The 548,618-nt window shown below is 46.0% G+C and overlaps 8 protein-coding genes and 4 pseudogenes across 26 annotated transcripts; 7 read left to right on the top strand and 5 right to left on the bottom strand.

Annotated features, from left to right (window-relative positions):
- Positions 1 to 1,700: 1,700 nt before the first annotated feature.
- PAFAH1B2 (platelet activating factor acetylhydrolase 1b catalytic subunit 2) lies at positions 1,701 to 34,186 on the bottom strand. 6 transcript variants are annotated; one of them, XR_006740893.1, is made up of 7 exons: positions 34,035 to 34,186; positions 27,197 to 27,284; positions 16,978 to 17,067; positions 16,171 to 16,287; positions 14,724 to 14,846; positions 14,494 to 14,557; positions 9,748 to 9,791 (listed from the first exon to the last, which is right to left on the bottom strand). XR_006740893.1 is itself a non-coding variant. In XM_036427044.2 (6 exons), exons 2-6 carry the CDS (start codon positions 27,275 to 27,277, stop codon positions 2,103 to 2,105), a joined length of 414 nt encoding a protein of 137 aa, XP_036282937.1. In that variant the 5' UTR covers positions 27,278 to 27,284; positions 34,035 to 34,186; the 3' UTR covers positions 1,701 to 2,102. The 6 variants fall into 6 exon arrangements, 4 of the variants coding, with proteins under 4 accessions (XP_036282937.1, XP_036282933.1, XP_036282934.1 ...); XR_006740894.1 differs by lacking the exon at positions 9,748 to 9,791 and adding an exon at positions 12,956 to 12,982; XM_036427044.2 differs by lacking the exons at positions 9,748 to 9,791; positions 14,494 to 14,557 and adding an exon at positions 1,701 to 2,105.
- Positions 34,187 to 61,929: 27,743 nt separating this feature from the next.
- SIK3 (SIK family kinase 3) lies at positions 61,930 to 295,090 on the top strand. 7 transcript variants are annotated; one of them, XM_036428321.2, is made up of 25 exons: positions 61,930 to 62,217; positions 171,371 to 171,487; positions 180,525 to 180,588; positions 216,884 to 217,045; positions 231,624 to 231,748; positions 232,725 to 232,848; positions 254,998 to 255,116; positions 256,004 to 256,114; positions 256,606 to 256,749; positions 257,373 to 257,450; positions 257,568 to 257,677; positions 264,883 to 265,036; positions 265,280 to 265,435; positions 269,442 to 269,512; positions 271,498 to 271,641; positions 275,020 to 275,170; positions 275,830 to 275,955; positions 276,209 to 276,294; positions 276,725 to 276,828; positions 277,999 to 278,338; positions 279,072 to 279,769; positions 290,181 to 290,344; positions 291,054 to 291,186; positions 291,872 to 292,032; positions 293,291 to 295,090. In XM_036428321.2, exons 1-24 carry the CDS (start codon positions 61,945 to 61,947, stop codon positions 292,018 to 292,020), a joined length of 3,903 nt encoding a protein of 1,300 aa, XP_036284214.1. In that variant the 5' UTR covers positions 61,930 to 61,944; the 3' UTR covers positions 292,021 to 292,032; positions 293,291 to 295,090. The 7 variants fall into 7 exon arrangements, 6 of the variants coding, with proteins under 6 accessions (XP_036284214.1, XP_036284212.1, XP_036284215.1 ...); XM_036428319.2 differs by having other exon boundaries at positions 278,892 to 279,769; XM_036428322.2 differs by lacking the exon at positions 271,498 to 271,641.
- LOC118713819 lies at positions 79,483 to 79,564 on the top strand (annotated as a pseudogene).
- Positions 241,810 to 243,570, bottom strand: LOC118713610 (annotated as a pseudogene).
- A 4,364-nt stretch (positions 295,091 to 299,454) lies between the features above and the next one.
- APOA1 (apolipoprotein A1) lies at positions 299,455 to 301,156 on the top strand. Its single transcript, XM_045578154.1, has 4 exons — positions 299,455 to 299,547; positions 299,652 to 299,709; positions 299,872 to 300,025; positions 300,640 to 301,156. The coding sequence occupies exons 2-4, from the start codon at positions 299,667 to 299,669 to the stop codon at positions 301,154 to 301,156; spliced, it is 714 nt and encodes a 237-aa protein (XP_045434110.1). The 5' UTR covers positions 299,455 to 299,547; positions 299,652 to 299,666.
- A 2,495-nt stretch (positions 301,157 to 303,651) lies between these two features.
- APOC3 (apolipoprotein C3) lies at positions 303,652 to 305,721 on the bottom strand. The gene is made up of 4 exons (XM_036428328.2): positions 305,641 to 305,721; positions 305,032 to 305,099; positions 304,754 to 304,877; positions 303,652 to 303,963 (listed from the first exon to the last, which is right to left on the bottom strand). Exons 2-4 carry the CDS (start codon positions 305,084 to 305,086, stop codon positions 303,837 to 303,839), a joined length of 306 nt encoding a protein of 101 aa, XP_036284221.1. The 5' UTR covers positions 305,087 to 305,099; positions 305,641 to 305,721; the 3' UTR covers positions 303,652 to 303,836.
- A 5,157-nt stretch (positions 305,722 to 310,878) lies between these two features.
- On the top strand, positions 310,879 to 313,435 carry APOA4 (apolipoprotein A4). Of its 4 annotated transcripts, none has more exons than XM_036428327.2 (4): positions 310,879 to 311,037; positions 311,269 to 311,395; positions 312,010 to 312,913; positions 313,034 to 313,435. In XM_036428327.2, exons 1-4 carry the CDS (start codon positions 310,989 to 310,991, stop codon positions 313,127 to 313,129), a joined length of 1,176 nt encoding a protein of 391 aa, XP_036284220.1. In that variant the 5' UTR covers positions 310,879 to 310,988; the 3' UTR covers positions 313,130 to 313,435. The 4 variants fall into 4 exon arrangements, with proteins under 4 accessions (XP_036284220.1, XP_036284219.1, XP_045433646.1 ...); XM_036428326.2 differs by having other exon boundaries at positions 313,010 to 313,435; XM_045577690.1 differs by having other exon boundaries at positions 312,962 to 313,435.
- A 33,673-nt stretch (positions 313,436 to 347,108) lies between these two features.
- APOA5 (apolipoprotein A5) lies at positions 347,109 to 349,320 on the top strand. The gene is made up of 3 exons (XM_036428677.2): positions 347,109 to 347,177; positions 347,252 to 347,363; positions 347,806 to 349,320. Exons 1-3 carry the CDS (start codon positions 347,132 to 347,134, stop codon positions 348,737 to 348,739), a joined length of 1,092 nt encoding a protein of 363 aa, XP_036284570.1. The 5' UTR covers positions 347,109 to 347,131; the 3' UTR covers positions 348,740 to 349,320.
- Positions 349,321 to 352,081: 2,761 nt separating this feature from the next.
- Positions 352,082 to 362,428, top strand: ZPR1 (ZPR1 zinc finger). 5 transcript variants are annotated; one of them, XM_036426990.2, is made up of 14 exons: positions 352,084 to 352,290; positions 352,434 to 352,595; positions 352,964 to 353,054; positions 353,389 to 353,459; positions 354,106 to 354,192; positions 354,335 to 354,457; positions 354,783 to 354,830; positions 355,006 to 355,072; positions 355,554 to 355,624; positions 356,970 to 357,059; positions 357,477 to 357,587; positions 358,222 to 358,308; positions 360,897 to 360,962; positions 361,620 to 362,428. In XM_036426990.2, the coding sequence occupies exons 1-14, from the start codon at positions 352,132 to 352,134 to the stop codon at positions 361,749 to 361,751; spliced, it is 1,365 nt and encodes a 454-aa protein (XP_036282883.1). In that variant the 5' UTR covers positions 352,084 to 352,131; the 3' UTR covers positions 361,752 to 362,428. The 5 variants fall into 5 exon arrangements, with proteins under 5 accessions (XP_036282885.1, XP_036282886.1, XP_036282887.1 ...); XM_036426991.2 differs by lacking the exon at positions 358,222 to 358,308 and having other exon boundaries at positions 352,083 to 352,290; XM_036426992.2 differs by lacking the exons at positions 357,477 to 357,587; positions 358,222 to 358,308 and having other exon boundaries at positions 352,082 to 352,290.
- Positions 362,429 to 366,702: 4,274 nt separating this feature from the next.
- On the top strand, positions 366,703 to 383,875 carry BUD13 (BUD13 homolog). Its single transcript, XM_045578066.1, is given in 11 exon segments — positions 366,703 to 366,962; positions 366,964 to 367,116; positions 369,029 to 369,122; positions 369,843 to 369,927; positions 370,943 to 371,707; positions 373,471 to 373,688; positions 375,265 to 375,370; positions 375,711 to 375,849; positions 376,531 to 376,715; positions 376,969 to 377,050; positions 383,454 to 383,875. Coding segments are annotated over 11 exon segments (2,166 nt in total). The 5' UTR covers positions 366,703 to 366,717; the 3' UTR covers positions 383,548 to 383,875.
- Positions 383,876 to 472,854: 88,979 nt separating this feature from the next.
- Positions 472,855 to 474,155, bottom strand: LOC118713802 (annotated as a pseudogene).
- A 26,204-nt stretch (positions 474,156 to 500,359) lies between these two features.
- Positions 500,360 to 502,557, bottom strand: LOC118713417 (annotated as a pseudogene).
- Between the last annotated feature and the right edge of the window lie 46,061 nt (positions 502,558 to 548,618).

Genomic DNA, 548,618 nt, shown 5'->3' with positions numbered 1-548,618 from the left:
AAATATCACTATTCTGTTTGTCCCCTTTCTCCTGGCAGTGTCTTGGGAGAAGTCTATTCAAATAAACCTAGATGGGATGCAGCTCGCCCGTTTACTGTGACTCTGACTGTGCCCTGCTCTTCCCCCGCCTGCAGGTCGTCTAACAGCCCCTGACAGGGGAAGCTTTTCCTCGGCCCTCTTGCTCCAACCTTGAGATCCTGTGGCTGAGAAGGAGCCAGACCCATGCAAAGCTGGGAACCCTGTCAGCGGCCTGCTGAATGGTCCCATTTCCTAGGTCTGCCCTTTTGCAAAACCTCACCGTCCTAGCTTTTGAATCCTCAGCACCAGGAGTATTCAGATAGGAGGGCAGCAACCCCAGCTTTCCTTCCTGTTTTCAAGGCGTAGGCCTTTCTTCAGCCCGGCTCTCCCACCCCCCACGCAGGGAACAGCGAGCAACCCAGTTGTGAATAGGCCCTTTCTGAGCTCTGGCAGCCCTGAGCGGAGAGAAAGCCTTTTTGTTGCCTGTAGCATCAACATAAAAGGGCAGTCCGCCTCAAAGGAAGGCAAGGCATCAGGAAGCTCCTTGGCCCTCTGTGCAGATCCAAGCTGCATTCTCCCACATTATGTAAAAAGCCCAGTGCCAGCCCTGGGGAAGGGGGCAGGGAGGTCACAAGGCTATTCCCTGTGGGCCGTCCTTCCCAGCCAGAGTAGAACAAGGACCTAGGAAATGGGACCATTCAGCAGGCCGCTGACAGGGTTCCCAGCTTTGCATGGGTCTGGCTCCTTCTCAGCCACAGGATCTCAAGGTTGGAGCAAGACTGAGGAAAAGCTTCCCCTGTCAGGGGCTGTTAGACCACCTGCAGGCGGGGGAAGAGCAGGGCACAGTCAGAGTCACAGTAAACGGGCGGGCGAGCTGCATCCCAACAATCATTCAGGAGCCTGGGGTTAGGAGTGGCTATGCTTGTGGGTGGGGGGCAGAACCAAACCGCACTTTAAAATAAAGTGATGGTTAACTTTAACCCAGAGAAAGCCAATCCCTCTGGGGGAAAAAAGGACTTGAAGTTCCCTGCTTTCACTGTGGCCATAAAAAGGGCTCAGTTTATCTATTTGGAGCTCAAATAAAAATACCCTGGGCACAGGCTGCCCTGGTGGCGAGAGGACAGCACTCCTTCCCGCCCTGAAGTTCACATTTCCCAGGCTGCATTGTACCTTCCCTTCAAGAGCTGGGAACAGTGGATACACAGAGATTGGGAATCAGCTGAAGAGACAGAGGGAACTGTCTTTTTGGGGATAAGGTCTCAAACAGGCCACACAGCTTCATGGTATTGTGGGAAAAGGACTTTATCAGGAAGGTGTAGGCTTCAAGCCCTGCATTGCCCATCTTAGGCAAATCAAACTTTTTTAAAAATATATATTTTATTGATTTTTCACAGGAAGAGAGAGGGATAGAGAGTTAGAAACAGATGAGAAAGAATCATCGATCAGCTGCCTCTTGCCCACCCCCTTCTGGGGATGTGCCCGCAATCAAGGTACATGCCCTTGACTGGAATCGAACCCAGGACCTTTCAGTCTGCAGGCCGATGCTCTATCCACTGAGCCAAACCGGTCCCGGCAAATCAAACTTTTTATTAACATTTTATTTTAGTTTATTATTTTTCAGAGATAGACATCCATGAGAAAAACATCATCGAATGGCTGCCTCCTGCGTGCCCCTCCCTGGGGATGGAGCCTGGAACCCAGGCATGTGCCCTGATCCGGAATCAAACCGTGATCTCTGTTCCTGGGTCGATGCTCAGCCGCTGAGCCACGCCAGCCGGGCAAATCAAACCTTCTGAGCCTTTAGGAGCCAGGTCTCATCTCCACTTCCGGAATGCCACATCGCAGAGCTGGACTCAGTGGCATTCGTCATCCTGAACGACTGTCAAGAGTAGGAGATGAGTCAAGAGAGAGCAGTTCTGACTAAATGGGCGGGGCTTTCCGCAGGGGACGTCAGCCACTTTCCATTTCCTGAACCCGGCTTTCCCATCCACCAGGATAGAGATGCTGGCCCTGCGCCTGCTTCCCTGTGGCCATGTGATGGAACCACCGTCAGAGCTTTCCAGAAAACGAAGCTGGTCATCAGGTTACTGAAAACAAGCAGATAAATAATTGATCAACTCAATCTGTGTCTCCAAAGATCACTGATAACAGTGAGCCAGCCATCCTCCTGTTTCCAGCAGGCATGGGTCTCCAGCTAGAAATCAGAAGGTGCCGCTGGGAGCCTTTTAGATACTGCTCCTCTCTGGTCGTATCTGATGATCATGCGGAGCCCCAGCCGCCTGCCTGAGTGGATAGAATATTGGCCCCCGGAATGATCTAGACTAGAGTTTGATTCTGGTCAAAGGGCACATACCTCAGTTGCGGGCTTGATCCAGGCCTTGGTCAGGGCAAGTGCAGGAGGCAAACAATCCACATCTCTCTCACATTGATGTTGCTCTCCTTCTCCCTTCTACTCTCTCTAAAAATCAATGGAAAAATAGCCTCAGGTGAGGGTTAACATAAAAGAAAAATAAAGATCATGTGCAGCTACCTAGTTTATTCCCAGTTGTTCTCCATAATAGAGTCCCCTCTCTTCACGCTCAGATACAGCCACATCCTATAGCTTCTTGTGTCTCACTGGTCCTCAGAGCCTTCCCCAAGATTATTTTCTTATTCACCATACCTCTGTTCCTCTGAACCAGCCAAGCTTTTTCTTCTAGCTTCACTTTTCCTATAGAACTATCTGTATTAATTCCATCTAGTGAAACTACAAAAATTCCAGAAAATGTCTCAAAAATTTTTGTAATAGGTCTTACTGCACCTTTCTTGTTATTCTCAAGTGAATTTCCTTTGCCCTTATTTATCACTAGCACAAATGTTTATTGTTTCTCACAAGCAGAAGCATGTACCATTGAAAAAGCAGGAACTGTAGTCAAAATCTGTATTCTCGTTTCAATTCTGAGTTATTGCCTAGAAGAGCATGAACAAAACAATCCCGTTAATTCCTCCATTCATTCAGTGACTAGTTTGTACTAATTACTAAGCTAGGTGCTGAGAACACAAAGATACGTAAAACACATTCTGTCCCTTTAAAAAAAAAAGTTATTTCAGAGAGAGGAAGGGAGAGGGAGAGAGAGATGGAAACATTGAGAGAGAATCCTCATCGGCTGCCTCCCACACACTGCCACCTCCCCCAACCCCCCCCATTGGGGATTAAGCCCAAAACCAAGGCATGTGCCCTGACCAGGAATCAAACCTTAACCTCCTAGGTCATGGGTTGACGCTAAACCACTGAGCCACACTGGTGGGCCATTCTCTGTTCTTATGTAATTCATTATCTAGCAGTTTAAAGAGGTAAGCATATAACAGAGTGATAAGTCCCATGATAAAAGATTTATACAAGGCCCGGCTGGTGTGGGTCAGTGTTTGAGTGTCGGCCCATAAACCAAGAGGTCCCTGGATTGATTCCTGGTCAGGGCATGTGCCCAGCATATGGGCTCAATCCCCAATAGGGGTGTGCAGGAAGCAGCCCATCAGCATTTCTACCTCTCTATCCCTCTCTAAAATCAATAAAAGCATAGTAAAAAAAAAAATTATATAATTTACACAAGGTATTATGGGAACTCAGAGATGAGAGAGACCTACTAGTTCAGATCAGTGCTGGAAAGAGAAATCAGAAAATACTCCAGGAGGTGTCCCTGAGGAATTCTTAAAAGATGAGTAGGTGGAACCGAGACCGGTTTGGCTCAATGGATAGAGCGTCGGCTTGGGGACTAAAGGGACCCAGGTTCGATTCCGGTCAAGGGCATGTACCTTGGTTGCGGGCATATCCCCAGTAGGGGGTGTGCAAGAGGCAGCTGTTCAATGACTCTCTCTCATCGATGTTTCTAGCTCTCTATCTCTCACCCTTCCTCTCTGTACAAAATCAATAAAATATATTTAAAAAAAAAGAAAAAAAAAAGATGAGTAGGTGGAGCATATTCCAGATGGGGGTGGCTCCCAGATGGGGGTGGCTCTCTGGGGCAAAGGCATACTCAAAGTTCAATACTATTGGCAAGAAGGTTCAAAGTAAAGGGTCGAAGATATGAACTGAAGAGGGCCAGGTCATGGAGAGGACATTGTATTTAATATCTTGGCTATCAGTGGTTATCAGTGAGCATGCTGCAATACACTGAGTCATGAATTCTTTACAGGTGTGCTGTTGAAGCTTGATCAGTGTGTAAAATATATTTCTATATGGTGTCTTTTGACACATACAGGATAGGACAAAAGTAGGTTTACAATAATGAGTTCATGAAAGTTTACTCATTAGTGCCCTGGTGCATGGTGCATGGATTTGTGCACACATTGAAAGGAAATTAATCCCTGGCAGGGGCCAGGACTGGGCAAACAGGCCAGACATGCCCTGGGGCCAGCCTCCTGTGGTCCCTCCCCAGCCATCTGCATGTGCTGTGGCTCGAAGAGCGTCTGTGGAGTGAATGGGGTACCTTCGGCAGGTGGGGTTCCTTGGCCTGGCCTGTGGAGATTGGGCCAAAATCAGCTCTCGGACATCCCCAAGGAATCCCAGATTGCGAGAAGGCAGTTGTCAGGTGACACACCCTAGAATCAGGCTCCTTCCTCTCTGGTTCCAGGGTGAGTCACCAGAGAACTGCAGCTACCAAGTCACTGCAGCTCAGCAGTCCCTATGCTGAGCATCTACCCACTGGTGGTCATTGCATGTCACAGCCTTCAGTTGGACGATCACTTGGCTTTTATTTATAGAGGCCTGGTGCACAAATTCGTGCACAGGTAGGGTCCAGCCAGCTCATCCCAATTATAGTTGGGCCAGCCAGGGGGAGGAGCTGTGGGCAGTTGGCCAGCCGGCCCCGCCCCCTGGTCAAACTCCCAGTTGAACTTCCAGTCGAGAGGACAAACTGCATATTAGCCTTTTATTATGTAGGATTGCATTATTTTTCACATGAACACCTATAAATTTACTTTTGCCCCACCCTGTATTTTGATGTGCTGAGTTGAACTAAAATATGCCAGCAAGTAAGCAAAATGCAAGAGGTATAACACAAAACCAGGCCCAAAAAAGGATGATGGTCCGGGCCAGTATGGCTCAGTGGTGGAGTGTGCACTGAAAGGTCACTGCTTCAGCCTGTCAAGGGCATGTAAGGGAGGCAAGTGATCAGTTTCTCTTTCATATTAATGTTTCTTCCTCTCCCTTCCTAAGGAAAAAATTAAAAATATTAAAAAACAAAAAAGACTGTTTAGTGAAACATTTAAGATCTTTGCTTCATGACTATGGAAAAATATGTAGCCGAGTTAAAGATTTCACCCATCAGCCCAGCAAGTGTGGCTAAATAAAATGAGAATCGTCCTGTACACCAAAAGGCTGCTGGTCCAATTCCCTGTCAGGACACATACCTCGGTTGCAGGTTTGATCCCTGGTAGGGATGTGTGCAGAAGGCAACAGATTGCCACACTGCTGCAGCCCCGGGACAGATTCCCAGGGCAGAGTGTGGACACAGTCAGCAAAGCCAGGACGCAGGGCTTTCCCGCTGCTCTGTGATCTTAGCGAATCTGCAAGTAGCTCACAAAGGCGAGGGGTGGGAGGAACTTGGTGTGATTAGATATGGGGGGAGGGCAAAGAGAAAAACAAAAGCCTCGGTTTAATATCTCCCAATTATGCCCTCTCCCACGAGTAAGCCATAGTGACCAATAGCATCGCTGCACTTAAGAGTGATAAAGGTGAATGTTACCGAAACCAGACAGATTCAGCTGCTAAGAACATGATATGACATAGCAATTTCTGTACTTACTGCTGGGTGGGTGTGGTTAGTCATCAGGACAGGCCCTGATGGTCAGTTGAGCAACTGAACCTTGTTCTAGTCATAACGCTCTAGAGGCTGCACGTGGGGCGTTTCGGCTTGGGGAGGCGAGGGAAGTAGACGAGAACTGTGTTCAAGTTTCCTGTCCTGGGCTCCATAGCCACATTATGCAATATTCCAGTGTGCAGCAGAAAACTCGTAATTATTAGTGCGAGAAATGGAGAAACAGTGCAAACTGAGACATTTAAATGTGAATAAATTCTAAAGATTGAAATGAGAGTCAAAAGACCAATTAATTGTTTAAAAGTTAATTCTGTTTTTAACTAACAGATATTCTTAACCAATCTGAAACATTTTAAATTTTCCCATGTATCTACTTAGGGTCCCTGTATCTGCTCATCCCACCCTACCAGCCTCACCCTCAGGAGATGACTGAGGGTTGGGTTGGTGCGTTCACACAGAAAAGCAGCAGGATAATCTAAGTATCCAACTGGCTTGTGAGAAGGAAGGAAAAACCCCACCCCTTTATTTCTCCCTTCAAACATGATAAAGGAGGCAGAAGACAGCACGTTTAAGTGAAATGTTTACATTTATATTGAAATATGCACTACAACAGAATGAGTTCACTGGTCAATGAGACTTTGCCAAAGCGGAATCACAGACCCGCGCCGGGAGGTCCAGTCCGCTAGCAGCAGTGCTCCCCACGCAGGAACGCCGACAAGAAGCTGGGAGACCCCACTCCAAAAAGCCTCCTTTCAAGAGACCCAACTCACTTCTCCCACATGCACCCACACAGACTCAAGAACGTGGACATGACCACGATTTCAATGTTTTCAGTTTCTTCACTGCAATAAATATAAACTGGCAATGCTCATACACCACAGCACAGACAATATTTCAGGCTTTAGCAGACAACTGTAAACAGTGACTAGGCTGAAAAATAAATTTGGAATTTAACAATGTGACAGAATTTATAACAGCAGGGAAAAGCTACTCAAGATGTTTTATGTGGGTTCAGGTTTTTGACAAAAGATATAGTCCAAAAAGGCTCAGGACAGTCTAGAATATTATGGCAGCAAAACAACAGGTCCAAGATCACCCCTGGCAGCCCATCTTTCACCTCCACATTCAACATGCAATCGCAGAAACTGTTCTAGTGTCATCACCAGCTGCTACTTAATGTAGTAGGAACAGGTGGGCAGAGGACGTAAAATTTGCCGGTAGAGGAACAGAATAATACCTCTGCAAAATTAGCCCCTTAATCATAATGACAACTAGGACATTTCATCTGGACAGTGCATTAAATTTATATATAGGAGAGAGGAGAGAGGGGAGGAAGGAGAGGGAGGGAGGGGGGGAGAGGGGGAGAGAGGGGGGGAGAGGGGGAGAGAGAGAGAGAGAGAGAGAGAGAGAGAGAGAGAGAGAGAGAGAGAGAGAGAGAGAGAGAGAGAGATCCAAAGACTAAGCGTTAAGTTCTGTCACTGTAGCAAACTGGGATGTCGATGAAAGAAAAATACAGGGTCTTCCCCAAAAACATATACAAACTTTTGCAGCTGATAGCTCAATTTTGGAAATGAAGTGTATTTTAATAAACACTGCCTTTATAATTATTCATTTTGGGGACACCTAGATAACACTTTCTGCCTAAGGCAGTGCTGGCAAGAAATGAGAGTGGACTCAGTATCAATGGGGCAGACTTTTATTTACGAGGCTAGTGTTTCAAATACTATTGCTTGAATAGCTCCAGTAAGTAGAAAATGCAGTGATATCTCAGGTCTGTACATGTGAGCACAGGAGCTGGAGGCCAGCACACACAGGGACACTGAGTCCTCTGCTGCTGGGGCACCCTGACTCCCACCCTCTGACCAACAGAAGACCTGGACAGGAAACTGTCTTTTCACACACAAAATTGTGGCTTAGTTAGTTATTCTCCCTAGAACTTTACCCAAGCTAAGAAAAAAAAATTGTCTTGAAAAATTCAAGAACCTGGGTTACTAAAAATAAAAATTTAAAATAGTAAACAAGTTTAGTAAACATCATGTGTACTTTCTTTTGTTAATGAAGACATGATACATTTAGAAAACTATGTATGTATTTTTTTCTTAAAAAGACAAAAACCAAAAACAATAAAATTCCTAGAAAGAGGCTTGACAAGAAAAGAACACATCAGCCAAGCTCTATCCCTCAACCAGGACTGGCTCAGCACAAACAGCACCCTCCGCGCCCCCGAAGCACTGCTGTCGGCCCGGAGGCGGACATGGGCGTCCGCCGCAGTTACTGACCCAGAATGTTAGCAAAGCACTGCAGAGCACATCTGGACAGGCTACTTCAGTATCTCCCTGGTCCAGTTTAAATCTGTCTGTAGACCCAGTTTGTACACATTTCATAGGAACAAGAACCATCCACTGTCCCCTTGTTTCAAAATGGCAGTTCCTGTAGCTCAAACCATTCAGATAAAAGAGCTCTCTTGAAAGAAATTCTCAGAAGACACATTAAGAAGAAAGCCTGAAAGTTAAACAAGCCCGAGGCGGGGAGGGGAAGGAATCACGTGGGATGTTTATTCTGAAGAACAGTTCCACCTGTTTCCCCATGAGAAAAGGCCAAACTTTCAGACTGATATAATTTAAAAACTAAGACAATACAAAAATAAAATATACACCCTAGATACTAAAAAACTTGAAATAATGCCAGAGTTTATGGAATGAAAAATAGAAGAGGTCTGATCCTCCCCAACCCCCACCAAAAAGGGAAGGAAGGAAGGAAGGAAGGAAGGAAGGAAGGAAGGAAGGAAGGAAGGAAGAAAAAACTGTAACAGGCTCTAAGGGAAAAGCAAACCAAACAAACCACTCCGGATCTGGATAGCACTACACAGACTCTAGCGCAAAACACACACAAGAATGCGTCACATCAGAATATCATGAGAGTAACTGGCTGGGTACTTACATGCCCAGCAACAGAGCTCCGAGGTCAAAAAATGTGTTAAAGCTGGTAACATCAGCAAGGACCCCTCCAAAAAAGGAGCAAAGGATGCATGCATGGGTCTGTTCAGACATGATATTCAGCAGCATAAAAATAATACCCACCACAGAGTACCCCAATTGGGGCAAAACCTATTCTTCACTGCTAAGCCTGGGAAAGATAAGACGGTGGAACAAACCACTTGTAACTATAGCATCTCCCATATTTGAATGACAAGTATGTCCAATCTGATGTTATATGTCAAAATATTGAGAATACACGAATAAAGGAAAAAAGAAACAAAAGGCTAAATTATGAACCTTAAAAATTGGAAAAAACCATGTTTTAAAGCCAAGTAGGTGTGATTCTGATCATCGTTACATATGACATAATCCATAGAAAGAAAGGCCAAGAAAAGAATCTTCATTTTGTTCAGTACTTAGGCTTGATGTCATTCTAGGTGAAACAGTGATAGTTCAATAAATGCGCCACACATACAACTACAAAGTCCCCTTCTGGTTTCAAATGAATTTAAACAACCATCTTCTCTTAACTACTTCTTCTCCTGTGTCAAACAAACCTATGTACAGGACCAGTTTCAATCCCTCCTCCCTTTCCAACACTAGATATGAACATCCAGGAACATCCTACAACGCCAAGTGCCTCAGGAAAGAGAAGGCTCCGAGTGCCAGTGACATAACTGATCTGAGGAAGGGGGATGCAGTGAACACTGATGGCAGCCAGTCAGGCGATGGTGGTTTGCTTCTCCTCAGGGGTTTCCTCCAGCAGCTGCATGATCAGTTCGTGGAGGGGTTTGCAGATCTTTGCGTAGCCCCCTCCCGTGAGATGCAGAAAATCAAACATGTCGTGGCAGGAGATGGCACCGTCCGAGTGCACGAAGCCCCCGTCGGTATCCAGGAGCTGAACGTTGGCAAGCTTTGGCAGGGAAACCTTGAGGAGCTGGTTCACCTTGGCATTCTTTTGCCTCAAAGGGTTGGGCTTCTCACCTCGAGGTAACAAACCCTGGGCAGAGCAGAAAAGAACATAAGATGAGAAGAGTCTTTTGCTATGTCTACTTATTTGGCACTTGCTACATCTTGATTTCTGAAACACTGGACCAGCTTGGTTTAAATAAGTTCTCTGACCATCCCTTCTCAGTCTCTCCAGCTGTTCCTCTTACTCCTCCTGTCCCTGAATCATTGATATTCTCAGGGTCGTCTCCTTGGCTCACTATTCTTCCCAGTCTGAAAACTTTGGCCCAATCTCTCCCTAGAGCTTCAGAACTACATACTGAACATCAGCTACAAGCAAACGTGAATGCTCCTGTGGCACTCCCAACTCACTTCACAGGCCCAACTTCCCCCAAACTATGCTCCTTCTACATTTTTTGTACCAGCTGGTCATTCCAACACCCCAAGTCTCTTCCACACACCTTATCTATTTATCATTAAATTACTCAGCTTTTGTACCCTAAACATTTACCAATCCATTCTGATTATACACACTGCTGTGGCTGGTTACTCACACCTCCATTAACGTAAAATCTCTTGACTGGTCTTTCTATGGCCAATGTTGTCTTTCCTTCACATCATTCTCAACACCGTCACTAGAGTAATCTAGCTCAAATACACACCTATTTGTTAACGCCACATGGAACCTACACGACTGCACATCAGAAATAGAGTTGGAACAAATACTGTCTTGAAGAACCAGAGACACAAAATATCTGGTAGATTAAAACAGAGATGTGTCCTAATTTGTTTTTAACTTATATGATAATGATCTAATATGATTTTCAGATAAAGTAGGTATCTGTCCTTGTATAATAAATAAAAACCTGGTCTTATATGATAAGAGCAAGGTTTTATCATCTCAAACTAGAAATGGCCTTTAAAAACCATCAAATCTACTATAAAATTAGTCAGACACCCACAACCTTTTAGTTGGTTAATAGCTGATGATGACATCTATTTCTACTACAGAGTACAGTAAGAGGTCTTATTTCACAAAAATAGATTTTTTGTGGGTGTTCTATTAAAAGATAATTTTTATTATGCCCAGAGTAAGTACTTGTTCATGCCCGTTTTACATTTTTTTTTCAGCAAAATTTTGGGGCCTTGATTACCAATTGTTAGTTCCAAAAGAGAATCATGACTCTGCTACCCTCATTCATCTTCTTTTATCCTTGTTAAAAGTGCCTCAAAATGTCACAGGTGAGCCCTGGCCGTTGTGGTTCGGTTGGGCATCATCCCATACACCGGAGGGTTGCTGGTTCGATTCCTGCTCAGGCTCAGTCCCCAGTGGGGTGTGCAGGAGGCAGACCAATGTTTTACTCTCACATTGATGCTTTTCTCTCTCCTTCCTCCTTATTCTCTTAAAAAAAAAAAAAAAAAAAAAAAAAAAAAAAAAAGGTCACAGATGAGGTCATCCTAAGCCCTAGTTTATATATGACTTAGAATGAGCAACCAGGAAGGATGGCCAGTGAACAATAAATACATACTTTGTTCTGACTTTCAAGTAATACAACAGCAGTCAAAGCCATAAAGATTGATTAAGCCTCAAGAACTGGGCAGCATACCTAATGAAATTTTCAAGCAAGAATGAGGAAAGTAGCCGAGACCGGTTTGGCTCAATGGATGGAGCGTTGGTTTGGGGACTGGGGGGTCCCAGGTTCGGTTCTGGTCAAGGGCATGTACCTGGTTGCGGGCATATCCCCAGTGGGGGGTGTGCAAGGGGCAGCTGATCAATGACACTCTCTCATCGATGTTTCTAACTCTGTATCTCCCTTCCTCTCTGTACAAAATCAATAAAATATATTAAAAAAAAAAAAAAAAGAATGAGAAAAGTAGATAAGTATTTGCATATATTTTCCTTAATATCAGGGTATGCCATGGGACTTTCCCCCTAAAATAATTAGTAATTGCTAAAATATTATGTTAACACAAACACAGCTCTCTGGCGCACCGGGTTCCTGGCTCTCCTGTGGCAGGGACATGCCCCCTGCGCCCACGTGGCTTATGGCCATCTGGGACTCCCAACATGGACTCGTGGACTTAATTAGCTTAGAGACCGAACCATGCCAGGTACACCCTGGAACAGAAGCTCTGGACACGGGCTGCTTTTCGCTCTCTTGGAACCCTCGCTTTCCAGCACTAGCTTAAGGGCATGGGGTCTTGAAACTTGAGAGAAAGAAGCTTCACAGGCACCCGCTTTGGGCCCCTTCCCTGTTGCAGGGAGTCGATCTATCCTCCCATAAACGTTGCTTTCACTTAAAAACAACAACAACAACAAAAACACACAAAAAATTATGCTCCTAATCCCTTTACTAATAACAATAATTGTTGCCTTTTCCAATTGCATATATAATTTTAAGTAATTCTAAGTAAAAGATACAGTTTATTCAAAATTTTCACTTAAGTACATCTCAAGTTGTTGTTGATTTTTAAAAAAATATATTTTATTGGTTTTTTACAGAAAGGAAGGGAAAGGGATAGAGAGCTAGTCACATCGATCAGCTGCCTCCTGCAGACACGCCCTTGACCAGAATTCAACCTGGGGCCTTTCAGTCCCCAGGCTGATGCTTTATCCACTGAGCCAAACCAGTTTCGGCATCTCAAGTTGTTTTTGTGCAGTTTTCATAATTGTCATTTGATTAATGCTATTATGTAAATGGCCTGTGCAATCATTCCCCCATGGGGTTAACTGGTTAGGTTATTGCCAATGTTTTAGTGTTGTAGGTAGAACCACTGTACATCAGATTTAAGTCTGATTGAACTAAAGAATATGTATGGAGGATTTATTCAACAACTTCATGCGATAAATATGTCCTAAGCAAGTACTATGGACTCGGCACTGTACTTCAGAACTCATAACTACAATATAATCCTTTCTGGAACAAGGCAAGATATGAGTAAGTAAATTAAATGACACGAGATACCACATAATAAAAATAATTTTTAAAAGACCTGGCACCTGGCCTCTGTGGCTCAGCAGTTGAGGGTCAACCTGTGAATCAAGAGATCACAGTTGGAGTCTTGGTCAGGGCACATGCATGGGTTGTAGGCCTGACCACCAGTGAGGGAAGGGCAGGAGGCAGCTGATCAACGATTCTCTCTCATCACTGATGTTTCTATTACTTTCTCTCCCTTCCTCTCTGAAATCAATAAAAACATATTTGAAGAAACGGACAAAAAACAAATCTGGTTCCCCAGCATCTGTAAGATAAAATGCAAACTCAACATGGCATACAAATTCCGAAACGCCCTGGCTGTGGCCTCTCTCTGAACAATCCTACTCTCAAACTTTCCCAATGACAACCTGAACTGCTTCTAGCACCCGTGCTCACTCACCCAGCAAACACATACATGAAGTTTTTGATCATTTTATTTTGTCCTCTGTAATGCCTTCTCTTCTTTCTGATCCCCATTTGGAGACCAATTAATTCTTTAAAACTAAACTCAGATATCAACTATATGTCTAAAACATAGTATACAGTGTAATAAATCTCTATCCTGCTGTCCACCCACCAGGCTGTGAGCGCCTTGAGAAGTACTATGTCTGCAGGACCTAGGAGAGTACTTTGCACACAGCAGTCCTCACATGTTTGAGTAAATGCCTATCTTCTTAATACTATTTAATTCAAGAACTGAACACATCAGATTTTGCTAAAACATACTTTTTTAGTTGGACTAAGGATATCTACAGGTACACTTGTCTGTGAAACAGACTGTTGTTTGTCTCTGAGACTGTAAAGACTCACTGCTTTAACTCTACAAAGGGTATCACTTTCTGTCAAGGTTAAGACTATGAAGTACCCATTTTCTTTTATTTTAAAAAAATATATTTTATTGATTTTTTTTTTTTTTTTACAGAGAGGAAAGGAGAGGAATAAAGAACCAGAAACATTGGGGATGTGCCCGCAGCCAAGGTACATGCCCTTGACAGGAATTGAACCCAGGATCTTTCAATCCGCAGGCCAACGCTCTATCCCCTGAGCCAAACTGGTTTTGGCAATAACCATTTTCTTTTCTTTTCTTTTCTTTTCTTTTTTTTTTTAAATATATTTTTATTGATATTTCACAGAGAGGAGGAAGGGAGAGAGATAGAGAGCGAGAAACATCGACCAACTGCCTCTTGCACACCCCCTACCAGGGATGTGCCCGCAACCAATGTACATGCCCTTGACCAGAATCGAACCTGGGACCTTTCAGTCCTCAGACCAACGCTCTACCACTGAGCCAAACTGGTTTCAGCTACCCATTTTCTTAGTGATGAATTCTCTGATATGTCAGGGAATTCAGAGATCCAATGACTACACCACCTTTAACATATTAACAGTGACACAGAACACACCACATCTAAACTAGTCCAAACTCAGGGCTATTAAAAAGAGACTCAGAGCCAGGACCGGTTTGGCTCAGTGGATAGAGCATCGGCCTGCGGACTGAAAGGTCCAGGTTTGATTCTGGTCAAGGGCATGTACCTTGGTTGCGGGCACATCCCCAGTGGGGGGTGTGCAAGAGGCAGCTGGTCGATGTTTCTCTCATCGACATTTCTAACTCTCTGTCCCTCTCAATTCCTCTCTGTGTAAAATCAATAAAAATATATTAAAATAAATAAATAAAATAAAAAATAAAAAAATAAAGAGATTCAGAACTAGGACAAGTCTTATATGTAATTTTAATAATTATTAGAAGACAGTTAAAAATTTTAAAAATAAGGCTACCTGAGGCAACAAAGAGGGTTTCTACTTCTAAATAAGGATGAGAAGCTAAAAACTGACCCTACAGCTGGTCTGGTAAATGATGAGACTGCTAAGACAATGGAATATATCAGAGAAGTGTTTCTCAGGAGTATTATACCTGCTTCCACCTAAAGATTCATGAACCTCACATTTCTAAGATTCCTCACCTGACCCAATCGTATCAAGGTCTCCACCCCCCAAAGACTACATACCAACACAATGATTTTGGCCTGTGGCTGCCTTGTGTTGATAAGTTGTACGATGGCCTCGATTCCACCTGCTACTTCTTCTGCAGTATTTTCATGGTTGTTTGTTCCTACCCAGACAACAATGACCTATAATTTAGGGGGGGGGGAAAGAGGGGTAAGTACCCAGGAATAAAGGAATTTCTCAAATGGTACTAATTTCAACTGAGCAATCACCTTAAAACACTGATTCACACCTCATATATATTAAAATAAATTCCCAGAAGGAAAATAAGAGAATTCTTTCATCACAATGGAGTTGGAAGCTAATCTCTTAAAAACTAGACATTCTACAGAAAACATAACAAGTTCAATGTCTAAAAATAAAACCTGTGCATATCAAAAAATTTAAATAAAGTGAGATCTAAGAAATCTGGGGGGAAATATTTGCTACCTGTGTAACAAAGTCTCCTTGCCTGGAAGTACTACAGAACCCAAGGGAGTGTGACAGGATAAATACACAGCTGCATCCAGGAAGTCACTGGGGTGCAAGCTGGATGAAGTTTTAACAAGGTTTTCTCTTTTTTAAAAATGTCTCTAAGTGTATGTCTATCACCTAGAGACATACATCTTACTTTTCCATACTATCACAAAAGAGAGGAACCCGGATGAGTTTTTCTATTAGAAAGGCAAAGAGTAAAATAAAACTAAAGCAGTTGATATCAGTGGCTCGGCTTTGCTTCTTTCTTTGAGGCTGGGAGAAGCATGGAAGATGTTTATAAGGTGAAGGTACTGGGAACATTTGTGGTGCACCTTTGGTCACATCGGCTTCCAATGTTCTTCAGAAGACCTCGGAGACGCTGATGACCAATTTGTCTATGTGGTTAAATAGATCCAATTACTTCCTGTGGGGAATCTTGGCCCTGCTCCCAGGGCCCACCTCCGAGCAGCTTACCCCTCATACTGCCTCAGGTTCATAGACTTGCACACCTCATTAGCAACACCTCTCCCTACAGTTGAAAAGTGTACAATTACAAATACCATTCAAGCATGTATGCTGATTTCTTTCCTTTTTTTTTTTTTGGTTAATCCTCACCCAAGGATCTTTTTTTCATTGAATTTTAGACAGAGTGAAAGAGAGGGGGAGAGACACAGAGAGAAACATTGAAGTGAGAGAGACATATCGATTGGTTGCCTGCAATCCAGGTACGTCTTTGACAGGAATTGACCCTTTGGTCCTTGGGCCGGTGCTCCAAACTGAGCCAAACTGGCTCGGGCTGATTGCTTAATTAAATGTGTATTTGGAATGTTCTTAAGTAATAACAATATCATTCATCTTAGTAGGGTATGAACCAAAGAACAACAGTGAAATAATGCTTTGAAGCAACCTTTTTACTACTAGTTTTAGACAATTTGACTATCTGAAAAATACTCAAGACTAACAATATTCTTTAAAAAATAAGTTTCATTTCACCTTAGGTTTAATATTCTCCAGCTCTCCATTCTTTAGCCTCCATAAAACATGTCTTGTTGTATCTCCTCCAATTCCAAAATTCAGTGCATGGAGTGGGGAAAAAAGTTCTCGCCATATCTGAAAAGAGAAAAACTTGATTTATTTAAGCTGAAATTTGTGGGAAATAAAATCCCCTAATCGCAATGTGCCTGAAATAACAATTCTCATTTTCTGCATCCACACAGCACACGGTAAGTACTGTGCTCCTCGGTTAAGGACTCGGAAGATGCCACTGTACAACTCGGCTCTCCGTGCAGCACTCCGTCTCAACTCCAGAAAGTCACTACTCAACCTGCTGCCCCGTAAGAGGCTGCGATACTTATAAATAAGTTACCAACTGAATAAACTCTCCCTTCCCTTTATTCAATCATTTAAAGGATCAGGGTAAAATAGAAACACGAGATGAAGATATGCTGGAGCCAAACAGAAATAACACAAAGAATAAGAATTGAGAATCATGATCAAGACAAATATAAATGATCAAATACAAATACAAAAATAGTAAGACACAAATAAGAATTGAAACCATGACTAAGACAATAAATGTAATGTGAAGCTTCTTGGAAGCCAAGGCCAAAAAAAGAAGTTTACTTATAAACAATGCTACCTTTTCGTGTCGTTGTGCCTAGTGCACGGAGCAGCATCAGGCATGGCTGACACCGTACATTGGGAGCTGGAGCTTTTCCAGGGCATCAGCTCAGAATGCAAGTCTGCCAGTGCTGAGTGCACTTACTTCAGTAGCCACAGCACCCGTCCCTGGCACCTCACCTCGTACTGCTGCATCAGCTGCACCATGGAGTCCCCCACAAACAGCACGTCAGGCTCTTTGTCTTTACAGTCCAGGACGAATCTGTTGTGCTGGTGGAAGAAGGAAACATTAGAAACTGGCCTCTCTTTCCCCGGGAGACTTGTTGGCCTAGATATAACAGCTGTCCAACCAGCACTCTGCAGTTCAACCTCCATCATGGCCTGTCCCTAAAGCTGATCCCTCTTGATTGGCAATAGACTGGTGGAACTTTCTTCCCACCCTTACTATAGTCATCATTCTAGGACACTAAAGAAAACAGCAATTTTACTGAAACCAAAATTTTAAAAATACATTTAACACTTTTTTTAAAAAATGTATCTTTTCCTCAAGCCTTTAAAAGAAATTTTCAGATATACAAGCAGAAAAGCTGAAGTAATACAATGAATACCTGTACATCTTCCACCTAACCAATAACATTTCCCCATATTTGTTTTCTCTGTATGTATTTGTGGAACCATTTGGAGGACTTGAAGGTCAGTGTGATTCCTCACCCTTAAATATTTCAGCATGCATCTCCAGAGTGTAAAACCATTAAATCATTATCACATCTAAGAAAATGAACAATAATCCCATAATATTTAACATTCAGTCCATTTTCAATCTTTCCAATTGTCCCAAGAGTTGGATTTCTATCTATCCAATCAAGAAGCATATAATTTACTTGGATGCCTTTGAAAATGTCTGTTAACCCCAAATGTGAGACACGGGCAAACTAGCCTTTTTCAGTCTAATCCAAGCTGATAAGCAGTGGTGATTTATTAGGTCTAGTAATAATTAATGTCGTTTTCTAATACTTTTTTAAATCGAATTTAAACAATACAACAAAATTTAATCAACAATATAGTTGCCGTTGTTTTCTACTACTTGTGCCCAACGCTCAGGAAGCATTATAATCCCTCTGATGTAAAATTCTTGTGTTTTTTTTAAAAAATATATTTTGTTGATTTTGTACAGAGAGGAAGGGAGAGAGATAGAGAGTTAGAAACATCGATGAGAGAGAGTCATCGACCAGCTGCCTCTTGCACACCCCCCACTGGGGATATGCCCGCAACCAATGTACATGCCCCCGACCGGAATCGAACCTGGGACCCTTCAGTCCCCAAGCCGACGCTCTATCCATTGAGCCAAACCGGTCTCGGCAATTCTTGTGATTTTGATGCAAAAAATTCGGTCAATGCATTTTTGAGGCATTCTTCGTTATTAAATTTTTTTCCAAGAAGAAAGTTTTGCAAAGAACGAAACAAATGGTAATCGGAAGGGGCAATATCAGGAGAATATGCAGGTTGAGGGAGAACTTCCCATTCCAACTGGCGCAGTTTTTCAGCAGTGATTCTTGCAGTATGCGGTCGTGCGTTATCGTGAAGAATTACGCCCTTCCGATTAATCAGCGCAGGTTCTTTTTCTCTTAAAGCTTGGGCTAACCTTTCCAATTGGGCACTATACACTGCACTTGTAATGGTTTGGGTAGATGGTAAAAGTTCATAATGAAGAATTCCTTTAAAATCCACACATCACTTTTTTCGCATGCAAGTCAGGTTTTGGCGTGGGCTGCGGAGCCTCATTTTTGTCCAACCATTGAGGCCGCCTTTTCAAATGAACATACAGCACCCATTTTTCATCTCCGGTAACAATTTGCTCTAAAAACGCCAAACGGTTTTGATGAGAGAGGAGCGAACTGCAAATTGTGACTCTTTGATTACGGTTGTTGTCGGTCAACTCATGAGGAACCCATTTTCCAAACTTTTGGACTTTGCCAAGTGCACGCAATTGATTGGAAATTGTTTTTTGTGAACAATTTAAAGTTGTCGCAAGCTCTTGTTGGGTAATTTGAGGATTTTGCACCAAAAGAACTTGAAGAGCTTCTTGATCAAAATTGGACACACGGCCTTGACCAGTCTTGTCATCTAACAAAAAATTTCCCTTGCGAAATTTCTCAAACCAACGCTGGCATTTTCTGGCGCTAACTGCATCTTGACCAAGAGCACTACAGATGTTTTTTGCAGCCTCACTTGCTTTTCTTCCTAATTGGAACTCGTAAAGCATGCAGTGCCGAATATGCTCTTCATTCGCCATCTTCTTAGCCCTAGTTTTGCAACAAAAACCAAACCAAACACAAACTTTTTCAAGCAAAACTTGTTAATTGCACTTCACACGTTCTGTAGATACCACGTGTTTGAAGGTTATGTCAATACAAGTCAACGCCAAGCAAGATTTTAAACGAATGTTAAAAAACGACATTAATTATTACTAGACCCGATACCTTTCAATCCCAAAAGAACATTGCATGTCATGAAATTGAGGCTCTCCTGTTGTTAGTATTCCATATTTTCTTTTTAAGTATAAAAGTAATTGCAGTAAGTTTGGAGAAATATAAAAGATCAAACAAAACACCTCCCATTGCCCCAACTAAGGTTGAACCCACAACCTTTTGGTGTATGAGATGACACCCTAACCAAGCCATCTGGCCAGGACAAAAGCATAATTTTTAAAGGACACATAATATCCCACTGAATGAACCTAGTGACACCTTTTTAAAAAATATATATATACAATATTATTGATTTTTTTACAGAGAGGAAGAGAGAGGGATAGAGAGTCAGAAACATCGATGAGAGATGAGAGAGAAACATCGATCAGCTGCCTCCTACACACCCCCTACTGGGGATGTGCCCGAAACCCAAAGTACATGCCCTTGACCGGAATCAAACCTGGGACCTTTCAGTCCGCAGGCCGATGGCTATCCACTGAGCCAAACTGGTTTTGGCCCTTTTTATTTTTTAAGGCTCTTTTATCTATTGATAGATTTACCAGTAGCTTATTTATTGATAGATAAATTATTTTACTTTTAACATTGTAGAAATTCTTAAATCAAAGGGGATTAAATTTTTTATAGATTTTGGATATATTTCCAAATTCTTAACAAAAAAGCTCTCTCTCTACTGTCTCCAGCAATGTATGAGAACTGGTTTCACCATGCTTGCATGGGCACTGAGTATTAATATTTCTCCCTTCCCACTGTTTTAATCTGTATTTTTTTAAACCAAAAATTTAACACTTCTTGTCATGTTTATTGAGATATTTATCTAGTGGTACCTTAAAGATCTTTTTATTGACATTAAACAAAAACAGTAATGCTTCATCTTTAATATTTATTGCAAATAGTTTCCTCAGTCTGCTGCTGAATCTTTCTCTGGCTAATGTTTTGATACTTGTATTAAATTTATCTATAGTCAAGTCTTTCAATTATCACCCTTAAAAACCTTTTATTGTGGAAAATATCAAATATACACATAGAAAACACAAAGAACCTTTATGTATCTATCTGTCATCAGTTACAGCAATTATCTAACTTATTGCCAGTATTATTTCAGTCACTCCCCCAAACTACTGCCCCACCCACTCCTCGATTATTGTGAAGCAAACTGATACAGCATTTCATGTACAAATATTTCACTATGTAATTCCTAAAAGATTATACCCTCTCTCTCTTCCTCTCTGTAAAAAAAAAAATTAATAAAAAATATATTTAAAATTAGGACCCAAGTTATATCTTAAATCCCCTTCCACGTCTTAAAAATATACTAGAGGCCTCATGGACAAATTCGTGCATGGGGTGGGGGTGGGTGTCCTCAGCCCAGCCAGCGATCAGGGCTGGCCAGCTGGGGGGGAAGGACTGCGGGAGGTGACCACCAGGGGCAGTTCCTGCATTGAGTGTCTGCCCCCTGGTGGTCAGTGCACATCATAGCGACCAGTTGTTCGGTTGTATTTTTCACTTAGGAATATATATATATATATATATATATTTATTCAGAGAGGAAGGGAGAAGGAGAGCTAGAAACATCAACGATGAGATGTTTAACCACTTAATATTGGCTGCCTCCTGCACACCTCACACTGGGGTTCAAATCTGCAACCTAGGCATGTGCCCTCACCAAGAATCAAACTGTAACTTCCTGGTTCATAGGTTGCCGCTCAACCACAGAGCTATGCCAGTTGGGCTCTCTTAAATCCCTTTTAATCTATAGCTTTCCCCGCCCTCTGTCACCATCTCCCAAACTTATTTTTAAGGAATGTGGGTACTTGACTTCCTGTCTAGATTATGTTGTTTACATTCTTGTGGTGGTGGCGCTAACTGTTCACGTGTTCCAGGTATTTCCTGATATGTGGTAGTTAAGTCTACATTAGAGTTGACATTTTGGTAATATTTTGAGGGTAGTACTGATTATAACTTGAGTATTTGTTTTAATCATGATTAGTTTTCTTAATATTTTCAAAATAATTTTAGTTCTACAAAAGAGATCCAAAGACAATAAAGTATTTCCGTATGTCCTTCACTCAGCTTATTCCAACATCCTACATAAATAAGCATGATACATTTGTCAAAACTAAATTGGCAAACACCATCAACTAAAATAGTTTATCCAAATCTCACTCATTTTTCCACAGCTGTTCTTTTCCTGTCCCCAGAGCCTGCCCAGGACATCATGCTGCATTCAGCCTACATGTCTCCAGCCTATGCCAACGCGCGAGTCTTGGGTCTTTTCTGACACCCCATGCTCTGGTCAGTGTTCTGGAGAATGTCCCTCCACGTGGGTTTGATGATGTTTTGTCATGAGGTTATGGATTCTTCTGGAAGACTACCAGAGGTGAAGTGTCCTTGTTTTATCAGGGGGCACATGATTCTGATATGACTTATTACTGGTGATGTTAACATCAATTACTTGGTTAAGGTGGAGTTTGCTACAATTCTCCATTATAAAGGTTTTTTTTTTTTTTTTTTTTTTTTTTTTTTTTTTTTTTTTTTTTTTTTTTTTTTTTTTTTTTTTTTTTAACATTCTCTACTTGTTTTCAGAAGCAAGACACTAAATTCACAGCCCACATTAAAGTTCCACCTGCTGAAGAGAAGGGTGTCAAATGCTATGTGGTTGTACATTAAAATCACAAAAGTAATTTACAGGGAAATACTCTGAGGTTAGGCAAATACTTTTCCTCCTTTAAGCGTCCCGATTTCAGATTTCATTAATAGATCTTGCCTACTGTAATTATTACTATGGTGTTCTAATCTTAATTTTCTTTTCCATTATTAAAAGTATTCTGGCCTGGCCAGTGTTGCTCAGTGGTGTCAAGCTATGAATCAGGTCACGGTTTGATTCCCAGTCAGGGCACATGCTCAGGTTGCCTGCTTGATCCCATGTGAGGCATGCAACAAGCAGCCGATCCATGATTCTCTCTCATCATTGATGCTTCTATCTCTCTCTCCCTTCCTCTCTGAAATCAATAAAAATACATTTAATAAAACAAGTATTCAGTATGATGAAGGCCGGGGGGTGGGGGGCAGGGAAGAACAAGGCTAGAAGGTGTCAATGGGGAACAAAAGAAAAAATTATCCTGAAAGGAAGACTTGTCCCTTCACCCCTATTATTTATTCATCCAATCATTTATAGAATAGGATTCAGGAATATTTATCGATATTTTATTTTTTGAGCTATAAACCAATATCATCATTTATTATGTTGCTTAAATTTTTCAATTTTGTGCTTTGGTGCTCTATCAATTTCGCTCCAAATAGTCCTAGTTAGTATCATCAAGGAGACAAGCCAGTACACGACTCCTCTGATGCCTGACACACCGCTTCAGTGCTGCCCCCCCTTTTCCTTTTGTTTTTTGAGCACTTCCTTGCTTTCTCACACCACAAGATGTTCTAGGCCCATCTTTTATTTCCTTTGTTCCAGTTGTAGAATCAAACATTTCTCTAAGGAGCCCAGTTTCTTTCGCTGGAGAACTACATTTTAAAAAACAAGTTCTGGCCCTGGCTGGTCTGGCTCAGTGGACAGAGTATTAGCCTGCTGACTGAAGGGTCCCGGGTTCAATTCTGGTCAAGGGCATATGCCTGGGTTGCAGGCTCGATTCCCCATGGGTGTGTGTGTGCAGGAGGCAGCCAATCAATGATTCTCTCTCATCTTTCTCTCCTTTTCTCTTTGAAATCAATAAATATTTTTTAAAAAGTTGTGTATATACTTTAATATTTAGCAGTTACTCCTTCCACATTACACAAGCTTAAAACTTTTTAAATATTCAATCTGTTTTTCTTAATTGACTAATTTTTTCAGTTACTATTAATTACCGTATTTTTCGGACCATAAGACGCACTTTTTCCCCCCCAGAAGTGGGGGGGAAAAGTCCCTGCGTCTTATGGTCCAAATATAGCCTACACATATACTTTAAAAAAAAAAGTTTTTTTACTTGCCCGGTTCTGTGTGGTCTCTGTGTGCTTGCCCGGCTCTAAAATGGTTCTAAATGCTGCTGTTTACTTTACAGGGTTGATTACATGTGTTTATGACTGTGATGTTGGGTTTTAATGCACATAAAATATTTTAGGACACTATTTGTTTCAGAATCTTTTTTTCTTCATTTCCCGTCTCTAAAAACTGGTGCGTCTTATGGTCCGGTGCGTCTTATGGTCCGAAAAATACGGCATTTTAAGCCTGCTAATTTGTGCCAGAAAAAAATAAAAGCACCTATTTTTTTAGTTACTACTTTTAATAAAGTTATAAATGACCTAAATGTCCACCAATGAAAAAAATGGGCAAATCCATTCTGGCATTTTTTTTAAATATATTTTTTATTGATTTTGTACAGAGAGGAAGGGAGAGAGATAGAGAGTTAGAAACATCGATGAGAGAGTGTCATCGATCAGCTGCCTCTTGCAAACCCCCTACTGGGGATATGCCCGCAACCAAGATACATGCCTTTGACCGGAATCAAACCCGGGACCTTTCAGTCCCCAAGCCGATGCTCTATCCATTGAGCTAAACCGACCTTGGCCATTCTGGCATTTTGATACAGAACAAATAAATACTATTGACAGAGAGAAAACAAACTATAGCTATACTTTTAATACGTATGGTGTACTGTGGAAAAAACATTCAGAAAGATACTATTTATAAAAAGTTTAAAATATGCAAGCAATACTATGTATTAAAAATTTTTTTTATTGAGGTAACATTGCTTAATAGCAGTATAGTTCCAGGTGTACATTATAATTTGACAACTGTATACACTATAATGTGTTTATCACGAAAGAGATTACATATAAGTAGTATGCAAATACATGAAAAAAAAAAAACCCAACAAAATTCAGGTTACTGGTTTGGGAGAGGAGAGGCAGAAAAGAGAAATATGATCGGTGAGGAGTATACAGGGAATAGCAATTCTATTAGCAATGTTTTATTTTTTTTAGAGTGACAATACATTGATGCTCAAAACACTTCACAATATTTATTTTATTCTTATTTACTTATTTAAATATGTTTTTATTGATTTTGAGAGAGAGAAAGGGAGAGGGAAAGACAGAAACATCAATGATGAGAATCATTGATTGGCTGCCTATTCACGCCCCTTACTGGGGGTCAAGCCTGTGCCCTGACTGGGAATCAAACTGTGAATTCCTGCTCCTGGGTTGACGCTCAATCACTGAGCCACACTGGCCAGGGTCATAAATTCTTTTAAAAGATATAAACTAATGAGAAGATTAAGAAAGAATAATAAAGTAGTTAATCCATATGAGAACAGCTAAGAAAACCTAACTACCACTCAGAATAAACTGGTTGATAGACTGACTTTTTAAGCCTGGGAAGACAAAAACAGAAAGAGATTATATAACTATAAAGAGTATAAGTAGAATCACTAGATACTAAAACATAAAGTTCTGGGAACTTAAAAATCAGACTTATTATTTCAAAGAGGTATGGTCGGAAACATAAAGGTTAAATATAGTTACTATTAAGTAATAATGTTTTATTAAAAGCTAAAATATTGAAGAAAATAAAATGCTAAAAAATAATGGGATACATTGAGAATATAAAGGGGCCAGCTTAAAGGATTCCTACTTACTAAACCTGGGATAATTTGAGCTTCAAAATTACAATGGCTGTATCCCACTGAATAAAATAAGAACCCCTGGGTTCATACTATAAAAAATAAGAATTGGTTTAGGACAATAGCATCTTAACCAAGCAATCAAAGTTAATATAGTAAGTCCTGGAATAATGTCATTTTGTTCAATGCTGTTTTGTTATTTTGATAAGATATTGTAGGAACTTAACTTTTGTTTATTATACCAATTAGCCTATAGTAAATTTGGTTTCATTATACACCATTTTGCTTAAAGTTACAGAACCTACTGATGATGACAGATGAGGATTTATTGTATCACCAATGAGACAAACATCATGTGCCTTCCATGTGATATGATGCACTAAAGATACCACTTCACTGATATTCCTGCCAAAAATGAGTCTTCTGAATCATGATTATGGGGAAAAAGATAAATTCAAAATTGAGGGACTCTACAAAATGAATGGCCTACACTATTTCAAATTGTCAATATAATGAAAAACAAAATCTAAGAAATGTTTCAGATTAAAGAAGAATAAGGAGATATGACAAATAAATGCAATTTATGATTGCAGACTGGGGAAAAAAACTGATATAAAGAATATTATTGGGACAACTGGAGAAATCTGATTATGGTTTTGAAATGGGGTAATTGTATAATATCAACGTTAAGTTTCTTGATTTAAAAATTTTTTTTAAAATATATTTTTATTGATTTTTTACAGAGAGGAAAGGAGAGAGCTAGAAACGTCGATGAGAGAGAAACATCGACCAGCTGCCTCTTGCACACCCCTTATATGTGCCAGCAACCAAGGTACATGCCCTTGACAGGAATCGAACCCGGGACCTTTCAGTCCGCAGACCGACACTCTACCACTGAGCCAAACCGGTTTTGGCAAGTTTCTTGATTTTAATAACTCCATTGTAGTTATGTAAGAAAATGTCATTGTTTTTAGAAAACACTGAACTATTTAGGGGTGAAAGACATATGATTGTAACTCATTCTCAAATGGTTCAGGAAAAAAACACACAGTATTTTGGGTATACACTGAGTGGCCAAATTATTATGATCTCTGAACGCATAATATCAATAATCTGGCCACTCGTGTGTGTGTGTGTGTGTGTTAGAGGCCTGGTGCATGAATTTGTGCATGGATGGGGTCCCGGCAGCCTGGCCAGGGGGTGGGGACATGGGTAGTTGGCTGGCCTGCCTGCTGGCTGAACTCCTGGTTGAGGGGACAATTTGCATATTAGCCTTTTATTATATAGGATATACACTGAGTGGCCAGATTATTATGCGTTCAGAGATCATAATAATCTGGCCACTCAGTGTATATACAAATAGATACAGACACAAGAATTAGGTAGATGGCAAAATGTTAACTGGTGCCTTGGCTGATGTCAGCCCTTGGACCAAAGGGTCATGGGTTCAATTCCACAACAAGAATCTTACTTGGCAGGTCTAGATGAAAAATATACGAAGTTCTTTTTAAAAGTTATGTGATATTTGTGTCATTTTGAAATTCAAAAATTGTTATAATACAAAAAGAATACTGTAGAGACATTGTTATGTCTTAAAATTAAGAGGGCAGCTGAAACCGGTTTGGCTCAGTGGTAGAGCGTCAGTCTGAAAGGTCCCAGGTTCGATTCCGGTCAAGGGCATGTACATTGGTTGTGGGCACATCCCCGGTGGGGGGTGTGCAAGGGGCAGCTGGTCGATGTTTCTCTCTCATCGACATTTCTAGCTCTCTATCCCTCTCTCCTCCTCTCTGTAAAAAATCAATTTTATATATATATATATATATATATATATATATATATATTAAAAAAAAAAAAAAGAGGCAATTACCATGCTTTCAACATATTTCTCAGTTCCAACAGCAGATGGTGATTAGGCTTGAGATTTCTAACAACAGACTTTTACTTACAGTAATAAATTCTTTAAAAAAAAAAAAAAATATATATATATATATATATATATATTTATTGATTTTGTTTTACAGAGAGGAAGGGAGAGGGATAGAGAGAAACATCGATCAGCTGCATTCCACACACCTCCTACTGGAGAGTACCCACAACCAAGGTACATGCCCTTGACTGGAATCGAACCTGGAACCCTTCAGTCCACAGGTCAATGCTCTGTCCACTGAGCCAAACTGGTCAGGGCTGCAGTAATAAATTTTTGTTGACCATTAAAAACACCTTTGCAGCTTTGGTCAAAAGACTCTCAAAAAACAGAAGAAGCTCATCTCATGTGAACAATACATGTGCCCTTCCTTTTACCTGAGACATCCATCTGTCATCTCCTTGAATATCTTCCGCTGCATGTGGAATGGCTGCTGGGTTTGAGTCTCCTTGGCTCATTCTATACCTGAGGAAAATAACGTGTGTGTCATTTTTCATCCATCAACAGAAATATTTATTTGTTACTGCTTAAGTACTACATGCCAGTAAATATTGTACAATTTAAGTTTTGTTGTGGTTTTGCCTGGACTTTATTTTCAGCAGAAATGAATTCCAGGACACAACTGGTCAGGGCTGTAGTAATAAATGTTTGTTACTTAAGTCCCATAAATATCCAGCAGCACTAAACTCCTAGGCAGGTCTGAATATCATTTAGAAATAGTGCATTACATTTAAAAAGTCTGATCCTAGTAATTAATTTTTCACGATTGCATGTTACTATTCTACCAAAGGACGCAAGGAATTAGACACCTATAGTTCAATGAAATTTATATTAGAGCTTTTTAGGTTGCTAGTTACATAATTATTACTATAGTAATACCACTGTTCACAAATATCACAAATAACTGTACTAAACATCATGTTAAAATTGGCCATAGGCTTTGGCCCTGGTTCTTGAGACAAACATTTACTAGGTATTTTTACTTATGAAAGATCTCCACTAAGAACATTTTATTAACGATGAACACAAAGATGGCATCTCATAGCGCAGAAGAAAGAATAAGTGAAATTCATTTATGGGCCATACAAACTTATCAACTTAAAAATGAGCCTGCTATATTTGGTCAAATGTTTAATAACTCACCCCTAATGCCTTGGCAGGGCCAGACCAAATGATCTCACTGGCCTTATACTGCCCACGGGCCAGACATTCTCCACCTGTTCTAGAAAGACAATTAAAAAGCCAGACTGCTCTCAACCAACAATGGAGAATACATATTAGAGACATTAGGCTAAAGAGGGCACTTGGCAAATGCAAAGGATGATGAAAAAAGGAAAAATCGTGGGTTTTGTGGCTTATAAAGAAAGGAGACCATATTCATCTTATTCCTTCTTTTGCCATCCTCAAATACAGCTAAACTTTCTCAGAAGGAGGACTGAGTTTTACTACTGATTATACAAACAAATTAGCGCAGTTCTAAATTATATAGGTCTAAATAAATTAGGCTCACGTTTAGACCCATATCTGACTGAAGATGTAAAACACCACCCACTCCTTATGTATATATTTCTTCAGATTACTAAAATGTGCAACTATCAATAATAACATCTTTCTATGAAGGACTATGTGTTATGTAACCAATCCTCACAAAAGTGCTGCAAAATGAGAAAAATAAGGATCAGACAATTTAGGTAATTTGCATGGTGAGTAACTGAAATTAGGTTTGTCTGAACCCCCTCAATGTCACATCTTGCCCACTGATCACAAAAGAATTCACAGATGACTCCCTAAAGAGGGCCTTATATATAACCATTTTATTCAAAAGACATACATAAATATTACACAGAGATAAAAACATCAAGGTAAAAATACAAGAATCAGGAAGAACTGCAAGATGAACTTAAATAACTCCAATCAGACTATGTATGATATGTTTGGAGTATCATTGTCTTTAAAAGGTATAAAAAAAATTAAAACATGCATAAAGGAAAAAGAAAAATGATTAAAGGGATTAAAACAAGTAGCCATACAGAATTACTTAATCTTAGGTTTTCCCTTTTTTAACCCCATAAAACATCTATAAAAGTGTCTTTGGGTCTAAGTTCAATTATAGAATTAAGTCTGCTATTCAGGTTAAATATGACATAATCTATAATAATAAAAGCCTAATATGTTAATTAGACTGAACAGCTAACCAACCTTCCAGATGAAGCCGAGGCTACGAGGGCACTACCCTTGCAAGAATTTCTCTAGTGTTTAACAGTATTTTAATTTATTCAAAAGAAGACAGAAGGAAGGCTAAGAGGCACATGAAAACATGCTCAAAATCACTAATTATCCGAGAGATGCAAATCAAAACAACAATGCGGTACCATCTCACACCTGTCGAAATAGCCAACATCAACAAATCAACAAACGACAAGTGTTGGCGAGGTTGCGGAGAAAAAGGAACCCTCGTGCACTGCTGGTGGGAATGCAGACTGGTGCAACCACTGTGGAGAACAGTGTGAATTTTCCTCAAAAAACTGAAAATGGAACTCCCATTTGACCCAGTAATCCCACTCCTAGGAATATATCCCAAGAAACTAGAAACACCCATCAGAAAGGATATATGCACCCTTATGTCCATAGCAGTACAATCTACAATAGCTAGAATCTGGAAACAGCCTAGGTGCCCGTCAGCAGATGATTGGATCCAAAAACTATGGTACATCTACACAATGGAATACTATGCTGCCATAAAAAAAGAAGGAATTCTCATCATTTGCAGCAACCAGGATAGAACTAGAGAACATCATGCTGAGTGAAATAAGCCAGTCAATGAAAGAGAAATACCACATGACCTCACTCATTTATGGATATTAAAGAACATTATAAACTGATGAACCAAAAGTCAGATATAAAGAGAGTAAAGTAACAAGCAGACTGTCAAATTAAAGCAGGGAGGGTAGGGAGATCTGGGGGAGATAAGAGATCAACCCAAGGACTTGTATACATGCATATAAGTACAACCAATGGACACAAAACTCTGGAGAGGGAAGGTATGTATGGGGGGGCAATGTTAAAATATGTACACAGATAATAATTTAATAAAAAATATTTTAAAAAGTAGTATTTTAATTTAAAGAGTTCCTTATTTCCCTGCTGATCACATGCTCTATTGGCCTTAAGACACATAAAGGGCAATCAACAATTCCTACATTATGGATTTTAAAATTAGACATACAATGTAAAGAAATATAAGAACGAGCTCCATTTTCCACTCACTAACTGAAAAAGTCTATTTTCTAACTTAATTTTTAAAATAGATTTAAGAAACCCAACCATTTCATTCGTTTTTTTCTATTTATTTTCCCACCTGGGGAAACACTTAACATGTTAGGTATTTTGAGGCAAAAGTGAACTTTACAGAGTTTAAGAATCACTAATGAAGGAGAAAAATAATCTCTCCTACTCTCACTATTATATAATTGAAACTATTTTTACTGGGGATTGCTTAAAGAGGAAGAGAGACAGCCCTAGCCAGTTTGGCTCAATGAATAGAGCATTGGCCTGCAGACTAACGGGTCCTGGGTTCAATTCCAGCCAAGGGCACTTGCCTGGGATGTGTGGGCTTGAACCCCAGTAGGAACATGCAGGAGGCAGCCAGTCAACAATTTTCTCTAATCACTGATGTTTCTATCTCTCTCTTTCTCTTCCTCTCTAAAATCAATAAAAATATATTTAAAAAAATAAAGAGCAAGAGTGTCCAACTATCAATATGAAGTACCTTCATAATAAATGTATTCAAATACATCCCTCACCGCATAAAGACAAAGTGCAGATAGGCCCTTAAGCTCATTTTAGCTCTTGGGATACCATGTTCAAATCTTGTTGAAAAACTTATAAAAAGCCGAAACTGGTTTGGCTCAGTGGATAGAGTGTCAGCCTGCAGACTGAAAGGTCCCGGGTTCGATTCCGGTCAAGGGCATGTACCTTAGTTGCGGGCACATCCCCGGCAGGGGGTGTGCAAGAGACAGCTGATGGATGATTCTCTCTCATCGATGTTTCTAACTCTCTATCCCTCTCTCTTCCTCTCTGTAAAAAACCAATAAAATATATTAAAAAAAAAAAAAAAACTTATAAAGAATTTTGACAACTGGAGAGTGTCTAGAGAAAATGAGCCAAGATAATGAGAAATTTGAAAACCTTTCATATTAGGGTAGTTTTTAAGAAATGGGTATGTATAAACTAGATATCTATAGAAAAAATGGTTGGGGAAGAGGAAGACACAGGACATAAAGAGCTGTCAACGTATTCAAAGATGACTAGGAAGGGATATTAGGATTATTCTACATGTCTCCACAGATGAAGATAAAGCCATGGATAGAATATAGAGTGAGTCAAGTTTCTAACAAATATGACTACAATGCCACATGGCCTGTCTCTCAAGGTAGATTCCTCCAACAAAGAGTCAAAAGAGAGGCTGGGTGAATACCCAATAGGAAAGCATAAAGTGAACTAAAGCAGATGAGTCAAGACCGGTCCAGATTAGTGTGGTCCAAACACTGTTTTTGTTTTAGAAACTTGCCAGTGTGCACACACTCTACTTTCAAGACCACTGGTTTACACTGTAAGATGTACTTAGGCTTATGATTCATTTTACATGGATTTTCTGAGTTCCTCCAACAGGGAAACAACTGATTTAGAATAATGATTGCAAGCAAGTTTTATTAAGAACTTACTATTTACAAGATAGTGTGTGTTATTTTGACAAAGTAGCTTTCATTTTTACAGATGTCTATGGCTTGGTAACATTTTTAAACATGAGGTAAAGAAACACAGCCACAAGCCCATGCAACCTCCTCTTTAAGAACCAAGATGGTTCATTTAGAGCAGCGTTTTTCAACTGCTGTTCCGTGGCAGATGTTGCCTGGTGTGCCGTAGGTGCAGACAAGAATTTTATAATTTTTCACTATTTTGTTTACTTAATATTTCATAATAAAGTAATTATAAAATACTTTCTTTGTGTTTATTTGATTCCTATTCAAGAGAATTACTTTATATATAGTCAATATAGGCACAGAGTTAAATTTTTTAACATTTTCTAATGGTGGTGTGCCTCGTGATTTTTTTCATGAAACAAGTGTGCCTTTGCCCAAAAAAGGTTGAAAAACACTGATTTAGAGGATTCAAAGAATTTGGGAGTTGAATAAACTAAACTGTTATATTCTTTACAAAAATAAAATAAAAATAATAAAAAAAAATGAATGAATTAAGAGCTATCCAGAGAACAGCCTGTGTAGGTCACAAAACCTGAGTGATTCTGGGTTTTCCCCTCCCTCAGTAGAGAGCACTATTGTGACACAGTGGCATTCAGAATGGCCAAGCTGTAATCAATAGACATCAAAAAGGACCAACAGGGAGGGATCTGACTGCCATCTCACCTTCCCAATTCCTGATCATCTTCCCTGTGCAACATTCGGAGATCACAAGCTGCAGGTTCAGTTAGAAAAACCCAGCCTAGCCGAAACTGGTTTGGCTCAGAGCGTCAGCCTGAGGACTGAAAGGTCCTGGGTGATTCCGGTAAAGGGCATGTACCTTGGTTGCGGGCACATCCCCAGTGGGGGGCGTGCAAGAGGCAGCTGGTCGATGACTCTCCCATCGACGTTTCTAACTCTCTATCTCTCTCCCTTTCTCTCTGTAAAAAGTCAATAAAATATATATATTTTAAAAAACTCCTCATTAAAAAATAAAAAGAAAGAAAAACCCAGCCTAAAGGAGAAAAAGGCCCAAAGATCGCCAGTTTTGTTAACTGACCTGGAGAGACCGTTCCAGGTAAGCTCCTTGCCCGTTAAAATGAGTTTTCTGGGAAGAGGAGATGCACAGCATCCCAAGTTCCCTGCGCTGCCTGTCTTCCTCCTCAGCCCCCACTGACAGCAGGACACCAACTCCCAGAGGCCTCTGCCAGGCAGGGGGCAGCGGGGCTACCCAGAGGCCAGCCGCCGCAAAGAATTAACTTCACGTCCTCGGGCCCGGTGATGTCTCTGCAGTCTCACCAGAAACAGACGGAGGGGAACGCTGCACTGAGAAGATCCAGACCTCGGGCTCAGTTTTGATCCAGAGGCAGTTAGCTGGCAGGGTGGTTCCGCAGGGGAAGGAGGCCTCATCCTGAATACCCTGCCTCTGGTGCCGGTGGGAGGCCCCCGTTTCCAGCACATCCATAATTTATTATCCAATGCCCAAGCCAACAAATTAAAGCACAAAGATCTCCCACTCCTCTTCTGCGTCCCACTGGGAAGCAGCCTTTGTATCATAACAATGTGCCCCGGGGCAGGATCTAAAGACAACGGCATAACCAAGGCATAACCAAGGCCGGGGCTGCTCCGAGGTTCGGGGAGACAGTCCTCTGCCTTTTCTCCTTCCTTTACCTCCCCTCCCCCAACTCCAAGTTGTACGAAAAGAGCTGCTAGGGTGGGGTCCGGATCGTCTCCCCAGGGGAAGCTTTAAAAGAGGCCACATTTCACGTGTTGGCTTTCTCCAGGTTTGTGTGTGAATGCTGAAAGGCGACGCCGGGGCGGCGGGACCGGGGAGGAGAGCAGGGAGTCCCCGCGCACCGGCATCGCCACCTGCAGACCCGCGGGCCCGGACCGCCGCGGCCTGGGCCGCAGGGAAAGCACCTGCGAGCACCGGCCGGGCTCGGTCTGAGCGCTGGCCGCCCTGGCGGAGGGAGCAACCTCGCCGGGCCGTCTCCAGAAGGAGGGGCTGGGCGGGAGCGCCGTGAGGAAGAGCCCCTGAGTCAGCGGCCCGGGAATTTTTACTCTGCACTGGAGGGGGAAGTGGAGAAGTTTCTGAAGAGTTGAGATTTTCAACAAAAGAGGGAGGACAGGTGCCCCGTCCAGAAACGACAGAGTAACTAAGGGGCGCGGGCCCGCGTTCCAGGCCTCTCGGGCCAGAGCGACGGGGCGGGGGGCGCCGGGGCGACAGCTGGGCCGGAGGCAGCGAGCCGGGCGGGCGGCCGGGCCGCGGGCTTCCTCCGGGCGGGACGGGGGAGCGGGAGCGGCCAGGGCCGACGCGCGGGGGGTGGGAGCCGGGAAGGCTCTGGGCCGCGGAGGCGAGGCCCGGCGGCGCGGGAGGCCCGGTGGGGGAGGGGAGGCCGCGGGCCGCTCGCGAGACCGAAGCGCAGCCCTCCCCACGCCCCCCGGAGCCGCAGTCTCGGACCCCGGACGCACTCACTCAGGCAGAGGGTCCGTGCTGGCCCCGGCGGCGGGTGGCGCGTCTGTCGCTCGCTCAGTCCCGGCGGCCCCACCACGGCGCGTCCCTCGGCCCGAGCACCAGCGGCAGCGCCCCCACTTCCGGTCCCCCTGCCACTCAGGCAAATGGCTCCCGGAAGTCCCGCCCATCCTGCGGGCCTCGGGGTGGCTCCCCGCTGTCCACTCTCCCTCCATCGCTCCGGCGGCCGGCTGGCCGGCCACGCCCCGGGAGGGCCCCGCTTTGTTCCATGCCCGGCCCTCTTTGGACTGTAGGCTGCGCGCCGGGGCCTCGTCTTCCCTCAGCTGCGTCCCTCCATCCCTCCATCCCGCGTTAATGTCCCCGCTGTGCAGAGATGCCATTCGGGACCATGTGGCATGACCTCACGCTGCCGCCATTCCCTTCCCTCCAGCCGACCTGGCTTCCTTCTCCACCCGGTGCGATAACCCAGACTGCTGCAAGCGTAAGGACAGTGAGGCTCCGAGGTTAACGAGGCAACCCCGTACATTTATGATGGAATTTTTGTTTCCAGGAGGAAAGTACGGATTCTGGGGGACCACCTCTGTAGGGGTATGGGGAGGCCCAGTCTTCCTTAATGATCCATCCCTCCCGTTAGGGGAAGACATACATAAAGTCAATATTGAAAACAGGATGCCCAGTGCACGAACTCATGCCCTGCATATGTGTGTGTCATTTGTGGACAAACTAGTCCAACTAGTCCACGAAGGTGCAAGTTTATGTAGAAGCTTAAATGTTGACAATTCATTTTCTTGGATTGCTGAGTCCTATGGACAAGTGTATGTTGAGCATTATAATAAACTGCCCAACTGTTTTTCAAAGCGATTTATCATTTTACACCTCACTAGCAGTGTGTTGGAATTCCAGTTGTTCTGCATCATCAATAACACATAGTGTTGTCACTTTTTCATAGTAACTCTTCTAGTGGGTATGTGGGAATATCTTGTGGTTTTAATTTGCATTTCCCTGATAATTAATATTAATAAGCATATTTACTTTAAAAAAAATATTTCTTGCCGAAACCAGTTTGGCTCAATGGATAGATGGTTGGCCTGCAGACTCAAGGGTCCTGGATTCGATTCCGGTCAAGGGCATGTACCTGGTTTGCAGGCACATCCCCAGTAGGGGGTGTGCAGGAGGCAGCTGATCAATGTTACTCTCTCATTGATGTTTCTAACTTTCTATCCTTCTTCCTTTCTCTCTGTAAAAAATCAATAATATATATATTTAAAAAAAAAAGAAAGAAAATATTTATTTATTGATTTCAGAGAGGAAGGGAGAAGGAGATAGAGATAGAAACATCAATGATGAGAGAGAATTATTGATTGGCCGCCTCCTGCACGCCTCCCACTGGGGATTGAGCCCACAACCCAGGCATGCGCCCTTGACCAGAATGGAACCTGGGACCCTTCAGACCACAGGCTGAAGCTCTATACACTGAGCCAAGCTGGGTAGAGCAAGAATCTTTTCATGATTTTGGTTTTATTGGACATTTATATATACCTTCTTTTGCAATGTGCCTGTTCAACAATTTTGTCCATTAAAAAAAAACTAGGTTTTTTTCTTCCTGTTGCTAAATTTTAAAGTTCTCTTGGAGTCTGAATAAAAGTCATTTGCAAATAAATATATTTCAAACATTTCTCTCACAATCTGTGGCTTGTATTTTCATTTTGTTAACAGTATATCTTTTTTAGTCTTTATTATTAAGATTATAACAGATGTCCCCCCCTTATCCTCCCATTGCCCCCTCCATCCAGAGGGCTTCACCACCCTATTGTCTGTGTCCATAGGTGATGCACATATGCATATAAGATCTTCGGTTAATCTCTTCCTACCCACCTCCCGTTTTCCCTCTGAGACTCCTCAGTCTGTTCCATGTTCCCATGCCTCTAGTTCTATTTTATTAATCAGTTTATTTTGTTCATTAGTTTCCTTGTTCACTTATTTTGATTCAAAAATTGATAGCAAGCCGGGACCGGTTTGGCTCAGTGGTAGAGCGTCGGCCTGCGGACTGAAAGGTCCCGGGTTCGATTCCGGTCAGGGGCTTGTACCTTGGTTGCGGGCACATCCCCTGTGGGGGGTGTGCAAGAGGCGGCTGGTCAATGTTTCTCTCTCATCGACGTTTCTAACTCCCTGTCCCTCTCAATTCCTCTCTGTGTAAAATAAAATATATTTTTTAAAAAAATGAAAAAAAGAAAGAAAAACAAACCCAAAATTGATAGCCATAATATCCGCTGGTTTTTATAGCCCAAAGTTATGGGGACTTCTCTTCCTAGACTGGGGGTATGATTTGGGGCTGGGACCCCTTGCTCCTCATTGGCAGCCAAAATATCCCTTCTATTAAAAAATGCCACAGCTGAAACCGGTTTGGCTCAGTGGATAGAGCGTCAACCTTTGGACTGAAGGGTCCCGGGTTCCGGGTTCGATTCCGGGCAAGGGCATATACTTTGGGTTGCAGGCACATCCCCAGTGCAAGAGGCAGCTGATTGGTGTTTCTCCTTCATCAATGTTTCTAACTCTCTATCCCTCTCTTTCTCTTTCTCTCTGTAAAAAATGCCACATATGCGTGTCCGACCAGTCTGTTCCATACCTCCCCCCTCCTACCAGCCTCAGTGTGCTTTTTTCTTTACTCCTCTAGTTGTAGGACTTCCAGTCAGCCAGCTTTCAGGCAGTTCTGAATGATGGTGGTTCTATATTTTATTTATTTATTTATTTATTTATTTATTTAAATATATTTTATTGATTTTTCACAGAGGGGAAGGGAGAGAGATAGAGAGCTAGAAACGCCGATGAGAGAGAAACATCGACCAGCTGCCTCTTGCACACCCCCTACCCAGGATGTGCCCGCAACCAGCTTACATGCCCCTGACCGGAATCGAACCTGGGACCTTTCAGTCCGCAGACCGACGCTCTACCACTGAGCCAAACCGGTTTCGGCTATTTTATTTATTTTTAAATATACTTTTATTGATTTCAGAGAGGAAAGGAAAGGAAGGGAGCAATAGATGATGAGATGAGATCTCTCCTTGACTAGCTGCATCCTACACACTCCCTAATGGGGATTGAGCCCACAACCTGAGCATGTGTCCTGACCAGAATTGAACCCAGGACCCGTTAGTCTGCAGGCTGACACTCCATCCATCGAGCCAAACCGACCAGGGGAGTTGTTCTGTATTTCCTGTATTTTAGTTGTTATGTTGATGTGCTTGTGGGAGGCGGAGGCGGGGAGTACCAGGATTGCCTATGCACCATCTGGTTCTTCCTGGGAGCTCCCTTTGGATCCTGCTCTTCTGATGCCTCTGGGGTTGGCTGTTCTGTCTGCTGATCCTGGGCTTCCCGGGAGTTGCTTCGGTGCTCACCACTGTCAGAGCAGTCCTCCTCTGGCTCTCAGCACCCTGCTTGAAGCTTCATGTGATCCACAGTTGCTGTCTGTCTAACAGGAGGTGGCTGCATGTGGGAGAGGCCCAGCTGCCCTCAGGCTGGCTTGTCAGCAGCCTTTCCCAGGTCCCTGGGCTTCGCCTCCACCTGCCTTGCTGTCAGTCTTAACAACCCAAACGTCTGTTTCTGAAAGGGTTAGAGGGCAGCGGGAGCCCAGACCTCTGGTTCTCCCATGATGGGAGCTGGACTGTATCACCTGAGTGGGGTTTTCCTTTTCCTGAGCTGTGACTTCTGAAATGGGCGAGAGCCTCTCAGGAAAAATGGCCGTTTCGGTTTGGGGGAATGAAATCAAACTACAGGTCTTCCAGCCGCCTCTTTTCTACGTCTCCCCCCATGCTTCCCACCCAGCCTCCCCTCAGTCAGCATCGCCCGCCCTCCATTGAAGCCTCATGTGAGGAGCTGCAGATGGAAATCCTGTGCTCTGGGTTTTAAAACAAACAAACAAACAAACAAACATTGCAGCTTTATGTCTGACCTTCTCCAGACTCCCTGTTGGCCAGCAGCCTTCAGCCTTTCACAGCTGATGCCACATGGGCCCCTGGTCTCAGCCCGGGCCTGGCCTCCATCTTCTCAGGGCAATGACCCTCCCAGAGCCCACAGCTCCCTCTTCACTCCGGGCCTGCCGCCCATAAAACTGGGTCCAGTCCTCTCGGGATTCACCCTTCCTACTGGTCTTCAGTGTTTTCTGCCAGTTAGTGATTCTGGCAGAAGAATTAATGGTATGAAGAGGCCAGTTGCTGCTTATTTGAGATATTTTAACAAAGTCCAAAGCATGAGGCCAGAGAGGCCATTTGTATGGAAAAGTCAGTGGAAATGGCTTGGGTGGGTTTGCATATTGGGTGTGGCAGGGTCTCAGGGAATCACCAGGGCTAGGTGAATTAACAGTGTGAGCCAGGTTAATGGAGACTCCTATATAGCACCACCTGCTGGCTCTCTGGGAGGAAAGCTCAGAAATAAATTTCTGGTGTTTAAGCTACTGAACCCATTGTAGCTTGTTATGGCAGTTTGAGCTAACAACCAATGACCAGAGTAAGAAGAGGACTCCATGGCTTGAAGGCCACCGAGACAGTACCTACAGCCATCCAAAGCCTGAAATTCACCTTTACAGGCTGAGAGGGGGATTGGCACTCGAAGCCCAGAGGAGACTCTAATGTTCTCCTCTTCACTGTTCGCAGGGGCTGTAGCCCAGAGTGTAGCTATACCACAGCCAAGGGACGAATACACTGGCAAAATCCTACCAAAAGTTGCCTCATCACTCTTGCTCTAGATATGTTCGAAACTTCCCCCAACTAAGAAGTAGTGGATAGGGAAGGAGAAAATCAAGTCTTTAGCCGCCTTTGTTTTATAAATTTCTAAGCTTTCTCCCCCAAAATCTCAAGTCTGATGAAGGCTCCATAGTTGCAGTTGATTAAGTTGCTTGCAGCCTTTGGACAGTGGTGGAAAGAAGAGTAAATGAGGCTGCCGTTGCCTCTGCCTCAACTCAGAATCAATAAACTAGAATTACTGGGCACATTCCCTATGTGATTATTATAGACATTAAAGATGAAGAACCACTGGTTTACACCCTTTCTTTGGCTACATTCAGATAGCAAGCTTATAAACCTTGAGACTTATCTTCCTTAAGTTTTTTTTGTTTTTTTTTTTTAAATATATTTTATTGATTTTGTACAGAGAGGAAGGGAGAGAGATAGAGAGCTAGAAACATCGATGAGAGAGAGTCATCGATCAGCTGCCTCTTGCACACCCCCTACTGGGGATATGCCCGCAGCCAAGGTACATGCCCTTGACCGGAATCGAACCCGGGTCTCTCAGTCCCCAAGCCGACGCTCTATCCATTGAGCCAAACCGGTCTCGGCTCTTCCTTAAGTTTTATCTGATTTACTTGTCACTTAGCTAGATTGGGGGTTACTTTCTCTCCCCCAAAACAGGAGACTGAAAAATCTTTTCCACCTTGGGAAGTCCTAAAGCGTTCAGCTTCTAAACCTTTGAGTATTCATCTTTAAAATGATGACAATTAGGGACAATTAATTTTTCTCCCTACCCCCTTAGCTGCATCCCCACAGATGAAAGATGCAAAGAGAGCACCTGTCTCTTATTTTGTGGGAAGACAGAGTGTTGCCTCTGGCAAGAGACACCTTAAGATTTGTTGTTGTGAGTTCACTAAGCAATCTGGCAACCGTCTTTGCAAGGCTCTTCAGTGGCAAGGGCTGTGGAGAATCTGGGTCCACCACATGCCCAGCGACCACCTGTTCCTGACTTGTCTTGGAAGGCATAAGGGACTCTGAACAATCTATTTGCCAGGGGAAGAGTTAAGGGTTCGCTGTCTCCTTTGGAGACAAGGGCAAACACAGAGAAGGCTTTCTTTGGAAAAAGCAGAGGCACCAGCTTTTAGGCAGAGGAATTACCTGTCCCAGAGGCTTGCTCCCCAGCTCTTACTCTGGCACAGTGATGTTAAAAATGGCTCTCCTCAAACTCTGTTGGCAGGTTGGGGTGTTGGAGAATTTGTAATTGAATATTTGCTCGATGACTTGTGAAGTAAAAGGAACCTTTCAATATTGGAACATGAATGGTGAGTGACAACAGGGTACGCCACAGTCTAGGGGCTGCTACCTCGGGGATGTCCGTGATTTCAAGTCTACTGATGGTTTTGTTATTGGGAATGACTGTATTACAGAAATTTTTGCTGGCTTTTTACTGTTCACTTGCAAACATAGGGGCTCCAGCCTTCTGAAAATTCCCTTCCCTCAATATTCCTTACATCTCCATGGGCCAATTTTATTTATTCACAAAATAAACAGTGTTCCATCAAGATCTGCTGCCACTCTGAGCTGACCTGTCAAACTGCCTCCTGTGATGCTGCTTGGGAGGGCAGCTCCTGCCAGGGTGGGCCCCTGCTCAGATGGGAGCAATACACACTGCTGCCCTCCAGTGCTCTGCTGTGTCCTCACTGAAGACTCCCAGCTCGCAGCTTGTGCCTCCCCTCTTCTCCTGGGTGCTCTGGCTCTTTCCCATGCTATACCCAGTCTCCCAGGCGAAAAAGCAATTGGTAGTAGAGTAGGGAATAATTTCTCTCACACTTCCTGTTACACACTCAGAGAGGATCCCAAATCATGTTGTTTGAGCCCCAGTGTGTTACAGAGATAGCATAACCGCTCTTTCAATGTCTACATTAAGACTTGTCTTTTCAGAGAGAAAACCAAGATGGCGGTCTAAGTAAGCACCTAAGCTGCTGCCTTGCACAGCAATTTCAAAACAACAACTAAAAGACAGAACAAACATCACCCAAAACTGCAGGAAAGCTGGTTGAGTGGAAAATTCTACAACTAGAAAGAAGGAGAGAAGCTCATGGATCAGGGGAACCGCAAAGTGCTGAGATAGGGAGACGCTTGTGCGCAGAGAGGAAGGGCAGCCAAGTGCCTGGCTGGTGGGAGGGGAAAGGAAGCCCCCAACTGCACTGAACCCCAGCCCGGCTGAAACCCCGTGGACCCAGGCTCACATGGGTGGAGTCTGCACTGTAGAGAAAGGCACTCAGAGACTCAGAGACTGGGAGACTTGGGGGAGCCAGGAGCCGAAACGGCAGGGGCTACATTCACACGTGAGTGAGGGCATGCAGAGAGGTCTGACCCTGGAGGGTGCCGCAGCCGCTCCGGATCAGAAGGAGTCCCAGACTACAGGGACCCAACCCAATTCTGGGCAAGCCCCTGGGGCACCCTCGCTCTTACAAGGGGAATCTAGATTGTCAAGCAGAAACTCAGGGGATTTGTGGAAGGCAGAGGTCTAAGGCACACGCACAAGGGCAGGACTGAGTGGAAGCCAAGACTGTCGACTCAGCCCTGAGACTACGCCCCATCCAAGCTGAGCACAGAGGCTTTTTGCAATTTTGCAAGTCTGATCCTATAAGACTGTCTCCAATACAGAAGCTATCCCAGAGTAGACACAGCTAATACTCACATCCAATGGGCCTGGAGTTCAATTCCTCCCAGAGATACCAACAACAATCAAGATTTAAATACAACAAGGCTGTACAAGCAGTTCACAAAGGGGAGCACCAGGAGTGTCTACCTCAGGTAACTGGGGAGGCTGACCCACTGGGCCATATAGGACACCAAGCTCACAAAGCCACCCTACAAACTCAAGGAAGCAGCAAAAATGCCGAGACAAGAAAATAGATCTCAAATGAAAGATAGAGAACAAAAGACTGGATATAGAGTTCAAAACCACGGTTATAAGGTTTTTCAAGAATTTCCTAGAAAAGGCCGATACATTTAATGAGACCCTCGAGGATATGAAAAAGGACCAGAAATTAAACATACACTGACTGAAATAAAAAATATTATACAGAGACCCAACAGCAGACTTGAGGAACACAAGAATCAGGTCAAATATTTGAAATACAAAGAGGCAAAGGACACTTCTCTGGAAAAGCAAGAAGAGAAGAGAATCCAGAAAGTTGATGATAGTGTAAGAAGCCTCTGGGACAACTTCAAGCAAACCAACATCAGAATTATGGGGGTGCCAGAAGAGGAGAGAATGCAAGATACTGAAAACCTATTTGAAGAAATAATGTCAGAAAACTTCCCCTACCTGGTGAAAGAAATAGACTTATAAGTACAGGAAATGCATAGAACCCCAAACAAAAGGAATCCAAAGAGGACCACACAGAGACATAATTAAAATGCCAACGGCAAAAGACAAAGAGAGAATCTTACAAGCAGCAAGAGAAATACCTGTAAGGGAGCACCCATATGATTATCAGCTGATTTCTCAACAGAAACTATGCAGGCCAGACAGGAGTGTCAAGAAATATTCAAAGTGATGAATAGCAAGAACCTACAACCAAGATTACTCTACCCAGCAAAGCTATCATTCGGAATTGAAGGGCAGATAAAGAGCTTCACAGATAAGAAAAAGCTAAAAGAGTTCATCACCACCAAACCAGTATTATATGAAATGCTGAAAGGTATTTTTTAAGAAGAGAAAGAAGAAGAAAAAAGTAAAGATAAAAATTATATATATATATATATATATATATATATATATATATATATATATTAACAAGTGAATTAAAAATCAAGTGAGCCGAAACAGGTTTGGCTCAGTGGCAGAGCGTCAGTCTGCGAACTGAAAAGTCCCGGGTTCGATTCCGGTCAAGGGCATGTACCTTGGTTGCGGGCACATCCCCGGTAAGGGGTGTGCAAGAGGCAGCTGGTCGATGTTTCTCTCTCATCGACGTTTCTAGCTCTCTATCTCTCTTCCTTCCTCTCTGTAAAACATCAATAAAATATATTTTAAAAAAATAAATAAAAATCAAGTGAATTAAAAATCTGAGAATAAACTGGTGAATATAATAGAATCAGGGGCAAAGAAAGGGAGTTGATTGATAATTATCAGGGGGAAAAGAGTGTGGGGAGTGCAGGAAGAGACTGGACTAAAATGGTATTACAAAGCCACTGTAATGGATGAGGACAATGGGGAGGGGGAGGTAAGGGCAGAGAGTGCGGTGGGAATTGGGTGGAAGGGAGCTATGGGGGGAAAAAGGAGAAACTTGTAATAATTTGAGCAATAAAGATTTACTAAATTTGAAAAAAAACTTGTCTTTTCAGTAAAAATGTCATTATTTACAGAAGACATGATACTGTACATAAAAAACCTTAAAGACTCCATCAAAAAAATTATTAGCCTTGCCGAGGCCGGTTTGGCTCAGTGGATAGAGTGTCGGCCTGTGGACTCAGGGGTCCTGGATTTGATTCTGGTCAGGGGCATGTGCCTTGGTTGCAGGCGCATCCCCGGTGGGGGGTGTGCAGGAGGCAGCTGATTGATAATTCTCTCTCATCGATGTTTCTAGCTCTCTCTCCTTCTCTCTCTTTCTCTCTGTAAAAAATCAATAAAATATATTAAAAAAATTATTAGCCTTAATAAGTGAATTCAGCAATGTAGCAGGATACAAAATTAATGCCAAGAAATCTATGGCATTTTTATATACCAATAGTGAATTTACAGAAAGAGATGTTAAAAAAAAATCCTATTTACCATTACATCAAAAAAAGATTAAGATAACTAGGAATAAACTTAACTAAGAAGGTAAAAGACCTGTACTCAGAAACTATAGGACACTGAAAAAAGAGATAGAGAAAGACATAAACAGATGCAAGAATATACGGTCTTCATGGATTGGTAGAATCAACATAATCAAAATGTCTATACAGCCGAAACCGGTTTGGCTCAGAGGATAGAGCGTTCGCCTGTGGACTGAAAGGTCAGGGTTCCATTCCGGTCAAGGGCATGTACCTTGGTTGCGGGCACATCCCCAGTATGGGGTTTGCAAGAGGCAGCTGATATATGATTCTCTCTCATTGATGTTTCTAACTCTCTATCCCTCTCTCTTCCACTCTGTAAAAAAATCAATTAAAAAAAAAAAGAATGCTAACTTACCTCATCTGCAATCTGCTTTTATTTAACAACCAAGTGCTTATTGAAGCGCTTTACATAGATGAATTTATTTAATCTTGGTAACAACTCTAGGAGGTATGTGTTCGTCTCATCCTCATTTTGCAGATGAAGAAACAGACGGATGGAAAGAGCTAGCCCCGAGTCACATGGCTATTACAGGGCAAAGCCAAGGTCCAAATCAAAACAACTGCATTGTTGTTTTGATTTGCATCTCTTGGATAATTAGTGACTTTGAGCATATTTTCATGTGCCTCTTGGCCTTCCTTCTGTCTTCTTTTGAGAAGATTCTATTTAGATCCATTGCCCAATTTTTAATTGGCTCATTTATCTTCCTTTTATTTAGTTGTTTAAGCTGTCTGTAGATGTTGGAGATTAAACCTTTATCAGTGATAACATTTGCAAATATGTTCTCCAATACAATGGGTATTGGAGTCTCTTTCATGGCCCGCGTAGAAAGAGTTCCAATTCAGGGTTCAGCTTCTGGAGAAGGGCCACACACAAATGAAAAGAGACTTGAAGAAATTCAATTTGGTGATATGGGGGGCCAGGCGGTAGTCCAACTCTAGTGGGAGAACTACGACTGCTCTAGCCCTGCCATCCCCTTTTATTGAGGCTTAATAGCTGCTTCAATTTAGCATAATCTCACCTAAAGGTTAAAGCAATTGAGGTTGTTGACCAGCCTTCCTGGCTTCCTGTCAACATCTCTTTCCCAGCTGAAACTGATTTGGTTTCCAGCAAATGGGCTTTCTTGTTGTTTTGTTGATGGTTTCTTTTGCTGTAAAAAAGCTTTTTATTTTGATGTAGTCCCATTTGTTTATTTTCTCTTTAGCTTCCATTGCCCTAGGGGCAGAATCAGTGAAGAAGTTCTTTTAGCATATGTATGAGATTTTGCTGCCTGTGGATGCCTCTAGTATTTTTATGGTTTCCTGTCTTATGTTTAAGTCCTGTATCCATTTTGAGTTTATTTTTGTGTATGGTGTAAGTTGGTTATCTAGTTTCATTCTTTTGCATGTATCTGTCCAATTTTCCCAACACCATTTATTGAAGAGACTGTCTTGACTCCATTGTATATTCGTGCCTCCTTTGTTAAATATTAATTGAGCATAGTGATTTGGGTTGATATCTGTGTTCTCGATTCTATTCCATTGATCTATATGTCTGTTCTTGTGCCAGTACCAGGCTGTTTTGAGAACAGTGGCTTTGTAATACAGCTTGAAATCTGGTATTGAGATCCCTCCTACTTTACTCTTCTTTCTCAGGATTGCTGTGGCTATTCGGGGTATTTTTTTAATTCCAAATGAATTTTTGGAGAGTTCTTTCTAGGTTTCTGAAATATGCCAGTGGTATTTTAATGGGGAGTGCATTGAATCCCTTGTTTTGATTTTTAGATTCAATTCTTGATAGATATGTATTTATTGCCATTATATTGTTCTTGTTCTTGTTCTTGTTCTTGTTCTTGTTCTTGTTCTTGTTCTTGTTCTTGTTCTTCTCCTCCTCTTCCTCCTCCGCCTCCTCCTCCTCCTCATCCTCCTCCTCCTTTTCCCCTTCCTCCTTCTTTTCCTCCTCCTCCTTTTCCCCTTCCTCCTTCTTTTCCTCCTCCTCCTTTTCCCCCCTCTTCTTAAAGACCTTTCACATTTCATGTATCCTGGTTTGGTGGTGATAAACTTCTTTAGCTTTCTCTTGTCTGTGAAGCTCTTTATCTGACTTTCAATTTTAAATAATAGCTTTTCTGGGTAGAGTAATCTTGGTTGAAGGTCCGTGCTATTCATCACTTTGAATATTTCTTACCACTCCTTTCTGTCCTGCAAAGTTTCTGTTCAGAAATCAGCTCATAGTCATATGGGCATTCAATTGTAGGTAACTATCTGCTTTTCTCTTGATGCTTTTAAGATTCTATGTTTAATCCTTGGCATTTTAATTATGATGTGTCTTGGTGTGGGCCTCTTTGGGTTTCTCTTGTTTGGGACTCTCTGCACTTCCTGGACTTATATATCTATTTCTTTCACCAGGTAGGGGCAGTTTTCTGCCATTATTTCTTTAGATAGTTTTTCAATATCTTGTTTCCTCTCATCTCCTTTTGGCACCTCTGTAATGCAAGTGTTTATATACTTGAAGTTGTCCCAGAGTCTCCTTATATTATTTTCATATTTTTGGATTCTGTTTTCTTTTTGCTCTTCTGATTGGGTGTTTTTTGCTTCCTCATATTCCAAATAATTATTTTGAGTTTTAGAATCCTCTACTCTACTGTTGAATCCCTGTGAATCATTCTTTATTTCAGTTAGTGTATGGTTAATTTCTGACTGGTCCTTTTTCATGTCTTTGTTCTCACTAGGGTTCTTGAAATTCTCACTAAGATCTTTGAAAGTCTCACTAAGTCCCTTGAAGCTCTCACTGAGATCCTTGAGCATCCCTATAACCATTGTTTTGAACTCTATATTCAGTAGTTTGTTTGATTCCATTTCAGTTAGTTCTTTTTCTGGAGTTTTGTTTGGTTCTTTCATCTGTGACATTTCTTTGTCTCCACATTTTGGATGCTTTGTTTGTTTCTATGTATTAGGGAGAGCTGCTGTCTCTCCTGGCATTGGTAGTCTATGTTTCCATAGAGTGGCCTTACACAATAGGTGTCCTGTAGGGCCTGGTGTCTCAGCCTCCCCAGTCACCTGAATTGGGCACTCTAAGTGCACCCCTGTGTGGGTTGTGTGCATAGTTTCATTGTAGTTGAGCCTTGATTGCTATTGGCATCACTGGGAGGAATTGACCTCCAGAGCAATTGGCTGTGAGGACTAACTGTGTCTACAGTGGAAGAGCTGCTGTGCAGGAGGCTCCCCTATGGAGCAGAACTTGCTTCAGTGGGGCTTTGGTGCTCACTGAGTCTGCCCCTGAGTGTGTTGCTTATGGATGTGTAGAGTTATAATTTGGTATGATCTGAAGCTGTCCACTGGTTGCACTAGCTCTGGGGCCTCCCAGAAGATGCAAAGTCAGCCACTGCCTGGGGCCAGAGAGATCTGCAGATAGCTGGTTCTTGTATTGGGTTTGGCAGTGTCCAGGCAAGGCCCAGTTGTGAAGCAAGGCAGGCTGGTGCTAGTGCTGAGTCTTGGTCCTTTTATTGGTAAGTTTGCTGACACCAGGTGCTGCTTGTTTGTGAGATTTTAGGAAAGTCTGAAGCCTGATCCAGGATAGGCCATTCATATGGAAAAGCTGCTGCAAACAGCTGGGTTGGGGCTGCAAGTTGGATCAGGTGGGGTCTCAGGGAATCACCAGGGTTGAGGAAACAGTGTGAGCCAAGCTGATGGAAACTCATATATGGCTGCCAGTCAACAGGGGGTGTCCCAGCACAAAAACAATGTCCCCTGTGAGTTCCCGTGTTTGGGAGAAAGCCAATCTGAGCTCCCTCCCTGATGCCAGATAATCCAGATCCTCCCTGAATGTCCCAGGTTCCCTTCAAGCTGCCCATCTGGCACTGGAGCCCAGAGAGATGGAATCAGTGTAAATCTGTGTGCTGGCCCATTAAGAGGGACTTCCTGGGTCTCTAACAGCTTCCATGTTACTCAGTCACAATTCCTTCTGGTTTTACAGCCCAAAGTTATGGGGACTTCTCTTGACAGCTCTGGAACCCTGAGCTGGGGGTCTGGTGTGGGGGTCTTTGCTCCTCACAGGAGGCCTCAGCAGACATGGTCCACCCACTCCCCCATTAAAAAACACCACATGTGGATGTCAGACCAACCCAATTCATGCTCTGCCCCTCCTACCAGTCTTGATATGCTTTCTTCTTTACTTCTCTAGTTGTAGGACTTCCGTTTAGTCAGCTTTCAGGTGGTTCTGAATGATGGTGGATCTGTATTTTAGTTGTAATTTTGATGTGGTTGTGGGAAGAGGCGAGCACTGGCATTTACCTATGCTGCCATCTTGGTCCTCCTCTTCTCATAGAATTTAAGAAATACACTCAATTTCTTTAGTTGTTGGGAAGAATGGTAGAACATTTGGTTAGCTTTAGACCTGTCAAGTCAATTACGCAAATGTGAAAATTACCCAAAGCCACTGAGGAAATAAAACAAGATATTCATAACAATAGATAGAGAAAAGAAAGTAAAACCAAAGAAAGACAGAAACATTGAACAATCTAGTAGAAGAAGAAGAATCTAGACAGGAAAGAAGTAAGGGAAAAAGAAAATGAAAAGTATGATTAACAGAAAGATGATATACATAAAAACAAAGTTAATATTTACAATAAATTGATTAACCTTATCAGTTATATAATTTAAGGAGTTTGAATATATTCTGATGACTTTGAGGAAGAGGCGGGATCTCTGAATCAAGTCATTTGTGACCATATCAAATGTGCCAATGTTACATTTCTGCCTCTAGGTATCAGTGCATATGCTTTTAAGTCTAAATCCCATGAAAGGGCCCTTGCCAGTTTGGCTCAGTGGATAGACTGTTAGCCTGCAAACTGAAGGGTCCTGGGTTTGATTCCAGTCAAAGGCAAATGCCTGGGTAGGAGGCGTGCAGGAGGTGGCCAATCAATGATTCTCTCTCATCATTGATGTTTCTATCTCTCTTTCTCTCTCCCTTTCTCTCTGAAATCAGTAAAAATATTTATTAAAAAATAAAATAAATAAATCCCATGGAAGTCATTACTTATGTCAATAATTTCACTATCCTTTGTAGGTTTGCTCAATAGTTAGCTGGCCCTTTAAATTAAAGGAAACTGTAGAATAGATTTCTGTAAAATAATGTCACTTAAGATACTAGTTTGTTACATTATTTTTCTTCTATTGTAAAATAAACTGATACACACATGTGCTATAATTCCAGGCATGTTTTTTTTGTTTTGTTTTTTTTTAGTCTGTAAAAGATGGTACTGTCACTTCCACTCATTATAATGTCACCTACCACACAGTTCACCTGAGCCCAGGCACAGTACCTATCTAACCTGTAGCAGATTTTGACAGTAAGCTTTTCTTTTTTCCCATTTAACTGAAAACATTTTATTGGCCTTTTGGATAGAAACGGGAAGTTAGCCCAAAACTTTGCAAGGCCTGAAACCTCACCCCTGCTGAGGGAGTCTCTTTCCCCCATGGCTGCTTAACTTCCCATGCCCAGCTCAAATCGGACCCGGTTAACAGACAGAGACTTGGCTGACAGCAGCTGCCCTCTCACTACAACAAGACTTGAGTTGTCTTGTAAACGTGGTGTGGGGAAATGGGTTTTTGATATCTAAATCCAGCTTACCACCAGGAATGCTCAGGGCCTACTCAAGAAGGCAAATAATCCTTCCCATTAATATTTACACGGTAAAATAAGATTGTTTTAGATGTAATAAATTTGTCAGTAAAATACTAGACAAGTTTTCAGGCTAATTTAAATTGGCTAATTGAAATAAGCAAATATCCTAGAAACACTAATTGCACTGGACAAAAAGCTGTTCCTAAAGTGTTTACTAAAATTTTTACTAGTAGTTCATCTCAGGATAAAATCTCACAACAGAAAATGAACCTAAAGCAGTCATATTATAGTGCAAAAAATTAAAATTTAAAAGCTATCAAGACTACATTATAAAATTTTCAAAAGCTTCCTAATATTTAAATCAAAAAAGGAGAAAAGTAGAAGAATATCATGTAAAGAAAAATATCCTAAAGTAAATTACATCTAGAAAATTTGTACTTTAGAAAATTAATTATAATGCTATCAGCAAGACACCCATGAAAAACACACATGGTGTCAGAACAAGCCAAAGGAAAATCTAGACATTTCTAGAGGTCTACAAAAGTAACTTGGAAGAAACAAATTCCAAGTAATTATAAAAAACATTCCGAATGTCTCCTATAAATGCAATACAAATACCACTTATAACATGGTGATAATTTCTAGATTTGTCTATTTAAATTCAATAAAGGCATTCATGTTAACGTAATTGAATTCAGCTCTTTTAAAAAAATATATGCTGGTCTTAGGCTTCTTAATCTACTCATGAGAAAAAGATGCTCTTTTAAGATAGATGGAAATACTGTGAGTAGGGTACTATCTGATTTTATTAGCTTACCAGCACTTTATAAATTAAGTGTAGGAAACCGGACATTCAATATTTCTAGGAGAAACCATTACTGTTCAAAAGGTTTAGAGATAAAATTTCTATAATGGATCACAGTGCTTAAGTTTCACATTACTGAGTAGGTGTTTCAGGAAAAGATTTGGCCTAAGTATCACTACAATATATAACCTAAGGAAAAGGAAGTCCATGACTCTTAATGAATAGATAATATATATCAAATATGTATATCCGACCTGCCAGTGAGTACGGCTCAGAAGGACGAGCAAAATATTAGAAAAGAATGTTGAATAGTACTGAAATATGGCAAGGCCCAGAAGAAAAGAATGCCAACACCTGGCAAAAAGAGATCCAGAGGGAAGACCCTGAGACTGTTTTGGTGCCACACTTTCCAGAAAGGCAACTGAGTGACAGGAGTTGAGGATGGATTCTGAGCAATTCATGGGCCTGCGTGGAGCTTGATTTTGGTTTGAGTCCTTGAAGGAGGCAGCCTTGGGGAGCCTGGAGGAGACAAAGCCTCAGGAGCAGAAACCCGTCTGGAGAGTCAAAGCCCCACTGTCATCGGCCAGAGGCAAACAGGCGGCCTCTCTGCAGGATCACTTCTCTGACACCAATCTTGTTCTCAGATTCATAGCATACAATTAGGGCAGTGAATAAAAAAATATCCAAACATAAGACGGCAAAGCTAAGGGAAATGAGACAATAGAACTAGAACCACCAGGGTTCAAATTATGTGAATTATCAACACACAGTAAAAATAACTGGCCTCCTATATATCCAGAGGTAAGATAAAAACAAACAAACATATATATCAACAGCAAATTGTGGGAAAGAACCAACTTGGAAATTCTAAAACTGAAAAACAGCATCTGGAATATCTCAGAGGATGATAAAGGGCACATTTGACAAAGCTTGTGAATCAATGAAATTGGAGGTGGTTAGAAGAAAATAGCTGGCATGAAGCAATGAGATAAAGAAATGAGGAATACAGGCAGACTAAGAAACGGAGGGACTCTCTTATATTGGTTTGTTTCTAGAAACTTGCAGGATCCTGTTGACCCCATTGTAACAAAGAGCACAGGATACGCTGCAAAACCATATGCACAAATCTTTACTCTCCAAGTAAACAAAGTTTATATAATTCTACCTATTTGGCCATCTGCACATCAGTTATACACAATTTCTAATATTGCAGAAAGCACTTTTGGCTTTTTCCCATTCCATTCCTACTCCTTGAAGTCACTATCACTTTCACTTCTATAGATTACTCTGCCTGCCATTAATGGATTATTAGTGTCCAATCTTTGTGGCTGGTTTCATCTTGAGCTTAGGCAAGCCAGGGCTTGCTGGGCTTGTGAATCTTAGGAGCTTTCTCCTTGTGATAGTTGGGATACCAGGGGTGAAAACTGCATCCAGGCTTTGGCTTATTAAAAAGACAGTAGCTTTTTGTCCTGGCCAGGCAACTCAGTTGGTTAGAGCATCGTTCATATACATCAAGGTTGCAGGTTCAATCCTCGGTCAGGGAACATACAAGAATCAACCAATGAGTACGTAAATACATGAAGCAGCAAATTGATGTCTCTCTCTCTCTCACTCTCTCTCTCTCACTCTCTCTCTCTCAAAATCAGTCAATAAATGTATATTTTTAAAAGACAGAAACTTTAATAAAAATGTTGCTCAAGCCGAAACCGGTTTGGCTCAGTGAATAGAGCGTCAGTCTTTGGACTGAAGGGTCCCGGGTTCGATTCTGGTCAAGGGCATGTACCTTGGTTGCGGGCACATCCCCAGTAAGGGGTGTGCAAGAGGCAGCTGATAGATGACTCTCTCTCATCGATGTTTCTAACTCTCTATCTCTCTCCCTTCCTCTCTGTACAAAATCAATAAAAATATATAAAAAAAAAAAAAAAAAAAAGACAGAAACTTTAACAAAAATGTTGCTCAAACCGAAACCGGTTTGGCTCAGTGAATAGAGCGTCAGTCTTTGGACTGAAGGGTCCCAGGTTTGATTCTGGTCAAGGGCATGTACTTTGGTTGCGGGCACATCCCCAGTAAGGGGTGTGCAAGAGGCAGCTGATAGATGACTCTCTCTCATCGATGTTTCTAACTCTCTATCTCTCTCCCTTCCTCTCTGTAAAAAAAATAAAAAATAAAAAATAAAAATCAATAAAATATATATTTTTAAAACAATGTTGCTGAATGCCTAATATCATAATATTTTCTCTGCTCTCTGTCTGGGGGATAAAGCAGGAAGAAGATGGCTTCTGGAGATGCTGGACCCAATGTACAAACCAAGGTTGTAGAAGATGAACATGCAAATCGTGCATAAAACACTAATGACCACATTGGTCGTGACTTCATCACACAGCCACTCCCAGATACAGGGGCGGCCAGGAAGGTGCAGGCTGGCCCGCAGACCCTGAGCGGCTGATGAACAGGTTACGTTTCTGTGAAAGAGAAGGCTAAGGGGCTTGTTTGGCCTTAGGAACCCAAACAGCCTCAATTGCCTGCCTGGTAGCCTTTTATTGTAATAGCAACTTGAACTAAAATTAACCTCTAGATACAATCAGCAGGGTAAGCATCCTTGAGAGGGCTCATGCTTCTACAAGGTCGAGTTTAAAGACTAAACATAGAGATTCTAGCAAAACACCCGGCAGGTCAGACTTGTTTGGAAAAGTCAAGGTAGGAGCTGCCGTCTTTGGCAAGGTACCCCAGAGGCCCCTGACCTTTCGGAGAATCCTCCTTACAGACATTTCAACCAGGTCCCGTGCTTCCCCACAGCTCCCCTGAGTGTGTGCGCAGGCCCTTTAAGAAGAGCCTCTCTACAGGAGCCCTCCACCTCACACGGAGAGAATCCCCATCGCGGTTCACAGCAGGACGTCATGGGGCTCCTCTTCCCAGCACTGGTGCTCTGAGCTGGGGAACCCCGTGGGGTACCGAGACCCCTCTCTTCTCAGGGGGACCTCTGCAGAGGAGGGATCCCTTCTCATTCTCTACCACCATGCGTGAGCGTGAGGCCCCTCCTACCAGGCTTGACATGGCTTGAGTTTTCTGTTCAGCTAGTCTGCTGGTGGTTCTCAAGGGTGGTTGTGTTATGATGTAGCTGTAATTTTGGTGTGGTCATGGGCAAAGGTGAGCATAGCATTTTCCTACTCTGCCTTCTTGACTGGAAGTTGGTAATAATTTTTTCCAGTCCTCTCATTGTGAAACATGTTATAATAATGCCTATTTGATAGTTGAAGAATAGAGATCCAGAGAGGTTAACTAATTTTCTCAAGGTCACACAGCTGATAAATTTTTGAGCCAGGATTTGAACCCAGTTAATCTGGCTCCAAAGTCAGACAAAACAGTGACTAATTTTCACAGGGATTGTAAAATTCCTGAGCGGAGCTGTACCTAAAGGAGTAGTAGAGGTGTTTGAATATTGGGTTCTGAGAGCTTAGACTTACCAAACAATGAATCCAGAAATGCTTGGTGTTTGGAAATTATCAAAAGAAAATCTCTAGAAAAATCAAAGCTGTGATTAAAGTTGGTCTAGAGTGGAAGGGTAGCTTATTTGATACCTGCTTTGGCTTCCTCACCCAGCTTTTACTGGAATGTGGTCTCAGGGTTGGGTGGGCCTAGTAGAGCTTAAATCTTATTACATTACCTCATCATATCTTGTTCCTATTAAAAAATAGATTTATTGATTTAAGAGAGGCAGAGAGAGAGAGAGAGAGAGAGAGAGAGAGAGAGAGAAGACAGAGAGAGAAATAGAAACATAAATGATGACAGAGAATCATTTATCAGCTGCCTCCTGCATGCCCCCTACTGGGGATTAGCCTGAAACCCAGGATGTGCCCTGACTGACCAGAAATCGAACCCTGACCTTCTGGTCCATAGGTTGACACTCAACCGCTGACCACACCGGCTGGGCCTTGCTCCGATTTTTAGCTTAAAATTTAACCCAGTGTTATAATCTTAATTAAGAATGAAAAGAAATTAGAGCCCTAGCCAGTTTTGCTCAGTGGATAGAGTGTTGGCCTTCGGACCAAAGGGTCTTAGGTTCAATTCTGGTCTAGGGCGTGTACCTCGGTTGCAGGCTCAATCCCTGGCCCCCAGTTGGGGCACTTGCTAGAGGCAATCAATAGATGTGGAACTCACATAAAAGTTTCTCTCTCTCTCTCTCCCCATTCTTCCCACTCTCTCTAAAAATCAATGGGAAAAAATATCCGTGAGTGGGGATTAAAAGAAGAAAAGAAATTAGAGCACTTACATTTTATTTTGAAAAATAGAGTTAGCCCAGCCAGTATGGCTCAGTGGTTGAGTGTTGACCCCTAAACCAGGAGGTCATGGTTGAATTCCCAGTCAGGGCATATACCTAGATTATGGGCTTGATCTCCAGTAGGGGGAGTGCAGGAGGCAGCCAATCAATGATTTACTCTCATTGTGTGTGTTTTTTCTCTCTCTCACTTTTCCTTCCTCTCTGAAATAAATAAAAACATTTTTTAAAAAAGAACAATTATTTTAAAAGAAAAATGTAGTTAAAGATCATATTGGATGTACGGTTTCTTCAAAGCAGATTATTGCATAAAATAAATACATTAGTATAAATAAAATTAGTAATTTTTATATGTTATTTTGAGAGAGCTTTAGAAAAAAAAAAAAAAGGTACTGGATTGACCTTTCTTTCTCATTGAGCTCCTATACTGTTCTCACAGGGCACTTGCATTTGGCCGAAAGTCTGGGAACACACACATTCCTTAAGCAGATTATGGCATAAAAATGATATAAATATTTATACATTTTCTTACATACATACTTTAAATATATTTTAGAAGAAAAATATAACTGGTATCTTTTTTTTAAAGGTTAATCCGGACCCAAGGATATTTTTTTCATTGGTTTTTAGAGGGAGAGATAGTGAGAGAAAAACATTGATATGAGAGAGAGACACGTTAATTGGTTGCCTTCCAAACACTCCCCAACCAGGGTGCCATTGACTGGCATCGAACCTGGGACCCTTCCATCTATGGGCCAACGCTGTATCCACTGAGCCAACTAGCTGTAGCAGGTTTTCTTGTGTGTGTGTGTGTGTGTGTGTGTGTGTGTTTAGCAGACCACAAACATTGGTATAGCTAAAGTTTGGAACAACAACTGATTTTGGAGACCGAAAGGCCTTATTTGTTTCCCAGATTCACCACTTACTGGCTGTGTGAGCCAATAGTAACTTGACCTTCTACAAAGTGGGAATAATAAGTACTTTATAACGTTGTGAGAGTGAGAATGTTTTCATTGGACATGCATAGTTGCATCAGAAAAATGTCCAACTTCCAAAGATTGAACTTCACATATTTAGTAAATCAAACCAAAACATTCAAAACTATAAATTTCTCACTTTAACTCTGAAGCTAATCCGTTTTCACAGCCCTAGCTCCTTTCTCACTCTCTCCTAACCTTTTCGGAAGCGATTTGGAAGGCAGCATGGAATTGTTTTTTGCTTTTGCCCTCTAGAAGGAGGAAGTTAACACTTCGGTACGTATTCTATACTAGACTGTAATCGAGGTCCCTCTACATAATTATGGCAATTTATTCTCCTCACACCCATGAGGTCTGAGTGATTTTTCCAGAATAGAAGGCGGAGGCTCAAAGATGAACTTGGAAGTGGAAAAGTCCACAAAGAAGCGTCGGTCCAGTGGTGAAATGTTGGCTCTTTTTACTCATAATTCCAGTCTGCTATTTAAACGTGCCAAAAGAATGAACTTACTTTAAAAATAAAAATAAGTGAAAATGAATCTTTTTAAAATGTCACAAGAACTGTGGGGATAGCTGAAGATACCCTTGGGTGGCACAAAACCACAGTGTGGGCTGTTCACCTAAGCCCAAAGCGCCACCGTAATTTTAGCTCAGCCTGCTTTTTTCTTTCCACAAAGAAATCCAGTTTCCTGGAGCCGGGCTCACTTGGATTCCAGCTTTCTGGCTCCTGATGTGGGTTTGTGGTTTTCAACTGCCTGCGCTCTAAATAGAAAGAACTGAAGGCCTTAGCAGAGCGGGAAAGGAGGACGGCCACGCAGCATGCGGTGAGAGCCAGTGGCCAGCAGGTGGCTCTGCAGACAAGGGAAAGGCTCCGGTGGCCCTCCAGGTGGAAGATGGGTTTCTAGTTTAACTGAAGAGAATTAACCAAGGAGAAGAAACCAAGGCAGGTCAGCTACCAGCAGAACTCAATCTCAATGGCCTAAGTTTTTCTTAGCCCACAGCTGGGAAGGCTGGCAGGAAACCCCCGCGTCCGCAGTCTGCTGCAGGAAGCTCCCTGCCTTGCGCAGCCTGCACGGCCTGGGAAGGGGAGCATCTCCTGCTGGGGCAGCCCCCGCAGGTATGGGGTGTGGGGTGTGAGGGAGAGGCCTCTCTAGTCAGAGAACTGAAGAACTTATTTGAGGTAAACCTTGGAAGTGGGCCTTTATTTTTTTATTTAAAAAATATATTTTTTGATTTTTTATAGAGAGGAAGGGAGAGGGATAGAGAGTTAGAAACATCGATGAGAGAGAAACATAAATCAGCCTCTTGCACACTCTCTACTGGGGATGTGCCCGCAACCAAGGTACATGCCTTTGACCGGAATCGAACCTGGGACCTTTTGGTCCACAGGCCAACACTCTATCCACTGAGCCAAACCGGTTTCGGCGGGCCTTTATTTTTTATGGAGTGTTAGGAATTCCAGAATGTGTGTGTGTGTGTGTGTGTGTGTGTGTGTGTGTGTATGTGTGTGTGTGTGTGTGTGTATACATATATATATACATATATATATATATGCATATATATTAAATACATTTTTATTGATTTCAGAAAGGAAAGAGAGGGAGAGAGACAGAGAAACATTGGTGATGAAAGAGAATCATTGATGGGCTGCTTTCTGCACCCCCCCCTACTGGGGATTGAGCCTGCAACCTGGGCACATGCCCTTGTCCAAAATCGAACCCAGGACCCTTCAGTTTGCAGGCCGACACTCTATCCATTGAGCCAAACCAGCTAGGGCTATATTTGTATATTCAAGCAAAATAAAAGGATCCAAATATGCCAGAATACTAATTAATATTTTTTGAGTACCAGACTTTTCATTTAGGAGAAAGAGGCAGATTATCGGAATAAATCTTTATTAGTGTAAACATTAGGGAGTTGATCACAGGGTAACTACAATAAGTGCACCTCACCTTAGGAGCATATACTTTCGTGAAAAAACTTCCTGGATGAACTTTTTTTCTCTACTAAATGTTTTTCCCACTGCTTTTCCTTATAAAACCAAAGGTGTATTTGCTGAGGAAAACATTGATTCTAAATGATAGCATAGTCATATCTAAGAATGCAGAAAGAAAACCTTTAAGAAAAACACTCTTAAAGGTTTAGCCTGGCCCGTATGGCTCAGTGGTTTAGCATCAACCTGTGAGCCAGAAGGTCACAGTTAGGGCACATGCCAGGGTTGTGGGCTTCATCCCAGTTTGGGGCGTGGAGGAGGCAGCCCTTCAATGAGTCTCTCTCATCATGGATGTTTCTCTCTCCCTTTTTCCTTTCTGAAATCAATAAAAATATATTTAAAAAGAGATGTTTTGGATGGTTTAGCACACATGTGTCAAACACAAGGCCCGCGGGCCAAATCCGTCCCGCCAGGCCTTGCAATGTGGCCTGCACCGCACTGTCATCACTGCACTCCGCTGCGTTTCCATCACAATGACAGTTTATGACTGTTCAGTAAACCATTCGGCCCGCGATTTAGGCTGGATTTTAGATTTTGGCCCCTTCTCTGATTGAGTTCGACACCCCTAGAAAGGGTGATGATATTCTAGAACATTTGCAAAGCAGTAAGGGTAATTTTTGTTTTGTGTAATAGGTTGAGTGGTTCCATGGAAAAGAAAGATGTGGGCAGGCTGAACAGGAAATCTTGGGCCAAAAGCGATTGTAGCCCCTCCTCGCCATGCTTTAGAGCAGGAGAGTGTGTAGTTCGGCTGGCTGCTCAGACCTGCCTCTGGCTGAGCCCGGAAGCATGGGGAAGCAAGGCTAGGACGGGGTTGGTCGGGACAGGAGGAAGGACACAGCCCCGCGGTGGAGGTGGGAGTGCAGAACGCAGCCCTACTGAGGAGAGGCGCTTTCTGCCCGCCTGGAGGACCGGGCACACGCGTGTGAGAGTCTCTCCAGCAGCACCCTGCTTTCTCTGCGGTGGAATTCCCAGCTGGCCAGTGGCTCCCTGGCTTGGGAATTAGGGATGTAAGCATCCTATGATGTTGCCTTTGGCATAGAGTTTCTAGGTCCGCCAGATGCTCCTATAGTGTTAGCTTTGTTCGGAGCAGCAATGAGTTGGGCCAGTGTAAAGCGAGGCTTGGACCGTCTTCCGCGTCCTGATGGTTCTGGGATCCGTGGTGCTAGGTCACGAGGCTACTTTTTTCTTGCAGGTTGCTGGTGCACGGCCCTGCAGACGGGCTACGGGGCCTGGAAAAGCATGAGTTTGTGCATTATCTCCCGTGACTGCCACCCTCTCAGCTCAGACTCGGGTCCTCAGAGGTTCTGCATCACTTCTAGTGTTTCTAGGCGTCTAGACCAGAGGTTCCCAGCCTGTGTTTGGCCACGGCGCGGCCCCCCCCCCCCCCATCTCCAACATCTTGATGCTTCCACCCCTAAAAGGCTATTAACTTGGTCTAAACAAGCTCCCAAAGCACATGGCATCCATGAAAGAGAAAAACAAAAGAACGGAAGAACAGTTGAAGTACTGAGGAAGAAGTTACTCAGAAATTGTTAAGAAAATAATATGAAGTGATATGAAAAAATAGCAAGCAAAGTTTTAAAACATATAATAGAGAACCAAAATGCATAAGTATGTCACAATTTATATATATATATATATATATATATATATATATATATATATATATATAAATTCGCTGTTAATAAGTCATTCTCAAATTGCCCCCCTTAAAAGTCAAACTGCCTTCCTGAGGGGCGTGTGTCCACAGTGGGAACCACGGGTCTATCGTATCCATCAAGAATGGATGGCAACTTGCTTTGCCCGTTTCAAATTCCAGAAACAAGACACAATGACATTATGTAGGAAAACGTCTCATTTCCATCTTTGAATCTATCTTTTGCTTGTCTTGAAATGATTTTCTTTTTCCTTGCCAGGAGGTCAGGGTTCAATTCCCTGTCAGGGCACATGCCCGGGTTGCAGACTTGATCAATGATTCTCTCTCATCATTGATGTTTCTCTCTCTCTGTCCCTCTCCCTTCCTCTCTGGAATAAAAAATAAATCAATTAACAAACAAAAACCTTAGAAAAAGAAAAGAGTGAGTTGGTAGGGCGCTGACTGGGAGCTGCACCTGGACTGCAGGGGCTTGGAGAATTCAGCCCTCAAGCCTGTCCGCTGAGTGTCACGGAGGCAGGAACACGCCTGCCCGTCTGTTTTCTAAGGCAGCAGCGCTCTCCCACCGTAGGCAGCGCGTCTCTCAGGGCCTGTTTCTCAGGGACGGTGCTTCGGGCCGTTGTGTAGTGTGTTTTTCTTTATTTCTGTGCTCAGTGCCTGCCTTGTCCTGCTCTCAGGCCTGCAGGTCCTCTTCTTCCCTGGGTCTGAGATCACCCTGGGCTTCTCAGGAAGCAGCTTTTCCTCCTCCTCTGACAGGCTGACCCCCCAGTGGGGGGAGAGCGGGCTCCAGAGCTGAGTGAGCAGCTCGGGTTGGTTTGCATTCTGGGTCTGCCACTTTCTAGCTCTAAGACTGTGGCCAGTGATCTTAATCCCGCCGTGCCTCCTTCTCCTTCTCTGCAAATGGGCCAACAATATCATCTGTCTTTAGGGTTGTTGAGGAAGTGAGTTCACTTCTGTAAACTGCTTAGCATAACGCCTGGCAAACTGTTATTACTGACTGAGTTCGTCCCCCAAACCGAGCCCATAGAACTCAACACATCCTGTTGCATCCATCCATCCAAACTGCTTTCCTTTTTCTCCATGGCCCTCCCCTGTTTTCCACATTCTTCCCACCAAAGAGAACGCTTCAGGGAGATTCCAGGAAATCTTTATCCAAGTCTCAATAGGACTCACCATCTACCGGCCTCCCTCCCCGCAGGCAGGGAGCACACATGACCTAACACCAGCATGCGTACTCCGGCCCTGGTCGGGGACCAGAGACGTGCCTTTCTCTTCGGAGCTTACACCAATGCTCCATTTCTGGTTTCTCTCTAGAGGCATCTTTGTTTCCCACACCCTCCAGAGAGCAGCAGAAGTTGCCCCACTTGCTGTCACAGGGACCTCCACGAGCAGAGGCGAGGCTGGAAGGTCCCCGTGAGAGTGGCTTCGGCGCTGCTCCTGCCTCCAGAGGAGACCATTTTCCTTTCCTGCACGGCCAGCAGCTGAGGTTTCTGTTGAGATCCTCATTCCCCCTTTCCCCCCTGTCCGTAGGAGATGCTCATGCTGGCACCTTGGGGCCTAGGCTCACAGTTAATGCACAGTCCCTGCCAACCGCAGGGGAGTGGGGCCATGAAGTGGGAAGAGAAGCGGGCCACATCATTTATGCTCTCAACCAATGAAAGGATTTAACCAATGCAAGGAGCCACGGTCTACTTCATCCTTATCCATATCTGCCAGTAAAGGAGCCAATTAGTGTTAATTGTGCTGGCAATCTGGAACAGCCACCAGGCGGTTGATCCAAGACAATTGCAGAAGGACCTCTGTCCATTCCAGTCCCAGCTGTTACTCTGGAGAATCTGAACGCCTGTAGATATCCTTTGGTCAGAGAGAGCAAACATGCCCTCTCCTCCTGACACATTTCCAGTGCCCCGGATGTCAGCGTTTAATGGTCTGGTGATACAGTTTTGCCATTGAGAGAGACAAGTATGGATGGATCAGGACTGGACTGAAGGGATACATGTTAACAGAAATGTTCACCATCTCCGCCCCCTGCCCCCCTCGTGTTATTGATGGCCCAATCGCCAACCCCTCTCCACCTCTAACTAAAGCAGTTAATTTACTTAATAAAGGGAGGAGCGGGGAGGAGAGGAGGAGGACACTTGGGAGCTAGCGAGGGACTCCAAAGGGTGAGGTTTGCCAGGCGGCTGAGGAGGAGAGGAAAAGATAAACCCGATCGTCTCCAGTGTCCTTGGAGAGTTGCTAGGAAGGATGGAATTCTTTTTTCTGTATTGATTCAAGTATTACATGCGTGTCCTTAGGCGTTCTTATTTTATTATTTATTTTGCTAACAGGCTGCTCTTTAACTGCGATGTAACTCACTGGGCGATGCGCACCCCCGCTCCGCAGGCCGCACAGTGACAGCAGGACAGCCGCAGCCGGAGGCTTGTCCGGAGGGAGGCGGGAGGAAGGACAGCGACGCGCCTCCTCCGTCCTCACCCACCTAGCAACTGGAGCGCGTGTTTGGCCTGGTTTCCCGCCCGCGAGCACGCAAGCCCTAGTTTCCCCACCCCCGTCTGCTGGCCAGGCGACCGTGGCTTCTGCGGGAGGGAGGCGTTCCTCAGAGGCGTCCCCCGTGCCCGCCTCGGCTGTAGGGGCTTCAGTGCCTGGGCCGCGGGCGAGGGGCCGGGCTGCAGTTTGGAGGGACAAACACCTTGTTTTTAGGGAAGCCGGGCAGCTGCGGACTGTGAGCGGCCAGGCAGTCCTTTTAGCGAGTCCAGCGGCGCGGCTTTGGGGTCCGGCTGGGAGCACCCCGCCTCGGGGCCGCTGCTGCGGCGGGAACCGGGGGCAGCGCGGAGCCGGCGGGGAGCAGCGCCCACGCGGGAAGGTCGAGCTCGAGGGTGAGGTCACCGTTGCCATGACTCCGGGCAGTGACGCGCGTCGGCACGTGACCAGCGGTTGCCATGGCGCCGGGCCCCGGCGGCGCGGGCGCCCCGCCCCGGAGTGACGTCAGCGCGCCCCCCTCCTCCCGCCCCCCGCCCCCTCCCCGCGGCGCCCCGCGGCCCCGGAGGTTCCAGTGCACAAGATGGCGGCGGCGGCGGCGAGCGGAGCCGGCGGGGCTTCGGGGACCGCGGCCGGGGGGGCCGGGCCGGCGGGCCGCCTGCTGCCTCTGCCGGCGCCGGGACCCCCGGCCGCCCCCGCTGCTGTGCCTCCAGCGGCGGGCTCGCCGCGTCCCCCTGCCCCGGCCTCCCGCGGGCCGGCGGCCGCCCGCATCGGCTACTACGAGATCGACCGCACCATCGGCAAGGGCAACTTCGCGGTGGTGAAGCGGGCCACGCACCTCCTCACCAAGGCCAAGGTAGCGGCGCGGGCGCGGGCGGGGTACGCGAGCCGGGCCGGGGTCGGCGGCGGCGGCGGCTCGGGGGCCGGGGGCGCTGGGCGGGGACCCTGAGGGGCCGGGGAGCGGGCGAGGGGGTGCGGGACCCGGACGGGGTGCGGGCCTGGGGCCGGGACCCGGCGCCGAGGCGGGAGGGGGGTCCCGCGCGGACCGAGGGAGGCGGGCGCCGGAACGTGGTGGGAACTCGGACGCCCCACGCGCTGAGCCGAGGAGACTCTGGAACCAGCGGTGGGGACCCCGAGGGGCCGCCCGGCCGTCTCAGGGCGCGAGTGGGCTCAGGGGGCCGGGGCGAGCTGGCCCCTTGTGACAGGTCTCAGTCCGCATAGGTGGCGGGCGGGGAGCCTGAGGAGAGACGAGACCACTGGAGGAGCCGAGGAAGGAAAAGGGGAAACGCCGGGGAGAAATTGCTTGCCTTCCTGCAGGAGTGGGCTCGGGGACCGGGCGGCGGGGGCCGGGGTGAGCGCTTGGGGAGCCGGGCTGCCGGCTGGCGTGGCTCTCGGCGGGCGGCCGGGCGGCGGCGGGGGCCCACTGGTTCCCCGGGACCTGCGGAGTGCAGTGGTGAGATTCAAGGTCAGTGAGGAAGCCACGTATGTATGCACAGGCATTCTTACCTGGCAAGTTCCCTGTTTGGGGAAACCGGGATAGCACTTTCCCCGCAGCCTTCTCCTTTGGGGGGATTGGAATCTAAGGCATCGGGCCCAATCGTTAGGTTTCAGTTGGACCCACAAAGCCCATTTGTACTCAAATTTCCCCTTTGTGCATTCTCTCACTTGAATGACCACTTTCAGTGGAGTCATAACCCCGCATTCAGCACGCAGTTTGCTCCCTCGGCCTGACCGGGAAGAACCCCACAGCTGCTGCTGCTGCCACATCAGAGCCCCGGCCCCGGCCCCGGCCCCAGCCCCAGCCCGCGCCGCTGTCATCCATCACCTACCGGGCTTCTGCCTTCATGGCAGTGGCTTGTCTTCAGAAGCCAGGCCTTCTCTCCTGCTCACTTACGCCTGGAGTTGCTTTCCCCCTTGTTTCTGCCCGAGGCTAGAGGGGGCCCTTGTGGCTGGCAGGGTGGGCGCCTGTGAACAACTGACTGGTCAGTTTCACTTCTCTGGGGCAGGGGTGCTCTCCATCCTTCTTGTCAGTTTTTATCAGAGGCCCTCAAGTCTGCGGCCTGAGCTTTGGGAGATCAAGTCCACGGTTCCCCATGTCCCCCATTGCCCTCCAACCATGAGGGGGAGTGGACTGAGCAAAGCCTCTGGTGCATTCCCCCTCCCACCCCCCCAGTGTTTCCAGTTCTGCTTACTGTTAGCCAAGCCAAACTTATGTTTACAAACAGCTCTAGGTTGGAGCCTTGTTCCTTGTTTTGTTATTTCCTTTTTGCTCCCTCCTCCCTCTTCAAGTAATCACATGTACTCCTGTGATTATTTTGCTTTGATCTTTAGGGGAGGGACTCTATGAATTTAATTGGTTACCTGGTTTATGGTATCTCTGCCTTAAAGAATTTTATATCTTCCAGACCTTGACTACACCAAAAATACTGATGAAAAATTTCAGACAGGCAGAGTTGAATGTTTTTGGAAATGTAATTGCAAACAGTTTATTCTTGGTGTTATATATAAAAGAGACATTTCTGTCTTCAGTAGTCAGCAAAACCAGAGGCTAATTATGGCTAGTCTGCCCACTTTCTAATTTTCCTGTGTGTGTGTGTTTTAGTTTTTTTCTGAGGCCTTGGGATCCTTCAGGACTGCAGCACTTTCAGCAGTGGCTTGTTTATAAATGGTGTCACTGTCTATGTTGGTTTTAACTTTGATCATTTGTGGTGTGGAGTTATGCAATTCATTTGTATGGAAATTTTCAAAATCTTGAATGAGACAAGTGGATGGCATAGACTGAGTTCAGTGAGTTTCACGTGTGACGGGAGCACACCAGCACGCATTTGGGTTTCTGCAGCAGTGTGCAATTTCCTATTTACAGTACAGTTACAGGCACCCTGTCTTCTGTTGCTTAAATTACCCCGAGGACATGCATGAAGTTTAATTCACAAGGAGTTGTCATGTGCTCTGGGTGAACGATGAGCATATTTTGGCCTGCTCCAGGTTTGACCTGAATCCACTTTGGAAGGGTTTCTCAAACGCTGACAGCTTAGATGTGCTGAACAGCTGCGGCCATACAGTACGAAGGCCTATTGAGGCCATGGCTTGGTTACATAACGCCAGGAAGGTGCCTGCGCTACCAGCAGTGGGAGAAGCTGCTTTTTCAGTTCAGGTAGGTTTTCTTCCCAGCACTGCAGCTTCTCTTCTGTGGCCAGGTCGCTTGGAACAAAGAGAGCTTCCCCCCCAATCTCTTTCTCCCAGAATGTATTATTATTTTTGTTTCTTCTTTTAGAGGTATGCTATTTCTTCTTTCTGCTTTTATTCCTATAGGCCTGGGTTTTTCTAGTAACCATATATAACAGTCATACTCTGGAAATTCCTATGACATTTGCGTTAGCTGAAGGAGGGTAGGTAGTAGGTGTTTCTGAACATCAAAGAAATATTATGGTCACCTTTTCTTATATGAACTTCCCTTTCCAAGGACTGAGAGGCTAAAGTAAACTTCACCTATTGACTAAACTACAGCACTGTCCAATAAGCAGTGAGGCTTGGCCCTTTCCCGATTCTGTTAACTCTCAAACCTCCTAGAGGAAGGACCTGGGGATGAATAAAATCAGTTGAGAAAGGGAAACATTTTCCTCTTTGGTTGCTGGTGATTTTTGCGGCACTGCGTCCGTGAGCTCAGCGTTCATGTGGGCAGCACTGCAGAGCCGAGCGCGTCACTGCAGAACAGCTAGCGGGAGCGCCTCTCTGACACGCTGGTGAGCAGCTTCCCTGGCTGTCTTTGTCCGACTCACGCTCACTTCCTTTTTTTTTTTTGGAGGAGCCTTAGTCTGAAATTCTTTGGCTCCATCCTTTTGGTAGGATACTCTGAAGTAGTAAAGAGCTTTAAAATAAAGATTTTCTGTTCTCAATTGCTTATAATCAGTTGTCTGTGCCTAATTATACTTTCACTGATTGGATGAGTGAAAACAAAGAGTAGATGTATTTTGTATATTTTTAAAGTATACATGACTATGACTATTGGTCAAAAAGCCATTGGTCAAATACTTAAAAGAATGCTTGTTTTTATTGATTTCAGAGAGGAAAAGAGAGGGAGAGAGAGATAGAAACATCAATGATGAGAGTGAATCATTGGCTACCTCTTACATACCCCCTACTGAGGATCTACTCCTGCATCCTGGTCATGTGCCTTAACCTGCAATTGAACTGTGACCTCCCAGTTCATTGAGCCATGCCGGCTGGGCCAATACTTAAAAAAAACAAAACAAACAAAACAAAACAAAAAAACAACCCACAAAAACCCTCACCTAAAGATAATGGGTTTTTAAACTGACTTTGAGAGAGAGAGAGAGAGAGAGAGATATCAATTTTTGCCATTTGTACTTACCCTAACTGGGTATTGAACCCGCAACCGAGGTATGTGTCCTGACCAGGAATCGAACCTGCATCCTTTTGGTGTACAGGATGATGCTTCAACCAAGTGAGCCAGCTGGCCAGGGCTCAAATACTTTTAATGTGTATTTCAACAGATGCATATCACTTGCCCATTACTGGTTTGTGGTAAGAGCGTGAGCTTTGGATAAGGCTGCCTGGGTTTGGGGCCTCTGTATTTAATAGTTGGGTGATCTTGGGTAAATTATTTAACTTCTCTGTGTTTGGATGCTCTCATCTGTAAAGTGAGGTGACAATAATACTATCTCCAAATTTAGGTATTATGAAGGTTAAATAATATATGTGAAGCTCTTAGAATAGTACTTGGAACATAGGAGGGATATATCATCATCATCATCATCATCATCAGAGGCTATAATAACAAAGGTGAATAAGACATAGTTCCCCTTTTTGACCTTTCACCCCTTTGGAACAGTTCATGAATGTACAAGCCATTCATTTTGTTTGGGTAGATGCCATCCTGATGATATTTGCTTTCAGGTTATGTCAGGGGCCACTTGGACACAGTTGGGTTAGACGCCTGTGGATTATGGGCTAATTTCATAAAATTGGGATTTAAAATAATTTTCCATTAGTTAAACTTTTTAAAATCATCATGAGACTTGTTTAATGAAAACTGTGACTGATGCTGCTTTTATTTGGGCTGCTTGGAATCTTCCATGCATTTGTGTTACTACTGTTTGTCACATTGGAACAGAGTTTGAGAGCAGTCTTTTCTCCAGAGATTACCTTAAATTTGATGGAGAATGTGAATTATTCTTACAAGAACACATTTGCATTTGGGTACTACTTAGAAGCACAAGGTCAGGATTCTTTACTTTAGATAACACACAGAGAAAACATGTTGCCCCATGACCCCATTCTACATATTGACCAGCCAGGAAACATCTGCGACTGCATGGTTTAGTGCCAACTCCTTTCCATGAGGAGAAAAACTCAGTGGGCTCATAGTTTTATAGCTACTTCTAAGTAAGACTTTCACGAAGCTCATTAGATGTTGTTTGTGCTCATCAGAAGACTGAAAGCAAGACTCAGTGGTAAGTAGAAAAATGAATTATGTCAAAAAGAAATTGTAAGTAAGGTTTACATTACGTTTGAGGGGATAGATCCACCCCTAGATAACACAGAAATGCCTACTGAAAGAGGACTAACTTCACTTTGATACATGTGATACTTCATTTGTGAGGGAGTTGCTGACTTTGTTGAAACTTTGTGAAGAGCTAAGATTGATCTGGACTAGTCTGTCTAGATTCAGAATACCGGCATTCCACTTTCAGCATCAGAGCTGTTTATTTAGCACTTTGGCTTTGGTGCCAGCTCCCTAGAAAGTCATAGATCTGGCGCAAGCCAGAGGTGCCCAGACTGGTTGTTTCTGTGCCAGAAGTGCTGTTTTCATTTTCCAGGCATCAGTCTGGCTGATGTTTTCAAGTTCACAGCACAAAAGAGAACAAAGTGGATTCTTCGAAAAGAAAAAGAAATTCTCTCTTTACCAGAGCCTCTGTAATTCTAAAAAACACTTAAAACATCTCTGCACAGACATGGAATCTTTCTCTTACCTATTCATTCATTCAGTGTGTATTTATTGAATCCACATTTTGTTCAGGTTCTATCCTGGACGCTCTTGTTTGTGCACTGATAAACAAGAGAGATAAAAAGCTCTTGCCTTCTTGGAGCTTCCTTTCTAATGGGAGGAGACAGAAAAGAAACATGTAAAAAAAAAAACTTCATATAGTGATGAGTATGAAGAAAATAAATGGCTAGAGAGTGTCTGGGGAAGGATGCTGCTTCAGACAGAGGGGTCGGGAAGGCCTTTCCAATGTGATGGTATTTGAACTGACACCTGAATGAGCATCAGTCTGGGAAGATTAGGAAGACATGCTTGGTTACATCAATGCAGAAGGAATGGCAGTTGCAAAGGTCTTGGGGTAGAAAGCTTGGCTTTTTCAAAAATTAGACCCAGGGTCATGGAACAAGGGGGAAGATGGTAGGGATGAAGTCAGAAAGGTAGACAGGGACCAGATAATATAGGTTGATAGACCATTTTTTGTAATTGGGGATGAAACAGAGCACTGACATCATCTGATTTATGTTTTTAAAAATTCATGCTGGTTATTTTATGGTTAAGGGTAAAAAAGCTTTTTCTATGCATTTCTTAGATGGAGGAGGTGTTCAATTTTAACAACTTCTATTCTTTCACACATTAAGAGAATATAATATGTTTTGACATAAATTAAACATGACCAGCCGACAAATATTTGTTGATTTTTGGACACAAAAAAGATCTTAGCCATCTTCTATTCCAGTGCTTTCTTTTCCAGAATCTAGAAGGTGGACCTAATGGAGTTTAGAATCTCAGGCCTTTAGGGGCTATTAAAGTAGTTTAGACCAATTACCCATTAGATTCATGACTCCCTTTGGTATCTTCCCTCCTCCCTCCATTTACCAAGAATCCTATAGCTAGTCAGTGTGGGAGCTAGAATTAGAGTTCAGACATTCCAGTTTCTAGTTAACTACTCTGACTCCTCCAGACATAGAAAAACACTGCCCTTGCCTTCTAAGCACTTGATTTTTTTAAATTAGAGAAACAAGACATACCTACTAATTAAAGTCTAAGATATTCTTTCTATAAATCCAAATTCCAAAAGTGAGATGTCATGATTACAGGAACATCTTCCAAATGAGAGGAAGAAAATATACCAACACTGTATTTCAGCTGTCCTTGGGCATTATTTCACTCTGTCACTCCTGCCACTTAACAGCAGTCCTCCAGGGATCCATTACTTTGCCATTGTGTTGCCTTTAAACCCCTACTCTGATACCCTTGGTGCCCGCTTGACATGACTAAGGTATCAAAAAGTCTTTCAAAATACTAAGGAAGGAACAGGGAAGGAACAGAGAAGGCAGTGACCATAAGCACAGTCTGCCTGTGTCGTTCTCCTTTGCCACTGAAGCTCGCTCACTCCCAGGGAAGGGGAGTCCTGCTTCTGCTCTGGGACTGGTCTGTCTGTGAACGTACCTGTCCTAGATGGACTCCTCACTTTCCAGATTATTACTGGTTTCCAGGGGATGGTGCCATCTCTTAACTCATTAAGAGAACTGGTCACCAAGATACATACCTTGATGACACAGGTGGAGACCGGAGAACCTCTTACCTAGAGCTTTTCTTCTGTGCTTCTAGTTTTTGGCCTCAGAGCTACACCTGTTCCCCCAGTGCATGACCTCACCCTTCAGGCGAGACCCAGAGAGCTCTCTTCCAGTAGTGAGTAGCTGGTCCCTTTCAGCACAATACATAATACAGGCCATTCATACTGTCCTGTGGATGACCTAACGTTATAGACATTGTGGATTTTTGTCCTAATATAATACATACTTGTTAAAGTAAGAAGCCAAGGCAATGTCTTTGAGAAGCCTATATTTAGGTTTTGATTAGGAAGTTCTGAGAAATTACCAAATTTCTGCCATTTGTCGGCTCCAGTACCAGCAGTATGTTTTACTTCTCATTGCTTCCTCCAGAAGAATTGAATCTGAAAATTTAGGTTAGCTAACCATACATTTTGAAGCTGAAATTTCTGAAGAATAAATTTTTCATTCATTCCACCCAGCCAACTAACCAACCATTCACCCATCTGATAAGCTTTTGAAAAAAAATATTTATTAAAAACTAGGAATTGATGTATGGCACAAAATTAAAAAAGTGCAGATTTGTATATAGTGAAATTAAGTCTGCCTGCCACCCCAAGATCTCAACCATACAGTTTTTTAGTGTCTTGTCCCCCCCACCCCCCAATATTTATTAAGGGCTTCTCTGGGATCAGTCCAAATGCTCTTTATTTTATGGCAGTGCTTTGACCTGCTTGAAATTTATAAACATCATTTTACTTAAAAAACCAAAACCCTGCTAGTGTGGTTCAGTTGGTTGGCCATTGTCCAATGCACCAAAAGGTTGCTGGTTCAACTCCCAGCCAGGGCACACGCTCTATTCCCCTGCAGGGAGTGTAGGGGGTGTGTAGGAGGCAGCTGATCAATGTTGATGTTTCACTCTCACATTGATGTTTCTCTTTCTTCCTCTCTCTCTCATACACACACACACACACACACACACACAGAGAGAGAGAGAAAATATCTAGCTTTAATGCTTGTTAGGAGGCACAGTTCATGAAGGCAGAATTTTAGTCTGTTTTTGCTGCTATATTTCCACTGTTTACTACAATGCTTATAAGCATTCATTTAGTGAATGAATATAAGTATTAAAAAATGAGTACTGGGTTTGTTGTTATACTCTTAGTACACCTTAGAATTTTACTATTGCAATTTCCTCTCTCTAGTTAAGATGTTAAAGAAAAGTAATTTTCTACCTTTTCCTCACAAATCTCTAGTTAAGGAGATTTCACAACCTTTCTAGGCAAATAATTTATTTTTGGCATATCTCAAGCTTTTATTATTAAGTTCAGAATATCTGAAGTAAACTCTGCAATTTAAATTCAATTTAAATTCAAAATTTAAATGCCCTAGGTCAGTGGTCCGCAAACCACAGCTTGAGAACCACACGCGGCTCTTTGGCCCCTTGAATGTTCTAACGCCACTCTTCAAAATAGACTCACCCAGGCCGAAAACCGATTTCTGCGCATGGGCCACGAAGTTTCAATCGCACTGTACGTGCACGCCCGGCAGTGGTATTTTGTGGAAGAGCCACACTCAAGGGACCAAAGAGCCGCATGTGGCTCTTGAGCTGCGGTTTGCCGACCACTGCCCTAGGTGGTTTGGTTAAGTGATTAGAGTGTTGGCCTGCGGACTGAAGGGTCTCCGGCTCTATTCTTGGTCAAGGGCACATGCCTTGGTTGCAGGCTCCATCCCTGGCCCAGGGCTATGTGTGGGAGGCAGCTGATTGATGTGTCTTTTCCTTCATATCCAGGTCCTGCAGGTAGTTAGCCAATGAATGCCTCCTTCTCCTTCTAGAAGCCTTGGAGCCTCTCTTCCTTTGCAGATCTACCAACGGGTCTTGGGCTGCTGATACTTACTGAAGTACCTTCATACTATTTGTTGAGTTACCTCTTGTTCTGTTGTTGTTGTTGTTGTTGTTGTTGTTCTTCTTCTTCTTCTTCTTCTTCTTCTTCTTCTTCTTCTTCTTCTTCTTCTTTTAAATATATCTTTATTGATTTCAGAGAGGAAGGAAGAGGGAGAGAGATAGAAACATCAATGATGAGAGAGAATCATTGATTGGCTGCCTCCTACATGCCCTGCACTGGGGACCGAGCCCACAACACAGGCATGTGCCCTTCACCAGAATCAAACCCGGAAACCTTCAGTCCACAGGCTGACGCTCTGTCCATTGAGCCAAACCAGCTAGGGCTGTTCTGTACTAGGTGAGCTGTCTGAAAATAAAAACAAAACAACTTTTTAATCACTGACCTTTAATTTTAATGGGTTGCATTTAATGGTTTTTACCTTTTTTTAAAGAAAAGGAAATGACGTATTTTCAATATATTTTTATTGGTTTTAGAGAGAAACATCATTGATAAGAAAGAATCATTGATTGATTGCCTTCTGCACACCATGGGGTCTTGGCAGCTTTGGCTGCGATTTGGTGGGGTGTCACTCCGGGTTGGTGGTGGGGCCTGTGTCCCACTTGGGGGAAGCTGAGTGTTGGTTTGTCAGTGCCAGGTCTGTGGTGCCATTTATTTTTATTTATTTATTTATTTTATTTATTATTTATTTTTTAAAAAAATATATATTTTATTGATTTTTTACAGAGAGGAAGGGAGAGAGATAGAAAGCTAGAAACGTCGATGAGAGAGAAACATTGACCAGCTGCCTCTTCACAACCCCTACCGGGGATGTGCCCGTAACCAACGTACATGCCCTTGACCGGAATCGAACCTGGGACCTTTCAGTCCACAGTCCGATGTTCTACCACTGAGCCAAACAGGTTTCGGCTGTTTTTAAATGGCCAGTGCAAGTCATGGCAGCTGCTGCGTTGAGAGTCTGCCCTCTGGTGGTCAGTGCGCATCATAGCGATGAGTTGGACGGACAGACACTTAGTCTTTTATATATATAGTAGCGGCCTGTTGCACGAAGATTCATACAATAGGCCTTCCTTCCCCCGGCTGTTGGCACTGGTTTTCCTCTGGCACCCGAGACCCTGGCCTTCGCTCCGGCTGCAGCCGAGAGTCTTCAATCATTGCTTGGGCTGGAGCCTTCAGTCTTCACTTCATGCCTTCATATGCAAATTAACCTGGCACCTTTGTTGGGTTAATTTGCATACTCCTGATTGGCTAGTGGGTGTCTCAGATGTATGGAATTTGCACTGGGGTTGGGGGGGGGAGTGTCCCTCAGCCTGGCCTGCACCCTCTCCAATCTGGGACCCCTCGGGCCTAAACTGGCACTTGGACATCCCTCTTGCAATCGGGACTGCTGGCTCCTAACCACTGTCCTGCTTGCTTGATCGCCTCTAACCACTCTGCCTGCCAGCCTGATTGCCTTCAACTGCCCCCATTTTCGGTCTGATTACCCTTAACTGCCCCCCCCCCCCCAGCTGGCCTGCTCGCCCCCAACTGCCCCATCCCCCACTGGCCTGCTTGCCCCCAGCTACCTCCCCCTGCCTGCCTGTTCTCCCCCAAAGCCCCCCCCTCCCCCCGCCGACCTGCTCACCCCCAACTGGTACTCCTGCTAGCCTGCTCGCCCCTAACCGCCTCTGCCTCAGCCTCGCCACCGTGGCTTTGTCCAGAAGGATGTCTGGAAGGTCTCCCTGTCTAATTAGCATATTAGCCTTTTATTAAAATAGACTAATAGATGTCTTTCTGTTCTTCCTGATCTCTTACTGGTTTACCTGTCTAATGAAATTATATAGCTATAACAACAAGACCAAACGGTATAAATAGTTTGGGGGAAAAACAATTCTTGGTCAGCATGCAGCTTAATGGGTGGGAGCAGAAATGCTTAGGAATAAGAGAGAAGCTATTAATTGGGGCCAGTTTGCATGTTGGGGGCATCAGTTGTTTTATACAGAGAAGGGAAAGTATTGACTATTTTGGCAGGTTGGTTGAGGGGAAATGGGTTAGGATAGCTTCTAATTAATTTAAAATAATAAGCCAAAGTTGTTAGAAATCTGAGGACAAAATATTCTATGTAATAAAAGAGCATTATGCAATTTGACCGTCACTCCGACACACAAGAAGGTTGCCCCCATGTGGACACAAGATGGCCGCCACAAGATGGCCACCACAAGATGGCCATCAGGGGAGTGCAGTTGGGAGGGACCAAGCCTGCAAGTGAGGGCAGTTGGGGGTGATTAAGCCTGCAGGGGAAGGAAGTTAGGGGTGACCAGGCTGGCAGAGGAGGGAAGTTGGGGGTGACTGGGCCTGCAGGGAAGGGCTGTTGGGGCGGGGGGAGCAGGCCTATAGGAGAGAACAGTTAGGCAGGGGGGAACCATGCCTGCAGGGGAGGGTAGTTAGGGGCAGTCAGGCTGGTAGTAAAGTGGTTAGGGGATGATCAGGCTGGCAGGCAGAAGCAGTTAGGGGTGACCAGGCTTACAAAGGGGTGGCAGTTAGGGGCAATCAGGCTGGCAGGGGAGCAGTTAGGCATCAATCAAGCTGGCATGGGAGTGGTTAGGGGGTGATCAGGCTGCCAGGCAGAAGCGGTTAGGGCAGGGGTCAGCAACCTTTAAGACATAAAGAGCCACTTGGACCTGTTTTCGAAGGAAAAAAAAGACCTGGGAGCCGCAAAACCATTGCGACATTTAAAACAAATATAACACTGCATATATTGTTTCTTACCTTAATGCTATATTCCGGATCGTGCAGAAAAAGGATTTTTTCACTTAACACAAAGAGCCGCATGCGGCTCCAGAGCCGCAGGTTGCCGACACCTGGGTTAGGGTAATCAGGAAGACAGGTAGGCGAGTGGTTGGGAGCCAGCAGTCCTGGATTGTGAGAGGGATGTCTGGCTGTCCATTTAGGCCCGGCCCTACTGAAATTGGGCCTAAATGGGCAGCCGGACATCCTTTGAGGGGTCCTAGATTGGAGAGGGTGCCGGCTGGGCTGAGGGACACACAACCCTGTGCACAAAATTTGTGCACTGGGCCTCTAGTTTTATATAATGTTTTATTTGTGGTGTATACTTCAGGTTGGTATTTTTGTCCACTGTGTTAGAATTTACATGAACTGAACTGAATGATAAAGGACCAGTGATGTCACAAATTTGACAAGGAAACAGCCCAAACTCTTGTTTAAAAGTTTTTTTTCTGCTCACTGCTTGTGTAGTGTTCCAGAGAACAAGTTGACATTTTCATGTAGTAAGTTGTTTTCTGTTTCTGGCAAATGAAATCTCATTCACATGCCACAAGGAACAGACTTGTTTTTATTGTGGAAGGCAGGAGCAGAGCTGTGTGTTTAGCAGCATTAGGTTGGGCACTTGCAGGATTTTTCTGTCTGCCTCCCGTTGCCCTTTGCTTCTGTCAAAATGTTCTGATGTTGCATAAGTGGTGTTCTGACAATAGATACGCTTTTTTAGTAGTTCATTTTTTTAAACTCTCAAAATAATGTTCTTAGTGACTGTACGCTCTTGGCTTACTTTCTGTTTCTCATCAACAGAGACATTGTTATTCTAGTCTAATGGGGCAGCTGTATTTCAGCAGATGATCTTTATGTCCAAGTCAGCTGCAGAGGCACCCCTTTCTTTTATTATATATGTCTAAATACCTTGTGTGTGCATAGTAATTCTAGGAGGTGCTTAAATCTTGGCATAATTCTTTTGGATCTTAGAGGGTCGATCTACAGTCCTCAACAATAGCATGTCTGCAGCATGTTACTGACTGGCCTCGTTGATGTTTGCGTTAGGGTGGCTGTGATTTCAGCCTGCTGCCCCTCTGATCTCATGTTCTTTTTCTTTTCAGTCAGCAGCTGCACCCAGTGCCCGCTCTAATCGAGCGCTTAGTAAAGAGGGCACTGCTGTACTAGTCAGTGTCTTATGTCAATGGTGGTTTAATGTTTTAGGCCAAGAGTCCATTTGGGAGTCACCTTAAATTTTGGAAAATCACATATCAGTTTGTTTTACTTAAATTTCTCTTCCTTTCTTATACTAGTTCCACTGTTTTCTGCTTTTCCCACTCTTTGGGGAACCTATGTGGCTATCAGCTGCCTGAGGCAGCCTGCAGTAATGAACTGAGTATTGGTGGGGGGGCCGGGCCAACGGGTTTCCAATTTCAACTTTATTTTGAGAGTTTAAAAAAATGGGCAGTTTTCTTTGGGCAAATCACTTAACTTCTTGGAGCTTCAAGTTTTTTTATTATATGTTTTTACATCGGCTTTATTGACAGATGATTCATTTGCCATACAGTTTGCCCAATGAACTCTTTTTCAGTATGTTCACAGAGTTGTGCAGCCATCATGACCGATTTTAGAACAGTTTCATTCCTCTTAAAAGCAATGGCATACCCACCAACAGTCACTGTCCATCTCCCAGCCTCCCTTCCTAGCCCTAAGCAATTAAGACTTTATGTGTTTTCCCGATTCTGGACAATTTACATTTAAATGAAATCATACAATATAAAATATATGGCCTGGCTTCTTACACTTAGCGTATGTGTTCAAGGTTCATCTGTATTGTAACATATGTTAGAATTACATTCCTTTTTTTGTCTGAATAATATATTTCATTTGTTTATCCACTCATGAATCTATAGACTTTTTAGCTATTATGAACAATGCTGTTAGGAACATTTGTATATAAGTATTTTTTGTTGTTGTTGTTGTTGTTGTTAATCCTCACACTAGGATATTTTTTCCATTGGTTTTTTAAAAATTGTTTATTTTTAAAAATATTCATTTTAAAAAAATGTTTTTATTGATTTTTAGGGAGGAAGGGAGAGGGAGAGAGAGAAACACCAATGATGAGAAAGAATCATTGATCAGCTGTTGCCTGCATGCCTCACATAGGGTATTGAGCCCGCAACCCTAGGCATGTGCCCTTAATCGGAATAGAACCCAGACTCTTCAGTCCACAGGCTCATGCTGTATCTACTGAGCCAAACCAGCTAGGGCCTCATTGTGGTTTTGATTTGCGTTTCTCTAATGATGAATGGTGTTGAGCATCTTTTTATATGCTGACTAACCATTTGTAGATCTTTGAAAGTGTTTGTTTAGATTTTTTTGGCACATTTTTTAGTTGGATTACTTGTCTTTATTGCTGAGTTATAAGAATTCTTTATATATTCTGAATACAGTTCCTTTATCAGATGTATGACTTAAAGATATTTTTTATTTTCTGGGTAGAGTTTTCACTTTTGTGATGGTTTTGTTTGCAGCACAAACATTTTAAATTTTGATTCCCTCATTCTTTTAATAACTTAAGCAAAAAGTCTTTTTAACAAAACATTTTATTGATTTTTTACAGAGAGGAAGGGAGAGGGATAGAGAGTTAGAAACATTGATGAGAGAGAAACATCGATCAGCTGCCTGCTGCACACCTCCTACTGGGGATGTGCTCGCAACCAAGATACCACAAACCGGTTAGGACTTAAGCAAAAAATCTTTACTATAGTAATGACTTGTGAGTCAGTAACAAGAAGAATATATTTAAGAGCCATATATGCACAGCCAGTTCTATCTGCCTGATACATGTGTCTGTAATCAAACTTTAAAAAATATATATCATATGAAGTGTTTATGTTCTTTTATTAAAAAGGAACACACTACAGATCTAGTTTGTTACAGTACTTGTTTTTTAATTTAATAATATATCTCCAACATTCTTCTATGTACATTTGCCCTAGTCTCAGTCTTTTTTTAAATTTGATCCTCACCCGCAGGTATTTTTCATTGATTTTTGGAGAGAGTGGAAGAGAGAGGGAAAGAAAGAGAGAAATATCTATGTGAGAGAACACATCAATTGATTGCCTCCTGCATGTTCCCTGGCATGGGCAGGGAGGTGCCTGCAACCAAGGTTCATGCCATTGGCTGGAATGGAACCTGGATCCCTCCTGTCTGGGGCCAATGCTCTGTCCACTTGGTCAAACTGGTTAGGGCTAGTCTCAATCTTTTTAATGAGGTAGGGTATTTCGTCTTATGGATACACTATAATTTGTGTAAGTAGTATCCTATTGATAGATTTTAAAGTTGTTTCCAGGTTTTTATAATTATAAATTATGTCAGTTAATGTTTTCCCATATTTATATGTGCACACTTGTGCTAGTGTTTCTTTTCTATTCCATTTGCTGCTGAACTATGTACCACTCAAAAGTCTCTTAAGTCTCAGATTTAATTTTTTAAAAATACTATAGTTTTACTTAGTCCAACCTATAGTAAATTTTCCAAAAGTCATATTCTTTTTTATTATGATATATACAGATTTAAGATCTTATTTTGAAACTAGTTCTCTATTTTCTCAGTAATCCTATCTAATAATCCTATCTTATAAATAGAGAATATGCTAATTGACCATCACACCCTCACAAAGATGATGGCATCCACAGCCAATAAGGAGGGAATATGCTAATTGACTGCCATGCCATCAAAGATGGCAGTGCCCAGTCCCCTCTGCCCCACCAGGGTGGCAGGTGCACAGCATGACTAGGCCCACTCCCAGGCAGGTCTGGCTGCTCCACGTACCTGCCTCTAAAATACCCCAGTGCACTTAGCCCCCAGCTACCTAGGGCCGGCCTGAGGTACAGGCAAGCCTCAGATGTTGGCTGCCCAGCCACCCAGGGCTGTTTGGGGCTCAGGTAACCAGGGCCAGCTGAGGCTTGCACTGCCAGCAGAGGTGTGATGGGGGCATTACCTTCCCCTGATTGCCAGGTCGCCTCCCATCCCTGAGGGCTCCCCGACTGTGAGAAGGCAGGCCAGGCTGAGGGACTCCCCCTCCAGTGTATGAATTTCCATGCACCGGGCCTCTAGATTAATATAACAGTTCACTAAAAGTAGACTGTTTGAATCAAACTTTATGATAAGTGCTTAACATTTTAAAATGTTGAAAAATTGCCCTCCAGGAAAGGGCAGGCTGATTCACACAAAAGTGTATAAGACCACTTTTTCTGTTCTTTTCAACACTGGCAACCAGCATCTCTAAGGGAGTCAATCTCACATGGAAAAGGAAATGTCATTGTGTTTGCAGTTACTTATTAGTGAACTGAGTATCATTAAATTAGTTTGTTGGCAGTTTGTGTTTTGTCTTGGAATTGTCTGTGTCCTTTGTTCACTTTGTATTGTACTTTTTATAATTAACAACTTTTTGAATATTAGGGAAGTTAGTTACCCCTTAAAATTCTACAGATACGTTTCTGTGTTTGTCTTTTGACTTTATGTATTTTAAAAAATAGTAAACATCTTTATATAGTCAGATTTTTGTTTTACTTTATGCTTCTCATTTTCCTTCCTCATTCTGATCTTATAAAAACATTCAGCCATATTTTCTTGAAGTACTTTTATGGTTTTGTTTTTAAATTTAGATATTTGCTTCATGTAGAATGCATTTTGGTTTAAACCATATGAGAAAGGGATCAGTCATGGAATTTAAGTTGTAATTTTACATTTGTTTCAGTGATGATCGATGGCTTTCTTTTCCCACTTGACTGGAAGCTCCTTCGGGACAATGGAATATGTAATTTTTTCTTTGTCTTATTTTCATTGTCTATCACAGTACTTACCTCAAGTTAGGTCCTTTATTTATTGAATGACTGCACCTATCTTTTCCCCCCAGCACTTGCATTTGCTGACCCAATACAATTTATTGAATAATCCACATTTTCCTCTTGCTTTAGGAAGCTACTTTATCTGCAAATTCTCTAGATAGTTGGACACATTTTTGAATTCTTTTAATTCATTGATTGTACTGGCTTTGCTTGCTTTTACTGTACAGCTTTAATCGCTGTAGTTTTAAAATATATTTAAGGTATATTTGGAAGGCTAGCCTCAAACATTCTTAAGTTTTTTATACCAGTTTGGGAAACCTTGTAATCTTCTTTGTTAAAACTTGCTATCCCTTAGAAAACACTCATCTAACTTGCTGATTGAACATTTAATTCATTCTGAGAGTCAGCCTGCAAAGTAGAAATGATTTTGAGGTGTGACTTGCTGGCAAATTTTTCTAGGATATGATGTAGCTTAGTTCTAGCATTCTAAGTGTCTTTTTAAAATGTCGCATTTTATAGTCTTGGACAAACAACATTTTTCTCACAGTCTTTTTTTAAAAATTAAATATATTTTATTGATTTTTTACAGAGAGGAAGAGATAGAGAGAGGGTTAGAAAGTTAGAAACATTGATGGGAGAGAAACAGCGATCAGCTCCTCCTGCACTCCCTCCACTAGGGATGTGCTCGCAACCAAGGTACATGCCCCTGACCGGAATCGAACCTGGGACCCTCCAGTCCACAGGACGATGCTCTATCCACTGAGCCACATCGGTTTCGGCTCTCACAGTGTTTTAATGCACAATACACAAGGAGGGTAGGTGGCAGAAAAGACATCAAGAAATTGTGATGGGAGCTCGGCTTCGGCAGCACATGTTCTAAAATGGAACCATACAGCCTGGCTGGTGGTGGTGAGTGGTTGAGCATCATCCCATGCACCAAGAAATTACCTGCTGGATTCTTGGCCAGTGCACATGCCCCAACTTTGGGCTCAATCCCAAGTGGGGGGGCATATAGGAGGAAGCCAATCCATCTCTTTCTATCTAAAACCCAATAAAAACATATTTAAAAAAAGGATAAAATTGGAACGATACAGAGAAGATTAGCAAGGATGACATGCAAATTCGGGAAGTGGTCCTTACTTTCAGCTGGCCCTTCAGGGAACCTGTGACCCGAGATGGGCTGAGGACCACTATGATGTTCACCTCCCCCATGGACTTCCAGACAGTGCTGAATGGATGTCCTGTGGGAGCACCACTCTGTGCAGGAGTTTCTTCTTGACATGAAGCAAGTGAAGACCAGCGCTGAGCTTTACGGCTGCCCAAGCAGCCATGTGCTAACTGCGTGAACTGCGTGGTGAAGATGGAACCGGGGCTGGTGGCTCTCTCTGTTGCATATGTCTGTAGGAAATGCAAGACGTTTCCTGTTGGCCTACTAAAGATGAAGGGGTGGGGAGGCAGTGAGCCAGAGACCACCGGGCAATCTAGGGATGAAGACAGAAGAAATAGAGGCAGGGCCCTATTAAGTTAGAGGAGCTGAGGTTAGGGGAATTGAGAGGAGAGTAAGGGAAAGGTGGAGGGAAGATGAGGAGGAAGATAGAGAAGAATGTGGAAGGGAGGCCATCACAGGGAGTTCAGAAATGCCTGTTGTCCCAAGTTTGATGCTTCTGAATCTGTCGATGTCAATGCCGCCTGCAGAGCGATCAGGCTGCTCTGTGGGTGCCACTCTTGATAGAAGCCTTTCGTGTGCTGCTTTTTTATACTGTCCGTAGGCCTTCCTCAGGCACAGCCCGTTGGAAAGCATACTGTTGGGCTGGTGGACTCTGCCTAGAAATCTGGGTGAAACAACCTCCCCTTCTGAGACTTTGCAGGAAGAGCCCAAGGGTATGAACCCAATTCCCTTTCCTTCTTTCTTAAGGCCCCTTCCACTTTGGCCACCACAATAGTGCCAAGCCCTCTGGTCTCCAGGGCGGGATACTGTATTACATAGAAGGATCAAGTGTAATCAGGCCAGTCAGAGAGGTGGTGTTGATTTTTAAAAGTCTGTATTTATATACAGCCTTGTTTCTTTAAGCCCATACTCTGTCTCTTCCTCCCTTTCGCTCTCAGGTGCTGGTATTAGCAGTACATACAGAATTCTGTACTGTCCAGCATCATGAAACAGTTGTGTTCTTTTGAGTTGATCTTGGCAAAGTAAAGGGACATATTTGGAGCCTTTTCTGAATACCCTTCGCCTTCTTTGTATTAGCTCTGTCCCCACTCCCACCCAACTCACCCCTCAAACAAACAAGCTAAGGCACTTCACTTAGAGACTGGAGTCCTACTTTTGCATATAAACTTTACTCTGATGGATCTGGCCAGAGGGGTGTTGGAGCCCAGCCCATCCACATACCAGACAACTCTTAGGGAATCAGAAGAAAAGCAAGAAGAATTGAAACGTTTAATTTTTTTAAAATTGACTTTTCTAGTTATTAAAAGTTGCTTGTTTCAGCAATGATATAGTATAAAGAACATCTCACAAAATATTTCTGTCATTTTGCTTTGGTGCAAGTACAGTATGATCCTATATAATAAAAGGCTCATAGGCACATTGTCCCTTTGGGAGTTCAGTGACAAGGTGTTTGACCTACCAGGAGCTCCACTGCTCGCTAGGATGCGTGATGACCACTGGGGGTTGGCAGCCAACAGCCAGGGGAAGGAAGGCCCCGATTGGCTCTGATTAATCAGCTGGCCAGGCTTAGGGACCCTATTCGTGCACCGGGCCCCTAGTTTACTGGTGTATGATAATGAGTATGCCTTCCTTTTCTCCATCTCCTCCCTCAGCCTATACTCTTCCCTTCAGAGAACTGAGTTGGAGGCTCATCACACCAATCAGTGTGGCCTGGTGAGGGTGGGGGCATTCCCTGTCTGCCCCTCCTCCATGTCCATGTCCATCCCCTTCTCCCATGACTTTTCCCTGAGAACCTGACTCTTCCATGGTCAGTGTCAGTGGGAGGGAGGAGGAAGGATGGGAGGAGAAGCTAGACAGCCCCCTCCAACAGTGGCTGTAGCTCTAATAGCTTCATTTAAGCAAAACTTTGTAGTCTTTTCCTTTGCTGGAAGATTTTGATAAAAATGCAAAACAGGATTTAATTTTTTCCTGTCAACTTTGAATTTGGAAATTTTGAGCATCTAGGTTTTTTTGTACTAATTTAAATTAAGGGAAAAGAATTCAACCAAGGGGATTGCAACTTATGGAACTTGAGAATACTAAAGTTTTAGTATTAAGCCTCTTAATATTAAGTAAACATCATGGTGTGGTCTCTGTCTCTCCCCTGTCCTCTTTGTTCAAGAAGTTTGGGGATTTGCCCCAGTGGCTGGTGGATAGGTTTTTGTCTGTCTATTTGTTTTGATAGGCTTACTGTCCCCTCTCCCACAGGTTTGGAATTAGTGATGACATTACCATTTCATAGTCCCAGGCACTGACACCTTCTCCTGCCTCTTCCCCTAAAGTCAGTCTGTTCTTGTTAATAGTAAGAATCCTGGTTCCCATTTCAGTGACACCTGAATTGTTTGTTTTTAAATTGTCTCCATCGAGGGGTTAACTAGTAATAAATTGGAATATTAGATAAACATTATGTACTTGTGTTTATTAAAGAAGAAAAAAAGAAGTTGTGTTGGCACCCAGCTGATATCAAAGCAGATGGTGGAAGAGATACTACCTAATAGTGATGTGGGACTTCAGCCTAGTGACCTTGACTTCTCACCGGTGTGACATGTTGCTTTCTGTGGCATGCAGTGCTAGCTCGTTCATTGGATATGACTGAGTGAAGTTTGCTAAATATTTTCTTTCTCTTTCTCTGTAAAACATAAGAAGTTCTTATATTTGAAATAGAGCATTTTCTTAGGTTTTCTGTCATGTCTTTCTTATGCAGGAACTAACTTTAGGGTCTTGTGAGAATGAGAGAAGTTTAAATTAGAGAAATTTACTATCAGGGGAACAGACTGAAGCAAGACAGTCCTGTTGTGATAAAATGCTTGCTTGCTTTTCAGTTGACATTAGAGTGCTTTCAATTTTCAGATGATTATTCATTTTGAAAAAGAGAAAGCAACAGTTTTGTCAAGCTCTTCTAGACTTTTCCTTAATAAGCTCAACCATGGATTTTAGAAGGATTAAAGTAGAAAAGTACTCCAAAGGGCTTGTTTGGGACCCTTCGTCTCCACCCTGGAATTAACCACTGAAAATAACCCTGGGTAGGGGGGTTTTGTGTGGCAGGACTAGTTGACTTAACGTAATTCTTCATTTTGCAGGTTTTCTGTTGGTGGAAAATGGGTTTACTTTCCTTTTAGTTGTATCCTTTCTTTTTCTCAAAGCTAGTCTTAACTGAGAGATTTTTTTAGGCAGCACGCTAATTAGCAGCCTCTTAGTAGATGTTATCTCAAGTTGATTACTAGTTACTCTTGAGATTTACTGTGCTTGCAAAACACCTGACTGTATTTGAGTTTTGCTAGGTGGTTGACTTTTGTGTTTGAGGATTTGCTCCAAAGAAAGCAAATACTTGTTGGAAAAAGAGAATCGGTAAAATGAGTCAGCAAGTTTCTATATTCTTTTATTGAAGAGATTTCTCAATTAGAAAGCTTTTGTAGGCTTGACCTTTTTGAACTAAAGAAACCCAGCATTTCATTATGAATTCCATTGAGGTTTTGAAGCTTTGTGCCAAAAAGCAAGAACCAAGGTTGAATGTGAAAGGAATATTCAGAGGATGAAGTTCATAGTCAACAAAGTACTACTTCATAGGGTTGGTCCAAAAATAACCTGCTTGCCATCAGAGAACAAGAATGGAGGTAGCCCTTGTTTTGACCTGTGTTTTAGGTCCTGTTATGTCATTCCAGCATGATTAAAGTCATGTATGTTTAAAGTCAGATTTAAAAAGCACATTTAAATGCAGGTTGGGGAGAATGTTGCTTTGGTAAATTTTACTTACCCTGTGAAAGAGTTTTTTTCCAAGGTATCTGAAGGGATACTTTTCTGGATTGGAGGAAATTAACATAATTTACTCTTCTCTAAAGATGGGAAGGGTCTACATGATTGAGATTCAGATTTGTTGAGATTCACATGAGTGATTTGCTTGGATCCTGAGGTGAATCTTGCGTGATTAAGAGGCAGAACTCAGTCTTTGGTCCAGAAAGTTAGAATTGGAACGGATCTCTGGCCAGCCCTGGAGGCAAGAAATGTTATAGCTCAGAGGGCACTTCTACAGGCTTGCATTAGAACCCTGAAGATAATAAGTTTCAAGAGTTTAGAAATAGCATTGAGTGTGAAATGCATAGCACATAGGCACATAAATAGCAAGTCAAAGTTTAACTAGAAGGAAAAATTAGCTCTAGTCACTTGATAGCATGAGATCATGGAAGGAAACATAGTTTCTTTTAGATTGATTGGAATAAAAAAAATCTTAGTTCAGGGACTAAGATTTTTAAAAATGTGAGGATATTGAAGAAAGGTGCTTGATTTGGGTGAAAATAGCTATTTATAATGGTCACACATAAATTTTGTTAAACTCCTTTATATAGAATATTTTATCTTATGGCATATTTCAGTTTCTATTATAGATTTAAAATTTGTCTTCATGGATTATTTGCAAATTAATAGGTTGATTTGCTATAAAATGAAACTTTATTTTCTTAATTAATGATATGTATTATTTAGTGCTTTTCCTTTTTATTGTTTTAAATAGCGCATTGTTAAAATTCAAAATTTAGTCTTCATGTTCTTTCCAATGTACTAAAGTAGCTTGGGATTTATCAGCAGGGCAAGAAGTCAAGTCACATTCCATTTTTACGTTGGGTAAGGATCACTAGAGACAAACTATTTTCCATGGGATCCATTCCTAAACATTTTCTAGCACATTATTTTTAGTAATTAAAAGTTAAATACAGTTCAGATATATTACTTAACTTTAATATTTTGTGTTTTAAGAGAACTCAATTTATGAGCCATTTGGTTACTAATTACTCTGCCTTTTTTGTAGAAAGAACTTAAGTTGAAGTTGTTTTATTAAGGTGTCTTTTTCAGAAGGGACTACTTTAGGTCTAAGAATTGAAAATCAAGATCTGACTAGCAGCCAATAATTGCAAAGTCTAAAGTCTGATAAGATAACAGGCTAAATTGTATTGTTAATCCTAACTTGTGGCAGTGCTTCTCAGTAGAAAAGAAATGTGAGCTATGGGCAGATGGGAAACTAGCAATGAAGGTAAAATGCCTTGTACATGAATTGGAGGAATGGTGAGCTAGTCTTTATTACCTAATCTTGAGAGTCAGCAAATCTCAAAGAATATGGAAAAAGGAGTTAAGAACGGGAGGCGATAAATAATATGCTGTTTTTATTTAAAATATATTTGAGATAGATTATATGACTTTTGATGCTTCTTTGTTGAAGTATGTTATAAATTGGATGAAATAAGCACTCTAAGTTGTTTTAAAAATTTTTTAGTAGTTACTGGCAAATTATACTTGAGAATAAGCTGAAGTGTCAACACAGGAATGTCTCCAATATTATAAAGAGAGAAGGGGTTTTGACCTTAATATTGAGCCTGTTTACTCTTGACTAATCTCTCTGTGAATTCTTTAAAAAAAAAAAAATATATATATATATATATATATATATATATTTTTTTTTAATTGATTTTTTTATTTTTACAGAGATGAAGGGAGAGAGATAGTTAGAAACATCAATCAGAGAGAAACATCAATCAGCTGCCTCCTGCACACCCTCTACTGGGGATGTGCCCACAACCGGAATCGAACCTGGGACCTTTCAGTCCGCAGACTGACGCTGTATCCACTGAGCCAAACCGGTTTTGGCTTTCTGTGAACTCTTACAAGCCCATTTTCCCTAGATTTTAATGATATTATGCTAATTGGCAAATTAAAAAGTTATCAGTCTATCTGAAGAACAATTTTTTTTTTCTGAATATGACACATGGGGTGGTGGACAGTTTTTAACATTACTAATATGATTTGTCTTCCTTTTTTAAGATAAGGGATTTCATTAGGAACTTAAAACCTCGGTATGCTCACCTCCTGATAATTTCTTTTTACTGACATCTTTATTGGTAAATCAGGCCAGAGAGATCGTTTACCTCTTGAAAAACAGAAACTACAATAAGTCCGACAGTTGGTTTTAGTTGCAAGTATTTTGGCAGCTGAATTTAACTTGAGCTGAGGATGCTGCCATGCTTAGTGGTTTTGAGCATCTGTGCTCTAGAAATCAAGATTCTGTGCCTGTTGTATGATATCAGGTAATGAATCTCTTCTTTCCTTTGTGGGGGAATTACCTCTTTAATGTATGATTTCATTTGAGTTATGATTACATCTTCTGAGACATGGGTCCTGATTATTTTAAAAAATCTTTATTGTTGAGAGTATTACAGATGTCCAAATCCCCTCGCCCCCTTTTCTCCCCTCTACTTTATCTTGTCTGTGAAGCTCTTTATCTGACCTTCAATTCTGAATGATAACTTCGCTGGGTAGAGTAATCTTGGTTGTAGGTCCTTGCTATTCATCACTTTGCATATTTCTTGCCACTCCCTCTGGCCAGCATAGTTTCTGTTGGGAAATCAGCAGACAATTGTATGGGCATTCCCTTGTAGGTAACTAATTGCTTTTCTCTGGCTGCTTTTAAAATTCTCTCTTTGTCTTTAATCCTTGGCATTTAAAAAAAAAAGATTTAAAGATATATATATTTTATTGATTTTTTACAGAGAGGAAAGGAGAGAGGTAGAGAGCTAGAAATGTCGATGAGAGAGAAACATCGACCAGCTGCCTCTTGCACACCCCCTACCAGGGATGTGCCTGCAACCAGTGTACATTCCCCTGACAACCTGGGACCTTTCAGTTTGCAAACTGACGCTCTACCACTGAGCCAAATCGGTTTCAGCTAATCCTTGGCATTTTAATTATGATGTGTCTTGGTATGGTCCTCTTTGTTTCTTCTTGTTTGGGAGCCTGTTTCCTGGACTTATAAGTCTATTTTTTTCACCAGGTAGAGGAAGTTTTCGGTCATTGTTTCTTCAAATAGGTTTTCAATATCTTGCTCTCTCTCTCCTCCTTTTGGCACCCTTTAATGGGGATGGTGGTACGCTTGAAGTTGTCCCAGAGGCTCCTTAATATTTTTGGATTCTTTTTTCTTTTTGCTCTTGTTGGGTGTTTTTTTGCTTCCTCATATTTCACATCATTGATTTGTTTCTCAGAATCCTCTACTCTACTATTGAATCCCTGTATATTATTCTTTATTTCAATCAATGTATGTTTAATTTCAGACTGGTTCTTTTTCATTTAAAAAAAATTTTTTTTTTTGGTCCTTCTCACTAAGATTATTAAAAGTCCTACTAAGTCCCCTGGAGGTTTCTAGAAGATTCTAGAATAACCTTATAAATGTGGTTATGAACTCTATATCCAGTAGTTTGCTTTATTCCATTTCTTTCATTTGTGACATGTTTCTTTGTCTCCACATTTTGGCTGCTTCCCTGTGTGTGTTTCCATGTATTGGGTAGAGCTGCTATGTCTCCTTGAGGTGGTAGAGTGACTTTGTGTAGTAAGTGTCTATAGGGCCTGTGGTTCAGCCTCCCCAGTCACCTGAGCTGGGCACTGTGCACAGTCCTGTTGTAGTCGAGACTTGATTGCTTTTGGCATCACTGGGAGGAATTGACTTCCAGGCCAACTGCCTATGAGGACCAGCTGTGACTACAGTGGAAGAGCTGCTGTGCAGGAGACGCCCCTGTGGAGCAGGACTTGCTTCATTGGGGCTTGGTGTTCACTGAGTCTGCTCCGGAGTGTGTCCCTTGTGGATGTGTAGAGTTGTAATCTGGTGTGGTATGAAACAGATTTCTCCTAATTGTATTGGGTTTAGAAGTGCCCAGTTGAGATCCAGCTGTGAATCAAGGCAGGCTGGTGATAGTGCTGGGTCTTGTCCTTTTAATGATAGGTTTGGGGCATGCTGACTTTGCTGCAGCTTGCTTGAGAGATTTTAGCAAAGTCTGAAGCCTAAGTCAGGACAGGCCATTCATATAGAAAAGCTGCTTTAAACATCTTGGGTGGGGATGTAGATAGATTGGGTGGGGTCTCAGGGAATCAGCAGGGCAGAGCAAACAGTGGTTACAAGGTGATGGGGACCCAGATATAGTTGCCTATCAGCCCTGGGCCAGGGGAGGTCTTGGTATAGAAACAGTGACCCCTACCACCCTTGTCTGATAGAACACTGCCCCCGAGTTCCTGCACCAATGCCAAACAGTACAGTTCCTCCTGTTTGTGTCTAGGTTTCCCAGTGCCTCCTGGTTCTGGAGCTCAGAGGAAGCAAGTCCAAATAAGTTTGTACACTGACCCTTTAAGAGGAACACCTGGGTCTCCAGCAGCCTCCTTGTCCCTCAACCACCATACCCGCCAGTTTTCAGAGCCCAAAGTGAAGTTATGGGGACTTCTCTTCCCAGCTCTGGGAGCCTGGGTGGGGGCAGGGGTCTGGTGTGGGGCTGGGACCCCTTGCTCCTAACGGGTGGCCTCCACAGAGATGATCTCCCTCTGGATTAAAAAACAAATGGCCTATGAGGGTGCTGGACCAGACCAGTTTGCGCCTCCGCTCCTCCTACCAATCTCAGTGTGCTGCTGCTTTACTCTCCTAGCTGGAGGACTTCATTCAGCCAGCATTTAGGTAGCTCTGAGTGGTGATTCTGTACTTTAGTTGTGGTTTTGGGAGGCGGCTAGTACCAGCGTTTACCTGTGCTGCCATCTTGGTTCTGGGCACTGATTATTTTAGCTTAAAGTTTTTTGAGTTGCAGTTTTAAGGAAAGGGGTGTGTGTGTTTATGCCAACAACTGGCAGTTTTTAGCATAAAAATAAATTCGGGTCTAATGAAGTAATGATAAATTAGTATTAGGTAAATCTACATATAATGCATGTTGTTAAGTTTAAGTAATAAAAAACTCTCCAAGTAATCACATAATACATTTTAGCAGCTGAAAGTTTCTATGTGCATTATAAGAAACAAGAAAGCTAATTTCCAATTCATCCAGAGCAAAATAATTTAATCTTCTAACTTGAGTACTTTATGTGCTTGCGATATATAAAATTTAAAAAATATCTTCTCTCTTTGTTTTACTTTTTAGTCATTTATTTCCAGTAGTTTCCAAAGAGATTGAGGGAATTAACATGATCCCTATACAAGGTTTTTGCTGTGTTTCTGAACCACTTTTTTGGAAAAAGCCTCCATTGGCAGTCTTCTTGAGGGCATGTACTTTTTCCACATTTAGTGATTTGGGGGCTGAAGCTTGTGTTTATTCAGTGGTGACATTTTTTCCCCAGCTTAGTGACCCAGAAATGATTCAGAATTGAAACCAGTGAGTATGGAATTACTTTGCAGTGCCTATTCCAAAGTTGCTGTCTGTTACTGATAGGCGTATTTTGTTCATGTGGGTTCCATTTTAAATATTTTGTATAGTTTTGCTCAATTTCTTGTCTGGTTTAGACATTTTATATTTGAAATAAGGTTGAAACTGCCTTTGAACAGAGGATCGCTAGAAACTGAATATAGTGGCCCATTTGAGGAAGACAAAAGTTGGCAAATTTTTACTTAAAGAATTCTTAGGAGAATTTTGATAATGTGAGGATATATTTTCCAAATGTCAAGATTTTGAGGTTAAATGTTGGGAAAACCATGAAGCTTATGATTCTTATTGAAAATTATAGCCATTTAAGGTAAAACTATAATTCAAAAAAATTTTTTTAACTATGTTGATTCTTCCAATCCATGAACACAAGATATTTTTCCATTTTGTTGTGTCTTTTTCAACCTCTTTTAATAATGCTTTGTAATTTTCAGTATATAGGTCTTTCACATTCTTTGTTAACTTTATCCCTAGGTATTTTATTATTTTGGTTGCTATTGCAAAAGGAATTGTTTTTTTCTATTTCTTTTTCTGAAGTTTTATTGCCAGTATACAGAAAGGCAATTGATTTTTGCACATAGATTTTGTATCTTGCACCTTGACTGTATTTGTTGATTGTTTCTAGTAGTTTTTGGTGGCGTCTTTAGGTGTTTTCTATATACAGCATCATGTCATCTGGAAAAAGTGACAGTTTGACTTCTTCCTTCCCTATTTGGATGCTCTTTGTTTCTTTCTCTTGCCTCATTTCTCTGGCTAGGACTTCCAGGACTATCCTATATAATAAAAGCCTAATATGCAAATTGACCAAACAGCAGAATGACTGTGAAATGACTGGTCGCTGTGATGTGCACTGACCACCAGGGGGTAGACTCTCAACGCAGGAGCTGCCCTCAATCTGCAGGCCCCAGGCCAGCCAGGGTAGGTGCCAGCAGGATCCTGCCCCCAACCCCCATCACCCTGCAGGTCGTCTAGCAGATTGGCCTGCAGATGGGCCCTGATCATCAGCCAGGCCTACAGACTCCCCATGCATGAATTTCGTGCATTGGGCCTCTAGTGTTGAATAAGAGTGGTGAGAGTGGAATCCTTGTCTTGTTCCTGATCTTAGAGGAAAAAGCTTTCAGTTTTTGACCATTGAGTATAATACTGGCTGAGGGTTTATCATATATGGTCTTATTATGTTGAGGTACTTTCCTTCTATTACTATTTTATTGAGTGTTTTAATCATAAATGGATGTTTTATTTTATAAAATGCTTATTACCCTAAGCAATATACAGATTTAATGCAATTCCCATAAAAATCCCAATGTGATTTCTTAAAGAACTAGAATGAGAAATCATCAGATCTGTATGAAACCATAAAAGACCCAGAATAGCCAAAGTAATCCTAAAAAAAAAAAAAAAAAAAAAAAAGAACGAAGCTGGAAGTATCATGCTACCTGACTTCAAATTGTACTATAGAGCTACAATAATCAAAACAGCATGGTATTGGCAGACAAACAGGCACACTGATCAATGGAACAGAATAGAGAGCCCAGCTATAAAACCACATGTATATGGACAGATAATTTTTGACAAAGGTGCCAGAAACACACAGTGGACTAAAGGTAGTCTCTTCAATTAATGGTGCTGGGAAAACTGGAAAGCTACATGCAAATGAATGAAACTGGATTACAGTTTGTCTCCGTGTTCAAAAATTAACTCAAAATGGATCAAAGACTAAAATATAAGACCCAAAGCAATAAGTTACATAGAAGAAAATATAGGCATCAAACATATGGACCTTGGTTGTAGAGAACATTTTATAGACTTGACCCCAAAGGCAAAGGAGGTAAAGGCAAAAATAAATGAATGGGACTATATAAAACTGAAGAGCTTCTGCACAGCAAAAGAAATGGACAACAAAATATACAGGCAGCTAACCAGGTGGGAGATATTTGCAAAACGTAGCTCTGACAAAGGTTTAATTTTCAAAATATATAAAACAAATAATCCAATCAGAAAGTGATCAGAGGACCTGAAAACACACCTCTCCCAAGAAAGCATACAAACAGCCAATAGACACATGAAAAGGTGTTCCACCTCACTGGCAGTTAGGAAAATGCAAATCAAAACTACAGTGAGATGCCACCTCACACCTGTAGAGGGGCCATAATCAACCAGACAAGCAACAAGTGTTGGAGAGGCTGTGGGAAAAAGGGAGCCCTCATTCTCTGGTGGTGATTATGCAGACCGGTGCAGCACAATGGAAAGCAGTCTAGTGATTCCTCAAAAAATTAAGAACTGAGCTACCATATAACCCAGCAATCCCTCTCCTGGGTATGTACCCGAAAACTCGAAATCATGTATTCACAATGAACATTCCCCTATGTTCATTGCAGCACTATTCACAGTGGCCAGGGCATGGAAGCAGCCAAAGTGCCCGGGCATGGAGGACTGGATAAAGAAGATGTGGTCCACATACACAGTGGAATACTACTCAGCCACATGAAAGGGTGAAATAGTGCCATTTGCAATAGCATGCATGACCCTTGAGAACATCATGCTAAGTGTAATAAGTCAGTCAGAAAAAGCTAAGAACCATATGATTTCACTCGTGTGGAATATAAAACTGAAACTTCTGAACACAAACAGCAGTGTGGTGGTTGTCGGGGTTGGGGGTGGGGAGAGAAGTTCCTAAATGAGGTGACAGGAGAAGACTTACTTGACATTGGGTGGTGGGCACATCGTGCTATATACAGATCTTAGAAATCCACACATGAAACCTCTATATTCATGTTGACCAATGTCACCCCAGTAAAATTTAATTAAAAAAATTTTTTTTTATAATTAAGTAAAAAAAAAAAAAGCATGTTCATTGTGAACAGTTCAGTTCATATAGAAGTTTATAGGAAAAAAAATGAAAGTCTCTTTAACAGTTTGGTATATGTTCTTCCTTACGTTTTTCTGTGCACATGCAAATCTTTGCAGGTAGATTTTGGGGGATTTATGTTATTTTGTTCAACTTCAGCTTTTGGAACTCAGTCTCTGCATCTTGAGTATATAAATCTACTTTGTCTTCTTATTCATGTAAAAGACCTTTAAAAACATCATGTTGTGTTAATCATTTGTTACATATAGTATAAATATTGTTTCTCCACTTATCATTTGTCTTAGTTTTTAACTTTTGTCCTATAAGAGGTTTGTTTTTTCTTTAAAATTATTCCAATATGACTTCTGTTTTTTTATGGTATGCTTAGAAAGATTGGTCCTCACCAAAACATTAAAAACATTTAATATTTTCTTCTAATACTTTGTAAATTTTTAAAATATTTTGGTTTTTAATCCACTTGCAATGTATTTTCAGTATAATGTGAGATAAGGGTCTGATTTAAAAAAAATTTGGTAGCCATTTGTCCTAATAGTTTTTATCATTTACCTACTTATTTGAAATGGTCTTGTTAACATATACTTCTTAATAAAGTGTATTTATTTGTACTTGTTCTACATGTTTTAATTATTGTCACTTTAGAGTATGTTTCAAAATTTCATTAACTATTACAATTGATCAGTCTCTTTCTAAAAGCATACTGTTATAATTATCAGCAAATAATAATTTGGATTCTCCCAGTATTTATGCTCCTTTTTTAGTGACAATGTTGAAGAGTAGCTTTGTCGATAATAGCACCTGATACAATGCTTCTCAACTTTATATACAAGAAATTATCTAGGGGGGTCTTATAAAAATGCAGATTCTGTAGTTGGTTCTGAGAGTTTGCATTTCTGACAAGCCCAGGTCTTGTTGATTTATAGGCTTACAGACCTTTAAATCACAGGGATGAATATTTATTGAATACTGAATTTGTTCTAGTGACTTTTCTGAGTACTTTACATGTCTGAGCTCATTTAATCTTCTTAACCCCACAATGATTTTTATCCCCAATTTACAAGGGAGGAAATTGAGACTTAGCAAAGTTTATACTTTGTCCATAGTGACACATCCAGTAAGTAGGAAAGCAAGAGTTTGCAACTTAATCTTTATCTTTCCTCCCAATAGAGGACATTAAATAGTGATGCCTTTAGTTTTTGTTTTAAATTAATGTGCTTTATTTTTTGGAGCAGTTTTAGGTTTACAGAAAAGTTTATCAGAAAGTATAGATTATTCTCATATACCTCCTTACTCCCCCATCCCAATTTTCCCTGAATAGTAACATATTTAAAAAAATATACATATTTTATAGATTTTTTACAGAGAGGAAGTGAGAAGGATAGAGAGTTAGAAACATCGATGAGAGAGAAACATCAATCAGCTGCCTCCTGTACACCCCCCACTGGGGACGTGCCCCCAACCAAGGTACATGCCCCTGACCGGAATCGAACCTGGGACCTTTCAATCCACAGGCTGATGCTCTGTCCACTGAGCCAAACCAGTTTCGGCAACATCTTGCATATTGATACATGATTATTAATTAAATCCATGGTTCACATTGGGGTCCACATTTTATATTGTACAGTTATATTGGTTTGGAAAAATGCAGAATGTCATGTATATACCATTATAGGATCTCATATAATAGTTTTGCTGCCTTAGAAACTTCCCATACTCTACTTATTAATCTCCTCCCTCCCCCAAACCCTATCAAATATGGACCATTTAAAAAAATACATTTTATTGATTTTTTACAAAGAGAAAGGGAGAAGGATAGAGTAAGAAACATTGATGAGAGAGAAACATTGATAAGCTGTCTTTTGCACACTCCCTACTGATATGCCTGCAACCAAGGTACATGCCCTCGACTGGACTCGAACCTGGGACCCTTGAGTCCAAAGGTCAATGCTCTAGCCACTGAGCCAAACCAGTTAGGGCAAATATGGTCCATTTTATTGTCTCCATAATTTTACCTCTTCCAGAATGTCATATAGTTGGAAATATACAGTATGTTGTCTTTCCAGGTTGACTTCTTTCACTTAGCAATATGTATTTAAAGTTTCTCCTAGTCTTTTTGTGGCTTGATAGCTCATTTTTTAAAAGAAAAAACCCCCCCAAAAAACAGTTCATACGTTTTATTTATTTTTATTTTATTTTTTAATTTATTGGATTTTTAGAGAGAAAGAGAAACATCGATTTGTTGTCCCACTTATTTATGTATTCATGCTTCTTGTATGTGCCTGATTGAAGATCAAACCCACAACCTTGGTGTATGGGGATGATGCTCTAACCACTTGAGCTACCTGGCCAGGGCTCATTAAAAAAAAAAAAAAAAAAAAAAAAAAAAAAAAAAAATATATATATATATATATATATATATATATATATATATATATATATATTATTGATATTTTACAGAGAGGAGGAAGGGAGAGAGATAGAGAGCTAGAAACGTTGATAAGAGAGAAACATCGACCAGCTGCCTCTTGCACACCCCCTACCGGGGATGTGCCCGCAACCAATGTACATGCCCTTGACCGGATTTGAACCTGGGACCTTTCAGTCCGCAGACCGACGCTCTATCCACTGAGCCAAACTGATTTCGGCGGGGCTCATTTTTTTTTTGTAACTGAATAATATTCTGTAGTCTGGATGTGCCCGTTTTATTTATCCACTCATCTGTTGAAGGACATTTTGATTGCTTCCAAGTTTTGACAGTCATGAATAAAGCTGCTGTAAACATCCTGGTGTAGATATTTGTGTAGATCTAAATTTTCAGCTCATGTGGGTAAATATAGAAGCACAAGTGCTCTATCGTATGTTAAGAGTATGTTTAGTTTCATAAGAAATTGTCAAACTGTCTTCCATAGTGGTTGTGCCATTTTGCATTTCCACCAGCCAATGAATGCGAGTTCCTGTTCCACGTTTTTGTCAGCATTGCTGTTGTCAGCGTTTTGGACGTTTGCTCTTCTAGTGGGGATATAGCGTGGTATCTTGGCTTAGTTTGCAATTCCCTAAAGACATGATGCTGAGATTCTTTCCATGTGCTTGTTTGCTCTCTGTGCGGCTTCTTTGGTGACACGAGATCTTTTGCCCATTTAAAAATTGGGTCTTTTTGTTTTCTTCTTGAGTTTTAAGAGTTCCATGTATATTTTGGATACCAATCCTTCATTAGATACATGCTTTGCAAATACTTTGTTTCAGTTTTTGGTTCAGTAATTTTTACTGTTACCATGATGCTCTCCAGTTGTGACAAATAATCAAGTCAAGAAAATTTCCTCCTTTATTTGCCTAAGAGTTTTAGTCAGGAAAGTCAGGGACGTCCTTGAACAATATTTGGCTAAATGAATAAATAGGTTAAGATTTGTTTTTAGCAAGGCATTTCTGTTTTAATTCAGATACTTAAAAACACATTACCTACCGTGTGACTTCTACCTCTGAAATCATACATTTGGAAATTTTGCTCTCTGAACAGCTTTCTGTCTTGCTGTTTGCTCAGGTTATTCTCAGACCTCACCTTAGATCTTCCCTGCCTTCAGGTCTGTGACATCCTCCCTGGCCTCACTTTATGTGTGCCCTGCGGACACTGAGGTTAGTCCCTGTCACTGAGTCAGAGTCTCCTCAGTGCCCTGCACCTTCGTTCTTGTCTCCCAGTGCCCTGCAGTCTCCACCTGTGGTTTAAATACTGTCCATCTTCTATGTTCTGCTCTAGGCCTGAGGAAATGAGTGAATCACTGATTCTATTACTAACTCATGACTTCTTCCTTTGCCTGTGTGTTTTACTCTTCAGTAGTTTTCTTACTTGTCTATAGTTGATTTATTTTCTCCATCAGCAGAATGATTGTTCTTTCTAAATATTTACCCATTTTTGATAAACTCAGGTTCATCTCTCTTATTACAGAAAACCCCAAACCCCAACTGACAAAAACACACCCAACTGACAAATCCCTTATGTTATTATTCAGGTAATTCATAAAGTTTAACATGCCCTGTTTTCCAGCCTCCTCTTTGGTTTCAGAGCCTCACTGGCCTTTTTTCAGATCCTTTATAAGTCAAGCTTATTCTTAGCATAGGTCTTTGGTTATGCTCGTCCCTCTGCCAGATGCTTTTTCTCTTTGGTGTTTAATTAATATTCATCTTTGGGACTTAATCTATATGTCACTTTCTCCAAAGAAGCTTTTGCTGACTTTCCATTTGCCTGAAGATAGATTGGATTCCTCATGAAATAATGAATAGTAACGAGAGTAACAGCAACAGCAAATATCTGAGTGGTTATTGTGTGCTAGGCACTGTTCTGTGTGATTTATGCATACAAACGCTTTTTGTCCTCAGAGCAGCCTGTGGGTTGGACAGGTGGGTAAACCAATGGAACCTGTTTTATAAATGAGGGAACTGAAGCGAAGCCACTCAGCCATTTGGTACCAGGGTTGAGATTTGAACCCAGGCTGTCAAGTTCCAAATTGCTGTGCTGTACTGTAATGGTAATTTTCATTGTGTAATTTCTGGTTAATGTTCACCTGCCCAGATTTCTTGAGGTCAGAGATCACACCTGTCTGGTTAATTTTTGATTGTCAGTGTGTAGAACCGAGTCCGGGTGAGTGGTAGGCTGTGACAAAATACATTAGTCTCCCTTCCCTTAATGGAGGAGATGGGAGCTTTCGGTGTGCTCTTCCTCAGCCTTCGTCCCCTCTGCTCCAAACATCACATCCGCTTGGCTGAAAGAATAGGTGCCTCTGTTTATTTCACAGTTAACCCCTGTACCTGTTTACTTCTATAATCTAAAATAATATATGCATTTTGTAAGAAAAATGAGTGTAAGAGTGAAAATAGCCTGGCTGGTGAGGCTCAGTTGTTGAGTGTCGGCCTATGAGCCAGGACGTCACAGTTCTATTCCTGGTCTGGGCACATGCCAGAGTTTTGGGCTCGGTCCCCAGTAGGGGCATGTAGAAGGCAGCTGATTAATGATTCTTGTCACTGATGCTTCTCTCTCTGTCTCCCTCTCTCTTTCTCTTTGGAAAAAGAGTGAGAATAGTGGTTCCTTCCTCAGGATTGTGTGGATTAGATGAAATAATGCATGTAAAATATTTGAATTGCGTCCCATTTACATTAAGTACTTAATGAATACTAGTACTAGGAATAGTACTAAAAGTATAATTGTGTTGGTATTATAACTGTATCTCAAGGTCTTCCAGCTTTCCTGAAGTCTACACCAAGATGCTCAGCTGTCTGTCAGAGATTACATTTGCAGACTTCTATCTGAGGGCTGTTTCTGTTGCTTCAGTGCCTAGTGACTGTGGCCTTAACTGCTTATTTTCTTTAAGCCCCAATTTCTCCATTCTTAAAAGGGTGATAATAGAACTTACCTTATTAATATTAAACTAGATCTTGTAAAAGTTTTTGGCATAATGCGGTTTTATAGTAATAGCTCAATAAACATAGGGATATTATTTTTATTTCTCTTAAAATTGATTCTCCTTTTGCCCTGTTTCACCTAGAACAAGCGACTCACAATTAGCTTTTCTGGTCTGTTTTCTCTTCTTTGCCCTACACATGCAATTCACCACTAAATACTGTTGATTTTACTTCATAAGCAGCTATTTGCATCATATTCCTCATAATTTCTTGACAGAATTATTGTAAAACTTCCTAATAGATCTCCTGGCCTTGGGGCCACCTTTCACTTTTCATTCAGATTTGTCTTTATGGAAGAGGTCTGCTCAGATCACTCAGTGGTAAATGCCTCTGATGTGTCCCTGCTACCTAAATTATAAAGCCTGCAGCCCGTAGCAGCACAGCCTTCTCTTCATGGCCTCATCTCTTGTGCCTGGGACTTAGGAGTCTACCTTGTACGTGGGTTAGACTACTGACTATTCTCTGCTTGCACAGTCACTCATGCCTTTGTCCCTTTCCTGTTAATGCTGCTCCTGCCATTTTTTTGTTTAGAGTGCTGCCTCCTCAGTCACTCTCTGCAAATTAACACCCAGCTCTTCACCCCGAATGCCTTGTCTGTCTGGTAAATCCCTGGTCATCTTTCAGTTCTAGTCCAAATATATTATCTACTTTCTTCTCTCTGTAGCCTTAATCATCTTTCCAGGCTGCATTAATTCCTTAGGAGGCCATATAATATGTAGTTAAAAATCCCAGAGTTTGGAGCTAGATTGCCTTGATTAATACCATAGCTGTAGACGTGGGATAAAACTTGTTTAACCTATCTGTGCCTCCATTTTCTAATCTGTCATAGTGGATAATACTGGTTTTAGTGTGAGGATTAAGTGAATTAATATAGGAAAAATGCTTTGATTATGGCCTGTACATACTAAGTACTTCATAAATATTTACCTGCTGCTTTTAGTCTCAAAGCATCTCTTAGATACCTCTGTAATAGCACTTGCCATTTTGTAGTATGTTACTTTTTGTGTGTATTTCCCCAACAGACTGGCTTTGAAAGCAGGACTGTTTTAGTCATCCCTGGTCATCAGTGTCTAGTACACAGTGCACCCTCAACAGACATTTACTCAGTTGCGTGGTTGGTTTATCTGTTATAAAGCCCTGGATCTTCCTGTGTGTCAGAAGTCAATGTCTTACCCGTTTTTCCCTTTCTGAAAGTAGGACATTAGAGGCACTACACTTTGTTCAGGATCTCAGAGGGCTCTTCAACAGAACTTTGCTATTACAATGAGGCTTCCTCCTGCAGCAGGTGGAAGGAGCTGATCCAGCAGGCCCTGGGAGGACTTTCTCCCAGAGGACAAGAGAGCCTCCAATGCTTTTGCCTCAAGGGTCACATCCCAGACTATCAAACCCTTTTTTTTTTTTTTTTGTTGGACATAGATACAGCTATGTCTGCCTTTTCACCATTATTGTTATAAGCCTGCTGAAGCTGGAAATATTAAAACTTTTCCCTTTTAGTGTTTCAGAGAAGAGATTTCTTTATTGTAAACATGATATAAGAGCTCAGAATGAATCACAGATACAGCTTTTTATAGACAATTCAATAATATTAAGTTATTAAGTCCTATATGGTCTAGTTCTGTTGCCAACCCTTAATATCCCACCTTGCCTGGTCTTTATGTCTTCAGGGCTGGCTCTTCCTTCCAGCCCATCCTCTATATTGCTGCCATATTAATCTTTCAGAAGCCCTGCTTAGATTTTTCTCATGCATTATTAACAAGTTTCCCAAAAGTATCCCATTGTGTAAAGTGTAAATTCCAAACTCTTTAGTTTGACAATCAGGACTCGGCAGTCTGACTCCTGTTATCTTTCCTACTTTATATTCCTTTTTACCCTGGAGTGAACTTTGTGGCTTCTCTGGGCTAGTTGTGATTCCTGTAATGTGAATTACATTGTCCTTTTTTACCCATTCAGAATATTTTTCATTTCTCTCCATTTACCTTTTGAAATTCTGCGTCTTTTTAAAGATCTGATTTTTAAGCCTTTTTAATTTGTAATTATGACGTGTCTTGGTGTGGGTGTTTTGAGATTTGTCTTGCTTGGGACTCTCTTGTGTGACTTTTTTCTTTCCCATATCAAGGAAGTTTTCTGTCATTATTTCTTCAAATAGATTATCTAATCCTTGCTGCTCTTCTTGTCCTTTTGGCACTCCTATTATTCATGCATTACTTCATTTTGTATTGTCCCAAAGCTCCCGTAGGCTCTCCTCCTGCTTTTTAATTTTTTTTCTCCAGTTGGTGTTCAGATTGGGCTTGTTTCTTTACCTTATCTTCTAACTTACTAATTCAGTCCTCCACTTCTTTTATTCTACTGTTGAAACCTTTCATTGCGTTTTTGATTGTAGCTATATCACTTTTGATTTTTTCCTGATTTTTGTATAGCTTGTTGATTTTCTTATCCATCCAGTTTATGAACTGTATGACCATTACTCTGAATTCTTTTTCTGTCATATTGCACACCTCAGTTTCACTTATTTCCTTTCTTGGAGATTCCTCTTTTTCTTTCTCTGGGGATTGTTTTGCTGTCTCTCCATTCTAACCAGAAGGTCCAAATGCCGTGTTGTAGGGGCCTGAGCCATGTGCAGTGTCACTGAAGAGCTCTAACACGGAGACGTGTGGCTGCTGTGGGGCAGAGTCACCAGTGCTCAGTCGGATCTCGTGCATGCACCTAGGATCAGGCACCCCACATGTGCCATGCTGAAAAAAAGTATCTGCGGACATACACCAGGAGTCCAAGACCCCATGTGTATGAGCCAAGAATCAAGTATTGGAGTCTCTGACACTTGGTGAGGCTTTGCGCCATGAATCAGGGTCCCTGTGTGTGCATGCACCTAGAATTGCAGTTACGGGTGCTCAATGTGCATTCACTGAGAATCAAGGATCCTGTGCACACAGGATGAGAAACAGAGTTCCCACATGTGCATGCCGAGAGTCAACTCACTGGTGCTCAATGCTACCTCTAGCATGGAGACTCAGGGTCCTCGGTCTGCTTAGGGGGCAGGATTGCACAGAGTTGCTGCCCTGTATCAGTGGGAGGCCCACTCCTGCACCATGGAAACACCTCCCGCACTGGGCCCAGAGTCAAAGTTAAGTCACAGAGCAGCCTGTGTCAGCAGGAAGCCTGCTTGCATGGAGCAGGGTGTGGTGGGTTTTATGCCACTACAGTGGGCTGGCAGGGAGGGGGTGGACTCCATGACTCACATTAATCTGCAGCCAGGATGTCTGGAGTCTTGGTGTCTGTGGGTCTGCAGGTCTTTGTCCTGAGTGGTTGTAGGGTTCTGGCTTGTGTCTGAGACCAGATTGGATGGTGGTGAGGCTAGGGTCCTAGTCCCAAGCAATCCTGTTCTTCAAGGTGGCATTGGCCTCTGTGCCTGTGCTGGCTACCCCAGAATGTCTAAACCTTTTTATTTTGAAATAATTACAGGAACATGCAAAATAGTCCTGTGTATCTTTCCCCAGCTTTCCTAACATAAAATTCATTTCAAAACTCCATTTTGAAGAATATTCTGAGTTGTAGGATAAAAATTGTTCTTTCTTTTTCTCCCCTCCCCTTCTCTTTTCTTCCTTCCTCTTTCTCTCTCTGTCTCTGTCTCTTTCCTTCTTTTTGGATTAGATTTGTGGAAGTGGCCAGGAATCATTTGGACTCATGTCTGTGAAACAAATTGGTGGGTGATCAAGTTGGGTAGTATGGTGGCTATATGATGTTGTAAGATGGATTTTATTTGCCTTTATGAAATAGCCTTGAAAGTAATTTCATAAAAGACATGTACTTGGAAAATAACAGGACATTGAAAAAAAGAGATAGAGGAAGATACAAACAAATGAAAAAACATACCATGTTCATGGATTGGTAGAATCAGCATCATTAAAATATCCATACTACCCAAAGCAACCTACAGATTCAATGCAATCCCCGTTAAAATATCAATGGGATATTTCAAAGATCTAGAACAGACTCTGCAAAAATTTATCTGGAATAAAAAAAGACCCAGAATAGCTGCAGCAATACTGAGAAAGAAGAACAAAGTTGGAGGGATCACAATGCCAGAATCAAACTATACTATAAAGCCACAGTTCTCAAAAACTGCCTGGACTGGCATAGGAACAGACATATAGACTACTGGAACAGAAGAGAGAACCCAGAAATTGACCCAAGCCATTATGCTCTATTAATATTTGACAAAGGCAAGAATATACCATGGAGTTAAGACAGTCTCTTCAACAAATGGTGCTGGGAAATTTGGTCAGATACATGCAAAAAAAATAAATAAATAAATAAAACTAGATCACCAACTTATAGCATACACAAAAACAAACTCAAAATGGCTAAAGGACTTAAATGTAAGACAGGAAACCATAAAAATCCCATAAGACTCCAATAGGCGGCAAAATAGCAGACATATGTTGTAGCAATAGCTTTACAGACACAGCTCGATGGTATTGGAGACTAAGGAGAAATAAACAAATGGGACTACATCAAAATAAAAAGCTACACAGCAAAAGAAACCATTAACAAAACAACAAGAAAGCCAACTGCATGGGAGAACATATTTGCCAGTCATATTTCTGATAAGGGTTTAATCTCCAAAATTTACAGAGAACTTATACAACTTAACAAAAGGGGAAGATAAACAATCCAATCAAAAAATGGGCAAAGGATCTAAATAGACACTTTTCAAAAGAGGACATACAGATGTCTTAGAGACACATGAAAACAGTGCTCAAAGTCACTAATCATTTGAGAGATGCAAATTAAAACAACAATGAGACACTACATGTCAGAATAGCTATCATCAGCAAATCAACAAATGACAAATGCTGGCGAGGATGTGGAGAAAAAGGAACCCACCTACACTGCGTGTGGGAATGCAGACTGTTGTAGCCACTGTGGAGAACAGTATGGAGTTTCCTCAAAAAGTTAAAAATGGAACTGCCTTTTGACCCAGTAATCCCACTTCTAGGAATATATCCCAAGAAAACAGAAACACCAATCGGAAAGGATATATGACCCCTATATGCAAATAAACCCAACCAAGATAGCTATGGCCACAGAGAGCAGGAGGGAGGCTTGGGTTTCCCTGGCAATGGAGGAAGCCAAGCTTTCTGCTTGCCCTTGCTGGCTTAGGCCTCCAGTCAAGGCTACAAAGTTTCAATTATAGAAGATGCATAAAACCGAACAGATATTGCTGCTGGCTCTGTTTCAGGCTACAAAGTTTCAATTGTGGAAGATAAATAAACCCCAGATACCAGGCCCTCCGCTTGGGTCTCCAGAGGGTGTGGCTGGCCTGCAAACCACCACAGGCCCCTCACCCAGGCTGCTCCTACCCCAAGCGAATCCCAACCCTGATCTGGGACATTCTTCAGGGCAAACCAGCCAGCCCCCACCCATGTACCAGGCCTCTATCCTATCTAATAAAAGAGATATGCAAATTGATCATCACTCCAACACACAAGATAGCTACCCCCATCAAAGATCCTGCCCCCATGTGGACACAAGATGACCATCACAAGATGGTCAGCAGGGGAGGGCAGTTGGGAGGGACCAGGCCTGCAAGGGAGGGCAGTTGGGGGTGATCAAGCCTGCAGGGAAGGGTAGTTGCGAGGGACCCAGGCCTGCAGGGGAGAGCACTTGGGGGGACCAGGCCTGCAGGGAAGGGCAGTTAGGCGCAAACAGGCTGGCAGGGGAGCAGTTAGGCATCAATCAAGCTGGCAGGGGAGTGGTTGGGGGTGATCAGGCTGGCAGGTAGAAGCAGTTAGGGGCAATCAGGAAAGCAAGCAGGTGAGCAGTTGGGAGCCAGCAGTCCTAAATGGAGTTGGACATCCTTCGAGGGATCCCAGATTGGAGAGGGTGCAGGCTGGGCTGAGGGACAGCCCTCCTCTCCCCCCGTGCACAAATTTCGTGCACTGGGCTTCCAGTAGTTAAATAAAGTCTTTATTGGGTCATATTTTCTGCTTATTTAACATGGGCATTGTGCCTCAGTGTTGTGTCATGCTTGTTGAAATGAACGTTGCCTAGTAATTTAGCTCACATGTGCTCTGTTTGTGCAGAACAGAAAGCGATTGTGACCTTTAAAAGACAGGGATAGGAAAAGTGCCCACTACACTTACCACTGATGAATAGCAGGGTTTACTCTTGCCTAGTTCCTGCAGTTGTAATGAACATGAGGCTAGTTCTTGTCTTTAGCACAGGACGTGTGACCTTGGCCAAATCACTGAACACATGTGAACTCTTGTTTTCATCATATGAAGAAACATTAAAACTGGATGGATCTTCTAGCTTTGAAATTCAGAATTCTCAATTGAATTCACACATTTTTATTATTTATTTAAATTTTAATACATTTTTATTGATTTCAGAAAGGAAGGGAGAAGGATAGAAACATCAAAGATGAGAGATAATCATTGATCAGCTGCCTCCTGCATACCCCTACTGGGGATCGAGCCCGCAATCTAGGCATGTGTCCTTGACTGAAATTGAACCCAGGATCCTTTAATCCACAGGCCAATGCTCTATCCACTGAGCCAAACCGGTTAGGGGAATGGTTCTCAACCTTTCTAATGCTGCGACCTTTAGTGGTTCTCAACATGTGGGTCGTGACAGGTTGAGAACCACTGCTGTAGAGCCTAAGACTATGGGAAAACAGATATTTACATTACGATTCATTAACAGTAGCAAAATTACAGTTATGAAGTAGCAATGAAAATGATTTTATGGTTGGGGATCACCACAACATGAGGAACTGTATTAAAGGGTCACAGCATTAAAAAGGTTGAGAACCACTGTGTTAGGGCATCATACATTTTTACACAGCACATTAGTTTTAGAAGTGATAGTTGTAGCAAACTTTGGGAAATAGATAACAGATTATTTGCTTGAAGAGAATAATTTCTCACTATTTATCCAAAGTGTGATTGAGACAAGCTGTTAAAAGCCTGTCAGAGTGTCCTGTGTCTCATCACCTCTGCTCTTCTTATTTTTTAAAAAAGGGAGGATATTTCTCCCAGCTCTTTAGAGCATTAGAACAAATTTCACACAGGAGTGGTATTTTAGGATCCCAGTTTTAGCTTGGTGCCCATGCCTTTGGTGAAACTCACATTTTATAGCGTCCTAGGAGAATATTAAAATGGATTGTGGATTACAGCAGTTGTGGGCTTGCGCTTTATAGATCAGAGTGGAAACCAGAGAGCAGTGTTCACCCGTCATGGGCTGAGCCTCTTACTTAGACTGTTAGGAAGCTAAAGTGAAACTCTGGAACAGTTTCTCTAGAATGGCTTTCCTGGGGGCTTACGACGCTTACATTCTGAAACTGATACTCTTGTAGTGCAAGCAAGGATAACAGTAAACTGATGTGCATTAGTAGGCCATAGAAGAGAGATGCTATATGCAAGCTCTCATTCTTCCACATCTCTTGGCTGGTGAACAAAGATTCACCAGTAATCCAATTTACTGATAAGCAGATATTTGGATATATGTTGACAAATCATCTCAAACCAACTTTTAGAAGAGAAGATTCTGCTTCTGTTTCATGCCTTGGAGGATAAGAAAGGTATTGATGTCCAGCCAGCATGACTCAGTGGTTGAACGTCAACCTATGAATCAGAAGGTCATGGTTCAATTCCTGGTCAGGGCACATGCCTAAGTTGTGGTTCAATCCCCAGTAGGAAACATGCAGGAGGCAACCAGTCAATGATTCTCTCTCATCATTGATATTTCTCTCTCTTTCTCCTTCTCCCTTCCTTTCTGAAATCAATAAAAATATATTTGGAAAAATAGCATCAAAGTGCGCAAAATTAGCTTGTGGTAGTTTATTTTAACATATACAAATATTACCTTTTTAACTCCTCATCAGTCTTATCTCTTATGTTTGTTTTTGAGCATTAATTTCATTTTTTTGCAGCCAAGAAGTTAATGGAATAAATTCTTTTGGCTGATTTGTAAATGTTATTGTCCTTTATTTATTATCCTCAGTATTGGATAGTTTGACTGATTCACCTTGTTTAGGTAGATGCTTAGATTGGACCCTAAAGTTTTAAACTTTTTTTTTTTTTTTTTTTTTTTTTTTTGCATGACAAAATATGGGGTGAAGAGGTCCATTTTTATTTATTTATTTACTTGTCTTAAAAAAGAAGTGCTTGATTTACTTAATCATTTTTTACATAGTTGGACGAGAATATTCTTTTAAAATAAAAAAATTAAAATTCTTATATTGAATTTATTGGGGTGATATTGGTTAGTAAAATTATTGAGGTTTCAAGGGTACAGTTCTATAATATATCATCAGTATATTATATTGTGTATTCACCACCCCAAGTCAGGTCTGCTTCCATCACCCTTTTTAAGAGGTCTATTTTTAAAGTGACTAGGCGTGGTGCTTTTGATGCCAAGAGGGAAACACTATTTCCTGGCACACTTGAATTTGTTTTGTATCATCGAATCTCTAAGTCAGCAGTTCACTTTTTGTTTAGAAGTATGTCTTGGCTTGTCTGAATGAGTCATAATTAAAATATAGTCATTGGGACTCATAAACTTGTCTAAACAAAAATTATAGCCCTTGCTGGTTTGGCTCAGTGGATAGAGCATCTAAAAGGTCTTGGGTTTGAGTCCAGCCAAGGGCACGTGCCTGGGTTGTAGGACAACTGATCAGTGATTCTCTGTCATCATTTATGTTTCTATCTCCCTCCTCCTCCCCCTCCCCCTCCCCCTCTGAAATCAATCCTACCTTATAAAAGAACAATATGCAAATTAACCATCACACCGCTCCAGCCATACCCACCAGCCAATCAGAGTGAGTATGTAAATTAATCCTAGCCAAGATGGCTGCAGCCACAGAGAGCAGTTGAGAGAGCCTTGGGTTTCCCTGACAATGGAAGCCAAGCTTTCCACACATCCTGGCCATCCTAGGCCTCCACTCAAGGCTACAAAGTTTCAATTGTAGAAGGTAAATAAATTCCAGATACCAGAAGGTTGGGTCACCAGGGGGCATGGCCCGCCTGCAAACTACCACAGGCCCCTCGCCCAGGCCACCCCACACCACAAGGGAACCCCCATCCTGATTCGGGATACCCTTCAGGGCAAACCAGCTGGCCCCACCCATATACGAGGCCTCTATCATATCTAATAAAAGAGTAATATGCAGATTGATCATCACTCCAACACACAGTAGCTGCCCCCATGTGGACACAAGATGGCCAGCAGGGGAGAGCAGTTGGGAGGCACCAGGCTTGCAAGGGAGGGTAGTTGGAGATGATCAACCCTGCAGGGGAGGGCAGTTAGGGTTGGCCAGGCCAGCAGAGGAGGGAAGTTGGGGCCAAACAGGCTGGCAGAGGAGCAGTTAGACATCAATCAGGCTGGCATGGGAGTAGTTAGGGGGTGATCAGGCTGGCAGGCAGAAGCAGTTAGGGGCAATCAGGAAAGCAGTCAGGCGAGCAGTTGGGAGCCAGAAGTCCTGGATTGTGAGAGGGATCCCAGTGGGATCGGGTCTAAATGGGCAGTTTAACATTCCTCGAGGGGTCCCAGATTGGAGAGGGTGCAGGCTGGGCTGAGGGACACCCCCCAACCCATGCATTAATTTTGTGCACCGGGCCTCTAGTAAAAATATATTACAAAATTATAGTAGTATAGAGCACTATGCCTGGCCATGTGGTGTGACACAGAAGCTGAGCTTTGTTATGCTCAAGCCAGGCTCTACCGGTTAATATATTTAGCAGGATTATGAAGGCATTTTGGAGTTGGTTTTGTAAGTGTTAGATAGATTTCAGTATTTTTTGATTTTGTTTAAACCTCATCCCATCAGGGAGACAGTCTGAGTAGAGACTGAGGTACGGGGTTTCACTTTATTTTTATATGATTTTGTTTACAGGATAGATATGGATTTAATATTGAGATGGGAAAATTAGAAGTAAATTGAGGTTAGGAATTGTTCTATCTACTGTCTCCTATTTTCCTTTTAGTTATCACGCTTTCCATTTCCTTGCTTTCTGGAGTGGTTTCAGGGCATCTGAGTGGGGAGGGTGTGATGCCTAAAATGACTCCGTATTCAGTTCGCAGGTTAGGGAAACTGATCAAATAAATAATTTGTAATTTCAATATAGAGGCTGTTTGGGGAACTTTTGTGTGGGCATATTTTAGTTTTAAAAGGGAAAAATGACTTACTGTTCTAAAGGGATGTATAAACAACGTTATGACAGTAGCTTTAGATGTCTGGTTCAACAAATAACTGTTGTTGCATAATACATAATTTTCTACCTAATGAGATACAAAACTGCGTAATTATACCAACAATTATTTTCTTATAGAATTGGATGGCTACTAAGTAAACAATATTTTTACTTACCATAATTAGTTTAGTTATGTGCCATCATTAAATTAATTCTTATGTTTTTCTTCATGCTGCTGCATTCTATATTTTTAGCTAAACAGAAAGTATTATTATTTTAAAAATATATTTTTATTGATTTCAGAGAATAAGGGAGAGGGAGAGAGAGAGAGAAACATCAGTGGTGAGAGAGAATCATTGATTGGCCATCTTCTGCATGCCCCCCCACTGGGGATCAAGTCTGCAACTCAGGCATGTGCCCTTGACCGGAATCAAACCTGGACCCTTCAGTCTGCAGGCTGATGCTCTATCCACTGTGCCAAACAAGCTAGGGCAAGAGTAATTATTTTTAAAAAAGGACTTTTTACAGCATTTAGCCAATTTGACTTTTCTTATTCAGGATTACTCATATTTCGATGAAATTTAACTCAGAAGAAAGCACAAGGAAATATTTACTGAAAACGTTTAGGTAATTCATATTGAAGAAAGCGACCTAAGAAGATAAATAGTTCAAGGTTGTTTTCAAGCGTATCCTCTTTGTTGTTATTCATCCTTATGTGTGCTAATTGTGTAGAGGTTCCTGGTTGTGGTACTGATATTTTGGCAAGGCCGATCTTATGTTTGAAGAACTTCTGATTTTTAAAAACCAGAAACTTTTAGGTGTGCAACCAGATACCACTCTAGACTTTAAGACCATCTGTGTTTTCTTTTCTAACCTATAAACTGTGCTTGCTATTTCACATTTCAACCAGAAGGCTAAAGAATGCAAATGGGGACATAGAGAACATGCCTGCGGAGAGTTTCCCTGTCAGGAAGGACTAGTTAAGAGTACTGTGCTGTAGCGGGAAGGCATGCTTTGATGGATGGACAGTATCTCCTGTGGGTCAGAATGCGGGGACTGCCACATGTGCTCCCTGGTGTCACTTATTAGCAGTTGGACACATTCTCTGGCCATAATAGACTCCACAGGCTTAAGCTGGTTCTGTGATGTGACCAGCATGGTGGGAGAAATAAGGAGGACATAGGTACATAGGACAAAAGTGGGCCAATAACAAAAATCACATGTAGACAGAAGAACAGAGAAAGGTAAATTGGAAAGAAAAAGATTTAAGAAATGGGGGAAAAAAGAGTAAGAAGAAACAGGCCTTAGCAGTCTTTTTTTTTCCTTTTCTTTTTTAGATTAGGAAAGGAAACTAATCTGTGAAACACTTGGGCCACTTTAGGAAAGGAAATTAGAAGTTAATTCAAGTTGTATTAATGCCAGAGTATAGTCTTAAATTTTTTTGTTCTCAAAGTAGAAAACAAAGTGTGATACTCATTATACTTCCGTAGTTGGTTTATTTGCCACTTAGGGTAAAAATAATAAGGGAGATTTCCAGAATGGTTGTGGTTTTGGAAAAGTCTTTCTGAAACATGGTTCAGGGCTAAAAGGTAACTTCTTTCCCTCATGTGAGATCACAACCCATTTAAAAAAAAATAAAAAAATATATATATACATATACATATATATATACATATATATACATATACATATATATATATACATATATATATATATATATATATATTGATTTTTTTACAGAGAGGAAGAGAGAGGGATAGAGAGTTAGAAACATCGATGAGAGAGAATCATTGATCAGCTGCCTCTTGCACACCCCCTACTGGGGATGTGCCCACAACTAACATACATGCCCTTGACCGGAATCGAACCTGGGACCCTTCAGTCCGCAGGCTGACACTCTATCCACTGAGCCAAACTGGTTTCGGCCACAACCCATTTTTTAAAGATATTTTAGTATCAAAGTTTCCCAGAATGAGTGCTGTAGAACTGCAATATGTTTAGGAGGAAAAGGATCATTAAGTGAGCTTGGGAACTGTCAAGAATTCCAAAACAAAAGAATAAAATGGTAAATAAAGTTAGTTTCTTTACTCTAGGACTGTGGTTGACAAACTGCAGCTCGCGAGCCACATGCAGCTCTTTGGCTCCTTGAGTGTGGCTCTTCCACAAAATACCATGGCCTGGGCGAGTCTATTAAAAAAAAAAAAAAAAAAATATATATATATATATATATATATATATATATATATTTTTTTTTTTTTTAATTGATTTTTTTACAGAGAGGAAGAGAGAGGGATAGAGAGTTAGAAACATGGATGAGAGAGAGACATCAATCAGCTGCCTCCTGCATACCTCCTACTTGGTATGTGCCCACAACCAAGGTATATGCCCTTGACTGGAATCGAACCTGGGGCCCTTCAGTCCACAGGCCAAGTCTATCCAATGAGCCAAACTGGTTTCTGCTGGGCGAGTCTATTTGGAGGAGTGGCATTAGAAGAAGTTTAAGTTTAAAAAATTTGGCTCTCAAATTTCAATCGTTGTACTGTTGATATTTGGCTCTGCTGACTAACGAGTTTGCTGACCACTGTTCTAGGACATATGAGTGCTCTTGTAAGTCCTTGGAGAGAGAAATGGAAAAGCCTGTGGCTTTTCTCAAATTCAGTTGCTTTGCTATTCTTTTTTTATTTTTTTATTTACACCCTTTCTCCAATTGGGAATTTTATGTTCTCTCATGTCTGTATGTATTCCACTGGGGGGGAGGGGGGAGGGATATTAATAGTAGTTTACATTTAAAAATATGGTACGATTATAGATTCCTTATTTGAACCTTCAGGTTTCTTGTTCACCTGACCCCTAATCTTGCCTACATTTTCAGGTTTATTTACTATGACTCCTATAATTCTTCACTTGAACCCCAATTTTTTTAAACTATCCTATGATATTCTGTGCTTGATATTAAGATCTAGCTTTGTCACCTCTTCTGAGATCTTCCCTGAATTCTTTAGCTACAAGTACTTGTACTTTCTCCTTAGCAAATCTAAAGCATTTATTTGCTAACACCTGTAGTGCTTTTTACAGATTGGTTTGTGGTTATTTATGCACGTGTCTTAGACTGCAAGCTTGGGAAGAGAGGGCATGCCATGCCATATCACCCAATTCTTCTTGCTAAGTATTCCTTCATGCAGAGTAATAACACAAGTAACCTTTATTATTTACCAGGTGCTAGGCACTGTTCTCCGTTTTTTACATGATTAATCTTTATTATAGTACTATGGATATCCTGCTTTATGGATGAGAAAACAAAGGTAGTAGTGGTAGAGTAACTTACTCAAAGCCACCTTTTAAGTTAGTGATGGAGCCAGAATTTGAACCTAAGCAATCTCATGCTCTTAATCACTACACACTACCCTCACACTGCCCGGAGAATTTGCCTGAATGCACCCCGGAGGCTTTGGAAAAAGAGGCCCATCAGCTGTGGCTCAAAGTTGTTACTTTCCTTTTCACCTTTTTGAAGTCAGCATTTATCTAGCTTATTATGTAATAAGTTCTAAATGACTAAGAACAATTTAGCATGAGTTCAGGGGGTGGGCGTGGTAGAGATGAGTGTGTGGGGATACAGGATGCTGTGTATAGTCAAGAAGGTTCATTGCCATGCCTGGAGCCTTGCTGAGGAAATGGTGGTGAGTCTAGGCTTGGGGGTCCGAAAACCTGGATGGGTGTCAGCTTCTTCTTTTACTAGCAGTTTGGGAAGTTTCTAAATTGTTCTACACCTCTATTTTCTCCTGTAAAATAACAGTAGCTACTTCGTTGCTGTCTTTGTAAGGATTAAATCAGATAATCATGGAAAACACTTAGCATAATGCCTCATACATATTAAGTGCTCAACAAATGTCACTTATAATACAACAGGTTTTACTTACTGTAAAATTATTAGCTGCTTATCTCTTTTTAAAAAGATAATGCCCTTTGAAGTTAGACCTTAGACCTTCAAAGTATTAATGGACCTGTTTATTATTATTTTTTTCTCTTCCCCAACACTTCACATCACTTTATCTTCTAATTAGGAGAAGATGATAATCAACATTTTGTTTTCTCTTTCATGGCAAATATGTAAGCACTAGAATTGGAGTTCAAAATACTAGATTCCAACATTTTTCTTTTTTAAATACTAATATTTACTCGTGTTTATTTAAAATGTTTTTACTGATTTTTAGAGGAAAAGAGCAGGAGAAGGATAGAGAGATAGAAGCATCAGTGAGAGAGAAACATTGATGAGCTGCTTCCTGCATTCCCCCACTGGGAATCAAGCCACAACCTGGGTGTGTGCCCTTGGTTCATGGGTCGATGCTCAATCACTGAGCCACACTGGTGGGCATAGGGTTTGTTTTTTAAAATTGATTTTTTGACTTGAGAGAGATTAATTTATTATTCCACTTATGCATTCATTGATTGATTCTTGTATGTGCCCTGACCGGGGATCAAACCAGCAACCATGGTATATTAGGCTGATACTATTACCCTGTGAGGGCCCAACATTTTTTTTATTTAGTCAGTTTGTTTCTGTGGGTGATTTTGCTGTTAGATTTTCAGTGCTTTTATTGCCACTTTAAAAAAAAATATTTTATTGATTTTTCACAGAGAGGAAGAGAGAGGGATAGAGAGTTAGAAACATCCATGAGAGAGAACCATCAATCTGCTGCCTCTTGCACGCCCCCTACTGGGGATGTGCCCGCAACCAAGGTACATGCCCTTGCCCGGAATCAAACCCGGGACCTTTCAGTCCGCAGGCCGACGCTCTATCCACTGAGCCAAACCGGTCCTGGCTTATTGCCACTTTTGGTAAACATAAACTTCTTATTCCTTATTGCCTTTTGCAGTATTTTGAAATAATTACTGAGTTGCTTTATTTTTTAAGTAAAATTTTTATCATTAAGTTAAAGACTCCCTAAATGAAACTATTTTCTGAGGAAATAGAAAACATTTCTATGATATGTAGTCAGCATTTGAGTGCACCTGTGCTGTACCATCAGACATGGATAGCAAGCCTGGCATCACCGGAGCTTGCTCTGCTCATTTTCTCATTGTTGAGCTTTATTCTTGGTGTTTGTAATATGAAGACAATGGGTATATATTTTTTAATCAAATAAGGCTTATTATATCAATTATTCTTTTTGTTTTAAACTGCACCCTTAGGAGTCAGATGCTGTGCTGAGAATTGCTGTGAACTCAATATAGAACCGAACTGATTCTGATCTGAGAGATCCTATGTGAATGTGGGATATTTAGAAAAATCTGAGCTTTGATACATCTGTAGGGAAGAACAGGAAATTATTACCAAGGATAAGAGGAGCAGAAAGTCATTGCAAATAGAGAATCTTGTAGTAATTTAATCTAGAGCTGGGGTGTATTGAAATGGCTAGAAATGATTAAAGTTGGTGTTTTGAAATTTTCTTGGGAGTGCTTCTTTGGTTGAACAGGTTCACAGGAGGTGGAGAAACAGGAAGATGGCACTCGGAGGGGGAGCAACTGTCTTTTAGGACAAGACAGGTCCAAAGTCTTACAAGATCAAGCCCTCAGACAGAATGTTTTCGCTCTTAAAAATATTGTCTGATATGTAAATTCACATATCTGGTATAAATTATTCTGGCTAAGGTTTCTGCTTTCTTTTGATTCAGAAGTAAGAAAAAACAGATCTCTTTTCCAGAATATACAACAGAAAAGAGAAGTAAGACTTTTCAGTACTTCTTAAGTGGTTTGATTTCTGGATGCATACAGAATTAGAAAAAAACATGAAAACAGAGAAAAAGTATTTAGCATAGAAATTGTGGTTTTTTTTTTTTTTTAATTTGGTGGCTTTTGAACCATGGCTCTGGTAGTTCTCTTGTTTTTTGTGCATGTTTTGTTTGTTTGTTTTTCCTCTTCTGCTTGACTGTCATCTCTCTTACAATTTTTCTAGGCTGTTACCCTACTTAAGCAGGAGGCAAATTCAAAGTAAGTAGTTGTTTTTTTTAAGCAGAGCTTCCATGGTCCTAAGCTGAGTCATTGTGGTTGGTTTTATTCAGTGTAGGTCTTGAAAATTACTTGCTTAATTATTTGGGAGTGTCAGGACCTTGGACTAAGTCACATTTCTTTTCCATCCTTTTTTTTTTTTAATATATTTTATTGATTTTGTACAGAGAGAAAGGGAGAGAGATACAGAGTTAGAAACATCGATGAGAGAGTCATTGATCAGCTGCCTCTTGCACCCCCCCCACTGGGGGTATGCCCGCAACCAAGGTACATGCCCTTGACCGGAATCGAACCCGGGACCATTCAGTCCCCAAGCCGACGCTCTATCCATTGAGCCAAACCGTCCCGGCTCTTTTCCTTCCTTATTCATATTGATTGGTGAATGCTGATAACAGGTGTCAGGCCTACATCTTCAGCAAACTAAGGATGAGGCTGGAGGACAAGCACAGGGCCCAAGAGCTGTAGGTCTTCCTCATTCTAAGCGCCACCAGCCCTGGCTGCCTGCCTGCTGCGTGCTTCTCAGCCTTGGGAGCTTTTTCAGTTTACTCTGGCTCCGGGGAGCATTCACTCCGTGAACTCAGATGGCCTAATGGTCTTTTTAAAAATTTTAATTGCTTTATTGATTAAGGTGTTACATATGTGTCCTTATTCTTCCTCCATTACCCTCCTTATCCCCCCACTCATGCCCTTACCGCCCTGTTCTCTGTGTCCATTGGTAAGGCTCATATGCATGCATACAAGTCCTTTGGTTGATTTCACCCCCTTACGCCCACTCTACCCTATCTTCCCTCTCAGATTTGATGGTCTAATTGTCTTGGGTCCTGTGGCAGTTAATCTCATTTTGCTCTGTGATACCTTTTGTAGTTGATGTTTATTGTTAATGTTAAGCTTGCTTGAGGACAAGGGCTGTTAGTGACTTGTTTTTCAAATGACGGGAGGATCCTTTGGAAGAATTCATGAGAAGGGTCCCAGGTTCCATTCCTATCAGGGTATGTTGTTTGGTTGTGGGCACATCCCTAGTGGAGGGTGTGCAAGAAGCAGCTGGTCGATGTTTCTCTCTCATTGATGTTTCTGGCTCTCTATCCCTCTCCCTTCCTCTCTGTAAGAAATCAATAAAATATATTAAAAAAATAAAAATAAAAAAGAACTCTTAATCTGTTAGGTTTTCCAGGCCTTGGCTATATGCCTATGTCTTTGATAAATGAATGCAGTTGTTTCCTTGCAACAGACACAGCCAACATTCTGGGTAAAGACCAGGCACCAGACTCCTCCTAGATTAACACTTGAACAGTTTTTCTGGAAAGAAAATGACAATGTCTTTTTACTTGGGTTTAGTTTTCACCATCAAATATTTTAAAGATGGAAATAAATGATGCACAGTTCTCAGCTGGGTGGGGGCAGGCAAATAAACATTTAAAATTATGATCTTGCATGCCTAGTTAATATTGTGTAAAACTTTACATTCTAATTTTGCTGCACTCCCTGGTCCATTAGGAATGAATGACCTGATTGATACAGCGCTCTGAATTTCCTTTAAGTGTTTTCCTAACGAATTGGGGGTTTCAAATTTAAAAGGAATCTGCACATTTTTATATAATACCCCAATTTTCATCAGTATTTTGTGTTTTTCATTGCCCTGTTGGAAGCCTTATTTTGCCAAAGAGTCATTTAATATATTTTCCATACTGACTTTGGCTTGGTGGCTCGTAACAATTCTAGTGGAACTAATAATGCATTAATAAAAGTTGCTTGTGATGGAATAATGACAATAAATATGTCAGTTTTTGTTTTTTTGGGAAAAAGTCTAAAATTCTTCTTAAAGAGCTATTCTGAGGGATATTTTTAGACCTTTACACCCCCCCTCCCCCAACAATTTGTGGGGAAAATACAAACCTTGAGTTATTGAAACCATGAAATATTTTAATACTTTAGGTTTTAAAGCTTCCTTCTTCAGGAGCTCTGACTTTTACAGCCACAGTCAGAATGCTGACTCTTCTTTATGTGGATTCAGAGTGGGCCTTCTAAAGTTTTATATGAGCCCATGAACCCATAAATTACCCCCATAGCATCCATATTCCCATATTCTCGCCCCCCCTCCCATTTCTAGAGAGTGGAGGGAGGGAGAAAGAGGGAGAGAGAGACATGGATGTGAGAGAGACACTTCAATCAGTTGCCTCCCCTATAGGCCCTCATCTGGGCTGCAGAACCTGCAACCGAGGTGCAGGTACATGTCCTTGAGGGAATCCAACCCCAGACCTTCCATGAGTGGGCGACGCTGAGCCAAATGAACCAGGGACATTTTTTTGTTTGTTTTGTTTTTTTGTTAACTGTTATTTTTTCTGAGGACCTTTTATGAAGTATCTTCATGTTACAATATCTCAACTTTCAGGAAAACATGACTTACATATACTTTGTTATTATGAGAAACAATTTATTGCTTACATTATTTTCAAAAATTTAATTTCCTATTTCTGTCTTTTCCAAAAAGAATGGATCTTGGATTTTAGGGAAGTATAGGATACAAGCTATGCATGGAGTAATGGAAAATAATATATTTTACTTCAACAGTTTAACACATTGTGGTAAATAGTTTTAGTTTTTATTTTTCCCTTAAAAAAAAAATATATATATATATTTTATTGATTTTACAGAGAGGAAGGGGAGAGAGAGAGAGAGCTAGAAACGTCGATGAGAGAGAAACACCAACCAGCTGCCTCCTGCACCCCCCCCCACCGGGGATATGCCCGCAACCAACGTACATGCCCCTGACCGGAATCGAACCTGGGACCATCCAGTCTGCAGACCGACGCTCTACCACTGAGCCAAACCGGCTTCAGCTATTTTTCCCTTTTAATTCTGCTCTTCTCCCCAACTGTTTCTAGTCTCTGAAAACATTTCTCCTTTCTGAGCCTCATAGATTTTTTTCATTTTGTTATTCAGAGAGGGAGAAAAATGCATTGTGTTCCCCCCTCCCCCCCCAGAAAAAAACCATTTAAAAATATTTTTATTCTTGAAAACAAGTTTACTTGGGAACATCCAATTTGCATTGTTATTTGTATTAGATATTCCAAAAATTGAAGGTAAGACCACTTCTGATTAAGTTGGTTTCTGAAATAACATTTTAAAGCCAAAATTTGTTTCCTGAGCTCTTTGACCTAAGCCTCCTGCTTGCTCCAGCTCTTTGGCTGCTGCCATCTTGGTCAGGTTAATTTGCATACTTGATCCTGACTGGCTGGTGGGCATAGCTTGTGGGCATAGCAGAGGTACTATTTATTTGCTGTCCATGTTTCACTTTTATTAGTATAGACTAGGAGCCCGTTTGCAGGAAGATTCCTGTAAGTGGCTGCCCCGCCTGCTGCCTGCCAGCCGCGCTTTCACTCTGGCAGCCACCTTGCTTTCCACTTTTCCTCCCTCTTCCTTTGAGGGTATCTTCAGTCTCCACTCCTCTCTTCCTCAGCTGCCATCTTTGTTGGGTTAATTTGCATACTCTGATTGGCTGTGGGTGTAGCGAAGATATGGTTAATTAGCATTTTTCTCTTTTATTAGTGTAGATAGTTAATTGAATATGCATGGTTGTGTCCTTTATTAAAAAAATATGTTTTTATTGATTTCAGAGAGAGGGTGGAAGAGGGAGAGATAAAAACACCAATGATGAAGGAGAACCATTGATTGGCTCCTCCTGCACACCCTTGGGGATGGAGCCTGCAAACTGGGCATGTGCCCCGACTGTGACCTCCTGATTCTTAGGTTGATCCTCAACCTCTGAGACATACTGGCTAGGCAGTTGTGTCCTCTTTTAAAAGAAACAGTATCATAACTATTTTTCCATATCACTTAACCTATGAATTCAGTTTTTAAATAGTTTGTAATATTTATTGTATGAACACTATAATTTATTCAACCATTTCTCTCTTATAAATTTAAAACATTTTCATTTTGTTGCCATTATAGATAATCCTGTACATAAAACCCTGTCAGAATTTCTGATTCCTTTTTCAGAATAGGATTCTTAGATGTGGGATTACTGTGTCATTTGGTGTGGACATCTTAGAGGGCTTGGGAAACCACAAATACAGAATACTTACAGAAATATTGTCCCCTCAATCTTTAAAAAATTTATTTTAAATTGTAACTTTTGCTATTTCTTGAATTTCTCTTTTCCCTGGATTTCCAAACACTTTATCTTGGCTCTCCTCTACAATGCTGTCCTCTTCTCAGTCTTCTGGCATTGTTTCTCTTTATCCCTTAAATGTTTGGGTTCCCTAGGATTCTGTTCTCGGTCTCTTCTCTCTATATTCTTTTTTTTTTTTTTTTTTTTTAAAATATATTTTATTGATTTTTCACAGAGAGGAAGAGAGAGAGATAGAGTTAGAAACATCGATGAGAGAGAATCATCGATCAGTTGCCTCTTGCACACCCTCCACCGGGGATGTGCCCGCAACCAAGGTACATGCCCCTGACCGGAATCGAACCCGGGACCTTTCAGTCCCCAGGCCAACGCTCTATCCACTGAGCCAAACCGGTCCTGGCTCTCTATATTCTTTTGGGGAAAACCAGTACTGGGCCCAGACCTTCAACTATAGTTTACCATCAAATAACCCTAATCTCCGATCTCTTCTGAGTTTTAGGGCCCAATTTTTAGCTGTAACAGTATATTGGACATCTTTACCTTACACTTCATAGACCTCACAGACTCGGTTATCTAAAACTGAACTCATGGTTTATCTAACTAAAACAGCTTCTCCATCTCTACCCAGTAGGATAAGCCAAAAGAGGGTTAACCTAGATTACTTGAATCTTGCCTGCCACTTCTTGTCAATCACTAAATTTTAAGATTCTGCTTTGAAAACTCTTTAATCTTTCACCTGCTCTTTATTGTCTTTTTCACTGCCTTGATTTTGGCACTTAACATTTTTTACTACTGCTGTGGAATCTTAACTGATAGGCCTATTTTTGGCCTTGTATCCCCTATTGTAGGGGTGTCGAACTCAATCAGAGAAGGGGCCAAAATCTAAAATCCAGCCTAAATCGCGGGCCGAATGGTTTACTGAACAGTCATAAACTGTCATTGTGATGGAAACGCAGCGGAGTGCAGTGATGACAGCGCGGTGCGGGCCACATTGCAAGGCCTGGCGGGACGGATTTGGCCCGCAGGCCTTGTGTTTGACACATGTGCCCTATTGCATCATTCACACTGAAACCGGTTTGATCTTTCTTTTTAAAAATTGTTTTAGAGAAAGAGAGAGAGAGGAGAAAGAAAAAGAACCATCTATTTGCTGGTCCACCCAATCATGCACTCACTGGTTGACTCCCCTGACTGGGATTGAGTCCCTCAGTGTGGTGTATCAGGACGACACTCTAACCAAGTGAGCCACCCAGACTCAGGCCAGTGTGATCTTTTAAAGCATGTATTCATCATGTTACTCACCTTTACTGCCTCTGTCTCCTGTTGAGCAAAGTCCATTTTCCGTAGCAGGCATCCGTGATCCGGGTCTTCCCCTCCCCCCCATTTTTTATTAAGGTATTATATGTGTACATATTATATGTGTCCCCCCTCCTATACATGCCCTCACCCCCCAGAGTTTTGCGTGCATTGGTTATGCTTATATGCATGCACACAAGTCTTTCGGTTGATCTCTTATCTCTCCCTAACCTTCCCGCTGTAATTTGACATTCTGTTTGATGCTTTACTGTTTCTGTCTCTATCTTTTTGTTCATCAGTTTATAATTTTCTTTATTATCCATAATGAGTGAGACATGATCCTGGTCTTGATTGACATGGCCCTGCCTGTTTGTCAGTTTTATGCCTGATATGAGGCCAGTCGTGCTGAGCTAGTTTGCTCAATGTGTCATACATATTTTTTCTGGCCTTTATGCCTTTGCCCATCTTGTTTGTTTCTTCCTGATATGCCCCTCCATCTGGTATCCTCCACTTACCTGATTTCTTCCATGTCCCAAGATTCCGATAACATTGTAACCTACGGGAAGCTTTCTTGGCCTCCACAGTTAGAATTAAGGGCTTCCTCATCTGTGTTTGCCACTTACCCTTTTCCCCCCTCCCCCTTTTTTTTTTCTTTATTGATTAAGGTATTGCATATGTGTCCTTATCCCCCCATTGCACCCACCCCCACCCCCACTCAGGTCCTCACCCCCCTAGTCTCTGTGTCCATTGGTTAGGCTTATATGAATGCATATAAGTGCTTAGGTTAATCTCCCCCTTTACCTCCACCTTCCTCTGCCTTCCCTCTGAGGTTTGATGGTGTGGTCGATGCTTCTCTGTCTCTGGATCAGATTTTGTGCATCAGTTTATGTTGTTCATTATGTTCTACACATGAGTGAGATCATGTGATATTTATCTTTCTCTGACTGGTTTATTTCACTTAGCATAATGCTCTTCAGGTCCATCCGTGCTGTTGCAAATGGTAGGAGTTCCTTCCTTTTTATAGCAGCATAGTATTCCATCATGATGTACAACAAATCTCTGATCCACTCATCTGCTGATGGGCACTTAGGCTGTTTCCAAATACTAACTATAGTAAATTGTGCTGTTATGAAGATAGGGGTGCATATATCCTTTCTGGTTGGTGTTTCTAGTTTCTTGGGATATATTCCTAGGAGTGGAATCACTGGGTCAAATGGGAGTTCCATTTTTAGTTTATTTATTTATTTCATTTTTTATATATTTTAATATATTTTTTATTGATTTTTCAGAGGAAGGGAGAGAGATAGAAACATCAGTGATGAGAGAGAATCATTGATTGGCTGTGTCCAGCACACTCCCTATTGGGGGGATCAAGCCTACAACCTGGGCATATGCCCTTGGCTGGAATCGAATCTGGGACCCTTTAATCTGCAGGCCGATGCTCTATCCACTGAGCCAAACTGGTTAGGGCCCATTTTTAATTTTTTGAGGAAACTCCATACTGTTCTCCACAGTGGCTGCACCAGACTATAATACATTCCCACCAGCAGTGCACGAGGGTTCCTTTCTCTCTGCATCCTCGCCAACACTTGTCAATTGTTGATTTGTTGATGATAGTTATTCTGACAGGTGTGAGAATGGTACCGTATTGTCGTTTTTGATTTGCATCTCTTGGATGATTAGTGACTTTGAGCATGCTTTCATATGTCTCTTGGCTTTCTTTATGTCCTCTTTTGAAAAGTATCTATTTATGTCTGATGACCATTTTTTTGGTTGTTTATCTTCCTTTTATTAAATTGTATGAGTTCCCTGACCACTTACCCATTTTTGTTTGCCACTTCCTACATTGGTGTACTTGAAAAAAATGGATTAATCTTTCCCAGACCATTGTAATACACCCATACTACCACCTAAAGCAGGAATTGTGTACCTTTTTGTTTATTCGAGGTGAGGGGATAACGTACAACATATAGTAGATGTTTAATAAATATTTCTTGACTTAGATAAAGAAGTGAATGGGTGAAAGGTTTTATGAATGAAGAGTTGCATGCTGACCAATAAAAAAAGGTTTAACATTTAGGAATATCATAGAATTTAGGGTTAAAAGAATCGAGTTTACCATCATTTTTCAGTGTCTAATTTTAGGCAAGTCATTTCCTTTCTCTGAGCTTCAGTTGTTTTGCAAAATTGAAGTAGATTTAGTAGTAGTAATAGAAATACTACTTTTTGAACATTAAATATTCTGTAAATTCTTGTTATTAATATTACAGTAATAACAAGCATCCTGTATGTTCAGGCCTCACATGTGTAATGCACTATTTCACTGAAGTAACAGAATTACTTAGAACTTTGGATAGGCATATTCATCAAACACAAGATCAGTTTTACTTTGCTTGGATATAATTTGGTTGCATTATTGACCCATTACTTTATTGCATTGTTTCATCACATGTGTAGACACTAAAGCTGGGTCAGGGTGAGTCAGTTTCATAAAACAGCCTCCCTTAAAGTAGTCCATAATGCTTATGGTCTGTGATGAGAAGTTTCCAGTATGATGATGAAGTATGCCGATGTTAACAGTTCAAATGTGGTTTGACTTTTCTAACCATTGTCAGTGATAGACTTGTGCACTGCTAGCCTACCCTGTTTTCCATGTATTCTGTACAAAGATATTTAATTAGAGCAGTGATGAGTAATATATTTTCAAGAAATGCTGCTATAACCTTTAAGTCTAGATAATTAGATTGAGCATTTAAAACTGTAGCTTTTTCACTGCTTTCAATGACTGTATGTTTCTACCAAATGAATCACTTTATGAATATGCATGAGTTTATAAACACAACTTTTTAAAGTAATCTACATTAAAAATAAATTACATTGGGAATATTTTCCAAGTTTTTTTTTTTCTTGTGTGGGAGGAAGCTTTTTATTAGTCTTAGAAATTCTTTGAATAGTATGTGTGTGTATAAAAACCACACACGACGCACACACATATTTTGCATTCGTGCTATATTTAAATGACATCTCTGGCTCTATTTTTTCTTAATGTCACTGTTTCTTTCTCACCCATTCTACAAATGAAACAGTGAGAATCGTTTTAGCCTTATGGGTGGAGGAGCTCAGTGTCTGGAGAATTGGTAGTCACAGGAATGAGCACTAAATGGCCAGTCCACTCCTTTCATTGTCCATGCAAGGCTTGAAGCAGAGGTGTGCCATTCTGTCTTGCATCCTGTATATTAAAAGGGTAATAATGGAAATTGTCCCCTCAACTGGGAGTTCGACCAACCTTCCGCATTCCCTCCCCGTGGCCAGCCCAGCCAGATGAGCCCTGATCGGGGTGGGCTGGCTGGACCTCACCCGTGCACAAATTCGTGCACTAGACCTCTAGTTAAATTATAATTTGTGGGTTAAGTAACTTCATCAAATTGTATTTACACAGATAGAAGTTCAACCATGTGTGGCTTTGAGACATTTTTAATTGTTAAAATCAGTGTGTTCTGATTAGTGTGTATGCCTATTATTCAGCTACCTTGTAGGCGTTCCTGTTTTCAGCACATTTGCAGCATAACTGAGAATAATCAAAATTGTTTCATTAGTGCTCGGGTCGAGTGGCACAGTGGTTGAAATGTCGTTCTGTATGCCCAAAAGGTTGCAGCTCAGGTTTAATTTCCAGTCAGGGCACATACCTCGGTTGGGGTTTGATCCCCAGTCAGCAGGTGTACAGGAGGCAACCTATCTATTGTATGTTTCTCTCTCACTCTGCCCCTCTCCCTATTCTTTCCTCTCCTTCTTCTCTCTCTCTCTTTCTCTCTCTCTCTCTCTCTCTCTCTCTCTCTCTCTCTCTCTCTTTCTTTCTTTCTTTCTTTCTTTTTTAAATATATTTTATTGATTTTGTACAGAGAGGAAGGGAGAGAGAGAGTTAGAAACATCAATGAGAGAGAGTCATCGATCAGCTGCCTCTTGCACACCCCCTACCGGGGACTTGCCTGCAACCAAGGCACATGCCCTTGACCAGAATCAAACCTGGGACCCTTCAGTCCCCAAGCCGACGCTCTATCCATTGAGCCAAACCGGTTTCAGCTCCTTTTTCTCTCTTTATAAAATCCATAAACATATGCTTGGGTGAGGTTTTAAAAATACTGTTTCATTAGTGCCTTAATGAGCATTCACATTATATCATCTTTTAAAATGTAAGTATATTGTTTATCTATACCATCCCTTTAGACTTGCATAAACTGTAAATTCCCTGCATTTATATTTATTTATGTAATTTTAAGGATTTTGTTTATGCATGGCTCCATTTTGTTTTTCTGATAAAAATGGATATTATAAGACCTAAGTTTGAGAAGTTGATGACAATTGCTTAGCAGTGAGCACAAGTGTTGTGTGAAGTAGTAGACAAAGCCTTGGCAGTCAGGAGACCAGTGTTCTAGCTCTAACTGCACTTACCATGTCATCTGGCTAATAACCTAACAATAAAAATAATACACCTTAATTTATGCAGTGCTCTGTCATTTACAGAGGACGTTTATAGAAAGTATACTGGGCATAGATAGGATAAAATCCCATTTTATGATGAAGAAACTAAATCTCAAAGAGTTTTAAGAGCTCTGCCCAAGGTCATATACCTGACAGGGGCTAGAAGCACGATTGACTTCTACTGTACTGTTTCCTTTTCAGCTACACCGTACTGCCTCTTACTTTACCGTGATTGGAAAATGAGTGATTTTCAAGTTACAGTTACGTATAGTCCTGGAATTCAGTAGAATAGCCCCCAGAACTGCTTGTGAGTAAGGATAGAAATATGGGAAAAGCTCTTTAGACTGGGCACTAGAGTTGAACATCAGAGGTGATGTTGCACATTTCCAAATGATTTATGGATTCGTTTTTTGCATTTGTTGTTATCCATGGATGATTTTGTATACTTTTAGTGTGATGGGACTAAAAGAAGGTGGATAGGCATCTTATACAAACTTATTTTTTAAGGAGGAAGAACTCCATAATTTATTTAAAAACTGTGAAAAGAACCATATCAGATGATTCCTGAGGCCATGTTTCAGCCTAGGAGCCTGAAAAATATTGCAACCTTACCATCAATTTAGTGTTACAAGACACAATTGAAGCACTATTTCTGTTTTCTTCAAAAACAGTCTATTTTTTCGTGCTAAAGTGGCTTATACAATCTTGAGGGAAAAGAAGCAAAATGTCAGGAATGAGCATGTGTATATGGCCAGTGTTCATAATACATTTTTTCAGAGTATTTATTTATTCATTTATTTATTTACTTACTTACGTTTAAATCTGAGTGTTTGTTTAAATTTCACCAGTTGTTCCTTTTTTAAAAAGTAAATATTGTTCAGATTATTACAGTTGTTCCTTTCCCCCCCATAGCTCCCCTTCACCCGGTTCCCACCCCACCCTCTGCCCTTACCCCCAACCCCACCTTCTTCATCCATAGGTGTACGATTTTTATCCTTTCTCTTCCCACACCCCCACCACACCCTTTCCCCCTGAGAATTGTCAGTCCACTCCTTTTCTATGCCCCTGATTCTATTATATTCACCAGTTTATTCTGTTCATCACATTTTTTTATTCACTTGATTTTTAGATTCATTTGTTGATATATATGTTTTTGTTGATCATAATTTTTATCTTTACCTTTTTCTTCTTCTTCCTCTTCTTAAAGTACACCTTTCAGCATTTCATATAATACTGGCTTGGCGGTGATGAACTCCTTTAGCTTTTTCTTATTTGTGAAGCTCTTTATCTCACCTTCAATTCTGAATGATAGCTTTGGTGGGTAGAGTAATCTTGGTTTTGATTCTTGCTGTTCATCACTTTGAATATTTCTTGCCACTCCTGTCTGGGCTGCGTAGTTTCTGTTGAGAAATCAGCTGACAGTCGTATGGGTACTCCCTTGTAGATAATTAACTGTTTTTCTCTTGCTGCTTTTAATATTCTCTCTTTGTCTTTTGCTCTTGGCATTTTAATTATGATGTGTCTTGGTGTGATCCTCTTTGGATTTCTTTTTTTTTTTTGGGTTCTGTGCGCTTCCTGGACTTGTAAGTCAATTTCTTTCACCAGATAGGGGAAGTTTTCTGTCATTATTTCTTGAAATATGTTTTCAATATCTTGCTCTCTCTCTTGTTCTGGCACCCCCATAATTTTTATGTTGGTACGCTTGAAGTTGTCCCAGAGGCTCCTTACACTATCTTCATATTTTTGGATTCTTTTTTCTTTTTGATTTTCTGGTTGAGTGATTTTTGCTTCTTCGTATTTCAAATCTTTGACGTGATTCTTGGGATCATCTAGTCTGCTGTTGGATCTCTGTATATTATTCTTTATTTCAGGCAGTGTATGCTTAATTTCTAGTTGGCCCTTTTTCATATCCTTGAGGAACTCACTAAATTTCTTGGAGGTTGCTAGAAGATTCTTGAATAACTTTATAATCGTGGTTTTGAACTTTATATCCAGTTGCTTTCCTCCATTTCTGTCATTTGTGACCTGTTTCTTTGTCTCTGCTTCCCTGTGTTAATAAAGTGGCTTTGAGTGTTAGGACACCTATAAGGCCCAGTGTCTCAGCCTCCCTAATTACCTGAGGTGGACACTCTTGGTGCACTCCTTTGTGGGCTGTGTGCACAGTCTTATTGTAGTTAAGCCTTGATTGTTGTTGGTATTCCTGGTAGGAATTGACCTCCATTCCAATTGGCTGTAAGGATCAGTTGTGTCTACGATGGGAGAACTTCTGTGCTGGAGACACCCTTATGAGGCAAGACTTGCTTCAGTGGAGCTTTGGGTCTGACCCCTGAGTGTGTCTCTTATGTATGCGAAAGTTGTAATCTGGGTGGTCCCCCGCTGACCACTGGGTACACTGGCTCTTGGATCTCTAAGGATGTGCTAATTTAGCCTCTGCCTGTGGCCACCCAGCAGGAGCTACAGAGAGGTCTGCAGATTCCTCTTTTTTGTTTGGGGTTTGGAGGTGCCCAGATGAGGCCAGCTGTGAAGCAGTGCAAGCTGCTGTGGAGCCTTGGGCCTTCTTTTGGAAGTTCTGGGGCTCTCTGACCCAGCTGCAGTTTGTTAGGTTATTTTAGATTGCAGAAGGCCAGGCCATTCATATGCAAAAGCTTCTGCACACCGCTTGGGTGGGGTTGTAAATTGGCTCATCCCAGGTCTCAGGGAATCAATAGGGCGGAGCAAACAGCAATGGCTGACCATCAGTCCTGCCCTAAGAGGACCCAGTCTCAGTGTCCTGCAGTAATTGCTACAAGCACCTTTGAGAGAAAGCGGCCCTCATTTTCTGGCCTGATGCCAGACAGTCCAGTTTCTCCCCATATGTGTCTGGGTCCCTAGAGTCTCACCCCAAACTGGAGTTCAGAGCATTTGGGAGCTTGTGTCTTCCTTGGTAATGCATATATATATATATATATATATATATATATATATATACATACACACACACTTTATTGATTATGGTATCACATAATTGTCCTCATCCCCCCATTCCCATCCCATCCCAAACCCCTCCCCACTTATGCCCCCACCCCCCTGGAGTTATTTATAAAGTGAACATGTATTTTAGCCTACACTGCCGTTTCACCGAAAATAAGACAGTGTCTTATATTATTTTTTTCTCCCAAAGTTGCACTAGGTCTTATTTTCAGGGGATGTCTTATCTTTCCATATGCTAGGTCTTATTTTCGGAGGATGTCTTATTTTCGGGGAAACACGGTAGTCATCTTGGGTGCCTTTGTGTCTTCTACAATCGGCATTCCTATAGGGAAGAAGCACCCTTTTTTCTTCTAGTGTTTTTAGTTACCTGTGAAACAGAGACCCACTTGTATATTGCTTTTTGTATTTATTTATTTATTTAATTATTTAAATATATTTTATTGATTTTTTTTACAGAGAGCAAGAGAGAGGGATAGAGAGCTAGAAACGTCGATGAGAGAGAAACATTGACCAGCTGCCTCCTGCACACCCCCTACCGGGGATTGCCCGCAACCAATGTACATGCCCTTGACCGGAATTGAACCTGGGACCTTTCATTCCACAAACCCACTCTCTACCACAGAGCCAAACCAGCTTCGGTGCTTTTTGTATTTATTTCTGAACAAAATAGGCCAGGTTTTTTGACTAAAATATTGTTCTGGCTTTTCTCTTTCTTTTTCAAAACGTGTTTTTATTAAATTTTTAGAGAGAGGAAGGGAGAAAGAGAGAGATTAACATTGATCAGCTATGTCCTGCACAGTACCTGCTGGGGATTGATTCTGCAACCTGAGCATGTGCCCTAACTGAGAATGGCGCCATATCAGCTGGGCTCTTCTAACTTTCCTAACAGAGATGTGACTCTGAGTGGTAGATACAAAGTGCAATATACAGATGATGCATTACAGAATTGTACACTTTAATGTATCTAATTTTATTAACCAACTAGAGGCCCGGTTCACGGGATTCGTGCACTGGTGGGGGGCATGCCTGTGAGGATCTGCCTGCTGTGGAAGCAGACACTTACTCTGGTCAGCCAAGCGGCTGTGGACCTGCCCTCTGAGTGGCTGCTCCCACTGTGGGAGCGCTGCTCATCCCAGTCAGCTGAGCGGGAGCAGCCACTCAGCCTGGTCAGCCGAGCGGTGCTCCCCCTGTGGGAGCGCACTGACCACCAGGGACAGCTCTTGCATTGAGCACCTGCTCCCTGGTGGTCAGTACATGCCATAGTGACTGGTCGGCTGGTCGTTCAGTTCATTCCGCTGTTTGGTCGCTGGGCTTTTTTTATATGGGATGTCACCCCATTAAATTTAATAATGATAAAAAGAAAATCTTGACCTAACCCTAATTCTTTCCCTATCCCTAATCCCAGTGGTTGGCAAACCGCTGCTCATGAGCCATATGTGGCTCTTTGGCTTCTTGAGTGTGGCTCTTCCACAAAATACCATGTGCGGGTGCTCACGCATAGTGCGATTGGAACTTCTTGGCCCATTTCGAAGTCAGTTTTCGGCCCGGGCTAGTCTATTTTGAAGAATTAGTTCTAACGCCGAGCCACACTCAAGGGACCGAAGAGCCAAATGTGAACCTAATTAAAACCCACGTAATAAACTTAAATCCAAACTCTTAACCCTATCCCTAAAACTAAGCCTAACCTTAGCTCTTACCCTAATCCTAAGCTAGACTCTAATAAAATAAGTTCTTCTAGCTAACTTACAGATGAAAGCGCCAATTTTCGTTTGTAACATACATTATTTACATTTATACCACTTTGCATTCCTTACTTACCCTTTACATTCTGTTAAGCATCTCACTGACAATTATGAGAGACTAATTTGGACAATGTGGTTATCAATGAAATTTCAGTTCACTTATTTTCTCTTAACCTGCCTCAGAGGAGATATCTGTGCCTTTGACACAGAGATGGTTTGTGTTATGTCTCCTGTAACATCAGCTGAGGCAACTCCAGTTGAAGAATGTGGTTTGCATGCTCATAGGCAGATGCAAAGTGTCCATACTATTCTGAGACTCTCTCCTTACTGCTTAGTGGACACTGTGAAAGCTCTATGGTTGTTTGACTCTTTAGGAATTAATTAGTGGAAGTTGGAAAAAGGCTGAAGGGAAAAAGGTCAATGCTTTTCAGCTGGGATTTTTGTCTCATGGTAAGATGTGGGACTTCACCTTGGACTTTTCTTTCTGTAGCAACTGATTGAATAAATAATAAAAAGTAAAGTAAAACAAATACCTTTTTTTTTTGTAGACAGACCTGCAGGTATAGGCAAAAGTACACAAATGCTGCTTCCTTAACTAATTAATGGAATTTTTAAATTGTAATTGACAAAGATAGTGGTAAGTAAAGCAGCTCTTACCTTTGGTATAGACTTTACATCTTTTTTTCTTTTAAAAAAAATCCTCACCCAAGGCTACTTTTTACATTGCTTTCTGTAGGGAAGGGAGGAGAAGGGGGGAGAGAGAAAAACATTCACATGATGTTGGACATATATTATAGATTGATTGCTTCCCGTATGCAGGTGCCTGAGAACTTGCAATCGAGGCATGTGCCCTTGACCCAGAATCGAATATGATACCCTTTGTTCTGCAGGCCGATAGCTCTAACCACTGAGTAAAACATAAGAGACTATGTTTTAATATCTTAAAACATAGTCTCTTATGTATGGAATTCAGAGCTGCTTTCTATACAAAATGGTAAGCAGGCATTAGGCAGTCTTTTTTTGAGTAGTCTTACACAGCAGGTAAAAGGCAGAGAGAACATTGGTTGCTCAGGGGCCAAGTCACCTGGGTACACCCTTCATTTGTAAAACATCATTTACCTTATGAGGCTGCTATGGGCATTGATTAGTGTTTGGTGAATTCTGTGCAAAGAGTGGGGTCTGCCCATGTGTTCTTTTCAAAGAGAGTGAACAAATTTGTACTAAGAGGTTGACCTTTGGTAAGTGCCATTCCTTCCTTCCCAACCCAGCTTCTCACTCCGTGTGTGCGTGCGCGTGCGCATATGTGTGCGCACACGTGTGTGTGTGTGTGTGTGTGTGTATAAGAAATGGTCTGGAGGCTTAATGTTTATTTTTCACTACACATGCAGTGTGCTTGCTCTCTTGTTTAGAAATTGTCCGAATGATTGTGGGTGACTCAGGTTCTTCTTAAGGGTGTGTACTTTGTGGGAACTGGCTGGGTTGGCTGTTGCACTTAATTTCTCTGAACAAATTAATATATAGTTTTTTTTGGCTCATGTTGCCAAACACTCTGGTTTAGGAGGTGGTTGTTTCTGTGTATTTGTTTTTGTTTTAGCTAGTAGTAATTGATGTGGCTTTTCTTTGAGGAGGGTACCACTTTGAACTTTCCTTTCATGTAGAAATAGTGTAGCTCTTTTTGGCTCAGTTGTATCAGTAAATACTTGTTTTATATCCTCTTCTTTCATTGAGGAAACCACAGGGATAGAAAACGACTGTTTTATGGCCCTGATGTTAGATAACAGTGTGTGTGTGTGTGTGTGTGTGTTTTAGACAACTCTTTTAATAATATAGAACATAGTGTTTATTATCAATGTTATTTATGTACATTTTGCATACAATTTAACAAAAGGAAGACAAATAAACCCAATTTAAAAATAGGCAAAGGACCTAAAGAGACACTTCTCCAAAGCAGATATACAGATGGCCAAAAGACATATGAAAAAATGCTCAAAGTCACTGATCATCCTAGAGATGCAAATTAAAACAACAATAAGGTATCACCTCACAACTACCAGAATGGCTACCATTAAACAATCAACAAATGACAAGTGCTGGTGAGGGTGTGGAGAAAAGGGATCCCTAGTGTAATGCTCGTGGGAATGCAGACTGGTGCAGCCACTGTGGAAAACAGTATGGAGTTTCCTCAAAAATTAAATATGGAACTGCCATGTGACCCAGTGATCCCACTCCTAGGAATATATCCTAAGAGACCTGAAACACAAATCAGAAAGGATATATGCACCCCTATGTTCATAGCAGCACAATTCACAATAGCACAATAGCTAAGATCTATAAACAATCAAGTGCCCATCAGTAGTTGAGTGGATTAAAAAAAGTTCCTTATTATGTAACAAATTGCTTTTCTCTTGCTGCTTTTAAGATTCTCTTTGTCTTTAATTTTTGGTATTTTAATTATGATGTGTTTGATCATGGGCCCACTTGGGTTCTTCTTGTTTGGGCTCTGTGCCTCCTGAACTTGTGAGACTTTTTCCTTCACTAGGTTAGGGACTTTTTCTGCCATTATTTCTTCAAACGTGTTCTCTACCCCATGCTCACTTTCTCCATCTGGCACTCCTATTCATGTTGTCCCACAGCTCCCTTAAGTTGTCCTGTTTTTTAAATTTTTTTTGTTCTCTGATTGAGAGATTTTTTTGCTACCCTGCCTTCTAATTCACTGATCCAACCCTCAGGTTTTCTCTGATCTGCTGTGTAATTCTTCCACTGTGTTCCTTATTAATGCTATGTAATTCTTCATAGTTATATCTTTTCTCATGCTGTTGAGCATCTTTGCCATCATTATTTTATACTCTATGTCTGGTAAATTTTCCATCTCCACTCATTTAGCTCTTCTTCTGGAGAATTTTCTTGTTCTTTCTTTCATTTGGGGCTCACCCCCCCCTCGCCGTCCCCCCCCCCCCCCCAAAAAAAAAAAAGCCATTTTGGTTGCCTATTTAGGTTTGTAACTGTGTATTAGGCAGATCTGCTACTCCTCCCTTTCTCAGTTTTCTCAGTTCTGGTGCTATGGGCTGGGGAGCTCAGCTTGAGTTTAGACCCAAGAGTTTTTAGTGGGAACCCTGCACAGCTGAGATATCTCTCCTGACCTTCAGTGCTGCCTGCGGGAGCCCAACCAGCCCATTCGCACCTTAGCACTTCTTCCCAGTCTCCACTTTCTGTCCTTGGTTATCTGGTTCTTTCTAGCTAATCTTCAATTGGTTCTTCTGGATGGCTTTTCTGTATTGTAGTTATAATTCCAGCTTGGTCCTGGGAGCATGTCAATGTAGTATCTTACTCCACCGCCATTTTGGACTCTGCAGTTGTCTTTTTTTTCTTATTGACTTGTGGTATTTCTTTACATTTTGGATATGAATTCCTTTTTGGTTTGTGCTTAATAGATATCTTTTTACCTCTTTGTGGGTTTCTGTTTCATCTATAGTGGTATTTTTGGTACACCATTTAAATTTTAATATGATGAAATTTAATAGTATTTTCCTGTATTAGTAGTTCTTTCTGTATTTTTTTTGAGACATGATGTCATGAAGATAAGCTCTAATATTCTAAAAGTTTTATTGCTTTACCTTTAAAATTTAGATTTCTTAACTGAAATTATTAGATTACTATTAGTTGATTACATATAATTAGTGAATAAGTATTTATTGCCACTCTAGCTATGTTGTAGAAGAGTCAGTGGAAGATCCAAAGAGATGTAAGACATTGTCCCAAGTCAGCATCATGTAACAAACAGAACATTGGATGAGAATTTAGAGACTTACATTTCAGTATAGAGGCCTGGCTGTGGCATTACCTTTGACATTAGGCACACTCATTTCCACTTCAGGCTCTAATCTATGTTTTGACTAACCTGTAAAATAAAGGGGCTGCTCTAAGTTAATGGTTCCTGATTTTGGTTCCTTAAATTGACAAGGTTATGGGTAAATTGCAACGGAAGCTAATTCCTTTTTAAAACTGAAAAAAATTATGCAATTTTTAGTCAGGTTAACCAAAATATCAAGACTCTTTGTTTTTAACTGGAGTTGTATGTCCTTTCTGGGTAAGAATTGACTTGAACAAAAAGAAGCTCTGATCTAGAATAAAAGTCTTTAGTTTTTTTAAAGTAACCTTGTTATTGATAATTTTAGTTTAGTAGACAGTTTGTAAAAATATGGACTTCAAACTTCAATGACTGTACCAAAGAGTGACTAATAAGGATAGTGTGATGGAGATAAATAATAAAAAGTGTGGTTAATGATGAAAAAGTTGGGTGTCCGCTAGATTAAATGATCTTTTATTATTGCATTGTCCTACCATTTTTGTATTTGCTGGTCAGGAAACATGTCAGTGAAAGGAATTCAAATAGAACAGAGGAAAGTAAGAAAGAAAATGTGGATAAATACATAATAGTGTTTAGGTTTCTTTGTTTTTGTTTTAATAAGGAAAATCCTCTTTTGGACTTGATTCTTAAAATTAAAATTGGGCCAATAGCCTGCCTGACAATAGAGCAGTACTCTGCTCTTGCTAACTTTTGATCATTGCATAAGGTGACAAGACATCCCACTTTTGGCGGGACAGTCCCGATTTTTAACAGTTTGTCCCATGTCCCGCTGTGTTTTAAAAAAGCCTCGATTTTTGGAAAGAATCTTTCTCTTTTATAGAAACTAGAATACGTAATCATTATTCCCTTTTTCCAAAGTTCTCCACCTTCAGTTGGGTGGAGGGAAAGCTTCCTCTCCTCACAGGTTCATGCTACTCAACTGTACTAAGGTGACCAGATGTCCCGCCAAAAGTGGGATGTCTGGTCACCTTATCATTGCAGCTATATCAAAGCCAGATTTAGATTTCAGGAGCCCTCAGGGGCAACCTCTTAAGGTCAAAATAAGACTCCAATATAGTGTCTTTGAAAGAATGAAATTTTATGGATATCCTATTTAATAAAGAAGGAATATGCTAATTGACCCTCATACCATCTCAAAGATGGTAGCACCCACAGCCAATATGGAGAGAATATGCTAATTAAATGCCCTACCCTCAAAGATGGTGGTGCCTGTAGCCAATAAAGAGGGAATATGCTAATTAACTGCCCTACCCTCAAAGATGGTGGTGCCTGTAGCCAATAAGGAGGGAATATGCTAATTGACTGCCCTACCCTAAAAGATGGCGGTGTCCATAGCCACAAGATGGTGGCACCCAGTCATCTTAGTCCTGCCGGTTGGCAGGCATGCAGCAAGGCCGGGCCCACTCCCAGGCAGGTCCAGCCGGTCTGTGCACCTGCCTCCGGAGTCTCCCAATCCCCTCAGCCCCCCAGTTGTCCAGGGCCAGCCCAAGGTGCAGGCAAGCCTTGGATGGCGTCTGCCCAGCTGATGCCCGAGGCACAGGCAAGCTTCAAATGGCAATTGCCTAGCTGCCCAAGGCCGCCTGAGGCTCAGGTAACCAGGGCCCGCCAAGGCTTGCATTGCTGACAGTGGCAGCTGCAGAGGTGTGATGGGGCGTCATCTTGCCCTGAGGGCTCCCGAACTGTGAGAGGGCTAGCCGGGGTGAGGGACCCTCCCTCCAGTGCGTGCATTTCATGAACTGGGCCTCTAGTCTATAGTAATAAAAGCAAAATATGCTAATTAGATCGGATAGCCATACGACCTTCCAGATAAAGCTGGGGCGGCCAGGGCCGAGGCAAGCCACCATGGCTGTGAGGGCTGTGCCCCTTGCACGAATTTTGTACATCGGGCCTCTAGTGACTAGATAAATTGCTTTTCTGGTAATGTCTTTTTTCTTTTTCTTTACTACTGATGCATAGGCTCTGGAGTCAGACTAAGCTGAAATTCTAATCCACCATTTACTAGATGTGTTACCTTGGGCAAGTCATTTAACCTCTATGTGCCTCAATTTCCTTATCTGTAAGTTGTGAGGATTAAAGGAGATAATGCACCCTAGTTAACTCAGGAAACTGTAAAAGGTGTCATAAGGCTGAAGCTCAGTAACTGGGAAGGTGAGACGGGTGGGTTAGCAGAGACCAGACAGTGAAGAAGCTTTGGATTTTATGCTAAGAAGTCTGGATTTTATTTGTAAATTACTGGGAAACTTGTAATTTCTTTTAACCTGTTAACCGGGGAGTTCCCTTTTTAATTACGCAAAGTACAATGGGCGCATACTCTTTCACTATGACGTGTCAGTACATCACGCCCAGTGGACGTATATATTATTATTTTTTAATTTATACTTAATTAAAATAAATGAAATATATATATTTTCGTTTATTTATATATAAAGCACAAAGGAAAATACAAAATTACAAACAAATAGAAAAGAGTACCAACAAAAAAAATGGAAACATCGAATTAAAAAATTATAAATTTTACAAACAATTATAAAGATTACAAAAAATATATATTTTTTATTTCTATACACAATAAAAAATATAGAAAAGTTAACAATTACAGAACAATAAACAAAAGCACACAAAATAGAAATATTGAATTTAAAAAATTAAAATATAGATGTAAAAATTCAAAACTCAACTTCTGTGTGATATATTTTAAAACAATTATTGATACATAGTGCTACCTTACAATCTGGACATCAGTATGTAGATTCTTTCCTAACACCTTTTTTGTAGCAAACTTGGCATTTCCTGGATTTAGTTTTTTCTATATCGCTTTTCATTTGTTCTGGAAAATGCGTTTCAACTAAGCGTGATGGTTTAGATGTAGAGCTGCTTGTTGATGTCTTTGGGTGGGTTTTCACTATGTTGTTATCTACCAATTTCTCTACACACTCTATCAAAAAGTATAATTGATCCAAGTGACCTTTATCTTTTTTGTATATAATATATGCATTGAAGCAGCACATATCAATTAATCGTAGAAAATTTTTTTTATAAAAATTTTTTACCCTATTACGGGCAGCCGTGTAGGCCACCATAACTCCATCTCCCAAATCTACGCGGCCCATATTCTTGTTATAATCCAGGACAACATTCGGTTTTTCTTGCCTTCTTCCTCTCTTTTCAATCATTGTCTTTTCATCATTATGAATAGAACTGAGCATCAATACGTCTTTTTTATCCTTCCATTTTAAAACCATAAGTTTGTCTTTGATTCTTACTATATGTTCATTTTTCTGTAATTTTTTTGTTTTTATTTCACTGGGGATTCCGACTCTGTTTATCCTCATTGTTCCAACAATGTCTGTGTTGTTTTGACACAAGAGTTCAGCCAAATGAATTGACATATAGAAATTATCTAAGTAAATCCTATACCCTTTATTTAGTAAGTCATGTGTTAATTCCAAAACAATTCTTGTTGATTGTTTTTCTTGTGGGTAGTTCGAACCATAATTTGTGTCCTTGCCTGTGTATAAAATTATATTTTGTACGTATCCAGATTGGCTTTCACTCAAAATAAACAACTTCATTCCAAATCTAGCTCTTTTTGTAGAAATATATTGTTTCCAAGATAAATTCCCTTTCCATAAAAAAAGAGATTCATCTACGCATATTTCTCGTTCACATACGTAAAAACTTTTAAACTTTTCTAACAAATTATTGATGATTGGATCAATTTTATATGTTTTTCTGTTATATAAAGGTTGGAGATATAAAAAATATCTGTAGATCAACAAATACGTAGCTATCAACAAGTGAATCTAAAAACCAAGGGAATTTAAAAATCTGATGAACAATATTAACTGGTGAATATAATAGAATCAGAGGTATGGAAGGGGAGTGGACTGACGATTCTCAGGGAAAAGGGGAGTGGGGGTGCGGGAAGAGACTGAACAAAAACTGTGCACCTATGGATGAGGACAATGGGGGATGGGGAAAGGACAGAGGGTGGGGTGGGAACCTGGTGAAGGGGAGCAATTGAGGGGGGGAAGAGGATCACATTTGTAATAATCTGAACAATAAAGATTTATTTAAAAAAATATCTGTAAATAATATATAATACGAAAATAGGTAGGTAAGTGTAAGTACGTACCCATCACTGCTTACCCAGAACACGCCCACCACTCTCAATAGCGAAATTATATGGATTCCCTCTGTGTCTTAAATTCATGTCGAGACATGTATGGCTGACTAATACCTTTGTTGTTTGGAAATATATGACCCTCCCATTTCAGGGCACAACATATATTTCAAGGACGTATTCATATGTCCTACCAGTATCCGATATTGTTTACGTTTGACGTATTTATACGTCCCACTCGGTTAACAGGTTAAGAAAGGGGCAGAGAGAATCAAGTTTGGTCCTATATGTTCACGTGGCAATGGAGGGTGGAGACAATTATTCATTACATTCATTATTTGTAGACTGTTGTAATCATTCAAGCAAGAAATAATGACTTGAATTAGGAAATAGTTCTCGGAGGACAGAAAAAGGGTGCATTTCATTCATTCATTGTTTGAGAGATATTAAGTTCCTGTTATATGTCAAACACAGAGTTAGTTACACATCGGAGTAACAAGATGAACAAGCTACAGTTACTGCCTCCAGGAAGCTTACAGTTTAGTGCACATGTGTCAAACACAAGGCCCTCGGGCCAAATCCGTCCCGCCAGGCCTTGCAATGTGGCCCGCACCGCGCTGTCATCACTGCACTCCGCTGCGTTTCCATCACAATGACAGTTTATGACTGTTCAGTAAACCATTCGGCCCGAGATTTAGGCTGGATTTTAGATTTTGGCCCCTTCTCTGATTGAGTTCGACACCCCTAGTTTAGTGGGAGAGGTGACAAATAGCAGCCAATTACAGTTGCCATGTGCTGTAATGTGAGTTCTGATAGCATGTAGACCTTAGCCCAGGCTTAGGGGCAGTGTAAGTAGAAGTCAAGTAAGGAAAGTGCAGGATGTAGTCAGAGGTGAGTTTTGGGATGTTGGAAAAATAGTGTTTCATTTGAGGTAATAGTATCAGACCATAGCTAGAGAAGGTGGGAGAAAAATTCTGGTTTAGGGAACCACAAATCGCTTAGTATGGCAGGATTGTGGAGGGCAAGAAAATGGGTGAGAGAAATGAGGCCGAGTGTTAAATAGTTACCTTATAAACCACGTGAAGGAGTTTGCTTAAGAGCAAATCAACTTTTAAATAGAGTTTCATGATCAAATTAGATCTTTAGAAAACCCCTCTGGCTGCTGTGTGGAGGCTTGGGAGAGGGAAGAAGAGAGCCCATGATGAAGGAGATGCCAGAGACGTGGGGCAGGGGTTTTTTGGGAAGCAGAAGGAAGAGTTATAAGAAGGGAGTGGTCAGTTCTGTCAGCCTCTGCTGGGAAGTTATTAAGATAGACTGAGAACGGCCCGGATGGTTTTTCAGTGGTTAGAGCATTGTGTCTTGTTGCCCGTGCCGGTGTGTGTGTGTCGGAGACAACCAGTTGATGTGTCTCTTTCAGTTGATGTTTCTCTCTTTCTCCTCTTTCTCCCTCCCTTTCACTCTGTCTGAAAGTCAGTGGCAAAAATATCTTTGGGGGAGAGATCAACCAAAGGACTTGTGTACATGCATATAAGCCTAACCAATGGACACAGACACCAGGGGGTGAGGGCATAAAAGGGGGTAGGGGGGACAATGGGAGGATAAAGACATATATGTAATACCTTAATCGATAAAGAGAAGAAAAGAAAAAACATCTTTGGGTAAAGATTAAAAAAATAGATTGAAAACTACAGACTGAATTTGGTATGAGTGGATCAGTCAGTGATTTTAGTGAGAAGAGTTTTACTAAGTGGAGTAGTAGGGGTAGAAGGCAAATTTCAGAGGCTTGAGGATTGTTAGGTAAGGAGGTGCCCTGGGATTAAGGACTGCTCATAGAAGCCGGAAGAGAGGAACTGTGGAGAGAGAAAGAGCTTTGTGAGGAAAGGCAAGGTAAAGGGTGAAGCCACTGGAGGTTCTAATGAGGTTGAAGTATTGCCTGTTGATGGGGTTGTTGTGAGGGGAACAGTGAGTTGGGGAGGAGAATTAACATTATTTTGAATGTTGTTTGAATGCTTGTTAGTTGTTCCTCATAATTTTGCAGGATAGGTATTGTTTTTGTTGGAAATTGGAAAGATCTGTCCAACTTAAGGCAGATATTGGATTTTAAGATTTCAGGAGTAGAGTGGTTATGGATTGTGACTAATGCAGAAGTGGGTGACTGGAATAACCAAGTGGAATTTGCTGAATGTCAATGCAGTAAGGTCATGGTTATGGGAAAGTGCTTAGAATGATGATTGTAACCAAGATGAAAACAGAGCCAGACACCATGGTATTCTCCAGACACTGAGAGGTGACCTGGAAATGGGTTATGACACTGATGTAAATCAACCACGGTATTCTCTGAACTTGAAAAGGTGACCTGGAAATGGGTTATGATATTGATGTAAATCCATTGAGCCAAACTATAATAGGTAGGGCGTGACTAGATTGTCTTTGATTCTCGATGAAGAAGATTCCTTGTCAATTTTTCCTATGAATGCATCTGGAAAACTGGTGCTGAGCAATCTGTTGTCATTTCCTAATGCTATTATAATCTGTTGCCAATGACTAATGATCTCCTTGGGCTAGTTACCCTCCAGCTATTGGCATCAGTGAGTACATTGTCTTTAAGAAATGCATTAATTAAAAACCACGTAATCACTTAGGAGCTGACCTTGGAATTGTCTGAATGAGTTGGACAAGTTAGAGAAAATCTTGAATCTGAAAGCTACCTTGACTTTGGTTTGGGCAAGGTAACAAGGGATGAATCAGTTGTAATTTAATGGGATGTGATATTACTTTTATAAGATACATCACTTTAATATGAAGCTTTGTCATTAATGTTTTAGTGATCTGATAGCAAAAGAGAACTGATATTCCCGTTTTATTATTTCTTGGTTCCGTGACAGAGCTATGTATTAAAATGCACTTAAGATTTTAAAATGGATGGATGTCTAAGAAAGTAGTTAAAAAAGCAAATCTCAAGTGGGTGATCTGCTTTATAAACTGCCAGTAGATTTTATTATTTAAGACATAGTGTCAGTGCTCTTGTGTATACTTTCTATATTGGAGCATAAGTAAGGAGATATTATCTTGCTCAACATTAAGTTTAAGGAAGTAGTTTCCAAGTCAGGGATAAGAATAGTTGTGTGTGTGTGTGTGTGTGTGTGTGTGTGTGTGTGTTTAATGCTTTTGTTTTATGCTATTTCTCTTATATAATAAACCTACTAAAATTTAGAGGTTAGGCAAGAGGCATTTGAGTCAAAAGTAAGCTCATAGAAGTTACTTACTAATAATGAAAAGACACATAATTATCTAATATGCATATGTAATATTAGCTTTATCTTATATACTGTCTGTCATATACATATCACCCACAGTCAAAGAAATGTCAGTTACAATGACAGTCTTTTCTATTTGCGAAATGAAAAGGCTTTATTTAAAAAAGACTACTCAGTGTTGCTGTAGGGTGGGGGAAGGGGGTAGTTAGACATAACTTTGGTGGTATGTATCACTAGTCTTAAAGTATATTCATTTACTTAGCAGTTTCAGTTTTATTTTTTATTTATTTATTTATTTTTTTTAATTTTTATTTTTTAAAATCAATCTTTATTGTTCATATTATTACACAGGTTCCTCGTTTCTTCCCACCTCCACCAGGTTCCCACCCCACCCTCTGCCCCCTCATCCTCATCCATTGGTACACAGTTTATGTTCAGTCTCTTCCTCCCTCCCTTTCCCCGATAGTAAATCCCTTTTCAGATAGCAAATCTGTTACTTAGCATTTTCTCATATCAATAATACCTCCACATGCCCAATGATACACTTCACACAAAAGACATTTCCAAATAGGACAACCAGCCTCATCCAGGCCCCACCCAAGGCACTCACAGATCAACACCCCAGCACTATACTAACTCAACACATCCAGATATAAGCCTTCATCACTTGATTCAGCAGACCCTCAAGTTCCCGCAAAAGTTTCCAGCCATGTCTGAGAGGCAGCCGTGGGGCAGGGGCAGGTGAGGAGCGAGCTGTTTTGGGCCAGGCTGCTCCGGGCCTGGCCTCTGTTGCTCTGGTTCGTTCCACAACCAGCTGCTCCGTGTCTGGTCACTGCCGCTCCTGACCCAGTTGCTCTGGACTTGGCTGTTGCTGCTACAGGCCTAGCCACACCCGACCCGGCTGCTCTGGGCCCAATTGCTCCGGGCCCGGCCGCTCCGGGCCTGGCTGCTCCCAGCCTGGCAGCCACTGCTCCGGGCCTGGCCGCACCAGACCCGGCTGCTCCGGGCCTGGCCGCTCCCAGCCCGGCAGCCGCTGCTTCGGGCCTGGCCGCACCCAGCCTGGCAGCCGCTGCTCCGGGCCTGGCCGCACTGGACCCGGCTGCTCCGGGCCTGGCCGCTCCCAGCCTGGCAGCCGCTGCTCCAATCCTGGCCGCTCCCAGCCTGGCAGCCACTGCTCCGGGCCTGGCCACGCCAGACCCGGCTTCTCCGGGCCTGGCCGCTCCCAGCCTGGCAGTTGCTGCTCCGGGTCTGGTCACTGCCACTCCTGACCTAGTTGCTCTGGACTTGGCTGTTGCTGCTACAGGCCTAGCCACACCCGACCCGCTGCTCTGGGCCCGGTTGCTCCAGGCCCGGCCGCTCCCAGCCTGGCAGCCGCTGCTCCGAGCCTGGCCGCTCCCAGCCTGGCAGCCTCTGCTCTGGGCCTGGCCACACCAGAACCGGCTGTTCCGGGCCTGGCCGCTCCCAGCCTGGCAGTCGCTGCTCCGGGTCTGGTCACTGCCGCTCCCGACCTAGTTGCTCTAGACTTGACTGTTGTTGCTACAGGCCTGGCCACACCCGACCCAGCTGCTCTGGGCCCGGTTGCTCCGGGCCCAGCCGCTCCGGGCCTGGCTGCTCCCAGCCTGTCAGCCGCTGCTCCGGGCCTGGCCGCACTGGACCCGGCTGCTCCGGGCCTGGCCGCTCCCAGCCCGGCAGCCGCTGCTCCGAGCCTGGCCACTCCCAGCCTGGCAGCCTCTTCTCCGGGCCTGGCCGCACCAGACCCGGCTGCTCCGGGCCTGGCCGCTCCCAGCCTGGCAGTCGCTGCTCCGGGTCTGGTCACTGCCGCTCCCGACCTAGTTGCTCTGGACTTGGCTGTTACTGCTACAGGCTGCTCTGGGCCCAGTTGCTCCGGGCCTGGCCGCACCCGGGCTGGATGCTTTGTGCTTGGCTTCTGCTGTTCTGGGCCTGGCTGCTCCCAACCCGGCTGCCCTGGGCCCGGCTTCTCCGGGCCCGGCCACTCCGGGTCTGGGTGTTCCTGGACTGGCCACCCTGGGCTTGGCCGCCTCTGCCTCAGGCCTGGCTGCCACTGCCCCAGGTCTGGCTGCTCCAGTGCTGGCCGTTGATGGTCTGGTTCTGGCTGCTGCTGCTCTGGGGCCTGGCCACTGCTGCTCCGGGCCCGGCTGTCACTGCCTTGTGCCTGGCCACTCTAGGCCTGGTCGCCACTGTTCCAACATTCTGTCCCTTTTTCTTTCTTTCTTTCTTTCTTTCTTTCTTTCTTTCTTTCTTTCTTTCTTTCTTTATTTTATTTAAAAAAACGCATTTATGTTGCAATGTTGGCTGGTGAGTTGAGTTCTGACTTAGTCTTTGATTTTTCAAGATATTCTTTGCATTCTTTCTTAAGTAATTTTACTATCTTTTGCTCTCACTTGATTTCTTCACATTGAGAACTTCTATGGTTTCTTCCTCCCCGTCCGGGAATCTCAGCAGGTTGGCCTGTGGCACCCCTTTGTTCTCCGTGGGCTCCTGCGCTGCTTCAGCCTGTTGCCGGGGTTGGCACCGCCCAGGAAGCATCCCCGGTCCTTGGCTCCGTTGCCTGCGCTCAGCGTTCGACGGCTCAAGGGCACCCCCCCCCCCCCCCGGGTGCCCCGTCGCCCGGCTCCTTGCTGGTGCCCGGCTGGCCGGTGTCCAGCGGGGGCTCCTGCTCCTCGTCGCGATCCTCCAGTCTGGAGCTTTCTTTCTCTCTCCCGCTAGGGGAGTCCAGGATCAGAGTCAACAGACTGTCCTCTGCGCGCAGTGTGCGCGACTCCGGGGGCTCGGCCTTTCGCCGTGCTCCCAGGACTCCACCTCACAGCCCCGTCTCCCCCTGCCCGGCCTGGGTCCCCAGGGACTGGCCCAGACCGGGAGTTCGGGGTGGTCCGGTCTGAGGCTCAGTGCCGCTGGAGGCTTTGTTTCTTCCCCCTAGGGTAATCCAGCATCAGAGTCTACATTCAGTCCTCTGCGCACAAAGTGCTCGCGACTCCGGGGCCCCCCCGCCTTTCGTTTTTCCCCTGGGATTCAGCCTCCCAGCCCCGTCTCCCCCTGCCGGAGCCTGGGTCCCCAGAATCTGGCCCATAATGGGGCTCAGTGCTGCCGGTTCCGGGGTTCAGCCCAGGCTGGGGTTCTATTTCCTTCCCGCTAGGGAACGCCAGGCAGCATCCAGCCCTCTCCTCCTCTCCAGCTGCGACCTCTCCACGCGCGCGTGCGTGCGAGCGCGCAGCATGTCTCCGTACCTTAGGCTTTTTTTCCAGCTCCTCTGATTTTCCTTCTGGTTTTCTCCCACCTTCCTATTGTAGAGTTTTCAGTCAGTTGACTACCTGTAGGTCTGGGTAATGTCCACTCTACATTTTAGTTGTATTCCATTGAAATTGTGAGCTGCTGCGGTTAGGTGTCTACCCGAGCAGCCATCTTGGATCCTCCTCAGCAGTTTCAGTTTTAGATGTTTGTCTTAGAGAAATAATCGCAGGTCAAAACAAAAATGTAGCCATTAAGAATATTAACTATAGCAGTGCTTAGAATAGAACAAAAACCCCCAAGACAAAACAAAAACAACCCCCCAAGAAACCTGAAAGTCCAGTCCTGGGACTTCAGTTTTAAATTATGACATGCTTTTGTAATGCTGTAGAAAATGATGTAAAGACATTGAAGATAAACAGTATGTATTCCTAAGTGGAAAAATAATTTCATATGGTATGTGTGTGCAGTATAGTTTCATTTTTTTGATAAACATATGCATAGGAAAAAACTATAGACATATTCCAGGAATTTAGGGTAAAGTGTTGAGAAGGAAGTCTGGGTACACCTGGAAGAGGTTGGGATGATGACGGAGTCAAGGCTGAGGTGGAAAACACTAAGTCAGGTGACAAAGATACATTTACTGCTCACTAAAATGTCAATGGTTGCATTTCATAAGTGGTAACATACGTGATTTTAAAATTCTTTTTGGATCTGTATTCTTTAAACTTTATATAGAGAAGTATCAAATACTTTATTTTAAAAACAAACAAAAAAGTGACTGGGTGCTCAGCTTTCAATAAATTGTCAGAAGAGTTTATGTTGTGAACTTAATTGGCAAATAGATTAGTTAATTATATATGATGTGATGATGATGAAAATGATTATTAGTTCTTCATTAGTTCTTCTACCCTTAGCCATGACCAGTACATGGGATTCCTTTGGGAAGATGTTAAATTAAAGCAAAGTATGGAAGGTTGATTTGTATTTAAAGTCAGATTGCTAGATCATAGAAAATTGAAGCATTTGACTTAACTGCTTCTTCATTTTATAATATATTTTATTGATTTTGTACAGAGAGGAAGGGAGAGAGATAGAGAGTTAGAAACATCGATGAGAGAGAGTCATCGATCAGCTGCCTCTTGCACACCCCCTACTGGGGATATGCCCGCAACCAAGGTACATGCCCTTGACCGGAATCGAACCCGGGACCTTTCAGTCCCCAAGCCGACGCTCTATCCATTGAGCCAAACCGGTTTCGGCTTAACTGCTTCTTCAGATCAAGAATATTTTTTCAGTTGAAGACTTTTTTTAGAGATCCTACTGCCTAGTGTGTCCCACAAGATAATGCTCTTACTGGCCTGATAAGACATACAGATGTGTTGAACTTCAAACTGATGTAAACGAGTGTTCATCTGGATCGATAGCCTCAAGGATTGTAATTAGTTACCATTGCTAGTCTATCTGAGTTTAAAGGAATCACAGACTTTAAAAAGAATTTTAGAGGAATTGAAGTTGCAATTTCAGAAAAGTCACAGACATTGAAATTTGGGAACTGTAATTGAGTGCCAGTATTTATCTGTGGCTTAATTATCAAGTGCTTGCTCTGTAATTATAACTTGGTGTAAAGAGATGATGGGCTTAAAACAAGTAAACTGTACCTACCAATAAAAGCACACACACACACAATACTTTACACTTTAGGTTTGGACCTGATACGGAACTGTTCTAACATTTTTAATGATATATATGGTCAAAATGTAGGCCAGTTTGATTCTCCAGCTTGTGAGGATGTATTTTCTTTTATAAATCTTGTGAAGTAAAAGCATAGAATTGTCATTAGTAATGTAAGTCTGGAATCTGATTGGAAATGTGCTTTGATTTCCTATACCTTTGCTCTTGAGGGTAGTGTATATATGGTTGTCAGTATTCTCTGATTTGTTCAGAGTGGATTGTTTAGAAAACTTAGTTCTAAACTTTCTACAGAGAGCAGTATCACTTTGTAATTACAAATACTTTATCTTAAAACAATCAAAAAGTGATTGGGTGCTCAGCTTTCAATAAATTGTCAGAAGAATATTTACACTTTTAGTTTGATTAAAGCTTTTGTATTAGTTTGGGATTATGGCTAAATTTTAATTTTTCTATGGGTAATAATTTATACTTTTTATTTATTATACTTTTTTATTAAGCAGAAAGCTCATGTCACTGTGCACATGAAGGTGCACAGTTGTGTGAATATTCCAGGGACATGTGCAGTGGTGGTGGGCTGTAGAGGAAGCAGAGCGCTGGGCTGGCGGAGGCAGCTCCTGAGGGAATGATGAAAGGCAGGCTTTCTCCTGCCATTTGTTTCTTTTCTGTGAGATCATGGGTAAAGCCTGGCAGGCTTCACCTTTCTTTTTCTTTATTATTTTATATTTAATCACGATGTGATTTTTCTAAATTAAAGCAAAATATAAATTAATAAACAAAGGATACATATGCCTTTTAAATAACATATGAATCCTTTGTTTAATAATTTATTATATATATCTAATGCCTTTCAGTAAAATTTAAGCCAGTACAGCCCGGCAGGTGTGGCTCAGTGGTTGAGCGTTGCCCTATGAACCAGGAGGTCATGATTTGATTCCCGGTCAGGGCACAGGCCCAGGTTGCAGGCTCGATCCCCAGTGCGGGTGTGCAGGAGGCAGCTGATCAATGCTTCTCTCATCATTGATGTTTCTCTCTTTCCCTCTCCCTTCCTCTCTGAAATCAATTAAAATATATTTTTTTAAAAAAATTAAGCTACTACAGAACGAGTCAGTGATTTAAATGCTGTTCTCCTTGTGCACAGTGTGCAGCGTGCTCTTGCAGCTGTTCCGCCGGTGCCTTGCCTGTTTGTTGGATGAATGATTGGTGCACATACAAGATAGCCTGCTGTTTAGGTCTGCCATTTGCCTGATCCTGTTTACCTCTCTAGTAGATTGCCCCACCTGTTAGAGCTCAACATACTGAATATGCATGTAACCAGTGATGTGTTCCGTACACCGCTGCCTGTGTGCATGGATTTATGCCTACTTCCGGATAGTTGCCGAGGATCCTCGTGCATGGGAAATGAGGGCAGAGCTGCAGTGACGCTGTCCGAACAAAGGTAACCTGATAGTGGCCAGTGGGCCCTCACGTTGCTACCTTCGGAGAGACATAAAACTGCATTGAGAGCAGACTTGTAAAATCTTTTTTGAGAAGGGGACGAAGTGAAAAGTTTCTCTGTGATATTGTCATGGGTGACAATGATCCTAGTTGGAGAATGTAAACCTGCCAGCTTTAAGTCTGCATGCTCCTTTAGCAGATTATGAAGCGTAGTGAAGTAGCTCCCTGCTTGCTCTTTATATATTCAGGATAAAGCAATGCCTATTTCATCCTGTGGATCTGCTCTGCCTCATGGATTTGGGCATGCTCATATGTTTATGATATTTTTCTGGTCATAAAATTATAGCTATTTTTAAGAGTGTATTTTTCTTATTCCCACCCTCCTGACTTAGTTAAGCTATAGTACAGAATTGAACATTTTGTAATTTATTGTATAAAATTTTGTTCCTTATTTTAAACTTTGAAAACATGTGTGTGAAAGGCCTGGCAAAATGCTGCCACTGGAGGATGTGAGGGAAGACGCAGTCTCTGCCTGAAGGAGCCGGTTCCTGGCCCGGGGAGAGCTGGCGCAGGCCGACCGCAGGCTGTGCTGGTCCTCAGCACTGGGTTGTGGAGAGGGTTAGGAGTGATCACTAGGGGGCCAAATATTGGAGCCCTCTTAACGAATAGGAGCTGTCTTCTGTGAGGACAGTTCCTGTTTGCACGGCAGACAGTAGGGGTGAGAGGTGCCTGGTAGGAGGGCCTCTTAAGAAGGCTGTAGTTGCTGTTCAGGCAGAAGCAGAAAGGGCTGTTTTGTGTGAAGGTGAGTGGAGAGCGGCAGGATTGACACTGCTTGTCGGGGCAGTCACTGGAGAGAGGGTGTGGGGACAGTGCTGGGAGGAGCTTGGTGCACGCAAACAGGCTCCGCTGCAGGGCCCCGGGCACCGGGAAGGAGCCCTGGGAAGGTTAATCTGCCAGTGATGCTAGGGGATAGTTGGCAGATGAGGAGGTTAATCAGATAATCGCAAAGTGTTTTGTGATCATTTATTCAATCCTTACCAAGCACTGTTTGTTCTAAGTCCTTCAGTCATTATTTCATTTATTGCTCACAGCTACCCTGTGTGTTAGGTATTATTGCAATCTTCACCTTCACAAGGAAGATAGTAATTAATGCCTGTTAAGGTGAAGATAGTACAGGAAGGCCAAGCAACTTTCTTTCGGTCACAGAGCTAATAAGGCAGAGAGCAGTCTGCCTTCAGAAGCCAGGATCTTAAGCGCTGTGCCCTAAAATGTTGTTTTCCAGCCCTGGCCGGGTGCTCAGTGGATAAAGCATCGGCCTGCGGACTGAGTTTCCGGGTTGGATTCCGGTTAAGGGCACATACCTTGGTTGCAGGTTCCCTAGCCCTATTTGGGGTGCTTGCATGAGGCAACCAATCAATGTGTCTCTCTTACATCAATGTTTCTGTCTCTTCCTCTCCCATTCTTCCTAAAAAATAATGGAAAAGTATCCTTATAATATTAGGATTAACAATAACAAAAAATAAAGAAGTAGATGTTGTTTTCCAGAGAAAATAAAATTAACATTCTTTTCTTCTGTGTAATTTCTTTTTTCTTATAATTCCCTATCTCCTTACCTACAACTTGGTTTAGTGGCCTTGAAACAAAGGTTTGGCTTGGGGATTTCAAATAGGCTAGCTCATTTCAAACTCTTTTCAAAACTAGTGGCTTAATTGCTTATAATTAATACTTTGTAATTTCACTGTTTACCTTCTAAACTGACAAATCAAAATGACTTTAGACTAGACTTTAAGACTGGAGGAAGGGAGGCTAGCTAATTTCATAAATGTTTCTGGTTTGCTGAGTTTCTTTACCTAGGTCTGTGGTCAGCAAACTGTGACTCGCGAGCCACATGCAGTCACAAAGAATTTTCAGTAACCACCAGAGGCTTGCCCTGATAAGAACAACCAGCCTTGATCTGGCGCCACACTCACCTACTCCACCATCTTGCATGGCCGATGCCCATCATGTTCTGAGCATGCCCCTTAGTGGTCAATGCACACCATAGTGACCGGTTGTTCGGTTGTTGGTTGTTCTGTTTGGTCTATTTGCATATTAGCCTTTTATTGTATAGGATATCTAGTTAAATATACCATTTATACCTATTTAAATGCTAAGCTGACAGAAACTCTTAAAAGTCACACACACACAGATTTGGGTTTCAGCAGTCAGAAGACTCGTAGTCGATTTCTGATTCATTCAAGGGCATTCTAGTTGATGTGCATGTACTTCCCCATTCAGAAAAGGCAGCTCTGCTCGCAGTTGGTGTGCTCCCGCTCCCCTTTGTCATTCATGCACTTGGTGGTCTCTTTGCTGCATGTCTTTTAGGACAAGGGATTGAGCTCCTAGAAACACATTGCAGAGGTTTTCCCGTTAACGATTTCCTCCTTCTTTACCGTTTGGTGTCTTTGACATCCTGGCTCCCTAGCACCCTGCTGACGACTTTGTAGCTCTTCTTCTCCACAACTCCTTCTGGTTCTGTACTGCAGTTTTTTTCCTTTGTGGTTTTAGGACTGCACTAGAAGAATAAGCATGTTTTCTTAAATCTTTGTTCTCATATGCTTCTCAGAATATATTAAAAGGATAGGGAAAAGAAACTACTTTTAGAAGCTAAATAACCTGTGTTTTTGGGTCTCAGGGTTTCAGCATAAAATGCTAAATTTATTCTGATGTGTTTGCAGTGTGAGTGTGTGTGTGTGTGTGTGTGTGTGTGTGTGTGGTGTGTTAAACAGTAATAATGAAAATGTCGCCAAAACTGGTTTGGCTCAGTGGATAGAGTGTCAGCCTGTGGATTGAAGGTTTCCAGGTTTGATTCTGGTCAAGGGCATGTTCCTTAGTTGGTGGGAACATCTCTAGTGAGGGGTGTGCGGGAGGCAGCTGGTCGATGTTTCTCTCTCAGCGATGTTTCTAGCTCCCTATCCCTCTCTCTTCCTCTCTGTAAAATATCAATTATATATATATGAAAATGTTTTCCAGTTAAAACAGATATTTTATGATTAAAATATCTTAGGAATGTATGATGTTGCAGAGAGAATGACAATTTGAAAATGACATGCATAGTGTGGTTGTTATGGGGTTATACTGTAATTTTTTTTAATTGTTTGTATCTATGAAAAGCATTTCTATTGTGTGGGGGCGGGGGGGGGCTGGAGGAGGGAGGAAGTAAAGATCTGAAAATTTACCTATTGTTCACATTTGGTCATTTAGTGATAATCTTGAATCCCAGTTCTTTGGCCCTGTTAGCTTCTCTTCCCTGGACAGAGATGGCCATTTTTACTGCCCAAAGCACAGTGCAAAGCCTCACTTCCTTAACTACAAATGAATCCATTTGTACAGCTAATGTGGATTGGGGCCCACATGGCTGACTCTAACTGCAGTGTAGCTGCCAGGCCATTTTATATTTGGAAATGTTTTACTTGGTTCTTAATGCTGTGCAGTGTATGGGGTATAGGTAAGGATGGGTAAGAAAGGAGGAGATAGGAACGGAAAAAGTAAGAGTTGCTACACAAATGCCTTTCCCAATAGGTACACACATATCTGAGGTTTTCGTATGTGTGTCCGAGTACAGACAACCCTTGACTTACAATGAGGTTAGGACCTAATAATCCCATAAGAATGAAAACATCCCGAGTCAAAAATGCATTTAACACCTGACCTCCCAAACGCCCTAGCTTAGCCTAGACTACCGTGACCATGTTCCGAGCACAATATCCAAAGACCGCTGGCAGCACAGCCCACCTAGAGCATTGCTTTCTGCCCTCAGCTTGCTGGCGGACTGGAGCTGACACACGCCTCTGCCCAGCATCAGGAGAGTGTGGGACCACACCGCTAGCCAGCAGTGTGGCAGCGGAAGAGCAAATGGAATCAGGCTAATTATGGATGGAGCACTTGAAAGTTTTGGAGCACGTGAGGGTGATATTGAGGAGGTGATGGTTGGAAATATAAAGCCTGGAGATACAGATGTGGAGTCATTACTATCTGATTGGACATACCTGGGTTTGGGCAGTGCGGCCTATGAAGAGAAAACGAATGTTTAAGAATTGGAGCCTTTCAAAGAGATTGTCCCTATTTCACCTAGATTTAGTTTTCCTATAGTCTCCAAGAAACGGGGGACTAAGGGAAATTAGTTTTTTGTTTTTTTTTAAATGTACTTTTTTATATACTGCCAATAAAATGGTCTTTACTAGTATACTGTGGTATTGACTATGTATTCTGGAGGCCTGTTAAGTTTAGATTTGCTGTTTTGCTCAATAATGGGTAGAGGATACATCTAGTTTTGATAGCCTCCTGACCACTGGGCTCATTGTAGCATTTCTCCCGTTCTCTCAAAGTTGGCGGTGGGGGTGGGTGGGGTGGCATTCATTCTTTGAGTTTGGGAAGCTCTCTGTTGGTAGGTTTCCTACTAATGTCTAGACACTTGGTCTTTGTAGTAGGTTTTCTGTTCCAGAAAGTTCTCTCCTTTGAATTGTAGACCTTGTGCAGTTTTGCTGGCAATTGGCCGGTCAGAATCACAGTCTAGATAAGTACCATGTTGAGTTGCTGCCACAAAGCTTGCATAGTTACTGTGTTCAGTCAATCACAGCCTTTTCTTGACATTGTTTCACTATTAAAATATACACTATCTCATTGCCTTCTCATAGAATGTCTGCTTTTTCCCCCAATTATTTCTTCTGAGTACAGGTAAAAGGAAAAAAGTCCTTTGCCACTGTCTTCAAACTGAAATTTAAATTTCAGCAGCTTTAATCTGATGCAATAAAATATTAAGAGACTTGGAAATTACTTTTATAAGTTTCAATTACTTCTCAGTTTATAGTAGGTTTATATCTTAAGCCCTACGTGTGATTTTACAATAGTTACCTGTTTGAGTTCAACTGTCAGATACTATCTTTAAAAAATATATATATATTTTATTGATTTTTCACAGAGAGGAAGGGAGAGGGATAGAGAGTTAGAAACATCGAAGAGACAAACATTGATCAGCTGCCTCCTGCACACCTCTTTTGGGGTTGTTCCCGCATCAAGGTACGTGCCCTTGACTGGAATCGAACCTGGGACTCTTTAATCCGCAGGCCAACACTCTATCCACTGAGCCAAACCAATTTGGGCAAAAACTATCTTGCTTAGGTTAAAGATGTGCAGTTGTTAATTGTCCTGCCTTATTCTACTTCATGTGTCAAAATATATGGAATTAATTTGGAAGCCCACAGTGATATGAATTTAACAATTCAACAGAGTCAAGTGTAATTTTTCTTTTTAATTTAGTCCTTTCCCCAGGATACTAATTGAAAATAACTTGGGTTGCCTTTATGTTTAATTTATAACCTTTATGATGCTGTATCTTTTTGGTCCTGGAGGTCTCAGGGGACTGCCCTTATTCTTTCTGATCTTTAGGAACTTAGAAGGATAACTTGTATTTGTATCAACCAGCAACACCCACATGTTTTCAAGAAGGGCAGGGCCAGAATATCAAGTTGCAACTTTGTGCAGCCTTTAAATAAGTGTATGGTGAGCTATAAAGTTACAATGTTAAATTAGCATCCTATTGTTTCCAAAGTTTACTTTGCATTTTAAAAGCCCTTACTGATTTTAAAGTAAATATAGAGATCTGCACAGAAACACAGGTATTCTGAGGCATTTGAACTTGCAAAAATAATGACTGTGCAAGGCAAGGTGCAGCTGGCTGAGCATTATAGACTAGAAACCTGAATTTAAATGTTAAACTGCGTGGGTAAGAGGACATGTTTTTCAGGTTTATCCTAACATGTCTCTTTACCATTATTACTCAGAAGATAAAAGAATACTCTTTTTTAACTTTTAGTTTTATTTGGAAGAGAGACTAGAGTCTGGCTTATTTAGGGGCAAGGAAGGAGAATCGAGATCTTTTCAAAATTAGAGATTTCTGTTTATGGACAAGGCATATGTCTTCTTTTAGGTATTTTATTAATTAATGTTTATAGTTTTCTCCATAAAACTTTTACACATTTTGTAATCTCCCCACCCCCGAGGCTTCTGATAGTTTGTGGATATTATGACTGTGTTTAAAAATCATTATCAGCCCTGGCGGTCGCTCAGTCGTTAGAGCATTGTTCTGAGGACTGAAGGGTCGCAGGTTTGATTCCGGTCAAGGACAGGTACCTCGTTTGCAAGCTCAATCCCTGTTCCTGGTCAGATGTGTGAGGGAGGCAACCAATCAATGTGTGTCTCTCTCACATCTATGTTTTCTCTCTCTCTATCTCTCCCTCTTCCTTCCACTCTTTCTAAAAATCAATGGAAAAACAAATAAATCCTTGTGTGAGGATTAACAACAACAACAAAATTATCATGTTGGTATATTACTGAGTTACATATTATATTAATGTTGGTAATTAGAAATTTACATCTTACATGTTCATGTTGGTATATTGGAAAGTTCTGCACTTAAGCTTTACTTATCTATGAAACAAAGGGGTTGGGTTAGAATAAGATATTTTCAAGGCTCTTTCCAGTGTTAGCTTTATGTGCTTCTGCGCCTCTTTATACTTTGTGAGGTGATCAGTGCTTGTACCACCCAACTTTGGAAAGTTCTGTGACTATAACCCCATGTAGCTTTGTTACTATGTGTTAGCACGTGTTTAACGAACTTTGTTCCCTGTATAATGATTCTTTAACATATCAAGGTAGAGAGTGAATACTTACCATTAAAAAAAATAACCCTCAAAAGTGCAGTTTCTTCTGGTTGAAATGGTGTATTATTCTCCCCTGCATTTTAGTTTGTTACTGTGTTAGTTTTACTGCATATTTTCTCTCCTAAAATAAATGGCCTTTAAATCATAGTTTATAAATATTTGCATCTCAAGTCAGATTTTCCCTATAACATGGATCTCATTAGAGCAGGTTATGCAAAGAGAGCCTGCCACCGCATGTTTATTCTCTTCCCTACCTCTCTTCTCAGGGTCTGATGTGCACATGTCAGAGGATTCCATTGGCGCTGTGTAGCATTCTTGAAGAATTATTTTAATATTTATTTCTGCTGGGTGGAGGGAAGCAGATGCTATATTTGTAATCTCTGAGAATATGTTCAGTCCTAACCCCCAAATATGCCTGTACAGCAGGCCATCTTTTCTAAAACCATAGGTTATATAAGTTTCTATCTAGATACTGGCCAGGAATATCTTTCAGCATATTAAATGGTCAAACAGATGTGAAACCTGCATTTTAATAGGGTTCTAGAAAATGAATTGAGGTCAAAGGCTGGTGGAAGTCATAGTGGAGTGGCACTACGCTAGTACTATTATTATATATATATGTGTGTGTGTTTGTGTGTGTGTTTAGATTGCGGTAAAATTAACCTAATAAAACAGAAAACTTAGCATCTTCGGTGCTTTAACAGGATGACTGTTTTTCCAGCTCTTTCTCACTGACAGTATCTCTTTCCACAGCCTGATGTTATTTGGGCACCTTACTCAGTTTTGGTGCTTGGGACTGGGGAGCCCAGCTTAGGGTTTAGACCCCCGAGTTTTCAGTGAGAACCTGCCACAGCTGAGATAATCTCTCCAGATCTTCAGCTGCTGTTTGTGGGAGCCTGACCTCCCTTTTCACATCGCCACACTTTCTACCAGTCTCTATGAGGTCTCCACTTTCCATCCTTGGTTATCAGGTCCTCTCCAGTTAATCTGTAATTGATTTTTCAGGGTGGGTTTCTTTTTTAAAATATATTTAATTGATTTTTTTTACGGAGAGGAAGGGAGAGGGAGAGAGAGCTAGAAACAATGAGAGAGAAATATCAATTAGCTGCCAAGATACATGCATGCCCTTGACCGGAATCGAACCTGGGACCTTTCTATCCACAGGCCGACGCTCTATCCACTGAGTCAAACTGTTCAGGCGGTTTTCTTTATTTTAGTTGTATTTACAGTTTGATACTGGGAGAATGTCAGTATAACTTGCACTTACTCCACCACCATTTTTAATTTCCCCTAGCATCTCTTTATGTGTGTTGATTATTGCTCTAAATAGATGCAAATTTTATAAAAAGAAAGCCCCTGTTTTCTTAGAATAATAAATGCAAGCTTTAGTTTCTTATTTGTTTCTATTTGACATAATGAAGATCCTTTCAAAGGTATAGTTGAGATAAATGGAGGGAGGCCAAAAGAGTTCGCAATTAAGCAGACCATAACAGATTAAATTATAAGTGAATCTTTGTATTAATGCCCATATGTACAAGCAAACCCTTATAAATGTATAAGGATAAACTCACCCAGTAAGATCAAGTATTTAATTTCTAGGCTATAATTAATTTATATCAATACCCTTATTACTCAGATGGGCAAATTTGTACGTTGATACGGATAAGCTTGACATTGCTAACACTGTGGAATGTAACTTTGCTCCCCTTCCCAATCTGTATATATTGGATTTACTGAACATTTCCTTCTTTCAGGTTTAACCATTTTAAATTCATGATACTTCATTGCTAAGTATATCCGTTGTACTCACTTTCTACCTTGTTATGATGCATAATTCTTTAATTTTAATATTAAAAAATTAACAAGGTGTGAGATGAAAGATAGTATAGATGAATTTTAACAACATGGCATATACTAAGTATTATACAATAGGGGTCAGATTTGTTGTACACTCTTCGTAAGTAGAAAACAAAAGTTATTTTTGAAGTAGTGCTATGAGAAAAGATTGCTAATGAGTGAAAAGAACTTTTTATAGATTCTGGCTTGGGAGTCTGGTAATTGGTACTTTTGGGTTCTAAACACAAAAATCCAGAGTAGGAGAATACCTCAGAGTAAAGTTATCTATATAAATTTTATATTCAAAGCTATTAATTTCTTTAATTATGAAATGAAACCACAGATTGCCTAATGGCCTTGGTAGTTTTTTTTTATATGAAGAAAATGAACTCAGAAGACCTGGAAGCCTGTGCTGGGCTATGTGTGACTTTTTTCCAATTTTTTCATCTCAACAGTCTTAGACACATTTTTGAAACTATAGATATCCTAAGTTAGCAAACCCAAAACAGAGCACAAAGCAAATGTTTTTGCCTGTGCTTAATGCATACTTTGCTGAGCTTTATAATCTGGGCTGCAGACTTTATACATAGTAAAATCTAACCTCTGTCAAGTTCTTTTATGACCCAGAGAGAAGTAGAGAGAGCAAAAATAAAGAACCTGAAATGTATGCCATTTGTAGGATAAATTACCTGGTGGAATTTGCTTCCATGTGGATTTTCTCCTCGCGGACCGCTGATGTTTAGCAGGCTGAGCTTGAAAGATCATATTGCATACGATGAGGCACAATAGCCATGGGTTTGGCTCAGTTAGTTGGAATGTGGTCCAGTACACCAAACGGTTGTGGGTTTGATCCCCTGTCAGGCATGTACAGGAGGCAATTGATCGATGTTTCTCTCTCACACCAATGTTTCTCTCTCTCTCTTCCTTCCTCTCACTGTCTAAAATCAATTTGATCCTATCTAATAGTTGGACTAGCCTTTTCTCCTCTGGAATATGTTTGCTGTCATCTTCTTGAGAAGGTGGTAATTGGTAGCCTACCCCATTGCTCTCAGCATGGTGTGAAGAGCTAACACTTAAAGGCTCTGGCAGCTTACAGCTCTCTTTCTTTTCATGAGCTGCTCCTATTTCCTTTGAGCCTTGAGTGTAATTTACAGTAAGTATGTTTGTTTAAAAAAATGCACATGAATATTAAATCCACCTAATTCATTTTCATTTTGCTGAAGAGAACTTAAATTTATCTTTCCTTACAAGACATTGAACCCTAAAACATTGGCCTTAGAAATAGTCCCCCCTCCCCCCTCTTTGCTTTTCCATTAAATCAATAAAATTACCCTTATTGTTGGTTGTGGTACAGTGTTAAACTATGTTTAAAATATGTACAGACATCAGTAGAATTTGAAGGACATGAAGAGCCTAGGGCAGAAGTTAGTGTGTCTAATTGTGCTGCACCAGCACGGCTAAGGGTGAACCCGACGAGGAGCAGTGAAGGACTGAAGAAAAGATGGAGAGGAGAATTCAGCTGGAGCTTGGTGGATCTCCTGTGCCTGGAGGAGGACACAAAAGATCCAGCCTGCAGGCTGATGCTTTATTTTATAGTCTGATTACAACAAGGGCAGATTAACATGTATACAGATGTTCTTGTTTTGGCCACACTTGGTACACCTCCTAGCCAATTTGCTGCCTTGGAAGGAATTAGGGAGGCTGCAGGGTCGGGCTTAGGAGAGCTCTGCCCTCCAGGCAGGGACTTGTTTGTGGTCCTGCCACAGGTCAGCCTGAGGCTTGAACCCAGAGTCGCTCCCTACATCTAATAAGTTTAAGTCTACTCAGATTATTTGCTTTATAGGAAGTGTATTAATTATAGACATTTTCCAAATCACTTCTATCAAAGTGATATATACTATTTTACATAGCTGCCTTGTAAAAATAATGGTTGTATTCCTGAAATGATAAGTTTTAAATAAGGGAAATAGCTTAAAATGAATGATGAGTTATTCTGTTTAGTAATATGGTAGATTAGATGTGCAGAGAGACTCCAGGTCTGGTCAGAACATTTTTAAATGGAGGGAAAAAATATGTGAGTACATATACAATATATAATATGTAACATGCTGGCACTCATATAAGAAAAGCAGTTTAAGACCCGGAAGGGTTAAGATGGCATTTCATGAGGTAGAGCAAGCACTGAAGGTGGTATAATCCTGAGGGTTTCTTACAGGATTAGAGCAGAAGGGAAGGGTACGAACAACAAAATAGTGTCCAAGCAGAATGGGAGGTCCTGCTGGAGACTAGCCCCAGAAGGTGACTCCCTCAGTGGGTGAGGAGGATAACAGATGCCTGGCATGAAGATGCTAGTTTGCTAATGTCTTGGTTTTGGATAGAGAGATGGGGGAAAGTCTCCCCTGAAACTGCCTGCACAAATGCCTGCGTTCACATGGATTTGCAAACAGATTGCATATTACCTGTATGGCTCAAAAACTTCTAAGCTGAAAGCACTTCTGGTGGGCTGTGATTCCCAGTGTCTAGGAGAATCAAATTCAAATCTCTGATTTGCAGCACACTTTACAGACAGGCCTGACAGAATTTCTATACATAAAGTTGCAAGAAATGTGAATTGGCTCAAGAGACGAAGCAACTAAGCTAGATGTGACAGATTGTATTTTCCAGTGATGCTACCACCAAATTTCCACCATACGCTCTCTTGTAGAACCTCACTATTCACAGACAAGAGTCTGTCCTGTTCCAGAAAACTCGGCGGGCCTTTGTCACTGCTTTGACCCAAAGAATATACACAAGTGCTGTTATGTAATTTCTGAGTCTAAGAGACAAATGCCCACATTTCTTCCATAGTTTCCTGAACCCATTTCTATGCTGTGAATAATCTCAGAATGCTGTGCTTAATAGCACTAACTCAGTTCCCCCACTGACAGCCAGTGCTGGCTTGCTGGCCCTGCAGGTGGGCCCTCCAGCTCCTATGCAGCTGCCCCAGGTGACGCCACAGGGAGCAGAGACAAGCTCTCTTTTGGAGCCCTGGACAAATCGCACATTTGTGGGCAAAATAAGTGGTGGTTGTTTTAAGCCACTAAGTTTTGTGGTGGTTTGTTACACAGTGATAGGTAAATCAAACATCAGCAGTAACTATCGGTCTTGAAAAGACTATAGATATTAAAAGAAATAAAGGAGCGGATTAAAATATATGAAGAGAACTACAAAATTGATGAAGATGTTAAAGAAGATCTGTTATAGTAGAATTTATAGAAAGAAAATACCATAAGTGAAAAACAATGGACTGATGTTACAGATTGGGTGGAATGGATGAGTGGACCGGAAGACAGACAGATCTGAAGAAAATTTCCAGAACTTAATACAGATAAGGAAGAGCTGGGACATACGAAGTTAGTGACATAGAGGATGACAAGTTACCACATGCTTCTGAGTTAGCAGTTCTTAGAATTTTTGATCTTTCCCTTACATTCTCCATAATTATCGAGAACCCAAAATTGCTTTTGTGTATGTGGACTACACTTGTAATTTGGCCACATTTCTGTATAATATGTTATAGTTTAATAAAAAATTTACTAAAATAAAAAAGATGACGACTCCATAAAAACAGAGTAAAGGTAAGCCAAAATTGAGAAGATACACTGACCGAGTTTGTTAACCAGAATATTAAAGAACTTCTCAAAGTAATAAAAGATAGGAAAAAAGAAATAGAAACTCATGAATAAGTTTATTTCACAGAAGCAGAAACAAATGCTCCATAAACATGTGAAAAGATCCTTAACTTTTTTAATAATCAAGGAAATGCAATTTGAAGTGTGTAATGCTCAGCCAGTGTGGCTCAGTGAATTGAGTGTTGTTCTGTGCACCAGAAGGTCACTGTTCAGATCCCAGTCAGGGCACATGCCGGGGTTGCGGGCTCGATCCCCAGTAGGGGGTGTGGAGGAGGCAGCCCATCAATGTTTTTCATTGATGTTTCTGTCTCTCTCCCTCTCCTCTCCCCTCTCCCTCAAAAATCAATAAAAGCTTATTAAACAAAACAAAACAGAGTAAATATTTGTTTCTTATCCACAACAGACTGGAAAAATGAAAAAAATTACAGTTGTTGGATATGATATAGAACAGTGGAAAGAGGCTATGGCTGGCTCCAACCATTTTGGCTTCATAAGTGATTCCTAAGTAACCTTAGTGAAACTCTTACACTCATGGTCCATAAGACATATTCTATGTAATAAAAGAGTAATGTGCAAATTGACCATCACTCCAACACACAAGATGGTCACCACAAGATGATCAGCAGGGGAGGGCAGTTGGGGTTGACTGGGCCTTAGGGAAGGGCAGTTGGGAGGACTGAGGCCTGTAGGGGAGAGCAGTTGGGTGGGACCAGGCCTGCAGGGGAGGGCAGTTAGGGGTGACCAGGCCTGCAGGGTCCCAGATTGGAGAGGGTGCAGGCTGGGCTGAGAGACACTGGGCCTCTGAATTTCGTGCCCTGGGCCTCTAGAATAAAAATATTTGAAGCACCGTTCTTAATAGCTAGATATATAAACAACCCAAGTATCTTACCAATATAAAGCAATAAGTAAATTTGGTATACTTATAAAAGGATTACTATTTAGCATGAGGCAAATTAGGTAACACTACATTCATCTTCATGGAGGAATATTATAACTATAATAAGGATAAAAAAAGACAATATAATTATATGATCCTATTTTCATAAAGTATAAGAGTAGGCAAATCTAAATAATATGTGGTCTGGTGATACCTATATGATAAGATTGTAAAGAAAATTAAAGGAATTACAATATAAGTTTTAGAATAGGGGGTATCTTGAGGTGGGATGTATTCCACAGTAAAAATTTTGATGAGCATGTTGTTGAAAGGAACCCTGTGGGGATTCTTTTGTAAGGAAATATTTTGGTAATGCACATATTATTATTTAAACTTTTGATAGGTATTCTTGCCTGTAAAATCCTCCAGTAGGTATATTTTTAATTTAAATTTTGCAGTTTCTTTATGTCAATCTTGTTAAATAGGGAGTATGCCCACGAAGACGATGAAAGTTGAAGTACTTATATACAAGTTCAAGTTTAATGGCTGTAGCCTTAGAATAAGAAACCACGTCTCTTATTTTGTCTTAGAATTGGTTTACTCTTGTTAAAAACAAAAGGCAATTTCTTCGTTTACTGTTGTTTTTGGTCAGCAGCTGAGGTACTCTCTTGCTGGAGTCTGCTATTTATTAAAAGTCCCCATGCATTGACATCTCTTCCTTTTCTTAAGGAAGATGAAACCCAATAATTACACACAGACCTGACCTACTTTGGAGCAACCAAAGGACAAAGAAACCCTAGTTTTCTTTATCCTTTTTTTGGTTAAAAAACAGATTTGGGGAGAAGAGGGTCAGAACTTCCTACATTTATTTTTCCTTGAAGGCTCTTAACACATGGTTCCTGTAGCACACATTAGAAATTTCCCCACGTATATTTAAAAGCAAGCCCAAACAATCTGTCAGAGTTCTAATTAGGAGCCATTACAGCTTTGTTATGATAAGTCTGCTTTCAAGTCACAAACAGGCACACCTTTTATTTAATCGCTGAGGACAGTAAACAGTAAGGTGATTGGCCCAGGGTCACAAACATTTCTTAGAAATGGAATTGAGAATTGAACTCTAGATCACCTCTCAATTCAGTGATCTTTTTGCTGTCCTGATGATTTCCGAATTGTCCTTCTGAGTCCTGGAGTTTTAACATGTTTTGTCTGTCTCCGAACCTTTTACCGAGGGTTCGAAAGAAGAGGCTTATCTCTCCCCCCCCCCTCTTATGTATTGAAGTTTATATGAGAATTTTTGCAGAGGGGATAAGATTCTGCTACTGTATATGTCAGTATTTTTTTCTTCCCTACACTGAGTGAGCTCTTTATTCTGTGCCATATTCTATTCAGAAAATTACATTTGATTTATTGGAGGGATTTTCTTTTTTTTAAAACATTTTTATTGATTGCAGAGAATGGAAAGGAGAGCGGGGGAGAAAGAAACATCAATGATGAGAGAGAGAACCATTGATCGGCTGCCTTCTGCATGCCCCACACTGGGGATCAAGCCCGCAACCCAGGCATGAGCCCTGACTCAACCACTAAGCCACACCAGCCGGGCTGGAGGGGTTTTCTTTGACTGTGTTTCAAAGAATGCCAGTGTGATCTCTATAGAAATCTCTGACCCAGAAATCCCAGGAAAATTTCAGAGGGCTTTTAAATGTGGAGGGATAATTATTTTTAACATGAAGTTATTATCAATTAACATTTTAGTTCCTTCCAGCAGTCTACATTCTCAAGTCATTTTCTCATGTCTTAAATCTCATCCTTGTGGTTTTCTACATGGAGTTTCTCAGGGTCTGTTATTTTTCTAAAAACATTTATGCAAATATGTATTTCAAATAAAGCTATAGCTGATGTCTGGAGAGTCTTTTGGGTCTCTTTTTTCTTAAATTGGGTTAATCCCAATTAAAAAAATATTATTGATTTCAGAGAGGAAGGGAGAAGGAGAGAGAGATAGAACATCAATGATAAGAGAGACTCATTGATCAGCTACCTCCTGCATGCCCCCCATGGGGATTGAGCCCACAACCCAGGCATGTGCCCTTGGCCAGAATTGAACCTGGGACCCTTCAGTTCGCAGGCTGATGCTCCATCCATTGAACCAAGTTGGCTAGGGTTCTTTTGGGTCTCTTTGACAGTTAATTAGGGGTCACATTAATTTCTCAAAAGTAATATTGTCATTAGATCAAAGAAAGGCTCAATCGTGTAATAGGTTTTTTTTTGCTTAATAAGTTAAATGATTAAATTAAATGATTAAAATTATTTTAATGGTTAAAAATTTAAAGTGAAATTCTTGTATAGTAATGTCAATTTAGAACTATCATAGGTCAGAATTTAAAATGCATGCAATCCATGCCGAAACCGGTTTGGCTCAGTGGTAGAGCGTCGGTCTGCGGACTGAAGGGTCCCGGATTCAATTCCGGTCAAGGGCATGTACGTTGGTTGCGGGCACATCCCTGGTGGGGGGTGTACAGGAGGCGACTGGTTGATGTTTCTCTCTCATCGACGTTTCTGGCTCTCTATCTCTCTCCCTTCCTCTCTGTAAAAAATCAATAAAATATATTTAAAAAAATGCATGCAATCCTGCTAAAGGAAAGGATGGGCAATCTTATTAAATATTAGCTGTTATTTAAGCACATATATCATATAGTTGTGTTTTTAACGTGTAATGTGAGAAATATTATTAACATACATATGATATATATAATAATCCATATACTGTATTTTAATGGAAGTTTTTTATTTTCTATGATAGTGTTATTTATTGTTTCACTCCCATCTTTAAAATAAATATCAGATATTTGAAAATTAATTAATGCTTACCACTAGACTTTCCAGGGGAGCAATTTTAAGTTACTTAAATTTTACTGTTTAGCATAGCGGTGTCGAACTCAATCAGAGAAGGGGCCAAAATCTAAAATTCAGCCTAAATCGCGGGCCGAATGGTTTACTGAATAGTCATAAACTGTCATTGTGATGGAAACGCAGCGGAGTGCAGTGATGACAGCGCGGTGCGGGCCACATTGCAAGGCCTGGCGGGACGGATTTGGCCCGCGGGCCTTGTGTTTGACACATGTGGTTTAGCACATGAAATGCAAACATTTATTATGGAAATAAAATCTTTGATTTGAAAATGTGATGACTTCTTAATATCACATTTTCAATTCAAAGATTTTGTTTCATTACGTTCTTCATATTAACAAGCTGTATAGCTGTGATTAGGAAAACCCCTCAGAAGGTATGTGGCACAGGGTTCCTGATAGACACAGGAAGCTGGCTCTTTAACCCAGTGTGGTGCCATAATCATTCAGACTAGAAATGAATGGCTCGACAAGACATATGTCTTGACAAACAATTAACTCACCTACAGGCATCTAAGATATAAGAGTTTAGTAATAGGAAGGGTAAGATGTTATCTGATAATGGAGATCACTTCCTGTTTTCCCTTAGACTCTGTCACCAAATAACTGGGAGGTATAAAAGAGGAGGAATTTAGCATGTACGTTTTTCAAATGTGATTGTGTTTCCTTGGTTCACTCAAATTCCTGCTACTGCAGGATATATTATTAGGCCTTGGGCCATATTAATTTAATTGAAGACAGTTTAAAATATGAACTGTTGCTAACTGTGTTCACCAAGAACAACACTACCATTGTATACCGTATTTTTCAGACCATAAGACGCTCCGGACCATAAGATGCACCAGTTTTTAGAGAAGGGAAATGAAGAAAAAAAGATTCTGAAACAAATAGTGTCCTAAAATATTTATGTGCATTAAAACCCAACATCACAGTCATAAACACATGTAATCAACCCTGTAAAGTAAACAGCAGCATTTAGAACCATTTTAGAGCTGGGCAAGCACACAGAGACCACACAGAGCCGGGCAAGTAAAAAAACTTTTTTTTTAAAGTATATGTGTAGGCTATATTTGGACCATAAGACGCAGGGACTTTTTCTCCTCCACTTCTGGGGGAAAAAAAGTGCGTCTTATGGTCCGAAAAATACGGTAGTTAACAAGATACACAATGCAATAAATCTTCATCGGGGAAGTTTAAGAAAGTTATGCTGTGCCAATCGACTTCAGCTTTCTTTCTGGCTGGTGTTTTAAAACGTGTTGAGTGTTCTAGGTGCTGCATTGAAATGTGCTCAGCAACAGGCTCCCTGATACAGGCTGTTCTTTGGAAGAGCACAATCCTGTGAGGCTGTTCTTTTTACCTGTGAACTGGCACTCCAGGAGAGAGGAACATGTACTTCATTAAGAAAATTCATCTTGAAGTGCATTCAGCTTTCTGCCTCCTTTTAACCAAACAATTCAACCCACTGCAAAGCTCTTTGTCCACATAGTCTAATCTCTGCAAGGAATATTTCACTTTTCATAGGTTAATTTCCCACCTTAACTTAAAAATTTTTTGTGGAATAACTTTTGCTGCCTGCTTTTATTTTATATAAAAACAATCATTTTTTCATTGTACCATTTTCTTAGCTATTGGCTTGTTTAGTAGCCATACTAAATGGGCAAAACCTACAAGTATTTCCCTTAAGATTGGAAACAAGACAGGGATGTCTGCTTTTACACTCTTATGCAACATCATACTGGAAGTCATAGCCACAGTAATCAGACAAGAAAAAGAAAGAAAAGGCATCCAAACTGGAAAGGAAGAAGTAAACTGTTGTTATTTGCAGATGACATGATACTATACATAGGGAACCCTAAAGATTCCACTAGGTGGCCCCGCCCCCCCCAAGATGCTGGCCTAGGTAAGCACCCAAACTGTTGCCTCTCACAACAATCTCAAAACAACAACTAAAAGACAGAACAGACATCATCCAAAACCACAGTAAAGCTGGCTGAGTGGGAAATCTACAACTAGAAAGAAGAAGAGAGGGGAGCCAAAAAGCACCGAGGTAGGGAGACGTGCATGGAGAGGAAGGGTGGCTGAGTGCCTGGCTGGCGGGAGGGGAAAGAAAGTCTTATAGTCTTATAGACTTTCTTATAGACTTTCTATAGACTTATAGAAAGATCCTATAAGACTGCACCCCAGTTCCAACTGCTGAACCCCAACCCTGGCCGAGACCCCATGGACCCAGGCTCATACGGGTGGAGTCTGAACTGAAGAGAAAGGCACCCGGAGGCTCAGAGACTGGGAGACTCGGGGGAGCTGGGAACCTCAGTGGGCAGGGGCTAGAGTCGCCAGTGAGCGCATCAGAGAGGTCTGACCCCGGAGGTTGCTGCAGCCGCTCCATAGCGGAAGGCATCGGAAGCTCCTAACTTCACTGAATCTTAGTTCAAATGCACTGTGCACTGAAACCCAGTTTAGGGCGAGCCCCTGGGGCACCCACGCTCTTACAAGGGGAATCTGGACTGTCAGCTGGAAACTCAGGGGATAGGTGGAAGGCAGAGGTCTGAGGTAAGCACACAAGGGCAGGGCTGATGGGAAGCCAAGACTGTTGGCTCAGCCCTGAAACTCTGCCCCATCCAAGCTGAGCACAGAGGCTTTTTCAATTTTGCAAGTCTAATCCTATAAGACTGTCTCCAATACAGAAGGTATCCTGGCATAGACATAGCTGATACTCACAGCCAATTGGCCTGGAGGTCAGTTCCTCCCAGTGATACCAACAACAATCAAGACTTAACTACAATAAGGCTGTACATACAGTCCACAAAGGGGTGCACCAAGAGTGTTCATCCCAGGTAACTGGGAGGCTGACCCACTGGGCCATATAAGACACCAAACACACAAGGCCACCCTACCAACTCAGGGAAGCAGCGAAAATGCTGAGACAAGGAAACAGATCTCAAATAAAAGAAATGGAGGAGAACAAAAGACTGGATATAGAGATCAAAACCATGGTTATAAGGTTTTTCAAGAATTTCCTAGAAAAGGCCGTTAAATTTAATGAGACCCTTGAGGATATGAAAAAGGACCAACTAGAAATTAAACATACACTGCCTGAAATAAAAATATTATACAGAGACCCAACAGCAGACTAGAGGAACACAAGAATCAAGTCAAAGAGGCAAAGAACACTCCTCCAGAGAAGCAAAAAGAAGAGAATCTAGAAAGTTGAAGATAGTGTAAGGAGCCTCTGGGACAACTTCAAGCATACCAACATCAGAATTATGGGGGTGCCAGAAGAAGAGAGAGAACAAGATACTAAAAACCTATTTGAAGAAATAATGTCAGAAAACTTCCCCCACCTGGTGAAAGAAATACACTTATAAGTCCAGGAAGTGCACAGAACCCCAAACAAAAGGAATCCAAAGAGGACCACACCAAGACACATCATAATTAAAATGCCAAGAACAAAAGACAAAGAGAATCTTATAAGCAGCAAGAGAAAAAACAATTAGTTTTACCTACAAGTGAGCACCCATACGACTGTCAGCTGATTTTTCAACAGAAACTATGCAGGCCAGAAGGGAATGGCAAGAAATATTCAAAGTGATGAATAGCAGAAACCTACAACCAAGATTATTCTACACAGCAAATATATCATTCAGAATTGAAGGTCAGATAAAGAGCTTCACAAATAAGAAAAAGCTATCACTAACAAACCAGTATTGTATGAAATGCTGAAAGGTATTCTTTAAAAAGAAGAAGAAGAAGAAAAAAGTAAAGATAAAAATTATGATCAACAAATACATATATATCAACAAGTGAATCTAAAAACCAAGTGAATTAACAATCTGAGGAACAGAAGAAACTGGTGAATATAATAGAATCAGGGGCAAAGAAAGGGAGTGGATTAATAATTACCGGGGAAAGGGGTAGGGAGGGTGCAGGAAGAGACTGGACTAAAATGTTACACCTATGAATAAGGACAATGAGGAGGTAAGGGCAGAGAATGGGGTGGGTACCAGGTGGAAGGGAGCTAAGGGGGGAGGGGGGAAGGAGAAATAATTGTAATAATCTGAGCAATAAAGATTTATTAAATTAAAAAAAAATTCCACCAAAAAATTACTAGAACTGATAAATGAAGTCAGTAAAAGTATCAGGATACAAAATAAATATCTAGAAATTACTTTTATTTTTATGTACCAATAAACCATCAACCATCAGAAAGGGAAATTAAGAAAATAATCCCACTTACAATTGCTTCAAAAATAATAAAATATCTAGGAGTAAACTTAATCAAGAATGTAAAAGACCTGTACTGGGAAAATTATAAGACACTGATGGAAGAAATTGAAGAAGATACAGATAGCCCTGGCTGGTGTGTTTGGAGCATCACCTTCTACACTGAAATGTCGCTTTGATTCCGATGGTCTTAGGTTGAGAACTACTAGCAGGGTCGCCTAAAACCATCAGAAAACACGATATTTACATTACGATTCATTAACAGTAGCAAAATTATAGTTATGAAGTAGCAATGAAAATAATTTTGTGGTTGGGGGTCACCACAACATGAGGAACTATATTAAGGGTCGGGGGCATTAGAAAGGTTGAGAAGTACTGGTATAGATGATCCTTTGTGATGTCTGTGGTGAATTCTCTATCATTTTTTACTTTGTTTATATGAGTCTTTTCCCTTTTTTCCTTAGTATGTCTAGGCAGTGGGTTGTCAACTTTATTAATCTTTTCAAAGAACCAGCTTTTTGTTTTTATTAATTTTTATATGGTCTTTTTGTTCTCTATTTCATTTCAATTCTGCTCTAATTTTTTTTATTATTATTTTCTTTCCTTTGCTGACTTTGGGTTGCTTTTGTTCTTCTTTTTCTAGTCCTTTAACATGTGATTGTTTACTTGGGATTTGTCTTGTTGCTTGAGATAGGTCTGTTGTGATAAAAACTTCTCTCTTTTTACTGCTTTTGCTGCATCCCAGAAGTTTAGGTATATTTTATTGTTGTTCTCATTTTTTATATATATATATTTTGATCTCATCTTTTATTTCTTCTTTCACCCTGTCATTTTTATCTTATTTATTTTTTAATTTTTAGAATATTTATTGGTGAGATTATTACAGATGTCCCTCTCCCCCCAACCCTCCCCCTCATCCAGCTCCCGCCTCAGGTCTTCACCACCCTGGAGAAGTGCCTTGGAGAGGGCTTCTTTGGATTGAGGTAACTAGGTATTCTGTTTGCTTCTTGAATTCAAGGTTCTAGTTCTTCCATAGGTTTGGATTTTGGTAAAGTACTTGTTTGGTTCATTGATTTGTTGAATGGAAATATTTTGGGTAACCCTAGCTGGTTTGGCTCAGTGGATGAATCATCCACCTGCGGATTGAAGTGTCCCAGGTTTAATCCCATCATGGGCATGCCTGGGTTATGGGCTCTAGCCCCAGTGCGGGGGCATGCAAGAGATAGAGGATCAGTGATTCTCTCCTATCATTGATGTTTCTCTCTCTCTCCCTTCCCCTTTCTCTCTGAAGTCAATTAAAAATTAAAAAAAAATAATATATATATATATTGGGTAGAGGAATTCATAAGGACTCCTATACTCTGTATCTGTTTAGACACATATTTGATACAATGCTATGCTTAGTTAATATTAGTGTCAATTCACAAAATCATGCTCTTTGCAAGATAAGCATTTTATGTAAAGCAGGCAAACTTAAGAAATACATACTTTCTTGGTAATGTATTGGAAGTTTGTTTCCTTTACTTGCTGTGCTTTTTATATGTAGTGCAAGCATGTGAGTCACAGATTTTCAGCACCAATCTAAAAACATTCTGTTTATTCTATTTTATCTTTTTTCTATGGATACATTTAATTTTTCAAGTAGGTGGTGTGTCCTTTAAGCTGGAACCTTTATAATAGAGCCCCCACTAATCTATAGCAGTGAAACGGCATGATCCTCAACACAGGCCCCCCCAGGCAGCATAGTTTGTCTCTGCTCTTTCGATAACCTCCACTTTCCAGTTTGCAGCAAAGGTCGGAGCTGTATGCACGTTACCTTCTCTCTTCAATGGTTTTATCAGGCACATGTGCCACGTGACACCGAGGGCCCTCCTGTCTGGTGTAGCAGCTTAGCATGGATGGAGGGTGGAAAGGGCCCAGGCTGCCATGAAGAAGCAGACCACTCTGGCCAGCACAGCCGCCGGCTCAGGTCTTGCTGTGGGTCCCCTCCTATGGCCAGTGTGATTTTCCTGAATGGAATGCATTTTCCCCCAGCTCCCTTCCTTCCATGTGCTTCCCTCATCAGCTGGAAGCAGCTGGTTGGTTCTGAATGCTGCCCACAGATTGTTAGCTATTTTGCTTCTAGGCTCCCCTGCTAGTCCCTTGACTTAGGAATCAGTGTGTTTCAGATCCTGGATTTTGTGGCAAAAACACAAATTTAGTTTTTGCCAAGGAGTGCCTAAATTTAAGGCTTGATTCCAGAAAAGTTGAATAAATAATAGCACTACCTGTATTTAACGTATACTATTTGTTGACTTCATTCCAGGCATTATACTAAGCAGGCTGTAATATGTGTTCTATTGTTACCCACATTTTATAGGTAAGGAGCTATAGAAAAATTAAGTAACTTGCTCAAGATTATATGTTAGGGACCAATTCCGAGTCTTTTCTTTTGACACTAGATTTAGTTGCTAGGCAAAGCTTCATTTCTCTGTTTTGTTGAATCTTACTGATGAGTAGATAGAAATTGGATGTTTTAATTTTTAAAAAATATATTTTTGTTCAGTTCAAAGAGGAGGGGAGAGTGAAAGAGAGATAATAACATGAGAGAATCGTCGATCGGTGCCTCCTGTACATCCCAAACTGGGTCTTGAGCCCGCAACCCAGACATGTGCCCTGAGTGGGAATTGAACTGTGACCTTCTGGTTCATAGGTCAGTGCTCAACCACTGAGCCATGGTGGCTGGGCTGATGTTTTAATTGTTAAAACCTTTCTGTCTCCATCTTGTAAGACAGATTATATTTAAATGCAATTTTCCCTGAAGAGATAAAAATACATATTAGTATGTAATACCATATTCCCTTTATTTGAGGTCAGCTATACTTGTTAAGAAACAGAAAGTACATTCATACTATACCACTATCTTATTAAATTAGAAATATTTATTAAGTGCTTAGTGTATAAGATCTTAATACCAGCTTTGTTCTCATAGATGATTGGGTTTGGCTTTCTGTTTACCCTGTGTGCGCCCTGTTACTTAGGATGCCAGTGAAGTTCAGAATGAGGCCACTGTAGGACTCTACCAAATCCAGTGTAACCCAGTACTCTCTGGGGTGCAAAGCACAAAAATACTGTCATCTGCGTTGTAGGCTCTCCTGCCCCCGCACACCCCCTCCCCCAATCCTGTTACTTTTTCTGTGATATCCATTGTAGCCAAGGACAGAAGAAGGGATTTCAGGGCCAGTCTTTGGACAGTTGACGATCAACAAATCCTAGTTGAGCTTCCTGATCTTTTGTGCATAGTGGCCCTCACAGAACATGGTAATCTTTTCTCTGAGACTGGAGGTTTCCATTGTCACCTACCCACAACCTTAGGTATACCTGCAACCAATTTCCCAGTATGTCTGCGAGTTTCTAAGTTTATATTATGTACAGGATGTCCCCCAAAAATGTATATATACTTTGAATAATTATTAATTCCACTGGGTTAAATCTTAAAAGAAAGAAACATCAATTGAACTATCAGCTGTTAAATGTGTGTACATTTTTTGGGAACACCCTATATATGAAAGTACTCTGTAAATGATAATGTGCTATTCATATGTAAGATTTTAATAATAATTACTATTAAGACCAGATATTTATTCTATAAAAGTACTTTTTGTACTATGATTTAAAAATATATATATATTTTATTGATTTCTTACAGAGAGGAAGGGAGAGAGATAGAGAGCTAGAAACGTCGATGAGTGAGAAACATCGACCAGTTGCCTCCTGCACACTCCCCACTGGGGACGTGCCTGCAACCAGCGTACATGCCCTTGACCGGGACCCTTCAGTCTGCAGACCGAGGCTCTACCACTGAGCCAAACTGGTTTCAGCTGTACTATGATTTTTTTTGTTTTGGTAACTGTTCTTAAAGAACCAGACACAGATGCCAGAGTTAAGGTCTTGCATGTGATTTGGCGAAGTAGTGATGAGAAGTGGAAATGCTAGTGGTCATGGTCATATGGTTCAAGACTTCTTAGCTGGGATTTGTTAATGATTTTGCTATTTCCCCTCATAAAATTATTCACCCTCCTTTCTGCCTGCCCCAGTTCTTTCCCAAGTTATGCTTTCTTTGTGAATTATTTCCTTATGTCTGCTTCTTTTCCCCAGGTGAAAGTTATACTCTGTGCTACCATTATACCTTGTACAAAGCTTTATTGATTGCGTTTCTAACACTGTACTGTTTGTCTGTTTCACATATTTCTTTCCCTACTAACTTGGGAGCTCCTTGAAGTTGTGGCTGATGAATCTATAGCTCAAGCTACCCCAGCTCATTTGATTCCATTCTGTCGTTAGGCAGAGCTTACCCCTCTCTGAATGGAGCTGGGGGCTGCCCGTGCCTGAGCCCAGGGCGCCCCCTGCAGCAGTGAGGCACTCCATGCTCAGCTCCTCATGTTGGTCTCCACACGTTAGGTCATCTGCCAGGTGGAGTCCACACACCCTTCATTTCTCTGGGCTAAATATTCTTAGTATTGATAGTTTACTTTCCTGGTTTCTCGTTTTTGTGTAAATAAGTATGAGTTTTCTTTACCTCTCCCAGTGTTTAGCATCATAGAATTTTAAGAATTGAAAGGAGCTAGAATTTACCTAGTTCTGGCCCTTACTCCAACTAATATTCATTGATTTCATACTTATTGAGTCATTGACACACATATATATATAGAGACGTTTTGAATATTCCACTAAGAATAAAAAGAAGTTTAGATTTAGTAGATTTAAAAAAAAAAAGTCGATCTTTTATGGTTTTACATTTTTTTGTGTGCTGTTTGGTATCTTCAGAATAATGAGCAAAATAAAAAGATGTTTTATGCTAAAGCAGTATATACAGTATAGGAAGATCTTCAGATTTTATAGCGTTATCATTAAGAATTTGACTCTAAAGCTAAGCCATCTGGGCTTTGATCCATTTATTTGTGTAATAATTTATATTACGCATATAAATGTAATCTCTTTGGGTCTCGGTTTCCATATCTGTGAAACAAGGTTAATAATAATATAGGGTGTTGTGAGGTTTAAATGAGTTAGTACTTGCAAGGCACTAAGTATTATGTGTGGTACACAGAAGATTTTCAGTACATGGTTACTGTTGTGCTGCCACCATTATGGAGTGATGCAAGCACCTGGGGAGATGTGGAATGCCCCTTTGAGATTTCTGGTCGAACTTTACTAACTCACCTGTGCTTATGGCATAAGTCCATTGTCTTAATTAGAAACCCTACATATCATTCTCTGCGCCAAAGCCCAATATGCCCAGACTGTAACTACATCTATGGAGTAAGGAAGTACTTTGCCACGGGGTTTTACTGTAGAAGCAGTTTAAGGAATGGCAAAGACTCATTAGCTTTTGAGTCTGTTCCTCTGAGACAAACTTGCTAAAAATCAATTTCCTGTCTTTTTCCAAAAAGTGAATTCATTTTCTTCATTGACATTCTGTAAACAAAATAGTGGCCACCTTTGTTTTGCGCAATATAATATTTTAAAGTGAATTTAATTTTCCTTAGTAAATTGCTTTTCATGCTGCAGCAGACATTTTCTTCTGTTGTCAGGTTGCTATCAAGATCATAGACAAGAGCCAGCTAGATGAAGAAAACTTGAAGAAGATATTCCGAGAAGTTCAAGTTATGAAGATGCTTTGCCACCCACATATTATTAGGCTTTACCAGGTGGGAAACCCTAGTGGCTGATTGTATGGCAACAAAAACCAGCCTGAGGAAAAGAGGCTGGACATCTGTAGCTTTTTTGTTCTGTGTTAGTGTGTTCATCCTACTGTTTTCCCCCTGCTCAGTACTCAGGTGTCCTCTGGCTATTTACTACTAAGGCCATCCCACCCAGACAAATTGTTCTTTAAAACTCGGGTGCCTTCTTAGTGAAAATTACACAAAAATACTATTCGGAAGATGAAGGGATTCTCAAAAGAAACAGAAAGCTTTGAGAGATGAATATAAGATTATTATTATTATTATTACTAGAGGCCCAGTGTATGAAATTTGTGCATGGGGAGGGGGTGTGTGTCCCTTAGCCCAGTCTGCACCCTCTCTAATCTGGGACTCCTCGGGGGATGTCCAACTGCCCGTTTAGGCCTGATCCTGATGGGAAGGGGCCTAAATGGGCAGTCAGCCATCCCTCTCACAATCCAGGACTGCTGGCCTCCCAACTCCTCACCTGTCAGCCTGATTACTCACAACCGCTCCCCTGCCAGCCTGATTGATGCCTAACTGCTCCCCTGCCAGCCTGATTGCTCCTAACTGTCCTCCCCTCCAGGCCTGGTCACCCCCAACTTCCCTCCCCTGCAGGTCTGGTCACCCCCAACTGCCCTCCTCTGCAAGCCTGGTTGCCCCTCAAATGCCCTTCCCTACTGGCCCGGTCACCCCTAACTTCCTTCCCTTGTCAGCCTGGTTGACTCTAACTGCCCTCCCCTGCTGGCCTAATTGCCCCTAATTGCCCTCTCCTGCTGGCCTAGTTCCCTCCCTCCCCCAACTACCTTCCTTTGCAGGCCTGGTAATTCCCAACTGCTCTCCCCTGCATGCCTGGTCACCCCCAAACTTCCCTCCCCTGCAGGCTCAGTCACCCATAACTGCCCTCCCCTGCAGGCCTGATTGCTCCCAACTGCTCTTCCTTTCAGGCCTAGTCCCTCCCAATTGCCCTTCCCTAAGGGCCTGATCGCCCACAACTGCCCTCCCCTGTAGGCCATCTTGTGGTGGCCATCTTGTGTGCACATGGGGGCGACCGTCTTGTGTGTTGGAGTGATGGTCAATCTGCATATTACCTCTTTATTATATAAGATTATTTAATCCTTATCCAAGGATTTTTTCCATTGATTTTTTTTAGAGTGGAAGAGAGAGGGAAAGACAGAGAAAAATATCGATCTGAGAGAAACATCGATTGGTTGCCTCCTGCACTATAGTTGGGGCTGGGAAGGAACCTGCCAAGGTACATGCCCTTGATCAAAATCAAACTTGGGACCCTTCAGTCTGCAGACTGATGCTCTATCCACTGAGCCAAACTGGCTAGGGCAGCATTATTTTTTGTAACATTATTTGAATACTAATTTCTGTGATAATGTTATGAATTATGATGGCAAAGATATTTTAAGTATGACCTTTAAAAATATATATATTATTGATTTTTTTGCAGAGAGGAAGGGAGAGAAATAGAGAGTTAGAATCACCAATGAGAAGAAACATTGATTAGCTGCCTCCTGCACACCCCCTACTGGGGATGTGCCCACAACCAAGGTACATGCCCTTGACCGGAATCGAACCTGGGGCCCTTCAGTCCACAGGATGACTCTCTATCCAATGAGCCAAACTGGTTAGGGCAAGTATGGTTTCTAGTATCAGTCAGAAACTACCTCTTTTCTATTCTAGTAGAGACCTGACTTAGTTTTTACTTTTCCAATGTAGCATTTGATTATTTACTTTTTTTTTTAAAGTGTTTTTATTTTTAATTTTTCAGAGAGGGAGAGAGAGATAGAAACATTAATGATGAGAGAGAATCATTGATTAGTTGCTTCCTGCACACCCCATACTGGGGATCAAGCCTGCAACCCAGGCATGTGCCCTTGACCAGAATTGAACCTGGAGCTCTTCAATCCGCAGGCCAACATTCTATCCACTGAGCCAAATTGGCCAGGGCTAGCATTTGATTATTTTGATAACCAAGAGATTGAGACAGTGTAATGGAAGAGACTTCTAATTTAGTTTTCTTGCCTTCCCAAGAAACACGAGTATTCCATGCCATCATAAAAATGATTGTAATTGTGGGAATCTCAAGGCACATAGGAGAGGAGGATCTTGCTGTAGCAGGCTGGTGGAAGTGGTATTTTGGAAGAGGTGAGGTTCTGGGTGCTTCTCAAGTTGCTTTGTGTTGGCAGCCACACGCTGTGCCTCTGCTTAGAGCCGTCCTGCTCAGTGCCTTCTCTAGAGCAGCCATCACCTGGTTCTGCAGGTCGTGCCCCCACTCGGTGCACTTGCTGCTGTTGGTCTGCAGTAGATGTTTATTGGCCCAGAAGAAATCATGTCATGATGTTGGTATGTGTGGTTAAGGCTACAGCTTAGAGCTCTTCTCTGGCTTCAGGTACTCACATAATGAAATGAACTAGCTCACAGAGCAGACTTGCTGGAATTTATCAGACTAAATTATGTTGAATTATGCCTACATTGTGCCCCAGAAGCAAACCGTGAAAGGTTTCTAGTGTTGCCTGAAGAGCTGTATCGGCAAACCAAGGGGTGTCTAACCTTTGCTTCCTTCCTGTCTGATAGGCTAAGTAAACTTCCTGCCCTCACTTTGTTATTTTTTGTTTATTTTTAAATATATTTTTATTGATTTTTTTACAGAAAGGAAGGGAGAGAGAGAGAGTTAGAAACATCGATGAGAGAAAAATATCAATCAGCTGCCTCCTGCACACTTCCTACTGGGGATGTGCCTGAAACCAAGGTACATGCCCTTGACTGGAATCGAACCTGGGACCCTTGAGTCCGCAGGCCCATGCTCTATCCACTGAGCCAAACTGGTTAGGGCTCACTTTGTTTTTTAATTAATTGTCACCTGAGGTTATTTTTTCCCCATTGATTTCTTTTCTTAGAGAGAGTGGGATGGAGGGCGAGAGATAGAGAAACATTGATGTGAGAGAGACCCATTGATTGGTTGCCTCTCACCCCCACTCCCACCAGGGCTGGGGATCGAGCCTGCAACTGAGGTACATGCCCTTGGCTGGAATCGAACCCGGACCCTGCAGTCTGCAGGCTGATACTCTATCTACTGAGCCAAACCAGCTAAGGATCTTGACTTCACTTTTTAAAAATCATCTTTAAATGATTATAGGGCTTCTTAGGCTGACCTTTTTCAAGAAATTAACTTATAGGTATTAACCTTATAATTGAATTCTGCAAATTACCTTTCTTACCCACAGTTTCATTAACCTGCAAGAATTGCCATACTTTTCAGCTTTTTGGCTTTGCACAGGGCTCTCTTTTAATCTTTAATTTTTCTTTCTGGTAGCTTATACTGTTAATGAAAGATTCTGAGCTGCCAGAATGGCTGCCAACTTGTCTTCATTCTGTGTCCAGGCAGTTTTCAGGTCATTTGTCAAAGCTTTAGTCTCCTCAGGTTTATAGAGTTAGCCAAATACAGGTGAACCTTGAAAAGTTGAATAATAAACGAACATTTGCAGTCAGTGAAAGACCTGAAGGTAAAAGAGATACATATACATATGACATTTATTTTTTTCTTTTATTATTTTTCTAAAGGCCTGCATATATTTAGAGCACTTATTTTTTGTTATATAAATTAACATACAGAGGCTTGCAAGCATTGGGCTAATATCACCAATATATAGCTTTTTAATTTCTTAAAATCTTCATCCAAGGATATGGTTCCTGGATTTTAGAGAGATGGGAAGGGGAAGAGAGAGAGAGAAAAAAGAAAGAAGAGAGAAAGAGAAGAGAGAAACATGGATTGGCTGCCTCCTATGCATGCCCCCACCAGGGATCACAACCTATATATGTTCCCTGACTGGGAATCAAACCAGCAACCTTTTGGTGCATAGGATGACACTCCAACCAACTGAGCCAGAGCTACATAGAGTTCTTAAAAATTAAGGAGGAAAAAGAATGACACAGTTATTAGTTGAGAAATTAAATTAATGTGAACTTATACAAGGAGTACCATGAAACCATTGATAAAGAAGTAAATCTAGCCGAAACCGGTTTGGCTCAGTGGATAGAGCGTCGGTCTGCGGACTGAAAGGTCCCAGGTTCGATTCCTGTCAAGGGCATGTACCTTGGTTGCGGGCACATCCCCAGTGGGGCGTGTGCAAGAGGCAGCTGATCGGTGATTCTCTCTCATCGATGTTTCTAACTCTCTATCCCTCTCTCTTCCTCTCTGTGAAAAATCAATAAAAAAAAAAGAAGTAAATCTATCCTCCTATCTAATAAAAGAGTAATATGCAAATTAGCCACCACTCCACTAAAACCACAAGCCATGCCCACCAGCCAATCAGGAGCAAATATGCAAATAAACTCAACCAAGATGGCTATGTCCACAGAGAGCAGGAGGAAGGGTTGGGTTTCCCCGACAACGGAGGAAGCCAAACTTTCCACCTGCCCTTGCCGGCCTAGCCCTCTACTCAAGGCTACAAAGTTTCAATGATAGAAGATAGATAAATCCAAACAGAAATGGGGGCAGCCACAGCTGGAAAGAGCAGGAAGCTAGAGTTGCTCCTGGCAATTGAGGAAGTCAAGCTTTCTGCAAATCCTGGCCAGCCCAGGACTCTGCTTAAGGCTACAAAGTTTTAATTATAGAAGATACAGAAATCCCAATAGAAATGGCTGCCACTATGGAGCAAGCAGAAGGCTTGGCTCAGCTCCAGGCTACAAAGTTTCAATTGTAGAAGATAAATAAACCCCAGGTACCAGGCCCTCTGCTTGGGTCTCCAGGGGTGCGTGGCCAGCCTGCAAACCACCACAGGCCCCTTCCCCAGGCTGCCCTACATCCCAAAGAACCCCCACCCTGATACGGGACATCCTTCAGGGCAAAACCAGCCAACCCCCACCCATGCACCAGGCCTCTATCCTATCTAATAAAAGAGTAATAATGCAGATTGATCATCACTCCAGCACACATGATGGCTATCCCATGTGGTCAAAGATCCTGCCCCCATGTGGACACAAGATGGCCAGTAGGGGAGGGCAGTTGGGAGGGACCAGGCCTGCAAAGGAGGGCAATTGGGGGCAATCAAGCCAGCAGGGGAGGGCAGTTGGGGGCAACCAGGCCTGCAGGGAAGGGCAGTTGGGAGGGACTCAGGCCTGCAGGCGGCGAGAGCAGTTGTTGGGGGACTAGACCTTCAGGGGAGGGCAGTTAGGGGTGATCAGGCCTGCAGGGGAGGGCAGTAAGAGGCAAACAGACTGGCAGGGGGGCAGTTAGGCATCAATCAGGCTGGCAAGGGAGTGGTTAGGGGATGACCAGGCTGGCAAGCAGAAGCTATTAGGGGCAATCAGGAAGGCAGGCAAGCAAGCAGTTGGGATCCAGCAGTCCTATATTGTGAGAGGGATGTCCAACTGCCTGGATCGGGCCTAAACGGGCAGTCGGACATCCCTCAGGGGGTCCCAAATTGGAGAGGGTGCAGGCTGGGCGGAGGAACACTGCCCCCTGTGCACGAATTTTGTGCACCGGGCCTCTAGTTATAATAATAAAAGGCTAGGAGGCGTCATGATCAAAACAACCAAATGATCTGTCATCAGGAAGTGCATGGAGCAGCTCTGGGCCATAATGACCTAACAACCACCCACTGTGGCTGGTGAACCAGCCTGATCAGGGTTTGGGGTTAGCTGCCAACTTTACAGCACCTCCCCTCTGCCAACTTGCCCCTGATCAGACTCTCCTATCCTGATCAAGAGCTGGGCCTGCAAGCCAAATGCCTGTGCCTTAACCCTGCCCCCTGCCAGCCATGCCCCCATCAGCCTGCCCCACCATGATAAGCTTGCAGCTCCTCTCCCTGTCTGCCCCATCCCTGATCACACCTCCTACCCAAATAGGGGGTGGAGCTGTCCAACTAACCTCCTGTAGCCCCTCCCTCTGCCCGGCCCCACCCCAGATCAGCTCCCACACCCTGATTAGGGGCAGGGCCACTGGCCAACCACCCATGGCCCCACCCCCAGGCCTCTGGCCCCCAATCGGCACTCCCCACCCACCCCAGTTGAGTGCGGGAGTGGCTGGTCCACTGCCCATGGCCGGCCCCACTTCCAGTCAGCCCCCTAAACCCAGTCAATCCCTGAACCCCAATCAAGGGCATGGCCTGCTGGCCAATCGCCAGCTGTCCCTTCCCCTAGCTGGCTTGACCCTGATGGGGGGGCCCTGATTGGTCCCTGATCCAAGCAGGCCAACTGGTCAACCTCCCGCCATCTTCACCTGACACGTCCAGCCCTGATCCACCTTGATTGGGGCTGGGCCAGTCGGACCCCACCCATGCACGAATTTGTGCACTAGGTCTCTAGTCTATAATAATCTATAATAATAAAAACATAATACGCTAATTAGACCAGACAGCTGACTGACATTCTGGACATCCTTCAGATGAAGCTGCAGCGGTAGAGGCAGTGAGGGGTGATCAGGCAGGCAGGTGAGTAGTTAGGGGCGATTAGGCAGGAAGGCAGGTGAGCATTTATGGGCATTAGGCAGGCAGGCTAGTGGTTAGGGGTGATTAGGCAAGCAGGTGAACGGTTAGGAGGCAAAGGTCCCAGATTGTGAGCGGGATGTCCGACTGCTGGTTTAACAGTTGGACATCCCCCAATGTGTCCCAGATTGGGAGAGGGTGCAAGCCAGGCTGAGGCTGAATTTCGTGTACTAGACCTCTACTCTATAATAATCCTATATAATAAAGGGGTAATATGCAAATTGACTTTCATGCCATCACATGATAGCGGAACCCACAGCAGGGGTGGAGCTGGCTGCCCTGCACGCCTGCCACCGGAGTCCCCTCAGCCCGGCTGGGGGACTCAGGTCCTCCTGCACTCCCCACTGACTGACAGCTCACCCATGCTCCTCCAACAAGCTGCTCATTCCTGTCTTCCTCCCTCCCCCAAAGCTGAAGCCTGACTGTGGTGCCCAACAAATTGGAAGTTATAACTCATGTTGTTGAGAGTATCCTCCATTCTTCAGATGGGGCCAGCTGCTCCATGCACCTGCCGCTGGAGTCACCTCAGCCCCATTGGGGGCCTTTGGTCCCCCTGCACCCCCTCACTGACTGAGGGTCAGGCAAGCAGGACCTGCTGAGGCACAGGCAAGCCTCATATGGCGGCTTCCCAGGTGCCCAGGGCCGGCCGGAGGTGCAGGCAAGCCTTGGATGGCTGCTGCCCGGCCACCCAGGGCCGGCCCGAGATGCAGGTAACCAGGGCTGGCCTAGGCTTGTGTTCCCGGCAGTGGCAGCAGCAGAGGTGTGTGATGGGGGTGTTGCCTTCCCCTGATCACCAGATGCCCTCCCGCCCCTGAGGGCTCCTGGACTGTGAGAGGGGGTAGGCTGGGCTGAGGGATCCCCCAACCCCTGCTCCAGTGCATGAATTTTCATGCATCGGGCCTCTGGTCTATAATAATAAAAGCATAAAATGCTAATTAGACCAGACATTCTTCCGGACAAAGTTGGGGCTATGAGGGAAGTGCAGGTCCCCAGTGCTGTAGGAAAACCTGGGTCCCAGGCGCCAGAGGGAAGTGGGTGCCGGCAGCCGGGGGATGGAAGGCCTACACTTGCACAAATTTCATGTATCGAGCCTCTAGTTGTAATATGATGCATAATACATTATATGGTATTAATGTGTAAAGGTGTCAAAGATAAAGTAACTGGGATATAGTTTAACAAGATTATTGCCTGTTAAGTGTTGTGAAAGTCTAGAATGCCCTTGTGGCTATTGAATGTTAAAATGTGGCTAGAACAAATGTTGAACTGAATTTTTAAAATTTTAAAAATTAATGTGAATGTTAAAACTAAAGCAGTTTGCAGTTTAAAAACTATTAAAATTGATTTTGGACATATTGGGGTAAATAAAATATATTAGAATTAATTTTACCTTTTAATATGAGCACTTCAATGTGGTTACTAGAAGAGTTAAATCATGTAGTGCTCATATTATATTTCTATTGGACAGCACTTCTCTAGAATGAAATGGAATAAGCTATTTACCGGGTTTCCTCTGGGGAATGAAATGCGGGGTTTTGGAAAGAGGAAAGCCTTTGGTCTTTGTTTATATACTAGGTATTTAAAATGTTTATAATAAGAGTATCTATTCCTATCTTGCTTTAAAAATATTTAATGAAAAAGGTAAAAAGGAGAAAAGACTAACAATACACTACAATTTAAAAAGTAACAAATATTAGCAAAATATATACAATAATTATTCATTATATTATACTTATAAATATATCAAATATATATAAATATGTAAAAGCTATATATAGCCTGGCTCTTTCAGATGATTGGAGGTAGTCCCATACCCAAAAGGTGGCAGGCTTCATCCCAGGTCGGGGTGCATTCTGGAGGTAACCGATTGATGTTTCTCTTTCTCTTTTTCCTCTTTCTAAAATCAATAAAAACATATCCTCAGGTAAGGATTAAAAATTTTATTTTTAAAAAAGCTATATATAAATAGATATTAGCAAAATAGAGACCAAGACAAAATACAAATGAGTAGCTTATGCTACTTGAAGTGGTGGATACTTACATTATTGATAAATGGGCAGTGGGAAGGCAAGTTGTCATTTCTATTTTTAAAAAAATAGCCATATGTGATTTCTGTGCCGTTTGTGAGTGATTCCCATTGTTTTTCCTAAGGCTTTTGTTTTGTTTTAGTTAGATTTTGGGGGGAACATTTTGAGCTTCAAATGATCAATGTTACATTTGAAGTTTTGGGTTCAGAAGCTTCTTTGCTTCTCAGTTTTGTGGCATATAAGAGATTACAGAGGCCTCTCGGAACAACAAAACTGTCTCCCAAGCAGTAAACATTTTCTGATTTTCAGAACTTGGAGGAATACCTATTTTACCCCTTTCTTCTTAGCATTTATATGTGTCCACTCCCACCAATGTTTTAGTTTTCTTTAAGCAGTAATGGTTATTAATATTCAAATGACAAAAGAGGAGTCATTAGTTTCTCTTGCTGTGATGTCAGCCTGTCATTTGTGTCACTGTCTGTTACTTTCCTACCTTTGCATCAGGTTATGGAGACAGAACGGATGATATATCTGGTGACAGAATATGCTAGTGGAGGGGAAATATTTGGTAAGTACATTTATTGCATTCTTTAAACAGCCATTGAGCACACTGTCAGAACTAAAATAGCTGCTCCATGCCTTGGTCAGTTGAGCAGCTGTCACTGGATGCTCACCCTGAGTGCTGTCATTTCTAATCAACCAAGTAATTTTAATGATTTTTGATTCACCTATTTAAGTCTCTTCACCACCTTCATTTCCTTAGCAAACACATTTATTTCAGTCAGATATTGACAGCTGAGATTAAAGATCTCCAAGAACAAACATTCCTCTGAGCATGTGACCCAGGACCTTTCCTATTGCCACGGGCTAATGGGGTTACCAAGAGTGACAGAACCCCCACATGTGTGGGCCTCTGTTGTGTGAGAAAGAGGCACTTGGAGCAAACAATCTCACCCTAATGTATTCTTCTAACTTTTAAGAAATAGGACATGTAACTATACACCTTACCATTTGTTCAACAGTTCCCTTCATGATTCTTGTAATTTTGGAGGCTCTGTCTTCAGTAGCTATTTTCTTCCTCTCACACTTAGCACAACAACAGAATTAAGCAGGAGAATTTGTTACCAGGAAATCTGACTTTTCAAGGCGGTGAAAACAGACACAAGTTTTTTTTGTAACAGTAATTAATGGAGCCAATAAAACTGAAGACTAAATGTTCAAATCTGGATTGATATCTTTTTATGCATAATTATTTTCATTTGGCAAGTAACTACAGAGTAAAGCTCTTCTTAAATAATTTAGGTTTATCAAATTTAACCAAACACAGTACAATTCAGATCTACTTTGCTCTTTAGGAAAACATATTTTAAAAGTACAGAAAAAGTAACAGTCCCCTGGTCACACAGATTCTTTGTGGGAATGTAGCTCAAGCCATGAGGAAACAGAATAGTACTTCTCATAATGTTATTGTAAAATACTCAGATGATGTATTACCCAAAGAAAACATTGTGACTGCAACAGGGAAATAACTGTCTCATGAATTCTGATTTTTAAATGTATCTGTATAACAGATGGAAGATGGGCTTATTCAAGTACATGAGCTGCGGAGGTAGTTAGACCCACTTCTGAATCAGATCACTGCCACCTTTTGCTGTTTTACTTTGAGCAAATTACTAAATGATTCTGGGACTCAGTATCATTTTCTACAAAAGTAAGATCTGTAATACCTGATTCACAGTTGTGAAGGTAAAATGAGACGGCATATGTAGAGCCCTAGCACTCTGCTTGCTTCACCTCCATGTTGAAGAACAAATGGGAGGTTGACTTCTAGCGGGATAACAGGAGGAGCTCTGCTGACCTGCTCCCCAGTGAAAATCTTTTCTTAAAAAAAAGTGGAAGACCCAGCCATTTGAAGTCTCTAGAAATGGTCATAAGGATGAGCAGCAAATGAAGAAACTATTCAAGAACATCTATAAAAATTGGGCAAGCAATGAGTGAGTCTGGGTATTTTAATCTTCATATGAAGATATATTATATATATATATATATATATATATATATATATATATATATATATATATATATTTTTTTTTTTTTTTTTTAATTTGACTTGAGAGAGACAGAGGAGAGAGAAACATTGATCGGTTGCCCTCTCTTATGTGCCCTGACTTACTAGTTATGCATTAATTAATATGCATCCTTTTAGGTACAAGACAGTGCCCCAACTGATTGAGCCACGTGGCCAAGACAACTCAGCAAGATAGAGATGCCACTGAAGGATACTCTAGTTAGAATATAATCCACCACTCCCACTCCTCCAATTTAAGACTAACAGCTTTCTTCCTAGAGGACTAGGATATCAGCATCTCTCATCTTCCCCCAGTTAGCTACCTGTTGCTGCTGCTAATAAATCCTGGGTGAATGCAACTGAAGTGTGGGGACTCCCTTTTCCCACCCAGCCCTTACTTATGGAGTTTGGGTGTGATGTGCTAAGAATACTGAGGCCCAGATTACTCTTGTCTCAAGTTGTAAATCAGTGGTTCTATCCTAATAGAGGCAAGCTGAGAAGATCTCAGGCTGCATCCCTTCTTCCTCTATAGAGCTCTGAGCTCTTTCAGTGAGTGTCACTCAGAGAGGACTTTATCACTGTCCCCACACCTAGCTTCAGGCCTGGGCTCAGAATTTGCCAGAAGGAGAAACAGATTGTAAAACAGCTCCTAATTTCTTCAAGGAAGTCATTTTGTTACAAAGAATGAAGCTCAAGCTTGAAGATCCTCACAAGAAGATTGGAGATTGTGGTAAAAGGCATTTCAGAGCATTTTCAAGAGGCAGGCTACACTGTAGGCCTGCTAGTTTGCAGGAGAGAATCAGAGAAGCATAGAGCCTTACTGATGTCAAAACACAAATCAAACACTGATTTCAGAAACGATTGCTTCAAAGGCACCTGCATTTGAGTGGATTGTTTGTAGAACAGTTTACGTTCCAGAGCCTTGTTGAAAACAGTAGAGCACCCAGCCAGCAATTATTGACGTTGAACAGTTGGGTGTAGTCAAGGAAAGACAGGAAGAGAGCCCTATCCAAATCATGGTGATCCAGTGCTCTGAAGGTGACTGGATACACCAAAGCTATGCCTTCCTGAGGGACAGCATCATAAGATGAACACTATGTATGTGGGAATAAACTCCACTAAAACACTCAACCAGTCACTAAACAAACAAGCTATAGCAATAACATGCCCAGAAGGTTAGAGGTGTGCCAGTACCCAGAGGTGCTACAATGTATTATCTGAAATAACAAGAAAAACTTCCAGGCTTTTACACAAACATGGAAGTGTGACTCATGCACTAGACAAAAGGCATGTCACAGAAACTGCCTTTAAGAGAGACCAGATGTCAGATTTATCAGAGAAAGTCTTTAAAGTAGCCATTCTGACATGTTCACAGAAACAAAGAATCTCACAATTAAAGGAGTAAATGATGTTATGATGACTGCCATATAAAATAGAGAATATTAATGAAGAGATAGAAATTATTTTTTAAAAATCAAGTGGAAATGACTCATTCAGCTACCCTGTGTCTTTTGATTAGACATTTAATTATTTACATTTAAGGTTATTATTGATAGGAATTATTTATTGCCATTTTTATTCTTTATGCCTACGTTTCTCTATTTCTTCTTATTACAGCAGTCATATTAACATTTCTTGCAATGCTAGTTTGTGGTGATAAACTCCTTTAGTTTTTTGTGTTTTTTTTTATCTGGGAAGATTTTTATTTTACTATCTATTTTTTAAATATATATTTTTAAGTTGATTTCAGACAGGAAAGGAGAGGAAGAGAGAGCTATAAACATCAGTGATGAGAGAGAATCACTGGTCAGCCATCTCTTGCATGCCCCCACCAGGGCCTGAGCCCACAACCTGGTCATGTGCCCTGACCAGGAATCGAACCATGACTTCATAGGTCATTGCTCAACCACTGAGCCACATCTGTTGAGCTTACCATCTATTTTAAATGATAGCCTTGCTGGATAGAGTAGTTTTGGTTTCAGATCTTTGCTTTTTATTAACTTGAATATTTCATTCCATTCCCTTCTTGCCAGTAGCATTTCAGATGAAAAATCAGCTGACAGCCTTATGGGAGGTCCTTTGTAGGTAATTGCTTTACTCTTGCTGCTTTTACAATTTTCTTTGTCTTTAATTTATGGCTTTTTAATTATGATGTGTCTTGGCAAGGGCCTCTTTGGGTTCTTTTTGCTGGGACTGTGCTTTCTGAACTTGTGTGCCTTTTTCTTTCACCAGGTTAGGGAAGTTCACTGCCATTATTTATTCAATCCCTTACTTTCTTCTCCTTCTGGCACTCCTTTGAATGTTTGTTACATTTTATGGTGTCCCACACTCCCTTAAAGTGTCCTTTTTTTTTTTTTTTTTTTTTTTTTCTTTTTTCTTTTTGGTTCTCTGATTAAAATTTTTTTTTTTCCTACCCGGTCTTCTCATTTGCTGATCTGATTCTTGCCTTTCTCTAATCTGCTTTATATTCTTTTCAGTGTATTTAAAAAAAATCTCTGCTATAATTCTTCATTTCTGACTGGTATTTCATAGCTTTTATATCTTTATTCATGGTGTTGAACATCCTTATAATCATTACTCTGAACTCTACAGCTGGTAAGTTGCTTATCTCCATTTCATTTAACTCTTCTTCAGGAGAATTCTCTTACTCTTTCATTTTGGATTTGTTTTCTTGCCTCCCCAGTTTGGCTGCCTGTTTGGGTTTGTTTCTTTGTATTAGGTAGACCTATTACAACTCCCAGTATTTTGGAGTGTCTCTTGTGTAGGCCAATGTCAGACACTCTTTCTGTCTGGCCCTGAGTACCCTGTTTGGAGCTATCAGTGCTCCATACCTTGTGGCTTCCCCTGCTGGGGCTGGGTGCCTTTGGAAAGGATCAAGGCCTGCTTTTCCTAGCCTCCAGTCCAGAAGCAGATCAGGCAAAGACTCAAAGCATCTCTGCCAGCAGACTGATTGTTATTCTCAGTCTCTTGAGCCACAGGCTGTAGACCACAGCAGGGAGTAAACTCTACAGGGTGGTGCTAGAAGTTTTCTAATGGGTGGGACATTTGTGCGCGCGCCCCCTCCCCCGCCCTAGCTAAAGCTGCCTGGATGGGAAAGATGTCCTCTGCAGTATGGGGAAATAACTTAGCACTGGGATCCAGGCTGCTGTCCTCTGAGCTCTATCCCTAGAGCCATCAATCCCCCAATTCTCCTCACACAGCTCTAGTCCACCCTGTCTGCCCTCTGCTCAGGATGAATGCTGCACATGAAATTTTGAGCGTTGGCCTTTTAAGAGGATGCCTGTATTTCCAGCCACCTGTCCTGGTGGACAGAAACCTTGCTGCTTTTCACAGCCAGATGTTAGGTGAGCACCTTTCACAGTTCTGGTGCTCTGGTTTGGGTAGCCCAGCTTGGGATTTAGACCCCAGCCTTCTCATGGCAAACTCCTCCAGCTGAGATATCTCTCTGGAACTTCGGCTGCTGCCGACGGGAGCCTGGCTAGCTCTCTCGCACCTCTGCACTTCCTACCCTTCTCGATGTGTGCTCCTCTTTATTTCCTTGTTTATAAGGGTTCTTTCCAGCTGGTCTTAAGTTGGTTATTCAGGATGATTTTTTATATTTTAGTTGTAATTCCAGTTTGTCCTGGAAGAATGTCAGTGTACCTTTCATTTAATCTCCTGCCATCTTGGAATCTCTAAAATGGAAATTAGAATTGAAAAGTAAAGTAATAAAAATATTAATTAAAGAGGCTTAACTATAGATTTGAACTGAAAGAAGCAAAAGAAGTGAATTTGTAGAAATATTGATAGACATTATTAAAATTGAAGATCAAAGAGAAAGTAAATTAAGAACAATGAACAGAGACTCAGATAAATGAGAGAGAGGTAGCAGAAAAACTTCACAGATTTATTGATAAACAATAATCATGCTTAGGAAGCTCAACAAAATCCAAGTAGGATTAATCACCAAGAGATCCATGAACAGAAACATCATGGTATGAATAGTGAAAGTAAGAAACAAGGAGAAAGTATTGAAAGCATCAAGAGAAAAATGATGTGTCACTTAAAAGATGTGTCACCCATTAAGACTAACAGCATATTTTTCAGCAGAAACAACAAAGGCCAGAAGGCAATAGGATAAACTTGTAAAGAGCTCCTAGTCTCTCTCCCCATCCTCCCCCCCCCCAAATAAAACCTATTAACCAAAATCCTATGTCAACCCAAGAATGTGGGTCATGATTAGAACATTGGCCTGTGAACCTAAGGTTCCTGGTTCCATTCTGTTCGAGGGCACATATCTCAGTTGCAGGCTCCTTCCCAGCCAGGGCCCTGGTCAAGGCAGGAGGCAACCAATCAATATGTTTCTCTCACATTGATGTTTCTCTCTGTCTTTCCCTCTTTTTTTCACTTTCTCTAAAACTCAATGGAAAAATTTCTTCGGGTGAGGTTTAAAAAAAAAAAAAAGAAATTGAAATGCAGATTTCTGGTCAAGATAGCTGTATAAGTAAGTGTAGTACTTACCTTCTCCCACAATCACATCAAAACTACAACTAACCTAGCTGGTGTGGCTCAGTGGTTGAGCATCAACCCAAGAATGTGGGTTGTGGTTTGATTCCTGGTCAAGGGACATGCCTGAGTTGGTTGTGGGCTTGATCCCCAGTGTGAGGCATGCAGGAGGCAGCTGATTGATGATTATCTCTTGTCATTGATGTTTATATCTCCTTCTCTGAAATCAATAAAAAATATTTTAAAAAATAACAACAGTCTGCAGAACAATCATCAGTCTGAACTGCCTGAAATCTGGATGAATGGAAGTCCTACAAGTAAATAATGAAAGAAGAAGTCACATTGAGGCTGGTAGGGGTCAGAGATGTGGAACATGCTGGTCCTACACCCACTGTGGCAGATAAAAATTTGGAGGTATATCTTACATGCAGAGTTCTCGCCTGAAGAGTGAGGCATTCCACTTCCATATCAAGTTCCCTGTCCTGATGTTCCAGGGCCAGGAAGAGAAGCCCCCTAACTTTTCGCTCTAAAGACCAGCAAGGATTGTAGCTGAATGAGATGGAGACAGCTGGTTCTCCAGGCAGTTCCTCTTAAAGGGCCTTTGCCTGGGAGACATAGCAGTTCTATCTAATACATAGAAACAAACTTAGAGAAGCTGCCATAATGAGAAGCAAAGAAACATGTCCCAATTGAAAGAATAGATCTAATGCAAGAAAAAAAAAAAATAGACAAGCAATCTTTTTACCAGACACAAAGCTCATGGAACTTAGTAAGAATAGTATACAAAAGGACCAGTTGAAATGAAGGATACACTAAGGAAATGAAGAATAATTTACAGGGGCATAGAGAAGCCAACAATCAAATCAGCGATTTGGAGTATAAAGAAGCAAAAAGCATCCAATTAAAACATCAATTAAGAAAAAAAATTTTAAAATGAGGATAATGTAAGGAGTCTCTGGGACAACTTCAAACCTACCAACATTTTCATCATGGTGGTGCCTGAGGCAGAAAAAAGAGAGTTGGCAATTGAAAAGCTCTTTGAGAAAATGACAGAAGTCTTCCCTAACCTGGTGAAGGAAATAGACTTACAAGTCCAGGAAGCATGGAGAGTCCCCAACAAGATGAATGCAAAGAGGCTTGCTCCAAGACAACATAATTAAAGTGCCAAGAGGCAAAGACAAAGAGAAACTCTTAAAGGCAGTGAGAGGAAAAAAAGCAGTTAGTTACCTACAAGAGAGCTCCCATAATAGTGCCTGCTGAACACTGGCTGGGTAGCTCAGTTGATTAGAATATTTTCCTGACATGCCAAGGTCTGAGTACACACAAGACAGTCTTGGGAAAGAAAGTATCAGAATGATGCCACTACAAGTCCAGGAAAACTGACAGATACCAGAAGCTGGAAGAGGCTTGGGCAAGATTCTCACCTAGATCTCCAGATAGAGCGGGGCCCTGCCTGTGCCTTGATTCTTGAGTTCTTGCTTTCAGACTGTGAGTAAGTAAATTATACTTGTTTTTATACCAATTATACTTGGCCATTTGTTTGGGCAGCCCTACGAAAGTAATACAGATGAGGACAGGATTCTGGCATCATCTCAGTATCATTTACAAGGGGAAAGTAAGTTACCAGAGGGAGGAATTGGCAGTGTGGTGAAGGATTTAAGGAAGTAATCGAGGAATATTTGCTGGAATTAAGTAGGGGGCAGCACGGTATTTCTGAAATGTTGTGGCATTTTCACAAGATTGGAAGATGAGAGAGAGTATGGTATATTTCATTTTCTTGAGTTGTTTATTTAGTATAGTTTAAATATAGGCTGTATGTGAGGAAATGGCCAGAAATGAGGCTCAGTAGTAAAGAGCTTTGTGTGAGTTTTCTGACTTGGCCAACTCACTATATCCTTTGCACTATATCCTTTCTTAATAGTACTAACATCATTGTGGTTTTACATTTATTTTTGTAATTAGAGGCCTGGTGCAGATTTGTGCATTGGTGCTGTCCCTCAGCCTGGCCTGCAGAGTCAAAACTGGCTCTCCGATATCTCCTGAAGAGTCCCAGATGGTGAGAGGGTGCAGGCCAGGCCAAGAGATTCCACCGGTGCATGATTGGGGCCAGGGAGGGACTGCGGGAGGGATCCAGGGTGTATATCCAGTCCGTCTTGCCCAGTCCTGATCGGCTGGACCTTAGGAGCAAGCTAATCTACCAGTTGGAGCATCTGCCCCCTGGTGGTCAGTGTGTGTTACTGCAACTGGTCAAATGGTCGGACACTTAGCATATTAGGCTTTTATTATATAGGACTAGAGGCCCGGGGCGTGAAATTCGTGAACAGGGGAAGCCCTCAGCCTGGCCTGCACCCTCTTCAATTTGAGACTTTTTGGGGGATATCCGACGGTCTATCACAACCTGGGACCACTGGCTCCTAGCCACTCACCTGCCTGCCTGCCTGATTGCTCCTAACCAACTCTCCCTGCCTGCCTGATCACCCCTAAGTGCTCTCCTTCTCTCCTGATTGCCTCTAACTGTCTCTGCCTCACCCTGCACCTGGGACCAGGATTCCCTCCTCCGGCTGGTTGCAGGCACCTGAGACCAGGTTTTCCCTTCCTCTGGCTGGCTACAGCCTCAGGGGACCATGGTCAGGAGGCTTTGTTCCTGGGCTGCAGCCGCAGGTGCCCTGGACTGCGGGCTGGCAGCTGTCCCTCTCCCGGGCCACAGGCACAGGCGCAGCCACTGGCACCCAGAACCATGGGATGGGTGGCTTGTTCCTCTCTCGGGCTGCAGCCCCAGCTGCTGGCACCCAGGCCATTGGGCTGGGCAGCTTGTCCCTTTCCCAGGCCACAGTCCCCACTGGCACCCAGGACCATGGGGCAGGTGGCTTGTCCCTCTCCTGGGCTGTAGGTGCAGGTGCAGCTGCTTGCACCTAGAACTGTGGGGCGGGTGGTTTGTTCCTCTCCCAGACCACAGACTGGCTGGTCGGATGGTCCCCATTCCTCTCACCCAGTGTTGAGTGTCTGAGCCGTTAATGTGTGAGGGCATGACGACCATTTGCATATTAGCTCTTGATTATATAGGATTATTTAATGGGTTCTCTCTGCCATCAGACAACAAATTCAGCAAGTTTAGGAATCATGTTTGCTTTTGCTCCCCATTGTGTCCCTATTTTTCTTCTTATTCTCCAGTTTATACTGTGGGTTCAAATATTAACTGAGGGAAATGATGAGTAACTGTTAGTTGAATGAATGAATGAATAAATGAGTGAACCAACTGTGTAAAAGAATTGGATTTTATCTTAAGTACTAGAGGCCTGGTGTGTGAAAATTCATGCACTGGAGCGGGGGGGTCCCTCAGCCTGGCCTGCCCCCTCTCATAGTCCAGGAGCGGAAGGTGACTCGGCAATCAGGGTAAGGCAATGCCCCCATCACACCTTTGTTGCTGCCACTGCTGGAAGTGCAAGCTTTAGCCTGCACTAGTTACCTGAGCCTTGGGTGGCCCTGGGCAGCTGGGCAGCTGCCATCTGAGGCTTGCCTGCACCTTGGGCCGGCCTTGAGTGGCTGGTAGTCTGACAGGACTGGGGGACTCCAGAGGCAGGCTCAAGGAGCAGCCATGCACCTGCCACCCCTTGTGGCTATGGGCACTGCCGTCTTTGAGGACGTGGCAGTCAATTAGCATATTCCCTCATTATTGGCTATGGGTGCCTCCATTTTTGCAACTATACGAGGGTCAATTAGCATATTCCCTCTTTATAAGATAGGATTGCTGTATGAGGAAGAATTGTTATAAAACATACCAAGACCAGTTAAGAAACTGTCTAGTAAAATTGACAATGATGAGATTTATATTTTTTCTTCCAGACTCTTTTTAAAAATTTATTGAGCTTATTGGAGTGTCATTGGTTAATAAAATTATCTAGGTTTCAGGTGTACAGCTCTATAAGACATCAGCTGTATATTGTGTTGTTTGTTCTCCAGCCCAAGAAAATGATGAGATATTGAAATAAGGTGGTACCTTCATCTATTTCATTTGAACTTCACAGTAATCTTGTATTGTAGATATTTTCATTATCATTTTACAGACAAAGAAACTGAGGTTCAAGAAGGCTAAATAATCTGGCTAAGGTTGTCTAATTAATCAGTGACAGAGCTGAAATTTAACCCAAGGACTATCCAGCTCCAGAGTACATATTTTTTTCTGTTCATTATTCTATTCTTCCATATAAAAGGACTCAATTTAGTGTTTCTGGGAGGACTTTTGATATAAATATGAGCCAAATTTCTGTTTTGGAAATTTAGATCATGGACATAGCATTGAAACAATCTTAATCGGCTTAACAATAACCCACAACCTTCGGACCAACTAATCTTAAACAGAAATATTTTTATCCTCCTATTAATAAACCCCCACTGAAAGAGATGGTGAGCCCTAGCCAGTTTGGCTCAGTGAATAGAGCATCTACCTGTAGACTGTTCAATTCTGGTCAAGGGCACATATTAGTTGCAGGCTTGATCCCTGGCCCTCGTCAGGGTGTGTTCAGGAGGCAACCAATCAATGTTTCTCTCTGTCTCTCCCTCTCTCCCACTCTCTAAATATCAATGGAAAATATCCTTGAGTGAGGATTAACAACAACAACAACAAAATGAAAGAGGGTGAGACAGATGTTCTTGAAAGAGTTGTTACTACTGTGAGATGGAAGCACAGACAATGGCTTGATTACAGAACTAATAGTTAGAAATTTGCATTTTCTCTTCTTATATAATGAAGACTCCAGCTTCTCCCCTCAAGGCTTTTTATTTCATTGTTTATGGAAAAGAATTGGCCAATTTTCCTAAAATTTTAGGTAATTAAGTATATCAGTGGTTTGCTAAACTTTTTGAAAGTTATAGGACTAGTTAAAGGAGAAAATGAGTAAGAGGGTATCAAGATGATTTTTAGATCTCTGACCCTGTTATTGGTGTGAGTGGCAGTGTCATTTACTGAGATAGAGAATACCAGGGTTAAAAACTGTGTTGTTTTTAACATAATTAAGTTTGAGGCACCCGTTTGGTAAAAATCCATTAAGTAACTGATTCTATTAATCCCCATATTAGGAATAAGATAGAGCCTAGCATTCTGTTTCCATCAGCAGATGTAGTCATCAAAATGGGATAATGTGGACAATAGGTTTAAAGATGAAACCCTTAGTAATATAAGTAATTAAATTGAAAGTGAGGCCATGAAGTATATGAAAAAATTGCTGTTGATAAAGATTGTGATAAAGGAAAATAGGAATTTCAAAATGGAGCAGGGATAAATGCTCTGGAAAAGTCAAATATAATAAGGACTGAAAGGGAGCCACCGTCTTTGTAACACAGCTGTTCTCAGTGCTCTTCAAGGGACTATCTTAACAAAAATAGTCACATGTAGTCATATGCAGTGGCTGAGGTGTGAGTGCATATTGAGGAAACAGATGTTACCAGTGTTTTCTAAACTTTATCATGTAAAATATTAACAGTACATTTTAAATAGCTTACTCCAACTTATCCAAATACATTTATATAAATAAATGTTATCTAACTATAATATAACAACTGTGTTCTAAAGTACATACATATGTATTCATTGAAAATAAGATAAATAGAAGTGACAGGACTTCTGATAATAACAGAGGAAATCAGTTGACAAATCTTCTCCTAAAGAGCAAATATTGAACTGGGCAAAATTGTAAAAAATGATCATTTAGAGCTTGGAAAATGAACCAGTGGCAAACATCAAATTGGGAAGCTTTAATGCATGAAAAATTTTTTTGACTAATCCTCATTCAAGGATATTTTTCCCATTAATTTTTAGAGAGAGTGGAAGGGCGGAGGGAAGAAGGGGGTGGGGGAGAGAGACAGAAAGAGAGAGCGAGAGGAACATTGATGTGAGAGAGACACATCAGTTGGTTGCCTTCTGCATGACTGGGCCAGGATCGAAGCTACAACTGAGGTATGAACCCTTGACCAGGAATCAAACATATGATCCTCTGGTACCTAGCCATATGCTCTGACAACTGAGCCACACTAGTCAGGGCAAATTTATGAAAATCTTTTGACTGTGATAAGAACAGTGGGAGTCTTTGGCCTTCTTGCTGGAGCTCCTATTCCCTTCCCCTTGTCTTCCCAAGGGGAATCATAATGTAATTAATGTTGGCTAGTCTTAAACCAGCAGCTTTGTTGCTAGAGGTAGCAGATGTGCTTTGGAAGGGAAGACCCAATGCCCAGTCATGCAAATCAGTTTGATAGCAAGTTTGTAAGGAAATGAATGTGGGAGATTGTTAGCCTTGATAACTGGAAGTGGTGGTCTTGGTAGCGACAAGCAACAGAGTGGTTGACTAGCCAGAAACTTTGTAGTGAGATCCTGTTAATAAGAGAACTACTACAGAATAATATAAGTTCTCTATTCATCTCTGCCTTCCTTGGGTACTGGCATCAATTAGGAAGTCCTGAGAGAACCAAGCAAAGAGGAGACTCTGAGGCAGACTTTGAAACTTGTGAACTTTGAATGCATTCCTCAACCCACCATCAGACTTATCAGCAGAGGGCACCAGCTAATGGCTTGACCACTAACTGATGTAGACATAGGGATGACCTTAAAGAAATCAGGCTAAAAAAGAAAAATAAGAATTAAAAAAAAAATTAACAGAGAAATCAATGGCTACATACTACAGGGAGACAGACTCTCAAATTATTTCCAAGAGGTCACTACAAACCAAAACAAAACAGAGAAGAAGAAGAACAACAACAGTCCTGGGTGGGAAGGTGGAATCATAATATAGAATTGTTTTTAACATATTATCTATAATACCGAATTTTATAAAAAAACAAAACAAAAACAAAAACCCTACAGGTTGTTAAAGGAAAAAACCTGGAAACGTGATCCATACTCAGGAAGAAAAGTTATCAATAGAAACTTTCTCATGAGTGAGTCTAGATGTTGTTTTTAGCAAAATCTTCATGGGAGTTAATGTAAGCTTGTTCAAATAAGCTTATTCAGTAGTGAAATGGAAACTATAAAAAAGAACAAAGTGAAAAATTCTAAAGTTGAAAAGTAGAATAAATAAAATGAAGAAAAAAAATCATTAGATGAGCTCACTAGCAAATTTGAGATAGCCAAAGAAAGAACTAGCAAACTTGAAGAAATGTCAATAATAAAAGTGATCCAATTAAAAGAGTAGAGAATTTAATGGGGAGGAAGAACATCAGAGCCTCAGAGACCAGTAGGACAATATCAGAAATACTAGCATATTTGTAATGGGAATTCCAGAAGGAGAGGAGAAAGAAAACGGACAAAAAACAAAAACAAAACAAAAAAACTCGAAGAAAGGACAAAGAACTTGCAAAATATCATGAAACCTTTACATTTTTAAGAAGCTAACAAATCTAAAGTAGAATAAACACAAAGAGGTTCACATCTGGACACATCATTGTCATTTGCTGAAAGACAAAGACCATGAGAAAATTTTGAAAGGAGCAAGAGAAAACTTACTCATTATAAAGGTAACTATGACTTACAGCTAGGTTTTTATCTGAAAAAAAAAATAAAAAATAAAAATGGAGGCCAAGAAGACACTGAAAATAACTGTAAACCATCATAAATTCTGTATCTAGCAAAACTGTCATTCAAAATGAAGGCAAAATAAAGACATTCCAAGATAACCAAAGACCGAGAGAATTTCTTATAACCAGACCTGCTGTATAGAAGACATTCTAAAGGAATCAAACACCATTTGTGTGAGGCTGAACATAAATTACACCAAATGGTAAATCACATCCACTGGAGGAAATGAAGAAAATCAGAAAAGTTGAATGTGTAGGAAATGAAAGTATAAGTATATATATATATTTTCCTTTTCATCTCTTAATTTATTTAAAATACATAAAATGGCTTAAAGTAAATATAGCACTTTATTTCTGGATTTCTAACATATATTGATGTAACTTAAGTTCGTAAAGGAAGGTTGAGGAAATGGAGTTATGTTGGAATAAAGTTATTATATTTTACCAGAAACAATCAGTATTAATTTGAAGTAAAAGGTCAATATTATAATCCTTAGATTCAGGAACCCTCAAGATAAAAATTAGCATCCTACTTCGAAGGCCAGTGGTATAAATGACTCTTGAGAAAATTCACTGTGATGAGAAGGAAGAACTAGAAAAGGCATTGGTTGAATGTGTGTGGTCTTTTTGTTATGTATTGGTTTAAGCCTATAATTTATGTTGAGGGAAAAGAGCCAGTAGTACAGAGGAAATGTGGAAATAAGGGATACATCAGAGTGCATAGCGAAATGGAGGATACATCTTGGGTGAGTTAGAAAGGAAGAAGGTAGGGATGTAGTTGAAGACTAATACGCTTGCAGAAGTATTTATGTGAGATTGATGTTTGAGAGATTAAAGTTGAGAGTCTGTCTATCTAATATACTGAATTTTGAGAAGTAGGAAAATAGCTTGCAATAGAGACAAGATCTTGCAGTAGCAGCTTAAGGAAATGAAAGAAATTGGTGATAGGGGACAAGTTGAAGGACTGATGGGCAGCAGTGATAGGCTAGCAATTGGAGATCTTAATTTTGTTTGCACTTCACTTGTGGCTTATTTTATGAGTCATTTGTCAGCAGTACTTGGCAGTTTAGGTGCAAGAATGAAGGACATAGATGGTAGGTTTGATCCAGAGTTTTGCAAGGTTAGTTAAGTGATGGTGCTTGAGAGTTTTTGCTACAGCTGTAAAGGTTATTCGTGGGAACTTGATCCTAATGTTAGATTAAGACACAAAACTGCTTTGGTTACTAATTGGCTGCTTGATTCCAAGTTCAGTTTCAGATTTGCTGAGAGGCATTGGAGTCTTAAACTTTGTGGCAGTCACATCATACCTAGAACATTACCTTTGGTTTTGAACACTATATTTTACAAAGTACATCAACAGTCTTGGAATATAATAAAGATGGTGAGCAATATTTACAATTCTTGGAAAAAGGAGTGGGGTAGAGAATGCTTTTAAAAAAAGAAGAAATGTTTGAACAAAGTTTTTAATTATGATAAGCTTGCTGAGTGGGAGTGAGTATTCCAGAGGGAAACATGTGAAGACTATAAAGCGTCGAAATAACTTGGTGTATTTAGGAACTAGAATGAGTTTCTTAGAGGAATAAGTGATGGGCTGGTGGTTTCTCAGATCTTTGCAAGTGTTCTCAGGGTTCTTTGGAATTGTCTAAAGTGCCTTCTGTGGGAGGCAGGTATATGAAGCAAAGCTAAGAGATTATTTTCCTTAGTAATGCATTCAGTCAACCCCATTTCCCCCTCCTGTTCAACAAGAGCATCTCTGCTTTTTCATCTAGTGGATTTCATTTAAATAAATTAATATGTGAGATAGACCACAGGCAAACTCTCTTCAGATTTAAGAAGATAAAAATCATGTCAAGCATCTTCTCAGATCACAATGGCATAAAATTAGAAATCAACTACAATAAAAACAATGAAAAAAATAAAACAATTGGAGGCTAAATAGCATGCTATTAAATAATTACTGGATTACCAAAGAGATCAAAGAAAAAATAAAAAACATATTGGAAACAAATGACAATGAAAATACAATCCAAAATCTATGGGACACAGTGAAAGAGGTCTTGAAAGGGAAATTCATAGCTGTACAGGCCTACCTCAAAAATAAAAACAACAACAACCCCCTTCTCCCCCCCGCCAAAAAAAAATAAACACAATAAAAAGTGGTAATAAATTATCTAACCTTAAAACAAAGAATTAGAGAGCAAGAAGAAAAGCCCAGAGTAAGCAGAAGGAAAGAAATAATAAAAATCAGAGCAGAAATAAATGACATAGAGACAAAAAACCAACAACAACAATACAAAAGATCAGTAAAACCAAGAGCTGGTTCTTTGAAAGGATAAACAAGATTGATGAACCTCTAGCCAGGCTCACCGAGAAACAGAGAGAGAGGATCCAAATGAACAGAATCAGAAAAGAAAGAGGTGAAGTAACAACCGACCCCACAGACATACAAAGGATTGTAAAAAACACTATGAACAACTCCAACAAACTGGACAACCTAGATGAAATGGACACATTCCTAGAAAAAGGCAATCTTCCAAAACTTAATCAGAATAATTAAAAAACCTGAAAAAGGCTGATAACTTCCATGAAATATAGGCTGTAATAAAAAAAAACTTCCAGCAAACAAAAGCCCTGGTCCGGATAGCTTCACAGGGGAGTTTTACCAACCATTCAAAGAAGAACTAAAACCTACCCTCCTCAGACTATTTAAAAAAATTCAAGAGGAATGCACACTTCCAAGCTTTCTATGAAGCCAGCATTACCCTAATCCCAAAACCAGATAAAGACACTACAAAGAAAAAGAATTACAGGCCAGTATCCCTGATGAACACAGATGCTAAAATCCTCAATAAAATTCTAGCAAATCAGATTTGCATTACATTAGAAAGATTATACACCATGACCAAGTGGGATTTATTCTGGGGATGTAAGGAATATCTACATCTACAAATCAATATCTACAAATCAATATATGTTATACATCACATAAACAAACTGAGAGAAAAAAATCACATGATCATGTCAATCAATGCAGAAAAAGCTTTTGACAAAATCCAACACCCTTTCTTGATAAAAACTCTCAGCAAAATGGGAATAGAGGGATCATACCCCAACATAATAAAAGCTTTATATGGCAAACCTACAGCCAACATCATACTAAAGGGGCAAAATCAAACCATTTCCCCCAAGAATAGGAACAGGAAAGGGATGTTCACTTTCACCACTCCTGTTTGACATAGTACTGGAAGTATTAGTTATAGCGATCAGATGAGAAAAAGGAATAAAATGCACCCAAATTGGAAAAGAAGTAAAACTGTCATTATTCACAGATGACATGATATTATACATAGGAAACCCTAAAGACTCTATAAAAAACCTACTAGACTTAATAATGAATTTGATAATGTTAGCAGGATACAAAATTAACAACCAGAAATGAACTCAGAAAGAGAAACTAAAAAAATAATCCCATTTACCACTGTAACAAAAAAATTAAGATACCTAGAAATAAACTTAACTAAGGAGGTAAAAGACCTGTACTCAGAAAACTACAGGACATTGAAAAAAGAGATAGAGGAAGACATAAACAAATGGAAAAATATACCATGTTTATGGGTTGGTAGAATCAACATTATTAAAATGTTCATACTACCCAAAGCAATCTATAGATTCAACACAAGCACCATTAAAATACCAATGGCCTATTTCACAGATTTAGGACAACCTCTCCAAAAAAGTTCATATGGAATAAAAGAAGATCCCAAATAGTTGCAGCAATCCCGAGAAAGAAGAACAAAGTGGGAGGGATCACAATACCAGATATTAAGCTATATTACAAAGTCACTATTGGCAAAACTGCCTGGTACTGGCACAAGAATGGACATATAGACCAATGGAACAGAACAGAGAACCCAGAAATTGACCAAAACCATTATACTCAATTCATATTTGACAAAGGAAGCAAGAACATATAATGGAGTCAAGACCCTCTCTTCAATAAATGATGTTGGGAAAATTGGAAAGATATATGCCAAAAAAATGAAATTATACCACAAACTTATACCATACACAAAAATAAACTCAAAATGGATAAAGGACTTAAAGATAAGGCAGAAAACCATAAAAATCTTGGAAGAATTCATAGACAGCAAAGTATCAGACATCTCTCTTTACCGATACAGCTCCTAGGGCAACGGAAACTAAGGAGTAAATAAACAAATGGACTATATAAAAATAAAAAGCTTCTGCACAGCAAAAGAAACCAACAAAACAACAAGAGAGCCCACTGCATGGGAGAACGTATTTGCCACTGTTATATCCGATAAGGCTTTAATTTCTAAAATTTATTCAGAACTCATACATCTTAACAAAAGGAAGATAAAAAATCCAATGAAAAAAAGTGGGCAAAAGACCTAAATAGATACTTCTCCAAAGAGGACATACAGAAAGCCAAGAGACACATGAAAACATGCTCAAAGTCACTTAACATCTGAGAGATGCAAATCAAAACGACGAGGTAGTACTTACACCTGTCGGAATGGCTGTCATCAACAGGTGAAGATTTGGAGAAAAAGGAACCCTTGTACACTGCTGGTGGGAATGCAGACTGGTGCAGCCACTGTGGAGAAAAACTAAAAATGGAACTCCCATTTGACCCAGTAATTCCACTTCTAGGAATATATCCCAAGAAACTAGAAACACCAATCGAAAGGATATATGCACAATTCACCATAGCTAAGATTTGGAAACAGTCTTAAGGGCCCATTAGCAGATGAGTGGATTAGAAACCGGTGGTACATTTACACAATGGAATACTACACTTACACTGCTCTAAAGAAGGAACTCCTATCATTTGCACCAGCATGGATGGACCTGGAGAGCCCTATGCTAAGTGAAATAAGTCAGTCGGAAAAAAATAAATATCACACGATGTCACTCATTTGTGGAGTATATTGAACAACATAAGCTGACGAACAAAAATAGATCCAGAGACGTAGTGGCATTGAACAGACCATCCAACCGCAGAGGGAAGGCAGGGTGGAGTGGGGGTAAGAGATCAACCAAAGGACTTGTATGCATGCATATGAGCATAATCCATGTTCACAGATAGCAGCAGGGTGAGGGCATGTACTGGGGGAGAGGGGTGGGAGTGGCCGGGGAGAGGTCAAGGGGAGGAAAAGGAGACATATGTACTATTTTAAACAATAAAGAATTAAAAAAAAATAAGTGAATGTGTGGCCCCCGAAAGTTTGATCCATTGTTAGATGATAGGGAGCCATAGAGGGCTTTTACAAAGGCCACACAGTGTGACTTTGGATTTTAAAAGAGTACTTTGGTGGCATTGAAGGAGATGAGACTAGAGACTGGGAGAGCAATTTAAAGCCTACTGCATTAAAACCAATGAGAGCTGAGGAGATCTCTGATAAATAGTTGTAATGGGGACAGAGAAAAAGGATTATGGGTATAGTTAAGGCAGCATTGTTAGTAGCTAAGAATATGGACAGAGTCAGACTTCCATGATTCAAATCTCCGCTCACTACCTTTGTGACCTGGGTAAGTTTTTAATTGTCACCGCCTTAGTGTTCTCATCTTTAAGATGAAGATAATCATAGTAATAGTAATAATGATGATAGTATTAGTTATCTCAAAGGGTGTTGTAAGAATTATGCGTTTGTAAAGTGCTTAGTCCATTCAAAAACTTGTACAGCATGCTCATTAGCAGCATTATTCATAATAGTTATAAAGTTGAAACAAGCCAAATGTCTGTCAACTGATGAATGGTTAAAATGGGGTATATTATTCTGTGGTTAAAAGGGATGAAATATTGATATATGTCACAGCATGGATGAACCTGGAAAACATATTATGTAAAATAAGTTAGATAGGCCTGGTGGGTGTGGCTCAGTTGGTTGAGTGTCCACCTATGAACCAAGAGATCATGGTTCGAATCCTAGTCAGGGCACATGTCTGGGTTGTGGGCTCGATGCCCTGTGTGGGACATGCAGGAGGCAACCTATCAATGGTTCTCTCTCATCATTGATTTTTCTCTCTCTTTTCCCTCTCCCTTCTTCTCTGAAATAAATGAAAATATATTTAGAAACAGAAGTCAGACAGAAAAGTTCAGATATTATGATTTCATTTACATGAAATGTCCAGCAAAAAATCTGTAGAGGTAGAAGGAAGATTTGTAGTTGACAGGGAAGTGGGGGCAGGGGAGAACAAGGACTAACTGCTTATTGATACTGGGTTTCTTTTTGGAAATATTCTAGAATTATATAGTGCACAACAGTGAATATATTGAAACTACTGAAATGTATACTTTAAAATATTTAATTTTATGCCATGTTCACTATGACTTAATTTTTAAAAAGTCTTTAAAAAATAAGTGTTTAGAGTCATTATAATAAGCTTTCACTATTATTTAGTAGGTATAATGTTATAGAATTTAGTAACAGATCGAATATGGGAGTTGAGAGGGAGCAAGCAATCCAGGATAGAAGTTGACAAGCATTTTTTCGCTAAAAGCCAAGACAGTAAATATTTTAGGCTTTACAAGGCGTACGATCTCAGTGCAAAGCCATCATTTTGCTTTTGTATTGCACTGAGAGCAGCCATGGGCAGCATGTAAATGAATGGCGTGGCGGTGATCCAGGAAAACACTAAGAAGCACTCCCTTTGAAAATGGCGAACTTTCTGGCATGTGAATTATACCTAAATGAAGGTGCTATTGAAAAAATCCATCAGGTGGCTCAGTTGGTTGGAGTGTTGTTCCGTAAACCAAAATGTGTGGGTTTGATTCCTGGTCAGGCACATACCTAGGGTGTAGGGTCAGATCCTGGTTGGGCACATACAGGAGTCAACTCATCCATGTTTCTCTCACATTGATGTTTCTCTCTCTTTCTCACCCTCTCCACCCCACTTCCTCTCTCTGAAACCAATAACATATCCCCAGATGAGGATTAAAAAGAAACATCAGCTCGGCTAGTGTGGCTCAGTGGTTGAGTATCAACCTATGAACCAGGAGGTCACGGTTCCATTCCTGGTCAGGGCACATGCCCAGGTTGCGGGTTCGATCCCTGCAGGAGGCAGTCGATCAATGATTCCTTCTCATCATTGATGTTTCTATCTCTCTCCTTCTTCCTTCCTCTTTGAAATCAATAAAAATATTTTTTTAAAAGAAAAAATATATAAGGCAGTAGGCTGGATGTGGCCGAGGGCTAATTTGCCCAGGTTTGATGTAGGGTAAGTCTTAATTTTATGACTTGCTTTATTGGATTGATCCTACTACTGCCAATATAGGTAGGAAATTAAAGAAGAAACAACAGCTTTAATAAGAGGATTTTAATTATTTGAATGGGAAGTGTGAATGGGGAACAAGAATGGCATAAGGCATTTTAAGTCTGTAGGATATCCATCTAAAGATATAAAGGAAATATTGGAGGTTAGCTAGTTTTGGCTGAATATAAAACTTTGGTAGTTACTAGCATATAGATAGCCTTTAAAAACATGGTGGGGGTAGGTGTCATTCAGATTAAATATAGAGAAAAGTGGAGTGAAGAAAATCAGTATGAAAAGAGCAATCAGAGAAAGGAGGCCCAATCACAACAATAGGAGAATAAAAAGTAGAACGCTTCGTGGAAGCCACAGGAGAGAGTTTGGAAGGAAATGATCAAAAGGTTTAGATGCTCCAAAAAGGCAACTAGGACATCGTTTATGACTTTACCAAGGGAAATATCAACGGAATGAATGAGGAGGAAGCCAGATTACAGTCTTTAAAAACTAGCTATTTTCTAAGGCTTTACTAACAGGCAAATATCACTGAACTCCTTCCCCAACTAACTTCCAACTCATTATTCTTCATTTTTGTGTTTTATTTTCTTAATGTCAGGCATATATTTAGCATTCATATTTTCAATCTGCTCAAGATGTATGAGGTAGCCACCTGTGCTTACTGCTTAAAATAATAAGCTTTATGACTTCACTTTATTCTCATTTAAGACTCAGTAATATTTCATTTTATGTCTATACCACATTTTGTTTATTCATTCATCCGCAGATGGGCATGCAGGTTGTTTGCACATTTTGGTTGTGCACATAATGCTGTGATGAATGTAAGTGGGCAAATGATAGAAAATATTTTTAAAAACTGTTATAGGTGTTTTATAAGAGGAAAGAGAATAGTTTAATGAATTCTACTGACATTCATCACCCACTTTTAGCAGTTACCAACATTTGACTGTTTTTTAATCCTTTCCCCAACATTCCTTTTTTAAAGTATTTTAAGAAAATTTAACTATATGATTTTATTAACCAAAGTCTCCCCAATAAATAAAAATATAATAAAAGAAATTCAGATAGTCATATCATTTCATTTATACATATTTAAAATTTTCTTTTATAAATAAGGAGTTAAAAACTTAACCATAATACCTATCTTCAGGTCATTTGTCCTGTCTATTGCTTTTTTCAGATGCTAAACCTGTCCAATAAATTCTCAATTTCAGGTATTTTGCCATTTTTGAATATATATTTATAGATCATATGTATATTAGAGATTCTGATTTTCCTTTGGCATATTCTGTTTTTTCATGCTTTTTGTAGATCTTTTACTGTGTTTTCTTTTTTTTTAAATTTAATAAATATATATTTTTCAGATTATTACAGTAGTTTCTCCTTTTTCCCCTCATAGCTCCACTCCACACTCTGCCCTTAACTCTCCCACACTGTCCTCATCCATAGGTGTACAATTTTTGTCCAGTCTCTTCCTGGACCCCCAAACCCCTTTCCCCATGAGAATTATCAGTCCACTTCCTTTCTATGCCCCTGATTCAATTATATTCACCAGTTTATTCTGTTTCTCAGACTTTTAATTCACTTGATTTTTGGGTTCAGTTGTTGATAGATATGTATTTGTTGTTCATAATTTTTATCTTTACCTTTTTATTCTTTCTTTTCTTATAGAATAACTTTCAGCATTTCATATATTGATAATACTGGTTTGGTGGTGATGAACTCCTTTAGCTTTTTCTTATCTGTGAAGCTCTTTAGCTGACCTTTCATTCTGAATGATAACTTTGCTGGGTAGAGTTCTCTTGGTTGTAGGTTTTTCTATTTATCACTTTGAATATTTCTTGCCACTCCCTTTTGGCCTGCATAGTTTATGTTGAGAAATCAGCTGACAATCGTATAGGTACTCCCTTGTAGGTAACTAATTGTTTTTCTCTTGCTGCTTTTAATATTCTCTCTTTGTCTTTTGCTCTTGGCATTTTAATTATGATGTGTCTTGGTGTGGTTCTCTTTAGATTCCTTTTGTTTGGGGTTCTGTGCGCTTCCTGTACATGTAAGTCTATTTATTTCACCAGGTGTGGGAAGTTTTCAGTCATTATTTCTTCAAATAGGTTTTGGTATCTTTCTTCTTTTCGCACTCCCATAATTCTGATGTTGGTATGCTTAAAGTTGTCCAAGAGGCTTCGTACACTATCTTCAACTTTTTGGATTCTTTTTTCTTTTCTGGTTGAGTGTTTTTTGCTTCTTTGTATTTCAAACCTTTGACTTGATTCTTGCAATCCTCTAGTCTGCTGTTAGGTCTCTGTAAGATATTTTTTATTTCAGTCAGTATATGTTTAATTTCTAGTTGGTCCTTTTTCATATCCTCGAGGGTCTGGTTAAATTTATCAGCCTTTTCTAGGAAATTCATGAAAAACCTTATAACCGTGGTTTTGAACTCTATATTTAGTTATTTGCTTTTCTTCATTTCTTTCATTTGTGATCTGTGACTTGGTCTCCACATTTTTGCTGCTTCCCTGATTTGGTAGGGTAGCTTTGTGTGCTAGGTTTTTTATATGGCCCAGGGTGTCAGCCTCCCAGTCACCTGAGGTGGACACTCCTGGTGCACCCCTTTGTGGTCTATGTGTACAGCCTTGTTATAATTAAGTCTTGATTGTTGGTATCATTAGGATGAGTTGACCTCCAGGCCAATTGGCTATGTGTATCAGCCGTCTACGCTGGGAGACCTGTGTTAGAGATAGCCTTATAGGACCAGACTTGCAAAATTGCAAAAGCCTCTGTGCTCAGCTAGGATGGGGTGGAGTCTCAGAGCTGAGCAGATAGTCTTGTCATTTCATCAACCCTTCCCTTGCTCGCACACCTCCAGACCTCTGCCTTCTGCACTCCCCTGAGTTTCCACCTGACAGTCCAGAATCCCCAGGCTCACCCTGAACTCGGGTTTAGTGCAGTCAGAACTGGGGTTCAGTGTAGTCAGGAGCTTCCAACTTTTTTCCACTAGGGAGAGCCAGCAGCAAGCTCAGCAGTCAGTCATGCACGCACTCCAAACCTGCCCACTGCGGCGGCTTTCTCTCCAAAACCCCGTGTGCCTTTCTCTCTATCTGACAGTCCAGACTCTCCCCATCCGAGCCTGGGTCCACAGCATTTTGCCCGGAACTGGGATTCAGTGCAGTTGGAACTAAAGTTAAGTGCAATCGGGGGCTTCCTTTCCTCTCCCACCAGAGAACGCCAGTCAGGCACTCAGCTGCCTTTCCTCTCCATGTGCGCGTCTCCCTACCTCAGTCCTTTGCAGTTCTGATTCTCCGTGTGCTTTCCTCTTTCCTTCTAGTTGTAAAATTTCCACTCAGCCAACTTTCCTGTGGTCCTGGGTGATGTCCATTCTGTCTTTCAGTTGTAGTTTTGAAATTGTTGTTGGAGGCAGCAGTTTATGTGTATGCCACCATCTTGGTTTCTCTGTGTTTTCTTTAATATAAGTCATTTAATAGGCCATGCTTTCTAACTCTAATATCTTAGTCATCTTTGGTTCTGCCTCTGTTGACTTTAATCTCTAGATTGTGGTCACTACTTCTTCCCATGCCTAGTAATTTTTCATTGTATGCTTGATATTAAGAGCAACATGTTGTAGAGACTGTATTATGCTATTTTCTGTAGTGTTGGGATTGTTCTGGATCAACTTGATCATATTGAGGCTTGACTTTAGGCTTTGGTAGGGTGGTTCTGTTTTAGTTTTGCCCTCACTTCAATGGCACAGCCCTCACTCCTAGTGTCTTATCTTCTGGAGTGTCAACTTGGTGTCTAGGCTAGGGGTGTCGAACTCAATCAGAGAAGGGGCCAAAATCTAAAATCCAGCCTAAATCGCGGGCCGAATGGTTTACTGAACAGTCATAAACTGTCATTGCGATGGAAACGCAGCGGACAGCGCGGTGCGGGCCACATTGCAAGGCCTGGCGGGATGGATTTGGCCCGCGGGCCTTGTGTTTGACACATGTGGTCTAGGCTATTCACCCAGGTCTTTCCTTGAAAGCTGAATCTGACCTTCAGCATCTCATGAGTACTGTGTAACTTCTAAAAAAACTTTTTTAGCTTTCATATTCCCAGAAATCTTTTCTGCTAAGCCTCCCATAGTCTTGCTTTGTACATTTTCAGTGTGGGAGTTGGCCAAAGACTTAAGTGGAATTTCTGTGCTAAATTTTGATGTTACTTCTCTGCTTCTCCCTTTCTCTGCTATCTTGCCACCCAAAGTTTAGTTTCCTTTGTAACCCCTAGCTCTGATCTGTTTCCACCACCCTGACCTACTTCTCAATGCTAGAGCTGTTTCTCTAGGTTGTGGTTGAGTGAATATGGGGCTTACCTCTTGTGCTTTCTTTCTCTGAAGAATCATAGCCCTTTTTGGGGGTATTGTCCAGTGTTTGCAAACTCTGACTTGTATAGTTAAAGTGGGAGAGCAAATCCAGTATTTGTTACTGTTTCATAAATAAAACTAAAGTTGACAATACCATTCTTATATTCCACAAAATTGTTTTTTTGTTTGTTTTTTAACTAAGAGACAGGGCATGCTTACCTTTCTCCAGTTATCTAAAAATACCTTTTTTATAGTTTGTTTAAATCATAATGCAACAAAGCAAATTCTTCTATTGAGTTGATAAGTGGCTTAAATTTTTTATAATTTGCAACAACCCTTTTCTTCTGCAAACACATTTTTCCCCCTATGCCATTTATTTAAGAAACTGGATCATCTTACAGATTTCTCACATTCTAGATTTAGATCCTTATTGGATATCTCTAACTCACTATTACTTTGTTAAAGTGGTTAGGTTAAATACCTGTCACTTTGGGCAGGGTGGAGGCAGGAATACTAAACAGTTTTTAGACTGTTACATAATATCTGATTTTTCCACTTGTAGTGATGTATAAAGTTTTATAACGTTATTAATAAAGTTTTCTATCAACCCTTGACGTAATGTTTTAGCCACTCTGATTAGATAGTAGCCTAGATACATTATTTCATTAGCAGTTGCAAAATGGTGATTATCTGATTTATTAAAAAAATATTTTTATTGATTTCATAGAGGAAGGGAGAGGTACAGAGAGATAGAAACATCAGTGATGAGAGAGATTCATTGACCGGCTGCTTCCTGCATGCCCCCCTACTGGGAATGGAGCCCTCAATCTGGGTGTGTGCCCTTGACCAGGATCCATCCTAGGACCCTTCCGTCCGGAGGCCAATACTCTATCCACTGAGCCAAACAAACTAGGCTTATTCTCTCATTTTTCTGCATTTATTAGCTATGATTCTTCTGTAAAGAACTTTTGCCTATAAACTGTTTAAAAACTATAGTAAAGGCAAAATAAATGCTTGATTATTTTCCTTCATTTGTTACATTTCAGAATAATAAATTCTCGCCCATCAATCTCTAATGGTGACTTCTGAGGTTGATTTTGTTTATTTTGTAACAAGAGGCCCGGTGCATGGAAATTTATGCATTGGAGGGGATGGGGGGTGTCCCTCAGCCCGGCCTGCCCCCTCTCACAGTCTGGGAGCCCTCAGGGGTGGGAGGTGATCTGGCAATCAGGAGAAGGCGACACCCCATCACATCTCTGCTGCTACCACTGCCAGCAGCTCAAGCCTTGGCTGGCCCTGGTTACCTGAGCCTTGGGCACCCCTGGGCAGCTGGGCAGCTGACAGCCAAGCCTTTCCTGTGCCTCGGGCCAGCCCTGGGTGCCTGGGCAGCTGATATCCAAGGCTTGCTTGCATTTTGGGCTGGCTCTGGGTGGCTGGAGGGCTGAAGGGACTGGGGGACTCTGGAGGCAGGCACACGGAGCAACCAGGCCTGCCACACCAGTGGGGCTGAAGGGGCTGGGCGCCACCATCTTGTGGCTGTGGGTGCCACCATCTTTGAGGATGAGGCAGTCAATTAGCATATTCCCTCTTTATTACCTGTGGGCACCACCATCTTTGCAATCGTGTAAGGGTCAATTAGCATATTCCTTCTTTATTAGATAGGATAACATTATAAACTTAAAAATTTTAATGCTTTTGATGTGTCTCAGTCCACTCAGTCATTATTTTTTCCGCTCCTACAATTAATTAATTAATTTTAATATAATAAGTCATTATTGTCCAGGTTATTACAGTGTTCCTCCCCCAAAGAGCTCCCCTCCATCCGATTCCCACCCCACCCTCTTTCCTTACCACCGCTCACTGTCCTCATTCATTTGACCAGTCTCTTCTCACACCCCCACACTCCTTTCCCCTTGAGAATTGTCAGTCCATTCCCTTTCTATGCCCCTGATTCTATTATATTCACCAGTTTATTCTGTTCATCAGATTTTTTATTCATTTGTTTTGAGGTAACTCCATACTGCTTTCTACAGTGGCTGCATCGGTCTGCATTCCCACCAACAGTGCACGAGAGTTCTACCTTCTGCACATCTTCATCAGCACTTGTTGTCAGTGTGTGTTAAAAACCCCTATTATGACTGTATTACTGGCAGTCTGTCCCTTTGTAACCTTTAAGTTTTTCTTTATATATTTAGGTGCTTCTGTGTTGGGTGCATTGTGTTTATATCCTCCTGTTGTATTACTCCCTTTATCATTTGTAGTGGGTCTTCTTGTCTGTTTATAAGCCTTTGTTTTAAAGTCTATTCTGTCAGATATAAGTATTGTTACTCCAGTTCTATTTTCCTTTCATTTGCATGAAATATCTTTTTCTTATCCCTTTATAGTCTGTATATTTTATTCTGTGGAGGGTCTATATATTTTATTTTGTGGTGGGTCTCTTAAAGATAGTATATTTATGAGTGTTGTTTCCTTATCCATTTATGCCTTTTGATTGGAGCATTTAAGCCATTTACATTGATTATTTATTGGTGGTGGTGGTGGTGGTGGTGGTAGTAGTAGTTCTTGCTCTTCTTGTTTTTCTTCTTGTTCTTCTTGTTCTTCTTGTTGTTCTTCTCCTCCTCCTCCTCCTCCTCCTCCTCCTCCTCCTCCTCCTCCTCTTCCTCCTCCTCCCCTCCTCCTCCTCTCCTCTTTCCTCCTTCCTCCTTCCTCCTTCCTCTTTCCTCCTTCCCCCTTCCCCCTTTCTCCTTTCTCCTTTCTCCTTTCTCCTTTAATCTTCTTTTTTGCTCTTGAACATTTCTTTTGATATTGTTTTGGTGGCAACATGTTCCTTTACCTTTTTCTTATCTGGGAAGCTTTTTATTTCCCCTTCAGTTTTAAATGATACTCTTACTGGGTAAAGTGGCTTTGGTTGTAGATCATTGCTTTTCATCACTGAATATTTCATGCCAATACCTTCTGGCCTGAAATGTTTGTTGAGAAATCAGCTGACAATTTGATGGGAGCTCCCTAGTAGATAACTGCCTTTCTCTTGCAACTTTTAAGATTCTCTCCTTGTCTTTAACCCCTGCTATTTTAATTATTACATGTCTTGGTGTGGGCCTTTTTGAGTCTATCTTCTTTGGGACTTTGTGCTTCCTGGACTTTTGTGTCATTTTTCTTCAGCAGTTAGGGAAATTTTTGGTAATTATTTCGTCAAATAAGTTCTTCATCCTTTTCCTTCTCCTTCTGGTACCCCTGGATGCAGGTGTTTCATATTATCCCAAAGGTTCCTTAAACTGTCATTTAAATTTTTTCTTTCTTTTTGCTGCTCTAATTGGGTGTGTTTTTTTTAATCTTGTATTATAATTTTCTGATTCGATTCTTTGCTTCATTTGACCTACTGTTTATTCCTTTTAGTGTATTATTTCAGATATTGCTTTCTTCATTTCTGACTAGTCCATTTTTATGGGTTCTATGTCCTTTTCATGATGTTGAGCATCCTTATAATCATGACTTTGAACCTTGTATCTTACAAATTGCTTGCCTCCATTTCATTTAGCTCTTCCTTGGAGAATGCTTTTGTTCTTTCATTTAAAGTCTGTTTTTTACCTCTCCATTTTGATTGCCTCTTTATGTATGTTTCTGTGTATGAGGTAGATCTGCTATGATTCCTAGTCTGGGTAGAGTGGCCTTATATAGTAAGCATCCTGTGGAACCTAGTGTTGTTTCCCTGATTACTTCAACTGGGTGCTCTAGGGATTTCCCTGGTGGGCATTATGTGGGACTTTCTATCCTATGTGAGTCTTGATTGGTGTTGGCCCATTCTTGCGTGGAATTGACTCTCAGGCTGACTAATTGTATGGCTCAGCCCCCAACACAGCATTCAAGCTTCTGTGCAGGTGCTGATCACATGAAGCAGAATTCACTTCAGCAGGCTATAGTGCCTGCTGAGCTCTCCCAATGGATATACTGCTGTGCAGCTTATTGGATCCTGTTCTGTTGTCTGAATCTGGCCACTGGCTGTATTGGTTCTGAGTCTCTTTAGAGGGATTCTTTTTTTTTTTTTTTTTTTTAAATATATTTTATTGATTTTTTACAGAGAGGAGGAAAGAGGGATAGAGAGCTAGAAATATCGATGAGAGAGAAACATCGACCAGCTGCCTCTTGTACACCCCCTACCGGGGATGTGCCTGCAACCAATGTACATGCCCTTGACCGGAATCGAACCTGGGACCTTTCAGTCCACAGACCAACGCTCTACCACCGAACCAAACCGGTTTCGGCTAGAGGGATTCTTGTGCAGGCCAATGTCAGATGCTGCCTGTGACTGTCCCTGGATAATATGTTTGGAGCTATTCATGATCCACAGCTGTGGCTCCCTCTGCTGTGCCTGAGTATGTGAGAACCTGTGTGCCAAGGCCTGCTTTTACCAGCACTGAGTCTGGGGGTAGGTCAGCAAATGTCTCAAAGCACCCGAGGCCACCTCTGCCTGGATGCAGGCTGCCTGTTAGGCTTAGTCACTGAAGAGCCTCTGACTATACTCCTCAGCAGGGTGTAAGCTCCACAGGGTGGGGCACGAAAGATTCCAGAGGTGGGGTTATTCCCCACATGCTGATATCTCTGAGAGGGGGATGGCCTGCCTGAGAATGATGGTTTCTGTAGTATGGGGGAATGACTCAGCACAGGGATGCTGGTAGCTGAACCTTCAGCTCTCTCCCCAGAGCAATTCACCCCAGAATTTCCTCACGTTGCTCTAGTTCACTCTTCTCTCCCTTCACAGAAACTCAGGGTGAGTGGCTGTGAATAAAATTTTGTGCATTGGCCCTTTAAGAAGGTGTCTGCATCTCTAGCCTTCTAGATGTCTCTTCCTAGTGGACAGAGACCCCAATGCTTTTCATAGCTGGATGTTATGTGGGCACCTTTCTTGGTTCTGGGGCTCTAGACTGGGGAGCCCAGCTTGGGATTTAGACCCCACATTTCTCGGGGGGAACGTACTGCAGCTGAGATATCCCTCCAGAACGTCAGATGCTGCCTATGACAGCCGGCCAGCCCTCTTATACCTTTGCACTTCTTCCAGTCTCATCGTGGCTCCTTCTGTAAGAGCTTGGTTATATGGCTTCTCTCCAGCTGGTCTTCAGTTGATTGTTCAGGATGATTACTCTATAATTTAGTTGTAATTCCAGTTTGGTGCTGGGAGGAGGTGAGTGTAACTTCCACCTAGTCTATCGCCTTCATAGATCCATCTCTGGTTGTTGTTGGTTTTGGGGTATTTTTTTTTAAATCCTTGAGGACACGCTTAGAGAGAGGAAGGGATAGAGAGAGAGAGAAAAGCAACAACCACCACCACCACAACAACAACAATAAACATATCGATGTGAGAAACATCAATTGGTTGCCCTCCATAAATTCCCCATCAGAGCTTGAACCCGAAACCCAGTTATATTCCTTGACTGAGAATTTAATTAGTAACCTTTCAGTGCACAGGATGGCACTCAACCAACTGAACCACATTGACTGGGTTTTTGCTCTTGTTTTGAGAGTAGATTGCAGGAGGCCAAGAGCAGAAACAGGGATACTAGTTATTAATATTACCATGTTTCCCCGAAAATAAGACATTCTCCGAAAATAAGACCTACTTACAGGTTTCCTTCTGAGTGAAATATAAGGCATCCCCCGAAAATAAGGCCCCCCTAGGCTAAACATGAGAGATTTGGTCCACTGATTCTGAAAGAAATGGAGTCACAAGAAACTCACCAGGAAATTCAGGAATTGGATTGTGATGATGATGTTCCAGAAGATGATGACATGATTGTCATTGAATAAATGAGTAAATTCTTGATACTGTAGGATTCACAGTTTGTCAGGTTTGTGTTGACAACTACCATACTACCGTACTGTATACAGGTAATAAATTTCCTTTATTTTCATTTAACAATAAATGTGTACCGTATTCTTCTTCATGGAAAAACAAGACATCCCCTGAAAATAAGACCTAGCGCATCTTTGGGAGCAAAAATTAATATAAGACACTGTCTTATTTTTTGGGAAACATGGCCTTTACAATAATCCAGGAGGAAGATATGGCTCTTGGACTGGACTTGGGGGCGCTGTAGTGGAGTGGAGTTAGGGGTGAGGAACAGTGGAAATCTGGATCTATTTTGAAGGTAGAGTTAATAAAATTTGCTGAAAGATAATATGTGTAGTTTGGGAGAAAGGGAATGAGGACACCAAGATTTTTTACCTGAACACCTGGGAGAATAGTAATAAGAAGCAGCAGCAGGTAGAAGCCTGGCGTGAGGTCATTGGATTCTTGGCAAGGAACACAAAATAACAAATCCTCTTCCTCTAGTCAGTGGCAGTCTGGGGCCTGCAGGGTCTCAGGGCAGCATGATACGAAAATGAGAGTACTCCTTTCAACCTGCTCCCAGGCAGCTGAGTTCTGTTGGCCTTGCCCTGGCCCGTTTAGAAAGAAGCATTTGTGTAGTAAGCAGGAATTTGTCTCCATGGGTGCAGAAGGAAGAAATGACAGAATAGAGTAATAAAGCAGAGAAGTACTAGCTGTGGTGAGCTGGAATTGGCAGACATTTTCAGCTTAGCACACACGTCGCCTTTTCTCTCTTCTAGATGAGGCTATTTCTTCATCGTGAAAAGTTGTCAGGGTATTTTCATTTTAAGCTGGCGTTTTGGATCAGTTATGAGTTGTAGACAGCAGACAAACGGAGACACTGTCTGTTTCTAGTGGAAAAGTGACTTAACGCTGTGCTGGCTCCCCACCACTGCCCCATTAGTGGCAGGCCTCTGACATGCCAGAAGCTGGGCTGGGAAGTCAAGACTGCCTGGTGTGCAGTTTTGCTCTTTGAAAGGTTAGAATCTAAATGTACCACAAGCTCTTTCTTCCTGAGTCAGATTGGGACAAAATAACAAACAGTGTATTCTGAAGCAAACTCTATACGTGCTGGTGCACTAATACTTTTGAAACTTCAGAATTTGTTTCCTCCCCTTCTAATAATATTCCTCACGAGATATAGAAGTCCCTTAGTGTCACTAACTTCTTTTCCTTTTGTGAGGAAGAGCAGATTAAAAATTAATAAAGAAATCGAGTGCCCAGTGGTTTGTGGTGATTGGAGAGGGAGAAAGAGAACTTAGACTCTTTACTTTTGATAAGAGCTTAACATAGGAGAGCTTTTTTCTGCTTTTATCTGAGAGTTACCTCATCCAGGTCTGAGATGAAATGGTTGGAGTGAAGTTGTGATAGAGAAAAACTTTAAATTTGCCTGAGACATTTAATGGCAACTAACCAGGTAAGTAGTTAATGGGTAGTGAAAAAGAACTTAACTGAGAGGGAGTCCATTCAGCAGAGTGTATGTAATTGAAGATTCTGGTCTGGGGTGGTGGAGTGTGGGACTACCGGAGCCAGCCAGGGTCATGTGGGGTGTTGGGACTGACGATGTGGGTGGCACTGCGCCCAGTATTAGGAGAGCAGCTCACTGAGCTGCCTAGAAGCAGAACAGCTCTTCAGAGTGCCTTGCAGCCGGGGTTTATCCTGACAAGATTCAGAATATACTTTACTTTAAATATTACGTGGCTCAGGAGCCATTTTGTTTCATTTGCCTTTCTGAAATTACCCCAGTATTTATTCAAACACTGTGACTGCTAAATGCAGTCTGGGCTTCTGCTCTGGGTTTCTTCGCTGAAAGTAAAATAGCCCGTTTGAGCTGGAAGAATTCTGCTCACTGCCTATATAGCACACATGAACATAGCAGCTATTTGTCCACGGGCGGCTGAGAGGCGGTCTCTGCAGGACTGAAAACCACGAGGCCGCTCGCTGGCTTCCTGGCACACCCACAGGCCCCGGAGTTTCTGCTGAAAGCCAACTCAGGGGACAAGGGAAGGGGGTGCGGTGGTAATAAGATGGCAAAACTAAATGCAGAGGCTAAAACCCGATGATGTTGAGCTGTGGAGATGATCCTGTGTTGGGAAAAGAGCACAGTGCTCCCAAGGAGGAGAAACCTCAGGCATAAACACAATGGCTAGGAGAAAACATCTAATGTTTGCAGTCAACACTTGTTTAAAGTGTTTTCTTTATATTTATAACTGGAGGGATTCTGTAGGTACCTTTAGGAAAAATACTACCTAGTTAAAGCTGCTTTACCCACTGTGCTATCGTAAATACTTTTACCAGGGTCATGTTCCAGTGACAAATGATGTACCTAATAATCACCTTCAAACACTACAGAATCCTAAAGAACCTTGTGATCTCTTAATCAAATTCTTAAATAGCCTCTCTATAGTTTTTCCCTAGACCTTTACAAAAGAGCATGGAGCACACTGTCAAATCTCAGAGGGAAGGTAGGGGTGGGTAGGTGGGTGGGAAGAGATTAACCAAAGACCTTGTATGCATTTATCCATAACCCATGGACAGTAGTGTGGTGAAGGTCTGGGGTGTGGCAGGGGCGTGCTAGAAGGGGATAATGGGAGAAAAAGGAGGACAAATGTAATATTTTCACGATAAAGATTTAAAAAAGAAATAAAAATAGCTTTTTAAATGTCTTTAAAGTTATGTCATTCATATATGATAACTCTAAAACACAATACATGTTTATACCCAAATACACTATCCTTTCTTTGTCCCTAGCATGTAACAGAATGTATTTCTATTTGGCAGATCAAGAGGTAAGGATACTGGCAGTATAAAAATGATTTGCCCAAGGACAACCAGTGTGTCATTGTAGAGATAAAACTTGGCTGCATTCCACCAGCTCCTGGCCTGTGTACAGTTTTGAGAGCTTTCCAGTCATTTAAAAAAACACACCAAGTACTTAAAAAAAGAAAAAAAGAAAAAGAAAACAAAGTACTTAGAAAATATAAAGAGGTTGTGTGTTTTTTAATAAAAGAAAATCACTTATTTTGGAAATTACTAAATCATTCTGTTGTATTTAAGAAGCTCTTTGATGTGTCTGGTAATTAGTATTTACTGCCAGACGAATGTCTCTTGGGCATTTTAATTAATGGTTGGCTTGGCCAAATAAGCTTCTGATGGTAAACCTTCATAAGGGTTTATTTTTATGTTTCTCAAGAATAGCTGTCTCTTTAAAGCTCTTTAATTAGACAAAGTTTAGCAGCTAAAACATATTATTAGAATAATTAGGCCTTGGGTTAAGAGAAATAGGGGAGAGGGTCAATGGAGCAGGTACTGTTAGAGAATAGTCTTTTGAAATAAAACACAGTGCTATACCTCTGATGGGTGTCCAGGTCTTTAGCAGCTTATGTTAAGTTACTATCCCGAGCTAGGTAACAACTTTTGTGTTTAAAATTCACATGACAGGTCTCACCAAAAGCCTAAACACCAGCGTGTGAGCTCACTTATCAGCACTCTGATTCCATAGACATCTTCATTCTAGTCCTCTGAGCTGCTAAGCTGAAGACTTTGTATATTCTCCTTTTTTTTTTACTCAATTGGTAATCTTGGCCGTAATAATGATAGTTTTTGAGGAAAATGTTTCAAAGATTTCTGTGTGTGTCATTCATAATAATTATAACAATTCCTTTGAAGGGGTTTTCTTAATAATTTAAATGATCTGTAAGGTAATATTATTAAAACTGCTATATTCTTGGTCCAAAATTTTATGGTCTTTGTGGTCAGAATTTAAATTATTTTAAAATCTGCTGTGTAAATGGATTGTTATTTAGCTCCCCTTCTTCACGCTCCTCTCCAATTTCTTGTCCTACACTCTTAGTCTTAGCAGTATTACTGGTACATATGTTTTACCCCAAACTTCCTCTTGGTGATGAAGAAAAGATATACCTGATTGGTCCTATTGGTGTCTGCAATAGCACCGAAACAATTGGATAGTATTACTAAAATAACTACTGATAAACAATAATACCTTTATTTATTTTATTTTATTTATTTATTTATTAAAATATATTCTATTGATTTTGCACAGAGAGGAAGAGAGAGAGATAGAGAGCTAGAAACATCGATGAGAGAGAGTCATCGATCAGCTGCCTCTTGCACACCCCACACCCGGGACGTGCCCGCAACCAAGGCACATACCCTTGACCGGAATCGAACCCAGGTCCCTTCAGTTCCCATGCCGACGCTCTATCCATTGAGCCAAACTGGTTTCGGCAATAATACCTTTATTTATAATGTTTAATTTTTCACTTTCCACTATGTCAAGATGCTTATGGTGGCAAATGTGTCCTTTTTCCAGCTAGATCAGCTGGATAAAACTATTTGTGCTGATAAAACTATTAGAAATTTGAAACTGAGCAAATTATATCATTGCTAATATTTCTGATCCCATCAGTTGTCATGACCTGTGTATGTTACTGCTTACATGAAGAACTGGGTTAAGAATATGTATGTCATTGCTTTAATATATACCTACTATCACTACTAGAAAAATAACTTTAAAAGTTATGATATTTCATTTTTAAATATACAAGATACCCTGATTTATAGTACTATAAAGTTTATAACATAAATTCTTTTGCTATATTCCTTAGTTAGCAACATAGCCAATGAAATTTTTTCATTTTAAGTGATAGAAAATGCATTTTATTGATGTTACCTGTAAAAATTAATAATATAGTTTTAAAAATATTTGCTAAGCACAGTAAAAAGGCAGGCATAGTCATTACAAAATATAGTCACCAAATAAATATATTTTATGTCAAATTGTAAAATTTTGAGAAAGCAGGAGAGATATTAGCTTAAAGTTTATTGAACTCTGCTTTTTGACTCATCCTTTAGCACAGGAAATATTGCTGATACTTATCTTAAAGTGTAGGTTGGCTGTTCATGTATAAACTTTTGCAGTGGAGATAAGAAAAGGAAGGTGTTAAGTGCTATGATCCTTGAAAAATACCATATATCTCTCAGAACTGTGTGTGTGTGTGTGTTAAAGCAAATGTATTCTTAGGCATATGATATAACAGGATTTCTACTTAAAATAGTTTGGGTACTGATTACTAATGATTTTTTATAGATACAAACCAGGACTGTGAGTGGGTTGCTTTCTGGTTTTTATTTTACTTCTCTCAGCTCATTTGTTTGGGGGGCTCCCTGCACCTCCTTCCATCTGCCCTGTGGGATGGTCCGGTGCCACATGGACTGACTCTGTCCTCTTCTCCCAGACCACCTGGTGGCCCACGGCCGCATGGCGGAGAAGGAGGCCCGCCGGAAGTTCAAGCAGATCGTCGCCGCTGTCTTTTTCTGTCACTGTCGGAACATAGTTCATCGTGATCTAAAAGCTGAGAATTTGCTTCTGGACGCCAATCTGAATATCAAAATAGCAGGTGAGAGGCATGCTGAGGATGTGAAATAAGGACAAAAGAGCTTTTCCTTCAAGATTCTTAAAGCAAGGGATTGTCTGTCTTCATCCACTCAGAAAGAAGTATTGTGAAAATAGAGGTTGTGTGTATGTGGCTTGAAAACTGATAAATTTTCAAAATACATTTACGTTATTTGCTGGGAGGAAAGAAGGAAAGTGGTTATATTTAAATTTTATTTTGGTTGACTAGTCCCTTTTAAATAACACAGAATAAAATATAGAAAAATAGGAAGAAAAACTGCTGAAATGTTGTGTCTCTCAGCTTCCCTGGGAAGGTGGGTTTATGGTGTTCCTGATACAGGCACGCCCACCCAAAAGACGGGCACTCACGGCAGTTCAGGGAGAGCTGGCCATGCGGTGGTTTAAGGCAGTCCGTGGTTCCTCCGATTTCACTCATCTGCTCGTCTGACAGAGCCTCACAGCACCTTCCCTGCCTCGGCCTACCTAGACTCCAGCCTCAGTCAGCGCTCAGCATGTGCTAACCACTCCACGCCCTCCACCTATTGATGGGAGGAAGTGACTGCAGATGACAAATAGGAACTATAAATGTGAAAATAAACAGTTTTTGTTTTCTGACGGTTCTAATATTGCATGGTGTGTCTCCCCGTCCCCCCAGTCTCCCGGAGCTAAGGGAGGCTGGGGCGTAGCTAGAATGCTGTAGCCCAGTTCTGCTGAGTTCCCTCATCAGCAGGGCAGGAGCGAGAGCTCAGCTTTACGTCCTCTATTACACGTCAGAGAGCCCGCGTGTACCCTCCCAGTTGGCGATTCTTGGAACAGTTTCTTTCATGTAGATGCATCTGTTCCCTTTCCAGGCTCTCCTTTCACATCGCTGGAGCGTCTTCGCTCTGGGTTTGTCTGTCAGGCTGACGGTACAGTCTTGTTTAGAGCTTTCACCAGCTCAGAGTTCTCTGAGACCTGCACTTGCTCAGTGTGTAGTCAGTAGGAATTGATGCTCTCTTTATCTTACGTAAGGTCATGTTTTCCTTTGCCCTAAGTCTGTCTTCTCCAAAACTCTCCAGATGCTGATAGTTCCCACAGAGGTAGGTAGCATGGGAAGGCCTGGCAGTTCCAAGCCTTTTCTTAGTAATTATTCATTGAAATTTCCTGTTGTTGCTATGACCACAAACTTAATGGCTTGGGAAACACAAATGTACTATCTTACTGTTTTGGAGGTCAGAAATCTGAAATGTCTTCAGGGCTAAAGTGGAGGTGCTGGTAGACTGGCTCATTCTGGGCTCTGGAGGCTGTCTGTTTGCTTTTCCATCTCTGAGAGGCCCTGCATTCCTGCTGTAGCCCCTTTCACATTTCACTCCTCTGCTTCCAGTGTCACATCTCCCACTCCCACTCTGATCCTCCTACTTTTCTCTTGTCCGGCACTCGTGATTCCATTAGGCCCTCTGAATAACCCAGGCTACTTCCCTATCTCAAGATCCTTAACCTAATCATGTCTGCAGAAGTCCACGTAGGTAGCACACTCATTCACAATTCCAAGGGTTATGGCGGTGGTCAGCAAACTGTGGCTCGCGAGCCACATGTGGCTCTTTGGCCCCTTAAGTGTGGCTCTTCCACAAAATACCACGGTCTAGGTGAGTCTATTTTGAAGAAGTGGCGTTAGAAGAAGTTTACATTTAAAAAATTTGGCTCTCAAAAGTAACTTCAATCGTTGTACTGTTGATATTTGGCTCTGTTGACTAATGAGTTTGCCGACCACTGGGTTAGGGCATGGGTGCTTGGGGGCGGGAGGGCGGGGGGAAGACTATTAGTTGGCCTGCCAGTGTCACAGGGTTCTGTGGGTTCCTGATTAGAGTAGTGAGTTAAAAGAAGGCCCTCTGCTTCTATAGTTTTAGTCTCTCTCCAATGACCAAAGGTTAAAAAATTTTTAATGCTTCCTTAGTTTTTTATTTTGAATTTAGAACCATTTTGATTTAGGGAACTTTGTGTAGCTTTTGGTTTTTGCATTGATAATTGAGCTTAGATACTCTACTGACAAGTATTTGGGTAGAGACCTTTAAATGCCTTTCTTTGTGAATAGTTAAGCCCATGCGGCCACAGTAAGTCTCTGCCTGCTGATGTGTGATTACATAGTCCTGGGGTGCCACCAGCTGCCCTGGCCCTCTCTGTGTTACACATATACTTTGGCAAGGTTTTAAAAACCTGTATTGGTGCAAAGTCTGTATTTTTAATATTTGTTTCTGAGAAAAGCAAAAAATAAAGGAACACCTCTAGTTCCGTGCCCTGCTATCATATCTAACATTGCCTTTGCTTATGCATTCCTTCCTACATGCCACCATTACTCAGTTTCTTAATCATTGCCGGACTTCCTTTCTTACACACAAGTTAGATAGAATTCCCATGGTCATCTGAACTTAATGGACCAGTGGGAGAAACACTGCTCAGTGAAGCTGGCTACAGCTGACTCATTTTGGAGAGCGAGGTTGCATGATTCTGACAAGATATGGTCAATAGGTACTGAAATCAACTTTTTATTCTAAAAGCTAAAAGTAACTTCTAGATCCCTGATCTTTTCAGTGAGCTTACCAATGAACTATTATAAATCGCAATGAGAAGGAGCCACTACTTAAGAAAGAAACACATGAGAGAGAAAATAGATTTTTGGTTTATTTAAAATGTTAACGTCTTAAGCATCTCACTTAAAAAATATATTTTAATCATTTCAAAGAGGAAGGGAAAGGGAAAGGGAAAGAGAGAGAGAGAGAGAGAGAGAGAGAGAGAGAGAGAGAGAGAGAGAGAGAGAGAGAGAAACATCAGTGATGAGAGAGAATCATTAATCGGCTGCTGCCTTCACACCCCTCACTGGAAATCGAGCCCGCAACCCGGACATGTGCCCTGACCAGGAATCGAACCGTGACCCCCTGCTTCATAGGTTGACACTCAACCACTGAGCCATGCCAGCTGGGCCTTAAGCACCTCATTTTTATTTTTTCTTTCTCTCCCTTCCTTCCTCCCTTCCTTCCTTCCTTCCTTCCTTCCTTCCTTCCTCTCTCCTTCCTTCCTTCTCTTCCTTTCTCTCTCTTCCTTCTTTCTTTTCTTTCTTTCCTCTTCCTTCTTTCTTTCCTTCTCTTTCCTTCTTTCTTTCTTTCTTTTCTTTCCTTTTATTCCTTTTTCTTTCCTCTTTCTCTTCTCCAACCTTCTCTCCCTCGTTACTTTCGCACCTCTCTCCTTTCGTTCCGCCTCTTTACTTTCTTTTCCTTCTTTCTTCTCTCTTCTTATCTCTATCTTTCTTTCTTTTCTCGTTCTCTCTTCTTACTCTCTTCTTTCCTTTCTTGTTCTTTCTTCTTTCTATCTCCTCTCCCCTCTTTCTTCTTCTCCTTTTCTCTCTCCCTTTCTCTTCTCTTCCTTCCTTTCTTTCTTTCTTTTCCCTTCTTCTCCTTTTCTTTCCATCTTCTTCTTTCCCCTCTTTCTTTTCTTTCTCTCTCATTCTTCTCTTCTTTCTTTTCTCCTTCTTTCTTCTCTCCTCTTCTCACCCTCTCTTTCTCTTCTTCTTTCTCTCTTTCTTTCTCTCTTTCTTTCTTTCTCTCTTTCTTTCTTTCTTTCTTTCTTTCTTTCTTTCTTTCTTTCTTTCTTTCTTTTTTAAAGCACCTAATTTTAAAAACATCATTAATATATGTTATAGTGACAGATGGTTGTGGATTAATAAAAATCCCAATTAAGAAAATGTAAGGAATTAATATTTTCCTTATGTCATGTTTCCTAAGTGGTTTTGGTGAAAAGATTATGCATCCTGTTCAAATGCAGAAGATAAGCTGTTCTGGGGATGTTGTGTTTACATTAATTTATTTTTGCTTTTCATATGAATTAATGTGGCTATTTACACTTGATACTACAAAGCACTGTGGTTGTTATAACAGCTTCTTTAAGAGAATGTGTTTTCTGGACATAAAAAATAAACTGCAGTTACATGTATTAAAAGATCCAGCATCACCCCTGGTCTGGCTCAGTGCATAGTGTCAGCCTGCGGACTGAAGGGCCCCAGGTTCCATTCTAGTCAGGGGCACATGCCCGGATTGTGGGCTTAGTCCCCAGTAGGGGTTTGTATAGGAGGCAGCCAATCAATGATTCTCTCTCATCATTAATGTTTCTATCTATCTTTCCTTTTCACTTCCTCTCTGAAATCAATAAAAAAATATAAAAATAATTTTTTAAAAAGACCCAGCATCATTCTATAGTTTAAGAGGTCCCCCCGCCAATGCTCAATTCACTGCCTGCAATAAGCCATGTGCCTCATTTTAAAATCTTACATATTATTCTTTATATGTTGAAATTATAATTGAATCTAAAGGTATACAAATTTTATATTCTAAGAGTTTTTGTGCTTAAATTCTCTGTGAATCTTTGTTCTTTTGCTATTTCTAGAGAGAATAAAATCGAGATAAATAACTTGGTTTTCTTTATGGTTTTAGAATTAAAACACTCTTATTAATGACAGTAGCAAACATATCTTCTCTCTAATTATTTATTTATTTATTTATTTATTTATTTAAAAAATATATTTTATTGATTTTTCTTATAGAGAGGAAGGGAGAGGGATAGAGAGCTAGAAACGTCGATGAGAGAGAAACATCGACCAGCTGCCTCTTGCACACCCCCTACCGGGGATGTGCCCGCAACCAATGTACATGCCCTTGACTGGAATCGAATCCGGGACCTTTCAGTCTGCAGACTGACGCTCTACCGCTGAGCCAAACCGGTTTCGGCTTCTCTCTAATTATTTAAATGATGTCTAGCATTAGTAAGCCAGAATAAGCATCGATTGTTTTCAGAATAAAAAAAATGTTATTTCTGAAAGGCAAAGTTACCGAGTCTGAGAACTTTTTAAAAAATATATATATTATTGATTTTTTATAGAGAGGAAGAGAGGGATAGAGAGTTAGAAACATCAATGAATGAGAATCATCGATCAGCTGCCTCTTGCACACCCCCTACCAGGGAATGTGCCCGCAACCAAGGTACATGTCCTTGACCGGAATCAAACCTAGGACCTTTCAGTCTGCAGACCGATGCTCTATCCACTGAGCCAAACCGGTTTCGGCCTGAGTTTAAGAATTTAGAGTAGTTATCTGAAATATTAACTGTTGTTAACAAAGGTTCTTCTCATGTGTATTGGAAGAGAAAAAAGAAATGTAAGAAGTGATTCCTAACCTCAAAAATTTACAGTGTATTTGGGTAGCAAATGCTTAGACCTTTGAACATTGAAATAACTGAATTATGTTTTACACACATAAAGTACTTTGCAAAGCATTTTCATATATATCATTTAATTTCATCATATTTGGCATGCAAATATAGCTTATTCAGAAAACATTAGAATTAGCAAAACATACACCTTTAATATTCCAAATCTAAATTTTCTTATAAAGAACACTCATGTAAATTTCCTTCATATAGAGTCCAACTTTGGGAAAAGAATAGAATTCTTGGCCTCTAACCTTTTACTTTTCATGCCTCAGCTATGTGAGGGTCCACAGAAGAGCAGGTGAAGGCATGGCTTTCAGCATGTAGTCTGCGTTTCTGGGTGACGGCATGGTACAGTAGGAGAAATGCTACAAGGCACATTGTGACCCATTTTTACATTAACTGTACAGTCTGATTACCACGGGAGTTCAGATGGTGAAGAAACCACTTCCATTTATAAAATTTCATTACACTGTAAATGCCACAAGGATTGTGTATTGTTTTGCCACCACTACCTAGCAGGTACCTATTCTCTAGTAGGTGCTCAGTAGCTTATTTGATCTGAACCTTAGACAGTGGTGATAAGGAAATAAACACACTGCTGAGGACATCACATTGGAGGTGAGTTTTAAAGGATGAGTAAGGAATCTTAAAAGTAGAAGAGAAAATTTTAGTAGGATTAGTATTAGTCAGTCATCAAATGTTAAGAAAGCATCTGCTATATGCAAACACCAATCAAGGCAGTAGCAAACCTGTCTTCAATAGAATTATTTAAAAGATGTTTCTGCCCAGGCCAGTGTTACCCAGTGGTTAGAGCATCTCCCTGTGCACTGAAGATTGCAGTTTTGATTCCCGATCGAGGGCAGGTTGAGGTGTGTGTAGGGGGCAACCAGTTTCTCTCCTCCCTTCCTCCCTTCTACTCTCTCTAAAAAGCAGTGGGAAAAATATCCTCAGGTGAAGATTAAAAATAAATAAATGTGTGTGTGTGTGTGTTTGTGTTTCTAACATTAGTAATCCAGAATAAGCATCAACCATTTTCAGAAGAAAAAAAATTTACTTCTGAAAGGTTAAGTTACCAAGTCTAGGCACTGAGATACAGCAGCAGATGAAATAACCCCTTAGAACTACTGTTCTTTCGGGGTGGGGGGTTGGAAAGAGAGTAAACACATAAACAAATTAGGGCTGTAAAAATGATAAAATTGAGTAAAGTGATGGAATGACTTGTAGGAGAGAGATTGATTTTAACCAGCTTAGCAGAGTCTTCCAGGCAGAAGGGAGAGCAGTGTGAAGGCCTGGCTGACAGATGGATTTAGCATATTTGAGGTGGTTGGAGAAAGGTTAGCGTGGCTTGGCTGGAGATAATAAAAAAGGAGAGAAGTGGAAGGCATGGCGTGAGGGAGCCAGCCAGGGCCAGTTTGCACATGGAGGTCTTTATGCACATGGTGAGGATTTGGGATTTTGTTTTGATCACAACGGGAAGCTGAGTTGGAGAAGCATGAGCAGCAACAGAACGCTCGCGGCATGTTTGCAGACCAGGGAAAGGGCTGGCTGGCTGGGAGGCCTCGGTAGGGGAGTCACGTCTGAGAAGGCGGGAGACGTGTGTATTGATACACAATTGTGAAATTATTTGAATACCAGGCTTAATAAATCAGGTACAGGATGGCTAAGAAAAAAGGGTAGGAATTGGGGGAAGGACAGGAAGGCAATAGGAGGATCAGTTAAAGATTGTGAAATGGTAAAATCCTGCATTAGGGTGTGGACCCTGCATCAGGGTGTGGTAGAAGACGAAAAGGAAAAAAGGCAAGGAGAGGGAGAGAGAAACTTCTTATTAAATATTTGTTTAGAAATAGAGAAATCAGATTTTCTTACTGATGGAATGTTAACCTATCAAAGAAAAATGGTGTTGTCTTATTTTTAATTGTTGATGCATTGCTGTTTGAAAGTAATTTTATTTCTTGTTCCCAAAGATTAAATAGAGAAAATCCTATATTTAAAAAAGATTGCTCAAGAAAAACCTTAAATGTAGCTGGCTTTCTCCCTGAAGCAACGTATTTACTTGAAATACTAAGATGTTTTGAGAGTGTTTTGGAAATTGTGGAAACTTTTTTTCAGCCTAAGGAAGTTGGAAACTTTTCTCTTTAAATGTCGACTCTCAGAATGGTGTCCATGAGATAGTTGCCAGTCCGGTGTTATTGTTTTAGTTGGCAATCAGTAGACAGCAAAGATCTGAAGTACAACTACAGCAAAGCTGGGATTTTGGAAAGAATTCCCAGAGGGCATTTATTTAAGGTGCTGTGGAAATGTTTGACCTTGATGTAGTGAGATCAGTTTCTCAAAGTGAGAAACTAAAAAAGTGTGTAAGCCCATTGACCTCCAGTATAAATATATTAAGATACACTCATAAGGAATAAAGGTTGGAAACCTGAGAACCAAGGTTCTTGTGGGGGGAGATAGACAGTAAACACTTCCAGAAGTTGGTAATTAAGAATGTCCCTGACTGGTCACAGAAAGTAGTTATACAATATCCATTGTATTCATTGCAAATGTTTATGTCATAATCCTAACTCCTTTCATTTAGGTGATCACTCAGCACACCTCTCTGGCTGACAGGTCAGTAAATTGAGACCCTCAGAGGCATGTGATTTTCCAGAATCCAGGTCATCACAGTAGAGCCTGGGAGTCATGCTGTCAGCACAAGTTCTCACCCCAAAATGTTGGGTGGCCTTCAAGGAGATGGTGCTAAACAAATTTCATGTACAGTATGTTGCCCCTGGGAAAATAAATTCTGTAAGCTTCTTTCTTGAGTTCTGTTCTTAAGACTGGAGTTTTACTAATGAGTAATTAATGTACCTCCATTCAAAAGGCATTTCATAATGAAATTGACTGACTTTGTATGAAAAAAAATCTAAAATTCAAATGAGCAGGTTTATTGTCATTCTTTGTTCTAGATTATAAGTGAGATCTTATTCATCTTGAAAAGTGATTGTGCCTTGCTGGCATCAAGAACAATTTTCTGTTTCTAGCTTGCAATTAGCTGTTCTACCAAAGGATCTCACATGGGGCGGTGGTGAGCGGGGGTGGAGGGGTAGAGGAGGGGGGAGTATTGCTGCTCACAAAGTTTGAAATGACTCACTTTATTTTTATGTTTTAATAAATATATATTTGTATTGAGTTCAGAGAGAAAGGGAGAGGGAGAAAGAGATAGAAACATCAATGATGAAAAGAATCATTGTTTGGCTGCCTCCTGCACATCCCCAATTGGGGATCGAGCCCACAACCTGGGCATGTGCCCTGAACGGAATCTAACCATGACTTCCTGGTTCATAGGTTATTGCTCAACCACAGCCACGCAGGCTGGGCAGAAATGGCTCACTTTTAATCACATGCATTATCTTTTAAATTCATGCACATTTTGTGTTCTTGGTACAATGTTTATATTTGTTTTAACATTAAAATTATTCAACTGTTTAACAGGAAAAATGGATGTTCCAGGAAGGTATATTTTATTTAGCTTGTAATGTCACATAACTCTGGCACCCTGCAGCGTTATGCCTGAGGATATATAAACATACATCAACTGAAGGACTGAGGCTAGCACGTTCTTTCCCAGCCACAGGCTGCCCTTCCACACCACTCTAGTGTGTGCACATTGATTCCTCTATCGCTTTTCTCAACCTCAAGGGTTCCCATGACAGTCTCAATTAATAGTAGATTTTCTCTTTTGGGGGACTTTTGTGGAGGAAGGAGTTGGAGGTTTGACAATAGAAAAGAAGAGGAAAGCAGGAGACAGAAAAGAAACGGAAGCTTTTGCTCTGAGACTGTGGGGAAAAGAAGAGAGCTGTGGGCAAGGAAAGCTGACCTTAAAGTTGGCTGCCTCCATCTGCAGGAGAAGGAGCTGAGCTGAGTGACACAGGGCTGGATGGCATGTGTTTTGGACCTATCAGAGCATCTCAGAATTTTAAATTGCTCTTTGTGTTTGGAACAGATTGGGCACAGCATTTGATAAACGGCATTGATTGGTTGCCTCCTGCATGTTCCCCGACTGGGCTGGGGATCGAACTTGCAACCAAGGTATGTGCCCTTAACCAGGAATCAAACTGGAGACCTTTTGGTCCATGGGCTGATGCTCTAACCACTGAAAATACCAACCAGGGTCTTAAAGCTCCTCACCTGCAAGTTTGTGTTAGCAGGGGAGGGCAGTTAGTGGTGACCATGCTGGCAGAAGAGGGAAGTTTGGAAATAAACAGGCTGGCAGAGGATCAGTTAGACATCAATCAGGCTGGCACGGGTGTGGTTAGGGGGTGATCAGGCTGGCAAGTAGAAGTGGTTAGGGGCAATCAGGAAGGAAGGCAGGTGAGCAGTTGGGAGCTAGCAGTTCTGGATTGTAGGGATGTCCGACTGCCTCTTTAGACACGACCCAGATTGGATCGGGCCTAAACGGGCAGTCAGACATCCCGTGAGGTGCCCCAGATTGGAGAGGGTGCAGGCTGGGCTGAGGGATTTTGTGCACCAGGCCTCTAGTGGTATATAAGTAGCAGATGCAACACAATAGTCGTGTAGGACCTTTCCACATACCTTTTTGAAAAGGTAGATGTATTCTTTTAATCTCATGCATATTGCCCTCTCCCCTTCTCCAATCTGGTTTCTTTCAATTTGCTGATCACTTGACCCCCCCCCCCCCCCCCCCCAAGGAATTTCCTCTTGTGTATAAATGCTCAGGCTGTGAGTTGGTGGTTTTTGGCATTACTTCTCTATTAGCTCCCTGTCGGGAAGTTCAGCCAGGGGTTGGAGTGATTGCTAAACACAGAAGACTTCCCAGTACCCATTTTTAAGAGTGAATAATAAATGACTCCTGGGAACTTTGAAACTCATCCTTCATCACAAGTGTTATTTTGAAACCCACACAGTAGACTCTTGTTTTGTTCAATTCCAAATAAAGCTTTTGTATCACATGATTTCCAGACTAAGTTGTATTATATAGAAAAAGGAAGATTAGTTCCTATGTGTCATGTTCCATTTTAACAGTCCTTGTAAGTAACAGTTTAAGTCCTATTTATATAGTGTTCTTTCATGGGTGCTGATATTTGTGTGTTTTGTTTAGGTTTTTTTTTAGTCATTTCAAGTTCCATTACCTGACAGCTTGTACCCCTCCACCCCCCTTGCCTTAGTCCATTGAGAAATTAACCAAGCACCAAAACCATTTCTATATTTGGTCTTTGTCTCTAATTGCAAATGCAATATTAGGGTTATGAGTCCTCAGACATTTTCAGATTTTAAAATGTGAAGGATCTTGTCACAGTGTTTCATGGTGTGGTTGTTTATTTAGGATAAATAAGTATTTTCCCACTTCACTTTTTCCTTCTGCCCCTACTTACAAGCTGTTTACTTATGACAGCAATGAAGTGAAGCTCAGATTACTGTTGGAGGGATTGACCATCAGTTGTAGCTGCACTGTATGACCTTAATAGTGACTGTGAACATTGGAACTGGCTGCAGGCTCTGCCTAATCTGTTTCCATCTGTTTTGGATTGCTCCTTGGTCAGCCAGAAAAGAAGTCCAGGGTATCATGAAGTGGTGGGCCAAAAGAGAACATTTCTTGTTGCAGTTGTCCTGATTTTTAAATTAGTGCCACCCTTTCTTCCCTCTTTCCCCTGACCACAAGCACATACCCAGTTGATGATAGACTTACTTTCAGGGATACAGTGTCACCACTCTGTATAGCTCTGGGCTTCTGATCGTGCCTAGAACAAAGAATTTCAAGTCTTAAAATTGATAGTAAAGCTCTGGTATTTAAACCATCCCTGGGAGAAAGACACATGGTTCAAATTAGGGTCTGCTGCTGTGTATTCAAAGGGACAGGGATCTAAGATACATTTCAGCCTGCAGACAAATGCTAACCAACCAATCAGGGTGTTTGGGGGTTGGAAAAGAACTTAATAAATGATGTGAGGAGCCATTAGTAAGTGGAGAAATAAATGACCATAGGCCACGTGGTGAGAACAGCTCCACCCAATGGCTTCTGTTGAGTACCCATCTTAACCAGTTTCTTCTGTTGTTTCTCCCTCTTCTTCTGTAACTTTAGAATATTCATCATTTTAATGCTGAAGCTATAGGTTATAAATCTTTTCTGTTGCCAGTAAATAAAAATAAGGGATATAAAGTAGCTTTTCAGACATTTCCAACCTGAGAATTTTCTATTCAGGCATTTCCTACCTGAGAATTTAACTGTTCAATATTTTATTTTTTATTTAAGATTATATTTTAAAGTCTTTATAATTATAGGATAATATAAGAATATTATAGGAAAATTAAGCAAAAGATTTTTAAATATTTAAACTGGAGTCCCACATCCAAAATTTATCATTTTGAGTGCATTTCTTTTGTTATTTATGTATTTTTCCATAATTATAGTCAGTGTATATATAATTTTATGTGCAGTGTATATATAATTTTATGTGCAGTTTTTATCCTTTATATTATGTCACAAAATTTCCTCATGATATTTCCTCATGCTTCTCCATATAATCATTTTTAATGGTTGAATATTGAATAGATATGTCATAAGTTACTTATTTTATCCTATATTAGTGATTTTTTCTTTCCTAAATTTTATTTTTCATTTATAGTTGACATAATATTATGTTAGTTTCAGGTGTAAAACATATGACTAGACATTTATATAACTTCATCAGTCTAGTCCCATCTGATACCACAGGTAGCTATCCTATCTAATAAAGAGAGAATATGCAAATAGTTGTTGCACCCTCACGCCGTGGCCTGGGAACCTGAGGCAAGGCCAGGGAACTTGAGGCTGTGCCCCTTGCTTGTGCCAGGCCAGGGGACCTGAGGTCGCAGCTCCTGCTTTGCAAGGCCAGCCGAGTTTGGGTCTCATGCGATTTTGAGGTATGCGTAGGAGGATGGGAACTTGACTCGGGGTACCACAGCATGCCCCAGACTGCCAGGAGGGAGATTTTCATATATATGTTACTAATTTTCTTTCATCTCCTACATTTCTATTATAGAGAAAGGGCAAAAAACCTATTTCCTCTAATTAATTCCCTTTTAATGTGCATGAATTTCATGCACGGGGCCACTAGTTATAATATAATTGACTATATTTTCTACATCCTCATGACTATTTTTATTTATTTATTTTAGAGAGAGGATGGGAGGGAAGGAGAGAAGGTAGGAGCAAGAGAGGAAAAGAGAGAAACATAAATTTGTCATTCTACTCATTTATGCGTTCATTGGTTGATTCTTGTTTGTGCTCTGACCAGACCTTGGCATATCGGGAGGACATTCCAACCAACTGAGCTGCGCACCAGGATATTTTATTTTTATTTATAATTACAGTTTACATTCAGTATTATTTTGTATTAGTTTCAAGTGTATAGCATAGTAGTTAGATAATCAAGTGACCCAGACAGTGTTTCAAGCCCCACTTGGCAATTACTTACTATATTCCCTATGCTGTACTTTATATCCTCATGACTATATTGTCACTACTAATCTGTAATTATCAATCCCTTCACCTTTTTCAACCAGCCTCCTAAACTCCCCTCTGGCAGTGTCCCACTGTTCTCTGAGTCTATTTTGTCCCTTTATTCTTTAGATTTCATATGTAATTGAAATCATATAATATTTGTTTTTCTTTGACTTTTTCACTTAGCATAATACTCTCTAAGGAGTAAGAATAATATTTGAAATAACTGTAGGAGACCAGTAGGGAACAGTTAGGTGTGATCAGGCAAGCAGGCAGAGGTGGTTAGGGGAGATCATGCAGGCAGGCAGGCGAGAAATTAGGAGCTAGTGGTCGTGGATTGTAAGAGGCAGTCAGACATCCCCCAAGGGGTCCCAGATTGGAAAGGGTGCAGACTGGTATGAGGAACCCCCCATGCATGAATTTTGTGCACTGGGCCTCTAACAATAATAATAATTATAATGTCACTTTGATTTTTAAAGTCAGTGTCTAAATGAGTTTGACGTGAGAAGTAAAAGTAATATGACATTTTGGGGCCAATTGAGTAGGCTTATATGTATTTACTAGAGGCCTGGTGCACAAAATTTATGCATGAAGTGGGGGTGTCCCTCAGCCCAGCCTGCACACTCTCCAATCTGAGATCCCTTGGGGGATGTCCGACTGCCAATTTAGGCTCGATCTTGATGAGGATCACCCCCTAACCACTCCTCTGCCAGCCTGTTTGCCCCTAACTGCCCTCCCCTGCAGGCCTGGACACCCTTAACTGCCCTCCCCTGCAGGTCTGGTTCCCCCCCTCCCCCACAACTGCCCTTCCCTGCAGACCTGGTCACCCCCAACTTCCCTCCTTGCCAGCCTGGTCACCCCTAACTGCCCTCCCCTGCAGGCTTGATTGCTCCCAACTGCCCTCTCTTGCAGGCCTGGTCCCTCCCAACTGCCCTCCCCTGCTGGCCATTTTGTGGTGGCCATCTTGTGTCCACATGGGGGCAGGATCTTTGACCACATGGAGACAGCCATCTTGTGTGTTGGAGTGATGCTCAATCTGCATATTACTCTTTTATTAGATAGGATAGAGGCCTGGTGCATGGGTGGGGGGCTGGCTGGTTTGCCCTGAAGGAAGTCCCAGATCAGGGTGGGGGTTCTTTGGGATGTGGGGTGGCCTTGGGAAGGGGCCTGTGGTGGTTTGCAGGCTGGCCACAAGTGGAGGCCCTGATATCTGGGGTTTATTTACCTTCTATAATTGAAACTTTGTAGCCTGGAGTGGAGCCAAGCTTCCTGCTTGCTCGGTGACTGTAGCCATTTCTGTTGGAATCTATTTACCTTCTATAATTGAAACTTTGTAGCCTTAAGTGGAGGCCTGGGCGAAAGCTTGGCTTCCTCCATTGGCTTCCTCCAAGCCTCCCTCCTGCTCATTGTGGCTACAGCCATCTTGGTTGGGTTTATTTGCATATTTGCTCCTGATTGGCTTGTGGGCGTGGCTTGTGGGTGTAGCGGAGGTATGGTCAATTTGCATATTACTCTTTTATTATATAGGATGGTTCTCATGTGGTCTTATCATTGATCATTATCCAATTTCATTTTTGTTCTTAGAGGATCAAGTACACATGCCTCACTCAGCTTAGGTTTTCAAAGGGAAGAGTGCTTATTTTTCTGACATAAACCAGTGATACTGTTAGTTACCCAGATAACTTTGCATTCCAGCTCATCTATAGCTTTGTTATTTTAAGATTAAGTGCCTGGTTATATAACTTCTGAATGTTCTCTTTTTACACTGAATATTCAAACTTAAGGACTCAGAACCTTTATTTCAGTGACTAGGAGCTAGTGTTTGCTAGGCTAAGATAACATGAGTTATGTTCATTTGCCTTTCTAGATTTTGGCTTCAGTAACCTTTTCACTCCTGGGGAGCTGCTGAAGACGTGGTGTGGTAGTCCTCCCTATGCTGCGCCTGAGCTCTTTGAAGGAAAGGAGTACGATGGGCCCAAAGTGGACATCTGGGTATGAGACTGCCTTCTCTTAGGCCCATCACATTATTACCCAGGACTGATGACCTCTGTCTTCATCTCAGGAGACACAAATGTGGCATGAGAATTCAGATCTTGCTCACCTCTCTTTGAATTCTCAGTTTTGTTTTGTTTTTAGAATTATTTATTTTAAAAAATATATAATTTTATTGCCCTAACCGGTTTGGCTCAGTGGATAGAGCATCAGCCTCCGGACTCAAGGGCTCAGGTTCGATTCTGGTCAAGGGCATGTACCTTGGTTGTGGGCACATTCCCAGTAGGCAGCTGATCAATGTTTCTCTCTCATTGATGTTTCTAGCTCTCTCTCCCTTTCCCTTCCTCTGTAAAAAGTCAATAAGACATATTTTCCAAAAAATTAAAAATATATAATTTTATTGATTTCATAGAGGAATGGAGAGGGACATAGAAACATCAATGATGAGAGTATCATTGATCGGCTGCCTCCTGCACCCCACTACTGGGAATCAAGCTTGCAATCAGGGCATGTGCCCCGTAGGGTCCTGGGTTTGATTCTATCCACTGAGCCAAACCAGCCAGGGCTGAATTCCCAGTTTCCCCCCCCAGTAATTGTCTTAGGGATTGAACCACAGATTTCAAACTCCCCCTTTGCCTGTGCAAAAAGAAAAAACTCAGGACAACTGGGTGGGTGCCCTTGTCAAGACGGATTCTTTCTGTTGTTGCTACTTGTTGTCTTCCTAGAGGATGAATACTAAGAGCAATTCTAGATATATTACCCCAAACTAATGTCTGGATGCAAAGAAGAATGTTAATGATTCTAAAGATGATTGCCCTTGACAATACCCCATATTATTTCTCATAAATAAAAAAAGGAAGAAGAAGTTTGTTCCATTATCTTGTGGGTGACTCACATATTCTTCAGACAAATGCTATAATGGCCTCCTGTTTCCTCTGCTGCGATTAATGGCATGCACTTTCTGTTTGGGATGCAGAGCCTTGGAGTCGTCCTCTACGTGCTTGTGTGCGGTGCCCTGCCGTTTGATGGTAGCACACTGCAGAACCTGCGGGCCCGAGTGCTGAGTGGGAAGTTCCGCATCCCATTTTTTATGTCCACAGGTAAGGGTGTTGCCAACACACAGCTATGACTGCTTTCATGGAAAGTTAGACATGTTATCCTAGGAAGTGAGTGATGGAGCATAAAGGGCTCTTTAACAACCTTTCTTAGCTCAGTTTGCTGAATCGGTCCCTCTGGAGGGAAGGTTGGGTAGGAGCCGTGTGCAGGCTTCAGCATCCTAGAGCCCTGCTAAGTTTGTCTGAGTTTGGCTCTGGGCTCTGCATATAACAATAATCTTATGTGGAAAATTACCAACTCTTCTGAGCTTTATTTATGTTTATTCTTAAATCTTATTTAATTAATTTACTTTTAGAATCTTTGTTGTTAAAAGTATTACATATGTTCCCTCTTTCCCCCCCATTGACCTCCTGCAGGCAGCCACACCTGCCCCAGACCTTCACCACCCTATTATGTGTGTTCATGGGTTATGTATATATTAATATAAGGTCTTTGGTTGATTACTTCTCACCCACCTCTCCTCCCCTGCCTTCCCTCTGAGATTCCACACTGTTCCATGCTTCCATGTCTCTAGATTTACTCCATCAGTTTATTTTGCTAATTAGATTCCACATGTGAGTGAGATCATGATCATGTGATACTTGTGTTTCTCTAACTGACTGACTTCACTTAGCATGAGGCTCTCCAGGTCCCTCCCTGCTGTCCCAAAGAGTAAGAGACCCTTCTTTTTCACTGCTGCATCACATTCTGTGCTGTGAATGTCCCACAGCTTTTTATCCACTCCTCTACTAATGGACACTTGGGCTATTTCCAGATCTTAGCTATGGTAAATTGTGCTGCTATGAACACAGGGGTGCATACGTTCTTTCTGATTGGTGCTTCAGGTTTCTTAGGATATATTCCTAGAAGTGAGATCTCTGGGTCAAATGGCAGTTCCATATTTAATTTTTTGAGGAAACTCCATACTGTCTTCCACAGTGGCTGCACCAGTCTGCATTCCCACCAGCAGTGTACTAGGGTTTCCTCTTTTCCACATTCTCTCCAGCACTTATTTGTTGATTTGTTGATGGCAGGTATTCTGACAGCTGTGAGGTAACTTATTGTCATTTTAATTTGCATCTCTCCAATGCTTGGTAACTTTGAGCATCCTATGTAATAAAATTCTAATATGCAAATTGACCAACGACCAGGTGCTATAGCACACATTGATAGCTAGGAGGCAGATGCTCAATGCAGGAGCTGCCCTCTGATGGTCAGTGCATTCCCACAGGGCTGATGGCTAGTAAGTTCATCAGCAGTGGCGTGAGCCTCTCCCACCTCTGCAGCAGCTCTAAGGATGTCTGACTGATGGCTATCAGTCAGACATCCCCCAAGGGGTCCCAGGCTGCAAGAGGGCACAGGCCAGGCTGAGGGACCCTCCCCCCAAGTGCACAAATGTTGTGCACTGGGCCTCTAGTTTTTTCATGTCTCTTGGCTATCTGTATGTCTTCTTTGGAGAAGTGTCTATTTAAGTCCTTTGCTTATTTTTTAATTTATTGGTTTTTTTTGTATCTAATTTTGTAAGTTTATTATAAATTTTGGATATTAACCTTTTATCAGATATATCATTAGTGAATATATTCTCCCATTTAGTGGGTTGATGGTTTGCTTTGGTGTGCAAAAACTTTTTAGATTGATATAGTTTCATTAGTTTATTTTCCTTGCTTGGGGAGATATATCATAAAAAATATTGCTACGATAGATCTCTGATATTTTACTGCCTATGTTTTCTTTTAGGATTTTTATGGTTTTGAGTCTAACATTTAAGTCTTTAATTCATTTTGTCTTTATTCTTGTGAGTGGTGTAAAGAGGTGGTCTAGTTTCACTTATGGACATATTTGTACAATTTCCCCAGCACCATTTATTGAATTGGCTATCTTCACCCCATTGTATATTTTTGCCTCCTGTGTCAAGTATTAACTATAAGTATTTTTGAAAATGAGTCATTAGTAGGATAAGCAGCTCTTAGAAAACTTTAATACTGAAAAGAGATACCAGATATCCAAAATCTAGTTTTTTTCATCACCATTAATATGCACATAAGAAAATAATAGCGACATGCAGTAAGCAATCTACTTAGTTTTGCTTAATTATGACTTCATTTTAAGGAATAACATACAGAGTGTACATCCATTTGGGTTGGACAAAATAGAGGCACATAGAAATTACATTTTAGAGTAACTGACTGTGTTCCTTAGAGCTAATGATTTATAAATAGTATGTCAGATAATGATAAGTGCTTTGAGAAAGGTAAGTAGGGAAGGAGGTTAGGGACAGAAGCAGTAGATTATTTTAGAAAGTACGTCCAGGGAACCCCTTCACTGAGAAAGCAACACTCCCACCAGCAGTGAAGGAGAGGGCCTGCTGTTCCACATTCTTACCAGAATTTGATGTTATTAGTGCTTTCAATTTTTGATATTTTAATAGATATGTGGTAGTATTTTATTTTATTTTGCAATTCCCTAGTGACGTATGATGATGAGCAGTTTTACGTGTGCATTTATCATTTATACTAGAGGCCCAGTGCATAAAATTTGTGCACGGTAGGGTCCCTAGGCCTGGTTGGTGAGCAGGGCTGATCAGGTTCCCCACCTCCCCTCCTCCTCCTTCCCTTGCCACCTGTGCACTGCCACTGTGTGGTTCCTACCCCCCTCTCCCCACTTGTTTCCCTGCCTACTCCTTTCATCGCTCCCTCAGTGCCCGGCCACCACCGCTGGTTGCCCACCATGTTCCATGCTACAGCCCTGATGGTCAGTGCACATCATAGTGAGTGATCAAGCTCCTGGTCAAAATCCCGAGGGGACACTTTGCATATTAGCCTTTTATATATATAGACATCTCATTTGGTGATATGTCTGTCTAAGTGTGCTGCCTACTTTTTAATTGAATTTTTTGTTTTCTTATTGTTGAGTCACTTTTTACTTTTGAAACACCTTTTTTCTTGTTGCTACTTAGACACCATGCTCTCTCCTTTCCTCCTGTCTCTCTGGGTGCACCTTCTTGGTCTTCTCTTCAGTTTCCTCGTTCCTTGTTCATCCTTTAATGCTTCCCTTCTTTCATCATCTTTCCGATCTGTCATACTACCATGATGCAGGGATGGATGTTCAGTCTCCAAATAGTGCACAGTCAGCTCTCTGGCCAAGGCCTCTCCTACAAAACGAAGGGCTATGTATCTAACTTGTTCCTGCTGTGATTAGTGTCACTTTTATGCCTCCAATTCACAACCATGGGAATATTTTTTTTTCTTTTGTTGTTATTCATCTTCAACCAAGGATAGTTTCCCATTGATTTTTAGAGAGAGTGGAAGGGAGGGAAAGAGACAGAGAGAAACATTGATGTGAGAGAGACACATGAATTGGATGCCTCCCATAGGGGTGGAGAGTGAGCCTGCAACTGAGTTATGTGCCCATGACTGGAATTGAGCCCAGGACCCTTCAGTTGGAAGGCCAACACTGTATCCACTGAGCCAAACCAGCTAGGGCAACAGAAACGTTTTCAAAACAGAATTTAACTCTCCTTGTCCCCCAAATTTCTCTAATCTCTGTTCCCTAATTTAGGGAATGGCATCACCATCAGATGAAGGCAGAAACTAGCCTTGATTTCTCCTCTCTCATTGCCAACCCAGTATAACCAAATCCTATAGATCCAACCCTCTGTTCTGATAGCAACTTCTGTGGTGGCCCTGGCCTAGATCCAGTTGTCACCAATAAATGGATTCATGGCTGCACTTTTGTCCCTCTCTCATCTTATCTCCACACTGCTGCGTGAGTAATCTTTGCAAAGCATAAAAAGTAAAGCCACACACACACACACACACACACACACACACACACACACACAGACACAGACACAGACACCTGATCATGTCCCTTTCCAGCTTCACTTTGTCAGGGATTTATCACTGCCTTTAGCTGAAGTTTACTCCTCACAGCGACTAGAGTGCTAACTCTCAAACTTTTTATACTATGACCTAAGACTCCCTTCCCATTCACACATGTCCACAATAAAAAATAAAAAAAAGGTTTTTTACAAAGCAAAATTTGCCTTTACTATGTACAGTATATATATTATTCTGTTACATTAGAAATGCTGATTATAACTTATTAAGTTGACCTCATGACTTCTGTTTTAAAAAACAATGGCAGAGAAATGCCTTTATGATCTGGCTCCTATCTGTCTCCTTAGTCTAATTCCCATTCTACATCTAGTCACCCTACTTTCCTTCTGGTTCCCTCCCACATCCCACCCCACCACCCATCCACCTCTGTGTTCTAGAATGAGAATTAGATGTGATAGAAATAAATCTAGATCATTTCCACCATTCTTTGATCTCTGGACTTTTATCATGGGACTTAGCAAACTTTATTGTATTACTTTTTCCATTGTATTTCTTCCGTATTTTCTCTAGACTATGAGCTTAGCGAACATAAAGATGAAGCGTAATTTTTTCACAGTTGTTTAGAGCCTAGTCCAGGGTCTGGCATGGGGTGGGGCTCAGTGAGTATAAGTAGATAGTAAATGGAACCTGCTTTGAACCTCCAGTGGCTTTCATTTACACTTAGAATAAAATTCAAATAGTCATTGTCATTATGGCCTACAAGGCACAACTGTGATCCCCCCCTACCCCTTCTAACCCTTTGACTCATTTCCTGCTGCTCTTCACCTTGGGTTTTGAGCTCCACCCACACAGGCCTCCCTGTCCAGCACACTCCTGTTCTCTCAAATATTTGTACGACTGGCCGCCTCACCTCACCTGAGGTTTTTGGTTGTATATACAGACATCTTAATTGGTGATATGTCTGCCTGTAGCCCGCGGTCCCCTTACAGAGGTCTTTCCTGACTGCCCCATCACCCTTTCTCATCTCTCAACTTTATTTTTTTCATAGCACTTCCCCCCATCTGGCATTATTGATTTATGTGTCTCCACACCCCATTTCCACTGTCTCCTGATGGTAATACGACTTTGGTTTTGTTCAGTGCTGTATACCCAGGGCTTAGGATAAAATATGTGTTAAATGATTAGGTTTGTTAAAAGGCTAACTACTAAAATCCCTCCAGAATGTACACTTGTATTCAAATAATAATAATAACTTTTCTGTATGGCTTTAGAATTTACACAGTAGTTCCTATACTTGATCTAATTTGAACTATTATAACTGTACTATGGAATTGGCATTGACACCTATTCTTTTATAATTTTGCCAATGAAGTTTAAGAAGCTGAAGTTTAAAGAAATGAATTTACTTGCTAAAGCCACAGTAATAAATGGTTAAGCCAGCAATCATTTCCAGGGTGCCCTGCTTTCACCACAGTGCAGTAGGAAGGACAAGACGAGCAGCCCTCTCTGCTTCCCAGTGACCTCGGGGTCCCCTGTGAGCAGCGTGGCCTCTGCCTCCCCCCACCTTGCATCATGGCAGGTGTTTACTCGAGCCTCACTAGAGCTGGCTTCAGGTGGTGAGTGCTGGCTGAATAGCTAACCAAGCTGCCAACCACATTGGCTGTTAGTGCTTAGAAATAAACTCTGTTGCATTTAACTACTTAGAAAGAATATTTGTAATATGGTCCAAGTTAGCACAAAAGTTTAAAAACTCAGAGAACACCAACACAGTTATCCTAAATGTGGTTATTTTTTAATCCCAGACAAGTAATTCCTTAAGTTGGAATAAAATTTTTTGTAAAATTAAGTGCAGAAAATGAGAAGCAACCCAGTCTAGGAAGTGAGTAGATGATGCTATGTCACTAGTCTGATCTCTCTTGCCCTCAAGGATTTCCCAGTGCTCAGCCTTGCCTCAATCCCAAAGGCCCACCGGAGAATGCTGTCTCCGGGAGAAGGCCTGGAGAAAATGGATTCATAAGGTGGTTTAGTCTTTTCTTAATTTAGACATCCTATACATAACGTTTCAGGTTCAGATGAAGGAAACCGACTCTTTCCTTTGAGCCTTTTCTGTAAACACATGTAGTTTGGGGCCCAGTTGCTCTTCACTAGACCTGGAGGCCATACTTTGGTGGAGCCTGCAGCCCTCTGTCCCTGTACTACAGGAGGTCGTGTAGAGCAGTGGTTGGCAAACTCATTAGTCAACAGAGCCAAATATCAACAGTACAACGATAGAAATTTCTTTTGAGAGCCAAATTTTTAAAACTTAAACTTCTTCTAACGCCACTTCTTCAAAATAGACTTGCCAGGCAGTTGTATTTTGTGGAAGAGCCGCACTCAAGGGGCCAAAGAGCCGCATGTGGCTTATGAGCCGCGGTTTGCCGACCATGAGTGTAGAGGAAGAATGTCCCAAAGAACAAGACCGTTTTCTGTCTTAGGATAGTATCACAGACTTGAGCTGAGTTGACCTATTTTTCTGCCAAAAGAATATAGAAACTCCAGCAGAGATGGTATAATTTTCTAAGTTAGCATTTGGGAGGCAACGTGGGGAAGGCCCCAGGGTCTAGCTTCTTCTGGCGAGTTGAATTCCAGAGACTCTACAGCTGTGCGGGAGGCCACGCAGTACAAATGGACATAGTAAGTTCAGGAATTCTAAGCGTCTCTTTATTGTCAGTGATGTATGGAATGAAGTGCCCTCACACTTAACGGGTATCTCTATGCCTGGTTCTTCTTTGTTTGATGCAAGCTTCCCTTCGTGGGCATCCTGAGATATGCCAAAGACGTACACTGGAATGATGATGCTATAAATTTCAAAGAGGACTTACTCCAGGCTGAATTGACTTTAAACCACCTAGTTTTATAGCTAAGTATATGCCTTCCTCCTTTCTCCCTAGAATGTCATTACTTTACATCAGAACTGTGTTCCACACATCATCTTCCATAAACCCAACAGTGCCTGGTGTAGTATAAACATTCAGTAAATATATGTTATGACAAACTGCATCATCATCAATTACCTATAGACTTTTATACCAGACCCCAGTGGTTTATTATTATCAAAGAGTTAGGTGGCTCGCTGATTATCTGAATTATTAATTGGTTTTATGTGCATTTGTTGTGTAGGTGGTATGTACCGTATTTTTCGGACCATAAGACGCACTTTTTTCCCCCCAGAAGTGGGGGGAAAAAGTCCCTGCGTCTTATGGTCCAAATATAGCCTACACATATACTTTTAAAAAAAGTTTTTTTACTTGCCCGGCTCTGTGTGGTCTCTGTGTGCTTGCTTGGCTCTAAAATGGTTCTAAATGCTGCTGTTTACTTTACAGGGTTGATTACATGTGTTTATGACTGTGATGTTGGGTTTTAATGCACATAAAATATTTTAGGACACTATTTGTTTCAGAATCTTTTTTTCTTCATTTCCCTTCTCTAAAAACTGGTGCATCTTATGGTCCGGAGCGTCTTATGGTCCAAAAAATACGGTAAATGACCAGGTCAAACGACTTCTAGTTTTAAAAAAGGTTTTGGTCTATGATAGACTTTCTTTTTGATCTACTGTAAATGTATTTTACTTGACTTTTGGATTAAATTTCTCAGAGCATCCCAGAAAGAATTCAGTCCAACACTGAGCCTGAGTGATAGAAGGAGTAAAAGCTGGAACTTGTGTTGATTGAGCTGCTCTTGTAGATGAGCGGTGGCCTGCTATGTGGGAGCAGATGCTTCTCTGTCCCCTCCCTCTGAGGAGAGCCAACAACTTACGTGTTTTGAGCACCAGACTTGTTCACTCCGAATATATTTTTAAAAACCAATGGAGGCCTACTTCTTAAAGCCTACTTTCTCTTATTCACCATTCATACTGCTAGCACATGTAGTAAGATCAGACATTTATTTAACTGAAGGAAAATTAATTTACAGTGAAAAAAAGATGCAATGACAGTGAGCACATAGAGATCTCTCACGGGACAATATTTTTGAGTCCTTATTGACTAGACTTCATTGTGACTTAATGAATTGTAATACTGCACAGCACTTTATCACTGGGAATGGAGGGCCCAGACTTGCAGATGCTTCTGATGGAGACTGTGCTTTGCAGCTCCTGCCAAAAGCTTCCATTTAGACTCGGACAGCTGGGCCCTGATTGGCTTACTCATCGAGAACCTGGAAGCATCTTGCCTGGCTGAAAGCGTTTTGTTTAGAGGGGGTGGGAGAGATGATTAAAGCAGCTCACTCACCGGTCTCCTTCTACTGAGGGGCTCAGCGTCCTCAAAGCACTTCTCTCATTCCTCTGTGAGGCATGCTGTACTGCAGGAGAAAACCTGTGTGGTACTTTCATGTCAACGAATTCAGAAATCACAAGCGATGTCAGCAAAGAGGCTGGATCTATGTAGGTCAGAGGTAAGCAGGCCTCCGCTGACCAGCTCCATGATTTTATCTTATGTAATAGAAAACCAGTGGGTAAGTACTGGTACTGCCCTATTTATTATTACCCCTTTCAAGCCAAGTGTCTCTTACCTTATAGAGGAAAATAGAGAAAAGGAAGAAGTTCTGAGTGGAAGGACTCCAGAAATTTGGGCAATAGCTCATATTCATTGAATACTTCATAGAGAACTGTTGCATTAACTTACTTAATATCCAAAACAACCCTATGAGGTGGGCTGCTCTTGTGATCTGGTAGACAGGAACATTGGCAGAGCTGAGATTTGAATCCTGGCAATCTGGCTTCAGAAAATATCTGTCTTTGATTATAATTTAATTCTCAATAAATACACACCTGCCAAGTTATCCCAGTTATCAAAAGAGTCTTGGAATAGACATTTTGTCCATCTACAGCTAGATTATTCTGTTTCTTTTCAGTCATTAGCATTTAATTTTACTTAAAAGTAATAGTACAGATGAAGAGCAGACTGGAATGGTGTTTAAAATTAACTTCTGAAAAATCACATTTATATAAAGGAAATAAAACAGGCCAGAAATCCAAAAAAGTGCAGCTTGTATTATTGCACTCGAATAAAATGTGCATTTGGGGCAGCATAACATAGGCCCACAGACCCAGAGGAGGAGGCAAGCCTAGGACAAGCCCAGGAAGTATTCCTGGGCCCCGAGCTCTCCAGTGGCCTCAGACACATTTCACATTTCGAAACATTCCGTTAGAGCTCTTTTCACAAGGGACTGCTGTGTCTTTCAAACGTTTTAGTCGCACCCACACTCTTCGTTTCAATCCTTGTGCAAGTTCAAGGTGCAGCTGGACCTCATGTGCTGGGGCACCTGTTACCGCACAGCACCCAGAGCCCAGGCCACGGAGTGGGGAAGGAAGTGAATTTCTACTTTACACAATTTCAGGGCCCAAAACTATGGCTATAGTTTACCCTTCACTCTTCATTTTGGTCATTTATATTAGACCATGAGCAAAAGTGACAGGGTACAAATCAGCACTAAAGTAATTCCTAAGCTACTAGAAGAAAATATAATTTAAATTTTAAAAGTCCCAGCCACGATCTTGGAGTAGCATAACTGTATGTATAAGAAAAAAAGCTGTAAACTTATAGAAAAGATAAACTCTTGACTTCTAAAAAAAAATAAATAAATTGATTTGCCCTTCCCTTGAGTGTTAAACAGAAAAATGTAAACCAGTGGACCCAGTTACCAAAACATACTTGTCTTCTTAAGCCAAGGAGGAACCTTAAAGTTCGGCCTGAGCTAGTTTTATCTTCAAGTTTTCTCTTGAGTTTGTCCACAAACTGAAACGTATCCAAGGAGTCAGAACCTTGGGTAAACCTTTAATGCAGCCAAGTCCTTGGCCATGAAGCTGGCCTCGATGGTCTCAATAGAGACATCTTCCAAAGCCTTTGCAAAGAAGCCAAGCTCTTTGCTGTTACCAAGCTTAGCTTGTGGGCAGAAATGGGAGCAATGGGGTTGGTAGATGTCTCCTGTCCCTTCTGGTACATGCGGAAGTGATGTGCTACAGTCCCATGGGCAGCCTCTGCTTCTGCTGTCTTGCCATCTGAACAAATCAGCACGCTGGTCTTCATGACAAGAGAGCCATAACCTTGGGCCACAGAATCGGACTGTATGGCGCCTTCGTGGTTTTTATAGCCTCCCTCTGACTTCATGGCTTGGGCCCCTATGTGGCCTCACACTGCGATTTGCACTGCTTGTCATAGACCTGAAAGATGTCTTTAAAATGTCCATCAGATTTCTTCAGAATAGTGTTTTTGGTGCTCAGCTACAAAGGCCCACTCTTACAGCCATCTAGAAAGCACTGTGTGCGAACTCTTGGATTAACTTATCTTGATTGTACATTCCCATGGCAACACCACCCCCCTCTTCAAAGTTATGTACCAGGTATGTCTGTTTTTGGATTCATCACTTGGTGTGTAGGTTATCTCTACTTTTGCAGGCCCAGGAACAACAAAGTCAGTTGCTCTGTACTGATCCCCGTATGCATGATGGCTTATGATGATGGATTTTACCATCCGCTCACAAGTCAGGGGGATAATTTTGCAAATAATAATTTCCTTGAAAACATTCCCAGAATATTCTGGATGATGCCATTTGGCGACTTCCACATCTGTTTCAACTTGTAATCCTCAACCCTCTTCTCATCGGGGTGATGGTGCCACACTGGACACCAGCGTTCTACTGTACAGCTTCTGTGGCATCCTCCTGAGTCAGCTGTGCAGGTCCTGCTCCACAGGAGAAATGAGGTTTTCTTTAATCAACTTCCAAATGGTTCGTGTCATAGCCTCTTCTTGCATCTCCACCACTAAGCCACCATAGACTTTTTGAGACATTTTGCCTTCACTAAACCTTTACAGTGAGTCAACTTCAAATCACTCCAGCTCCTCTCAGTCTTGTAGAGTCTGTGGAGCGCAGTGATCTCCTGCAGGGGCAGGTGGGCTGGCGATGCCCCGGGGCGAGGGTGGCATAGCCACTCCCCATCCCACTCATAAGCACAGGCAGCGGGGTCCCTGCTGTTCTGGCGTCAAACACAGCCTTCAAGAAAACACAGACAGGTAAGCAGGTGAGCAGCTTTTCCTCTTCCTGGCTTTTTTCTGGATTATTTCTTGAAAAAAATTAATATCTAGTAAAACTGAGTCAGAATTTTGTTCATTTGAAATCAGGACTTAACAATATATTTGAATAATGGTATAATAGTATAAGCAACAAGCTTTTATTTAAAAAATGTGAGCTGCACATTGGAGAGCCCGTGGGGGAACAGTGGCTCGGTGCTAGAGGTAGGCATTGGCAGCACCAGCACTTCAGCCAGCATCTCCTAACTTTGGGTTGCCAATTCTGACAATATTATAGCCGCCTAGAAAAACTGTTAGAAGTAGGAAAGTTCAAGAAATAGGTGTTATTTTCTAATAAATTGAGATACATGAGTCAAACATTTGTTTTCTCCTCAGTCTGTCTCAGGTTGATACACTGTGAAAACCAAAGAGCAACCTTTCAGCCTGTTGATTGATTCCTAATAGAAGCTTTTCTTAGCAGCTCCATCTTCACTTGTTAAGTTGTGCCATGCCATCTCCCTTTGGCTTCTGTTCATCCTCAGAAAATGGCTCACAGGATGTAGTTATAAGGAATTCTATTTCTGTTCCAGAACATTCTGATAACAATTTGCAGGAAATGGTGGTCTTGGGATTTGTATTTAAATCAAGAAATCTTCACTTTCTTATCTGATCTCTCGCTGATTATCCTTCTAGGAATTTTACTGAGTACTTCAGTCCTGGGACTCCCATTCTTTTACCAAAAGAACTGAAAGTAAAAGGTTTCAAAATAAGGCATTTTATTCCTCAGTGCCATTGTGTTAGAGGAACTGATACAGTTAGATATGCTTGTTTTAGGAGTCACATCTTACTGTAACCAGCACTATTATGGATTAAGTTCCATTACAATTATCTAGTTTCCAGATTGTGTATTTTGTGTGTGTGTGTGTGTGTGTGTGTGTGTGTGTGTGTAGGTGATGCTACAGTGTTGACTATTATTGTAAATAAAGTCCCTTAACTTACAAGTTAGAAATGCTTAATGTAGTTCTAGTGTGTTCGTCATGTGTCAAATTTAATTCATAGAGTAAAAATCAACCAATCCCCACAACACCATTGTTCTAACAATATCCAATATAACAAAATTTTTATTCTTAACAACAATGAAAAAAACCCTGGTATTTTGTATATTTTTGTATTTAACATTTATGCAATCTCTGAATTCATCTATAGAATAGCACATTCAGTGTGTGTTATTTATACATAGAAATTTCTTGTTTCAAGACCATTGGTCTGTGTTTTTTAGGTTTTAAAATAGTCACTGTGTAAAAGTAGATTTGACCTCAGCTGACAGCTGCCAATGACCGGGTTTCCTTGGGCATATTAAAAATGTCATTTTAAGAGCTGAGTCCACAGCAGAGAGAGGATTCTACTCTGGCTAGCTTCTTACCAAAAGAAGGTTCTTGCCAGTTCGATTCCCAGTCAGAGCACATTTCTTATTGATTTACTTTTTCATTTTTTTATATAGGGATCATGACAAAATAGTCACACTATTTTAACCATGTTGTGACACGATCTGACCATTATGACAAACTTTATTTTCATTAAGAAAGGCAGCATGTTTTGTGCATGGTTTTTCTTTTTGGAAAAGGCAGATAGCAGTAAAGAGGAACTCTGGGTCACAAGCATTTGTAAGTCTAGAGCGTATAAAGGAAATGCATTCGCTCTTACCAAAGCTATATTGCTCCATCATTGCAATCATGCATTAGTCTTGTTCTGTGTGTCTGCTATTCTAGTATCAGTTTTCCCCAGACTGGTACTTGAGCTGGATAAAATGAATGGATTAGAGATTCAAGCAGTTTATCACACAGTGTCCTTGTTATGCAAAGTCTAAGACTTTAGTTCCATTTATCTTTTCTTTTCTTTTTTTAATTACTCATTTTCCAGGGTAACACGCTTTAGAGATTTAATAGCCAGTTTACTTTTGTTTTCTTTTTGGATTTTGAGATTTGAGAAAAATAGAACCCTCTTTGAAATTTGAATTGCTCTGGAGAATTAAATATTATTAAGAAGTTTGTTAAAATTATTGAAAATAAACAACTCTTGGGCTAAATGTTAGGAATTATCTTTGAACACCAATATTTATTAGGAAGAGTACACTTTCCTCCAAGCACCTGTGAGAAACCTGGCTGATAGCTTCTTGCTTGCATTCTTCCCATGTCGCCTGCCATAGATGTCTTCTGCTTCCCTAACAGTTTCATGTGGTCAGAAAGAATCTGTGACTCCACTGTTTTCAGACCATCCTCTGCCCACAAGGCCAAAAATGATTGCTTTGCTATGTCCCATACTGAGGCATCACGTGAAGGGCTTAAGGGACAGTTGGCATTCCCTCCATTATAGGATCAACCTGAAGATTCTGAGGACCCACTTCCTGGAATTTTCACTTAGCCCTTCCCCTTGTCTGTGATTCCTCAATTGGCTAAGCCGTTTTCAGCCTTTCATCACAGTCTTCCTCACCATGCAACAAGCCGAGTACGGAGCAAAGTGCTGTCTTTTGTAGTGCATTTAGTTCTCCCCATGGTGTTCCTGCCTTCTCTGGCTGTCTTAGTCCAACTTGCCATCTTCCTTTAACAGGTTTTCCAGCTAGTTCACACTCTGCTATGAATTTGCATAAAGCCCCCTTTTTTTTTATTAATTTGGTTTGTAGGTGACTATACCATGATGAAACCTGTGGAGATTACATGGCATTTATCTGTCAGAAGAGGAATGAAATTGATTTGATTTGTTCTTACTAAGATACTTGAGATGCACAGGTAGGGTCCCTAGATCTGGCCGGTGACCAGGCCAATCTGTGGAGTGAACAGCAGGGTGTTCGGGAGGCCCTGCAGGCACCCACCTTGTCTGGCCTGGGACCTGCGGACTGGGGGCAGCTCTTGCATTGAGCATCTGCCCCCCTGGTGGTCAGGGTGCGTCATAGCGACCAGTCATTCCGCTGGTCGGTTGATTTGTGTATTAGGCTTTTATTATATAGGATGCTGGCTACTACTTAAAACATCAATAATTAACTTATTTTAGGCATTAGATAGGTTAAGAACTCATAAGACTGACCAGAATTTATATCCTGGTCGTTTCTCCACTTCTCTGATTATAAATTTATTTTTCTATAAAATTGATATAATGAATTATAGGAGTTGGTGTATGAAGTAAATGCTTAAACTTTTAAAATATATTTTATTGATTTTTTACAGAGAGGAAGGGAGAGGGATAGAGAGTTACAAACATCGATCAGCTGCCTCCTGCACACCCCCTACTGGGGATGTGTTTGCAACCAAGGTATATGCCCTTGACTGGAATGGAACCTGGGATCTTTCAGTCCGCAGGCTGCCATTCTATCCATTGAGCCAAACCAGTTAGGGGGTAAATACTTAAATTAAATGAACTTTAAAAGTTTCACACTGAATGATTGTCAATTCAATTCTCAATCAGAGCACATGCCCAGGGCTCAATCTCCAGTAGGGGGCATACAGGAGGCAGCCATTGATGTTTTGCTCTCACATCAATGTTTCTCTCTTCCTCTCTCTCTCCCTTTCTCTCTTTTTCTCTCTCTCCCCCTCCCTCCTTTGCTCTCCCTTCCTCTTTCTCTAAAAGTCAATTTTAAAAATCTTTTTTAAAAAGTTTAGCACTCTGTCTAGCATCTAAATGTTCAATAAGTATTAATAATTATTAAGTAATATATTTGAAGAATTGTTCTTTTAATCTTTCATCCCCTCCTTCCCTAGGTTTCTTTTTATTTTTTTCTCTGTGTCTTTCACTTTTACTCTCTTAACTTGCTGAAGATGTATTATTAACACTTTCAGTTAAATCCACAGGGTTTATGTAGAATACTTACATGCCGAACATCTTGGTTTATTGTATCCTAGCCTTGATACTATAGCTATGCCCATGTCCAGCTGCCTCCTCAAGTGGTAATCTGATTGACAGATTAGTCTATTTAGCCTCAGCAAAGATCAGTAAGGAAGTATCCTCTGTACAAGACAAAGAATTCTAAAACCTCGGGAATCATCTGATCCAGCTCTTCTCCTAAAAGAGTGCCTCATCTCAGTCTCCTGTGAAGTGATAGTTGTCTGGTTTTTCTAGCTTAAAGCATGGAGAATGCTGATTCAGTGGCAGATCCTTAGACTCCGATGATTGAAGTTGTTTGAAGGAATTGTATCAGTATTCTTTTAACTGGCACATTGCGGCTCTGCTACCTTCCAGGTCTCATAGTAGGCCCCGGGGGGTTGACAGCTCAGCGAAAGTCTCCAATCTTGAAGGACTCCAGTTCTCCTTTCACCTAATGCTAGAAGGCCTTCTCTGATAAATGCCAACCTGGGATCAAACATTTCCAGTGATAACAAGCACGCTGTTTCACAGGATAAAGCACTCTCTTCACGTGGTTTGTATAGTTGGAGTTCATTCTATCCCGTTGTTTCTGGTCTCGGTTTTTCACGTGAACACCTGTCTGTGAAATGGATGCAGTTAGCTGTGCTCCAGGTGTGGCTCTGCCCTGTCTCCTTCCTTAAGAGGCCCACTCAGATCCTTACTTAGGACCCTGGCCTAGTTGTTTGGATCAACTCTAATAATTAGAAAGACGTTTCCTTATTTGAACTTGTTACTTTTTAATTATTCCAGGTTCAGCTCCCTTAAGCAACAGCACAATATAAATCCACTTTCTCTCTCTCTCTCTCTCTCCCTCTCCCTCTCTCTCTCTCTCTCTCTCTCTCTCTCTCTCTCTCTCTCTCTCTCTCTTAAACATATTTGTATTGATTTCAGATAGGAAAGAGAGATAGAAACATCAATGATGAGAGAGAACCATTGATTGGCTGCCTCCTGCATGCCCCCTACTGAGGATTGAGCCTTCAACTTGGACATGTGCCCTTGGCTGGAATCAAACCCTGGACCTTTCAGTCCACAGGCTGATACTCTACCCACTGAACCAAGCCGGCTAGGGCCACTTTGTCTCTTTTATAAAACTCCTCCAGATGCGTGGATAGCTAGCATGCTCCCTCCTGCCTACACCTCTTCTCAGGCTAAATAGCCTCACTGCCTGGCACCTTGCTGCAGGGGCGTGATTTTACGGTTTTAGTCTGGGAATTCTTTAAGTGATGCTACTTCTTCTTCTAGCTTGGACACTGGAGACAGGCTTGGCCTTCTTCATGCACACACAGCAGCTCTTTCCACAGTCGTCCTGGTGTCTGGGAGCACGTCGGGCAGGGCAGGGCAGGCCTGAGCCTCACCCCCTGGTTCGCACACCCCAGTGGATCAGCTTTTATGGCCCACAGTGATTTTCACCCAGGAGGCCAGAGACACTAGGCTCTCGTGAGCTGCCCCTCTGGCACGCACAAGCTGAGCAGCATGTTCCTGTATCGCCCAGCATGCTCCTGCCTCATTCATATCAAAGGTGCTGCCTCTTGGGTGGGAACAAGCAATAGAGCCATTTTTGACATTAAAATAGAGTACTGAGAATATCCAAGATGGCTGCACAGGTAAACACCTAACCGCAGCCACACACAACAATTTCAATAAAATATAAAATGGACATTGCCCAGAGCTACAGGAAAGTCCACTGACTGGAAATTCTACAACAAGAAGGAAAGAGAAAACCAGAAGGAAAATCAGAGGAGCTGTAAAAGCCTAAGGTACAGAGACATGCGGCGCGCGCAGAGAGGACGTAGCCTGAGGGGAGGGGGTGGCTGGCGTTCCCTAGCAGAAAGGAGATAAAAGCTCCGGACTATGCTGAACCCCAGACCCAACGGCACTGAACCCCAGTTCTAGGGCAGACCCTGGGGACCCAGGCGCATACAGAGGGAGACTGGGCTGTGAGGCAGAATCCCCGGAGAGCGGCGAAAGGCAGAGCTCCCGGAGGTGCGCACATTGCGCGCAGAGGACAGACTGTTGACTCTGCTGCCAGGTTGCCCTAGCGGGAAGGAGACAAAAGCTCCGGACTGTGCTGAGCCCCAGTTCTGACTGCTCTGAACCCCAGTTCTAGGCCAGACCCGAGGGACCCAGGCTCATACCGAGAGAGACTGGGCTGTGAGGCGGAACCCGGGGGAGTGGCGAAAGGCAGAGCCCCTGGGGGCGCGCACATTGCGCGCAGAGAAGGGACGGTTGGCTGTGCTGTGGGATTGCCCTGGCGGGAAGGAGGCAAAAGCTCCAGACTGCTCTGAACTCCATTTCCAACCCCACTTCCAACTGAACTGAACCCCAGTTCCGGGCTCACTGGGGAAGAGACTAGACTGTTTGGTAGCAGGTGAAACTCGAGGGCACCTCACTCTCAGAGGTGCTTGTAGCGAGTACCGAAGGACCCTGAGGAACACCGAGACTCAGGAGCCGCATAAGGCGTGGCTGACGGAAGCCAAGGCTGTAGGCTCCACCCTGAAACTCCGCCCCCTCCAAGCAGAACACAGAGACTTTAAAGGCTACCAACTCAGGGAAGCTGCAAAAATGCCGAGACAAGGAAATAGATCACAAACGAAAGAAATGGAGGACAAAAAGTGACTGGTTATAGAGTTCAAAACCATGCTTATAAGGTTTTTCAAGAATTTCCTAGAAAAAAACAAAAAAAAAAGAATTTCCTAGAAAAGATCGATAAGTCCTATGAGGATATGAAAAGGGATCAACTAGAAATAATAAGGAATCAACAAGAAATAAAGAATACATTGTCTGAAATAAAACATATTATACAGAGTCCTAAAAACAGAATGGAAGATCGCAAGAATCAAGTCAAAGATTTGGAACATAAAGAGCCAGAAGACCCTCCTCCGCAGAAGCAAGAAGGCAAGAGAATCCAGAAAGTTGAATATAATGTAAGAAACCTCTGGCACAACTTCAAGCGAACCAACATCAGAATTATGGGGGTCCCAGAAGATGAGAGAGAGCAAGATATCGAAAACATATTGAAAGAAATAGTGACAGAAAACTTCCCCCACCTGGTGAAAGAATTAGACTTACAAGTCCAGGAAGCGCACAGAACTCCAAACAAAAGGAATCCAAAGAGGACCACACCAAGACAAATCATAATTAAAATTCCAAGAGCAAAAGACAAAGAGAATATTAAAAGCAGCAAGAGCAAACCAGGTAGTTACCTATAAAGGAGCACCTATACGATTGTCAGCTGATTTCTCAACAGAAACCATGCAGGCCAGACGGAAATGGCAAGAAATATTCAAGGTGATGAATAGTAAGAACCTACAGCCAAAGATAATCTACCCAGCAAAGCTATCACTCAGAATTGAAGGCCAGATAAAGAGCTTCACCAATAAAAAAAAAAAGCTAAAAGAGTTCATCACCATTAAACCAGAATTATATGAATTGCTGAAGGGGGTTCTTTTGGAAGAGAAAGTAAATAAAGATAAAAACTATGAACTATCAAGAAGTGAATCTAAAAACCAAGGAAATTAAAAAAAAATCTGATGAACAGTATTAACTGTTGAATATAATAGAATCAGAGGTATGGAAGGGGAGAGAACTGATGATTCTTGGGGAAAAGGGGAGAGGGGGATGTGGGAAGAGACTGAACATAAACTGTGCACCTATGGATGAGGACAATGAGGGGTGGGGAAAGGGCAGAGGGTGGGGTGGGAACCTGGTGGAGGGGAGCAATGGAGGGGGGGATAAAAAGAGGAACATTTGTAATAATATGAACAATAAAGATTTATTTAAAAATAAAAAAATAAAACAATTCAAATTAAAAAAAATAGAGTACTACTTGGCTTCTGGAAAAGTTGATCATTTGTTTGATTCTGTTAGGTTTATGATCATTTTATTCCCTTTGTTTTCACTCTCTTCCCATGTTTTATGTAGAATGGTGCATTCAAATCTAGTTTGAATTTAATTTCATGAGTTATGTATGACACTTAGGAAGTAAGAGTTGATAATAAATATTGTGCTTTCTGCATTTTGTCATATTTTCTGTGCAACATATGAAAGGGCTTAGCTTTCGTCCCTTTACATGCTGGATATTATGTAGGGCAGACGAAGTAAAAGCTGTTATCTTTCGGTATTGCTACTGCAACCAGGACTCTTTTCCTGGGACTTGTAAACCTGAAGATAATCTGTGGCATGACTCCTGGACTCCTTGAATAGCCTAAAGTTATATCCCATTTTTGTGTATAACTTCTTGTTTGCATTTTTCTGGAGATTCTTCAAGGCATCTGAGACCAAAAATGTGGTTACAGATGACTAGATGGAAGTTTCAAGATCCTGCAATTGAACTAAATATGTTTTCTAATTAGGACTTACTATGGTGGTGTTGATTTCTTTTATATTGAAGGAAATTGTCATTAAAAATTTGTTTTAGCCCTAACCGGTCTGGCTCAGTGGATAGAGCATCTGCCTATGGACTGAAGGGTCCCAGGTTCAGTTCCTGTCAAGGGCATGTATTCTGGTTGCAGGCTCAATCCCCGACCCTAATTGGGGCGTCAGGGAAGGCAGCCAGTCGATGTGTTTCTCTCTCATCAATGTTTCTTTCTCTGTCTCTCTCTCCCTTCCACTCTTTCTGAAAACCAATGGAAAAATGTCCTTAAGTGAGGATTAACAAATACATGTGTGTGTGTGTGTGTGTGTGTATTTGTTTTAAACTAAGCTTATAATTGAACGTCATTCTGCCTTGGTCTTTGAATCAGAAGCAACGTGGTGATAGTTTATGCACGAAAACCAAAATGAAACGGAAGAGTGCCACCTAGAGGCCCTAACAAGTTTCACATATTTGGAATCAGGCCCAGGCCTTCTCCCTGCACAGGGGTCTTTAGCTTTAGTTACGGTATGTTCTAAATTAAGGACATTTTTTTCCTCAAGTAATTACAGACCATAAAGGTGTGTGTCAGTGATATTTATAACCTATTTAGATGCTACAATTGTGGGGTCTATTCTTACTACTTTGAAACATAATTTTAATAGAAGCTTAATGTTATAGGTAGCATTTCCTCTATGTCTTAGGGCTGTAGGAAATTCAGGCTTTAGAATCTACATTGCATTTGAATATACTTTTAATAACAAATTAATTCCTGCTAAAAAAACATTTTAATATAGGGATTTTACTTTGTTGTATTTTCTAAGTTAGACTAAATTAAAAATTAAGAGCAATTTGCCTTAATTACTCTTTGTATTCCTTTCAAGATGGTGATATAGAATAGAGTTTGCTAAATGTTGCAGAAATTGTGGGGTTGCAGAGTTTAATTCACTCTGAATAAATAGATAAGCAGAATTTAATCCATGTAAAGATGTCTAACAGGGAAGTCAAGAATAGCTCTCAAGTCCCAGCTCTGCCATTACTTTGCAATGTTGAGTTTGTTTACTTGTTTCTTCTTTGTTTATAAATGGTGCTGATAGTAGTATCTAAGTTAAAGTTCTTATGAAGATTAAATGAAATACAGTGTAATCATAATACCTTATATATAAAAGAGTCTTTTAAAATTAGCAGTAGTTTACTATTGTTAGTATCACTAGTCAGTTTTGTTTTCAGGATAGTTATAATGAAATAGAAACAGAAAAATTTTTTAACCTATATCTTATAGACTTTTGTAATTAAAAAAACATTTTCACAAATACAATCTTCTTTGGTTAGAGTAAGTAGTCAATACATGTTTATTTGTTCATATAGTCAGTAGCTATGTATTCAGTTCCTGTAGGTGAAAATAACCATGGTTGGTATTAGAGGGTTGGTACTGAAAACAGCATAGGAAAGATGTGGACCTTACACTGTGGTGAGAGAGTTCGACAATAGACAAGTAACTAAATAAATAAGATTATTTCACAAAGAAGTCATTAGTGTGAAGAGAACTAGTGTAATATAATAGATAGTGACTGGAGGCCTAGTTTAGGTGGCCAGGGAAGAGCTTCTGAGCAAGAGACATTTAAGCTCTTACCCAAATGACAAGGAGCCAACCATGTGAAGGTAAGAGGGGCAGCCATTGCAGCTAAGGGAAACAGCAAGTGCAGAGGCCTTCGGTGCGGTATGTTAAGCATGCGCACAGGCTAGGAAGCATGCCAGTGCAGTTGGACGGAGCTCCATGCACCAAGGGGAGATGGCAGGGGATGAGGTCAGAGACGGAAGCACAAGACTGTAGGCGCAGGACTTCATAGTTTATTCTGAGGGTTATGGAAGAGTTTGGGGAATTGTAGGCAAGGTAGTAATGTGCCCAGATTTCTGCTTTAGAAATAGCTTTTCAGTGGAATGGAAGCAGGAAAACCATATAGGAAACTTTTGCAATAGTCTAAGTGAGAGATGATGGTATCTTGGATGAAGATGTTGAAAGAATGGTTCAGAAGTTTGGGTCCTGCCTACAGCTCTGTAGTACTGAGGCAGTATGATTTGAAATCTGACTTACCATGTGGGCCTGGAGAAGTTTATTAACTTCTCTGTGCCTGATTTTTACCATCTCTGAAATGGTAATGGCTATAATACCATCCTCTTGGTTGCTATCAGGATTAAGTGAGAAAATCATAATTGTAAAGTGCTCAGAAGTGTTAACGCTGTTTTTATCATCATCATCACCATCACCACCTTTATTACAGGCACTACTCCCACACCATCCTCAGCACCCTCAACTTACAGATGAGAAAACTTGGAAGATGGTTTTGAAATAGAAATATAAGCTTATTGATTTTGAATCTATTATTCTTTGACCAATATGTTATGTAGTCTGAGCTCCCAGAGCGAAATAGCTGTTGGTGTGAATCTCTAGCTCAGAGTCCAGTTGCGTGCAGGATGTTGAAACACCACTGAGAAATTTGCAAAGCTCACAGGGAGTCCTGGTGTGTGCGAGGGAGACATCTGGTGCGTGCTGCTCCCCCATGCTTGAACCATTAGAAAGTCTAATTCCCTGAGTTTGAAGAGAGGTTTGGTCTCCTAAAGTCAGAGCATGAGTGTGCATATAACAATACATGTCGGAGGAAAGAACTCACTGTTCTGAGGACCTTATAGTACACTGAATCTCTTTCAAGGTCATTCATCTCCTCATTAATTGTGTCAAATGGGACCATACATAGTATAAATAAATGAAATCTATGGATTATCCTGAGCTTTTTCTAATCAAACTTTTAGTGAAGGTATTAACAGGCCTACGAGATTTGAATTTATCTTATCTCCACCTCTTTTCGCCTTTGCCAGTCCCCCTGGAGTAAGCAATGACATAGGTAAGGAGCAAGAGAGACAAATGAGAAGCAAGGAACTTGAAAATCTCCTTACTCACCTTGCCTCGGTGGGGGCACCACTGCTACCACCATCCCGGAATTAAACGCAGGCTCTTTGTTGCAGAATGTGAGCACTTGATCCGCCACATGCTGGTGCTGGACCCCAGTAAGCGCCTCTCAATGGAGCAGATCTGCAAGCACAAGTGGATGAAGTTAGGGGACAGTGACCCCAACTTTGACCGGGTGAGTGAGCACCACTGCCTTAGGGAACTCCTCTCAGAACTACTGAAACCTCTTTTGCATGAGATTGTAATCAGGCCAGGACCTGAAAAGGCGGCCCAGGGAACAAACTATTGGGAAACACTCAGCAAGGAGTGAAAGTAGGACTTTTAAATCAGCAGCTGATGGAGAACAGTAAGACCAGTTCCCCACTACTTACCCCAAGTCATAGTCTCTTGGCTTTTGAGACAGTTTAGCCCACAGTTCTGCAGCTTACCCACCACGGGGGACGTCTCGATCTCTTGTCCTAGTGTGCTAGCTCAGTGGTTCCTGTAGCATACCTTTATTTAAACCAGTGGTTCTCAACCTTCCTAATGCCGTGACCCTGAACCACAAAATTATTTTCGTTGCTACTTCATAACTGTCATTTTGCTACTGTTAATGAGTTGTAATGTAAATATCTGTGTTTTCTGATGGTCTTAGGTTGAGAAATGCTAGCAGGGTCGCCTAAGACCATCGGAAAACACAGATATTTACATTATGACTCATTAACAGTAGCAAAATGACAGTTATGAAGTAGCAACGAAAATAATTTTATGGTTGGGGATCACCACAACATGAGGAACTGTGTTAAAGGGTTGCAGCATTAGAAAGGTTGAGAACCACTGATTTAAACCATTGTTGCCATTCCAGGTACCCCAAAGTTGCTCATGAAAATGGGGATCTTGTCTTCTCACAGCTACATACCCTGGGGCTTTATTGCTTGGGCTTTGTATGAGGCCAAACATATCCCAAGCTGGGGACCTGGAACAGCTTGATGTGTGGTTACTTGCATATGTGATATATCATCTTAGCATGGCTAATTTGGGGTTTGGTGGCTTACTTTTTTTTTTTTTTTTTTAATATTACAGTTAATAGCTGAATGCCAACAACTAAAAGAAGAAAGACAGTCAGACATTTTGAATGAGGATGTCCTGTTGGCCATGGAGGAGGTTGGACTGGAACGGGAGCGAATAATACAGGTATCTCTAAAGGAATGGAGAACAAAGGAAGATGTAGCGATACTCCCTCTGGCCTGCCTTTTTAAATGTTTTCTCCTTCTTGGGAACTTGGGTCTTTTTTATTTAAATAATTTTTTAAAATTTTCAATGATATATAATATTATGTTAGTTACAGGTGTACAACATAGAGGTAAGACCTTTATATAACTTATGAAGTGATTACTCCAGTAAGTCTAATACCCGTCTTATATCATGTTGACTGTCTATCCTATGCTGTGCTTTGCATCTCCATAACTATTTTATAACCACCAATTTGTGTTTCTTACTCCCACCTCCTTTCACCCACCCCTCCCATCTGGAGACCAGCAGGAACTTGGATGTTTTTGTTTCTCCTGTTCCTCCTCTGCCCTCTCCAGGCCTTAGAACAGAGATGCTTTGGTCTTGTAATGTTGCTATTGAAAGAGTTTGGTCATTGAGATGCCATTTCACTCTTTTCCTCTCTCTCTTGGTAGTCATTAAAGTCAGATGCCTATGATCACTATAGTGCCATCTACCATCTGCTGTGTGATCGACATAAGAGACATAAAACCCTGGATCTTGGAGTACTTCCCGGCGTGCCCCGAGCCAGGGCCTTTCAAGCACCAGTCAGTATCCAGGTGGGCAATGATTCCTGTGACCTGATTCAGGACAAGTAACATTTAGGGGGATTGGGAGGACGGAGGGGGGTTAGCCACTGCTCAGGAATTCTTAAGTCCAGAGATCAAGCAAAGATTGGACTTTTCTTAGAGAGGATGGAAGGGTTTCACAAACTTGAGGTAGACAGTGGTTGCAGTGTGTGGTGGTTGTTTTATAAGAAGCAGCAAATCATTGAGGCTGTTGTTTCTAAAACAACAACAACAAAAAACCTGTCTTAATATAGCTTCTAAAGAACCAAAGAATCAGAGGTAGAAACATATACTTAAGCAATCAAGGCTACTTTGAGCCCTGGCTGGGTGATTTAGTTGATTGGAGCATCATCCAAAAGGGTGTGAGTTTGATTCCCAGTCAGGGCACATACCTAGGTTGCGGGTTTGATCCCTGGTCTGGGTGTGTATAGATAGCAACCAATTGATGTTTCTCCCTCACATGTTTCTCTCTTTCTTCCTCTCTCCTTAAAATCAATAAAAACATATCCTCGGTGAGGACTAAAAATAAAAAGAACACTTTGAAAGACTATCCTTTCCCTCTAGTGTTTACACAAACTTTACAGTATGTGTGTGCGGGATGTGCTTCTTTCCAGGCGGAGCAGGCGGGCACCGCTGTGAACATCAGCGTTCCCCAGGTGCAGCTCATCAACCCGGAGAACCAGATTGTGGAGGCAAGTGGCCTCTCTGATGTTGCCAGCTGAAGTCTTTCCATGCTCTTGCTTCCTTTCCTTACTTTTATTTCCAATTATTTCTCATGTCTCATTCAGTTGTGTTTTCTTTCACCTCAGCCGGATAGGACCGTAAACTTGGACAGTGATGAGGGTGAAGAGCCTTCCCCGGAAGCATTGGTTCGCTATTTGTCCATGAGGAGGCACACAGTGGGCGTGGCTGACCCCCGGTGAGTATCTGAGTTCTAATTAACCTCAGGGCCAAGAAGTCCCTGACTGAATTCCCACCAGTGCATTTTTCCCACTTCATTGTATCTCCCAGATGAAAACTAATCCCGTGGCCAAGACATGTTTGTAACCCAGCTCAGGGTCCCCAGCAGACCAGATTTGATTTGCTAAAAATATTACAGAGCTGCGCCTAGTGGATGGTGGGCTAGTAGCCACCATCATGCCAATTAATCACAGCATTTTGGTGAAGAGTGTGATAGTCTCTGTGTCCACAAAGGTTGAGGTCTTCTAAGTCATGTGAAAGTGCTTCTCAAAGTTTGTCTGACTGACAGCTTCGAGTGATGGTCGCTACATGTTCTAATGTACGACTCATCTTGGAAGTGAGGACAAAGGATATGGTGTGGTTGATCTGTATTACAAATTAAATTAAGGAAACAAAAATCATACTGAATAAGTACCAGTTTCCCAAAGTGTTTTCCCAAATAGTCCTTCTGTATGCCCTCCCACCTGGGAGATATCCTAAAGGCTGGCTCTCTCCTTTTTTGTTCTCCATTTGAAGACTCAGATTTAAAACACCTTACATCTTTTCTGGGTACTTCCTTTACTGCACAGAGAAGAGAAGGTTGTGTTAGAGAGTTCTCTTTAGAGTTCAGCTAGATGTAAAGCCAGTTTTTTAAAAAAAAATAAATACCTCTTTTCTCTGAAAATACCTCTTTTTCCAGAAAAAAGGTCTCCAGGCCGGCTGATTTGCTTGCTTTAGGTTTCTCATTCTTGGCCTACATTCACACAGGCAACAGGGGAACATTCTGTCTCCAAAGGCTGTGTCCGCAGTGTTGCTCTGCCAGTGGAAAGACCTCTTGGTTCAAAGTGTGCTGTGAATCCCACGGCAGGGGCGTGACAGCCCTGCACATTGCCGCATGTCTGTGCTGCTGCCCCTGACAGGAGGAATAGCCTTCCTTCCCTGGTGAATGAGTTGCCATTCCAGGTAGCAGGTTTTAGTGAGTGGCCTATGTCCTCCAGAAATGTGCTGTTCACCTCCAGACTGTGCAGGCCCAAGCTGGACTGGTGCCACTATTTCCTCGGGGCTTAGAGCTGTTGGTTTCACATGAATGGTCAGTAAAGAATAGCAGTCCCCAGTTCCAAACAGCGAAGTGGCAGGCAGCCAGGTTCCACACATTGGGCTTCTACTGCCTTGGGATCTTAGAGAAAAATACAATTTTGCAGGGAAAGTGAAAAATATATAAAATAAATTATACTGAACTTATCAGTTTCATCAGTTTTGGGATATAGCACTTTTGAGTAAGAATATTATCAGAGAAGATGGCAGCATAGGTAAACACCAATATTCACCACCTCCCACAACCACATCAAAATTACAACTATAATAAAGAATAATCATCATTCAAAGCAGCTGAATGGAAGTCCTACAACTAGAAAAATAAAGATGAAAGCACACCAAGACTTATAGGAAGGGCAGAGGTGCTGAACAGGCTGTGGCATTTTTTTATTTTTTATTTATTTATTTTTTTAAATATATTTTATTGATTTTTTTTACAGAGAGGAAGGGAGAGAAATAGAGAGCTAGAAACATCGATGAGAGAGAAACATCGACCAGCTGCCTCTTGCACACCCCCTTCCGGGGATGTGCCCACAACCAATGTACATGCCCTTGACCGGAATCGAACCTGGGACCTTTCAGTCCGCAGACCAACGCTCTACTACTGAGCCAAACTGATTTCGGCTGTGGCATTATTTTAATTGGGAAAGATCGCCAAGGTCTCCTGTAAGAAGCAGGGGCTCCCAGCCCCATTCCAAACCCCCAAGCCCAGGGTTCCAGAGCTGGGCAGAGAAGGCCCCCTAACTTTGGGCTATAAAAACCAGCCAGGATTGTGGCTGAGTAACACAGAGACTGCTGGAGACCCAGCAGTTCCTCTTAAAGAGCCTGTGCACTGACTTACAAGGTCCTGTTTCCTTTGATCTCCAGCACTGGGTGGCAGCTTTGGGGAATCCAGGGACATAGGACTGTCTGGTGTTGGGGCAGGAACTCAGGGGGAGGCTTTCTCTCAGACCAGGATGTTCTCACAGGTCATTGTTGCTATGCTGGTACCTCCCCTATTACAGAACTAATTAGCAGTCATATCTCAGTTTCCATCATTGTGGTCGACACTGTTCACTCCATCCTGATGATTCCTAAGATCCTGCCCCATCCAGTTTGACACCCACCCAAGCTGTTTGGAGCAGCTTTTCCATATGAATGGCCTGTCCTGGCTCAAGCTCTAGACCACATGTGTCAAACACAAGGCCCGCGGGCCAAATCCGTCCCGCCAGGCCTTGCAATGTGGCCCGCACCGCGCTGTCATCACTGCACTCCGCTGCGTTTCCATCACAATGACAGTTTATGACTGTTCAGTAAACCATTCGGCCCGCAATTTAGGCTGGATTTTAGATTTTGGCCCCTTCTCTGATTGAGTTCGACACCCCTACTCTAGACTTTGCTTAAATCTCTCAGAAAAGCAGCAGCTGGTGTCAGCATGTTCCATACTTATCAATAAGAAACCCAAGACCTAGCACTGTCACCAGCCTTCCTTCCTTCACAGCTGGGCCTTGCCCAGACACTTCTAAGTCCAATACAAATAGGAAAACTCTGCAGATCCCTCTGTAGTACCTGTTGGGTGGCCCAGGCAATGGCTGCCTTTGCACCTCCTGAAAGAGGCAGTGCACCTTACCATGGGCAGCTTCAGACCACACCAGATTACAACTCTACACATCCACAGTGACACACTCAAGGGGCAGACTCAGTGATCAGCAAAGCCCCAATGGAGCTTCCACAGGGGAGCCTCCTGCACAGCAGCGCTTCCACTTAGTCACAGCTGGTCCTCACAGCCAATGGGCCTGCAGGTGATGCTAACCGCAATCAAGGCTCAATTACAACAGGACAGTGCACACAGCCCACACGGGTGTTCCTAGAGTGCCAGCATAGGTGACTGGGGAGACTGAGCCATGGGGTCCTGCAGTACACCTACTATACAAGGCCACTGGAACAATTCCAGGAGACATAACAGCTCTACCTAATACATAGAAACAAATACAGGAAAGCAGCCAACATGCAGAGACAAAGAAATGGGATGGAAGCAAGCTAACTCCTGCATTCAGAGTTCAAAATAATGATTATAAGGTTGTTCAAGGAACTTAATGAAACTTCTAAGGATCTTAGTGAAAATGTCAAAGACATTAAAAAGGGACAGTCAGAAATTAAGCATACACTAACTAAAATAAAGAATAATTTATAGGTATTCAACAGTAGCATAGAGGATTCTGAGAATCAAATCAATGATTTGAATATAAGGAAGCAAAAAACATCCAACCAGCCAAAACCGGTTTGGCTCAGTGGATAGAGTGTTGGCCTGCGGACTGAAAGGTCCCAGGTTCGATTCTGGTCAAAGGCATGTACATTGGTTGTGGGCACATCCCTCGGTGGGGGTGTGCAGGAGGCAGCTGGTCAATGTTTCTCTCTTATCAATGTTTCTAGCTTTCTATCCCTCTCCCTTCCTCTCTGTAAAAAATCAATAAAAATATATAATTTTTAAAAAGTGATAATCTTAAAAAACAAACAAACAAACAAAAAAACAACAACAACATCCAACCAGAAGAAAAAGTATCCAAAAATATGAAGATAGTATATGGAGCCTCTGGGATGACTTAAAGTGAACCAATATTTGCATTATGGGGGTGCCAGAAGGAGAAGAGAGAGAGCAAGATGTTGAAAACCTATTTGAGGAAATAATGACCAAAAACTTTCCCTACCTGGTGAAAGAAATAGACTTACAAGTCCAGGAAGCACAGAGAGTCCAACAAGAGGAACCCAAAGAGGCCCACACCAAGACATCATAATTAAAATGCCAAGAGCAAAAAACAAAGAGAATATTAAAAGCAGCAAGAAAAATGCGGTTAGTTACCTACAAGGGAGCGCCCATACGACTATCAGCTGATTTCTCAACAGAAAATTTTTCTTAAAAATATATTTTGTTGATTTTTCTTACAGAGAGGAAGGGAGAGAAATAGAGAGCTAGAAACGTTGATGAGAGAAAAACATCGACCAGCTGCCTCTTGCACACCCCCTACCAGGGATGTGCCCGCAACCAATGTACATGGCCTTGACCGGAATCGAACCTGGGACCTTTCAGTCCACAGACCGACACTACCGCTGAGCCAAACCGGTTTCGGCGCTCAGCAGAAATTTTGCAGACCAGAAGGGAATGGCAAGAAATATTCAAAATGATAAATAGTAAGGACCTACAACCAAGATTACTCTACCCAGCAAAGTTATCATTTACTAGTAGAATTGAAGGTCCAATAAAGATCTTCACAAACAAGAAAAAGCTAAAGGAGTTCATCACCACCAAACCAGTATTACATGAAGTGTTGAAGAGTATTTTTTTTCTCTTTTTCTTTTTTTAATTTTATAAATCTTTATTGTTCAGATTATTACAGTTGTTTCTCCTTTTATCTCTCCATAGCTCCCTGCCACCCGGTTCCCACCCCACCCTCTGCCCTTACCTCCCCCCTGCTGTCTTCATCCATAGGTGTATGGATTTTTGCCCAGTCTCTTCCCATACCCCCCACACAGACACCTCTTTCCCCCTGAGAATTATCAGTCCCCTCCCATTCTATGCCCCTGATTCTATTATATTCACCAGTTTATTCTGTTCCTCAGATTTTTAATTCATCTGACTTTTAGATTCACTTGTTGATATGTATTTGTTGATCATAATTTTTATCTTTACTTTTTTTCTTCTTTTTCCTCTTTTTAAAGAATACCTTTCGCATTTCATATAATTCTGGTTTGGTGGTGATGAACTCCTTTAGCTTTTTCTTGTCTGTGAAGCTCTTTATCTGGCCTTCAATTCTGAATGATAACTTTGCTGGGTAGAGTAATCTTGGTTGTAGGTTTTTGCTGTTTATCGCTTTGAATATTTCTTGCCACTCCCTTCTGGCCTGCATAGTTTCTGTTGAGAAATCAGCTGATAATCATATGGGTGCTTCCTTGTAGGTAACTACCGTAACTGTTTTTCTCTTGCTGCTTGTAAGATTCTCTCTCTGTCTTTTACCCTTGGCATTTTAATTATGATGTGTCTTGGTGTGGGCCTCTTTGGGTTCCTCTTGTTTGGGACTCTCTGTGCTTCCTAGACTTGTAAATCTATTTCCTTCACCAGGTGGGGAAGTTTTCGGTCATTATTTCTTCAAATAGGTTTTCAGTGTCTTGCTCTCTCTTTTCTTCTGGCACCCCCATAATTCTGATGTTGGTATGCTTTAAGTTGTCCCAGAGGCTTCTTACACTGTCTTCAACTTTCTGGATTCTCTTCTCTTCTTGCTTCTCTGGAGAAGTGACCTTTGCACCTTCGTATTCCAAATCTTTGACTTAATTTTTGCATTCCTCTAGTCTGCTGTTGGGTCTCTGTATAATATTTTTTATTTCAGACAGTGTATGTTTAATTGCTAGTTGGTCCCTTTCCATATCCTCAAGGGTCTTTCTCATTTCCTCGAGGGTCTCGTTAAATTTATTGGCCTTTTCTAGGATATTCTTGAAAAACCTTTTAACCGTGGTTTTGAACTCTATCCAGTCATTTGTTCTCCTCCGTTTCTTTCATTTGTGATCTGTTTCCTTGTCTTCTCATTTTCGCTGCTTCTCTGAGTTGGTAGGATAGCTTTGTGTGCTGGGTGTCCTATATGGTTCAATGGGTCAGCCTCCCAGTTACCTGAGGTGGACACTCTTGGTGCACCCCTTTGTGGACTGTGTGTACAGGCTTGTTGTACCAATAGTTAAGTCTTGATTTTTGTTGGTGTCACTGGGAGGAATTAATCTCCAGGCCAATTGGCTGTGAGAACCCTCTGTGTCTATAATGGAAGAATTGCTGTGCTGGAGACATGTTTTTGGGGCAGGACTTGTTCCAATAGGGCTTTGGTGCTCACTGAGTCTGCCCCTTGAGTGTGTCCCTTATGATAATAGTTGAAATCTGGTGTCATCTCACATCGACCACTAGATACACTAGTTTCTGGATCTCCAATGGGGTGCAGGTCAGCTACTGTCTGAGACCACCCAGCAGGAGCTGCAGAAAGAACTTCAGTTTTCTCCTCATTGCTTGGGATTTGGTGGTTTTGGAGCAGTCTGACTGGAGCTGCAGTTAGTTTGGTTAAGCTTCTACTGGGCAGGCCATTTATCTGCAAAAGCCACTGTGTGGAGCCTGGGCTGGTTTGTAGAATGGGCGGGATGGGTCTCGGGTTGTCTCTAGGCTAGGCAGTGGCAAACAGCAGTGGCTGCTGTCAGCCGTCTCTGCCTTTCACGTTTCTGAGTTTCCAAGTCCCCGCGTCCCGTGCTCCAGTGCAGTAAACAATGATTGCTGCACGCACTTCTGCAAAGAGGCTACCCTCACTTTCGGACCCGATGGCCGACAGACCAGTTTCTCCCTGTAGGCATCTGGGTCCCCTGAGTGTCCCCAGAAACTGGATTTCAGAGTGATTGGGAGCTTGTTTCCCTTCAGGTTGAAAAAAAGCCACTCGCCCAGTCTCCCGCCACCAGCCCAATTCATGTGCCTCCGTATCTCAGCTTTTCAGCGTTTGTGCTCCTTTCTCTTTCCTTATAGTTGTAAGACTTCCATTCAGCCAGCTTTCCAGTGGTTCTGGGTGATAGATGTTTTGTCTTTTAGTTGTAGTTTTGAAATTGTTGTGCGAGGCAGCAGTTTAGTTGTTTACCTTTGCCGCCATCTTGGTTTCTCCCTCTGAAGAGTATTCTTTAAGAAAAAGAAGAAGAAATATGAGCAAGAAAATGGCAATAAATACATATCTACTGAAAATTGCATAAAAAATAAGCAAACAAGAAATCTAATGAACAAAATAAATTGAATACAATAGCATCAAGAGGAATGGAAACATGGAACACACTGACAAATCTCAGAGAGGAAGGGTGTGGGGTGTGGGAAGAGATTAACCGAAAATATTATATGCATATATGCATTACCTATGGACACAGACAATAGGGTGGTGAAGGCTTGGGGCAGGGCAGGAACAGATTCAATGGGAGGATAAAAGGAAGGCATCTTTCATACTCTTCATAAAGATTTTTTTAAAAAGCAAACAAAACAAAAAAAAAAACCCACCCTTAAAATAGAAGAATATTAACCAGACTTCTCTGTCATCCTGTTTCTTTTAGCATGGAGGTTATGGACGATGTGCAGAAGCTCCTACCTGTCTTTCCTGGAGTCTACCCGCAGGCTCCATTCCTACAGGTGGCCCCTAACATGAACTTCATGCACAACCTGTTGCCCATGCAAAATTTGCAACCAACTGGGCAGCTGGAGTACAAGGTACCTGGATCTGGGAGAGGGCTTGCCCAACGAAACACATTTTAACACCTTTAAGAGACATGAGAGGCCTTCCCAGATTGAAGGGTGTCTGTGGAGAAGGAAAGCATCTGGGTGCGAGGGATGATTTCTCTAGTCTCTTTACAGCCACAGGTCCCTTAACATCAGTGGATGAGAGTACTTCTGTTTTCTCTCCTCCTCTCCCCCTGCCTCATCAATCTGTCCTTCCCACTCCACTCCTGACAGGAACAGTCCCTTTTACAGCCGCCTCCCCTCCAGCTGCTAAATGGAATGGGTCCCCTTGGCCGAAGGGCTTCAGATGGAGGAGCCAACATCCAACTACATGCCCAGCAGCTGCTGAAGCGCCCACGGGGACCCTCCCCACTTGTGACCATGACACCAGTGAGTAGCAGCACAGAGTCCAGCTTACTCTCTCTGAGACTTTTGCTAAAGCGGGTGGGAAAAAGAGGCTTTCCAACCTAATCACATTTTCCTCAGACTAGTAGACTTTTCCAGTTTTATTTTTTTGCTAACTTCTTTTCTTAATCAAATAATTTCTACACTGAAGCCTGCTCCCAGAGAGCCTCATCCTCGCGAACCACTTACACCTAGTTAAGTGCGCCTGCCCCTCTCAGTTTGGAGGTGGGGAGTCTTCTAGCTCAACCTTCCCACAGGTAGCTGCTCTCGGCCAGAGGGCAACACACGCTAACAGTTTTCTGTTATTTTTTGCTCTTTAGGTTGGTTTCCAAAATTACCTTCTATCCACCATTTCTCCTTTGATTAGCACTGCCTTGTGTTTTGGGTACCACCTGGATCACTTGTTTGGCTCTTACAAATTCTAGCCTGGTCAGTTGGTGTCCTCAGTCCCATCTCTTTTATATGATGGTTACATGCAAAGATTGTTACCCTCACCCCTCACTCTGGGTTGTTTATTTCAAGTTATTTTCCTGTCATGGGTAAATTCATTCATTCATTCATTTGATCATACAATCTCATAGTACCATAAGATTGGATATTGATTATATCTATAACTCTTTAAAACATTAATTTTTTTAAAGATTTTTTAAAATCTTACTCAGTTTCTATGCTTACCTTATCATGGATTAGTATCATAAGTGTGTGGCTTGGCACAGGTCTGGAAAAGGAAGGAAGCATGTTTACAGTTCCTGGCATCGCTGCCCCATTGAAATAGTGCAAGGCTGTATGTCATTAAGGGCCAGGGGACACAACGGGACTGGAAGGCGGCAGATGAACTCGGAGAGAGCAGGGTCAGGGCAGCTCTGAGGGCCAGGACTGCTTTGAGGGAGGCAGAGGGACTTGCTCTGCCCATTGGAGCTGTTCTTGCAAAGATCAGTAACAAACTTTTGTTGGTAAATCCAGTGGACAGTTTTAATTTTTGTCTTTCTGGACCCCCCCAACTGTGTTAGTCACTATTGGTCATTTTCTCTTTGAAATATTTTCTTTGGTTCTTTTCAATTTTCCTTTGTGCTTGTTCCTTGAAGTTGGTGAAACCCTGACTTTTATCCTAGGCCCTATTTCCATTTCTTTTTACATATTCTGTCTGGGTGGTTTTGTCCAGTCCCATAATTTTTGTTATCAGGTGATTCTGCAGCCCTGCATGCTCTTTTGGAGATATATGTCTTACCTAATAATAGACAAACATGTAAATTGACTGTACCTCTATATGCCCACAGCCAATCAGGTGTGGGTATGCAAATTAACCCTACAAAGATGGTGGGTTAATTTGCTTAAGCAGGCACAGAATGGCCGGGCAGGGTGGGATGCCTGCTATGAGGGGGAGAGGAGGTGGAGGGAGCTACAGGAACGGTCTTCCAGCTGGGATCAAGGACTTGTCGGCCCCCAGGCAGCCTGGGAGCGGGAACTTGGTGGCTTCCAGGCAGCCAGGGGAAGGAAGGCCTATTCTTGCACAAATATCAGGCAATGGGCCTCTAGTATATCTATATATATTTTAGAGGCCCAGTGCACAAAATTTATGCAAGGGGGGGGGGGGTTACCTCAGCCCAGCTTGCACCCTTCCCAATCCAGGACTCCTCAGGGGATGTCCGACTGCCAGTTTAGGAATTGGGCCTAAAACAGCAGTCAGACATCCCTCTCATAATCCGAGACTGCTGACTCCTAACCACTCGCCTGCCTACCTGCCTGTTCACTCCTAACTGAGTCTGCCTGCCTGATAGCTGCCTAACTGCCCTCCCCTCTTTGTCTGATCACCCCCAACTGCCTTCCCCTGCTTGCCCTATCACCTCCAACTGCTCTCCCCTGCCATCCTGATGGTCCCCAACTGCTTCCCCTGCCAGCCTGATCACCCCTTACTGCTCCCCCACTGCCAACTTGATCGTCCCAATTCCCTCTGCCTTGGCCCCCGCCACCATGGCTTTGTCTGGAAAGCAGGCAGGATGACTGGAAGTTGTCCAGTTGACCTGATCTAATTAGCATATTACACTTTTATTAGTATAGATGCCTGCCTACTGCACATATTTAGTTGGTATCCACAGACACTGACAGCTCTAATCCAGCATGTCCCCAAATGAACTTGGTCTGCCTATTAAACTGTGAAAGCACTGTCATCTCCTTATTCAACAAGCCAGGAATGTGGGTTTTATCTTTAAATCTTCCTCTTCCTTATTTCACATATAAAATTATTCACCCTTTGCCTATAAAGTAAATATCTTATTTCTGTCCGTCTTCACTGCTCTTCCTTAGACCACTGTCATCCTTTGCCTAAATTAATACAGTGGCCTCCTAACTGGCTTGCCACTAGCACTTTTCACTCTGCAGTTAACATACACGAGCCTTCTAAAATACAGATCTTGGAACATCATGTCCCTGTTTGAAGTCCTTCAGTGGTTTACCACTGCCCCCTCCTCAAAAAAAAGTTTTAATGTGGTATGCAACACCAGGAAGCACTGGCCACGGCGCTCCTCTCCTGCACCCCCCATAGCCGCCACCTCTCAGGCCTTTGTAGACTTGTAATAAGGGACCTGGCAACCCTAAAAGCTTTTAAACAATGGGATTACTCCAAAGATTTTTTGTTTTGGTTTATAATTATCCACTTCATAAAATGCTCCTTTGTATAACTTAAGTGTGATTTTTGCTTTAGTGCCTGAGGCCTGGTGACTATGTGAGCCCTGTGCATAGCTGTCAGGAATGCATAATGTCCGGTCCATAGCAGTGGGGAGAGCCACAGGAATGCCTGCTTGGTGGAGGTTCTCATTTCACTTACACGTGGTGGTGGGTCACTGCTATTTTAAAGCCTGGAATCGTGACCCTGGCCAAGCCGCTCAGCTGGTTGGAGCCTCTTTCCATGCACCAAAAGGTTGCAGGTTCAATTCCCAGTCAGAGCACATACCTAAGTTGTGGGTTTGATCCCTGTTGAGGAATGTATGGGAGGCAACTGATCAGTCAATATTTCTCTCTCCTTTCTCTCTCTTAAATCAATAAAAACATATCCTTGGGTGAAGATTTTTTTTTAATATATTTTATTGATTTGTACAGAGAGGAAGGGAGAGAGATAGAGAGTTAGAAATATTGACGAGAGAGAGTCATCGATCAGCTGCCTCTTGCACACCCCCTACTGGGGATGTGCCCGCAACCAAGGTACATGCCCTTGACCGGAATCGAACCTGGGACCCTTCAGTCCCCAAGCCGACGCTCTATCCAGTGAGCCAAACTGGTCCCAGCAAGATTTTTTTTTTTAAAGCATTGAATTGCAACTGCATAATTACATGTATTACTAAAATGTAGTTTTTAAGAACCCTCATGCCTTTCTGGAGTTAAAGAAACCTAAACTCTGGAAGTAGCACGAATCCGCACCCGAGGTCACATCTTAGCCCAGGGAACCAGCTCCTGCTGTTTTCTCGCATTCCCAAGTGCCCGCAGGCCTTCTCTGTTCTCTGAGCCTAGGACCTCGAAGGCCTGTGACTCCTTTCCCCTTCCTTGGCTAGCTCCTGTCCACGGGCCAGATCTCAGGTGAATGTCACCTCCTCCAAGACACCTTCCTCCGCTCCCAAGAGCCCCAGGGAGGACTTGGTCTTGCTGTTTTGAAATTGTCTTTGTACTTATCTCTGTCCTACACTAGGCTGTAAAATGAGGGTCAGAACTACATTTTATCCTGTAACATATAATAGATAGTAGGTATTCAGCTATTTGTTGGTAAATGAATGAATGAATGAATGAAGATGAATCAGAGGAAGAAATCCAAATTAAAATCACCTGAACAGGTAAAAATGGAAAAATAGAAAGCTATTGAAAGGTGTGTGTAGCCCAGGGGTCCTACGAAACATTGTGTGAATAAGAAAATGGAGGGGAGACCCACTCCCGGGGCAGTTTCCAGAAGGAGAGCTGTTGCAGAAGCAGCAGAGCTTGAGCCTGTCCTTTCTGTCTCTGTCAGGCAGTGCCAGCAGTTACCCCTGTGGACGAGGAGAACTCGGACGGGGAGCCCGATCAGGAAGCCGTGCAGAGGTAATGTGGCGGCGGCAGGCTCCCCTGCAGCCGCGAAAGGTCGCCTCTGCCCTGGGAGGGTTCAGTGCAGCTGCAGCGTTTGTGTGGTCTCTGCTCAAGCCAGATGGCATGTTCCTCCCACCTTGAAGGAACAGAAGACTCCCCAGAAAATGTCATTTCTGTAAACGCCATTGGAAGCCCCCTGAGTGAAAGCAAGAACCATAACACTCCTCTCCTCCCTCCGACCTTCCTTGTCGCCTGCCTTCATACTGCAGCTCCTAGTATTCACAGGGCGCTACGCCTGCTCCTACCTGCCGAGGACTGTTTACCGAACAGGAATTGGAGATTTGGATGACAGTGATCCTAGCTAGGCTAGCCATGGACCTCTGGCATGGACTCCTCCTTTCTGGGAGAATGAATACCTCTGGTACTGTTCGCTTGAAAAGAATATGCGGTTTGGGCCAGTGACAGATGCAAATATCTATGGTATGCAGAATCCTGTTGAGCGGTGCCTAATCCACAGAAAACAGCAGTGACCATCAGGCACACTGTGCTGTTCATTTTACCTCAGTTCCATTAGCCATGACCCTCAGCTCCTACCTGCCCCCTGTTTTAGTTGCCATTCTTATTTTTCCGGGGAGCGGGGTTTGAACAGAATTCAGCATTAATTCCCAGAAATGCAGGTGTTCCTCAAGATTGTATGTTTTTCCCTTGAGGGACATTGAAATAAAATAGTTTTCATGGGCTCTTGGGGGAACTTTGGGTGTCTTCATCAAATGGATATTAAACCACTAATGACTTACTCTTTTCCAAGTTTACATACCATTAATGCTGTATAGTCTGTTAACTGTTTTATCTTAAGTGGGCAATGTAGTTGCGAATGAAACAAGAGCATGTCTTAAGAGCCTGATGGTTGCTGGCCAGCACACTTCCTACCCCAGGCGCTCCGCTCCCTCCGTGAGAGGTCCCTGTGGGAAGCGGAGTGGAGAACAGAGGTGTTGGCAGGCGGGTCAGCTCCTCCCACAGCTTAGCCAGTAGAAGAACAACTGTAACTTCTTTTCCTCTTGCTGCTGTTGTTTCTGTAGTGTGCTAACAGAGTATGAAACTGTAAACGGGTCCTGCTGGTGTCGTAGGAGAAACTAGGAAAGAAACTGCCTCCATGCTTTAATTAGACGCAGTGTTTCACTTATCGTCTTTCTCTCGGACTCACTTCCTTGTGCCCCCCCTTTTTTTCTTCTTTAGATCAGCCTTTAAAGGATAATATTCCTTTGTTCTGAGACAAAGGAATAATGCTTAACCAGATGAAGGGAGCCAGTATCTTCCGATTAAAGGCAGCAGCTCTTCAACTCTTCCGCTTTTGAACCTTCTGTTTTCTTGTCCTGCCTTGTCCCCCCACCAAATTAATTCTAAGCATTTCTTGTGGTTTCACTTCTCGACCCCTAGAGAAGTTGATCCCAGCGAACAATATCAATCTGTCTTCTCTGATGGCTGGCTTGCAGTCAGGGCCTGAGGGAAGGGAGGTTTGAGTTCGCTCTCCCTGAATGGAAAGCTGTTTTCTGAGACCTGTAGTGAGGTCTGGTTTAAAACCTGGGGACCTGGGGTCGGAGACATGGGGACCTTCTGAATATCTCCCTTGGCTCATCTCTAGGAACCGTCCTTCGAGCTTATTTTCTCTTACCTTTTTTGAAACTTGGAGGGAACAGAATAATGATAAGTAGGGAAAAGATTCTTCTTATAAGTGGAAGGAAAGGATCATTCTTCTCTGTAGCTGCCTCTGCTCTCCTCTCCCAGGGCTGCTCGCACGCCCCAGGCACGCCACGCCAGCCCAGTCGTAAGCCGCTTCTCCTGGCGGTGGCTGAGCCTCACGCATCCATCTGTTCACTGTGGAGCCCTTTCGGAGCTCCGGCCGATTCCATTCGGAGTGCTGTACATTACCTTCTAATGCTTCTTGCTGAGGAACAGTCCTGCTGTTTTTTTACTGTGAAATGTGCTCCTGCTTGTTGCAGGTACTTGGCAAATAGGTCCAAAAGGCATACACTGGCCATGACCAACCCTACGGCCGAAATCCCACCGGACCTACAGCGGCAGCTAGGACAGCAGCCTTCCCGTTCCCGGGTCTGGCCCCCTCACCTGGTACCTGATCAGCATCGGTGAGTAGCCACATGAGCTATGTGAGCTCCTTGAGGCTCATCGGACTGGCACCCTTCTGGCTAGTGATGGTGACTAGCATCGAGGCTTTAAATAGCATCCTGAACTACGTCTTCTCACCTCCGTGCACTGAGCAGTGCACAGAGCAATGCAGGATTCTTCTTTCCCGTTGCCTTGTAGGTTCATGTATGGTCTGCATTGATTCTTGTGATTCTAGATGTTGACTCAGAGATGAAATGGAACTTGATGCCTGCAAGAAAGTGAAGCTCTCAGAGGGCCAACTGGATATGTAGCCATTTTAATAGATGACTTTTAGTAACACATTGCCCTCAGAGAACGAGCGTTTATTATCATGTTACCCCTGAGCAGTGAGCCAGGGTGTGGAGGAACACGGCCTTTGGGAGTGGGAGGGCAGGCGCAGCATCCTCTTCAGGCAGCCAGCCAAGCAGTGTTCTGATGGCAAGTCCTTTCGGGGGCTCTGTCACATGGGTAACTCATTCTCTTGAAAAAATAAACAGGAATTTAACCATAGCTGGCCAAGAAAACCTGACAAAATTGAATCCAAGTAAGCCTGGAAGCAAGAGGAATGCCACTTGACTAGATAAGGATGATTATCTTCTGTGAATACCTTGGTGGCTAAAAACCTTAGCTATGCACATTCTGAAAACATACCCAAACTCATGGATCTCACTCTCAAAGCCAGCCTAAATTCCTGGAGCTTATTTTATTATAATCTTTTTGAGAAGACAATGAAAAGCGTTCTTACTTGGGAAGGTTGAAAAGCAGTCAGATTTCAGGGACTTCAGTTTATAACGGTGCTGCTTAAATGTTGCAACTAGTCACACTGGCAAGCTTGGCTGTGTTTTTATTGTGACTCGTTCCCCATTGGGCATTGATGTCATTAGCAGAGACAGGTGAACTCTGAGCAGACTGAGGCGTGATTATGCCACGTTGGAACTCTGTAAGAAGGGAGATAAGCTTTTGCAAATGACCTTGAATAGCTTAGGGGGAAAAAAATAGTCTTGTTAGGAGTAGCAGGAATGATGATTCTCAAATAAAACTCAGATGACACAGAAAGTATTTCCTTAAGGAAAATCTCTCAGGACCTGCGTTGGTACTTGGAGTGATTATTGGAGAGCTGCCTTTCCATCCCATACATCTCCTACAATTTCTTCATGACCCTGCGCTCTACACTTCCCCAACAGACACACACCACTTTGTTCTCCTGGTTTCTGACTTCCCTCCTCTCTGCCTCACAGTTATTCTGCAACCTCGTCTGGGTCTGTTGTTTAGCTGAGCCCTTTGGCTTCCTTGTTTAATGGGAAGTGCTCCTCCGGAGGTATTGTTATCAGAGAAACATGAAGGTTGGCACACCTCTATGACCTTTATCACAGACTGGGTCCTGTTCACATCTGTCCTAAAGGAAGACCACATAGGCCTCCCTGCTGGGGTCTGCCTGCCGCCAGGTTCCTGTGGTCAAGCCAGTCTGAATTGAAATAAACGCTTTCTGAGTGGCAGATTGTGTGAGGTGGGCATTTATGCAAACTCAGCATGCCTTGGTGGATACTGTGAAAATATGGCAACACAAGAGACTGAAATGAGTTTTCAGGGGAAAATAGAAGCTTTTCAAGGGCATAAAACACTTAGAATGGGTGGCCTAGATAGGCTATTGAATTTCTCTTATTCTTCTGGAGGAAATCACTCAAGAACAGCATCTTTTTCTTCTGGGGTATAATAGATGAAAACGCACATTGAGACAAAAGAGGAGTCTGATCAACCTTTTTAACTTGGAAGTGTGTGATCTAGAATTTTTTTGTTTTTGAGTATAATTCTTTTTTAAAACCCGGCACAAGCTGGACTTCATGCAGAGGGTGGGCCAGTCCCGGATTGGAAGTGCAGCGGGGACAGCCGAGGGTTTGAATAGGATTGCTGGTAAAAACGAAGCACGGCTGGTCCTATCCGAACGGCTTCCCATCTCTGCTGGGCTGGCCCCCCGGTCGGTGCCACAGCCTGTGCTCCTGGAACTGCCTGGCCCGGGGAGGAGGCTTTGATGGAGATTACGGGTTGTGCAGATGGACTGATTGAACACAGCTTTCTGAGTGAATCAGAAATGTGTCTATTATCAGGAATATTGAAAGCGTAAGAATAACATTTTAGGAGAAAATAGAATTTGCTTGCTTTAACTCCAAACACCTGAAGTAGAAACAGAACTGGGAAGGATGGAGGGAATGCCCCTGAAAGCTGCCTTCAGTTCACCGTTTCGAGTGTGTCTGCCCAAAGCGTTTGTGTTTGTGTTCCTGACACAATTGCGTGCATGCTCCATTCATTAGCACTGCTGAGTCCCAAACAGAAGTTCTGCCAGCGGGATCAAGGGTGATCACCTGCTCCAGAACTCCTGACCTCTCTGCATTGTCACCGGACTCCTCCCCTACCTGTGGCACCCCATTTGAACTCGCTCTTTAGCCTGCTTCCTTAGCCTGGGTTCTGCTTCCGTCCAGAATGAGTACCTGGCTAGGTGCTCATTTCACCCCGATTTCACTGTGCTGCCATCCCTGCCCTGGACATGAACCCTGACCCTTCCGTGGCTGTTGGAATGCTGCTTGGGCAGTCTTTTATCTGCTTCCTCATAAACATCTCTTTCTGGTTAGGTAACAGGGACAGGTGTTAGCTTCTAGCCCTGGTGCTGTCTCAGGCAGTCCTTATCAATAGCTGTTCTTTCTGTAAGGTTCTGGCTGTGCGCTGATTGATCAGTGGATTTTGAAGGTGATCCACATGGGTGCTCTTTCCTCAGGAGGCGGGCAGGTGGGCTGCTCTGAGCAGTGCATTTCACAGTAGCTGGCCTTGTATGCGCTGGCCAGGTACGTGTGTCCTTGAGGGCCACATTCTTTAAAAATGTGCTGTCTCCATCCGGGGAGAAGTCCCCCTGCCCCCAGCTTTACAGCACAGAACCTGTGGTTTCCGGGGCTGACCATCGACCACAAAGCTGACTGTAGTTTCCTGATGCTTGTAGAGCTGACTGCTCAGGGGCAGCTTTGCATCAGACAGTGAGACAGGTTTCTGAGGGCGCTAGGCAGAGAGATGATGCTAAACCAGAGGATTCCTCTGCAGCTTGGCTGAGGGATCACTCGAAGCTCCTCTCTCCGTCCTGGTGTAGTGATAAGAACAGGGTGCATTTGATCCCAGGATAGGGCCTCCCAGGCTGTCAGTGCCGCCAGCTACGGTAAGTGGGAATGGAAGGCGCAGACCTGGGCCCTGGGAAAGGAGTAGGCTGGAGCCCACATGGCAGCAGCATCTTTGTGCTCGTCTTTGGGAACACATCCCTAGGAGGTTTGCTCAGAACCCTGGGTCCTAACCTTGACCTTCTCTTCCCATGTATTCAGCTCCACCTACAAGGACTCCAACACCCTGCACCTCCCTACGGAGCGGTTCTCCCCGGTGCGCCGGTTCTCAGATGGGGCTGCCAGCATCCAGGCCTTTAAAGCCCACCTGGAGAAAATAGGCAACAGCAGCAGCATCAAACAGTTGCAGCAGGTAAGGGGGAGACGCAGACATCTCTGGAGAAGCATGGCAGCAGAGCCACGTCCGCCCTTCTGCAGCAGTGCTGCCGCTGCCGGGCCCAGAGCCAGAGCCTCTGCTCCGTGCTTGCTTGCCCCACAAAGGGGCTGTCTGCCCCTCCCGCCCCTGAAGTTCACTAGAAGGAATTTCCTCTGGGTGTGGGTGTCAGTGGGAGGCACCAGGGACAGTACTGTAAGCAGCCCTTGTCTTCCTCTTGGAATGAGCACTGGGTCTTGTGGGAGCTTGCTGGGCATGGCTGCCACCTGGCACACCCTCCAGTGCTACAAAATGGTGCTCCCAGAGGAGAGAAGGGCAGTTTCCACAGACCAGTTTGCTTTCTGCCTTCTGATGTCCACACTGAGTGGCACGTTCTTTTACACAGATCTCACGCCGACACTTAACGCTTATGCTTGCCCATCCTTGGTGTTTCCATTGGTTCACGCAGAGCAGAGTGTGAATGTATATGTTTATTTAGCACACAGATACCTAGGGGATAGGGTGAGTGCTCGAGGGCACTGCTCGCTCTCGCCTGGCTCTTTCTGCCGTGAGACCTTCGGGCAGATGTGCTCCTGCTGACGTCACTGCATGGGGTGGGTCTGGCTATATCCCATCTGTATGAACTGCTTTCCCTTCAGGAGTGCGAGCAGCTGCGGAAGCTGTACGGGGGGCAGATCGATGAGAGAGTCCTGGAGAAGACGCAGCAGCAGCACATGCTCTACCAGCAGGAGCAGCACCACCAGCTTCTCCAGCAGCAGATCCAAGTAGGCCTCCCTGCGCGCTCCCCGCGGGCTCCGAGTGTGCTCTCAGCATGACGGGTTTGCCTGTGAATTTTGGAGGAGACCATGCAGGGCAAATGTAGTTGAGTTCTGTTTCTGGTTGACATGTTGGAGTAAAGAGAATCAAACTAATCCATGAACCACAAAAGCCTAAGTCTCAGGGACAGGTAGTTCTGTTTCCTTCCCGAGAACAGCTCACGGTAATCTTCATGCTCACCATCTTCCCCTTGTGTTTTAGGATTCCATCTGCCCTCCTCAGCCCTCCCCGCCTCTTCAGGGCGCCTGTGAAAGCCAGCCCGCCCTCCTCACCCACCAGCTGCAGAGGTAAGGCCTGACCCATTGTCTCTAGCTCGGTGCCTGGGCCTGACTCAGGGGAGATTCTGACCGACTTTAGCTTCCATCCTGGAAGAAACTATTTGAAGAGCAGAGAAACCACTTTAATCCCAGCAGCCCCCCTGGCATCCGGGCTTCCTGTGCCACGTCACTATCTCAGCCACACGAACCAAGTAACGTGACATCTAATGCAGGAGGCCAGACAGGCCTCAGGCCTCTGCCTCTTTGGGAAGTCCAGTAAAATAATTCTTGGGGAGGTTGTAAGGAGCTGTGGTGGGCGGGTCGTGCATGTTTTCCAGCCTGGAGGTTTATCAGCACTAGAAAAACAGTTTCTGCTGAGGTGTGTGCTATGGTTGAGGCTAACTCAGTGTTCTGGGGGCACCTCAGGGATTGGTTTACCTGGATTTGTTTTTTTTTTAAGGTTAAGGATTCAGCCTTCAAGCCCACCTCCCAACCACCCCAACAACCATCTCTTCAGACAGCCCAGTAGCAGTCCTCCCCCGATGAGCGTGGGCCAGCCCCATGGTGAGTGCCGGCGGCCGGCCTGAGCCCGTGTGCCGCGTGGAACAGATGGATCCCAGCTGTGAATGCCACGCGCTGGTGACTTGAATGGCAGAATAGCAGCATTTTAGGAGTGGGCTCTGGAGCCAGCCTGCCTTGGTTTGGATCCTGAGTGGTGAAACCTAAGTCAAGTCACTTAATTTCAGCTTTCCTGGGCTTTCTCAAATGGAAAATAGGGTTACTGCTAGTATTTAATGAACGAACATATGCACTTGGAACAGCCTGGTGCTACATTGCTCTTGGTAAAGGTTAACTATTAATATTTTTAATAAAACACCCTCCAATTCTACCAACTAAAAAGCTGCTGCCAGAGCCTTCCTTGTTGCCGGGCCTGTTGGGTTCTCCTTGTACTTGGGGACCCTCTCGTGGATGTTTAGAGGAGGTGAAGATCCAACAAGAGCATCTTTGGAGACCAACTCTGTGAGGAGTTAGTATTCCACACTGGAGATCTCTTCAGAAGCACTGCACAGTCTGGATTCCTGAGGAGTCTGATCTGGTCTCTGTTCTTCCTGCTCAGAGCGGTTCCCTGAGCAGCTACATCAGCAGGAAAGGCCCGTCCCAGAGCTGCTAAGTCAGCATCTGCCCGTTAGCAAGACCCAAGCCATTGGTATGCACATTAGAATCTGAGAAACACTGCTCTAAATCAGAGCTACTCAAAGAACAATCCATGGACCAACTGTTTGTTTGTTTTTTAATAGATATTTATTGATTTCAGAGAGGAAGGCAGAGGAATTGAGAGAGAGACAGACAGACAGACAAACATCAATGATGAGGGAGAATCATAGATAGGCTGCCTCTGCACGCCCTGCACTGGGGATCAAGCCTGCAACCCAGGCATGTGTCCTGACCAGGAATCAAACCCTGATCTCCTGGTTCACAGGTCAGTGCTTAACCACTAAGCAACACTGGCCAGGCGATGAACCAAGTTTCAGAGCAACTTATTAGAAATACAGACCCATGGTCCCCCTCCGCAACCTGTTGAGTCAGGCTGCTATGTGTGGGGCCCAGGAGCCTGAACAGTCCCCCAGATGAGCCTCATGCACAGCAGTGTGAGGAGCAGAGCTGTGGTGGCGTTCGGTCATCTGCAGCCGGCAGGCACTGGGCGTTTGATCACTGAGGCTCCTCTCTCTCTAGGTGCTGCATCTCCCTCCCAGTTCCAGGGCTTGCCCTCCCGCAGTGCAGTCTTCCAGCAGCAGCCTGAGAACTGCTCTCCTCCTCCCAGCGTCGCTCTCACCTGCCTGGGCATGCAGCAGCCCACCCAGCCACAGCAGGTGGCCATCCAACTGCAGGAGCCTGTCGGCGTGCTCAGCAACATGCCAGGGGCAGCTGCAGGCTCCGTGGGGCGGGGCACCTCCATCAGCCCCAGTGCCAGTCAAATCCAGATGCAGCACCATGCCAACCTGCTGGCCTCCTTCAGCTATGGGCATCGGCCCTTGTCCAAGCAGCTGAGTGCTGACAGTGCAGAAGCCCACAGGTAAGGCCACCTAGGTCACCCCGTGAGCCACCCAGGTGACAGAGGAGGGAGCAGGGAGCAGGGAGGGGTCTGGTGGTCATGCTTCTTCCACTCTCTCTAAATCAGGTTAGTGGTTTTGGGGTGAACTTGAAACCTACTTATTGACCAAATAGGGGCTCAGAATGCTAATGAGAGAGTAGAGGAAACTGACAGAGCTGCCTTACTGTTTATCTGCAAGGGAGAAAGCCTAGTAGACTTTGGGAAGAGTGCCCGTTTCCCTTGTCTGTTCCCAGAGGGTTCCTTCCCTCTCCGTCTGTCATATTCCAAAAGATTGGTGCTGAGGAGCTCCAGTGATGTAGTACAGTTCTCCTTCAGCCTAGAGCTGGGCGGTCTCATACACAGGGCCCCAAGTCCTGGGGCCAGCGGGTGATGGTGCAGGGGCGAGGTGCTGCACCCCTTCCCTGCCTCTCCGCACTCTGTCCGCGCGCTGTGGCCTGACAGAGGCGCCGTTCCCCGGGGAGTGTAGTGCTCTTTTACATGGCTGCCTGGTACTCACTCGCTTTTGTGTCTGCAGCTTGAACGTGAATCGGTTCTCCCCTGCTAACTACGACCAGGCGCATTTACACCCTCATCTGTTTTCGGACCAGTCCCGGGGTTCCCCCAGCAGCTACAGCCCTTCAGCAGGAGTGGGGTTCCCTCCAGCCCACGCCCTGAAAGTCCCTCCACTTGACCAGTTCCCCACCTTCCCTCCCAGTACGCATCAGCAGCCACCTCCCTATCCCACATCAGCACTACAGCAGGCCCTGCTGTCCCCCACGCCGCCAGACTACACGAGACACCAGCAGGTACCCCACATCCTTCAAGGACTGCTCTCCCCCCGGCATTCGCTCGCTGGCCACTCGGACATTCGGCTGCCCCAAGCAGAGTTTGCACAGCTCATTAAAAGGCAGCAGCAGCAGCGACAGCAGCAGCAGCAGGAGTATCAAGAATTGTTTAGGCATATGAACCAGGGGGATGCTGGGAGCCTGACTCCTAATCTTGCAGGACAGAGTATGACAGAGCACCAGGCTTTACCGTATCAAAATGCTGACTCGTATCACCGCCAGCACACCAGCCCCCAGCATCTTCTGCAGATCAGAGCTCAAGAATGTATCTCCCAGGTTTCCTCAAACAGCTCGCCCCAGGGCTACGCTCAGCAGCCAGCTCTCCTGCATCCGGAGAGCATGGAGGAGGAGTGCTCCTGTGTGGCGGCCAAGGACGGCTTTCCAGACAGGCAGAGTTCAAGTGCATTGACCAAAGGTTGCCACAACAGCTCTTTACTCTTGAGTACTGGCGGACCTGGGGACCCTGAGTCTTTACTAGGAACTGTGAGCCACGCACAGGAATTGGGGATCCATCCATACCGACATCAGCCAACTGCTGCATTCAGTAGAAATAAGGTGTCCAGCCGAGGTAAGAGTCCCTCCAAAGTAAAAGTTCTGGGCTAATCTGTCCCAGTTCAGTGAACTTAGTAATGTTGTCTTTTTCCAGCTAGTACTCTGTGTTCCTAGGAGAAAAAGAATTCCTGAGAAGACCTTCAGGACCTTTTGAGGGAGAAGCATGTAGGAAGTGGGTATTGGTGGGTAAAGAGTCATTTTCAAAATAAGATAATGATAGAAAATTAATAATTAGATAACATAGTAAGATATATCATCTATTTCCAATATCCATACCATGTTTTTTAGCTTTTAGAATTTCTTGACTTTCTTCCAACTAGCCAACTTTTAACTTCTGCAATAGAAAAAGTCAGCCAGTGGTGAGGAAATAGGAGTCGGTATAAATAACATTGGACCAGAAGTCAAAGCATCTCGGTTCTGGATGAGCCTCTGCCACGAATGCCACGGCCTTGTCACTCACACCCTCACCTGTGGAAAAGACAGGAGGAGCAGTGGCTTTGCCGAGTATTTGGGAAGATTAAAACGTGCATATATGTGCATGTGTGTGTGTGTGTGTGTGTGTGTGTGTGTATGTTTTTGTGTTTGAGAGAGAGGGGGGAGGGAGGCATTATTACTCCGATCATTTCATTAATAAATGCACACTTTTACAGCATCTTAAGGGACCATGTCATCTCATTTTGTCTCATTATATAATGAATGCATGCATTCATTTTTATTCTGAGGGAGATTAATATTACTCCCTCAGAAAATGTTATTCCATTAGCTTCATAATATCCTAAACAAAATATGGACCAATATCCATTCCATCATCACAGATCATGAAAACTGAGTTTGCCCGTAAAACATACAGTCCTGAAACCAAGCATTTCTTACATCCTTCCCTTCGTGGAGCTGCCTGCTTCTCCTGCTCTGTCTTCTACAGTCGGCACACAGCTCAGCCCATAGAGGAATTAGTCCATGGCAGGTGGCAGGGAGAAGACCTTGCTCTAAATTGTGTGTGAGAAGGCGTGGTGCCCTCAGGTTGGCTGGCTCCTTATGCACCAATAGAGAGGGACACGTGGTTGCAAAAAACACCAGGTAATGGGCTCTGAACAGTCTGATGCCATCCCGCCTAGAGGGTGGCTGCGGTATGTAGGATTTGGATTGGGAGGGGGCGGGGAAGGTTCCGGGCAGGCCGTATGTGGAGTGGCTGACACACCTGGGGGTATTTAGTGTTGGGGGAAATAAGTTAAGGAAGAAGGATTTGACTTTTCTGGGTTCATATTATGGGACAGAACCAAGATGGGAAGAGAAGTCACAGCGAATGTTAACTCCCTGGAAGACTGTAAGAACATTCTCGCCTCAGCATGGGAGCTTCCTGTCACCGGGAGAGTTCTAGCAGGGCAGATGGTGTGAGGGTGCTGCAGAAAGTTTTCTGTGTGAGTGGAAGCTGAGCACGCTGTAGCTCTAAACGACGAACTTCTCTGTGGGGTTTTCCGTGTGGCAGGCACCAAGGGCTGCTCACACATAAACTTATTTAACCCTCCCAACAGCCCTATGTGGTCATAACTCTTGTCACCCCATTTTATCAGTGAGGTACCGCAGAGCAGGTACTTCCCCAAGGCCAACAACTGGTAGGTGGCATCTGAACCCAGGCGTCATCAGCACGCTGCAGCAGGTGCCCCCCGTCAGGGCCCGGGAAGAGCAAAGCCGGAGCTAACCGTGTGCACGCCCATCCCCCCACCCTGCATTGCCACATATTAAACACTTTTGAGATTTTTTTGTTCAAAAATTCTCTCTAATTTTTTTTAAATAAATCTTTATTGTTCAGATTATTACAATTGTTTCTCCTTTTTTCCCCCCATAGCTCCCCTCCACCCGGTCCCCACCCCACCCTCTGCCCTTCCCAAACTCCCCCCCTCCCCCCCTCCCCCTCCCCCTCATCCTCATCCATAAGTGTATTTTTGTCCAGTCTCTTCTCGTATTCCCCACTCAGACATCCCTTTCCCCTGAGAATTATCAATCCCCTCCCATTTTATACCTTTGATTCTATTATGTTCACCAGTTTATTGTATTCCTCAGATTTTTAATTCATTTGACTTTTTGATTCACTTGTTGATAGATATGTATTTGTTGATCATAATTTTTATCTTTACTTTTTTTCTTCTTTTTCCTCTTTTAAAGAAAACCTTTTAGCATTTCATACAATACTGGTTTGGTGTTGATGAACTCCTTTAGCTTTTTTCTGATCTGTGAAGCTCTTTATCTGGCCTTCAATTCTGAATGATAACTTTGCTGGGTAGAATAATCTTGGTTGTAGGTTTTTGCTGTTCATCACTTTGAATATTTCTTGCCACTCCCTTCTGGCCTGCAGAGTTTCTGTTGAGAAATCAGAAATAGGTTTTCAGTGTCTTCTCTCTCTTCTTCTGGCACCCCCATAATTCTGATGTTGGTATGCTTGACGTTGTCCCAGAGGCTCCTTACAGTATCTTCAACTTTCTTGATTCTCTTCTCTTCTTGCTTCTCTGGAGGAGTGTCCTTTGCCTCTTTGTATTTCAAATCTTTGACTTGATTTTTGCGTTCCTCTAGTCTGCTGTTGGGTATCTATATAATATTTTTTATTTCTGACAGTGTATGTTTAATTTCTAGTTGGTACTGATCCTCGAGGGTCTCATTAAGTTTATCGACCTTTCTAGGGAATTCTTAAAAAACCTTATAACCGTGGTTTTTGAACTCTGTGTCCACTCATTTGTTCTCTATTTCTTTCATTTGTGATCTGTTACCTTGTCTCCTCATCTTCGCTGCTTCTCTGAGTTGGTAGGGTAGGTTTGTGTGCTGGGTGTCCTAAATGGTTCAATGGGTCAGCCTCCCAGTTACCTGAGGTGGACAATCTCGGTGTACCCCTTTGTGGACTGTGGGTATAGCCTTGTAGTTAAGTCTTGATTATTGCAAATGGTTCAATGGGTCAGCCTTCCAGTTACCTGAGGTGGACACTCTCGGTGTACCCCTTTGTGGACTGTGGGTATAGCCTTGTAGTTAAGTCTTGATTATTGTTGGTGTCACTGGGAGGAATTGACCTCTAGGCTAATTGGCTGTGAGGACCCGCTGAGTCTATAATAGAATTGCTGTCTGGAGACACATTTTGGGGCAGGACTTGTTCCAGTAGGGCTTTGGTGCTCACTGAGTCTGCCCCTTGAATGTGTCCCTTATGAGAGTAGTTGAAATCTGGTGTTGTCCCACACTGACCACTAGATACACTAGTTTCTGGATCTCCAATGGGGTGCAGTTCAGCTACTGTCTGAGGCTATCCAGCAGGAGCTACATCAAGAACTATAGTTTTCTCCTCTTTGCTTGGGATTTGGCCATTTTGGAGCTGGAGCTACAGTTTATTTCATTAAGCTGCCACAGGGCAGGCCATTTATCTGCAAAAGCCACTCTGTGGAGTCTGGCCGGGTTTGTAGAATGTGTGGGGTGGGGTCTCAGGGCAGAGTGGGGTCTCAGGGCGACACTAGGCTGGGGCATGGCAAACAGTGATGGCTGCCATCAGCCCTCTCTGCCTTTCCACATTTCCAAGTCCCCGTATCACCACGCTCCAGCGCAGAAAACAATGATTGCTGTGCGCACCTCTGCAAAAAAGTCACCCTCACTTTCTGACCCGATCCCCCACGTGACCCCAGAAACTGGATTTCAAAGTGATCAGTAGCTTGTTTCCCTTCGGGTTGAAAAAAAGCCGCATGCCCAGTCATCCACCACCAGTCCGATTCGCGTGCCTCCACACCTAGGCTTTTCAGCTTTTCAGCACTTGTGCTCCTTTCTCTTTCAGCCAGCTTTCCTGTGGTTCTGGGTGATAGATGTTTTGTCTTTTAGTTGTAGTTTTGAAATTGTTGTGTGAGGCGGCAGATTAGTTGTTTACCTTTGCTGCCATCTTGGTTTTTCTTGTATGGGCCTTTTCAAACACATTCTCTCTAATTTTCCCTCCGGTCTGACTCCTCCGTACAGAAAGGCTGGGGCTTGGACTCACCTGTGTTCCATGAGTGTCAGAGGAATCCTGCCCGGCCTTGCTGACATGTTTAGACAGTGGCACTGACTGCGTTTGGGACCAGGTGCAGGTGCGGGAGTCCTCGGAGGGGCAGGGTGGCTCCCAGCCAGAGGAATTAGTTCTCAGTGGAGTAAGCAGCATTTGAGTTGGGTTTGATAGGTGAAGATGGCTTTGCCATTTGGATTTGGGGGAGAAGCATGAGGAAAGGCCAGTGGGTGAGCGTGTTGCGGGTATCTTGGAGTGTAGTGTACATGAAGGAACCCGCAGAAGCTAAGGCAGAAGCTTCCTAAAAGCCAGAGCGGGGTCCGGGTCCAGGCCCAGCACAGTGTGCCAGGAGGGAGTGGCGTAGTGCTCCCTTCTCCTGCCTGTCAGTCACCCCTTCTTCCAAGTCGAAGGCCTGAGCTTCAGGCTTGTAATTCTTGTGACAGATCGCTCCACCTTCTTTCCCTGGTGAGTTACTCATTACCTCTCCTGCCTCCTCTTTCCTACCTTCTCACATCTGCCCATCCCCACCAATGTCCCCCACAAACTCCTCTGCCTCTCTGGGAGAGAGGAGAGCCCAGTGGTGAACTAGTTCCGGCAGGTTTCAGCTCAGCACACCCCTGTTCTCGGGTGCCTCGTGGGCAGCTCTGCAAGAATCTCCTCCACTCCCTGCCACCCCACTTCCCCTCTTTTGTCTCACGTATTTTTTTTTCCTGATCTTTTCTAGAAGTTACAGTCTTAGCTCCTGCCTATGGATTATAGGGGCTGCTCTTCCTTCCTTCTACCCACTTACTCTTAAAAAAAAAAAATAATAATAATAATACATTTTATTGATTTTTTGCAGAGAGGAAAGGAGAGGGATAGAGAAAAACATTGATAACAGAGAAACATTGATCAGCTGCCTCCTGCACACCCCCTATTGGGGATGTGCCTGCAACCAAGGTACATGCCTTTGACTGGAATCGAACCTGGGGCCCTTTAATCTGCAGGCTGACTCTCTACCCACTGAGCCAAACTGGTTAGAGCTTACCCCCTTACTCTTTACTGCAGCCACAAACTATGCCTTTTTTTTTGCTTGAATTCTAGTCACCTTTTCTGACATCTAGTTTGTGACTTTGGGAACCACATATGCAATGATCTCTAGTGAATAAAGTCACAGGTTATTGCTGTGTGCATTGGAATTCAGCATAGTGGGTAACACACTAGAGAAGCTAATGGTCCAAGGAAGCCTGGTCTGCTCCGGAGTTAACACCCCTCGGGAGATGCTGTCATGTGTTTAAACACACGCTGATCCTCGAAGTCCCCGTAGCTCTCACTGTGACAACATGAGCTCACTCTGAGGACGGCCCTCCCTCCCGGCCTTCACCTGTGCAGTTGGGGGTGTTCAGCTGGACACCCCTGAGAAGGAGACTGGGATTGTGTTTGTAGCGGGTCTGCTCCGGCCTTCCACCTCAGCTACTCATGTCTTTTCACAACCACCCGGGATGCATGCGATGGTTCCTTTGACAACAGGACTGCTGAGGCTCCACAATCTCCCTGCTTTAACCTGATGTGATTCCTTCTATGAAAGGAAGGACATGAGAGCTTAGTTCAACCGCCAAGAATCGGCAGACACTCTGCTGTCACTTCTGTCAAGAAAGGGTGGAGACCTCTCCCTCCACCACCTGCAGGCCAGAAGGGAACTCACACCCGACCTGTTCACACTCCGCACGGGGAAATGCTTGCTGTTCCCTTTCCTGACCCCTCAGCTGCTGCAGTTACCCACTCGCCCCCAAACTCCTGGAAGAGCAAATTCAGCAAGACTGGGATGACAGCTGTGAGCACAGGCTGTGGGCACTGTGGCAGGCAGCAGTGAAAAGCTAACGAGCCTGCCCTCGGGAGCTTAAGCCTGCTGGGGTGGGGGAGGAAGGCAGCTCCCAAACAGCTTCCACATGCAGTGCCACCGAGCGAGCTGTCAGCGGCGCACAGCCAGGCACGTGCCAATGATGGCGTTTTGGTCAGCGGCGGCCTACTGACATGACGGTGGAGCCGAAAAACCCCCTTTGCCCATTTAGGGCATCGCTCGCACAGAGCGTTACAAACCCAGTCCAGTAACACACTGGGCAGGGGCAGCCTCGGAGCAGCAGGTGGCACCAGACGCCCAGGTGTATAGGAGGCGTGCAGTCTAGATTGGTGTAAGTGCACTCGTTCCCACGACAAAATCACCTTCCGACAGGCTTCTCAGAATGTATTCCTGTTGTTCAGCAATGCATGACTATACCAGGATTTTAATAAAGCAGATCGAGGGTGACCTTTCTAAAATAAGTCTGAAATGTAGGTGAACAGGGACCCCTGGGCAGTCGAGGAAAATTAAATGCCCTCCTATCAGTATTTGTGGGCACCTGCTTCCTCCGTGCCTGCTTGCTGCCGGTCAGTGTGAAGCCAGGCGCTGCCAGAGCACCAAGCAGGCAGCGGGAGGAAGGCTGGTTTGAATGCCCCATGCTGCCCATAGTCTCCCTAACTGCTCTCCAGAGATAGAATATAGGCTTATCTTCTATACTTGATTTTTTTTCTTTCCTTTGCAAATAAACAAACAGTACAGTACATCACACAATGCGCTTACCAACTCGAACTTGGAGGAAACTACATTCTCTTCTGCCCGGCCAGCCTCGAAGTGCCCATACATGGCCCCCTCTGATCCTTTAAGGACATGCAGACATGCCATTCCTCTTTTCTCACAACCAGTGAGTCAGGACGGTCAGTAGCCTGTGCAAGCTGAGGGAGCCCTGAGCGGGGCGTGCGTGCGCGTCTCCCCTGTGCTCGCAGCTCCTCGGGCCAACACCTGAGAGTGCTGCTCTCAGACGGCCTCTTGCCCAGTATTTAGATCCTTTGGTGAGCTTGACAGCTCCTCTCGGTGCTGAGTTGGCATAAAGGATGCCAATGCTTTGAGCCTAAATCACGAGTTTCTTGGTCAGTGGGTCACTCTGTGTGCCGTGCTCCCCCGCCCAACTGCTCAGCGGGTCTCCTGGGATATCAGAGGACCTGTAGACGCAGGACTAGACACGCTCTTACCGGAAGTTGCACCCTATTGGGTGGTCCTGTGTAAAGTGATAACAACCCTTTCACACGTGATCTCTTCTGAGCCCCAAACAACTGTCTGTCATGTGTGAGAGAGAGAAGCTGAAATTATGAGTAAATAGCCTACCCAGTCTTGTCCATTCTGCTGGTGATGGAGCTAGATCCTGACTTTCAGTTTTCTGATTCCCTAGCCTGATCTCTCCTTCATGCCTTCCCGCCTTCCACTCCACACCATCCAGGCATCCCTGCCAGGCAGTAGATGCCAGGCCTTCCGGACTGCCACCTGTGGGTTAGATTGAAACTCGAGCAGACAGCAAGCACCCTGGTTTGTCACCCAACTCCGGTTTCATCTTGTTTTTACTTTTGTTTGTCTCTCCTAAACCAGAAGCTCCTTCTCTGGAAATTAAAGTTCCAGTAACTCATTTGTTCACCTATATGTGGGGAAATTGTCTCCATAATTGTAGAAGTAGGTTTCTGTGATACATCAGTTCCTTTGTTTTTGTCAGCTGGCCCAGTAAGCCCTTTCCCCTCACAACTAGCGTTCTGAAACGTGTGAGTAATCCCCGTCTGCACAGCGTCCCCAGCCCCACACTTACTGCCTGGGGGGTGAGACAGGGTTACAGACAGCGCGGCTGAGCCCGCCCTCAGGGCCCAGTGAAGGCAGGCTCACCCCAGCTTCCGGGCCCTGAGCTCTGGGCGGGGAGTCAGGAAGGCTCGTCGCCTGCTTCGCTAGGCACCAGTTCTGTCTCGGTGGCACTCAGGTATGCTGGCACCAGACCGGAAGGCTAGGAAGACAGCAGACGAGGAGGTAAGGGTCCAGGCGATCTTCCAAAGGCAGGGCCAACTGGAGGGTGCATGCTTGGGTTTCTATAATAGAAACCTCAGTTTCTGGAATAAAAATAAATTCTAAAAAAGGGAGGGGGGAGAGGGGAGACTTAGCAAACATGTCAGACAGACAAACACTAAGGCCCCTGGAGGGGTGGGGAGGGGGGCGAGATGGGGGAGAAGGGCTGAATATCAGGAAGCAGAGCTTACACATGTCCTCGTGTTTGACAAGGAGCCTTCCACAATCTTTAAAGGAGAGTTCCTGTGTTTGTCATTGTGGGGAGAAGGAGGTGCAATGGATGAGATTTGCATTCAATTCTATATTTCAGAAAAAAAACCCTCAGGAATTGAATGGATGCTGCTAGCTCGAAGACAGTAATACAGGCATAAGAAAATAGTTTGAATTCTGGCTGGTGTGCTCAGTGGTTAGGGAGTTGGGCCGAGAACCAAAGGGTCATGAGGGTCAGTTCCCAGTCAAGGGCGTGTACCTGGGTTGCAGGTTCGATCCCCAGCCCTAGTAGGGGTGCATGTAGGAGGCAACTGATGGTTGTGTCTCTCATCAATGTTTCTCTCCCCTCCTCCCTTCTTCCTCTCCCCCCCCCCCTTCCACTCTCTCTAAAAACCAATGAAACAAATGTCTTTGGTGAGGATTAACAGAAAAACGAAACTATCTTGAAAAGGAAGAAGCAGCTGTCTGTTGCTTCTTGGCAAGACAGACCAGAGAGCCAGTTCCTCGCTCCACAAGCCATTGCTGCACCACTTCCTGCCCGTGGTTTTTGTCTGGCCCTGAGGCCAGCACGTGAGCTATGCCCACTGAGGAACTGGTTTGTCCAGAATCTTTTGTGTTACCATCCACATGCATGTCAGTCAGCTCCCCTCCCTCCCTCCTCATTCTGCCTGAGACCCTAGGCCCAGGCCTGCCCTGATCGCCATAGACCATTCCAGTATAGAGAGCTGGCCCCTCACCCAGCCTCAGCAGGACGTCTCACTTTCATTAGTTGGAATGGTACAGATAGCATTAGGGCTGCTTCCTATTTAAAACTTTTTAAAACCTGCTCTTGCCAGGGTCCAGCTCGTCAGGACCTGGGCCATACATGCCAAGAGCTTTACCCCCAAGAAAACAACCAAGCATCCAAACAAACTCCAGCCCCAGACCCTTAGGACGGAGCCACGAGTGCCACCAGGAGGGCCGGCCCCTTCCCTGGCCCTGGTGCTGTCCTTGCGCATCCCTGGACCCGAAGGAACATGCCTTCTGCCCTCCTCTTCCTCTCCACGTCCCAGCTCTTCAGGTCTGTGACCTGATGGGACCGTAACCAGGTTAAGCGAGCGTTTATGAATGCCAGCGGAGGAGGAAGTCATCACGTACCTACTCTGTGGGGACGGGTGCGGAGCCAGGAGCTCCCAGGTGTGAGGCGGTTCTTGTCCTCAGAGGACTTACGGACCTCGTGACTGAGCAAGTCACAGCTGAGCCGGTCAGAGTCAGCCTGGTTAGCAGTCTCTGACACTTACAGGCAGGGAAGGTCTCCTCTGTCTGAAAGGGGAGGTTTCAGAGAGATGCCAGCATCTGAGACAGACGAGCTAGGAGGGCAGTTGATGTGGAAGGCAGGGGTGGGAATGGGAGAACCAGCATTCCAGGGAGGGGAGCGGCAGGACAAGTGCGTGGAGTGTGACGGGCGGGGAGTGTGAGGTGGAGCCGTGTGAGCGAGGGGAGCAGCTGGGAGGTAGGCCCGGGGCGTGAAAAGCGGTGTCTGGCCGCCCTTTAGAGAGGCATCTGTAGGGTGGTGGCAGAGGGCGGCTGAGAGGCTGTCCTCGGAACACAGGCAGGAGGGCTCCGAAGGAAGCAGTGTTTGGGAAGAAAGGGGCCGCCTGGCCAAGCCGCAGAGGTAGCCCCTCGCCCTCCCGTCGCTGTGGGAGAAGTGAGAAAGCAGAGCGCTCACCCCGATGAGGAAAACAGGCAGCACACAGACCTCTGAAAGGGGAGCTGGCTGGGGGGCCGCTGAGCCTGGGCTTAGACATGGAAGTGTGAGGAATTGGCTGGCTGTCCAGGAAGTGGTTGGAGCTGTGGCTCCGGTGCCTGGAGGAGCATCAGCGCTCCCAGCGCAGAGGCAGTGCCGTCGGAGCCGTGAAGACGGATGGCACTGCACAGTGAGTGCGGATCAGGGATAGGAGTGGAAGGAGTGGAGGAGCGATCGAAGGGCTGGGAGTGGCAGTTTGAGAAGCAGAGGAGAGGACGGGGTGTGCAATGGGGGGAGTCAGCCACGCGAAGGGGAGAAGGCGCCCACAGAATGGCCCTGCTCCCGGAGAGAGGTCCTGGAGGCTCCAGGGATGCTCTGACGTGCAGCTCCGTCAGTGTGTGGGTTTTCTCCTCGGTGAGCCCTCCGTACGAGGCCCCGTGGGAAGGCTGCCCCCGGCTCCTCCCAGCGCCAGGCCCAGCGAGGAGAGCCGGCAGTGCACGTGGCCCTCAGGAGCCCGCAGGACGTATGACAGGCGTTCCAGTGCCGGGGAACGCCAGGCCTGCTGACCCTGCCTCGCTCTGTCTCCTCAGAATCCGTCCTGGGGAGCTGCATGGAGGGAAGCTCTCCGGGGAACGCCATGGAGCTGCCAGAGCACGATGGGCTGGGGTACCCAGCGCGCCCCTCGGGCAGCGAGCACCACAGGCCCCGGACGCTGCAGAGACACCACACGATCCAGAACAGCGACGATGCCTATGTGAGTTGGTCCCCAACCGCTGCCAGCTCGAAAGCAGAACTTAGTCCTGTGGGCGCAGCCCTCCTCTGCTTCCGCCCAGAGGCCACCTCTGCACCCAGGAAGCTGGTCTCTGAATCCCCACCAGCCAGCCCTTAACCCAGCAGCATCTGCATTCCAGCATCCCGCTGAGGAATCAGTAGCTGGTCTTGGTTATTAAACTTCTCCCCAAACAGGCCAAACTCGGGCCCAGCAATGAGCCCAAGGCTCCTGGCTGGCTTGCTGGCCGCCACGGCGCCCTGGCTCCCCGAGGCTGGCTCCCCAGGCAGCGCACACAGCGTGTAGTCAGATGTGGTTCCTCCATCACTGCAGTCCCCTGGGGGCTCGGTGGCCCTGTGGCTGGCGCCGGTGCTGCACGTCCGCCTCCGTGCAGCTGTGGACAGCGCTGTCCTGAGTCAGACTCGGTGGTGGTGGTGGTGGCAGTGGTGGCGGCTGTGGTGGCGGCTGCGGTGGCGGTGGTGGCGGTGGTGGTGGTGGTGGTGGTAAGCCCACACCTGGTTTGGGAAGGCCATGTAGATGTGGGGGTCCTGGCCTCCTGCAATCCCTCCCCAGGGTCGCTGCTACAGCTCCCCCTGATGGCGCTCAGAGGACAGGCTGTGGGGTGCTGCTGGGCTGGGGGGCGCTGAGGGCCACTGTGTGCGGCGTTCTTACTCCTCTGCTGTCGCTCCTGCAGGTGCAGCTGGACGACCTGCCCGGGATGAGCCTCGTGGCCGGGAAAGCGCTGAGTTCTGCCCGCATGTCCGATGCCGTCCTCAGCCAGGCCTCGCTCTCGGGGAGCCAGCAGCTCCTGGCCCGGGAGGATGAAGGTAAGGAGCTGGCACAGGTGGTGCCATCTGCCCATGACTGCCCCCTCTTCTGCACTGGGCTCCTGGTGACCTGAGGGTTCTGGACACGATGCCCTTCCCACGCCCCACGCCTATTCCCGAGCCAGTGGAGAGAGGAGCGTGTCTCTGGCTGAGCTCGGGGCCACATCCCTGTCTGATTCTGTCGGGACGCTCCTTCCACAGCGGCTCTTCCGGTCTGGCAGCAGGCGCTGTGTGTGAAGGAGTGTGTCTGCCGCTCCTAGAAGCAGCCAGCCTGGGCGGGGAGGGGCGGGGCACGGGGGTCATAGCAGACACAAAGGCTGGAGTGGACGGGCCTGCAGCCAGTCCCGCCTCGCCTTTATGGGCTGCCCTGCCCGCTCCGTCCTGGGCTGTGCGGTGAGCCCCTGTCCTCGGAGCGCAGAGCGCCCGCCTGGCACCAGGGTCTCCCTGACAGGAGGCTCTCACTGAAGGCGCAGTGCTCTGCCTCCCCCACACGGCAGCGGGGACAGGAAGCACAGGACCGGACCGGACAGGACAGGAGGCTGCTGACGCTGAGCCCACCATGGGCTGCTGAGAGCTGGGGTTTAGGCTGGTGCTCAGAACTCCCTCCATCCTGCTCCCCTTCCCGCCCCCCCTCCCTACACCCCCCGGTGCCCTGCAAATCTCACATGTTCTTTCTGATCCTCAGGATGTGGGGAGAGGCTAGGCCATGAGCACCTGAACCTGACTGACGGCCAGCATTTGAGCTCTTGCTACCCATCCACGTGCATAACAGACATCCTACTCAGCTACAAGCACCCCGAGGTGTCCTTCAGCATGGAGCAGGCCGGCGTGTAACGGGAACCCCCGGTGCGTAGGGCCCGGCCCATCAGGCCAGGAGCCGCTCTCACAGCACCCGCCCTGCTCTCCCTGAGCGTGTGCTGGCCTCTGGGGTGTGGGTAGGTGCGGACAGGAGCGATGCAGGCCAGAGTTCCGTGTGTAACGATGGGGAGAGACACGCGTGCTGTCAGTGTTGGGCTGTAGCAGCTCCACAGAGACCAGAAGCGAGCGAGCGTGGGAGGACGGTGCACTTGGGCCAGTAATGACGTGGTCCTGGGCTCCGTCCGGAAGGCAGAGCCCGGCCGGAAAACACCTCCAGCTACAGCGTTTCTGCTGTGCGGCGATGGCAGAGCAGTCCCCGCAGGGAGTAGGTGGTCAGAGACCGTGTGAAGGTGAGCTGCGGCTGGTCATGCCTCACCGGACACGGCAGGTAGTGTGGGTTCTCTGGAAACCGATAAAAAAGACACGATGGCTGTTCGGCCGCCTGGCAGATCCCCATTAGAGCCTTGAAATGGCAGACCCCTGAGGAGCTGGAGGGAAAGGGAAGCAGTGTGGCTGGGCTGCACCGCGGTTCTGATCGGACGGCAAGACGCCCGTCAGCAGTAACCCCGAAACTGAACAGATGCACGTTTATGGTTGAAGACCCGGAAATGCCCTTGGCTCAGTGGAAAGAGCATCGGCTTGAGGACTGAAGGGTCCCGGTTCGATTCCAGTCAAGGGCATGCATCTCAGTTGCAGGCTTGGTCCCCAGCCCTGTTTGAGTGTATGCGGGAGGCCCCAAGCCATGTGTCTCTCTCACATCGATGTTTCTCTCTCTGCCTCTCCCCTTCCCTTCCACTCTCTCTAAAAATCAATTGAAAAATATCCTCAGGTGAGGATTGAAAATAAAAATAATAAAAATAAAAAAGACTGGAAATGACAGGGCACACTTGGGGCCACACCCCAAGGGGCTGGGGGGAGAGAGAGGAAACAGGCCTGGCATTCTGCTTTTATTGGGGTCCAGCCTGACCCCTCTTCATTGGTGAATTTAAAACATATAAGAGCAGGAGTTAAAGCTCAGGGAGAGAAGACAGACCAGGAGCTCAATGGTCTTACTACCCACCAAGATCTCATGGACAAAGGGGCGGGAGGGCTGGCAGCCAGAGTTCTCTCCAGGGGGCTTTGAGGCGGTGCCCGCAGCTGGAGCCTGCGGATACTTGCATTACAAAAGGAAAAAATGGTGCTTACACTCCAGGTGGATTTTTGAAAAGTTCTCACACGAACATTCAGTCTGTCTGCTCTGTTGCAGGTCCGTGTGCAGCTCGGGATAGAGGGTAGAGTGTGACTAACCCAACAGCATCCAGCAGCATCCTGCAGCAGCGTGCCACCCGCCCTCCACCCAGAGCTCGCTCCTTCCTCGTTGGCTCTGTCTGTGCTGCTCCCGGTGTGAATCGGGACTTGCACATTTTGTTCCAGGGCCTTTTGCCATGTTTGCTTGTATAATATGATCCACTCACCCAGGAAATAAACAGGAAATCACGTTCACACCTTTTGTGAAAGTGTATTTGGTGGATTTCAGTTGGTGGTTTGCCTTTGGTTTGGGTTTTCGTATGTTTCTTTTGGAGGTGATTTTCTCTTTTTACTTTTGCTTCTCTTTCTTTCTCTTTTTCATTTTTGAAAGAGAAGAGCAAACAGAGGACAGAGCCTAGGGGACCCAGGCCCCGCATTGCTTTGTGCAGGAGCCGCACCATCGGGTCCCCCTCGGGAATCTTAGTGGCTGGAGAAAGGGGAGGGCAAAAGCAGAAGCCCAGGCCTGGAACCTGGGGAGGCCGTTCCAGCTGGGATCAAACCAGGCCAGGCTGGTATCAGCACGTCCGCGAGGCGGGGAGGGCCTGGCACTGAGGGTGCCGGGTCTGGGTGAGCCTCTTTGGTGTGTGACTCAGTTCCCCTCTTGTGACCTGGAAGGTTGGTGCCTTCCCTTCCTGCTGGCTCCACCCGTGGCTGGAACCGCTGCGGCCCCTGTGCTGTGTCAGCTCGCGCTCCTGTACAAAGGGTGGTTCCACACACACTCCCCTCGCCTGTCTCAGGCAGGACAGGAGCTGCCCCTGCCCTGCCTCGCTGATCTGCTCCTTCACCTGGCATCCTCACCCCACCTTCATTCTTGACCATGTAGGAATTGTTTTGGTAAATGTTGATATTGTTATTATTATTAATAAATAAAAACAAAGGAACATTTGTTTAAGAGAAACGTGTAACCAGATCCTGTCCTGTTTGAGCTGGACTTGCCCTTTGGCTCACCGTGTGTCAGTGCCACGGTGAGCAGCTTCCTGCGCGGACTGCTCCCGGAGGGCGCCGGCCGCCGCTGCTGTTTGTGTCACTGCCTTCCTTCCTCCCGTTAGAAACCAAAGTCTCAGGTGCTGGCGGCTGATCCTCGCAGCAAGAAAGAGATGTTAAATGTTCGGACTCTTGGTCCCTTTTTTTCTGGAAAAGGACAGTAGGGTCCCCAGTCCCCTCCTAGTCTTTCACCCTGAATTTGCACAGAAGAAAGCGGGTGCCCGGCTTGGCCGTCCAGGGTTCCGACAGGATCCGTGCTGCTGGTCCTCACTGGCCCTGCCCCCTGGACTCGGCAGTGCCAGCGCTTTTCTCGGGATGGGTCCCCTGTCCCCCTGATCCCGCCACCCTCCACCTCCACCAGCAGGAGGCCAGCAGGAGGCCCTGACTGCTAACGCTTGGCTCCTCGGCTCCTGGAACTCCACTGCTCGACTGCTCCCGACCTGGTGGGAACTGGGTTGACCGAGAGCGGAGCCCCTGCAGACGGAAGCCAGTGAGCCTGCCCATCGTGCCATCTTGCGAACTAGACTTTCAGAAATCATTGCTTTGTATTGTAACCAATATGCGCAGTATATGTTGAATGTATATTAATATACTTTCTTAATTCTGTTCTTGGGAAATGTCAGAAGTATTTTTTCTTTCTCGTTTCTGTTGAACTGAAAAAGGATTTAAAAAGCTCCGGGCCCCAGTTGCAGTAAGACCATCAGTGGCGCTCCCGGCTCAGTGACTGCCCGGGCCACGGACGCTGTGAAAATAAAGCCAGTCGCCAGCTCGTGTGACATGCTGTTTGCCTGACGGTTCAGTCTAGTGGGGAGCGGCAGGCGGTGGGGGCAGAGAATCTGCCTGCGCCTGGGGTTTGCTGAATCGGGTGGAGAACATCCCTTGAGAGGTTAAGGGCCTCAAAAGCTGGGGCCTCCAGGCCAAGCCGTTAGGATGTGGCCCAGCTACCCAGGGTTAGGGCAGCATGGGACTTTCCCTGCCATCTCCCCACCGCCACTCCCCCCCACACACACCTGGACTCGCCAGAGCTGGCAGCATCCGGCAAGGCCCCGCCGGCTGAAGGTGGCGAAGAAGGTACTGAGGCGGGAGGCGTTGAAGTCCCTGGCAGACCAGGAAGTTGCAGTGGGGCCAGCTGGAACAGAAAGCCTCCAGAGGGGTCTTCCTGAAACACCGGACCTGGCCACACGCCCGCAGGAAGCTGGGCAGGTGTCTGAAACCAGGCGCTTCCTCAGATGCCTTCCAGCATCTCACAAACTGTTTTAAATCCTCATCCAAGGATGTGGTTCTTTTATTGATTTCAGAGAGAGAAGAAGAGAGAGAGAGAGAGAGAGAGAGAGAGAGAGAGAGAGAGAGAGAGAGAGAGAGAGAGAGAGAAACACATCCATGTGAGAGGAACATCAGCGGCTTCCGGTAGATGCCCGGACCCGGGATCCAGCCCACAACCCGGACCTGTGCCCTGACTGGGACTCAAACCTGCAACCTTGCGGTGCAAGGGATGATGCTCCAACGACTGAGCCACCTGGCCAGGGCTTGGCACCACTTTTTGAGCCAGCCCTCCCTCCTGCTGGTCCCAGGTAAAGTCTGTCACCACCTTCGCGAGGCAGCGGGACGGAGAGAATCTTGCATTTGGCTGGTTACAATGTCCTGCCCTGGGCATTGGGCAGGGCATTGTAACCAGCCAAATGCAAGTTACATTGGGGCTCTGTCACCAAAAAGATTGCCAAATAGAAACAATTGGCCAGGGCACCCTCCCCTGCTCAGGCCCCATCCTGACCCCCGTGTTCTCAGGTTAGCCGTTCAGACGGTTCATATCCGGGCTGATGCTCGGAGCTTCCTGAGCCACCCCCCCCCCCCCCCAGGGTTCCTTCAGATGACCCTTTGTTGTCCTGTGACCCTTCCTTCAGTGTGCCAATGTCATCCAGTGAGCAAATGTTTGCTGAGTGTCTGTTACGTGCCAGGGGACAGAGTCCTCCCAGCGTAGACCAGTGTAACGTTGGGACATAAATTGTGAAATGAGCAAAATCCACTCCTGGAGTTGGCTAATGGCAGCACCCCCACATGAGTCAGGGGGCCCAGGGCCAGCCACTGGGGACCCACGTCCGAAGCAGCCCCTCAGACCCCTGAGGTGGGGGGAGAGCGTGGTAGCATGAAGCCTACGTACGCTGATGGGTCCTGTGCCCACTAAACAGCGGGTCTGAGCCGAGTGGTGCCTCTGACGGAGGCCGGCCCCCAGATCTGAGTCTGAGATGCACCAGCCTGTCAGGATGTTTCCCTCGGCCTCTACCCAGAAAGATGCCTTTCTCTCCGAAGTGTGAGCCACGCGGGGCGGGGCTGGCTTAAGCCAATCCCTCCGGTGAGATGGAGCATCGCCCCCCTGGCCACCAAGTGCCTGAGCCTGCAGGGGCGGCACCCTGAGAGGGCCTGGCGGGGGCGGTGGGCCTGGTGGCCATCAGGCAGCCGTCAGGGCTGGAAACCAGGCCGAAGTCCCATTCCTGCCAGCACCGCGTCCTCATGGCTGGAAGGGCGCTCCTGGCAGCTCTGCTGGCCTCACAGGAACTCACAGGCCACTCAGGCCACCAGGAAGGCCACGCGGGACGGTGCGAATGCCGGAGCCTGGGCTCAGCCATAGTACCCGTTTCAGAAACAAACCAAAGAGGAGGCAAAACAGTGGCGAGCAGCTTGAAGCCCAGCCTGACGCTTCTGAGAGCCCATATACTGTCTGGGATGAGCTCTACCCCCAGAAAGTGACCCTCTGCCCTCAGACACCTCCCTCCCGCTCTCCAAACAGGCAGAGAGCTGGGCTGGCCCCAGGAAACGTCCACTGAGGCTCCCACAGGCCTCTGGGGCTGGGCCAGCCCGGAGCAGAGATCCCACAGCTCAGCGTCTGCAGGAGAAAGTGGGTCCCTGCCTCCCCCCAACTCCTGCTGCCTGAAGCTCTGGTCTGAGCATGTGTGGTCAGTGGGAGCAAGGGGATAAAGTGCCAACGTTGGGGTTCTGGGGCACAGAGCGGTGCCAGGACCTTTAAGTTTTGCTACATAAGTTCAAATTTGGTGCTTAAAACAACAAAATGTACGGTCTCTCAGGACAGTTCTGCAGGTCACAGGGCCATGGGGTCACGAGGCTAACATCACGGTGTCTGCTGACCTGTATTTCTTCCGAAGACTCTAGGGGCCATGGGCCTCTGCCTCTGCAGCCTCCAAGGCCACACTCCTTGGCTCCTGGCCCTGCCCAGCAGTCCCTTCACTCCGACCTCTGCTCCCACCCTCTCGCCACCTCCTCTGGCTCCACCTCTCCTGCCCCCATCCCGTGTATTTCAGGGGGGTTGGGATGGTACTGGGCCCGCCTGGATGACCGAGATGACCACACCATCTCTCAGTCCTCATAGTCACATCTGCAAAGTCCTTTGCCATGCAGGGGAACAGCCACAGGTTCCAAGGAGCAGGACTTGGGGGACCATTGTTCTGCCTGCCAGACAGGCTAGCCTTGCTATGGAAGAGCTGGTCCTTACGGTTCTGTGACTGGCCCAGCGGCACGCAGAGAGTAAGTGGCAGAGCTGGGACTCCAGCCCAGGGCTGCCGGGCTCCACAGCTTTCCTCTCAGAGGCGAAAGGCATGAGACTGGCCACAGTGGGGACGGCCAGAGCCCCCCCGCGCCAGGAGCTGGCATTGGGAGGCGGAGGGCACATTTCTGCCTGGGGTCCCAGGTCCGGAGACCTGGACTCTAGGTCCCGTCCCTCTTCCAACTCCTGGGAGAGCAGAGACACCGGGCAAATTCCGTTCACTGCCTCAGCTTCCTTGTTTCCAAGGTGCTGGAGAGGCTGGAACAGCTGATCTCCAAGTGCCTGTCAGCATGGACAGTCAGAGGCCCTGTGACTCAGGGCCTGTCGTGGCCTGGTGCAGAGGCGCTGGGCCTTCGGAGAGCAGCCTCGCTGAACGGCGCTGCACGCCAGCAAGCACAGCGCTTCGCCTGTCAGGCTCCTGGGCCCCACAAGCCCGTCCCCGTGTTGCTGACTGGAGTCGGAAGCTCAGGGAGATCACAAAACTGCCTCCCCGGTGCCTCCAAGGCTTTGCAAGTTGGAGGCAAGAGGAAATGAGAACGCGGTTCTGCTGGACCCGAGGTCTTCCTCCCGCATCAGTGGTCCCGCCGTCCGTGTAAATACGACCCATCCACGTTTTTCGTTTACGTGACTATCCTTTATTCTGAGATTATGCTCTATTTTGGTGTTAAAAATCTTTTCTTGCCCTAACCAGTATTATTAGGGTGCTGGCCTGAGGCCTGAAGGACCCGGGTTCGATTCTGGCCAAGGGCACATGCCCTGGTTGCAGGCTTGATCCCCAGTAGGGGGCGTGCAGGAGGCAGCTGATCAATGATTCTCTCTCATTGTTTCTATCTCTCCCTCTTCCCTCCGCTCTGAAATCAATAAAAACATGTTGTTTTTTAAAAAAACAAAAACAAAACTATTTTCTGTTCTGAAGTGCTGGTCATGGTAGATGGCAGGGTTTGGGCCCCAGTCAGTAGGGTTTTTACATGACAGCATTAAAAGTTCGCAACTCTATGGTTGGTCTCTAGGGTTTGTTTGGAAACACTACAGGTTTCTCTCCAAGCCTGGGGCCACTGAGCACTCCCCCGCTCCCCAGGCGGCTCTGGGCACCCCATGTTCTCTTGCTTAGGCCTGGGAGGTCTCCAGGGGCTGGGAGAGAGGGGTGCAGAAGCTGCAGCTGAGAGGGGAAGAGTCTGGGGGAGGAGCAGGAGGGGTGCTGCTGGCGCATCTCCCTGGAATCGCAGGGGCTTCCTGCTGTTCCTGACCAGTGGGACCTTCTTCCTCCCCTCCTCTCCCTGCTGCGCGGGCACAATGGACAATAGTGGGAAACCTTGGCCCAGACCCTGGGGACCTGTAAGCCTGCAGCCACCCCCTCCTACTCCCTCCTGAAGCCTTGATCCCTGGCCCTGCAGGTCCCCAGCCCCCAGCTTCCTGTTTGCCCACTCTGTTTGCCCAGCTCCAGGGACAGACTGATCCTTGAACTCTAAGTTCCAGATTCCCGCTGGGACCTGTGAGCATTGGCAAGGCCTGGGCTGGACTTATCAGCCTCCGGCCCGGGTCTGCTGGGGGCATAAATAGGCCCCGGGCACGCTGCTCTCAGACGCTGAGCACTCACCCAGGTACGCCGCTGCCTCTGCCGGCTCCTTTGGCCCCCAGCTCTGAGCTCGGGCTCTGGGCTCTGGGCTCCAGGCTCTGCCAGATTCCGGGCTCTGGATGCCTGAGGCTGCTCCGCCCGGAGAGTGGGGCACAGGCACAGGCCCTGCAGCCACAGCCCCACTCAGCCAGGCCCCTCTCCCCCTCCAGGTCGCCCAAGATGAAGGCCGTGGTGCTCACCTTGGCCGTGCTCTTCCTCACAGGTAGGTGCCCCAACACCAGGAGGGCCTCTCCCTAACCCCGTGGTCTACCCTCTGGGCACAGGGAGCAGACCTTCTCCCAAGCCCCCCTCTCCTGCGCCTCGCTGGTTTGGCGCGCAGGTCCCGACCCAGAGCTGGCCTGACGGGTGCCTTCCTCCACCCCAGGGGGCCAGGCTCGGCACACCTTGCAGCAGGACGACCCCCAGACCCAATGGGATAGAGTGAGGGAAGCAGCCAGCGTGTATACGGACATGTTGAAAGAAGGTGGCAAGGAGCTCGTGTCCAGGATCGAAGCCTGCGAACTGGCAAAAAAGATGAAGTAAGAACTCCGCGTGGGCTCTGGGTGGCACAGGGGCTGCTGGTCCCGGGGGGCAGATGCCAGGCCTGTAGGAAGAGGTAGCCACACTGGCTGATCCCAACTGCTACCTGATGGGCCTCTTACCTGAATGGAGAAACAGGAATGGGATCTCCAGGCAAGGTCACAGCCTCCTGGGGGGGGGGGGGGGGGGAGACCTGCCTGCAGGAGCAGCTGCCCCTTCCTTCCCTCCCTCCAGTCCCTCTGCCGCTCGCCGAGAGGCAGGGAGGCGGCCTTCGGAGAGAGGAGAACGGTCTTGAAGTACAGAGACGAGGCCGTTAAATGGTCCAGCTTTGGGGACAGACAAGACTGATCCCCAAACCAGCGCTGTCTCCCACTAGCTCTTCAGTCTGTGGACTGGGGAGGGGGCGGGTGTAGAAGAGGTGGGTGCTTGGGTGAGACACCTCATGGGAGAAGCCGGGCCGAGGCCTGACCCATCGCTACCCAAAAGCAGGAACAGGCTTTGCCCAGGTCTCACCACAGGTAAGCTGGGCGCTGGGTTTGCAGCTCTGAGGTGTCCAGGGTGCATGGGAGGTGCCTCCTGACACCGGCTGCCCCTGCTCTCCGTCCTCCCCCAGCCTGAAAATCATGGACAACTTGGACACCCTGGGTGACAATATCACCAAACTGCGCGATCAGCTCTCCCAGATGATGACCCAGGAGTACTGGAACAGCCTGCTGACCCAGGATATGAACAAGGACCTGGAGCAGGCGAAGGAGAGGGTGACGTTCTACCTGCAGCAGCTGAGGGAGAAGCTGGGCTCGAAGTTGCGGGAGGGCGCGAGCATGTCCGTGGAGAAGCTGCTGGAGCGCTACGGCGACCAGATGCCCAAGGACCTGGCCACACAGCTGCAGGCGCTGCAGGAGGGCCGAGTGAATCTGAGCGATCTGCGGGTCCAGGCGGGCAAGAAGCTGAGCGAGATGCACAAGAAGGCGGGCGAGAAGCTGCGTGAGCTGCAGGTCAAGCTGTGGGAGAAGCTGAGCAAGCTGAGCGAGAACCAGGAGCCGCTGGGGGGCCTGCTGGAGGACCTGCGCTCGGGAATGCTGCCCGTGTTGGGGAGCCTCCTGCTCCCCGAGGAGGGGGCCGGCCAGTGAGGCGCCGCCCACCCCGCGCCCACCCCGCCCCGGCCTCCGTCCCCTGCCATCGCTCGGTTTCTTAGAATAAACGTTTACAAAGCGGGACTCCCGCATGTGTTGGGTTTGATGGTTTTTGAAGTTTCACGGATGATTTTTAAACAATAAAAAGTTCTCCAAATGGCTCTCTCTTGGGAGAAGGGAAGGTGCGGGCTGGGAGCCTGCGGGGCGGGAGCTCCGGCTGCGGAGCGGGTGCGGGTGGTAGGCGGCCCTTCCTGAGGACGGCGCAGCGAAAGGAACGGGAGCAGGCGGAGCGACAGACAGCCCAATGCCGAGTGCCCTGGGGCCCAGACTGCAGCCGCGGGTCCCCTGGGGGTGGGAGTCAGGGAGGGGCAGGAGGCGGGGCTGTTTTGCTGGGAGAAGCGGTTCGGGTCCCCAAGGCCCCCCTTGGGCAGACAGGACCTCCCAGCCTGGGCTCCGGTGGGGGTTGTGGTGCACCTCGGGGAGACTTGAAGAATCTGGGCAGATTCAAACCAAGAGCATGGCCCTCGCTCCCTCCTCCTTTATCAATGGAACAGCATGTAGCACTTCCCTTTTGGTTTTTCACAAGGGCAGCTGCCCTTCCTCCCTCCCACCCTATCCAGAAGCAGCCACTGTGTCCTCACGGCTGCAAGCCAGCCAGCCCACCGAGGGGGCGCCAAGCCCTGCCACGCCCTCTGCCCGCCCTGGCCTGAGTCAGAAAAACAACCACAGCGCTGCAGAGTTAGCACATTTTTATTTCCAGATGCTTCCATGCCACTGACTTACCGCAGCCCTCTCAGAGTCCCCGCTGGACGCCATCAAACCACATCCATCGGGGAGGGACTAGGGCTTGGAGACGGGGGGCGGGGGGGGGGGGCGCTCCCCAGGTTGGAGAGGAGGGTGGCAGGGGTTGCCCTTTTCAGACCCCTTTGCCTCTGGGCGTCCATGGCTATTGAACAAAACACGTGTGTGGCCAGCACTGAGTTTGACTGGACATACACGCCCGCACCATCCACATGTGTGCGGCCCAGTTCACACCAGCCTCTTCAGAGCCCGCGATCGGGCAGCGCCTTCAGGCAGCCTCCCCTCTCCCTCCCCGCAGGGCTGCCCTGACTGGACAGGCCCCTGGAGGATCCCCCTCCTCCCTCTCCAGTCTGTCTGAGGGCCTCCTGGGTAAAGGGGCAGGCTTTTCAGCTCCTAACCATCTTGGTTCCTAATCGCCTACACCAGCAGGTATCAGCCCCGGTGAGAGCATGGGTGGTGCTGGGGCCACAGGCCCAGCAGGTCAGAGAGAAGCCGGCAGATCTCGGGGGCAGCAGATGCCTCCAAGGGGGTCCAGGTGTGCAGGCCCCCCCAGCTTGGTCTGGGAGCCTTCTCAGCTGGCACAGGGGGAGGGAAGGCTTCTTCCTGTGTCTGCTGAGCAGAATGTGGGTGGCTGGCCTGGGCTTGAGGTCTGGCTCTGCCACTGAGCAAGCTGACTGTGACGTGGGCAAGCTGGTGGCTCAGAGTGTGTGTGTGGTGGTGGTGGGGGGGGGGGGAGAGAAAGGCCTCTAATTTGGAAAGTCATCGTAGGGTTGGTTTCTCACTGGAACTCTCAGATGAGAGCATCTAAGCAAAGCACCATCTGTGGGTGACCTTGGGTTCCCTCCTAGTTTCCAAAGACATTGGCCCTCTCCCTCCGATCCCAGTCCCAAGGGGGCAATCAGCTCCAACTGTAGCCACAATGACAGCCTTTGATGTGCCAGGTGGTAAACACTGTCTCACTTTTCATTCATTCATTCATTCATTCATTCGTTCGTTCGTTCATTCAACAAACCTACAATGGAGGGGGCATTGTTGTGCCCCCTTCACAGATAGAGAACTGAAGCTGGTATGCCTGGTGGAGCCAAGGCCAGAGCCTGGTCATATCCTACCCCACAGCTCCCCCGGGGGCCGCCTCCCCTCCAGTGTGGCTGAGCGGGCTCGTGGCCCACGAGGTGCAAGCCAGCAGCTCCATAACTTGAGCGAATGGACAGTCTCAGCTCTGACTCGGACATACCAGTGCAGGCACAGTGCCTGGCAGGAGCGCACGTAACGGCATGCTGTAGCATTCGTCTTCAAACTACGGCCCGCGGGCCACATGCGGCCCGCAGAGGAGTCTGATCCGGCCCGCCAGGTTTTTTGGGCAGTGAGCGCAGCCGAGGTGTTACAGTAGGAATTAGTAGTTCATATAGTCGGGCCCTCCAGCTCTCTGAGGGACCGTGATCTGGCCCCCACTTTAAAAAGTTTGAGGACCCCTGCGTGTACAGCATGGGGCAGCTTGTCGAGGTATTGTCACACCGGCATCCTGTTTGCGCCTCCACACAAACCCGCCGAGGCTGGCAGGGTTATTCCTTCCTTACAGGTAAGAAACTCGGGCCCACACATGAAGAGGCGGGAAGGCACCAGCTCGGTCCAGCGCCGCCTGCAGAGCCGCCCGCCCGTGCCCAGCCCAGACATGACATGGCACATGTGGGACGCCCCACTCACAGCAGCTTTATTGGGAAGACGGCATGCTGGGGCCGGGCTGGGGTGGGAGGGGAGGACCCTGAGAACGCTGTCCCTTGGGAGGGAACTTGGGGGCAGCCCTGGAGGCGCAGGACCCAAGGAGCCGGCAGGGTGGATGGGCAGGCAGGCGTGGGGCGTTAAGGTCTCGGGTGGCTTAAACGGCGGCGGGAGCTGCGGTGGCCTCGGGGGCCTCGGGGGCCAGGTCCCAGAGGCTGGAGAGCTTGCCCGTGAGGGAGCTCCAGTAGTCCTTCAGGGAGCTGATGCCGTCTGTCATCCAGGCCCTGCACGGAGACAGGGTGCCTCTGCAGCAGCGGCCGCCTGGGCCCTCCGCATCCCCACTGCCTCTCCCTCCTCAGCCTCGCCCAGCGGCACCCCTGAGACCCCAGGAGAGTCCTGACAGCTCCACCCCTGCAGAAGGTGGTGATGGGACCCTAGCTCAAGTCCTTTGCTTGCCTCTCCAGGCTGGGCTCATGTGGCCCAATGATGAGGCGCGGGAGTGCAGGGGGAGCCTGCCATTCTATTCTAGGCAAATGCTGCCCCCGGAGTTACACAGCCCGGCGGCTCAGAGTGTGCGTGGAGCCGGGGGGCGTTGGGGGGGCGCAAGGAAAGGCCGCTAGTTTGGAAAGTCAGCTGTGTGATGTGGGCAGGTCACAACCTCTCCGAGACACGATTTTCTCATCAGTGAAATGGAAGGAAGGATCCCCACTGCACAGCAGCGCTGAGGACTGAGATGTCTGCGGGCTTCTGCCCAGGGACACCGCAGTGCTGGCAGCGCAGTGGAGGGGAGAGGATGGGGGCAGGGCAGGTGGAAGAGGAGGGACAGACTCTGCTCGGGGGGGGGGGGGGGGGGGGGGGGGGGGCAGGCTCAGAGCAAGATTGAAACACACACCCACCCTGGGCTGAAATGGGGTGTGTGTGGGGGGGGCTGTCAGAAAAGGACAGGGAACTGGGGCCTTCCTTAAAGCCACAGGACAGCTGAGGGAGGAAGGAGGCGGCAGAGGGAGGGGGCAGGAGGGGAGGGCCTGTTGCGTAGACCAGGTCCTGGCGGGGCAGGTGGGGCCGCAGGCGTACCTGGCCTGCTGGGCCACCGGGAAGTCCTGCACGCTGGTCAGGGCGACTTGGGCCGTCTCGCTCGCCTGCTGCACGTAGTCATGCATGAAATCCAGGAGGGAGGCCTCGTCCTGCTCCGCGGCTCCTGCGAGGACAGTGGCCGAGAGGGCTGCCTCAGTGCCGGGAGCCCTGGCTCCTGCCAGCCACCCATCAGCCCCAGATCACCAAGCCACCTTCCAGGGTCCTCTGGTGACCCTGCCCCCACGGGTCCCCAGCCCTAGTCCCCACAAGCGGCTTACGGGCAGAGGCCAGGAGCGCCAGGAGGGCAGCAACAAGGAGGACCCGGGGCTGCATGACGGCTTTGTCCCTGCAGGGAAGGTCTGGTGAGGGGAGCTGTAGGCTGCGGGTGTGGCTCTGTGCACCGAGCTGGCTGCAGCCGGTGGAGAGCCTGCTCCCACGCGAACGTGATGACCGAAGGCGGAGGCTTCCCAAAGCAGACGCAGCCCGAGGAGGGAGCGTGGGTGGAACAGAAAACCCAGCAGACCAGGAATCAGGACACCTGGGTCTGGTCCGTCCCTGCCACTAACACGTATGTGACCTTGTGACCCTATCCCAGGCCTCTGACTTCGGTCTGGGAAGGACTGGGGCGTCCCATCCCAAACATGCAGACAAGGGAAGTGTGCAGGCCTAGAGCCAGCTCAGCCCCAGCTCTGGGCAGGTGACTTCGTCTCCATGGGCCTCAGTTTCCCCCAGTGTGCCATCGGAGGTGGGGCCTCCATTAAGCCCTAAGTCTTCCTGGGCTTTCTCAGACTTTGCTGGCTGGGCACCGGGGACCCTGTTCCACCCTTCCCATCCTGCTCTCCTGTCCACCCCCACACCCCTCACACCCCCGGCGCCCAGGACATTACCTGGAGCGGCTGCTGCTGGGAAGGAATTGAACAGGCAGAGCAGAGGTTCTGACCCGTTTTATATTGTCCCCTGGACAGTGGGTGCCTAGGACCTGGTGAGCTGGGCAAAGGTCACCTGCTGATCAGTCTAGACCAGGGCCCAAGGCAGGGCGGCCCGACGCAGCGAGGCCTGCTGGGAGAGTTGGGAAATCTCTAGAAGGCTGTGGGTGCCCATGCCACTCTCCCGGGACCCCTACAGCCCAGAACTGGGGGTGCACGAGGAACTGGAGTGTTTGAGCCTGGAAAGACCCCACTCCTTCCTAGCAGCCTGGCTCCCCTGGAAGAGGCCGGTGAAGGAGAGGGGCTGAGGGACAAGCCAGGCCTCTGGGTCCACCTTTGCCCTCACTCTTGGTCCCTCCCTTCCCCACCCCTAAGCCTGATAACAGCCCGGCCTGGGGGCGGGGGGGAGTGAGAGGGCAATGGGCTTGGAAACAACTCAGAGCACTGGGATAGGGTGTCTGGAGGGAGGTCACAGAGGCCTGGGCGTGACACAGGAGGTGACACTGCTGAGTCCACACAGCCCCCTCCCCGGCACCTCCACTCTGGCTTCAATCCCAGTGCTGCTTACCCAGAAGCCTCCCCGTGCTGGCCCGGGGCAGGGGGTGGTGGGAGAAGGGCCAAGGTCACTCTGGCCTCTGAGCCCAAGGCCTTTGTCCCACCCCGCCTTCCCACTCCTCGCCTGGCTCTCTAGACCCACAGATAACAGCCCGGGAGGGCAGCCGCTCTGAGCTCCGGGCTGGGCCCGCCCCTCACGGTGGCCCTGGGATCCACTCCAGCGCCGAGCACCCTTCGCCATAGGTTCCTCAGCTTGGAAATGGCGGCACTGGCTGATGGGTGCCTGGCGGAAAGCAAGGCTGGGAGAAGCCAGGCTGGTGGGCAGAGGGCTGAGACTCTGCAGGGTCGGCTGGCTGCCAGGAGAAGGGGGGCTGGGGTGTGTCCCCACAGCCCACAGCGGGAGCCATGGCCTGGATGGCAAGATCGCGGGACTTGGAGTTCTAGCTGCTAAGACTTGGGAGCCAAGGAATCCTAGGTTGAAATGATGCCTCTGGCATGTACTCATATGGTCCGGGCGCGGTCTTTCAGAGCCTCACTCCTCTCCCCTGGGAAAAGGGGACAGAGCTCTGGTGAGAGCACAGGAGAAGGTCAAAGTGCTGACCGACGAAGGGGGCCCTTTGATCTCTCTCCCTTCCTCCCAACGATGCCCTCCCGGCACCACGCCAGAGGGGGGCGCCTCCGAGGGAGCTGACCGGGCTTCGGGCTTCTGGAGGCGTCGTGCTGTCAGGAAGGAGCAGCCCCACGGCGGAATCAGAGCCGAGGAAGTGGCCTGGCCCTCCCCCAAAATTCCTCACCCAGGGCTGAGGCTCGGAATGTTCCTCTGGCTTAGACCTTGTTCTCTGTCAAAATTTAACTATTCCGATTCCCATGTGGTAGACACGACTAACCCCATTTTGTAGGTAAGGACCCCAAAGGAGTGGAGAGGGACCGAGTGCAGGGCCCCTCAGGGGGAAACACAACCTGGTCTTCAAACACCCTCGCTGGTACCGAGCAGTGGGGAGGTGAGCTCCTGGAGACTTATCAGTCACTCATCCTCAGCTCATCACGTTGGTGATGGCGTTGGGGATGGGGTGGGAGAAAGGTGATTAGAAGGTCTCTGAGCCCTGGCTGGTGTGGCTCAGTGGATAGAGCATCAGCCTCTGGCCTGAAGGGTCCCAGGTTTGATTCCAGTCAAGGGCACATACCTGGGTTGGACACTTGCTCCCTAGCCCTGGCCAGGGCATGTGCAAGAGGCAACCAATCCATGTGTCCCTCTCACATCGATGTTCCTCTCTCTGTCTCTTCCCCTCCCTTCCACTCTCTCTCAAAAAGAAAATAAAACAAGTCAATGGAAAAATATCCTCAGATGAGAATTAACAAACAAACAAAAGATTTGGGCATTGGGAGGTAGCAGGCAATTTTGCCCACCTCCCTCTTCTGCTCTGGCCCGTTTCTCATCCAAAGAAGTGAGAGAACTGCAGAAACCAGAGTCCCGGTGGGGCTGAGGCACCACACCTCAGCCCAGGTGCTCGGATGGCATGGCTGCATCCCTCAGCCTGCTTCCTCCCTCTCCACCTCCATGTGGGCGGGGTGTGAGGAGCTGTTCTCTGTCCTGCATGGCAGTGCCCGCTGAGCCCAGGCAGGCGAGAAGCTGCAGGCAGAGCAGCCCAGCAGGTGGTGCCGAGCTGGGAGCAGAGGTAAGTGAGCGGGCCATGCATCTGGTCATCACATGCCCTGACCCCTGGGACCCATCTCCTCCTAAGGGCCTGGCCCCTGTGAGTGCTTGTGCCTGCCTAGCAGCTCCGAGCCTGGGTCTCTGTGGGAGAGGGCTGTCTCAGTGTCAGGGCAGGGTCCTCTCAGGCCCCGCTCTCCTTTTCCCTCTTCCTCCCTCCTGCTTGGCTCCCCTAGATTAAAGAGACTACTTTGGCCTACCGACCAGCTCTGGGGAGTACCCAGGGTGTGTGTGCATGTGTGTGTGTATGCGTGTGTGTGCGCAGGCGCGTACAGTGGGGGCCAGGGAGGAGTGTTGGGCTGACTATCTCTGCTTCCACTTGTGTCCAGGAGCCCCATGATCCTTGCCCTGCCACTAGCTGGCCTGGCAGCCCTGATTCTGCCCACCAGCAGAGGCCCTGGCTCACCTCGCCTCTCCACACCGGAAGTCCCTCCTCCTTGCCCAGATCCTGCAACAGGAGATGACTCCCTTAGTTCTCCCTGAAACAAAGGTCAGCATCGAGCACACCTGGGGACACACATCCATGTCTGCCCCTGAGTGGGACTAGGGGTCCCCTCCTGACCCTCTCTCTGGGCTGACCCCTGGTGTGACCCCATGGGTGGACAGGAGGGTGGCTATCGGTGATGCTGGACTATAGCCTGGTCACTGCACAGCCTTTAGGTCTTCCTGTTGTACATCAAGGAGATGAGCTCAGAGAGGAAAGAGATTTGCCCAACAGCACACAGGCCCCAGACGCACAGGGCCAGGGCCAGCGAGAGCCTGGGGCCCGCAGAGGCAGACTCTGTGCTACCTGTCAGCACTTGCAGCCTCTAAGCCGGCCCCAGCACTAAGCCATTCACAGCCGAAGAAATATGCCTGCAGTGGGCAATGCATGCACCATTAATGGTGTGCCACCCACCACACGTCTGTGGGTGCAGGTGCCAGGCTGTGGCAGCCTTTTGCTCCAGGCCCGAGCTGTGTGTCCACAAACTGCCCATCTACGCGCATACTTATGTGTGCCCGTACACGGCCTGCAGCCGCTCGGACACGCAGACTCCGCAGCGAGGAGGCGGCCGCACTCTGAGCCTGCCACATGCTGCTGCTGGGACAGCAAGTCCAGGAGGTCAAACTGCCGCTGAGGTGTCCTTTGTGACTCACTACCCTCCGTCTCTGGGCCGGGAGGAGGGGTTGGGACAGGCTACTGAGCCCCGCTTTGGCCCACCCGCCTCACCGTGCCTGCCTCCGGAGTCAGCCGCTCAGGGCAGCACGCAGCTGCTGCCTGACGGGTGCTGACCATGCGCCGGACCCTGTTCCCAGCATCACACAGACTCTCTCGGAATCCTCAGCCCAAGAGGCAGCTGAGGCTTGGGGGTGGGGTTGGGAGTCGGGGGTAAAAGACTTGCCCAAGTTCCCACAGACACACAGACAGTGAGTGGGGAGCCCAGATGTATAACCAGGGGTCTGACCCCAGAATCTGAACCCTTAACAACCACTGCAGGAGGGCCCGGCTGCTCCGGGAGGCGCTCCCTGACGCTGGGGGGAGCGGGTGGGAGTGGGGGGAGACGGAGGTCAGCAGAAGGGCTGTGAGCAGCAGGCCTTTAGCCGTCTTCCCCCGCAGACACCAGGCTACTCTGGCATGGCAAGGTGGAGGTGGCGCCAAAACCGGTTTGGCTCAGTGGATAGAGCGCCGGCCTATGGACTGAAGGGTCCCAGGTTCAATTCCGATCAAGGGCATGTGCCTTGGTTGCAGGCACACCCCCAGTAGGGGGTGTGCAAGAGGCAGCTGATCGATGATTCTCTCTCATCGATGTTTCTAACTCTCCATCCCTCTCCCTTCCTTTCTGTAAAAAAATCAATAAAATATATTTTCAAAAAAAACGATGGAGGTGGCAGGTCAGGGTCTGTTCTGACCGGGAGCACGCAGCACCCAGCCCAGGGGGCCGGCCGCGCCCTGCCTGTGACAGACGTCGGCTCCTGGTCCCGGGGAGAGGTGTCTGTGTGAGACCCCATGTGGAGAGGACGTTAGGAGTCCAAGTAGAAGGCCTCTCGGTGCCCCCACACCTCCTGGTGAAGGCCCCTAAGAGCCAGGGCCTGAGTTCCACCAGAAGCCGGCCACTTCTGCCAGGGAGTGCGGCAGGGCCGGTGAACATGACCCGCCCTGGGCTGCCCTACTGTCTGTCACCTGCACCGCCACCCCTGGCGACCTGCAGAGGCCCAGTCTCACAGGCACGCCCACTGGAGGGTGAGCATTCTCCGGTCCAAATCAGGAAAGTCATGTTTTTAACATCAGCAGCTCTTTGGTGCTTCGTCTGTGCCAGGCGCTGTGCCGCTTACTTCACAAGAAGCATCTCGTTTAATAGACCCGACCACCCATTTTCAGAGACACAGGCTCAGCTGGGCCACGTTGAATCAGGAGACCAAGGTGACACAGTTTGGCAGCAGGGACAGGAGGCAAACTTAGAACTGACCCCTCCGCACAGGCTCTGCAGGCCCGTCCACCTTGGCGCACCTAACCAGGACCCTTAGCTCGCTGCCCTGACCGTGGCCCTGGGCGTCCCCGTCTAGAGTCGGGTGCTTTGAGATGGAGTCAGACTGGGGCGTTTGGAGGCGGGGGTGCTCTCACCCTGGGGTAGACAGAGGAGATGTGAACTTTGTCCCCCAAGCCTGGCCCCGGCCCCGAGCTGCCAGCTGGGCCTTGGGGACCCCTTTCCTGGACTCAGGCCTCAGGGCCTCACTCTCCGCAGCTCACACTCCCTCTTCCCTTCGTACTGGGTGGGGCACAAGCAGAGAACAGCCGCTTCTGATTGTTGCCCAAGCCCCAGTCTGCTGACAGCTTCCACGTCATCTGAGGGTCACAAAAGTCCAAGAGGCCTCCTGAGAATGTGTCACCTGCCAGCGTGGAGTCCCGCTGGGAGGGGCCGTGGGCGGGCGGCCTGGGGTTTAAATGCCTGGTTGGCCCCGGCTCCGCAGTCCGGAGAGCGAAGGAAGCCCGCGAGAGCCTCTCTTCTTGATCCGATTCCAGGAAGGGTCAGTGCGGCAGGGCTGCAGCCAGCCAGCAGCCAGGATGTCCCTGAAGGCCGTGGTGCTGGCGCTGGCCCTGGTGGCTGTCACCGGTGAGTAGCAGCTGCCTTTGGACCTGGGGCTGGGCCAAGAGTCGGAGGCCCAGAAGAAGGGACAGACCAGTGCCTGTCGGCCCTGGCCGGACCGGAGGGCTGCCCAGCAGCCACCTGGCTCAGGGAGGGCTGGCACGTCCACAGCTGCAGCCACTGGCCTCGGCGCCAGCTGCAGCCAGGGGAATGGGGAGGGGCAAGGTGGTCTCATGAGCTGCTCTGCTTCCTGCCCAGGCACGCTGGCCGAGGTCAATCCCGACGAGGTGGCCACTGTGGTGTGGAACTACTTCCGGCAGCTGGGCGACAATGCCAAGGAGGCGGTGCAGCAAATCCAGAAGTCTGAGCTCACCCAGCAGCTCAAGTAAGTGGGCACGCACTGCCTGGGTCAGGGCTGAGCGGGGCGGACCTGCGGCCACTGCCTGCCACCAGCTCCTGTGACCCTGGGGCCTCCCGGGCTGGAATCCGCCTGTGCAAACAGGCCAGCTGCGCGGAGAACCCCCTCAGGTGTCTTCCCGCCCGAACTGCAGAGTGGCAATGCCACGGCTCAGCACTGAGGCTCACGGGAGCAGGCGGGAAGGCCTATGCTGGGTTCTAACGCAGTCCCAGAGACGGCCCGTGGAGTCCAGTCCGAGGAAGGGCACTGGGGGCTCTGAGGGTGGGCACATGCAAGGAAACCAGCCCTCGTGCCACTAGAAGGCCCTGGAAGAATCCAGAACCTCACATCTTAGATAACGGGGTCTGTCCCAGCACCCCCCGCGGGAAAGGCCCTCCAGGGCCGCTGGGCACAGGCAGGAGCAGAAAGCAGTGTGCACACGCAGGGCAGCAACCGGGGCTGCCAGCCCTAAAGGCGGGGCTAGGCCCACCCGCTCCCCCGCTCCCCCGTCCTGGGCAGGATGTGCGGGGTGAGTGCCAGGTCAGGGAAACACGGTCCGGGGCGACGCCCAAGCTAACCCCGCCCGCGCCCCCCCCCCGCAGCTCCCTCTTCCAGGACCAAGTGGACGACGTGAACGCCTACGCGAGCAAACTGCAGAAGAAGCTGGTGCCCTTCGCCACGGGGCTGAGCGAGCGGCTGACCAGGGACTCAGAGCAGCTGAAGGAGCAGATCCAGAAGGAGCTGGAGGAGCTGCGGGCGCGGCTGCAGCCGCACGCCCAGGACGTGAGCCAGCGCATCGAGGACGGCGCGCGGGACCTGCAGCAGCGCCTGGGGCCCTACGCCGATCAGCTGCGCGCCCAGGTCCGCTCGCAGGCCGAGCAGCTGCGCAGTCAACTGAGCCCCTACGCGCAGCGCATGGAGACGCTGCTGCGCGACCAGAAGGACAACCTGCAGGCCTCGCTGGCGCCCGTGGCCGACGAGCTGCAGGGCCTGATCGACCGCAACGTGGAGGAGCTCAAGGGGCGCCTCACGCCCTACGCCGACGACCTCAAGCTCAAGATCGACCAGAACGTGGAGGAGCTGCGCCGCAGCCTGACGCCCTACGCGCAGGACGCCCAGGAGAAGCTCAACCACCAGCTGGAGGGGCTGGCCTTCCAGATGAAGAAGAACGCCGACCTGCTCAAGACCAAGCTCTCGGCAGACGCGGAGCAGCTGCGCCGCAGCCTGGCCCCCCTGGCGGAGGACGTGCGCGGCAAGCTGGGCAGCGGCGCCGAGGGGCTGCGGCAGTCCCTGGCGCAGCTCGGCGGCCAGCTGGACGCCAAGGTGGAGGAGTTCCGCCGCAGCGTGGAGCCCCACGGCGACGCCTTCAACAAGATCCTGACGCAGCAGGTGGAGGAGCTCAAGCAGAAGCTGGGCCCCCAGTCGGGGGACGTGCAAAGCCACCTGGTTTTTCTGGAGAAGGACCTGAGGGAGAAGGTGAACTCCTTCTTCAGCTCGCTGCAGAAGGAGGGTCAGGACCAGCCCGTGCAGGAAGGCCAGGACCAGCCCGTGCAGGAGGGCCAGGACCAGCCCGTGCAGGAGGGCCAGGACCAGCCCGTGCAGGAGGGCCAGGACCAGCCCGTGCAGGAGGGCCAGGACCAGCCCGTGCAGGAGGGCCAGGACCAGCCCGTGGCGCCCCCCCTCCCCGAGCAGACCCAGGAGCAGCCGCCCGTGGGGGCCTGAGCTGCCCCTGGTGCCCACGCCCCGCCCTGGAGACCTGCCCCGCCCCACCACCTGTCAGTCGGTCTTTCCCAAAGCAATTCCCTTTCGAGTTTGAGGAACCCTCTCCTCGAGCAGACCCAGGAGCAGGCGCTCCTGGGGGCCTGAGCTGCCCCTGGTGCCCACGCCCCGCCCTGGACACCTGCCCTGCCCCGCCACCTGTCTGTCCGTCTGTCCCAAAGCAATTCCCTTTAGACTTTGAGGACATGTGTCCTGTGGAAAATGCCTCTAGCTCTCACTACTCAATAAAACTGCTAAGGAACTAGCCCAGCCTGGTGCCGAGTGGCTTCTTGTGTTGCTGGGACGGGTGTCTGGCCCACAGCTGGCAAAGCTCAGCAGGGCAGCCGGGGGCACTGGGGGACTCCAGGGCAGGGAGATGAGACGAGTGTGCTCAGGGGAAAGTGGAAAAAGAAGTCACGCTTTAGCTGAAGACAAAATAAGCAATCCACTCCCTCCACTTTGCCCACAAGTATTTAGTGCCCCAGTGTGCCGGGCACTGTTCTAGGCATTCGCAGTCTGAGTCTGTGGCCACGCGCCCCCAGGGGCCGCTGAAGTGAGCAGGCCTGGCCGCTGACCCGGCACAGTGGGGAGACGGGCCTCCCGTCTTGCTCTCCTGTGCCTTTCACCTGACTGACTGTGAATTTTGGTTTCGTCCACCCTAGCCCACTCCCATTGGAAAGCACACACACTTACTTCAGAGACTCTGGGCGATACACCTGGTGCCCAGAGTTGAGGGGCAAGGCCTAGAGACATGGGTGGGTCCTGGGAGGTGGGGAGAAGCAGGTGCCCAGGTGCCTCCTGGCCAGAGGTCTGCCTAGGGGCGGGGCTGACAGCGGCCGGTGGACGGGGAAGAGGGGCCGGGCCCCAGGCAGCCTCTGGAGTGATCTCTCCCTCCCTGCTCAGAGCCTCAGAGAAGAGCCAGGCCAAGCCTTTTCCCCAAATGACTTAAATCCTGGCTGCTCCCTCTGAGCCAGGTCTGCAGGTCCCTCCTGACGCCTTTCCTTCCTAAGGCGGGGACAGGCTTTCCTCAAAGACACCCAGCCTCCCCCTGAGGGCAGCGCCCTAGGGAGAGTGTCTGGGTCTCCTCTCTCCATCCCCCTTGCTCCCAAGGTGCTCTCAGGATGGTCTGGCCCAGCCTGCCCAGCTCTGGCCCCGGGCCAGCCTGAGCACCTGCCTATTGGAAGCATTCCTCGTGGGAACCAGGCAAACCCACTCTGGAAGCCTGGCTTTGCCTGGACCGCGGGGTGGTGTGACCTCCTTTGGAGGATGGGATGTTGATGCTGTGAGGTTTGGTGGGACGGTGTATGCTAGGCACTTAGCACGCCATGGGGCAGAGGAAACGTGCAGTGACTGCATCCGTGGTGCTGCCCACTGCTGTAGCAAACACATGCCCACTCCTGCCTACAGCGTGAGGCCGCCAGGCCAGCCAAGCGAAGACCGTGGGACTCCCTTGCTCTGGCTGCTGGCACTCCCACTCTCCGGGTCAAGTGAGGCTGCGGCTGGCACCTGCACACCCGCTGCCCTAGCAAGGCAGGGACTGACTGTGAAAACAACCAGGCACCCGGTTTGCTGGTTGGCTTTAGGGAAGGACCAAGGAGAACAGGGCACTCAAAGGAAGTAGGACAACCCTGGCAGGAGGCTCAGTTGGCTGGAGTGTCATCTGGTGCACCAAAAGGTTGCGGGTTCGATTCCTGGTCAGGGCAACTACCTAGTTTGTGGGTCCAATCCCCAGTAGGGGCAAATACTGGGGAGGCAATTGATTGCTGTTTCTCACATTGATGATTCTCTCTCTCTCTCTCTCTCTCTCTCTCTCTCTCTCTCTCTCTCAAAATCAATAAGAACATATGCTCAGATGAGGATTTAAAAAGAAAGAGGAAGTGGGACAGCGGGCGGCAGGTTTCTGAGCGGGTCCAGAAGCATAGAGATGTTCTGAGACCTCCCCAAGGTCCGCGTCTGAGCACTGCTTCCAGGACCCTGGGCCTCAGGCCCCACAGCTGGTCCTCATAGGAGCCTGAGGTCCCCCCCACCCCAGAGCCAGTGCCCTGGGTGAGCCTGCCTTCTCTTTCTTACATCAACACTTCTGCCTGGCCGCTGGTCTCCCGGTTCTGAGCTGGCAGGTGGGCTACCAGCCTCTGCACCTCCCTGGTTTCTGTGGGGAATCTCCTCCCAGGCGTCTGATGAACGTCACCTCTGCCTCCTGGGGGAGATGCTAGGACTGCCTGCCTCCTGCCTCCTGCCTCTGGGGTCTGGCCGGGGCCCAGGCTCGCCCATCAGGCGGAGGCCCAGGCTCGAGTATGGAGCTGCTGCCAGGCTGACCAGGGGGGGCATTCTGTCCGGGTGGGCGGGGCAGTGGCAGCAGCCGGTGTGCCGAGGCCAGAGGCTCCGCCTGGCCGGGCTCCGGGCTGCCGGGCTCTGCTGGCTCGGTGGTGGCAGCAGGGTCCCGCAGGTCTGGCTTTGTGGAGTGACCCTGGCTCGTTTCTCCCTCAGCTTCTCGCATTCTTGTCTATTTGTCAAACCAATTGCTCCAGCTTTTCTCCACGTTTCCAGAAATGCATGAATAAATGATTTTTTAAATATATACTACTATATTTTTATTGATTTCAGAGAGGAAGGGAGAGGGAGAGAGAGAAACATGAGTGGTGAGAGAGAATCATTGATTGGCTGTGTCCTGAAGGCCCTACACTAGGGATTGAGCCCTCAACCTGGGCATGTGCCCTTCACTGAATCAAACCCAAGACCCTTCATTCCGCAGGCCGATGCTCTATCCACTGAGCAACACCGGCTAGGGTGATAAAGCATTTTTTTGCTTGTATCTTCCAGAATGGGTTCTGCGGCCAGCAGTTCAGAACTTGACCTTCACTCCCGCAGGGGCCCCTCCCCTGAAAGCTGAGCCACCCCTGACCCGGTCCAGCCGGGCCTGTTGATTTGTCTGAGCTGGACGCGTTAGTGCTCCTCAGGGCTGGCTCCCTGCCTCCGGGAAGTCGGTCTTCTCTTGTTGTTCTAAGCGGGCCTTTGGCTGTGACCCCTGGGCCTCAGTCACTTCAAGGGCCGTCTCCGGCGTCTATGGACTGAATGTTCCAGGTTCGATTCTGGTGGAGAGCACAGGCCTGGGTTTCGGGCTTGATCCCCAGTGGAGGATGTGCAGGAGGCTACCAATCAATGATTCTCTCTCATCATTGATATCTCTCCTCTCTCTCTCTCTCTCTCTCTCTCTTTCTCTTTCTGCCCCCCTCCTTCTCTCCTCTCTCTCTCTCTCTCTTCTTCTCTGAAATCAATAAAAATATATTTTAAAAACTATGGTAAATGCCTCACATCCTCTCAGGAACTCCTCACAACACTCTGCAACATCCAAGGTGCAGTCAGTGGGGAAGTCAGTTCAAGTTCAGAATGGTGAGGTACATCATCCCCCAGCGAGGGTCTGAGGCGGCCGGCCATCAGCTGCAGAACGGCAGCGCCTTGGGGGTGCCTCCAGGATGAGCCTGGCTTAGGAGGCCCAGTGTGAGCCCAGCAAAGCCCCTGACAGGAGGACTGCCCACCACAGAGGGCGGCTGGGTTCTGCCCCATCACATTTGAATTGCAATATCTTGCTTACACAGATATAGACTTTAAAATAATGCTTAAAAAATATTTTTATTACTTTTTAGAGAAGCGGGAAGGAAAGGAAGAGGGAGAGGGATAGGGAGAGGGAGAGGGAGAGGGAGGGGGGGGAGAGAGAAATATTGATGTGAGAGCATAACACTGATTGGCTGCCTCTTGCATGTTCCCAACCAGAAATCAAACCGGCAACCTCTCAGTGCATGGGATGATGCCCAACCAACTGACCTGCACTGGCCCAGGCAAGATAATGTCTTAATATTACTTGTTATTGTGGGGAAAATATGTATGACATACAATTTGCCATTTTAACAAGTTTTAGGTGTATAATTCAGTGACAATAATTAGAGTCACGATGTTGTAGAACCATTATCTCTAAACTAGAGACCTGGTGCACAAAATTCATGCACAGGGATTGGGAATTTCCTCAGCGTGGCCTGCACCCTCTCACAGTCTGGGACTGCTGGCTCCTAATTGCTGGCCTGGCTGCCTGATCTCCCTTAACCACTCTGCCTGATTGCCTGATCACCCCTAACCCATCTGCCAGCCTGATGCTCCTAACTGCTCACTTGCCTGCCTGATGGTCCCTAACTGCTTGCCTGATCACACCTAACCACTCTGCCTGCCTGATGACCCTAACCCCTCTGCCTGCCTGCCTGATGCCTCTAACTGCTGCCTGCCTGCTTGATTGCCCCTAACCACTCTGCCTGCCTGATTTCCCCCAACTGCCTCTGCCTGTCTGCCTGATCACTCCTGACCACTCACCTGCCTGCCTGATCATCCCTAACCACCTCTGTCTTGGCCCCTGCCTCCATGGCTTCGTCCAGAAGGACATTTGGAATGATGTCCGGAAGACTGTTTGGCTGTCCAGCCTAATTAGCATATTATGTTTTTATTATTATAGATTTCTTCATCACTCCAAACAGAAACTATGTATCTATTAAATGGTTCCCCATAACCACTCCTGGACTCCAGCCCCTGTTAATCTCTAATCTACTTTCTGTCTCTTCTAGACAGTTCAGGGGAGTGAAATCATAGAATATTTGGCTTCTTTCACTTTGCATGTTTTTAAAGTTTATCCATGTTGCAACATGTATCAGAATTTCCTTCCTTTTTAAGGCAGAGTAATATTCTACGGTAGGTACATAAAACATTCTGTTTATCCATTCATCTGCCCATGGACACTTGGCTTACTTCTACCTTTTAGCTACTGTGAGTAATGCTCCTATGCATATTGGTATAGAAATATTGCTTCAGGTGCCTGCTTTCAATTCTTCTATGTATATACCCAGAGGTGGAATTTCTTGATTGCATGGTAATTCTGTTTAATTTTTTGAGGAACCACAATATTGTTTTTTTACACGAGCTGCATCATTTTACATTCTCACCAGCAGCTCCAAAGGGTTCATTTTCCCCAGTCATCTGTAACACTTGTTATTTTTTATGATTTAAAAAAAATAATAGTCATAGCCCTAGCCTGTTTGGCTCAATGAATATAGCATCAGCCTACAAACTGAAGCATCCCAGGTTTGATTCTGATTAAGAACACATGCCTGGGTTGTGGGCTTGATCCCTAGTAGGGGTGTGCAGAAGGCAGTCAACCAGTGATTCTCTCTCATCAATGATGTTTTGTTTTTTTTAATCTCTCTCTCTCTCTCTCTCTCTCTCTCTCTCTCCCTTCCTCTCCAAAATCAATAAAAAATATATTTCAAAAATAAATAATAGTCATTCTCAGGAGACATATATAATATTTTCAACAATAAAGATATTTTTAAAATAGTCATTCTAATAGTATTACTTTATTTTTAATTTATTTATTACTTTATCTTTTAATCCTCATCTGAGGACATTTTTTCCATGGATTGTTTAGAAAAAATGGAAGGAGGAGGCACCACTGCTGGGAACAGCACCCACCAAGAAGAACCGCTGCCAACTGAGAAGCAGCTGCTCCGTAACCACACAAGGAGCAGCTGCAGCCAGAGAAGCTACTGCTACCCAAGGAGTAGCTCCTGCAGATCTCAACATCTAGATCAGTCAGTGAGACTAAACAAAGATTCCACCAAAGGAAAGAAAAGGAGGAAACACCAGAAAAGCAGCTAAGTGAAACAGAGGCATGCAATATGTCAGAAAAAGAATTCAGAATAAGGGTCATAGAGTTCATAAGTCGGATGGAAGAAAAAAAGTAACACCTTATGCAAGAGTCAAGAAGAAATAGATGAAAAAATCAACAACTTGTGTAAGAATCAAGAAGAAATGAAGAGTGATATAGCTGCAATAAAAAACACCATGGAAAGCTTCAACAGTAGACTAGGAGAAGTGGAAGACCAAATTAGTGAACTATAACACAGGGAAGCAAAACACAGTCAAACTGAATTGCAATTGGAGAAAAAAATTAAAGACAGGAGGAGAGCCTAAGGAAGCTATGGGACAACATGAAACAAAGCAACATATGAATAATAGGGGTGTGCCAGAACAACAGGAAGAAGAACAAGGATTAGAAGAACTATTTGAAGAAATAATGTCAGGAAACTTCCCTGATGTGGCAAAGAAAAAAGTCACACAATCTCAGAGAGTCCCAAACAAGATGAACCAAAAAGACCCACACCAAGACAAATCATAATTACAATGGCAAATATTCAGGATAAAGAGAGAATTTTAAAGGCTGCAAGAGAGAGAAAGAAAGTTACATACAAGGGAACTCCCATTAGATTATCAAATGATTTCTCAACAGAAACACATCAGTCCAGAAAAGAATGGAAGGAAATCTACAAAGTGATACAAACCAAGGGAATGAATCCAAGAATACTCTATCCAGCAAGTTATCATTCAAAATTGAAGGGAAAATAAGGAGTTTCACAGACAAAAAAAAAAAAAAAAAAAAAAAAAAAAAAAAATTCTAAGGGAGTTTATCACTACCAAACTAGCAATGCAAGAAATGCTAAAGGGTCTGGTGTAAAAAGAAGAGATAAAAAGGTAAGAAGGAACACAGTCTCAAAAATAAAAATGGCTACAAACAAGTACCTTTCAATAATAACTTTAAACATAAATGAACTAAATGCTCCAATCAAAAGATATTGAGTGGCTGAATGGGTAAAAAAAGAACACGACTCATATATATGCTGTCTATTATACAAGAGACCCACCTCAGAAAAAAGGACTCACACAGATTGAAAGTGAAGGGATGGAAAAAACATCTTTCAGGCAAATGGAAATGAAAAAAAAAGCTGGGTTAGCAGTACTTCTTTCTGACAAAATAGACCTCAAAGTAAAGGCCATAACAAAAGATAAGGAAGACTACTTCATAATAATAAAGGGATCAATACAACAAGAAGATATAACACTGATAAACATATATGCACCCAATGCAGGAGCACCCAAATACATAAAAATCTCCTGGAAGATATCAAGGAAGAGATCAACAACAATGCAATCATAGTAAGATACTTTAATACACTACTGACATCACTGAATAAATCATCTAGACAAAAAAAAAAAAAATCAGCAAAGAAACAGCAATTCTAAACGACTCACTAGATCAGATAGACCTAATTGACATCTTCAGAGCATTTCAACCCAAAGCCACGGAATATACATTCTTCTCGAGTGCAAATGGGACATTTTAAAAAATAGACCACATATTGGGTCACAAAGTCTCCTCAAATTCAAAAAGATTTAAATCATATTAAGCATTTTCTCAGACCACAATGGCATAATATTAGAAATAAACTTCAATAAAAACATTCCAAAAAATTCAAACACTTGGAAGCTGAATAGCATGCTGTTAAACAATGATTGGGTTAACAATGAGATCAAAGAAGAAATTAAAAACATCCTGGAGACTAATGACAATAAAAACACAACAACAAAAAAAGAAAGAAAAAATGGAAGGGAGGGAAGGAGAGGGGAAGAGAGAGAGAAAGAGAGAGAGAGAAACATCAATGTGAGAGAGATACATCAATTGGTTGCCTCCTGCCCACATCCCAATTGGGGCTAGGGATTGAACCTGCAACCCAGGTATAAGCCCTTGACCGGGAATCGAACCTGAGACCCTTCAGTGTGTGGGGTGACGATCTAACCACGAAGCACACTGGCCAGGACGATTTAACTTAATTTTTTTCCATCAACATTTGTCCCTTCTATGGCCTCTTCCACCCACCTACCCACAATCACCACACTGTTGTCTGTGCCCATGAGTTCTCCCTCTCTCTTTCTTTTTTGCTCAACACACCCCCTACCCTCAAACCAACAGAGCTGTCTGCCTGCTCTCTCTGAGTCTGCCTCTATTTTGCTTGGTAGTTCGGTTAATTCATTACATTCCACATATGAGTGAAATCATATGGTACTTGTCTTTCTCTAAAACTAGAAATGAATGAATAAAACTAAATAACCACCGGAGTTTCTCCAAGATCCAGTCATTGTCCCTGGCAAGACTGAAGCACTTGTGCACAGGAGAACTGCACTCACCAAGCGCCAGGGAAGGGCTTGTGGCTCTGGGACCGCCCACACCGATATCTCCCAGAGTTCCCAGAGCTCAGCACAATTTCAGCCTGGACCTCCTGGCTACCTCTGCTCCTCAGGTAACCTGGAGATTATGCACTCCGCCCTGGGCAGAGGTCAGTGCCCCAAAGAGACTCTCAGCCAGCACCTGTGTGGGCCAGGTTGAACTGCTAGCCACACCCCTGCAGCCATCCCAAAGTTCATGGTCACAGTCATCTGAAAACATCAGAACCTCTGACGTCTGTGGTGTAATGAATGGCCCTGACCAGGGAGAGGAGAGAGCACAACAGGGTGGAAGGGGGGCAGTCTGTTTAATTTTTTGAGAAATCACAAAAAATTGTACCCATAGGGCCTTGCAGCTGTTGAGGGTTGGTCCCTTCTGGTCCCAGCAGCTTCTGCACTGGGACACTGTGTCCTCCTGGTGTTGTCATAGGGCATTCTGTGTTCCCAGAAACGCTCTAGAGAGAAAAACAGCCAGGGTGGGGTTACCTAAGTACTGCTGTGTCTGAGAGCAGAAGTGTGGGACCCTGGCTATCTCGCTATGTGGTGACAAGCAGCTAATTCTGCGGGTGCGCAATTAGAGAACCCAAAATTGCCCATCTCAAAGGAGTGAGGATTTGAGCTGCTGGTCTTGAGAAGGTAGATTGGTGAGACTGGGACTATGGCACAAAATCGCCGGACACTGGGAGTGGAGGGGTCCGTCTTGTCTCAATCCCATTCTTTTCTTTTCTTTTTTTTTTTTTTTTTTTAATATATATATATTTTTTTTTATAGAAGAAAGGAGAGGGAGAAAGAGAGAAGCATCACTGGGAGAGAGAAACATTGATTGGCTGTCTCCCATATGCATCTTCCCTGGGGATCAATCCTGCAACCTGGGCATGTGCCCTAACCAAGAATTGAACCCGCAACCTTATGGTGAGTGGGACAACGCTTAACCAACTGAGCAACAGCAGCCAGGCTCTCAGTCCAATTATTTTGCTATCACCTCCAAGAAATGATCATAACTCTACACTAACAGCCCATGTGTTCATTCATCATTGTATTTACATATGAGCCATCTTGCAGAGTAAGGTAACCAGCCTGCAAGATGGCTCCAAGATTGACCCTCATCTGTAGTATTCACATCCTGGTGTGTCCCTGTCGTACTGAAGAGGGCTGACATTTGTGATCAGGAGGCCACTGTGGAAGGCATGGCACGTGACTTCCAAGGATGGGTCCAAAGGGCACTGTGGCTTCCACCTGGTTTTCTCTTGGATCGCTGATGCTGAGGAAAGGCAAGCACCATGGTGTGCGGGCCACAAGCAGCCCTGTGGAGGCGGCCACACGAGGAACTGCAGGCCCTCCTCAATAATCCGCCCCGATTGGCCAGCCATATGGCGAGACACCTTGGAAATAGATTCGCCAGCTTTGGTCAAGCTTTCAGATGACAAAAACCCAGCCAACATCCTATCTGCGACCTCATACAGGCTCAGAACCAGGACCAGTAGCCAAACCACTGGCTCAGAGACATTGTTAGAGATCACATGATCCTGAGCTTTGGTTTCTCATACAGCAACAACTAACCCACACACAGCCTCTCACAGCCAAACGGTCACCGCTCCATCGATGAGGGAGTGAATCCTCCTCAGTACTGAACACTCCCACTGACAGACAACGCACCAGCTCTCCAACTTCTGTTAAAGATGATTAAAATTAAACTGGTTCTTTCTCAATCCAGCTTTGGTCTTATTTTCACTACTCTTTTGAGCCACATAACAGTTATAATTACTTTTATATGCGTTCTGCCTAAAGGAAACCTACCCAGAGACTCCGTCATGGAGCCCCAAACTTATGGACAAAATGGAGCCCAGAGGCACCACGCTTCACAGCTGCCTCGGCGTGCAGACTCTCAGAGGTTTCTGAGAGGGCGGGGTCCTGTGTATCTTGTTTTTTCCTGTATAGTCAGTGCCCAGCACAATGATGAGAACTTGGCAGGTGCTCAGTAAATACTTATTTAAAAACTGAATGAATCCGCCGAAGCCGGTTTGGCTCAGTGGTAGAGCGTCGGTCTGTGGACTGAAAGGTCCCAGGTTCGATTCCAGTCAAGGGCATGTACCTTGGTTGCAGGCACATCCCTAATGGGTGGTGTGCAAGAGGCAGCTGATTGATGATTCTCTCTCATCGATGTTTCTGACTCTCTATCCCTCTCTTTTTCTCTCTGTGAAAAATCAATAAAATATTAAAAACAAAAAACAAAAAACTGAATGAATCTGACATCATTGTCGTGCTCTGTGATGCAGCACATGCCTTTGCCAGGCATGGCAGACCTGTTTTCCACGGCGATTACACCACTTCGTCTTCACCTCTCTCAATAGTAGGACCTGCCTGGACATGCTTTCTAATTTTCTTATTTTTCCTCTCACTTCTTCACCCTCTGTTCAGTGTTGTTGTGTTTTTTTTGTTGTTGTTGTTGTTTTTTTTTTTTTTTACTTATTACTTTTGAAAACATGTTTTTAATTCGCAAGAGCTTAAAAAAAATTCTGTGAATGCTCTTCTACAGAATCCTGTCCTTATCTCATGAGTGTGTGTAACCCTTGAATTCTCTGGTGATACTAATGGTGTTTGTAAGTGTTCTTCCTGTATAGTCTCAGCCTTCTTCCAGTTCCTTTAAAATGCGTCTGCTTGTCTTGGTCTCTAGCTTTCTTGATAGGATCTTTTCTCAAATGACAGGCAGTCTTTGCTTGCCCGCTGAGCTGTATGTGTGGCTTTTAAAGCCCATGTGAAGTTCCAAGGACATGAGTACTTGTTGACTATGCGCTTCACTGGGTGGTCCCGGAATGTTTACTTGAGAAACCCCTGGAGTAAAAATACTCAGGTCTCTCCTTTTCAGCTGGCCACGTTTCCCCAGGAAGTCCCTCGCACCCTGCTCGGAGGAGGAAGGCCTGGCTTCCCGTGCTCTCAAGGCCCAGTGCGGGGCAGGGTGGGGCTCCGAATCCAGAGGGCACTCTGATTTAATTCCTCTGTTTCTAGTGCAGCACCTCTGTGCTCAGCCTGCCTAGCATCCTCCTCCATGGTCTTTCTCTTCTTGGAATAAACCTCCAGTCTTCTGCTCCGGTGAGAAAGAGCAGCGAAAGCCGCACCTGCTTTTCATTTAAAAAATATAATGTATCAATATTTCTTTATTGATTTCAGAGAAGAAGGGAGAGGGATAGAGAGATAGAAACATCAATGATGAGAGAGAATCATTGATCAGCAGCTTCCTACACGCCCCCTCCTGGGGATCAAGCCCACAACCTGGGCATGTGCCCTTGGTCGGAATCGAACCTGGGACTCTTCAGTCTGCAGGCCGACACTATCCACTGAGCCAAACCTGCTAGGGCGGTACCTGCTTTTTAGATAGTTTCGGGCAATGTTTCATATTGTACAGCCACCCCCTCACCCACCTCTTCCTTCAGCGGCAGCCAGTGCTCCAGGCCAGGGCTGTCATAGCGGCGGCCGGCTGTGCCCTGCACAGCTCCGAGGGCCTTTCCCAAGCTGCAGATGTTATGGGATTGTGTATTACCGACAAGTTTCCGCAGTGTTTGGAGGAAGAGGAGGCTAATTCTAATGCACAGGCGTCATGGGCAAGCACCCAGTTCGCCATGGCTCCTCAGCCTTCTGCAAGGCCAGTGCAGTGGACCAGATCGGAGCCCCTGGGAGCTCACGGCCAGCTTCCTCTGGCCTGCTCAGTTCATGCACCTTCTGCCTGCTCTCCAGCTTTCCAAATGGTGCCGTGGCCTTTCCCCCAGGCTTCTGCCCTAAGTGTCTACATCTTCTCTGAAAAGGCCTTTCCGCTTTAGTTTGAGCGCGGTCTCAGGAAAAGGCGACACGAGACCCACGCACTCAGCTTGTCTGCGTGTCCGGAGGCCCACAGTGGAGCGGACACGGCCTGGTGGCGCCTTCGCTTCGGGAGCCCAAGCCCCGCTCCGACCACCTGGAGGCGTTGGCGGCATTGCACGGGTTGTGAATAGTAATGAGCCTGTCAGAAATGGCCTCGCGTTTTAATAGTTGTGTTAAGTAAACACCACGGAATGTATGCATCTAGTTATAAAGATGTTCATTGCAATACTGCTTGTAATTTTGAAAAATTAAAAACAAACCGATGTGCCCTGGCCAAGGAGCTCAGTTCCCAAGATGACAAGGTTGTGGGTTTGATCCCTCAGGCAGGGCACGTACAAAAATCAACCAATGAATGCACAAATAAATGGAACAACAAATCAAGGTTTCACTCTCTGTCTTTCTCTCCCTCTCCCTCTCTCTCTCCCTCCTCCTCCTCCTCCTCCTCCTCCTCCTCCTCCTCCTTCTTCTTCTTCTTCCTCTTCTTCTTCTTCTTCTTCTTCTTCTTCTTCTTCTTCTTCTTCTTCTTCTCTCTCTCTCTCTCTCTCTCTCTCTCTCTCTCTCTCTCTCAAATCAATAAATAGCTCGACTACTGTGGCTCAGTGGTTGACCATCAACCTATGAACCAGGAGAACACATGTCTGGATTTCGGGCTTGATCCCCAGTGTGGGGTGTACAGGAGGCAGCCAATCAATGATTTTCTCTCATCATTGATCTCTCTCTCTCTCTCTCTCTCTCTCTCTCTCTCTCTCTCTCTCTCTTCCTTCCTCTCTGAAATAAATAAAAATATTTTTAAAAGTAAATAAAATCAGTAAATAAAAACAAACAGCCTGGCTGGCGTTGCTCAGTGACTGAGTATGGTTCTATTCCAGGTCAGGGCACATGCTTGGGCTTTGGATTCAATCCCCAGTAGAGGGCGTGCAGGAGGCAGTTGATTGATGATGTTTCTCTTATAGATTCTTCTATCTCTCCCTTCCTCTCCCTTCCTCTCTCTCTAAAAATTGATAAAAATATATAAAAACCCACACAACCAAATAAGTAAAATACAATGTACAAGATATTGTTAAATTATGGTATGCCCATAATAATCTCCATTAACAATCATATTGTGAATGAACACTTATTGACACAGATATATACATATGATGTACTCTTCAAATGATAAATTGGTTTCTAAACAGCTTGACCATATAAAATAAATTTGTAAAAAAATTTGTGTAAAAATATGTAAATATATGCCTAGGAAAAAATATGGAAGAATATACAAATGCTAATGGTGGAAAATATATAATCACATATATTTTGCTTATCTATATTTTATACCTTTTGTGCATTGTACTATTTTAAATATTAAAAACATTAAAAGCTATTTATTAATGGTAGTTAATATTTTAATAGACAGGACTTTCTACTAAAAAAGGGCAGGCACTCTTAATTCTGTCCACAGATCTTGTCACCAGAAGCTTAGATGTGTGGGCTGTTCACCTTGATCTTAAGCAAGATTGCCACCCCTCAGTGACCTTCACAGCTCAAAGACCCTGAGTGCAAGGTCTCGGAGCGATAGCTATTTTGCCACTCTCTCTTTGGAAAAGCTGTTTTCCATGTGAGTCTGGTGTACTTCCTGTTTCTGATTATGGTGATGATGATGATGATGTGACTGGCCCCCTTCGTGGGCTTCCACAAAACCCAAGGGCAGTGTGACAGTTACCAATCTCAGCTTTGCCTTCCACTGCCTGGGCCGGTGTGCTTCAGGCCCTGTGCTTGGCAGGCCTCATGTCCTGCTATTCTTTCCATTTTCACTGCTCCTGGGAGTCTCCTCTCTCCTTCTCTCTCCCTTTCCCTCCCTCTCACCATCATTTCCAATTTCACTGACAGTAGCCTCCCATCTTTGGGGGCGAGGAACGGTATGTGTAAACAAAATCCAAACAAACAACTCAAAGCCTTATCTATGTTGGCACAACATCGCTCTGTTGACTGAGAGAGTGCTCAGTCAGTCCGTTTGTGGTGTTGACTCCTTTTCATGGTCTCACGTCACTGGTCGCCAGTTGCATCACCGGCAGGTGTTGGTGACACAAACAACCAGCGGGTGTTTCTCAGACAGAACGGGTCATGGCCTGTGGAGGGTAAACAAGCCTCAGCGACAGGCTAACGACCTCCATACCCGGTGCTCTGGCCACAGCTTGAGTGGGTCCCACCTGGGGGGGTGGGAAACAGGAGCGGAGGAGAATGGAGGGGGATGGGGCGAGGAGGGAGCGGTGGACTCCACTCCCCGTGATGACTTGGCAGTGGCCCCTGGGCTTAGCTGTCCTTCCCCAGCTGGCCCTGAGCCTGGTTCCTGCATTTCAACAGCCCTTCACCCAAACCATGAAGCCTTTGGGGTGAGGGGAATAGGACCGGCTGCCTACCACGCAGCCTGGGTCCCTGGCTTCTCCTAGGAAGGAGGGCAGAGACTCTGTTTTGGTCCCGGTCCTGGGGGCAGGGTTCCATCAGACACAGGCAGGACCAGCCCAGGGCAAGACCCCGAGCAAGTTACTGCATCTCTCCGTCTCCCTGTCAGGAAAATGGCGATGACAGCGCCTGCCTTGGAGGATTGACGGAGCATCACAGATAATAAGAGCAACGCCAGGATCTGTGGGCCCAGTGGAGGGTGTGTTATCAGGGCTCTGCTCTCCCTCCCAGCAGCCCCTCAGGAGCTGAGGACTCTGGGCTCCCTGGGCGGGTCAGTGTGCGGAGTCCCCTCCAGGGCTGGAGAGGCGGTGCTCTGCCAAGTCCCCAGCAGGGCGGGGTCAGTGCCAATGGTATTTTTGTTTGTTTTGATTTTGGGGAGAATGGAAGAGAGAGGGGAGACAGAGAGAAACACAACGATGGGTTGCCTCCTACCTGAGCCCCAATCAGGGTACCTGCCGGGGAGGAGCCGGCAACCAAGGCCCGTGCCCTTGACCAGAGTCGAACCCAGGACCCTTTGGTCGCAGGCTGACACTCTATCCACTGAGCCAAACCAGCGAGGGCAAGGGTATTGTTGATGCAATGCTAACTTCTTCTAACCCATCATGCCTCACTTCTCCACCATCCCGGCTGTAGCCCACCCAGAATGTGTCTGCCAGGGTCAGCTCCCGTCTGCCTCCCACACTGTGCTTCCGTTACCCTCCCTGCTCGACACCTCCAAATCCCCTTCCGCCCCACATTCCCTCTGGAACCAGCTGCTCCGCCGCGGCCCGGCCCAGAGCGCTCCCTCGTCCCCCTTCACTGGGCCCCGGCTTTGCCCCATGCGGCTCCGAGCTCCTCCCGCAGCCCTGGGGCACTCACCCTCAGGCAGGCAGGATCTGGACAACCTGGGCTGTACAACCCGAGCTCCCGCCCTGGCAGGCTACTCCGCTGTGTCCACTGGTCAGTCCGCGCCGCCTGGGAAGGCCCGGCCTCCGCTGTGTCCACTGGTCAGTCCGCGCCGCCTGGGAAGGCCCGGCCTCCGCTGTGTCCATGGCCCTCACCGCCTGGGAAGGCCCGGCCTCCCGCTGTGTCCACTGGTCAGTCCGCACAGCCTGGGAAGGCCCGGCCTCCCGCTGTGTCCATGGCCCTCACCGCCTGGGAAGGCCCGGCCTCCCACTGTGTCCATGGCCCTCACCGCCTAGGAAGGCCCGGCCTCCCGCTGTGTCCATGGCCCTCACCGCCTGGGAAGGCCCGGCCTCCCGCTGTGTCCACTGGTCAGTCCGCGCCGCCTGGGAAGGCCCGGCCTCCCGCTGTGTCCATGGCCCTCACCGCCTGGGAAGGCCCGGCCTCCCGCTGTGTCCACTGGTCAGTCCGCACCACCTGGGAAGGCCCGGCCTCCCGCTGTGTCCACTGGTCAGTCCGCACCGCCTGGGAAGGCCCGGCCTCCCGCTGTGTCCACTGGTCAGTCCGCACAGCCTGGGAAGGCCCGGCCTCCCGCTGTGTCCACTGGTCAGTCCGCACCGCCTGGGAAGGCCCGGCCTCCCGCTGTGTCCACTGGTCAGTCCGCGCGGCCTGGGAAGGCCGCGGCCAGGCTGGCTGCAGGAGTGTGGCCGGAAGGGAAGTCTGGGCCACAGCATGTGTGTAAGGCCCACAGCCCTCCCTACCGAGAGCGTCTCGGTGCTGGACAATTAGGTTAGTTTCAGTAAGAAAGATGGCAGTTTCTTAAAAAGCACCAAGCAGTGTTCCAGCCTTTTGGTAAGACTTTTGGAGTCTATTTAGAAAGGGAAGTAACACCTCTGCAATGAAGAGACTGGGAGTCACCCCCTTGCCACGTGATGGAATCCAGGATCACTAACACGGGCAACTGGATGTGGCACCTGCCCGCAGTGCTATAAGGTGAAGTCTCTGCTGCCCCTTTACTTTCACCAGAAATGTTTTACACAGAACCTGAGCATCACTGAGCCTTCAGACCGAGTTCCCATTCATGTGAAACACCGAAGGAAAGAGAAACAAGGAAAATGACATTAAAGAGAAACAATCAGAGGAGTTATGGGACATTATACAAGACAACTGGTTTGATCTTTTTAAAAAGTTCATGTCATTAAAAAAAAAAAAATAGGAACATTGCAGTAGAGTTGAAAGAGTACCTAACAACCAGGGCAATGCATAAACCTTTACTGGATCTTGATAGAAAAAATAATGGAACAATATGAAACGGTTTTAAGAGGATCAATGGAGACATATGAGCGTGGACTGCATGTCCGATGGTGTGATGGCCTTACTGTTGCTTTTCCAAGGTGTGGTGAGAGTATTATGGTTTTGTAGAAGAATGCCCTCATTTTTAGGGTATGAAACTGAGGTTATTGAGAGGAAAAGTGTACACTACCCACAGCTTCCAAAAGTGTAAAACACATATACACAGTGAGGAAGCAATCATGGGAAAATAGCTCTGGCTCAGGCAGTTGGAGCACTGTCCTGTGAACCAAAAGGTTGTAGGTTCAATCCCCAGTTGGGGCGAATATGAGAAACAACCAATTGATATTTCTCTTTCAAACCCATGTTTCTCTCTTTTCCCCTTCCTCTCTCTAAAATCAATAAAAACATATCCTCAGGTGAGGATTTTTAAAAAAGGCAAAATATTAACAAATACGAAACCCAGATGGTGAGACAAGAGTGATCATTGTACAAGTCTTGCAACTTTTCTGTATGTTTGAGCATTTTCATAGTAAATTAGGAGACAAAGGAGCTGATGGGAAGCCTTGGGTCCAGGGGTCACTTTAGGAAATACAATCTCGACCACAAAGAACTCCCAAACGTGTTCCTTTATTTCTACTTCCTTGGGTTGGTTGAATTTTTCTCTAGAGAATGCTGCAGTCACTTTCCTGGAGGGTAAAGTCTAACCGGCCCACATTTTGGCCAAAGGGAAAGACGGTGTGTGGAGGGGGCGGCCTTATAATTTGATATATAAAGTTTTACTGAAGTCACCCTGTTTTTGAGAGCAAGAACAGAGATGTATTTTTAAAGTTTTTTATTTTTTACTAATCCTCACCCAAGGATAACTTCCCATTGGTTTTTTAAGAGAGTGCAGGCGAGGGTGAGAGGAGGAAGAGGGAGAGGGAGAGAAAAACATTGATGTGAGAGACACACATTGATTCATTGCCTCCTGCATACAGTATACCCCAACTGGGGCCAGGGATCTAACCTGCAACCCAGGTACATACCCTTGATGGGGAACTGAACCCACAACCCTTCAATGCATGGTCTGATGCTCTAATCTGAGCCACACCGACCGAGGCCAGCGACTCATTTTTAATCCAGAGAATAAACTTCTGGTTTTCTGGGGCTTAGAGGGAAGGACAGCAATCTAGCTGGCGGAGTGGGAGAGGACATTTGCTTCTCAGACACTCAAACAATTGACACATTTTTATCCCCACTGTCACCCACTCTCCAGGAGAGTCTGCTGCTGCTAATGTCTGAGCTTTGGGGTGCTCACTAGTACAAATCGGGGGTTTTATTGGCTTCTCCATTGCTGCTTCAAAGTTCACCTTCTCGGGTGTGTCCAGTTACTGCGGGATGAAAGCCTTCCACCTCCAAAATGCCTTTTGTCTCTTCTGTTCTCTTCTTGCATTTAGGTTTTCTCTGATGCACTTACTGGGATGAACTTTGATGTCATCTTACTGGGATTTCAGAAAAGAGCAGCGGCTAATACTTGCAATCACCTACTATCCTTCACTAGGTGACATACTGGTGTTCTTTAGTCTTTCTTCTATTTGCTCGTTTGAAAGCTAACCATTCTTTGTATCTTTTCAGGGGTGATCCTTAAATTTTTAATATATTGCCTGGCTGAACAAAGTCTAAAGATAATCAATATTTCTGTCTTCTTCCTGAATAATGCAAACCTTGCAGAATGCTTTGACTTTAATCTCTCATTTACTATTTCCCATGCTAATTTGACCTAATATCTTAGTTCCTCATTGCGAACACCTGCCCCAAAGTAGTCTCTTCATCAATATATATTTATTGAGGCCCCCTCCCATGTGATAAGCAATGTTTTAAGCACAGCAAATATGGCAGTGAATAGACAACATATAAAAATACCAGAGGCCCGGTGCACGAAAGCCGTGCAAGAGTAAGCCTCCCGTCCCCCAGCTGCTGGCACCAGCTTCCCTCTGGCTGCCGGCAGGCACCTGGACCCGGGCTTCCCTCTAGGCCCCAGCTTCATCCAGAAGGTCCTCAGGAAAGATGTCCAGAAGGATGTTTGATCTAATTAGCATATTATGCTTTTATTATTATAGATTTCACATTAGGTTGAATAATATGAAATTGCCAACGTGTGCCAAGTTTTAGTTATAGAAAAGCTAACCTCATGTGGTTTAAATATATGTGTATTTGAATATGTATACACACATATTTATAAATGCATATAAAATTACTAATGCATTTTCAATTTTCCTAAACATTTACTAATTTTATTGTTTGTTGCTTCCAAGTCTATGTATACCTACTTCTCTCCAGGCTCTTTTTCCTTTTCAGATCCGTCATAGTTCTTTCATTGATGATCTGTGAATGATACCCTCTCTCAGTCTTTCTTTAAAACTAACCTGTTACTATTGAGTAATAGTTTACCTTAATATAATTCTTGGTTTGCCATTAACTTACCTTCAGCCTGTTGAAGACAAACTAGGTGTACCATTTAATAATGTGAATCTTTTTCAATAAATGGAGTTACACACATGTTGATATGTATGCTATTTTGTTGTATTGACAGCAAGCTTCAAAACTTCATGTCAAATTTGCTGAAGGTGTTAACATCACAGATATTTTTATGCTTAGAAATGTCAAATTTTGTGCCGCAAAAAAGCATTTGTGGAAAGTTTTAATTTATTACTTTATTTTTTTAAGTTATCATATATTTCAGGAAGTTTATGGTGAACATGCTCTATCTCAAGATACTTGTGAACACTAGTCTAAATGCTTTAAAAGTGATGATTTCAATGTGAAAGACAAATAATGTCCAGGTCAACTCAAAAAGTTTGAACACAAACAATTACAAATATTATTGGATGAAGATGCATGTCAAACTCAAAAACAACTTGCAGAAAGATTAAATGTTACTCGGCAAACAATTTCTGATTGTTTACAAGCAATGGGAAAGATTTTAAAGGAAGGAAAATGGGTGACACGTCAACTGAATGAAAGACAAATGGAAAACTGAAAAGTCATCAGTAAAATGTTGCTTCAAGGGCACAAAAGAAAGTCTTTATTGGATTGAATTGTGACTGGTGATGAAAAGTGGCTTTATTTTGAGAATCCCAAATGCACAAAATCATGGGTTGATCCAGGTCAACCATCAACATCGACTGCAAGGCCAAATTGCTTCGGAAAGAAGACAATGCTCTGCATTTGGTGGGATCAGGAAGGTGTGGTGTATTATGAGCTTCTAAAACTATGTGAAACCATTAATACTGATCACTACTGACAACAAATAATCAATTTGAACCACGCTTTGATCGTAAAACCACCAGAATGGGCCAGAAGACACAGCAAAGTAATTTTGCTTCACGATGACATACCTTCACACACTTCAAAACCAGTTAAAGACACGTTAAAAGACCTTGCCTGGAAAGTATTAACCCACCTGCCATATTCACCAGACCTTGCTTCTTCAGATTACCACTTATTCTGATTAATAGCACATACATTTTCTGAGCAGCATTTGAAACGTACAAAGAAGTGGAAAATTGGGTCTCTGGGTGGTTAGCCTCAAAATAAGAAGAGTTCTATTGAGACGATATCCACAAATTACCTGAAAGATGGGAGAAATGTGTAGCTAGTGGTGAATATTACTTTGTTTTACACTTTTGATGTTTCTTTTGAAATTATCGTGCTTTCTTTGATTACAAAATCCACCATTATTTTTTATGTATATATTTTTTATTGATTTTAGAGAGGAAGGAAGAGGGAGAGAGAGATAGAAACATCAATGATGAGAATCATTGATTGGTTGCCTCCTCACATCCCCTACAGGGGATCGAGCCCGCAACCCAGGCATGTGCCCTTGACCAAAATTGAACTTGGGACTCTTCTGTCTTTAGGGCGACACTCTATCCATTGAGCCAAACCAGGTAGGGCAAAATCTGCCATTATTAACAGGTACACCTAGTAGTCCTGATAAGTCAGGTGTCAATTTTTAACTATTTTCAATTGTAGATAATTAGTCTTCTCAGTTATAATAATCTGTCTTAGATGTTTTGCAGATTCATGATGAGGTGTCTGATTTGGATTTGTTTTATTTATTTATTTTATTTTTAAAATATATATTTGTTGGAGGGACAAGATGGCTTGTGTGAGAGAGTGAGGAAGCGATAGAGGAGTGTGTGGACTTGTGTGGTGTGTGTGAGAAAGCTAGGGACAGTTAGATGCTGCAGGTCTCCCAAGGGGCTGCCAAACCAGGCAGTCTTAGACAGCGAAACCCTGCTGCCACCACAAACACTCTGGGGAAGACACCGTCAGCACAGAGGCCATGCCATCTTGAAGGACAGAACTGCTTGAGACTAGGATCCTAGCCTCGCTGCTACCCAATCTGGTCTCAGACGCAAACCAGGACCCTACAGCCACTAGGGACAAAGGTCTGTGACCACAGCTGAAGACCCACAGACACCAAGACCCCAGGCACCCCGGCCGCAGATTTCTATGAATCACAGAGCCAATTCCCCTCCCCACCGGCCCACACAGGGGCATAGGAACTGCCATATCCTATCCATGCAAACAGGCCTCCTGCCCACACACAGAGTGGCGGCTCTACTTGAATTTGAACCTAGGTGTGCGGACATGGTAAGTTTGTTTCCTGTGACCAGACCCCACACCCACACAGGGAGGCTGTGCAAAATTTGAGCCTAGGTGCGGGAACTCAGAGAGTTTGTTTCCAGCAGCACACACCCGCGCACTCACACAGGGAGGCTGTGCTGAATTTGACCCAGGGCGCGCAAACACGGGGAGTTTGTTTTCCTTAGCGTGCACTCCTGTGAACAGACCCCACACTGGACAGCAGTGCCACCTGACTTTGATTTAGGGCAAGCACACATGGAAGGCTGTTTTCCACAGTGCAGGAGTGGAGACCTCCTGCTGACACAGTGTGACTGTACATCCCAGTACCCCAAGCAGACCGGGGACCCTGATTCTCTGTGTGAGAGGCAGCACTGAGTACCAGTGACTTGACTGTTTCTCATCACAAGCACTTGGGTTCCATGAGTCCCAGTGCATCCACACTAAGAGCCAATGACTCCAATTCTTGGTGCATGTGCACACAGGGACCCTGATTCTTGGTGCGAGGCCACACCAAGCAACAGAGACTCTGATATTCGATTCTCGTCACAAGCAGAAGAGGTCTCTGACTCCTGGAATGCACCAGGGGCTCTGATTTTGGGCACATGTCAGTGGAGTCTCTGTTTCAGCACGGCACAAGCAGGTTCCCTGATTCAAGTTGTGTGCATGAGGCCACACTTAGCGCTGGTGACTCTGATCCTGGGTGAGCGTGGCTCCCACCATCCCATGGAAGCCACACATCTTGGTATTGGAACTCTTCAGTGACACCTGGGGGGGGGGGGGGAGGATGCGAAGCTCCCATTGCACATGGCCCAGGCCCCCGCAACTCAACATTTGAATCTTCTGGTGATAGTTGGAAGGGGGAGACAACGAAAAAATCCCCAGAGGAAAGAAAATGAAGAATTGCCAAGAAAGGAAATAAGTGAAACGGAAGCAGGCAATATGACAGAAAAAGAATTCGGAGTAATGGTTGTACAGCTCATACACCAGATGGATGAGAAAATCAACAAGTTATGCAAAAATCAGGAAGAAATCAAAAGTGATATAGCTACAATAAAAAACACCATGGAAGGTTTCAACAGTAGACTAGAAGAAGCAGAGCACCAAATTAGTGAGTTAGAAGATAAGGTAGAGAAACAAGCCCAATCTGAACAGCAACTGGAGAAAAAGATTAAAAAACAGAAGAGTCCAAGGAAGCTTTGGGAAAATGCAAAACAAAACAACATCTATACATGTAAATAGGTAGCTTGCTAATTTGTCCAAGACAGTGTCCCTGTAAAGACCAATTTGCATATTGATGCATGCACGGCAGGGGGCAGGCAGCCAGAGCCATGTTCCCGGGGGTCTGAGGAGACTGCCTGACAGGAGCCCAGACTGCAAAGAAGGAATAGGGAGTGACCAGGGGAAGCTCTTCCAATCCTCCTGCGTGGATATCCTAACCCAGCCCCCAAACCCTTGGGGGAATCAAGAGGCTGACTGGATGAGAAGATGCAGCCTGCACCTCCTTCTCCAGATCTCTTCCCCCACCACTCCGCCAGGGGTGCCCACAAAAATAGCACGCTGGCGACCACCCATCAGTGCCCTGAGGGACCCGTGCCCACAGCCCACCACTGCCGGGCCCCATCCGCTGGGACTGGGCATGCCTCTACTCCCTGTAAATTCAGATCCAGGTGGAGACAGGTCTGAGCATGCGCGCCCCCCCATCAGACCCTTCCTCCCCCCTCCCCCCTGACAGCAGCAGCACCATCTCCTCAGAGGAAGTGCGCTGAACCTCGCTGGGGGAACAGCTAAACCTTCCCTCCTAGCCTGTCTGGCTCTGCCCAGCCCCGCCCCTACCCAGCTCCAGGAGATTGGAACCCCACCCTGAGCAGGTACAGCTGCAAAACAGCCTCATACAATTTAAAGAATGGTGCCAAGCAGGAAGATTTTAGTTACTCCCCCTCAGCTTCACCGCCTCCCTAGCATCCCACTAATTGCCTTCCCCCTGTCAGCGCCTCCAGGGACGACCACCGCTACGGGCTGCTGGCCAGAGCCCGCTCCTCTGAGGCCTGCGGAACTCTCTGCAAAGCTCCCATAGCTACAGTCCCAGGAAACAATCATGCCCTCCTCCCCTAATCAGCACCTGCCACCTTCGAGGGCACCCGTGGGCTTAAAAATATAAACCATTTCTAGGTTTATTAGCTCAGAACCTCCTCATGACAGCCCAGTGAGGTCGGCGGAGAGATTACAATTCACATGGTATATGAGTAAGTGTTCAGGAATGAAACTCAGAGAGGAAAAGTGTCAAGCCCACTGGTTCCCAAGGTGCAGCACACGACCCATGGGGGTGGGCAATCTGATTTTAAGTGGGGGCAATTCAAGAATGAGTTAACAGTGAATGTTTTGCATTTCTTATGATTCTAGGGGACCTCATCTACAGTGTATCCTATAATAAAAGGCTAATATGCAAATGACCAAATGGTGGAATGAGCAGTCACTATGATGTGGGCTGACCACCAGGGAGCAGACACTCAATGCAGGAGCTGCCCCCTGGTGGTCAGTGTGATCCAACAGGAAGAGCACCACTCGGCCAGAAGCTGGGCTCAAGGCTGGCAAGCACAGGGCCAGTGGTGGGAGCTTCTTCCCCCTTTGTGGCAATGCTAAGGATGTCTGACTGATGGCTTAGGCCCACTAAGCCATCAGTCAGACATCCCCCCAGGGCTCCCAGAATGCGAGAGGGCACAGGCCAGGCTGAAGGACCCCTCCCGATCCGCCAAGTGCACAAATTCTTGCACCAGGCCTTTAGTACATATAATAGGGCTGTCAGAAGAATAACAAGTGCAACAAGGATTAGTAAATCTATTTGAAGAAATAATGACAGAAACTTCCCTGATATGGGGAAGGAAAAAGTTACATAAGTATAGAGAATCCCAAGCAAGATGAATCTTAAAAGACCCATACCAAGACACGTCATAATTACAATGGCAAATGTTATCAACAAAAAAGTAATCTTAAAGGCTGCAAGAGAGGGACAGAGAGCTACCTACAAAGGATCCCCCATCAGGTTATCAAATGCTTCCTCAACAGAAACACATCAAGCTAGAAGGGAATAGAAGGAGGTATAAAAAGTGATGCAAAGTGAAGGACTGAATCCAATAATACTCTATCCAGCAAGACTATCAATAAAAATTGGAGGGGAAATCAGGAGCTTTACAGAAAAAAAAAAAAGGCTAAGGGAATTTATCACCACCAAGCCAGCAATGCAAGAAATACTAAAGGAAATACTGTAAAAAGAAGAAATAGAAAGGGAGGAAGGAACACAGGCATAAAATACAGAAATGTCTGCAAACAAGCACCTATAAATAATAACATTAAATGTATTATAAATGGATTAAATGTTCCAATCAAAAGACATCAAGTGAATGAAGGATAAGAAAACATGACCCATATATATATATGATGTCTACAGGAGACCCACCTCAGAACAAGTGACTCACACAGACTGAAAGTGAAGGGATGGAAAAATATCTATCAGGCAAATGGAAATGAAACAAAAAAGAAAAGAAAAAAACTAGGGTAGCAATACTTATATCTGACAAAAGAGACCTCAAAGGGAAGACCATTACAAGACAAGAAAGGCCACTTCATAATTCTAAAAGAATCGATACAAGAGGATATAACTCAGGTAAACATTTATGCACACAAAGCAGGTGCACCCAAATACATTAAAAAAAAAAAAAACTTCTGGAAGATATCAGGGGTGGGATTGACAGCAACACAATCATAGAAGGAAACTTTAATGCCCCATTAACATCACTGGATAAATCCTCTAGACAAAAAATTAGCAAAGAAACATCAATCCTAAACGACTCACTAGATTAGATGGACTTAATCGACATCTTTAGAACATTCCACCCCAAAAATACAGAATATACATTCTTCTCAAGTGCACATGGGACATTTTCAAAGATAGATCACATATTGGGACACAGGCAAAGTCTCTCTCAATTCAAAAAGATTGAAATCATATCAAGCATCTTCTCAGATCACAATGGCATAAAATTAGAAATCAACTACAGTAAAAATAATCACAAAAATTCAAACACTTGAGTCTGGATAGCATACTATTAAACAATGAGTGTGTTACCAAGGAGATCAAAGAAGAAATAAAACACATCCTGGAAACAAATCACAATGAAAACTCAACAATCCAAAAGTTCAGAGCATTTCAGGCCTACCTCAAAAAACAAGAAACACTGATAATAAACCATTTAACTCTGCAACTTGAAGAATTAGAAAGAAAGCAATAAGAAAAGCTCAGAATGAGCAGAAGGAAGGAAATAATAAAAATGAGAGCGGATGCTGAAACCGGTTTGGCTCAATGGATAGAGCGTCGGCTTGGGGACTGAAAGGTCCCGGGTTCAATTCCGGTCAAGGGCATGTACCTTGGTTGCGGGCATATCCCCGGTGGGGGGTGTGTAGGAGGCAGCTGATCGATGATTCTCTCTCATCGATGTTTCTATCTCTCTCCCTTCCTCTCTGTATAAAATCAATAAAAATATATTTAAAAAAAAAAAAAAAAAATGAGAGCGGAAATATATGACATAGAGATTTAAAAAACACAATACAAGAGATCAATGAAACCAAGAGCTGGTTCTTTGAAAGGATAAACAAGATTGATGAACTTCTAGCCAGGCTCACCAAGAAGCAAAGAGAGAGGACTCAAATAAACAAAATCAGAAACAAAACAGGGTAAATAACAACAGACCTTACAGAAAGAAAAAGAATCGTAAAAACAAAAAAATACTATGAGAGAATCTACTCCAACAAACTGGTCAACCTAGAAGAAATGGACATATTCCTAGAAAGATATGACCTTCCAAAACTCAACTAGGAGGTATAAAAAAAATCCGAACAGGCCTATAACTAAAGAGAAAATTGAAGCAGTAATCAAAAACCTTCCAACAAACAAAAGCCCTGAACCAGATGGCTTCACAGGGGAGTTTTATAAAACATTCCAAGAAGAACTGCAACCGATTACCAGACTATTGTAATAAGACTATTCCAAAAAAATTCAAGAGAAAGGCACACTTCCAAGCTCTTTCTATGAAGCCAGCATTACCCTAATCCCAAAACCAGGTAAAGACATCACAAAAAAAAGAGAATTACAGGTCAATATCTTTCATGAATATAGATGCCAAAATACTCAACAAAATTCTAGCAAATCAAATCCAGCATTACATTAGAAAGATCATACACCATGACCAAGTGAAATTTACTCTGGGGATGCAAGGATGGTACAATATCTGCAAATCAATAAATGTGATACATGATATAAACAAACTGAGATATAAAAACCATATAATCCAATCCATTGATGCAGAAAAAGCATTTGACAAAATCCAACACCCATTTTTGATAAAAACTCTCAGAAGGAATAGAAGGATCATACCTCAACATAATAAGAGCCATATATGACAAACTCACAGCCAACATCATACTCAATGGGCAAAAAATAAACTAATTTCCACTTAGATCAGGAACAAGATAGGGATGCCCACTCTAAACACTCAAAGTACTAGAAGTACTAGTTATTGCCATCAGACAAGAAGAAAAAATGAAAGGCATCCAAATAAGAAAAGAAGTAACACTGTCCTTCTTTGCAGATGACATGCTATTGTACATAGAAAACCCCAAAGACTCCATAAAAAAAATACTAGACTTAATAAATGAATTCTGCAATGTATAATAGTAGGATACAAAATTAATACCCGGAAGTCTATGGCTTTTCTATACACCAATAATGAACTCACAGGAAGAAAAATTAAAAAAGCAATCTCATTTACCATTGCAACAAAAAAATTAAGATACCTAGGAATAAACTTAACCAAGGATATAAAGAACCTGTACTCAGAAAATTTCAGAATGCTGAAAAAAGATATAGAGGAAGACATGAACAAATGGAAGAATAAGCCATGTTCATGGATTGGTAGAATCAACACCATTAAAATGTCCATTCTATTCAAAGCAATCTATAAATTCAATGCAATCCTCATTAAAATACCAACAGTATACTTCAAAGACCTAGAACAAATTCTCCAAAAATTCATCTAGAATAAAAAAAGACCACGAATAGCTGCAGCAATCTTGAGAAACAAGAACAATGCTGGAGGTATCACAATACCAGATATCAAGCTATACTACAAAGTGGTTGTGCTCAAAACTGCCTGGTACTGGCACAAGAACAGACATATAGACCAGTGGAACAGAACAGAGAACCCAGAAATCAACACAAGCTATTATGCTCAATTAATATTTGACAAAGGAGACAAGACCATACAATGAAGTCAAGACAGTCTTTTCAATAAATGATGTTGGGAAAACTGGACAGATACTTGCAAAAAAATGAAACTACCTCAACTTACTCCACACACAAAAATAAACTCAAAATGGATAAAGGACTTAAACATAGGATGCGAAAGCATAAAAATCTTAGAAGAAGCCATAGGCAGCAAAATAGCAGACATTTATCATAGCAATATATTTAATGATACAGCTCCTGGGGCAATAAAAACTAAGGAGAAAATAAGCAAATGGAACCACATCGAAATAAAAAGCTGTACAGCAAAAGAAACCATCAACAAAACAATAAGAAAGCCCACTGCATGGTAGAACATATTTGCCAATGTTATCTCCAATAAGGCTTTACTCTCCAACATTTACAGGGAACTCATACAACTTAACAAAATGAAGATAAACAACCCAATCAAAAAATGGGCAAAGGATCTAAATAGACACTTTTTGAAAGAGGACATTCAGAAAGCCAAGAGACATGTGAAAACATACTCAAAGTCACTAATCATTTGAGAGATGCAAATCAAAACAACTATAAGGTACCACTTCACACCTGTCAGAATGGCTATCAACAACAAATCAATAAACAACAAGTGCTGGAGAGGATGTGGAGAAAAAGGAACCCTCCTTGACTGTTGGTGGGAATGCAGAGTGGTGCAGCCACTGTGGAAAACAGTATGGCATTTGCTCAAAAAATTAAAAATGGAACTACCATTTGACCCAGTAATACCACTTCTAAGGATATATCCCAAGAAAACAGAAACATCCATTAGAAAGGATATATGCACCCCTATGTTCATACCAGCACAATTTACAGTAGCTAAGATCTGGAAACAGCCAAAATGCTCATCAGCAGATTAGTGGATTGAAAACTGTGGTACATCTACACATGGGATACTATGCTGCTGTAAAAAAGAGAAGGAATTCTTACCTTTTGCACCTCCATGAATAGAATTGGAGAGCATTATACTGGTTATTTTTTATTAAGGATGCTCAATAAACTTAGTGAGAACCTCAATAGCATAATAAAAGGATGTAAAAACCATAAAGAAGAACCAGTTAGAAATGAAGGATACACTAACTGAAGTAAAGAATAATTTACAGGAACTAAATAGTAGAGTAGATAAAGCCAAGAATCAAATCAGCGATTTGGAATATAAGAAAGCAAAAAACACCAATCAGAACAGCAGATTCAAAGAATCCAAAAAACTGAGGATAATGTAAGAAGCCTCTGGCACAAATTAGTGTACCAATATTTGCATCATGGGGGTGACAGAAGGAGAAGAGAGAGAGCAAGAAATTGAAAATCTTAAAAAAAAAAAAAAGAAAGAAAGAAAGAAAGAAAGAAAGAAAGAAAAAAGGCCCCTTGCAGGAAGATTCCTGGAAGAATAGGGCTTCCTGCCCTGCCTGCTTCCCTCCCTTCTCCGCAGCCCCGCTTGGCTTCCTTCAACACTGTCTTCAGTCTTCACCCTGCACTTGGATATGCAAATTAACCGCCACCTTGTTGGGTTAATTTGCATACTTGCTCCTGATTGGCTGGTGGACATGGCTTGTGGGTGTGGTGGAGGTATGGTCAATTTGCATGTTTCTCTTTTATTAGATAGGAGATATATATATATATATATATATATATATATATATATTTTTTTTTTTTTTTTTTAATTGATTTTAGAGAGGAAGGGGAGGGAGAGATAGAAACATCAATGATGAGAGAGAATCATTGATTGGCTATCTCCTGCACACCCTATACTGGAGATTTAGCCTGCAACTCAGGCAGGTGCCCTGATGGGGGAGTCTAATCATGATTCATAGGTCAACACTCAACACTGAGCCACACCAGCCAGACTGAAAACCCATTTCAAAAAATGACAGAAAATGTCCCTAACCTGGTGAAGAAAATAGACATAGAAGTCTAGGAAGTGCAGAGAATGCCCAATAAGATGAACCCAAAGAGGCCCACACCAAAACTCTTTATAATTAAAATCCCAAAAGTTAAAGACAAAGAGAGAATATTAAAAGCAGCAAGAGAAAAGCAGTTAGTTACCTACAAGGGAGTGCCCATATGACTGTCAGCTGATTTCTCAACAGAAACTTTGCAGGCCAGAAGGGAGTAGCAAGAAATATTCAAAGTGATGAATAGCAAGGACCTACAACCAAGATTATTCTACTCAGCAAAGTTATCATTTAGAATCTAAAAGCATATAAAGAACTTTCCAGAGAAGCAAAAGCTAAAGGAGTTCATTATCACCAAACCAGTATCACATGAAATGTTGAAGGGTCTTCTTGAAGGATGAAGAGGAGGAGAAGGCAGCTTATCAAAATATGAATAATAAAATGGCAATAAATATATATCTATGAACAATTGAGTCTAAAAACACACAAAATAAATGAACAAGCAGAACAGAAACAGACTCAGATACAGAGAATATTGGGTCGGCAACTAAGTAATTGCGGATTTTTTAAAGAAAATCAAAGACAATTTTTTTATGGAACTAAATAACTTTATTCTATAATGTATTGCCCATTTTGATCAATGACCTTTTGCCATCTTTCAGGCAGCATCATAATCCCACGTTCAAAAAACTTCTGGTTTTTATTAGCAAAAAACTGAATCAGGTACGATTTGACATCATCATCATTATTGAAATTTTTACCATTCAAGGAGTTTTGTAAAGATCGAAACAAAAAGTAATCAGTTGGTGCAAGGTCAGGACTATATGGTGGATGTGGCAAAACATCCCAACCAAGCTCCATTAATTTTTGCCGAGTGACCAAAGATGTGTGTGGCCTTGCATTGTCATGATGGAATACAACACCTTTTCGATTTGTCAATTCGGGCCACTTTTCTTTAACTGCATTGTTTAATTTCGTTAGTTGTTCAATGTAGACATCAGAATTGATCGTTTGGTTGGGTGGTAAGAGTTCAAAGTAGACAATTCCTTTGTAATCCCACCAAACTGATAACAAAACCTTCTTTTGATGAATATCAGCTTTTGATGTTGTTTGAGTTGGTTCACCTGGCCTGCTCCACGATCTTTTCCGCTTGATATTGTTGTAAACAACCCATTTTTCATCGCCAGTTATCAGTCGTTTTAAAAATGGATCATTTTCATTATGTTTCTTTAGCAAATCGCAGCTGCTAATGCGTTGCGTTAACTGTGATTCTTTCAGTTCGTGAGGAACCCATGTATCGAGTTTTTGAACATAGCCAAGTTGTTTTAAGTGATTTTCAATGCATGTATGTGATACATGAAGCTTCTCTGCAATCTCACGTGTTGTACTATGACAGTCCGAATTGATTATTGCTTTGATTAGGGCGTCATCAACTTCAACTGGACAACCAGAGCGTTTTTCATCTTTGAGTGAAAAATCACCAGAACGAAATTTGGCAAACCAATTTTGACACTGCCATTCTTTTAAGGCTTCGTCACCATAAACAGCACATAACTTTTTATGAGCTTGGGATGCGTTTTTCCCTTTGCAGAAATAAAAAAGCAAAATATGACAAAAATGTTCCTTTTGATTTTCCATTTTTCAACGAACGCCAAACAAAAACTACAAAACAGATCAAAAAACTTTTTTTACTGATTAACAGCTGAATAGCCAACTATCAAATAACAAAATGTGTTTTACATTTGTACTACATCTGCAAACCTAAAAATTCAACTGAAGCCATATATGTGTGAAATCCGCAATTACTTAGCTGCCGACCCAATATTTTGATGGCAGGGGGGTTTGGGGGTAAGAATGAAAAGGTGAAGGGATTAAGAAGTACAAATTGGTAGTAACAGAATAGTCAGAGGGATCAAGTCTGCAAGCTGGGCCTCTTGGTTGATAGGTCAATGCTCCTGGTTCCATGACCTCCTGGTTCAGAGGTCAATGCTGAACCACTGAGCCACACCAGCCAGACCAAAAGGCTTTAATGTAGAAAATTAAAGGTTTATAAAACTGTTGGAAGTGCTGGAGGAGTGATATCTCAGTTTGTACTTGGAGTGATCCTCAAAAGCTCACCTATGAGTGGCTACAAATGAGAAGCTCACATAATTAACATAGCTATGTGCCCCCAACCTAATTGTAAAGAAGATTAATTTGGATTAATATGGATTTAGTCTGTGTCTCAAGCAAAGAAGGGTGAAAGCAATGGAGGGCATTCAGAGTGATATTGGAGCTGTGCAGCACAGCCTCCTGTCTCTCCCCCCCCACCCACCTCTACCCCCCACTCCTACACACACATCCATTCTTTTCTTCTCCCTGAGAAAGACAGCTCTTTTCAAGGTGGGAATATAGTCATCCAGCATCAAGACTACATTTTTCAGTCTCATTTCCAGCTACGTGTAGCCATATGACTACATTCTGGCCAATGGGATGTCAGTAAAGTGATAAGAAAAATTTCTGGGATGTGCCTTGAAAGGAAATGAACATGCCCTTCATTTCCTCCTTCCTGCTGGCTGGGAGGTGGACTTGATGGCTGGAGCTGCAGCAGCTGAACCTCAGACATGAGCCTCTTGTTAAAGACAATGGCACAACACAGGATGGCTTATGCTTCCATCAGGAATATTATAACATTCCATTTTGTTTAGGCTCTTCTCTCCCACTCACCCACCCCCTTTTCATTGTACCTGAGCCTAATACTATGTAACACAAACTAAATCTGGGGGAGAAAAACACTGTAAGTTCACTGAGGAATAGAATATTTCACAGAGGAACAGCATGGCCAAAGGCCCGGAGTTCTGAGAGGTGGTGTGCTCAGAGACCGCCAGGGGCTTTGTGTGGCAGGAGATGAGAGGGAAGTGGGCTGGGATGAGCCACCGCAGAGGATGGACCGAACAGGCAGGACGGTGGCAGACAGAGCCGCTGGAGGCTGAGTGTGATTAAGGTGAGAGACAAGGAGAGTGTGATGCAATTGATGGTGAAGACAGGGAGAGGAGATCCATTCAAGACACATTTAGGAGTAAAACTAGGACTTTATAAATGTGGGTTTAAGTACATGGAGTGGGCCGAAATCGGTTTGGCTCAGTGGATAGAGCATTGGCCTGTGGACTGAAAGGTCCCAGGTTCAATTCCGGTCAAGGGCATGTACATTGGTTGCGGGCACATCCCCGGTAGGGGGCGTGCAGGAAGCAGCTGGTCAATGTTTCTCTCTCATCGATGTTTCTAGCTCTCTATCCCTCTCCCTTCCTCTCTGTAAAAAATCAATAAAATATATTTTAAAAAAAAAAAGTACATGGACTGGACAAGTCATCAGAGGAGGTTGAAGGCCATGGAGTTTGGGGTGAGCTGGGCTTTCTGGCTCCCTGCCTCGGAGGCCCTGTGGGGACCAGCCTTTCCCCTGAAGGAGAAGCCTAGTCTTGCTCCAATTCTTTGGGCCCAGAGTCCCTGGTCCAGGTTCTGCCTCTCACCACCTCCTCTTCTCCCCCCTGACATCCTGCTTGTTCCAGGATTATTTCATGAAGGGGAGGTGGGAGGGTCTTTGCCCTGTGAATGCTGACTCTCCCATCTGCCGAGGAGCGTGTGGGGGAGCTGCCAAGGCTGCTAGGGTCAGGCTGGCAGCTGGCCACTGCCCCTGTCTGGCTGGGCACAGTGCCTCTGGGCAGTTGAGTAAGAGTGTGCTGCAGAGACAAACAAGCTTGTTTGTATCTATTGCCGGGCCAGCCAGCTGTGAGTGGGGAGGTTGAAGGCCATGGAGTTTGGGGTGAGCTGGGAGAGGAGTGGGCCATTCTTGTAAATGTTCCAAGAAGCCCTAGGTCATTGGGCCAGGCCCTGAGATGGGGGCACTCATTAACCCTGTGGGCGCTGGGAAAGGGCAGGAAGTGAGCACTGGGTGGCCGCTGAGGTCATCTTCCTTTGAATTGCCACATGATATTTACTCGGAATTGCTGCCAGAGGTCCAGGTCCTGGAGTATAAAGCCGATTGTCTGCTCTCTATGCCCAGAACTCTGCAGGTGAGCCACTGGGGCAGAGGGCGTGGGACTGCAGGGTCTCAGCAGAGCTGGAGGGGAGGGAGCACCATGGGAGCACCACCACGTGGCAGAGTTGCTTCTTGCCCTGGGCAGGCCTCTGCACCCAGCCACCCGCGGGAGGCAGGGAGATGGGGGTGAGGTGCGGCAGCCCTGCCTAGGGAGGCTCCTGGGCCTGGCGGGGCGGGAAGACCTTCACAAAGCAGTGTGAGCTCACACTCCTTGAGCTCTTTCCTCTCGTGGGAAAGACACCCTCCTCTTCCCAGCCACACTCACCTGCCTCGGTCCCCACGCCCCCTAGTTCCCCCCCTCCCCCCCAGTCCTCACAGCTCTGAGCTCCCTTCGCCCCAGGGAGGCGTCCTCAGGCTCGGGGCAGGCTGGCCCTGGGACTGGGCACGGGGCAGCGCCCCTGGGAGATGTCCCTGTCTCTGCTTCCTCACCGTAACCGGCCTCCCCGCCTTCCTCCTCAGGACAGACGATGGCCCGCACTGCAGCCCTGGCCTGGGCGCTGGCGCTCCTCTCAGGTGGGTCTCCGGGCCGGCGGGGGAGGAGGGGGGGTGCGGTCAGGCGAGGCCCTGCTCACTCTGCCTTCCCACAGCGATTCCCGCCGTCCACGCGCGGAAAGGCCCCCGGGAGGACGCCGGGCAGAGCAGCGTGGACAAGGGCTGGGCGGAGCAGGCCCAGCAGCTGAAACTGGCCCTGGAGGCCGCGTGAGTGCTGGGCAAGGGGCGCGGGGGCGGGAGGAGCCAGGCTGTGGGATGATGGATGCCCTTGATTCCTTGGTTGGCTCCCTGTTGGCTCCTGCTCGGGAACAGAGGAAGCAAGCCGCCAGCTTCGCCCCATCCCGGCCTTCCTGGCTGCTCGCCCTGGCCCCTCACCCCGCTCCGCCCTGGCTCTAGCTGGTGCCCCTCGCCCCCTGAGGCGTGGGAGCTGGAGGGGAGAGAGCCCCCAGAGTAAGAGGCCTGAGTCCAGGAGCCTCTGTGCCCTCGGGCGGGGCCGGTCTGGCTGGACCAGGGCAGTGCCTTGTGAGGAGGGGCGGGTTCGAGGCTAGGACAGTACCCTTGGTTTCCCCATCAGATCAGGGCGCGATGTCTATGGGCTAAGCCGAGGCTGGGCCAGTAGCCTGCCGCTGACGCCTGCCCTCTTCCCCAGGAGCCTGAAAGCCAGCCTTGAGCAGGACCTGCACAACATGAACACGCTCCTGGAGAAGCTGGGCCCTCTGAGCGGGCAGGGCGGCCCTCCTGGGCTCCCTCCCGACCCTGAGGGCGTGCGGCAGCGGCTGCAGGCGGAGCTGCAGGAGGTGAGCGCACGCCTGGAGCCCCGCATGGCGGAGGCGCACGCGCGCCTGGGCTGGAACCTGCAGGGGCTGCGGCGGCGCCTGGAGCCCTACACCGCGGCCCTGGTGGAGCAGGTGGCGCTGCGCGTGGAGGAGCTGCAGGAGCAGCTCCGCGCGGTCGGCGAGGACACCAAGGCCCAGCTGCTGGACGGCGTGGCCGAGGCACGGGACCGGCTGCAGGAGCTGCGGGGCGGCCTGGCGCACCACACTGGCCGCGCCAAGCAGCTGCTCCACCCGCCCGCCGAGCGCCTGCTGCGCGGCATCCGGCAGCACGTGCAGGAGCTGCACCGCAGCGTGGCCCCGCACGCCCTGGCCAGCCCCGCGCGCCTCAGCCGCTGCGTGCAGCGGCTCTCCCGCAAGCTCACGCTCAAGGCCGAGGCCCTGCACGCGGGCATCCAGCAGAACCTGGACCACCTGCACAAGGAGCTCAGCGCCTTCGGCAGCGCGGAGGACGGGGCTCACCCGGACCCCCTGGAGCTGTCCCAGGAGGTGCGCCAGCGCCTGCAGGCTTTCCGCCACGACACCCTGCTGCAGATCGCCGCCTTCACCCGCGCCATCGACCAGGAGACGCAGGAGGTCCAGCAGCAGCTGGCGCCGCCCCCGCCCAGCCATAGCGCCTTCGCCCCTGAGTTCCTCCCGGAGGACGACGGCAAGGCCCGGAGCAGGCTGCAGGCCCGGCTGGACGACCTGTGGGAGGACATAAACTACAGCCTTCGCGACCATGATCCGGGCCACGGAGGGGAGCCCTGAGGGCCTGTTTGCCTGAGCCCACGTCCCAGCTTCTTGTTCGGGAGCCCCAAGCGCGGGCCACTCCTTGGTGGGCCCTGCAGGACGGGTGAGGCCACCGAAGGGGCAGCTGTCCCTTGCCTACCCAGCCCCCTGAGAGTCCCCAACCCGGATGCATTACACTCGCCAGGACTTGCGAACCTGGCTTCCCGTGCTCATTTGGGAATCCTCCTGAGGTGCTCCATTCGGTGCTGGCGGGAGCGGGAAGGGAGAAAGGCGCTCTGTGCGGGGGATGAAGTGCAAGCCCGCGGCCATGGGCTGGAAGCCCAGTCTCTTCAGGCCTGGCCTGGCTGGGACCGCGCTGGCCCCTGGTGGCCATGACTGCCCCTGGTCCCCAGAGCAGCTCCTTTCTCGGGGCTGCTGTGGCAGCTTCTGTTGGGGGGAGCAGGGGGAAAGGCGGGGAATGTGATGAGGGGAGAGTGTGACTGCGTGTGGATCCCGGTGCGCTCTGCTGCTGCTGGGAACAAATGGTGGGAGTTGTAATGGGAGGGAGCAGGGCCCATATTTTCTGACATAGCTCTGCATTTAAACAGCCGACCAAGCCGAAACTGGTTTGGCTCAGTGGATAGAAGGGTCCCGGGTTTGATTCCTGTCAAGGGCATGTATGTTGGTTGCGGGTGCAAGAGGCAGCTGATCGATGATTCTCATCGATGTTTCTAAATCTCTATCCCTCTCTGTAAAAAATCAATAAAATATATTAAAAAAACCAAACAACAACAACAATAAAAAACAGCCGACCAAGCCTCCAAGGTAAGGGGCTTCCTAAGTCCTCTGGGGAGAATACTAGGTGCCCTCCCCATCTCTGACGCTCAGACTGAAGTCCAGACATCTGACTCCATCGAAATAGATGCTTATAATGGAAGCTGGTCTGCCTGGTGTGTCTCATTTGGGCCATGTCTGAAAGCAGCGCCCTCACTGCTATCCCCAAATCACATCAGCCACTCCAGGCTCCTGCTGTACTTTCTCAGGGACCCCCTTTCAGTGCTAGTCTGCCAGAGGGGCCTCGGCCTGGCTGTGCTGCTTTAGGGGAGAGCTGTGTCTGCCTGGGGGTGGGCGTGGGTGAGCGACCTTCCTCTGCACCTGCCGGGTTCGGGGCCTGCTCCGCACAGGCAGTGTGCCTCCCCTGCAGGCTCTTGAGATGGCCTCTCCCATTTGCTCCTGCTGTTCCAGATTCTGAATGGCCCTTTTATGACACTGACCCTCTTTTGGGAACCCCAAACTCTTAAACCCCCAGCCCTCACATACAGATTCACTTAGAGGCAATGAATCTCCAATAGGTCCTCTGAGAACCCTGAAGCTGGGGGTAGGTGAAGTGGGGTAGTGGCAGGGTAAGCACACCCCTTCCAGCTCAGCCTGCCCTGCACCTCCTCACTTCCCCCTAGCACAGGCCCCACATGAAGCTGGCTGCATCAGGCCCGCAGACCAGATCTCTACCCAGACATCTGGATTTAGCCACAGAGCTGAGAGCAGTACCCAGGGAGAGGAGGTGCTGGAAAGTTTACCCCTCTCCCTCCAAATAAAAGGTCTTCTTGTTGTTAGGAAACTGGGAGGGGAAGTCCAAGGGGGCAGATGTGGTAGGGATGAAGGGGTGGAAGTAAAACTGAGGGTTGTGCCTTTGCAGCTGGAATTTGAGCAGGTGTTTATGAGGACAGAAATAGGGAGAAAAAAACAGAAAGGGAGAGGGGGACTGAGGGACTAGAGCCGCAGCAGCACCCTGCCCAACAGTGGATGGAAGGAAGCCCAGGATGTTGGCAAGAGGCCTGGCTCTTGTGGTCAAACTTCTAGGGCCAATGGTTAGAACCCTGTGGATGGAGACACTGAAGGAGCAAAGCACTGCCCTGGCTCTGGGAGACGCGCCAGGGGAAGTGACACCTGGATTGAGGTAGAGGCAAAGCCTGGATCCGGCTATGGAAGTTTGGATCATATAGTCCTGGCAACAGGGAAACCCTGTACTGCTCTGCAAGGGCCCAGAGTCGCCTGGCCAGGGTGGCTCAGCTGCTTGGGCATAGGCGGGTGCACTGAAAGGCTGCCTTTGCCGGCTGGATCCCCGGTGTGTGTGCAGGAGGCAGCCCATCAACACTCACTCTCACATCCGCACATTGATGATTCTCTTCCCCTCTCCCTTCTTGTGAAGGCCTGGGGTGGAGGGTGGGGTTGGCTGGAGGAGGTTAGTAGGGGGGAAAAGGGTGACATATGTAATACTTTTCAACAATAAATAATTATTTAAAAAACAAACAAACAAATAAATGAATAAATTAAAAAATACATCAGATAAACCCAAATTACCCATACTCTTAAAAAATGCCAATGTCATACGACACAAAGACCAACTGAGGGACTTTCAGGTTGAAGGAAACCAGAGACCTGAGAACTAGGGGCAATGCCTGGTCCTGAATCAGATCCTGGATTAGAGAAAGAGTTGCCATGGAGAATATCAGAGGGACAAGACTTGGAATTTGAATACAGATTCTATCTATCTATCTATCTATCTATCTAAAAGTCTAAGCAACTGTTAGGACCAATTAACTGAATGACAGGACAACCAGTTGCTATGATGTATACTGACCACCAGTGGGCAGGTGCTCAATGCAGGAGCTACCCCTGGTGGTCAGTGTGCTCTCATAGCTAACCTCTGTGGTCCCTCCCCCTGGCCAGCCTGTCCTGATTGGCCCTGATCTCCAGCCAGGCTGAGAGACTGGACCTGTGCACAAATTCGTGCAATGGGCTTCTCTCTAGTATTAGATAGTAGTACTGTATCAATGTTAAATATCCTGCATTTGGTAATCATAGTTTGGAATGTAAGAAAAGATTCTTTTTCTCCCAGCATGTGTGTAGGGGACATATGCTGAAGTATTCAAAGGTATAGATACCATTGACTGCAATTTACTCTTTTTAAAATATATGTTTTTTTAAAAATTGATTTTAGAGGGTGAGAGAGAGAGAAATGTCAATGAGAGAGAATCATGGATTGGCTACCTCCTGCAGGCCCCACACTGGGATGGAGCCCACCACCTGACCATGTGCCCTTGACCTGAATCAAACCTGGGACCCTTCAGCCTATGCTCTATGCATTGAGCCAAACCAGCTGGGCACAACTAACTCTTAATAATAATAGTGTGTGTATAGTGACAAATGTGGCTAAAGTGTTAATAATTAGTTGATTTAAACATAATTACTGGATTTGGATAGAGACTAAAAAATAATGCACTTAAAAATCTAAAAAAAAAAGGGGTGGGGTTGGAAAGTCGGTCACCTCTCTCAGAAAGGGCGGGGCTGCCGCGGAAGTGCCGCCGGAAGGGGCGGCGCCACGGGCGCGAGGAGGCCGGAAGTTGCGGGCGGCTCTGCGCGTGGTTGCGATGTCGGCCGGCGGGTCTGTGGAGCCGGGGCCCCCGGGGGCTGCGGCCGCGCCCTCGCCCGCCTCGGCCCCGGCGCGCGTGTTCCGGCCCCTCAGCGCCGAGGACGAGGGCCAGCAGCCCACGGAGATCGAGTCGCTGTGCATGAACTGCTACCGCGACGTGAGCCGCGGGCGGGCGGGCCGCGGGGGGCGGGGTTGGCGCCGGGGCTCGGCCGCCTTGGGGACCCGGAGGGAGGCCCCTCGGGGTCACCGGATGGGGAGCTGGGGTTCACGGGTCCTTCCCTTGGCTTTCTGCCTCCCCAGGGCGTGACGCGCCTGCTGCTCACCACCATCCCCTTCTTCAGGGAGGTGATCGTCAGCTCCTTCTCCTGCGAGCACTGCGGCTGGAGCAACACGGAGGTCCAGTCGGCGGGCCGGATCCAGGACCAGGGCGTGCGCTACACCCTGACGGTGCGGGCGGCGGAGGTGAGCGCAGCCCGGAGCCGCCCGGCAGGGCCCCGCGCAGGGCGGGCGGGGCCGCCCGGGCCGCCACCGCCTCGGCCGGGCCGCGGGCCCGGAGTAAATCTCTACCCTGCGTGTGCCAGTCTCACTTCCTGCTTACAAAGGGGGGCTGGCGCTGTCAGCTGACCAGGCGGGACTTGTGAACGGGGGAGAAGGCACCGCGGGAGCAGGAGTTAGGCAGGGAACTCTCCTCACGTGGGCAGCGGGCTGGCTGGACCCCTGAGGAGCGAGCACGAAGCCGCTGGCCCGGGGTGTGATGAGGGCAGCCTGGCCTTCCTGAGGGGGCAGTGCTGAGCTCTGACCTCTCTGGCCTGCACCTGCTTTCTGACCAGGACATGAACCGAGAAGTAGTGAAGACGGACTCTGCCACCACAAGGATTCCCGAGTTGGATTTTGAAATTCCTGCCTTCAGCCAGAAGGGAGGTAAGTTCGAGATCAGGGTATTTGGGCTGCTTATGCTTAGCTGGAATCTTAATTTTCTTGTAAAAGCCTGGGCCAGATCTAGTGGCTGTGTATGGGTTTGGCAATCATTGGGATCTTCATTGACTTAACATAAGCAGAACACTTAGATAAAACAGTTTGAGATTGTGTTTGCTTATAGAGTTTTGTCATCACTGTTGTTAGAGCTGAATGGAACTTTGTTCCCAGCCTCATTTTACATATGAATTCAAGGCCCAAAGGGGTCTCACATGAATTGCCCAGGGTCATACAGGCACAGAGCGAGCCCTGACTTCCCTGTCCTGTTCTTTTTCGCCAGCTTTGACCACTGTGGAGGGATTGATCAGCCGAGCTATCGCTGGCCTGGAGCAGGATCAGCCCACTCGAAGGGTGAGTTGGGGTATTCTGATTGCTGCAGCTCAAGGAATAATTACTTCCTGGTGTATGCATCTGAGGAGAGTGTTCAGCTCTCCACGTAGGTGAACGGTCTGACGGAACGTTGGAGGACTTTTAGGGGAAGCATATGGAGATGCTACAGCTGCCAGGATGTTGCATACAGAACATTTACTGTTCTTTCCACTTCTTTTCTTCCCGCTTCTCCTTCGCCAGTGTATGTGTATTCAGGCCTTGTCGCTGGCAACAGGCTATGTATCATTACCTCTGAAGAGCCTGTCCTCCCTTGGGCTTAGCTATGCTTTCTGAGTGTTCCACTGTCTATTATGAGACAAGTGGTATAATTACATATTACAAGTCATCTGTCTTCTTAACTAGCTGGGGAGCCCCATGAGGGGACTCAGATATTTAACCTGGCAGGAACGCTTGGTTTAAATGGTTGAATGAGTGAGAAAATGAGGCTCATCTGGCATCACCCATAAACTTCAAATTGTATGCTACCTCTTATTGTGAAGTCTGAGTCTCTCTGTTCCCACTCACACTAAGGAGATGACTTCCTGATGGAAGTGACTCGGGCACTACAGGAAGTGAGGGCATAAGGTCTGTCACCAGGGCTGATACTTTTACTCTCGGTTTCTGTCAGGCAAATGAAGAAGCCGTAGCTGACAGACTGGATGAGTTCATTGTCAGACTGAAAGAGCTAAGGCAGGTGGCCTCTCCTTTCACCCTGGTGAGTACTGAAGGTGTTAGGTGCCTAGATTGAAGAGAGGAGAAACCATTAAGACTGGGATTTTTCCACTGTGGTGGCGAGTGGTCTGATGGTAGGTGAAGGATGGTACCAGGCTTATAATTACTATTTACCTGTCTGTTAGATCATTGATGACCCCTCAGGGAACAGCTTCGTGGAAAACCCACATGCTCCCCAGAAAGATGATGCCCTGGTGATCACACATTATAACCGGACTCCGCAGCAGGAGGAGATGCTGGGGCTCCAGGTAAGTGAGCTGAAGAAGCCGGAAGAGGGATGGTTCCCTTCACTCCCTGCTGCTGCCCTGTGTACCTGTCACCCAGCATGTCCGTGCTGCCCATCAAGCTCGTGTCAAGGGCTTAGGGTACATTTACAGTAAAGGACGGCAATGGCTTTGGTCTTTTCTTAAGCTCTCTACCTCCTTGATTGGGGCTTTGCTTTCTAGCTTTGCTTTCTAGTTTCATGAGGTGGAAGCTGACAAAAGCAAGCCACAGCACAGCATTTTCCCGCGCCCCAGGGCAGAGAGGCTGAGAAACACGTGCAACATGTGATTTGCATCTCTGCTTCTTTAGGCCGAGGCACCAGAAGAGAAGCCGCAAGAGGAAGATCTCAGAAACGAAGTGAGTCCCTCTGGCTGCTGTGGAGGAAGGAGTGGAGTTGTGGGCGGAGTCTGATGCTGTTCAGTGGCTCTTCCTCTCCACCAGCATGGGCTACTGCCGCATGCCAACTGAACGCGTCAGCCTGACATGCTCACCTGCCAGTGTGCTCACCCCGCATCCCCGTGTTGTGTTCCAGGTGCTGCAGTTCAATACCAACTGCCCGGAATGCAATGCTCCAGCTCAGACAAACATGAAGCTAGTTCGTATCTTTCGTCAGGCTGTTGGGCTGCTCCTCCTCTCACTCCGATGTGAGGGTTATCTTCAGGCTGGAGACCACTGCCTTCGAGGAGAACATGTTACGTTCTGAGTGATGAGGATGTTGCCTGTGATGAGGCCCCACCTTGGCTTCTGGGTCACAGAGAGAATTGGGCTGTAGTCTTTTTTTTTTTTTTTTTGATGCCCTCAACCAGAATGTAACCTGGGACCCTTCAATCCCCAGGCCGACGCTCTATCTACCGAGCCAAATCGGTCAGGGCTGGGCTGTAGTCTTGGCTCCTGTGTGTGGCCTAGGCCAACATTTGTGAACAGGAGTGACCGTGGGTTGTGACCTTGCCCTCTTTGGAGTACTAGCGCTGCTTCTTGGGATCTATTTCCTGTAATCCTGGGACCAGCCATTTGGGTTTGGATTTGTTCTCAGAGAGTGGTCTTGTTCGTGGAAGCAGGTTCCCTTAACTCCAGCTCCAGAAATCCCCCACTTTAAGGAGGTTATCATCATGGCTACCAATTGCGAGTACTGCGGTCATCGGACCAATGAGGTGAGAGCTCCATTGGTTGGGAAGACTAACTTGAGGGTGACCTGTCTAACTTTCACTCTTAAACCTGCTTTCGGATAATGGGAGTGAGGATGGGTCTTTCTCTTAGGCTTAGTGTAGGGTGAGGGGCCATTGAAGGAACTGGGCATTGGCTTAGAGGAGAAAAGCTAAGAGATAACCATAACTTGTTTATCTCTATTTACCTAATCCTAACTTGTTGAAGACCTCCATCCTTCTCTCTCCTCATCCAAGGACATGTTTCCATTGATTTTAGAGGAAGGATGAGGAAGAGGGAGAGAGAGCGAAACATTGATGTGAGAGAAACAATTGTCAGTTGCCTTCCATAAGCACACTCATTTAAGACATTTTCAAGTTTGGTTTTAAGGAATAAGAAGGCAGATTTTGACTCAATATTTTCTAAGTTTGTAAAAATAGAATGGGCTGCCTTGGAGGGCTGTAAATTCCCTTTCCCTGAGTTAATTCAAGCATGAGCTGTTAAATTCCCTTTTTTTTTTTTTTTTAAATATATTTTATTGATCTTTTACAGAGAGGAAGGGAGAGAGATAGAGAGCTAGAAACGTCGATGAGAGAGAAACATAAACCAGCTGCCTCTTGCACACCCCCTACCGGGGATGTGCCCGCAACCAATGTACATGCCCTTGACCGGAATCGAACCTGGGACCTTTCAGTCTGCAGACCGACGCTCTACCACTGAGACAAACCGGCTTCGGCCCCTTTTAAAAAAAAAAAAAAAAAAAAAAAAAAAAAAAAATATATATATATATATATATATATATATATATATATATATATATAAATTGATTTTTTTACAGAGAGGAAGGGAGAGAAATACAGAGCTAGAAACGCCGAAGAGAGAGAAACATCGACCAGCTGCCTCTTGCACACCCTCTACTGGGGATGTGCCCACAACCAACGTACATGCCCCTGACCGGAATCGAACCTGGGACCTTTCAGTCCGCAGACCAACGCTCTACCACTGAGCCAAACCAGTTTCGGTAAATTCTTAAACTAGAATATTATAAAGGGGATTCACGTGTTGGATGCAGTTGAATGCCTCAAATCCCAATAATCGTATATTTTTTTTTTAAAGGTAAATTAGAGTTTCTTGGCAACTTGGGGTGCATTTTGGCAGGTGCTGGGCACTTTGCTCCTGGCCCATTCTCGGTGGTTTTTATTTGGATGACTGCTGCTACTATTGATTTAGAAGGCTCTGTGCTTGGCCGCAATAGCGGGCTTGATTGGAGGTCTAAGCAGACCCTGTGAGGTCTGTTGGGCACGAGGCTCGGCTCGGGGCCTTCTTGCTGTCGCTGACTGCTGTTGTCTGCAGGTGAAGGCTGGAGGAGCAGTGGAGCCCTTGGGCACCAGGATCACTCTCCGTATTACAGATCCCTCAGATATGACCAGAGACCTTCTCAAGGTAACAGCTGTCTTCCTCAGGGACTTGTCTCTCAGGGAAAATACCTTTTAAATTATGTCTTGGGACTGTGTGGTGCCTCCTCATTTCTGTGAGTGGAGCCTCAGAAAGCGACCCATAAGCTCTTTCTGATGAGTGGGCTGCTGTTTACCTGCAATGTCTGAGGCTCTTGTTTCTGGCCTCTGAAGACGGGACTCCTAGTAGCTTGGAGCCGTGACTCAGTGTCCCTTTATTAGTTTGGTTCCATTCCTGGGGTACATAGGATAGGAGTGAGTTCAGCTTTAACAAAAAGTCAGAAAACGGGGACAGTTGACTTTGTCCCCAAACTGTCACTGGTGGTATTAATTTGGCAGGAGGACTCTGGTTAGCTTTCTCCAGCAGCTCCTGATTTAAAGCTTAAGCTGACCTCTCATCTCACAGTCTGAGACGTGCAGTGTGGAAATCCCAGAACTGGAATTTGAGTTGGGAATGGCTATCTTTGGGGGCAAGTTCACCACCCTGGAGGGGCTGCTGAAGGACATCCGGGACCTGGTGAGTAGTGCACGGCTACGGCAGTGCCGCTGTGGGGAGGGGCTAGGTGACCTCATATGTCCTAGTTTCTGAGCTGATAATGGGGTTTTGCCTTAAAGCTGATTTAAGATACTTAAATTTATTTTTGATTGTGAAGATAAGTTTATGGGAAATTCTGAGTAGAAATTCCTGGGCCTTAACTCTGAGATATATGTGTGGTTTTCATTTCACTAAAATGAGGTGTGAGGGTCCTTGCAGCATCGAAAACTTCCCAACATACATATGCATTGTTGACTTAGCCCATATATTTGTCCTCTTGATGAATCATGTCATTTAATTCTCATTCTTGATGCCTTTTGTCTTTGTAAATTATACTTTGCATCTCTTGTTAAATTAGGACTAGGGCTCACTCATATTGTAAGAACATGTTTATAGTTTGTTTGACATGGGCGGTTGCCGCCTTGGCAGATTAGTCCATAAGCTCTTAGGAACAATCAGAAAGGTGGTTATGGGATAAATGAAGACCATGCTCCCCTGACTGGACAAGCTGCAGGAGTTGCACCAGAAGTTGCCTTAACTTCCACCCCTACCAGGTTTACAGTCACACCTGTAATACACAGCCAGCATGCAGCAGTGTGGATGACATTTATTGCAGGTGATCAAGAACCCTTTCACGCTGGGTGACAGTTCCAATCCTGGCAAGATGGGCAAACTGCAGGAGTTTACCCAGAAGTTGGACCAGGTGAGAGGAATCTGGCTGGTCAGTACTTGTCCTGGGGTGCCAGTGAACAAGAGGCTGCCTACTCTTTCCTGCTCCCTTTTAAACATTTAACCCGCATGTTGGGGATTCTTCTTTCGCAATCCCATGTTGTCATCTTTCTTGGTTTCCTCCTTTACTTATTTATTTATTATTTTTTTAAATATATTTTATTGATTTTTCACGGAGAGGAAGGGAAAAGGACAGAAAGCTAGAAACATCGATGAGAGATAAATCGACCAGCTGCCTCCTGCACACCCCCTACCGGGGACGTGCCCGCAACCAACGTACATGCCCCTGACCGGAATCGAACCTGGGTCCCTTCAGTCCGCAGACCAATGCTCTACCACTGAGCCAAACCGGCTTAGGCATGTTTCCTCCCTTATATTGTTGGAGGATCTTCACTAGTTTCCTGAGAAAATGCATGGGAAGTGAGATTTCTGGGACCTTACATGTCTGAAAATTTTTTCATTCTAGAATTTAATCATCCTAGATTGATTAATGGCTGGGAATAGAGTTCTAGGATGAAAATAATTTTTCGCCGGGACCGGTTTAGCTCAATGGATAGAGCGTCGGCTTGGGGACTGAAGGGACCCGGGTTCGATTCCGGTCAAGGGCATGTACCTTGGTTGCGGGCATATCCCCAGTAGGGGGTGTGCAAGAGGCAGCTGATCAATGACTCTCTCTCATCGATGTTTCTAACTCTCTATCTCTATCCCTTCCTCTCTGTACAAAATCAATAAAATATATTAAAAAAAAAAAGAAAATAATTTTTCATCAGAATCTGAAAGACAGTGCACTAATGTCTTCCACGATACAATTTGGCTATTTCGAAGTCTTCAGGCATGTTGATTCCTATCTTTTGTATGTGACCTGTTCTTGTTGTACTTCTATGTCCCTGTGATGTGAAATTTTAGGATGTGCTTTGGTGTGGGGTCAATTTGCATCCACTGTGCTAAGCGCTTGTAGGTTCTTTGAATCTGAAAACTCATGTGGCTCAGTTATAGGAAGCTTTTTAAGATGTTTCTGTTGAGAATTGCTTCTTTCTGTTTCTTCTGAAATCCCTGTGTTTTGGTATATTAGACTGACTTTCTGGTCTTCTGTAAAATACTTATCCTTTTCCAGTCTTCAGTGTCTTTGTGTTTGCTCTATTTTAGGAGATTACCTTAACGTTATTTTCCAACCTTTTATTTTTTACTTATTTATTTTTTTAAGAGATAACTCTTTTTAAAAATATATATATATTTTATTGATTTTTTACAGAGAGGAAGGGAGAGGGATAGAGAATCAGAAACGTCACTGAGAGAGAATCATCGACCAGCCGCCTCCTGCACACACCCTACTGGGGATGTGCTCGCAACCAATGTACATGCCCTTGATAGGAATCGAACCTGGGACCTCTCAGTCCGCAGGCAGCGTCTGCGGTGAGCCAAACTGGTTTTGGCTATTTTCCAACCTTTTAGTTGAGGTTTCATTAACATATTTTTATTTTCCAAGTGCTTTTTTTTGTATTTTTGAATACTCTTTCTCTGCCTTTTTAGAAAATAGTTATAAGGATTTAGCATTTTTTTCTTCTTGAGAATATTAATTTGGGTTGTTTTTCTTTTCTTTTTTTTTCTTTTTTTTTTTTTACACTTTATTTTCCTTGCATTGTTTCCATTTCCTCTAAGTTGTGCTTAGCTTTTTTTGTTTGTTTATTTTTCCATGTAATTGTCCATCTTTCAATATTAGGGGCTTTGATGTCTGGTAATCATTAGTTGTCTATTTAAAAGTAGGAGATTAAAAAACCTGAGTGGCGGGTTTGCTGACATCGGGCTCATTGTAAGGGATTTACTTGGCCTTCTTGTTGAGGTAGCGCCAAAGCCAGAGTAGTTAGGTCTTTCTTTTAGGGTGCGCAGGCTCCCGTCAGGGCTGCTCCATTTCCTGGTCTGAGGTGTTCTGGGGAGAGGGCTGGGTGTTGTATGTCTGTTTCCAATAAGGGTACATTCATTTAATCTCCTGCCTTGATTCCCTCCCCTCTACCCTCAACTGGGCCATGGCCCCAGTCTACAGTGTGCTGTGGCCTCTTCAGAGAATCCTTCAGTCTTCTGCTGGGATAGAGGACGGGCAATCCTTCCGTCTTCTGGGATAGACGTTGGCCTGTTTGGAGTGGGAGATGAAATTGGGGATGTAAAATTGTTTCTTAAATAATGTCAAACAGTTCTTATTTTATTTATTATTATTTTTAATACTTTTAAAAACATCGATTTCAGAGGAAGGGAGAGGGAGAGAGGGATAGAAACATCAATGATGAGAATCCTTGATCGGCTGCTCCTGCATGCCCCCTACTTGTGATCAAGCCCATAACCCGGGCATGTGTCCTGAGAATCCAAACCTGATCCCCTGGTTCATGGGTTGACACTCAACCACTGAGCCACACTGGCCGGGTAAACAATTCTTATTTTAGATCTTCTCTACCCTACTTTTAGAAGTACTCATTTCACCGGTTCATGAAACTTGGGCATACTTCAATGTAAATTGGCTTGATTCTCCATGCTTTGTAAAATTTACATACTGTATTCTCTCCTCTTTAGATCATGGAGGGTAAAATGAAGGCCCACTTTATTATGAATGACCCAGCAGGAAACAGCTACTTGCAGGTATAGTAAACCTTCCCTTATATTTCATGGAGATATGTTTTCTGACTTTTCTTGAACATGTGTCATCTTTCTAGAAACTGAGACTTGGTTCTAAATGAACTGCTCTTTATCAAGAACTTAGGACATAAGGGAGAAATGGGGGAATGTGGGAAGGGTTGTAAGTGTGTGTCAAGAGGGAAAAAAGGATACTCCTAGGCTCCTCCTTCCTATAGTCTGGTTCTTGTCCCAGCTCTAAGTCCAGTGATGGTGTTTTCATTCTGCAAATCTGACTGTAGAGTGAGAAGAGATGGTCCCTTGTCCAATACAGGAAAACTGAAAGGCGTTAAACTGACTGGGGAGATACTCTGCTGATTGACAATAACATTAATATTTATTGAGCAGTTATGGGTCAGACACAGCTGTTCTTATACTCTTCATAAGAAGGTGCAGGTAGAAAGTATTTTAGGTGGACTGTTCCCTCATTCTGGCTGGGGCTGGTCAGTCCCACTCCTGGCCCACGTGGGCTCTGTTGTTTTCCGCTAGTTGAGCCTAGTCATGGGGAATTGGTGGTGTTTAGAGTAAAAAACTCGTTCTTGAGAAAGTGGGCATTGGAAGCGGCCTGGGGAGGGAGGGTAGCAGGATGCTATGGGCACTGATGACCTATCCTTTGCCTTCCAGAATGTGTATGCACCTGAAGATGATCCGGAGATGAAGGTGGAACATTATAAGCGCACGTTTGACCAAAATGAGGAGCTAGGGCTCAATGACATGAGGACGGAGGGCTATGAGACAGGCGCTGCCCCGCGGTAGCAGTGGACTGTTTCCCAGCCAGCCTCCTGTACTGCTCAGACCACAGGCTTATTTACTCCTATTGGACAAGCAAGGACCCCCCCACCTGCTCCTGCGAATCAAAGACCCTGGCACACTTTTTAAAGTGTGTGGTGCAAAGTTGGGTTATTTGACCTTATTTTGGAGTCAGCTTGGGAGGAGACCTGGAAGCGAACTATGAGGAATGCCACTGTCACTTTTTCCCACAAGTCTTCACCTCTGTCCACACCATACTGTCCTCTGGAGCTGCAACTCTGAAGTTGAAGAAGGTGGGAGACAGCTGCAGCTGGAGTCTAGGTGTTGGTTCTGAGTGTACAAAATACTGACTTTCCACACGAAGGGAGTCTTCCGAGGGAGGGAGTTCTCATTAAAGTGATGGCTGTCAAACGGCACTGGCCTGGAATTCACTCTCCTTAATTGATAACACTGGTAGACTCAACCTCCTGAAGAAAATGTTCTCCAATGTGGCCACTGTAATTTGGAGATTGGAGCTGCCATTTCATTCATTCCTTCACAGGTGTGTGAGTGCCCACTTCGTGCCAGGCACACACTGACCAGTGAACAAAACAAAGCGCTGCTTTTGAGAAACTTGAAGTCTAGTGGGGAAATTGACATTGGGGGAGGGGCATATTGGTAATAAACGGATTAGTAAAACAGTATGTCACGTGGTGATTAGTGTTATGGAGGGATCTAAAAGCAAAGAAGGGATATGGGTAGTGTCAGAAGGTGGGGTCGGTATTTTAAATAGAGTAGTCAGGGAATGTCTTAACAAGAAGGAAATAATCCCACATCCAGGCAAAGCTGGGAAAGAGGTAAGGGAGTAAGCCATGTGAGCAGCTGGGAGAAGAGATTTCCAGGCAGATGAAACTGCAAATGCAAGAGCTCTGAGATGGGAAGGTGTTGGGCCAGTTGGGGGTATTGGAGAGCCTCTAGTCCTGCTCTTAATTACAAATGGAGAAACCGCCTCAGCCAGAGAAGGAGGGCTGCTCCCGGTTGTGTGACTTGGCCCTCTGTGGCCGGGGGCCCTGGACTCCCCAGCGAGTGCTCTGCTCTCATTAACCCTGATGACTCCTGCAGTGCTGGCTGCAAGGTGGGAGTTCACGAAGGACCTGTTGATTGAAATATGATGGCAACCCTTAGCATTTTGTGCTGCAAAAGTAACTCGAAAGAATTGCCTGAGACGGAGGAGACTTAGTAGTGCTGCCGATCTACTCTCGCTGCTCTACTGCACTATTCTCAAAGATCACAAGTGGGGGTTTTCACTTGGGAAAATGTTCTCATTTTCTTTCTTTTTTTTTAATTTTTTTTTATGCATCCCAGTGACATTTTTTTAATTTTTTTTTATTTTATTTTATTGATTTTGTACAGAGAGGAAGGGAGAGATAGTTAGAAACATCGATGACAGAGAGTCATCAATCAGCTGCCTCTTGCACACCCCCTACTGGGGATATGCCTGCAACCAAGGTACATGCCCTTGACCAGAATCGAACCCGGGACCTTTCAGTCCCCAAGCTGACGCTCTATCCATTGAGCCAAACTGGTCCCGGCAAATGTTCTCATTTTCGATTCCTTATTTCTGTCACGTTGGACAGTGTACCATTTCTTCTCATCCCTTCTCTTGTGATGTTGCATCCCTGCTTTCCCCTGTACTTTGGCATTCCTTATGTGGCATCTCTCTGCCTCCTCCCTCTTAAATGTGTTTCCAGAGGTTCAGTTTTCAGGCATTTCTCCATATTGAAGTCTTTGGCACCTTAACTACTATCAAGTGGGACTGCCTCCCATACATGAAGCTCAAATTTCTGTGAACAAGAGTAAGGTGTTTTAAGGATTTCAAGACTAAAGGTAGCAATGATTCACAAACTATAAAGCTACAACACTTTGAATAGGCTTCTAAGCAAAGTGCTTTACCCTATTAGATTGCCTATTCATGTATGTCCAACTGACTTGGGGATCTGTGTCCTCAGTCCGTTTGATTGGTCGTTTGGTATCTTGAATGACTTTCCTTATGGGATGGTTGTGCTTGAAAGATGGGCCCTGATGTCAGGTTTGTTTCCCATGGCGGAGGGAAAAAAGGCATTCCGGTTTGTCACTGTCTTGTGAGTTTGGTGTTAGGCAATCTCAGATTCCAAGCAGTTATTGGGAATGGTAACCCGAGTTTCTGAGCCAGGAAAGACTGACTGAGGAGGAGGTACCAGACAGATAACCCAGCTAAGGTACCTCCTGCTCTGGTGGCCTTCAGTTGCACACTCGCTCCATCCAGTCTCACTATACAGCCCCATGGTGGTGAGAGTCCTACCCTCCTGCGGTGGCATATGGCATGTGGTTAATGAAATCTGTTACATGATAATTCTCAGCAGATACTTGCAAATTCTCCATCGTGTTTTGAGCCTTGTTAGGTGACCGGAGGTAGCATGGGTAACAGGTAAGGGAAGGGTCCTGCTCAAAGGCTACAGGAAGAGAACAAACTGCCAGCCTGAGAACATGTAGACTCAGTTTCACAACCATGATTAAGTTTTGTGATTATATTAGACGGGGAAGGAAGTTTGTTTGTGAGGGCACTTCTACTTCATATTTCAAGCATATTAAATATAGCCATTTTAGCCAATAGAGCTGTGAACACAGGTATGGGGTGTACATCTGTCATGATAAGAACATGGAATAAATATGGAGGGCAATTGACGTTGCTAGCACAGTGTGTTAATGGGTTCGGTAAGACTCGTAATGTCAGTATGTGTCCTTTGTACATCTGTGGCATCTCAGTTGTAGCACACTGCAGGGAATGATTCCTCTCTAAATTTAGGCAGTGTGTTCAAATACTTGGCTTTGTTTTTATTTTTAAAAATGTTTGCCCATGCCTCTTTCCAGGAGAATGGAAGTGTTTTCGACTGTGAGGAGAAGGGCGGGTGCTGGCTGTGTGTGTTTGCTCAGGATTGAGGAAGCCCTGTAGTGCCAGCACCTCTGATGTCTCAGAGTCCTGGTCTGTTAAATGGGAATAATAAAGGCAGCTACTTTGTAGGGTTTTTGTGAGGATTAGTGAGTTAGTAATTGTGAAGTGCTTTTATTTATTTTTTGTTAATCCTTACACAAGGACATTTTTTGCCATTGACTTAAAAAAATATTTTTTATTGTTTTTTTACAGAGAGGAAGTGAGGATAGAGAGCTAGAAACTTCGATGAGAGAGAAACACGACCAGCTGCCTCCTGCACACCCCCTACTGTGCCCGCAACCAAGGTACATGCCCTTGACTGGAATCGAACCTGGGACCTTTCAATCCACAGGCAAACGCTCTGTCCTCTAAGCTAAACCGGTTTCAGCTCCATTGACTTTTTAGAGTGGAAGGGATGCAGGGAGAGAGAGATCAATGTTAAAAAGAGACATTGATTGCCTGCCTCCTGCATGTGCCTGACCAGGGCCGGGGATTGAATCTGCAACCCAGGTATCTGCCCTTGAGTAGGAATTGAACCTGTGACCTCTCAGTGCACGGGCCTATGTTCTAACCACTTATGCACACGGGCCAGGACTCGAAGTGCTTTTAGAATAGATGTATTTTCTCCTATAAAAAATTTAAGGTGTCTCTGTTTCTGCTTTAAACCTTTTTTTGGGTAAAAAGTAGCTATAAATAAAATCCCCATTTTAAAGATGAAACAGCCCCAGAGGTTAGGTAACTTGTGCAAAGCAGTGTAACTGAAGATAGAAATGGGCTGATGGGGCTGAGGGGACCATGCTGCTGATGTGCGCTGGGGTAGAAATAGGAGCGTTTCCAAGTGTCTGCTGGCACCAGCGCTGTGTGGAGTTCAGTGTGAGGCGCACCAGAGGGGATTAGCATCCAAGGCAGGATTGTGTATGGGTGCCGTCGGGGCCCTCCAGCTAGTGAAGCCCTATGTTGGCCAGTGTTCCCTTCCCACAGTCTGCCTGCCTTTCTGGGCCTGTGCTGTGAGCCTCAGTATAGCCAAGTGGTTAGGAGCTCATGCTCCAGTGCAGAGATCTCCAGACTTACATTTGAACTTGTATCCCAAGATGTGTGTATTTATAAAGTGTAACAATACTTTCTTGACTAATATACTTTAAAACAGTGACAGAAATTTAACTTAGGGGATAAAAAGAATATTTTGGAAACATTGGGTTACATCTTGCACCCCACTTTGCTAGTTTCTGCTTCCAAGGGTTGGTCATGTTCTGGCGGTGTGAAGTCGGGCAAATTCCTTAACCTCTTCAAGCTTCAGTTTTCTCACCTGTAAAATAAGACTAATAAAACTACCTGAGGATTGTGAGGTTTAAATGAGATAATTCAAGTAAAGCTTTTAATGCCACAAGAAGAAAACGCTCCTTGCAAAACTTGAATATTGGAATTCAGTCTCTCGCACTTACCCCCTTTTGCTGGAAATATCCAGGTCCCTCCCATTGGCCAGGTTCTGTAATAAGAGATAGCCAGGGGCTATCGCTGTCCAACATGGGCAAGTTACAGAGTTTAGAAGCCTCTACATTCTTCTAGTAATTACATTTGTTTTGCAATTGCTCTTAAATTTTTTTAAAAGATTTTGATTTCAGAAGGAAGGGAAAGGGAGAGAGAGAAACATCAATGATGAGAGAATCATTGACTGGCTGCAACCTGGGCATAAGCCCAGACCAGGAATCCAACATGACCTCCTGGGTCACAGGTGGATGCTCAGCCACTGAGCCACGCCAGCCTGTCAGATTTCCTCTCTTGAATGGCACTCGGAAGCCTTTGAGAGCAGATTCCTTCTCCCTAAACACACTTACACCAATAAAGCCAACAATGCCATGTGCCGGACGTTATTCTAAGCATTTACAGTCCTCGCAATCGAGTTAGGTGCCATTACTCTCCTCAGCTTGTTAAATAACCTGCCCCAGGCCATAGAGCTAGGAAGTTACGGAACCCAGACTCAGACACACTGACACTCCGGAGCCTGTCTTTAGCCACTGCGTTATGTCGGGCGGGGACCTCACGGCTTCAGTCGCGCTTGCTGTGTGGGCGCCGAGCGGGCGGACGGTGGACAACGGAGGAACCGAAGCTGCGCCTTCGCAGGGATGCCGACTGCCACACCAGCCCTGGAAGCTCGAGGGAGCTCGTCCCGGTTGCTTCCGCAGTCCCCGGCGGTCCCGCCACTTCCGGTTCCGGCGCGTCCGTTTTGCGTCGCGGATTTTGACCCCCGAGCCGAGCCGTCGCCCCGCCCCGTGCTGCCATGGCGGCAGCCGCCCCACTCTCCAAGGCCGAGTACCTGAAGCGCTACTTGTCCCGGGCCGATGCCGGCGGCCACGCGGGTTCCGAGTCCGCTCTCAAGCGTCGCAAAAAGCGGCCTAAGCCTGGCGGAGCCGGCGGCAAGGGGTGAGTGGGTCTTGGCGGGGCTGCCGCCCCCGTTCCCCGTCTCCGCGGCCCGCTCTTCCTCCATCCCCGCCGCGCTGAGGGCTCCGCCGCGCTGGGGGCCCCGCCGCGCTGAGGGCCCCGCCGCGCTGAGGGACGCAGGGAGCCTGCCCTCCCCGGGACCGCGCCCCCTCCCCGGGTCCTGTGTTCAAGCCGGACTGGACTGTGACTGGCATCCCTCTTTCCCCGCCTCTGTAGCCTTCAGTCGTCTCCGGTGGAGAATGCACACTGTGCCCGGAGAATCGGGGAGCTATGCCAAAGCCCCTGTGCTCGGTGCTCAGACTCTGCCTGCGGGGCTCCCAGTCCCGGCGCTGTGGTCCCGCGGCCGACCTGTACCCACTTCCCCCCGTTACTCCGAATACTGCTGCTGCTGCTGACTGTAACAGCACTTACACAGCTCTTGTCACATGCCAGGCGCTGTTCTAGGCATTTTAGATGTATATGAATTCTCATTCATATTGCTACCATGAAGTAAGTAAATGAAGCCTTAGTCACTAAGGCTTAAGGATCAGGATGGGTGCTAAATCCTGTGTCCCGTTAGGAAGAGAGAAGTTTGGCCTGTGGCTCAGTGGTTGAGCGTGGATCTATGAACCAGGAGGTTATGGTTGGATTCCCAGTCAGGCACATGCTGGGGTTGCGCTCATCCCCGGTGTGGGGCGTGCAGGAGGCAGCCGATCAGTGATTCTCATTATTGATGTTTCTCTCTCTCTCTCTCTTCCTCTCTGAAATCAATGAAAGTATATTATGAGAGAGAGAGAGAGAGAGAGAGAGAGAGAGAGAGAGAGAGAGATAAGGTTGGACACAGAAACGTGCTTAGAGGGAAAACGACAAGTGAAGGTGGAGGCTGAGATTAGACTGGCTGCCCGGAGCCAAGGTGTGCCTGGGCTGCGAGAAGTTGGGAAAGTCAGGGAAAGAGGCTCCCCTAGAGCCCAGTGGGCTTTGCCTTGCAGATACCTTGGCATTTCAGACTCAGCCTCCAGAACTGGGAGGGAATGTATTTCTGTTGTTTTGGGCCACCCAGTTCGCCGGAGGAAACTAGTATATCTTACAAAGTCTAATAAGTCCATAGGACGGATCCCTTTTCTTCCTGGTTTGGCTTTCACCTCATTCTTGCCTTCTTTCTTCCTGCTCTCTGACTGTGGATTCTTTGGAAACAGTACCTTGTAGTGAAAATAGCTTGAGCTTTGGAGCAACACCGATCAGAGTTTGAGTCCTAGCTAGGCCACTTTAAAGGCTGTGTGGCTTTGGGGATATTTAATCCCTCTAAGCCTTAGTTTCCTTAGCTTTGAAATGAGAGTAATACTAAATGATACCACTTATATTAAATAGTGGTGGTTGTGCTTAGAGATGTATAAAGTGATCTTGGCTGTTCAGATAATAATTGTCCACACCATGGCAGTCATTGTTATTTGCAATCAGTCATAGTTTATCTGTGTAACAAATATATATTGAATACTTCTTAAGCCAGTTGCTGCAGGGTGTTGAGGATACCAGTCTGAATGAGAAAGTCTTAGTCCCTATCCTGATGGAGCTTATAGAGTAATGGGATACAGACTTAAAAAAAAATAATTTTGCAACTAATTGATTTATTTTCTTTGTGATAAGTGCAATAAAAGTATTTCAGGAATGTTTAACAGGTTCTTAGTTGGGAGAGCAGTTAGGAAGGTATTCTAATGGAAGTTATATATTAAGTTCTTAAGAATGAGTAAGAGTTTCCCAGTAAAGAATGAAAACAGTGGGTTAGGCAGGGAGAAGGAACTGAGTATGTGAAAACCTTGAAGGATTTTGAGCTTTGTCCTAAAACCAATGGGTAAATTTCATAGGCTGTTACCCAAGAATGTTTCTCCTTTTTTATTTTCCCCACTCCCCCATTTAGAATGCGGATTGTGGATGATGATGTGAGCTGGACATCTATCTCCACCACTAAACCAGAAAAGGAGGAAGAGGAAGATGATGGAGATTTGCCTGTGGTATGTATCTTTTGAGGCTGTAAGGACTTTGAAATTCAAGCCTTTCAACCTCAGCTCCCAGTGTGGGGCAGGTTTGTAAGTGGGGAGGTTGGACAGAGAATACTTCCAAAGAAGTACTATCTTCTTTTTTATGGAAGGGCCCATCAAACTGAAAATGGGAACTAATCCCAGAGAGAGGCAGGACTCCTCAACATCAGTGATAGAGCCGTGATAGAAATAGCCAGGTTCACTGTGTTGGAATGTACTTTAAAAGCAGTGCTCAGGTTCAATAGTAGGGAGCTTTCTCTTTGTATCTTTTATTCATGATTCAGCTAAACTTTGTATGCTCTTGTGTAAGTACTGGAGGTATGTGGATTAATAGGACATAGTATCGTATCCTAGCAGTCATACTCTGAAATGGCAAAGGAGTTTAGCTTTTCGCTTTCAGGGGGCAATCGTGTCCATGCCAAGTTGGTAAAAAGGTTTGTAATGAAGGAAATTAACTTTTGGAGGGAAATTGATTAGTCATAGAAAGATCTAGAATTAAACCACCCAGTGGCAATCAGGTATTTATGGAGCACACATAACAGGACCACTGCGTGGATCTTCATGGCTGTTTTGGATCTGTGTGTGTGTGATGTGTATTAGGAATGGGAATGGTTATAACTTCAGGTTCTTAGACAACAGAGCTCCGTGGCTGGATCCTGTGGATTCCTCAATGTAGTGTCCTCATTGCCACAGGTGGCTGAGTTTGTGGATGAGCGACCAGAAGAGGTAAAGCAGATGGAAACCTTTCGTTCCAGTGCCAAATGGAAGCTTCTCGGAGGTGAGTTTCAACAATAATTAAATCTAAATTTCCCATTTGTAGGGAAAGCCTTTCTTTTTTCTTTTTTTTAGGGGAGCGCATTGCTTTAATTTGTCACTGATCCTAAAAATTGAAACTTTGTAGCCTTGAGTGAAGGCTTAGGCCTGTAAGGGCAGGTGGAAAGCTTGGCTTTCTCCATTGCCAGGGAAATCCAAGCCTCCCTCCTGCTCTTTGTGGCTATAGCCATCTTGGTTGGGATTATTTACATACTTGCTCTGATTGGCTGGTGGGCATAGCTGGTGTGTAGCAGAGGTATAATCAATTTGCATTTTACTATTTTATTAGGTAGGATGGGGGTAATATTTATCTCCTAGGGTTTGAGAATTAAATGAGCTAATCTACCTCAGCATATAGTAGGTGATCAGTAATGCTGATTCTTTTTTCCTGGTGATCTCTCTCTCCAATAAGGAGTGCAGTGGCATGGATTAGTCGACAGCACTCATCTTTATGTGGCACAGGTTTAGTGAACATGCCTTTTGAAAGAAGAGAGTAAGTAGAAACTCATTCTGCTAGGCTAACCTTTCTAGGCTAAATTTCAGTAGGAGTCTCTGTCTGGGAACTCTACACAAATAAGGTTTTGAGAAAAACGTATGGTTGGGAGATAGAAGACTGGGGTTCCAGTTTGTCTCTTTATCTTGGAGTTGTAATCTGATGTGAGAAGCCATTCAGCACCTTAGAGCTTCTATTTTCACGACTGTAAACAAGATGCCTGCTCCACTTGCCTTACAAGGTATAAGATGAAAAATGTATTTAAAATGCTTTGCAAATTTATGTCTTGTTAGGTAAATAAAAGGGATTATTTTTAAGATGTTCATGAGTATTGGTTTGCTGCCCCTAAGCACAGGAGCTGTACAGGGTAGTTTTGGACTTTCTGAGTAGTTCTGAGGTGTATGCTGCTGGGGCATCTTTTGAACTTTGGGTCCTGGTGGTGAACATAGAATTTGTGGGAATCTGACTCTTTGCTCTTTGTGTTTAGACCACAATGAAGATCTTCCTTCACACAAGCATGTCCGCCATGACTCCCCGGATCCTTCTCCGCCTAGGAGGGTCCGCCATGACTCCCCGGATCCTTCTCCACCTAGGAGGGTCCGCCATGACTCCCCGGATCCTTCTCCGCCTAGGAGGGTCCGCCATGACTCCCCGGATCCTTCTCCGCCTAGGAGGGTCCGCCATGACTCCCCGGATCCTTCTCCACCTAGGAGGGTCCGCCATGACTCCCCGGATCCTTCTCCGCCTAGGAGGGTCCGCCATGACTCCCCGGATCCTTCTCCGCCTAGGAGGGTCCGCCATGACTCCCCGGATCCTTCTCTGCTCAGGAAGCATTATCGTCCTTCTGGTGTGTCTCCTAGAAGGGCCCGTCATGACACACCAGATCCATCTCCTCCGCGGAGGGCCCATCACAGTTCCTCAGATATTTCTCCTCAGAGAAAGGCCCGTAACAGCTCCCCTGACACATCTCAACCTAGAAGGACTCTTGACTCCTTGGACACATCAAAGCTCAGGAGGGCCCGTCATGACTCCCCTGATTCGCCTCCTGATGTTCCTCATTCACTGCACAGAACCAAAAGCAGTAAAGCCCCAGAACGAGCCTCTAGCAAAACTTCTCCTCATCGGAAGGGGCCAGGACCCTCTCATCCCTCAGCCCCGAAGAACAGCAAGTACGAATGTGACTCGGACCTCTCTCCACCACGGAAAAGGCAAGCAAAATTTCATTACGGAAATAAACAGCATGAGTCTAAAGGTGAGCATTGATTGTCCACGAGGGGACTTGGTCCCTAGACACTTTATTTTGAATCTTTTACTTGTTAGGTATTTATGTCTTTAGAAATGAGAATAAAGTTTTTTTGGAGAAATTTTAAAAACTAGAGGGAAATGGTGAGAGGTTGGGCTGAAGAGTTAAATATTTATAGTAGAAGGGAAGAAGTTTTTATATATCCTTTTGTTGTCCTCACAGGACATAAAAATGCTATGTTTGTTGTAGAAACATCAGCATGTCTAGAAATATATAAAGGAGCAGAAAAAAATCATGCAAACTTCTGTTATTCAGAGGCAATCACTAGTGTTGTAGCCAGTGTTCATTTTAGTCTTTTCTTTCTTCATTTTTTTTAAAAGATTTTTTTTATTGATTTTGAGAGAGAGGTAGGGAGAGAGAAAGAACATCAGGTAACCTTTTGGTGCATGGCACAATGCTCAATGGACTGAGCTACCTGGCCAGGGCTCTCTGTTCATTTTTTATATAGTTTAGCCCTCTCTGTGTACTACTGTATTTACGTGTTGCATGAATTATCTTGCCTGGTTTTTTCACTTATCATTAACTTCCCCATGTCATAAAACATTTCTTTGTTAATATAATTTTTATTGGTGTTGTATTACATAAATTTAGTTAACCATTTCCCTAATATTGCATATTTTAGGTTGTTTCTAAATCTTGCTCTCATAATCCCATATGATAAAAGCCTAATATGCTAAGTGTCCAGTTGGCCATTCAACCAATCAAAGCATAATATGTTAATGATAATGCAGAGGCCGCACTGACCACCAGGGGGCAGACGTTTTAACCAGTAGGTTAGCTTGCTGCTGGAGTCCCGCTGATCAGGACTGAGCAAGATGGGTCGGACATGTCTTGGAGCCTTCTGCGGTCCCTCCCCTGCTGGCCAACTTCCTGCATCCCTCCCCGGCCCTGATTGTGCATCCGGGACTTCTTGGATGTCAGAGCTACAGTAGTTTTGTCCCAATCCCGCAGGCCAGGCCTAAGACCCCACTGGTGCATGAATTCGTGCACTGGGCCTCTAGTTCTATAATGAACATCTGTGTACATAAACTGTTCTCATTCTGGATGATTTCCTTCTCTGCTTCTAGATAGGTTTCCTGGAAATTAAGTACTTCTAGATTTGTTTCCTAGAAGCTAAGTAGAAATTGATTTTCCAGGTTGTATGTTTTAAAAACCATTGATACATATTGCCAATTGCTTTTGTGATGCTAATGTTTATAATTCAGGCCTGTGGTGAAATTTTTTATCCCGTTTAGTCCCCAGTTACTGTCTTAATTTTTAAATTAAAATACATTGTTATCCTTTAGTCTGAGGACTTCAGAATGTATCGTAGTTAGTTTTAACTTAACACACCACTAAGATCTGCGTGCATGTTATTTTGCCCATTCTGAGTGTGGTTAAATGTGACATAGAGGAATATTTGAGATCTCACACACAATCACAGTCGTTGGTGACTTGGGAACAGAACTCCACATCCTGCCTATTGGTTTTGAAAACTGTCCCTGACTTTGCTCTTCTCCCATGTCATCTGATCTTGTGTTTAGGTTAGTGATGCATGAGGACTAAATGAATGTCCAACAGTAAGTGACTAAGTTCTTTTTAAGATTCCAACATGGGGATTAAAGACTTTATTCTTTAATTTCTAGGCTCTTCACCCAGCCATAGGAAACTTCATACGAGTTCGTCACCTAGAAAACATCAGAGTCACATGATGGGCTCTTCTTCCTACCCAGGAGACAGTCGGAAAGCCTCTGATTCAGACCTTTCTCCTCCGAGGAAGAAACCAAGTTCAAGGCCCCAGGGTTCCGATTCCGATCTGTCACCTCCACGGAATAGACCTAGGCACCACAGCTCTGATTCTGACCTCTCTCCACCAAGGAGGAAACGGAGGGCCAAATCCTCTGATTCTGACCTCTCTCCACCTCGAAGGGCTCAGCCTCTGGGAAAGAAGGTAGGAATTTTCAGGAGCCATATCTTTTCTTAGAGCAGCAGTTGCCAGTCGATGGTCTGTGGACTGCAGGGTCAAAAAGGTTAGTGACCGCTGTCTTAGAGTGATTTCTGTCTTCTAGCTCTAGCCAAGGCCCAGAGATCTGAGCCAGTGGAGGGGGAGGCAGCTCTTGGTAGTGCAGTAAATCTAGTTCAGAGGAGTGCTCCGGCTCTTTCCTTCTCTCTGAAGGCAGGACTGCCTATAATACAGCCCAGGTGAACTTACAGAAACAGAGTTCCTAAGTAGTGTCTCCTTTATGTCATCTTAATTCCATAAATCTCATTTTAAATAGGTTTAGGAAAACTTCCTCTTTTCTTAGTACAATAATAAACTGAGAACTATAGTTTACAGAGTGGGGTTAGCACAAACTTTATGTCAAATGTTATGTATTCAAATCCTACCTTTCCCACTTTCTATCTGTGAAATTTGAGTAAGATACACATCTCTAAGCCTCAGCTTCTTCATTGGTAAAATATGGATAATAGTATATACTTCATAAGTTTATTGTGGAAATTAAATGAGTTAGTGTAAGTAAAATGTTTAGTACAGTACGTGGAACAAAGTAAATAATTACAATAAATTGGAGTGCAGGTTAAAGAGAGGCACTTAAAATATAAAACTACTTCATATCACCTGGAAAGCCAGTGTTTTGTTTTATTTGAAATCTGTGATGAAGCCCGCGTGAGGGGGGGAAAAAATCCATGAACCTTGAGTAACTGTGTTATAAAGAATACAAGTATGAGGAAAGGAGTCTTATTCCAGTGAGTGGGTTAGGAAACAGTGTTAGAGCCAGTGGTGTGTGCAGAGATTTCTTAGGTGGGTCTTCTCTGCAGCCCGCGTGGTCCTGGCAGGATCGACTGGTTGTCCCTAACCCAGGAAGTGAGGTTCTTTTGTTTTGGGTCACAAAGTGAGGGCTGTGTTTTAGCTGGACTCCTTGGTATTTTATGTATCTGTTTAGTCCATAGGTAATTTAATATTGATCAGATTTAGCACATGGCTTAAGGATATTAGGATATATATACTGCATGTTCCATTTGTGGGTTGATTTGTCACCTTGATAAAAGGTGGAGTTTAGTAAAAAGTTTTTATTTGGTCAGATTTTTTCTTTATCCTGAAATATATCTATGATTTAAGGATCTTAGGTTTGAATTTGCATTTTAAATGGAATATTTTATTAGTGTTAGTCTCTGATGGAGGGCTTAGAGCTTAACACAGGTTTCTGGTCAGCTGGCCTGAGAGTGAGTCCTCATGTGTTAAGTTTATATATGCGAAAAAATCAGAATACAGATGCTTAGCCTTCCCTTTAATATCTTCTTGGTTTGTATTTTTGTTTACTCTTAAATTTGATAGTACTATTAGTTTTTCATGAAACTCTATTTCTTCTTTCCTATCTTGTGAATCCTGAGAATAAGATATAAAATTAGCGTTTTTGATTTGGTTATTGCTGATCGTCAGACAAAATGCACATAACTGTGTATACTCATAGAGCCTGCAGCTGCATCATCTCATTAATGTTGGACGCTCCCTTTCCATTGCATAGGCTGCACACATGTATTCTGGGGCTAAGACTGGGTTGGTGTTAACTGACATACAGCGAGAGCAGCAGGAACTCCAGGAACGGGACCAAGGAACCATGGCATTGGAAGGTAAAATTACAAAAGTGCAACGACCAATTGAGGCTCAGATAGCTTTTCTTTTTTAAATGTAGCTTATTGTACCTGATGTTTTAAACTTTTAATTGCTATCAAGTTTGATTTCTGCTTTTAGGCATTATTTTAACTTCTCAGTGGGTCCAAATGGTACTTTTCCTTCTTGAAAAAAATAGTAGTTTTCAGGATCATCACCAGTAGGTACTTCTAGTCTGGCTGCAGGAGTTCTTATTTATTATAGCATTAAAATTCCAGGTGTTTGATGTCAGCTATTAAAATATTATTTCTGATTTTGATACCTGGTGTTTATCTTTAAAAGAATAATTTTCCTTTGTAGCTGAATTCCAGTATGCTGAAACCGTATTTCGAGATAAGTCTGGTCGTAAGAGGAATTTGAAACTGGAACGTTTAGAGCAAAGGCGAAGATTAGAGAAGAACTCGGAGAGAGATGAGCTGTATGCCAAGTGGGGAAAAGGGTAAGGAACCATGAAAGGTAAACTAGACTACAGTGACTGGAGGGAGTTATTTCTCAGAGTTCCCTCTGACTAGCTGGTTTATGTTTTGCCTTCAAGCTATTTCCAGGCCCTCACTGGGGTGGCTCAGTTGGTTGGATATCAACCCGTGCACCAAAAGGTTTGATTCCTGGTCAGGATGCATGCTTGGGTTGCAGGCTTGATCTCCAATTGGGGGTGTACAGGAAGCAGCCGATCAGTGGATCGATGTTTCACTCTCATGTTAATGTTTCTCGCTCTCTCTCAAAATCTATTTTAAACTTTTTTTTTTTTTTTTTTAAATGAAAGCTGTTTTCAAGAATGGAAAATTCATTGTGTTCAGAATATATCCTTTCAGTGATAAATTCTGCACTTGCAGTTGGTATTCTACCCTGTTTCCCCGAAAATAAGACAATGTCTTATATTAATTTTTTCTCCCAAAGTTGCACTAGATCTTATTTTCAGGGATGTCTTTCCATGCGCTAGGTCTTATTTTCGGAGGATGTCTTATTTTCGGGGAAACACGGTAGGAATTTTACCCTTTTCAATATTTGGCCTAGGCTTCTAGAAAGAGGAGGTTCTCTAGATGTAGCAGTGTGTCCATGTCGGTGTAAAAGAGTAGAAATGTTAAACAGTATTGCAAACAATCTTGGTTCTTTTGCCCAGGCTTGTCCAGAGCCAGCAGCAGCAACAAAATGTGGAGGATGCAATAAAGGAAATGCAGAAGCCTCTGGCCCGCTATATTGATGATGAAGATCTGGATCGGATGCTGAGAGAACAAGAAAGGGAGGGGGACCCTATGGCCAACTTTATCAAGAAGAATAAGGCCAAGGAGAACAAGGATAAGAAAGGTGAGCCTTCTGGGAATCATCAGCGGTGCAGGTAACTTAGGTGAGAGAGAGAGTCATTAGGGTGGTGATAGATAGCTATGTGCAAAGAAGGCTTCCCCATACAATCTAGATTCCTTGTATTTGGGAGTTTAGATTCCACATAATAGAGATTTCTGTATAACATCCCCTACCCCCCAAGCCCCAGCCCTGCTGTCTTCTAGCTCTGGATTGAATAGTATAAATAATGGACCTGTTTTCTCTCTTATCTCATTAGTGAGACCTCGCTACAGTGGCCCAGCACCTCCTCCCAACAGATTCAATATCTGGCCCGGGTATCGTTGGGATGGAGTGGACAGGTAAACCTGAATATTTCCTACATTTTTGTTTTTCCTTCTAGCTGATCCTAACCTTCCCTAACTGTAAGTCACTCTACACTCTGCCTCATTCTCTGCCCTAATGACTAGGTTAATAATTTGAAGTTTGCTTGCTTCTGTTTCCAAGGTCCTCAAATCTCATTGCCCATGCTTAGAACACCCTTTCTCCTTTTTTCATTTTCAAAGCTTAAAAAGCTCTGCCCAAACAACTCAGATGATCCTTTGTTTTTGACATTGTCACTTTTAATGGTATTTCCCAAAGTTTTTCCCATTTGGGAAGTATTTGGCAATTTTTTCTTCAATTCTTTTTTTCCCCTTGAACCACTCTTTTCCAATTACACTATTATTCTACCACTTGATATTCTCCCACAGGTCTCTGAAATCTTGTTTATTTTTCTATCATTTTTCTCTATTCTTAAGATGGGACAGTTTCTTTTATCTGCTATCAAGTTCATTGACTCTTTGATCTGCCACCTTCAGTCTATTAGGCCTATACAATGAATTTTTCATTTAAACTAGTTCATTGTATTTCAACTCTAGAATGTCCATTTGAACGTTTATATTTTTCTGCTGATAACTCCTATCCGTGTACTCACTAAGAGACATTTTTGTCTTTCTTGAGACTATCCTATATAATAAAGAGGTAATATGCAAATTGACCATCATGCCAACACACAAGATGGCTGCCCCCATATGGTCAAAGATGGCCACACCCATGTGGATACAAGATGGCCGGCAGGGGAGGGCAGTTGGTGGCAACCAGGCTGGCAGGGGAGGGCAGTTAGGGGTGACCAGGAATACAGGGGCAGTTGAGGGCATCCAGGCCTGAAGGGGAGGGCAGTTAGGTGGGACCAGGCCTGCAAGGGAGGACAGTGTGTTGGGGGGAACCAGACCAGCAGGGGAGGGCAGTTGGGAGCAACCAGGCCTGCAGGGGAGGGCAGTTGGGGGGACCAGACTGGCAGGGGAGCAGTTAGGCGTGGATCAGGCTGGCAGGGGAATGGTTCATGAGTGATCAGGCTGGCAGGCAGGCAGGCGAATGGTTGGGAGCCAACAGTCTTGGATTGTGAGAGGGATGTCCCACTGAGATCTGGCCTAAACAGGCAGTCGGACATCCCTTAAGGGATCCCAGATTGGAAAGGGTGCAGGCTGGGCTGAGGGACTCCCCCCCACCCCCATGAGTGAATTTTGTGCACCAGGCCTCTAGTTTAAAATAGTGCTTTAAGGTCCTGTCTGCTAATTGCAAATTTAGGTCACATCAGGATTTTTTTCTAATAATAGCTTCTTCTTGAGTTTGATCCCATTTTCTGTTTCTTTGCATGTTTGGTAATTTTCTTTTTTTATTTTATTAATTTATTCCCCCACCCCCATTAAAAAAAAATTTTTTTTTCAACTACAGTTGGCATACATTATTATATTAGTTCCAGGTATATACCCCAGGGTTTAGCCATTACATAATTTAGTAAGTGGTCATCTCAATAAATCTCACACCCATCTGACACCATTCATACTAATGAGAATATTATTGCCTAAATTCCCTATGCTGTGCTTTACATCCCCATGACCATCTGTAACAACCAATTTGTACATCTTGATCCCTTCATCTTTTTCACCCCTTTCCCAACTCCCCTCCCATCTGGCAACCATCAACATATTCTCTATCAATGAGTCTGTTTCTGTGCCATTTGTTCATTGATGTTATTTTTTTTCTTGCCATTTTATTGCTCATATTTTTTATCTTTCTCTTCCTCCTCCTCCTTCCTTTTCTTTTTCCTCTCCTTCTTCTGCAAGCAGGCCCTTTAGCATTTCATATAATATTAGTTTGGTGTTGATGAACTTTAGCTATTTATTGTATGGGAAGTTTTTTATCTGTCCTTTGATTCTAAATGATAGCTTTGGCTCTAGCCATTTCGGCTTAGTGGGTAAAGAGTCAGCCTGGAGGCTGAAAGTTCCCAGGTTTGGTTCCAGTCAAGGATACATACCTTGATTGCAAGCTTGATCCCTGGCCCTGGTTGAGGTGTGTGCAGGAGGCAGTCAATCAATGTGTCTTTCTCCCAATGATGCTTCTCGTTCTCTGTCTCTCCCTACCACTATCTCTAAAAATCAGTGGAAAAATAACCTTGAGTGATGATTAACAAAACAAACAAGCAAATAAAATAAATGATAGCTTTGCTGGGTAAAATAATCTTGGTTATAGGTCCTTGGTTTTCATCACTTTGAATATTTCTTGCCAATCCTGCCTGGCATACAAAGTTTCTGTTAAGAAATCAGCTGACAGTCTTATGGGAGCTTCCTTATGGTATTAAGTAACTGCTTTTCTCTTGCTGCTTTTAAGATTATGTCTTTGGCCCTGGCCAGTGTGGCTCAGTTGTTTAAGTGTCATTATATGTTCTGAGGGGTTGCTGGTTCAATTTCCGATTAGGGCACATACCTAGGTTGTGCGTTTGGGGTGTGCCACAGGCAACCAATTGATTTCTCTCTCTCCTTCTTCCCTTCTCTCTCTCAAATCAATAGAAATATATATTTTTTAGAAGCACAAAAAGATTCTCTCTTTGTTGTTAACCTTTTGCATTTTAATTATGATGTGTCTTGGTGGAGGCCTCTTTGGGTTTATCTTTTTTTTATTTTTATTTTTATTTATTTATTTATTTTTTTTATTTTTTATTTTATTTTTATTTATTTTTTTTTAATAAGTTTTTATTGTTCATATTATTACAAATGTTCCTTTCCCCCCCCCCCCCCACCATTGCTCTCCTCCACCAGGTTCCCACCCCACCCTCTGCCCTTTCCCCTCTCCCCATTGTCCTCATCCATAGGTGCACAGTTTATGTTCAGTCTCTTCCCACGCCCCCCTCTCCCCTTTTCCCCAAGAATCGTCAGTTCACTCCCCTTCCATATCTCTGATTCTATTATATTCAACAGTTAATATTGTTCATCAGATTTTTTTTTAATTTCCTTGGTTTTTAGATTCACTTGTTGATAGTTACGTATTTGTTGTTCATAATTTTTATCTTTGTTTACCTTCTCTTCTGAAAGAACCCCCTTCAGCAATTCATATAATTCTGGTTTGGTGGTGATGAACTCCATTAGCTTTTTTTTATTAGTGAAGCTCTTTATCTGGCCTTCGATTCTGAGTGATAGCTTTGCTGGGTAGATTATTTTTGGCTGTAGGTTCTCGCTATTCATCACCTTGAATATTTCTTGCCATTCCCTTCTGGCCTGCATGGTTTCTGTTGAGAAGTCAGCTGACAATCGTATAGGTGCTCCTTTATAGGTTACTACCTTCTTTGCTCTTGCTTCTTTTAATATTCTCTCTTTGTCTTTTGCTCTTGGAATTTTAATAATGATGTGTCTCGGTGTGGTCCTCTTTGGATTCCTTTTGTTTGGAGTTCTGTGTGCTTCCTGGACTTGTAAGTCTAATTCTTTCACCAGATGGGGGAAGTTTTCTATCACTATTTCTTTCAGTATGTTTTCGATATCTTGCTCTCTCTCATCATCTGGGACCCCCATAATTCTGATGTTGGTTCGCTTGAAGTTGTCCCAGAGGTTTCTTACATTATCTTCAATTTTCTGGATTCTCTTGCCTTCTAGCTTCTGTGGAGGAGTGTCTTCTGGCTCTTTATGTTCCAAATCTTTGACTTGATTCTTGCGATCTTCCCTTCTGTTTTTAGGACTCTGTAAAATATTTTTTATTTCAGACAATGTATTCTTTATTTCTTGTTGCTCCCTTATCATTTCTTGTTGACTCCTTATTAATTCTAGTTGATCTCTTTTCATATCCTCGTAGGCCTTATCCATCTTTTCTAGGAAATTCTTGAAAAACCTTGTAAGCGTAGATTTGAACTCTATATCCAGACGCTTTTTGTCCTCCATTTCTTTCGTTTGTGATCTATTTTGTTGTCGCATTTCGCAGTTACAGATGGGGCGGGGTTTCAGGGTGGAGCCTACAGCCTTGGCTTCTGTCAGCCCCGCCCTATGCGGGTCCTTCAGTGCTCGCTGCCGGCGCCTCTGAGAGAAAGGTGCCCTCGATTTTCGCCTGCTGCCAAACAGTCTATGCTCTCCCCCAATGAGCCCGGTATTGGGGTTCAGTTCAGTTGGAAGTGGAGTTGGAGGTGGCGTTCAGAGCAGTCTGGAGCCCCAGTCTCCTTCCCGTCAGGGCAATCCCGCGGCACAGCCGACCGTCCTTTCTCTGCGCGCAGTGTGCGCACCTCCGGGACCTCCTTTCGCCTCTCCCCGGGGTTCCGCCTTACAGCCCGGCTCCCTATGGCAGAGCCTGAGTCCCCGGGGTCTGGCTTAAAACTGGGGATCAGAGCAGTCGGGGGCCCAGCACAGTCGGAGTTTTATCTCCTTTCCGCTAGGGAACGCCCGCCAGGCACTCGGCCTCCCTCCTCTCCGGCTCCGTCCTCTCCGCGCACCGCGTCTCCGTACCTTGGCTTTTCCAGCTCCTCCGCACCTCCTTCTGGTTTTCTCCTTGCTTCTCACTGTAGAATTTCCAGTCAGTCAACCTTCCTGTAGTTCTGGGCAATGTCCGTTTTATATTTTAGTTGTATTTTATTGAAATTGTTGTGTGCGGCTGCGGCTAGGTGTTCACCTGGGCGCAGCCATCTTGGATCTCCCTGGGTTTATCTTATTTGGGACTCTGTGCTTCCTGACTTGTATGTCTGTTTCATTCACCAAGTTAGGAAAGTTTTATATCGTTATTTTTTCAAATATATTTTCAATTTCTTGCTCTCTTTTTTCTCCTTCTGGAACCCTCATGATGTGAATGTTGGTATGCTTGAAGTTGTCCCAGAGGCTTCTTACACTAACCTCATTTTTTAAAAATTCTTTTATTTTAGTTATGGTGATTAGGTGTTTTTTGCTTCTTTATATTACAAATTGCTGATTTGATTCTCGGTTACATCTATTCTACTGTTGATTCTCTGTAAATTATTCTTTATTTCAGTTAGTGTATCCTTTCTTATGCTGTTGAGGTTCTCACTAAGTTCATTGAGCATCCTTATAACCAATGTCTTGAACTCTGTACCTTGTAGATTCCTTGGCTCCATATTATTGATATATTTTTTGTTTGTTTGTTTTCCTGGAGGTTTGTTCTGTTCTTTCATTTGGGACATTTTTCTTTGTTGCTTCATTTTGGCAGCCTCCCTGTTTTTGTTTCTCTGTATTAAATAGAGCTGCTCCGTCTCCCAGGCTTGGTAGGGTGGCCTTGGTAGGGTAGTTGTTCTGTAGGGTCCAGTGGCGCATCCTCCCCATTCACCCAAGCTGGGCACTCTAGGTGGGCCCCCTGTGTGGACTGTGTACATTCTCCTCTTGTAGTTGAGCCTTGATTGCTATTGGAACGTCAGTGGGAGGGATTTGCCCCCAGGCCTATCAATGGTAAGGACTGGCTGCAACCGCTGACCACTGACCACTGACCTCCAACCATTATGGAGGATCAGCTATGCCATAGGCCCACTCCACAGAACAGAACTTACTTCAGTGTGGCTCTTGTGTCTGCTCAGTCAAACTTGTATGTGTTGAAAGGAAGCGCTTTACAGCTTCTACACAAGGCCACCCTACCAAGTGGAAGTGGTTGGGTAGTGATGTTTTGATGTGGTCTGAGGCTGTGGGGCTTTTTGGGAGGTGTAGGCCAAGGTCAGCTACTGCCTGTGTTCTTCCCAAAGCCACCCAGCATGAGCCACAGAGCAATCTGAAGATGGAGGCTATTAGTGCTGGGCTTGAAAGTGCCCAGGTGATGCCAAGCTGTGAACCAAGTCTGGCTGCTGCTAGTGCCAGGCCTGGAGCAACTTGGCCATAGGTATGGGATACACTGAGGCTAGATGCTGCTCCTTTTACAGATTTTAGGAAAACCTTTTCCATTTGTATGTAACAGCCACTGGAAACAGCTTGGATGGACCTGACAGTTGCACCAGGTGCAAACAGTGTGAGCCAGGTTGATAGAATCTCAGATATGGCACCTGCCTGCTGGCTCTGTGGGGGGCAGGTTCATCAAAGAAACAATGGCCTCTGCCAGCACCTCTATCGGTAGAATGCTGCCCCTCAGCTTTTGCCCTAATGCTGGACAATATAGTTCCTCCCCATGTGTCCCTGGTCCCTATTAAGCTGCTGCCCCAGTGCTGGAGCTCAGAAGAAATGAGTCTATAAGTCCATGCATGGGCTATTTTAGAGCAAGTGCCTGGGACTCCAGCAGCCCGCTGCCTCCCTCAGTTTCAATTCCCTCATGAATTTTATATTTTGTTCTTTTGGTTCTATTGCATGTACCTTAAATATTTCTCATGCCTTATTTTCTTCCTTATTCATTAATTGTGAACTCTTTTTCTTTTTTTTCTTTTTTCAAAAGTAAGTGTCCAGTTCAGGATTCTGGCTGATTGATATCTCTTGATTGCAGATCCAATGGATTTGAACAGAAGCGCTTTGCCCGGCTTGCCAGCAAGAAGGCAGTGGAGGAGCTTGCCTACAAGTGGAGTGTTGAAGATATGTAACTTTTCTGAGGCTGTGGGGTCCCTGGGGGTTGTGGGAATGGACACGGACCAGCCAGATGTCTCTCCGTAAAAGCTGTCTATGCTAATAATCGGGGCCCACACACACCAGCAACTCTGAATGCTGGTTTTGACCACTTGAGAAGAACTTCACCATTTGAAAAGAAGAATATCTGAAACCTGATGTTTGGACTGAGGCACCTGTCATTTCTCAGGTGTGCCAGCATTGGTGGTGGTTGCTGGCTTTCAGAAGAAACATTGATTTCTAGTGTCCCAGGGTTTGTTCTTGGTTAGGTTTTTTAATAAACATACATTTATTTTTTTTAAATCACTTTCTGAACTGGATATTCTGTTTCTGGGAAGAATACAAGCTAATAATATTGAACCCCCAGGGATCATGGAGGGTAACGGTTGGATTTTTCATTTACCTGGTATATAGAAAGCAGGATAGTAGTTGTACAATGCCTCCTAACTGGGTTTCGCTTTCTGTGGTTTCAGTTATGCATGGTCAGCTATGTCTGAAAATATTCAATGAACAATTCCAGAAATAGTAAGTTTGAAGTTGCCCATTGTTTTGAGTAGCATGATGAAATCTTGCTCTGTTCCACTCCATCCTGCCCAGGCTCAGAATCATCCCTTTGCCCAACATCTCCATGCTCTATATGTTACTCACCCATTAGTCACTGGGTAGCCATCTGGATTATCAGATTGACTGTTGTAGTATCTCAGTGCTTGTGTTCAAGTAACCCTTATTTTACCTACTAATGGCTCCATAGCGCAAGAGTAATGGTGCTGGCAGTTTGGATATGCCAAAGAGAAGCTGTAAAGCGCTTCCTTTAAATGAAAGGGTATGTGTGTACAGGAAAAAACATGTATATATAGGGTTCAGTACTACCTGTGATTCCAGTGTCCACTGGGGGTGTTGGAATGCATTCCCTGTAGATAAGGGGAGACTACTGTGTCAGTGAAAACTTCCACAGTGATAGGGCTTTCCTCTTAGAAAACAAGAAGCTAAACTGGATTTAGGAATGGACATGGCTATTGAGAGACATGATAAAGGTAGTATCACAAATTAGTGGGGAAAAGATGGATAATGGTGCTCAGAATCCCCATTTCAAACCATATAAAACAACCACAAATACCACAATGATTAAAGACCTAAATGAAAGGTAAAGTCCTAAAGCAAATTAGAAAAAACAGAGAATGTCTTTATAACCTTGGGGTGAGGATAGATTTGTTAGGATCCCTAAAACACGAGATTTGATAGCTTTAACTTCATAATTAAAGATTTTTAGTTAACAAAGCATCCTATAGGCAAGGCTACCGATGGGTTGCATTTAGAAGAAAATATTTGCAGTGTCTGAACTGACAAGGGATTGCATTATATAGGGATTGAATATAGAAATAACTGCAAATTGGGAAGAGAAAAATGTGCAAAGAATTTAAATAGGTAAAATCTTAAAGGGAAAACCAGAATGGCTAATAAGTATATTACCTCATCAATAACTAGAGAAATGCAAATGAAAACATGAATGAGTTTCTATTAGTTTGGCCAAAACAACAAGAGACCGAACTTATGGGAAATGAAAACTCATGGGAGTTTCAACTGGTTCTTTCATTCTGGAGAACAAATGGGCAATACTTAATTGAACTATTAATAAATAATATCTGGATGCAGTATTGAATAGTTTTTAAGAATGTACAGTATGTTGCCACTATACTGCAAGTGTGTGACCTTGATGAGTCCATTTCACTGTGCCTTAGTTTCTTCATCTGTGAAATGGAGATAATAGTAATTAACTCAGGTTTACTGTGAGCTGAGAACAGTGCCTGACACATAGTACATGTCACAGAATTGTTGGTTGTTACTATCATTGACTTCCTCATCAAGTGTTCATAGCCATCTTCCATGAGGGCCCCCAGTGCTCCCTGATTCAAGTATTAGAGCCCTGTGTTGTACCCTCCCACCACAGGGGTGTGTAATGATAGGATGTATGGAAAATGTGTGGCTTTTGCGTCTAAGTTATAAAAGACAACATAGAAACATCTGCCTTGAGGACACTCAAGCAGCCCTTCAGGGAGGTCCATATGGAAAAGAACTGAGCCTCTCACCAATAGGCACCACCAAGTCACCAACCATTTAAGTGAACTTTGGCGTTGGAGCTCCTAGCTTCGTTTGAGCCTTAAAAGAAAGAAAGAGTCCTGGCGTGTGTGGCTCAGCATCCTCCCTGCACCAGAACGTCACCAGTGCGATTTCTGGTCACACACATACCCGTGTAGTGGTTCAATCTCTAGTCGGGGTGTGTGCAGGAGACAACCCATAGATGCTTCTCTCATAGCAATGTTTCTGTCTCTCTCCCTTCCCCTCTCTCTAAAAAACACAAAACACAGGCACAAAAAACAAAACAATAAAAACATATTTAAAAGAAAATAAAGATGTGTGAGGCCCTGATCAACTGTGACCGCAGCCTCTATGAGATACTGAGCCAGAATCACCCAGGTTCAAATTCTTAATCCAAAGAAACTGAGATTATAGGTGTTTATTATTTTATTAGTAGCCCTGCGCACGGATCTGTGCGCCAGTAGCTCACTACCACCCTCCAATAGCTCTCCACCTGCTGCCCCGCCCTCCTGTAGCTGCCCCAATCCCTCTTCCCTCCACCCCATCATAGAGGTTTTCCAATGGATGGGACAGTTGCTTCTCCCCAGGATAAAGCTGCCTGGGTGAGAAAGGTCTGCCTGAGAAAGATGTCCTCTGCAATATGGGAGAATGACTCAGCACAGGGATCCATCTGCACGCCAAGCTCTATCCCCAGATCCCCCAACCCTGGGTTCTCCTCACACCTCTAGTCCGCTCTGCCCTCCCTCTGCTGGAGCCCCAGGCTGCACATGAAATTTTGTATGTTGGCCCTCTAAGAAAGTGCCTGCATTTCCAACCATCTCTCCCTGGCAGGCAGAAACCCTGCTGCTTTTCAAAGCCAGATGTTACACGGGCACCTTTCTCAGTTCTGATAATCTGGGCTGGTGAGTTCAGCTTAGGCTTTAGACCCGGAGTTCTCAGGGGCAAACCCCACAGCTGAGATAACCCTCTGGAACACCAGTTCCCAGGGGTGCCCGGAAAGCCCTCTCACACCTTTGCACTTCCTACCAGTCTATGTGGTCTCCATTTTATGTCCTTGGTTATAAGGTTTCTCTCCAGCTAGTCTTGGTTATAAAGGATGATTTTTTCTGTATTTTAGTTGTAATTCCAGTTTGGTCCTGGGGAAATGTCAGTGTAGTTCCACTTAATCCACTGCTATCTTGGAATAATTTTTTTTTAAAGTTTTTTTTTAATTGATTTTAGAGAGAGAGAGGAAGGGAGGGGGAAAGAGAGAGAGAAAACATCGATGAGAGAAAAACATGGATCAGCTGTCTCCTATCTTTTGGAGGGTCTGTGGTGAAGGCCAATGTCAGACACTGGGGATTGAGCTGTCAACATGGGCATGTACCCTGACTTGAAATTGAACCAACAACCTCTTGAGGCATGGAACGACATTCAACCAACTATGCCACATCAGCTGGGCTCCTTGTGGCAGTTTAAAAAAATATATTGATTGATTTTAGATAAAGAGAGAAAGGGAGAGAGAGAGAAACATCAATTTGTTCTACTTATTTATGCATTCATTGGTTGCGTCTTGTATGTACCTTGACTGGAGATGGAACTCACAACCTTGATGTATCAGCAGGATGCTCTAACCAGCTGAGCTATCCATCCTGGGCCCTCATTGTGTGTGTGTGTTTTTTTTAAATTGTTTGTTTGTATTTTTGTTAATTCTCACCCAAGGGTGTTTTTCCATTGATTTTTAGAGTGAAAGAGAGAGGGAAAGACAGAAACATTGATGTGAGAGAAACACATCGATTGGTTGCCTCTTGTACATGCTCCTACCAGGGCCCATGCTGGGGAGGAGCCTGCAACCAAGGTATGTGCCCTTGACCAGAATTGAACCTAGGACCCTTTGGTCTGCAGTTTGACACTCTATCCACTGAGCCAAACTATCTAGGGCCGTTATTGGGGTTTTGATGTACATTTCCCTAATGACTGATGATGCTCACTATCTATTGTATTTTCTTTAGAGAAATGTTTATTCAAATCCTTTGCCCATTTCTTAATTGGGTTATTTGACATACACTCATTTATATTCTAGGTTACAAGTCTCATTAAATATATGATTTGTAAATATTTTCTCTCATTCTGTGGGTGTTATTGTATTAAGCTGCTGATTTGAAGTAATTTGTCTTATAGAAATAACTAATGCCTTAAATATGTTCATATCTTACTTCAAAGCAGTTCCATCCTGGCCAGATCCTTTAGAGAATTTACACATATCTACCAGGAGTTACATATAAGGATGTTTACGTATGTACTAGCAGCATGGTACATGAATTTGTGCACAGGTGGGGTCCCTTGGCCTGGCTAGTGATCAGGGCCCATCGGGGCTGCGGGAGGGGGAGGGGCCAAGGAAGGTTCCGATTGGGGCCTTTGGAGCTGGTTGGGGGGAGGGGCTGCAGGAGGTTGGCTGTGGGAGCGCACTGATCACTGGGGGAAGCTCCGGCATTGAGTATCTGCCCCCTGGTGGTCAGTGTGCATCATAGTGACTGGTTGACTGGTCATTTGGTTGTTCAGTCATTCTGTCATTTAGGCTTTTATATATATAGATAGTTGGACAGCAATATATTGGAAGCAACTTAGATATCAGTCCCTATATGAAGTGATAAGTAAAATGTGATTTATGCCCAGAATATTACAAAAAGCTTTTAGATGTGGGCAGTTAAGGATTTAATGACATGATAGACTCCAGGCAAGGAAAATAAGTAGAAATCAAATTTATAGCAAAGATCAGCTAAGTAAATTAAATACACATTTATTTATTTTTTAATCCTCACCTGAGTATATTTTCCATTGATTTTTTTTTTTTTAGACTGGAAGGTAAGGAGAGAGACAGACAGAGAATTATCAGTATGAAAGAGACACATGGATTGGTTGCCTTCCACACATGCCCTGACCAGGGCTGGGGATCAAGCCTGCAACCGAGACACATGCCCTTGATCTGAATTGAACCTGGACCCTTCAGTCCACAGGCTGACACTCTATCCATTGAACCAAATTGTCCAGGGCTTAATTTTATTCTTCATTACATTATATTCAGTATCATTTTGTCTCAGTTTTAGGTGTACAGCATAGTGGTTAGACAGTCATATACTTTACAAAGTATTCCCCCTGATATTCCCAGTGTCTACCTGGTACCATACATAGGCACTGCATTATTGGCTATATTCCCCATGCTGTACTTCATATCCCTGTGAGTAGTATACTGTGCCTCCTACTTTGTAGTTCTTAATCTCTTCACCTTTTATACACACCCTCTGACCCCCTCCCCTCTGGCAACCATCAGTCTGATCTCTGTATCTATGAGTCTGTTTCTTTTTTGTTTGTTCATTGATTTTGTTTTTTAGATATAAGTTTCAAATATAAGTGAAACATATGGTGTTTGTCTTACTCTGTCCTACTTATTTTATTTAGCATAATGTCCTCAAGGTCCATCCATGCTGTAAAAAATAGTAAGATTTCATTCTTTTTTTATGGCTGAGTAATATTATATTGAATGTTGAATATTCATCCACTTGTATATTGATGGGCATTTGGGTTGCTTCCATATCTTGGCTATTGTGAATAATGAGAGCAGCATCCTTTTTAAAGGAGAAGATATGTATGTCTAACACACTAGAGTGGGGTCTGTGGGAGGGAATAACATGGGGAACAGAGGGAAAGGAAAACAAAGAGTGGCCTTGCTCGGCCAGTGTGTCTCTGTGGTTGAGTGTTGACCTATCATGGTTTGATTCCCAGTCAAGGCACATCCATGAGTTGTGGGCCCGATCTCTATTAGGGGGTGTGCAGGAGGCAGCTGGTCAATGATTCTCTCTCATCATGGATGTTTCTATCCCTCTTCCTTCTTTCCTCTCTCTGAAATGAATAAAAACGTTTTTTTTTGTTTTGTTTTTAGAGCGTGGCCTTGCATAGATGTATGTGTCCTGAGCTCAGGTGTGTGATCAATTCAGCTCTCAGCACCTGAAGCCCTAAGCACAGCCTCAGAAGCAAGGTCTTGCGCTAATGGAATTGACATTTAGTACCTGTATTAGGGTGGGCTCAGCTGCTAAGATAGCCTCCAAATGGACTGGCTTACCATAACGGCACAATACGGTAGGTGTCTTATTTCCCCTCCTCACTCATGTAATGCCAGGTTGGGCCAGTAGGAGTTGGGGATACTCTAATCCATGCTGTCATTTAGGGAGGAGGCTGATGCCAATGTTAATGTGGTCTCCAGGGTTGCTTTGGGCACTGCCATTTTAGTGGGTTGAGCAGAGCTTGGAGGTTGAGTGGCAGATGTTACGGGCCAGCTCTAGAAGGCGCACACACTTCCATTCACCTTCTGTTGGCTGGAACTTAGTTGCAGGCTGCCCCTTAATTCAGGGGAGCAGGAGAAAAGTACACACACCCAGGGAGAAGGGAGAAGTGGGTGTGATTGGACAGCTGCCATCTCTGCTGCAGAGTGCACTTAGATTCCTGAAGTAAGGCTGTGCCCCTTACCCCCAGGAGACAGACCTGGACTTAGAAACAACTTGAGATCTGAAAATCCCATGTTTTCTAACTGGAGATTCTCTGCTGGAGTCTCATCCCTAATTGGCAGTGGCCACCAGAGAGGAGTCAGGCAGAGAGATGAGGGGTAGACTGGACTTGTGTCTAGAAGCAGCATTTGTGAGATGGGAGATGGAGGTATTTTTAGGGAGGAAATAGCTCAGAAAAGAAATTTTAAGGTTTTATGTTCACATGTGGCAGAGTTGGGACTAAAACCCAGTGTCTTGCCCTTTGACTCCTTGCTGTAAACTTTTAAAATGGTTCAAGATTACGACATGAGTGGTGAAACTGGTGAAATTCGAATAAAGTCCAGAGTTCAGTTTATAGAAATATGCGATGTTAATCTTTTAGCTTTGATAAATGTACCCTAGTTATGTAAGATGCTAACAGACATGGAATCTGGGTGAAGAGCAATGAAACTGTCTGTGACTGAGCCGGCCTGGAGGAGGCCGAGCCCGGGCCGGGAGGTAGCTGTCTCAAGAACTGGTTTGTGTTTCAGTTGTTAGGAGATGCGTGTCCTGAACTGTGCATTTTTGCACAGATTCCTTGATCTGTGTCTTTCTCCTGGTTTCTTTTGAGTTTTGAGTCCCGTGGTTGGCATCAGTACTTTGGGAGCTGATTTTCAGGCAGCGGGACTGGCCTGTGAAATAGGCGGGGAGATCGTGGGCCAGGCTGGAGCCGTGTCGTAGCTCTCCCATGACACGCAGTCCTTGTCCCGTCCCTGTCTGTGTGGGAGTGACCCTGTCTCCGCCGTGCCTGTTTGCCTTGACCAGCAGAGGACTTGTGTTTGCCGCACAGTTGATGCTGTTGGCCTTGGGCTCGCACAGGCCCACCCTTTCAGAAAACAAGGCAGCAGGCGTCCTGGTGGTGGCTCGTCCTCAGCTGGTGCGTGGACCCACCACCTCGGGAGGAGACAGAGCAGGCCGCGGGCGAGGAGTAACCGTCAGCACCCTGTCAGCCACGGACTCACAGGCACTGGGAACCCGAGCTTGTAAGCAGGGTGTTTTCTTTCCTGTCTTTTCGTTTGACAGGAGAGAAAACATTTGTGCAAAGAGGTGAACTTGCTCAGAATGGCTCTGAGTTGGAAGAGAGCCAGGATTTAAACATCAGACTCCTCTCCCTGCAGTCCCCCCGCAGTGATCCTCACCCCGGCAGCAGGACAGGCCGTGAGGGGAGAGCCCACAGCGCTTCCTACCGGCCTCTCCTGGCCTCTGCATGCGGTCTCCATGGTGTACCGGGCTGGCTTCTGCAGTTGGGAAGAATTACTCGCTGGGGTTTCAGTTTGGAACCTGGCTTCCAAGACCTGAGTGTGCTAGACAGGCCCTTACGCTTGACACTTTTTTGTTGTTTGTTAATCCTCACTGGTATTTTTTTTTCTATTGAGTTTTAGAGAGTGGAAGGAGGGAGAGAGACAGGGAGAGAGAAACGTTGATGTGAGAGAGACACATCGATTGGTTGCCTCCTGCACATGCCTCAACAGGGGCTGGGATGGAGCCTGCAACCAAGGAACATGCCCTTAACTGGAATAGAACCTTGGACCCTTCTAAGCATTAAGGCAGTTGTCGGCAAATTCATTAGTCAACAGAGGCAAATATCAACAGTACAACAATTGAAATTTCTTTTGAGAGCCAAATTTTTTAAGCTTAAACTTCTAACGCTGCTTCTTCAAAATAGACTCGCCCAGGCCGTGGTATTTTGTGGAAGAGCCATACTCAAGGGGCCAAAGAGCTGCATGTGGTTTGCGAGCCGCAGTTTGCTGACCCTGGCATTAGGGCATTTGACTCTTTTACCAGGAATTTGGGAGGAGGCAATCCATCTGGAAGAGAGGAGCGAATGCATGTCTGGGGAAATGATGATAATGATTTTCAATTGCTACTTTTTGTTATGTACTTGCCATGTGTCAAACATATGTCATTTGCTTATGTACCTCGCCTCTGTCAACAGGAAGACCTCAGTCTGTAAGTGGCTGCAGATTTGGGCAAGCTGAATTTCCAGATTTCCCAAGAAAAGTGGGGTAGGTGTGTCCTGGCAGGGTTAACTCCTCCTCTTGTTTCCTGCCCCCACCATTTGGGCTGAAGGAGTTGCCAGGACCCTCATACTGACTGCTTCTTGGCAGAGAGCTTGGGCACTTTACCCTGTTACTGTGTCTCCATTCACCTTGGCAGTGCCCTTCCCACCCAGGTGGACACGTGCTTTGGCCAGCTCGGCTCCCGATGTGCCAGCCAGGACCAGTGTCCTGCACTGCCTGGATAAATTTGCAGCATGAAGTGAAAGTATTTCTATTCCACCTGAGAAGCCACCAGGCATGCCCAGCAGAAGGGCGCTGTGCCACTTGCATGCTTGCTTTGCCATTCATTTGTGTATCTGCCTAGACTAGACAATGTATTTTCAGGTGATTTCAAATGAGAATGTTTTTATTTTTTTTTCTCTGAAAATAAAATTTTATTTTATCCGTGTTTCCTCCCCCTCCCCCACACTCCCCACCAGTCCTGCTAAGACCCAGCAGAGAGGGTGTGAGCCCTGAGCCAGAGGCTAGAGGTGGAGAGCATTTCTCAGCATCTGCGAGGCAGCAGAGGCCGGGCCTGGAGAACGGGGGCTTGCCCAGCAGGAGCTCGGCGTGTTTGCGGGGAGATGAGCTGCTGTGGTTTCGAGGCTGCGTCCCTGGTCGTTCAGGCTTAGGGTGATCTTTCATCTGCTTGGGATAGGACTGTGGTGTCTGCACTGTATGTGTAACACTGTGCACACATGGCTGGCTTTGGTCTGAGCTGGGCCTCCTTGCCTTTCAAGGACGAGTAGTCAGGGATGTAGAGAGCCCTCTGAGCCCCAAGGGAGTGGCCTGGAAAGGGGGAGGGGGAGCGCAGGATAAGGACAGGCAGGTGGACTGCCGCTCCCAGTGCCAGAGCTGGTACTCCCAGGGCCAGAGCTGGTACTCCCAGGGCCAGAGCTGGTACTCCCAGGGCCAGAGCTGGTACTCCCAGGGCCAGAGCTGGTACTCCCAATGCCAGAGCTGGTACTCCCAATGCCAGAGCTGGTACTCCCAGGGCCAGAGCAGGTACTCCCAGGGCCAGAGCTTGTACTCTCAGGGCCAGAGCAGGTACTCCCAGGGCCAGAGCTGGTACTCCCAGGGCCAGAGCAGGTACTCCCAGTGCCAGAGCTGGTACTCCCAGGGCCAGAGCTTGTACTCTCAGGGCCAGAGCAGGTACTCCCAGGGCCAGAGCTGGTACTCCCAGGGCCAGAGCTTGTACTCTCAGGGCCAGAGCAGGTACTCCCAGGGCCAGAGCTTGTACTCTCAGGGCCAGAGCAGGTACTCCCAGGGCCAGAGCTTGTACTCTCAGGGCCAGAGCAGGTACTCCTAGGGCCAGAGCTGGTACTCCCAGGGCCAGAGCAGGTACTCCCAGGGCCAGAGCTGCCGCTCCCAGGGCCAGAGCTGCCGCTCCCAGGGCCAGAGCAGGTACTCCTAGGGCCAGAGCTGGTACTCCCAGGGCCAGAGCAGGTACTCCCAGGGCCAGAGCTGGTCCTCCCAGGGCCAGAGCTGGTACTCCCAGGGCCAGAGCAGGTACTCCCAGGGCCAGAGCTGGTACTCCCAGGGCCAGAGCAGGTACTCCCAGGGCCAGAGCTGGTACTCCCAGGGCCAGAGCTGCCGCTCCCAGGGCCAGAGCTGGTACTCCCAGGGCCAGAGCAGGTACTCCCAGGGCCAGAGCTGGTACTCCCAGGGCTAGAGCAGGTACTCCCAGGGCCAGAGCTGGTACTCCCAGGGCCAGAGCTGGTACTCCCAGGGCCAGAGCTGGTACTCCCAGTGCCAGAGCTGGTCCTCCCAGGGCCAGAGCTGGTACTCCCAGGGCCAGAGCTGGTCCTCCCAGGGCCAGAGCTGGTACTCCCAGTGCCAGAGCTGGTCCTCCCAGGGCCAGAGCTGGTACTCCCAGGGCCAGAGCTGCCGCTCCCAGGGCCAGAGCTGATACTCCCAGGGCCAGAGCTGATACTCCCAGGGCCAGAGCTGGTACTCTGAGTGCCACCCTGCTTAAGAGTCAGTCTTTCTCTGAGTTCTCATGGCACCTTGTACCCAACACTCATCATGCTACTTGTGGATTGTGAGGTCCTATGGCCAGGATTCTTATTTTCTTACTAATGACCTGGTGCACAAAATTCATGAATGGGATGAGGGGTGTCCCTCAGCCTAGTCTACACCCTCTACAATCTGAGACCCCTGGGGCAATGTCTGACTGCCAGCTTAGGCCCTATCAGGATCAGGCCTAAGATGGCAGTCAGACATCCCTCTCACCATCCAGAACCACTGGTACCTAACCACTTGGCTTCCTGCCTGTCTAATGGCCCCTAATCACTTCTGCTTGCCAGCCTGACTGCTCCCTATCTGCTCCCTTGCCAGCCTGATTGACACCTAACTGCTCCCCTGCCGGCCTGATTGCCCCCAACTGCCCTCCCCTGCTGGCCTGATCACCCTCAAGGCTTTTATGAGTATAGATATGACCCATTACAGAAATTTTCACTAACCCTGCTTTACAATAAAGGCTTGATGATTGAATCATTGGGGCCAGACACCAAGAATTCCTTTCTTTGAATAGTGGAGGGGATAATTATCTTGTCTTTAAGTTGTCCTGAACATCAAATGAGATAATGACTTAGAAAAGTATAAAAGCACCATATAAAGGCAACTGTCTTTTTCATGTACTGAAAAGACAATAAAGTGGTAAAATGAAAAGCACCATTTTTATTCTCCCCCTTCCTTCCTTTACAGCCTTTATTTAAACTTTGAAGTTTATAAAAATTCCACTCCTATTTTCATTTCTTTACATTCAATATTATTTTGTATGAGTTGCTGGTTTTATATTAGTTACAGAATAGTAGTTAGACAATCATATACTTTACAGAGTGTTTTCTGATATTTCCAGCACCCACCTGACATCATACCGTCTTTACAACACTATTGACTACACTAAGTGGCCAGATTATGATCCCTGAACGCATAATAATCTGACCACTCAGTGTGTGTGTGTGTGTGTGTGTGTGTGTGTGTGTGTATTAGAGGCCCGGTGCATGAATTCGTGCATGGGTGGGGCCTGGCCAGCCTGGCCAGGGAGAGGAAACTTGGGCGGTTGGCCGGCCTGCCTACTGGTTGAACTCCTGGTCGAGGAGACAATTTGCATATTAGCTTTTATTATATAGGATATACACTGATTATTATGCGATGAGAGATCATAATAATCTGGCCACTCAGTGTGCATTCCCTATTTAAGTGACAATAGGGTTACAGGCACCTTCCAGTCTTTCTTTTGTGTTGCTCACCCTTTTCTTTCTCACTTCTTCCCTCATTTTTTTTAATATAGTACCTCAATTGGCCCTCAAATCTCAGCGAAGGCACTAGGACACGCTTAATCCATTTTACAGACCAGGAAACAGGACAATTCCTGTTGGCTGTGGAACTTGACTCAGCGCGCAGGGAGCCCTCCTAAGGGGCAGCCGCGGGGCAAACAGAACAAACCTCCCAACAGGCTTCCGAGCCTCGTTCTCAAGCACCTCTTCATCAAGGACGCTCCACATTCTCCCCTCTCCTCCCCTCCCCCCGTTCTTTACTGCCCCCCCTTCTCTGGAGCAGGTGGCAGGCTTTGCATTCACTCGCAGGCGTGCTCTGCCGTGGGGTTGGGTGGCGCAGGCTTGCTTTGGGGCCAAGGCGGAAGCAGGAGTCACCCACCACCTCTGAAGTGCGAAGGCCGTCTCGCTTGGTTAGTGCCTGGAGCTTCTCTGAATCGCGACAGTCAGTGGGGTACCCTGCAGTGCAGCACCCCTCCACTGAGGTGACACCCACCTCAACCCCCACCTCAAAGCTGTGGGAGTCCTTCCATGCCCCTTGCTCCCCACCTGGCCAACCCGCCGTCTTGGGCCACTGTAGAACCTCGCTCTCTGCAGGCGAGGCCGACCCCCGGTCCCGGCCCCAGCCCCTCTGGTGCACCAGCCTCGCCAGGTTTTTGCCTTTGTTCTGTGGCATTGGTGACAGCACACTCCTAGCAGCCTGGTGCCCAGAGAGGCACAGGTCAGTTCTTTGCCCAGAATCTTAGAGGTTGCAGTCGCATTTGCAGATGTCGCCCAGAGCCTGCTGGTGAAGGCAGAGCCCCTTGGAATGCCCGCCTCTTGGCCGGCTGCTTCATCAAAGCCGTGGGTCTGTGGACAGAGGCCTGGCCTGGGTCTCAGCAACTGCATGCCTGCGGAAAGGGCTATTGGGGGAGGACTGAAGCCCGTTGGTCATTAGCTCCCCCGCCGCGGAGGAGGCACCACAGCTCACCTCCCGGCCACAGGCTCAGCTCCCCCGCTGAGTGGTCATGACCATTGCAGAGTTCCAGCCTAATTTGCATATTCCTCTCCTATTATATAGGATTATGTTCTCATTCAGGTCTTCTATTTATTTTCAATTCCCACTTTCTGGCCCAAGGCATCACTCAGCAGAACTAACATTTATTTATTTATTAAAATAATGAACAATATAAACTGATGAACAAAAACAGATCCAGAGACAGAGAAGCAGCGATCAGAGCATCAAACCTCAGAGGGAAGGTATGGGAGGGTGGGCGTAAGGGGGGAGATCAACCAAAGGACCTGTATGCATGCATATGAGCCCAACCAATGGACACAGACACCAAGGGGGTGAGGGCATGGGGGGGTTGGGAGGCAATGGGGAGATAAGGACACATATATAACACTTCAATAAATAAAATAAAATAAGGTAAAAAAAATAAATAAATAAATATTTTTATTGCCTGGCCAGCATGACTCTGTGGTTGAGCTTTGACCTATGAACCAGGAGGTCATGGTTCAATTCCCGGTCATAGCACATGGCCATATATTTTTATTTATTTATTTATTTTATTTGTTTATTTTATTTATTTTTAAGTATATATATATATTTTTATTGATTCAGAGAGGACAGGAGAGGGAGAGATAGAAACATCAATGATGAGAGAGAATCATTGATTGGCTGTCCCTTGCATGCCCCACACTGGGGTTTGAGCCCGCAATCCGGGCATGTGCCCTGACCAGGACTTGAACTGTGACCTCCTGGTTCATAGGTCTCATAGGTCGATGCTGAACCACTAAGCCACTAAGCCACAGCAGTTGGGCTAGCTGTTATTTACCGAGAGCTTCTCTGGGTCAGGCACTTTCCAAAGATCTATCTCATAAAACCACAACACGTTTAAAAAAATGTTTTTATTGATTTTAGAGAGAGAGGAAGGGAGAGGGACAGAGAGATGGAAACATCAATCAGAAAGAAGCATTGATTGGCTGCCTTTTGCATGGCCCCATGCAGGATCAAACCCACAACCTGGGCATGTGCCCTGACCTCTTGGTGCGTAGGGCAATGCTCAACCACTGAGCAACACCAGCCAGGCAGCATATTGGATGTAATATTTCCATTTGCAGTTGAGGAAACGGGCCAAAGACCGACAACAGAGCTGCAGAAACCTATCCTTTTGTCCAAATGAATGGATGATTCTTAAGGTGCTACTCTGAGTGAGAGGAGGCTCAGGTGGGTCCAGTGCCTTCAGGATGCCCCCAGGGCACCGTGACGGAGGTCTGTCTAACCAGCTGGGCTGCCTGTCATGGCCACAAGGAGGAGAAGGCTTAATTAGAAGGCTGCTTCTCCGGTGCCAGCCGCCCCGTCCCAGAGAGGCCCTGGCTCTCGTGGGCACAGGGCAAGGATGCATGCTAGTCCCAGTATCCGCAGGACGCTGAGGACAGGATGCCCTTCGGGCCGTGTGGGAGGCAGATGGAGGATGAGGCTCCGGTCTCCAGCATCCTATCAAGGCCTCTTTGCCCTCATCAGTCTTCCCCTTCCCTGAACCCTCAGGACTTCTCGGTTCCTTTGGTCAAATACCGCTTCCCCCAGCTGCTGCCACTGCCCTGTCCTTCCTCTCCCTCGTCGAGGCCACGCACCCAGGGCCCAGCTCCCTCTGCAGCGGCATCCCTGGCTGCCTGCTCCCGGTGGGACGGTGGAATGAAATGCCTCCTCTGTAAGCGTGCTCCCATAATCCTGTGCCCTCCTGACTGGTGGAAACCTCCACGTGGCAATCAGTGTGACAGGAATGCTCCCCCCGCCCAGCCGAGCTTCCTTCTCCAGCACCTGCCGCAAAGCCTGGGCGATCGGAGACAGGAACGATGGATCGGGTCTGCTTGGCCTCAGTGCGAGGTTGGTAGGAACTGGGAGAGGGTGAACTTTGGGAATTCGGCAGGTAATGTGCACATGTACGTGGGAGCATCTCTGAAATCTTCCTAAGGATTTTATGATCCTTATTTTTCCTTTTCACAAGACTCCTCTCCTGCAAGGGCAAGAAGGGGCATAAAAATCCCTGTTTGGCCCCAGCCTCACGCCTAGGAAGTGTTGGGACTAGGCTGGAGGGAAAATGGTGGCCCAGTGGTCAACCAGCCAGACCCCGAGCTGTGTCAGTGCAGAGCTCCACGCCCTCGGCCTCCGGCAGCGCTGGCTCCACGCTCCCCGGGGCCTTGCGGGTGTGTGTGTGTGTGTGTGTGTGTGTGTGTGTGTACGTGTGTGTGTGTTCAGGACCATCACTCCCCACTCAGATGAGCAGGTTTGTGGAGTGGAACCTGCTGCTGGGGTCCCCAAAGTGCCCCAGCTGTTGGTATCTGACAGACAGTGCACATTTGTGTATTGCTTTGTAGCTAATTTACACGAACTTCTCCAAAGGACAGAGTATAAAGATATTCCCTGCTTTTTATGACTCCATTTCCACTGCACGCAGAAACAGAGGTCCCTGTACCTCTGACTTCAGGGATCCCACCCCAGATGGGCGGGAGAGAGGGGTTCCCTAAAGGCCTTTCACCCACCGGGCAGCAGTGAAGGGGGGTACAGGAGCCCCCCGCTGGGTCTGATTGCTCTCACCCCTCTTCCCTGCCTGGAGCAGGAGATGGGGGTGGGGTTGAAAAGTCTTAATTTATTGGTTTTTCGATTCAGGCTAGAAAGCGAGCTGGGAGGAAGTGGCTGAAGGCTAGGGAAAGGGGAGAGAGGTTTTGCAGCCTGGTGGGCTTTGTGGAAGGGCCAGGCCCCGCCCTGGAGCCAAGGCAGCCAGCACAGGGGCCTGGGCCTGGGTCCCAAGGAGCGCTCTGCGTTGCCATCTGCTGGGCATCTGCAGGGATTGCACTTCCCTGCCTTTAGGGTCCCACCCTTTGGCTGATGGGCTCTTTGTCTTCTTTCTGTTCTGTCAGGCGGACTGTCCTACCGCCTCTGTCCTGGGCCAGGGGGCTCCGCGTTCTCTCTGGTGGTGGGTGGAGAGAAGGTTGCCGTCTCCAGGCTTGGAGGCTCTCCATTTTCTCCCCTGTCTCCCTGGGACCCTGAAAAGACCATTTAACTTATTGCCCTGGGAATGAACCGTGTGTGTGTGTGTGTGTGTGTGTGTGTGTGTGTGTGTGTGTGTGTGAATTATTATGCTGAGACAACAGGTGTGAAGCAGGACTGTCCCAGCCGGACTCCTGGGCTCCTGGTGACATGAGGAGGGTCTGGCCTTCCTTCACCCCTGGCTGAGGTGTGGAGGCGCAGTGGCCAGCAGAGGCTGCTGTGACACTAGCCGAGTGTGCAGGACTCATGGCCTGAAGAGCTCCCTTTGCCCTCAGAGGCCGGGAGCAGAGCTGGGTGTGGCGGGTGCCGCTGGGTGTGGTGAGGGCTGGGTCCCCGGAGCCAGGAGGTGGGAGGCAGTGAAGTCTGGGCGCCCCTGAGCCTGTTTACAGCGTGAGGAGGAGGAGGAGGCCGTGTGCTCCCTCTCGTTGGGTCTGGGACAGCCCAAGCCCTGGGGCCTGTTCTCCGATGCTCCCTGTGGTTCCTGGATCACACTGTGCCCTCCCCTGGCCTGGCCGTGTTCATCCTGTCCTTCCAGCAAAGACTGGTCCTCCCGGCGCCTGCGGGCCTCCTGGCTGGGCTGGCACTTGGCTAGAGAGCTGTGGGTCAGCCCAGAGTGGACACCAGGAATGCCTGGACCCTGCCCTGCCTGGCCCTGCTGGCTGACTCATGGTGGGGGGGAGGGGGGGAGATGGGGAGAAGAGGGGGAGAGGCAGAGCAGCCTGTGGAGAGGGCTCTGCTGAGCCTGCTACCCTCCCTCACCTGGGTCTCCCTGCGGCAGCACCCCCCTCCAGCTCCGCCTAGGAGACTTCTTCCTTGTCCTGAAGCACACGGCGGGGTGGGGAGGGGTGGGGGAGAGGGGGACGGGGGAGGGAAGGAGCCCCTGCTCTCTGTAGGCAGAAGGGATTCTGTAGTAGGACTAGTGGTCCTTCCAGGGAAGACCCAGGTGCAGAGTGGAGTTTGGGTCCCGCCTCCAGCTGTGATGGCCTGGCCCCGCTGCTGGCTCACACCAGTCTCCCCACTGGTCCCCCCTCACAGGAAGTGGAGGCCAGGATCCCACTTTGCAGAGTGCGTGTTGTGATCATATCTTTGTCCTCAGTGATGGTAGAAGGGGAGATGTGGGAAGCGGCTGCACGGGGAGCTGCCCTGCCAGGTAGAGAATTCTGGAGCAGCCGTGGGTATCCAAGGCAGCCACTGGGATTACCATGGCAACTCAGAGCCAGCAATGGTGGTGGGAAGACAGGGCTGGAGTAGCCACACTTCTGGCTGGAGCTGGTCAGAGAGGGCCTGGGAGGCAGGGGGAGGGGATCCCCACTGCTGTCCTGCTGGGGCAGCAAGCTCCAGCTTGTCCCTGGGAGCCCACATGCCACCCTGCAGGGTCAGCCAGGAGCCCAGCCTGGGCAGCGGGTCTGCAGGAGCATGGAGGGCCACTAGAGGGGGCGGATTTGTTTTCTCAGTCCATCTGAGGAGCGGCCAGCCTGCTTCTCCGCTGGGGGCGTGAGCCTTCCAGTTACTGGACGAGTGACCAGAATCCATTACTGGTGTGGAATGTGATTGTCAATTCCTCCCGCAGAGCAGCCTGTTTGGAAAAGAAGCGCCAGTGCTTCTGTTGATCCCTGGCCTCTGAGCTGAGGGCCCTCCTCCTGGCCTGTACCCCTCACTCCTCCCCTCCAGGCTCATCCCCACTCCTCACCTCAATCCTCACTCTCCCCTCCAGGCTCATCCCCACTCCTCACCTCCATCCTCACTCTCCCCTCCAGGCTCATCCCCACTCCTCACCTCCAAGCTCATCCTCACTCCTCACCTCCAAGCTCATCCTCACTCCTCACCTCCAAGCTCATCCTCACTCCTCACCTTCATCCCCACTCCTCACCTCCATCTTCACTCTCCCCTCCAGGCTCATCCTCACTCCTCCCCTCCAGGCTCATCCCCACTCCTCACCTCCATCCTCACTCTCACCTCCAAGCTCATCCTCACTCCTCACCTCCAAGCTCATCCTCACTCCTCACCTTCATCCTCACTCCTCACCTCCATCCTCACTCCTCCCCTCCAGGCTCATCCTCACTCCTCACCTTCATCCCCACTCCTCACCTCCATCCTCACTCTCCCCTCCAGGCTCATCCCCACTCCCCACCTCCATCCTCACTCTCCCCTCCAGGCTCATCCCCACTCCTCACCTCCATCCTCACTCTCCCCTCCAGGCTCATCCTCACTCCTCACCTCCATCCTCACTCTCACCTCCAGGCTCATCCTCACTCCTTCCCTCCAGGCTCATCCCCACTCCTCACCTCCATCCTCACTCTCCCCTCCAGGCTCATCCCCACTCCTCACCTCCATCCTCACTCCTCCCCTCCAGGCTCATCCTCACTCCTCCCCTCCAGGCTCATCCCCACTCCTCACCTCCATCCTCACTCTCCCCTCCAGGCTCATCCCCACTCCTCACCTTCATCCTCACTCCTCACCTCCATCCTCACTCCTCCCCTCCAGGCTCATCCTCACTCCTCCCCTCCAGGTCTCACGCAGGGCCATTAACCCCTCACGTCCCAGATCTGGATTAAGGTTCCCTCCTGCAGACAGGCCCTCCACCCAGCAGTTCTCAGGGACACAGATGGGCCAGGTCCAGTGTCTGCAAACCCTGTCGCACCGCCCTTTGACTGCGATTTGTGCATGGAGAGGGAAGAAAGCAGGAAAATAGTATATTAAAATCTTAATTCAATTTAAAACACTGTCATTCACAGGCCTGCCAAACAGTGAGATGACTAATTATTATGCAAATGAGGCAGATAGAAAAGTGATTAATAATTGCACAAATTAAAAATTATTGTAAACATCCTGTGACGAGTGATAAGTCCAATGGAGAGACGCGGGCGGTGGGCCGTGGAGGACCGGCTCCTGTATCCTTATTTGCTCATTAGGAATTTAATTAGCACCTGATGATGGGCTCAGGGCCGCCGGGGCTGGGGCTGGCTGAGCAGGAGGGGGAGGCAGGTCAGCCTCATGGAGGCCGTGTGTGTGTGTGTGTGTGTGTGTGTGTGTGTGTACGCGCGCCACACGCTCAGGTCTAGTGAAGGGACATGTGGGGCGGGCTGCAGTGCTGCACGTTCAAGGAGGGTGACACACGCTGGCCTCGGGGTTACCCTGGGTCCGAGTTCCCCTGACATGGGGCACAGTGGAACCAAGCCGTGTCCTGAGTCCGGCCCCCAAGGAACAGGCCCAGGGGCTGCTGTGGAGTCAGCTGACTTGGTGCTTTCCAGGGCTGCCACCCTGGGTCCCTTTGCTGAAGAAGGGCAGCGCCCGCGGCTTTTCCTTCGTTAACTATGCCCTCCTCCCCCTAGCCTTGGAGAGGGGACCTGGGCATCGGGCACATGCCCGCCTCCCCCAAGCCCCGGAGAGAGGATCCGGGCATCAGGCACATGCCTGCCTCCCCCAGGCCCCGGAGAGGGGATCCGGGCATCAGGCACATGCCCGCCTCCCCAAGGCCCGGAGAGGGGACCCTGGCATTGGGCAGGCAGCCTGGGAGGTGGCTGGTGCATGTCCCCGCTCCTCCCATGGCCTGCAGGGCTCAGGGGGCGGCTGCACAGGAGAGGACCGCAGGAGCTGGAGAGCAGAGCCTGCGAGGAGCTCACCATGGGGAGGAGCAGTGCTGGAGGTGGGCCAGGCATCTGAGGCGGGACAGGGATTGGAGAGCAGATGGGGGTGTGGGACAGGCCCTGAGGGATTATCTCAGCCTGTGTCCCCCCCAGGGCCCCAGCTGTCCTGACAGCGTCACCTCCAAGGGCTGGAAGTGGAGGTTTGCTGCCAGAGGTCCAGCCTGGGTGTCCTGGCCAGGCATGAGGAGGAGCTACTTCGGTTTCAGGGCCGCCCGGGAGTCCGGCGTCACCTCACTGCCCGCCCTCGCACGCGGGAAGGCCCGGCCTGGTGTGCTGCCCACTGCAGCCGGATTCCTCCAGTCTCACCCTGAGCCTACAGGGGGGTGTTCCCACTGGGGCCCTGGTGACATCTGCCCAGAGCCTCCCTTTCCTGGGCCCCTTCCTTCTGAGCTGTCTCACCTGGGTGCCCGCCTCCCAGCATCCTCCTCCTCCCCCAGCTCCGTGTCCCGGCACTGCTCTGTGTTCCGGATCTCACCTTGGGCACTTACCCTGTTCTTTCTCTGGTCCTGGGTCCTCCGGGCTCCGCTGGGGCAGCACAGGGCAGCGGGTGAGCACTGATTCTGGGTGACCTTGGCGAGTGGCTTCATGCCTCCTGATCTGTGTCCTTGTTGCCATAACGAAGACATGGTAGCCCTGCTCCTCCCCACAGTCCTCCCTGTGCTCATGCCAGTGAGAGGCACTTGGTGCTGGGCAGGCTGAGCTTCAGGCGGCTCAGCCACTCATGGAGACCGGAGAATAGCAGTGCAGAAGCACAGGGCAGGGGAGCGATGGGTGTGAGGCTCTGAGGAGTCTGCCTGGAGACAGAGTGTGGGCGCCTTAGGGCTGACGGGCCTTTTATCTATGGAACTTGATACTGTTTTGTGGGCTCCGAGGGGACAAGGAAGGGCTTTAAGCAGGACGCAGGCTTAAGTGATTAGAACTATCCTATATAATAAAAGCCTAATATGCTAAGTGTCTGACCGTCTGTTCGACCGTTCAACCAGTCACTATGATGCGTACTGACCACCAGGGGGCAGACTCTCCAACTGGTAGATTAGCTTGCTGCTAAGGTCCTGCTGATCGGGCCTGGATGAGAGGGGCTGGACATGCCCTGGAGCCTTCCTGCAGGCCCTCCCCGGCTTCTAAAATATTTCTTTTAATTAATTTCCTTTCAATGTGCACGAGGCTGTGCACTGGGCCTCTAGTGTTTAATAAAGACCATTCCAGCAGAGTGTGGACATGGGTCAGGCTGAGGGAGGGCCCAGAGGCATCGCAGGTCTGCTGGGGCCTCGCTCACCTGAGTTGGCTGTGGCCTGAGAGCCACAGTAGGAGGGGAGGGGACACTGGGCAGGGCAGGGGAAGGGTGTCAGGGGGACACCCCACTGCTGGCCTGGCGGGCGCTACTCCCTGAATGAGGCATATTCCCTGACTTCACACCCAGCGGAAGGAGGATGCTCCCCAGGGCACTGGAGGTGGAGTCGCTTGGCATCGGCTACCTGCTCGGTGATGGACATTCTCAAGCTCGGGCCTCGGTGAGTCCTGCCTGCCTTCCTCCTGCTCTGACCAGAGCCCGGCGGGGGAGGACTGGCCCTTTCCTGAAAGGACGTGCAGGGGGGAGTGGTCCTCCCCTGTCCTGCAGCCGCCTGGCCTCCCCCCTGCAGCCTTGGCCCGCAGACGGGTGGAGCTGCCCCTCTTCAGGGTGACTTCCCACGCCAGGCCGCCCACGCCTCCGCGGCCGCCACCCGGGGGCGCGTGGTGTTGCTGCTGGCCAGCCAGCGGCTTGCTCCCTCTCCCAGCAGGCCCTGAGCGGGCTCCCTGGGCGCCTGCCCCGTGCGGTCAGGAGAAGAGCACCGGGAGTGCGGCACTTAGGGGAGACCCCGGGTGGCACTGTGCCCTCTGCAATCCCAGAGTGCCCCGGGAATGCCCAGGACGTGCTCTTGCTCCCGTGGCCTTCCAGTGTGTCCCCAGCAGCCCTCGCCGCGTCCTCACGGCCCCTCATTCCCCCCAGGGGCCCCGTGAGGCCTGGCGTGGCGGGACTCCGGCCGAACCTCAGGAACACCCAGTGCCGGCCGGGGGGACAGGCGCACCCGGGGGCTTCCAACACCATAGTGGCTTCTCGTGCCCCAGTGGTGCCCCAGGGATGTGCCAACACGGAGTGCCAACCTCTCAGCATTCCTGCAGATTTCCAGTGGATTCTATCAATTCCCAAAGTGCCTCCCGCACCCCCCCCATGCCACCTAGGGATGGAGACTAGAGCAGTGGGAGTGTGGGAAGGAAGGGACTGTGTGCTCAGCGGGTGGGTGATAAACCACAAGGTGGTGGGCTCCCCGAGTTCCAGAACTTAACAGAGTCCCTGAGCGGGGGGCGCTGTGGGGCAGAGCCCCTCAGAGGAGACCTGAGGCAGGTCCTCTGCCAGAGCCCCACAGTGTCGGGGCGGGGGGGGGGGGGTAGGAAAGCGGGGAGATGGGGGGTGGGCTCCGGGTGTCTTTTCCCTTCCTGCTTTGATGTCTCAGCTCCCAGGGAAGGAAGGGAAGGGTTGGGGCTGGCTCAGCCTTCTTGGCCATGAACTCTGCTGCCTGGGAATGCTGGACTCAGGTCGCTGCAGGCGGCAGACCCTCCCCTCCAGTTCCCCACGTTCACCCACTTCCCAGACTTCACAGCCAGTGGCCACCAGACCTGCCCCTGAATCCAGTCCCAGTGTCCGCCAGGGCTCACCCCAGCCCTGCCCCAGCCCCGAAGGCCAGGTCCCAGCCTGTGCCCAGGCGCCCTGCCCCAGCCCTGTGAGCTGTAGACATGCCCTCCATGCTGCTCTCCCTGGCGTGGACTGACCCTGCAGCCCTGCGGGCTCTGGGGTGGAGGAGGGGTGGGGACTAGACTGGGCGTTTCCTCTCTGACACAGCTGGGTCTCCTTGCCCTTGGGAGAAAGGATGGGTGGGCAGAGCGAACAGGGAGGATGAGGGCACTGGGTGGGGAGGGGGGGTCTGCACCCCCACCAAGGGCTCTGCCCCCTGGTCTGCTGGGTGGAGAGACCTGTGTTGGGCAGCTTGCCTCTAACCTCCCACCTCACACCATGTCCGACATCATGAATAGGCACCCAGTGGAGGTTCAGGGTTTAGACAGCTTAGAGACATACTCTGGGCTCATACTTCCCACCGCGCACACTGGCTGTGTGACCTTGGACCCATTACTCGGGGCCTCCGAACCCCAATCTCTCCCTTCATAGATGGTGCCTGGCAATGTCACTTGCCTGTCACATAGTAAATGCTCAACTAAAACCCCTAATGATATGTGCTCTTTTCCAGATGTGTGTTATACTGCATACAATCAGGCTTGCACACACATGCGGTTCTGTGTGGGCGTTCTGTGGGTCCACCTTCACCCAGAAGGTCGGGTGGGAGGTGAGGGTCTGCTTCTGACCACTCTGCTCCTCAGAGACTGAGCACCGCTCCGGAGGGCGGACAGAGGGGAGGGGCTCGGAGCCAGAGCCTTGCAGAGGGAAGGAGGCGGACAGGAGGGCTGGGTGGTGGGATGGGTGAGGTGCTCAGGCAGCAGAGGGTTGAACAGCGAGACGCGCTGGTCCCCATCCCCACCCCGAGACATTTGGGGGGCTCCTAGCTTTCTCTGTGCTGCTCCTGCTGGTTTATCCTAAGCAGGGCACAGCCTGGTGAGAGCGGTGAGAGTGAAGGCTGGGCCTCCCAGGACCCCTCCTGGAGCCTGGTCTGCGGATGGGTCTGCAGGAGACACCCCTCCTGAACTGCTGCCTTAGCATCTGGCAACACCCCCACCCCCCGCCCCAGGTCCCTCTGAGCATTTCTCCGGAACTTAGTGTCCAGCCTGCTCTCCTGCCAGCGAGCAGAGGGGAAAGGGCCCTGTTATCCCTTCCCCTCCCCCAGGGATGGAGGGGCTGGCTGGGCCGTGTGAGCCCTTCCTCTCCTCCTCTTTTCAGTTGTGGTGAGACAGTGACAGCAGGAACGGGCTACTAATAACCTGTTGGTTCAAATGGACCCTTTCCCTCCTGCCTTCTCAGGGCAGACAAGTCTCCAGGGATGAAAGGATGGAGGAGAGGGACAGGCGAGGCAGAGGGGATGAGAGACCTGGTGGGGCAGTTGCTGGGTCCCGCCTGGTTCCCCGAGGCCTGGTTCCCGCAGCTCCGGCTGCAGAGGCGCTCCTGGCCGTGGTGCCAGGCCCGCTGGTTCAGCGGCACCGGAACCCCTGGTCCCACCCCTTCCCAGGCGGTGTCCCTGTCACGCAGGCGCGGCTTCGGGAGAGGCTGTGGCTCCTGCCCAGACAGGCCTTCACATAGTCGCTGGCGCTCAGCCTAGGGACCGGCAGTCAGGAGCGTGCCCAGCCTCCTGATTGATAGATTAAACAGAGAAGGGCCGGAGACCGGGATGGCAGGACACAGGCTTTATTGGAGAGAAGAGTTCCACTGCGGGCTGCTTCTGAGAGAGGAATGGAAGAGAGCAAGGGCTGGAGTACAAGCACCTTTAAGGATAGGGGGCGGGGCTTAGGGCACTCAGCACACGCTGTTTGGTGATTAGGGACTTAGGAATGGGGGGCTTAGGGTATTCGGCAGGTGCTGATTGGTGGTTCAGAGCTCAGGAATGTCTGGCCACAGGTGGGGTTTACGTCTGTCCATCAACTGGAGGAAGGGAGGATCTATCACTGATGGCGGTCCTTCGCCCACTCCCAAGCCAGCCCGGGCTCTGAGATGGGGCAGAGGGTGCATTGCTCATCCTGGGGCTGGGGCAGCCTCCAGGAGCCAGTGTCTGGATGAAGGGAGCATCTGCGACCCTCAGTTCCAAAGAGTTCTTCCACTGACGCTTTGAGAGTGCGGCCCAGGCCTCAGTGATGTGGGGGCGAGGAGAGGCTGGTCCCACAGGAGCTCCTGGTTTTGTGGCCAAATCATGGCAACGTGATGCAGGCCAGGGAAGAAAGTGCCTGACCACGGGGTCTGGGAGCCAGGGAGCCTTCAGGGGAGGTTTGGACTGGGCAGTGCACAGAGGGCTCGGCTGCCCAGCACCAGGATGGCACGAGGTAAGGCCTCGCTGCTAGGGTGGAGGGCCTCTCGAGGAATGGGGCCCAGGGGCCGGCAGGGACGAGGAAGGGCCGGGGAGGAGCAGAGCCAGGTGAGGAAGGGTTGGGAGATGTCTTCTGAGCAGTGACCTCCCTGCCCATGGGGACTGAGCCAGGGCATGAGGGCCACGCCCCAGGGCGAGGGGCCTAGGAGGGCTCCAACCCTGTGCTTTAGCCCCAGGGGCTTGGTAAGGAGACCCCGTGCCCCACTTCCGAGTAAATGAAGGGTGGGGCCTGGGCGGGGCCCTGGTTTAGTGTCTCTGGTGGCTTCCTGCCATCCCCAGCTTTGAGACTGTTTTTGGAGATGGAGCAGCGAGTCCCTGGGGATGCTGCAGCTCAGAAGCCAGTGAGCAACACCTGCTGCTGCACGGGGGCGCCCGACCCCCTCTGGCAATGCCCACCTCCTTCCCCAAACCCCGGCCCCTAGAGGATGTGGAGGTGGCAGGGGAAGGGCACCATCGGTGTCCAGGAGGGGTGAGATGACCCCAGGGAATCCCAGTCTAATATCGGGGCCAAAGCCATCCTGGAGCCATCACTCCTCTCCCAGCAGCCCCTCACCCCCTCCAGGTCCTTGGGGCCTCCCACATCCCTTCCCCCGCCCCTCCCAGCCCAGGCAGACCAGTAGCTTCTGAGCTGGACCTGAGCAGTCTGAGCCTCCCTTCACCGCCCCCTTCCTGCTGGTTCCAGTTTTCTTCTCCAAGGCAAACAGCTGCACAGCCCCATCTCTTAATGAAACTGTTTGATGTTGATTAATTATGCAGCTGCCTCATTTGCAAGCAGGGGCTGTGGCTTCCCTGCTTCTCTCCCACCCACTCTGTGCCTCAGGCGGAGTGGGACCCGCTGGCTCTGAGTCTCCCACTCAGGCGCCCTCAGAGTCCTCCCGCCTAGAGCAGGAGGCAGAGGCTGGCCACAGGGCCACATCTGGCCACTGGGTGGGTCACAGTGTGACCGCTGGAGCCATCCTAGGCAGACACGTGTGGTAGGTACTGGCCCTCTGGTCTGACCCAGCTCCTCTGATGCACTCACCAGCTCTCCACCCGAGGTAGGCATTAGCGCCTGGTGCCAGCTGCCCTTGGCTAGGCTGGAATCCCACATGCACCATCCCAGGGGGCCCTGTCTGTGGGGCTGTCTGTCTCCACCGTTGGAATCAGTGCAGGTGTTACCGAAATGTTTTTTTTTTTTTTAAATGAATATATTTTTGTTGCTTTCAGAGAGGAAGGGAGAGGGAGAGAGAGAGAGAAACATCAATGGTGAGAGAGAATCATTGACCAGCTGCCTCCTGCACCCCCCTACTGCGGATGGAGCCCACAACCTGGACATGTGCCCTGACAGGGAATGGAACAGTGACTTGCTGGTTCATCGGTCGATGCTCAACTTTTGAGCCACACCGGCTGGGTTGGCTACATGGGTGGTTTTTAGAATGATTGGCTACATAAAATGGTCTCTTGGGCTCTCTTAAGATGCCGACTCCAGGACTGTATGGCCCCCTACTTTACCAGGGTCCCCAGTTCCACCTGGTGTTTCCCAAGGCCCCGACCTCTCCCAGTCCCAGCCTCCTGCCCCTCGGCTGCCGTTCAGCCCACACCAGGCGGCTCTTTGGAAGGAATGCTGGGAAGATGGCGGCTGCTGGCGGCTCACACACAGGCTCGGGCGGAGCGATGGGACCAGACCTGTGCTGAGGCAGGGCCGGGCTGGGCTCGGGGAGGGGCCAAAGGTCCGTGATGTCCAGGAGCTTTCAGTGGCAAAGCCCTGTGTCCCGCAGTTCATGGCGGTGTCCCGGCAGCAGGAGGAGTCTTGCCAAGTGGGCTTGGAAGCAGCAGCATTGTGCCAGGTTAAAGTAGGGCAAACGGGAGCTGTGGTCCCTTGGGTCCAAGGGGAATGGGGCATCAGGCAGCGAACCTCCAGCTTTCTGGTGTCAGGGGCCTCTAGATGCGAACCCTTTTCCCACACAACGTGCATATGTCCCACCGGCCCGAATGGCACTGAGCGGCCTCAGGGATCCTGGTCTCCGAGGGGAAAGGCCCTGTAAAGGCCCCTGGCCAGGGGCTGCCTGGGGCTGGGGGCGGGGGAGCCTCAGGGTGTTCTGGGAAGGGACAGAAGCCCCTGAAGGCCAAGGGCCTCATGTTGTCATGGGAATTAGCTGGTTATTGGTATGAATGATAGGAAGAAGCAGAGGGAGGCCAGGCATTGCCAGCACGGTCCTCGGGGCAGCCTCACCAGGAAGCTGCAGCTCCACGCTCCCAGGGAAGCCCCGGTCGTCCCTGCAGGCCACTGGAGGGGCCTACGAGGGGGAGATGGTGCATGGCTGTGAAGGGGATGCCCTAGGGGAGGCCTGCCTGCCAGTCTGGCTGGGAGACCACGGACTGGCCAGAAGGATGGAGCTAATGCAAGCCCCCGGGACTTGGAAGCTAACCTTCTCGCTCTCCTTTTCCTGGGCTCTCCTGCCCCGTGACCCCGCTCGCCTGTTCTCCCCGCAGCCAGCGGGCTCCCTCGCAGCTCTGGGCTGGCCTGTGCTTTCGCATGGAGCGGAGACTTGGGGCAGCGGCCCTCGCTCCAGCCCTGCTCAACACAGACGGGACCTGTCCGCGGCAGGACAAAGGGAGACGGGACCCTGGGCACCGGTCTAACTGCATGGAAATAAAGGTGGCCCACCCTCCCGTGGGAGTCTCAGGAAGGTCCTTTCCTCGCACACTGCCCGACCTCCGCTTCCGTGACAGGAGGGGACACAGGGCACCCCTCGATGACCCGGGACCTGGCGCAGCAGGCTCTGAAGCTGAGGCCCAGGACTGCAGGGGAAGGCCCGGGCTGCTGGGGCAGGGGGAGGGGTGGAGAGGGGGTGAGGGGAGAGTGGCGGGGAGGCAGCAGTGAGGCCTCTGACTGGCCGTGAAGGCCAAGGAGGCCTGTGCAGTGGCCGTGCTTCCGGGTTCTGGGCAGATGGTCCGGAGGGAGGACCTCAATGTGGCTTCTCCAGAGTCAGGGAGCCTCCCTCTCAGGGTGCTCTCCTGCCCTCTGCCCTCCCTTTCAGGAGCGCCCTGGACTCAGTCCCACCTTCTCCCTCTTCCAGGCCAGAGCACCTCTCCCCCAAACCTGCCCGCCCTCCGCTGGAGCAGCGCCTCTTCCTGGGAAGCGCCCCGAGCACAGGCTTCATGCCCGCGGACGGGATGCCTGCACTTCTGACTGGCACACGTTGGGCAAGTGTCTCCTCTCCCCGCGCCAGGGGGAGACTCCACAGCCAGCTGTCCTCGCCCGCAGCGCTGGGCCCGTGCCCACAGCGCTCACAGAGGATGCGGGCCTGTGTGGAAGGTGCACAGCTTATGAAGATGCGGGCCTGGTGGAAGGTGCACAGCTTATGAAGATGCGGGCCTGTGTGGAAGGTGCACAGCTTATGAAGATGCGGGCTTGTGTAGAAGGCGCGTTCCCGGAGGGAGAGACGGACAGAGGAACCAGTTTGCTCAAAGCCGAACAGCCAGTACTAAGTCGAGGCAGACCTTCCCGTCAGATCTGTTTGGGGCCGTTGATTATTTGGGGCGGAAGGGGGAACATCTATAGGTAACAGGTTCAAACAGCTAAACAACAAACCATAAAAGCAGCCCAACCAGCAGCCTGGGGGCGATGCCCTGACCTCTGACCCGCTGGCGGCTGAGGAGGCCGCAGGGCGGGCCCTGCTGCTCCGGAGGGAGACACGAGGCCTCAGGAGCCTCTCGCTGCGGGAGAGGACACGGCCGCTCCGGGCTGAGCTTTGACTCAGCAGTTCCCGGATTTGGGGAGGAATTTGGGGGCGGGTGGAGGACACATCGTTTTAAATACTATTTACTTTCCCAGGTGCAGTGGGCGTCTGCTTTCTTGGTCTTCATGACCCCCTTTTTGGGTTACCGTGTTCCTCCTTCCTCAGGGCACTGCTGGCCCTGCTCCAGTGGGACCGTCCTGCCCCGGGGCCTCTGGAGCAGTCCCATGGTGGGCCGGTCAGTCCCATGGCGGGCCGGTCAGTCCCATGGCGGGCCGGTCAGTCCCATGGCGGGCCGGTCAGTCCCATGGCGGGCCGGTCAGTCCCATGGCGGGCCGGTCAGTCCCATGGCGGGCCGGTCAGTCCCATGGCGGGCCGGTCAGTCCCATGGCGGGCCGGTCAGTCCCATGGCGGGCCGGTCAGTCCCATGGCGGGCCGGTCAGTCCCATGGCGGGCCGGTCAGTCCCATGGCGGGCCGGTCAGTCCCATGGCGGGCCGGTCAGTCCCATGGCGGGCCGGTCAGTCCCATGGCGGGCCGGTCAGTCCCATGGCGGGGCCGGTCAGTCCCATGGCGGGCCGGTCAGTCCCATGGCGGGCCGGTCAGTCCCATGGCGGGGCCGGTCAGTCCCATGGCGGGCCGGTCAGTCCCATGGCGGGGCGGTCAGTCCCATGGCGGGGCCGGTCAGTCCCATGGCGGGGCCGGTCAGTCCCATGGCGGGCCGGTCAGTCCCATGGCGGGGCCGGTCAGTCCCATGGCGGGCCGGTCAGTCCCATGGCGGGGCCGGTCAGCACGGCGTCCTGGCCAGTGACTGGCCTTAGCCTGTGTGGCCCGGGGTGGGGGGGACAGTGGGAGTCCTGCCCTGGTTTCCTGTGTGGGTGCTGGGAGGGAGGGAAGCGCCTTCCCTGAGACCCTAAGCACAGGCAGCTGAGCCCTGCGCAGCCTTCGACCTTGGCAACCGAGGTCATTTCTCCCCGAATGATGTGTGTGTGCACGTGTGAATACGTGTGTGCACGTGAGTGTGTGCATGCGTGTGTGAAGTCCAAGGTCCCTCACCCAGCCTAGCACCCTCCACCCACCAGTGTTTGGCTCCTTCCCAGGGTCAGACCTCCGGTTTTTGGGCGGGGCAGTGGGCGTGGTGGAGCAGGGACCGGGAGGGCCTCCGCCTGGCCCGCTGTGAGCCATGGGCTTTATCTGGCCGCTAATGGTTTTCTAAATTGGTGGCAGTGGAGCAAAAAACCCAATTTGTGCCTGGAGCACGCATGATTACTATTGTAATAAACTCGCTAATAAGAACGGGACGCGGGGCAGGCTGGGGGAGACACACTTCTCATTAGCGTCGATTAATTACTCTCGTGATCTCCTAGCTGTGGTGGCCCAGGGGTGTGTGTGCCACCCCCTTGCCTCACCTTAACCCTGGCAGCCAGGGTATTCTCGGGGGGTGGTATCCCCAGCGGCTAGGCCAGCGAGGGAGAAGCTCACCTCTACTCCCACTCCCTGCCTCTGCTTCTCACACCCTGCCCTGTCCCCCACACCCTTTCCCTCCCCGCCCTCCCTCTCCCTGCCTCTGCTCCTCACACCCTGCCCTGTCCCCCGCACCCCTTCCCTCCCCGCCCTCCCTCTCCCTGCCTCTGCTCCTCACACCCTGCCCTGTCCCCCGCACCCCTTCCCTCCTCGCCCTCCCTCTCCCTGCCTCTGCTCCTCACACCCTGTCCGGTCCCTGCTCCTCGCCCCTCCTCACCCTCCCTCTCCCTGCCTCTCCTCCCTCCCCGCTCAGCCTCTCCTGAGCCTCAGGGTGGTCCGGGTGTGGTGACACCAGGTGGCCTCCTCACACTGCTGGGAGGAGGGTGGTGGCTGGTGAGCAGGCCTCGCTGACCGCCCCGATCCCGGCGGCCCTTCAGGCTCTGCTCTGACGCCCCTGCTCCTTGAGGGTCCGGTGCCCCATGCAGGTCCGTCTGGCCTGGCAAGAGCCCACCCAGCCTTCTCGTGCTTTGGAATAGTTCTCACCCCAGCCACCTCCCGTCTGCAGAGGCTCCTGGCCTGAGGCCTCTGCCTGCCCTCCTGCCCCGGCAGGGAGGTGCTGGCCAGATGGGCCCTCAGACCCTCACCCCCGGCTCTGGCTCCGTAGGTCTGAGGCTGGGTTTGCATTTCACGGTGACTGTCTCCTCCTGCTGTTCCCAGCACTGTGCCAGCACCGAGGCGGAGAAGACAAGGGCAGGTGTGGCCTGCATCAGCTGGGAAGGGTGTCGGGGTGCAGAGGAGGGACAGAATCTAGCCCGAGGCAGTGTGTGCTGAGAGCCCCATGGGGGAGGAGCCCCTGGGGCTAGAGGTGGCTCTGGGGGGCTTCATTAGGAGGGGACCCAGGCTTGGATCAACAGAGCGGAGGGGACCGGAGAGGTTCCAGAGGAGGGGCACTGGGAGAAGACCAGAGGGGGCGTGCTGGGGCGGTCTGAGGTGTCACGTGGCCGTGCTAAGAGGGGCTTTCAGAGGGAGAAGAGAACAGAGGAACCTTGGCAGCCACGCCTCTGACGTCAGCTGAGGATCTGGCGCATCAGACTGTGCAGCTGGGGTTCCTGGGTGGAGCCAGGAGCAGTGCTCTGCTGAGCGGATACAGTGGCAGTTTTCCGTGGCTGCTGTAACGCGGCCACAAAAGTAGTGGCTTAAAATAGCACCACTGTGTGTCCTCGTGGTCCTGCCGGCCAGAAGTCCGGGTTGGCTGGGCCAGCTGTTCTGCTCTGGGGGACAGGAGATGAAGCTGGTCGCTCTGGGTTACGGGAGATGAAGGCGAGGTGCTGACTGGCTGGGCTGAAGTGGGGGTGGGCGGAGCTCCGGGAGGGATCCACCTCCAGCCTCACTCTGGTTGTTGGCCAAACCCTGTTCCTGTGGTTGTAGGACTGAGGCGCCCATTCCCCTCATGGCAGTAAGCTGGGGCCACCTTACTGCCTACAGGCCGCTCCCCCATTCCTGCCCCTGAGCCCTAGGTATCAGAGGTGCAGGGTCATCCTTGCGCCCCACACCCCTTCCCCTCTGCTGCGCCTCTGCCTTCCATGGGGGAGGGCGCTCCCGTTCCAGGCTCAGTGATGAGGTTGGACCCACGGGTAACCCAGGGCGCCCTGTTTCAAGGTTGCAGCAGTCCTGGCAGTGGACAGTGAGCGCGGGGGGGGGGGGGGGGGGGGGGGGGGCGGGCGGGCAGTTCTCATGTCATCTCAGAGGAAACCGGAGGGTGCCTGAGAATTGGGTGTGTGTGTGCGTGTGTGTGTGTGTGTGTGTGTGTGTGGTGAGGGGAGGAGGGGTAAGGAGAAAGGACCTCACCTTGGTCCAGCCTCAGAAACAGGAGGAAGATGCTAGCTTTCTGGCTCTGCAGGAGGGGCGCTGGCCAGGGAGGGCGGATGGTGTATGTTCCAGGAGGAGGACATGGGGTGGCAGCAGAGTCCCCGCCAGCCCAGAACTGTCGTGGGAACAGTTGGGAACACTCCTCAGAACTGCGGGACTTGGTCGTGCTGGTCCGCGGGCTGGGCATGGGGGAGCAGCAGTGAAGGCTTGGGAGGGCATTAGATCTCTGTGTCCAAGGAAGAGGGTCAAAAGGTCATGGGCTGGGGCCCTGTGGTGACCAAAGAGGGGGTGAGAGGAGGAGGAGTTAGAGGGAGGAAGAGCAGGCGCAGCTGGGCAGCTGGGCAGGGAGGGCCCCCAGAGGCTGGGGGGCTGGTGGGCAGGGCTAGGAAGACAGAGGGCTGGCAGCGAGTGGGACAGGCCACAGGTCAGTGATGGAGTGTTGTGGGTGATGGGGACGGAGGAGAGACTTGGTGGGGTGGAGGGCGGGAGGGCAGTGCTGGGAGGATTGGGGTACAGGATTGGGATAGAATTTAGGAACAAGTCCTCGAAGTGGCGGGGCTGGTGAGGTTGAGAATGGGATTGGAAGCTCCCGGGTGGGGGTGGGGGGAGAGACAAACATTGAGAGTAGAGGAAGCTTAGTGCTGGCCCAGTGCTTCTGGGCTGGAAATCCCCAGCCAGCGCCTCAGTACTGGGGGAGGGGCGGGCATGGAGCGGTGGGCCCCTTAGGACGGAAGGCTTTGAGGTGGAAGTCTGGCCTGTGGGGAGGGGCAGAGACAGGGCCAGGCAGGGCATCAGGTCTGCCTGCTCTCGGACTGTCTTCTCTCCCCTGATGATCCTGGGGCCCAGGTCTCCGCAGCACAGAACCTCCTGGGTGAAAGGAGTTCATTCATTCAAGGGGGTTGGGAAGGGGGCACAGGGCTTCTCACCTCCCAAAGGGCCTCGGTCCAGCCTGGCCTCCACACCACACCTTAGGCCCTGGGATCCTGGCTGCCTCTCCTTCCCACCCCCTGGGGCCATTGTTTGAGGCCCAATCGCCTGCCGCCGCCTCGGCACCCCCCCCCCCCCCATGTCAGTTGCGGGGTGGGGGGTGGGTGGGGGTGGGGGTGGGGTGCTGCTCAGGGGCCGCTCAATGTTCCAGGTCCTGGTGCCCAGGCCCAGGGTTCACGCAGCCCAGTGTTGTGGCCGCTTGCTGTTGGCTCTTGCCAAGTGCACGCCTGTGCGCTGTGCAGGCCGGCGAATACGGGTGTCCTCAGCTCAGCCCCCCGGCTCCTCAGGACTGGGCGTCACGGACAGAACCGTGGTGACACGTGGACAGCACTCCTGGGCTTTGGGGGGCAGAGGGGGCACAAGGGTCAGGGTGGTGACAGAGACTGGGAAGGACGGGCCATTCTCAGAGGAGGGCAGGGCAGCTCAGGGCCCCCGCATCCCTAGGTCTGCCCACCTCGCCTGGCTTGCTCTGCAGTCTCCCGCCCGGAGGGAGAGGAAATCGCTAGAGATATAGGTAAAAACAGATGTGTTTCTGGATAAGCAGCGAGCTTGAGAAACGGCTGCACCCCAGTGTGCCTGCTGACAGAAGATCTACTACCGAATCCTCTTCAAAACCTGCTTCTCCGGGCCTGTTCTCCCAGGGCTCGGGGAGCGGGGAAGACCCAGGCACCGGTGGCCTGCTCTCCCCTCTCCCGAGGACCCTCCCGGATTGGGAGGCAGCGATGGAAGTGGGTGCTGGGCGCTGGGCGAGGGGCACAGCCTGTGCAGGGAAGTCAGAGGGATTTGCAGGGCTGAGCAGTCAGCCTCATGCATCGCCCTGGCGGGGCGGGAGCCGTGATGTGCTGATGCCCTCCTGGCGCCGGGAGAGTAAGTGATGGCTATATTTATGTTTCCATCTAAATGCATGGATCAAAGCAGACACTTTAATCTATTCAACAACAGCCTGAGGATTAAAACGTTGCAGGCAAGTCACACTCTCAAATTGGTCATATATTTTTGCTTGTCACTTGACAAATCATTTTAGAGAGTGACTCCCGGATGGGTGGGGGCCGGAGCCCTGGACCCCTGGCGAGGGCCCCGCACCTCGAGGTGGGGCAGGGCCTCACTTCTGTCGTCTGTGAGTCTGGAGGGGGCGGGAAAGAGAGGGGGAGGGGGAGTGATGGAACACCAGGCTGCAGCGCCAGGTCTGCTGATCTTCATAGCAGCCAGCAGGTGGACCCCGTCGCGTCCCCACTTTAGAGCTGCCTGGGTCACACCAGAAGTGAAAAATGGGTGCAGAGCCAGAATTTGGAGCTCAAGTCCAGTGCTCCCGTCCTGCGGACCTGCTAAGCATGATGTCCCCTCTGGGGCTGCAGGAGCAGAGCTCTTGTCCAAAGCGAGGGGACACAGCAGTGCTGGCACAGGGCGAGGACGCACCTTCTGCCGAGCGCTGACGGATAGGAGGACAGGGCTAAAGGACAGGCGGACAGGGCTAAAGGACAGGCGGACAGGGCTGAAGGACAGGCGGACAGGGCTGAAGGACAGGAGGGCAGGGCTAAAGGACAGGCGGACAGGGCTGAAGGACAGGAGGGCAGGGCTGAAGGAAGGCAGGGCAGGGCTGAAAGACAGGCAGACAGGGCTGAAGGACAGGCGGGCAGGGCTGAAGGACAGGCGGACAGGGCATAAGGACAGGCGGACAGGGCTGAAGGACAGGCGTGCAGCGCTGAAGGACAGGCGGACAGGGCTGAAGGACAGGCGGACAGGGCATAAGGACAGGCGGACAAGGCTGAAGGACAGGCGGACAGCGCTGAAGGACAGGCGGACAGGGCTGAAGGACAGGCGGGCAGCGCTGAAGGACAGGCAGACAGCGCTGAAGGACAGGCGGGCAGTGCTGAAGGACAGGCGGACAGCGCTGAAGGACAGGCGGGCAGGGCTGAAGGACAGGCGGACAGCGCTGAAGGACAGGTGGGCAGCGCTGAAGGACAGGTGGGCAGCGCTGAAGGACAGGCGGACAGCGCTGAAGGACAGATGGACGGGGGCGTGTCTGGAGGCTGGGGAAGGAGCTCACAGTGTGAGGAATGGTGGAAGGGACCTGGGCTGCTGAGTCAGGGAGAGAGAAGGCTGCCCCTATGCACCCTGGACTGTGAGATGAGATTGGATCTGCTGTGTGGCCCCGACAGGGATGACTGGGTCCCTGAGGTGACTGCCAGGTTCCCTCTGAAGAGGAGCAAGGGCGTTCTGATCACCGAGCTGGGCAGAGGGGACGGCGAGCAGGTTGGGTGCGGGTGCAAGCTATAGCGTTGGAGGAGCACATGGCGATGACGTGGGCGCATGGAGACTCCGCTTCCTGCAGGCTCTTCCAAGCAGCGGAGACAAAGCCATGCAGGAGGTCAGCTCCCGATGGTTGGCAAAGGGTAGTTCGCTGGGCACAAAGCATCTGTCTTTAAAAAGGCGTTCTTCATGGGCATTTCATGGCTCAATTCTACCGATGTGTGCTGGGCTCCGATCCCAGTGAGGTTCGGGTCTGTGGGCCCATGCCCTCGGCGGCCTCGGTGATAACAGGCGGTGTGATCAGTTCACGCTGCTCCCCAGCGCCCCTCACTGGGTGGTGGCCTCAAGGCTGGGTCTGAGTCTTATATTGTCCGACCCCCCACCCCTGAGGCTGAGGGAGGGGCAGAGCGCGGGGCTCCCGGTGAGATGAGCATTGCTCTGTGCAGGCCACTCAGCTGCTGTGGCTCGGAGACGTGCTTATCGAGTGTGTCCTGTGGAGCGAGAAGGTTCATCTCAGCACCTTATCTCTGTCGTCAGCCGAGAGTTCTGGTCACAGCAGCTTCGTGTCGGCTGACCTTGAGCGGGAAGCACCGGCCGTTATTGTCACAGGAGGGCGCACACAGGACCTGCCCCTTTCCATTCCTGCACGCGAGGTACGCTGCTGTGAGGACCACGCTGAGACAATGCCTGGGTCTTCAGCGCATTTCTAGAGATTCTCACGGAGCCACCCCGTACTCCTCCCCCGCGCCCTGTGACCTCGGCTCTGCGCCAGGCGGCTGGAGCCCGTGGGGGCAGGCATCCCGCCAGGTCAGGAGACAGTCCCGCTCTGGGCATGTGGCCCTCCCTCCTTCCTGACTTGGGCACGCCGGGCAGGCCAGCCTCGCTGTGGATGGGCCACCCAGTGGCGTCTTACAGAGGCCAGTGAACCTGTGAGTCTGCCATCAACATGCGTATTTCAAGTCTGAGCGACACAGGCTTGTGGGTTCTGTTCTCATTTATGCAGGACACAGACAAGAATGAGTGAATAAACAGACGAAAGGCTGCTCCGTGGTGGGCGTCAGACACACCCATGAGCCAGCGGTTCCTGGGTGCTGGGACGCAGCCCAGTGCCGGACGGAGCCGCAGCTAATTCCTGAGCGGGTTCAGACAGCGGGATCCTCGCCTCTGAGCTTTAGCCGCCGGCTGCTCCTCTCTGTGGTGTCCGAGCGACCCTGACAGTGCACCGGTGAGGATGGGCTCGCGTTCTCCCTGGCCTCTTGGGTCTGCGGGGTCCCAGGTGAATGTAGTGTGCTCTCCCTGGGTGGGTGCGTGTGCAGGCTGCACATGTGGGTGTGTACAGAGGACATGGGCATTGGGGTGAATGGGGACCTTCTAGGGTACATCTTATATACTATGCATATGTGCCCCCGAATGTAGGAGTCTGTAATTGTGAGTGGGAAGCGGGGGCAAGGTGCAAAACGGATGTATTTGGTGTGAACAGGTGTTTGAGTGTGAACACGGGTCTGTGTTCATAGTGGAGTGTGGATGTGTGCTTCCCAGCGTGTGCCTCTGCCTGGATGGGTCCCGGAGAGTATGGTGCAGGGGTGTTCAGGGGTGTACAGGGTGTACATGGTGTGCATGGTGTGCATGGGTGTCAGGGGTGTCGGGTGTGCATGGTGTGCATGGGTGTGCATAGTGTGCATGGGTGTCAGGTGTGTGCATGGGTGTCAGGGGTGTGCATGGTGTGCATGGGTGTCAGGGGTGTCCATGGGTGTACAGGGGTGTGCATGGTGTGCATGGGTGTCAGGGGTGTCCATGGGTGTGCAGGGGTATGCATGGGTGTCAGGGATGTGCATCTGCACATGTGCAAGCCTGGCAGACAGGCCCTGCATACCTTGCTCGACCGCTCCTGGCAGGGTTGCTGCCTCCAGCCCCTGGCGGTTCTGCCTGTCAGGGGTCTTCAAACTACGGCCCGCGGGCCACATGCGGCCCGCAGAGGAGTCTGACCCGGCCCGCCAGGTTTTTTGGGCAGTGAGCGCAGCTGAGGTGTTACAGTAGGAATTAGTAGTTCATATAGTCCGGCCCTCCAGCTCTCTGAGGGACCATGATCTGGCCCCCACTTTAAAAAGTTTGAGGACGCCTGTGTGCTGGTCCACAAAGATCGCACCCTTCAGACCAGCTGCCTTCTGGCTGCAGCTCACTCGGTTGGCCTTCGGAGGCCTGAGTTGCCATGGAAACCAAAGTAGGTCTGTTTCTGTCTGCCACTGGTCCCTGGGCGAGGGCTGCTGTGGGCCACAGCCCCGTGGTGAGGCTGGCCAGGGGGAAAAGGGGCATCCGAGGCCCCCACACTGCTCTCCTCACAGGCTCCCGGCCTCTGCTCTGCCTCTGCACACGAGGGCAGGGCCCAGACATGGGGTCAGAGCAGTGCCTGGCTTCTTCACACGGAAAGCATCCTTTCCGGAAAGCAACTCGAGGCGTCTGCCCCATGCCCGGTGCTGTCCTCGGGGCACCATTCACTGGGGCTTTTAGGCGTGGTGCGTGTGCTGGAGGACTCGGCATGCGCCTTCTGGCCTGGACTCGGCATGCGCCTTCTGGTACAAGAGCCGTCTGCTCCAGCTCACTGCACCGGGAACCTGCGCCCTCAGGGTGAGCTGGGGGAGACTGCAGACCCGCCTCGCTCAGAAACACCAGCAGGGAGCCCACAGCACACCGGCCAGCCAGGCGGTGGGGGCGAGGGGAAGCACGGACATGCTGACCACGAGCAGAGCCAGGGATGGTGACGGCGGGGTCAGGGCGGGGCCACCTCCAGGTGGTGGGAGGTCGCCGTGGGGCCCTAAGGCTCCAATGACACGGTGAATCCTAACCCCGTGGCAGACATTCAGGTGATGCGACCCTTTCCCCCGCACACACATGTGTCTACTCCGTGTGAGACACCCCGGCAGTCACAAAGCTCCCCCCCGCCCCCCCCCCCCGCCCAAACCTGAGCTAGTGCCTGGCTGAGACGGGTGGTGAGAAGAGTGGGGTCGGGGAAAGAGGACAGGGTGGGGGGCACGTTTTTGTGGGTTCGGAGCTGCCTCCAGTACTGACCGGCCTGTGGCCTTCAGGTCACAGACCCCCTCCTCTGGCTGCGGCTGTCTGTCTGTAAAGTGGTGAGTGCACTGGTTTATTGGCTCCGTTAAGAATCAGTTTCAGGCTTTCTGTGTGCCAGGCATTGCGCCAGGCAAACGCCACATCAGATGGTCCTGCAGCAGAGACAGGGCAGAGAGGCGCCCGGAAGGTAGGCTGGGTCAGAGGCCTCACAGGGCTGGGGGGGGGGGGGGGGGGAGCAGTTATGGACTGGGCCTTAGGAGATGGGCCAGATTCCGGGTGGCTGGGACAGGGGAGGAGGGAGTGACCGAGGAAGGCCCACTGAGGTGAGAGGGTGAGGGCCGGGGGGGGGGAGCACGCGGCTGGAGGGCAGTGCGCATGACGGGCAGGCATGGCAGCCCCTCACCTTTCAGAGGAGACGCTCCCCGCAGGGCGGTGTGCTGAGGAGCGCCAGGCTCCAGGACCCTCTCCCCCAGGCGTGGTGGTGGTGGGGAGCGGGGCGCCCTGAGAGCCCTGGGGAGCAGGTCCCCTGCACCTGAGCTTGGAGGGCAGGGCTCAGGCAGACACTCTGCGGGCATGGCGGGGTGGGGCGGGGCGGGTCAGCAGGAGATGGTGGCTGGGGGGGCGGTGGAGGCTGCGAGCATGGTGGAGCAGGGCGGTGAGGGGAGACAATGCCTGGGGGGACGGTGCCTGGGGGGACGGAGGTGGGAAGGCCAGTGAGAGGCTTCCCCACAGTGTCTGATGCTCAGCATTCGTGCTGGAGATGGAAGGACCCCAGTCAGGGGCCACATGACCCAGGAAGGTGGTGCTCACCCCAAGGACCAGCCGACTCTGGGGCCAGAGCCTGGTGCCTGTCACTCCTGTATCCACTGAGCTAATCGTGGCATCATCAGTATTGACTGAATGGCCAGGGTCAAATTCAATGTCATTGACATTCTTGATTTGGTGATTGGTGAGACCTTGGGGAGACTCGTGGTATCGCCATCACTTCTCTCAGTGGCAGGGAGTGTGAGTTTTGGAAACACTCAGGCATCTGAGTCCTAGTTCTTGTGTTCACAGCTGTTTGTTCATCTCCAAGATGGGTGCAGTGTGAGTACGTGTGTCCAGCACATGGAGATTAAATGAGGGGGCTTAGCACTGCCTGGCACTTACTAAGTGGGTGACGGCTCAGCACAGAGCAGCTGGAGGTACGGTTCGCACAGTCCCTGCAGGGGGAGGGAGGAGTCTGCAGGGGTGCTCGGTGAGGTGTGGGTAAGGCAGGAGGCCAGCAGGGAGCAGCAGGCCGGGAGGTGTGCAGCTGGGAGGAGCGAGGGGCCTCCGGGGAAGAGGAGAGTGTGCTTTGAGCCCAGTGGGACAGACATTCCGCCCCTTGATTCCTCCCTCCACAAGGTGTACCAAGCACCCCCAGGAGATGGGCACTGGGCACCCCCAGGAGATGGACACTGCTCCGGCCACAGCCCGCAGAGCTGGACAGTCTCTGAGAGTGTCCTCCGTGGGCTCCGGGGCCCAATAGTTAGCACCGGTACCTGCAGCTCCTGTCCGCGCCTTCTGTGCACCCACATGCCCGTGCGCCCACCTGCCTGTGTGCCCACCCGCCCGTGCGCCCACCTGCCCATGTCCACCCGCCTGTGCGCCCACCTGCCCATGTCCACCCGCCTGTGCGCCCACCTGCCTGTGCGCCCACCTGCCTGTGTCCACCCGCCTGTGCGCCCACCTGCCTGTGCGCCCACCTGCCTGTGTCTACCCGCCTGTGCGCCCACCTGCCTGTGCGCCCACCTGCCCGTGCGCCCACCTGCCCGTGTCCACCCGTCCATGCGCCCACCTGCCCGTGTCCACCCGTTCGTGCTCCCACCTGCCCGTGTCCACCTGCCTGTGCACCCACCTGTCTGTGCGCCCACCTGCCCGTGTCCACCTGCCTGTGCACCCACCTGCCTGTGCGCCCACCCGCCCGTGCGCCCACCTGCCCGTGTCCACCCATCCGTGCGCCCACCTGCCCGTGTCCACCCGTTCGTGCGCCCACCTGCCCGTGTCCACCCGCCCGTGCACCCACCTGCCCGTGTCCACCCGTCCGTGCGCCCACCTGCCCGTGTCCACCCGTCCGTGCGCCCACCTGCCCGTGTCCACCCGCCCGTGCGCCCACCTGCCCGTGTGCCCACCCGCCCGTGCGCCCACCTGCCCGTGTCCACCCTCCCGTGCCTTCTGCTGAGTCCTTTGCGGGACGTTCTAACCTCACGGGCGGACTTCGAAGGAACAGGACAGCTGTCCACATGCAGGTCAGGAGAGCGAGGGTGTGGGGACCAGGGAGCAGTCACACCTGTGGACGAGGGGCCGCCCCGTCTGCTGGGAGGGGTCCGCAGGCCGGGGCGGAGGGGACACTCAGGCCGAATTCAGCCGAGCATCAGCGCTCTCACCTGCGCCTGGGCCCTGTTCATCAGGGCTCCTTGTCCATCGGGGGATGCGTCCATGGCCCACGTGGACGTGGCTTCTGGATGGTCCCCAGCCACACCCCTGCCGGGGTCCCTGGGCCCATTCACACCGCCCTCGGTTTTGCTCCGTTGTTCTGTCATCTCCTCTAAAATGGGAGAACTTTCTGATCATCTTTCACCTTCTCCCACCAGAAGCTGTGCACAGACACGGCAGGAAGAGTGGGGAGAAAAGGGGTGCAGGAGAGAATGGGCAGGAGCTGCTTCCCCAGCAAGTGGGGCGTCTCTGGATTACAGACCCATAATGCACCACTAATGTTAGGCACTGGGGGAGCCCCAGGGACCCTGCAGAGTCCGTGCTTCTGGGGCCCCGGGAGTGAGTGCAGCCTGCGCAGCCCGCCCGCGTGCTTCGGGGGCTGCCCTATCCTGTGCTTCTTCCCGATCCCCTCCCTGGGTCTCCAGCCGGCCTGCCAGCTTGATGAATTAGCCCTGTAGCTATTCCATGGGGAAGGCAAACACATATCATATATATCTTTGACAAGTTATTATTCTCCCTTATCAGGATTCGGTGCATCTGTGCCCACCATTACTCACGCTGCACACCATCCTGTCGGACCCAGGCACCATGCCCACTCTGAGTCATGCCAGGCCAGCTTTGCACCCGACCCCTGGTGTGATGTGTGCCTGTGAGCTGTGCAGGGTGTGAGCTGTGTGAGCTCTGTGATGGTGTGAACTGGTGAGGCTGGGTGTGAGCTTTGGATAAGTGAGCTGTGTGAGGGTGTGATCTGTGGATGTGTGAGCTGTGCAGGGTGTGAGCTGTGCAGGGTGTGAGCTGTGGAGGTCTGAGCTGTGGAGGTATGAGCTGTACAGAGTGTGAGCTGTGGAGTGTGTGAAGGTGTGATCTGTGGATGTTTGAGCTGTGTAGGGTGTGAGCTATGCAGGGTGTGAGCTGTGGATGGGTGAGCTGTGGATGGTGTGAGCTGTGGATGGTGTGAGCTGTGGAGAGTGTGAGCTGTGCAGGGTGTGAGTTTTGCAGGATGTTAGCTGTGCAGGGTGTGAGCTGTGGAGAGTGTGAGCTGTGGAGGGTGTGAGCTGTGTGAAGGTGTAAGCTGTGGATGTGGGAGCTGTGGAGGGTGTGAGCTGTGGAGAGTGTGAGCTGTGGATGGTGTGAGCTGTGGAGAGTGTGAGCTATGGAGAGTGTGAGCTGTGGATATGTGAGCTGTGAAGGGAGTGAGCTGTGCAGACTGTGAGCTGTGGAGGGTGTGAGCTGTTCAGGATGTGAGCTGTAGATGTGTGAGCTGTGGAGGGAGTGAGTTGTGGATGTGTGAGCTGTGGAGGGTGTGAGCTGTGTAGGGTGTGATCTGTGCATGGTGTGAGCAGTGGATGTGTGATCTGTGCATGGTGTGAGCTGTGGATGTGTGAGCTATGGGGGGAGTGAGCTGTGTGAAGGTGTGAGCTGTAGATGTGTGAGCTGTGGAGGGAGTGAGCTGTGGATGTGTGAGCTTTGGACGGTGTGAGCTGTGCAGGGTGTGAGCTGTGGAGGGTGTGAGCTGTGCAGGGTGTGAGCTTTGGAGGGTGTGAGCTGTGGAGGGTGTGAGCTGTGGATGTGTGAGCTGTGTGAAGGTGTGAGCTGTAGATGTGTAAGCTGTGGAGAGTGTGAGCTGTGCATGGTGTGAGCTGTAGATGTGTGAGTTGTGCAGGGTGTGATCTGTGTATGGTGTGAGCTGTGGATGTGTGAGCTGTGGATGTGTGAGCTGTGTGAAGTTGTGAGCTGTAGATGTGTGAGTTGTGCAGGGTGTGATCTGTGCATGGTGTGAGCTGTGGATGTGTGATCTGTGCAGGGTGTGAGCTGTGGAGACTGTGAGCTGTGCAGGGTGTGAGCTTTGGAGGGTGTGAGCTGTGGAGAGTGTGAGCTGTGGATGTGTGAGCTGTGAGGGGAGTGAGCTGTGTGAAGGTGTGAGCTGTGGATGTGTGAGCTGTGCAGGGTGTAATCTGTGCAGGGTGTGATCTGTGAATGTGTGAGCTGTGAATGTGTGAGCTGTGAATGTGTGAGCTGGGAATGTGTGAGCTGTGGGGGGTGTGAACTGTGAATGTGTGAGCTGTAGATGTTTGAGCTGTGCAGGGTGTGATCTGTGCAGGGTGTGAGTTGTAAAGGATGTGAGCTGTGCAGGGTGTGAGTTGTGGAGGGTGTGAGCTGTGAATGTGTGAGCTGTGGAGGGTGTGAGCTGTGCAGGGTGTGAGCTGTGGAGGGTGTGAACTGTGGATGTGTGAGCTGTGCAGGGTGTAATCTGTGCAGGGTGTGATCTGTGAATGTGTGAGCTGTGAATGTGTGAGCTGGGAATGTGTGAGGTGTGGAGGGTGTGAACTGTGAATGTGTGAGCTGTAGATGTTTGAGCTGGGCAGGGTGTGATCTGTGCAGGGTGTGAGCTGTGCAGGGTGTGAGTTGTGGAGGGTGTGAGCTGTGAATGTGTGAGCTGTGGAGGGTGTGAGCTGTACAGGGTGTGAACTGTGGAGGGTGTGAGCTATGGAGGGAGTGAGCTGTGGAGAGTGTGAGCTGTGCAGGGTGTGAGCTGTGGAGGGTGTGAGCTGTGGATGTGTGAGCTGTGGAGCGTGTGAGCTGTGGATGTGTGAGCTGTGGAGGATGTGAACTGTGAATGTGTGAGCTGTAGATGTTTGAGCTGTGCAGGGTGTGAGCTGTGGAGGGTGTGAGCTGTGGAGGGTGTGAGCTGTGCAGGGTGTGAGTTGTGGAGGGTGTGAGCTGTGCAGGTGTAAGCTGTGGAGGGTGTGAGCTGTGGATGTGTGAGCTGTGGATGTGTGAGCTGTGCAGGGTGTGAGCTGTTGAGGGTGTGAGCTGTGGATGTGTGAGCTGTGGAGGGTGTGAGCTGTGAATGTGTGAGCTGTGGAGGGTGTGAGCTGTGCAGGGTGTGAGCTGTGGAGGGAGTGAGCTGTGGATGTGTGAGCTAGTGGGGAGTGAGCTGTGTGAAGGTGTGAGCTGTGCAGGTTGTGAGCTGTGCAGGGTGTGAGCTGTGCATGGTGTGAGCTGAGGATGTGTGAGCTGTGGGGGAAGTGAGCTGTGTGAAGGTGTGAGCTGTAGATGTGTGAGCTGTGCAGCATGTGAGCTGTGCATGGTGTGAGCTGTGCATGGTGTGAGCTGTGGAGGGAGTGAGCATGTGTGAGTGGGTACAGGGCTCACTCCCGTTCAGGCCGGAACTCCAGCAGGGCTGTCCAGTCCCTTTGGCCCGGTGCCTGGACTGGACATCTTCCTCAGGCAGAGGCAGGTCCGGGGGCCTCTGGGCCTTCGACTTCTCCACTGGACGGCAGTGGGAGCTGTGGAGCTCACCAGGTGGGCTGGAATGGGACCCCCGGCCTGCTGGGTGGCTGAGTGTGCTCCACCCCTTACCCCCCCGAGCTTCTGGGAGCCAGAAGGGCACCTGGGGCCAACCTGTGGCCGAAATGGGGAGTCCCAGTGGCTGGCGAGGTGAATGAGATGCTGGTGAATGTCAGCACTCGGCCTGCTGCTGGGCTGTGATTTGTCTTTCCCCAGGGTGCTGTGTCCCTCAGGCTGGCCCCGCTAGCTAGTCCTCTCTGGGAATGCAATAGTCACTGGAATTGCCCTGAAGGCCCTCAGGCTGCACTGCACTTAGGCCTGGGGGTGAACTGGAGGCGGGCTGGGTGTGCCTCTGGGGTGCCCTCTGGCCAGCCAGAGAGGTCCACATCCTGGGCGGCAGCCTGATTCTGAGTGGGGAGGTCCCTGCTGCCTTGACGGGCTGGGCCAGGGCTCGCAGGCTCTGGGTTTCCACCCACCTGCCTCAGACCTAAGGGCAGCTCTGAGGCACTGTCTTCCCTCTGAAATCAGGGCCAAGAGAAGGTCAGAGAGGAGCCTGCTGCCACCTGGGAGCCAGTTCGTCCCCACCGGCCTGGGTGACAGCCACACCGTACTCCACCCTGCCGTGGGCAGCTGGGAGGAGGAAAGGCTGGTTCTGAGCAGCCCGGGCTGCAGGGTCGCATGGGATTTGCTGCAGGAGCCCAGGGTAGGGAGACTGTCAGCTGAGGGAGGAGGTGGGAAAGGGAAGAAGGAGGGGGTGGGGAGGAGGGAGGGCACAGAGGTTTCCTGAAGGGTGAGCTATCAGATGGGCAGAGGTTCAGTGGGCAGTTGTGGCTGCCCCAGGACAGGAATGGGTTGCAGCATTTCAGGGGACACAGGCCATGTTTGGGGGGTGCTGTGGCCACTCACACAGAGCCCAGAGGTTGTCCCAGGGTCAGAATGCTGCCTGCCAGGGGAGCCTTCCTCCAGACTTTGAATGTGCCGTCAGCTGGGAGGGATGGGAGGCAGAGGTGAAGCAGGTGAGTGGAAGCTTGGCATGGTTTAGGTTTTGGGGTGTGGATGGAAGGGGCCACATGCTGACCTGACAGCTCGGGGGGGTGGGGTGGGCATTGCAGATTCAGTCCTAAAGTCACCACAAAGGATGGTCTGAAATTAAACCTTAACTAAAAGCAGTGATTGTGAGCAGCCACCTTCCAGGCCGGTATCTTCACTGACAAGGTCAACCTTTACTTGAACTGGCCTGTCTTTTTGCATCTGTGAAAACACACCCTTGAAATGTCTGGGTAACTTGTAACTTCCCTTTTTCTGGAGCCCCTAATGTGCTGGGCGCCAGGACAGACACCACAAATTCATTATCATGTTAATTATTCCCGCACCCACCTTAGTATGTGTCTATCATTTTTCTTTTTATCCAATCCCAGGGGTTCCCCCGCCCTCCTCTTTGCTTTCTCCTGCCTCTGTAGTCCATCACCAATGGATTTCATGTAACCCACCTACGTCCCTTCCTCTGACTGCAATGTATGCCAGTAAATACAGATGTAGCCCTCCATTCCTGCAGCATTATCTCAGTCCCTTCATGTTCTGCTTCCTGACATATGTGGAGAGTTTGTCTCAAACTCACAAAATTCTTTACAGGTTTCAGTGTGTTTTTACATTAACACGGGCCACATCATCCAGGCCTTCCAGCTCCCGTACCTGGGTAACTAAGGTCTCTCTCTCAGAGCTCAGGAGTCTGGTGCTGTCGCACGCAGTAGATGTGCTCAGCAGGGGCAGTTTCCTGCTTGACCTGGTGAGGCTCTGTACCTGACCTGGCGGGTACTGATGTGTCAGTTGCAGTTATCATCATGGCCACTAGAGGGAAGTCACAGCCCACGTTTGGATCCTGAAAGCAGAGGCCTCAGGCAAGGATGGAAGATGCTGGTGAGGGAGGTAGCAGGGCAGGTAGGGTCCAGGCTTGGGGTTCCTTGTGCTGGGTATGGGAGTGCCTGTTCTATACCCTGAGTTAGGGCCTACGGGTGCCTGAGCTCTTCAATCCCAAGGCAAGGAAGAAAAGTCTCCAGACATGTTGAAGCCATGGATGGGGAAAAGACATTTTGTTTAAACATTTGATATCCACAATATTTGTTTTAGTGCCTTTTACAAAAAGTGTTGTGAGCATTAAAAGTCTTTGTGGAAGACCACACAGCTGGTGGCCAGTGTCATGGGCTTTGGAACCAGACTGCTTAGCTGGAATCTACTTCGGGCCAGATGCATATCCATCTTTATATGGGGGTGAGTCTGGGGGAGCAGGAGGATGCTCCGAGCTGGGCAATTGGGTTGGGCAGCTGCTGCTCCCCTGGCCAGCCTGGAAAGAGTTTCTGGGATGCCGCCTCCAGCAGTGGTACCCTGACGTACAGTGTTTGCTGATTTCTGTGGTGCAAATACTACCACCGCGGCTGATTTCAAGCCACCCCTGCAGTCACTGGACTCACAAAACTCCTGAGGATTTAAATGTGGCCCAACTCTTTGGACATAAAGAAGAACTGAGACTCAGAGGCAGAGCAGCTCAAGGGCCAACAGTAGCGCAGCTGGGCTGTGTTGTCAGACGGTGTGGGAAGGTTTGCCTTCTTCTGTCACCTGGGTCATGGGTACCCTGTGACAGGGCCGGCCATCCAGAGGGTCACTGTGGCAGCTCAGCCACCCAGCCTGTGTCAGTAATAACCAGGCCCGGAGAGCACCGGGGAGCTGACCAAGTGCCTTCTTAACTGTCATCTCCAACTTTAATTTCTACAGCAACCAGCGGGGCCCTGATGGATATCCCATCTGTAGGATGAGGAAACGGGGGAGTGGAGAGATTGCATGATTTCTAGATCATGTGACCAGCGAGCGGCTGTGCATTCATCCACACCTACATCTCCGAGGCCAATCCTCACTTCCTCCATGTCCCAGGGTGCTGACAGCCTCTGCAGGCGCCTGACAATGCTCTCCCCACAAGATGCCAGCAGCCAGGCAAGGGGAGCCCCTGTCTTTCCACTTGGATACCAGCCTGGCACAGGAGGCAACTCAGTAAGTGTCTGCGGGGCTGTGCTGACACTTGGACAATGGCCAGGGGACTAATGTACCTTTTTGCTCCCTGAGGGTGGTGCCGTGGGTGCCTGGGGGCTGGTCAAAACCCCCCCCCCCCCCCCCCCGCCTTCTTCTCACCTGGGCTGGGACCCAGTTCACGTCACCTCATCCTCCTGGAGCTGCCCTCACAGCCCAGCCTCCGCCTGTCTGAGTGTGTGCATGTCCTCGTGCCCCCCCCCCCCAACCCCCGGCCACTGCAAACTTTGGGGTGCCAAGTTGAGAGACAGTGCAATGCTCCAGGGAGAAGTCAGGATGGCCTTTCTGAAGGGTGTGGTGTTATGAAAAATCACCTCAGCTCTTTGGCATTTAGTTCTTTATTTGCAAAAGAGGGCAATTGAGCTTTGTCTGCCTCAAATTCTATTCGTAATAAAAAACAACGAGTACAGAGAGGATTCTGGGAAGATGGTTGGGGAGGAAGCCCAGGAAATCTATCTCCCCACCTAGAAAACATTGCAGGGCCATGAAAAATCTTCCTGATATGGAGTAACTGTTTAGAACTCTGGAGTCTGTTGAAGACTTGGAGGGTTAATTTTGATCAATTTTGGCTCCTAGCAGTTAGCTCCCCACCCCTGCCCACCTGACAGGCAACTGTGCATGTGTTCCAGGAGCAGCTTGCATACAGCTGGCAGGAATCAGGGTGGGCAAAATGGACTGTTTTCCAAACACTGGGGAGCTGTGCTCTGATCTATGATTGCTGCTTCTGATCACAGAAGTGCAGACAATGGATTAGGTGGCCATTGTTTTTGTATCTTCCCTATTGATTGCAATATCCTTCTCCTCTGGCTGAAGTGACTTCCAGGGCCATCATGCTCTTTCTTGTCCCTGTATTTTTGTTATTTTCCCCCTTTTGGGAGGCTGACATTAAAAACTAGGACATTCAATAACAACTTCACATATGGGGTGAATTAGAAGTAGACTACTTAAAGGCTCAGCAAATACCTGAGAAGACCTTATGTTTACAACTCAGGTGATCCTCAGCACAGAGGCAGCCTAGAGTAATAAAAAACAAAAAACAAAAAACAAACAAAACAAACAAAACAAACAAAACAACCTCAATAAAGTAATAAAACCCTGTAAACCCTGGGGAAAGGGAGAATTTGATTTCCATATTTACCACATTATTAGAGTCAAATGTCCAGTGTTCACTAACAACAACAAAATCACAGGACATACAAACATACAAAGAAATGAAAGGAAAAAAATAAATCAAATGAAATTTCACTGAAAAAGACCTGATGGCAGATATACTGGACAACAACTTTAAAACAATTGTTTTTGTGATGTTCAAAGAACCAAAGGAAGATGTGGAGAAAGTCAAGAAAATGATGTATGAACAATATGGAAATCTGAATAAAGAGACAGAAAAACCTAGAAAGAAACAAAAAAGAAATTTTGGGCCGGAAAACTAATATTTGACATTAAAAAATTATTAGAGAGATTCAAAGACAGATTTGAGCAGGCAGAAGAAAGAATCAGTGAACTTAGAGATAGGACAATGGGAATTATTCAGTTTGAGGAGCAGAAAGAAAAAAGAGTGAATTAAAGTGAACAGAAGCTAAAGAACCTGTGGGATATCCCTGAGTGGACCAACATAAGCATTGTGGGATTCCCAGAAAGAGAAACGAGAGAGGAAATGACAGAGAGAATGTTTGGAGAAATAATGGCTCCCAACTTGCCAAATTTGTTGAAGGATATAAATATAATATAAACATTCAAGAAGCTTAACAAACTTCAAGTAAAATGAACTTCAAGTAAGATCAACTCCACACTGAGGCACATTATAATCAAACTTTCAAAAGTCAAAGATCAAGAGAAAATCTTGAGAGCAGCAAGAGAGAAGCAAATAGTCACATGCAAAGGATCTTAATTTTAATAAGATTATTAGCAGATTTATTATCAGAAACTTTGGATGTCAAATGGTAGTGGGCCAAAATACTTACAGTGCTACAAAATAAAAAAGGCAAGAATCCTATATCTGACAAACTTTCCTTAAAAAATGAGGAATAAATGAAGACATTATAAGATTGATAAATGCTAAGAGACATTATATATTAACAAAAGGTGCAGTACAGCAAGAAGATATAACAGTTATAAACATTTATATACCTAATGACAGAGCACCAAAATATATGTAGGAAAACTAACAGATTTGAAGGGAGAAATAGAAGTATACAATAATAGAGATTTCAATATTTAACTCATAATAATAGATAGAGCAACCAATCAGCAATAAGGAAATAGAGGACTTAACCCAATTAACTAGATGTAACAGACAAATATAGAATGCTCTACAATAATTATATACACATTCTTCTCAAATGCACATGGACATTTCCCAGAATAGACTCTATGTTGGGCTACAAATTTAGTCTCTACAGATTTGAAAAGATAGATATCATACAAGTTATCTTCTCTGATCACTATAGGAAACTGGAAAATTAAAAAAACATGGAAATTAAACAATAAACTTTTGAATAACCAAGAAATCAAAGAATAAATAACAAAGGAAATTAGAAAACACTTAAATAACAAAATAAAAACAAAATATACCAAAACTTATGGGAAACAGTGAAAGTGGTGCGAACAGGGAAATTTATAATTATAAGTGTTTATAATAAAAAACAAGAAACATCTCAAATCAACAGCCTAACTTTAAAACTTTAGGAACTAGAAACAGAAGAACAAAGTAAGCTCACAGTGATGTCAACAGCAAGCCTGGCGAAGTCAACGCTGGGCCCCCATCCTGAGTGGCCACGACCAGACTTCCAGAGACACTAGGCTCTTTGAGCTCCCCCTACCCCCACCCCCTCCATCCCCTTCCCTCTCCTCACCCCACCTCTTGTAGATTAGGCCGCTGCAACAAGCAGAAGCAGTTGGTTTCTTTTATAGCAAAACACCAAAAAGGAACTTGAGAGAGTCCCACTCTTTACTACCCAAGCCACATGCAAGCCTGTCTAACATCGCATAACCATATGCGAAGTGAAAAATAAATGAGAAGCAGCTAAGAAAAGGAAAGAAAAGAAGATAAGAGAAAAGAAAAGAAAAGGCAGCAAAAGAAATACACAGTATGACGGTGCAGCAAGCCTTGAGAGTGACCAGTTCAAGGAGAAGAAAAGTGGAAGTCTTCAAAACAGATGCCTCAAATGTTTTTAAATGAAACTAGTAGGTTGTCTGATGGGACTGACCTTGTGTAATCATTTTGAGAGGCTGTAGGTGTAGGAAGAATAGGAAACTAGTACACAAAACTAAGAAAATTAGAAATCAAGACAATTATTAACTTCAGAAGAAATGAAAAGAAAGGAAAGAGAATAGACTACAATATATAATCTGTTATAACTCATAGTATTAATAATATTCAGTTATGAATATTTGCATAGGAATAACAGTGCAAATATTTAATGTTTGTATATTTAAAATTTTAATATAAGCCATTTGATATAATTTGATTTTGTAAACTATGCCTTTAAGAAAAATAAATAAAAAACCCCCCACAAACTTGTAGCCCCAGCTGGTTTATAACTTGTCATATTTGCTCTCTGCTACTGTGACTGATGTCTTTGAGATGCTGGAGGCTCCATCAGCCTGGATTCCCAGGGGAGAATGACTTGGGGCATATCTCTCCCTTCTATGTAGCAAGAAATAAAACTTTCACTGTTTTAGGTATATAGAAGTTGTTTGTTGTCACATCATGATCTAGCTTATCCTGACTGAGATCAATATAAACTCCTGGAGATGGAGTACTAATAAAATTGTAGGTGGTCTGGCTTAGGGGCTGTGTAGTGACTGTAAGAATCTTGATTAGAGGTTGTAATGATGGCATTTTACATTGGATAGTATGAAATATTTAATGAAATTGCCTGGGAATCAAATATCATTATTAAGAAAATTTAAACTCAAGATGAAGATATGAGGAAACAGTTTGTTAATGTATGTTAGGTTATTATTTATTGTGCTCGGCAAAACTGTAAGAAAAAGTGTGCTCCTAAGAGAATAGGCCAATATGCAAGCAGGGATGAAAGTGAATAGAGAGTTCCCAAAAATTCAGAGTATTGAAATATTTGGAAAAGCCACTTCATTTTAGACTTCAAACAATAGAAGATAAAATTAAAATGAGTTTTGAATGACAAAAGGACACTTAAAATTAATTCTTGTGGCAAAGGTCAAAATAAGGGCATGGGTCCTAATCATTGGCCTCGGGACCAAAGGGTCCTGGGTTCGATTCTGATCAAGCATGTAGGCTCCTTGCTGGCCCAGCCCTGACCAGAGCACGTGCAGGAGGCAAACAATAGATGTGTCTCTCTCATGTTGATGTTTTTCTTTGTCTTTCCCTCTCTCTTCCACTCTTCCAAAAAATAAATGGGAAAATATCCTTGGGTGAGGATTAACAAAACGTTTTTTTTTTTTTTTTTTTAAGAAAGGGCATGGTCCTCATGCTCACTGTTAAAAATGGAATAGGTTAAAAGCCCCCAGGATGTGACACTCAATTATTCCTTTACTAGGACAATGTCTCAAGAAAAAGAGAGTAAGTCTCTGGATCTTCTATTTAATCCTGATAAACTCAAGTACACTGATCTTCAGATGAAGAAATCAAAGACCTGTAACTCTGGGTTCTATATCTCTCAAAGAAGTATGGGCATAGTTACTGAATTTTATTGTTGACAGAATCAAATAGGTAAAAAGATAAGATATTGAGAGAGTTGTATTGCCCAAAGACCACCAGTCTGGACTGAGAAAGGTGATTCAAGAACTTGAAACAACCCTGTCTATCAGCAGAAGGTCTAAGAAAGAGGCTCAGCACTTTAGGAGAGCATATTCAGATATGCCCAGCAGGAAAATGGAAAAGAAAGAATTTCTTAGAGGAAAGAGCCAGTAGCAATGGAGTGTAATGGACAAAAGAGTTCTTCCTGGGGAGGTAATGGAAGCCCAGACCAGCCACATCCCTGCTCCCAGGAATGGAGCCCTCAACTGTCAGCCAGAAGGACTCAGAATCACTGTGGACAGGGTCTTCTATTTCCATTCTTCCTTTCCCGTGGTTACCCTATTCTGTTTCATCACTGCATATTGCATGCGTGGAGCAGGAAACTTATTTTCAGCTGATAGGTCTCCAGGCTAAGAGAAGAGCCACATCACCTCACCCAGGGATGCAGAACTTTGTGTGTGTTGTTACGACTAGGTGGAGATTTTGGGTTGTTGCCCTTTGGGGAGAGGGTGAGTGCATGTTGCTTGGTGGGGAGACTGAACTAAATGTTTAGTGACCTGAGGATGGACTGGTAATTATATATTTATCTAGTTATTCTATTTTGGGGTACACGATAATTTATAATAATTCAAAGTATGTGTACACATTTTTTGGGGGGACACCCTATATGTATCACTTCTTTATACAATCATCTATGAATGGGCACTTAAATTGCTTCCATATATTGACTATTGCAAATAATGTTGCAATGGACAGAGGGGAGCATATATCTTTTTGAATTAGTGTTTGGTATTTATTTGGATATATAACCAGAAGAAGAATTGCTGGGTCATAAGGTAGATCTATTTTAAATTTTTTTTGAGAAAACTCAATTCTGTTTCCTTTTCTTTTCTTTTCTTTTCTTTTCTTTTCTTTTCTTTTCTTTTCTTTTCTTTTCTTCCTTTCCTTTCCTTCTTCCTTTCCTTTCCTTCCTTTCTTCCTTTCCTTTCCTTTCCTTCCTTTCCTTTCCTTTCCTTCTTCCTTTCCTTTCTTCCTTTCCTTCCTTTCCTTTCCTTTCCTTTCCTCTTCTTCTTTCTTCCTTCCTTTCTTCCTTTCTTCCTTTCTTTCTTTCTTTCTTCTTTCTTCTTTCTTTCTTTCTTTCTTTCTTTCTTTCTTTCTTTCTTTCTTTCTTTCTTTCTTTCTTCTTTCTTCTTTCTTTCTTTCTTTTTAAAAAAAGGTCTCATACATTTATTACTGAACCAACCTACTACTGCAGAAAATAAATCAAAAGAGCAAAATCATAAGTCCAATAATTTTCCAATTAAAATACCCCAACTATCCTCACAGTAGTGATCTTTTCAATCATTTAAAGGTGCAGGCACCCTGGATATAGCATAAATATGTGAGCCATCTCTTATGTGCGATTCCTCATAGACCCGGTTTGGCTCTTCTCCAATGTCTCCTCTTCGAGCTGAACCTGATTTTATTACCAGTTTTTATCTAAATGCATTGAGGAATGGGCCGATTCTGCTTTTGTTTCTTGGCCAGGAACCTCTTGATCCTGAAAGTCTTGTGGGAAGACATGGCGAAGGAGAAGCAAACGCACACACCATGATGGCAGAGAAAGAGCCATTCTGTTTTCCACAGTGACTGTCCCAATCTGCTTTCCCACCAACAGTGCATGAAGGTGCCCTTTTCTGCACATTTTTGCCAACATTGCCGTTTGTGGGTTTATTGATGATAGTCATTCTAACAATTACATTGTGGTTTTAATTTGCATTTCTCTGCTGATTAGTGACAATGAGCATATTTTCATATGTCTGGTGGCCGTCTGCATGTCCTCTTTGGAGAAGTATCTATTCAGGTCCTCTGCCCATTTTTAAATTGGATTGTTTACCTTTTTGGTGTTCGGTTGTAGATATCTTTATAATTTTGGATATTAACCTCTTATTAGACATGTCGTTGGTGAATACGTTCCTTCATTAAGTAGGCTGTCTTCTCATTTTGTTGATGGCTCCTGTCACTGTGCAAATCCTTTTTAGTTTGATGTAGTTCCATTTTTGTTTCCCTGGTCTAAGAATATATATCAGAAAAATATTTTTAAGAACAATGTCAGAGCTTACTACCTATGTTTTCTTCTAGGAGTTTTGTAGTCTTGAATCTCACATTTAAGTCTTCAATTCCTTTCGAGTTCGTTCCTGTGTACTGTGTGAGAAGGTGGTCTAGGTTCTTTTGTTTTTGCACATATCTCTCCAGTTTTACCACCTCTATAATTTTAGGAACTTTTGGAATAGATTTTCTTTACCCCATTGCATATTCTTGCTTCTTTTGTCATAGATTAATTGACCACGTAGGCGTGGGTTTATTTTGAGCTCTCTATCCTGCTCCGTTGATCTATTGTATGTGTCTGTTTTTATGCCAATACTGTGCTGTTTTGATTACTATAGTTTTGTAGTATAATTTGCTGTCAGTAGCATGAAATTATCAACTTTCTTCTTTTTTCTCAAGATTGCTGTGGCTAATCAGGGTCTTTTGTGGTTCCATATACATTTTTTTGGAATATTTGTTTTAGTTCTGTGAAAATGCCATTGGTATTTTGATAGGGATTGCATTAAATCTATAGATTGTTTTGGGAAGTATGGAAATTTTAATGATGTTAATTCTCCCTATTCATGAGCATTGTATATGTTTCCATTTACCCGTGTTTCCCCGAAAATAAGACATCCTCCGAAAATAAGACTTAGCACATGGAAAAATAAGACATCCCCTGAAAATAAGATCTAGTGCATCTTTGGGAGCAAAAATTAATATAAGACACTGTCTTACTTTTGGGGAAACAGGGTATTTGTATCTTCTTCAATGTCTTATAATTTTCCCAGTACATGTCTTTTACCTCATTGGTTAAATTTATTCCTAGGTATTTTTAATGCAGTTGTAAATGGGATTGTTTTCTTAATTTATTTTTCTCATAATTTGTTATTGGTGTATAAAAATGCAACTAATTCTGAATATAATTTTATATCATGCTATTTTACTGAATTTATTTATTGGTTCCAATAGTTTTTGGTAGACCTGTTAGGTTTCTGTCTATAAGCAGTATCATATCATCTGCAAATAATGACCATTTTACTTATTCATTTCCAGAGTGGATGCCTTTTATTTCTTCTTCTTATCTGATTGCTATGGCAAAGACTTCCACTACAATGTTGAATAAAAGTGATAAAATTGGGCACCCTTGCCTTGCTCTAGATCTTGAGGAAAGCATTTTTAGCTTTTTTTCCACTGAGAATGTTAGTCATAGATTTGTCATATAAAGTTCTGGTTGACAGAATTCAGGGCTGGGAGTCTCAGGATCCTATATTTAATATTATGAAATAACTAATTTCCATTGCTTATGGTCTGATATGTACCCCCTCAATTGTGCTGGTTGAACCCTAGTCCAGAGATCTTCTGTCTTACCCTTTGCACAGAACAACCTTCAGTCTTTTGCCATAGGTATGAGCTGAGCAGTGGCATGCAGCATGACATGGAGAAGGGAAGAATCAAACTGGAGACTGGAAGGAGTGGCCAGTGAAGGAGAAGGACAACCAGGAGCGAGTGGTGTCCCGGAGACAACTGAAGAAGTGGTTTTAGGGAAGAGGGAGTGATTGTTTCTGTCAAATAGTCTGATGAGTAAGATGAGGATAGAGAATGTCAGTCTGATGAGTAAGATGAGGACCTGGCAATGCAAAAGTCATTGGTGACTTTGCTGAGAGATATCTTCTGGAGTAATGAGGACAAAAACCTGGTTGGAATGCTTCCCCACCTCAAGGTCCTTAACATAATCAAATCTGCAATGTTCCTTTGCCATGGAAGGTAACATATTCACAGATTCTGAGATTAGGATGTGGGCATCGTTGGGGGACCATTATTCTGTCTACCACTATGACTTAAGCTCTTTTTAAGGTTTCTGATCTGCAATTTCTTTACCTGAAAAATGGGATAATCATACCTCCTTTGAACTCAAGATATAATAGATATGAAAGTTAACAAATTTCCTTTTCTCATTTCCTCATGCAATGCGGATCCTGGCAGGAGTGTTCCTCGGGAGGCTTCAAGGAAAGGTAAGAAAGAGGGTAAGAGACCAACCAGCCACCTTGTCTCACCTAAGGGGTCCCTAGAGTAACAAGCTTTCCCACCCATCCCGCCGGACCCTCTGTGTGGATCCTCTAGCACATGTGTCAAACACAAGGCCCGTGGGCCAAATCCGTCCCGCCAGGCCTTGCAATGTGGCCCGCACCGCGCTGTCATCACTGCACTCCGCTGCGTTTCCATCACAATGACAGTTTATGACTGTTCAGTAAATCATTCGGCCCGCGATTTAGGCTGGATTTTAGATTTTGGCCCCTTCTCTGATTGAGTTCGACACCCCTACTCTAGAGCACTGGGTGTGACTGGTTGTTTCATCTGGTCTGAGGGCCCAGATGAAAATGCACGCACACCTGTGGGTGGGAGAGAGTGAGAACAGCACAGGGCCCACACACTCAGCGCCTCCTGATGAAGTTCCTCTAGGAAAGGAGCCGTGTTGATTTTGACTTACTTATTCCAGACACTGGCTGAATACTTTACAAATATTACTGCCTTCATTCTCAAAACCATCTTAGAAGAAGGTTCTATTATTATCTACATTTTATAGATGAGAAAACCGTGACTCAGAGAGGTCATGTTGCTCACACGGGTGGCACGGGCAGTGTGCTGCAGAGCCGGGAAGCGCCCAGGTCCGCTCTTTGCTGCAGTACTGCTCTGGGGCCGCAGCCTTGGGCAATGCTTGCACAGTTCAGGCTACAACACAGGCCACCTCCCTCTCTGCCCCGGCCACCTCACCCTCTCCACTTCCCTTTCCTGAAGGCCAGCAGGGACGAGCATCTGCTCCAAAGGGCTGTTGTCCACCTGCCCTCTGGGGCTGCTGGGGGCCCTCCCTGGGAGAGCCTTCCCTGATGGTCTGCCCAGCAGGACCCCAGACTCCTTCTGAGTGCTCCCAGGAAGTTAAATGACCCGCCTCACCCGGTCAATGCCATTCTGTAAGCTAGTACCTGACCCTCCTGCCTGAGGGCTGAGACCACATGGCTTGTCCTCCTTCCAAACGCTGGAGTTTTGCCTTTCTCTGTATCTGCTGGCAGGCACGGGTCCTTGCCCCAGAAAAGAGCTTGTATGCTTATGTTGAATTTCTAGGAGTTCAAGGACGTCCTGAAATCCTCCCACAGACTCTGCCGTGGTCTCTGGCTCTCTGGTTAGGAGCCCCTGAGTATGTGAGACAAGCGGGGACCCTGAGCATGTGCTCTCCATTCTGTGGGGATGAGCCCCACAGGGAGGGGTAGGCCAGGTGCCCAGCTAGGAAACGTGCATCTTGCAGGCATGTGGCGGGGCTGCCATGGCACTGCAGGTGCAGCAGCCAGGGCTCGAGGCTCTGCCCGCAGGGAGCTGCCTTGGATCGGGAGGCTGAGCGGACAACGATGTGTCCATCAGGAGCCCTGGGACCTGGGCAGCGGCCAGGTCGTTAGAGGCACATAGGCTGCGGATGGACTGCCAATGTCGTCCCGAGATGACAAGAAGGCAGCGGTGGAGCAGATTCAGAAAGACCATTTGGCTGCTGTGGGCAGAGCTGACTGTGGGAGGCCACAGTGGCAACAGCAGGTGCCCGGCGCTTAGGCCTCACCAGGGCCCGAAGGCAGGGTATGAACCTAGGTGCTGGGCGCCTGCGATTGCTCAGCAGAGTCCATGCCTGGACTGCAGCTTCAGAGCTAGGCCCAGAGGTAGCACAAGGCTAAGTCTGCGTGAGGGCATGGCTGGTCACAGCCTGGTCCCCAGACTCTCCAGCCAGGGCTCTTACGTTAGAAAATCAACAAAACACTGACTTTTAAAAGAGAAACTAATGAGTGACATCATGTATATTCCCAGTACTTAGACAACTATCATTAGCATTTTAGTTTATATCCTTTCAGCCTTTTTTTATGTGCACACGCACACACATATTACACCTTGAATAATATATTCAATATATTTATGCTACATCCAGAATATTAGATTATTTATACATACAAAACTAAAAGGAAAATGAATTCATGTTGGCATATTGCCTTGTAAATAAATCACAAGATTATTTTTTCTTTTTCTTTCTTTTAAAAAAATCTCCACTGTTAAAAGTCTTATATATGCCCCCTCTTCCCCTCATTGACGCTTCTAGCCCCCCTACCCCCACCCAGGCCTTCATCGCCAAGGGTTCTGCGTATATGCACACAAGCTCTTTGCTTGATCATTTCCCACCCACCCCTGCCTTCCCTCTGAGATTATTTTTTAGGTATTAAATATTTTGCTGTACTTTGTACCGTTATTTATTTGCCTAATCCTTTATTGTTGAATAACAAATGTTTTTCAATTTTTGCTATTATAAACAGCTCTGAGAGAAACATTTACCACTATACATTGATGATTTTTAAAAATAAAGCCCTCCATGTGAAATTTTTGGATCTCTAAGTAAGAAAAATTTAAGCAAACCAGTCTCTGGCAAGCCCACACTAATCTCCACTTTCCGTAGCATGAATGCAGTGCCCACTCACTCATGCCCTGGCCAGGCCTGGCATCACCTCCCCAGCGCTCCTTCCCTTTGTGGCTGTGCCATGGAGGAAAGCCAGCCTCACCCCGGCTCCCCCATCTGTTCCTCCCTGCAAGTGGGTGAGCTTTGGGAGGTTGGCGGTGGGAGGGGGCAGCTGGAGGTGGTGATATCGGGAGAGAGAGAGGGTTGGGAGCTCTCTCCTGGGCCACAGTGTTCAATGGTGTGGGCACATGACCCTTGTTCTGGGCTGACGGGTTGGGCTAACAGAGGCCAGAGGTGGGTCAGGAAAACAGGGGGTGAGGGTGAAACCAAGGGGACACCCAGTTGTTGGCTCCAGGAGCTGCAACAGGAACAAATATTTGGAGGCCAGGATTGCTTCGCTCTCTCCTTGAAACCAGCGGACTATTGGAGGCAGGGATTAATTTGAAGAAATTTTCTAGGAGAGTTTGTGGCAGATAAAACAGTTTGCTTATTTCACACTTGTATGGCCACCTGCTAGAAACTGTTTGTTCAGTTTTGGATTCTTTAATTAAAATCAACATAAAACAGATTGAAAACATCCCAAGAAGGGGATGCTTGATTTGCTGGAGGATATTGCAGGAAGATGGAGCAAATTGGTTCAAAAAGTGCTTCGTCACCAAGCGAGCAGGCGGGTGGGGACGGGCAGCCTGGACAAGTGTGGGGCCTGAGCATGCGCATGCGTGTGTGTGCACGTGGCTGTTGGGGGAGGGGCGGGGGCGGGAGAGATGAGAACTCACAGGAGTCCTGGTCCCACTTCGGGCCTTTTTCGTGCCGGGGTTGGGCGGGGGTGGGGAAGTGAGAGTCCTCTTGCTTTCACTTGTTGGAAAAGGTCAGCTATGGTTTTTCTTCTAACAGTCACTGAATCCGTGTCAGAAATTGTGAATAACATGCAATCCCTAACCCAACGAAGCTCAGAATCCCGTGAAGGAGGCAGAAAAGTGAAACAGAAATTATAACCAGTGCGTGCCAAGCGTGGCAGAAAGTGCCAATGCTGGTGCCATGGGAGCCCCGGGGAGCCCCTCGGCCTGAACTGTGGGAGCAGTGAGGGCTCTGGCCAAACTTCCCAGGAGAAATGACCTCCATCTCAGCAGAGGCCTGATGGATTCCGGTTCAAATGATGTATCAGTGAGCGATAACTGCAACTGTGGGAACCCTTAACACGCCCCGCGTGATTAGGGTCCACTCAGGTCCGGTTTCTGGAGGAGGCCACACACTAAAATGAAGAGAGAGACTAGAAAGGAGTTATTTTGGAACAAACGGGGGGCCAGGCGGGAGTCAACCTCAGGGTTCCCACATGCAACATGCTGAGTAACAAACATGTATGCTATCCCGCTGGCCTGTCACAATGAGCATTTGTTCTGGTTCTCTGAGTTGGCTGAGGGTCAGCCTATCTAGGTTGGGTCTCATTGGATAACTCTGCTCCACGCGTCTCGTACCTAGCACCTGGGCCGGTCGGGCAGGCCTCGGTGTGATCTTCTAATAGTGGCGGGAAAAGCACAAGCTAGTGAGGCCAGCCACATGGCACTTACACCGTTAGCCACGTCGCTCCCACTAACATTCCATTGGCCAAAGCAAGTCAAGGTCAAAGGGAGTAGCCATATATTCTACTTAGTGCCACCACACCCTGCACCTCTGTAGATGTTGGCAAGGAATGCCATGTGCGGGGGATGGAGGCGTGGAGGAGGGAGCTGTTCCAGGGTGAGGAGCAGCACACCCAGAATAGGGCTGGTGCACGGGCCCTGTCCAGGGGAGCACGGACACGCAGGCTGGAGGCTCCCAGACAGGCCTGGGGAGGGATGCTGGAGGGGAGCCTTTGGCAGTATCCCTGGGCAGTGAGGAAGCAGGGGTGGGTTTTGAGTCAGGGGGTGGTGGGGTGAGATGGGCAGCATACATCTCAGAGCAGAGGCCAGGATGCAGGGGTCAGGGGGGAAGGCCAGACCAGTTAGGACACCGGGTCACCCAGGCGTCCCTGCTCCTATGGAAACTCAGGCCGTTCTGCTGCTCCTGGTTTTATAATGTTTTTTCCAAATGCTCACCACGTTTCAACGCTTGCTATGCCAGGACGTGCAAAAGCCTGCTGCGGCCAGCACAAACAGTCAGCCGAACTGGTGAGGCAGTGAGGAGGTTCGGGGGTCCTGATCATCCCACCCGCCTTGGCCTTGACATGGGGCAGCTGGCCTCTGTACCTAACTGACTTTCTGCAGCTCCCCTCCAGCACACCCTTCCCCTCCTGCCCCTTCCCCCTCTCCCCCCGCACAGTTCCTTAAGGCAGAAGCCAGAGGCAACTGCCCTGGCAGGAACCACTCCACCAGGCCTGAAAGGGTGAGCCCACACCCTCCTTCCTGTCTGAGCTGGACCGTGAGCAGGCATCCCTGAGACTCTGCAGACCATGCTGGGCCAGGCCCTGCAGAGGCCAGTCCAGCAGGCTCGGCTCAGGCACCTGGTGGTCACTCGGGTTTGGAGCGTGCACTTCATGTTTGCATCCCGCCCCTGACTGCCCAAGCGTGTGGCGAGCACTGAGCTCAGGGCCAAAGCCCAGGTGGGCCTCCACTCAGCTCCCTGCAGGTCCTGTGCTGCCCAGTTTGCTGCCCTCGCTCTCTGGGCCTTGGTTCTTTCATCGCTATACCAGCAGGTCGTCATCAAATGAGGTGCTGGGCAGGGACGTTCCTGGAAAACTTCTCCCCTCAGTCCCTCAGAACCCTCCCCCCTGAGCATCCCCTCAGTCCCCCAGCACCCTGAGCATCCTCAAAATGGCCACTGAAAGCAACTGCCTCCTTCCTCAGGCCCAGCAGACTCACCTTACATGTGGTTCCTGCTGGAGTGCACGCCTCTTGTCCACATGCCTTCACATGGCTGAGCCCCGGCCCCCAGCACAGAACTGGCAGGTGCCAGGGAAGTGGAGCTGGAGAAATGAGTGTGAACTCCTGTGAGCCTAATTGGCTGCTGCTTTCTTCCTCCTCTCTCTTATGGAGACACTTGATGTTTGTAGCCCCCAGACTGCCTCTCCCTTCTCTGTCACCCTCCTCCCTGGACCACTGCATCCCCGCCAGGCCCTACCCCAGGACAGGGGTAGGTCCTAGTGCTGTGCTGTGCTCCCCAGGCCCTGAGGGTGAGGACTCGTCAGTTCCGCCCCATCTACCCTGCCTGCTCTCGGTGCCCGGGACGGTGTCTGCCGGGTGCCCAGCTGTGCTGGCCACGTCTTAGTGGTCAGGCTGCTCTGCGGATACCGAGTCTGGGGGCGTGTGGACGGTTATTTCTACAGTTCCGGAGGCTGCAAGTCTGAGGGCACCACCCTGCTGACCTCAGACGGACCTAGTCACCTTCCGAGGGTCCCACCTCCAGATACATCGCATTGGGGGGTAGGGCTTCTAGACAGGACCCTTAGGTGTGGGGCACACTATTCAGTCCATAGCACCCAGCCAGCCCTGTGCTGGGGTTTCTCCCGCCTCCTCCTCGCATCCACGGGGGTTTTACTAGGCCCTGGATGACAGAGAACAGTGGACTGGCCACAGGTCTGTGGCTGAAATTGGGGTTCACGGTGTCCCACCACAGCTGCTCCCTGGCTGTGTGGCCTGGGAACTGATTCTGAGCTCAGACTCTGCATCTAGAGAGAGGCTGATTGGATGGCTACCGCTAACTTGCCTTTTGCGTGGAAGGCACCACGTGTGCTGGACACTAGGTAGGAAGAATGTCACCACCACATCCAGAGTCATCATCCACCTGAAGCCGGCGCTGCGAGTGTTATCTCATAACCACACGCTTCTGCAGGACCGTCCTCCTGTTCCCAGGGACCCTGCCTGCTGTGTACGCTGCTGTGAGGAGAGAGGAGAGAGGAGAGAGGAGAGAGGAGAGGGGAGAGGGGAGAGAGGAGAGAGGAGAGGAGAGAGGAGAGAGGAGAGAGGAGAGGAGAGAGGAGAGAGAGAGAGAGAGAGAGAGAGAGAGAGAGAGAGAGAGAGAGACAGAATATGGCTATGGTTAGGGCATGGGAGGTGGGGAAGATGGGATGAAGGGCTGGATAGGAGGAAAAGGCAGACAAAAGAAATCTGCTGGATTTTGTAGTCAAAGACAGCAGGTTTGAGTTCCAGCTGTGCCACCTTCTACTGTGAGATTCTGAATGAGGCACTTCCGAGGTGTCAGATCCCACCCTCAAAGACGGAATGAGAGAAGAATAAACGCGGAACAGCACGGTGAGCACAGAGCACCCGCACACAGCCGGGTCCGTGGGTAGCCTGGCTCTCAGAGAACGCCCTTAAAAATAAACCCCCCTCCTGGATTTCATTGTTATTTGCTCATCGCCAACCAGGTTGCCAGAGAAGGAACTGAGCTCAGAATGTAGTGACTTGCCCATGCCGCACGGGGAGAAGGTCATCAGGGCTGTTGATCCTGGCTTGCCTGACCCTGGGCCCTGGCTCCTGCCGGCCTCAGGGGCCTTCCCCACCCAGCCTCCTGCCTCCGTCATGCCGGCTTTGTGCCCGGCTTTGTGCCAGGGGCGGCTGTGTCAGTGGCTGGCCTGAGCCTCTGTCCCCTCCCCCTCCCCCAGAGACTACCCGGAGCCCGGCCTTGGGGAGGGCCGGCTGCTGAAGGAGCGTCTTCGTGGGTTGATTAGCGGCCTCCTCCTACCGGCATCAAAGCTTCAATTAGCGCGGGCCGCTCGCAACCCTCTTGCAAAACTCTGATAAGAATAGAATTCTCTCTTGGAAAATGGATTTTTATTCAGTGGTGTGTACTGGTGGTTAAATGACCTACTCTCCACACGGGCACCCAGATTCCAGGGACAATTAGGGGCTTGTCAGGAGCCAGTTATCGGAGGGAAGCAGGTGCTGCACCGGAGAGCTGTCTCCCATCCTGATGCGGGAGGGGCAGAGGCAGGTACAGCCTCCGGACGGGCGCGGGCCCGCTGAGGGGTGCTCTCAGGGGTGGGGCTGGGTCGGGGGCCCAGCCTTGCATGTGGACTGGAGTGTGTGTGTCACACAGCAGGAGGGCCCCCGCCCTGGGGGAATGGAGGCTTGGGGGACGGGCCCTGCTCTTTCCATGAACCCCCTCCTATTAAACCCGGCTCCTCCGACTTCTGGGGGGAAAAGAAACAGTCTGCACCCAGCCCGGGGTACAGGTGCCTCTTCCCTGAGTGGAAGAGACAAGGTCACCGAGAGGTCACTTGGTCCATACCCCTGGCTGCAGCCACCACTGGGCTTTGTTTATTGGTTTGTTTTGTAATAATGTCAGCTTATTTGCTGCACTATTTCATATATATATAATTGTTGATAGTATTACAGATGTCTCCCATTTTGACCCCTTTACCCTCCTCTTCCCAGCCCCTACCCACTCCCAGGTTTCACCACCCTATTGCCTGTGTCCATGGGCTATGCCTATAAGAATGTAAGCTCTTTGTCCCCCCCAACCAGGAGGTATGTCAGCCTGTTCCATGCCTCCCTGCTTCAGGTCTTATTTTGTTCATTAGATTCCACAGATATGTGAGATCGTGGGATATGTCTTTCTCAGATTGGCTTATTTCACCGAGCATAATATTTTCCAGGTCCATCCTTGCTGTCCCAAAGGGTAAGAGACCCTTCTTTTTTACAGCTGCGTAGTACTCCATGGTGTAGATGTACCACAACTTTTTTATCCACTCATCCGCTGAGGGGCACCTGGGCTGTTTCCAAATCCATAGTAAATAATGCTGCTGTGAGCACAGGGGTGCGTACATTCTTCCTGACTGGTGTTTCAGGGTTTTTAGGATATAGTCCCAGAAGTGGATCGCTGGGTCAAACAGAAGTCCCATTTTTAGTTTTTTGAGGAAACTCCATACTGTTGCCCACAGTGGCTGCACCGTCTGCATTCCCACCAGCAGAGCACTAGGCTTCCCTTTCCTCCGCATCTGCCCCCCAGCACTTGCTGTTTGTTGATTTGCTGCTGGTAGCCATTCTGACACGTGTGAGGTGATGCCTCATTGTGGTTCTAATTTGCATCTCTCTAAGGATTAGTGACCTTGAGCATTTTTCCATATGTGTCTTGGCCATTTGTATGCCTTCTTTAGAGAAATGTCTATTTAGGTCTTCTGCCCTTTTTAAAATAGGTTGTCCTATTTTGTTGAGTTGTATGAGTGCTTTACATATTTTGGAGATTAACTCCTTATCAGAGGTGTCATTGGCAAATATGTTCTCCCATCCAGCGGGAATCCGTTTGGTTCAGAAGAGCTTTTGCAAAAGGCAAATCCTCTGTTCTCTCCACTTCTTCTGGAGCTCCCACCAGCTGCCAGGAAGTTCTTTCTATTGTCTAAGCTGCACTCTAAGTGCGCCTCCCTCGACTGCACTCTGAGTCCATCTTGAATCAAGCAGGTAAGTGGTGGAGTGTGTGACTTTGGGTCAGGCAGGCTGGCTGACAGAGAGTTTGGGTGGGGGTGGGGGGCTGGGACAGCAGAGGAAGCAGGTGAAGAGCAGTCAGCCCCGCCTCCTCGGTGGGAGAGCTAGTGTGGCACGGTCCTATTGATTCAATCACTCCCCGCGATGTCATACTCTGCAGTTGTGTGATAACAACAAACAGGGTTGAAAGACACACACAAATAAATGATCTGAAAGTTAATGTGTCTGAATGGGCATCTATGAATTCGAGGAGAGAGGTTTTGTTTTACATTGTAAAATCAATAGCTTGCAGAACAATGTCCTCACTTCCCAGGGGACCAAAGCGAGCCCCCTGTATCGATTGCCATGCAAATTAATTGAATTCATGAAATCCATGGTGCTGGGTAATTGATGCTTCTTATAATTACCTCCGAGTTATGAGCTTTTAGGGGATTGCATTGATTCCTGAGCGGTGCGGAGGGGGGTGGGAGTGGAGGAAAGCAGGGCAGGGGAGGGAAGAGGTGGGGTTCCTGGAACTGCCCAGGTGGGGGTGGGTAGCGGGAGAGAGGGGCTTTGCCTGGTGGCTGTGGGATCCTGACCTCACCCAGGTGCCAGGCTGGGTGGTGGGGACAGCGAGAAGCTGCCTGTGTCTGAAAGACTCTCCGGACAGCTCCCGATTCAGGGGTAAATAATAGCAAACACTCACTTAGCTTTTGTTCTGTGCCAGGCATTGCTTCAAGGACTTTGAACCCATTGAGAACGGGTTAACCCTCAAAACAGTCTAGAAGTGGGTATCTTACTGCCCCAATCACTTTGCCCAATGCCACCACCTGGTGAGCTGGAATTGTTGACGGGCAGCACTTCCACGAATGGGCTTCTAACTAACCTCCATGGGCCTCTGCTTGCGAGCAGGCTTTTCTGGAGGGAGCCTGTCGTGTACAGAAACACCGTCCCTGTCATTTGCACACTGATGCGTTTTGGATCCACATTCTCCTGCATGTACTACTGACCTTGGAGAAGTCCCCTAACTTATCTGCTCTGAGTCTCCTCCACAGCAGCAAGAGCAGGGGTGGCCCCCAGGGTCCCGAGGCTCCGACAGATGCTGACTGATACAGGGCACTGTATGTGGACTTCCCAGACGCCCTGGGCGGAGGGCATGCCAGGCAAAATTATGCCTGTTTAGTGGAGAAGGAAACATAAACACAGGACCAGTGGCAGGTTAGGGGAGGGCGTGCCGAGGCAGGGGAGCCAGGCCCCAGCGGAGCTCTGCAGCCACCTTCCCTCTCCTACCTAGGGACCCCCCGTTGGGCCCGGCTGGAGCCAGAGGAAGGCAAAGTGTCCTGACAGAGACTGTCTCCCTGCTTCCCAGAAAGCACCTGGGTGGTGCCAGCCCTCCTCCCACCCAGCTGATGGCAGGGGAGGGCTGGCCCTTGGAGTCCCCCCTCCCACTTGCTTTTGGCGGCCTGTCAGGCTGTTTGTAGATGCATTTCCTGTCGGTGGAGTCCAGGCGGTGGAGCTGAAGCCCCAGGAATGGCCGTCCAAGTGGGGAACCTGGCCTGGACTCCTGGCCTTGGCGGGCTGCTGGGCTGGCAGGGGGCACTCAGCAGGCAGATGGGGCTCAGAATTCAAGGTGACGGCTGGGCAGCTTGGCAGCTTAGTCCTCATTCCGACTGAAGCTTCTGCGGGTTCTTGAGGACTTGACAGGGGAAGGAAGTGACCAGGAGCTCCTGGGGGAGGGACTAGATAGCAGTTCGGCTTTCCACCCCCCAGGAAGTTTGGGGCTAGGAGGGCCTGGCTCCCCGCAGGGCGGCTGTCTCTGCAGGAGGACTGGACGGGGGGCATGTTTAGGGGCTCCAATCACACCGCAGCTGCCTTGCTGCCCCTGCCCACCTACCTCCCCGCTGGTCTGAAGCTCCAATTCTGTAGGATATCCTCCCACTTTGTAAGATCCCGTCTGACCTCACCAGAACGAGGCTCCAAAGGTCGTCTGGCTCGCCCATGGCCTCCTGGTCAATAGGCTGGGCTTAAGTTTTCAGTCTGAGATCGCTGACCCTAAAGCCCATGGCTCTCTCCACGACACCTCTCTCCGCTGGTGACGTCTAGGTTTCTGGGTGGGTGGAGGGGCCAGAGGGAGTGTGCAGTGAGGAGTCTGTTTCCCTTTCCCCTCCTTAACGTCACCTCAGAGAACCCTGTGACTTCAGAGAGACTGAGGACAAGGTGCAAGGCTCCTTCCTGCCTTGCTGCCTGCTCTTTGGGCTGCTGGGGCCCCAGGACCGAGGGAGCACACGCTTTTAGACCTGGTTAAGGCTCTCCCCTGCCCCTCCTGCAGCAAACTGGGGGCAGAGGGCCTCTAGGACAGCCTTCAGGTGAAGTTGATGGACTCATCAGAAATGTGTGTAATTGGCCGAGACTGGTTTGGCTCAATAGATAGAGCTTCGGCTTGGGGACTGAGGGGACCCGGGTTCAATTCCGGTCAAGGGCATGTACCTTGGTTGCAGGCACATCCCCAGTAGGGGGTGTGCAAGAGACAGCTGATTAATGTTTCTCATCGATGTTTCTAACTCTCTATCTCTCTTTCTCCCTTCCTCTCTGTAAAAAATCAATAAAATATATTTTTAAAAAAAGAAATGTGTGTAATTAAGATGGAGAATGGATTGTGGGATGGTTGATCTTCTCTCCCTTCTCTTTTCCTGAAGGGAAGGAATTATCTCTGTCCATATTGCACCCCAAGAAAGGCCAAGAATGAGGTCTGACATGGGGCCTGGAGCAAAACATCCATCCACCCATCCATCCATATATCCAGATAGCCATCCATCCATCCATCCACCCATCCATCCATCCATCCATCCATCCATCCATATATCCATATAGCCACACACACACACACACACACACACACACACACACACACGTATCTGACATGTCCTCACCCTGCTGTGGGTGGCACTGTGATGGGGTATTCACATGTGGGTCCAGAGCTGACTAATGCTGGATGAAGGGGGCAGCAGGTGTGCAGTGAGGGGGGAGATTCTCACCCCATGTCAGAATTGCTTGGGTTTTCCAATAATTAATAATGAGAAGGCCTCAGAAGAATGGATTTCTGCTATAAATCACATCAGGGCCCCGAGTTGTTTCCATTTGGTGCTGCGGGAACACAGCCCTGCAGTCCTGCCTGGACCATGTCCTCATTGTCAGTCATCCCGCCAGGCCTGTCCCCTGGGATCTCACCTCACGCTCAGCACCACCATGGGCTCGATGCTGTCGTTTCCTCTCTTCATAGAGGTTAGCCGAGGAAAGGTGGCTGAGTGGGTTGTGGTGGGAATGAAATGAGGTCAAGGCCAAGATTTGCTCTATAAACAAGGCCTCAACTAATCAAGGAAAACTGTTTTAGGACAGGAATGAGCAGAGCTCTCTCTCTCTCTCCTTTCCTTTAAGCGCCCCTGCACATTAATTCAGACCCTGAAGGAGGGGTGCCCAGCCTTCATCTTGGTCCTTCCCAGCCTCCAGGTGACCTTCTCTTACGCGCTGCAGCTTCCAGCAACTGATCCAAGAGTTCGGCCTTGCCATTGCCATCTTGTGACTTGTGCCCACACCTCATTTCCTCTATTGGCTTGGGTGTCTTGAGGGCATGTGTTTGTGTAATGATCTCTGGGTCCCCAGAGTGCCTGTGCCCGCCTGGCACAATGTGGGTGCTCAGCAAGCCAGCATTTGGGGCCTGAGTGACTGAGTCAGAGACTGCCCCCTGCTGGGTGCTGCAGGGCCGGTCCACCATCAGTAGGGAAGGGGCAAAGGAGACCCCTGACTGTGTCTGTGCTCCTCGGCCCAGCACCAGTGTCCTGCTCAGGCCCCTCATGGGATCACCTGGCTGCCTCCTTCCCTAGAATCTCTCAGGTTTCACCCTCTTCCTGTTGTCACAGATCACCATCTCCCTTCTCTAAACTGACTCTCAGTCAAATCTCTCTGCCTCCTCAGGCCTGCTTAGGTGTGCTCCTGGAATCTTTTGCCTTCCCACTCCCAACCCTTTCCCCACTCCTTGGCCTCGGCCCCCAGCTCCCTCCCTACCCCTGGGGGGGCGGGCAGACCTGTTGCTAGTTTCCAGCCCATGGCCTCCCTCCCTTCCATCCAAAGCGCCCCTCCTGGCACCCATCTCCCTGGCTGGCGTCTCCAAGGTTACCCAGTGACTTTGCCTGCCTCTGCTTCCTCTTCCTGCCCCGTTTTCTCAGCTGCTCCAGCAGGGAGGATAGGCATGCCTGGGCCCTGGAAGTGGCGCCTCTCCCTCCTCCTGGTATTTCCCGGGGCCTGCCTGTAAGCTTTCCTTTCCCTCCTGCATCCCCCTGCCTCCCCCTTTCTCCCTCCCTGTCTCCGTCTTCCCACATCTGTCATTTTCCCTCTCGCTCGGTTCTTCTCTGGGCCACTCAATCTTTTTGTCGGCATTCTCTCCTTTTCTGGCTTATTGTTTTGAAACAACAAAGAATTACACATGGCCCCAGTTCCCTTTGGGGGAGGGGGGCTCACAGCACCCTCGTTCTAGCTTTTGGTGCTAAGAAGCTTAGCAGGAAGAAATTAAGGGCAGAAGCCCAAAGCAGGCTGAGCTCTGTTCAGGGCAGGTCATGAGGTGCTTAAGAGAGGGGAGAGGGCAGGACACGTGCACCCCACATTCCAAATACATGTGAGGCCTCAGCACAGACCATGTCCCTCTCCCTTCCCCTGCCCTCCGTGGCTGGGATGTGCCTGGCAAAGCAGAGCTGAGGCAGAGGGGCTGGTGGCTGACATTTGCTGCAGCTTCCTCGGCATCCACACCCCAGGCCGCACATGCCGGGCCCAGCACAGAGCCCGCCACACGGCAGCCCAGTGTCTCCTGACCGCGGCCTGGCTGTGCTCTGGGCTCTGGCACCTGTCGTGTAGGCACTGGGAGAAATAAAGTTTTTCTAAGAACCTTTTGGGGACTTTTCCAGAAAAATTAAGAGAGCCCTTTCCTTTGGGAAATGGCCACTGCCCCCTGCTGAGAAATTTCCATTTTCTGCTCAGGCTCCATCTGTACGAAAACACTGTCGTCTGAAAGCATCTTTATCCCTAATCTGATTGAGATATGACAAAGGGAATGAATGTGGACCCGCCTTAGGTGCCCTTGGCCTCAGCCTTCCTGTACTTCCCTCCTGTCTCCACCAGAGCCCTGCAGTCAAACTGACAGGAGAGGAGTCAGGCCCTAAATATGGGAGCTGGAGAGGCTGCCAGCTCCCCGAGCATTCCCCTCCCCCCGCGCCCCCCCTCCCCCAGCCCCGACCTGGTCAGACCCATCCAGCCCCACAAGACCCCATCAGACCCTGCTGGGCTGCCCTGAGGCTCCAGTTGTTAGAGGGGCCAGCCAGGGGCTCTTTCAGGACCAAGGACAGGGCCCTAACGCAGGCATTTGCACTGCAGAGGCCAGCCCTGACCCCAGGCATTGGGACGCATAGCGCCTGTGTCCAGCTGCAGGCCATCTTCCAGCTCCTGTGCTGTGGTTGACCCATCACCACAGTTTTTGCAAAGATGAATGTATGGCTCACCGCCTTCTGGGCGTCCTTCCTGATGAGCATCACCCATTCATTCAGCACAGACTTAGGGAGTGTCTGCCACCAGCCAGGCGCTGTAATGACACTGTGGCTCACTGAGGGAGCAACACAGAGGTTTCCTGCTGCTCTGTGGGAGAGACAGACCGTGCACAGGAAACCAGGTGCGGGGATGACCGGGTCCTACCCGCTGGCCACTCTCAGAGGGAACCTGTCCCAGTGGAGCCCCAGTCCCCTCTCTCTGACTAGCGGTGACGTGGGAGATCACCTGTCTCTGAGCTCAGCCTCGATCTGTGAAGGGTTTGGAAAAGGCCCCTTTTTGTTCTAGAATTACTGTTTTCACTTAGAAACAAATTTATTTTCAGATAAATTTATAAACATGTTTCCTTATTTCTTGAGGCTTACTTGGTTATTGCAGAAAGTGTAATATTCCAATTAAACATAAAAAAACAATAAACAAACACAACAAAACAAATAAATAGGCCAACCATTAATAAAACATATGCACTAATGTGCACACTCCCTGCTTTCGGGGACAGCGGTCCTGGCACTTAGAGTGAACTCTCCTCTCACTCAGCCCCCCTCCCATACCTACCCCTCCCTGGACCGCCCCTGCCCCTGCTCTGCAGCCCAGCACATCCCCAGCTGCCCTGGCAGAGAGAACAGCAGCCTCAGGGGTCTGTGCCTGTTGTGTCCTCAGCACGCCCCCCCCCCCCGCCCCGGGAATGCCAGGCTGGTCCATCCGGGCTGAGAGGCAACCCTGCCAGGCTCATGGAGGTGGGTTCCCCCAGGCGTGGGCTCTGAGGGAGAGCTAGCTGCTGGCACCTCTGGGTGGGTGGGGATGCAGTGTTGCATGTGGCCAGAAGATGGCAGCACTGCACTGCCTCAGGTTCGCATGCGGAGGGCAGCAGGAGGGGCACTAGTCCTTTGTCCTCCTAAGCTCTGGTGGGGACCACAGCCTTATCTGGGCCTCAAAAAGGTGTGACTCAGAGGCTCGGACCCTGCAACAGGAGGGCCATTGTATTCTGGAGGCCCGAGGCCCTGCCTCCTTCCAGGGCCATTTGCTGTTCCAATGCAGAGCAATCTGGAGGCAGGACCTTCAAACCCTGGATAACCACAGCCCAGCCCACCCGCCCTCAAGCCCTATCCCCCCAATCCCCTGCCCCCATCACAGCAGACCCTCCCTCCTGGATACCAGGGTAGGGAAGGAGGGGGGAAGGAGGAGGGGCAAGGAGGGCTGAGATCTCAATTCCTGCCTCACCACCTGGCGGCCACTTCACGCTGCATTACCTTGGGCAGTCACTTAGCCTCTCTTTCCTGTCCCAGGGGGGACAGTGAGAACAATGTTCGGTGTTATTCTTGAGAGGTTTTAAGCACAGCTCTAACGACCTCCCCTCCCCAGGACCAGGCCAATTCAGAGCCCTGCCCAGGGCCTGACTTCCTAATGGCCTGTGTCTGCTGCTCTTTCCCCCTGGACACCAGCCTCTGTATCTCTCCCCACAATAACTGCTGCAACGCTCGCCTGTTACTGGGTGTGAAACTTCACTGGGCACCACGCATACGGTCAGGTAACCCTTATACAGAACTTTTGAGATACCACCTTATACAAATGAGAGGAGAGGAGAGTAGCTCACTCCAGCTCACACAGCAGAACCAGGGCTTCAGCTTCGGTGGTCCAGGCTGGAGTCTTTTCCTTCAGACCCTCGGCCCCAGCTGCCGAGCGGGGTGCTTTTCTCCTGTTCAGACACCCACTCCAGCCCAGAGCCCCCTCTTTGGGGTCCTGGCCCTGTTCCAACTAGCGGTGCTGTTGGCACAGCCACTAAGCTCCTGGCACATGGGCCAGGGAGGAAGTGGGGGCAGGACTGAGCCTCAGGTTGTCCTTGGGAGTGCGTCCTTGGCACAGGACAGGAGGGGATGGAGTAACTCTGAGGCAGGCTCCAGCCCCGCCTAGTGCCCCCTGGTGCTGACTTGTTAGGCCACTGGAGCTGACACCCTAACAGCACTTGTCAGACTGCAATGAGTTGATGATGTGGAAACTGGTCATTAAGTGTAATAACAGTGGTTTGGTTTTTCTGCGGTTCTGCCTGTAAGTGCTAAGTGACAGCTGGCTTGTGCCACAGAGCTGCATTCTAAATGGCCCGAGGATGGGGCGCTGGGGAGGGGTGTGGGTCTTCCAAGGTCAGGAGGTGCTGCCCTAGCCTCCTCTGTGGGCATGGCCTTCCCGCCCGGCAGGATGGTGAACTCTGACCTCTCCACCATGGCTGGGTGGCAGGTGCGCGTTCAGGTCAGCAAACCACGTGGTGCTGTGTCCTCACATATGCTGGGGCCTCATGTACATGATTCCCCTCCCTGACCTGATCCCGGTGTCAACAGTGGAAGGGTTGGATTGGGAATCTATAGGCTTGTGTCTGAGTTTTGCCCCTCATGGCTTAGGATCTCAGGAAGGATTTGAACTTAGCTACAAGTGTCACACTGATAGACAATAAACAGAAACTTGCTGATATATATATGCCTAAGCTACTGGTCGACTGCTTGACCGTTCTACTGTTCGACCATTCGACCGATTGCTATGGCATGTACTGGCCACCAGGGGCAGACACTCAATGCAGGAGCTGAAGCCTGGTGGCTAGTGCACTCCCACAGTGGGAGCGCTGCTCAGCTGTCTGACAGGCACCAGACACAGTGCTCACGGCTGACCACAGCCCCGGAGACCTCAGCAATGAGCCTACCGAGCAGCAGTGGCAGGTGCAGCAGGACCAGGATGAGCAGAAGTGGCAGGCAGCGTTGGACTGTTGATTTTGGCCCATGCCATGGGACCCCACTGATGCATGAATTTGTGCACTGGGCTTCTGGTACTAATATATATATATATGCCACCATTAAACATTTTAGACTTTCCAATAGTGATCCACATTCCTGGCTCTTCTGAAACCAGGCCTACATGCCCACATGGCAACAATTGACCGCAATATTACCTCCCTCAGACATATTCTCCAACTTGCCACTGTCCCACCCTTCCCTCAACACTAAGGAGTCAGTCAGTGGCTATTCGATTCGTCACCTGGTCCGCTTGACTCCTCTGTGCCCTCAATGAGATATTCCTTCAGTCTGCTTTGGGCATGGCATCCTACTTTTTACTCCAGAAATTCTGATGCTAAATCAAAGGACTTAGAACATAGAACAGAGACTTGAATAAATTTTTAAAAAGTTTCTATTAAAAAAAACCATTGTATTTAATGTCAATATAAAGATATAATAGACATCTCCAATACCCTTTCCAGCATAAAATCGTAGGAATCATCAACCCCTCCCCCTGAGCTGGAATAAGGAGCTCTTTCATTCGGGGTCCTCTCTGTCTCCACGCCCAGGTCTGGAAGGGGGATTCCCTCCCCTCTATCCTTATCATGCCTCACCCTGACCTACAAATGGCTTTGCTCCTGAGTATGTGTGTGTGGCTGTCATAAATAGCCATGTACTCTCTGACTCAATTTCTTCATCTAGAAAAGGGAGCAGTGGGCTGTGAGGGTATTTGGAGTTCAGGGTTTGCGTTTTCAGGCTGCCTATTCCAGGACTAACCTTGGCCAAACCACGTCACCCCTCGGAGTCTCCTCGTCTGTGAAATGGGCATGAACACTAGAATAGGAAAGTGCTCTGGAAACCAAAAGTACTCTACACATGAAGAATTACTGTTATTGATTTTATCGGTGTAAACAGCTGTATGAAGGAGATGGCAGACAATAAAGTAAAGAGACACGCTGCTGGTGCCTTGGAAGGGAAACTATTCCAACCCACAAGGGACTCATGTATTGTGATTATTTATATAGTTTTACCAAATGGTCTTGGCCCAAAGCCCGAATGGGTAGCAGCTGCTGAGACTCGGAGCTCTCTACCATTGTGGCTCCTGTCTAACTTCTGCTCAATGCACACCCGTGTCTCTCTCTCTCTCTCTCTCTCTCTCTCTCTCTCTCTCTCTCTCTCTCTCTCTCTTTTACTTTTTTTTGGTCATTTAATCATTGTTTTAATTTTTCAATTACAGTTGACACAGTATTATATTAGTTTCAGGTGCACACCCAGTGATTAGACATTATATAACTTACTAAGTGATCACCCTGATAAATCCATATCCATCTTACACCATACATAGTTATTAGAATACTAGAGGCCTAGTGCACAAAATTTGTGTATGAGTGCAGTCCCTAGGCCTGGCTGGCAATTGAAGCATGAGCATCTGGCATGGAAGGGCAGGTCCCAGCTGACCTGTGGGCCCTGGCCAGCACCTGGATCCCCAAGCCCTCCTCCACCTGAGTCATTGGGGCCCCTACCCTGCTCCCTCAGTGCCTGGGAGCCAGGTGGCAGTCCTGCCCCCTGCCACTGCTGCTGGTTGCTATCTGCGGAGCCCACTCGCACCCGCCTTGGTCTGGTGCTGCCTGCTCACCCGCTTTACCATCCTGCTGCGGTCCTGCTCTCCTCAGAGCCCATTGGGGTTGGCAGCACCTCCACTGTCACTGCCACAGTGCTGCATCACTGGTGCCCACTATGTTCCGTGCCACCCCTTGGTGGTCAGTGCACATCATAGTGAGTGCACGAAGTCCAGGTTGAACTCCTGGTAGAGGGGAAAATTTGCACATTAGGCTTTTATTATATAGGAGTATTTACTATATTCCCTATGCTGTACTTTTATATCCCTGTGACTATTCTGTGACAACCAATTGGAAGGTCTTAATTCCTTCTTCGCCTTTTTCACCCAACCTCCAGTCCCCCACCTATCTGGAAACCATCAACATTTTCTTCATATCCATGAGTCTGTTTCTGTTCTGCTTGTTCATTTAATTTGCTTTTTTGATTCAATTGTTGATTGATATATATTTATTGCCATTTTATTGTTCATATATATATTTTTAATCCTCACCCAAGGATATTTCTTCCATTGATTTTTAGGCAGAGTGGTATGGTGGCTGGAGAGGGAAGAGAGAGAGAAAGAAACATCAATACAAGAGAGACACATTGATTGGTTGCCTCCCGCATATACCCTGATCAGGCTGGGGGTCAAAGCTACAATCAAGATACATGCCCTTGACTGGGAATCGAACTCATGACCCTTTAGTCCATGGGCTGACACTCTAACTACTGAGACACACTGGTCAGGGCTTTATTGTTCATATTTTTAATCTTTCCCCCCCTTCTTCTTCTTAAAGAATACCCTTTAACATTTCATGTAATACTGGTTTGGTGGCGATGAACTCCTTTAGCTTCTTCTTGTCTGGGAAGCTCTTTATCTGATTTTTTCAATTCTAAATGAGAGCTTTGATAGGTAGAGTAATCTTGGTTGTAGGTCCTTACTTTTCATCACTTTGAATATTTCTTACCAATCTCTTCTGACCTGCAAAGTTTCCATTGAGAAATCTTATGGATGTTCCCTTATAGGTAACTAACTACTTTTCTCTTGCTGTTTTTAACGTTTCCTTTGTCTTTAACCTTTTAATTATACTGTGTCTTGGTGTGGGCCTCTAGGATTATCTTGTTTGGGACTCTGAGATTCTTGGACTTGCATATCTATTTCCTTCACCAGGTTTTGTCATTATTTTTTCAAGTAGGTTTTCAATTTCTTGCTTTCTCTGTTCTCCTTCCAGGGCCCCCATGATGCAAATTTTGGTACACTTAAAGTTGTCCCACAGGCTGCTTAATTTATCATTTTTTAAATATCTTTTTCTTTTTGCTGTTTGACTTGGTGTTTGTTTGTGTGTATGTGTTTTTTTAAATTTTTTCTGCTTTCTTATATTCCAAGTCACTGATTTGATTCTCAGCTTTATGTACTCTACTGTTGAGTCTCTGTAATATAATCTTCACCTTCATTTTTGACTAAATTCATTGAGCATCCTTATAACCATTGTTTTGGACTCTGTATCTGGTAGTTTACCTCCAGTTCATTTAGATGTTTTCCTGGAGATTTCTCCTGTTTTGTCATTTGGGACCTCTTTCTTTGTCTCCACATTTTGATTTCTTACCTAAGTTTGTTTCTATGTATTAAGCAGAGCTGCTATGTCTTCCAGACTTTGTATAGTGACCTTGTTTAGTAGGTGTCCTGTAGGGCCCAGTCATCTGAGTTGGGTGATCCAGGTGTGCTATGGGCTGCTGTAGTTGAGCCTTGGTTGCTGTTGGCATCACAGGGAGGTTATGACACTCCACCCCCCAGGCTGCTTGGAGAATCGACTGTGACTAAGCAAAGGAACTACATTGAAGGAGCCCATCCTATGGAGCAGGACTTGCTTCAGTAGGGCTTTGGTGCTTACCAAGTCTGCCCCTGGAGTGTGTGTGTCACTTGTAAAGGTGGTAATATGGCATAATCTGATTGGCTCTAGGACCTCCAGGGAGGTGCAGGGTCAGCCACCTGTGCCACCAGCCCAAGCTACAGAACAATCTGAAGATGGCTGCTACTTGTGTTGGGCTTGGAGGTGCCCTGGAGAGGTGAAACTGTGAACGGAGGCTGGCTGCCACTAGTGCCTAGCCTGGGGCCACTTAATGAGAGGTATGGGGCACGCCAAAGCTAGATGCTGTTTGTTTGCAATTTGTGAACCTTTGAGAGGTTTTAGAAAAGTCTTCAGCAAGAGCCAAGACAGGCAGTTTGTATGGAAAAACCACTGGAAAGGCCTGGGTGAGTCCATAAGTTGGGTGGAACAGGGTCTCAGGGAATCACCAGAATGGGGCAAATAGTGTGAGCCAGATTAGTGGAGACCCAATTGGGGGAGGGAGGCTCAGAAAAGGTACAATGACCTCTGCCTGCACTTTTGTCTGGTAGAAAACTGCCCCTTCAGCTCTCACTCTGATGTGAGACAATTTAGTTCCTCCCTCTATGTCCCTGATGCCTTTCCAGCTGTTGCTCCAACAAAGGAGCTCAGAGAAACTCTGAGTAAATCTGTGCATGGGCCCTTGAAGAGAAACTACCCTCTGCCTCATTCAGCCACACCCTGCTTTTTAAAAAAATTACTCTATTTTATTTTTTATTTAGAGAGTAAGGGAGAGGGAGAGATAGAAACATCAATGATGAGAGAGAATCAGCTGCATCCTCCATACCCCCTACTGGGGGTTGAGCCTGCAAACCGGGTATGTGCCCCAAACTTGAATTGAACCATGACCTCCTGGTTCATAGGTCAATGCTCAACCACTGAGCTTCGCCAACTGGGCCCTGCTGTTTTTTAAAAATAACATTTATTTATTATTTTTTAATCCTTACCTTGTTTATTGATTTTTTTTAGAGAGAAAGAGAGAGAGAAACATAAATATGAGAGAAAAACATTGATAAGTTATCTCCCGTACATATCCCAACTGGGGATTGGACCCACAGCCTAGATATGTGCCTTAACCAGGAATTGAACCTGTAGTCCTTTGGTGTATAGGATGGCGATTAAATCAACTGAGCCACCTGGCCAGGGCTTCCTGCTGTTTTTTACAGCCAGAAGTTATGGGGACTTCCCTTCCTGGCACTGGAACCCTAGCCTGGGGTGGGGCTGGGACCCCTCACTCCACAGGGGATATCCCTTCCAATTTTTATTCTGCACATGTAGGTGTGGGGCCAGTCCATTTCTAGCTTCTGTCCCCCCTACTAGTCTTGATGTGGCTGCTTTAATTCCTTAGTTGTAGGACTTCAGTTCAGCCAGATTTCAGGCAGTTCTGACTGATGGTTGTTCTGTAGTTTAGTTGTAATTTTGATATGGTTTGGGAAGAGGTGAGTACCAAATTTACCTATGCCACCATCTTTACCAGAAGTAGCTTTTCCTCTTCTTTACAACGATGGCTTTGCTCTGACCCTTAGGACTAATCTCAGTCATCCTCCTCCCACCCATCTTCCTGGCTAGCCTAACTCTATGGGCACCCCATGCTTTCTTTACTTTCTGGGCACAGATTTCTGGGCACACAAGTGCTTATCTTGGAGTGGTTTTAGCTATTACCCAATGATTCATTCAATAAAAAAATAATTTTTTTTAGTCCTTACTTTGTGCATATACAGAACAGGTACTGTTCTGGGAGTTGATGTTAAAGTGATGAATACGACAGATGAAGTCCATGGTCTTATGGGGCTTGGGAGGAGACAGACATAATATACAAGCAGTCAAATGAGTACAGGTGCAGAGATCATTAGATAGTGGTAAGTCCCGGGAAGAAAACAAAGCAGAAGAAATAGTTCCCGAGTGGTTGGATGGGGGGAGTGGTGGTCAGGAGACCTCTAGGAGGAGCTGACATGTGAGCTGAGACCTGAAAGAACAATGAAGCAGTCAAGGGAGAAGTGCAGGAGGCCAGTCCAGGCAGAGGGAATGGCTTGTCTAGAGTCCTAATTAACTGGTGAAGAACTGAGAGGTGAGTGGCTTGCACAAGGTTGCACAGAGCAGCACTGAAATCCTGTTCTCCGGACTCACAGGCCACTCCTCTGTCCATGCAGCCCTTATTTCTTCTTTATGAAATGTCAGCTCCTCAAGGGCAAGGTGAAACTCCCCACTTGTCAATCATTTTTCCTCCCCAACTAGGGTCCTTGTGTGCATTGCAGTTCTGCTCTAGCTCTGCCCTCCAGGGGTAAAAGGGACAAGGCAAGAACAGAGAGAAAGCAGCATGGCCAAGTGGTTACTGCCATTAAATGCTAAGCACAATAAACCCATCAGAATTGCAGCCTTTTAACGGCCTCGTTTAATTAATGCTAAATGACTGTGAGACCCATATGGATTTATACATTAGATCCACATTAACACCAAATCATTTGATCACGAATCACGTTAAAATAATGAACACAGGCGCTTTACAGCCAGATGAGAAGATGTGACCAGCCTCCTGCACAGCTTGTGGGGGACAAAGCCCTCTTCTCAGGGACCTGCTCCTTGTGCCTTCCTTCTTCCTTGCTCTATAAGGTGTTATTTCCAAAAGGCATCTATTGAGCTGTTCATGTGCCAGGCATTGTGCTAGCACTGTGTGTGTGTGTGTGTGTGTGTGTGTGTGTGTGTGTGTGTGTGTGTGTATGTAACAAAACTTCCTTCCTGGAGCTTGCAATCTAGAGGAAGAGGTGAGGTATGCAATTGAAAATGTAGCCTATTACAAGAGAAACACATTTATCAGGCATCTGCTAAGTTCCAAGGCTTCACAAATATCGTATCCAATCCTCTCAGCATTGGGAGGTAGGTACCATGATGGCTTCTTAATCGGCAGAGGAGAAAACTTGTGATTGTTAAGGATGAGTACCTTGCCCGAGGGCATGTATTTAGTTGAGGCAGAATTGGAAAGAAAGCCCAGATTTCACCTCCAGAGGCCTTGTTAATTGCACTGGAAGGCGCTGCTTCCTAAAACAGCTTTTAGAGGTAGTGTCTCAGGCATCTCTGCCGAGGGCACTCAGGGACGTCTTCATGGGGAGAGGGCTTTGAAGGGTGCCTGTAAGTCTACTGGGTGGATAGCATTGTTGGATGGTGAGAGGGAAGGCATTCCCTGCCTCTTCCCCTTTGTCATCCAATCCTGTCTGGCCCGCTGGCCCTCTGTGCTCACACATCGCTTCCACACAATATCCAGGCTCTTCTTCCAAATGACTTCATTGAAATTCCTTCCAGAGAATCTGATTATTGAATTAGCTCATTGGGAGGGGGATGGGACCCATCCCATGTGGGGGCACGGGCCAGTCCCATGGCTGCAGGAAGGGACTGCCCTTACTCCCCAGTGTTGACTTCATCACACAACCCTCCCCTAGGCTTAAGCAATGAGCAGAGGAGAGGAGTGGCCCATGGGTAGATGGGGATAATGAGCTCAGCAGGAAATAGACAGGACCACTCACTGGGCACTGCCATGGAGAGGAATGTGGCCAGCTCATTCTCTTCCGGCCCTCCAGTCCTAGACATTCTATTGGTACTGTTTCATGGCCCTGATTTTCCCGAATGAGTCCACCTGGACAGTGATGATAAGAATGTCCCTTAGAGGTTTAACAGTGGTCCTTAGGGAGCTCCTAGAGCAAATTGGAAATGCTGTGTGCTTGGTGAAGGCAGAGCAAAGCTTGCTGCCCCCAACATACCCCCCCGCCCCCCCCAGAGTGAGCATAGTCTACAGGGCACACAGGCTTTGTTGAGTATTGACCTAGCCTTCTATTTTTTTTTTTAAATTTAAATTCTTTATTGTTGAAAGTATTACATATGTCTTCTTTTCCCCCCATTGACCTCTCCACGGCCACTCCCACCCCCAGCGCATGCCCTTGCCCCCTAGTGTTTGTGTCCATTGGCTATGCTTATATGCATGCATGCAAACAAGTCTGTTGATTGATCTCTTACCCTCCCCCTTCTACCCTCCCCTACCTTCCCTCTGAGTTTTGACAGTCTGGTCAATGCTTCTATGTCTCTGGATCTATTTTATTGATTTCAGAGAGGAAGAGAGGGAAAAATAGAGATATAAACATCAATGATGAGAGAGAATCATTAATTGGCTGCCTCCTGCACTCTCACATTTGGAATTGAGCCTGCAACCTGGGCATATGCCCTGACCAGGAATCAAACCATAATCCTGGTTCATAGGTCGACACTCAACCACTGAGCCATGCTGGCTGGGCTACCCTCTATTTTTCATTGCAGAATAATATGCATAGTGAAATGTAAGTAGTGAATTTTCAAAAATGGAACCAAGCCACATTATAACTACTATCCAGCACCCAGAAGCACCTTTGGTCTCTACCCTTACCTCTAAGGTGGCCACTGTCCTGACTTCTGACACCATAAATTAATTTTGCTTGGTTTGTACTTTATGCAAATGGAAACTCACAGTCTATATTCTTTTGCATCTGGTTTCTTTCACTTAAAATTATTTTTGCTTTATTGAATTTATTGGGTTGACATTGGTTAATAAAATTAGTAGGTTTCAGGTGTATAATTCTATAATACATCATCTGCATATTATATTGTGTTCACCACCCCAATGGTTTATTTCACTTAATATTACATTGGTGCGATTCATGTTGTAAGCATAGATTATTTCCTTTGCTGTGTAATATTTTATTATGTGAATATACCATGAAATGGTTACCCATTTGACTATTGATAGGCATGTAGGTGGCTCTGAATTTGAGCTGCTATGAGTAGTGCTTCTGTGAGCATTATTGGGCATGTCTTCTGGTGGCAGTGCATATACATTCTGCCAAACATGTACATAGGAATGGAATCGCTGGGTCATGGGGGTGTGCATCCCAGCGGTGGTAGGCAATGTGCTGGTTGACTTCTGATGGTCATCATGAGCATGTTAGGTCAGGACCTCCAAGACACAGAAGCCCAGATGGGACAAGAGGTGCAAGCAGTTTATTGGAGGAAATCTTGTGAGGAGTTTAGGGGAGGAAACAGGAGTGGGAGGGGCAGGCTTCAGATCTCAGTATAGATCTGACCCGGTGGAAGGAGGAGCAGAAGGAAGAAGGACAGGATAGGAAGAATTTGAGACCTGGTTCAGGTCTAAGAAGGTGGTGGCCAGGCTGATGGAGTCTCCAATCAAAGTTGCCATCAGAAGAGATCTGCATACTGTGCTCGGTCATTAGGGGAAGCACGACCCCAGCAGGAATGTGGTTTGGGAATGAGAGCCGTGCTCCCTGCAGCAGGGGGGTAGAGCCGTGCTCATTTGTGGCTGCCATGTGAGAATTATGAACTCTGTGGATGATTGATAGACGTGCACTGAGCACCAAAAAGCCCAGGTTTTGGAATCAAACAGGCTGAGCCCCACCCAGCCCAGCTCAATCATTTGCTAGCTGTCGGCTCTCCCACAGGTTGCTTCACCTGTGAGCCTCAGTCTCCAAGTCAGTAAAATGGAAGTAACAATGAATTCATATGTTTGTTGTAAGAATCAGTTGAAAACACCCAATGCACAGCAATCATTCAATAAATATTAGAAGCTCATTGTTTACTCAGCACATTCATTGATATCCATAATACGCCAAATACTGTTCAAAGTTCAGGGAGTGTAGCAGTGAGAAAAACAGAGGGTACATTTTAATAGGAGGAGTTAGACAATAAACAGACAACAGAGCAAAATATAAAAGGTGTCAGAGTTTTGTAACTGTGATGGAGGAATATAAAGCAAGAAAGAGGGAGGGCTATATCTTATGCTATCAGAGTGTGGAAGGAACAGCATGGAGGCAGGGGTACTGGAGCAGAGTGGGGGGCAGAGGGTGGTTGAGGATGAGGTTGGAGAAATAGTTGGGGCAGGAAATGCAGAGTTGGAGTCATGACTTTGCTCTTTATCTAAATAAGGTGGAAAGTCGATGTAGATTATGAAGTGCTCCCAGTACTCCACATTCTTGCCAACACGTTCACTGATCAGCTTTTCATGCCAATGTGACAGGCATAAAGTAGAATCTCCTTGTTTTAATTTGGATTTCTCATATTATTGAAGAGGTTGAACAGTTCTGTATACAAATTTTATGCATTTGGATTTCTGCTTCTATGGATTGTCTATCATAATTGTTGCCTATTTTTTCCACAGAATTTTCTGTCTTTTTTATTCACAGTTTTTTTTTTGGTATGTTATAGATAATATTCTTTAATGATTTTAGATTTTGAAATATTTTCTATTAGCTATCACTTGTTTGCTAATTTCATCTGTAGCATCTGCAGTAGGCTGGATGTTATCTTCCAAGAGTGCCTGTCCACCTGGAACATTAGAATGTGACCTTATTTGAAAAGAGTCTTTGCTAATATAATTAGTTAAGGATCTCAAGATGAATTCTTCCTGGAGTTATGATGGGCTATGAGTGCAATGATTGGTGTCCTCCTAAGAAGAGGCAAGGACAGAGAGAAATACATAAGGAAAGCCAGGTGAAGACAGAAGCAGAGACTAGAGTTATGCTGCCATAAACCAAGGAATGCCTGGGATCCTCAGAAACTGGAGGAGCCTTTGGATGTAGCATGGTCCTCTGACATCTTGACTTTAGACTTCAAAACTGAGAGAGGATAAACTTCTGTGGTTTTAAGCCACCTGGTTATGGAATATATAATGATGGCTGAAGGAAACTAATACAGACTTGGTACTGGCTAGTGGTGTGCTTCTATAACAAATACCAAAAATGTGGATGTGGCTTTGAAATTGAGTAATGGGCAGAGGCTGGAAGAATTTTGAGATTTATTCTAGAGAAAGCATCCATTGTACTAAAGAGATTGTTGACAGGAATATGAACGTTAAAGGTAATTCAAATGAGGGCTCAGATGGAAGCGAGGAGCACAGCTGAGACAGCCTCTATCATTTTAGAGAATACAGTGAGCATTATGAACAGAACACCTCTAGAAATATGAATGTCAAGGGCACTTCTAGTGAGGCCTTAGGAAATAAGGAACATGTTATTGGGAACGGGAGCAAAGGCAATCTTGCTATAAAATGGCACAGAACTTGGCTGATTAATGTTCTACTGGTGGGTGAAGAGCAGAGCTTGACTTGTATATTTAGTTGAGAGTTCTAAGCAACATGTGGAAGGTGTGGCCTGGATCCTCTTTACTGTTGATAGTAAGGCCCAAGAGGAAAGTGAGAAACTGAGGGAATTATTAAGCTTCAGGGAAACAATACTTGATCATTTTGGAGGTTCTAGCCTTATCCAGATTGCTTTAATTAGGAAATTCACTGTTGAGAGAATACACTTCAGAGAGAACATCATGGGTATGTCTAAACAACATTTTGCTGAAGAGAGTAAGTATGTGACTAATGAAAACAACTGACCATCGCAGCAGAAACCAGGCATAAAGATGGTGTCATCCAGGAAGTATCTGAAGAACTGTCATGTCAAATGGCGTAAACCCCCTTGACATACACTGGAGACCCACAAGGTGTGTAAGAATGTTATACCAGAAGAAACACTGCCAGCTTGGACTGAAAGGGACAGAGACTGGATATAATGAATGAAGATGGTCAAACTCTAGGATTCTACAGCCAGGAAACAGTTGATAGAGCTACTCAACTGTAAGCATGGGCTACCCTTTTAGAAAGAATGAGGGCAGAGCCATAGATGCAGAGACAAAGGACAGAGAAGCAGGGGTTACCACTGTAGGCCCAGAGGACAGAACAACACACCACACAGGATTTTTCTTAGGCCTTGAAATCCATAGGATTTTGGACTTGCCTGGGAAGGGTGATGCTTTTATTCCGTAAAAAACGTCCCTTTTGGAATGGGAATGTTTATTTTATGTCTGTTCCATCATTGTGTTTTAAGCAGATAACTTTTTTCTAGTTTTGCAGGTATACAGCTGGAGAGAGATTTTGATCCAGAATGGATTATAGTACCCAGAGTCTAACCCATATCTGACTTAGGTGATGTGATTTGGGACTTTTTATATTGATGATACTTAGATAAGATTTTAGTCTCAGAATTGTTGCTGGAATGGTTTAAGACTTTTGTGAGTATTTTGCATGTGGGAAGGATGTGAATTTTGGAGGATTGAAGGGAACACTGTAGTGGGTTAAATAGTGTTCCCCAAGAAGCTATGTTGTAGTCCTATCCCCTGGCACTAATGCATGTGACCTTAAGTTGAAATAGGGTCTTTGTAGATGTAATCAAATTAAAATGAAATCTTTAGGGTGAAACCTAATCCAATATGACTGGTATTCTTTTAAGAAGAGGACAATACCATGTGAAGACAGAAACTTGCCGAGAGGAGGTGGCCATATAATGATAGAGGCAGAGATTGGAGTGATACAGCACCAAGCCAGGGGACACCAAGGACTGTTGGACAATGCCGGAAGCTAAGAAATCAGGAAGAATTCTCCTCTCGGGGCTTCAGAGGGAGCACGGCCCTGCTGATGCCTTACTTTTAAACTTATAGTCTCTAAAACTGAGACAATAAATTCCTGTTGTGGTACCACCCAGTTGAGATACTTTAAGTGTTAGAGAAGCCCTAGAAAACCAATACAGCATCTTTTCAATTAATAGAAATATTTAATTTTGATATTGTCAAATTAATCAATGTTTTTGCCTTATGGTTTTTACTACTTGGGCTTTATTTATAAATTTCATCCCAGCCCAAGATCATAAGGGGAATTTTATTCATTTTTTAAATGAGGTTTAGTATTTTACCTTTCTTTTTTTAAAAAAAATATATTTTATTGATTTTGTACAAAGAGGAAGGGAGAGAGATAGATAGTTAGAAACATCGATGAGAGAGAGAGTCATCGATCAGCTGCCTCTTGCACACCCCCTACTGGGGATATGCCCGCAACCAAGGTACATGCCCTTGACCAGAATCGAACCCAGGACCCTTCAGTCCCCAAGCCGACGCTCTATCCATTGAGCCAAACAGGTTTCGGCAGTATTTTATCTTTCAATTTTAGGTCTTTAAACTACTAGGAATCCATCTTTCCATTTGGTAATTTTTTGGCAAACCATTAACTAAATAAATTATCCCTTTCTCACTAATTTGTGGTGCCTTCTTTATAATGTATCCAGTTCCTATACACACATCTATTTATGTATTTTCTATTCTGCTCCACTGGATTTGTATGTCTGTTCTTGAATCAAAACCAAACTTTATAAAATTATGTAGCTCTGTTGTATGTCCCAATATTGAATATAACAAATCACCATTCTTTGTTCTTTTTAAAAATTGATTTAGCTATTTGCAGACTTTGAATATTCATTTTTGTATGTATTAATTTTGAAATCAATTTGTGAACTTTCTAAAAAAAGTCTGATAGAATTCTGATTGGGCTTTAATTGAATTTGAAGATGATGGAGTTTCACTAAATTCTCTGCAAATTTGCAGTTAGATCTAGATAGGGATTAAATTTAGTCTATATATCTATATCTACTCACATCTACCTATCTATCTATATTGATAGATGTGCATACACATTTTGTACTTTATAAGTGGGTTATGTTCTTACTTCAAGAGGAACATAATGCAAATGCCTGGTTGACTCTCCTTTATTGGTTTTAGTAGGCATTGATGAGCTATTGTTATTTTCTTCTTTGGGTTTCCTCTATAAGCATTTTTCCAAATTCTGAGTCAAATACTTAGCTCATTTTTTTCTGTCTTTTGTTTTCTGATAAATATAGTTAAAGCCACTAATTTTCCATAAGTCTTACTTTAGACGTGTGCCATAATTTTCGACATGTAGTGCTTTTATTGTCATTCAGTTTTAAGGAATTTGTAACTTTCCCTATGGTTTCCTCTTTAATACAAATGTTATTAAGTAGCTTGGATTTTCAGTTTCTATACATTTGGGATTAATAAAAACCTGTCTTTTTGTTATCAATCTTTTATTTATTTATTTATTTATTTATTTATTTATTTATATTTTATTTTAATAAATCTTTATTGTTCATATTATTACAAATGTTCCTCTTTTTTTCTCCCCCTCCATTGCTCCCCTCCACCAGGTTCCCACCCCACCCTCTGCCCTTTCCCCATCCCTCATTGTCCTCATCCATAGGTGCACAGTTTAATGTTCAGTCTCTTCCCACATCCCCCTCTCCCCTTTTCCCTGAGAATCGTCAGTTCACTCCCCTTCCATACCTCTGATTCTATTATATTCAACAGTTAATATTCATCAGATTTTTTTTTTTTTAAATTTCCTTGGTTTTTAGATTCACTTGTTGATAGTTATGTATTTGTTGTTCATAGTTTTTATCTTTATTTACTTTCTCTTCCGAAAGAACCCCCTTCAGCAATTCATATAATTCTGGTTTGGTGATGATGAACTCCTTTAGCTTTTTTATTTATTTATTGGTGAAGCTCTTTATCTGGCCTTCAATTCTGAGTGATAGCTTTGCTGGGTAGATTATTTTTGGCTGTAGGTTCTTACTATTCATCACCTTGAATATTTCTTGCCATTCCCATCTGGCCTGCATGGTTTCTGTTGAGAAATCAGCTGACAAATGTATGGGTGCTCCTTTATAGGTAACTACCTGCTTTGCTCTTGCTGCTTTTAATATTTTTGTTTTTTGCTCTTGGAATTTTAATTATGATTTGTCTTGATGTGATCTTCTTTGGGTTCCTTTTGTTTGGAGTTCTGTGCGCTTCCTGGACTTGTAAGTCTAATTCTTTCACCAGGTGGGGGAAGTTTTCTGTCACTATTTCTTTCAGTATGTTTTTGATATCTTGTTCTCTCTTATCTTCTGGGACCCCCATAATTCTGATGTTGGTTTGCTTGAAGTTGTCCCAGAGGTTTCTTACATTATATTCAACTTTCTGGATTCTCTTGCCTTCTTGCTTCTGCAGAGGAGTGACTTCTGGCTCTTTATGTTCCAAATCTTTGACTTGATTCTTGCGATCTTCCATTCTGTTTTTAGGACTCTGTATATTTTTTATTTCAGACAATGTATTCTTTATTTCTTGTTGATCCCTTATTATTATTTCTTGTTGATTCCTTATTATTTTTATCAATAGTTGATCCCTTTTCATATCCTCATAGGACTTAACAATCTTTTCTAGAAAATTCTTGAAAAACCTTATAAGCGTGGTTTTGACCTCTATATCCAGTCGCTCTTTGTCCTCCATTTCTTTTGTTTGTGATCTGTTTCCTTGTCTCGGCATTTTTGCAGCTTCCCTGAGTTGGTAGCCTTAAAAGTCTCTGTGTTTTGCTTGGATGGGGCGGAGTTTCAGGGTGGAACCTACAGCCTTGGCTTCTGTTGGCCACGCCTTATGCAGCTCCTGAATCTCAGTCTTTCTCAGGGTCCTTTGGTACTCGCTGCAAGCACCTCTGAGAGAAAGGTGCCCTCGAGTTTCGCCTGCTACCAAACAGTCTAGTCTCTCCCACAATGAGCCCAGAGCTGGGGTTCAGTTCAGTTGGAAGTGGGATTGGAAGTGGGGTTCAGAGCAGTCTGGAGCTTTTGTCTCCTTCCCGCCAGGGCAATCTGGAGGCACAGCCAATTGTCCCTTCTCTGCGCTCAATGTGTGCACCTCTGGGGGCTCTGCCTTTCACCGCTCCCCGGGTTTCCACCTTACAGCCCAGTCTCCCTCTGTATGAGCCTGGGTCCCAGGGTTTGGCCTAGAACTGAGGTTCAGAGCAGTTGGAACTGGGGCTCAGCACAGTCCGGAGCTTTTGTCTCCTTCCTGCTAGGGCAATCTAGCAGCAGAGTCAACAGTCCATCCTCTGTGAGCAATGTGCGCACCTTGGGGGCTCTGCCTTTCGCCGCTCCCCTGATATTCCACCTCACAGCCCAGCCTCCCTCTGTTTGAGCCAGGGTCTGCCCTAGAACTGGGTCTGAGGTTCAGCACAGTCCAGAGTTTTTATTTCCTTCCCGCTAGGGAATGCCAGACAGGCACTCAGCCTCCCCCTCCTCTCCAGCTCTGTCCTCTCCACGTGCGCAATGTGTCTCCATACCTTAGGCTTTTACAGCTCCTCTGATTTTCCTTCTGGTTTTCTCTTTCCTTCTTGTTGTAGAATTTCCAGTCAGTCAACTTTCCTGTAGTTCTGGGTAATGTCTGTTTTATATTTTATTGAAACTTTTGTGTGCGGCTGTGGTTAGGTGTTTACCTGTGCAGCCATCTTGGATCCTCTCTGTTATCAGTCTTTATTTTGTTTACAGTATTTAGAAATGGTTGAATCATCACCCTTTGTAGCCTAGTTCATAGTAGGCTTTTTAATTTTTGTCGCAACCGGTTTGGCTCAGTGGATAGAGCGTCAGCCTGCAGATTGAAAGGTCCCAGGTTCGATTCCAGTCAAGGGCATGTACCTTGGTAGTGGGCACATCCCCAGTGGGGGGTGTGCAAGAGGCAGCTCATCGATGATTCTCTCTCTCATCAATGTTTCTAACTCTCTATCCCTCTCTCTTCCTCTCTGTAAAAAATCAATAAAAATATATTTAAAAAAAGATTTTAATTTTTTAATAAGTTAAAATAAGCTTTTACATAATCCTATATATTAATAATAAAAGGGTAATATGCAAATAGACTGAACAGTGGGATGACTGGTCGCTATGATGTGCACTGATCACCAGGGGGCAGATATTCAATGCAGGAGCTGCCCCCTGGTGGTCAGTGCGCTCCCACAGGGGGAGCACCGCTCAGCCAGAAGCCAGACTCATAGCTCACGGCGGGCAAGCACATCGCTGGCGAGCACATCGGCAGTGGAGGGAGCCTCTCCCACCTCTGTGGCAGCTCTAAGCCGTCAGTGGGACATTCCCTGAGGGCTCCCAAACTGTGAGAGGGCACAGACTGGACTTAAGGCCCCTCCACCCAAGTGCACAAATCTCGTGCACTGGGCCTCTAGTATTACATAACACATGGAGGGAGAGAAAAAGTATGAAGGTCTGTGGGACACCATGATCCAGGGAGGAAGCAGGATGCTGCTTCTCTGGGTGAGGAGCGCAGACTCTGCCACCCACTGTGGCATCTGGGTGGTTTCAGATGGGGTCCAAGATGCGCCTTTCCTCAGAGTGGATCAGTCTCTAGAACTGAGAAGGCCTGACCCAAGGGCCTCTTGCTGGCCACCAAAACCAGGTTTCTGGGAGGACGTTCAGGGCTGAAGATGGGCAGCAGCTCAGAATGGAGGCCCTGTCTCTGAAGGTGCAGCAGCCAGTCCAGTAGAATCAGTGTCTCCACCAGCAATGGGCCAGGCTGAAGAAAACTACCACACTTGCCTCCTGGGCCTGGTGGGCCTACAGAGCTGCTACACTGCACACAGTCTTCGATCTTGAGCTCATGGACCCTGGGGATCCCCGAATGCCTGGCTGCCGAGCTTGAGCTGGACATGCTGGATGACTGTGTCTGGTGCTGCCCGGTAGCAGTGGGTTCGGAGGCCAGGGCCTGCTTTCTGTAGCCTCTCGGCACTTCCTCCAGGGCATGGCGGGCCCCTCCCGCAGCCTGTAGGACAGTTCGCAGCCAGGCAGCGCAGCCACCCACTGACCCAGTGGGTAGCCACCAGGGCCACTCATGTAGCAGCAGCCCACTGAGGCCAGAGCAGGAGGAGAAATGCCTCAGCTAGGTGACACTCAGGTCCTGCAGGCATGGAGACCTGTCAGAAACAGAACCTCCTCACACAGGGTCCTGGGGTCTGCCCACTGAATCACATGGTGTGGGGAGCAGTGAGAGTGAATTTGTACCACCTGTGGGTTCCTCTTCTCTTTTTTCCAGAGCATGTGGGAGCTCCTGGCCCAGGTGCTGGGCCCTCTCCATCAGTCTCTGATCCCCTTCGATGCTCTTCACCTTCATGAAGCGGAGGAGATGGCCTTAGCCTGAGCCTACATACACATCCTGGGTGCAGCATGAGCGTCACTCAGCCTTTCACCAGCTCTCCCAGCTGCCGGATCTCAGGCTGCTTCTTGACCTGACGTGTTTTCAGAATGGAGCTTTAAGTCAGCAGCTCTGGCTGGGTTTCTCCTGAAACTCTGAGGGGGTGTGGGTAAAGGACAAGGCATAGGCCTGGACTTCAGGGCCAGCAGGTGAGTGGCCACACTTACCTGCACCTTCCCCTTCCCCAGGCAACCCCAGTAGCCATGTGGCCAGTTGTGGTGGGTTCTGTCCATCCAATGCTTCCCGCCATGAGCAAGGAAGTTTGTCCCACAGGTTGTTTAGAGAGAGTGAAAGAAAGGAAGGGTTTGGGGTGGGGGGGGGGAGAGAGAGAGAGAGAGAGAGAGAGAGAGAGAGAGAGAGAGAGAGAGAGAGAGAGGGAAATATTGATGTGAGAGAGACACATTGATCAGTTGCCCCCTGCACATGACCTAACCAACCAGGGCAGGGCATCAAACCTGCAACCTCAACCCTTGACTGATGCTCTAACCATTGAGAAACACCAGCCAGAGCAGCTTTTTCTTCTTTTTTTTTCTTTTTTCTTTTTTCTTTTCTTAATTCAACATAGCCAGACAAGAGCTGCTATGGCAGCCTAGTAAAGTTCTTAGGGACCTAATGTCCTTCCTCCTTATCCTTCCACAATCCCTAACTTATACCTCTTGTCCTCATGATTTGGTAAGAAGGAAAAGAGAAGAGAAAGGAGAAGAGCATGCCCTTTCTCTAAGAATATTTCCTGGAAGTTGAACAGATCATTACCATTTACATTCCGTGGTTGGGATTTCATCCCAGGCCACTCCTACAGCAAGGGAGGTTAGGAAATGTAGTCCTTATTCCAGAAGCCACATGTTTAGCCCAAAATTGTTGTATCATATTGAAGAAGGAAGAATGAATGTAATTGGCACTTATCCATCTATGCCATATGATCTTTCTATTTTTCAATTTTCTATAGATTTTGCTTTTATTCAATTGAAATTTTATGGAGATAATTGTAGATTCACATGTATTACAGGAAACTAGAGGCCCGGTGCATGAAATTCGTGCATGGGTAGGGTCCCAAGCCTGGCCGGCAATCAGGGATGATCTGTGGGGTGACCAGTGGGGCAATCAGGGGGCTCCCCGGTGGCATCTGCATTGGCCATTCTAGTGCTGTCCACTTGCTGGCCCTCCTTCCCACTGCAGCTGCAGCCGATCATCTGCCTCTGTGGGGTGATCAGGGGAAGGGTGCAGCACCAGCTTGCTTGCGAGTTGGCCCTGATCCCTGATTGTCCCGCCACCACCAGTTGACTCCCTCTTTAGGGCGACTAGTGCAGCAATCTGGGGTGGAGGATGGTGGTGGCACCTGCTGGCCTGGGGCTTGCAGGCTGGAGCAGCTCCTGCATTGAATGTCTGGCCCCTGATGGTCAATGCGCATCATAGTGACTGGTTGTTCTGCCAGTCGTTCCTCCGTTTGGTTGATTTGCATATTAGGCTTTTATTATATAGGATAATATGGAGAGATCCTATATACACTTTAACCAGTTTCCCCTATTAGTAACATTTTGCAAAACTATCTTATACTATCACAACCAACATCGATGCAATCCACCAATCTTATTCCTTATTCTGATTTCTTTAGTTTTACTCATACTTATTTGTGTCTCTGTGTGTGCATGCATGCACATGAGCATGCAGTTCATTCTTTGTGTATAGGAGTGGGGAAAAAGAGAGGAGAGAGAGAGAGAGAGAGAGAGAGAGAGAGAGAGAGAGAGAGAGAGAGAGAGGGAGAGAGAGAGAGAGAAACATCAATGTGAGTTCTTTACAAATATTATTTACAAATCCATCATGTATGCAGGTTGTGTATCCATGATCACAGTCTTGTTGCCCTTCTGTAACCACAACTCTTTCCACTCTCCCTCCCCGATCATCCCTCATCCCTGCAACTGCTAAGCTGTCACTGAAAACATGTTATATAAATGAATCATATATATGTAAATATTTTGGGATTGACTTTTTTCACTTTGTATAATTTACTGGAGATTTACCTGAGCTGTTGCTGTATTCATGGCTCATTGCTGAGCACAGTTTCATGGTATGTGTGCACTGAGTTTGTTTAACCACCCATTTATCCAAGGACAGCTGAACGGGTTCCATTGTTTGGCTATGACAATAAAAGCTGCTATGACCATTCATGCACATGTTTTTGTGTAAACATAAATTTTTATTTCTCTGGACTAAATGCCCAAGAGTAGAATTTCAGGGTTGTATGCATGTTTAGTCTCATAGGAGTTGGTTACATTCCCACCAGCAGCGTATGAGGGATCCACATCTTCGCCAGCACTTGTGTTGCTCTGTTTTTTTATTTTTATTTTAGTCATTATGAGTGGTGTACAGTGATATCTGATTGTGGTTTTAATTTGCATTTCTGTGATGGCTAATAATTCTGAACATGTTTTCATGTAACTATTTACCATCTGTTGGCCTCTTTAGTGAATGTTTGTTGATGTCATCTGCCCACTTTCTAATCCTGCATGTGTGTGCGTGTGTGCATGCATGTGTATTTTCTGTTTTGGGAGTTCTTTACTTGTCATTTGTTGGATATGTGGTTTGTAAATATTCATCTGTCTGTAGCTTATCTTTTCATGATCATCACATGGACTTCCACAGAGAAAATGTTTTCATATTTAGGTAGTCCAATTTATCAAATTTTCCTTTTATGCACTGTGCTTTTGATATAAAAATCTAAGAACTCTTTAACCTAGTTCCAGAACAAGGTGATTTTCTCCTACTTTTATTTTTTTTTTAGAAGTGTTCTAGTTTTACACTATAAATCCATTTTGAGTTAATTACTGTCCAAAGTTTAGTTCAAGGTTCACTTTTTGCTTATGGATGTCCTATTACTCCTGCATCGTTTGGTGAGAAGGCTATACTTCCTCCACTGAATTGCTTTTGCTCCTTTGTTAACCAGTTGAATATATTTGTGTCAGTCTATTTCTGGGTTATCTATTACGTTCCATTGATCTGTGTGTTTATCCTTCTGCCAATACAACTTTGTCCTGATTACTAGTAAGCTTCAATATTACGCAGACTGATTTCTCCTACTTGATTCATCTTCATCAAAATTGTTTTAGCTATTCAAGGCTGTGCTTTTCTGTATACAGTTTAGAATAAGCTTGTTTACTGTGATGATTAATTTTATGTGTCACCTTGACCACAGGGTACCCAGATATCTGATTAAACATTATTGTGGGTGTGTCTGTATTGTGGGTGTTTTGGATGAGATTAACATTTAATTCCCTAGACTGAGTAATGCAGATTGGCTTCATCCAATCCATCTAAGGCACATGTGTCAAACACAAGGCCCTCGGGCCAAATCCGTCCCGCCAGGCCTTGCAATGTGGCCCGCACCGCGCTGTCATCACTGCACTCTGCTGCGTTTCCATCACAATGACAGTTTATGACTGTTCAGTAAACCATTCGGCCCGCGATTTAGGCTGGATTTTAGATTTTGGCCCCTTCTCTGATTGCGTTCGACACCCCTAATAGGGCTGACTAGAACAAGAAGACTTAGTGAGGGAGAATTGTTTTTCTCTCTGCTGGAGGGTCTCAAGTTGGGACATCAGTCTTCTCTTGTCTTTGGACTCAGACTCAGACTGGAGCTATACTATTGAATTTCCAGCTTTTTATTTTCTTTATTGATTTCAGAGAGGAAGGGAGAGAGAGATAGAGACATCAATGATGAGAGAGAATCATTGATCTGCTGCCTCCTGCATGCCACCTACTGGGGATCAAACCCACAACCAGGCATGTGACTTTGACCGAATAGAACCGGAGCCCCTTCAGTCCACAGGTCGACACTCTATCCACTGAGCCAAACCAGTTAGGGCTGAATTTCCAGCTTTTTAACGGAAGCTCTTAAGGCTTCCCAGCATCCACACTCAAATTAATATCTCTCTCTCTCTCTCTCTCTCTCTCTCTCTCTCTCTCTCTCTCTCTCTCTCACACACACACACACACACACACACACACACACAACTGGTTCTATGTTGGGATTTTGATAAGATCAATTTGGGTAGAATTGGTATCTTTAATATGGTGAATCTTCCAATCTATGGACATGGTATGTCTTTCCAGGTATTGGAACTTATTTGATTTATTTCATTAGCATTTTGTCATTTTCAGGATATGTATCATATGCATCTTTGATTGAGTTTATACTTAAATATTTCATTTTCTTTGGTTGATTGTAAATGGTTGTGCTTTTAATTTATGTTTCTGCATGCTCATTGTTAGTGTATAGAAAGGTTTTTGATTTTTATGTTTTATCTTTTATCCTGAAACCTTACTGAACTCACTTATTAGTTCTAGGAATCTTTTTTTAAATATATTCCTTAGGATTTTCTTTATTTCTTTTAAATCAGTGTGCTTTTTGCTTCTTTCTTGAGCTTGCCTAATTGCAGTGGTTGGAAAATACAATATTATGATGAATAAGAGTAATGATAGTGGACATCTTTCCTTATTCCTTCTCTTAGGAGAAAAGCATCCAGTCAATTATTAGTGTGATGCCAGCTGAAGGTTCTTTATAGATGCTCATTATCAAGTTTAGGGAATTGCCCTCTATTTCTAAATTGCGGAAAATTTTTATAATAAATGGGTGTTGGCCTTAGATGCTTTTTCTGCATCAATTGATAGAATCAAATGATTTTTTCTTTGTTAGGTTATTGATATGGTGAACTACATTGATTTTTGATGTTGAACCAACCTTGTCATGAATATATTCCCCTGTCATGATGTATAATTCTTTTTATGCATTGTTGGATTCAGTTTGCCATTTTGTTGAGGATTTTTTTCATCTGAGTTCATGAGAGATACTGATCTGTAGTTTTCCTTTGTTATACTGTCTTTGTCCAGTTTTGTTGTCAGGGCAATACTGGCATCATAAAATGAATCAGAAATTTCTCCACTTCTGTGTTTGGAAGACACTGTAAAAATGGTGTTAAGTGTTTGCATGAATTCTCCAAATTTCAGGAGCTCAAATATCAGATGGTGTGATAATTTTGACCAACAAATATGAATTATAAAACTCACGAGGAAAGAATAATCTATTGTATGTACCAATATTTCTGCCCCCCTCCCACCCTTGTTCTTTTTTCCTTCCTGATACTCCAGGATTCTTTCTTTTATAAATTTCTGTTTAAAGACACTTATTTAGTTAATTTCTAAGTTTGGGTCTGGAGTCTGATAACAACAAATTCGTTTTGTTTTTCTTTGTGGGAAAATATATTTATTTTCCCTTCATCCCTGAAGGATACTTTCCCCTGGATATAGACTTCGCACTTGGTAGGCCATTTCTTTTAGCACTAGACACCCTTCTGGCCTCCACGCTTTCACATGAATAATCTGCTGTTAGTTGAGTTGGTGTTTCCATATGAACAATGTGTCATTTCTCTCTGGCTGCTTTCAAGATTTTAAGTATGTCTTCGGTTTTCAGAAGTTTAATTATGAAGTTTCTTGGCATAAGTTTTGTTGAGTTTATTCTGTTTGGGGTATGCTCAGCTTCTTGAGTCTATGGGTTTGTAACTTTGACCATACTTGTTTGAAGAGTTTTCAGCCATTATTATTATTACTTTTATTTATTTATTTATTTATTTATTTATTTATTTATTTATTTATTTATTTATTTAATGAATACTGTTTCAGCTGCACTATCTTCCTCATCTTATTCTGGGACTCTGATTATGTGAATGTTAAATCTTTTGTATTACCCCTGAGGCTCTGTTCATTTTTTTCAAACTATATTTCTCTCTGTTGTTCAGACTTGGTGAAATCTGTTATTTTGTCCTCAAGTTTACAGTTTTTATCTTCCGTCATCTCTACTATACTATTGAGCATATCCAGTGAGGTTTTAAAAACAAAATTTCTTTTATTGCATTATTACAATGCCAATTGGTTCTTTTTATTTTCATCACTTCAATCTTTGCTAAAATTTTCTATTTTTTTATTTGTTTCAATAGAATTTGTAATTAATCACTGAAACATTTTTATCATAGCTTCTTTAAAAAATGATCCTGTCAGATAATGCCAACATTTGATACATCTTAGTGTTAATATAGTTGATTGTCTTTTCTCATTTGAGTTGTGATTTTTAAATCTTGGTATGGCAGGTGATTTTTGAACTGTTTCCTAGACATTTTTTATGTTATAGGATGCAGGCTTCTCTTTAAACTCTTCAAACTGAGCAGATAGTCACCCTGTTTTTCAGCACACAAACCCTGGCCTACATTCGTCAGTGATTATTGCAATGGAGTAAGGTTTTCAGAACCTTTCCTGGCTATTTTGGTCTGCTCAGTGCACCTGGTCCAGGTTCCTGCTGCCTGAGTGGGTGGAAGGATTTCCCAGGCTGGACCCAGGATGCCTCTCATTGGAGCTCAGGCCAGCAGGAAAGAATACTTTCCCAGTCTGCTTATTATTTGGGTGACTCCCCACCCATCACCCTGCTGGGGTTGCTGGAGTGACCTGATGTTGTCAGAAGAACTCCTGTTTGATTGGGGGAAGGAATGAGCCTAGCAGGCTGCTCTCTCTTACTGGTTAGATGATGGTGGGTCTGGGTACCTTCTTCTGTTGGACTGAAGACATAAGATGCCCTGTTGCTTGCTCCTCTGGTTTCAGGGCCACAAACAAGTTTGCCTTCTTGACTCATTTCAGTTTTCCTTTGGTTGCATCTGGCACCATTTCCAGAGTTTTAGTTGCATTTGGAGGGGAAGGAACAGAGAAATGGGTCTACACCATTTTATTCAGACTGGAAAGCTACATTTTGCTTAAATATATCTTACAAAGAATATATTACTGTGTTTTGCTCTTTAAGGAAATTCACTGCATATATGATTCCTTATCTTTCTTATTATTTTTATTTATTTATTTTAATACACTTTCTGATATTTTATGTCATGTCTTTATAATTTCCTACCCCTCCCTTTTAGGCCTTTCATTAACTTGGGTAAGTTTTCCTTTCCTGGCTTCAAAGATGTTACTATTCCCCTCACAGAGGATTATGCATTCTGCCCTTTGTGGCATGACTTGCAGTGTTTCCCTGTGAGCTGATTATACTTTTGACCTCATTAATGTAAGGAAAGGCCTGAGATTTGCTTGACAAATAAATAAAAAGATCTGTCCATGATCTGAGCAGAAGCTTTAGCATCTTGTGGTTCCTCTATTGCGCCTTTCTCTCACCCTGAGGCTGAGATAAGACCTTCTTCCTCAGCTGGGCTGGGATGAGAAGGTGTGTAACACACCCTGCACTGGTGGTCTGCAGCCCACATCTGCTCAGGAGTAAACCTCTGCTGTCCCACGCCACTGACGTGGGCCTGCTTGTCACTGCAGATGAACCTCACAAAAGCTGGTTCATCGAAGGTAATTCATTCTATTTTAATTTTTCCCCCCTGGTGGTTGCCTTACTGCTGATGATCCTTTTTACTTCAATTTTGAAATAAATCTTTGTTTTTCTCTTCCCCTGAATACGGACCTTAACAAGTACCTTTCACTGACATGATTCTCACCTTGTCCCACCAAGTTAGTTTTGTGTAAAAACCTTAGTTCTAGATTGTTGTGAGCACACTCTTGTGTTTGATTCCCACTTTCTTCTTGTTTACCGGTATACTTCCCAGCATACTCCTTAATTTATGCTTCTTCTTGCCAGTGTACTTCCTCCAAGAGTTTTTCACAAGGAATATATTGAGGTCTCGCCTTCCTTTTGAAACAGTTCAAAATACTACCCTTATTTTGATCTTATATTTAAATATAGATGACTTGGATATAAATCCTGAGTGTGAAGGTTTTCTTTTCCCTGAAATATTGAGTATATTATTATTATATTTTACAACTGTTTACCCCTTTATGATGCCATTTAACATTAATTTAATTTACAGTTTGCCTATTTGTTCTTTAGCTGAATCCATTCTTCTATCCAACCCATCCATTGAGTTATTTTAATTATGATGTTTTTCACACTGAAATTCCCAACAGCCTCTTCTTTATAAATGTGTGTTCCCACTTCATGCACCAATAGCCTCCCTTATCTCTCAGAGAATCATTATTATAATTACTTTTAATTCTTGTTTTGTCTAGCTTTTTAATTGTTTTGCCTGCTATAGTTTCTTATCCTTTTTAAGAAGAAGAATTGTACTCATTAGCTATTTCATTGTTTTCCTCTGTGACCCTGTATTCCTCAGAGGCATCAACCATTTTGGCGGTTACACACACTGAGCAGGAGATGAATCTCAGGCTACAGCTTGTGCCCCTCCAGATAGACAGATCACCTCAGTGTCCAGCCAGTGTCCGGCCATTGACCATGAACCACCACCATTCCCTTCCCTATCGGTGACCTTGAACCCTACTATGAACCTCCCTTACTTAGGAGGTGTGTGTGTGTGTGTGTGTGTGTGTGTGTGTGTGTGTGTGTTTGGAGGACATCGAGTTCTGAGTGGTCTGGGGACCTATATCCTTACCCTGGTCCTCACTCTACCTCTGCTTCAGCTCCACCTGGATGTAACTGCTGAAAGCACAGCCTAGCTTACACTGCCCCATTGTGATGACTGAGCAGAGGTCTCCTTCCCAAGGCAGTGTAGGGCTCTCCTCCTGCTTCTCATGTCCTCTATCACATTATTTATTTAAAGTTAAATTTTTATTGTTGAAAGTATTACATATGTCCCTTTCTCCCCATTGAGCTCTTTTAGCCTGCTCCCCTCCAGGCCTTTACTACCCTATTGTCTGTGTTCTTCGGTTGATCTCTTCCCACCCACCCACCCCCATCTTCCCTGTGAGGTTCCACAGTCTGTTCCATGCTTCTATGTCTCAGGATCTATTTTGTTCATCATTATTTTATTCATTAGATTCCACATGTCAGTGAGATCATGTGATACTTGTCTTTCTCTGGGTAACTTATTTCACTTAGCATGATACCCTCCATGCTGTCTCATAGGGTAAGAGATCCTTCTTTCTTACTGCTGCATAGTATTCTATGGTATAAATGTACCACAGCTTTTTATCCATTCATCTACTATTGGGCACTTGGACTGTTTCAGATCTTAGCTATTGTAAATTGTGCTGCTATGACATAGGGTTGCATACATCCTTCCTGATTGGTGTTTCTGTTTTCTTTGGATATAGTCCTAGAAGTGAAATTACTAGATCAAATGGGAGTTCCATTTTTAATTTTTTGAGGAAACCTCTTACTGTTTTTCATAATGGCTGCACCAGTCTATATTCCCACCAGCAGTGCATGAGGGTTCCTTTTTCTCCACATTCTCATCGACACTTATTTGTTGATTTGTTAATGATAGTTATTCTGAGAGGTGTGAGGTAGTATTTCATTATCATTTTAATTTGTATTTCTCTGATGACCAGTTGACTTTGAGCATTTTTTTTTTTATGTCTCTTGGCCTTCTTTATGTCCACTGTGGATAAGTGTCTATGTAGGTCTTCTGCCCATTTTTTTTTTATTAGATTGGTTGTCTTCCTTTTGTTAAGTTCCTTATATATTGAATATTTTGGTTATTAAACCATTATCAGATGTTTCAGTGACAAATATGTTCTTCTATACAGTTCTCCCATTTATTCTGTTTATAATTTCTTTTGCTGTGCAGAAGTTTTTTATTTAAATTCAGTCCCATTTGTTTATTTTCTCCTTAGTTTCCTTTGCCCTAGGAGATGTATCCATAAACATATTGCTATGAGAGATGTCTGAGTTTTTGCTGCCTATGGTTTCTTCTAGGATTTTATGGTTTCATGACTTACATTTAAGTCCTTCATCTATTTTGACATTATTCTTGTGTATGGTGTAAGTTGGTGGTCTAGTTTATTTATTTTTGCATGTATCTGTTCAATTTTCCCAACACCATATATCAAAGAGACCCTCTTGACTCTATTGTATGATTTTGCCTCCTTTGTCAAATATTAATTGAGCATAATGGCTTAGGTCAATTTCTGGGCTCACTGTTCTGTTCTATTGATCTATATGCCTGTTCCTGTGCCACAACCAAGCTGTTTTGTTTATAGTGGTTTTATAGTATAACTTGATATCTGGTATTGTGATTCCTCTAACTTTGTTCTTTCTCAAGATTGCTGTGGTTATTTGGGATCTTTTTTTGGTTCCATATATTGATATATTTTTGGAGTATTTGTTTTTTTTTTTTAATTAATTAATTTATTTTTTTTACATATTTTAATGATTTTTTTTGCCCCCCTCCCTCCCTCCCCCATATCCCCTCCCTCCCCATAGTTTTATGTCCATTGGTTGTACTTATATGCATGTATACAAGTCCTTCGGTTGATCTATTATCTCCCCCAGATCCTCCTCCCCTCCCCGCTGTAATTTGACAATCTGCTTGTTGCTTTACTGTCTCTATATCTATCTTTTGGTTCATCAGCTTATAATGCTCTTTATTATCCACAAATGAGTGAGGTCATGTGGTGTTTCTCTTTCATTGATTGGCTTATTTCACTCAGCATGATGTTCTCCAATTCCATCCAGGTTGCTGCAAATGATGAGAATTCCTTCTTCTTTATGGCAGCATAGTATTCCATTGTGTAGATGTACCATGGTTTTTGGATCCAATCATCTGCTGACGGGCACCTAGGCTGTTTCCAAATTCTGGCTATTGTAGATTGTGCTGCTATGAACATAGGGGTGCATATATCCTTTCTGATTGGTGTTTCTAGTTTCTTGGGATATATTCCTAGGAGTGGGATTACTGGGTCAAATGGGAGTTCCATTTTCAGTTTTTTGAGGAAACTCCACACTGTTCTCCACAGTGGTTGCACCAGTCTGCATTCCCACCAGCAGTGCACGAGGGTTCCTTTTTCTCCGCAACCTCGCCAACACTTGTCGTTTGTCGATTTGTTGATGTTGGCCATTCTGACAGGTGTGAGATGGTACCGCATTGTTGTTTTGATTTGCATCTCTCGTATAATTAGTGACTTTGAGCATGTTTTCATGTGCCTTTTGGCCTTCCTTCTGTCTTCTTTTGAAAATATTCTATTTAGGTCCCTTGCCCATTTCTTAATTGGATCATTCATCTTCCTTTTATTTAGTTGTATCAGCTGTCTGTAGATGTTAGAGATTAAACCTTTATCAGTGGTGTTATTTGCAAATATGTTCTCCCACACCGTGGGCTTTCTTGTTGTTTTGTTGATGGTTTCTTTTGCTGTAAAAAAGCTTTTTATTTTGATGTAGTCCCATTTGTTTATTTTCTCTTTAGCTTCCATTGCCCTAGGGGCAGTATCAGTGAAGAAGTTCTTTTGGCATACGTCTGAGATTTTGCTGCCTGAGGATGCTTCTAGTATTTTTATGGTTTCCGGTCTGATGTTTAAGTCCTGTATCCATTTTGAGTTTATTTTTGTGTATGGTGTAAGTTGGTGATCTAGTTTCATTCTTTTGCATGTGTCTACCCAATTTTCCCAACACCATTTATTGAAGAAACTGTCTTGACTCCATTGTATATTCTTTCCTCCTTTGTCAAATATTAATTGAGCATATTGATTTGGGTTGATATCTGGGTTCTCGATTCTATTCCATTGATCTATATGTCTGTTCTTGTGCCAGTACCAGGCTGTTTTGAGAACAGTGGCTTTGTAATACAGTTTGAAGTCCGGTATTGAGATCCCTCCTACTTTACCCTTCTTTCTCAGGATTGCTGTGGCTATTCGGGGTCTTTTATTGTTCCAAATGAACTGTTGGAGAGTTCTTTCTAGGTCAGTGAAATATGCCCTTGGTATTTTAATGGGGAGTGCATTGAACCTATAGATTGCTTTAGGAAGTATGGACATTTTGATGATGTTGATTCTACCAATCCATGAACATGGTATGTTCTTCCATCTCCTTACATCATCCTCTATCTCTTTTTTCAATGTCGTGTAATTTTCTGCATATAGATCCTTTACTTCCTTAGTTAAATTTATTCCTAGGTATCTTAATTTTTTTGGTGCGATGGTAAATGGAATTGCTTTTTTAGTCTCTGTTTCTGTAGTTTCACTGTTGGTGTATAGAAATGCCATGGATTTCTTGGCGTTAATTTTGTATCCTGCTACATTGCCAAATTCATTTATTAAGTCAATTAGTTTCTTAATGGAGTCTTTTGGGTTCTTTATGTACAATATCATGTCATCTGCAAATAAGGATAACTTTACTTCTTCTTTTCCAATTTGGATGCCTTTTATTTCGTCCTCTTGTCTAATTGCAATGGCTAGTACTTCCAGTACTATGTCAAACAGGAGTGGCGAAAGTGGGCATCCCTGTCTTGTTCCTGTTCTTAGAGGGAATGGTTTTAGTTTTTGCCCATTGAGTATAATGTTGGCTGTGGGTTTATCATATATAGCTTTTATTATGTTGAGGTATGATCCTTGTACTCCCACTTTGTTAAGAGTTTTTATCAGGAAAGGGTGTTGGATTTTATCGAATGCTTTTTCTGCATCAATTGATATGACTATATGATTTTTATCTTTCAATTTGTTTATGTGATGTATCACGTTTATTGATTTGTGGATATTGTACCATCCTTGCATTCCTGGAATAAATCCTACTTGGTCATGGTGTATGATCTTTGTGATGCTCTGCTGGAGCCGATTTGCTAGGATTTTGTTGAGGATTTTGGCATCTATTTTCATGAGGGATATTGGCCTGTAATTCTCTTTCATTGAGTTGTCTTTATCTGGTTTTGGTATTAGGGTGATGCTGGCTTCATAGAAGGAGTTTGGAAGTGTTCCTTCCTCTTGAATTTTTTGGAAAAGTCTGAGGAGGATAGGTTTTAGTTCTTCCTTGAATGTTTGGTAACACTCTCCTGTGAAGCCATCTGGCCCTGGGCTTTTGTTTGCTGGAAGCTTTCTGATGACTGTTTCAATTTCTTCCCAAGTCACTGGTCTATTGAGATTTTTAGATTCTTCCTGATCGAGTTTTGGAAGTTTGTATTTTTCTAGGAATATGTCCATTTCCTCCAGGTTGTTCAGTTTGTTGGAATAGAGTTGTTCGTAGTATTTTGTAACAATCCGTTGTATTTCGTTGGGGTCTGTTGTTATTTCACCTCTTTCATTTCTGATTTTGTTTATTTGGGTCCTCTCTCTTTGTTTCTTAGTTAGCCTGGCTAGAGGTTCATCTATCTTGTTTATTCTTTCAAAGAACCAGCTCTTGGTTTCGTTGATCTTATGTATTGTTTTTTTGGTCTCTATGTCGTTTATCTGTGCTCTGATTTTTGTTATTTCCTTCCTTCTGCTTACACTGGGCTTTTCTTGTTGCTCCTTTTCTAACTCTTTGAGTTGTAGAGTTAGATCATCTGTTACCCCTTTTTCTAGTTTTTTGCAATAGGCTTGTAAGGATATGAACTTCCCTCTCAAGACTGCTTTTGCTGTGTCCCATAGATTTTGGATTGTTGTGTTTTCATTGTCATTTGTTTCCAGGATGTTTTTAATTTCTTCCTTGATTTCTCTGGTAACCCAGTCCTTGTTTAATAGCGTGCTGTTTAGTCTCCATGTGTTTGATTTCTTTGGATTATTTTTATTGTAGTTAATTTCCAGTTTTATGCCATTATGGTCTGAGAAGATACTTGATATGATTTCTATCTTCTTGAATTTGAAGAGACTTTGCCTATGACCCAAAATGTGGTCTATCTTTGAGAATGTCCCATGTGCACTTGAGAAGAATGTATATTCTGTGGCTTTGGGGTGGAGTGTTCTGAAGATGTCAATTAATTCCATCTGGTCTAGTGAGTCACTTAGGATCGATATTTCTTTGCTGTTTTTTTGTTTAGATGATTTGTCGAAGGGTGACAGTGGGGTATTAAAATCTCCTACTATGATTGTATTGCTATTAATCTCTCTCTTAATGTCCTCCAGCAGTTTTTTTTATGTATTTGGTTGCTCCTGTATTGGGTGCATATATATTTACCAGGGTTATTTCTTCTTGTTGGATTGTTCCCTTTAGTATTATGAAATGGCCTTCATTATCTCTTATTATGTCCTTCACTCTGAGATCTAATTTGTCAGATATAAGTATTGCTACCCCAGCTTTTTTTTCATTTCCATTTGCCTGGAAAACTTTTTTCCATCCCTTCACCCTCAGTCTGTGTGCATCTTTTTTTCTGAGGTGGGTTTCTTGTAGACAACAGATGTATGGGTCTTGTTTTCTTATCCAATCTGTTACCCTATGTCTTTTGATTGGAGCATTTAATCCATTTACATTTAAGGTTATTATTGATAGGTACACATTTGACGCCATTTTTATTCTATACCCGTGTTCCTTCTTCACTTCCTATTTCTTTATTTTTACAGTAGACCCTTTAGCATTTCTTGCATTACTGGTTTGGTGGAGATAAATTCCTTCAGTCTTTTTTTGTCTGTGAAGCTCCTGATTTCCCCTTCAATTTTGATTGATAGCCTTGCTGGGTACAGTATTCTTGGATTCAGACCCTTCCTTTGCATGACTTTGTATATTTCATCCCATTCCCTTCTGGCCTGGTAAGTTTCTGTTGAGAAATCAGTTGCTAGTCTGATGGGGGTTCCTTTGTATGTAACTTTCTGTCTCTCTCTGGCTGCTTTTAAGATTCTTACTTTGTCATTGTTGTTTGCCAATTTGATTATAATGTGCCTTGGAGTCTGTCTTCTGGGATTCATTTTGCTTGGGACTCTGCGAGCATCTTGGATTTGTGTGGGTTTTTTCTTTTCTATTTCAGGAAAGTTTTCTGTCATTATTTCTTGAAATACTTTTTCCATGTCTACCTCAGTTTCCTTTCCTTCTGGAACCCCTATTATTCGAATATTATTTTGTTTTGTAATGTCCCAAAGCTCCCATAGGCTCTCCTCCTGCTTTTTAATCTTTTTTTCTAGAAGCTGCTCTACTTGGGTATTTTTTTCCATCTTATCTTCTAGCTCACTGATGCGGTCCTCTGCTTCCTCTAGTCTACTCTTGATGCTTTCTATTGAGTTCTTCATGGTAGCGATGTCATTTTTCATTTCTTCTTGGTTCTTCTTCAATTCCTCATGGTTCTTCTTCAGTTCCTCATGGTTCTTCCTCATTTCTTCTTGGTTATTGTCAAATTTCTCTTCCATTCTTTTTAGCCAGGCTATGATCATTATTCTGAATTCTTGCTCTGGTAGGCTGCTTACCTCGGGCTCGTTTACTTCCTTTTCTGGTGATGCCTGCTTTTCTTTCATGTGCGGACTATGTTTTTGTTTCCCCATGGCCTCTCTTCTCAGGATGTCTGGTTATGTGGTGTTCCTTCTCCTGCGTTGATTTAAAATTTCAAAATACAAACACTACCTGGTACAACACAAGAGGCACTTAACAGGAATATACTTACAATATTAATAACCTTTAGTAAAGGTGACCACTAGAGAAAGGCAACTTAGGGGATAGAAGGAAGAAAGGTAAAAATAAAATAATTTTAAAAAGTAAAAATTAAAATTAAAAAAAATTAAGTAAATAAAATTAAAAAAAAGAGGGATAAAGAGATAGAAAAAGAGGAAAAAAAGTAATGACAAAATAAAGTTGGAAAACAGGGAAAAAAAGAAAGGAGAGAGAGAGAGAAAGAGAGAGAAGAAGCAAACTAAAAGAGAAATGGGAAACAAACTATATATATGTGGAGAAAACTGCCATAGAACAACCACTAAACCCAGCTAATGCCAGTAACAATACTTGGAGATTAATACAAACTACAATATCCCCTATTATTAAGTAAGGCTATGATATACAGAAGTAAAAGATACAAACAAAAACAGAGTATTTTTTTAAAAAAAAATACAAAGCAACAATAACAACACAGTAATAAGCATAACAATTTCACTAACAAGCCTAAAAATTCACAATAATCAACCTTCACACAAACAATGCGAAAAGGATAGAGGGGAGAACAGTTTTTCTTTCTTTCTTTCTTTTTTTTTTTTTTTTTTAACTAGTTAATATAGTGCAGAGATTGGTATTTATACACTTGGATCAGGGGTTGGAACATAGGTCTATAAGTATAGTGAGAGTTTTAGCAGGGGGTATACAGAAAGAATAGAGGAAAAACTAAAGCCGGAAAGGGATAGGATAAACCGTAGACTAAAAGGGTGAAGTTTAGCAAGAGAGTGATGGTGTAAAGGTCGAGTTGAGATAGGGTTGAATGATGCTATAGTAGAGATTAAAATAGAATGAAGGTTACTCCCAAGGTAAAATAAAGAAAAAAAAATAAAATGGTACTGAAGAGGGAAAAAAAAAAATTGCAAAATAGCAGTAGTAATAGTGATGATAGAGATTGAAAAATGTAATAATTAAAAAGGTAAAATCAAGTAAGGAAAAAAAATCGTTTCTTAAGTAAAAGATATAAAAAATGAAGATTAAATAAAAGAGGTAAAAAATGAAAATAAAATAATAGTAAAATTAGCATAAAAATGTCCAGTAGTGGTCATTCACTTCCTCTGTTAATGTATTTGGCACTCCTGATTCTCGGCCCAAAAAGTCTTGCAGTTCCCAGCATTCCACTGCACCTCAGATTTGTAAGGCAATCCTTAATTTTAAGTAGACTATATCTTAGTTATTTGTGTCCATTTATTTTTGATTAATTAAAAGATAAAAGAAAAGAAAAGAGAAGGAAAAAAAAAAAGGGGGGGGGGCAGTTTGTAATTCAGCTCTTAGGTGTCAGTGTTACTGGTTTGACCTCCCAGTCTTTTTGGTTGCTCTGGCCTTCTTTCTCTATGGCTCTAGCTGGCAGGGTGCCAGCTGGCTCCCAGACTATCTCTTCTGGTACAGATCCCTTGTTTCCAGGAAGGCAATTTCCCCCTGCAATTTCCCCGGATATGTCCAACTGGGCAGTCCTTCCCTAGTATTCAGAAGCAAGGGGGTGAAGGGGATCAGGCACCAAGGTGTCCAGATGTTCCGCCCTTGGCGAAACAGCCGAGATTCTTAACGCTCTGTCCAGTGACCTGTGGTGTTTTAAACAAGTCCCGCTTCTGGGGAGGATTACGTCAAACCCAGCACTAGGTGTCGCTGCAGCCTTCTTTGGGTGCTGCTCGGCGGCCGGTAGTGCGTGCTCCCGGCTACCCTGAGGGAGGGGTTGGAGCTCCCAGGCTACCGTAGCTGCCTGGGCCGCGGGACCCCTGTCCCCTAGGCTGTCCCCGCAAACTCTGACCTTTCCGTGGGTGACCGAAGAACTCCCCGGATTCCACGCGCCTGTGCCGATTCGGGCTTCTCAGCTGCGTGATGGACCTCCCCGTTGTGTGTTTTTCCAGGCCTCAGGGATTCTCCTCCTTTCCTGGTAAGATGGCGCTGCCTTCTCTCCGCGAGAGCTCGCTGGGAGAGCCGCCGCAGCCGCGGCAGTGCTGGCCTCTTGGTCAGGAAATCTTGTCCAGCGGACCTTTCCTTTTATTTTTGGAGTATTTGTTTTAGGCCTGTGAAATATACCATTAGTATTTTAATAGGGATTGCATTAAATCTTCTACCATACAATCATGTCTGCATTTCTCTTTTTATCTCTGTGAAGTCCTCAGTGTTAGGTTTGGAGGAAGAAGCCATTGATCCTGGATTGTTCACTTCCTTTCTTCAAATGGGAAGTTGGCATTATAACTTTTCTTTCTATCCCCATAAAACTGTCAGTTGATTTCTCAACAGGAACATTTCAGGCCAGAAGGGATTGTCAACCAAGACTATTCTACCAAGCAAGGTTTTCATTTAAAATTGAAGAAAAAAGCTGAGACCGGTTTGGCTCAATGGATAGAGCGTCGGCTTGGGGACTGAAGAGTCCCGGGTTCGATTCTGGTCAAGGGCATGTAGCTTGGTTGCGGGCATATCCCTGGTAGGGGGTGTGCAGGAGGCAGCTGATCGATGACTCTCTCTCATCGATGTTTCTAACTCTCTATCTCTCTCCCTTCCTCTCTGTACAAAATCAATAAAATATATTTAAAAAAAAATAAAATAAAATTGAAGAAAAAAATAAAGAGCTTTCCAGACAAAATTATCTAAAGGCATTCACTACCACCAAACCATTATTGCAAGAATAAAATGACAAAAAGTACATACCTATCAATAATCACTTTAAATATAACTGAAGAGAGAGAAATCAAGATGGCGGCATTGATAAACACCTAAATTGTTGCTTTGCACAACAATTTCAAAACTACAACTAAAAGACAGAACAGACATCATCCAGAACCACAGGAAAGGTAGCTGAGTGGAAATTCTACAACTAGAAGGAAAGAGGAAAACTCACAGAATATAAGAGGAGCTGTAAAGGACTGAGGTACAGAGACACACACAGAGAGGAAGGGCGGCTGAGGGCCTGGATGGCATTCTCTGGAGGGAGGGGAAGGAAACCCCTGACTGGATTGCACCCCAGTTCCTACTGCACTGAATCCAAGTTCTGGGTGAAACTCTGTAAACCCAGGCTCATATGGAGGAAGTCTGGACTGTCAGGTAGAAAGGCAAACAGAGACTCAGAGACTCGGGGCTCAGGGAAGCCATGGCAGGCAAGGATTTGGATACATGCGTGCAGGGAAGACTGACTGCTGAGGTTGCTTCTAGCTTTCCCTAGTGGAAGGGAATCAGAAACTCCTGGCTGCACTGAACCCCAGTTCTGACTGCCCTGAACCCCAGCTTTGGGAGGTCCTTGGGGAATCTGGACTGTCAGGCTGAAACTCAGAGAAGCTGCAGAAGGCAGAGGTCTGGTAGCGCACACACATGGGTAGGGCTGACTGGAAATCAAGACTGTCTGTTCAGCCCTGAGACTCCACCCCAGCCAAGATAAGCACAGAGGCTTTTACAGTTTTGCAAATCTGGTCCTATAAGACTGTCTCCAATACAGAAGGTATCCCAGTGTAGACACAGCTGATACTCACATCCAGTTGACCTGGAGGTCAATTCCTCTCAGTGATACCAATAACAATCAAGATTTAACTACAACAAGGCTGTACACACAGTTCACAAAGGGGTTCACCAAGAGTGTCCACCTCAGGTGACTGGGGAGGCTGACCCACTGGGCCATATAGGACACCTAGCACACAAAGATACCCTATAAACTCAGTGGTTGAGGGTTGACCTATGAACCAGAAGGTCACGGTTCAATTCCCGGTCAGGGCACATGCCCAGGTTGCGGGCTCCATCCCCAGTGTGTGACATGCGGGAGGCAGCCAGTCAATGTTTCTCTCTCATCATTGATGTTTCTATCTCTCCCTCTCCTTTCATCTTTGAAATCAATAAAAATGTATTTTGAAAAAGTTAAAAATAAATAAAAGGATAAGCCATGCGTGGCTATGGGTGAGAAAAAAAAAAGTGAAGACAAACTAACAGATCACAAATGAAAGAAATGAAAGAAAATAAATAACTGCATATAGAATTCAAAACAATGGTTATAAGGTTTTTCAAGAATTTCCTAGAAAAGGCCAATAAATTTGGTCAAACCCTTGAGGATATGAAAAAGGACCAACTAAAAATTAAACATACACTGACTGAAATAAAAACTATTATACAGAGATCCAACAGCAAACTAGAGAAACATAAGAATCAAGTCAAAGATTTGGATTACAAAGAAGGAAAAAACACTCAATTGGGAAAGGGAAAAGAAAAAATAATTCAAAAAGTTGATGATAGTGTAAGAAGCTTCTGGGACAACTTAAAGGGTAACAACATCAGAATTATTGGGGTGCCAGAAGAAGAGAGAGAGCAAGATACTGAAAAACTATTTGAAGAAATAATGACTGAAAACTTCCCCCACCTGGTGAAGGAAATAGACTTACAAATCCAGGAAGCCCACAGAACCCCAAACAAAATGAATCCAAAGAGGATCACACCAAGACACATCATAATTAAAATGCCAAGAGCAAAAGACAAAGAGAGAATATTAAAAGTAGCAAGAGAAAAATAGTTAATTACCTACAAGGGAGCACCCATATGATTGTCAGCTGACTTATCATCAGAAACTATGCAGGCCAGAAGGGAGTGGCAAGAAATATTCCAAGTGATGAATAGCAAGAACCTATAACCAAGATTACTCTACCCAACAAAGCTATCATTTAAAATTAAAGGTCAGATAAAGAGCTTCACAGATAAGAAAAATCTAAAGGAATTCATCACCATCAAACCAGTATTATATGAAATGCTGAAAGGTATTCTTTGAGAAGAAGAAAAAGAAGAAAAAAAGTAAAGATAAAAATTATGATCAACAAATACATATCTATCAACAAGTTAACACAAAAATCAAGAGAATTAAAAATCCAAGGAACAGAATAAACTGGTGAATATAATAGAATCAGGGGCATAGAAAGGGAGTAGATTGATAATTATCAGTGGAAAAGGGATATGGGGAGAGCAGGAAGAGACTGGACATAAATTGTACACCTATGAATGAGGACAATGAGGGGGGAGGTAAGGAAGAGGGTGGGGTGGGAACCAGGTGGAGGGGAGCTATGGTGAGGGGAAGTTAGAGAAAGGAGAAACTATTGTAATAATCTGAACAATAAAGATTTATTAAATTAAAAAAGTAACTGTAAATGGATTAAATGCTCCAATCAAAAGCCATAGGATAGCTAAATGGATAAGAAAATGAGACCCATATATATGCTCTCTACAGGATACAAACTCAGAACAAAAGACACACACAGACTGAAAGTAAAAGATTAAAAAAAAAGTATTTCATGCAATGGAAGCAAACATACAAAAAAGCTGAGGTAGCAGTACTTACATCAGACAAAGTAGACTTTAAAGCCAAGTATAATAAGAGACAAACAAGGCCTTCACCAGTGTGGCTCAGTTGGTTGAGCATCATTCTTGCACCAAAAGCTCACTGGCTCGATTCCTGATTGGGGCCTATGCCCAGGTTATGGGCTCAATCCCTGTTGGGGTGCATGCAAGAGGCAACCAATTGATGTCTCTCACATTGATGCTTCTCTCTCTCTCTCTCCCTTCTCTCTCTAAAAATAAATAAAAACATATTATAACCATTATAACTGGTTCTGTAACTGGTTCTGCAAGACCAGTACCTGGGAAAGAGGTAGTGACTTAATTATAGGTTATCAAAATGATAAAGAGATTGATTCAATAAGAGGTTATAGTCCTTGTAAACATTTATGTACTCAACATGGGAGCACCTAAATTTATAAAGCAAATCTTGATAGACTTAAAGGGAGAGGTCAACAGTAATATAGTCATAGTAGGGTCTTTAACACCCCATTGACACCAATGCCTAGATCCTCCAGACAGAAAATCAACAAGAAAACAGTGACCTTAAATGACACACTAGACCAGATGGATTTAATTGATATTTTCAGAGCATTTCACCCCAAAGCTGCAGGACATACACTTTTTCCAAGGGCACAGAGTACATCTTCTAGGATAGATCACATGTTAGGACACAAAACAAGTCTCAACAAACTTAACATGATTGAAATTATGTCAAGCATCTTTTCTGACCACAATAGTATGAAACTAGAAATCAATTAAAGAAAAAACTGAAAAGCACATAAACACAGGGAGACTAAATATCCTGTTACTACACATTGAATAGGATAACAATGAGATCAAGGAAGAAACCAAAAGACACCTTGAGACAAATAAAAGTGAAAATATAACAACCCCAAATTTATGAGGCACAGAGAAAGTAGTTGTAAGAGGGAAATTCATAATGTTACAGAAGACTAAGAAGACTAAGGACACTTCTGAGGAAGTAGGAGGGACACTGTTTAATACACCAGCAGACTCATCTGAGTGAAGGAACACGCATGGGGCCCTCTCTTATATCTCCCTCCCTGTGATCTTTGTCCCACAAACATGGGTTATGCTTCCTGTCCTTTTCGGTCTTGCAAAAAGGCCCCCAGGTGTTGGGGGTCTCCAGGCCATATCTGATGGTCTGGTCTGGAGTCAGAGTTAATAGCCCTCCCTCCGGGCAGACCACAGTCCAATGGCCTCTGTAACCAGTTCTGCAAGACCAGTACCTGGGAAAGAGGTAGTGACTTAATTATAGGTTATCAGCAATGTACACAGCTTGCTGACTTGGATTCAGATCACTAGCTTCCAAATATGAGGGTTACATTGGATTACCCCTTTTAGCCTCCTCAATAACATTACAGACTTACCTCAAGAAACAAAAAAAAATCTCAAATAAACAATCTAATCTTACACCTAAAGGAACTAGGAAAAAAAAAGGCAAAAAAGCCCAAAATGAGAAGAAGAAAGGAAATAATAAAGATCAAAGCAGAAATAAACAAAATAAATTCTAAAGGACAATATAATAGGTCAATGAAACAAAAAACTGCAACTTTGAAAAAATAAAGGTTGATAAAGCTTTAACAAGACTAATCAAGAAAAAAAGAGAGGATCAAAATAAATAAAATCAGAAATGAAAGAGGAGAAGTAACAAGACATCAACTAGAAATACAAAGGATTATATGAAAATATTATGCCAAAAGATTGGACAACCTAGAATAAATAAATAAATTTCTAGAAACATACAAACTTCCAAGACTGAATCAAGAAAAAACAGAAAATCTGAACAGAACAATTACAACTAATGAAATCAAAGCAGTAATTAAAAAAATCTCCCAACAAACAAAAGCCCTGGACTGATGGCTTCACAGGTGAACTTTACCAAACATTCAAAGAAGAAATAGTACTTAGCCTTCTCAAATTATTCTGAAAAATTGAAGAGGAGGGAAAACTCTCAAGCCTATTGTATGAGATCAGCATTATTCTAATTCCAAAATCAGATAAAGAAACTACCAAGAAAGAAAATTATAGGCCAATATTCCTGATGAACATAGATGCAAAAATCCTCAACAAAATATTAGCAAACCAAATTCAGCAATACATCAAAAATATCACACCAGGATCAAGTGGTATTCATTATAGAATGCAACTTTGATTCAATATCCATGAATCAATTAACATGATACCACATAAACAACGTGAAGGATAAAAATCCTATGGTCATATATATTGATGCAGAAAAAGCATTCAACAAAAATCCAGCATCCATATTTTATAATAAAAGTATAATATGCAAATTGACTGAACAGTGGAATGACAAAATAAAAACGTTTTGCACAGCAAAGGAAACCATCAATGAAATATAAATGTGGTATAGTTTCAATTTTGCATGTATCTGTCCAATTTTTCCAGCACCACTTATTGAATAAACTGTCTTTATACCATTGTATGTTCTTGCCTCCTTTGTAAAAAAGACAACTCACTGAATGGAAGATGATATTCACTAATGATATATCCAATATGGGGTTAATGTAAAAATTTGTAAAGAACTCATACAACTCAACACTAAAAATCAAACAATCCAATTAAAAAATTGGCAGAGGACCTGAAAAGACACTTCTCTAAAGAGGGCATAATGGATAGCCAATAGACATATGAAAAGATTCTCAGCATAACAAATCATCAAAGCAATGGAAATTAAGATATCACCTCATAGCTGTCAGCATGACTATCCTATCTAATAAAAGAGTAATATGCAAATTGACTGTCACTCCAACACACAAGATGGCTGCCCCCATGTGGACACAAGATGGCTGCCACAAAATGGCTGGCAGGGGAGGGCAGTTGGGGGTGACCAGGCCTGCAGGGGAGAACAATTAGGGTGACCAGGCCAGCAGGGGAGGGCTGTTAGGGGAGACCAAGTTGGCAGGGAGGGCAGTTTGGGGAAATTGGGCCAGCAGAGGATCAGTTATGTGTTGATCAGGCTGGCAGGGGAATGGTTAGGGGGTGATCAGGTTGGCAGGCAGAAACAAGGAGGGGCAATCAGGCAGGCAGGCAGGTGAGCGGTTGTGAACCATCAGTCCTGGATTGTGAGAGGGATATCCAAATGCCCGTTTAGTTCTGATCCAAATGGGATCGGACCTAAAAAATGGGCAGTTGAACATCCCTTGAGGGGTACCAGATTGGAGAGGGTGCAGGCTTGGCTGAGGGACACACACACACACACATGCACACGCCCCATGCACAAATTTCGTGCACTGGGCCTCTAGTAAATTAATAAACAAAATAGAAACAGACTCATAGATACAGAGAATAGACTGGTGGCTGCCAGAGGGGAGGAGAATTGAGGATTGGGTAAAAAAAGGTGAAGGAATTAAGAAGTACAAATCTGTAGTCACAAAATATTCCCAGTGATATAATATCACCATTTGTAATATCATCAATAATACTGTACTAACTATGTATGGTTCAAGTGGGTGCTGGAAATATCAAGGGACCACCCTCTAAAAGTATATGATTGTCTAATTACTATGTTGTACATCTGAAACATACAAAATAACATTGAATGTTAACTTATTGAGGCACTATTTGGATGCACCAGGAGTAGGACTTTACCATCAGGAGTAGGACTTTACCACCAGGAGTAGGACTTTAAGACACTGCTTGATGGAGCTGACAGTCTAGGGTGGGGATTGCAGAGCCATGCTGTGTTGAGGGTCTGGGAGCAGAATCCTATTTTTCGAGTAGGCAAGGGCCAGAGTCCTCCTGGGGAGCTTAGTTTCTAGAGGAGAAACATCTTGAACTATAGCCTCAAGGACTTTGAAGTGCAGGCTGTTGGTCAGTACCTTTCAGTATGGAAGGTGTTCCCACTGCACACGGAGCAGCTGACTGACCAAACAGTGAGGCAGAATTCCCTGGGCCCAGAATGCGATTGGGGGAGCCATTGACTTGATGGGCACATGGTGGCCCAGTGCTCTGGCTCCCTAGATATGTGGGCTTACAAGGTCAAGGCAGCTTCTGGATCTCAGTGTGTTCTTGCCCTGGTCTGCATCTGTCCAGAAACTAAATGGGTCATATCCTACAGGTGGAGAGTATCAGGGCTCTGATCTTGAGAGAAGAGGGACCCAAATGGCAGAGCCCTTACCCTCCATGGGATACAGGGTCTGTTCTGGGCCCCAGGCCTCCCTAATGGTCTGAATACTATAGGCTGCTATAGGCCAAATGCGTGTGTCTCCTCCAATCTTCAAATTCTAAGTGCTGATATATTAAAATATCCCCAAGTGATAGTATTTGGAGGTGGGACCTTTGGGGTGATTAGGTCACGAGGATGAGGCCCTCATGAATGGGATTAATGTCTTTAAAGAAACCCCAGGCAGTTCCTTGGCCCTCTGCCATGTAAGGACAGAGAAAGAACAAGAGGTGGACCGTCACTGGACACTGCGTCTGCTGGCATCTTGGACCCCCAGCTTTGAAAGTGTGAGACATCAGCTTGTCTTGTTTGTAAACTGCCCACTCTACAGTAATTTGTTATAACATCCTGAAGGGACTAAGATGGTGACCTTGGGCAAGTCTCTTCACCTCTTTATCCCTGTTTCCTTTTCAAGCCTCAAATTCAATGATCAACTGTGGGGACCTCTCCAGTCCTGAGATTAGAGCAGAGACCCCAAACTTCACCCTCCCTGACCACCCTTCCCCATCTCCGGAGCCAGGGATGGAACCCTCAGCACACCTTTGGTGTGACATATGATTGACAAGTGCAATCTTAAGCCCCAGCTTCCCCACTCCCCCTTCCTGCTGCTGATGTGCAGCTCAGAGTGGGTTGACTGCCAAGTCAAGTAATCAGGAGGTAATAGCCTGGTATCGGATGAGCCCCCAGGGCTGGCAGTCGAGCCTGGAAAACTCCATCCCCATGCTGCCTGTGCCATTCACAATCAGGAAAGTAATCGCATAAAGCTGGCTGGCTCGGATCATACCCAGCCTGACATGCACAGTGTAGGAATTGCTGGCACCCTGGTCTGATGAGGTTATTAGACCCTGCTTGGGGCTAGGGCTGCCCAGAGTGCCAGGCGTGCTGTGATTCACTTGCCCATGCAATCAGATGCTGTTTCCCACCTGCAGGGAGACTCTCACAGCCTCCTGCCCCAGCACCCCTGCTGCTCCCCTCGGGCTTCCTGACACCTATACCCGTTGCCTCTGTCCTCCCCCTGTCTGTCCATCCTTGCTGAAATTCTCATGAAGTGCTGATTTTATTGCGACAAGTGGCAGTTCATTTTTTAAGGTAAATAATTAAAAGGATCAGTTATTTTAAATGTTGATAGTACCATAATTCATCAAAATAATTTATAATAGTTAACTGCCTCTTAAATATGATTTTATAAATGATGCCTTCTGAAGCTAAAAGTCATGTGGATTCAATCAGTTTGTTTAAAATTAACTGTCTCCTCTGAAATCTTCTAAGAAGGAAATCATGACAAATTCCTGATCAGATAAACACAATTTCATTATTAAAGAGGATTTAAAAGAAGCATGAACTAATTTGAATAGACCTAGCAATTTCCTGGGTTTTATTCTTCTGTATAAACTTGACTCTTTGTATGAAATCTGTATTTTGGATTCCTACCACAAGCAAGAAATTCCTTAACAGCAGCCTAAAGACTATCTTGGTGACACATACTTCACCTGATGCCCACGGGGTGCCCCAATATGGGCAGTGTTCCTGCTCTCACCTCTGCTAATCTCCCGTGGAACCCCCATAGCTGGACAGGCATGATGAATCACCATTCCAGCCTTGGCATTCACCCTAACCTTCCAAATGCCATTGCTGAGAGGAGGCGCTGTCACAGATCACCATAGCAACATGGCGTTGTGACTCAGTGGATCAGCCACTCTCAGGCACTGTCCAATGGACACCTAGGACAGCCGATCACTCTTCCCAAAGGCCCACTGCTGGGATCCTCCTGACCTGTGGCACTTCATGAGACGTGGTGGGTCTGACGATTGAGTTTCCGACATATCCAGGCAATGGAGATTACTTAATATCAGGTCAGACTCCATTATATATGCACATCTGATTTGGGTCACCGAAGTCACATGCCTTAAGCGGTGCCTTCTGACTTGGGTGGCCCTGGGCCACCAGACCTTGCTGGTCTGTGGGTGATATAGCCTTCCATGTTGAAGGACATTGGAGCATTTGGCTTCTGTTGATAAAAATGGGTTGCTGGGGTTGGCAGTGGGCCCAGATATTTGCATCTCTGGGCAAATGCTATCCAAATACCATTTAAGTGATTTACAGTCTAACTTCTTCCTCAATTCAGCACACTCACTGATATTTCCATAGCTTTTTGTCCTCAGATCAAATTTTTACAAAATATATATTTTTAATGATTTCAGAGAGGAAGGGAGAGAGAGAGAAACATCAATGATAAGAGAATCATTGATTGACTGCCTCCTGCATGCCCCTCTACTGGGGATCAAGTCCACAATCCGGCATGTGCCCTTGACTGGAATCAAACCTGGGACCCTTCAGTCCACAGGCAGTCACTCTATTCACTGAGCCAAACAGTTAGGGCCAGATCAGATCTTAAGGAACAATACTGCTCCTCATATTTATCCAACCAATCATGTGCCAGCCTCAGGGAGCTCTGTGTCACGGTGTCCTGGCCTTTAGGAGAACCATGTTGGCTTTTCCCAAAAAAATGTGTCTGACTCCAGAGCAAGGGACCAGAGGAGTTTACTCCACACACCCAAACCTGAAAGGAAATGTCTACGTTTTCTCCCCTCAGGTTTCCCTGCCACTGTCATACTGCCCAAGGCCACGGAAACAATCCTCTAGCTATTGCAGGTGACTTCCCTGGTACAGTAGCTCCTTCCCGTTCTCTGAGCTCAGATAGGGGAGCCAGACCCCATTTGAAGTGTAGCCCCGCTGGCCCTCCACACACCCCCTGGGAGGAGTTGTAGGCCAGCTAGTCCGCACTGATCCGGACTGATCCTCCCAAGTGGCAGCCAGCTCCTCCCAGTGGCTGCACAGGGGCACCAGGGCTTCTGCTGCATGGGCCACGCCAGTCCCTCTCCCTCCAATAATCCCTCACATGTTGTTTCTTGTTATTTACTTTTTCTAGGGAGGTGTTTTTGGACGAATTCACCTAGTTCTCCTTTCAAATCCTGGAAGCCACTGTCTTCAGCCAGGAGGGTGACTTATGGGAGAAGCGGCTGGTATGTGGTCCTGGACACTGTGTGCAGTCCAGAGTGGAGCGAACAAAGGCTTTGTTGTAGAAACAAGTAGGAGCACTAGTGACGGCAGCTCCATCGGGTAGGACTACCCAGGGCACTCCCTGGTCTGCCCATCATTAGGGGAGCCCAAGCCATAGCTAATGAGCTTGTGGAAGGCATACCTCTGACACCCGGGTCTCTCAGCTCCTGGTCATGCTGATTAAAAGTCACGCCCAACTGAGAGGAGCATTTCCTGCTGCCTTTTCTGCATCTTCAGTCTGATGATCTACCACACCATCAATCTCGTTTGCTTTGAACTGTAATTCTTTTTAAAAAAATAAATATTTTTATTGATTTCAGAGAGGAAGAGAGAGGGAGAGAGAGATAGAAACATCAGTGATGAAAAAGTATGTATGTGTCCTAACTGGGAATCAAACCGGGACCCCTCAGTCTGCAGGCCGACGCTCTACCCACTAAGCCAAACCAGCTAGGGCTGAACACTAGATTTGGACCTCGGGTGAGGTGGAGACAGAATTATAAATATTTGGGGAATTGTCTGTGGGGCCCAGACCCTAGATGGGCACATTCTTAAGTGGCTGAGCCAACTCACTGACGTTGAAATAAACAGAAGGCAAGCGATCCAGCTCTCAGATGCAAAAAGGCATCCATAACAGAAACAGAGAACTTGATGCTTCCCATCATGGACATCGCAGAGTTGAAGGGTCATTTTCACTTTCCTGGAGCAAAAGCTGCTGGAGCCTTAAACTGGGGCTGGAGGATGGGCGTGAACTGGCACGGGGATGCAGGCGCCGAGGTGGGGACGCTTCTGTGGGCATTACCTCCAGGAACTCCACCAGGTCTTCAAGGTGAAGGTAACGATCCCAGGAGAGACTCTGGCAAATCCCGATGCGGCGAGGCAGGATGCCGGCCCTCTGGGACCAGGGCTGTGGTGTCTTCCTCACGCCACAGTCCAGGTCCACCCAGCAGGAAGAGCTGGTTTGGATGAACTGCAGTGCTGGTGACCAGTGGTCTGTGTGGTGGCAGCCAAGGTTTTACCCAGGCGGGGTGGGGGTGGAGTATGGGAGGGTGGAGGGGCTGGTGGGGCGCCCAGAAACTCCATCAAGCTAAGGAGCAGCACCCTGCAGACCTGATGCTGTCTGGGCTTCTGCTAGGGAAGGGTTTGGGAAAAACCTGGCCATTCCCTTTAATAGGGCTTCCAGGCTGGACTGGGTGCAGGAGTTGGCTCGTCCTAGGTGGGTCTTCCTCAGGAACCCTCAAGATTTGGGCCCCCAAGAGTTGCTTGACCCCACCTAGAGTTTTAGGGAACAGAACCCCTTTCTCTCTCTATGTGCCTCCTCTCTCACTCCTCCTAGAACCTCCCTTCCTGGCCTCAGGTCTTCTCAGACTGACATGGATTTCTGAGCTGAGGGATCAGAGTGTCAGCCGCGGGAAGAGAATCTCAGAGACAAATGTGAGCTGCCTACGAAGAACCCTGCACCTCATAGTCTACCGAGTCCTTCTAGCCTAGCAGGCTAGACGCCGGCTGTGGTTTGGGACAGAGCACTGTGTGGTCCTTTCAGACCCAGGTGGTGATGATGGTCCCAGAGAGGAAGGACCCTTGGAGAGGACTTGCAATTTAACAAACACGTGTTAAATACAGTACCTGTTTTGTGCTGGACTTGTTCCTCTAACCCTTTCCTGCTTCCTTCCTCATTAGACATCAAAATTGATTATATGCCCAGCTGGCATGGCTCAGTGGTTGAACATCGACCTATGAACCAGATGAATCAGGAGGTTCTGGTTCGATTCCTGGTCAGGGTACATGCCCGGTTGTGGGCTTGATCCCCAGTGGAGGACATGCAAGAGCCAGCTCATCAATGATTCTCTCTCATCATTAATGTTTCTATTTCTCTCTCCCTCTCCCTTCCTCTCTGAAATCAACAAAAATATGTTTTAAAAAATTGATTATGGCACTTTTCCCCACTGAGTCAAGAAGTGTCCTCAGAATTCTCCACAGCTTCCAGAGGCCACTGACAACCCATTGACACTGGCTGGGGAAGTGAAACCTGTTTCCACCCCCATCAGGCATTGGGGAAATTCAAAGGTTTCTGTTGAAAGACAGGCTGTGAGAGGAGAGAGCACATTTGGGGAAGGAAGCAGCTGATGGAGTGAGAGCTGGAGCCTGGGCTGTGTTCATTATACACACTTGTACACACAGAAGGCCGTCGCTGGCGTTCCACCTGTGGGCCCACATCCTCCGCTGCAGTGAAGGAGGGAGAGGAGACTGGAAACAGGTCCCAGGCCTCTCGTTTCCCGGGTCTCCCACGGGGATGGCCTGTGGGGTGGTGGAGATCAGAGGCAAGCTCTGGAAGGCCTACCTGGGAAGGGAACTTTGCCTGTTCTGTGGGTTCCCTGCCAGGCAGCAGAGCATGCTGTGTTGCAGGCCCCTCTAGGGAAGCTTCCTGGGGTAGCTTCCCATTCGTGCTCTGTATTTGCCTCCATCTGTGACTCTAGCCACACAGTTTCATTTCCATGTTACCAGGAAGCTCTTGACATACATGATTAGCCGGCACCCCTACTGCTTTGCATAGGACAAGGCTGAGCCTCCTCTCAGCCCTGGCCAACTGGTCTCCCAGTTCCTCGTTCCCATCCTCTCATCGCCCCTTGCCCTCTGAGGAGGGGGTTATGTTAAGGCTGACCATCGGGAGGCCGTAGGAGTCCCTGGCTGCTCATGGAGCAGGGACCCCTGGTATCAGAATCAGCCTCCTTCTTCACCACAAATCTTCCCCTTTCTTTGAACTCCCTTTTTTTGGTTCCTGGGTTTATACTCCCCCAGCCTCCCGCGCTCACAGCCCAGAGCTCTCTGATTCCCTAGGCCAGAGACTACTGGTTGTCCTCCATTGACCATCTCTCACTTCCTCCCAGTGACAACAGAGACGCTATCTCCCATCCTCCTTTGCAGCTGGTATTGGCACGTGCCTAAGTAGGAGGAAGTGATCTAAGAGAAGGTGTGAGGATTCCTTAAAGGGAGCTGCCTCAGAATGAGATTTCTGCCCTCTCTCCGTCCTTCCTATTGTTGCTGAAAGGATGGAAAAAGCTTCAGCAGCTACTATGGTTAATGAAGTGATGGAAAGCATATGCTGTGATGTTAGAACAGAAAGAGAAGACCCCTGGGTTCATGATCAGTCTGAAGCTACCATGTCCTCCAGGGACTGGCTTCCTCTAGGTCTCTTTTAGGTTAAAACACGTTACCTTGGGTTTCTGTTGCACCAGCCACCTAACCCTGCACATGCTCATCTTTGTTTTACAGCCTCCTAGAGAGTAGTGACTCCAGAGGGCTCTTCCTCCAACTACCTTCTGCAGCTCCTGGCTATTTCTCCCCCCTGCTCTAGCCCTCCCCCCCTCCCCGCCCGGTTCTGAGCACATCATTACCCAGATCTAATATCTTCAAGAGATCCCATTCTTCTCAATAAAGAACAAATGGCTTCTGGCATCCAAGACCTTCCATTGCCGGGTCTCAACTCATCTTTTTAGTCACACTCCTGTGTCATAAGGTTTAACCAGGTTGAATCCCTGAATTTTCAGCGACTCCATGCTGCTCTGCCTCTCTTCTGCAGCTCCAGTGGTTCTCCTGCCTGTCAAAGTCCTTCTAGGTCCACCTGCTTCCTCCATAAAGTCTTCCCACTGCCTCTGAGCTAGGAGTGATGGTCTCTCCTCTGTGTTTCCATAGTAAGTTGTTTGTGGCTGTCAGTGTTTACCTGATATTATTGCTCCCTGTGTTGTTTATCGACTAGGGGCTCTTATAGGGCTGGATTAGTCTTGGTCATTCCCAAATTCCCAAAGTAGACTGGCCTAGGACCCACACATAGTAGGTCCTTGGTAAATGTCAGCTTACCAAGGTGTCCCCCACTTTCTATCTCTGACCTCTGCCAAATCCAGGGCCCGTGCAACTGTGCCGAAGTCCTGCCTGAGGCGGGGGCTGGCCCGTCTCCGGGATTTGTTCTCAGCTGTCCCCTCACTGTCACACAGCCATTCGTTTGGCACTGGCTGCAGGAAGATTGGATGGGAGGAGGCAGGGCCTGGGCCAGCAGACAGACGGTGCTGCTGCCTGAGCAAACAAAGATGTCAGCGTTGATGTGGGGGAGCGGGGCTGCTCGTTAGAGCTGCTAAACTGCTGTCACAGGCTGGCTCCTCTTCACTGACAGGGTCACCTCTCCCCACCTGGGTCCCCTGCTTGCTCACCACCCCTGTCCTCTCTGATGACAGCACTGACCTGTCAGGGCACTGCTCTCACTCACTAATCCAAAGGCCACAGAGCGTCAGGGCCGTCTCCACAGAATACAAGGCCATTTGTCTTTCAGGAGGGATGGCCTCTCTCTTGGGGGACTGCTTACAGCCTCCTGTCACTCTACAACTGCAGTCAGAGGAATCAGGGGAGAGTGCTAGCTTAGGCCAAACTTGACCTTGGGTGTCTGAAACCTTTTGCACTTGAGGAAATGAGCTTTACCTAAGTGAAGTCTCAATTAAAACAGCATCTCACTACCAGACTGGAGTGTCGCAGGCAACAGAGAGTTGAATCCACATTTGAATCCCACAGGCCTGTAGATTACAGAGGTGCTGGTCACTGGGGTCCTGGGGTTGAAGGTGGGTGTGCACCACCAGCTTTGGTGCAGGCAGTTTGCTCAGTCACCTTTGGGAAGATAGATGTCTTTTGGGACTTTTTCACACTAACCTAATGCAGTAGTAAAGCAGATAAAAGTACACAGCCTTTGAAGTTGAACTACCAGGGTTCAAATCCCAGCTTGGCTAAGTGATAGGTGTACTTGAGTATGTTTCTTAACTTTTCTGGATGCATTTCCTTATCCATAATGTGAGCATTCACAATGCTTGTGCAGATGATACGAGATAATACAGGTAAAGCACATGGAAGAGTTTCCAGTGTGTTGTAAATACTTAATAAGTTTTGCTTATCCACTAGAATGGAAGCTTCCAGAAGACAGGAATCTTATTCATATCCAACCATCTCAACATGCCTTATGGGATCTTAATTAATGCTTGTGGAGTGAATATATGTTTGTCTAGCAGTAAGCTTCAGGATGACTGGACAATGAATTTCCCACCTATTCTCCTAGATTCCACAATATCTACTCTATCTCTCTGCATGAAATATATGCTTAATGACTAATGATACATTTAAGCACAAGGCATCCTGGCAATTCTCAACCAATGACCACACTTAGATTTCTCAATCTTCTAGAGCCACTCTTAGCCTCTGGCTAAGTCATTCCTCCCAGAGCTCAGCAGCTTGACCTAACATAAGGAGGCATGAGAAGGGTCCAGGACTAGATGTTGGGAGACTTGAGTGCTATCCTGCACCAGGCCTCTAGTCAGTAATAAAACTGAGGCTTAGCAAGTAAATGACCCAAAGTCACACAACAGAACAGTAGCTTGACCCTGGCAATCAGGGTGCTCCCTGTGGCTTCCTGCCACATCCAGGCTCCAAACTGCCCCATCACACAGGGCACAAAAGTCCCTGGGAGCAGGAAAAGCAGAAAGCTCAGCAGCTGCCCCACCCCCCTCAGACATGCATGACTGTGTTTGGGCAGGTGATTCCATTAGACTTGAGAAAATGGGATGCCTGTTCTATAGACTCCAGAGGCAGCAAAACCTTAGACTCCAGAGTTTTCCAGACTTCAGTACTAGGAAGAGGTCATAGCTGGCTGAATGGTACCCCTTCTCAAAAGACTGCACCCAAATGAGGGTGGAGAGAGGTGGAATGGTGGTAGAGGCCTGACCAGAAATTCTTCTAGGAGCATACAACCCAGGCTGACATAGGGAAGACAGAATTTCCAGGGAGGGGACTGAAGGCCATGGAGATTAGGAGAGGAACTGGATGGAGGGGAAATGCAGAGTGTGAAAAGGACAGGGCCACACCTACTATATAGTGGATGCTATTTACAAACTGAAAAATTCCATCCCAAAGAAACTCCAGGAAGAGGTTACTGATCTCTCTTTATGAGAGAAGAAACTGTGTTGGAGAAATTTAGTACAAGCAAGTGTGTTTCCCAGCCAGTGTGGCTCAGTGGTTGAGTGTTGACCTATGAACCAGGTCAGGTTTCAATTCCTGGTGGGAGGCGTGTAGGAGGCAACACATGTAATTCTCACAATGACTATTGCGAATCATTATTCTTACCCCCGTTTAGAGATGTAAATATTGTAACTTACCTACGAAATGTAGATTGTGCCTCTTCCCCCTTGATCCATTCTCTGAGGCTCCACATTCATGGTGCAGGAAAATTCATGCACTGGGGGTAGGGGAGGGTCCCTCAGCCCAACCTGTGCCCTCTAGCAGTCTGAGAGCAATCAGTTGGACATCCTTAGCGCTGCCAAGGAGGTGGGAGAGGCTCCTGCCATCACTACTGTGCTCGCAGTCTTCAGCCCAGCTTGTGGCTGAGTGGAACTCCCCCTGTGGGAGTGCACTGACCATCAGGGGGCAGCTCCTGCATTGAGCATCTGCCTCTGGTGGTCAGCGCACATCATAGCTCATCATTCAGCCATTAGGGTCAATTTTCATATTACCCTTTTATTATATAGGGTAAAATAGGTAGCGTCCTAATAAAAGCAAACGAAATACAGAGCATGAAAAAGATGTTTCAAGCTGTAAAGTGCTGGGCTTAATAAGAGGTGCAGTCCACCTCCTAGAGAAGGGGCCTCCCTTTGGAGCCATGGGCTCATTCTGACAGAATTTATTGTTTTCCCCAAGCAGCTCCTCCCTCCCTCCTAGAGCTCGTGGTTACAGTTTAATCCACCTAATTGAAAGACTGCTGGATCAGCCAAGGAATTTATCAAAGAGAAAGAGGAGATCCCGGTGCCATTTGGCTCCCTGCACATTTGTCCTTTCAAATCCTTTTACATAATTCCATTTCTGCACTAGAGGCAAGACTGGGGTTTTACATGAGAGGGAGAGACGGGGAGAGGAAAGCAGAGAGCAAGGGACGGGGCCAGATTCTGGGGGAGAGCTGAGGCTGTTGGGGCCTGAGGTTGGACCTATTTGGGGCTGTCTTGGGTGGGAGAGGCCATGGCAATGGCAGGGAGCAGCCAAGACAGAGGGGAGCACTGCCCAGCTGAGAAGGGAGCTTGCTTAGAAGGTAAGGGGAAGTGATGCCAGGGAATTGTAGCTCTTCTGTCTCTCATGGATGAGGAGGCTCAGACTGTCCTGGAGCCAGCTTTTTCATCTGCTATTTCCTCAACAGAAGTCAGGATAACCCTTGGTACCCCTTCTCAAAAGACTGCACCCCAATGAGGTGGAGAGAGGTGGAATGGTGGTAGAGGCCTGACCAGAAATTCTTCTAGGAGCATACAACCCAGGCTGACATAGGGAAGACAGAATTTCCAGGGAGGGGACTGAAGGCCATGGAGATTAGGAGAGGAACTGGATGGAGGGGAAATGCAGAGTGTGAAAAGGACAGGGCCACACCTACTATATAGTGGATGCTATTTACAAACTGAAAAATTCCATCCCAAAGAAACTCCAGGAAGGGGTTACTGATCTCTCTTTATGAGAGAAGAAACTGTGTTGGAGAAATTTAGTACAAGCAAGTGTGTTTCCCAGCCAGTGTGGCTCAGTGGTTGAGTGTTGACCTATGAACCAGGTCAGGTTTCAGTTCCCGGTGGGAGGTGTGTAGGAGGCAACACATGTAATTCTCACAATGACTATTGCGAATCATTATTCTTACCCCCATTTAGAGATGTAAATATTGAAACTTACCTACAAAATGTAGATTGTGCCTTTTCCACCTTGATCCATTCTCTGAGGCTCCACATTCATGGGCCCTATTGTTGGACGGAGTACTGGTTACACACCAGGAGACTATGCCACCCAAGAAAAACATCAGAACCTTGGATAGGGTCCAAAGACTGCCCAAGACACAATAGATTAGGTGGTGGAATCCAGGGCTATGACATGGCATTAGTATTTCTAAGATGATGTAATTTGAGGTACCAATGAACTTGAGCTCATAGACCACCAGGATGGCTCGTGACTGTTGTATTTGGAGATAGGACTTCTCAAGCAGAAGAGATTAATAAAAGTGTTTCAGAGAGGCTCCAGGCCATCCTACCTTTGAGAGGTTGAGAAAAGCTTTACAGAGCCTATAAATGCAGATATATTAACCAAGAGGAGATACAGCAGAGGTGAAGTACATCTTTAAGGGGGCTTGGAATGGGCTGGGAGTGTGCCAGAATAAGACGCCTCTGACTTCTTAGGGGTAGCATGGTCGGTCCTGAGTAGGTCACTGAAGTCAGCCTCATAATTTTGCCTCTGGCTGGGACCTGTATTGGAGTCAGAGTGGGGTGGGAATATTGGTCAGTGAATTCTCCATTACTGAGAAATCTGTTCATGAAACTGGCCACACAAAGACACATTCATGGAAGGAGACACCAAGGAGAGAGGAAGGCACATGGACACACATAGCACTAATATGCATGAAAATGCATGAAAGACCCGCTTGCACTTTTATCCACACACATGTTGTTGGCTGGCCATTACAGGACGGTACCTGAAGGCCAAGAACAATGATGATGATGATGATGATGACGACGACTTCCAGCTGGCTAGGTCTTTTGATTTCCTCCTAAAAATTCTGTGAAGTAGAAAATATTCTTGCCACTTCTCAGATGAGAAAGCTGAGGCATGAGGAGAGTTAAACAACTTGCCCAAGATTATGCGGGTAGTAGGAGCATAACTGCAACTTGAGGAGTCCAGGTCTTTCAATTTCACATCAAGAGCCACTTCTCCTGCACCTCAGATGAAGCTGGTGGTCCAGGCAGCCCTGTTCCATAGGCCCAGGTCAGCTTCTTAGGGCATGGGAGAGTCAGGCCAAGGGGAGTTTGGTCCATGCAATTGTGAGGGTTTCTCTAAAGCAGTGGTTCTCAACCTTCCTAATGCCGAGACCTTTTAATACATACAGTTCCTCATGTTGTGGTGACCCCCAACCATAAAATTATTTTTGTTGCTACTTCATAACTGTAATTTTGCTACTGTTATGAATCGTAATGTAAATATTTGTGTTTTCTGATGGTCTTAGGATCTACAGCAGAGGTTCTCAACCTTTATGGTTGGGGCTCACCACAACATGAGAAACTGTATTAGAAAAGTTGAAAACCACTGCTCTAAAGAGCACAGGTCCTGGAGACGGTAGACTCAGGCATGAATATTGCTCATAGCTGTGGGATCTTGGGCAAATACATCAGCTTCTCTGAGGTGATATTTTTCAGCAGCAAAATGGGATGAATAAAATCTACCCACAAGTTGTACAAAATAAGAGGAAAAATATGAATAGTCCAAGTTAGTGTGAAGAGTTACAAAGAAGTCTGTCTATCCTGAGTGTCCATGAGGGATGAGGTCTACCGAGCAGGCGGTGGCGAGGGCCAGCAGAGTGTCAGTGGAGGAGAAGTACAAGGGGACTTCAGAGGGGTTTTCTTGACATGGGAGCTTGACTTCTTTCAGACCCAAAGGGTCTCAGCCCTCGAGGTGCCAAGTAGGATCTCAGGCAGTACCTGTCTGGACAGAGACCAGCGCCCAGCAGTGACAGGGCTTGCAGGGGACAGCCTGATGAGATTTTGTGCCTAGAACCCCAGGTAGGGGAAGAGACCCCAGGTTCCCTTGGGGCTCTGCCTGTAGTTTCCTGCCATCAGCAGGCAGGACATAGGCTCTGCATGGGCCCCAGTGCATATGAGGCACCACCTCCTCAAGGTTTAACGTGCTAAAGAGCCATTGGACTCTGACGTGGGCAAGTTCTCAGTTGATAACTTTGATTATTGTAAAGACTTGGTCACACCTGCTTATTAGCAATTATGGGTGGCCTCTCCAGGGTGGTATGACTTTCTGCCTTCTTCCCTGTCTTCTCCTGTGTAAACAGGTTTGCAGTCTGTGGCCTTCAAGTGTCTGGGGAAGCAGCACAGACCACACTGCTGCCCTCTGTGGCCTGGCCTTGCTTAGATCCCAGGGGCTGCCTGCTTCTTCTCAGAGGGAGGGTGGTCGGGCAGGAACTGGGAGGCCTAAAGGGCTGACTGCTGGCCCAGCCCCCTTCACAGAGCACCTTTGCTCTCATGCCTCATTTCCTTCTGTCACCATCCCCATTTTACAGGTGAGGAAGCAACAGCCTTAGAGGGCCTGCCTGGTATGCACCCCCTTCCTGCTGAACTGCCCCCTGAAGGTGTGGGCCTGACTGCCATGAAAATACCACATGGCCTCCACCCACCCCTTCCCTCACTCCATCCCTGTAACTGCCTGGTCTGGGTGGATTTCTGGCCCACGCTGGGCCACTCAGGAGCTATCTTCTGGAATTGGAGAGTCAGGACACAGTTGCTGGGATGTTGTATCTGGGAGATGATGGAGAACAGGAACTGAGGTGGCCCTTTTGTATAATAAAGAGAGCCAGTCTCTAGGGAGAGACATGAGAAATAGATTTACAGAGGCGGGGTGGGGGAGGGCGAAAGAGAAGACGGAGGTAGAGGGAAAGGGAGAGGGAGAGAGATACAGAGAGGGAAAGGGAGAGGAAGAGGGAGAAGGAAAGAAAGAGGGAGAAGAGAGAGGGAGAGGGAGAGGGAGAGGGAGAGGGAAGCCATGGAAAGACCCAGAATCACCCCTGTCCTTTGCTCCCGCTTCCTTGGGTGTGCTGGCTGTACTGGCTGCCCTTGGGCTCCAAGAGGTAATCTGTGTCCTCTTCTTGCTTGAGAGTTTTCTAGCCCCACCCCTTAGCAAGCCCAGCCCTGGAGGTCAGAGGCCAGGGGCTCCGTTGTCCCCACGGAGGCCAGGCTGGCTAGGCTCCTGGAGAGGGGCAGGTGCAGCTCTGGTTCCAGCTGCTGAAAGGAGAAGGGAGGTGCCCACCACAGACCACCGCAATGGCCATTATCCCCCGAGGAACCTTCCGGAAGGACCAGCCCCTCCCCCAGCCCAGGAAAGCCGAGCACAGGCGATGCTCAGGCACACGGAGAGGGGGGCACGTGCTGGCAGCCCTGCCTCTGGCCTGGTTTCTAAGAAGGGAAGGAAAAGTGAACATGAGTAATGGGCCTGGAATGAGGCATGCGAGATAACACTGAATAATAACACGTCAAAAGCTACAAGATGTATTTTTTTATTTCCCAGTGGAGTTTCCATTGCACTAATCCATCACTGTAGAGCAGGCGAGATTAGGCTTCCCCCCAAAACCTCTGAGAGATAGATGTGAGTAAATTAGGGTTTATTATATTATTTGGGGCGATATCATTCCAAGTGGGCCCTTATTAAATCAGTGCCTCCGGCCAGCTCCGCCCACCGGCCGGCCTCTGCACCTGACTTCCTTCTCCTTCTGAAGCTGCTCTGCGATTCTGTCTCTCCCATTTCCAGGAGGGGGTGGGGTGCCCTGGTGAGAGCTGTAAGGGAGGCTGAGGCGCTACTGGGGGCCTTCCCAGGAGCTCAGAAGCATAGCCTCCTGCATTGTGGAGAAGCTTATAAATGGAGGTACCCAGCCTACACCCTTACTTCAGAGCTGGGAAACTGAGGCCCAAAGAGGAAAAGGGAGTTGCCTTAGGTCACTCATGGCTGGGGATGAGACTGGCACCCGTGCTGACTCCCAGACCAGTGTTCCCAGTCTCCGGGGCCAGCAGCAGAAGCGCTGGAATCTAGGGCACCTGCTGGCCCACTGTGGGACCCTCCCGCCACCCAGTGGAGGCAGGAGAGAGGGCTGGGTGAACTGATGTGAGTGACGTTCTGAGTCTATCTTTATGCTGAAAGGCTTGCAAGGACGGGGCAGTTTTCAGACGGTGGTTAGCAGTGGCCTTATGTTGGGAACCTTATCGGAAGTCTAATACGTCACATCGTTAGAGAGGAGATGTCCTGATGGAAGAGGAGGACTGGAGATAGGGAGGCCCTTCCTCAGTTTCCCCTACTGTTCCCCACCTGGTTTGAAACGAGTGGGCCCACTTTCAGCTCCTTTCCTGCAGGGCCCTGGCATCCTCACAGAGTCCTGCTCACTCTCCCAGGTGAGAGCCACGTGGCTCCCAGAGCTGAGGCTGTGAGAAGTCCGCCAGACCAGCCCCCACCGCCACCTCGGTCCCCGAGGTGAGCACGCGGGTCTCCATTTCCTCGCTGTGTGATCCTGCCAAGTTACTGCCACTCTTTTTAACTGCTGAGTCCTGCTTATTATCTCGAAAATGGGCTAATAATAACTTGGCCTCATAAGGCAGTGAGGTTTAAATGAAAAAAAAAAAAAAACATATGAAATACTTAGCCTGGAGCCCAGCAAGTGGTGATTATTGTTATGATTTTCATTATGAACACCTTGGGTTTTTAGTGCAGCTTCCATAGGACTTACCACAGAAGGTAATAGATGCTAACAATGGAAACAGGTAACTGCCACTCTGAGTTATTATGGTAACAGGCACCACGGGGAACCCATTGTGAATACATTCCTGTCTCCACTCTCAAGGGACCTTCAAGTCCTGCTCACCCACGGGGACATGGGCACTAATGCTGCCCCCCACGGGCTCTGGGCTTCAAAAGGGACAGGGGAGCCTGGACGAGGAGGGCATCAGCAAAAGCTTTGGAGAGGAGGCGACTGTTCTTCTCTCACTGCACCAATGGCACAAACCACGCAGCGCGGACAGTACCGATGCAGAGAGAGAGCATTCAAGGCCTCCTGGTCTGGGGGGCGAGCAGGGGGCCATGGGAACTGGTGCAACGGGAAGAAGGGAGGAAGTACAGGGCCAGTGTCTGTACCAGTGCTAACCTGAATTTCAGAAATGGCTGCGATGGTAATTCTTGTTATGTGTATTTTACCACGATTTACAATTAAAAAAAAATAAAATGGTGAAAAAGCACACACCAAGATCCCATGCACCATGCTTGCTGAGTCCCTGTTCCCGAGGCCAGAGTCCTGTCTGGGGCCTGGCGCAGCGCCTGCAGGGGGGAAGTCCCACGGGGGATTATGGGGGGAACCCACTTCTATGCTCAGTGGCTATCGGCTGCTTTCAGCTCGAGGTCCCTGGGTCCTCGCTGAAGGTTTGCTGGTGGCCGGTTGCTGTGACTCCCAGAAGCTGCTCTGGGGTCCTCTCCCCTGGGCCCCTGCCACCTTCATGCCGCCTGGTATCAGGGTGAAATTCGGCTCTGCTTCCCTAGCCCCTACTGCCCTCTGTGCTCAGCAGGAGGAGCTCTGCTCTCAAAACCAGGTGCTGAGATCAGCCCACCAGCACCTCCTCTTTTCCTAAGGTCACTGATTTTGAGACTTAAAATCCATCTGCCAAGTTCCCGGAGTTGGTACCTAGGTGAGTGTTTGAGGGGATGACCAGAGTGAGGGTCTTGCGGGGCGTTTAGAATCCTGGCTCCCAGGGGATGTGTTCTTAGCCTGGGGTGGAAGGATAACCAGGATTTCCAAGGTGAAGAAGGGCATTCCTGGTAGAGAGCCCAGAGTGTGAGCTGTGACCCGCCCAGGGCTGGTCTGAGTGCCTGGGGGTGGGGGGCTGGGCTGGGAGGTGAGGTCAGCCTGGGTGGCCGCATGAGGTGCTGAAGCTCCCCACTGATCTGGAGTGGGGGACCTCAAAGGTGTTTAGGACAGGAACAACCACCTGGGATGGCTTTGGATGAGACAGAGTGTGAGTGTGTGTGCATGCGTGTGTACACACACACACACACACACACATATGCATGCACCTGAGTGCACTGGGTGGACCTCTTTGGACCAGAGCAGTCTGGGAAAAAGCAGAAATGTTCTCCTTTGCCCTGCAGAAGAGGGGTGTGGTTTCTTTTTTCCTTCATTCATTATTCCCCATCTGTTCATTATAGAGTGCCTACTGTGTGCTAGACCTGAGGACATAGCAGTGAGCAGGATGGGCGTGATTCCTCTCCTCTACGTGCAGCTCAGAGTCTGGAGAGGAGAGAGGAGATGCTCACACAGAGCGGGGTGTAGTGACCAGGGAGGCATTGTGTGCCATGGGAGCCTGAGGGGCCCTCACTCCAGGGCCTGGTTTGCAGTGGATGGACCAGAAGCCCCTTGCCCCACCCAAGGGTCAGAGAGTGGAGAGTGAGGGAGGCCAGTACAAGGCCCTTCAGGGTGCTCGCCCTTTGCTGGGAGGCTCCTGATGGCCTGAAATGCGTGATTCTGGGGAGAAAGGGCAGAAGGAGGTACAACACTGTTTGATCAGAGCCTGATCCCCAGGAGAGAGCTAAGTGTTGCTTTGCTGGCAGCTGTAGCGAATGGTATGATCATTAGAAGGTGGCATTTCACATGAAAATGGTTTCCATCAGCCAGTGACATTTTCCTGTTCCTTCTGGTCAGGAGACCTTTCATTGCCACAGACTCAATGACTCAAGCTTCAAACTCCTTTACTGCTGGGAAAGAAACCCAAACGAGTCACCGTGGGGTGACATCTGCATTAGCCGCGGTTGGAAAAGCAGAAGAGCCAGTGAGTACAGCAAGGCCGCAGGGGTGTGCGAGAGGTCTGGGAACACAGTGACTGTGTCCTGTGCAGGAACTGGCTTGTGTCCACGACAGCGGCAGGCCCGGGAACGGGGCCATGGCCCTGCAGGTACGTCCACTGCGGCGGAGACACAGAGCCACGCTGGGGCCTGTGTGAGCGTGTGCCTGGGGAACAGCGAGCGGGGCTGTGCCCTGCGTTGTTTTGTACGGATAGTGCTCACCCTTCCCCGGGGATTGCTTTCTTGTCATGTGCTATAGGGTACAGCGGGCACTCGGTAAGTGCTCTGTGCAATGAGTGGCGATGTGTCCTGTGCTGCCCCAGGGCTGGCGCAGGTCATGAAGGAGGAGAAGCACTGTTTCAGTGCAGGGACACTGAGACACAGGCCACATGGGCACACAGGGGAGTGAGCTGCTTGTCATGAGACCATTCAAATGGTGGCCAAGGGAATGAAATGTAAGCTCTCCATCCAAGTGCCATCGTGTGGGACACAGGCCTGTCAAGAACTGGTCCAATCTCAGAGTCTCTGAGTGTGTGTGCTCTTTCATGCCTGTCTGCATGTGCTGATAGCGTGACCTGGAAGGCCATTCTTCTCATTCTGGACTGGAAGCCAAGCCATTCTTCCAGCATGTGTTCAGGTAGTCCCACTCTCTGAAGTCTCCCACCCCCAGACAGAACCAGCTCCTCTCTGCTCCTTCTCTTAGGGGCAGCTCTGGTGGGCAGCTTAGCTCTGACCACTGTGTGTGCTCACCTAGAGCTGAGCATGGAGGCACCATGATACCAACAGATGCATGGAAACTATTTAAACAGGCAGGTGATGGTGGGCCTGGCAGGAAGATGGAGGTGCTGTTCTAACAGGAGGATCTCCTGCTCCCTGCCCCTCCTATAGTCCCCCGATTCTGTGGCCACCAGAAGTTGGTCCCTTTTGGTGAGCCTGTGGTGCCCTGAGGAGAAGATGTTAAATGGGTGACTGGTGGGAAAGAAATCCAGACGAGTCACCTAGGGTGACATCTGCATTAGCCGAGGTTAGAAAAGCAGACAAGCCAAAACCGGTTTGGCTCAGTGGATAGAGCGTTGGCCTGCGGAACCAAAGGTCCCCGGTTCGATTCTGGTCAAGGGCATCTACCTTGGTTGCAGGCACACCCCCAGTAGGGGGTGTTCAAGGGGCAGCTGATCGATGCTTCTCTCTCATCGATGTTTCTAACTCTCTATTCCTCTCTCTTCCTCTCTGTAAAAATTCAATAAAATATATTAAAAAAAAAGCAGACAAACAAGTGGGTACAGCAAGGCCGCAGGGGTGTGTGTGAGGTCCCGGAAAACATTGTCTGTGTCCGGGGCAAGCCTTCCCCAAGCCTGGGCCCCTGGGAGGAGGGACTTAGGACTCAGGCCTCTGGGGAAGTTCACAAGGCTCCTCCCTCACAGAGCCCAGAGGATTGTTCTGGGGAGACCCCAGGAAGGAACAGCACTTTCTGAGCAGCCAGGACTGGATGAGCCTCAAAGGCCCCCACTCCCAGTGGATATTCCACCAGAGATACAGAGAACAGGGATGCAGACAAGCATAGAGCAAGTGCCAGAGGCGGGGCCATAGAGGGCCCTTTAGGGATAGGTCCTCTGGGCTGGTCCAAGCTGAGCAAGCAGGGCAGTTAGGGCTATAGTTGGTGCTGTGTGTGTGTGTGTGTGTGTGCATGCATGTGTACGCACACACACACATTGCAGTAGAGAGACCTTCAGAGGACAGCATCCTGGACCTGAAGTTGCAAGCAATGGGCTGCAGTCTGGCTGTGCCGCTTCCTAAGCACACACCTTCATGGAAGTCTCCCATCTCTCCGAACCTCAGTCTCCTTACCCACCCAGGAGGAGTCTGGGGAGGAAGCACTAGGTGTGCACTATCTCACTTAACCTTCAGGCACCTCTATGAGTTAAGTGCTACTGGACTTGCCACTTCACAGGTGAGGAAGGCGAGGGTTGGGCCAACTAATTGGTACCTAGCCACACAGCTGGCGCAGGGACTGGCCCTGTGCTCATCTAGCTGTTAAGCCAGGGCTCAGCCACTATTCCACGTTGCCTTGCAGTTCCTGCCAGGCCTCGTTCCCAGGGTCAAAGTGAAGATTTGCAGCGGTTATGACTGCACACACAGTGGAAGGGACCCAGCAAGGCTCCCATGGAGGACACGGCTCTGTGGCCTGGGGCTCAGGACAGCCACTTCTTCGGGCACCACCCCTTCCCCTGCAGCCTTCGCTGGGCTGCTCCGGGGACCGTGCCTGCTCGTGCCCTCTCTGCCTGCATCTGCCGCTGCTAAACTTTACACTGGGCTCTGTCATTAGCCCAACAACAAGCTCCCTGTTTGACTAGCCCTGTCCAAATTTGCTTGGCGTGAGCAGGCGCCCATGGTGAGTAAACGGTTCTCTGTTGATATTTGAGCACTAATGAAGAGGCAGCAAGCGGGGCCCATTAATAACTTAGGAGATGATTGTGTTTGCAGAAGGCCTGTATACAGCATGTCAGCCTGCCCAGATGGGGCCGCCTCCTTATTGATTTCCCAATAAGCCGCCGCAGCACAGCCCGCAGCATGCTCTGGGCACCTGGGCCGAGTCTCCCTTCCCTGGGTACTGCAGCCCCACAGAGGCCCTCAACCTGCTCTCTGGTGAGAATGGGGCTTCATCCATTCTCCCTTGGTTCATCCAACAAGCATGGATCGAGCATCTTTTATTCATGGGTCATTCTGCCAAGATCCAAGTCCCTATTCTCACCCAGAAACAAAGCCGCCCTTGACCTTAACTGGGATCATGGTCCCTGTGACCTCTGGGCAGACCCTCGGGCAAAAGCTGATTGTGCATGGACCTCTGACCATCACTATCAGCCGCCCATCAGGACCGATTCCCTGACCTGTGGTGGGAGGTGGTGGGCCTTTGGGGGTGCCATTTTTCTTCCCATGTTAACCTTTCACCTTGAAATCCAACAGGCTCAGCTGGAGGACAGAGATGGAGAAGGGCTGCAGGGCAGAGCTGGGGCCCACTCCTTATCGCCCCTGGGAGTCTTCCAGATCCTGAGTTCTATGGGAAGAGGCCCCTGGCAGGGCTGTGGCCTGCGGCCTGCGGACTCTCAAACAGGGCCGGAGCTCCTGGGATCAAGGGGGCTGTCCGGAGCCCCCTGTGGGCCTGGGGGAGTTCTGAGGAGCAAGAGTCTAGCCCCTGGGGTCTGCTCCCTCAGCCTTTGATTCTGGTCCGAACCACCTCCCTTCCCCTCTTCCACCGTCTAGTTCCAGAAAGCCCAGCCAGGGCTGCAGAGGGGTGGCCCTTCTGTGGCCGAAATCCCTGTCAGCGGAAGTCCTCAACCCGATTCTGACGGGTCCAGGAGGCCCCATTAGCAGTAGTGATGCCTTCCCACCGCCCTCATGGCCACACTCCTTGTGCTACTTGTCTCTCATTGAGAGCTGGAAAGCACCAGCCCAGCTCCCCCACCAACGCCTGTCCTGTTCCCCAGCCCCGGGTCAGCACCGCGGTGTGAATTGGAGCCATGCTGCTTCTGCATTGGCCCTTTCCTGGGAGGGGGGCCTTCTCTGTGCTGGGCACCGGCCTGTGTCAGCAGCAGGAGATGGTCTTTGGTAAGAGAGTGAAAAGTGAAAGGGACCCTGCTAGCAACAGCAGTGAGTCTCATTACGCCATCAGGGGCGGTCAATATCCCGTGGGGGGTGGCTCCCCCCTCAGCGTTCTCCCCAGGCCCACGTGGCACTGTAGCCCTTTCAGCTCCTTCTCTATGGTCACCTTTCAATGGTGCAAACCCCAAAGTTCTGGCACCAAAGTTACTGTCCTTCCCCTCCGCACCCACCTCCTCCTCGTGACTCCCAGCTTCTCAGAGGCTGCCCACAGTGCCGCCCAGCCAAACTGGAAACCCTGACGTTCCTGGCACCTGGTGCTCTCGCTCCCTCGCTCCTCCCATCTAATCAGGAGCCAGGTGTTTAGATGCCTGCAGTTCTGATTTTGGTTATGCCTTGACCCAAACACAGTGTGGCTCCCCTATGGCTCCCCAGTGAAGTTCCAGGTCTGTGGTCGGCCTCCAGCCTCTTCTCCCAGCTGAGCATGTTGGTCGCCTTCTCCCGGGACCCATGCCGCTTGGCTCAGGCCACCTCCTCTCCTGTGCTCTGCCTGGCCACTGTCTGTGCTTGGCTGTCTGGTTCAAATATCAGTCCCCTCCAGGGGAACAGGAAGAGCTCGCTGCTGACACTGAGAAGGCTGGGCTGGCAGCACAGCTGAGAACACATCCAGATGCATGGGCTCCTCATACTTCCACGTGGGATGAACTGTGCACGCCAGAGTGCAGGCCTGTCCCTTCTGGGGCAGACTTTGGCCCGATGGAGAGAGGAGGAGTGTGGGCTTATGGAAGGCAGGGCAGCTCTAGCAGACGAGGAAGGTGCCCAGGCCACTCTGGGGCTCATTTGGAGAGAGGCAGTAACCGGGAGCCGGACGGGAGGCAGAGCTCTCTCCACTGCTGCGGAAAGTGCTGCGTGCGGGCCTGCGCTTCCGATGTGTGCCTGGGCTACAGAAGCACAGCCTCTGGGAGAAAGGGCAGAGACACAGTGAGCGGCCTCTGCTGGGGGCTGGAGGAGAGAAAGGGCTGTGAGAGGAGCAGGGAGGCCATGGCCACCGCTCCCTCTGCAGAGCCGGGTGGGGCGCGGGTGGCAGCGGGGGTGTGGGCACATAAGGCTCAGTGGAAGCAGCAGGTCCGTCTGTGTGTGTGTGTGTGGGGGGGGGGTTAGGGCGGGGGGTGGTGGTCATCCTGGGCTGCTGGGATGGGATTGGATTCATCCTGTTTATCCACATGCGCCTGTCCTCCTTACAGGGCCCAGGGCGAGGCAGCAATCACTGTGCTCACCTGCGTTCCCCCCGCCTGGCTCACCTTTAAGTTCCTGAGCCACCGCGGATGCCACAGTCAGCATCAGGGTGCTCAGAAAGCCTGGCCCAGAGCTTCCCCTGAGAAGGCGCAGCGATGTTCTTAGAGATACCCCAGTGGCTCCCAGCTACACAGACACCCGCCCCTCCCTCAGAGACACCGCCCAGGGCTGGCTCCTCCGCTCCCACTGGCTACGGTTCAAGCCCCTTACACAGCGCGGGGGCCTTCGCCCCGGTACCCTGCTCATCTTTTTAATCGGGTTTGGTGATGTTCCTCATGTGCCAGGCACTCCAGCCCGGCCAGCAGTTCCTTATCCTTGACTGTCCTGCTGCGCTTTTGCAAAGGCTGAGCCCAGGGCCCTCTGTCTCACTGGGAACTCGGCCCACGGCCAGAGACCCCGCTCACGGGTGGCCTTGCCTGGCAGTTCTGCTGGCTGCTGTCCTGGGGTTTGTGTAGGACACTGTGGGCATCCTGCCAGCTGCCATCTCTATCTTTACAATCCATGGAGACTCTGCGTGTCTGGCACTCAGCCCTCTCCCGCACATGCACAGGGTGGCTCCGGGGATGCGGCTCCCATCACTGAAGTAAGCCCTGTTCCCTGGCCAGCGACTGTTGAGGAACTGGGAGTGCAGTCTATGTAAGACACACAGAGCCCAGGAGCTTCTGAAAACAGGCCTCTTGCTTCTGGAAGACTCTACAGGGAGAGGGCTGCCTTCTTTGTGCGCTGCGTGCTGTCAGGTCTGGAGGGATGCCTTGACCTGCTGCAGCTCATCTTGTCACCAGACGGGAGAGCACAGAGGGGCTCTGCGGGCCCTGGGACTCCTGCCACAGCCCGGAGCCCTGGGGAGCCAGCTCGGGTCCCTGACCTCTGCTCTTCCTGCCACAGGAGCCAGCAGGGCCCTGATTGAAGTTATTCCTACAGAGGGACTTTGTGACCTGCCACAGCATGCTGACTGTGCAGTTCAATAGGATCTGGACACCCTGTGAGACGGCGGCATAGTCCAGGCCCACAGTCCTCCCAGCAGGCTGTGGTGGTCAGGACTCTGCCCCGGACCGGAGGCCACCGTGCAGGTGGGAATGAATAAGCGAATGGGTGAACTCCAGGCTCACTCGGACTTTCTCCATAGGGTATTCTGCCTTGTAGCCTGTTTTATTATCAGTTCTCTCTCCCTCCAAAAGTGCCAAGTCCTTCACAAGCATCCTGTCCCCACGCCCCTCTTGGGGTGGCTGGCATGGGGCAGAGGAATCTAGGCAGGGGCTTGCTTGCTCTGTGCAGTGGGCTGGGATCAGCAGGGATCACAGATCGGGACCCCTGGCTCACACATAGGCACCGCCATGTGCCAGGAGCTGTGCTAAGGATTCAGAGATACATGGCAGACAGTCCCTGCCTTCAGATCTGACTTTCTAGCCAGACAGATACAGGCGAAACACAGGAGTAGGGTCTAAACCATAGCAATGATGTGAGCCAGTGCATACACTCGGGGAGCAAGCACACCCGCACTTGAAATCAGGTTGCCTGAGAGCGTGCCTCCCTGACTAGCAATAAGCCTGGGACTTCTCTCTTGAGGCCCCCACAGGCCCTCGCACTGCTCAGTCATTCTGGAGGCATCATGGCCCACATGGGGCTTCCCTCTTGCCATTACCTGGCACAGGGAGGGCTGCAGCCTGAGGGCCAGCATGGCTGTGACTAGCCATGGCTTCTGCTACTGAAAGAGCCCATAGGCTCTTGTCCTCTGACCCTAGGCCTCTGCCAGACCACAGTGGAGCCTCAACTTCGGGCTTCAATCCTGCAGCACTCATGGGTCAAACGCAGACCTCAGCCATTGCTACCAAAGTATCAGCTGTGCAAGGCTCTCTGGCCGGGAGCACTTGTGCACTTAAAAAGGTTTGCCACACCTGTCCTCTCCTGGGCACTTCTGTGTCCTTGGCTCAAGCCGAGGTCACTCACTGGGACACCCTCTTTCTTTAAGATAATTCTGCTTTAGGGGCCTGGGTTTGTAGGCGTTAGTCCAGTTTCAGACCTCCCTGATGCCATTCAACCATCTCCTCCCCAAAGCACTGGCTCCAGCAGTCAAAAGGTGAGACACATTTTGCTAAACCATTAAAGCCAAACCAAACCCCCCAAACACAGGTTTAGTTTTCTATTTCAGTCCCTTAAACAGTACACTTCTTCTAGCCTCAAGTGACCCTGGGTGAGGCAAAGATCGGCCTCAAAGGGCACGGCCTACGTAAGGTCAAGGAAATTAGTAAAGAGGATGCAAGAGGTCTTTGAAGAGTGGGTGTGTGTGGAGTGAGAGGAGAGCAAAGGAGAGAGGACCGAGGACACCTATCCCACCCCAACGTTTATTATGAAAATTGTAAAGTATACAGAGAAGTTGAAAGAAATTTTCAGTGAATACTCAACCCACCTACTTCATCACAAATCTATTCATCCACCCATCCATCCATCCTTCCACCCATCGATCCATTTTCTTGATTAACAGTGTTGCTTTTAATTTTTTCCATACCATAAACTTTACCTATCAGATGTGTATACTTCTGAATTCGTATGTTTAAGCAGTTGTGCCACTATTACCACAAGTCTGTGCGCTGTCATCACTGTTCCCACCCAGCACCAAGCTGCCTTCAGCCTCTGTGGGTGCAGTGGACATTTAGTGTAAATAGAACCATATAATAGATGGTCTGTGTGTCTGGCTGATTTCCTTGGCACAGTGTTCCTGAGGCTCACAGACAGTGGTCTGTCCCTCCCCGTGGCTGAGTCACAGCCTGCTGGCCGGATGTACCACAGTGTGTGCAGTCACTGAATGGTGGACATTTGGACTGTGTCCAGTTTGGGGCTGTTATGAATTATTCTGTTGTGAACCTTCCTGTACAAGCCTTTGTGTACACATGTGTTTTCCTTGCAAGGTTTTAAAGACTAAACAGGAGCTGACGAGGTTGTTAAAGCCAAGGAAAAGATTCCTGGCAGGATGCATAGTATGCGCAAATGGTCAGAAAATGAAGGCTCCTTGTGTACGTGGGGAGGCGGTAGCTCAGTATTATAGGGAAGGCGACACAACTCTTTTCCTCTACCCGTCTGGGGTTCCTTGCATGGGGACATGAAAATTAGAGAAAAGTAAGTTAACAAGAGAAGGACAGTTAAAACACATTGTTCGTACACATGGGGTAACTCAGTGATGAGTAACTCAAATGAGGTGGTTAGAACTTGAGCTTATGTAGCATCTTAACAAAATAATTTTTTTGTGAGTGTGTTTAAATAATTCTGTATTGTGAAAGTATTACATATGTCCCCCTTCCCCCTGCCCTATTACTCCCCTCCCCCCCAATCAACCCCCTAGGCCTTCACCTCCCTATTGTGCCCATGGGTTAGGCATATATGCACAAAAGGTCTTTGGTTGATTACCTCCCACCCACCCCCTCCCCTGCCTTCCCTCTGGGATTCCGTACTCTTCCATGCTTCTATGGCTCTGGATCCACTCTGTTCTTTATTTTGTTACTTAGGTTCCACATATGAGTGAGATTATGTGATATTTGTCTTTCTCTGACTGACTTACTTCACTTAAGAAAGCAATAAATTTGTAGAGAAGTGACAAGACAAAGAACAGGGTTTAGGCTTTTAAAGGTGGCCCGCTGTGGGAAGGTAAATAATGGAAGGGAAGGATTGTTTAGCGAGATTTACTATGTAGATTCCTCTGGTGCCAGCTCTGGGCTGATAAGAGCCGGGAGTTGTCTCCTGTGATTAAGCATCATCCTGCCTTCCTGCTGGAGAGGGAGGTGGAGAGTTTGTCCTGCATCTGTTTTTTTAAATTGCCTTCAGCTCAAAGGAAACCTGATGCCACAGTAACACATTTTTGGGTAGCACCCTCTGAATCCCTTCAGTGTCATGGGGAGGTGACATAGAGAGAGAGGCAGAGGCTGGATCTCAGAGCCTGGGGCGTTGTGCTAGGGCCGTGGTTGGCAAACTGCAGCTCATGAGCCACATGTGGCTCTTTGGCTCCTTGAGTGTGGCTCTTCCACAAAATACCATGGCCTGGGCGAGTCTATTTTGAAGAAGTGGTGATAGAAGAAGTTTAAGTTTAAAAAATTTGGCTCTCAAAAGAAATTTCAATTGTTCTACTGTTGATATTTGGCTCTGTGGACTAATGAGTTTGCCGGCCACTGTGCTAGGGGACAGGGTATTGGATTGTATCTTGACCGCTCTAAGGAACCTCAGCGTTTTATAGGGATAAACATGCTCAGATGCGCTTTGTAGGAGCACAGGCCTGTAGCACTGAGTGAGGGCCAGCCAGGATGCTTATAGTTGTTAGGTGAGAGATAGAAGGCCCTAAACCGGGTTTGGGGTAGAGATCTATATGGAGGGTGTCAGGAGGGTAGTGAGGAGGGTGAATTGGATAAATTGAGACTCTGTGTTTGTGTGTCCTTGGGGAGAGAAGGCATGGGGTATGGAGAGGACAGCCTAGCAATTCAACCTGCCCACAGCCTCACAGCACCCGTCTCCAGGGAGGAGGCAGCCTCAGCCCTCCAGAGGGTGTGTGGCTGTCAAGGTTAGCGCCATGGGGGTCAGCGCTGTTCAAATGTTGATTATGGAGATGGTGGGAACGGCTCAGATTTGTAATTAAGATTGAAGAATGTGCCTGGCTTACAAGTGGTTCTGAGGAATGTATAATTTGATTAGCCTGTTTTCTCAGGGCACTTTATTTTCTGGATTAGTGAATGGGGCCTCTGACTACAGTGGGGCCACTTGCTCACCACACATTGGTTGGAACCTAGCAGGGAATTAGGATGGAGAGGGGGAGGGGAGGCAGCAAGCGGTAAGGGAGCCCAGACCAGAGTGAGACTGCTTTCTTCCCTTCCTCCACTTCAGAACAGAAATGAAGGATGCCAGCTGGGGGGCGGAAAGTGCCCACATATTGCCTGGCTGGTCAGGGTTGGGCATGGTCCCCTGCATCAAAAGGTCGCCGGTCCGATTCCAGCTAGGGCATACACCCAGGTTGTGAGTTCGATCCTCAGTAGAGGCTGGGCAGAAGGGAGCCCATGGATGTTCCTCTTGCTCCCTTTCCCTTCCTCTCTCTCTGAAATCAATAAAAACATGTCTTTTTTTTTTTTTTTTAAAAAGTGCCCGCACATTGACTATAAAATAAATGTGCTCACCTGCATCTCATTTACATCCATTTCTTTCTATCCAGAGCCACCAAAGGCGGGGCCACCTCACTGCTGAGAGCTGGAGAGGCTGGTGCCAGGGAAGGGCTCCTTGCCTCTGTCCTTCTCTCAGGCCCAGGCTGCTTGCTTCTCCCCATTTTACACATGCCCACTGGGAACTCAACCAACAATGTATTCGGAATTTATGGAGTGGGGAAGGAGGATGAAGATAGGTGTGGTCTAATCTGTACTTCCCAGAGGGTGGGTCCCCCCTCCCCTCTTCCAGCCCTTCCTACCCCATTAGAGGCGTCTTTTTCTGCCTCCGAGGAGGAGGGTGAGGGGTTCAGCCACACTAATGAGCTTCTGAAATGAACAGGACGTGTCTTTGGGCAAAACTGCTTGTGGATGGATCAATGCTCACTTTAAGGAAAGCAGCAGGAGCAACAGTGTAGGCAAGAGCTGCATGCATTTAAAAGTTTCATCCCAGAGATGTTCAGGGTGGGCTGGAGGGACTGCCAGGATCTGGAGAGGGCACCTTGGCTCTGCCCCAGCATTGCTACCAACCAGGGGGGGTTATCCCCCCCCACACACACAAGCTTCCGAACCCCAGTGGCTCATCAGGGCCTACTGAGATGATGTATATTGCAGCACTTGTAAATGGCAAGGAGCTCTGCCCTCCATTCATGGCTACTCTTCTAAGCATGGCTGTGCTTATTCTGAGGGAGCAGTGAGGTGTGTCCACTGCGGGGGGCCGGGTTTGGCTGCTTCCAGCTGGCTACCTGATGGGAGACCCTTCCCAGCGCGGGCCTTGGGGGTCAGCGTCCCCAAGAAGGTGGGAGAAAGAACTAACTATTCAGCCTGGGTTTCAGACGCCCAGGGCAGTATCACTCTGAGCTTAAGGCCGAGATCTGCCGGAGTCACTGCCTGGTACACTTCCTGGTACACCCGCTCTGAGTTTGGGTTTGCACCCAGGAACCTTCAGCCCTGGCCTGAGGAGGCGGGATTGGGCCACAAGGTCTCTAGTGATAGGGGCCATGGTTCTTGGGGTAGTGGCTGAGGATGGACAGCAAATCCTGCAAGATGTAGGAAGACATTGCTTAGGGCTGTCTTGTCAGCCCAGAGAACCACCAGGCCCCTCACCAAGCCCTGTCCCTCAGGGACTCCTGCACCTCCAAGACCCGCAGCACCTTCTCAGGGCCCTTCCTGGGCATCCCCGCCCCCTTACCAGAGCGGATGGGCACATCTGCAGTTAGCTGTGTCTGTGCCTGCTCCTCTTCCTCCCATAGTTGTCCTGGCGTCCTGACCTCTGGAGGGCCTGGGAGAGGCAGAGCCGGAAAGGGGGGAGCGCACACAGGGCAGTCCAGCACCAGCCTCCGCGCTCCCGGCTGCGCAGCGCCCAGTGCAGGGCTGGCTGAGGACTCTGGGGCTCCCGCTGGTGAAAGCGTGTTGGGGCAGGGCTAAGGGGAATGATCACCTGTGTCGCGTTTTGTCTTTGCAGCGCTTTACAAGCGCCACCTAATCAGCCCGCGGGGAGGAGCGATGTTACCCATTTCTACGTGGCCTGGAGTGCCGCCAGGGCGTGTGTGTGTGTGTGTGTGTGTGTGTGTGTGTGTGTGTGTTGCGGGGGGCGGGTGCCTTGGCTGAGGTGCCTGCTCAGATTCTCTCGCTCCCACTCCCTGTCTTTCCCACTCCAGGTGGCGAGGACCCTGCGGCAAGCTTCGCACTGTTCGGCGCTTCTCACCAATTTCATCCAGTCTCCGCGGCCGGCTAGACGCTGGGCCTCAGAGTGGTTCAGTGATAAGTCTAAGACCTCATGCCCATATGGGGGCGCTGGGATTCAAACCCGGGTCCCTGAATCTCAAAGCTCTAGATTTCACTACCTCCCTGAGCCTCGCGGTCCTGGGCAGCAACGGTGGTGGGCGGCAGTTCGCCCCGGGCCTGCGACCCTGTTGCCAACGCAGAGCTCCTGTCTAACCGGAGGGGGACAGCTGTGCATCAGTATTTATTGGGAACTCCCGGAAACCTGGGAGAAATGTAATTATCTCGGCTCACTCAGTGCGGATTAGCACATCTAGCCACCCACCACACGGAGAGTTTGATTTCGGGGATCAAAGCGCCACGGGGTAGTCGCTGACTATTGGGAAGAAGGAGGTGCCAGAAGAAAGCTGCTCTGCGAGCCACAGCTGGCCCTGGTGCGCTTTGTGCCAAGTTGACTTTCTGGGCGCTGTTCACCGTCTGCCTGGCCCCTGACCCGCTGCGCCCAGGGAAGGCGGTGCTTGTTTTCTGCTCCGGGGAGCTGGGTGCTTCGGAGCTGGCTTCATGGAGCCCGGGCCACCAGGACCAGGAAGGGATGCTTCCTCTTCTGGTCTCACGGACTTGGTTTTGTTTTGTTGTTGTTGATCCTCACCCTGGGACATTTTTCCATTGATCTTTTAGGGAGGGTGGAAGAGAGAAGGAAAGACAGAGAAACATCATGGTTACCTCCTGCCGGAGTCTTCAGGGCCTGGGCAGTGGAGGAGCCTGCAACAGAGGTAAGTGCCCTTGACTGGAATCCACCAAGGACCCTTTGGTCCCCTGCCGAGGCTTTATCCACTGAGCCACACCAGCCTGGGCGCTGCCAGGAGGCTCCCCGGAGTGAAATGCCTGCATTAGGCCCTTCCCCAGCCGCTCAGGCCAAACTTCTCCCCTCGCCTGCCCACTGGTTCCTGCCTCACAAAGAAGTGCTAGCCTGTTCCTGGAGTCTGTCCCTGTGTACAACCTCCGCCCCCCACTGGGATGCCCTCCTGTCTCTTCCCTTGGCTAACCATTCTGACATCAACTCAGCCCATCCATCTGCCCTGCAAAGCCTGTCCTCTTCCAGTTGTTTCTCCGGACCCAGGACCCAGCAAGGGGAGCCTCACCAGGCACCTTGGTGTCCTGCTGTCCTGGTTTGAATAGCCTTTCTCTCCCCCCCCCTCCCGGCCCCCAGCAGACTTCACTGTCCCACTGGGAGGGCCCCAGGGACCCTGGAGAGACATTTTCCGGGGGGGGGGGTGAGGATGGGCAGCGGGGTTAGATTTCATCGGTGATTCGTGTCCATGCCAACACTCTACCTCCTAATTTGTACTGGCTTCCCTCTCCCACCGGCTGCCCCAAGGGCAGGAACCCCGCTTACCCAGGCTCGTGCCCTCCAGACAGGCATTGGCACGAAGCGGCTGTGGATTCTGGCTCTGGCCCTTTACTGGCTCTGCTTACTTGACCAAGTCACTTGGCCTCCCAGGGTAGCTGCCTATGTCTTCGTGGCTGTGACGGTCTGTGTTCCGTGGTCTTTCGTTGTAGACTATTCAGCGAAGCCCTCCCAGGCACAGTGCCCCAGTGGGTGTCAGAGAATCCTAGAGGCCTAAGGCTGAAGGGGAGATCCCAGGCCCCTCCCCCATCCTCCTGGCTACTAGTCTTCATCATTTGCTGGATGGGATGAGAGGGTCAGCTAGGTAGCTGGCCCACTTGGGAGTTTCCCAGCCTGGTGGAGCTAGGGAGCCTGGATGACCCACGTGACGCTTTCTAAGGCTCCTCTGGCTGATGGATGAAGGCAGCAGCCATGGCATCACCCAGGGTGTCTGACTTCTTCCTGAGAGAGCACTGGAGACCCGGGGGAGGGGGTGGGTTTAAAGCTGGGACATGTACATATCCATGGGTATTTTTCTCTGCAGTGTAAGCCATTTGAGGGCTGGGACTATCTCTAATTTACTCTCTACTGTGCCCCAGAATCAAAGCTCAGTGCCAGGCACATAGTAGGTGTTCAATAAATAGATGAGGCATAAATAAAAGAAGAAGGAATGAATGAGGAAGAAAGGAAGGATTAAAGGACTGCCTGCCCTGACAGGGGGCTGTCTTGAGAGTGGGTGGGCATATGTCCAGGTTAGGGACCGAAAGATTATTTATCTCCATTCCAAATCTCTGCTATGCAGCATCATGAGTTTTCTCTCCCCTTTAATTAACAACTAAATATAGATCTTAATTAAGACACTGATGAATTTAATTTAGAGTGGCATTAGGGCCTTAACTTGAGAGCTCAATGCTGTGTTTGTATAATGTGGGCTATAGGCTAAATGAGTGCTTGCTTGTTAGCACCATAAGTAATTTCCTGGCAGATCCCTCTGAAGCAGTGCTAACCCCACTCCGCCCTGCCTGGAGGAGGCTCTCTGATGCCCACCGCCCGGCCCCCTGCATCTGTCTGCATCTGGGATGGCCCCGTTCCTTCCCGAGCTCTGGCCAGGCTGGAGCCTCCTTTCCCCAGTCCAGTGTCTTTGTTCACACAAGTCCCTCTGCAGAAAGTGCACTTTCCTCACTTCTCACTCCGAGTGTATCAGGAGAACTCGTCTCATTCCTTCAATTCCTAGTACAAAGGCAGGGTTTGATGACACCCTCTCTACCGTCTTTTCATGTCTCCTGATCCCCAAGATCTGAGGTCCAAACTCCCACAGGGCTTTGTTGATTCCAGCACATACTTGCTATACACCATCATTTTTTTGTTACCTCCTTGGCCCTAATCGGGTTGTGAGTGCCAAGGACGGGGGCCTGTGCACAGCAGGAAGACGCTGTGACTTTGGCTTTCACCCATGGAGCACAAGGAGTCAGCCTCCCATCTCAGTCCCAATGCCAGGCACAGAGTGAGGGTCTGGCAGACCCTTCCAGCTCTGCAGGAAGTCGAAGGCTGAATGAAGATGCCTGGCAAGTCTAGTTGTAGGCGGAGGAGCAGAGCAGGACCTGGGCCCACTTCATTCACTGTCCAGGCCCCAGTGCGACACCAAGAGGGAGTCCCGCATGGTGATTAGGTGTGCGCTAGGTTCTGATAGCCTGGGCTGGACTCATTTGCTTCATCTGTAAAACAGGTTGTTGTGAGGCTAAGTGAGATTTTGCCTTTAGTGCAGTACGTGACATAGTCAGTGCTCAGTAAATGGTAGTGATGTTGATGAAGGTGTTTGGCTGCCTCGCTAACCTCTTGGAGACTGGGCAGCTTTCAGTGAAATGGGGAGCAGATGTATCATTCATACTTTGTACATGGGAAAATAGGGGTGCGGGGGTGACTGGCCTTGCAGGAGCTCCATGCTTTCTGCCCACATTGTCTGTGGCTCAGAACCTGCCTCTCCTCTAAGGAGAGAGTGGGAGGGGGAGATTTGTAGCCTGGGGTGATTCAGCCCCTGGCTCCTCCTCCCCTTTCCCAGCCTCACATCAGTGCAATTCCATCACAGGCGTCCAGGGCGCGGGGATTCTGTCCTTCAGCACACACCCCGGTCTGCCCTGCACACTGCTCGCTCACGTGGCTGTGATTCGAAGAGCTGAATTCTTTCCCTGAACCTCAGCACTGCTGTTCCCAGCTCCGAGCATGGCGCCCCTTTTGGAGCTTGTAGGTCCAGTTCCCTCCTCTCTCTTGCTGTCAGTAAGTATTGACACTGTTCTGTGAGGCTCTAGACCAGGATTCTCCACCTCGGGGCCGTTGACACTTTGGCTCTGATGATCCTTTGCTGTGGGCTGTCCAGTGCCAGCAGGATGGTTAGCAGCATCCTGACCTCTACCCACTCGGTGCCAGTAGCACCCCCGCCCCAGGTGTAACAACCAAATGTGTCTCCACCCACTGCCGGCTGTGCCCTGGGAGGACTTGCCCTGGGTGGGAACCAGCTGTCTACTAAGCACAGGCTGTATACTAAGGACAGGCTGTATACTAAGCACAGGCTATACACTAAGCACAGGCTGTACACTAAGCCCAGGCTGTATACTAAGCACAGGCTGTACACTAAGCACAGGCTGTACACTAAGCACAGGCCTTATACTAAGCACAGGCTGTACACTAAGCACAGGCTGTTTACTAATCACAGGCTGTTTACTGAGCACAGGCTGTACACTAAGCACAGGCTGTTTACTAATCACAGGCTGTTTACTGAGCACAGGCTGTACACTAAGCACAGGCTGTACACTAAGCACAGGCTGTACACTAAGCACAGGCTGTACACTAAGCACAGGCTGTACACTAAGCACAGGCCTTATACTAAGCACAGGCTGTACACTAAGCACAGGCTGTTTACTAAGCACAGGCTGTATACTAAGGACAGGCTGTACACTAAGCACAGGCTGTACACTAAGCACAGGCTGTACACTAAGCACAGGCTGTACACTAAGCACAGGCTGTACACTAAGCACAGGCCTTATACTAAGCACAGGCTGTCTACTAAGCACAGGCTGTACACTAAGCACAGGCTGTACACTAAGCACAGGCAGTCTGCAGTATCTTATGTGTCTCCCTGCCCAACACTGACATAGAAACTATTCAAAGTTTTTTAGACAAAAAAGCAGGCTGAGTCGGGGTTCCGGAGTCAGGCCTGTTGCCAGCTGGAATGTGAGCACCAACCTCTTTTAATCCGATTTTCTAACCTGGGATGTGTGATAAGCACACCTCTCTCTCGGGGTTATTGTCAGGTTCTTAGCACACTGGGCACTTGGTAAGTGGTCACTATATATTAACATGTATGTTTTTTCAGGTGCGCATTCATGCCTACTGTGCTCCTGCGATAGGAAGAACACAGTGTCTGCAGGGCAGTGTTTACATGCAGGAGCTCATGGGCCCTCAGAGGAGCCTGGGTGGACATGCATCTTGTTACTCCCGGGAAGGAAAACACAGTACTTGATGACCGACCAGTCCTGTGAGACACGGGCTGCTAAGCCGAACGTGAGCTCCTTGTGACTGCAGCGCTGTGTCCAGGCTCTTCCCAGGAGCTTCCATGTGCCTGTCACTCAGGAGCCCATCTCCAGCGACACCTCTTTCTAGAACCGTTCCATCCAACGTGGCTCTTCAAATGAAAATGAATTAAAATTAAGTTAATTAAAGTGTAAAAGCCACCCCTCCATCACACTGGCCCCGTTTCAAGGGCTCAGTAGCTAGTAGCTGTGTGCTGGGCAGCCACACACAGAGCAGCCTGTGATGGCCAAGCTCTGCTGGGCAGCCCTGTCCTAGGACTGTGGGCAGTGAGCTTCTTTCTCTGAAGAGGTTTTTGATGTCCCGTTAGGTGATTGGTGTCCATCAGCACTGTGTCCCAAATTGTACAGCCGCAAGAGTATGTTGCTCATTTAACATTTATTAAGTCCCTACGATATACTAGTATTTGGAACAGTATTTGGGACTGAAAATATAACAGTAAATAATAAATAAACAAGACCCATGCTCAAACATGTAATTTATTACAACATTAGGTCATTAACGTGTGGAGTTTATGCTGTGTGTGCTATGTGGCCTAGGAGCTGAGTAACTGGTACTAAATTTGTGCAAGAGCTAATGCCATGGTAGCAGGATAGGGACAAATAGTTCTCTCAGAGGGGGTCACGTGATGATCCCTAGAGGCGGGGTTTGGGGACCCGGCCTGAAGGACACTTGGTGAGCCCTAGGCAGGCAGAGACTGCGTAATGCTCTTTGGGTTTTGGATTTGCTCAGACTCTCTTTGGCTGGGAACTCCCTGTTGCAGGAACTTACACGGAGAAGGCTGAGCTCGGTGGGCATGTCAGCACTGTGTAAAGGAGATGCTAATTGGTAAAGAAGTTAGGTCCCGGGTGAACATATAGGTGAGCAGAATGAGTGGGGTTGAAAGTGCAGAGGCAGAAAATATTAGGGTGTCACCGCTGCTTGCACCTCTAGGCGCCCCAGCATCCTTCTTTCTTAATTCCACTCTGAGCCCCTCCTCCCCCATTCCTGGGCTCTCACCCTCACCCCCACCATGTGAGCTGACCCTGACCAATTGCCTATCTTCTTACTCCGACTCAACACTCCCCTGGCTCGGAAATTGCTTGGTGATATTGGGAACAATGAGGCCTGACTTTGTTAGTTCAGAGCAAAATGGTTTTCCTTTTTTAAGGGTATTGCATTCCTGGTGATGTATGGACAAGTCAGGAGAGCTTGGATCGGAGGAGGAAGTGAGCTGGGGCCGTGGAGCGGCTGGAGCCCGGGGGTGTTGCTGCTGATGCATGGGCTTGTGGGTCCACAGAGCAGCCGGGGCGAGCCTGGCCAGAGGAAAACCTTGGGTGGGTGTAGCCATCAGGCTGCTGAAGAGCCAGGGGCTGTGGAGAGCATCTTCTTCCTTGGAGGCAAGAGAGGGATCAGATTTAGCTCCATCATCTTTCTTCTAGTCACAGGAGTGAGAGGGCTGGAGTGAGAGGCAGAAAGTGCTGGTGGTTTATCTGGGGCCATACAGTGAGTCAGTGGCTCTGTCACTAGAACTCAGCACTGTGTATGTGTGTGTGTGTGTGTGTGTGTGAATAAATAGTTCATTTCTTATTGTTGAGCAGTGTTCCATGGTATCTACCATAGGATTTTTAACCATTCATCCAATAATGGACATTTGAGTTATTTCCAGATTTTGGCTAGTATTATTATTTTTAATTAATAGACTTAATTTTTAGAGAATTTTGGGTTTAAAAAAAATGAGTTGAAAGTACAGAGAGCTCCCAGATACCCCCTTTACTTTCCCTTATAGTTTCCTGTATTATTAACATCTTGTATTAGTGTGGCATATTTGTTAAGACAGATGAACCTGTACTGATACATCATTATTAACTAATGTTTATAGTTTACATTAAGGTTCATTCTTGGTTTTGTATAGTCTGTGGGTTTTGACAAACGTGTAATGACATGTATCCACCATTACAGTAGCATCCTATCTAATAAGGAGGAAATATGCAAATTGACTGCCACACCATAACAAAATGGCTGTGCCCACAGTGGAGGCAGGGATTCTGCAACAAATCTTAATGAGCAATCAGCAGGGACATGAGGCTGAACCCCCAGACCTGGTGGGGCTTGATGAGGGTGGGGCTGGCCAGGCCTGGGTCTCTTGTGATATTGAGGCACACATGGGGGGGCAGGGATTTGACTTTGGCTCCCATGATGTGCCCCAGACTCTGACAGGAGGAAGATTTTTCATATACATTTTATTAATTTTCTTTCATCTCTGATACTTCTATTATAGAGAAAGGGCAAATAGCAATATTAAAATATTTCCTCTAATTAATTCCCTTTTAATGTGCACAAATTTCATCACTGAGCCACTAGTACAGAATAGTTTCACTGCCCTAGAATCCCCTGTGCTCCACCTGTTGACCCCTCCCTCCTAACCTCTGCTGACCACTGAGCTCCATGGCTTTTTCATTTGCCTTTTTACAAGGATTTTCTACAAGTCTTCCCTTTTGGGTCTCTAGACCAACCATGCCTAGCCATAGTGCCTACTTGGAATCCACTCACAAGGGTTGGAGGGACGGGGTGAGCCACCTGCATATGAATTTGAATTGTTTTCTTTCGAAGACCAGTGATTGCTGGAACTGGCTGATCTGGGCCCATTTCAGTGGTTGAGCTGTGGCCTGAAGGGAGATTAGGTTCCAGGCCCTATATGGGGGTGAGGGAGCGCAGCGGAGAGAGGCAGTGACCTTGTCAGCCGAGAGCTCTGCTCTGGGGCCTTTGCCAGCCGCGGGCCCTTGAAGACTCCTTTACCACGGTGCTTGGCAGCCAGCTGCCAGGCCTTCCCTCCCAGCACCTCTGGCGCAGCCTGAGGCTGCCTCCTGGCTTGCAGGTTCCCTCTGTAAATCCCACTTTCATTTCTAAATAGACAGTAAAATAAGCAATTGATTTGGGGTATTACATAAGCCAGCTGAGGGAAACTTTAATAAAGAAAAGAGCAAAGGGAGGAGTCTGAAGATCTTAAACTCGAAACTACAAAAAGCCCAGCATTTCCAACCCCAATGGAAACAGCTACACACCTGCTATGATCAGAGTTGGTGCAGGTGGCCGGGCCCTCGGCAGAACCCTGGCCCAGGTGGCCAGAGTGCTGGGATGCTCTGCGGAGGCCGAGCCCAGGAAAGACGGACCTTCCTCCCTCCTCCCACGGTGGGGCCCAGGGTCATCCCTCTGTTCCTCAGCCCTGAGGCCCTCCACACTCACACCTTCGTCTGGTTCTCAAGCTGCCCTAGGAGGCATGCTGGGACTTCAGACAGTGAGGGACACACAGGATGTGGGAGTGGCAGGGACCACGGCGACCGAGGGAAACTGAGGAGGTGCTGTCAGTGCTTGGGGAGGCTGAGCTCAGGGGCTCCAGAGTCAGGCAGTGCCCGCGCCACTGTGACAGGAGAGGGGAGGGGTGCGTGGGGCTTTGTGGGGCATCTATGGTCAGTATCGCCATCAGCATTATGGATGCTGCCTGCGCTCCAGACAAGGACACTGAGCTTGGAGACCTGGCGCTCCCGGGCCCACGCCTTTGGACTCCTGGTCTGCTGCTCTTCATTGTCTCATGTTTTCTTCATGCTCCTGCCCATCCAGCTCATTTCCAGTTGGGTGGGCTGTTCAGACCAGGTTATTGGTGTGTGCACGTGTGCCTGTGTGTGTGCACATGTGTGTGTGTGTGTGTGTGTGTGTGTGTGTGCGCGCGCATGCACGCGTGTATATTGGGTGAGAAAATCCAAGGATTTGGGGCATAAGTTAGGGAGAGGTAACTGAGGCGTAGGGAAAGGGGTGGAAGGTTAGTGAGGAGCTCAGGGTCGCTGCTGTATGCTGGCCTCCTGCCCGGGAAGATCCTCATTTAGAATGTGTGGCCCCACGCAGCCACACGGGCCCGGTGTGGCTCTGCATCCGTTTCTCTCAGATGCTGCGGCTCTGGAGCCTGAAGAATGCTGGCAGACAGGCCTGGGAGGCCCAGTCTCTCCGACACCCAGTCTCTCCCACACCCAGTCTCTCCCACACCCACAGTCCGTGAACAGGACCCAGATGATACCAAGGCTGGGCAGGTGAGCTTTCTCCGTGGCCCCTGTGAGTCTAGAACCCTCACCCCATCCTCTGTGCCGAGGCTGGGCCTGTGGGAAGCACAGCAGGGAGTGCAGGGAAGGAATGCAGGCATGGGAATTGGGTTTGGGAAAAGAGGCCTGGGTTGTAGGAATCAGTGAAGAAGCCACACTTTTGAGATCTTGTCTGTGGGCAGCTGTACCTGCCTCCGGCTTTCTCTCCCAGCTGCCTCTGGTGGCCTCGCTGAGAGAGAGGCTTCTCCCGTGGTGGCCTGTCTGTTGCTTCTGAAATGGGACTTGGCGAAGGGAAAGATGGTGTGGTGCTCTTGGTCTGCCCGGAGGCACCAGGCGCAGGGGCCTGAGAGAGGGACCGCAGCCCTGTGGGCGCCACCCCCACCGTCTTCCTTCATCTGAGGCCGTGCGGAGCCCTCCGGCTGGCACTCCACCTGCCCACGCGGAGGCCAGGCTGGCTGGGCCTCCTTCGTTTTGAACTGGGGATCTCACCCTGGACCCAGGAAGGCCGCAGGCGTGTATAAAAAAACCCGGTTTTGATCCCCTGGTGGGGGTGGGTAGTCAAAGCTGTGAGGAAATGGGTATAGAACAGACAAAAGATAAGCAATATTTAGGACGGGGCAGTTTGACCCTATATCTCTCTCCCATGTCCCAACTCTTGCATTTATTGGAGTAACAGGAGGCTGAGGCGTGGCGGTGCATCTTGGGAGGAAATGTGAACGATTCAGAGGAGTCTGCAGCCCGAGGGGTGGAGCAGAGCCATGTGACAGTCACATGCACCTCGTGTGATGTGTGTCTGCCTCTCTGGGAGAGACCACCACCTCCCACCACCTCCTGTGCAGCCGGCAGTGGGTGGGCACACCCTCCGGGGCTGGCTCTCGCGTGGGCTTTAATTTGTCGTGTCTCTTGGCACTGCTTCACGAGGGGTCTTTCTCCCTCTGCCCAAGGGTGTGCCAGCTTTAATGCTGCCCTCAGCTTGAGGGCATCCCCAGGGGACTCAGCGCCAACTACAGAGGCCCAGGCTCCACACAGGCCCTTCGACAGAGCTGGCATTGAACTTGTGCTGGGACCACGTCAGATCTTTGAGCCTAGAAGCAGGGGGAATGGGTGCATCCAGTCGTGGCTCCCTGAGTAGTGATAAAGCTTTGGTGGCCGGCATTTGACCAAACCTGGGGGCAGCCAGTAAGGGATGGGTCTGGAGCACAAAGTGTGAGGGTTGCCCCAGACCCAGGACTAAGACCCCCATGTCCTGGATACCAGCAAGAGTTTCTGCATTCCCCACGCACCTGGGAGACGAAAGTGCACCAACAGCCAGCCCCATGGCCCCTGGGCCTCTCAGCTGGAGAAGTGGCTGAATAATGCATGCGGCCAGAGCACTTCAGAGAGGGGCCCCGGGGACCGCAGGGGGAGGGGCATGGACAGGCGCGAGCGTGTGTGTGTGTGTGTGTGTGTGTGTGTGTGTGTGTGTGTGTGTATCCTGGAAGGAGAGAAGATCCCTAATGAGATCTGAGGCTATGACCTCCACAGCAGTCAGAGCTTTGACCACAGGAAGTGCTGGCATCTGGACTGGGTGGTAAGCTCTGCCCGTCCCACATCTAACCTTCTGGTGCTGTCCCTAAGGGACCTCCCAGGAAAAGCTACTACAGAGATAGTTTGCAGGGCTGGATTTGGGCTGGATCTGGGATCCTGGGTGTGAGGAGGCAGGACAGGAGACTTTCCAGGCCTTTAGAGAAGGGTGGGGCATGTGACTCCCAGCCAGTGCTGGGGGACAAGGACAGTGGGCATGGGATCCCACAGGGCATCCCCGTCGAGTCCTTGGTGAGATGCTCTCTTCTGGAGAGGCTGCCCTTCGCATCCACACGTGCCACCTGGGGACTTCCCGCCTTGTTTCCTGTCAGCTCCACGCGGGGCTTACCCTGTCCGCATGGCCTGAAGGGAGCAGCAGCTCCTGCATGCCACCTGCAGAAAGAAGGAGCACACTGCGTGCTTGCTGCGCCTGCTCTTTCCTCATGGACTCCACACAGTATGCAGAAATGAGTGTCTTCCTTTTTGAGGAACAAGCTGGGTCCCGAGAGACTGACCATTGGAGGGGTTCTCATTCTCGTCCTGGACTCTGAGGGCCTTTCCAAAGGGCTCCCCGTTGGGCAGACTCCCAGGTGATGCCCACTGCCCCACCTCGCAGCTCTCTCAGGCCTTCTGAGCAGAAAGTAACAAATAGAGCGCCTTTGAGGCCAGGGAGCTGCCTGCTCCTAGACCCCCACCCCCCGAGATGCCAGGCAACACCAGGCTGACGGGGGGGTGGGGGGGTGGGGGGGCCTGCATTGGCCAGGTGAGTGGTCTTTCTGTATTGGCTCTCCTCCTGGTCTTTTCGCAGGGTGCCTTTCTGGCCTTCACCCTCTGCCAATGCCAAGTGTGCTATCAAAACAAGTGGGAGACCCCACCCTCTCCCCCAGCCTTCAGGCAGAGGGCAGCATCCTTGGGCGATGATTGGCTGGGGCCTTCCAGCACGCTGCTGCCACTGCATGGTAATCAAATGTCGGCCAGATCAAAGCCACCCAGCTCTATGGCCTTCCTCCCAGAGAAGACCTGGGCCTTGTTCCCCGCCCCCCGTGTAACTGACCCAAAGGCAGGCGGTCTGAGCCCCACTCTGGTTCTGGGGAGCCTGTTTGACAGAAAACTTTCAGCCTTGGTGGCAGCTGGCTGGGACTTCCAGAAGGTGGAACATCCTAGAGAGCTTTTCTCTACATTCAGGGTATGCTGGCTAGGAGGCGGGGGAGGCAGGGAGGCTGGGAGGCTGGGCAAACCCCATCAATGAAACTTGGCTGAAAAAAAAAGCCATTTTGCTCTACATGTTTGCTGGAAACATGCCTACTTTGCTGGCACTCCCCTCGCAGCTTCTCCCCTAGGCTGGTCCCCTGGGACAGCGCCTGAGTCTGACACCCACCTGCCTTGGGTAGGGCGGGCGCCAGCTGCTCTGCACAGCCAGAGGCCCCGCTGGGCAAGGTCATGCTCGCACAGCCCTCCATGCTCGAAGATTCCCTTCCACCCAACGCACGTGTCACCACGGCTCACAGCAGGTCTCACTGTCACTCCTGTCTTATTAGTATCCCTGCCTTCAAAGTAGATCAGAGATTCAACTAATTTGCTCATTAGTAAAAGGAAATTAGCCATTTGAGATCTGTTCTAATAAAATTAGCCTGGTGACAAATGCTTTGTTGCCATGTTTATTACATTACCACACTCCTTGCCTTTTAAAGGCCAGAGCAACTCTTCAGGGTATTTTTCCAAGCCTCTATCTTCCTTGCTTTTATTCTTTTTTTCAGAGTTTCCCCCCCCCCCCCCCCCCCCAAGGCTAATTGGGAAGGTGGGACCCAAATCCAAGTTCCATTCACACCCCCACAGGCCAGGGACCCTTAACCTTTGTTCCCTCGTCTACAGCCCCCTCCTCCCCAGCCTCTTGGCTTGGTCCCACCCCCTATCCCCACTCTTAAAGGTTTCCTATGTTGCTGGTTCTTTAAAAGCCAGCATCTCCCTGCCAAGCACCCTCTCCATCCAGTCTAGCCACAGGCTGGCAGCAGCAGCCCTCTGACCACTCCCCTAATTGCCAGCTGGGCCTTTCACTCCTTGCTTGGTCTCCCTGCCTCAGAGCCTTCCTCCTTATATTCCAGTCTAAGGCCACCCTGGCTTCACCCAGTCACTTGTTTGTAGGCCTCTGGAATGACCTGTCTGCTCTAGAGTGGCCAACTTACCCACTTACCTCTCTTTCTTCCCTTTCCCTTTCCCCTTCTCTTTCCTCTTCCCGTTTCCCTTCCCCTTCCCCTTCTTCTCCTCCTCCTCCTCCTTCTTCCCCTTCACTGCCTCCTCCTCCTCCTCTCCATTCCCCTTCCCCTTCCTTCCTCTTCCTTTTTTTCTTCCCCTTCCCCTTTCCCCTTCCTCCTTTATCCCCTTCCCTTCCTCCTCCTCCTCCTCCTCCTCCTCCTCCTCCTCCTCCTCTTCTCTCTTCCCCTTCCCCTCCTCCTCCTCCATCCCTTTCTCCTCCTCCTCCTCCTCCTCCTCTCCATTCCCCTTCCCCTTCCTTCCTCTTCCTTTTTTCTTCCCCTTCCCTCCCTCCTCCTCCTCCTCCTCCTCCTTTTCCTTCCCCTTTCCCTTCTCCTTCCCCTCCCCTTCCCCTTCTCTTTCCCTTTCCCTTCCCCTTCTCCTTTTCTTCCTTCTCCTTCCCCTCCTTCCCTTTCCCCTCCTCTCCTCTTCCCCCTTTCCTCCCCCCTCCTCTCTCCCCTTTTCTCACCCCTTCTCCTCTTTCTTCTCCTTTTTCTTCTTTAAACATCTTTCACATTTTTATTCATCTTGTAAGCAATACTTTCCTTTGGAATAGTAGAGGCCATACTCTTCTTTATGCAAAGAAGTTTAAATTTTATTTTGCAATTGTAATTTACATTCAATATTATTTTATCCTAATTTCAGATATATAACATAGTGGTTAGACAATCACATACTTTACAATGTATTCTCCCCATATTTTCAGCACCCACCTGGAACCATACATGATTATTACAACATTATTGACTATATTCTCTATTCTGTATCTTATATTCCCATGACTATTTTGTAATTATTAAATTATACTTTTTAATTACTTCACCTTTTTTTTTTTTTTTTTTTAACCTATCTACCCAATTCTCCTTCCCTCTGGCAACTACCAGTCTGTTCTCTGTACCTATAAGTCTGTCCTTATTTTGTTTGTTAGTTTATTTTATTCATTAGACTGTACATATAAATGAAATCATATGACACTTATCTTACTCTGACTGGTTTATTTCCCTTAGCACAATGCTCTCCAGGTCTATCCATGCTGCCACAAAGGGTAAGATTTCCTCCTTTTTATGCTAAGTAATATCTCAATGTGTAAATATACCACAACTCCCCCCCGCCCCATTCATCTACTGATGGGCACTTGGGCTCCTTATATATATATATATATATATATATATATATAGCTAAGTGACCTTAGCATCTGAAACACCTGAATTGACAACCGAACAGGCTGCATGGGGCAATCAGGCTGGCAGGGGGGGTAGTGAGGGGCAACCAGACTGGTGGTGGTGGGGCAGTTGGGGGTGACCACACCAGCAGAGGGGGCAGTAAGGGGTGACCAGGCCAGCAGGGTGGGAAGTCAGGGGCAACCAGGCAGGAGTGGGGGGGCAGTTGGGGGTGGCCAGGCCAGCAGGGGAGGCGGTTAGGGGTGATTAGGCAGGCAGGTAGGTGAACAGTTAGGAGCCTGGGTCCGGTATTGTGAGAGGAATGTCTGATTGCTGGTTTAGGCCCGATCCCCAGTATTGGGACTAAAACAGCAGTTAGATACCCCCTAAGGAGTCCTGGATTGGAAAGGGTGCAGGCTGGGCTGAGGGGACCCCACCTCACCCCACACGAAATTTGTGCACTGGGCCTCTAATTGTAAATAACACTGCAATGAACAAAGAGATGCATATATCTTTTTGAATTACTGTTTTGGGTTCCTTTGGATATATTCCCGGAAGTGGAATTGCTGGGTCATAAGGCAGTTCCATTTTTAATTTTTTAAGGCCCCTCTATACTGTTTTTCCATAATGGCTGCACAAGTCTGCATTCCCACCAGCAGTGGGAGGGTTCCTTTTTCTCCTCATTTGCTTCTGTCCTTGGCTGTTTGGTGCTTGACTGGTATGAATAGAAAACTCTGGCACATTCCTTTATACATACATATACGGAGCTGCCTGGAGGATCCCACACGGGTCTGAGGCGGGGAGGATGGTGGGCTGTAAGGGGCGGGGGAGGATGGTGGGCTGTGGGGAGCGGGGAGGATGGTGGGCTGTGGGGAGCGGGGAGGATGCTGGGCTGTGGGGGGTGGGGAGGATGGTGGGCTGTGGGGGGCGGGGAGGATGGTGGGCTGTGGGGGGGCGGGGAGGATGGTGGGCTGTGGGGAGTGGGGAGGATGGTGGGCTGTGGGAGGTGAAGAGGATGGTGGGCTGTGGGAGGTGGGGAGGATGGTGGGCTGTGGGGAGTGGGGAGGATGGTGGGCTGTGGGGAGGGGGAGGATGGTGGGCTGTGGGAGGTGAAGAGGATGGTGGGCTGTGGGAGGTTGGAGGATGGTGGGCTGTGGGAAGTGGGGAGGATGGTGGGCTGTGGGGAGTGGGGAGGATGGTGGGCTGTGGGAGGCGGGGAGGATGGTGGGCTGTGGGAGGCGGGGAGGATGGTGGGCTATGGGGAGTGAGGAGGATGGTGGGCTATGGGGAGTGGGGAGGATGGTGGGCTATGGGGAGGGGGAGGATTGTGGGCTGTGGGGAGGGGGAGGATTGTGGGCTGTGGGGAGGAGGAGGATTGTGGCTGTGGGGTGGTGGGGAGGATGGTGGATTGTGGGGTGTGGGGAGGATGGTGGGCTGTGGGGAGTGGGGAGGATGGTGGGCTGTGGGAGGCGGGGAGGATGGTGGACTGTGGGGAGTGGGGAGGATGGTGGGCTGTGGGGAGGGGGAGGATTGTGGCTGTGGGGGGGTGGGGAGTATGGTGGGCTGTGGGGAGTGGGGAGGATGGTGAGCTGTGGGAGGTGGGGAGGATGGTGAGCTGTGGGAGGTGGGGAGGATGGTGAACTGTGGGAGATGGGAAGGATGGTGGGCTGTGGGAAGTGGGGTCTGTGAACCAGCATCTCCCACTCTTCCCAGGCTGGGCCCACACCTGGCATGTAGTGAGGGCTCACAAGCCTTTACTGAGGGTTCAAGGGAGGTGGGGGGTAAGGGAGGAACCGTCAGGCCTCTCCAACTACCCCAGGGGCCTGTGGCAGGAAGACCAGGGCTGGTCCAGCAGAACTGGAGCACTTTCCCCTCCTTTTTTCCCAGCAACCTCCATCCCAGCCTCTCCCTGCCCCTCTCGGCTCCCTCCTCGCCTGATACAAATCACTGGTCAGGCAATAGCGACGGGCTTGTCCCACAGGATGTGACTCTGAATATTAGAATGTCAGAAGTGGCTGCATTTGCAATAATTTGCTGTCAGACAGGAAATAAAAGAGAGTTGCAGTTATTTAATTTGGAGCGTGCACACAGCAGGCTGAGCCTCGGGACTCACTGCTGTCTCCTCAGCAGCCTGGGCATCAATCCCTGAGATTCTCATCCTAGCCACACCTTCCTCCAAACCCTATATCCCACCCAGCCAGCCTTTATTCCCCTCCCCACCCTCCAGGCTCTCCTGCTTCGTGCACTTCCCAACTTGTCTTCAGTTGAGAATGAAGGGTTGAGCCAGGTCAGGTCAGGTCTGTGGACCTGGTCTTGAGGGTCAGGCTGGCTGAAGTTGTTGGGAATCCCTAAAATCGACTCCTGTCCAGCCCCAGCCCCAGCCTCTGCTGGTGAATCAGCTCCAGACAGATGGGGTATAGCTTCCTGGGGAACGGACAGCCCATCCTGGCTAAAGGTGCACTTGCCTTGGAAAGAGGAGACAGCCCTGTAGACTTGTGGGCGCTTCTGTGCTCACACCTGTTTCTGGGCTGTCCCTCTGCTCAGCGCAGCACTTTGCCTGGAGTCACATCAGTCTTGCCCCCAGTGCTGGGACATCAGGGCTCTGTGGGAAAGGCCTGAAGAGGGGCCTGGGTTTCAGTCCTGGCTTTGTGCACTGGGCTGCTGCTTTACCTCGCTAAGCCTTTCCTGCTTCTTGAGACTGAGACTATAGAATGGCTCACAGTACATTGATGGAAGTGCAAGCATTGCACCCAGCATGAAGTGGGTATAATGCCTAGTCCTTGAGAGGCAGCTCTGAGCTGAGGCTTGCAAGAGCTCTCACTCTAGCACCTTCTGAGCTTCCTAGCTCACTTCCCCAAATCCAAAGCAGAGTAGTGGAGGGGACTTCAAAATTGGGGCCTCTTTTGATTCTTCAAATATTTTTCTGATCTCTCCTCTCCGTCTCTCCTCTGGGCCTCACATTGCAGGTATGATGGTACAATTCATGTTGTTTCTCAGGTCTCAGTGAGGCTCTGTTCATTTTTCTTCAATAGCTTTTCTCTTTGTTATTCAGATTGGGCAATTTCTATTGATTTCAAGTTTACTGATTCTTTCTTCTGATATCTCAAATCTGATGTTGAACCATATAGTGAATTTTTATTTTTGTTACTATAATTTTCAAAACTAGAATTCCCATTAGATTCTGTTTCATAGCTTCTATTGCTTTATTAAAATTCCTTACTTGTTAAGTCATTGTCATCATTTAAACACTAGGGAACCAGTGCACAAATTTGTTCATCTTGAAAGGAACTGTGGGCTATGAGGCTACAGTGGGCACAAGGGCAGATCTCTGCCCATCCTCTGTGCTCCCGCCCAGCCCTTTCCACCATGGCCCCCAGTCCCCTGTCTGCCAGCAGCCCTGGTTCTGCCGCTGCTGCTCCCATGCACTGATGGTGCCAGCCTTGCTTGCACCCACTGACAGTGCAGAGTGATTGGGGCTGGTGCCAGCAGTGGATACAAGCAGGGCCAGTGCTGTCAGTGGCAGTGAGCAGTGGCCGCTGCCCTGATTACCCTTCAGGAGCAGGGGGAGGTGGAGAAGCCCTCAGGGGCGATTGGGGCCAGCAGCCACTGTTTCCACCTGCTGATGGTGCTGAGCGATGGACACCAGCAGTGGGTGTGAGAGGTAGTTTCAGTGCTGGCTTCGTTCACCTGCTCCACCATCCTACAATGGCCAACACCTGCAATGTTCTGTGCACACTCTTTGGTGGTCAGCTCATGTCATAGTGACCAGTTGTTCGGTTGTTCTGCCATTCGGTCTATTTGCTTATTAGGATATTATATACATAGGCAGCTTATTTTGAGAACCAAGATAGCAGCATAGATAAACACTGGTATTCACAGTCTCCCACAACCACATAAAAACTACACTAAAATACAGAACAACCATCATGAAGAATCACTTGGAATCTGGCTGGATGGAAATCCTACAACTAGGGAAATAAAGATGGGCACACATTGAAAATGGTAAGCGGTGTGGAGGTATGGGAAGGGCTGCTCCAATACCCATGCCTGACATTCTATTTTAATCAGGAGAAATATCTCAGCTGCAGAGGCCTCCTGTTAGGAGCAAAGGGTCCAAGTCCCACACCAACCCCCAGCTCAGGATTCCAGAGCCTGGAAGAAAAGTCTCCATAACTTGAGGCTGTAAAAACTAGCATGGATTATGGCTGAGTGACACAGAGGCTGCTGGACACCCAGGTGTTCCTCTTAAAGTGCTGGTTCACAAACACATGGATTTGCACCCTCTGATTCTAGCACTGGGGCAATGGCTTGGAAGGAATCCAAGGACATATGGGGAGGAACTGGACTGTCTGGCATTGGAGCAAAACTTCAGGGGTAGCTTTCTCCCAGACAGGGGTGCTTGCAGGGGTCACTGTTCCTATGCTGAGATCTCCCCCATTGCAGAAATGATTGGCAGCCATATCTAAGTTTCCATCTGCCTGACTCACACTGTTCGCTCTTCTCTGATGATTCCCTGAGACCCCACCCTATCCAATTTTCAGCCACACCCCAGCTGTATGCAGCAGCTTTAACATATGAATGCCTGTTTTGGCTCAGGCTTTAGACTTTGCTAAAATCTCTCAAACAGTTGGTGTCAGCATGCCTCATACCAAACATTAAGAGGCCAAAGACCTGGCACTATCAGCTGCCTTCTTTGCTTCACAGCTTGGCCTTGTTTGGACACTTCTAAGGCTAATACAAGTAGCAGTCATCTGAAGATTGTTCTGTAGCTCTTGCCAGCTGGACCCAGACAGTGGCTGACTTTGCACCTGCCATAAGGCCCCAGTGGACAGATTCAGACCATACTAGGTTATAACTCTGCACATCATGAGCTAAAGACTTAGTGTGCACCAAGCCCCACGGAAACAAGTCCCATCCTCTGTGCTCCCGCCCAGCCCTTTCCACCATGGTCACTCCCTTCTGGTCTACAGGATTTCAGAAATTTCAAAGAGTTGTCTTTTTCACAGTTGTCTTTTGCCACTATAGTCACAATTGATCCTCACAGCCAATTGGCCAGGAGGTCAATTCCTCCCAGTGATGCCAACAGCATCAACTACAAGATTGTGCACACAACCACTGAGCCCAACAGGATTCTTACCTCACAAAGCCACTCTACCAATTCCAGGTGACATGGCAATTCTACCCAACACATAGAAACAAACACAGGGAAGCAGCCCAAATGTGGAGACACAAAAATATGTCACAAATGAAAAAACAGAAAAATAATTAAATAAAATGGAAGCAAACAAACTATTCGATGTAGAGTTTGAAATAATGGTTATAAGGATGCTCAAGGATCTTAATAAGAGCTTCAAGGGGCTTAGTGAGAATTTCAAGGGTCTTAATGAGAATCTCAAAAACAAGAAAAGAGACCAGTCAGAAATTAAGCATATACTAACCAAAATAAAGAATAATTTACAGGCATTCAACAGTAGAGTAGAGGATTCTGATAATCAAATCAATTATTTGAAATATGAGGAAGCAATCAGAAGAGAAAACAGAAAAAAAAAATGAAGATAGTGTAAGAAGCCTCTGGGACAACTTCAAGCACACCAACATTTGCATTAAGAGGATGCTAGGAGGAGAAAAGAGAGAGAGCAAGATATTGAAGACCTATTTGAAGAAATAATGATAGAAAACTTCTATCTGGTGAAAGAAACAGACTTAAAAGTCTAGGAATTACAGAGAGCCTCAAACAAGAGGAACCCAAAGAGGCCCACACCAAGACACAGCAAAATTAAAATGCTAAAGACTAAAGACAAAGAGAGACTCTTAAAAGCTGGAAGAGAAAAGCAGCTAGTTACCTATGAGAGAGCACCCATACAACTGTCAGCTGATTTCTTAACAGAAATCCTGTAGACCAGAAGGGAGTGGCAAAAAATATTCAAAGTGATGAATAGCAAGGACCTATAACCAAGATTACTCTGTTCAGCAAAGATATCATTTCTCATTGAAGGTTAAATAAAGAGCATCACAGACAAGAAAAAGCTAAAGGAATAAATCACCACCAAACCAGTATTACCTGAACAGTTGAAGGATATTCTAGGAGGAGGAGGAGGAGGAGGAGAAGGAGGAGGAGGAGGAGGAGGAGGAGGAGAAGAAGAAGAAGAAGAAGAAGAAGAAGAAGAAGAAGAAGAAGAGAAGGAGGAGGAGGAGGAGGAGGAGGAGGAGGAGGAGGAGGAGGAGGAGGAGGAGGAGGAGCTAGCTGCCTTGGCTCAGTAAATAAAGCATCAGCCTGTGGATTGAAGGGTCCTAGTTTGGATTCTGGCCAAGGGCACATCCCCAGTAGGGGGCATGCAGAAGGCAGCTGATCAATGATTCTCATCATTGATGTTTCTATATCTCCTTTCCTCTCTGAAAAGATTTTTAAAAAAAAGAATGCCTTTATATTAAAAGAAGAAAAATATGAACAATAAAATGCCTTCCTTACCCTGACTGTTGGCACTGGTTTTTCTCCGGCACCCAGGACCCAGGCCTTCTGGCCACAGTGGAGATCCCAAGCCTCTTCAGTCTTCAGTCTTTGCTCAGGCTGGAGCCTTCAATCTTCACTCT

This window comes from Pipistrellus kuhlii, unplaced genomic scaffold (genome assembly GCF_014108245.1).
Source record: "Pipistrellus kuhlii isolate mPipKuh1 unplaced genomic scaffold, mPipKuh1.p scaffold_m20_p_9, whole genome shotgun sequence".
Lineage (NCBI taxonomy): Eukaryota > Metazoa > Chordata > Mammalia > Chiroptera > Vespertilionidae > Pipistrellus > Pipistrellus kuhlii.
The sequence above is the reverse complement of the archived record's forward strand: the minus strand, read 5'-3'. Positions and strand labels throughout refer to the sequence as shown.

Excerpts from the sequence above, each read along its gene's own strand:
- PAFAH1B2 (XM_036427040.2), bottom strand. The coding sequence starts at position 27,277 with ATGAGCCAAGGAGACTCAAACCCAGCAGCCATTCCACATGCAGCGGAA. Across the intron at positions 17,068-27,196 it reads ATGACAGATGGATGTCTCAG|CACAACAGATTCGTCCTGGA; the intron begins GTAAAAGGAAGG and ends TTCTTCCACCAG. Across the intron at positions 9,792-14,723 it reads AGGCCAAAATCATTGTGTTG|GGTTTGTTACCTCGAGGTGA; the intron begins GTATGTAGTCTT and ends TGCTCTGCCCAG.
- SIK3 (XM_036428319.2), top strand. The coding sequence starts at position 61,945 with ATGGCGGCGGCGGCGGCGAGCGGAGCCGGCGGGGCTTCGGGGACCGCG. Across the intron at positions 275,171-275,829 it reads GCATCAAACAGTTGCAGCAG|GAGTGCGAGCAGCTGCGGAA; the intron begins GTAAGGGGGAGA and ends CTTTCCCTTCAG. Across the intron at positions 276,829-277,998 it reads GAGCGTGGGCCAGCCCCATG|GTGCTGCATCTCCCTCCCAG; the intron begins GTGAGTGCCGGC and ends CTCTCTCTCTAG.
- APOA1 (XM_045578154.1), top strand. The coding sequence starts at position 299,667 with ATGAAGGCCGTGGTGCTCACCTTGGCCGTGCTCTTCCTCACAG. Across the intron at positions 299,710-299,871 it reads GGCCGTGCTCTTCCTCACAG|GGGGCCAGGCTCGGCACACC; the intron begins GTAGGTGCCCCA and ends CCTCCACCCCAG. Across the intron at positions 300,026-300,639 it reads GAACTGGCAAAAAAGATGAA|CCTGAAAATCATGGACAACT; the intron begins GTAAGAACTCCG and ends GTCCTCCCCCAG.
- APOC3 (XM_036428328.2), bottom strand. The coding sequence starts at position 305,086 with ATGCAGCCCCGGGTCCTCCTTGTTGCTGCCCTCCTGGCGCTCCTGGCC. Across the intron at positions 304,878-305,031 it reads GGCGCTCCTGGCCTCTGCCC|GAGCCGCGGAGCAGGACGAG; the intron begins GTAAGCCGCTTG and ends CTGTCCTCGCAG. Across the intron at positions 303,964-304,753 it reads CCGGTGGCCCAGCAGGCCAG|GGCCTGGATGACAGACGGCA; the intron begins GTACGCCTGCGG and ends GTCTCCGTGCAG.
- APOA4 (XM_036428324.2), top strand. The coding sequence starts at position 310,989 with ATGTCCCTGAAGGCCGTGGTGCTGGCGCTGGCCCTGGTGGCTGTCACC. Across the intron at positions 311,038-311,268 it reads GGCCCTGGTGGCTGTCACCG|GCACGCTGGCCGAGGTCAAT; the intron begins GTGAGTAGCAGC and ends CTTCCTGCCCAG. Across the intron at positions 311,396-312,009 it reads GAGCTCACCCAGCAGCTCAA|CTCCCTCTTCCAGGACCAAG; the intron begins GTAAGTGGGCAC and ends CCCCCCCCGCAG.
- APOA5 (XM_036428677.2), top strand. The coding sequence starts at position 347,132 with ATGGCCCGCACTGCAGCCCTGGCCTGGGCGCTGGCGCTCCTCTCAG. Across the intron at positions 347,178-347,251 it reads GGCGCTGGCGCTCCTCTCAG|CGATTCCCGCCGTCCACGCG; the intron begins GTGGGTCTCCGG and ends GCCTTCCCACAG. Across the intron at positions 347,364-347,805 it reads AAACTGGCCCTGGAGGCCGC|GAGCCTGAAAGCCAGCCTTG; the intron begins GTGAGTGCTGGG and ends CCTCTTCCCCAG.
- ZPR1 (XM_036426990.2), top strand. The coding sequence starts at position 352,132 with ATGTCGGCCGGCGGGTCTGTGGAGCCGGGGCCCCCGGGGGCTGCGGCC. Across the intron at positions 352,291-352,433 it reads GCATGAACTGCTACCGCGAC|GGCGTGACGCGCCTGCTGCT; the intron begins GTGAGCCGCGGG and ends CTGCCTCCCCAG. Across the intron at positions 352,596-352,963 it reads TGACGGTGCGGGCGGCGGAG|GACATGAACCGAGAAGTAGT; the intron begins GTGAGCGCAGCC and ends CTTTCTGACCAG.